At 43.5% G+C, this 576716-nt stretch overlaps 1 protein-coding gene across 1 annotated transcript; it reads right to left on the bottom strand.

The window, feature by feature from the left end:
* Window positions 1-443423: 443423 nt before the first annotated feature.
* LOC309797312 (G patch domain-containing protein 2-like) lies at window positions 443424-446466 on the bottom strand. The gene is given in 2 exon segments (XM_082645919.1): window positions 443424-446230; window positions 446234-446466. Coding segments are annotated over 2 exon segments (1446 nt in total). The 5' UTR covers window positions 446408-446466; the 3' UTR covers window positions 443424-444958.
* Between the last annotated feature and the right edge of the window lie 130250 nt (window positions 446467-576716).

Raw genomic sequence — 576716 nt, 5'->3', positions numbered from 1 at the left:
ACCTTTGTCATCACAATGCTAATTACACTTGTCATCAAAATGCTCCCTGACACTTGTTGTCTGTATGCTCCTCGAACCCTGTCATGACAAGGCTCCATGCCTTTTTCATCACAATGATCCATGTCCTTCTCATCACAGTGCTCCATGACACTTGTCATCACAATTCTCCATGCACTTGTCAGCACAATGCTCCCTGACCCTTGTCATCTCAATGCTCCAAGCTATTGTCATCACAATGCACCATTACCTTTGTCATTAGAATCCTCCATGACACTTGGCATCACAATGCTCCATGCCATTCTCATCACAATGGGCGATTACGTAGGTCAACACAATGCCCCCTGACACCAGTCTTCACAATACTGCATGACCTGGTCGTCACAATGCTCCATGCCCTTGTCTCCACAATGCACCATTCCAACAGTCATCGCAATAATCCATGAAGCTTATTAGACCAATGCTCCATGCCATTGTCATCACAATGCTCCATGACCCGTGTCATCACAATGCTCCATGAACTTTTCATCACAATGCTCTTTGATCCTTGTCATCACAATTCTCTATGCCTTTCTCAGCACAATGCTCCATGACCCTTGTCATCACAATGCTCCATGTGCTTGTCAGCACGATGCTCCATGACACATGTCATCACAATGCACCATGCACTTGTCATCACAGTGCTCCACAATCTTGTCATCACAATGATCCATAAACCTTGTCATCACAATGCTCCATGCACTTCTCATCAAAATGCTCTCTCACCACAGATATCACAATGTTACATCACTATTTGTCACAATACTCCCTCACCCCTGTCATCACAATGATCCATGACTCCTGTCATCACAATTGTACATGCACATATCATCACAATGTTCGATGACCCCTGACATCACAATGTTCCATAACCCCTGTCATCAAAATGCTCCCAAAACTTTTTCATCAAAATGCTCCATGACCCCTGGCATCACAATGTTCAATAACCCCTGTCATCAAAATATTCCATGACACATTTCATCCAATTGATCCATGACCCTGTCATCACAATGCTTCCTGCCCTTCTCATCACAATGCACAACGTCCTTGTCATTAAAATCCTCCATGACCTTTGTCATCACAAAGATCCATGACCTTTGGCATCACAATGCTCCATGTCATTTTCATCACAATGTTCCATGATCGCATTCATCACATTGCTCTATGCCGTTGTCATCACAAAGCTCCATGACACATGTCATCAGAATGCTCCATGGCCTTCTCATCACCATCCTCCATGCCATTGCCATCACAATGTTCCATTACCCCTCTCATAACTATGATCCATGACCCCTGCCATCACGATGTTCCATGGCCTTGTCATCACAAGGCTCCATGACACTTCTCATCACAATGCTCCAAGACCCCTGTAATCACAATGTTCCATGACCCCTCTCATCACAATGCTACATCCCCTTATCATCACAATGTTCCATGACACATGACATCACAATGTTCCACAACCCCTGTCATCAAAATGCTCCATGACACTTTTTATCCCAAAGCTCCATGACCCCTGACATCCCAATGTTCTATAACAGCTGTCATCAAAATATTCCATTACAATTTTCATCAAATTGCTGCATGACCCTGTCATCAAATGCTCCCTGGCCTTCTCATCACAATGCACCACGCCCTTGTCGTCAAAATGCTCCGTGACTTTTGTCATCACAAATCTCCTTGACCCTTGACATCACAATGCTCCATGTCATTGTCATCACAATGCTCCATGAAACTTCTCATCACATTTCTCCATGCCCTTGTCATCACAAAGCTCCATGACACATGTCATCACAATGCTCGATGCCTTCTCATCACTATGCTCCTTGCCCTTGTCATTACAATCCTCTATGACCATTGTATCACAGTGTTCCGTGCTCTTGTCATCACAATGCTCCATGTCCACTCTCATCACAATAATCCATGAAACATTTCACACCAATGCTTCCTGTCCTTCTCATCACAATGCTCCATTACACCTGTCATAACAATGTTCCATGACCCCTGCCATCACAAAGTTCCACGGCCTTGTCATTCACAAGGCTCCATGACACTTGTCATCACAATGTTCCAAGACCCCTGTATTCAAAATGCTCCATGCCCTTGTCATCACAAAGCTCCATGACGCATGTCATTAGAATGTTCCATGGACTTCTCATCACAATGCTCCAAGACACTTTTTATCACAATGCTCCATGCCCCTTTTCATCTCAAAGCTCCATGAATCCTATCATCACAATGCACCATGCCCATTATCATAATGCTTCAGGCTATTTTCCTCACAATGAAATCAAAATGCTCCATGACCTCTGTCATCACAATGCTCCAAACCGTTGGGATCACAATGTTCCATAACACTTCTCATCACAACACCCCATGATGCTCATAATCACAATTATCCATGGTCTTCTCATCACTATGTTCCATAACCTTTGTCATCACAGTGCTCCCTGACACTTGTCGTCAGTATGCTCCTTGAACACTGTCATTACATTGCTCCATGCCTTTTTCATCACAATGATCTATGCCCTTTTAATCACAATGCTCAAAGACACCTGCAATCACAATACTCCATGCACTTGTCATCACAGTGCTCCATGGCCTTCTCTTCACAATGCTCCATGCCCTTGTCATCACAATGCTCCAAGACCCCTGTAAACACAATGCTCCATGCCGCTTGTCATTATAGCACTCCATGACGCTCGTCATCACAATTATCCATGGTCTTCTCATCACAGTGCTCCACGGTCTTGCCATCACAATGCTCCATGCCCTGGTCATCACAATGCTCTATGTTCCCTTTCATCACAATTCTCCACGTTCTTGGCATCACTATGTTCCATGACACTTCCCATCACAGTGTTAAAAGCTTTGTCATCACAATACTGCACAAGCTTGTCATCAGAATACTCCATGACCCTTGTCATCACAATGATCCATGACCCCGGTCATCACAATGCTCCATGAGACCTATAATCACAATGCTCCATGCCCCTTGTCATTACAGTGCTCCATGATGCTCGTCACCAGAATTATCCATGGTCTTCTCAGCACAGTGCTCCACGGTCTTGCCATAAAAATGCTCCATGCCCTGGTCATCACAATGCTCCTTGTCCCTTGTCATCACAGTTCTCCAGGTCCTTGTCATCACAATGCTCCATGACAGTTCTCATCTCCATGTTACATGCCCTTGTCATCACAATTCTCCATGCACTTGTCATCGCAATGTCCCATGACCCCTGTCATAGTAAGCTCCAAGCCTTTGTCATCACAATGCTTCACGAACTTTTCATAAAAATTCTCAAAGGCCATTGACATCACAATGCTCCATGCCCTTGTCACCACACTGCTCCATGGCCCTTGTCAACACAATGCTCCAAGCCCTTGTCATCACAATGCTTCATTACCTTTGTCATCACAATCCTCCATAACACTCGGCATCACAATGCATCATGCCATTGTCATCACAATGGAACATGAAATATCCCATCACAATGCTCCCTGACACCTGTATTCACAATAATCCATGACCTTGTCATCACAATGTGCCATGACCACTGTCAACACAATTATCCATGAAACTTGTCAGACCAATGCTCCATGCTCCTGTCATCACAATGCTACATGACCACAGTCATCACAATGCTCCGTGTGTCCCGTCATCACAAGACTCCATGACCTGTGTCACCACAAAAGTCAATGCCCTCCTCATCACAAGGCTCTGTGAAATTTGTCACCACAATGCTCCATGAACTTTTCATCAAAATGCTCAATGTCATTGTCATCACAATGCTCCATGAACGCTCTCATCACATTGCTGGAAGCCCTTGTCATCACAATGCTCCATTACCTTTGTCATCACAATCCTCCATAACACTCGGCATCACAATGCTCCATGCCATTGTCATCACAATGGATCATGAAATATGCCATCACAATGCTCCCTGACACCTGTCTTCACAATAATCCATGACCTTGTAATCACAATGTTCCATGCCCTTGCCATCACAATTCCCCATTAACCCTGTCATAACAATGCTCCATGACCCCTGCCATCACGATGTTCCATGGTCTTGTCATCACAAGGCACCATGACCCTTCTAACCACAATGCTCCAATACCCCTGTAATCACAATGCTCCATGCCCCGTTTCATCTCAATGATCCATGAACCCGGTCATCACAATGCACCATGCCCATCATCAAAATGCTTCATGCTATTGTCATCACAATGAAATCAAAATTCTCCATGATCTCTGTCATCACAATGCTCCAAATCCGTGTGATCAAAATGTTCCATAACACTTATCATCACAACGTCCCATGACGCTCGTCATCACAATTATACATGGACTTCTCATCACAATGCTCCATGACCTTTTTCATCACAATGCTCAATACACTTGTCATCACAATGCTCCCTGACACTTGTCCTCAGTATGCTCCTTGAACAATGTCATGACAAGGCTCCATGCCTTTTTCATCACAATGCTCCATGCCCTTGTCATAACAAAGCTCCATGATGCATGTCATCAGAACGTTCCATGGCCATCTCATCCCAATGCTCCAAGCCCTTGTCATCACAATGCCCCAAGACCCCTGTAATCACAATGCACCATGCCCCTTTTCATCAGAATATTCCATGAGATATGTCATCACAAGTCTCCATGGTCTTCTCATCACAATGCTCCAGTACCTTGTCATCACAAGCCTCCATGGCCCCTGTCATCACAATACTCGATGAACGTTTTCAGCCCAATGCTCCTTGACCTTCTCATCACAATGCTCCATGACCAATATCATCACAATGCTCCATGACCACTGTCATCACAACACTCCATGACACCTGACAACACAATGATCCGGGACTCCTGTCATCACAAAGCTCCAAGACCCCTGTAATCACAATATTCCATGAACATTTTCAGCCCAATGCTCCATGACACCTGTCATCACAATGCTCCATGACTTTGTCAGCAAAATGCTTCATGACCTTGTCATTACAATGCTCTATGCGCTTGTCATCACAATACTCCACTACCATTGTCATCACAATCCTCCATGAACCTTGGGTTCACATTGCTTCATGCCCTTGTAATCACAATTCTCCATGCTCCTTTAAATCAAAATGATCCATGACCTCTGTCATCACAATGCTCCAAAAACTTGTGATCAAAATGTTCCATAACAGTTGTCATCACAACGCTCCATGATGCCTGTCATCACAATACTCCATGCACTTTTCATCACAATGCTCCATGACTGTTGTCATCAAAATTCTCAATACACTTGTCATCACAATGCTCCCTGACACTTGTCGTCAGAATGCTCCTTGAAACCTGTCACGAAAAGGCTCCATGCCTTTTTCATCAAAATGCCCCATGCCGTTTTCATCACAATGCTCCATGCCACTGTCATCAAAATACTCCACAAGCTTGTCATCACAATGCTCCATGACCATTGTCATCACAATTCTCCATTCACTTGTCAGCACAATGCTCCCTGACCCTTGTCATCTCAATGCTCCAGGCCATTGTCTTCACAATGCACCATTACATTTGTCATCAGAATCCTCCATGACACTTGGCATCACAATGCTCCATGCCCTTGTCAACACAATGCACCATTCCAAGAGTCCTCACAATAATAAATGAAATTTATGGGACCAATGATCCATGCCCTTCTCATCACAATGCTCCATGCCCCTTGTCATCACAATGCTCCATGACCCCTGTCATCACAGTGCTCCGTGACTCCAGTCATCACAGTGCTTCATGACCTTTGTCATCACAATGGTCCATGCCCTCGTCATCAAGAGTCTCTGTGACCTTTTTAACCACAATGCTCCATGAACTTTTCATCACAATTCTCTTTGACCCTTGTCAACACAATGCTCTATGCCTTTCTCAGCACAATGCTCCATGACCCTTGTCATCACAATGCTCCATGCGCTTGTCAGCACAATGCTCCATGACACATGTCATCACAATGCACCATGCGCTTGTCATCACAGTGCTCCACAATCTTGTCATCACAATGCTCCATAAACATTGTCATCACAATGCTCCATGAACTTCTCATCAAAATGCTCTCTCACCACTGATATCACAATGTTACTTCACTATTCGCCACAATACTCCCTCACCCCTGTCATCACAATGTTCCATGACTCCTGTCATCACAGTGCTACATGCACTTATCATCACAATGTTCGATGACCCCTGACATCACAATGTTCCGTAACCCCCGTCATCAAAATGCTCCCTGACCCTTGTCATCTCAATGCTCCAAGCCATTGTCATCACAATGCACAATTACATTTGTCATCAGAATCCTCCATGACCCTTGGCATCACATTGCTCCATGCCCTTGTCATCACTAAGCTCCATGACACATGTCATCAGAATGCTCCATGGCCTTCTCATCACAATGCCCCATGACCTTTGTCATCACAATGCTCAATACACTTGTCATCAATATGCTCCTTGACACTTGTTGTCTGTATGCTCCTTGAACCCTGTCATGACAAGGCTCCATGCATTTTTCATCACAATGTTCCATGCCCTTTTCATCACACTGCTACAAGACCCCTGTAATCAAAATGCTCCATGTGCTGGTCATCACAAAGCTCAATGACGCATGTCCTCAGAATGCTCCTTGGCCTTCTCTTCACAATGCTCCATGCCATTGTCATAACAATGTTCCAAGACACCTGTAATCACAGTGGTCCATGCCCCTTTTCATCAGTATGCTATATGAGACTTGTCATCACAAGGCTCCATGGATTTCTCATCACAATGCTCCAGGACCTTGTTATCACAATGCTTCACAACATTGTGAAGAAGATACTCAATAGCCCTAGTCATCATATTGCTCCAAGCCCTAGTCATCACAATGCTCCATTTTATTTGTCATCACAATCCTCCATTACATTTAGCATCACAATGCTCCATGCCATTATCATCGCAATGGACCATGACATATGTCATCACAATGCTCCCTGACACCTGTCTTCACAATACTCCATGACCTTCTCATCACCATGATCCATACACTTGTCATTAAAATGCACCATGTCCACTGTCATCACAATAATCTATGAAACTTGTCAGACCAATGCTCCATGCCCCTGTCACCACAATGCTCCATGCCCTTGTCCTCACAATTCTCCATGACCCCTATCATCACAATGCTCCATGAATCCAATCATAACAATGCTTCATAACGTTTGTCACCAAAACGGTCCATGCCCGTGTCATCACAAGGCTCTGTGACCTTTGTAACCACAATGCTCCTTGAACTTTTCATCACAACGCTCCGTGACCCTTGTCATCACAATGCTCCATGCATTTGTCAGAACAATGCTCCATGACCCTTGTCATCACAATATGCCACGTGCTTTTCATCACATCGGTCCACAACCTTGTAATCACTATGCTCCATAAACCTTGTAATCACAATGCTCCATGCACTTCTCATCCAAATGCTCTCTCACCAGAGATATCACAATGTTCCATCAGTAGTCATCACAATACCCATCACCCCTGTAATCATAATGTTCCATGACCCCTGTCATCACAGTGCTACATACTATTATCATCACAATATTCCATGACCCCTGACATCACAATGTTCCATAACCCCTGTCATCAAAATGTACCATGACCCTTTTCATCCCAAAGCTCCATGACCCCTGACATCACAATGTTCTAAACCACCTGCCCTCAAAATATTCCATTACATTTTCATCAAATTGCTGCATGACCCTGTCATCAAAATGTTCCCTTCCCTTCTCATCACAATGCACCACACCATTGTCATCGAAATGCTCCCTGTTATTTGTCATCACAAATCTCCATGACCATTGGCATCACAATGCTCCATGTCATTGTCATCACAATGCTCCATGAACACTCTCATCACATTGCTCCATGCCCTTGTCATCACAAAGCTCCATGACACTTGTCATCACAATGCTCGATGCCCTTCTCATCACAATGCCCCATGCCCTTGTCATTACAATCCTCCATGAAACATGCATCACAGTGTTCCGTGCCCTTGTCATCCCAATGCTCCATGCCCACTCTCATCACAATAATCCATGAAACATTTTAGACCAAATCTCAATGCCCTTCTCATCACAATGCTCCATTACCTCTGTCATAACAATGCTCCATGACACATGCCATCACATTGTTCAACGGCATGTCATCACAAGGCTCCATGACCCTTGTCATCACAATGCTCCAAGACCCCTGTAATCACAATGCTCCATGCCCTTGTCATCACAGTGCTCCATGACGCATGTCATCAGAATGTTCCATGGCCTTCTCATCACAATGCTCCGTGCCCTTGTAATCACAATGCTCCAAGACCCCGGTAATCACAATGCTCCATGCCCCTTTTCATCTCAATGCTCTATGAACACTGTTATCACAATGCACCATGCCCATCATCATAATGTTTCAGGCTATTGTCATCACAATGAAATCTAAATTCTCCATGACCTCTGTCATCATAATGCTCCAAACCTTTGTGATCACAATGTTCCATAAGACTTATCATCACAACACCCCATGACGCTCATCATCACAATTATCCATTGTCTTCTCATCACAATGCTCCATGACCTTTGTCATCAAATGCTCAATACACTTGTCATCACAATGCTCCCTGACACTTGTCGTCAGTATGCTTCTTGAACCCTGTCATGACAAGGCTCATTGCCTTTTTAATCACAATGATATATGCCCATTACATCACAATGCATCAAGACACCTGTAATCACAATGCTCCACAACCTTCTCATCACAATGCTCCATGGCCAATATCATCACAGTGCTCCAAGACCACAGTCATCACAACACTCCATGACACCTGACCACACAATGATCCGCAACTCTTGTCATCAAAATGCTCCATTCCCTAGTCATCACAATGCTCCATGACCCCTGTCATCACAATACTCCATGAATATTTTCACCCCAATGCTCCATGACCCTTTTCATCACATTGAACCATGCCCTTGTCATCCCAATGCTCCATGACCCCTGTATTCACAAAGCTCTGTGACGCTTCTCATCACAGTGCTCCATGACAACTGTCATCACAATGCTCCATGCCTTTGTCAGCAAATGCTACATGACCTTGTCATGACAATGCTCTATGAGCTTGTCATCAGAGTACTGCATTACCATTGTCATCACAATCCTCCATGAACCTTGGGATCACATTGCTTCATGCCCTTGTCATCACAGTGCTCCATGCTCCTTGAAATCAATATGATCCATGACCTCTCTCATCACAATGCTCCAAACCCTTGTAATCACAATGTTCCATAAAACTTGTCATCACAACGCTCCATGATGCCTGTCATTAAAATACTCCATGGCCTTTTCATCACAATGCTCCATGACCATTGTCATCACAATTCTAAATACACTTGTCATTACAAAGCTTCCTGAATCTTGTCGTCAGAATGCTCCTTGAAACCTGTCAGGAAAAGGCTCCATGCCTTTTTCATCACAATGCCCCATGCCGTTTTCATCACAATGCTCCATGCCATTACCATCAAAATACTCCACAAGCTTGTCATCAGAATGCTCCATGACCCTTGTCATCACAATTCTCCATGCACTTTTCAGCACAATGCTCCCTGACCCTTGTCATCACAATGCTCCAAGCCATTGTCATCACAATGCTCCATTACCTTTGTCATCAGAATCCTCCATGACACTTGGCATCACAATGTGCTATGCGATTGTCATCACAATGGGCCATTACATATCTCATCACAATGCTCCCTGACACCTGTCTTCACAATACTGCATGACGTGGTCCTCACAATGCTCCATGGCCTTGTCATCACACTGCGCCATTCCAACTGTCATCGCAATAATCCATGAAACATATTAGAACAATGCTCCATGCCCTTGTCATCACAATGCTCCACGACTCCATTCATCACAATGCTTCACGACCTTGTGATGAAAATTCTCAATAGCCCTTGTCATCATATTGCTGCAAGCCCTAGTCATCACAATGCTCCAATTTATTTGTCATCAAAATCCTCCATTACATTTAGCATCACAATGCTCCATGCCATTATCATTGCAATGGACCATTACATATGTCATCACAATGCTCCCTGACACCTGTCTTCACAATACTCCATGACCTTCTCATCACCATGATCCATACACTTGTCATTACAATGCACCATGTCCACTGCCATCACATTAATCTATGAAACTTGTCAGACCAATGCTCCATGCACCGGTCACCACAATGCTCCATGCCCTTGTCATCACAATGCTCCATGACCCCTATCATCACAATGCTCCGTGACTCCATTCATCACAATGCTTCATAACGTTTGTCATCAAAACGGTCCTTGCCTGTGTCATCACAAGGCTCTGAGACATTTGTAACCACAATGCTCCATGAACTTTTCATCACAACACTCCATGACCTTTGTCATCACAATGCTCCATGCCTTTGTCAGAACAATGCTCCATGACACTTGTCATCACAATGTGCCACGTGCTTTTCATCACATCAGTCCACAACCTTGTAATCGCTATGTTCCATAAACCTTGTAATCACAATGCTCCATGCAATTCTCATCCAAATGCTCTCTCACATGAGATATCACAATGTTCCATCACTAGTCATCACAATACCCCTCAGCCCTGTAATCATAATGTTCCATGACCCCTGTCATCACAGTGCTACATACCCTTATCATCACAATGTTCCATGACCCCAGACATCACAATGTTCCATAACCCCTGTCATCAAAATGCACCATGACCCTTTTCATCCCAAAGCTAAATGATCCCTGGCAGCACAATGTTCTATAACCACTGCCCTCAAAATATTCCATTACATTTTCATCAAATTGCTGCATGACCCTGTCATCAAAATTCTCCCTGCCCTTCTCATCACAATGCACCACATCATTGTCATCGAAATGCTCCCTGTTATTTGTTATCACAAATCTCCATGATCATTGCCATCACAATGCTCCATGTCATTGTCATCCCAAAGCTCCATGAACACTCTCATCTCATTGCTCCATGCCCTTGTCATCACAAAGCTCCATGACACTTGTCATCACAATGCTCGATGCCCTTCTCATCACAATGCCCCATGCCCTTGTCATTACAATCCTCTATGAACCATGTATCACAGTGTTCCGTGCCCTTGTCATTCCAATGCTCCATGCACACTCTCATCACAATAATCCATGAAACATTTTAGACCAAAGCTCAATGCCCTTCTCATCACAATGCTCCATTACCTCTGTCATAACAATGCTCCATGACACGTGCCATCACATTGCTCAACGGCATGTCATCACAAGGCTCCATGACCCTTGTCATCACAATGCTCCAAGACCCCTGTAATCACAATGCTCCATGCCCTTGTCATCACAGTGCTCCATGACGCATGTCATCAGAATGTTCCATGGACTTCCCCTCACAATGCTCCATGCCCTTGTCATCACAATGCTCCAAGACCACTGTAATCACAATGCTCCATGCCCCTTTTCATCTCAATGCTCCATGAACCCTGTCATCACAATGCACCATGCCCATCATCATAATGTTTCAGGCTATTGTCATCACAATGAAATCTAAATTCTCCATGACCTCTGTCATCATAATGCTCCAAAACCTTGTGATCACAATGTTCCATAAGACTTATCATCACAACACCCCATGACGCTCATCATCACAATTATCCATGGACTTCTCATCACAATGCTCCATGACCTTTGTCATCAAATGCTCAATACACTTGTCATCACAATGCTCCCTTACACTTGTCGTCAGTATGCTTCTTGAACCCTGTCATGACAAGGCTTAATGCCCATTTCATCACAATGCATCAAGACACCTGTAATCACAATGCTCCACAACCTTCTCATCACAATGCTCCATTCCCAATATCATCACAGTGCTCCATGACCACTGTCATCACAACACTCCGTGACAGCTGATAACACAATGATCCGGAAATCTTGTCATCAAAATGCTCCATTCCCTAGTCATCACAATGCTCCATAACCCCTGTCATCACAATACTCCATGAACATTTTCAGCCCAATGCTCCATGACACTTGTCATCACATTGAACCATGCCCTTGTGATCCCAATGCTCCATGACCCCTGTATTCACAATGCTCCGTGACGCTTGTCATCACAGTGCTCCATGACACCTGTCATCACAATGCTCCATGCCTTTGTCAGCAAATGCTACATGACCTTGTCATTACAATGCTCTATGCGCTTGTCATCACAGTACTCCATTACCATTGTCATCACAATCCTCCATAAACCTTGGGATCACATTGCTTCATGCCTTTGTCATCACAGTGCTCCATGCTCCTTGAAATCAAAATGATCCTTGACCTCTGTCATCACAATGCTCCAAACCCTTGTAATCACAATGTTCCATAACACTTGTCATCACAACGCTCCATGATGCCTGTCATCACAATACTCCATGGCCTTTTCATCACAATGCTCCATGACCATTGTCATCACAATTCTAAATACACTTGTCATTACAATGCTTCCTGAATCTTGTCGTCAGAATACTCCTTGAAACCTGTCACGAAAAGGCTCCATGCCTTTTTCATCACAATGTCCCATGCCATTTTCATCACAATGCTCCATGCCATTGTCATCAAAATACTCAACAATCTTGTCATCAGAATGTTCCATGACCCTTGTCATCACAATTCTCCATGCAATTGTGAGCACAATGCTCCCTGACCCTTTTCATCACAATGCTCCAAGCCATTGTCATCACAAAGCTCCATTACCTTTGTCATCAGAATCCTCCATGACACTTGGCATCACAATGCTCCATGCCCTTGTCATCACAATGCGCCATTCCAACTGTCATCACAATAATCCATGAAACATTTCAGACCAATGCTCAATGCCCTTCTCATCACAATGCTCCATTATCTCTGTCATAACAATGCTCCATGACCCCTGCCATCACAATGTTCCACGGCCTTGTCATCACAAGGCTCCATGACCCTTGTCATCACAATGCACCAAAACCCCTGTAATCACAATGCTCCATGCCCTTGTCATCACAAAGCTCCATGACGCATGTCATCAGAATGTTCCATGGCCTTCTCCTCACAATGCTCCATGCCCTTGTCATCACAATGCTCCAAGACCCCTGTAATCACAATGCTGCATGCCCCTTATCATCAGCATGCTCCATGAGACTTGTCATCACAAGTCTCCATGGTCTTCTCATCACAATGCTCCAGGACCTTGTCATCACCATGCTCCATTCCCTTGTCATCACAATGATCCATGACTCCTGTCATCACAATACTCCATGAATATTTTCAGCCCAATGCTCCATGACCTTGTCTTCACAATGCTCCAAGACCAATATCATCAAAATGCTCCAAGACCACTGTCATCACAACACTCCATGACACCTGACAACACAATGATCCGGGACTCTTGTCATCACAGTGCTCCATTCCCTAGTCATCACAATGCTCCATGACCCCTGCCATCACAATTTTCTATGCCCTTGTCATCACAAAGCTCCATGACACGTCATCAGAATGTTCCATGTACTTCTCATCAAAATGCTCAATGCCCTTGTCATCACAATGTTCCAAGACCCCTGTAATCACAATGCTCCGTGCCCCTCTTCATCTCAATGCTTCATGAACCCTGTCATCACAATGCATCATGCCAATCATCATAATGCTTCCGGCTATTGTCAGCACAATGAAATCAAAATTCTACATGACCCCTGTCATCACAGTACTCCATGAACATTTTCAGCCCAAGGCTCCATGACCCTTGTCATCACAATTATCCATGCCCTTGTCATCCCAATGCTCTATGACCCCTGTATTCACAATGCTCCATGACACTTGTCATCACAGTGCTCCATGAAACTTGTCATCACAATGCTCCATGCCTTTGTCAGCAAAATGCTACATGCCCTTTTCATCACAATGCTCCATGACCCCTGTCATCACAATGCTCCGTGACTCCAGTCATCACAATTCTTCATAACATTTGTCATCACAATGGTCGATACCCATGTCATCACAAGGCTCTGTGACTTTTGTAAACACAATGCTCCATGAACTTTTCATCACAATGCTCCGTGACACTTGTCATCACAATGCTCCATGCCTTTGTCAGAAAAATGCTCCATGACCCTTGTCATCACAATGTGCGACACGCTTTTCATCCCAACGGTCCACAAATTTGTCATCGCAATGCTCCATAAAACTTGAAATCACAATGCTCCATTCCCTTCTCATCACAATACTCCATTACCCCGGTCATAACAATGCTCCAATACCACTGCCATCACAATGTTCCAAGGCCTTGTCTTCACTAGGCTCCATGACAGTTGTCATCACAATGCTCCAAGACTCCTGTAAGCACAATGCTCCATGCCCTTGTCATCACAAAGCTCCATGACACATGTCATCACAATGTTCCATGTCCTTCTCCACACAATGCTCCATGCCCTTGTCATCAAAATGCTCCAAGACCCCTGTAATCACAATGCTCCATGCCCCTTTTCATCTCAATGCTCCATGAACCCTCTCATCACAATTCTCCTTGCACTTGTCAGCACAATACTCCCTGACCCTTGTCATCACAATGCTCCAAGCCATTGTCATCACAATGCTCCATTACCTTTGTCATCAGAATCCTCCATGACACTTGGCATCACAATGCTCCATGCCATTGTCATCACAATGGGCCATGACATATGTCATCACAATGCTCCCTGACACCTGTCTTCCCAATACTGCATGACCTGGTCATCACAATGCTCCTTGCCCTTGTCATCACAATGCGCCATTCCAACTGTCATCGCAATAATCCATGAAACTTATTAGACCAATATTCCATGCCCTTGTCATCACAATACTCCATGCCCTTGTTATCACAATGCTCCATGACCCCTGTCATCACAATGCTCCGTGACTCCAGTTATCACAATGCTTCATGACCTTTGTCATCACAATGGTCCATGACCTAGTCATCAACAGTCTCTGTGACCTTTTTAACCACAATGCTCCATGAACTTTTCATCACAATGCTCTTTGACCTTTGTCATCAGAATGCTCTATGCCTTTCTCAGCACAATGCTCCATGACCCTTGTCATCACAATGCTCCTTGCGCTTGTCAGCACAATGCTCCATGACACATGTCATCCCAATGCACCATGCGCTTGTCATCACAGTGCTCCCCAATCTTGACATCACAATGCTCCATGAACCATTTCATCACAACGCTCCATGGACTTCTCACCAAAATGCTCTCTCACCACTGATGTCACAATGTTACATCAATATTCGTCACAATATTCCCTCACCCCTGTCATCAAAATTTGCCATGACTCCTGTCATCACAATGCTACATGCACTTATCATCACAATGTTCGATGACCCCTGGCATCACAATGTTCCATAACCACTGTCATCAAAATGTTCCTTGACACTTTTCATCAAATTGCTCCATGACCCTGTCATCACAATGCTCCCTACCCTTCTCATCACAATGCACAACGCCCTTGTCATCAAAATGCTCCATGACCTTTGTCATCACAAAGATCCATAACCCTTGTCATCACAATGCTCCATGTCATTGTCATCACAATGCTCCATTAAGGTTCTCATCACAGTGCTTCATATCCTTGTCATCACAAACCTCCATGACACATATCATCAGAATGCTCCATGGCCATCTCATCACAATGCTCCTTGCCCTGCCCTCACAATGCTCCATTATCCCTGTCATACCCATGATCCATGACCCCTGCCAATACGATGTTCCATGTCCTTGTCATCACAAGGCTCCATGACCCTTCTCATCACAATGCTCCAAGAACCCTGTAACCACAATGATCCATGCCCATTTTCATCTCAATGTTTCATGCACCCTGTCATCAAAATGCACCATGACCATCATCATAATGCTTCATGCTATTGTCATCACAATGAAATCAAAATGCTCCATGATCTCTGTCATAACAATGCTCCAAACGCTTGTGATCACAATATTCCAAAACACTTGTCATCACAATGCACCATGACGCTCGTCATCACAGTTATCCATGGTCTTCTCATCACAATGCTCCATGACCATTGTCATCACGATGCTCAATACACTTGTCATCAAAATGCTCCCTGACACTTGTTGTCTGTATGCTCCTTGAACCCTGTCATGACAAGGCTCCATGCTTTTTCATCACAATGCTCCAAGACCCATGTAATCACAATGCTCCATGCCCTTGTCATCACAAAGCTAAAGGACGCATGTCTTCAGAATGCTCTTGGCCTTCTCCTCACAATGCTCCATGCACATGTCATCACAATGTTCCAAGACGCCTGTAATCACAATGGTCCATGTCCATTTTCATCAGTATGCTCCATGAGATTTGTCATCACAAGGCTCCATGTTTTTCTCATCACAATGCTCCAGGACTTTGTCATCACAATGCTTCACGACCTTGTCCTGAAAATTCTCAATGGCCATTGTCATCATAATGCTCCAAGCCCTAGTTATCACAGTGCTCCATTATATTTGTCATCACAATCCTCCATTACATTTGGCATCACAAGGCTCCCTGCTATTGTCATCGCAATGGACCATGACATATGTCATCACAATGCTCCCTGACAACTGTCTTCACAATACTCCATGACTTTCTCATCACAATGATCCATGCCCTTGTCATCACAATGCACCATGTCCACTGTCCTCACAATAATCTATGAAAGTTGTCAGACGAATGCTCCATGCCCCTGTCATCACAATGCTCCATGCGCTTGTCATCACAATGCACCATGACCCCAGTCATCACAATGCTTCGTGACTCCAGTCATCACAATACTTCATAACATTTGTCATCACAATGCTCCATGCCCGCGTCATCACAAGGCTCTGTGTCGTTTGTAACCACAATGCTCCATGAACATTTCATTGCAATACTCCGTGATACTTGTCATCACAATGCTCCATGCCTTTATCAAAAAAATGCTCCATGACCCCTTTCAGCACAATTTGCCACACAATTTTCATCACAACGGTCCACAATTTTTTCATTGCAATGCTCCATAAAACTTGTAATCACAATGTTCCATGCCCTTCTCATCACAATGCTCCATTACACCTGTCATAACAGTGTTCCATGACGCCATCCATCACGATGTTCCATGGCCTTGTAATCACAAGGCTCCATGACACTTGTCATCACAATGCTCCAAGACCGCTGTAATCACAATGCTCCATGCCCATGTCATCACAAAGCACCATGACACATGTCATCAGAATGTTCCATGGCTTTCTCATTAAATGCTCCATGCCCTTGTCATCACAGTGCTCCGAGACACCTGTAATCACAATGCTCCATGCCCCTTTTCATCTCCATGCTCCATGAACCCTGTAATCACAATGCATCATGCCCATCATCATATTGCTTCCGGCTATTGTCAGCACAATGAAATCAAAATTCTCCTTGACCTCTGTCATCACAATGCTCCATGCCCCCTGTCATCACAATACTCCATGAACATTTTCAGCCCACTGCTCCATGACCCTTGTCATCACAATGATCCATGCCCTTGTCATCCCAATGCTCCATGACCCCTGTATTCACAATGCTCCGTGACGCTTGTCATCACAGTGCTCAATGACACCTGTCATCACAATGCTCCATGCCTTTGTCAGCAAAATGCTACATGACATTGTCATTACAATTCTCTATGTGCTTGTCATCAAAATACTCCATTTCCATTGTCATCACAATCCGCCATGAACCTTGGGATCACATTTCTTCATGCCCTTGTCATCACAATGCTCCATGCTCCTTGAAATCAAAATGATCCATGACCTCTCTCATCACAATGCTCCAAACCATTGTGATCCCAAAGTTCCATAACACTTGTCATCACAATGCTCCATGATGACTGTCATCACAAAATTTCATGCCCTTTTCTTCACAATGCTCCATGACCTTTGTCATCACAATGCTCAGTACACTTGTCATAAAAATGCTCCCTGACACTTGTCATCAAAATGATCCTTGAAACCTGTCACGAAAAGGCTCCATGCCATTTTCATCACAATGCCCCATGCCGTTTTCATCACAATGCTCCGTGACCATTGTCATCAAAATGCTCCATGCCTTTGTTTGAAAAATGTTCCATGACCCTTCTCATCACAATGTGCCATTCGCTTTTCATCACAACGGTCCAGAAACTTGTCATTGCCATGCTCCATAAACCTTGTATTCACAATGCTCCATACACTTCTCATCAAAATGCTCTCTCACCAGAGATATCACAGTGTTTCATCACTAGTCGTCACAATACTCCCTCACCCCAGTAATCACAATGTCCCATGACCCCTGTCATCACAATGCTACATCCCCTTATCATCACAATGTTCCATGACCCCTGACATCACAATGTTGTATAACCCCTGTCATCAAAATATTCCAATACACTTTTCATCAAAATGCTGCATGACCCTGGCATCAAAATACTCCCTGCCATTCTCATCACAATGCACCATGCACTTGTCATCAAAATGCTCCATGACCTTTGTCATCACAAAGCTCCATGACCCCTGGCATCACAATGCTCGATGTCATTGTCATCACAATGCTCCATGAACCCTCTCATCACATTTCTCCATGCCCTTGTCATCACAAAGCTCCATTACACTTGTAATCACAATGCTCGATGCCCTTCTCATCACAATGCCCCATGCCCTTGTCATTAGAATCCTCCATGACCCATGTATCACAGTGTTCCACGTCCTTATCATCACAATGCTCTATGCACACTCTCATCACAATAATCCATGAAACATTTCAGACCAATGCTCCATGACCTTCTCATCACAATGCTCCTTTACCTCTGTCATAACTATGCTCCATGACACCTGCCATCACAATGTTCCACGGCCTTGTCATCACAAGGCTCCATGACACTTGTCATCACAATGCTCCACGACCCATCTAATCAAAATGCTCCATGCCATTGTCATCAAAAAGCTACATGACGCATGTCATCAGAATGTTCCTTGGCCCTGTCATCAAAATTCTCCATGCCCTTGTCATCACAATTCTCCAAGACCCTTTTAATCAAAATGCTCCATGCGTCTTTTCATCTCAATGCACCATGAACCCTGTCATCACAATGGACGATGCCCATCATCATAATGCTTCAGGCTATTGTCATCACAATGAAATCAAAATGCTCCATGACCTCTGTCATCACAATGCTCCAAACCCTGGTGATCACAATGTTCCATAACACTTATCATCACAACACCCCTTGACGCTCATCATCACAATTATCCATGGTTTTCTCATCACAATGCTCCATGACCTTTGTCATCACAATGCTTATTACACTTGTTATCACAATGCTCCCTGACACTTGTCATCAGTATGCTCCATTAACCCTGTCATGACACGTCTCCATGCCTTTTTCATCACAATGATCCATGCCATTTTAATCACAATGCTCCAAGACCCCTGTAATCACAATGCTCCATGCCCTTGTCATCATAAAGCTCAATGATGCATGTCATCAGAATGCTCCATGGCCTTCTCATCACAATGCTCCATGCCCTTGTCATCACAATGTTCCAAGACCCCTGTAATCACAATGCTCCATGTCCATTTCATCAAAATGCTCCATGAGACTGGTCATCACAAGTCTCCATTGTCTTCTCATCAAAGTGCTCCAGGAACTTGACATCAAAATGCTCCATGACCCCTGTCATCACAATACTCCATGAACATTTTCAGCCCAATGCTCCATGACACTTGTCATCACAATCACCCATGCCCTTGTCATCCCAATGATCCATGAACCCTGTATTCACAATGTTCCGTGAAGCTTGTCATCACAGGGCCCCATGACACCTGTCATCACAATGCTCCATGCCTTTTTCAGCAAAATACTACCTGACATGGTCATTGCAATGCTCTATGCGCTTGTCATTACAATACTCCATTCCCATTGTCATCACAGTCCTCCATGAACCTTGGGATCACATTGCTTCATGCCCTTGTCATCACAATGCTCCATGCTCCTTGAAATCTAAATGATCCATGACCTCTGTCATCATAGTGCTCCAAAATCTTGTGATCACAATGTTCCATAGCACTTGTCATCAGAATGCTCTAAGATGCCTGTCATCACATTACTCCATGCCTTTTTCATCACAATGCTCCATGAACATTGTCATCACAATTCTCAATACACTTGTCATCACAATGCTCCCTGACACTTGTCGTCAGCATGCTCCTTGAAACCTTTCACGAAAATGCTCCATGCCTTTCTCATCACAATGCCCATGCCGTTTTCATCACAATGATCCATGCCATTGTCATCAAAATACTCCACAAGCTTGTCATCAGAATGCTCCATGACGCTTGTCATCACAATTCTCCATGCACTTGTCAGCACAATGCTCCCTGACCCTTGTCATCACAATGCTCCAAGCCATTGTCATCACAATGCTCCATTTCCATTGTCATCAGAATCCTCCATGACACTTGGCATCACAATGCTCCATGCAATTGTCATCACAATGGGCCATTACATATGTCATCACAATGCTCCCTGACACCTCTCTTCACAATAATGCATGACCTGGTCCTCACAATGCTCCATGCCCTTGTCATCACAATGCGCCATTCCCACTGTCATCACAATAATCCCTGAAACTTATTAGAGCAAAGCCCCATGCACTTATCATCACAATGCCCCATGACCCCTGTCATAACAATGCTCCGTGACTCTAGTCACCACAATGTTTCATAACGTTTGTCATCAGAACGGTCCATGCCCGCGTCAACACAAGGCTCTGTGACATTTGTAACCACAATGCGCCATGAACATTTCATCACAATGCTCCGTGAACCTTGTCATCACAATGCTCCATGTCTTTGTCAGAACAGTGCTCCATGACACTTGTCATCACAATGTGCCATGTCCTTTTCATCACAATGATCCACAACCTTGTCATCGCTATGCTCCATAAAGCTTGTAATCACAATGCTCCATGCACTTCTTATTCAAGTGCTCTCTCACAGGTGGTATCACAATGTTCCATCACTAGTCATCACAATCCTCCCACACACCAGTTATCACAATGTTCCATGATGCCTGTCATCACAATGCTACATACCCTTATCTGCAAAATGTTCCATGACCCCTGACATCACAATGTTCCATAAACCCTGTCATCAATATGCTCCATCACCCTTTTCTTCGCAAAGCTCCATGACCCATGGCATCACAATGTTCTATAAGCCCTGTCATCAAAATGTTCCATTACAATTTTCATCAAATTGCTGCATGACCATGTCATCAAAATGCTTCCTGCCCTTCTCAACACAATGCACAACACCCTTGTCATCAAAATGCTCCATGACCTTTGTCATCACAAAACTTCATAACCCTTGGCATCACAATGCTACATGATATTGTCATCACAATGCTCGATGAACCCTCTCATCACATTGCTCCATGACCTTGTCATCACAAAGATCCATGACACTTGTCATCACAATGCTCGATGCCCTTCTCATCACAATGCTCCATGCCCTTGTCATTGCAATCCCCCATGACCTATGTATCACAGTGTACCGTGCCCTTCTCATCAAAATACTCCATGCCCACTCTCATCACAATAATCCATGAAACATTTCAGACCAATGTTCAATGTCCTTCTCATCACAATGCTCCATTACATCTGTCATAACAATGCTCCATGAACCCTGCCATCACAATGCTCCACGGCCTTGTAATCACAAGGCTCCATGACCCTTGTCATCACAATGCTCCAAGACCCCTGTAATCACAATGCTCCATGCCTCTTTTCATCAGAATGCTCTATGAGACTTGTCATCATAAGTCTCCATGGTCATCTCATCACAATGCTCCAGTACCTTGTCATCACCATGCTCCATTCCCTTGTCATCACAATGCTCCATGACACCTGTCATCACAATAATCCATGAACATTTTCAGCCAAATGCTCCATGACCTTCTAATCACAATGCTCCATGGCAAATATCATCAAAATGCTCCATGACCACTGTCATCACAACAGTCCATGACACCTGACAAAACAATGATCCGGGACTCTTGTCATCACAATGCTCGAAGACCCCTGTAATCACAATGCTCCATGACCCCTGTCATCAGAATACTCCATGATCATTTTCAGCCCAATTCTCCATGACCCTTGTCATCACAATGATCCATGCCCTTGTCATCCCTATGCTCCATGACACCTGTATTCACAATGCTCCGTGACACTTGTCATCACAGTGCTCCATGACACCTGTTATCACAATGCTCCATGTCTTTGTCAGCAAAATGATACATGACCTTGTCATTACAATGCTCTATGCGCTTGTCATCACAATCCTCCATGAACCTTGGGATCCCATTGCTTCATGCCCTAGTCATCACAATTCTCCATGCTCCTTGAAATCAAAAGTATCCATGACCTCTGTCATCGCAATGCTCCAAACCCTTGTGATCACAATGTTCCATAACACTTGTCATCACAACGCTCCATGATGACTGTCATCACAATACTCCATGCCATTTTCATCACAATGCTCCATGACCCATGGCATCACAATGTTTTATAACCCATGTCATCAAAATGTTCCATTACACTTTTCATCAAATTACTGCATGAACCTGTCATCAAAATGCTCCCTGCCCTGCTCATCACAATGCACCACACACTTGTCATCAAAATGCTCCATGACTTTTGTCATCACAAAGCTCCATGACCCTTGGCATCACAATGCTCCATGTCATTGTCATCACAATGCTCCATGAACCCTCTCATCACATTGCTTAATGCCCTTGTCATCACAAAGCTCCATGACACTTGTCATCACAGAGCTCGATGCCCTTCTCATCACAATGCTCCATGCCCTTGTCATTACAATCCCCCATGACCCATGTATCACAGTGTACGTGCCCTTGTCATCACAATGCTCCATGCCCACTCTCATCACAATAATCCATGAAACATTTCAGACCAATGCTCAATGCCCTACTCATCACAATGCTCCATTACAACTGTCATAACAATGCTCCATGACCCCTGCCATCACAATTTTCCATGGCCTTGTCATCACAAGGCTCCATGACCCTTGTCATCACAATGCTCCAAGACCCCTGTAATCACAATGCTCCATGCCTCTTTTCATCAGAATGCTCTATGAGACTTGTCATCATAAGTCTCCATGGTCATCTCATCACAATGCTCCAGTACCTTGTCATCACCATGCTCCATTCCCTTGTCATCACAATGCTCCATGACACCTGTCATCACAATAATCCATGAACATTTTCAGCCAAATGCTCCATGACCTTCTAATCACAATGCTCCATGGCAAATATCATCAAAATGCTCCATGACCACTGTCATCACAACAGTCCATGACACCTGACAAAACAAAGATCCGGGACTCTTGTCATCACAATGCTCGAAGACCCCTGTAATCACAATGCTCCATGACCCCTGTCATCAGAATACTCCATGATCATTTTCAGCCCAATTCTCCATGACCCTTGTCATCACAATGATCCATGCCCTTGTCATCCCTATGCTCCATGACACCTGTATTCACAATGCTCCGTGACACTTGTCATCACAGTGCTCCATGACACCTGTTATCACAATGCTCCATGTCTTTGTCAGCAAAATGATACATGACCTTGTCATTACAATGCTCTATGCGCTTGTCATCACAATCCTCCATGAACCTTGGGATCCCATTGCTTCATGCCCTAGTCATCACAATTCTCCATGCTCCTTGAAATCAAAAGTATCCATGACCTCTGTCATCGCAATGCTCCAAACCCTTGTGATCACAATGTTCCATAACACTTGTCATCACAACGCTCCATGATGACTGTCATCACAATACTCCATGCCATTTTCATCACAATGCTCCATGACCCATGGCATCACAATGTTTTATAACCCATGTCATCAAAATGTTCCATTACACTTTTCATCAAATTACTGCATGAACCTGTCATCAAAATGCTCCCTGCCCTGCTCATCACAATGCACCACACACTTGTCATCAAAATGCTCCATGACTTTTGTCATCACAAAGCTCCATGACCCTTGGCATCACAATGCTCCATGTCATTGTCATCACAATGCTCCATGAACCCTCTCATCACATTGCTTAATGCCCTTGTCATCACAAAGCTCCATGACACTTGTCATCACAGAGCTCGATGCCCTTCTCATCACAATGCTCCATGCCCTTGTCATTTCAATCCCCCATGACCCATGTATCACAGTGTACGTGCCCTTGTCATCACAATGCTCCATGCCCACTCTCATCACAATAATCCATGAAACATTTCAGACCAATGCTCAATGACCTACTCATCACAATGCTCCATTACAACTGTCATAACAATGCTCCATGACCCCTGCCATCACAATTTTCCATGGCCTTGTCATCACAAGGCTCCATGACCCTTGTCATCACAATGCTCCAAGACCTCTGTAATCACAATGCTCCATGCCCTTGTCATCACAAAGCTCCATGACGCATGTTATCAGAATGTTCCATGGCCTTCTCCTCACAGTGCTCCATGCCCTTGTCATCACAATGCTCCAAGACCCCTGTAATCACAATGCTCCATGCCCCTTTTCATCAGAATGCTCCTAGAGACTTGTCATCACAAGTCTCCATGGTCATCTCATCACAATGCTCCAGGAACTTGTCATCACCATGCTCCATTCCCGTGTCATCACAATGCTCCATGACCCCTGTCATCACAATACTCTATGAATATTTTCAGCCCTATGCTCCATGACCTTCTCATCACAATGCTCCATGACCAATATCATCACAATGCTCCATGACCACTGTCATCACAGCACTCCATGACACCTGACAACACAATGATCCGGGACTCTTGTCATCACAATGCTCCATGACCCCTGTCATCACAATACTCCATGAACATTTTCAGCCCAAGGATCCATGACAATTATCATCACAATGATCCATGCCCTTGTCATCCCTATGCTCCATAACCCCTGTATTAACAATGCTCCGTTATGCTTGTCATCACAGTGCTCCATGACACCTGTCATCACAAAGCTCCATGCCTTTGTCAGCAAAATGCTACATGACCTTGTCATTACAATGCTCTATGCGCTTGTCATCACAATACTCCATTACCATTGTCATCACAGTCCTCCAAGAACCTTGGGATCGCATTGCTTCATGCCCTAGTCCTCACAATGCTCCATGCTCCTTGAAATCAAAATGATCCATGACCTCTGTCATCGCAATGCTCCAAAACCTTGTGATCACAATGTTCCATAACACTTGTCATCACAACGCTCCATGATGCCTGTCATCACAGTACTCCATGCCTTGTCATCACAATGCTCCATGCCCTTGTTATCACAAGGTTCCAAGACCCCTGTAATCAGAATGCTCAATGCCCCTTTTCATCAGTATGCTCCATGAGACCTGTCATCACAAGGCTCCATGGTTTTCTCATCACAATTCTCCAGGACAATGTCATCACAATGCTTCACGACATTGTCATGAAAATTCTCAATGGCCCTTGTCATCATAATGCTCCAAGCCCTAGTCATCACAATGCTCCATTATATTTGTCATCACAATCCTCCATTACATTCGGCATCACAATGCTCCATGCCACTGTCATCGCAATGGACCATGACATATGTCATCACAATGCTCCCTGACACCTGTCTTCACAATAATCCATGCCCTTGTCTTCACAATGCTCCATGCCCTTGTCATCACAATGCACCATGTCCACTGTCATCACAATAATCTATGAAACTTGTCAGACCAATGCTCCATGCCCCTGTCATCACAATGCTCCATGCCCCTGTCATCACAATGCTCCATTACCTCTGTAATCTCAATGCTCCGTGACTCCAGTCATCACAATGCTTCATAACGTTTGTCATCACAACGGTCCATGCCCGCGTCATCACAAGGCTCTGTGACCTTTGTAACCACAATGCTCCATGAACGTTACATCACAAAGCTCCTTGACCCTTGTCATCACAATGCTCCATGTTTTTGTCACAACAATGCTCCATGACACTTGTCATCACAAAGTGCCATGCGTTTTTCATCACAGTGATCCACAACCTTGTCATCGCTATGCTCCATAAACCTTCTAATCACAATGCTCCATGCACTTCTCATCCAAATGCTCTCTCACATGAGATATCACAATGTTCCATTACTAGTCATCAAAATCCTCCCTCACCCCAGTTATCATAATGTTCCATGACCCCTGTCATCAAAATGCTACATCCCCTTATCAGCACAATGTTCCATGACTGCTGACATCACAGTGTTCCATAAGGCCTGTCATCAAAATGCTCCATGACCCCTTTCATCCCAAAGCACCATGACCCCTGTCATCACAATAATCCGTGACTCCAGTAATCACAATGCTTCATAACGTTTGTCATCACAACGGTTCATGCCCGCGTCATCACAAGACTCTGTGACCTTTGTAACCACAATGCTCCATGAACTTTTCATCACAATGCTCCGTGACACTTGTCATCCCAATGCTCCATGTCTTTGTCACAACAATCCTACATGACCCTTGTCATCACAATGTGCCATGCGTTTTTCAACACAATGATCCACAACTTTGTCATCGCTATGCTCCATAAACCTTGTAATCACAATGATCCATGCAATTCTCATCCAAATGCTCTCTCACATGGGATATCACAATGTACCATCACTTGTCATCATAATCCTCCCTCACCCCTGTTATCACAATTTTCCATGACCCCTGTCATCACAATGCTACATCCCCTTATCAGCACAATGTTCCATGATCCCTGACATCACAATATTCAATAACCCCTGTCATCAAAATGCTCCATGACACTTTTCATCCCAAAGATCCATGACACCTTGCATCACAATGTTCTATAACCACTGTCATCAAAATATTCCATTACACTTTTCATCAAATTACTGCATGACCCTGTCATCAAAATGCTCCCTGCCCTACTCATCAAATGCAACACACACTTGTCACCAAATGCTCCATGACATTTGTCATCACAAAGCTCCATGACACTTGGCATCACAATTATCCATGTCATTGTCATCATAGGGCTCCATGAACCCTCTCATCACATTGCTCAATGCCCTTGTCATCACAAAGCTCCATGACACTTGTCATCACAGTGCTCGATGCCCTACTCATCACAATGCTCCATGCCCTTGTCATTACAATCCCCCATGACCCATGTATCACAGTGTACGTGCCCTTGTCATCACAATGCTCCATGCCCACTCTCATCACAATAATCCATGAAATATTTCAGACCAATGCCCAATGCCCTACTCATCACAATGCTCCATTACAACTCTTATAACAATGCTCCATGACCCCTGCCATCACAATTTTCCATGGCCTTGTCATCACAAGGCTCCATGACCCTTGTCATCACAATGCTCCAAGACCCCTGTAATCACAATGCTCCATTCCCCTTTTCATCAGAATGCTCCTAGAGACTTGTCATCACAAGTCTCCATGGTCATCTCATCACAATGCTCCAGGAACTTGTCATCACCCTGCTCCATTCCCGTGTCATCACAATGCTCCATGACCCCTGTCATCACAATACTCTATGAATATTTTCAGCCCTATGCTCCATGACCTTCTCATCACAATGCTCCATGACCAATATCATCACAATGCTCCATGACCACTGTCATCACAGCACTCCATGACACCTGACAACACAATGATCCGGGACTCTTGTCATCACAATGCTCCATGACCCCTGTCATCACATTACTCCTTGAACATTTTCAGCCCAATGGTCCATGACACTTGTCATCACAATGATCCATGCCCTTGTCATCCCTATGCTCCATGACCCCTGTATTCACAATGCTCCGTGATGCTTGTCATCATAGTGCACCATGACACCTGTCATCACAAAGCTCCATGCCTTTGTCAGCAAAATGCTACATGACCTTGTCATTACAATGCTCTATGCGCTTGTCATCACAATACTCCATTACCATTGTCATCACAATCCTCCATGGACCTTGGGATCGCATTGCTTCATGCCCTAGTCATCACAATGCTCCATGCCCACTCTCATCACAATAATCCATGAAACATTTCAGACCAATGCTCAATGACCTACTCATCACAATGCTGCATTACAACGGTCATAACAATGCTCCATGACCCCTGCCATCACAATGTTCCATGGCCTTTTCATCACAAGGCTGCATGACCCTTGTCATCACAATGCTCCAAGAACCCTGTAATCACAATGCTCCATGCCCTTGTCATCACAAAGCTCCCTGACGCAAGTTATCAGAATATTCCATGGCCTTCTCCTCACAGTGCTCCATGCCCTTGTCATCACAATGCTCCAAGACCCCTGTAATCACAATGCTCCATGCCCCTTTTCATCAGAATGCTCCATGAGACTTGTCATCACAAGTCACCATGGTCATCTCATCACAATGCTCCAGGACCTTGTCATCACCACGCTCCATTCCCTTGTCATCACAATGCTCCATGACACCTGTCATCACAATATTCCATGAACATTTTCACCCCAATGCTCCATGACCTTCTCATCACAATGTGCCATGACCAATATCTTCACAATGCTCCATGACCACTGTCATCACAACACTCCATGAAACCTGACAACACAATGATCCGGGACTCTTGTCATCACAATGCTCCAAGACCCCTGTAATCACAATGCTCGATGCCACTTTTCATCAGAATGCTCCTTGAGACTTGTCATCACAAGTCTCCATGGTCATCTCATCACAATGCTCCAGGACCTTGTCATCACCGTGCTTCATTCCCTTGTCATCACAATGCTCCATGACCCCTGTCATCACAATACTCCATGAACATTTTCAGCCCAGTGCTCCATGACAGTTGTCATCACAATGATCCATGCCCTTGTCATCCCTATGCTCCATGACCCCTGTATTCACAATGCTCCGTGACGCTTGTCATCACAGTGCTCCATGACACCTGTCATCACAAAGCTCCATGCCTTTGTCAGCAAAATGCTATATGATCATGTCATTAAAATGCTCTATGTGCTTGTCATCACAATACTCCATTACCATTGTCATCACAATCCTCCAAGAACATTGGGATCGCATTGCTTCATGCCCTAGTCATCACAATGCTCCATGCTCCCTGTAATCAAAATGATCCATGACCTCTGTCATCGCAATGCTCCAAACACTTGTGATCACATTGTTCCATAACACTTGTCATCACAACGCTCCATGATTCCTGTCATCAAAATACTCCATGCCCTTGTCATCACAATTCTCCAAGACCCCTGTAATCACAGTGCTCCATGCCACTTTTCATCAGAATGCTCCATGAGCCTTGTCATCACAAGTCTCCATGGTCTTCTCATCACAATGTTCCAGGACCTTGTCATCACAATGCTCCAGGACCCCTGTCATCACAATATTCAATGAACATTTCAGCCCAATGCTCCATGACCTTCTCATCTCAATACTGCATGACTGCTGTATTCACAATGCTCCGTGACGCTTGTCCTCACAGTGCTCCATGACACCTGTCATCACAATGCCCCATGAAGCTCGTCATCACAATTATCAATGGTCTTCTCATCACAATGCTCCATGACCTTTGTCATCACAATGCTCAATACACTTGTCATCAAAATGCTCCCTGACACTTGTTGTCTGTATGCTCCTTGAACCCTGTCATGACAAGGCTCCATGCCTTTTTCATCACAATGATCCATGCCCTTTTCATCAGAAAGCTCCAAGACCCATGTAATCACAATGCTCCATGCTCTTGTCATCACAAAGCTAAATGACGCATGCCATCAGAATGCTCCTTGGTCTTCTCCTCACAATGTTCCATGCCCTTGTCATCACAATGTTCCATGACCCCTGTAACCACAATGCTCCATGCCCCTTTTCATCAGTATGCTGCATGAGACTTGTCATCACAAGGCTCCACAGTTTTGTCATCACAATGCTCCAGGACCTTGTCAGCACTATGCTTCACGAGTTTGTCATGAAAATTCTCAATGGCCCTTGTCATCATAATGCTCCAAGCCCTAATAATCACAATGCTCCATTATATTTGTCATCACTATCCTCCATTACATATGGCATCACAATGCTCCATGCCATTGTCATTGCAATGGACCATGACATATGTCATCACAATGCTCCCTGACATCTGTCTTCACAATACTCCATGACCTTCTCATCACAACGCTCCATGCCCTTGTCATAACAATGCTGCATGACCCTTGTCATCACAATGCTCCGTGACTCCAGTCATCACAATGCTTTATAACGTTTGTCATCACAATGGTCCATGCCCGCGTCATCACAAGGCTCTGTGACATTTGTAACCACAATGCTCAATGAAGTTTTCATCACCATTCACTGTGACCATTGTCATCACAATGCTCCATTTCTTTGTTAGAACAATGCTCCATGACCATTGTCATCACAATGTGCCACGCACATTTCTTCACAACGGTCCACAACCTTATCATTGCAATGCTCCATAAACTTTGTAATCACAATGGTCCATGCACATCTCATCAAAATGCTCTCTCACCAGAGATATCACAATGTTCCATCACTAGTCATCACAATACTCCCTCACCCCTGTAATCACAATGTTCCATGACCCTGTCATCACAATGCTACATCCCCTTATCATCACAATGTTCCATGACCCCTGACATAACAATGTTCCATAACCCCTGTCATCAAAATGCTCCATGACCCGTTTCATCCCAAAGTTCCAAGAACCCTGACATAACAATGTTCTATAACCCCTGCCATTAAAATGTTCCATTTCACTTTTCATCAAATTGCTGCATGATCCGGTCATCAAAATGCGCCCTGCACTTCTCATCACAATGCACCATTCCCTTGTCATCAAAATGCTCCTTGATTTGTCATCACAAAACTCCATGACCCTTGGCATCACAATGCTCCATGTCATTGTCATCACAATGCTCCATGAACCCTCTCATCACATTGCTCCATGCCCTTGTCATCACAAAGCTCCATGACACTTGTCATCACAATGCTCGATGCCCTTCTCATCACAATGCTCCATGCCCTAGTCATTAAAATCCTGCATGACCCATGTATCACAGTGTTCCGTGCCCTTGTCATCACAATGCTCCATGCCCAGTCTCATCACAATAATCCATAAAATATTTCAGACCAATATTCCATGCCCTTCTCATCACAATGCTCCATTACCACTGTCATAACAATGCTCCATGACCCCTGTCATCACAGTGTTCCACGGCCTAGTCATCACAAGGCTCCGTGACACTTGCCATCACAGTGCTCCAAGACCCCTGTAATCACAATGCTCCATGCCCTTGTCATCACAAAGCTCCATGACACATGTCATCAGAATGTTCCATGGTCTTCTCATCAAAATACTCCATGCACTTTTCATTACAGTGCTCCAAGACCCCTGTAATCACAATGCTCCATGCCCCTTTTCATCAGTATGCTCCATGAGACTTGTCATCACAAAGCTCTTTGATCCTTGTCATCACAATGCTCTATGCCTTTCTCAGCACAATGCTCCATGACGCTTGTCATCACAATGCTCCATGCGCTTCTCAGCATGATGCTCCATGACACATGTCATCACAATGCACCAAGCGCTTGTCATCACAGTGCTCCACAATCTTGTCATCACAATGCTCCATAAACCTTGTATTCACAATGCTCCATGCACTTCTCATCAAAATGCTCTCTCACCACAGATATCCCAAAGTTACATCACTATTCGTCACAATACACCCTCACCCTTGTTATCACAATGTTCCATGACTCCTGTCATCACGATGCTACATGCACTTATCATCAAAATGATCGATGACCCCTGACATCACAATGCTCCATAACCCCTTTCTTCAAAATGCTCCATGACCCTTTTCATCATAATGCTCCATGACCCCTGTCATCAGAATGTTCCATAACCCCTGTCATCATAATTTTCCATGAAACTTTTCATCAAATTGCTCCATGACCCTGTCATCACAATGCTCCCTGCCCTTCTCATCACAATGCACAACACACTTGTCATCAAAATGCTCCATGACCTTTGTCATCACAAAGATCCATTACCCTTGGCATCACAGTGCTCCATGTCATTGTCATCACAATGCTCCATGAACACTCTCATCACATTGCTCCATGCCATTGTCATCACAAAGATCCATGACACATGTCATCATAATCCTCCATGGCCTTCTCATCACAATGCTCCATGCCCTTGCTGTCACAGTGCTCCATTCCCCCTGTGATAACAATGCTCCATGACCCCTGCCATCATGATGTTCCGTGGACTTTTCATCACAAGGCTCCATGACCCTTCTCATCACAATGCTCCAAGACCCCTGTCATCACAATGCACCTTGCCCATCATCATAAAGCTTCATGCTACTGTCATCACAATGAAATCAAAATGCTCCAAGACATCAGTCATAACAATGCTCCAAACCCTTGTGATCACAATGTTCCATAACACTTGTCCTCACAGTGCCCCATGACGCTCGTCATCACAATTATCCATGGTCTTCTCATGACAATGCTCCATGACCTTTGTCATCACAATGCTCAATACACTTGTCATCAAAATGCTCCTTGACACTTGTTGTCTGTATGCTCATTGTACCCTGCCATGACAGGGCTCCATGGCTTTTTCATCAAAATGATCCATCCCCTTTTCATCACAATGCACCAAGACCCCTTTAAACACAATGCTCCATGCCCTTGTCATCACAAAGCTCAATGAATCATGTCTTCAGAAAGCTCCTTGGCCTTCTCCTCACAATGCTCCATGCCAATGTCATCACAATGTTCCAAGACCCCTGTAATCACAATGCTCCATGCCCCTTTTCATCACTATGCTCCATGAGATTTGTCATAACAACTCTCTATGGATTTCTCATCACAGTGCTGTAGGACATTGTTATAACAATGCTTCACGACCTTGTTTTGAAAATTCTCAACGGCCCTTGTCATCATAAAGCTCCAAGCCCTAGTCATCACAATGCTCCATTATATTTGTCATCAAAATCCTCCATTATTTTTGGCATCACAATGCTCCCTGCCATTGTCATTGCAATGGACCATGACATATGTCATTACAATGCTCCCTGACACCTGTCTTCACAATACTCCATGAACTTCTCATCACAATAATCCATGCCCATGTCATCACAATGCACCATGTCCACTGTCATCACAATAATCTATGAAACTTGTCAGAACAATGCTCCATGCCCCTGTCACCACAATGCTGCATGCCCTTGTCATCACAATGCTCCATGACCCCTGTCATCACAATGCTCCTTGACTCCAGTCATCACAATGCTTCATAACATTTGTCATCACAATGGTCCTTGCCCGCGTCAGCACAAGGCTCTGTGACCTTTATAACCACAATGCTCCATGACCCTTGTCATCAAAATGCTCCATGCCTTTGTCAGAAAAATGCTCCATGAAACTGGTCATCACAATGTGCTATGGGCTTTTCATAACAACGGTCCACAAATTTGTCATGGTATTGCTCCATAAACCTTGTAATCACAATGCTCCATGCCCTTCTCATCACAATGCTCCATTACCCCTGTCATAACAATGCTCAATGACCCCTTCCATCACGATGTTCCATGGCCTTGTCATCACAAGGCTCCATGACACTTGTCATCACAATGCTCCAAGACCCCTGTAATCACAATGCTCTATTCCCTTGTCATCACAAAGCTCCATGACACATGTCATCAGAATGTTCCATGGCCTTCTCATCAAAATGCTCCATGCCCTTGTCATCACAGTGCTCCAAGACCTCTGTAATCACAATGCTCCATGCCCCTTTTCAACTCAATGCTCCATGAACCCTGTCATCACAATGCATCATGCCAATCATCATAATGCTTCTTGATAGTGTCAGCAAAATGAAATCAAAATACTTCATTACCTCTGTCATCACAATGCTCCATGACCCCTGTCATCACAATACTCCATGATCATATTCAGCCCAATTCTCCATGACCCTTGTCATCACAATGATCCATGCCCTTGTCATCCCAATGCTCCATGACCCCTGTATTCACAATGTTCTGTGACGCTTGTCATCACAGTGCTCCATGACACCTGTCATCACAAGGCTCCATGACTTTGTCAGCAAAATGCTACATGACCTTGTCATTACAATGCTCTATGCGCCTGTCATCACAATACTCCATTTCTATTGTCATCAAAATCCTCCATGAACCTTGGGATCACATTGCTTCATGTGCTTGTCATCATAATGCTCCATGCTCCTTGAAATCAAAATGATCCATGACCACTGTCATCACAATGCTCCAAACACTTGTGATCCCAATTTTCCATAACACTTGTCATCACAAAGCTCCATTACACTTCTCATCACAATGCTCGATGCCCTTCTCATCACAATGCCCCATGAACTTGTCATTACAATCCTCCATAACCCATGTATCACAGTGTTCCATGCCCTTATCATCACAATGCTCTATGCCCACTCTCATCACAATAATCCATTAAACATTTCAGACCAATGCTCCATGCCCTTCTCATCACAATGCTCCTTTACCTCTGTCATAACAATGCTCCATGACACCTGCCATCACAATGTTCCCCGGCCTTGTCATCACAAGGCTCCATGACACTTGTCATCACAATGCTCCACGACCCCTCTAATCAAAATGCTCCATACCCTTTTCATCAAAAAGCTACATGACACATGTCATCAGAATGTTCCATGGCCCTGTCTCCACAGTGCTCCATGCCCTTTTCATCACAATGCTCCAAGACCCTTTTAATCAAAATGCTCCATGAGACTTTTCATCTCAATGCTCCATGAACCCTGTCATCACAATGGACCATGCCCATCATCATAATGCTTCAGGCTATTTTCATCACAATGAAATCAATATGCTCCATGACCTCTGTCATCACAATGCTCCAATCCCTTGTGATCACAATGTTCCATAACACTTATCATCACAACACCCTATGACGGTCATCATCACAATTATCCATGGTCTTGTCATCACAATGCTCCATGACTTTTGTCATCACAATGCTCAGTACACTTGTTATCACAATGCTCCCTGACACTTGTCATCAGTCTGCTCCATTAACTCTGTCATGACACGTCTCAATGCCTTTTTCATCACAATGATTCATGCCCTTTTTTTTTTTTCTTTTTGCTGTATGCGGGCCTCTCACTGTTGTGGCCTCTCCCGTTGCGGAGCACAGGCTCCGGATGCGCAGGCCCAGCGGCCATGGCTCACGGGCCCAGCCGCTCCGCGGCATATGGGATCCTCCCAGACCGGGGCACGAACCCGTATCCCCTGCATCGGCAGGCGGAATCTCAACAACTGCACCACCAGGGAGGCCCAATCCATGCCCTTTTAATCACAATGCTCCAAGACCCCTGTAATCACAATGCTCCATGCTCTTGTCATCACAAAACTCAATGACACATGTCATCAGAATGCTCCATGGCCTTCTCCTCACAATGCTCCTTGCCCTTGTCATCACAAAGCTCCAAGACTCCTGTAATCACAATGATCCATGTCCCTTTTCATCAGAATGCTCCATGAGACTTGTCATCACAAGTCTCCATTGTATTCTCATAAAAGTGCTCCAGGAACTTGTCATCATAATGCTCCATGATCCCTGTCATCACGATACTCCATGAACATTATCAGCCCAATGCTCTTTGACCTTCTCATCAAAATGCTCCATGACCCCTGTCATCACAGTACTCCATGAACATATTCAGCCCAATGCTCCATGCCCTTGTCATCCCAATGCTCCATGACCCCTGTATTCACAATGCTCCGTGATGGTTGTCATCACAGTGCTCCATGACACCTGTCATCACAATGTTCCATGCCCTTGTTATCACATTGTTCCATGACCCCTGTCATTACTATGCTCCGTGAATTCATTCATCACAATGCTTCATGACCTTTGTCATCTCAATGGTCCATGCCCTCGTCATCAACAGTCTCTGTGACCATTTTAACCACAATGCTCCATGAACTTTTCATCACAATTCTCTTTGACCCTTGTCATCACAATCCTCTCTGACTTTCTCAGCACAATGCTCCATGACACTTCTCATCACAATGCTCCATGCGCTTGTCAGCACAATGTTCCATGACACATGTCATCAAAATGCACCATGCGCTTGTCATCACAGTGCTCCACAATCTTGTCATCACAATGCTCCGTAAAACTTGTCATCACAATGCTCCATGCACTTCTCATCAAAATGCTCTCTCACCACTGATATCACAATGTTACATCACTATTCGTCACAATACTCCCTCACCCTTGTCATCACAATGATCCATGACTCCTGTCATCACAATTGTACATGCACATATCATCACAATGTTCGATGACCCCTGACATCACAATGTTCCATAACCACTGTCATCAAAATGCTCCCAAAACCTTTTCATCAAAATGCTCCATGACCCCTGGCATCACAATGTTCAATAACCCCAGTCATCAAAATGTTCCATGACACATTTCATCCAATTGATCCATGACCGTGTCATCACAATGCTCCCTGCCCTTCTCATCACATTGCACAACGCCCTTGTCATCAAAATCCTCCATGACCTTTGTCATCACAAAGATCCATGACCCTTGGCATCACAATGCTCCATGTCATTTTCATCACAATGCTCCATGATCGCATTCATCACATTGCTCCATGCCGTTGTCATCACAAAGCTCCATGACATATGTCATCAGAATGCTCCATGGCCTTCTCATCACAATCCTCCATGCCATTGCCATCACAATGTTCCATTACCCCTGTCATAACAATGCTCCATGACCCCTGCCATCACGATGTTCCATGGCCTTGTCATCACAAGGCTCCATGACCATTCTCATCACAATGCTCCAAGACCCGGTAATCACAATGTTCCATGACCCCTGTCATCACAATGCTACATCCCCTTATCATCACAATGTTCCATGACACCTGACATCACAATGTTCCACAACCCCTGTCATCAAAATGCTCCATGACACTTTTTATCCCAAAGATCCATGACCCCTGACATCACAATGTTCTATAACCACTGTCATCAAAATATTCCATTACAATTTTCATCAAATTACTGCATCAAACTGTCATCAAAATGCTCCCTGGCATTCTCATCACAATTCACCACGCCCTTGTCATCAAAATGCTCCGTGACTTTTGTCATCACAAATCTCCTTGACCCTTGACATCACAATGCTCCATGTCATTGTCATCACAATGCTCCATGAACATTCTCATCACATTTCTCCATGCCCTTGTCATCACAAAGCTCCATGACACATGTCATCACAATGCTCGATGCCCTTCTCATTACTATGCTCCATGCCCTTGTCATTACAATCCTCTATGACCATTGTATCACAGTGTTCCGTGCTCTTGTCATCACAATGCTCCATGTCCACTCTCATCACAATAATCCATGAAACATTTCACACCAATGCTTCCTGTCCTTCTCATCACAATGCTCCATTACACCTGTCATAACAATGTTCCATCACCCCTGACATCACAAAGTTCCACGGCCTTGTCATTCACAAGGCTCCATGACACATGTCATCACAATGTTCCAAGACCCCTGTAATCACAATGCTCCATGCCCTTGTCATTACAAAGCTCCATGACACATGTCATTAGAATGTTCCATGGACTTCTCATCACAATGCTCGAAGACAATTTTTATCACAGTGCTCCATGCCCCTTTTCATCTCAAAGCTCCATGAATCCTATCATCACAATGCACCATGCCCATTATCATAATGCTTCAGGCTATTTTCCTCACAATGAAATCAAAATGCTCCATGACCTCTGTCATCACAATGCTCCAAACCGTTGGGATCACAATGTTCCATAACACTTCTCATCACAACACCCCATGATGCTCATAATCACAATTATCCATGGTCTTCTCATCACTGTGCTCCATAACATTTGTCATCACAATGCTCCCTGACACTTGTCATCAGTATGCTCCTTGAACACTGTCATGACAGGGCTCCATGCCTTTTTCATCACAATGATCCATGCCCTTTTCATCACAATGCTCAAAGACACCTGTAATCACAATGCTCCATGCACTTGTCATCACAGTGCTCCATGACGCATTCATCAGAATGCTTCATGGCCTTCTCTTCACAATGCTCCATGCCCTTGTCATCACAATGCTCCAAGACCCCTCTAAACACAATGCTCCATGCCGCTTGTCATTATAGCGCTCCATGACGCTCGTCATCACAATTATCCATGGTCTTCTCATCACAGTGCTCCACGGTCTTGCCATCACAATGCTCCATGCCCTGGTCATCACAATGCTCTATGTTCCCTTTCATCACAATTCTCCACGTTCTTGGCATCTCTATGTTCCATGACACTTCCCATCACAGTGTTAAAATCTTTGTCATCACAATACTGCACAAGCTTGTCATCAGAATACTCCATGACCCTTGTCATCACAATGATCCATGACCCCTGTCATCACAATGCTCCATGAGACCTATCATCACAATGCTCCATGCCCCTTGTCATTACAGTGCTCCATGATGCTCGTCACCAGAATTATCCATGGTCTTCTCATCACAGTGCTCCACGGTCTTGCCATAACAATGCTCCATGCCCTGGTCATCACAATGCTCCATGTCCCTTGTCATCACAATTCTCCAGGTCCTTGTCATCACAATGCTCCATGGCATTTCTCATCCCCATGTTACATGCTCTTGTCATCACAATTCTCCATGCACTTGTCATCGCAATGTCCCATGACCCCTGTCATAGCAAGCTCCATGCCTTTGTCATCACAATGCTTCACGACCTTTTCATCAAAATTCTCAAAGGCCGTTGTCATCACAATGTTCCATGCCCTTGTCATCACAATGCTCCATGGCCCTTGTCATCACAATGCTCCGAGCCCTTGTCATCACAATGCTCCACTACATTTGTCATCACAATCCTCCATAACACTCGGCATCACAATGCTCCATGCCATTGTCATCAAAATGGAACATCAAATATGCCATCACAATGCTCCCTGACACCTGTCTTCACAATAATCCATGACCTTGTCATCACAATGCTCCATTCCCTGGTCATCACAATGTGCCATGCCCTCTGTCAACACAATTATCCATGAAACTTGTCAGACCAATGCTCCATGCTCCTGTCATCACAATGCTACATGACCCCAGTCATCACAATTCTCCGTGTGTCCCGTCATCACAAGACTCCATGACCTGTGTCACCACAAAAGTCAATGCCCTCATCATCACAAGGCTCTGTGAAATTTGTCCCCACAATGCTCCATGAACTTTTCATCAAAATGCTCAATGTCACATTGTCATCACAATGCTCCATGAACGCTCTCATCACATTGCTCCATGAACTTGTCATCACAAAGCTCCATGACACATGTCATCAGAATGCTCCATGGCCTTCTCATCACAATGTTCCATGCCCTTGCCATCACAATTCTCCATTTACCCTGTCATAACAATGCTCCATGACCCCTGCCATCACGATGTTCCATGGCCTTGTCATCACAAGGCTCCATGACCCTTCTAATCACAATGCTCCAAGACCCCTGTAATCACAATGCTCCATGCTCCTTTTCATCTCAATGATCCATGAACCCGGTCATCACAATGCACCATGCCCATCATCAAAATGCTTCATGCTATTGTCATCACAATGAAATCAAAATTCTCCATGATCTCTGTCATCACAATGCTCCAAATCCTTGTGATCAAAATGTTCCATAACACTCATCATCACAACGTCCCATGATGCTCGTCATCACAATTATACATGGGCTTCTCATCACAATGCTCCATGACCTTTTTCATCACAATGCTCAATACACTTGTCATCACAATGCTCCCTGACACTTGTCCTCAGTATGCTCCTTGAACCATGTCATGACAAGTCTCCATGCCTTTTTCATCACAATGCTCCATGCCCTTGTCATCACAAAGCTCCATGATGCATGTCATCAGAACGTTCCATGGCCATCTCATCCCAATGCTCCAAGCCCTTGTCATCACAATGACCCAAGACCCCTGTAATCACAATGCTCCATGCCCCTTTTCATCAGAATATTCCATGAGACTTGTCATCACAAGTCTCCATGGTCTTCTCATCACAATGCTCCAGTACCTTGTCATCACAAGCCTCCATGGCCCCTGTCATCACAATACTCGATGAACGTTTTCAGCCCAATGCTCCTTGACCTTCTCATCACAATGCTCCATGACCCCTGTCATCACAATGCTCCATGACTCCTGTCATCACAACGATCCATGAACCCTGACAACACAATGATCCGGGACTCTTGTCATGAAAATGATCCATGCCCATGTCATCCCAATGCTTCATGACCCCTGTAATCACAATGCTCCGTGACGCTTGTCATCACAGTGCTCCATGAACCTTGTCCTCACAATGCTCCATGCCTTTGTCAGCAATATGCTACATAATCTTGTCATCACAATGCTCCATGCGCTTGTCATCACAATCCTTCATGACACTTTGGATCATATTGCTTCATGCCCTTGTCATCTCCCTCTTGCCTTTCTGGTTTTTACAGATTTTCGGATGTCCCTTTTGACCCGTGGGAAGTGACAGTTCTTTGTAGTGTGGATTTGCATTGCGTGCTTGCTTGATTGTCCAAAAAGGACGTATGCGTTCTCTCCTGAATATATTCAGGAGAAAACGCATACGCCCTTTTTGGCCAAGTGCATCATTGTCGAAGTTGTGATGCTTTTCCTGTGCTTTAAAGGTGATTCCAATTTACCTCTTGAAATATGTTTTGTGCAATTCTGCCTCATTTTCAAGTCAGCTTCGTTGCCTTCCCTCAACAGATTTTTGGAAGACAGTAGTCCTTTATAACTGTAGGTTTGTGAATTGCTGTGCCCGTGAGCTCCAAATTTCAAATCCCATTTTTGGGAGCTGACTGCAAATCCACAATTTTGCTTCAGGACCTATACTTGTTCCAGGGGTGTCTATACTCTTCCCTGCAGGTGTCTGAGGCTTTGGTTAATTCTTCTTCCTGACGGGAATTTACAGTGACATGTGCCCGTCCAAATGCCTACATCTACTCTCTGATTGGTTCTCCCTCTTCCCTTTCATCCTCGGCACAATTAGCAAACTGTGCGAACCAGGAGGTTATAGGGGCTGGCTCTCCTAAGTTGGGAGATTGATAGTAAAGCAGTTGGAATGCCAAACTGGAGCACAAGGAGAGGAAAAATTAGGAGACTTTTAGAAACCTTTCACCATCACAGGGTGTCCATTCTCTAGGTTTCCCATACATGTTATAACTGTAGTGATATTCCCTATTACCTGGAGATTTGGTATCCATGGAATCGTGGCATGCATTACTACTTTAAAGGGTCTGCATTTTCTCTCCCAATCTCACCAGTCCTCTCAGTCCCAAGTGTCCAGCCTTATGTCTCATCCAGCTGTCTTTGCAGATAGGGTCAGTCCCGGTTTCATCAGAACCCCTGAAGGAATTGTGTAAGAATTTCGCTGTTTTTTTGTTTGTTTTTGAAATTCATTTTTATAATGGGGTTGAGCTGATTTTCACTGACGTGTTTATGCCAGTCTAGACACACTTGATTCCCTTATGGAGACAAATCAATACATAGGTTTTAAGATTCTCACTATTCAGATATATTCCTCTGTGGGGAATAGGGGGTTTGAGTCCCGTTCACTGAGGAAGGGGTAGGTCTCGTCTGTTCTCTATTTGGTTTATGGAATGGTACCTGTGCTAATATCAAACTCTGGTTTTATGCATCACCCCACCTCTCCTTTCCCATTAAACAGGCATAAGAGTGTTTTCTAAATGTGAGACTCTGTTCTCTTTCTTAATTCAGTACATGTGTTGTGATGTTGACATTCCCTCTGTAAGTGATATCTTATGATAAGATTCTTTTTCTGTGTGACTAATTTCACTTAGAATCATCATACCTAAATCCACTCTTTATGCTGCTACTGGCCTTATGACATTGATTTCACGTCTGAGTGATATTCCGTTGTACAAAATTACCACAAGTAATTTATGCATTTCTCTTTTTCCTGGGATATTTTAGGTGTACCGAAGTTGAGGTTCTTGTATGCAGAGCAGCCCTAAACTTTGGGGTGCCTGTGTGTTGTCGATATTTAGTCTTCCCAAGTTATATGTCTATGAGTTGAAGTCCCCTTTGCTCGGGGGCTTTGTATTTAAATGTTTTAGGAAACAGCATACACTTCTTCAGAGTGGCTCTTGGATATTTATACCCCACCCATCAGCGTGACTAGGCTCCCTGTTCTCCATGGCCTCTCCAGCATTTCTGGTTTGTACACATTTTTTGGATGGCCTTTCTGAGCAGTGGAAATTGAGACTTCTTTGTTGTGCGGATTTGCATTTCCCGCTTGCTTGGTTGGCCAAAAACTCTGTATGTGTTTTTTTCCTGAAGATATTCATGAAAAAAAAGGCATACACCCTTTTGCCCAACTGCATCATTTTAGAAATTCTGCTGCTTTTCATATGCTTTAAATGTGAGTACAATCTACCTTTTGAAATCTGTTTCCTGCAATTCTGCCTCTCATTCAGATCCCCTTCGTTGCCTTACCTGAATATATTTTTGGACGTTGGTTATCATTTATATCTTTGCAGGTCTTTGAATTGTCTGCTCCTGAGCTCCATTTTGCAACTCGCTTTTATTGTGAGCTCGCCGCCAAACCATTGGATTGCTTCTGGCCCTATTCTGGTTCTGAGGAGACAGGCTGAGCCTTTGGTTAATTCTTGTTCCTAATGGGAAATTAGAGTGACATGTGCCTGTCAAAACTCCTACCGCTAATCTCTCATTGGTTCCCCCTCTTCTCATTTATCCTCTGCACAAATTGCAAACTGTGTGAAACAGGAGGTTAAAGGTGCTGATTCTCCAAGAAGGGATATTGTTAATAATGTGGCTGGAATGGCGAACCCCAGCACCAGGAGATCAAAAATGAGGTGCATTTTAGACACCTTTCCTGAGCACATGGTGTACATTCATCTCGGTTTCGCAGGCATGTTTTCGCTGTCAGAAGATTCCCTTGAACCTGCCGATTTGGGACCCATGGAATGGGTACCAGGCAGTATTACTTTAAAATGTCTGCATTTCCTCACCCAGCCTCTCTAACATCTCTTAGCGTGCATAGCTTCCAGCCTTATATATCATCCTGCTGTGGGTCTACATGTGTTCAATCCATGTTACATCGTAGCCCTTCAACAAAAGTTGTAAGGATTTTTGTCTGTCTCACCGTTTTTATAAATATTTTTAAATTTATTTTTATATTTGTTATAGCTGATTTTCAAAGCTCTGTTTTTTGCTGCTGTACATCCACTTGATTCATGTACTGTGAGACAAAAATAAATTATTTTTCAGATGCTTACGAGTCATATGTATTATTGTCCAGTGACTTGAGTGGGCTGAGTGCAGTTCTTTGAGGTACCGTGTAGGCCTTATCAGTTATTCAATTTGGTACTTGGAATGGTATATTTGCTAATTTCAACCTCCTGGATAATACCTCACCATTCCCCACCTTTCCCATTTAGCAGCCTTATGTCTATTTTCTACATATTTGACTATGTTTCTGTTTTGTAGTTTATTTCATGTGTAGCCATGTTTGATTCCACCTTTAAGTGACATCTTATGATATGTGTCTTTTTCTTTCTGACATATGTCACTTAGAATGATCGTATGTAACTCCTCCAGAGTTGTTCCAACTGGCCTTATTTCATTGATTTCGGGATGAGTAATATTCCACTCTACATAAGTACCCCATCTCTTTTATCCATTTTATCCTTCCAGGGACATTTAGGTTATATCCAAGTGGAGGCCCTTTTTAAAAGAGAGGTGGTAAACGTTGGGGTGCCTGTTTTCTGTCCATTTTTTGTTTTTCCCAAGGTATACGCCCATGAGTGCAAGTGCACTATGCTCTGTAGCTCATCTTTTAGATGTCTTAGCAAACACAATACACTTCTCCAGAGTGGCCATTGGCAAATTACATTTCCACTATCGGCCTCACAGGGCTCCCTTTTCTCCTCGCCCTGTCCTGCATTTCTGGTGTTTACACTTTATGTGGATGGCCCTTCTGACTGATGTGAAGTGATACATTTTGTAGTATTGATTTCCAGTGCCCACCTGTTTGGTTGGATAAAAAGTGTGTATGGCCTTTACTTGAATATATTCAGAAAAAATGCATACGCCCTTTTGGGCCAACTGCATCATTGGCGATGTTCAGCCCCTTTTCTTGTGCTTTAATGGGGAGTCCTTTCTACCTCTTCAAATCTCTTTACTGCCACTCTCCCTTGCTTACAACTCCTTTTCTGTGACTTACCTCAAGACATTTTTCGACGATAGATATTTTCAACTCTGCAGTTTCATGAATTTTAGTGCCCCTGAGTTCCATTTTTCAACTTGTGTTTTTGGAAACTGGACACAAAACAGCGGGATTTCCTCTAGCCCTATTCTGTTTCCGTGGGCAATTCTAGCCTTTGATGAATTTGTCTTCCAGATTGGAAATTAGAGTGGCATGTGCCTGTCAAAACAACTAAGACTTGTCTCTAAAATTTTCTCATCCTTCCGCTTCATCCTCTGGACAAATTCCAAACTGTGTGCAACAGGATGTTAACGGTGCTGATATCCCCAAGTGAGGAGATTGTTAGAAAATATGCTGGAGGGGTGAACCCGAGCACCAGGCGATGAGGAGATGAGGTGCCTTTTCCAAACTCTTTCCGATCAAACGGTGTACCATCCTCTAGGTGTGACAGGCATGTTTTAGCTGTAGGAAGGGTCCCGTGCATGGAAGGAGAACACCAGGGATTTTTCCAAATCAGTGCCTCCCCGTACCCCAAACTGGTGAATTTTTAAGCTACAGCTACACGTATGTCCATTAAAGGCCTTGGGAAATAGGCAGAGCCCAAATTTTAGATGATTGAAATCTTCAGGGTCAGAAGCGTTCACCATGGGCCTTGCTTAGGTTACATTTTATCTGTCATTGATAGATGATGTCAATAAAAATATCTATTATTTTTCAGATTATTTCCCCTTATAGGTTATTGCAAAATATTCAGTGTAGTTCCCTGTGCTATACAGTAGTTCCTTGTTGATGATCTATTTTATACATAGCAGTGTGTATGTGTTAATCCCAAACTGTTAATTTATCCCTTCTCCTACCTTTCCCCTTTGGTAATAATAAATTATAAGATTTTATACTTCTCAGAAATGGGGGAGCTGAAAGAGAGGTATCCTTTTCAATGTAAAAGCATTCAAAACAAGATTGAAGCTTCAGCCAAGAGTATTCGATGTACATCCATGGAAATAAATCACTTCATTTCTCTAATGTTGACCTGACAAATAAGACAGACGTCTTCACTGAACTTGCTTATAGTAAAGTGATGGAAATATCAAATATAAGTCTTAGAAACATCTTATTTTACCCGAGCATTATACACTGCTCTATGTTAACTACAGTTTGGCTCACACATCTGTTCATTGAAGTTACAATGTTCTCAATTTCTGTTACTGATCCTCCAGAGTGGACCCCAACAGGAGTCCCCGTGCCCAGTGTCATTGGAGCCAAGAGATCAAGACTGAGTTTGCTTCAGAAGCAAAGGAAACATTATTTTGAAAACAGAATGGAGAGGTGAGAGCGTGCAGTCCCCCACGGGCTGTGGGCTAGTCTGCTGTGTAGGGATCCCAGCAGCTTCAGTGGGAGCGAGGGGATGGAGCTCTCGAGGACTGGTTTGGCTGCAGCTCAGGATCTATGCCGTGGAGTCTGCATTTGACCCCGCTAGCTGAGGTGTCGACCCAGCCATTCTGCACTAGGAAATCGGGTCTGAAGTGCCGGGTGTGGGACCTCTGCATGCGGAACCCTAGGAGCACGTGAAATTAGACAAAGCACAAAGGAAAAGCAGGTTAGACTTTATTTTATTGCCCAGATTCTCTTTTTATCTCACAGGAATTTTTAATGAATGTTGCCGGAGACGAACCCCTCCTCTGCTTTTTGTTCCGTTCCCCATTCTTGGGGTGTTGAGGGTGCAGACCCCTCTTTTGTAACTGCTTCATGCTGTGGTGGGAGCCCTGATACCTGAGGGGAGGGGCAAAACGTCTCCCCACCAGCCTCCAGGTGAGGTTGATTGTCCCAAGGCCTCCTGCCTCACTTCTCGTCTGCATGAGCACCAGCATTGGAAGTGTTATAGATTCTAATGACCTTTAAGGGTCCAGGAAACAGATGCACAGAGATGCTGAGGTGGCAGGTTTCACCCCACCCCACATTTGTTTGGCGACCTTAGGCTGACGGTTTTTGCCAGCCTAGATGCTCTGACCAGTAGTCTGTGCTTTCTTTAATTAGGTCCCTGAATTAATGTACAAACAGCACCATGTGTCAGAACCCTGCCCGCGCAACTCCCAGACAGTCCAGGGTCAGTGGTGATCCAGGACCATGACGTCCACTGAGTCAACGGCCTTTAGAAGTAGCCAGCAGTCCTGCCGGTCATATTGGCCACCATCACCGCGGTGTCTGTAGGGTTTTCTATGGTGAAAGCGTGATATACGTTTCCCCCGCCAAGCTTATTAGCTCCCCTCTGGGTGCAGTAAGTCCTGGAAGCAGTAGTCTGCTCTTTCGGGACACAGTCTTGTTGTTTTCTGAGAGAAACTCCAGGTCAAGTGATGGTCACACGAGTCATCTTGGGGGACCGTTGCCCCCATTTGTCTCTCTGGAGGTTGGAGTTGGAGGGCCTCCTCACTCGAAGTCAGTGTGTCCACAGAGCGACCCCTGCAACTTCAGGACATGATGGGTGGTTAGGATCACCACGTGGGGTCCTTTTCCCTTAGGAGGGAGCTGGCCTTGTGGGCTGCTGATTTCTTGCTTTTTAGATACCCCAGTATCCTGGCCTGATGAGTCAGTGGGCAAAGCCCTTGGTGACCATAGTTTATCATACCTGAAGGGCATTCTTGTGTTGCTCCATTTCAAGTGGTCCTAGTTTTTGCACTAAGGCTCCAAGGGCAATTAACCGTTGACCGGGTATGTAAAGGTCAAAGGGTTTAGCTAAATTAGCGAGTTCCTGGGCAAGGATCTGAATTGACTGCTCTTTCCATTCTTGAAAGGTTGCTTCTGGATTCTATACAAAAGGATCATCATCTTTTCGTGTCAATGTTTCATGTAGAGGCCCAGCTATTAGACTGTAGTTAGGGATCCAGATGCAGAAAACCTTGCACTCCCCAGGAACCCTTAAGCTGTCTTCTAGTTTTAGAAGAGGTAAGGCTGCAAATGGCTTCTTCCCTATCCTGGGATGCGTTTCTCTGAATATCTGTGAGAATGAAGCCCAGGCATGTCACATGAGCTTGTGATATTTGAGCCTTTTTCTTGGACACCTTCTATCCTTTCTTGGCTAGGTATTTCTGAGGCGTCTTTAGTAGGCCTGGCGATCAGAATGTCATCTGCATATTGAAGGAGGGTTCCCTTTTACAGAGGTAGAACGTTTAGGTCTTTAGAGGTCATTTCCCCAATGATGGTGTGGGGATTTTTGTACCGTTGTGGCAGGACGGCCCAGCATTATTGGTTTTGTTGCATGTTGTGTCCTGCCACTCAGAAGCCAAAAATTCTTGTGACTCTGAGATGAATGGAATACAGAAGAAGGCATCATTGAAGTATAATACAGAATGCCATGGCCTGGTGGATGGTAGAATGAGCAGCAGGGTGTAGGAAATAGGAGCTACTGGATGTATATCCTCTGTGGCTTCACTGACTGTCCTGATATCCTTTACCAGGTCTCCAGCAGCCCATGGGGCTCTCGTGGTCAGACCAATCTCCGGATATGGAGCTCACCTTGGCTGTGCCACCCATCCCCACAGCCCACGGGGCTCTCGTGTTCAAGTCCCTCCCTGGGTATGGAGCTCCCCTGTGCAGCTACCCAGCAGCCCATGGGGCTCTCATAGTCAGGCCCTTCCCAGGATACAGAGCTCCCCTGGGCAGGTACCCAAGCAAGGCTGGACACACAGGAACTGTGCACATAGCCCACCTTGCAGAGAACCCCCAGATCACCTGTCGCTCACAGCTGACACAGAACACCTCAGAGCAGGACTTGAACTAACAAACAGCAGCTCTGACAGGTCTGTGACCCTGGCTATCACTCTGTGCAGTCTCTCTCTGCCTGGTCTTCCAGACACTTCCACTGCAGCCAGGGCACCAGGCCTCTGTCTCCACCCACCATCACTCCTCTCCCTGACCTCAGGGTTCCTCTCATTAGGATAGGGTCTTCTTGAAGTTGTTTTCCACTCATGGACCAGATAAAATGATAAGAAAAGAAGCGGCAGCTGCAGCCCCTTGTCTAGCCTGACTCTGAAGGGCCCACACCTGTTCCTTGGGCCTGGCCCGTTTAGCAAGGTTCATTTTCTGCTACTGTGAGCCCCTGAGGGGTGAGGATTGGCTGATTTGGGCAGCCTGACACTGCCTGCCTGCCCTCCCCAGGTGTGCCTGGGTTGAGGTCAATATAAACACCTCTCCAGTCAGCAAGAGCCCCTGTAGCTGTGCCTGACGCCATATTCTCTGCCCCGTCAGCAGTGTCGGGGCTGGGGTGGTGGGAGGGAGTGAGGGGCCGTGGCTTTGTGGGTGGCCCAGTGTGAGTGGGGCTCTGCTGGACTTTCCACAGGAGTTGCTAGGCTGCCACCTGCTAAAGAAGAGGATGTGTCATCCATACCTGCCTCTTGAATTTCTCCCCAGGCAGAGGTGAGGAAGTAAAAAAGCAGTGGGTGCCGTGACAGGATGGGTATCTCAGGCAGGGAAATGGAAAGCTTCCAGAAGAGCATCTGGGGCCAGGACCATCCTGACTGGCCTGCAGGCACCAAGTCGGCCTGCGTGCTGTCACTGGTGTGGTTCCACAGCCCTTCCTCTAGGCTTGCAAGTGCTTGTACATATTCAGGTGTTTTACCTGGAAAGGGTGGGAAGAGTTCAGCTGCAGCAGGACTGGGGCTCAGCTCACATTTACTTACAGACGCCTCGACACAGTCCCCCAGCTTTGCAATGAGGATGCTCCTTGTGGGGGAGAGCGCTGCTGACTGCATGGGAGACGATTTCCCACCTCTGACCAACTTAAGAATATTTTACCACTGGAGCAAGTGCCCTGATAAGATTTTCCTCTGTATAACTGGTGGGTTCTGTTTTTTTTTTTTTTTTTTTTTTTTTTTTTCTTTTTGGTTCAAGGTAGATTTTATTTATTCCTCTTTTTTTAATTTGCAGATATAAACATGTAAATAATGCATTAATATAAAGACGTCTATGTGAAGGGAAATACTTTTTTTCTGTTTTCTTTTATTAAATGCTATTTATTTTTATTTTTTTAAATTTATTTCTTTTATACAGCAGGTTCTTATTGGATATCTATTTTATACATATAAGTGGGCACATGTGAATCCCAGTCACCCAATTCATCCCACCACCACCCTCGCATGGCATTTCCCCCTTGGTGTCCATATGTTTGTTCTCTACATCTGTGTCTCTATCTCTGCCCTGCAAACCGGTTCATCTGTACCATTTTTCTAGGTTCCACATATATGCATTAATATACAATATTTGTTTTTCTCTTTCTGACTTACTTCACTCCGTATGACAGTCTCTAGATCCATTAAGGTCTCTACAAATGACCCAATTTCATTCCTATGTATGGCTGAGTAATATTCCATTGTATATATGTACCACATCTTTATCCATTCGTCTGTCTGTGGGCACATAGGTTGCTTTCATTACCTGTCTATTGTAAATAGTGCTGCAGTGAACATTGTGGTGAATGTGTCTTTTTGATTTATGGTTTTCTCTGGGTATATGCCCAGTAGTGGGATTGCTGGATTATATGGTAATTCTATTTTTACTTTTTTAAGGAACCTCCATACTGTTCCCCATAGAGACTGTATCAATTTACATTCCCAACAATAGTGGAAGAAGGTTCCTTTCCTCCATACCCTCTCCAGCATTTGTTGTTTGTAGATTCTCTGTTGATGCCCATTCTAACAGGTGTGACATGACACCTCATTGTAGTTTCCATTTCCATTTCTCTAATAATTAGTGATATTGAGCAGATTTTCATGTGCGTACTGGCCACCTCTATGTCTTCTTGGAAGAAATGTCTATTTATATCTTCTTCCATTTTTGTATTGGGTTGTTTGTTTTATTAATATTGAGCTGCATGAGCTGTCTATATATATTGGAGATTAATCATTTGTCCATTGATTCGTCTGCAAATATTTTCTTCCATTCTGAGGGTTGTCTTTTCGTCTTGTTTGTAGTTTCCTTTGCTTTGCCAAAGCTTTTACGTCCCATTAGGTCCCATCTGTTTAGTTTTCTTTTTTATTTCATTACTATAGGAGGTGGATCAAAAAAGATCTTGCTGTGATTTACGTCAGAGTATCCTTCGTAAGTTTTCCTCTCAGAGTTTTATACTATCCGGTCTTACATTAAGGTCTCTAATCCATTTTGAATATATTTTTATGTATGGTGTTGGGAAGTGTTCTAATTTCATTCTTTTACATGTAGCTGTCCATATTTCCCAGCACCAATGATTGAAGAGACTGTCTTATCTCCATTGTATAGTCTTGCCTCCTTTGTCATAGATTAGGTGACCATAGATGTGTAGGTTTATCCCTGTGCTTTCTTTTTTTTTCCTTTTACACGTTTATTGGAGTGTAATTGATTTATAATGGAGTGTTCGTTTCTGCTGTATAAAAAAATGAATGAGCTATACGTATACAAATATCACCAGATACCCTCCCTCTTGCATCTCCCTCTCACACCCCATATCCCACCCCTTTATGTGGTCACAAAGCACCGAGCTGATCTCCCTGTTCTATGTGGCTGCTTCCCAGTACCTATCGGTGTTACATTTGGTAATGTATTTATGTCCATGCCAATCTCTCTCTTCATCCCAGCTTACCCATCCCCCTTCCGGTGTCCTCAAGTCCTTTCTCTATGTCTGTGTCCTTAATCCTGTCCTGCCACTAGGTTCTTCAAAATCTTTTTTTTTCTTCATTAGATTCCGTATATCTCTGTTAACATACAGTATTTGTTTTTCCCTTTCTGACTTCACTCTGTAGGACAGATTCTAAGTCCATCCACCTCAGAACAAATAACTCAGTTTTGCTTCTTTTTATGGCTGAGTAATACTCCATTGTATATATGTGCCAGATCTTCTTTAAACATTCATCTGTCGATGGACACTTAGGTTGCTTCCATGTCCTGGCTAATGCAAATAGAGCTGCAATGAACATTTTTCTACGTAACTCTTTTTGAATTATGGTTTTCACAAGGCAAATGCCCAGTAATTGGATTGTTGTGTCATATGGTACTTCTATTGTTAGTTATTTAAAGGAACCTCCGTACTGTTCTCCCTAGTGCCCATATCAATTTACATTCCCACCCACAGTGCAAGTGTGTTCCCTTTTCTCCAATAAAGACCTCTCCAGCATTTATTGTTTTGTAGATTTTTTTGATGATTGCCACTCTGACTGCTGTGAGGTGATACCTCAGGGTAGTTTTGATTTAGATTTCTCTAATGATTAGTAATGTTCAACATCCTTTCATGTGTTTCTTGGTAATCTGTATATCTTCTTTGGATAAATGTCTATTTAGGTCTTCTGCCAGTTTTTGGATTGGGTTGTTTGTTTTTGTGATATTGAGCTACATGAGGTGCTTGTAAGTTAGGAGATTAATCCTTTGTCAATTGCTTCATTTGAAAATATTTTCTCCCATTCTGAGGGTTGTTTTTGCATCTTGTTTATGTTTTCCTGTACTGTGTAAAAGCTTTTAAGTTTCATTAGGTCCCTTTTGTTGATTTCTGTTTTTATTTCCATTTCTCTAGGAGGCGGGTCAAAAAGGATCTTGCTGTGATTTATGTCATAGAGTGTTCTGCCTATGGTTTCCTCTAAGTGTTTTATAGTGTCTGGTCTTATATTTAGATCTCTAATCAATTTAGAGTTTATTTTTGTGTATGGTGTTATGCAGTGTTCAAATTTCATTCTTTTATGTGTAGGCGTCCAGTTTTCCCAGCACCAATTACTGAAGAGACTGTCTTTTCTCCATTGTATATCCTTAGCTCCTTTGTCATAGATGAGATAGCCATAGGTATGTAGGTTTATCTCTGGGCTTTCTGTCCTGTTCCATTGATCTGTGTTTATGCCAATCTACATACACTTGATTCCATTATGCAGATATATAAATACATAGGTTTCAAGGTTATTACCAGTCAGATATATTCCTCTTCAGTGAATAGGGGGTTTTGTGTCCAGTTCATTGAGAAAGGAGTAGGTCTTGTCTATTACATATTTGGTATATGGAATGGGATCTGTGCTAATTTCAAACTCTGCTTTTACACATCACCCCACGTCACCTTTCCCCTTAAGGAGGAATAAGTGTGTTTTCTAAATGTGTAACTCTGTTCACATTTGAAATTCAGTTCATGTGTAGCCATGTTTACATTCCCTCTATAAGTGATATATTACAATATTTTTTTTCTTGGTGGCTCATTTCACTTAGCATCATCATGCCTAAAGCCACTCATTATGCTGCTATTGGCCTTATGACATTGATTTTATGTCTGAGTGACATTCCATTGTATATAAGTACCACAACATCTATATCCATTTTTTTCCCTTTCCTGGGATATTTAAAGTGTACCGAAGTCGAGGTTCTTGTAAACAGAGCAGCCCTAAAGTTTGGGCTGGCTGTGTGTGGTGGATTTTTAGTTTTCCCAAAATACACGCCCATGAGTGGAAGTGTGCTATGCTCTGTAGCTCTGTTTTAGAAAACAACATACAGTTCTCCAGAGAGGCTGTTGGCAATTTACATCCTGACCATCAGCGTAACCAGGCTCCCTTTTCTCCATGGCCTGTCCTGCATTTGTGGTTTTTACACTATTTGTGGATGGCCCTTTTGACTGGAGGTGAGGGACACTTCTATGTAGTGTGGATTTGCAATGCCTGATGGCTTGCTTGGCCAAAAAGGGCATATGCATTTTTTCCCGAATATATTCAAGAAAATACACATACTCCCTTTTCGGCCAAGGGCAACATTGTCGAAGTTCTGTCGCTTTTCATGTGCTTTAAAGACAACTCCAATCTACCTCTTGAAATCTGTTTCCTTCAATTCTGCCTTGCATTCAAATCCTCTTCACTGCCTTACCTCAATATATTTCTGGATGATAGTTGTCCTTTATAACTCTGCAAGTTTGTGAATTGCTGTGCCCCTGATTTCCATTTTTCAACTCGCCTCTTTGTGAGCTGGCAATACCGCAGCATGGCTGTAGGCCCTAGTCTGTTTCCGGGGTGTCAGGCTGAGCCTTTGATTAATTTTTCATCCTGATGGGAAACTAGAGTGACATGTGCCCATCCAAACACCTACAGCTAATCTCTCATTTGTTTCCCCTCTTCCTGTTCATCCTCTGCACAATTTTCAAACTGTGCATAACAGGAGGGTAAAGGCGCTGACACTCCAAGTGGGGAGATTTTTAGTAATGCAGATGGAATGGCGAAGCCGAGCACGACAAAAGGAAAAATGAGGAACCTTTTAGAAAACTTTCCCAATTACACAGTGTACCATCCACTGGGTTTCCCATGCATGCTTTAACTGTAGGAAGATTCCCTTAAACTTGGAGAGTTGGGACCACTAGAATGGGTAGTACACAGTATTGCTCAAAGTGGTGTTCTTTTGCTCACACAACCTCAACAATCTTGTCAGCCCCAAGTGTCCAGTTTTATGTCTCATCCAGCTGTGGGTGTAAAGGTGGACAATCCAGGTTGCATCACAGGCCCTGAACGTAATTCTTAAGGCTTTCCCTCTGTTTCGCTGTTTTTGCATTTTGCTTTTGAAATTTATTTTTATAAGGGTGTTTAGCTGAATTTCAGTGCTGTGTTCATGCCATTATACACACACATGACTCCTTTATGGAGACATGATAATACATATGTTTTAAAATTCTTGGAGTCAGATATATTCCTCTGCAATGAATAGGGGGTGTTGAGTCGAGATCATTGTGCGGGGAGTAGGTCATGTCTATTACATACTTGGTTTATGTAACGGTATCTGTGCTAATTTAAAACTGTGGTTTTATGCATCAACCCACCTCGCCTTTCACCTTAAGCAGGGAGAATATTGTTTTCTAAGTGTGTGACTCTGTTGTGATTGTAATTCAGATCATTCGTAGCCACGTGTACATTCCCACTATAAGTGATATCTTATGATAAGATTCAGTACTCTGTTATCTTTCCTAACTCAGTTCATATGTAGCCATGTTTACAAGATCTTCATAAGTGATATCTTATGATAAGTTTCTTTTTCTGTGTGACTTATTTCACTTAGAATCTTCGTACCTGAATCTACTCATTTTGCTGCTACTGGTTTTATGACATTGATTTCATGGCTGAGGGATATTCCATCTTATGTAAGTAACACAATTTTTTGAACCATTTTAATCTTTCTTGGGATAATTAAGGTGTACCCAAGTTGAGGTTCTTGTACGCAGTGCAGCCCTAAATTTTGGGGTGGCTCTGTCTAATTGATTTTCAGTTTTCCAAGGTATATTCCCAAGACTGGAAGTGCCCTTGGCTCTGTAGCTCGGTTGTTTACTTGTTTATGGAACACAATGCACTCCTCCAGTGAGGCAGTTGGCAATTTTCATCCCGCCCATCAGCATAACAAGGCTCCCTGTTCTCCAGGGCCTGTCTTGCCTTTCTGGTTTTTATCCATTTTGGGGATATGCATTTTGACTGGTGAGAAGTGATACTTCTTTGGAGTGCAGATTAGCAGTGCCCGCTTGCTTGCTTGACCAAAAAGGGCGTATGCGTTTTCTCCTGGATATATCCAGGAGAAAACGCATACGCCCTTTTTGGCCAAGTGCATCATTGTCGAAGTTGTGCCCCTCTTCCTGTGCTTTAAAGGCGATTCCAACGTACCTATTGAAATCTGTTTCCTGCTATTCTGCTTCGCTTTCAACTCCACCTCGTCGCCTTCCCTCAACAGATTTTTGGACGATAGTTGTCCTTTATTACTCTGCCAGTTTGTGAAGTGCTGTGCCCCTGAGCTCCATTTTTTAACTCGTTTTTTGTGAGCTGAACACAAGTGCAGAATTTTGGTTCAGGACCTATACTGGTTCCCGGTGGGTGGCTGAGACTTTGGTTAATTCTTCTTCCTCCCCGTATATAAGAGTGACATGTGCCCGTCCAAATGCCTAACAGCTTCTCTCTCATTTGTTCTCCCTCTTCCCTTTCATCCTCTGCCAAATTGGCAACTTGTGTTATTCAGGAGGTTAAAGGGGCTGTCTCTCCAAGTTGGGAGATTGATAGTAAAGCAGTTGGAAAATCAAACTGGAGCACCAGGAGAGGGACAATTAGTTGAGTTTTAGAAACCATTCATATACACAGTGTGTCCATTCTCTAGGTTTCCCGTACATGTTATAGCTGTAGTAATATTCCCTTCAACCTGGAGAGTTTGGAACCATGGAATGGAGGCCACGCATTATTGCTTTAAGCGGTCTGTGTTTGCTTACCCAGTCTCACCAATCCTCTCAGTCCCAAGTATCCAGCCTTATGCCAAATCAAGCTGTAGTTGTAGACAGGGTCATTCCAGGTTTCATCAGAGACCCTGAAGGAATTGTAAAGAATTTCCCTGTTTTGTTGTGTTTTTTTTTTTTTGAAATTCCTTTTTATAGTGGGTTTGAGCTGATTCTCACTGCCGTGTTTATCCCAGTCTAGACACACTTGATTCCCTTACGGAGACATATCAATACATAGGTTTTAAGATTCTTACTAGTCAGATATATTCCTCTGCGGAAAATATGCGGTTTTGAGTCCCTTTCCCCGAGGAAGGTATAGATCTTGTCTATTCCATAGTTTGTTTTTGGAACGGAACCTGTGCTTATATGAAACTCTGGTTTTATGCATCACCCCACCACTCCTTCCCCCTTAAGCAGGCATAAGAGTGTTTTCTAAATGTGAGACTGTGTTCTCTTCCCTCACTCAGTTCATGTGTAGCCATGTTTACAGGATCTTCTTAAGTGATATCTTATGATAAGCTTCTTTTTTCTTTGTGACTTATTTCACTTAGAATCCTCATACCTGAATCCACTCATTTTGCTGCTACTGGTCTTATGACATTGATTTCATGGCTGAGGGATATTCCATCGTACGTAAGTACCACAATTTTTTGTAATTTTTTTAACTTTCCTGGGATAATTAAGGTGTACCCAAGTTGAGGTTCTTGTAAGCAGTGCAGCCCTAAATTTTGGGGTGGCTCTGTCTTATTGATTTTCAGTTTTCCCAAGGTATATTCCCTAGACTGGAAGTGCCCTTGGCTCTGTAGCTTTGTTGTTTGCTTCTTTTAGGGAACACAGTGCACTCCTCCAGAGAGGCAGTTGCCAACTTATATCCCGCCCATCAGCATAGCAAGGCTCCCTGTTCTCCAGGTCCTCTCTTGCCTTTCTGGTTTTTACAAATTTTGCCGATGTCCCTTTTGACCAGTGGGAAAAGATACTTCTTTGTACTGCAGATTTGCATTGCCCGCTTGCTTGCTTGGCCAAAAACGGCGTATGCATTTTCTCCTGCATATATTCAGGAGAAAACGCATACACCCATTTTGGCCTAGTGCATCATTGTCGAAGTTGTGCCCCTCTTCCTGTGCTTTAAAGGCCATTCCAACGTACCTATTGAAATCTGTTTCCTGCTATTCTGCCTCGCTTTCAAGTCTGCCTCTTTGCCTTCCCTCAACAGATTTTTGGACGATAGTTATCCTTTATTACTCTGCCAGTTTGTGAAGTGCTGTGCCCCTGAACTCCATTTTTTAACTCGTTTTTTGTGAGCTGAACGCAAGTACAAAATTTTTGTTCAGGACCTATACTGGTTCCCGGTGGGTGGCTGAGACTTTGGTTAATTCTTCTTGGTGCCAGGCAATTAGAGTGACATGTGCCTGTCCAAATGCCTAACAGGTACTCTCTCATTGGTTCTCCCTCTTCCCTTTCATCCTCTGCCAAATTGGCAACCTGTGTTTTCTAGGAGGAGAAAGGGGCTGTCTCTCCAAATTGGGAGATTGATAGTAAAGCAGTTGGAAAGTCAAAGTGGAGCACCAGGAGAGGGACAATTAGTTGTGTTTTAGAGAACTTTTCTATACACAGTGTTTCCATTCTCTAGGTCTCCCGTACCTGTTTTAGCTGTAGTAATATTCCCTTCAACCTTGAGAGTTTGGAACCATGGAATGGAGACCAAGCATTATTGCATTAAACGGTCTGTGTTTGCTCACCCAATCTCACCAATCCTCTCAGTCCCAAGTATCAAGCCTTATGCCACATCAAGCTGTAGTTGTAGATAGGTTCATTCCAGGTTTCATCAGAGACCCTGAAGGAATTGTAAAGAATTTCCCTGTTTTTTTGTTTTGTTTTTGAAATTCCTTTTTATAGTCGGTTTGAGATGATTCTCGCTGCCATGTTTTTTTTTTTTTTTTAAATTTATTTTATTTTATTTTTTTGCTTTATAACAAATTTAATCAGTTATACATATACATATGTTTCCATATCCCCTCCCTTTTGCGTCTCCCTCCCACCCTCCCTATCCCACCCCTCCAGGCGGTCACAAAGTACCGAGCTGATCTCCCTGTGCTATGCGGCTGCTTCCCACTAGCTATCTACCTCACGTTTGGTAGTGTATATATGTCCATGCTGCTCTTTCACTTTGTCACAGCTTACCCTTCCCCCTCCCCATATCCTCAAGTCCATTCTCTATTAGGTCTGTGTCTTTATTCCTGTCTTACCCCTATGTTCTTCATGACATTTTTTTTTCTTAAATTCCATATATATGTGTTAGCATACAGTATTTGTCTTTCTCTTTCTGACTTACTTCACTCTGTATGACAGACTCTAGGTCTATCCACCTCATTACAAATAGCTCAATTTCATTTCTTTTTATGGCTGAGTAATATTCCATTGTATATATGTGCCACATCTTCTTTATCCATTCATCCGATGATGGACACTTAGGTTGTTTCCATCTCTGGGCTATTGTAAATAGGGCTGCTATGAACATTTTGGTACATGTCTCTTTTTGAATTATGGTTTTCTCGGGGTATATGCCCAGTAGTGGGATTGCTGGGTCATATGGTAGTTCTATTTGTAGTTTTTTAAGGAACCTCCATACCGTTCTCCATAGCGGCTGTACCAATTCACATTCCCACCAGCAGTGCAAGAGTGTTCCCTTTTTTCCACACCCTCTCCAGCATTTATTGTTTCTAGATTTTTTGATGATGGCCATTCTGACTGGTGTGAGATGATATCTCATTGTAGTTTTGATTTGCATTTCTCTAATGAGTAAAGATGTTGAGCATCCTTTCATGTGTTTGTTGGCAGTCTGTATATCTTCTGTGGAGAAATGTCTATTTAGGTCTTCTGCCCATTTTTGGATTGGGTTCTTTGTTTTTTTGTTATTGAGCTGCATGAGCTGCTTATAAATTTTGGAGATTAATCCTTTGTCAGTTGCTTCATTTGCAAATATTTTCTCCCATTCTGAGGGTTGTCTTTTGGTCTTGTTTATGGTTTCCTTTGCTGTGCAAAAGCTTTTAAGTTTCATTAGGTCCCATGTGTTTATTTTTGTCTTTATTTCCATTTCTCTAGGAGGTGGGTCAAAAAGGATCTTGCTGTGATTTATGTCATAGAGTGTTCTGCCTATGTTTTCCTCTAAGAGTTTGAGAGTGTCTGGCCTTACATTTAGGTCTTTAATCCATTTTGAGCTTATTTTTGTGTATGGTGTTAGGGAGTGATCTAATCTCATACTTTTACATGTCCCTATCCAGTTTTCCCAGCACCACTTATTGAAGAGACTGTCCTTTCTCCACTGTACATTCCTGCCTCCTTTATCAAAGATAAGGTGACCATATGTCCGTGGGTTTAACTCTGGGCTTTCTATCCTGTTCCATTGATCTATCTTTCTGTTTTTGTGCCAGTACCATACTGTCTTGATTACTGTAGCTTTGTAGTATAGTCTGAAGTCAGGGAGCCTGATTCCTCCAGCTCCATTTTTCGTTCTCAAGATTGCTTTGGCTATTCGGGGTCTTTTGTGTTTCCATACAAATTGTGAAATTTTTTGTTCTAGTTCTGTGAAAAATGCCAGTGGTAGTTTGATAGGGATTGCATTGAACCTGTAGATTGCTTTGGGTAGTAGAGTCATTTTCACAATGTTGATTCTTCCAATCCAAGAACATGGTACATCTCTCCATCTATTTGTATCATCTTTAATTTCTTTCATCAGTGTCTTATAATTTTCTGCATACAGGTCTTTTGTCTCCTTAGGTAGGTTTATTCCTAGATATTTTATTCTTTTTGTTGCAATTGTAAATGGGAGTGTTTCCTTGATTTCACTTTCAGATTTTTCATCATCAGTATATAGGAATGCCAGAGATTTCTGTGCATTAATTTTGTATCCTGCAACTTGACCAAATTCATTGATTAACTCTAGTAGTTTTCTGGTAGCATCTTTAGGATTCTCTATGTATAGTATCATGTCATCTGCAAACAGTGACAGCTTTACTTCTTCTTTTCCAATTTGGATTCCTTTTATTTCCTTTTCTTCTCTGATTGCTGTGGCTAAAACTTCCAAAACTAGGTTGAATAAGAGTGGTGAAAGTGGGCAACCTTGTCTAGTTCCTGATCTTAGTGGAAATGGTTTCAGTTTTTCACCATTGAGGACGATGCTGGCTGTGGGTTTGTCATATATGGCCTTTATTATGTTGAGGAAAGTTCCCTCTATGCCTACTTTCTGCAGGGTTTTTATCATAAATGGGTGTTGAATTTTGTCGAAAGCTTTCTCTGCATCTATTGAGATGATCATATGGTTTTTCTCCTTCAATTTGTTAATATGGTGTATCACATTGATTGATTTGCGTATATTGAAGAATCCTTGCATTCCTGGAATAAACCCCACTTGATCATGGTGTATGATCCTTTTAATGTGCTGTTGGATTCTGTTTGCTAGTATTTTGTTGAGGATTTTTGCATCTATGTTCATCAGTGATATTGGCCTGTAGTTTTCTTTCTTTGTGACATCCTTGCCTGGTTTTGGTATCAAGGTGATGGTGGCCTCGTAGAATGAGTTTGGGAGTGTTCCTCCCTCTGCTATATTTTGGAAGAGTTTCAGAAGGATAGGTGTTAGCTCTTCTCTAAATGCTTGATAGAATTCGCCTGTGAAGCCATCTGTTCCTGGGCTTTTGTTTGTTGGAAGACTTTTTATCACAGTTTCAATTTCAGTGCTTGTGATTGGTCTGTTCATATTTTCTATTTCTTCCTGATTCAGTCTTGGCAGGTTGTGCATTTCTAAGAATTTGTCCATTTCTTCCAGGTTGTCCATTTTATTGGCATAGAGTTGCTTATAGTAATCTCTCATGATCTTTTGTATTTCTGTAGTGTCAGTTGTTACTTCTCCTTTTTCATTTCTAATTCTATTGATTTGAGTCTTCTCCCTTTTTTTCTTGATGAGTCTGGCTAATGGTTTATCAATTTTGTTTATCTTCTCAAAGAACCAGCTTTTAGTTTTATTGATCTTTGCTATCGTTTCCTTCATTTCTTTTTCATTTATTTCTGATCTGATTTTTATGATTTCTTTCCTTCTGCTAACTTTGGGATGTTTGTGTTCTTCTTTCTCTAATTGCTTTAGGTGCAAGGTTAGGTTGTTTATTCGAGATGTTTCCTGTTTCTTAAGGTGGGATTGTATTGCTATAAACTTCCCTCTTAGAACTGCTTTTGCTGCATCCCATAGGTTTTGGGTCGTCGTGTCTCCATTGTCATTTGTTTCTAGGTATTTTTTAATTTCCTCTTTGATTTCTTCAGTGATCACTTCGTTATTAAGTAGTGTATTGTTTAGCCTCCATGTGTTTGTATTTTTTACAGCTCTTTTCCTGTAATTGATATCTAGTCTCATAGCATTGTGGTCGGAAAAGATACTTGATACAATTTCAATTTTCTTAAATTTACCAAGGCTTGATTTGTGACCCAAGATATGATCTATCCTGGAGAATGTTCCATGAGCACTTGAGAAAAATGTGTATTCTGTTGTTTTTGGATGGAATGTCCTATAAATATCAATTAAGTCCATCTTGTTGAATGTATCATTTAAAGCTTGTGTTTCCTTATTTATTTTCATTTTGGATGATCTGTCCATTGGTGAAAGTGGGGTGTTAAAGTCCCCTACTATGATTGTGTTACTGTCGATTTCTCCTTTTATGGCTGTTAGTATTTGCCTTATGTATTGAGGTGCTCCTATGTTTGGTGCATAAATATTTACAATTGTTATATCTTCTTCTTGGATCGATCCCTTGATCATTATGTAGTGTCCTTCTTTGTCTCTTCTAGTAGTCCTTATTTTAAAGTCTATTTTGTCTGATATGAGAATTGCTACTCCAGCTTTCTTTTGGTTTCCATTTGCATGGAATATCTTTTTCCATCCCCTTACTTTCAGTCTGTATGTGTCTCTAGGTCTGAAGTGGGTCTCTTGTAGACAGCATATAGATGGGTCTTGTTTTTGTATCCATTCAGCCACTCTGTGTCTTTTGGTGGGAGCATTTAGTCCATTTACATTTAAGGTAATTATCGATATGTATGTTCCTATTCCCATTTTCTTAATTGTTGTGGGTTCATTATTGTAGGTCTTTTACTTCTGTTGTGTTTCTTGCCTAGAGAAGTTCCTTTAGCATTTGTTGTAAAGCTGGTTTGGTGGTGCTGAACTCTCTCAGCTTTTGCTTGTCTGTAAACGTTTTAATTTCTCCATCAAATCTGAATGAGATCCTTGCCGGGTAGAGTAATCTTGGTTGCAGGTTTTTCTCCTTCATCACTTTAAGTATGTCCTGCCACTCCCTTCTGGCTTGTAGAGTTTCTGCTGAGAGATCAGCTGTTATCCTGATGGGGATTCCCTTGTGTGTTATTTGTTGTTTTTGCCTTGCTGCTTTTAATATGATTTCTTTGTGTTTAATTTTTGACAGTTTGATTAATATGTGTCTTGGCGTATTTCTCCTTGGATTTATTCTGTATGGGACTCTCTGTGCCTCCTGGACTTGATTAACTATTTCCTTTCCCATATTAGGGAAGTTTTCAACTATAATCTCTTCAAATATTTTCTCAGTCCCTTTCTTTTTCTCTTCTTCTTCTGGAACCCCTATAATTCGAATGTTGGTGCGTTTAATGTTGTCCCAGAGGTCTCTGAGACTGTCCTCTGTTCTTTTCATTCTTTTTTCTTTATTTTGCTCTGCAGCAGTTATTTCCACTATTTTATCTTCCACCTCACTTATCCGTTCTTCTGCCTCAGTTATTCTGCTATTGATCCCATCTAGAGTATTTTTTATTTCATGTATTGTGTTTTTAATCGATGCTTGATTCATCTTTAGTTCTTCTAGGTCCTTGTTAACTGTTTCTTGCATTTTGTCTATTCTATTTCCAAGATTTTGGATCTGGGAAATAGAATCTTGGATCATCTTTACCATCATTATTCTGAATTCTTTTTCAGGTAGACTGCCTATTACCTCTTCATTTGTTAGGTCTGGTGGGTTTTTATCTTGCTCCTTCTCCTGCTGTGTGTTTTTCTGTCTTCTCATTTTGCTTATGTTACTGTGTTTGGGGTCTCCTTTTTGCAGGCTGCAGGTTCGTAGTTCCTGTTGTTTTTGGTGTCTGTCCCCAGTGGCTAAGGTTGGTTTAGTGGGTTGTGTAGGCTTCCTGGTGGAGGGGACTAGTGCCTGTGTTCTGGTGGATGAGGCTGGATCTTGTCTTTCTGGTGGGCAGGTCCACGTCTGGTGGTGTGTTTTGGGGTGTCTGTGGACTTTTTATGATTTTAGGCCACCTCTCTGCTAATGGGTGGCGTTGTGTTCCTGTCTTGCTAGTTGTTTGGCTCAGGGTGTCCAGCACTGTAGCCTGCTGGTCGTTGAGTGAAGCTGGGTGCTGGTGTTGAGATGGAGATCTCTGGAAGATTTTCGCCGTTTGATATTATGTGGAGCTGGGAGGTCTCTTGTGGACCAGTGTCCTGAAGTTGGCTCTCCCACCTCAGAGGCACAGCACTGACTCCGGGCTCCTCAATTTGGGATGATGTGTTGTCTATTCATGTATTCCGCAGATGCAGGGTACATCAAGTTGATTGTGGAGCTTTAATCCGCTGCTTCTGAGGCTGCTGGGAGAGGTTTCCCTTTCTCTTCTTTGTTCTCACAGCTCCTGGGTCTCAGCTTTGGATTTGGCCCCGCCTCTGCGTGTAGGTCGCTGGAGGGCGTCTGTTCTTCGCTCAGATAGGACAAGGTTAAAGGAGCAGCCTCTTCGGAGACTCTGGCTCACTCAGGCCGGGAGGGAGGGAGGGGCGCGGAGTGCGGGGCAAGCCTGCAGCAGCAGAGGTCGGCGTGACGTTGCACCAGCCCGAGGCGCGCCGTGCGTTCTCCCAGGGAAGCCGCCCCTGGATCCCGGGACCCCGGCAGTGGCGGGCTGCACAGGCTCCCGGAAGGGCGGTGTGGGCAGTGACCTGCGCTCGCACACAGGCTTTTTGACGGCGGCAGCAGCAGGCCCAGCGTCCCACGCCTGTCACTGGGCTCCGCGCTTTCAGTCGCGACTCGCGCCCGTCCGTGGAGCCCCTTTAAGCAGCGCTCTTAATCCCCTCTCCTCGCGCACCAGGAAACCAAGAGGGAAGAAAAAGTCTCTTGCCTCTTCGGCAGCTCCAGAGTTTTCCCGGACTCCCTCCCGGCTAGCTGTGGCACATTAGCCCCCTTCAGGCTGAGTTCTTGCCGCCAGCCCCAGTCCTCTCCCTGCGCTCTGACCGAAGCCCGAGCCTCAGCTTCCAGCGCTGCACGCCCCGGCGGGCGAGCAGACAAGCCTTTCGGGCTGGTGAGTGCCGCTCGGCACCGATCCTCTGTGTGCGGATCTCTCCGTTTTGCCCTACCCAGGTATGTGGGGAGTTTCTTGCCTTTTGGGAGGTCTGGGGTCTTCTGCCAGCATTCAGTAGGTGTTCTGTAGGAGTTGTTCCACGTGTAGCTGTATTTATGGTGTATCCGTGGGGAGGAAGGTGATCTCCACGTCTTACTCTTCCGCCATCTTACCCGGAAGTCCTCGCTGCCATGTTTATGCCAGTCTAGACACACTTGAATCCCTTATGGAGACATATCAATACATACGTTTTAAGATTCTTACTAGTCAGATATGTTCCTCTGTGGGAAATATGGGGTTTTTGATTCCCTTTCACTGAGGAAGGTGTAGGTCTTGTCTATTCCATAGTTGGTTTTTGGATCGGTACCTGTGCTTATATCAAACTCTGGTTTTATGCATCACCCCACCTCTCCTTCCCCCATAAGCAGGCATAAGAGTGTTTTCTAAATGTGAGACTCTGTTCTCTTTCCTAACTCAGTTCATGTGTAGCCATGTTTACAGGATCTTCATAAGTGATATCTTATGATAAGCTTCTTTTTCTGTGTGACTTATTTCACTTGAACTCATCGTACCTGAATCCACTCATTTTGCTGCTACTGGTCTTATGACATTGATTTCATGGCTGAGGGATATTCCATCGTACGTAAGTACCACAATTTTTTGAACCATTTTTATCTTTCCTGGGATATTTCAGGTGTACCCAGTTGAGGTGCTTGTAAGCACTGCAGCCCTAAATTTGAAGGTGGCTCTGTCTTATTGATTTTCAGTTTTCCCAAGGTAGATTCCCTAGACTGGAAGTGCCCTTGGCTCTGTAGCTCTGTTGTTTACTTGTTTTAGGGAACACAATGCACTCCTCCAGAGAGGCAGTTGGCAATTTACATCCCGCCCATCAGCATAACAAGGCTCCCTGTTCTCCAGGGCCTGTCTTGCCTTTCTGGTTATTACACATTTTGTGGATGTCCCTTTTGACTGGTGGGAAGTGACACTTCTTTGTGGTGCAGATTTGCTTTGCCCGCTTGCTTGCTTGGCCAAAAAGGGGCGTATGCGTTTTCTCCTGCATATATTCAGGAGAAAATGCATACGCCCTTTTTGGCCAAGTGCATCATTGTCGAAGTTGTAACCCTCTTCCTGTGCTTTACAGGTGATTCCAACGTACCTCTTGAAATCTGTTTCCTGCTATTCTGCCTCGCTTTCAAGTCCACCTCGTTGCCTTCCCTGAACAGATTTTGGGCTGATAGTTGTCCTTTATTACTCTGCCAGTTTGTGAATTGCTGTGCCCTTGAGCTCCATTTTTCAAGTCATTTTTTGTGAGCTGAACCCATATCCAAAATTTTGGTTCAGTACCTATACTGGTTCATGTTGGGTGGCTGAGACATTGGTTAATTCTTCTTCCTGCCGGGAAATTAGAGTGACATATGCCCGTCCAAATGCCTAACAGCTACTCTCTCATTGGTTCTCCCTCTTCCCTTTCATCCTCTGCCAAATTGGCAACCTGTGAGAACCAGGAGGTTAAAGGGGCTGTCTCTCCAAGTTGGGAGATTGATAGTAAATCAGTTGGAAAGTCAAGCCAGAGCACCAGGAGAGGGACTATTCGGTGAGTTTTAGAGACCTTTCGTATTCACAGTGTGTCCATTATCTAGGTTTCCCGTACATGTTATAGCTGTAGTAATATTCCCTTCAACCTGGAGAGTTGGGACCCATGGAATGGGTGCCATGCATTATTGCTTTAAAGGGTCTGCATTTGCTCACCCAATCTCACCAATCCTCTCAGTCCCAAGTGTCCATCCTTATGCCACATCCAGCTGTCATTGTAGACAGGGTCATTCCACGTTTCATCAGAGACCCTAAAGGAATTGTAAAGAAATTCCCTGTTTTTTTGTTTTGATTTTGAAATTCCTTTTTATAGTGGGTTTAAGCTGATTCTCGCTGCCATGTTTATGCGTGTCTAGACACACTTGATTCCCTTATGGAGACATATCAATACATAGGTTTTTAGATTCTTACTAGTCAGATATATTCCTCTGCGGGAAATATGGGATTTTGAGTCCCTTTCACTGAGGAAGGTATAGGTAGGTCTTGTCTATTACATAATTGGTTTTTGGAACGGTACCTGTGCTTATATCAAACTCTGGTTTTATGCATCACCCCACCTCTCCTTCCCCCTTAAGCAGGCATAAGAGTGTTTTCTAAATGTGAGACTCTGTTTTCTTTCCTAACTCAGTTCATGTGTAGCCATGTTTACAGGATCTTCATAAGTGATATCTTATAATAAGCTTCTTTGTCTGTGTGATTATTTCACTTAGAATCATCGAACCTGAATCCACTCATTTTGCTGCTACTGGTCTTATGACATTGATTTCATGGCTGACGGATATTCCATCATACGTAAGTACCACAATTTTTTGAACCATATTTATATTTCCTTGGATATTTAAGGTGTACCCAAGTTGAGGTTCTTGTAAGCAGTGCAGACCTAAATTTGAGGGTAGCTCTGTCTTATTGATTTTCAGTTTTCCGAGGGTATATTCCCTAGACTGGAAGTGCCCTTGGCTCTGTAGCTCTGTTGTTTACTTGTTTTAGGGAACACAGTGCACTCCTCCAGAGAGGCAGTTGGCAATTTACATCCCGCCCATCAGCATAACAAGGCTCCCTGTTCTCCAGGGCCTGTCTTCCTTTCTGATATTTACACATTTTGTGGATGTCTCTTTTGACCGGTGGGAAGGGATACTTCTGTGTAGTGCAGATTTGCATTGCCTGCTTGCTTTCTTGGCCAAAGAGGGCGTATGCGTTTTCTCTTGCATATATTCAGGAGAAAATGCATACGCCCTTTTTGGCCAAGTGCATCATTGTCGAAGTTGTGCCCCTCTTCCTGTGCTTTACAGGTGATTCCAACCTACCTCTTGAAATCTGTTTCTTGCTATTCTGCCTCGCTTTCAAGTCTGCCTCGTTGCCTTCCCTCAACAGATTTTTGGATGATAGTTGTCCTTTATTACTCTGCCAGTTTGGGAATTGTTGTGCCCTTGAGCTCCATTTTTCAACTCGTTTTTTGTGAGCTGAACGCATGTCCAATATTTTGGTTCAGGAACTATACTGGTTCCCAGTGGGTGGCTGAGACTTTGGTTAATTCTTCTTCCTGCCGGGAAATTAGAGTGACATATGCCCGTCCAAATGCCTAACAGCTACTCTCTCATTGGTTCTCCCTCTTTCCTTACATCCTCTGCCAAATTGGCAACCTGTGAGAACCAGGAGGTTAAAGGGGCTGTCTCTCCAATTTGGGAGATTGATAGTAAATCAGTTGGAAAGTCAAACCGGATAACCAGGAGAGGGGCTATTCGTTGAGTTTTAGAGACCATTCGTATTCACAGTGTGTCCATTCTCTAGGTTTCCCGTACATGTTATAGCTGTAGTAACATTCCCTTCAACATGGAGAGTTGGGACCCATGGACTGGGTGCCATGCATTATTGCTTTAAAGGGTCTGCATTTGCTCACCCAATCTCACCAATCCTCTCAGTCCCAAGTGTCCAGCCTTATGCCACATCCGGCTGTCATTGTAGACAGGGACATTCCACGTTTCATCAGAGACCCTGAAGGAATTGTAAAGAATTTCACAGTTTTTTTGTTTTGTTTTTTAAATTCATTTTTATAGTCGGTTTGAGCTGATTCTCGCTGCGATGTTTATGCCAGTCTAGACACACTTGATTCCCTTACGGAGACATATCAATACATAGGTTTTAATATTCTTACTAGTCAGATATATTCCTCTGCAAGAAATATGGGGTTTTGAGTCCCTTTCACTGAGGAAGGTTTAGGTAGGTCTTGTCTATTCCATAGTTGGTTTTTGGAACGGTACCTGTGCTTATATCAAACTCTGGTTTTATGTATCACCCCAGCTCTCCTTCCCCTTTAAGCAGGCATAAGAGTGTTTTCTAAATGTGAGACTCTGTTCTCTTTCCTAACTCAGTTCATGTGTAACCATGTTTACAGGATCTTCATAAGTGATATCTTATGATAAGCTTCTTTTTCTGTGTCACTTATTTCACTTAGAATGATCGTACCTGAATCCACTCATTTTGCTGCTACTGGTCTTATGACATTGATTTCATGGCTGATTGATATTCCATCGTACGTAAGTACAACAATTTTTTGAACCATTTTTTATCTTTCTTGGGATATTTCAGGTGTACCCAGTTGAGGTTCTTGTAAGCAGTGCAGCCCTAAATTTGAGGGTGGCTCTGTCTTATTGATTTTCAGTTTTCCCAAGATATATTCCCTAGACTGGAAGTGCCCTTGGCTCTGTAGCTCTGTTGTTTACTTGTTTTAGGGAACACAATGCACTCCTCCAGAGAGGCAGTTGGCAGTTTACATCCCGCCCATCAGCATAACAAGGCTCCCTGTTCTCCAGGGCCTGTCTTGCCTTTCTGATATTTACACATTTTGTGGATGTCTCTTTTGACCGGTGGGAAGTGATACTTCTTTGTAGTGCAGATTTGCATTGCCAGCTTGCTTGCTTGGCCAAAAAGGGGCGTATGCGTTTTCTCCTGCATATATTCAGGAGAAAATGCATACGACCTTTTTGGCCAAGTGCATCATTGTCGAAGTTGTGACCCTCTTCCTGTGCTTTACAGGTGATTCCAACGTACCTCTTGAAATCTGTTTCCTGCTATTCTGCCTCGCTTTCAAGTCCACCTCGTTTCCTTCCCTCAACATATTTTGGGATGATAGTTGTCCTTTATTACTCTGCCAATTTGTGAATTGCTGTGCCCTTGAGCTCCATTTTTCAACTCGTTTTTTGTGAGCTGAACGCATTTCCAAAATTTTGGTTCAGGATCTATACTGGTTCACGGTGGGTGGCTGAGACTTTGGTTAATTCTTCTTCCTGCCGGGAAATTAGAGTGATATATGCCCGTCCAAATGCCTAACAGCTACTCTCTCATTGGTTCTCCCTCTTCCCTTTCATCCTCTGCCAAACTGACAACCTGTGAGAACCAGGAGGTTAAAGGGGCTGTCTCTCCAAGTTGGGAGATTGATAGTAAATCAGTTGGAAAGTCAAACCGGAACACCAGGAGAGGGAGTATTCTGTGAGTTTTAGAGACCTTTCCTATTCACAGTGTGTCCATTCTCTAGGTTTCCCGTACATGTTATAGCTGTAGTAATATTCCCTTCAACCTGGAGAGTTGGGACCCATGGAATGGGTGCCATGCATTATTGCTTTAAAGGGTCTGCATTTGCTCACCCAATCTCACCAATCCTCTCAGTCCCAAGTGTCCAGCCTTATGCCACATCCAGCTGTCATTGTAGACAGGGTTATTCCATGTTTCAACAGAGACCCTGAAGGAATTGTAAAGAATTTCCCTGTTTTTTTTTTTTTGTTTTTGAAATTCCTTTTTATAGTGGGTTTGAACTGATTCTCGCTGCCATGTTTATGCCAGTCTAGACACACTTGATTCCCTTACAGAGACATATCAATACATAGGTTTTAATATTCTTACTAGTCAGATATATTCCTCTGCAAGAAATATGGGGTTTTGAGTCCCTTTCACTGAGGAAGGTATAGGTAGGTCTTGTCTATTCCATAGTTGGTTTTTGGATCGGTACCTGTGCTTATATCAAACTCTGGTTTTATGCATCACCCCAGCTCTCCTTCCCCTTTAAGCAGGCATAAGAGAGTTTTCTAAATGTGAGACTCTGTTCTCTTTCCTAACTCAGTTCATGTGTAGCCATGTTTACAGGATCTTCATAAGTGATATCTTATGATAAGCTTCTTTTTCTGTGTCACTTATTTCACTTAGAATGATCGTACCTGAATCCACTCATTTTGCTGCTACTGGTCTTATGACATTGATTTCATGGCTGATTGATATTCCATCGTACGTAAGTACAACAATTTTTTGAACCATTTTTTATCTTTCTTGGGATATTTCAGGTGTACCCAGTTGAGTTTCTTGTAAGCAGTGCAGCCCTAAATTTGAGGGTGGCTCTGTCTTATTGATTTTCAGTTTTCCCAAGGTAGATTCCCTAGACTGGAAGTGCCCTTGGCTCTGTAGCTCTGTTGTTTACTTGTTTTAGGGAACACAATGCACTCCTCCAGTGAGGCAGTTGGCAGTTTACATCCCGCCCATCAGCATAACAAGGCTCCATGTTCTCCAGGGCCTCTCTAGGATTTCTGTTTTTTACACATTTTGTGAATGTCCCTTTTGACCGGTGGGAAGTGATACTACTTTGCTGTGCAGATTTGCTTTGCCCACTTGCTTGCTTGGCCAAAAATGGCGTATGCGTTTTCTCCTGAATATATTCAGGACAAAACGAATACGCCCTTTTTCGCCAAGTGCATCACTGTCAAAGTTGTGCCCATCTTCCTGGGCTTTAAACGTGATTCCAACGAACTACTTGAAATCACCTTCCTGCTATTCTGACTCGCTTTGAAGGCTGCCTCGTTTCTTTTACTTAACAGATTTTTTGGATGATAGTTGTCCTTTATTACTCTGCCAGTTTGTGAATTGCTGTGCCCCTGAGCTCCATTTTTCATCTCGTTTTTCTGTGAGCTGACCGCAAGTCCAAAATTTTGGTTCAGGACCTATACTGGTTCACGGCGGTGTCTGAGACTTTGGTTAATTATTCTTCCTGCCGGGCAATTAGAGTGACATGTGCCCGTCCAAATGCCTAACACCTACTCTTTCATTGGTTCCCCCTTTTCCCTTTCATCCTCTTCCAAATTGGAAACCTGTGTGAACCAGGAGGTTAAAGGGGCTGTATCTCCAAGATGGGAGATTGATGGTAAAGCAGTTGGAAAGTCAAACCGGAGCACCAGGAGAGGGACAATTAGTTGGGTTTTAGAAACCTTTTGTATTCACTGTGTGTACATTCTCTTGGTTTCCTGTACATATTATAGCTGTACTAATATTCCCTTCAACCTGGAGGGTTGGGAACCATGGAATGGGTGCCACACATTATTGCTTTAAAGGGTCTGCATTTGCTCACCCAAATTCACAAACCCTCTCAGTCCCAAGAGTCCAGCCTTATGCCACATCCAGGTGTCGTTGTACACAGGGTCGTTCCAGGTTTCATCAGAGACCCTGAAGGAATTTTAAAGAATTTCCCTGTTGTTTTGTTTTTGAAATTCCTTTTTATAGAGGGTTTGAGCTGATTCTCACTGCCGTGTTTATGCCAGTCTAGACACAATTGATTCCCTTATGGAGACATATCAATACATAGGTTTTAAGATTCTTACTAGTCAGATATATTGCTCTGCAGAAAATATTCGGTTTTGAGTCCCTTTCCCCGAGGAATGTGTAGGTCTTTTCTATTCCATAGTTTGTTTTGGGAACGGTACCTGTGCTTATATCAAACTCTGGTTTTATGCATCTCCCCACCTCTCCTTCCCCCTTAAGCAGGCATAAGAGTGTTTTCTAAATGTGAGGCTCTGTTCTCTTTCCTCACTCACTTCATGTGTAGCCATGTTTACAGGATCTTCTTAAGTGATATCTTATGATAAGATTCTTTTTCTGCGTGACTTATTTCACTTTGAATCATAATATCTGAATCCACTAATTTTGCTGCTACTGGTCTCATGCCATTGATTTCATGGCTGAGGGATATTCCATCGTATGTAAATACCACAATTTTTTGAACTATTTTTAAATTTCCTGGGATATTTTAGGTGTACCCAAGTTGAGGTTCTTGTAAGCAGTGCATCCCTCAATTTTGGGGTGGCTCTGTGTTATTGATTTTCAATTTTCCCAAGGTATATTCACTAGACTGGAAGTGCCCTTGGGTATGTAGCTCTGTTGTTTACTTTTTTTAGTGAACACAGTGCACCTCTCCAGAGAGGCAATTGCCAACTTACATCCCGCCCTTTAGCATAACAAGGCTTCCAGTTCTCCAGGTCCTCTCTTGCCTTTCTGGTTTTTACACATTTTGCCGATGTCCCTTTTGACCGGTGGCAAGGGATACTACTTTGTACTGAAGATGTGCATTGCCCGCTTGCTTGCTTGGCCAAAAAGGGCGTATGCGTTTTCTCCTGAATATATTCAGGAGAAAACGAATACCCCCTTTTTGGCCAAGTGCATCATTGTCGAAGTTGTGCCCCTCTTCCTGTGCTTTACAGGTGATTCCAACGTACCTCTTGAAATCTGTTTCCTGCTATTCTGCCTCGCTTTCAAGTCCGCCTCGTTGCCTTCCTTCAAAATATATTTGGAAGATAGTTGTCCTTTATGACTCTGCCAGTTTGTGAATTGCTGTGCCCCTGAGCTCCATTTTTCAAATCGTTTTTTGTGAGCTGACCGCAATTCCAAAATATCGCTTCAGGACCTATACTGGTTCCCGGCAGGGGAATGAGTCTTTGGTTAATTCCTCTTCCTGCCGGGCAATTAGAGTGACATGTGCCCGTCCAAATGCCTAACAGCTACTCTCTCATTGGTTCTCCCTGTTCCCTTTCATCCTCTGCCAAATTGGCAACCTGTGTTATCCAGGAGGTTAAATGGGCTGTCTCTCCAAGTTGGGAGATTGATAGTATAACAGTTGGAAAGTCAAACTGAAGCACCAGGCGAGGGACAATTTGTTGAGTTTTAGAAAACTTCCGTATACAGTGTGTCCATTCTCTAGGTTTCCCGTACATGTTATAGCTGTAGTAATATTCCCTTCAACCTGGAGAGTTTGGAACCGTGGAATGGAGGCCACGCATTATTGCTTTAAACGGCCTGTGTTTGCTCATCCAATCTCACCAATCCTCTCACTCCCAAGTGTCCAACCTTATGCCACATCAAGCTGTAGTTGTAGATAGGTTCATTCCAGGTTTCATCAGAGACCCTGAAGGAATTGTAAAGAATTTCCCTGTTTTGTTGTTCTGTTTTTGAAATGCTTTTTATAGTGAGTTTGAGCTGATTCTCACTGCCGTGTTTATGCCAGTCTAGATACACTTGATTCCCTTATGGAGACATATCAATACTTAGGTTTTACGATTCTTACTAGTCAGATATACTCCTCTGTGCAAAATATGGGGTTTTGAGTCCCTTTCCCCGAGGAAGGTGTAGGTCTTGTCTATTCCATAGTTGGTTTTTGGAACAGTACCTGTTCTTATATGAAACTCTGGTTTTATGCATCACCCCAACACTCCTTCCCCCTTAAGCAGGCATAAGAGTGTTTTCTCAATGTGAGACTCTGTTCTCTTTCCTCACTCAGTTCATGTGTAGCTATGTTTACAGGATCTTCATAAGTGATATCTTATGATAAGTTTATTTTACTATGTGACGTATTTCACTTAGAATAATCGTACCTGAATCCACTCATTTTGCTGCTACTGGTCTTATGACATTGATTTCATGGCTGAGGGATATTCCGTCGTACGTAAGTACCACAATTTTTTGAACCATTTTTAACTTTCTTGGGATATTTAAGGTGTACCCAAGTTGAGGTTCTTGTAAGCAGTTCATCCCTCAATTTTGGTGTGGCTCTATCTTATTGATTTTCAGTTTTCCTAAGGTATATTCCCTAGACAGGAAGTGCCCTTGGCTATGTAGCTCTGTTGTTTACTTGTTTTAGGGAACACAATGCACTCCTCCAGAGAGGCAGTTGGCAACTTACATACAGCCCATCAGCATAACAATGCTCCCTGTTCTCCAGGTCCTCTCTTGTCTTTCTGGTTTTTACACATTTTGCCATTGTCCCTTTTGACCAGTGGGAAGGGATACTTCTTTGTACTGCAGATTTACATTGCCTGCTTCCTGGCTTGGCCCAAAAGGACGTATGCGTTTTCCCCTGAATATATTCAGGAGAAAACCCATACAGCATTTTTGGCCAAGTGCATCATTGTCGAAGTTTTGCCCCTCTTCCTGTGCTTTACAGGTGATTCCAAGGTACCGCTTGAAATCTGTTTCGTGCTATTCTGCCTCGCTTTCAAGTCCGCCTCGTTGCCTTCCTTCAAAAGATTTTAGGACGATAGTTGTCCTTTATGACTCTGCCAGTTTGTGAATTGCTGTGCCCCTGAGCTCCATTTATCAAACAGTTTTTTGTGAGCTGTCCGCAAGTCCAAAATTTCGGTTCAGGACCTATACTGGTTCCCGGCAGGGGGATGAGTCTTTGGTTAATTCTTCTTCGTGCCCGGCATTTAGAGTGACATGTGCCCGTCCAAAAGCCTAACAGCTACTCTCTCATTGTTTCTCCCTGTTCCCTTTCATCCTCTGCCAAATTGGCAACCTGTGTTATCCAGGAGTTTATAGGGGCTGTCTCTCCAACTTGGGAGATTGATAGTAAAGCAGTTGGAAAGTCAAACTGGAGCACCAGGAGAGGGACAATTAGTTAAGTTTTAGAAACCTTTCATATACACAGTGTTTCCATTCTCTAGGTTTCCCGTACATGTTATAGCTGTAGTAATATTCCCTTCAACCTGGAGAGTTTGGAACCATGGAATGGAGGCCACGCATTATTTCTTTAAACGGTCTGTGTTTCCTCACCCAGTCTCACCAATCCTCTCAGTCCCAAGTATCCAGCCTTATGCCACATCAAGCTGTAGTTGTAGATAGGTTAATTCCAGGTATCATCAGACACCCTGAAGGAATTGAAAGAATTTCCCTGTTTTTTTGTTTTGTTTTCGAAATTCCTTTTTATAGTGGGTTTGAGCTGATTCTCGCTGCCATGATTATGCCAGTCTAGAAACACTTGATTCCCTTACAGTGACATATAAATACATAGGTTTTAAGATTCTTACTAGTCAGATATATTCCTCTGCGCGAAATATGGGGTTCTGAGTCCCTTTCACTGAGGAAGGTGTAGGTCTTGTCTATTCCAAAGTTGGTTTTTGGAACGGTACCTGTGCTTATATCAAACTCTGGATTTATGCATCACCCCACCCCTCCTTCCCCCATAAGCAGGCATAAGAGTGTTTTCTAAATGTGAGACTCTGTTCTCTTTCCTAACTCAGTTCATGTGTAGCCATGTTTACAGGATCTTCATAAGTGATATCTTATGATAAGTTTCTTTTTCTGTGTGACTTATTTCACACAGAATCATCGTACCTGAATCCACTCATTTTGCTGCTACTGGTCTTATGACATTGATTTCATGGCTGAGGGATATTCCATCGTACGTAAGTACCCCAATTCTTTGAACGATTTTTGTCTTCCCTTGGATATTTAAGGTGTACCCAAGTTGAGGTTCTTGTAAGCAGTGCAGCCCTAAATTTTGGGGTGGCTCTGTCTTATTGATTTTCAGTTTTCCCAAGGTATATTCCCTATACTGGAAGTGCCCTTGGCTCTGTAGCTCTGTTGTTTACTTCTTTTAGGGAACACAATGCACTCCTCCAGAGAGGCAGTTGGCAATTTACATGCCGCCCATCAGCATAAAAAGGCTCCCTGTTCTCCAGGCCCTGTCTTGCCTTTCTGGTTTTTACCCATTTTGTGGATGTCCCTTTTGAACTGTGGGAAGTCATACATCTTTGTAGTGCAGATTTGAATTGCCCGCTTGCTTGCTTGGTCAAAAAGGGTGTATGCGTTTTCTCCTGAATATATTCAGGAGAAAACGCATATGCCCTTTTTGGCCAAGTGCATCATTGTCGAAGTCGTGCCCGTTTTCCTGTGCTTTAAAAATTAAGATTCTTAATAGTCAGATATATTCCTCTGCGGGAAATATGGCGTTTTGAGTCCCTTTCACTGAGGAAGGTGTAGGTCTTGTCTATTCCATAGTTTCTTTTTGGAACGGTACCTGTGCTTATATCAAAGTCTGGTTTTATGCATCACCCCACCTCTCCTTCCCCCTTAAGCAGGCATAAGAGTGTTTTCTCAATGTGAGGTTCTGTTCTCTTTCTTAACTCAGTTCATGTGTAACCATGTTTAAAGGATCTTCATAAGTGATATCTTATGATAAGTTTCTTTTTCTGTGGGACTTATTTCACTTAGAATCATCATACCTGAATCCACTCATTTTGCTGCTACTGCTCTTATGACATTGATTTCATGGCTGAGGGATATTCCCTCGTACGTAAGTACCACATGTTTTTCAACCATTTTTATACTTCCTGGGATATTTAAGGTGTACCCAAGTTGAGGTTCTTGTAAGCAGTGCAGCCCAAATTTTGGGGTGGCTCTGTCTTATTGATTTTCATTTTTCCCAATGTATATTCCCTAGACTGGAAGTGCCCTTGGCTCTGTAGCTCTGTTGTTTACTTGTTTTAGGGAACACAATGCACTCCTCCAGAGAGGCAGTTGGCAATTTACATCCTGCCCATCAGCATAACAAGGCTCCCTGTTCTCCAGGGCCTGTCTTGCCTCTGGTTTTTACCCATTTTGTGGATGTCCCTTTTGACTGTTGGGAAGTGCTACTTCTTTTTAGTGCCGATTTGCATTGCCCGCTTGCTTGCTTGGCCAAAAAGTCGTATGCGTTTTCTCCTGAATATATTCAGGAGAAAACGTATACGCCATTTTTGGCGAAGTGCATCATTGTCGAAGTTGTACCCCTCTTCCTGTGCTTTAAAGGCGATTCCAACGTATCTGTTGAAATGTGTTTCCTTCTATTCTGCCTCGCATTCAATTCTGCCTCGTTGCCTTCCCTCAACATATTTTTGTACGATAGTTGTCCTTTATTACTCTACCAGTTTGTGAATTGCTGTGCCCCTGAGGTCCATAATTTAACTCATTTTTTGTGAGCTGAATGCAAGTCCAATATTTTGGTTCAGGACCTATACTGGATCGCGGTGGGTGGCTGAGACTTTGGTTAATTCTTCTCCCTCCCGGGAAATAAGAGTGACATGTGCCAGTCCAAATGCCTAACAGCTACTCTCTCATTGGTTTTCCCACTTCCCTTTCATCCTCTGCCAAATTGGCAACCTGTGAGAACCAGGAGGTTAAAGGGGCTCTCTCTGAAAGTTGGGAGATTGATAGTAAAGCAGTTGGAAAGTCAAACCGGAGCACCAGAAGAGGGACTATTCGTTGAGTTTTAGAGACCTTTCGTGTTCACAGTGTGTCCATTCTCTAGGTTTCCCGTACATTTTATAGCTGTAGTAATATTCCCTTCAACCTGGAGAGTTGGGACCCATGGAATGGGTGCCATGCATTATTGCTTTATAGGGTCTGCATTTTTTCACCCAATCCCACCAATCCTCTCAGTCCCATGTGTCCTGCCTTATGCCACATCCAGCTGTCGTTGTAGATAGGGTCATGCCAGGTTTCATCACAGACCCTGAAGGAATTGTAAAGAATTTCCCGGTTTTTTTGTTTTGTTTTTGAAATTCCTTTTTATAGTGGGTTTGAGATGATTCTCGATGCCATGTTTATGCCAGTCCAGACACATTTGATTCCCTAAAAGAGACATATCAATACATAGGTTTTAAGATTTTTAGTAGTCCGATATATTCCTCTGTGGGAAATATGGGGTTTTGAATCCCTTTCACTGAGGAAGGTGTAAGTCTTGTCTATTCCATAGTTGGTTTTTGAATGGTACCTGTGCTTATATTAAACTCTGGTTTTATGTATCACCCCACCTCTCCTTCCCCCTTAAGCAGGCATAAGAGTGTTTTCTAAATGTGAGACTCTGTTCTCTTTCCTAACTCAGTTCATGTGTAGCCATGTTTACAGGATCTTCATAAGTGATATCTTATGATAAGTTTCTTTTTCTGTGTGACTTATTTCACTTAGAATCATCGTACCTGAATCCACTCATTTAACTGCTACTGGTCTTATGACATTGATTTCATGGCTGTGGGATATTCCACCGTACATAAGTACCACAATTTTTTGAACCATTTTTATATTTCCTGGGATATTTAAAGTTTACCCAAGTTGAGGTTCTTGGAAGCAGTGCAGCCCTAAATTTTGGGGTGGCTCTGTCTTTATGATTTTCAGTTTTCCAAAGGTATATTCCCTAGACTAGAAGTGCCCTTGGCTCTGTAGCTATGTTGTTTACTTGTTTTAGGGAACACAATGCACTCCTCCAGGGAGGCAGTTGGTAATTTAAATGCCACCCATCAGCATAACAAGGCTCCCTGTTCTCCAGGGCCTGCCTTTACTTTCTGGTTTTTACCCATTTTGTGGATGTCCCTTTTGACTGGTGGGAAGTGATTCTTCTTTTTAGTGCAGATTTGCATTGCCCGCTTGCTTGCTTGGCCAAAACTGGCGTATGCGTTTTCTCCTGAATATATTCAGGAGAAAACGCATACGCCATTTTTGGCCAAGTGCATCATTGTCGAAGTTCTGCCCCTCTTCCTGGCCTTTAAAGGCGATTCCAACGTTGCTCTTGAAATTTGTTTCCTGCTATTCTGCCTCCCTTTCAAGTCCGCCTCGTTGACTTCCCTCAACAGATTTTTGGACGATAGTTGCCCTTTATTACTCTGCCAGTTTGTGAATTGCTGTGCCCTGAGCTCCAATTTTTAACTCGTTTTTTCTGAGCTACGCAAGTCCAATATTTTGGTTCAGGACCTATACTGGTTTTCGCTGGGTGGCTGAGACTTTGGTTAATTCTTCTTCCTGCCGGGAAAGAAGAAAGAAATATGCCCGTCCAAATGTCTAACAGCTACTCTCTCATTGGTTCTCCCTCTTCCCTTTCATCCTTTGCCAAATTGGCAACCTGTGCGAACCAGGAGGTTAAAGGTGCTGTCTCTCCAAGTTGGGAGATTGATAGTAAAGCATTTGGAAAGTCTCACCAGAGCACCAGTAGTGGGACTATTCGTTGAGTTTTAGAGACCTTTCGTATTCACAGTGTGTCCATTCTCTTGGTTTCCCGTACATGTTATAGCTTTAGTAATATTCCCTTCAACCTGGAGAGTTGTGAACCATGGAATGGGTGCCATGCATTATTGCTTTAAAGTGTCTGCATTGGCTCACCCAATCTCACCAATCCTCTCAGTCCCATGTAAACAGCCTTATGCCACATCCAGCTGTCGTTGTAGATAGGGTCATTCCAGGTTTCATCAAAGACGCTGAAGGAATTGTAAAAAATTTCCCTGGTTTTTTTGATTTGTTTTTGATATTACGTTTATAGTGGGTTTGAGCTGATTCTCGCTGCTATGTTTATGCCAGTCTAGACACACTCGATTCCTTTAAAGTGACATATCAATACATAGGTTTTAAGATTCTTACTAGTTAGATATATTCCTCTGTGGGAAATATGGGGTTTTGAGTCCCTTTCACTGAGGAAGGTGTAAGTCTTGTCTATTCCATAGTTGGTTTTTGGAACGGTACCTGTGCTTATATCAAACTCTGGTTTTATGCATCACCCCACCTCTCCTTCCCCCTTAAGCAGGCATAAGAGTTTTTTCTAAATGTGAGACTCTGTTCTCTTTCCTAACTCAGTTCATGTGTAGCCATGTTTACAGGATCTTCATAAGTGATATCTTATGATACGTTTCTTTTTCTGTGTGACTTATTTCACTTAGAATCATCATACCTGAATCCACTCATGTTTCTGCTACTGGTCTTATGACATTGATTTCATGGCTGAGGGATATTCCATCGTACGACAGTACCACAATTTTTTGAACCATTTTATCTTTCCTGGGATACTTAATGTGTACCCAAGTTGAGGTTCTTGTAAGCAGTGCAGCCCTAAATTTTGGGGTGGCTCTGTCTTATTGATTTTCAGTTTTCCCAAGGTATAGTCCCTAGACTGAAAGTGTCCTTGGCTCTTTACCTCTGTTGTTTACTTATTTTAGGGAACACAATGCACTCCTCCAGAGAGGCAGTTGGCAATTTACATCTCGGCCATCAGCATAAGAAGGCTCTCTGTTCTCCAGGGCCTGTCTTGCCTTTCGGGATTTTACGCATTTTGTGGATGTCCCTTTTGACCAGTGGGAAGTGATACTTCTTTGTAGTGCCGACTTGCATTGTCCACTTGCTTGCTTCGCCAAAAGTGCCATATGTGTTTTCTCCTGAATATATTCAGTACAAAACGCATACGGCCTTTTTTACCAAGTTCATCATTGTTGACGTTGTTCTCCTCTTCCTGTGCTTTAAATGTGATTCCAACGTACCACTTGAAATCTATTTCCTGCTATTCTGCCTCGCTTTCAAGTCCGCCTCGTTGCCTTTCCTCCACAGATTGTTGGAAGATAGTTGCCCTTTATTACTCTGGCATTTGGTGAATTGCTGTGCCTCTGATCTACATTTTTTAACTCGTTTTTTTTTGAGCTGAATGTAAGTCCAATATTTTGGTTCAGGACCTATACTGGTTTTCGGTGGGTGGCTGAGACTTCGTTTAAGTCTTCTTCCTCCCGGGAAATAAGAGTGACATGTGCCCGTCCAAATGCCTAACAGCTACTCTCTCATTGGTTCTCCCTCTTCCCTTTCATCCTCTGCCAAATTGGCAACTTGTGAGAAGCAGGAGGTTAAAGGGGCTGTCTCTCTACGTTGGGAGATTGATAGTAAAGCAGTTGGAAAGTCAAACCGGAGCACCAGGAGAGGGACTATTCGTTGAGTTTTAGAGAACTTTTGTATTCACAGTGTGTCCATTCTCTAGGTTTCCCATACATGTTATAGCTGTAGTAATATTCCCTTCAACCTGGAGAGTTGGGATCCATAGAATGGGTGCCATGCATTATTGCTCTAAAGGGTCTGCATTTGCTCACGAATCACACCAATCCTCTCAGTCCCATGTGTCCAGCCTTATGCCACCTCTAGCTGTTGTTGTAGATAGGGTCATTCCAAGATTCATCAGAGACCCTGAAGGAATTTTAAAGAATTTCACTGTTTTTTTGTTTTGTTTTTGAAATTCCGTTTTATAGTGGGTTTGAGCTGATTCTTGCTGCCATGATTATGCCTGTCTAGAAACACTTCATTCCCTTACGGAGACATATCAATACATAGGTTTTAAGTTTCTTACTAGTCAGATATATTCCTCTGTGGGAAATATGGGATTTTGAATCCCTTTCACTGAGGAAGGTGTAGGTCTTGTCTATTCCATAGTTTCTTTTTGGAACGGTACCTGTGCTTATATCAAACTCTGGTTTTATGCATCACCCCACCTCTCCTTCCCCCTTAAGCAGGTATAAGCGTTTTTTCTAAATATGAGACACTTTTCTCTTTCCTAACTCAGTTCATGTGTAGCCATGTTTACAGGATCTTCATAAGTGATATCTTATGATACGGTTCTTTTTCTGTGTGACTTATTTCACTTAGAATCATCGTACCTGAATAAACTCATTTTGCTGCTACTGGTCTTATGACATTGATTTCTTGGCTGAGGGATATTCCATCATACGTAAGTACCACAATTTTTTGAACCATTTTTATATTTCCTGAGATGTTTAAGGTGTACCCAAGTTGAGGTTCTTGTAAGCAGTGCAGCCCTACATTTTGGGGTGGCTCTGTCTTATTGATTTTCGGTTTTCCCAAGGTATATTCCCCAGACTGGAGTGCCCTTGGCTCTGTAGCTCTGTTGTTTACTTGTTTTAGGGAACACAATGCACACCTCCAGAGAGGCAGTTGGCAATTTACATCCCGCCCATCAGCATAACAAGGCTCCCTGTTTTCCAGGGCCTGTCTTGCCTTTCTGGCTTTTACACATTTTGTGGATTTCCCTTTTGACCGGGAGAAAGTGATACTTCTTTGTAGTGCAGATTTGCATTGTCCTCTTGCTTGCTTGGCCAAAAAGGGCGTAGGCATTTTCCCCTGAATATATTCAGGGGAAAACGCATACGCCCTTTTTGGCCAAGTGCATCATTGTCGAAGTTGTGCCCCTCTTCCTGTGCTTAAAAGGCGATTCCAATGTACCTCTGGAAATCTGTTTCCTGCTCTTCTGCCTCACTTTAAGTCTGCCACGTTGCCTTCCCTCAACAGATTGTTGGAAGATACTTGCCCTTTATTACTCTGCCAGTTTGTGAATTGCTGTGCCCCTGAGCTCCATTTAGTAACTCGTTTTTTGTGAGCTGAACTCAAGTCCAGTATTGTGGTCCAGAACCTATACTGATTTGCGGTGGGAGGCTAAGGATTAGTTTAATTCTTCTTCCTCCTGGGAAATAAGAGTGACATATGCCCGTCCAAATGCCTAACAGCTACTCTCTCATTAGTTCTCCCTCTTCCCTTTCATCTTCTGCCAAGTTGGCAACCTGTGCGAACCAGGAGGTTAAAGGTGCTGTCTCTACAGGTTGGGAGATTGATTGTAAAGCAGTTGGAAAGTCAAACCGGAGCACCAGCAGATGGAGTATTCGTTGAGTTTTAGAGACCTTTCGTATTCACAGTGTGTCCATTCTGTAGGTTTCCCGTACATGTTATAGCTGTAGTAATATTCCCTTCAACCTTGAGATTTGGGACCCATGGAATGGTTGCCATGCATTATTGCTTTAAAGCGTCTGCATTTGCTCACCCAGTCTCACCAGTCCTCTCAGTCCCATGTGTACAGCCTTATGCCACATCCAGCTGTCATTGTAGATAGGGTCATTCCTGGTTTCACCAGAGACCAGGAAGGATTTGTAAAAAATTTCCCTTTTTTTGTTATTCAAATTCCTTTTTATAGTGGCTTTGAGCTGATTCTTGCTGCCATGATTATGCCAGTCTAGACACTCTTGATTCCCTTACGGAGACATGTCAATACATAGGTGTTAAGATTCTTACTAGTCAGATATATTCCTCTGTGGGAAACATGGGGTTTTGAGTCCCTTTCACTGAGGAAGGCATAGGTAGGTCTTGTCTATTCCATAGTTGGTTTTTGGAACGTTATATGTGCTTATATCAAAGTCTGGACTTATGCATCACCCCACCGCTCTTTCCTCCTTAAGCAGGTATAAGAGTTTTTTGTAAATGTGAGACTCGGTTCTCTTTCCTCTCTCAGTTCATGTGTAGCCTTGTTACAGGTTCTTCATAAGTGATATCTTATGATACGTTTCTTTTTCTGTGTGACTTATTTCACTTAGAATCATCGTACCTTAATCCATTCATTTTGAGGCTACTGCTCTTATGACATTGATTTCGTGGCTGAGGCATATTCCATCGTACGTAAGTACCACAATTTTTTGAACCATTTTTATATTTCCTGGGATATTTATGGTGTACCCAAGTTGAGGTTGTTGTAAGCAGTGCAGCCCTAAATTTTGGGGTGCTCTGTCTTATTGATTTTCAGTTTTCCAAAGGTATATTCACTAGACTGGAAGTGCCCTTGGCTCTGTAGCTCTGTTGTTTACTTGTTTTAGGGAACACAATGCACACCTCCAGAGAGGCAGTTGATAATTTACATCCCGCCCATCAGCATAACAAGGCTCCCTGTTCTCCAGGGCCTGTCTTGCCTTTCTGGTTTTTACCCATTTTGTGTATGTCCCTTTGGACCGGTGGGAAGTGATACTTCTTTGTAGTGCAGATTTGCATTGCCCACTTGCTTGCTTGGCCAAAAAGGGCGTATGCGTTTTCTCCTGAATATATTCAGGAGAAAACGCATACGCCCTTTTTGGCCAAGTGCATCATTGTCGAAGTTGTGCCCCTCTTCCTGTGCTTTAAATGTGGTTCCAACGTACCTCTTGAAATGTGTTTCCTGCTATTCTGCCTCCCGTTCACGTTCGCCTCGTTGCCTTCCCTCAACAGATTTTTGGACGATAGTTGCCCTTTATTACTCTGCCATTTTGTGAATTGCTGTGCCCCTGAGCTCCATTTTTTAACTCGTTATTTGTGAGCTGAACGCAAGTCCAATATTTTGTTTCAGGACCTATACTGGTTCCCGGTGGTTGGCTGAGACTTTGGTCAATTCTTCTTCGTCCCGGGAAATAAGAGTGAGATATGCCCGTCCAAATGCCTAACAGCTCCTTTCTCATTGGTTCTCCCTCTTCACATTCATCCTCTGCGAAATTCGCAACCTGTGCGAAACAGGAGGTTAAAGGTGCTGTCTCTCCAGGTTGGGAGATTGATAGTAAAGCAGTTGGAAAGTCAAACCGGAGCACGAGGAGAGGGACTATTCGTTGAGTTTTAGAGACCTTTCGTATTCACAGTGTTTCCATTCCCTAGGTTTACCGTACATGTTATAGCTGTAGTAATATTCCCTTCAACCTGGAGAGTTGGGAACCATGGAATGGGTGCCTTGCATTATGCTTTAAAGGGTCTGCATTTACTCACCCAATCTCAACAATCCTCTCAGTCTCATGTGTCCAGCCTTATGCCACCTCCAGCTGTGGTTGTAGATAGGGTCATTCAAGGTTTCATCAGAGACCCTGAAGGAATTGTAAAGAATTTCTCTGTTTTTTTGTTTTGTTTTTGAAATTCAGTTTTATAGTGGGTTTGAGATGATTCTCGCTGCCATCTTTATGCCTGTCTAGACACACTTGATTCCTTTACAGAGACATATCAATACATAGGTTTTAAGATTCTTACTAGTCAGATATATTCCTCTGCGGGAAATATGGGGTTTTGAGTCCCTTTCACTGAGGAAGGTGTAGGTCTTGTCTATTCCATAGTTGGTTTTTGGAACGGTACCTGTGCTTATATCAAACTCTGGTTTTATGCATCACCCCACCTCTCCTTCCCCCTTAAGCAGGCATAAGAGTCTTTTCTATATGTGAGACTCTGTTCTCTTTCCTAACTCAGTTCATGTGTAGCCATGTTTACAGGATCTTCATAAGTGATATCTTATGATACGTTTCTTTTTCTGTGTGACTTATTTCACTTGGAATCATCGTACCTGAATCCACTCATTTTGCTGCTACTGGTCTTATGACATTGATTTCATGGCTGAGGGATATTCCATCATACATAAGTACTACAATTTTTTAAACACTTTATATCTTTCCTGGGATACTTAAGGTGTACCCAAGTTGAGGTACTTGTATGCAGTGCAGCCCTAGATATTGGGGTGGCTCTGTCTTACGGATTTTCAGTTTTACCAAGGTATATTCCCTAGACTGGAGGTGTCCTTGGCTCTGTAGCTCTGTTGTTTACTTGTTTTAGGGAACACGGTTCACTCCTCCAGAGAGGCAGTTGGCAATTTACATCCTGCCCATCAGCATAATAAGGCTCCCTGATCTCCCGGGCCTGTCTTGCCTTTCTGGATTTTACCCATTTTGTGGATGTCCCTTTTGACCGGTGGGAAGTGATACTTCATTGTAGTGCAGATTTGCATTGCCTACTTGCTTGCTTGGCCAAAATGGGCGTATGCGTTTTCTCCTGTATATATTCAGGAGAAAACGCATACGCCCTTTTTGGCCAAGTGCATCATTTTTGAAGTTTTGCCCGTCTTCCTGTGCTTTAAAGGCAGTTCCAACGTACCTCTTGAAATCTGTTTCCTGCTATTCTGCCTCGCTTTAAAGTCCGCCTCGTTGCCTTCCCTCAACAGATTTTTGGATGATAGTTGTCCTTTATTACCTTGCCAGTTTGTGAAATGCTGTGCCCTTGAGCTCCATTTTTCAACTCGTTTTTTTTGAGCTGAAAACATATCCAAAATTTTGGTTCAGGACCTATAATGGTTCCCGTTGGGTGGTTGCAACTTTGGTAAATTCTTCTTCCTGCCGGTAAATTAGAGTGACATATGCCCGTCCAAATGCCTAACAGCTACTCTCTCATTGGTTCTCCCTCTTCCCTTTCATCCTCTGCCAAATTGGCCACTTGTGAGAACCAGGAGGTTAAAGGGGCTGTCTCTCCAAGTTGGGAGATTGATAGTAAAGCATTTGGAAAGTCAAACTGGAGCACAAGCAGAGCGACTATTCATTGAGTTTTAGAAACCTTTCGTATTCACAGTGTGTCCATTCTCTTGGTTTCCCGGATATGTTATAGCTGTACTAATATTCCCTTCAACCTGGAGAGTTGGGACCCATGGAATGGGTGCCATGCATTATTGCTTTAAAGGGTCTGCATTTGCTCACACAATCTCACCAATCCTCTCAGTCCCAAGTGTCCAGCCTTATGCCACATCCAGCTGTCATTGTAGACAGGGTCATTCCAGGTTTCATCAGAGACCGTGAAGGAATTGTAAAGAATTTCCCTGTTTTTTTGTTTTGTTTTTGAATTTCCTTTTTATAGTAGGTTTGAGCTGATTCTCGCTGCCCTGTCTATGCCAATCTAGATACACTTGATTCTCTTACGGAGACATATCAATACATAGGTTTTTAGTTTCTTACTAGTCAGATATATTCTTCTACGGGAAATATGAAGTTTTGAGTCCCTTTCACTGAGGAAGGTGTACGTCTTGTCTATTCCATAGGTGGTTTCTGGAACGGGACCTGTGCTTATATCAAACTCAGGTTTTATGCATCACCCCTCCTCTCCTTCCCCCTTAAGCAGGCATAGGAGAGTTTTCTAAATATGAGACTCTGTTCCTTTACCTAACTCAGTTTATGTGTAGCCATATTTACAGGATCTTCAAAAGTGATATCTTATGCTAAGCTTCTTTTTCTGTGTGACTTATTTCACTTAGAATCATCGTACCTGAATCCACTCATTTTACTGCTACTGGTCTTATGACATTGATTTCTTGGCTGAGGGATATTCCATCGTACGTAAGTACCACATTTTTTTGAACCATTTTTATATTTCCTGGGATATTTAAGTTGAACCCAAGTTGACGTTCTTGTAAGCAGTGCAGCCCTAAATTTGGGGGTGGCTCTGTCTTATTGATTTTCAGTTTTCCCAAGGTATATTCCCTAGACTGGAAGTGCCCTTGGCTCTGTAGCTCTGTTGTTTACTTTTTTTAGGGAACACAATGCACTCTTCCAGAGAGGCAGTTTGCAATTTACATCCCGCCCATCAGCATAACAAGGCTCCCTGTTCTCCAGGGCCTGTCTTGCCTTTCTGGTTTTTACACATTTTGTGGATGTCCCTTTTGACCGGTGGGGAGTGATACTTCTTTGTAGTGCAGATTTGCATTGCCTGCTTGCTTGCTTGGCCAAAAAGGGTGTATGCGTTTTATCCTGCATATATTCAGGAGAAAATGCATACGCCCTTTTTGGCCAAGTGCATCATTGTCGAAGTCCTGCCCCTCTTGCTGTGCTTTAGAGACGATTCCAACGTACCTCTTGAAATCTGTTTCCTGCTATTCGGCCTCAATTTCAAGTCCGCTTCCTTGCCTTCCCTCAACAGATTTCTTGAGGACAGTTGGCCTTTATTACTCTGCCAGGTTGTGAATTGCTCTGCCCCTGAGCTCCATTTTTCAACTCGTTTTATGTGAACTGAATACAAGTCCAAAGTTTTGTTTCAGGACCTATACTGTGCCCTGGTGGGAGTCTGAGACTTTGGTTAATTCTTATTACTGCTGGGCAATTAGAGTCACATGTGCCCGTCCAAATGCCTAACAGCTACTATCTCATTGGTTCTCCCTCTTCCCTTTCATCCTCTGCCATATTGGCAACCTGTGCGAATCAGGAGGTTAAAGGGGCAGTCTCTCGAGGTTGGGAGATAGATAGTAAAGCAGTTGGAAGTCAGATCGGAGAAACAGGAGAGGGACTATGCGTTGAGTTTTAGAAACCTTTCGTATTCACAGTGTGTCCATTCTCTAGGTTTCCCGTACATGTTATAGCTGTAGTAATATTCCCTTCCACCTGGAGATTTGGGACGCATGGAATGGGTGCCATGCATTATTGCTTCAAAGGGTCTGCATTTGCTCACCCAATTTCACCAATCCTCTGAGTCCCCAGTGTCCAGCCTTATGCCACATCCAGCTGTCATTGTAGACATGGTCATGCCAGGTTTCATCAGAGACCCTGAAGGAATTGTAAAGAATTTCCCTGTTTTTATGTTCTGTTTTTAAAATTATTTTCTATAGTGGTTTTGGGCTGATTCTTGTTGACAAGTTTATGCCATTCCAGACACAATTGATTCCCTTACGGAGACATATCAATACATAGGTTTTAAGATTCTTACTAGTCAGATATATTCCTCTGCGGGAAATATGGGGTTGTGAGTCCCTTTCACTGAGGAAGGTGTAGGTCTTGTCTATTCCATAGTTGGTTTTTGGAATGGTACAACTGCTTATATCAAACTCTGGTTTTATGCATCACCCGAACTCTCCTTTCCCCTTAAGCAGGCATAATAGTGTTTTCTATATGTGAGACTCTGTTCTCTTTCCTAACTCAGTTCATGTGTAGCCATTTTTACAGGATCTTCATAAGTGATATCTTATGATAAGCTTCAGTTTCTGTGTGACTTATTTCACTTAGAATCAACGTACCTGAATCCACTCATTTTGCTGCTACTGGTCTTATGACAATGATTTCATGGCTGAGGGATATTCCATCGTACGTAAGTACCACAATTTTTGAACCATTTTTATATATCCTGGGATATTTAAGGTGTATCCAAGTTGAAGTTCTTGTAAGTAGTGCAGCCCTAAATTTGGTGGTGGCTCTGTCTTATTGATTTTCAGTTTTCCCAAGGTATATTCCCTAGACTGGAAGTGCCCTTGCGTCTGTTGATCAGTTGCTTACTTGTTTTAGGGAACACAATGCACTCCTCCAGAGAGGCAGTTGGCAATTTACATCACACCCATCAGCATAACAAAGCTCCCTGCTCTCCAGGGCCTGTCCTGCCTTTCTTGTTTTTACCCATTTTGTGGATGTGCCTTTTCACTGATGGGAAGTGATACTTCTTTGTAGTGCAGATTTGCATTGCCCGCTTGCTTGTTTGGCCAAAAGGGCGTATGTGTTTTCTGCTGAATATATTCAGGAGAAAACGCATACGCCCTTTTTGGCCTAGTGCATCATTGTCGAAGTTGTGCCCCTCTTCCTGTGCTTTAAAGGAGATTCCAACGTACCTCTTGAAATCTGTTTCCTGCTATTCTGCCTCGCATTCAAGTCCGCCTCATTGCCTTTCCTCAACATATTTTTGGACGATAGTTTTCCTTTATTACTCTGCCTGTTTGTGAATTGCTGTGCCCCTGAGCTCCTTTATTTAACTCGTTTTTGTGAGCTGAACGGAAGTCCAATATTTTGGTTCAGGATCTATTCTGGTACGCATTGGGTGGCTGAGACTGTGGTTAATTCTTCTTTCTCCCGGGAAATAAGAGTGACATGTGCCCCTCCAAATCCCTAACAGCTACTCTCTCATTGGTTCTCCCTCTTCCCTTCCATCCTCTGCCAAATTGTTAACCTGTGCGAACCAGGAGGTTAAAGGGGCAGTCTCTCCAAGTTGGGAGATTGATAGTAAAGCAGTTGGAAAGTCAAACCGGAGCTTCAGGAGAGGGACTATTCTTTGAGGTTTAGAAACCTTTCGTATTCACAATGTGTCCATTCTCTAGGTTTCCCGTACATGTTATAGATGTAGTAAGATTCCCTTCAAAATGGAGAGTTGGCACATATGGAATGGGTGCCATGCATTATTGCTTTAAAGGGTCTGCATTTGCTCACCCAATCTCACAAATCCTCTATGTCGCAAGTGTCCATCCTTATGCACCATCCAGCTGTCATTTTAGACAGGGTCATTCCAGGTTCCATGAGAGATGCTGAAGGAATTATAAAGAATTTCCCTGTTTTTTTGTATTGTTTTTGAAATTCCTTTTTATAGTGGGTTTGAGCTGATTCTCGCTGCCATGTTTATGCCAGTCTAGACACACTTGATTGCCTTACAGAGTCATATCAATAAATAGGTTTTAAGAGTCTTACTAGACAGATATATTCCTCTGCGGGAAATATGGTGTTTGAGTCCCTTTCACTGAGGAAGGGATAGGTAGGTCTTGTCTATTCCATAGTTGGTTTTTGGAATGGTACCTGTGCTTATATCAAACTCTGGTTTTATGCATCACCCCACCTCTCCTTCCCCCTTAAGCCGGCATAAGAGTGTTTTCTAAATGTGAGACTCTCTTCTATTTCCTAACTCCGTTCATGTGTACCCATGTTTACAGGATCTTCATAAGAGATATCTTATGATAAGCTTCTTTTTCTGTGTGACTTATTTCACTTAGAATCATCATACCTGAATCCACTCATTTTGCTGCTACTGGTCTTATGACTTTGATTTCATGGCTGAGGGATATTCCATCGTACGTAAATACCACAATTTTTTGAACCATTTTTATATTTCCTGGGATATTTAAGGTGTACCTAAGTTGAGGTTGTTGTAAGCAGTTCAGCCATAAATTTGGGGGTGGCTCTGTCGTATTGATTTTCATTTTGCCCAAGGTATATTCGCTAGACTGGAAGTGCCCTTAGCACTGTAGCTCTGTTGTTTACTTGTTTTAGGGAACACAATGCACTCCTCCAGTGAGGCAGTTGGCAATTTACATCCCGCCCATCAGCATAACAAGGCTGCCTGTTCTCCTGGGCCTGTCTTGCCTTTCTGGTTTTTACACATTTTGTGGATGTCCCTTTTGACTGGTGGGAAGTGATACTTCATTGTAGTTCAGATTTGCATTGCCCTCTTGCTTGCTTGGCCAAAATGGGTGTATGCGTTTTCTCCTGAATATATTCAGGATAAAACGCATACGCCCTTTTTGGCAAAGTGCGTCATTGTCGAAGTTGTGCCCCTCTTCATGTTCTTTACGGGCGATTCCAATGTACCGCTTGAAATCTGTTTCCTGCTATTCTGTCTCGCTTTCAAGTCCGCCTCGTTGCCTTCCCTCAACAGATTTTTGGACGATAGTTTTCCTTTATTACTCTGCCTGTTTGTGAATTGCTGTGCACCAGAGCTCCATTATTTAACTCGTTTCTTGTTTGCTGAACGCAAGTCCAATATTTTGCTTCAGGACCTATACTGGTACCCGGTGGGTGGCTTAGACTTTGGTTAATTCTTTTTCCTCCCGGGAAATAAAAGTGATATGTGCCCGTCCAAATGCCTAACAGCTACTCTCTCATTGGTTCTCCCTCTTCCGTTTCATCCTCTGCCAAACTGGCAACCTGTGTGAAACTGGAGGTTAAAGGGGCTGTCTCTCCAGGTTGGGAGTTTGATAGTAAAGCAGTTGGAATGTCAAACCGGAGCACCAGGAGAGGGACTATTTGTTGAGTTTTAGAGACCTTTCGTATTCACAGTGTGTCCATTCTCTAAGTTTCCCGTACATATTATAGCTGTAGTAATATTCCCTTCCCCCTGGAGAGTTGGGACTCATGGAATGGGTGCCATGCATTTTTGCTTTAAAGGGTCTGCATTTGCTCACCCAATCTCACCAATCCTCTCAGTCCCATGTGTCCAGGCTTATGCCACATCCAGCTGTCATTGTAGATAGGGTCATTCCAGGTTTCATCAGAGACCCTGAGGATTTGTAAAGAATTTCCCTGTTTTTTTGTTTTGTTTATGAAATTCCATTTTATACTGGGTTTGAGCTGATTCTCACTGCCATGTTTATGCCAGTCTAGACACACTTGATTCCATTACGGGGACATATCAATACATCGGTCTTAAGATTATTACTAGTAAGATGTATCCCTCTGCATGGGATATGGGGAGTTGAGTCCCTTTCCCTGAGGAATGTGTAGGTCTTTTCTATTCCTTAGTTGATTTTTGGAACGGTACCTGAACTAATTTCAAAATCTGCTTTAATACATCACCCCACCTCTCTTTCCCCCTTAAGCAGGCATAAGAATGTTTTCTAAATGTGAAACTCTCTTCTCTTTCCTAACTCAGTTCATGTGTAGCCATGTTTACAGGACCTTCATAAGTGATATCTTATGATAAGTTTCTTTTTCTATGTGACTTATTTCACGTAGAATCATCGTACCTGAATCCACTCATTTTTCTGCTACTGGTCTTATGACATTGATTTCATGGCTGAGGGATATTCCATCGTACGTAAGTACCACAATTTTTTTAACCACTTTTATCTTTCCAGGGATATTTAAGGTGTAGACAAGTTGAGGTTCTTGTAAGGAGTGCAGCCCTAAACTTTGGGCTGGCCCTCTCTTATTGATTTTCAGTTTGTCCATGGTATATTCCCTAGACTGAAAGTGCTCTTGGCTCTGTAGCGCTGTTGTTTACTTGTTTTAGGGAACACAATGCACTCCTCCAGAGAGGCAGTAGGCAACTTACATCCCACCCATCAACATAACAAGGCTCCCTGTTCTCCAAAGCCTGTCTTGCCTTTCTGGTTTTTACACATTTTGTGGATGTCCCTTTTGACCGGTGGGAAATGATACTTCTTGTAGTGCAGATTTGCATTGCCTGCTTGCTTGCTTTGACAAAATGGACATATGTGTTTTCTCCTGCATATATTCAGGAGAAAATGCTTATGCCCTTTTTGTCCAAGGGCATCATTTTCGAAGTTGTGCCCCTCTTCCTGTGCTTTAAAGGCTATTCACACGAATCTCTTGAAATCTGTCTCCTGCTATTCTGCCTTGCTTTCAAGTATGTCTCTTTGTCTTCCCTCAACAGATTTTTGGAGGATAGTTGTCCTTTACTACACTGCCAGTTTTTGAGTTGCTGTGCCCCTGAGCTCCGTTTTTCAACTCGTTTTTTGTGAGCTGAATGCAAGTCCAAAATTTTGGTTCAGGACCTATACTGGTTCGCGGTTGGTAGCTGAGACTTTGGTTAATTCTTCTTCCTGCCGGGAAATTAGAGTGACATGTGCCCGTCTAAATGCCTAACAGCTAGTCTCTCCTTGGTTTTCCCTCTTCCCATTCATCCTCTGCAAAATTGGCAACCTGTGTACCAGGAGGTTAAAGGGTCTGTCTCTCCAATTTGGGAGATTTATAGTAAAGCAGTTGAAAAGTCAAGGAGGAGCACCAGCAGAGGGACTATTCTTTGAGTTTTAGAAACCTTTCATATTCACAGTGTGTCCATTCTCTAGGATTACCGTACATGTTATAGCTGTAGTAATATTCCCTTGAACATGGAGAGTTTGGACCCATGGAATGGGTGCCATGCATTATTGCTTTAACGGTTCGGCATTTGCTCACCCAATCTCCCCGATCCTCTCAGTCCCATGTGTCCAGCCTTAGGCCACATCCAGCTGTCGTTGTAGATAGGGTCATTCCAGGTTTCATCAGAGACCCTGAAGGAATTGTAAAGAATTTCCCTGTTTTTTTGGTTTGTTTTGAAATTCCTTTTTATAGTGGGTTTGAGCTGATTCTCACTGCCATGTATATGCCAGTCTAGACACACTTGATTCCCTTACGGAGACATATCAATACATAGGTTTTAAGATTCTTACTAGTTAGATATATTCCTCTGCGGGAAATATGGGTTTTGAGTCCCTTTCACTGAGGAAGGTGTAGGTCTTGTCTATTCCATAGGTGGTTTATGAAAAGGTACCTGTGCTTATATCAAACTCTGGTTTTATGCATCACCCCACCTCTCCTTCCCCCTTAAGCAGGCATAAGAGTGTTTTCTAAATGTGAGACTCTGTTCTCTTTCCTAACTCAGTTCATGTGTAGCCATGTTTACAGGATCTTCATAAGTGATATCTTATGATAAGCTTCTTTTTCTTTGTGACTTATTCCACTTAGAATCATCATACCTGAGTCCACTCATTTTGCTGCTACTGGCCTTATGACATTGATTTCATGACTGAGCGATATTCCATCGTATGTAATTACGAGCATTTCTTGAAACATTTTTGTCTTTCCTGGGATATTTAAGGTGTAGCCAAGTTGTGGTTCTTGTAAGCAGTGCAGGCCTAAATTTGGGGGTGGCTCTGTCTTATAGATTTTCAGTTTTCCCAAGGTATATACCCTAGACTTGAAGTGCCCTTTGCTCTGTATCTCTGTTGTTTACTTGTTTTAGGGAACACAATGCACTCCTCCAGAGAGGCAGTTGGCAATTTATATCCCGCCCATCAGCATAACAAGGCTCCCTGTTCTCCAGGGCCTCTCTAGCCTTTCTGGTTTTTACACATTTTGTGGATGTCCGTTTTGACCGGCCGGAAGTGATACTTCTTTGTAGTGCCGATTTGCATGGCATGCTTGCTTCATTGGCCAAAAAGGGCGTATGCGTTTTCTCCTGAATATATTCAGGAGAAAATGCATACGCCCTTTTTGTTCAAGTGCATCATTGTAGAAGATGTGCCCCTCTTCCTGTGCTTTACAGGTGATTCCAACGTACCTCTTGAAATCTGTTTCCTGTTATTCTGCCTCGCTTTGAAGGCCACCTCGTTTCCTTCCTTCAACAGATTTTTGGACGATAGTTGTCCTTTATTTTTCTGCCAGTTTGTGAATTGCTGTGCCCCTGAGTAAGATTTATGAAGTAGTTTTTGCTGAGCTGACCGCAAGTCCAAAATTTTGGTACAGGACCTATACTGGTTCCCGGCACATCACTGAGACTTTTGTAAATTCTTCTTCATGCCGGGAAATTAGAGTGACATTTTCTCATCCAAATGCCTAACAGATACTCTCTCATTGGTTCTCCCTCTTCCCTTTCATCCTCTGTCAACTTGGCAACATGTGCGAACCAGGATGTTAAAGGGGCTGTCTCTCCAAGTTGGGAGATTGATAGTAAAGCAGTTGGAAAGTCTTACAGGAGAACCAGGAGAGGGACTCTTCATTGAGTTTTAGGAACATTTCATATTCACAGTGTGTCCATTCGCTACATTTCCCGTACATGTTATAGCTGTAGTAATATTCCCTTCAACCAGGAGAGTTGGGACCCATGGAAAGTGTTCCACGTATTATTGCTTTAAAGGGTCTCCTTTGCTCACCCAATCTCAAAAATCCTCTGTGTCCCAAGTATCCAGCCTTATGTCACATCCAGCTATCATTGTAGATAGGGTCATTTCAGGTTTCATCAGAGACCCTGAAGAAATTGTAAAGAATTTCCCTGTTTTGTTGTTTTGTTTTTGAAATTCCATTTTATGGTGGGTTTGAACTGATTCTCACTGCCATGTTTATGCCTGTCTAGACACCCTTGATTCCCTAACGGAGACATATCAATGCATAGGTTTTAAGATTCTTACTAGTCAGGTATATTCCTCTGCGAGAAATATGGGGTTTTGAGTCCCTTTCACTGAGGAAGGTGTAGGTCTTGTCTATTCCGTAGTTGGTTTTTGGAACGGTACCTCTGCTTATATCAAACTCTGGTTTTATGCATCACCCCACCACTCTTTCCACCTTAAGCAGGCATAAGAGTGTTTTCTAAATGTGAGACTCTGTTCTATTTCCTAACTCAGCTCATGTGTAGCCATGTTTACAGGATCTTCTTAAGTGATATCTTATGATAAGTTTCTTTTTCTGTGTAACTTATTTCACTTAGAATCATCATACCTGAATCCACTCATTTTGCTGCTACTGGTCTTATGACTTTGATTCCATGGCTGAGGGATATTCCATCGTACGTAATTACCAATGTTTTTTGAACCATTTTTATTTTTCCTGTGATATTTAAGGTGTACCCAAATTGAGGTTCTTTTAAGCAGTGCATCTCTAAATTTTGGGGTGGCTCTGTCTTATTGATTTTCAGTTTTCCCAAGGTATATTCTCTAGACTGGAAGTGCCCTTGCCTGTGTAGCTCTGTTGTTTACTTGTTTTAGGGAACACGATGCACTCCTCCAGAGAGGCATTTGGCAATTTACATCCTGCCCGTCAGCATAACAAGGCTCCCTGTACTCCAGCGCCTGTCTTGCTTTTCTGGATTTTACCCATTTTGTGGATGTCCCTTTTGACCGGTGGGAAGTGATACTACGTTGTTGTGCAGATTTGCATTGCCTGCTTGCTAGCTTGGCCAAAAATGGCGTATGCGTTTTCTCCTGAATATATTGTGGAGAAAATGCATACGCCCTTTTTGGCCAAGTGCCTCATTGTCGAAGTTGTGCCCCTCTTCCTGTTCTTTAAATGTGATTCCAACGTATGTCTTGAAATCTGTTTCCTGCTATGCTGCTTCGCTTTCAATTCCGCCTGGTTGCCTTCCCTCAACAGATTTTTGGACGATAGTTGTCCTTTATTACTCTGCCAGTTTGTGAATTGCTGTGCCCCTAAGCTCCATTTATCAACTCGTTTTTTGTGAGCTGACCGCAAGTCCAAAATTTTGGTTCAGGACCTGTACTGGTTCCCGGCGTGTGGCTGAGACTTTGGATAATTCTCCTTCCTGATGGGAAATTAGAGTAACATGTGCACGTCTAAATGCCTAACAGCTACTGTCTCATTAGTTCTCCCTCTTCCCTTCCATCCTCTGCCAAATTGGTAACCTGTGTGAACCTGGAAGTTAAAGGGGCTGTCTCTCCAAGTTGGCAGATTGATAGTAAAGCAGATGGAAATTCAAACCGGAGCACCAAGAGAGAGACTATTAGTTGAGTTTCAGAAACCTTTCGTATTCACAGTGTGTCCATTCTCTAGGTTTCCCGTACATATTATAGCTGTAGTAATATTCCTTTCAACCTGGAGGGTTGGGACCCATTGAATGGGTGCAATGCATTATTGGTTTTAAGGGTCTGCATTTGCTCACCCAATCTCACCAATCCTCTCAGTCCCAAGTTTCCAGCCTTATGCCACATCCAGCTTTCGTTGTAGATAGGGTCATTCGAGGTTTCATCAGAGATCCGGAAGGAATTGTAAAGAATTTCCCTGTTTTTTTGTTTTGTTTTTGAAATTATTTTTATAGTGGGTTTGAGCTGATTCTCGCTGCCATATTTATGCCAGTCGAGACACACTTGATTCCCTTACGGAGACATATGAATACATAGGTTTTAAGATTCTTACTAGTCATATTTATTCCTCTGCATGGAATATGGGGTGTTGCGTCCCTTTTATTGAGGAAGGTGTACGTGTTGTCTATTCTGTATTTGGTTTTTGGAATGTTATATGTACTAATATCAGACTCTGGTTTTATGCATCACTCCACCTCTCCTTCCCCCTTAAGCAGGCATAAGGTTGTTTTCTAAATATGAGACTCTCTTCCCTTTCCTAACTCAGTTCATGTGTAGCCATGTTTACAGGATCTCCATAAGTGATATCTTATGATAAGTTTCTTTTTCTGTTTGACTTATTTCACTTAGAATTATCGTACTTGAATCCACTCCTTTTGCTGCTACTGGCCTTATGACACTGATTTCGTGGCTGAGGGATATTCCAACATTCGTAAGTACCACAATTTCTTGAACCATTTTTGTCTTTCCTCGGATATTTAAGGTATACCCAAGTTGAGGTTCTTGTAAGCAGTGCAGCCCTGAATTTTGGTGTGGATCTGTCTTATTGATTTTCAGTTTTCCCAAGGTATATTCCCCAGACTGGAAGTGCCCTTGGCTCTGTAGCTCTGTTGTTTACTTGGTTTAGGGAACACAATGCACTCCTCCAGAGAGGCAGTTGGCAATTTATATCCCGCCCATCAGCATAACAAGGCTCCCTGTTCTCCAGGGCCTGTCTTGCCTTTCTGGTTTTTACTCATTTTGCGGATGTCCCTTTTGACTTGTGTGAAATGATACTTCTTTGTACTGCAGATTTGCATTGCCGGCTTGCTTGCTTGACGGAAAATGGCATATGCGTTTTCTCCTGAATATATTCACGTGAAAACCCATACGCCCTTTATGGCCATTTCCATAATTTTCGATGTTGTGATGCCTTTCCTGTGTTTAAAGGCGATTCCACTGTACCTCTTGAAATCTGTTTCATGCCATTCTTCCTCATTTTCAATTCCACCTTGTGGCTTTCCCTCAACAGATTTTTGGAAGAGAGTAGTCCTATATAACCCTGCAGGTTAGTGAATTGCTGTGGCCCTGAGCTCCATTTTTCAACTCGCGTTTTTGTGAGCTGACCGCATATTCACAATTTTGCTTCAGGACCTATATTTGTTCTGGGCGGCAGGCTGAGACTTTGGTTAATTCCTCTTCATGACGGGAAATTAGGGTGACATGTGGACGTCCTAATGCCTACAGCTATTCTCTCATTGGTTCTCTCTCTTCCCTTATATCCTCTGCACAATTTGCCAACTGTGTGAACCAGGAGGTTATAGGGGCTGACTCTCCAAGTTGGGAGATTGATAGTAAAGCAGTTGGAATGTCAAACTGGAGCACAAGGAGAGAAAAAAGCAGTAGAGTTTTACAAACCTTTAACCATCAGATGGTTTCCATTCTCTGGGTTCCCATACATGTTATAACTGTAGTGATATTCCCTTTTACCTGGAGAGTTGGGAACCATGGAATGGGTGGCAGGCATTATTGCTTTAAAGGGTCTGCATTTTTTTACCCAATCTCACCAATCCTCTCAGACCCAAGTGACCAGCCTTATGCCACATCCAGCTGTTATTGTAGATAGGGTCATTCCAAGTTTCATCAGAACCCCTGAAGGTATTGTGTAAGAATTTTACTGTTTTTATGTTTTGTTTTGAAATTCATTTTTATAGTGGGTTTGAGCTGATTCTCACTGCCATGTTTTTGTTGTTCTAGACACACTTGGTTCCCTTATGGAGACATATCATTACATAGGTTTTAAAATTCTTACTAGTCAGATATATTTCCCTGCAGGGAATAGGGATATTGAGTTCCGTTCACTGAGGAAGGAGTAGGGCTTGTCTCTTCTGTTTTTGGATTATGGAACGGTACCTGTGCTAATATCAAACTTTTGTTTTGTGCATCTCCCGACCTGTCTTTCCCCTTATGCAAGTGTTAGAGTGATTTCTAAATCTGAGACTCTGTTCTCTTCCCTAATTCATTTCATATGTTGCCATGTTTACATTCCCTTCATAAGTGATATCTTATGTCAGAATGCACCATGGCCCTTGTCATAATAATGCTCCATGACCCCTGTCATCACAATGCTCCATGCCCTGGTTATCACAGTGCTCCATGTCCCTTGTCATCACAATTCTCCACGTGCTTGTCATCACAATGCTACATGACATTTCTCATCAAAATGTTACATGCTGTTATCAGCATAATTGTCCGTGCATTTTTCATTGCAATGCTCCATGCACTTGTCATCACAATGCTCCATGCCCTTGTTATCACAATGCTCCATGACCCCGTCATCACAATGCTCCCTGACACATGTCATCACAATGCTTTATGCCCCTTGTCATTACAGTGCTCCATGATGCTCGACATCACAATTACACTAGGTCTTCTCATCACAATGCTCCACGGTTTTGCCATCACCATGCTCCATGCCTTGTCATCTCAAAGCTCAATGTCCCTTGACCTCACAATTCTCCACGTCCTTGTCATTAAAATGCTCCATGGCACTTCACATCACAATGTTATATGCACTTGTCATCACAGTACTCCATGCACTTGTCATCGCAATGCTCCATGACCACTGTCATAGGAAGCTCCATGCGCTTGTGATCACAGTCTTTCATGACTTGGACATTAAAATTATCAATGGCCCTTGATATCACAATGCTCCATGCCCTTGTCTTCAAAATGCTCCTTTACTTTGTCACAACAGTCCTCCATGACACTTGGCATCACAATGTTCCATGATATTGTCATGAAACTGGAAAATGACATATTTCATCACAATGCTCCCTGACACCTTTCTTCACAATAATCCATGACCTTGTCATCACAGTGCTCCATGCCCTTGTCATCACAATGTGCCATGCTCACTCTTATCACAATAATCCATGAAACTTGTCAGACCAATGCTCCATGCCAATTTTCATCACAATGCTCCATGAACGCTGTCATCACAATGTACCATGCCCATCATCATAATGCTTCATGCTATTGTCTTCAAAATGAAATCAAAATGCTCCATGACCTCTGTCATCACAATGCTCCAAACCCTTGTGATCACAATGTTCCATAAAACTTGTCACCACAATGCACCATGACGGTGGTCAGCACAATTATCCATGGTCTTCTCATCACAATGCACCATGACTTTTGTCATCACAATGCTCCCTGACTATTGCCCTCAGTATGCATCTGGAACTCTTTCATGACAAGGCTTAATGCCTTTTTCATCAAAATGATCCATGCCCTTTTCATAACAATGCTCCAAGATCCCTGTAATCACAATGTTCCTTGCACTTGTCATCACAAAGCTCCAAGACACATGTCATCAGTATGCTCCATGGCCTTCTCATCATAATGTTCCATGCCCTTGTCATCACAATGCTCCAAGACCCCTGGAATCACAATGTTCCCTGCACCTTTTCATCAGAATGCTCCATGAGACTTGTCATCACAAGGTTCCATGGTCATCACATCACAGTGCACCAGGACTTTTTCATCACAGTGCTCCATTCCCTTGTCATCACAATGCTCCATGACCCCTGGCATCACAATACTCCATGAACATTTTCAGCCAAATGTACCATGACGCTTCTCATCACAATGATGCATGCCCTTGTCATTCCAATGCTCCATGACCCCTGTATTCACAATGCTCCGTGACGCTTGCAATCACAGTGCTCCATGACACCTGTCATCACAATGCTCCATGCCTTTGTCAGCAAAATGCTACATGACCTTTCCATTACAATGCTCTATGCGCTTGTCATCAAAATACTCCATTTCCATTGTCATCACAATCCTCCATGAACCTTGGGATCACATTGCTTCATGCCCTTGTCATCAGAATGCTCCATGCTCCTTGAAATCAAAATGATCTATGACCTCTGTCATCACAATGCTCCAAACCCTTGTGATCACAATGTTCCATAACACTTGTCATCACAACGCTCCATGATGCCTGTCATCACAATACTCCATGCCGTTTTCCTCACAATGCTCCATGACCTTTGTCATCACAATTCTCAATACACTTGTCATCACAATGCTCCCTGACACATGTCGCCAGAATGCTCCTTGAAATCTATCACTAAAAGGCTCCATGAATTTTTCATCACAAAGCCCCATGCTGTTTTCATCAAAATGCTCCATGCCATTGTCATCAAAATACTCCATAAGCTTGTCATCAGAATGCTCCATGACACTTGTCATGACAGTTCTCCATGCACTTGTCAGCACAATGCTCCCTGACCCTTGTCATCACAATGCTCCAAACCATAGTCATCACAATGCTCCATTACATTTGTCATCAGAATCCTCCATGACACTTGGCATCACAATGCTCCATGCCATTGTCATCACAATGGGCCATGACATATGTCATCACAATGCTCCCTGACACCTCTCTTCACAATACTGCATAACCTGGTCATCAAAATGTTTCATGCCCTTGTCATCACAATGTGCCATTCCAACTGTCATCGCAATAATTCATGAAACTTATTAGACCAATGTTCCATGCCCTTGTCATCACAATGCTCCATTCCCTTGTTATCACAATGCTCCATGACCCCTGTCATCACAATGCTCCGTGACTCCAGTCAACACAATGCTTCGTGACCTTTTTCATCACAATGCTCCATGCACTTGTCTTCACAAAGCTCCATGACACATGTCATCAGAATGCTCCATGGCCTTCTCATCACAATGCTCCATGCCCTTGCCATCGCAATACTCCATTAACCCTGTCATGACAATGCTCCATGACCCCTGCCATCACGATGTTCCATGGCCATGTCATCACAAGGCTCCATGACCCTTCTCATGACAATGCTCCAAGAACCCTATAATCACAATGCTCTATGCCCCTTTTCATCTCAATGATCCATGAACCCTGTCATCACAATGCACCATGCCCATCATCATAATGCTTCATGCTATTGTCATCACAATGAAATCAAAATGCTCCATGACCTCTGTTATAACAATGCTCCAAACCCTTGTTATCACAATATTCCATAACACTTGTCATCACAATGCCTCATGATGCTCGTCATCACAATTATCCATGGTCTTCTCATTACAATGCTCCATGACTTTTGTCATCACAATCCTCAATACACTTGTCATCAAAATGCTCCCTGACACTTGTTGTCTGTATGCTCCTTTTACCCTGTCATGACAAGGCTCCATGCCTTTTCCATCACAATGATCCATGCCCTTTTCATCACAATGCTCCAAGACCCCTGTAATCAGAATGCTCCATGCCCTTGTCATCACAAAGCTCAATGACACATGTCATCAGAATGCTCCTTGGCCTTCTGCTCACAATGCTCCATGCCTTTTTCATCACAATGTGCCAAGACACCTGTAAATACAATCCTCCATGCCCCTTTTCTTTCAGTATGCACCATGAGACTTGTCATCACAAGGCTTCATGGATTTCTCATCACAATGCTCCAGGACCTTGTCATCACAATGCTTCACGACCTTGTCATGAAAATTCTCAATGGCCCTTGTCATCATAATGCCACAAGCCCTAGTCATCACAGTGCTCCATTATATTTGTCATCACAATCCTCCATTACGGTTGGCATCACAATACTCCCTGCCATTTTCACCACAATGGACCATGACATATGTTATCACAATGCTCCCTGACACCTGTCTTCACAATACTCCATGACCTTCTCTTTACAATGATCCATGCCCTTGTCATCACAATGCACCAAGTCCACTGTCATCACAATAATCTATGAAACTTGTCAGACCAATGCTCCATGCCCCTGTCATCACAATGATCCATGCCCTTGTCATCACAGTACTCCATGACTTGTCATCACAAAGCTCCATTACCCATGACCCATGTATCACAGTGTTTCGTGCCCTTGTCATCACAATGCTCCATGCCCATTCTCATCACAATAATCCATGAAATATTTCAGAACAGTGCTCCATGCCCTTCTCATCAAAATGCTCCATTACCGCTGTCATAACAATGTGCCATGACCCCTGCCATCACAATGTTCCACGGCCTTGTCATCACAAGGCCCCATGACACTTGTCATCACAATAATCAAGACCCCTGTAATCACAATGCTCCATGCCCTTGTCATCACAAAGCTCCATGACGCATGTCATCAGAATGTTCCATGTCCTTCACATCACAGTGCTCCATGCCCTGGTCATCACAATGCTTCAAGACTCCTGTAATCACAATACTCCATGCCCCTTTTCATTTCAATGCTCCATGAAACCTGTCATCACAATGCACCATGCCCATCATCATAATGCTTCAGGCTATTGTCATCAGAGTGGAATCAAAATGCTCCATGACCTCTGTCATCATAATGCCCCGAACCCTTCTGATCACAATGTTCAATAACATTTATCATCACAACACCACATGACGCTCATCATCACAATTATCCACGGTCTTCTCATCACAATACTCTATGACCTTTGTCATCACAATGCTCAATACACTTGTCATCACAATGTTCCCTGATAGTTGTCGTCACTATGCTCCTTGAACCCTATCATGACAAGGCTGCATGCCTTTTTCATCACAATGATCCATGCCCTTTTCATACCAATGCTCCAAAACCCCTGTAATCACAATTTTCCATGCCCTTGTCATCACAAAGCTCCATGACGCATGTCATCATAATGTTCCATGGCCTTTTACTCACAATGCTCCATGCCCTTGTCATCACAATGCTCCATGACACCTGTAATCACAATGCCCCATGCCCCTTTTCAACAGAGTGCTCCATGAGACTTCTCATCAAAAGTCTCCATGGTCTTCTCATCACAATGAGCCAGGAAATTGTCATCACCATGTTCCATTCCCTTGTCATCGCAATGCTCCATGACCAATATCATCACAATTCTCCATGACACCTGTCATCACAACCCTCCATGACACCTGACAACACAATGATCCGGGACTCTTGTCATCACAATGCTCCATTCCCTAGTCATCACAATGCTCCATAACACTTGCCATCACAAAGATCAATGCACTTGTCATCCCAATACTCCATAACCCCTGTATTCACAATGGTCCATGACGCTTGTCATCACAGTGCTCCATGACACCTGTCATCACAATGCTCCATGCCTTTGTCAGCAAAATGCTACATGACCTTTCCATTACAATGCTCTATGTGCTTGTCATCACTATATTCCAATACCATCGTCATCTCAATCCTCCATGAACCTTGGGATCACATTGCTTCATGCCCTTGTCATCACAATGCTCCATGCTCCTTGAAATCAAAATGATCCATGACCACTGTCATCACAATCCTCCAAACCCTTGTGATCACAATGTTCCATAACACTTGTCATCACAACGCTCCATGATGCCTGTCATCACAATACTCCATGCCCTTTTCATCACAATGCTCCATGCCCTTGTCATCACAATGCACCGTTCCAAATGTCATCGCAATAATTCATGAAACTTATTAGACCAATGTTCCATGCCCTTGTCATCACAATGCTCCATGCCCTGGTTATCACAATGCCCCATGTCCCTTGTCATCACAATTCTTCACGTCCTTGTCATCACAGTGCTCCTTGACAGTTCTCATCAAAATGTTACATGCTCTTGTCATCACAATTCTCCATGCACTTGTCATTGCAATGTCCCATGACCCCTGTCATAGCAACCTCCACGCCTTTGTCATCACAATGCTTCACGAACTTTTCATCAAAATTCTCAGTGGTCGTTGTCACAACAATGCTCCATTACCTTGTCATTACAATGCTCCATGGCGCTTGTCATCACAATGCTCCAAGCCCTTGTCATCACAATACTCCATTACATTTGTCATCACAATCCTCCATAAAATTTGGCATTACAATGCTCCACAAGCTTTTCATCACAATGCTCCATAAACCTTGTCATCACAATGCTCCATGTACGTCTTATCAAAATGCTCTCTCACCACTGATATCAATATGTTCCCTTACTAGTCATCACAATACACTCACTCCCCTGTCATCACAATGGTCCATAACCCCAGTCATGAAAATGTTCCATGACCCCTGGCATCACAATGTTCCAAAACCCCTGTCATCAAAATGTTCCATGACACTTTTCATCAAATTGCTCCATGACCCTCTCATCACAATGCACCCTGCCCTTCACAACAGAATGCACCACACCCTTGTCATCAAAATTCTCCATGACCTTGGTCATCACAAAGCTCCATGACCCTTGGCATCACAATGCTGCATACCATTGTCATCACAATGCTCCATGAACCTTCTCATCACATTGTTCCATGCCCTTGTAATCACAGGCTCCATGATGCTTTTCATCACAGTGCTTGATGCCATTCTTCTCACAATGCTCCCTGCGCTTGTCATTACAATCCTCCATGACCCATGTATCACAGTGTTCCGTGCCCTTGTCATCACAATGCTCCTTGCCCCTTCTTATCACAATAATCCATGAAACATTTCAGACCAATTTTCCATTCCCTTGTCATCACAATGCTCCATTACCCCTGTCATAACAATGCTCCATGACCGCTGCCATCACAATGTTCCACAGCCTTGTCATCACAAGGATCCACGACCCTTGTCATCACAATGCTCCAAGACCCCTGTAATCACAATGCTCCATGCCCTTGTCATCACAAATCTCCAGGACGCATGTCATCAGAATGCTCCATGGCCTTCTCATTTACGATGATCCATGCCCTTGTCATCACAATGCGCCAAGACTCCTGTAATCACAATGCTCCATGCCCCTTTTCATCTCAATGATCCATGAAACCTGGCATCACAATGCACCGTGCCCATCATCATATTGCTTCATGCTATTATCATCACAATGAAATCAAAATGCTCCATGACCTCTGTCATCACAGTGCTCCAAATCCTTGTGATCAAAATGTTCCGTAACACTTATCATCACAATGCACCATGACGCTCGTCATCACAATTATCCATGGTCTTCTCATCACAATGCTCCATGACCTTTGTCATCACAATGCTCAATACCCTTGTCATCACAATGTACCCTGACACTTGTCGTCAGTATTCTCCTTGAACCCTGTCATGACAAGGCTCCATGCATTTTTCATCACAATGTTCCATACCCTTGTCATCACAGAGCTCCATGATGCATGTCATCAGAACGCTCCATGGCCTTCTCATCCCAATGCTCCATGCCCTTGTCATCACAATGCTCCAAGACCACTGTAATCACAATGCTCCATGCCCCTTTTCATCAGAATGTTCCATGAGACTTGTCATCACAAGGCTCCATGGTCTTCTCATCACAATGCTCCAGTACCTTGTCATCACAATGCTCCATGACGCCTGTCATCACAATACTCCATGAATATTTTCATCCCAATGCTCCATGACCTTCTCATCACAATGCTTCATGACCCCTGCCATCACAATGATCCATGACACCTGTCATCACAATGCTCCATGAACCCTGACAAAACAATGATCCGGGACTCTTGTCATCACAATGCTCCATGCGCTTGTCATCACAATACTCCATGACCCTTGGGATCACATTGCTTCATGCCCTTCTCATCTCTCTCCTGCCTTTCTGGATTTTACAGATTTTCGGATGTCCCTTTTGACCGGTGGGAAGTGACAATTCTTTGTAGTGTGGATTTGCATTGCACGCTTGCTTGATTGGCCAAAAAGGGGGTATGCGTTTTCTCCTGAATATATTCAGGAGAAAAGGCATACGCCATTTTTGGCCAATTGCATCATTGTCAAAGTTGTGATTCTTTTCCTGTGCTTTAAACGCGATTCCAATTTACCTCTTGAAATATGTTTTGTGCAATTCTGCCTCATTTTCAAGTCCGCTTTGTTGCCTTCCCTCAACAGATTTTTGGAAGAGAGTTATGCTTTATAACTGCAGCTTTGTGAATTGCTGTGCCCCTGAGCTCCAATTTTCAAATCCCATTTTTGGGAGCTGACCGCAAATCCACAATTTTGCTTCACGACCTATACTGGTTCCAGGCGTGGCTATACTGTTCCCTGGAGGTGGCTGAGGCTTTGGTTAATTCTTATTCCTGACGGGAATTTAGAGTGACATGTGTCCGTCCAAATGCCTACATCTACTCTCTGATTGGTTCTCCCTCTTCCCTTTCATCCTCTGCACAATTAGCAAACTTTGCGAATCAGGAGGATATAGGGGCTGGCTCTCCTAAGTTGGGAGATTGATAGTAAAGCAGTTTGAATGCCAAACTGAGCACAAGGAGAGGAAAAATTAGGAGACATTTAGAAACCTTTCACCATCACAGGGTGTCCATTCTCTAGGTTTCCCATACATGTTATAACTGTAGTGATATTTCCTTCTTCCTGGAGATTTGGGACCCATGGAATGGTGGCATGCATTGCTACTTTATAGCGTCTGCATTTTCTCTCCCTGTCTCACCAGTCCTCTCAGTCCCAAGTGTCCAGCGTTATGTCTCATCCAGCTGTCTTTGCAGATAGGGTCATTCCAGGTTTCATCAGAACCCCTGAAGGAATTGTGTAAGAATTTCGCTGTTTTTTTGTTTTGTTTTTGAAATTCATTTTTATAATGAGGTTGAGCTGATTTTCACTGACGTGTTTATGCCGGTCTACACATACATGATTTCCTTACAGAGACATATCAATACATAGGTTTTAGGATTCTTACTACTCAGATATATTCCTCTGCGGGTAATAGGTGTTTTGAGTCCCGTTCACTGAGGAAGGTGTAGGTCTTGTCTATTCTGTATTTGGTTTATGGAATGGTACCTGTGCTAATATCAAACTCTGGTTTTATGCATCACCCCACCTCTCCTTTCCCCTTAAGCAGGCATAAGAGTGTTTTCTAAAGGTGAGACTCTGTTCTCTTTCTTAATTCAGTTCATGTGTTGTGATATTGACATTCCCTCTGTAAGTCATATCTTATGATAAGATTCTTTTTCTGTGTGACTAATTTCACTTAGAATCTTCATACCTAAATCCACTCATTATGCTGCTACTGGCCTTATGACATTGATTTCACGTCTGAGTGATATTCCATTGTACAAATTTACCACAAGTTCTTTATGCATTTCTCTTTTTCCTGGGATATTTTAGGTGTACCGATGTTGAGGTTCTTGTATGCAGAGCAGCCCTAAATTTTGGGGTGCCTGTGTCTTGTCGATATTTAGTCTTCCCAAGTTATATGCCCATGAGTTGAAGTCCCCTTTGCTCGGGGCCTTTGTATTTAAATGTTTTAGGAAACAGCATACACTTCTTCAGAGTGGCTCTTGGATATTTTTACCCCACCCATCAGCGTGACTAGGATCCCTGTTCTCCATGGCCTCTCCAGCATTTCTGGTTTGTACACATTTTTTGGATGGCCTTTCTAAGCAGTGGGCATTGAGACTTCTTTGTTGTGCAGATTTGCATTTCCCGCTTGCTTGGTTGGCCAAAAACTCTGTATGTGTTTTTTTCCTGAAGATATTCACGAAAAAAAGGCATACATACTTTTGCCCTACTGCATCATTTGAGAAATTCTGCTGCTTTTCATATGCTTTAAATGTGAGTACAATCTACCTTTTGAAATCTGTTTCCTGCAATTCTGCCTCTCATTCAGATCCTCTTCGTTGCCTTACCTGAATATATTTTTGGACGTTGGTTATCATTTATATCTTTGCAGGTCTTTGAATTGTCTGCTCCTGAGCTCCATTTTGCAACTCGCATTTATTGTGAGCTCGCCGCCAAACCATTGGATTGCTTCTGGCCCGATTCTGGTTCTGAGGAGGCAGGCTGAGCCTTTGGTTAATTCTTGTTCCTAATGGGAAATTAGAGTGACATGTGCCTGTCAAAACTCCTACAGCTAATCTCTCATTGGTTCCCCCTCTTCCCATTTATCCTCTGCACAAATTGCAAACTGTGTGAAACAGGAGGTTAAAGGTGCTGATTCTCCAAGAGGGGAGATTGTTAATAATGTGGCTGGAATGGCGAACCCCAGCACCAGGAGATCAAAAATGAGGTGCATTTTAGACACCTTTCCTGAGCACACGGTGTACATTCATCTCGGTTTCGCAGGCATGTTTTCGCTGTCAGAAGATTCCCTTGAACCTGCCGATTTGGGACCCATGGAATGGGTACCAGGCAGTATTACTTTAAAAGGTCTGCATTTCCTCACCCAGCCTCTCTAACATCTCTTCGCCTGCATAGCTTCCAGCCTTATATATCATCCTGCTGTGGGTCTACATGTGTTCAATCCATTTTACATCGTAGCCCTTCAACAAAAGTTGTAAGAATTTTTGTCTGTCTCACTGTATTTATAAATATTTTTAAATTTATTTTTATATTGGTTACAGCTGATTTTCAAAGCTCTGTTTTTTGCTGCTGTACATCCACTTGATTCATGTACTGTGAGACAACAATACATTCTTTTTCAGATGCTTACGAGTCATATGTATTATTGTCCAGTGACTTGAGTGGGCTGAGTGCAGTTCTTTGAGGTACCGTGTAGGCCTTGTCAGTTATTCAATTTGGTACTTGGAATGGTATCTTTGCTAATTTCAACCTTCTGGATAATACCTCACCATTCTCCACCTTTCCCATTTAGCAGCCTTATGTCTATTTTCTACATATTTGACTATGTTTCTGTTTTGTAGTTTATTTCATGTGTAGCCATTTTTGATTCCACCTTTAAGTGACATCTTATGATATGTGTCTTTCTTTCTGACATATGTCACTTAGAATGATCGTATGTAACTCCTCCAGAGTTGTTCCAACTGGCCTTATTTCATTGATTTCTGGATGAGTAATATTCCACTCTACATAAGCATCCCATCTCTTTTATCCATTTTATCCTTCCAGGGACAGTTAGGTTATATCCAAGTGGAGGCCCTTTTAACAGAGAGGTGGTAAAGGTTGGGGTGCCTGTTTTCTGTTGATTTTTTGTTTTTCCCAAGGTATACGCCCATGATTGCAAGTGCCTTATGCTCTGTAGCTCATCTTTCAGATGTTTTAGCAAACACAATACACTTCTCCAGAGTGGCCGTTGGCAAATTACATTTCCACTATCAGCCTCACAGGGCTCCCTTTTCTCCTCACCCTGTCCTGCATTTCTGGTGTTTACACTTTATGTGGATGGCCCTTCTGACTGATGTGAAGTGATACATTTTGTAGTATTGATTTCCAGTGCCCACCTGTTTGGTTGGATAAAAAGTGTGTATGGCCTTTACTTGAATATATTCAGAAAAAATGCATACGCCCTTTTGGGCCAACTGCATCATTGGCGATGTTCAGCCCCTTTTCTTGTGCTTTAATGGGGAGTCCTTTCTACCTCTTCAAATCTGTTTCCTGCCACTCTCCCTTGCTTACAACTCCTTTTCTGTGACTTACCTCAAGACATTTGTCGATGATAGATATTTTCAACTCTGCAGTTTCATGAATTTTAGTGCCCCTGAGTTCCATTTTTCAACTTGTGTTTTTGGAAACTGGACACAAAACAGCGGGATTTCCTCTAGCCCTATTCTCTTTCCGTGGGCAATTCTAGCCTTTGATGTATTTGTCTTCCGGATTGGAAATTAGAGTAGCATGTGCCTGTCCGAACATCTAAGACCTGTCTCTAAATTTTTCTCATCATTCCGCTTCATCCTCTGGACAATTTCCAAACTGTGTGCAACAGGATGTTGACGGTGCTGACATCCCCAAGTGAGGAGATTGTTAGGAAAGATGCTGGAGGGGTGAACCCGAGCACCAGGCGATGAGGAGATGAGGTGCCTTTTCCACACTCTTTCCAATCAAACGGTGTACCATCCTCTAGGTGTGACAGGCATGTTTTAGCTGTAGGAAGGGTCCCATGCATGGAAGGAGAACACCAGGGATTTTTCCAAATCAGTGCCTCCCCGAACCCCAAACTGGGGAATTTTTAAGCTACGGCTATACATATGTCCATTAAGGTCCTTGGGAAATAGGCAGAGCCCAAACTTTAGATGATTGAAATCTTCAGGTTCAGAAGCGCTCACCATCGGCCTTGCTTAGGTTACATTTTATCTGTCATTGATAGATGATGTCAATAAAAATATCGATTCTTTTTCAGATTATTTCCCCTTATAGGTTATTGTAAAATATTCAGTGTAGTTCCCTGTGCTATACAGTAGTTCCTTGTTGATGATGTATTTTATATATAGCAGTGTGTATGTGTTAATCCCAAACTGTTAATTTATCCCTTTTCCTACCTTTCCCCTTTGGTAATAATAAATTATAAGATTTTATACTTCTCAGAAATGGGGGAGCTGAAAGAGTGGTATCCATTTCAATGGAAAAGCATTCAAAACAAGATTGAAGCTTCAGCCAAGAGTATTTGATGTACATCCATGGAAATAAATCACTTCATTTCTCTAACGTTGACCTGACAAATAAGACAGACGTCTTCACTGAACTTGCTTATAGTAAAGTGATGGAAATATCAAAGGTAAGTCTTAGAAACATCTTATATTACCCGAGCATTATACACTGCTCTATGTTAACTACAGTTTGGCTCACACATCTGTTCATTGAAGTTACAACGTTCTCAATTTCTGTTACTGATCCTCCAGAGAGGACCCCAACAGGAGTCCCCATGCCCAGTGTCATTGGAGCCAACAGATCAAGACTGAGTTTTGTTCAGAAGCAAAGGAAACATTATTTTGAAAAGAGAATGGAGAGGTGAGAGCGTGCACGCCCCCATGGGCTGTGGGCTGGACTGCTGTGTAGGGATCCCGGCAGAGTCAGTGGGAGGGAGGGGATGGAGATCTCGAGGGTTTGTTTGGCTGCAGCTCAGGCACTAAGCCTCGGAGTCTGGATGGGACCCCGCTAGCTGATGTGTCGACCCAGCCATTCTGCACTAGGAAATCGGGTCTGAAGTGCCGGGTGTGGGACCTCTGCATGCAGAACCCTAGGAGCACGTGAATTAGACAAAGCACAAAGGAAAAACATGTTAGACTTTATTTTATTGCCCAGATTCTCTTTTTATCTCCCAGGAATTTTTAATGAACGTTGCCGGAGACGAACACCACCTCTGCTTTTTGTTCCGTTCCTCATTCTTGGGGTGTTGAGGGTGCAGACCCCTCTTTTGTAACTGCTTCATGCTGTGGTGGCAGCCCTGATACTTGGGGGGAGGGGCAAAACGTCTCCCCACCAGCCTCCAGGTGAGGTTGATTGTCCCAAAGCCTCCTTCCTTATTTCTCGTCCGCCTGTGCACCAGCATTGGAAGTGTTACAGATTCTAATTAACTTTAAGTGTCCAGGAAAGAGATGTGCATAGATTCTGAGGTGGCAGGTATCAACCCACCCCACATTTGTTCGGTGACCATAGGCTGACGGGTTTTGCCAGCCTAGATGCTCTGACCAGTAGTCTGTGCTTTCTTTAATTAGGTCCCTGAATTAATGTACAAACAGCACCATGTGTCAGAGCCCTGCCCGCACAACTCCCAGACAGTCCAGGGTCAGTGGTGATCCAGGACCATGACGTCCACTGAGTCAACGGCCTTTAGAAGTAGCCAGCAGTCCAGCCGGTCATATTGGCCACCATCACCACGGTGTCTGTAGGGTTTTCTATGGTGAAAGCGTGATATACGTTTCCCCCGCCAAGCTTATTAGCTCCCCTCTGGGTGCAGTAAGTCCTGCAAGCAGTAGTCTGCTCTTTCGGGGCACAATCTTGTTGTTTTCTGAGAGAAACTCCAGGTCAAGTGATGGTCACATGAGTCATCTTGGGGGCCCATTGCCCCCGTTTGTCTCTCTAGAGGTTGGAGTTGGAGGGCTTCCTCACTCGAGGTCAGTGTGTCCACAGAGCGACCCCTGCAACTTCAGGGCATGATGGGTTGTTAGGATCACCACGTGGGGTCCTTTTCCCTTAGGAGGGAGCTGGCCTTGTGGACTGCTAATTTCCAGCTTTTTAGATACCCCAGTATCCTGGCCTGATGAGTCGGTGTGCAAAGCCCTTGGTGACCATAGTTTATCATACCTGAAGGGCATTCTTGTGTTGCTCCATTTCAAGTGGTCCCAATTTTTGCATTAAGGCTACAAGGGCGATTAACCTTTGACTGGGTATGTAAAGGTCAAAGGGCTTAGCTAAATTAGGGAGTTCCTGGGCAAGGGTCTGAATTGACTGCTCTTTCCATTCTTGAAGGCTGCTTCTGGATTCTATTCAAAAGGATCATCATCTTTTCATGTCAGTGTTTCATGTAGAGGCCCAGCTATTAGACTGTAGTTAGGGATCCAGATGCAGAAAACCTTGGCCTCCCCAGGAACCCCTAAGCTGTCTTCTAGTTTTAGAAGAGGTAAGGCTGCAAATGGCTTCTTCCCTATCCTGGGATGCGTTTCTCCGAATATCTGTGAGAATGAAGCCCAGGCATGTCACCTGAGCCTGGGATATTTGAGCCTTTTCCTTGGACACCTTCTATCCTTTCTTGGCTAGGTAGTTCAGAGGCTCCTTTAGTACGCCTGGCGATCAGAATGTCATCAGCATATTGAAGAAGGTTTCCCTTTTACAGAGGTAGAACGTTTAGGTCTTTAGAGGTCATTTTCCCAATGATTGTGTGGGGATTTTTGTACCATTGGTGCAGGACGGCCCAGCATTATTGGTTTTGTTGCATGTTGTGTCCTGCCACTCACAAGCCAAAAATTCTTGTGACTCTGAGATGAATGGAACACAGAAGAAGGCATCATTGAAGTCTAATACAGAATGCCATGGCCTGGTGGATGGTAGAATGAGCAGCAGGGTGTAGGAAATAGGAGCTACTGGATGTATATCCTTGGTGGCTTCACTGACTGTCCTGATATGCTTTACCAGGTCTCCAGCAGCCCATGGGGCTCTCGTGGTCAGGCCAATCCCAGGATATGGAGCTCACCTTGGCTGCACCCCCCACCCCACAGCCCACGAGGCTCTCGTGTTCAAGTCCCTCCCAGGGTATGGAGCTCACCTGGGCAGGTATCCCAGCAGGGCTGGACACACAGGAACTGTGCACATAGCCCACCTTGCAGAGAACCCCAGCTCACCTGTCACTCACAGCTGACACAGATCACCTCAGAGCAGGACTTGAACTAACAAACAGCAGCTCTGACAGGTCTGTGACCCTGGCTATCACTCTGTGCAGCCTCTCTCTGCCTGGTCTTCCAGACACTTCCACTGCAGCCAGGGCACCAGGCCTCTGTCTCCACCCACCATCACTCCTCTCCCTGACTCCTGGGTTCCTCTCATTAGGATAGGATTTTCTTGAAGTTGTTTTCCACTCATGGACCAGATAAAATGATAAGAAAACAAGCCTCAGCTGCAGCCCCTTGTCTAGCCTGACTCTCAAGAGCCCACACCTGTTCCTTGGGACTGACCCGTTTAGCAAGGTTCATTTTCTGCAACTGTGAGCCCCTGAGGGGTGAGGATTGGCTGATTTGGGCAGCCTGACACTGCCTGCCAGCCCCCCCCCAACGTGTGCCCGGGTTGAGGTCAATATAAACACCTCTCCAGTCAACAAGAGCCCCAGTAGCTTAGCCTGACACCATATTCTCTGCCCCATCATCAGTGTCGGGGCTGGGGTGGTGGGAGGGATTGAGGGGCCGTGGCTTTGTGGGTGGCCCAGTGTGAGTGAGGCTCTGCTGGATTTTCTGCAGGAGTTGCCAGGCTGCCACCTGCTAAATAAGAGGATGTGTCACACATACCTGCCGCTGGAATTTCTCCCCAGGCAGAGGTGAGGAAGTAAAAAAGCAGTGGGGGCCATGGCAGGAGGGGTATCTCAGGCAGGGAAATGGAAAGCTTCCAGAAGAGCATCTGGTGTCAGGACCATCCTGGCTGGCCTTCAGGCACCAAGTCGGCCTGCGTGCTGTCACTCGTGTGGCTCCACAGCCCTTCCTCTAGGCTTGCAAGTGCTTGTACATATTCAGGTGTTTTACCTGGAAAGGGTGGGAAGAATTCAGCTGCAGCAGGACTGGTGCTCAGCTCACATTTACTCACAGACGCCTCAACACAGTCCCCCAGCTTTGCAATGAGGATGCTTCTTGTCGGGGGGAGCACTGCTGACTGCATGGGAGACGATTTCCCACCTCTGACCAACTTAAGAATTTTTTACCACTGGAGCAAGTTCCCTGATACGATTTTCCTCTGTATAACTGGTGGGTTATGTTTTTTTTTTTTTTTTTCTTTTTTTCTTTTTGGTTCAAGGTAGATTTTATTTATTCCTCTTTTTTTTAAATTTGGAGATATATACATGGAAATAATGCATTAATATATAGACGTCTATGTGAAGGGAAAAACTTTTTTCTGTTTTCTTTTATTAAATGTTATTTATTTGTATTTTTTTAAATTTATTTCTTTTATACAGCAGGTTCTTATTGGATATCTATTTTATACATATAAGGGTGCACATGTGAATTTCAGTCTCCCAATTCATCCCACCACCACCCACACATGGCGTTCACCCCTTGGTGTCCATATGTTTGTTCTCTACATCTGTGTCTCTATCTATGCCCTGCAAACCAGTTCATCTGTACCTTTCTTCTAGGTTCCACATATATGCATTAATATACAATATTGGTTTTTCTCTTTCTGACTTACTTCACTCTGTATGACAGTCTCTAGATCCATCAAGGTCTCTACAAATGACCCAATTTCATTCCTATGTATGGCTGAGTAATATTGTGTTGTATATATGTACCACGTCTTTATCCATTCGTCTGTCTGTGGGCACTTAGGTCGCTTTCATTACCTGGCTATTGTAAATAGTGCTGCAATGAACATTGTGGTGAATGTGTCTTTTTGATTTATGGTTTTCTCTGGGTATATGCCCAGTAGTGGGATTGCTGGATTATATGGTAATTCTATGTTTAGTTTTTTAAGGAACCTCCATACTGTTCCCCATAGAGACTGTATCAATTTACATTCCCAACAATAGTGGAATAATGTTCCTTTTCTCCACACCCTCTCCAGCATTTGTTGTTTGTAGATTTTCTGATGATGCCCATTCTAACAGGTGTGACGTGACACCTCATTGTAGTTTCCATTTCCATTTCTCTAATAATTAGTGATGTTGAGCAGATTTTCATGTGCGTACTGGCCACCTCTATGTCTTCTTGGAAGAAATGTCTATTTAGATCTTCTTCCATTTTTGTATTGGGTTGTTTTTTTTATTAATATTGAGCTGCATGAGCTGTTTATATATATTGGAGATTAATCATTTGTCCATTGATTCATTTGCAAATATTTTCTGCCATTCTGGGGGTTGTCTTTTCGTCTTGTTTGTAGTTTCCTTTGCTTTGCAAAAGCTTTTATGTTTCATTAGGTCGCATCTGTTTAGTTTTCTTTTTAATTTCATTACTATAGGAGGTGGATCAAAAAAGATCTTGCTGTGATTTACGTCAGAGTATCCTTCGTAAGTTTTCCTCTCAGAGTTTTATACTGTCCGGTCTTACATTAAGGTCTCTAATCCATTTTGAATATATATTTTATGTATGGTGGTGGGGAGTGTTCTAATTTCATTCTTTTACATGTAGCTGTCCATATTTCCCAGCACCAATGATTGAAGAGACTGTCTTATCTCCATTGTATACTCTTGCCTCCTTTGTCATAGATTAGTTGACCATAGGTGTGTAGGTTTATCCCTGGGCTTTCTTTTTTTTTTTTTTTTCCTTTTACACGTTTATTGGAGTATAATTGCTTTACAATGGAGTGTTCGTTTCTGCTGTATAACAAAGTGAATCAGCTATACATATACAAATATCACTAGATCCCCTCCCTCTTGCATCTCCCTCTCACACTCCATATCCCACCCCTTTATGTGCTCACAGAGCACCGAGCTGAACTCCCTGTTCTATGTGGCTGCTTCCCAATAGCAATCGGTGTTACATTTGGTAATGTATTTATGTCCATGCCAATCTCTCTCTTCATCCCAGCTTACCCATCCCCCTTCCGGTGTCCTCAAGTCCTTTCTCTATGTCTGTGTCCTTAATCCTGTCCTGCCACTAGGTTCTTCAAAATCTTTTTTTTTCTTCATTAGATTCCGTATATCTCTGTTAACATACAGTATTTGTTTTTCCCTTTCTGACTTCACTCTGTAGGACAGATTCTAAGTCCATCCACCTCAGAACAAATAACTCAGTTTTGCTTCTTTTTATGGCTGAGTAATACTCCATTGTATATATGTGCCAGATCTTCTTTAAACATTCATCTGTCGATGGACACTTAGGTTGCTTCCATGTCCTGGCTAATGCAAATAGAGCTGCAATGAACATTTTTCTACGTAACTCTTTTTGAATTATGGTTTTCACAAGGCAAATGCCCAGTAATTGGATTGTTGTGTCATATGGTACTTCTATTGTTAGTTATTTAAAGGAACCTCCGTACTGTTCTCCCTAGTGCCCATATCAATTTACATTCCCACCCACAGTGCAAGTGTGTTCCCTTTTCTCCAATAAAGACCTCTCCAGCATTTATTGTTTTGTAGATTTTTTTGATGATTGCCACTCTGACTGCTGTGAGGTGATACCTCAGGGTAGTTTTGATTTAGATTTCTCTAATGATTAGTAATGTTCAACATCCTTTCATGTGTTTCTTGGTAATCTGTATATCTTCTTTGGATAAATGTCTATTTAGGTCTTCTGCCAGTTTTTGGATTGGGTTGTTTGTTTTTGTGATATTGAGCTACATGAGGTGCTTGTAAGTTAGGAGATTAATCCTTTGTCAATTGCTTCATTTGAAAATATTTTCTCCCATTCTGAGGGTTGTTTTTGCATCTTGTTTATGTTTTCCTGTACTGTGTAAAAGCTTTTAAGTTTCATTAGGTCCCTTTTGTTGATTTCTGTTTTTATTTCCATTTCTCTAGGAGGCGGGTCAAAAAGGATCTTGCTGTGATTTATGTCATAGAGTGTTCTGCCTATGGTTTCCTCTAAGTGTTTTATAGTGTCTGGTCTTATATTTAGATCTCTAATCAATTTAGAGTTTATTTTTGTGTATGGTGTTATGCAGTGTTCAAATTTCATTCTTTTATGTGTAGGCGTCCAGTTTTCCCAGCACCAATTACTGAAGAGACTGTCTTTTCTCCATTGTATATCCTTAGCTCCTTTGTCATAGATGAGATAGCCATAGGTATGTAGGTTTATCTCTGGGCTTTCTGTCCTGTTCCATTGATCTGTGTTTATGCCAATCTACATACACTTGATTCCATTATGCAGATATATAAATACATAGGTTTCAAGGTTATTACCAGTCAGATATATTCCTCTTCAGTGAATAGGGGGTTTTGTGTCCAGTTCATTGAGAAAGGAGTAGGTCTTGTCTATTACATATTTGGTATATGGAATGGGATCTGTGCTAATTTCAAACTCTGCTTTTACACATCACCCCACGTCACCTTTCCCCTTAAGGAGGAATAAGTGTGTTTTCTAAATGTGTAACTCTGTTCACATTTGAAATTCAGTTCATGTGTAGCCATGTTTACATTCCCTCTATAAGTGATATATTACAATATTTTTTTTCTTGGTGGCTCATTTCACTTAGCATCATCATGCCTAAAGCCACTCATTATGCTGCTATTGGCCTTATGACATTGATTTTATGTCTGAGTGACATTCCATTGTATATAAGTACCACAACATCTATATCCATTTTTTTCCCTTTCCTGGGATATTTAAAGTGTACCGAAGTCGAGGTTCTTGTAAACAGAGCAGCCCTAAAGTTTGGGCTGGCTGTGTGTGGTGGATTTTTAGTTTTCCCAAAATACACGCCCATGAGTGGAAGTGTGCTATGCTCTGTAGCTCTGTTTTAGAAAACAACATACAGTTCTCCAGAGAGGCTGTTGGCAATTTACATCCTGACCATCAGCGTAACCAGGCTCCCTTTTCTCCATGGCCTGTCCTGCATTTGTGGTTTTTACACTATTTGTGGATGGCCCTTTTGACTGGAGGTGAGGGACACTTCTATGTAGTGTGGATTTGCAATGCCTGATGGCTTGCTTGGCCAAAAAGGGCATATGCATTTTTTCCCGAATATATTCAAGAAAATACACATACTCCCTTTTCGGCCAAGGGCAACATTGTCGAAGTTCTGTCGCTTTTCATGTGCTTTAAAGACAACTCCAATCTACCTCTTGAAATCTGTTTCCTTCAATTCTGCCTTGCATTCAAATCCTCTTCACTGCCTTACCTCAATATATTTCTGGATGATAGTTGTCCTTTATAACTCTGCAAGTTTGTGAATTGCTGTGCCCCTGATTTCCATTTTTCAACTCGCCTCTTTGTGAGCTGGCAATACCGCAGCATGGCTGTAGGCCCTAGTCTGTTTCCGGGGTGTCAGGCTGAGCCTTTGATTAATTTTTCATCCTGATGGGAAACTAGAGTGACATGTGCCCATCCAAACACCTACAGCTAATCTCTCATTTGTTTCCCCTCTTCCTGTTCATCCTCTGCACAATTTTCAAACTGTGCATAACAGGAGGGTAAAGGCGCTGACACTCCAAGTGGGGAGATTTTTAGTAATGCAGATGGAATGGCGAAGCCGAGCACGACAAAAGGAAAAATGAGGAACCTTTTAGAAAACTTTCCCAATTACACAGTGTACCATCCACTGGGTTTCCCATGCATGCTTTAACTGTAGGAAGATTCCCTTAAACTTGGAGAGTTGGGACCACTAGAATGGGTAGTACACAGTATTGCTCAAAGTGGTGTTCTTTTGCTCACACAACCTCAACAATCTTGTCAGCCCCAAGTGTCCAGTTTTATGTCTCATCCAGCTGTGGGTGTAAAGGTGGACAATCCAGGTTGCATCACAGGCCCTGAACGTAATTCTTAAGGCTTTCCCTCTGTTTCGCTGTTTTTGCATTTTGCTTTTGAAATTTATTTTTATAAGGGTGTTTAGCTGAATTTCAGTGCTGTGTTCATGCCATTATACACACACATGACTCCTTTATGGAGACATGATAATACATATGTTTTAAAATTCTTGGAGTCAGATATATTCCTCTGCAATGAATAGGGGGTGTTGAGTCGAGATCATTGTGCGGGGAGTAGGTCATGTCTATTACATACTTGGTTTATGTAACGGTATCTGTGCTAATTTAAAACTGTGGTTTTATGCATCAACCCACCTCGCCTTTCACCTTAAGCAGGGAGAATATTGTTTTCTAAGTGTGTGACTCTGTTGTGATTGTAATTCAGATCATTCGTAGCCACGTGTACATTCCCACTATAAGTGATATCTTATGATAAGATTCAGTACTCTGTTATCTTTCCTAACTCAGTTCATATGTAGCCATGTTTACAAGATCTTCATAAGTGATATCTTATGATAAGTTTCTTTTTCTGTGTGACTTATTTCACTTAGAATCTTCGTACCTGAATCTACTCATTTTGCTGCTACTGGTTTTATGACATTGATTTCATGGCTGAGGGATATTCCATCTTATGTAAGTAACACAATTTTTTGAACCATTTTAATCTTTCTTGGGATAATTAAGGTGTACCCAAGTTGAGGTTCTTGTACGCAGTGCAGCCCTAAATTTTGGGGTGGCTCTGTCTAATTGATTTTCAGTTTTCCAAGGTATATTCCCAAGACTGGAAGTGCCCTTGGCTCTGTAGCTCGGTTGTTTACTTGTTTATGGAACACAATGCACTCCTCCAGTGAGGCAGTTGGCAATTTTCATCCCGCCCATCAGCATAACAAGGCTCCCTGTTCTCCAGGGCCTGTCTTGCCTTTCTGGTTTTTATCCATTTTGGGGATATGCATTTTGACTGGTGAGAAGTGATACTTCTTTGGAGTGCAGATTAGCAGTGCCCGCTTGCTTGCTTGACCAAAAAGGGCGTATGCGTTTTCTCCTGGATATATCCAGGAGAAAACGCATACGCCCTTTTTGGCCAAGTGCATCATTGTCGAAGTTGTGCCCCTCTTCCTGTGCTTTAAAGGCGATTCCAACGTACCTATTGAAATCTGTTTCCTGCTATTCTGCTTCGCTTTCAACTCCACCTCGTCGCCTTCCCTCAACAGATTTTTGGACGATAGTTGTCCTTTATTACTCTGCCAGTTTGTGAAGTGCTGTGCCCCTGAGCTCCATTTTTTAACTCGTTTTTTGTGAGCTGAACACAAGTGCAGAATTTTGGTTCAGGACCTATACTGGTTCCCGGTGGGTGGCTGAGACTTTGGTTAATTCTTCTTCCTCCCCGTATATAAGAGTGACATGTGCCCGTCCAAATGCCTAACAGCTTCTCTCTCATTTGTTCTCCCTCTTCCCTTTCATCCTCTGCCAAATTGGCAACTTGTGTTATTCAGGAGGTTAAAGGGGCTGTCTCTCCAAGTTGGGAGATTGATAGTAAAGCAGTTGGAAAATCAAACTGGAGCACCAGGAGAGGGACAATTAGTTGAGTTTTAGAAACCATTCATATACACAGTGTGTCCATTCTCTAGGTTTCCCGTACATGTTATAGCTGTAGTAATATTCCCTTCAACCTGGAGAGTTTGGAACCATGGAATGGAGGCCACGCATTATTGCTTTAAGCGGTCTGTGTTTGCTTACCCAGTCTCACCAATCCTCTCAGTCCCAAGTATCCAGCCTTATGCCAAATCAAGCTGTAGTTGTAGACAGGGTCATTCCAGGTTTCATCAGAGACCCTGAAGGAATTGTAAAGAATTTCCCTGTTTTGTTGTGTTTTTTTTTTTTTGAAATTCCTTTTTATAGTGGGTTTGAGCTGATTCTCACTGCCGTGTTTATCCCAGTCTAGACACACTTGATTCCCTTACGGAGACATATCAATACATAGGTTTTAAGATTCTTACTAGTCAGATATATTCCTCTGCGGAAAATATGCGGTTTTGAGTCCCTTTCCCCGAGGAAGGTATAGATCTTGTCTATTCCATAGTTTGTTTTTGGAACGGAACCTGTGCTTATATGAAACTCTGGTTTTATGCATCACCCCACCACTCCTTCCCCCTTAAGCAGGCATAAGAGTGTTTTCTAAATGTGAGACTGTGTTCTCTTCCCTCACTCAGTTCATGTGTAGCCATGTTTACAGGATCTTCTTAAGTGATATCTTATGATAAGCTTCTTTTTTCTTTGTGACTTATTTCACTTAGAATCCTCATACCTGAATCCACTCATTTTGCTGCTACTGGTCTTATGACATTGATTTCATGGCTGAGGGATATTCCATCGTACGTAAGTACCACAATTTTTTGTAATTTTTTTAACTTTCCTGGGATAATTAAGGTGTACCCAAGTTGAGGTTCTTGTAAGCAGTGCAGCCCTAAATTTTGGGGTGGCTCTGTCTTATTGATTTTCAGTTTTCCCAAGGTATATTCCCTAGACTGGAAGTGCCCTTGGCTCTGTAGCTTTGTTGTTTGCTTCTTTTAGGGAACACAGTGCACTCCTCCAGAGAGGCAGTTGCCAACTTATATCCCGCCCATCAGCATAGCAAGGCTCCCTGTTCTCCAGGTCCTCTCTTGCCTTTCTGGTTTTTACAAATTTTGCCGATGTCCCTTTTGACCAGTGGGAAAAGATACTTCTTTGTACTGCAGATTTGCATTGCCCGCTTGCTTGCTTGGCCAAAAACGGCGTATGCATTTTCTCCTGCATATATTCAGGAGAAAACGCATACACCCATTTTGGCCTAGTGCATCATTGTCGAAGTTGTGCCCCTCTTCCTGTGCTTTAAAGGCCATTCCAACGTACCTATTGAAATCTGTTTCCTGCTATTCTGCCTCGCTTTCAAGTCTGCCTCTTTGCCTTCCCTCAACAGATTTTTGGACGATAGTTATCCTTTATTACTCTGCCAGTTTGTGAAGTGCTGTGCCCCTGAACTCCATTTTTTAACTCGTTTTTTGTGAGCTGAACGCAAGTACAAAATTTTTGTTCAGGACCTATACTGGTTCCCGGTGGGTGGCTGAGACTTTGGTTAATTCTTCTTGGTGCCAGGCAATTAGAGTGACATGTGCCTGTCCAAATGCCTAACAGGTACTCTCTCATTGGTTCTCCCTCTTCCCTTTCATCCTCTGCCAAATTGGCAACCTGTGTTTTCTAGGAGGAGAAAGGGGCTGTCTCTCCAAATTGGGAGATTGATAGTAAAGCAGTTGGAAAGTCAAAGTGGAGCACCAGGAGAGGGACAATTAGTTGTGTTTTAGAGAACTTTTCTATACACAGTGTTTCCATTCTCTAGGTCTCCCGTACCTGTTTTAGCTGTAGTAATATTCCCTTCAACCTTGAGAGTTTGGAACCATGGAATGGAGACCAAGCATTATTGCATTAAACGGTCTGTGTTTGCTCACCCAATCTCACCAATCCTCTCAGTCCCAAGTATCAAGCCTTATGCCACATCAAGCTGTAGTTGTAGATAGGTTCATTCCAGGTTTCATCAGAGACCCTGAAGGAATTGTAAAGAATTTCCCTGTTTTTTTGTTTTGTTTTTGAAATTCCTTTTTATAGTCGGTTTGAGATGATTCTCGCTGCCATGTTTTTTTTTTTTTTTTAAATTTATTTTATTTTATTTTTTTGCTTTATAACAAATTTAATCAGTTATACATATACATATGTTTCCATATCCCCTCCCTTTTGCGTCTCCCTCCCACCCTCCCTATCCCACCCCTCCAGGCGGTCACAAAGTACCGAGCTGATCTCCCTGTGCTATGCGGCTGCTTCCCACTAGCTATCTACCTCACGTTTGGTAGTGTATATATGTCCATGCTGCTCTTTCACTTTGTCACAGCTTACCCTTCCCCCTCCCCATATCCTCAAGTCCATTCTCTATTAGGTCTGTGTCTTTATTCCTGTCTTACCCCTATGTTCTTCATGACATTTTTTTTTCTTAAATTCCATATATATGTGTTAGCATACAGTATTTGTCTTTCTCTTTCTGACTTACTTCACTCTGTATGACAGACTCTAGGTCTATCCACCTCATTACAAATAGCTCAATTTCATTTCTTTTTATGGCTGAGTAATATTCCATTGTATATATGTGCCACATCTTCTTTATCCATTCATCCGATGATGGACACTTAGGTTGTTTCCATCTCTGGGCTATTGTAAATAGGGCTGCTATGAACATTTTGGTACATGTCTCTTTTTGAATTATGGTTTTCTCGGGGTATATGCCCAGTAGTGGGATTGCTGGGTCATATGGTAGTTCTATTTGTAGTTTTTTAAGGAACCTCCATACCGTTCTCCATAGCGGCTGTACCAATTCACATTCCCACCAGCAGTGCAAGAGTGTTCCCTTTTTTCCACACCCTCTCCAGCATTTATTGTTTCTAGATTTTTTGATGATGGCCATTCTGACTGGTGTGAGATGATATCTCATTGTAGTTTTGATTTGCATTTCTCTAATGAGTAAAGATGTTGAGCATCCTTTCATGTGTTTGTTGGCAGTCTGTATATCTTCTGTGGAGAAATGTCTATTTAGGTCTTCTGCCCATTTTTGGATTGGGTTCTTTGTTTTTTTGTTATTGAGCTGCATGAGCTGCTTATAAATTTTGGAGATTAATCCTTTGTCAGTTGCTTCATTTGCAAATATTTTCTCCCATTCTGAGGGTTGTCTTTTGGTCTTGTTTATGGTTTCCTTTGCTGTGCAAAAGCTTTTAAGTTTCATTAGGTCCCATGTGTTTATTTTTGTCTTTATTTCCATTTCTCTAGGAGGTGGGTCAAAAAGGATCTTGCTGTGATTTATGTCATAGAGTGTTCTGCCTATGTTTTCCTCTAAGAGTTTGAGAGTGTCTGGCCTTACATTTAGGTCTTTAATCCATTTTGAGCTTATTTTTGTGTATGGTGTTAGGGAGTGATCTAATCTCATACTTTTACATGTCCCTATCCAGTTTTCCCAGCACCACTTATTGAAGAGACTGTCCTTTCTCCACTGTACATTCCTGCCTCCTTTATCAAAGATAAGGTGACCATATGTCCGTGGGTTTAACTCTGGGCTTTCTATCCTGTTCCATTGATCTATCTTTCTGTTTTTGTGCCAGTACCATACTGTCTTGATTACTGTAGCTTTGTAGTATAGTCTGAAGTCAGGGAGCCTGATTCCTCCAGCTCCATTTTTCGTTCTCAAGATTGCTTTGGCTATTCGGGGTCTTTTGTGTTTCCATACAAATTGTGAAATTTTTTGTTCTAGTTCTGTGAAAAATGCCAGTGGTAGTTTGATAGGGATTGCATTGAACCTGTAGATTGCTTTGGGTAGTAGAGTCATTTTCACAATGTTGATTCTTCCAATCCAAGAACATGGTACATCTCTCCATCTATTTGTATCATCTTTAATTTCTTTCATCAGTGTCTTATAATTTTCTGCATACAGGTCTTTTGTCTCCTTAGGTAGGTTTATTCCTAGATATTTTATTCTTTTTGTTGCAATTGTAAATGGGAGTGTTTCCTTGATTTCACTTTCAGATTTTTCATCATCAGTATATAGGAATGCCAGAGATTTCTGTGCATTAATTTTGTATCCTGCAACTTGACCAAATTCATTGATTAACTCTAGTAGTTTTCTGGTAGCATCTTTAGGATTCTCTATGTATAGTATCATGTCATCTGCAAACAGTGACAGCTTTACTTCTTCTTTTCCAATTTGGATTCCTTTTATTTCCTTTTCTTCTCTGATTGCTGTGGCTAAAACTTCCAAAACTAGGTTGAATAAGAGTGGTGAAAGTGGGCAACCTTGTCTAGTTCCTGATCTTAGTGGAAATGGTTTCAGTTTTTCACCATTGAGGACGATGCTGGCTGTGGGTTTGTCATATATGGCCTTTATTATGTTGAGGAAAGTTCCCTCTATGCCTACTTTCTGCAGGGTTTTTATCATAAATGGGTGTTGAATTTTGTCGAAAGCTTTCTCTGCATCTATTGAGATGATCATATGGTTTTTCTCCTTCAATTTGTTAATATGGTGTATCACATTGATTGATTTGCGTATATTGAAGAATCCTTGCATTCCTGGAATAAACCCCACTTGATCATGGTGTATGATCCTTTTAATGTGCTGTTGGATTCTGTTTGCTAGTATTTTGTTGAGGATTTTTGCATCTATGTTCATCAGTGATATTGGCCTGTAGTTTTCTTTCTTTGTGACATCCTTGCCTGGTTTTGGTATCAAGGTGATGGTGGCCTCGTAGAATGAGTTTGGGAGTGTTCCTCCCTCTGCTATATTTTGGAAGAGTTTCAGAAGGATAGGTGTTAGCTCTTCTCTAAATGCTTGATAGAATTCGCCTGTGAAGCCATCTGTTCCTGGGCTTTTGTTTGTTGGAAGACTTTTTATCACAGTTTCAATTTCAGTGCTTGTGATTGGTCTGTTCATATTTTCTATTTCTTCCTGATTCAGTCTTGGCAGGTTGTGCATTTCTAAGAATTTGTCCATTTCTTCCAGGTTGTCCATTTTATTGGCATAGAGTTGCTTATAGTAATCTCTCATGATCTTTTGTATTTCTGTAGTGTCAGTTGTTACTTCTCCTTTTTCATTTCTAATTCTATTGATTTGAGTCTTCTCCCTTTTTTTCTTGATGAGTCTGGCTAATGGTTTATCAATTTTGTTTATCTTCTCAAAGAACCAGCTTTTAGTTTTATTGATCTTTGCTATCGTTTCCTTCATTTCTTTTTCATTTATTTCTGATCTGATTTTTATGATTTCTTTCCTTCTGCTAACTTTGGGATGTTTGTGTTCTTCTTTCTCTAATTGCTTTAGGTGCAAGGTTAGGTTGTTTATTCGAGATGTTTCCTGTTTCTTAAGGTGGGATTGTATTGCTATAAACTTCCCTCTTAGAACTGCTTTTGCTGCATCCCATAGGTTTTGGGTCGTCGTGTCTCCATTGTCATTTGTTTCTAGGTATTTTTTAATTTCCTCTTTGATTTCTTCAGTGATCACTTCGTTATTAAGTAGTGTATTGTTTAGCCTCCATGTGTTTGTATTTTTTACAGCTCTTTTCCTGTAATTGATATCTAGTCTCATAGCATTGTGGTCGGAAAAGATACTTGATACAATTTCAATTTTCTTAAATTTACCAAGGCTTGATTTGTGACCCAAGATATGATCTATCCTGGAGAATGTTCCATGAGCACTTGAGAAAAATGTGTATTCTGTTGTTTTTGGATGGAATGTCCTATAAATATCAATTAAGTCCATCTTGTTGAATGTATCATTTAAAGCTTGTGTTTCCTTATTTATTTTCATTTTGGATGATCTGTCCATTGGTGAAAGTGGGGTGTTAAAGTCCCCTACTATGATTGTGTTACTGTCGATTTCTCCTTTTATGGCTGTTAGTATTTGCCTTATGTATTGAGGTGCTCCTATGTTTGGTGCATAAATATTTACAATTGTTATATCTTCTTCTTGGATCGATCCCTTGATCATTATGTAGTGTCCTTCTTTGTCTCTTCTAGTAGTCCTTATTTTAAAGTCTATTTTGTCTGATATGAGAATTGCTACTCCAGCTTTCTTTTGGTTTCCATTTGCATGGAATATCTTTTTCCATCCCCTTACTTTCAGTCTGTATGTGTCTCTAGGTCTGAAGTGGGTCTCTTGTAGACAGCATATAGATGGGTCTTGTTTTTGTATCCATTCAGCCACTCTGTGTCTTTTGGTGGGAGCATTTAGTCCATTTACATTTAAGGTAATTATCGATATGTATGTTCCTATTCCCATTTTCTTAATTGTTGTGGGTTCATTATTGTAGGTCTTTTACTTCTGTTGTGTTTCTTGCCTAGAGAAGTTCCTTTAGCATTTGTTGTAAAGCTGGTTTGGTGGTGCTGAACTCTCTCAGCTTTTGCTTGTCTGTAAACGTTTTAATTTCTCCATCAAATCTGAATGAGATCCTTGCCGGGTAGAGTAATCTTGGTTGCAGGTTTTTCTCCTTCATCACTTTAAGTATGTCCTGCCACTCCCTTCTGGCTTGTAGAGTTTCTGCTGAGAGATCAGCTGTTATCCTGATGGGGATTCCCTTGTGTGTTATTTGTTGTTTTTGCCTTGCTGCTTTTAATATGATTTCTTTGTGTTTAATTTTTGACAGTTTGATTAATATGTGTCTTGGCGTATTTCTCCTTGGATTTATTCTGTATGGGACTCTCTGTGCCTCCTGGACTTGATTAACTATTTCCTTTCCCATATTAGGGAAGTTTTCAACTATAATCTCTTCAAATATTTTCTCAGTCCCTTTCTTTTTCTCTTCTTCTTCTGGAACCCCTATAATTCGAATGTTGGTGCGTTTAATGTTGTCCCAGAGGTCTCTGAGACTGTCCTCTGTTCTTTTCATTCTTTTTTCTTTATTTTGCTCTGCAGCAGTTATTTCCACTATTTTATCTTCCACCTCACTTATCCGTTCTTCTGCCTCAGTTATTCTGCTATTGATCCCATCTAGAGTATTTTTTATTTCATGTATTGTGTTTTTAATCGATGCTTGATTCATCTTTAGTTCTTCTAGGTCCTTGTTAACTGTTTCTTGCATTTTGTCTATTCTATTTCCAAGATTTTGGATCTGGGAAATAGAATCTTGGATCATCTTTACCATCATTATTCTGAATTCTTTTTCAGGTAGACTGCCTATTACCTCTTCATTTGTTAGGTCTGGTGGGTTTTTATCTTGCTCCTTCTCCTGCTGTGTGTTTTTCTGTCTTCTCATTTTGCTTATGTTACTGTGTTTGGGGTCTCCTTTTTGCAGGCTGCAGGTTCGTAGTTCCTGTTGTTTTTGGTGTCTGTCCCCAGTGGCTAAGGTTGGTTTAGTGGGTTGTGTAGGCTTCCTGGTGGAGGGGACTAGTGCCTGTGTTCTGGTGGATGAGGCTGGATCTTGTCTTTCTGGTGGGCAGGTCCACGTCTGGTGGTGTGTTTTGGGGTGTCTGTGGACTTTTTATGATTTTAGGCCACCTCTCTGCTAATGGGTGGCGTTGTGTTCCTGTCTTGCTAGTTGTTTGGCTCAGGGTGTCCAGCACTGTAGCCTGCTGGTCGTTGAGTGAAGCTGGGTGCTGGTGTTGAGATGGAGATCTCTGGAAGATTTTCGCCGTTTGATATTATGTGGAGCTGGGAGGTCTCTTGTGGACCAGTGTCCTGAAGTTGGCTCTCCCACCTCAGAGGCACAGCACTGACTCCGGGCTCCTCAATTTGGGATGATGTGTTGTCTATTCATGTATTCCGCAGATGCAGGGTACATCAAGTTGATTGTGGAGCTTTAATCCGCTGCTTCTGAGGCTGCTGGGAGAGGTTTCCCTTTCTCTTCTTTGTTCTCACAGCTCCTGGGTCTCAGCTTTGGATTTGGCCCCGCCTCTGCGTGTAGGTCGCTGGAGGGCGTCTGTTCTTCGCTCAGATAGGACAAGGTTAAAGGAGCAGCCTCTTCGGAGACTCTGGCTCACTCAGGCCGGGAGGGAGGGAGGGGCGCGGAGTGCGGGGCAAGCCTGCAGCAGCAGAGGTCGGCGTGACGTTGCACCAGCCCGAGGCGCGCCGTGCGTTCTCCCAGGGAAGCCGCCCCTGGATCCCGGGACCCCGGCAGTGGCGGGCTGCACAGGCTCCCGGAAGGGCGGTGTGGGCAGTGACCTGCGCTCGCACACAGGCTTTTTGACGGCGGCAGCAGCAGGCCCAGCGTCCCACGCCTGTCACTGGGCTCCGCGCTTTCAGTCGCGACTCGCGCCCGTCCGTGGAGCCCCTTTAAGCAGCGCTCTTAATCCCCTCTCCTCGCGCACCAGGAAACCAAGAGGGAAGAAAAAGTCTCTTGCCTCTTCGGCAGCTCCAGAGTTTTCCCGGACTCCCTCCCGGCTAGCTGTGGCACATTAGCCCCCTTCAGGCTGAGTTCTTGCCGCCAGCCCCAGTCCTCTCCCTGCGCTCTGACCGAAGCCCGAGCCTCAGCTTCCAGCGCTGCACGCCCCGGCGGGCGAGCAGACAAGCCTTTCGGGCTGGTGAGTGCCGCTCGGCACCGATCCTCTGTGTGCGGATCTCTCCGTTTTGCCCTACCCAGGTATGTGGGGAGTTTCTTGCCTTTTGGGAGGTCTGGGGTCTTCTGCCAGCATTCAGTAGGTGTTCTGTAGGAGTTGTTCCACGTGTAGCTGTATTTATGGTGTATCCGTGGGGAGGAAGGTGATCTCCACGTCTTACTCTTCCGCCATCTTACCCGGAAGTCCTCGCTGCCATGTTTATGCCAGTCTAGACACACTTGAATCCCTTATGGAGACATATCAATACATACGTTTTAAGATTCTTACTAGTCAGATATGTTCCTCTGTGGGAAATATGGGGTTTTTGATTCCCTTTCACTGAGGAAGGTGTAGGTCTTGTCTATTCCATAGTTGGTTTTTGGATCGGTACCTGTGCTTATATCAAACTCTGGTTTTATGCATCACCCCACCTCTCCTTCCCCCATAAGCAGGCATAAGAGTGTTTTCTAAATGTGAGACTCTGTTCTCTTTCCTAACTCAGTTCATGTGTAGCCATGTTTACAGGATCTTCATAAGTGATATCTTATGATAAGCTTCTTTTTCTGTGTGACTTATTTCACTTGAACTCATCGTACCTGAATCCACTCATTTTGCTGCTACTGGTCTTATGACATTGATTTCATGGCTGAGGGATATTCCATCGTACGTAAGTACCACAATTTTTTGAACCATTTTTATCTTTCCTGGGATATTTCAGGTGTACCCAGTTGAGGTGCTTGTAAGCACTGCAGCCCTAAATTTGAAGGTGGCTCTGTCTTATTGATTTTCAGTTTTCCCAAGGTAGATTCCCTAGACTGGAAGTGCCCTTGGCTCTGTAGCTCTGTTGTTTACTTGTTTTAGGGAACACAATGCACTCCTCCAGAGAGGCAGTTGGCAATTTACATCCCGCCCATCAGCATAACAAGGCTCCCTGTTCTCCAGGGCCTGTCTTGCCTTTCTGGTTATTACACATTTTGTGGATGTCCCTTTTGACTGGTGGGAAGTGACACTTCTTTGTGGTGCAGATTTGCTTTGCCCGCTTGCTTGCTTGGCCAAAAAGGGGCGTATGCGTTTTCTCCTGCATATATTCAGGAGAAAATGCATACGCCCTTTTTGGCCAAGTGCATCATTGTCGAAGTTGTAACCCTCTTCCTGTGCTTTACAGGTGATTCCAACGTACCTCTTGAAATCTGTTTCCTGCTATTCTGCCTCGCTTTCAAGTCCACCTCGTTGCCTTCCCTGAACAGATTTTGGGCTGATAGTTGTCCTTTATTACTCTGCCAGTTTGTGAATTGCTGTGCCCTTGAGCTCCATTTTTCAAGTCATTTTTTGTGAGCTGAACCCATATCCAAAATTTTGGTTCAGTACCTATACTGGTTCATGTTGGGTGGCTGAGACATTGGTTAATTCTTCTTCCTGCCGGGAAATTAGAGTGACATATGCCCGTCCAAATGCCTAACAGCTACTCTCTCATTGGTTCTCCCTCTTCCCTTTCATCCTCTGCCAAATTGGCAACCTGTGAGAACCAGGAGGTTAAAGGGGCTGTCTCTCCAAGTTGGGAGATTGATAGTAAATCAGTTGGAAAGTCAAGCCAGAGCACCAGGAGAGGGACTATTCGGTGAGTTTTAGAGACCTTTCGTATTCACAGTGTGTCCATTATCTAGGTTTCCCGTACATGTTATAGCTGTAGTAATATTCCCTTCAACCTGGAGAGTTGGGACCCATGGAATGGGTGCCATGCATTATTGCTTTAAAGGGTCTGCATTTGCTCACCCAATCTCACCAATCCTCTCAGTCCCAAGTGTCCATCCTTATGCCACATCCAGCTGTCATTGTAGACAGGGTCATTCCACGTTTCATCAGAGACCCTAAAGGAATTGTAAAGAAATTCCCTGTTTTTTTGTTTTGATTTTGAAATTCCTTTTTATAGTGGGTTTAAGCTGATTCTCGCTGCCATGTTTATGCGTGTCTAGACACACTTGATTCCCTTATGGAGACATATCAATACATAGGTTTTTAGATTCTTACTAGTCAGATATATTCCTCTGCGGGAAATATGGGATTTTGAGTCCCTTTCACTGAGGAAGGTATAGGTAGGTCTTGTCTATTACATAATTGGTTTTTGGAACGGTACCTGTGCTTATATCAAACTCTGGTTTTATGCATCACCCCACCTCTCCTTCCCCCTTAAGCAGGCATAAGAGTGTTTTCTAAATGTGAGACTCTGTTTTCTTTCCTAACTCAGTTCATGTGTAGCCATGTTTACAGGATCTTCATAAGTGATATCTTATAATAAGCTTCTTTGTCTGTGTGATTATTTCACTTAGAATCATCGAACCTGAATCCACTCATTTTGCTGCTACTGGTCTTATGACATTGATTTCATGGCTGACGGATATTCCATCATACGTAAGTACCACAATTTTTTGAACCATATTTATATTTCCTTGGATATTTAAGGTGTACCCAAGTTGAGGTTCTTGTAAGCAGTGCAGACCTAAATTTGAGGGTAGCTCTGTCTTATTGATTTTCAGTTTTCCGAGGGTATATTCCCTAGACTGGAAGTGCCCTTGGCTCTGTAGCTCTGTTGTTTACTTGTTTTAGGGAACACAGTGCACTCCTCCAGAGAGGCAGTTGGCAATTTACATCCCGCCCATCAGCATAACAAGGCTCCCTGTTCTCCAGGGCCTGTCTTCCTTTCTGATATTTACACATTTTGTGGATGTCTCTTTTGACCGGTGGGAAGGGATACTTCTGTGTAGTGCAGATTTGCATTGCCTGCTTGCTTTCTTGGCCAAAGAGGGCGTATGCGTTTTCTCTTGCATATATTCAGGAGAAAATGCATACGCCCTTTTTGGCCAAGTGCATCATTGTCGAAGTTGTGCCCCTCTTCCTGTGCTTTACAGGTGATTCCAACCTACCTCTTGAAATCTGTTTCTTGCTATTCTGCCTCGCTTTCAAGTCTGCCTCGTTGCCTTCCCTCAACAGATTTTTGGATGATAGTTGTCCTTTATTACTCTGCCAGTTTGGGAATTGTTGTGCCCTTGAGCTCCATTTTTCAACTCGTTTTTTGTGAGCTGAACGCATGTCCAATATTTTGGTTCAGGAACTATACTGGTTCCCAGTGGGTGGCTGAGACTTTGGTTAATTCTTCTTCCTGCCGGGAAATTAGAGTGACATATGCCCGTCCAAATGCCTAACAGCTACTCTCTCATTGGTTCTCCCTCTTTCCTTACATCCTCTGCCAAATTGGCAACCTGTGAGAACCAGGAGGTTAAAGGGGCTGTCTCTCCAATTTGGGAGATTGATAGTAAATCAGTTGGAAAGTCAAACCGGATAACCAGGAGAGGGGCTATTCGTTGAGTTTTAGAGACCATTCGTATTCACAGTGTGTCCATTCTCTAGGTTTCCCGTACATGTTATAGCTGTAGTAACATTCCCTTCAACATGGAGAGTTGGGACCCATGGACTGGGTGCCATGCATTATTGCTTTAAAGGGTCTGCATTTGCTCACCCAATCTCACCAATCCTCTCAGTCCCAAGTGTCCAGCCTTATGCCACATCCGGCTGTCATTGTAGACAGGGACATTCCACGTTTCATCAGAGACCCTGAAGGAATTGTAAAGAATTTCACAGTTTTTTTGTTTTGTTTTTTAAATTCATTTTTATAGTCGGTTTGAGCTGATTCTCGCTGCGATGTTTATGCCAGTCTAGACACACTTGATTCCCTTACGGAGACATATCAATACATAGGTTTTAATATTCTTACTAGTCAGATATATTCCTCTGCAAGAAATATGGGGTTTTGAGTCCCTTTCACTGAGGAAGGTTTAGGTAGGTCTTGTCTATTCCATAGTTGGTTTTTGGAACGGTACCTGTGCTTATATCAAACTCTGGTTTTATGTATCACCCCAGCTCTCCTTCCCCTTTAAGCAGGCATAAGAGTGTTTTCTAAATGTGAGACTCTGTTCTCTTTCCTAACTCAGTTCATGTGTAACCATGTTTACAGGATCTTCATAAGTGATATCTTATGATAAGCTTCTTTTTCTGTGTCACTTATTTCACTTAGAATGATCGTACCTGAATCCACTCATTTTGCTGCTACTGGTCTTATGACATTGATTTCATGGCTGATTGATATTCCATCGTACGTAAGTACAACAATTTTTTGAACCATTTTTTATCTTTCTTGGGATATTTCAGGTGTACCCAGTTGAGGTTCTTGTAAGCAGTGCAGCCCTAAATTTGAGGGTGGCTCTGTCTTATTGATTTTCAGTTTTCCCAAGATATATTCCCTAGACTGGAAGTGCCCTTGGCTCTGTAGCTCTGTTGTTTACTTGTTTTAGGGAACACAATGCACTCCTCCAGAGAGGCAGTTGGCAGTTTACATCCCGCCCATCAGCATAACAAGGCTCCCTGTTCTCCAGGGCCTGTCTTGCCTTTCTGATATTTACACATTTTGTGGATGTCTCTTTTGACCGGTGGGAAGTGATACTTCTTTGTAGTGCAGATTTGCATTGCCAGCTTGCTTGCTTGGCCAAAAAGGGGCGTATGCGTTTTCTCCTGCATATATTCAGGAGAAAATGCATACGACCTTTTTGGCCAAGTGCATCATTGTCGAAGTTGTGACCCTCTTCCTGTGCTTTACAGGTGATTCCAACGTACCTCTTGAAATCTGTTTCCTGCTATTCTGCCTCGCTTTCAAGTCCACCTCGTTTCCTTCCCTCAACATATTTTGGGATGATAGTTGTCCTTTATTACTCTGCCAATTTGTGAATTGCTGTGCCCTTGAGCTCCATTTTTCAACTCGTTTTTTGTGAGCTGAACGCATTTCCAAAATTTTGGTTCAGGATCTATACTGGTTCACGGTGGGTGGCTGAGACTTTGGTTAATTCTTCTTCCTGCCGGGAAATTAGAGTGATATATGCCCGTCCAAATGCCTAACAGCTACTCTCTCATTGGTTCTCCCTCTTCCCTTTCATCCTCTGCCAAACTGACAACCTGTGAGAACCAGGAGGTTAAAGGGGCTGTCTCTCCAAGTTGGGAGATTGATAGTAAATCAGTTGGAAAGTCAAACCGGAACACCAGGAGAGGGAGTATTCTGTGAGTTTTAGAGACCTTTCCTATTCACAGTGTGTCCATTCTCTAGGTTTCCCGTACATGTTATAGCTGTAGTAATATTCCCTTCAACCTGGAGAGTTGGGACCCATGGAATGGGTGCCATGCATTATTGCTTTAAAGGGTCTGCATTTGCTCACCCAATCTCACCAATCCTCTCAGTCCCAAGTGTCCAGCCTTATGCCACATCCAGCTGTCATTGTAGACAGGGTTATTCCATGTTTCAACAGAGACCCTGAAGGAATTGTAAAGAATTTCCCTGTTTTTTTTTTTTTGTTTTTGAAATTCCTTTTTATAGTGGGTTTGAACTGATTCTCGCTGCCATGTTTATGCCAGTCTAGACACACTTGATTCCCTTACAGAGACATATCAATACATAGGTTTTAATATTCTTACTAGTCAGATATATTCCTCTGCAAGAAATATGGGGTTTTGAGTCCCTTTCACTGAGGAAGGTATAGGTAGGTCTTGTCTATTCCATAGTTGGTTTTTGGATCGGTACCTGTGCTTATATCAAACTCTGGTTTTATGCATCACCCCAGCTCTCCTTCCCCTTTAAGCAGGCATAAGAGAGTTTTCTAAATGTGAGACTCTGTTCTCTTTCCTAACTCAGTTCATGTGTAGCCATGTTTACAGGATCTTCATAAGTGATATCTTATGATAAGCTTCTTTTTCTGTGTCACTTATTTCACTTAGAATGATCGTACCTGAATCCACTCATTTTGCTGCTACTGGTCTTATGACATTGATTTCATGGCTGATTGATATTCCATCGTACGTAAGTACAACAATTTTTTGAACCATTTTTTATCTTTCTTGGGATATTTCAGGTGTACCCAGTTGAGTTTCTTGTAAGCAGTGCAGCCCTAAATTTGAGGGTGGCTCTGTCTTATTGATTTTCAGTTTTCCCAAGGTAGATTCCCTAGACTGGAAGTGCCCTTGGCTCTGTAGCTCTGTTGTTTACTTGTTTTAGGGAACACAATGCACTCCTCCAGTGAGGCAGTTGGCAGTTTACATCCCGCCCATCAGCATAACAAGGCTCCATGTTCTCCAGGGCCTCTCTAGGATTTCTGTTTTTTACACATTTTGTGAATGTCCCTTTTGACCGGTGGGAAGTGATACTACTTTGCTGTGCAGATTTGCTTTGCCCACTTGCTTGCTTGGCCAAAAATGGCGTATGCGTTTTCTCCTGAATATATTCAGGACAAAACGAATACGCCCTTTTTCGCCAAGTGCATCACTGTCAAAGTTGTGCCCATCTTCCTGGGCTTTAAACGTGATTCCAACGAACTACTTGAAATCACCTTCCTGCTATTCTGACTCGCTTTGAAGGCTGCCTCGTTTCTTTTACTTAACAGATTTTTTGGATGATAGTTGTCCTTTATTACTCTGCCAGTTTGTGAATTGCTGTGCCCCTGAGCTCCATTTTTCATCTCGTTTTTCTGTGAGCTGACCGCAAGTCCAAAATTTTGGTTCAGGACCTATACTGGTTCACGGCGGTGTCTGAGACTTTGGTTAATTATTCTTCCTGCCGGGCAATTAGAGTGACATGTGCCCGTCCAAATGCCTAACACCTACTCTTTCATTGGTTCCCCCTTTTCCCTTTCATCCTCTTCCAAATTGGAAACCTGTGTGAACCAGGAGGTTAAAGGGGCTGTATCTCCAAGATGGGAGATTGATGGTAAAGCAGTTGGAAAGTCAAACCGGAGCACCAGGAGAGGGACAATTAGTTGGGTTTTAGAAACCTTTTGTATTCACTGTGTGTACATTCTCTTGGTTTCCTGTACATATTATAGCTGTACTAATATTCCCTTCAACCTGGAGGGTTGGGAACCATGGAATGGGTGCCACACATTATTGCTTTAAAGGGTCTGCATTTGCTCACCCAAATTCACAAACCCTCTCAGTCCCAAGAGTCCAGCCTTATGCCACATCCAGGTGTCGTTGTACACAGGGTCGTTCCAGGTTTCATCAGAGACCCTGAAGGAATTTTAAAGAATTTCCCTGTTGTTTTGTTTTTGAAATTCCTTTTTATAGAGGGTTTGAGCTGATTCTCACTGCCGTGTTTATGCCAGTCTAGACACAATTGATTCCCTTATGGAGACATATCAATACATAGGTTTTAAGATTCTTACTAGTCAGATATATTGCTCTGCAGAAAATATTCGGTTTTGAGTCCCTTTCCCCGAGGAATGTGTAGGTCTTTTCTATTCCATAGTTTGTTTTGGGAACGGTACCTGTGCTTATATCAAACTCTGGTTTTATGCATCTCCCCACCTCTCCTTCCCCCTTAAGCAGGCATAAGAGTGTTTTCTAAATGTGAGGCTCTGTTCTCTTTCCTCACTCACTTCATGTGTAGCCATGTTTACAGGATCTTCTTAAGTGATATCTTATGATAAGATTCTTTTTCTGCGTGACTTATTTCACTTTGAATCATAATATCTGAATCCACTAATTTTGCTGCTACTGGTCTCATGCCATTGATTTCATGGCTGAGGGATATTCCATCGTATGTAAATACCACAATTTTTTGAACTATTTTTAAATTTCCTGGGATATTTTAGGTGTACCCAAGTTGAGGTTCTTGTAAGCAGTGCATCCCTCAATTTTGGGGTGGCTCTGTGTTATTGATTTTCAATTTTCCCAAGGTATATTCACTAGACTGGAAGTGCCCTTGGGTATGTAGCTCTGTTGTTTACTTTTTTTAGTGAACACAGTGCACCTCTCCAGAGAGGCAATTGCCAACTTACATCCCGCCCTTTAGCATAACAAGGCTTCCAGTTCTCCAGGTCCTCTCTTGCCTTTCTGGTTTTTACACATTTTGCCGATGTCCCTTTTGACCGGTGGCAAGGGATACTACTTTGTACTGAAGATGTGCATTGCCCGCTTGCTTGCTTGGCCAAAAAGGGCGTATGCGTTTTCTCCTGAATATATTCAGGAGAAAACGAATACCCCCTTTTTGGCCAAGTGCATCATTGTCGAAGTTGTGCCCCTCTTCCTGTGCTTTACAGGTGATTCCAACGTACCTCTTGAAATCTGTTTCCTGCTATTCTGCCTCGCTTTCAAGTCCGCCTCGTTGCCTTCCTTCAAAATATATTTGGAAGATAGTTGTCCTTTATGACTCTGCCAGTTTGTGAATTGCTGTGCCCCTGAGCTCCATTTTTCAAATCGTTTTTTGTGAGCTGACCGCAATTCCAAAATATCGCTTCAGGACCTATACTGGTTCCCGGCAGGGGAATGAGTCTTTGGTTAATTCCTCTTCCTGCCGGGCAATTAGAGTGACATGTGCCCGTCCAAATGCCTAACAGCTACTCTCTCATTGGTTCTCCCTGTTCCCTTTCATCCTCTGCCAAATTGGCAACCTGTGTTATCCAGGAGGTTAAATGGGCTGTCTCTCCAAGTTGGGAGATTGATAGTATAACAGTTGGAAAGTCAAACTGAAGCACCAGGCGAGGGACAATTTGTTGAGTTTTAGAAAACTTCCGTATACAGTGTGTCCATTCTCTAGGTTTCCCGTACATGTTATAGCTGTAGTAATATTCCCTTCAACCTGGAGAGTTTGGAACCGTGGAATGGAGGCCACGCATTATTGCTTTAAACGGCCTGTGTTTGCTCATCCAATCTCACCAATCCTCTCACTCCCAAGTGTCCAACCTTATGCCACATCAAGCTGTAGTTGTAGATAGGTTCATTCCAGGTTTCATCAGAGACCCTGAAGGAATTGTAAAGAATTTCCCTGTTTTGTTGTTCTGTTTTTGAAATGCTTTTTATAGTGAGTTTGAGCTGATTCTCACTGCCGTGTTTATGCCAGTCTAGATACACTTGATTCCCTTATGGAGACATATCAATACTTAGGTTTTACGATTCTTACTAGTCAGATATACTCCTCTGTGCAAAATATGGGGTTTTGAGTCCCTTTCCCCGAGGAAGGTGTAGGTCTTGTCTATTCCATAGTTGGTTTTTGGAACAGTACCTGTTCTTATATGAAACTCTGGTTTTATGCATCACCCCAACACTCCTTCCCCCTTAAGCAGGCATAAGAGTGTTTTCTCAATGTGAGACTCTGTTCTCTTTCCTCACTCAGTTCATGTGTAGCTATGTTTACAGGATCTTCATAAGTGATATCTTATGATAAGTTTATTTTACTATGTGACGTATTTCACTTAGAATAATCGTACCTGAATCCACTCATTTTGCTGCTACTGGTCTTATGACATTGATTTCATGGCTGAGGGATATTCCGTCGTACGTAAGTACCACAATTTTTTGAACCATTTTTAACTTTCTTGGGATATTTAAGGTGTACCCAAGTTGAGGTTCTTGTAAGCAGTTCATCCCTCAATTTTGGTGTGGCTCTATCTTATTGATTTTCAGTTTTCCTAAGGTATATTCCCTAGACAGGAAGTGCCCTTGGCTATGTAGCTCTGTTGTTTACTTGTTTTAGGGAACACAATGCACTCCTCCAGAGAGGCAGTTGGCAACTTACATACAGCCCATCAGCATAACAATGCTCCCTGTTCTCCAGGTCCTCTCTTGTCTTTCTGGTTTTTACACATTTTGCCATTGTCCCTTTTGACCAGTGGGAAGGGATACTTCTTTGTACTGCAGATTTACATTGCCTGCTTCCTGGCTTGGCCCAAAAGGACGTATGCGTTTTCCCCTGAATATATTCAGGAGAAAACCCATACAGCATTTTTGGCCAAGTGCATCATTGTCGAAGTTTTGCCCCTCTTCCTGTGCTTTACAGGTGATTCCAAGGTACCGCTTGAAATCTGTTTCGTGCTATTCTGCCTCGCTTTCAAGTCCGCCTCGTTGCCTTCCTTCAAAAGATTTTAGGACGATAGTTGTCCTTTATGACTCTGCCAGTTTGTGAATTGCTGTGCCCCTGAGCTCCATTTATCAAACAGTTTTTTGTGAGCTGTCCGCAAGTCCAAAATTTCGGTTCAGGACCTATACTGGTTCCCGGCAGGGGGATGAGTCTTTGGTTAATTCTTCTTCGTGCCCGGCATTTAGAGTGACATGTGCCCGTCCAAAAGCCTAACAGCTACTCTCTCATTGTTTCTCCCTGTTCCCTTTCATCCTCTGCCAAATTGGCAACCTGTGTTATCCAGGAGTTTATAGGGGCTGTCTCTCCAACTTGGGAGATTGATAGTAAAGCAGTTGGAAAGTCAAACTGGAGCACCAGGAGAGGGACAATTAGTTAAGTTTTAGAAACCTTTCATATACACAGTGTTTCCATTCTCTAGGTTTCCCGTACATGTTATAGCTGTAGTAATATTCCCTTCAACCTGGAGAGTTTGGAACCATGGAATGGAGGCCACGCATTATTTCTTTAAACGGTCTGTGTTTCCTCACCCAGTCTCACCAATCCTCTCAGTCCCAAGTATCCAGCCTTATGCCACATCAAGCTGTAGTTGTAGATAGGTTAATTCCAGGTATCATCAGACACCCTGAAGGAATTGAAAGAATTTCCCTGTTTTTTTGTTTTGTTTTCGAAATTCCTTTTTATAGTGGGTTTGAGCTGATTCTCGCTGCCATGATTATGCCAGTCTAGAAACACTTGATTCCCTTACAGTGACATATAAATACATAGGTTTTAAGATTCTTACTAGTCAGATATATTCCTCTGCGCGAAATATGGGGTTCTGAGTCCCTTTCACTGAGGAAGGTGTAGGTCTTGTCTATTCCAAAGTTGGTTTTTGGAACGGTACCTGTGCTTATATCAAACTCTGGATTTATGCATCACCCCACCCCTCCTTCCCCCATAAGCAGGCATAAGAGTGTTTTCTAAATGTGAGACTCTGTTCTCTTTCCTAACTCAGTTCATGTGTAGCCATGTTTACAGGATCTTCATAAGTGATATCTTATGATAAGTTTCTTTTTCTGTGTGACTTATTTCACACAGAATCATCGTACCTGAATCCACTCATTTTGCTGCTACTGGTCTTATGACATTGATTTCATGGCTGAGGGATATTCCATCGTACGTAAGTACCCCAATTCTTTGAACGATTTTTGTCTTCCCTTGGATATTTAAGGTGTACCCAAGTTGAGGTTCTTGTAAGCAGTGCAGCCCTAAATTTTGGGGTGGCTCTGTCTTATTGATTTTCAGTTTTCCCAAGGTATATTCCCTATACTGGAAGTGCCCTTGGCTCTGTAGCTCTGTTGTTTACTTCTTTTAGGGAACACAATGCACTCCTCCAGAGAGGCAGTTGGCAATTTACATGCCGCCCATCAGCATAAAAAGGCTCCCTGTTCTCCAGGCCCTGTCTTGCCTTTCTGGTTTTTACCCATTTTGTGGATGTCCCTTTTGAACTGTGGGAAGTCATACATCTTTGTAGTGCAGATTTGAATTGCCCGCTTGCTTGCTTGGTCAAAAAGGGTGTATGCGTTTTCTCCTGAATATATTCAGGAGAAAACGCATATGCCCTTTTTGGCCAAGTGCATCATTGTCGAAGTCGTGCCCGTTTTCCTGTGCTTTAAAAATTAAGATTCTTAATAGTCAGATATATTCCTCTGCGGGAAATATGGCGTTTTGAGTCCCTTTCACTGAGGAAGGTGTAGGTCTTGTCTATTCCATAGTTTCTTTTTGGAACGGTACCTGTGCTTATATCAAAGTCTGGTTTTATGCATCACCCCACCTCTCCTTCCCCCTTAAGCAGGCATAAGAGTGTTTTCTCAATGTGAGGTTCTGTTCTCTTTCTTAACTCAGTTCATGTGTAACCATGTTTAAAGGATCTTCATAAGTGATATCTTATGATAAGTTTCTTTTTCTGTGGGACTTATTTCACTTAGAATCATCATACCTGAATCCACTCATTTTGCTGCTACTGCTCTTATGACATTGATTTCATGGCTGAGGGATATTCCCTCGTACGTAAGTACCACATGTTTTTCAACCATTTTTATACTTCCTGGGATATTTAAGGTGTACCCAAGTTGAGGTTCTTGTAAGCAGTGCAGCCCAAATTTTGGGGTGGCTCTGTCTTATTGATTTTCATTTTTCCCAATGTATATTCCCTAGACTGGAAGTGCCCTTGGCTCTGTAGCTCTGTTGTTTACTTGTTTTAGGGAACACAATGCACTCCTCCAGAGAGGCAGTTGGCAATTTACATCCTGCCCATCAGCATAACAAGGCTCCCTGTTCTCCAGGGCCTGTCTTGCCTCTGGTTTTTACCCATTTTGTGGATGTCCCTTTTGACTGTTGGGAAGTGCTACTTCTTTTTAGTGCCGATTTGCATTGCCCGCTTGCTTGCTTGGCCAAAAAGTCGTATGCGTTTTCTCCTGAATATATTCAGGAGAAAACGTATACGCCATTTTTGGCGAAGTGCATCATTGTCGAAGTTGTACCCCTCTTCCTGTGCTTTAAAGGCGATTCCAACGTATCTGTTGAAATGTGTTTCCTTCTATTCTGCCTCGCATTCAATTCTGCCTCGTTGCCTTCCCTCAACATATTTTTGTACGATAGTTGTCCTTTATTACTCTACCAGTTTGTGAATTGCTGTGCCCCTGAGGTCCATAATTTAACTCATTTTTTGTGAGCTGAATGCAAGTCCAATATTTTGGTTCAGGACCTATACTGGATCGCGGTGGGTGGCTGAGACTTTGGTTAATTCTTCTCCCTCCCGGGAAATAAGAGTGACATGTGCCAGTCCAAATGCCTAACAGCTACTCTCTCATTGGTTTTCCCACTTCCCTTTCATCCTCTGCCAAATTGGCAACCTGTGAGAACCAGGAGGTTAAAGGGGCTCTCTCTGAAAGTTGGGAGATTGATAGTAAAGCAGTTGGAAAGTCAAACCGGAGCACCAGAAGAGGGACTATTCGTTGAGTTTTAGAGACCTTTCGTGTTCACAGTGTGTCCATTCTCTAGGTTTCCCGTACATTTTATAGCTGTAGTAATATTCCCTTCAACCTGGAGAGTTGGGACCCATGGAATGGGTGCCATGCATTATTGCTTTATAGGGTCTGCATTTTTTCACCCAATCCCACCAATCCTCTCAGTCCCATGTGTCCTGCCTTATGCCACATCCAGCTGTCGTTGTAGATAGGGTCATGCCAGGTTTCATCACAGACCCTGAAGGAATTGTAAAGAATTTCCCGGTTTTTTTGTTTTGTTTTTGAAATTCCTTTTTATAGTGGGTTTGAGATGATTCTCGATGCCATGTTTATGCCAGTCCAGACACATTTGATTCCCTAAAAGAGACATATCAATACATAGGTTTTAAGATTTTTAGTAGTCCGATATATTCCTCTGTGGGAAATATGGGGTTTTGAATCCCTTTCACTGAGGAAGGTGTAAGTCTTGTCTATTCCATAGTTGGTTTTTGAATGGTACCTGTGCTTATATTAAACTCTGGTTTTATGTATCACCCCACCTCTCCTTCCCCCTTAAGCAGGCATAAGAGTGTTTTCTAAATGTGAGACTCTGTTCTCTTTCCTAACTCAGTTCATGTGTAGCCATGTTTACAGGATCTTCATAAGTGATATCTTATGATAAGTTTCTTTTTCTGTGTGACTTATTTCACTTAGAATCATCGTACCTGAATCCACTCATTTAACTGCTACTGGTCTTATGACATTGATTTCATGGCTGTGGGATATTCCACCGTACATAAGTACCACAATTTTTTGAACCATTTTTATATTTCCTGGGATATTTAAAGTTTACCCAAGTTGAGGTTCTTGGAAGCAGTGCAGCCCTAAATTTTGGGGTGGCTCTGTCTTTATGATTTTCAGTTTTCCAAAGGTATATTCCCTAGACTAGAAGTGCCCTTGGCTCTGTAGCTATGTTGTTTACTTGTTTTAGGGAACACAATGCACTCCTCCAGGGAGGCAGTTGGTAATTTAAATGCCACCCATCAGCATAACAAGGCTCCCTGTTCTCCAGGGCCTGCCTTTACTTTCTGGTTTTTACCCATTTTGTGGATGTCCCTTTTGACTGGTGGGAAGTGATTCTTCTTTTTAGTGCAGATTTGCATTGCCCGCTTGCTTGCTTGGCCAAAACTGGCGTATGCGTTTTCTCCTGAATATATTCAGGAGAAAACGCATACGCCATTTTTGGCCAAGTGCATCATTGTCGAAGTTCTGCCCCTCTTCCTGGCCTTTAAAGGCGATTCCAACGTTGCTCTTGAAATTTGTTTCCTGCTATTCTGCCTCCCTTTCAAGTCCGCCTCGTTGACTTCCCTCAACAGATTTTTGGACGATAGTTGCCCTTTATTACTCTGCCAGTTTGTGAATTGCTGTGCCCTGAGCTCCAATTTTTAACTCGTTTTTTCTGAGCTACGCAAGTCCAATATTTTGGTTCAGGACCTATACTGGTTTTCGCTGGGTGGCTGAGACTTTGGTTAATTCTTCTTCCTGCCGGGAAAGAAGAAAGAAATATGCCCGTCCAAATGTCTAACAGCTACTCTCTCATTGGTTCTCCCTCTTCCCTTTCATCCTTTGCCAAATTGGCAACCTGTGCGAACCAGGAGGTTAAAGGTGCTGTCTCTCCAAGTTGGGAGATTGATAGTAAAGCATTTGGAAAGTCTCACCAGAGCACCAGTAGTGGGACTATTCGTTGAGTTTTAGAGACCTTTCGTATTCACAGTGTGTCCATTCTCTTGGTTTCCCGTACATGTTATAGCTTTAGTAATATTCCCTTCAACCTGGAGAGTTGTGAACCATGGAATGGGTGCCATGCATTATTGCTTTAAAGTGTCTGCATTGGCTCACCCAATCTCACCAATCCTCTCAGTCCCATGTAAACAGCCTTATGCCACATCCAGCTGTCGTTGTAGATAGGGTCATTCCAGGTTTCATCAAAGACGCTGAAGGAATTGTAAAAAATTTCCCTGGTTTTTTTGATTTGTTTTTGATATTACGTTTATAGTGGGTTTGAGCTGATTCTCGCTGCTATGTTTATGCCAGTCTAGACACACTCGATTCCTTTAAAGTGACATATCAATACATAGGTTTTAAGATTCTTACTAGTTAGATATATTCCTCTGTGGGAAATATGGGGTTTTGAGTCCCTTTCACTGAGGAAGGTGTAAGTCTTGTCTATTCCATAGTTGGTTTTTGGAACGGTACCTGTGCTTATATCAAACTCTGGTTTTATGCATCACCCCACCTCTCCTTCCCCCTTAAGCAGGCATAAGAGTTTTTTCTAAATGTGAGACTCTGTTCTCTTTCCTAACTCAGTTCATGTGTAGCCATGTTTACAGGATCTTCATAAGTGATATCTTATGATACGTTTCTTTTTCTGTGTGACTTATTTCACTTAGAATCATCATACCTGAATCCACTCATGTTTCTGCTACTGGTCTTATGACATTGATTTCATGGCTGAGGGATATTCCATCGTACGACAGTACCACAATTTTTTGAACCATTTTATCTTTCCTGGGATACTTAATGTGTACCCAAGTTGAGGTTCTTGTAAGCAGTGCAGCCCTAAATTTTGGGGTGGCTCTGTCTTATTGATTTTCAGTTTTCCCAAGGTATAGTCCCTAGACTGAAAGTGTCCTTGGCTCTTTACCTCTGTTGTTTACTTATTTTAGGGAACACAATGCACTCCTCCAGAGAGGCAGTTGGCAATTTACATCTCGGCCATCAGCATAAGAAGGCTCTCTGTTCTCCAGGGCCTGTCTTGCCTTTCGGGATTTTACGCATTTTGTGGATGTCCCTTTTGACCAGTGGGAAGTGATACTTCTTTGTAGTGCCGACTTGCATTGTCCACTTGCTTGCTTCGCCAAAAGTGCCATATGTGTTTTCTCCTGAATATATTCAGTACAAAACGCATACGGCCTTTTTTACCAAGTTCATCATTGTTGACGTTGTTCTCCTCTTCCTGTGCTTTAAATGTGATTCCAACGTACCACTTGAAATCTATTTCCTGCTATTCTGCCTCGCTTTCAAGTCCGCCTCGTTGCCTTTCCTCCACAGATTGTTGGAAGATAGTTGCCCTTTATTACTCTGGCATTTGGTGAATTGCTGTGCCTCTGATCTACATTTTTTAACTCGTTTTTTTTTGAGCTGAATGTAAGTCCAATATTTTGGTTCAGGACCTATACTGGTTTTCGGTGGGTGGCTGAGACTTCGTTTAAGTCTTCTTCCTCCCGGGAAATAAGAGTGACATGTGCCCGTCCAAATGCCTAACAGCTACTCTCTCATTGGTTCTCCCTCTTCCCTTTCATCCTCTGCCAAATTGGCAACTTGTGAGAAGCAGGAGGTTAAAGGGGCTGTCTCTCTACGTTGGGAGATTGATAGTAAAGCAGTTGGAAAGTCAAACCGGAGCACCAGGAGAGGGACTATTCGTTGAGTTTTAGAGAACTTTTGTATTCACAGTGTGTCCATTCTCTAGGTTTCCCATACATGTTATAGCTGTAGTAATATTCCCTTCAACCTGGAGAGTTGGGATCCATAGAATGGGTGCCATGCATTATTGCTCTAAAGGGTCTGCATTTGCTCACGAATCACACCAATCCTCTCAGTCCCATGTGTCCAGCCTTATGCCACCTCTAGCTGTTGTTGTAGATAGGGTCATTCCAAGATTCATCAGAGACCCTGAAGGAATTTTAAAGAATTTCACTGTTTTTTTGTTTTGTTTTTGAAATTCCGTTTTATAGTGGGTTTGAGCTGATTCTTGCTGCCATGATTATGCCTGTCTAGAAACACTTCATTCCCTTACGGAGACATATCAATACATAGGTTTTAAGTTTCTTACTAGTCAGATATATTCCTCTGTGGGAAATATGGGATTTTGAATCCCTTTCACTGAGGAAGGTGTAGGTCTTGTCTATTCCATAGTTTCTTTTTGGAACGGTACCTGTGCTTATATCAAACTCTGGTTTTATGCATCACCCCACCTCTCCTTCCCCCTTAAGCAGGTATAAGCGTTTTTTCTAAATATGAGACACTTTTCTCTTTCCTAACTCAGTTCATGTGTAGCCATGTTTACAGGATCTTCATAAGTGATATCTTATGATACGGTTCTTTTTCTGTGTGACTTATTTCACTTAGAATCATCGTACCTGAATAAACTCATTTTGCTGCTACTGGTCTTATGACATTGATTTCTTGGCTGAGGGATATTCCATCATACGTAAGTACCACAATTTTTTGAACCATTTTTATATTTCCTGAGATGTTTAAGGTGTACCCAAGTTGAGGTTCTTGTAAGCAGTGCAGCCCTACATTTTGGGGTGGCTCTGTCTTATTGATTTTCGGTTTTCCCAAGGTATATTCCCCAGACTGGAGTGCCCTTGGCTCTGTAGCTCTGTTGTTTACTTGTTTTAGGGAACACAATGCACACCTCCAGAGAGGCAGTTGGCAATTTACATCCCGCCCATCAGCATAACAAGGCTCCCTGTTTTCCAGGGCCTGTCTTGCCTTTCTGGCTTTTACACATTTTGTGGATTTCCCTTTTGACCGGGAGAAAGTGATACTTCTTTGTAGTGCAGATTTGCATTGTCCTCTTGCTTGCTTGGCCAAAAAGGGCGTAGGCATTTTCCCCTGAATATATTCAGGGGAAAACGCATACGCCCTTTTTGGCCAAGTGCATCATTGTCGAAGTTGTGCCCCTCTTCCTGTGCTTAAAAGGCGATTCCAATGTACCTCTGGAAATCTGTTTCCTGCTCTTCTGCCTCACTTTAAGTCTGCCACGTTGCCTTCCCTCAACAGATTGTTGGAAGATACTTGCCCTTTATTACTCTGCCAGTTTGTGAATTGCTGTGCCCCTGAGCTCCATTTAGTAACTCGTTTTTTGTGAGCTGAACTCAAGTCCAGTATTGTGGTCCAGAACCTATACTGATTTGCGGTGGGAGGCTAAGGATTAGTTTAATTCTTCTTCCTCCTGGGAAATAAGAGTGACATATGCCCGTCCAAATGCCTAACAGCTACTCTCTCATTAGTTCTCCCTCTTCCCTTTCATCTTCTGCCAAGTTGGCAACCTGTGCGAACCAGGAGGTTAAAGGTGCTGTCTCTACAGGTTGGGAGATTGATTGTAAAGCAGTTGGAAAGTCAAACCGGAGCACCAGCAGATGGAGTATTCGTTGAGTTTTAGAGACCTTTCGTATTCACAGTGTGTCCATTCTGTAGGTTTCCCGTACATGTTATAGCTGTAGTAATATTCCCTTCAACCTTGAGATTTGGGACCCATGGAATGGTTGCCATGCATTATTGCTTTAAAGCGTCTGCATTTGCTCACCCAGTCTCACCAGTCCTCTCAGTCCCATGTGTACAGCCTTATGCCACATCCAGCTGTCATTGTAGATAGGGTCATTCCTGGTTTCACCAGAGACCAGGAAGGATTTGTAAAAAATTTCCCTTTTTTTGTTATTCAAATTCCTTTTTATAGTGGCTTTGAGCTGATTCTTGCTGCCATGATTATGCCAGTCTAGACACTCTTGATTCCCTTACGGAGACATGTCAATACATAGGTGTTAAGATTCTTACTAGTCAGATATATTCCTCTGTGGGAAACATGGGGTTTTGAGTCCCTTTCACTGAGGAAGGCATAGGTAGGTCTTGTCTATTCCATAGTTGGTTTTTGGAACGTTATATGTGCTTATATCAAAGTCTGGACTTATGCATCACCCCACCGCTCTTTCCTCCTTAAGCAGGTATAAGAGTTTTTTGTAAATGTGAGACTCGGTTCTCTTTCCTCTCTCAGTTCATGTGTAGCCTTGTTACAGGTTCTTCATAAGTGATATCTTATGATACGTTTCTTTTTCTGTGTGACTTATTTCACTTAGAATCATCGTACCTTAATCCATTCATTTTGAGGCTACTGCTCTTATGACATTGATTTCGTGGCTGAGGCATATTCCATCGTACGTAAGTACCACAATTTTTTGAACCATTTTTATATTTCCTGGGATATTTATGGTGTACCCAAGTTGAGGTTGTTGTAAGCAGTGCAGCCCTAAATTTTGGGGTGCTCTGTCTTATTGATTTTCAGTTTTCCAAAGGTATATTCACTAGACTGGAAGTGCCCTTGGCTCTGTAGCTCTGTTGTTTACTTGTTTTAGGGAACACAATGCACACCTCCAGAGAGGCAGTTGATAATTTACATCCCGCCCATCAGCATAACAAGGCTCCCTGTTCTCCAGGGCCTGTCTTGCCTTTCTGGTTTTTACCCATTTTGTGTATGTCCCTTTGGACCGGTGGGAAGTGATACTTCTTTGTAGTGCAGATTTGCATTGCCCACTTGCTTGCTTGGCCAAAAAGGGCGTATGCGTTTTCTCCTGAATATATTCAGGAGAAAACGCATACGCCCTTTTTGGCCAAGTGCATCATTGTCGAAGTTGTGCCCCTCTTCCTGTGCTTTAAATGTGGTTCCAACGTACCTCTTGAAATGTGTTTCCTGCTATTCTGCCTCCCGTTCACGTTCGCCTCGTTGCCTTCCCTCAACAGATTTTTGGACGATAGTTGCCCTTTATTACTCTGCCATTTTGTGAATTGCTGTGCCCCTGAGCTCCATTTTTTAACTCGTTATTTGTGAGCTGAACGCAAGTCCAATATTTTGTTTCAGGACCTATACTGGTTCCCGGTGGTTGGCTGAGACTTTGGTCAATTCTTCTTCGTCCCGGGAAATAAGAGTGAGATATGCCCGTCCAAATGCCTAACAGCTCCTTTCTCATTGGTTCTCCCTCTTCACATTCATCCTCTGCGAAATTCGCAACCTGTGCGAAACAGGAGGTTAAAGGTGCTGTCTCTCCAGGTTGGGAGATTGATAGTAAAGCAGTTGGAAAGTCAAACCGGAGCACGAGGAGAGGGACTATTCGTTGAGTTTTAGAGACCTTTCGTATTCACAGTGTTTCCATTCCCTAGGTTTACCGTACATGTTATAGCTGTAGTAATATTCCCTTCAACCTGGAGAGTTGGGAACCATGGAATGGGTGCCTTGCATTATGCTTTAAAGGGTCTGCATTTACTCACCCAATCTCAACAATCCTCTCAGTCTCATGTGTCCAGCCTTATGCCACCTCCAGCTGTGGTTGTAGATAGGGTCATTCAAGGTTTCATCAGAGACCCTGAAGGAATTGTAAAGAATTTCTCTGTTTTTTTGTTTTGTTTTTGAAATTCAGTTTTATAGTGGGTTTGAGATGATTCTCGCTGCCATCTTTATGCCTGTCTAGACACACTTGATTCCTTTACAGAGACATATCAATACATAGGTTTTAAGATTCTTACTAGTCAGATATATTCCTCTGCGGGAAATATGGGGTTTTGAGTCCCTTTCACTGAGGAAGGTGTAGGTCTTGTCTATTCCATAGTTGGTTTTTGGAACGGTACCTGTGCTTATATCAAACTCTGGTTTTATGCATCACCCCACCTCTCCTTCCCCCTTAAGCAGGCATAAGAGTCTTTTCTATATGTGAGACTCTGTTCTCTTTCCTAACTCAGTTCATGTGTAGCCATGTTTACAGGATCTTCATAAGTGATATCTTATGATACGTTTCTTTTTCTGTGTGACTTATTTCACTTGGAATCATCGTACCTGAATCCACTCATTTTGCTGCTACTGGTCTTATGACATTGATTTCATGGCTGAGGGATATTCCATCATACATAAGTACTACAATTTTTTAAACACTTTATATCTTTCCTGGGATACTTAAGGTGTACCCAAGTTGAGGTACTTGTATGCAGTGCAGCCCTAGATATTGGGGTGGCTCTGTCTTACGGATTTTCAGTTTTACCAAGGTATATTCCCTAGACTGGAGGTGTCCTTGGCTCTGTAGCTCTGTTGTTTACTTGTTTTAGGGAACACGGTTCACTCCTCCAGAGAGGCAGTTGGCAATTTACATCCTGCCCATCAGCATAATAAGGCTCCCTGATCTCCCGGGCCTGTCTTGCCTTTCTGGATTTTACCCATTTTGTGGATGTCCCTTTTGACCGGTGGGAAGTGATACTTCATTGTAGTGCAGATTTGCATTGCCTACTTGCTTGCTTGGCCAAAATGGGCGTATGCGTTTTCTCCTGTATATATTCAGGAGAAAACGCATACGCCCTTTTTGGCCAAGTGCATCATTTTTGAAGTTTTGCCCGTCTTCCTGTGCTTTAAAGGCAGTTCCAACGTACCTCTTGAAATCTGTTTCCTGCTATTCTGCCTCGCTTTAAAGTCCGCCTCGTTGCCTTCCCTCAACAGATTTTTGGATGATAGTTGTCCTTTATTACCTTGCCAGTTTGTGAAATGCTGTGCCCTTGAGCTCCATTTTTCAACTCGTTTTTTTTGAGCTGAAAACATATCCAAAATTTTGGTTCAGGACCTATAATGGTTCCCGTTGGGTGGTTGCAACTTTGGTAAATTCTTCTTCCTGCCGGTAAATTAGAGTGACATATGCCCGTCCAAATGCCTAACAGCTACTCTCTCATTGGTTCTCCCTCTTCCCTTTCATCCTCTGCCAAATTGGCCACTTGTGAGAACCAGGAGGTTAAAGGGGCTGTCTCTCCAAGTTGGGAGATTGATAGTAAAGCATTTGGAAAGTCAAACTGGAGCACAAGCAGAGCGACTATTCATTGAGTTTTAGAAACCTTTCGTATTCACAGTGTGTCCATTCTCTTGGTTTCCCGGATATGTTATAGCTGTACTAATATTCCCTTCAACCTGGAGAGTTGGGACCCATGGAATGGGTGCCATGCATTATTGCTTTAAAGGGTCTGCATTTGCTCACACAATCTCACCAATCCTCTCAGTCCCAAGTGTCCAGCCTTATGCCACATCCAGCTGTCATTGTAGACAGGGTCATTCCAGGTTTCATCAGAGACCGTGAAGGAATTGTAAAGAATTTCCCTGTTTTTTTGTTTTGTTTTTGAATTTCCTTTTTATAGTAGGTTTGAGCTGATTCTCGCTGCCCTGTCTATGCCAATCTAGATACACTTGATTCTCTTACGGAGACATATCAATACATAGGTTTTTAGTTTCTTACTAGTCAGATATATTCTTCTACGGGAAATATGAAGTTTTGAGTCCCTTTCACTGAGGAAGGTGTACGTCTTGTCTATTCCATAGGTGGTTTCTGGAACGGGACCTGTGCTTATATCAAACTCAGGTTTTATGCATCACCCCTCCTCTCCTTCCCCCTTAAGCAGGCATAGGAGAGTTTTCTAAATATGAGACTCTGTTCCTTTACCTAACTCAGTTTATGTGTAGCCATATTTACAGGATCTTCAAAAGTGATATCTTATGCTAAGCTTCTTTTTCTGTGTGACTTATTTCACTTAGAATCATCGTACCTGAATCCACTCATTTTACTGCTACTGGTCTTATGACATTGATTTCTTGGCTGAGGGATATTCCATCGTACGTAAGTACCACATTTTTTTGAACCATTTTTATATTTCCTGGGATATTTAAGTTGAACCCAAGTTGACGTTCTTGTAAGCAGTGCAGCCCTAAATTTGGGGGTGGCTCTGTCTTATTGATTTTCAGTTTTCCCAAGGTATATTCCCTAGACTGGAAGTGCCCTTGGCTCTGTAGCTCTGTTGTTTACTTTTTTTAGGGAACACAATGCACTCTTCCAGAGAGGCAGTTTGCAATTTACATCCCGCCCATCAGCATAACAAGGCTCCCTGTTCTCCAGGGCCTGTCTTGCCTTTCTGGTTTTTACACATTTTGTGGATGTCCCTTTTGACCGGTGGGGAGTGATACTTCTTTGTAGTGCAGATTTGCATTGCCTGCTTGCTTGCTTGGCCAAAAAGGGTGTATGCGTTTTATCCTGCATATATTCAGGAGAAAATGCATACGCCCTTTTTGGCCAAGTGCATCATTGTCGAAGTCCTGCCCCTCTTGCTGTGCTTTAGAGACGATTCCAACGTACCTCTTGAAATCTGTTTCCTGCTATTCGGCCTCAATTTCAAGTCCGCTTCCTTGCCTTCCCTCAACAGATTTCTTGAGGACAGTTGGCCTTTATTACTCTGCCAGGTTGTGAATTGCTCTGCCCCTGAGCTCCATTTTTCAACTCGTTTTATGTGAACTGAATACAAGTCCAAAGTTTTGTTTCAGGACCTATACTGTGCCCTGGTGGGAGTCTGAGACTTTGGTTAATTCTTATTACTGCTGGGCAATTAGAGTCACATGTGCCCGTCCAAATGCCTAACAGCTACTATCTCATTGGTTCTCCCTCTTCCCTTTCATCCTCTGCCATATTGGCAACCTGTGCGAATCAGGAGGTTAAAGGGGCAGTCTCTCGAGGTTGGGAGATAGATAGTAAAGCAGTTGGAAGTCAGATCGGAGAAACAGGAGAGGGACTATGCGTTGAGTTTTAGAAACCTTTCGTATTCACAGTGTGTCCATTCTCTAGGTTTCCCGTACATGTTATAGCTGTAGTAATATTCCCTTCCACCTGGAGATTTGGGACGCATGGAATGGGTGCCATGCATTATTGCTTCAAAGGGTCTGCATTTGCTCACCCAATTTCACCAATCCTCTGAGTCCCCAGTGTCCAGCCTTATGCCACATCCAGCTGTCATTGTAGACATGGTCATGCCAGGTTTCATCAGAGACCCTGAAGGAATTGTAAAGAATTTCCCTGTTTTTATGTTCTGTTTTTAAAATTATTTTCTATAGTGGTTTTGGGCTGATTCTTGTTGACAAGTTTATGCCATTCCAGACACAATTGATTCCCTTACGGAGACATATCAATACATAGGTTTTAAGATTCTTACTAGTCAGATATATTCCTCTGCGGGAAATATGGGGTTGTGAGTCCCTTTCACTGAGGAAGGTGTAGGTCTTGTCTATTCCATAGTTGGTTTTTGGAATGGTACAACTGCTTATATCAAACTCTGGTTTTATGCATCACCCGAACTCTCCTTTCCCCTTAAGCAGGCATAATAGTGTTTTCTATATGTGAGACTCTGTTCTCTTTCCTAACTCAGTTCATGTGTAGCCATTTTTACAGGATCTTCATAAGTGATATCTTATGATAAGCTTCAGTTTCTGTGTGACTTATTTCACTTAGAATCAACGTACCTGAATCCACTCATTTTGCTGCTACTGGTCTTATGACAATGATTTCATGGCTGAGGGATATTCCATCGTACGTAAGTACCACAATTTTTGAACCATTTTTATATATCCTGGGATATTTAAGGTGTATCCAAGTTGAAGTTCTTGTAAGTAGTGCAGCCCTAAATTTGGTGGTGGCTCTGTCTTATTGATTTTCAGTTTTCCCAAGGTATATTCCCTAGACTGGAAGTGCCCTTGCGTCTGTTGATCAGTTGCTTACTTGTTTTAGGGAACACAATGCACTCCTCCAGAGAGGCAGTTGGCAATTTACATCACACCCATCAGCATAACAAAGCTCCCTGCTCTCCAGGGCCTGTCCTGCCTTTCTTGTTTTTACCCATTTTGTGGATGTGCCTTTTCACTGATGGGAAGTGATACTTCTTTGTAGTGCAGATTTGCATTGCCCGCTTGCTTGTTTGGCCAAAAGGGCGTATGTGTTTTCTGCTGAATATATTCAGGAGAAAACGCATACGCCCTTTTTGGCCTAGTGCATCATTGTCGAAGTTGTGCCCCTCTTCCTGTGCTTTAAAGGAGATTCCAACGTACCTCTTGAAATCTGTTTCCTGCTATTCTGCCTCGCATTCAAGTCCGCCTCATTGCCTTTCCTCAACATATTTTTGGACGATAGTTTTCCTTTATTACTCTGCCTGTTTGTGAATTGCTGTGCCCCTGAGCTCCTTTATTTAACTCGTTTTTGTGAGCTGAACGGAAGTCCAATATTTTGGTTCAGGATCTATTCTGGTACGCATTGGGTGGCTGAGACTGTGGTTAATTCTTCTTTCTCCCGGGAAATAAGAGTGACATGTGCCCCTCCAAATCCCTAACAGCTACTCTCTCATTGGTTCTCCCTCTTCCCTTCCATCCTCTGCCAAATTGTTAACCTGTGCGAACCAGGAGGTTAAAGGGGCAGTCTCTCCAAGTTGGGAGATTGATAGTAAAGCAGTTGGAAAGTCAAACCGGAGCTTCAGGAGAGGGACTATTCTTTGAGGTTTAGAAACCTTTCGTATTCACAATGTGTCCATTCTCTAGGTTTCCCGTACATGTTATAGATGTAGTAAGATTCCCTTCAAAATGGAGAGTTGGCACATATGGAATGGGTGCCATGCATTATTGCTTTAAAGGGTCTGCATTTGCTCACCCAATCTCACAAATCCTCTATGTCGCAAGTGTCCATCCTTATGCACCATCCAGCTGTCATTTTAGACAGGGTCATTCCAGGTTCCATGAGAGATGCTGAAGGAATTATAAAGAATTTCCCTGTTTTTTTGTATTGTTTTTGAAATTCCTTTTTATAGTGGGTTTGAGCTGATTCTCGCTGCCATGTTTATGCCAGTCTAGACACACTTGATTGCCTTACAGAGTCATATCAATAAATAGGTTTTAAGAGTCTTACTAGACAGATATATTCCTCTGCGGGAAATATGGTGTTTGAGTCCCTTTCACTGAGGAAGGGATAGGTAGGTCTTGTCTATTCCATAGTTGGTTTTTGGAATGGTACCTGTGCTTATATCAAACTCTGGTTTTATGCATCACCCCACCTCTCCTTCCCCCTTAAGCCGGCATAAGAGTGTTTTCTAAATGTGAGACTCTCTTCTATTTCCTAACTCCGTTCATGTGTACCCATGTTTACAGGATCTTCATAAGAGATATCTTATGATAAGCTTCTTTTTCTGTGTGACTTATTTCACTTAGAATCATCATACCTGAATCCACTCATTTTGCTGCTACTGGTCTTATGACTTTGATTTCATGGCTGAGGGATATTCCATCGTACGTAAATACCACAATTTTTTGAACCATTTTTATATTTCCTGGGATATTTAAGGTGTACCTAAGTTGAGGTTGTTGTAAGCAGTTCAGCCATAAATTTGGGGGTGGCTCTGTCGTATTGATTTTCATTTTGCCCAAGGTATATTCGCTAGACTGGAAGTGCCCTTAGCACTGTAGCTCTGTTGTTTACTTGTTTTAGGGAACACAATGCACTCCTCCAGTGAGGCAGTTGGCAATTTACATCCCGCCCATCAGCATAACAAGGCTGCCTGTTCTCCTGGGCCTGTCTTGCCTTTCTGGTTTTTACACATTTTGTGGATGTCCCTTTTGACTGGTGGGAAGTGATACTTCATTGTAGTTCAGATTTGCATTGCCCTCTTGCTTGCTTGGCCAAAATGGGTGTATGCGTTTTCTCCTGAATATATTCAGGATAAAACGCATACGCCCTTTTTGGCAAAGTGCGTCATTGTCGAAGTTGTGCCCCTCTTCATGTTCTTTACGGGCGATTCCAATGTACCGCTTGAAATCTGTTTCCTGCTATTCTGTCTCGCTTTCAAGTCCGCCTCGTTGCCTTCCCTCAACAGATTTTTGGACGATAGTTTTCCTTTATTACTCTGCCTGTTTGTGAATTGCTGTGCACCAGAGCTCCATTATTTAACTCGTTTCTTGTTTGCTGAACGCAAGTCCAATATTTTGCTTCAGGACCTATACTGGTACCCGGTGGGTGGCTTAGACTTTGGTTAATTCTTTTTCCTCCCGGGAAATAAAAGTGATATGTGCCCGTCCAAATGCCTAACAGCTACTCTCTCATTGGTTCTCCCTCTTCCGTTTCATCCTCTGCCAAACTGGCAACCTGTGTGAAACTGGAGGTTAAAGGGGCTGTCTCTCCAGGTTGGGAGTTTGATAGTAAAGCAGTTGGAATGTCAAACCGGAGCACCAGGAGAGGGACTATTTGTTGAGTTTTAGAGACCTTTCGTATTCACAGTGTGTCCATTCTCTAAGTTTCCCGTACATATTATAGCTGTAGTAATATTCCCTTCCCCCTGGAGAGTTGGGACTCATGGAATGGGTGCCATGCATTTTTGCTTTAAAGGGTCTGCATTTGCTCACCCAATCTCACCAATCCTCTCAGTCCCATGTGTCCAGGCTTATGCCACATCCAGCTGTCATTGTAGATAGGGTCATTCCAGGTTTCATCAGAGACCCTGAGGATTTGTAAAGAATTTCCCTGTTTTTTTGTTTTGTTTATGAAATTCCATTTTATACTGGGTTTGAGCTGATTCTCACTGCCATGTTTATGCCAGTCTAGACACACTTGATTCCATTACGGGGACATATCAATACATCGGTCTTAAGATTATTACTAGTAAGATGTATCCCTCTGCATGGGATATGGGGAGTTGAGTCCCTTTCCCTGAGGAATGTGTAGGTCTTTTCTATTCCTTAGTTGATTTTTGGAACGGTACCTGAACTAATTTCAAAATCTGCTTTAATACATCACCCCACCTCTCTTTCCCCCTTAAGCAGGCATAAGAATGTTTTCTAAATGTGAAACTCTCTTCTCTTTCCTAACTCAGTTCATGTGTAGCCATGTTTACAGGACCTTCATAAGTGATATCTTATGATAAGTTTCTTTTTCTATGTGACTTATTTCACGTAGAATCATCGTACCTGAATCCACTCATTTTTCTGCTACTGGTCTTATGACATTGATTTCATGGCTGAGGGATATTCCATCGTACGTAAGTACCACAATTTTTTTAACCACTTTTATCTTTCCAGGGATATTTAAGGTGTAGACAAGTTGAGGTTCTTGTAAGGAGTGCAGCCCTAAACTTTGGGCTGGCCCTCTCTTATTGATTTTCAGTTTGTCCATGGTATATTCCCTAGACTGAAAGTGCTCTTGGCTCTGTAGCGCTGTTGTTTACTTGTTTTAGGGAACACAATGCACTCCTCCAGAGAGGCAGTAGGCAACTTACATCCCACCCATCAACATAACAAGGCTCCCTGTTCTCCAAAGCCTGTCTTGCCTTTCTGGTTTTTACACATTTTGTGGATGTCCCTTTTGACCGGTGGGAAATGATACTTCTTGTAGTGCAGATTTGCATTGCCTGCTTGCTTGCTTTGACAAAATGGACATATGTGTTTTCTCCTGCATATATTCAGGAGAAAATGCTTATGCCCTTTTTGTCCAAGGGCATCATTTTCGAAGTTGTGCCCCTCTTCCTGTGCTTTAAAGGCTATTCACACGAATCTCTTGAAATCTGTCTCCTGCTATTCTGCCTTGCTTTCAAGTATGTCTCTTTGTCTTCCCTCAACAGATTTTTGGAGGATAGTTGTCCTTTACTACACTGCCAGTTTTTGAGTTGCTGTGCCCCTGAGCTCCGTTTTTCAACTCGTTTTTTGTGAGCTGAATGCAAGTCCAAAATTTTGGTTCAGGACCTATACTGGTTCGCGGTTGGTAGCTGAGACTTTGGTTAATTCTTCTTCCTGCCGGGAAATTAGAGTGACATGTGCCCGTCTAAATGCCTAACAGCTAGTCTCTCCTTGGTTTTCCCTCTTCCCATTCATCCTCTGCAAAATTGGCAACCTGTGTACCAGGAGGTTAAAGGGTCTGTCTCTCCAATTTGGGAGATTTATAGTAAAGCAGTTGAAAAGTCAAGGAGGAGCACCAGCAGAGGGACTATTCTTTGAGTTTTAGAAACCTTTCATATTCACAGTGTGTCCATTCTCTAGGATTACCGTACATGTTATAGCTGTAGTAATATTCCCTTGAACATGGAGAGTTTGGACCCATGGAATGGGTGCCATGCATTATTGCTTTAACGGTTCGGCATTTGCTCACCCAATCTCCCCGATCCTCTCAGTCCCATGTGTCCAGCCTTAGGCCACATCCAGCTGTCGTTGTAGATAGGGTCATTCCAGGTTTCATCAGAGACCCTGAAGGAATTGTAAAGAATTTCCCTGTTTTTTTGGTTTGTTTTGAAATTCCTTTTTATAGTGGGTTTGAGCTGATTCTCACTGCCATGTATATGCCAGTCTAGACACACTTGATTCCCTTACGGAGACATATCAATACATAGGTTTTAAGATTCTTACTAGTTAGATATATTCCTCTGCGGGAAATATGGGTTTTGAGTCCCTTTCACTGAGGAAGGTGTAGGTCTTGTCTATTCCATAGGTGGTTTATGAAAAGGTACCTGTGCTTATATCAAACTCTGGTTTTATGCATCACCCCACCTCTCCTTCCCCCTTAAGCAGGCATAAGAGTGTTTTCTAAATGTGAGACTCTGTTCTCTTTCCTAACTCAGTTCATGTGTAGCCATGTTTACAGGATCTTCATAAGTGATATCTTATGATAAGCTTCTTTTTCTTTGTGACTTATTCCACTTAGAATCATCATACCTGAGTCCACTCATTTTGCTGCTACTGGCCTTATGACATTGATTTCATGACTGAGCGATATTCCATCGTATGTAATTACGAGCATTTCTTGAAACATTTTTGTCTTTCCTGGGATATTTAAGGTGTAGCCAAGTTGTGGTTCTTGTAAGCAGTGCAGGCCTAAATTTGGGGGTGGCTCTGTCTTATAGATTTTCAGTTTTCCCAAGGTATATACCCTAGACTTGAAGTGCCCTTTGCTCTGTATCTCTGTTGTTTACTTGTTTTAGGGAACACAATGCACTCCTCCAGAGAGGCAGTTGGCAATTTATATCCCGCCCATCAGCATAACAAGGCTCCCTGTTCTCCAGGGCCTCTCTAGCCTTTCTGGTTTTTACACATTTTGTGGATGTCCGTTTTGACCGGCCGGAAGTGATACTTCTTTGTAGTGCCGATTTGCATGGCATGCTTGCTTCATTGGCCAAAAAGGGCGTATGCGTTTTCTCCTGAATATATTCAGGAGAAAATGCATACGCCCTTTTTGTTCAAGTGCATCATTGTAGAAGATGTGCCCCTCTTCCTGTGCTTTACAGGTGATTCCAACGTACCTCTTGAAATCTGTTTCCTGTTATTCTGCCTCGCTTTGAAGGCCACCTCGTTTCCTTCCTTCAACAGATTTTTGGACGATAGTTGTCCTTTATTTTTCTGCCAGTTTGTGAATTGCTGTGCCCCTGAGTAAGATTTATGAAGTAGTTTTTGCTGAGCTGACCGCAAGTCCAAAATTTTGGTACAGGACCTATACTGGTTCCCGGCACATCACTGAGACTTTTGTAAATTCTTCTTCATGCCGGGAAATTAGAGTGACATTTTCTCATCCAAATGCCTAACAGATACTCTCTCATTGGTTCTCCCTCTTCCCTTTCATCCTCTGTCAACTTGGCAACATGTGCGAACCAGGATGTTAAAGGGGCTGTCTCTCCAAGTTGGGAGATTGATAGTAAAGCAGTTGGAAAGTCTTACAGGAGAACCAGGAGAGGGACTCTTCATTGAGTTTTAGGAACATTTCATATTCACAGTGTGTCCATTCGCTACATTTCCCGTACATGTTATAGCTGTAGTAATATTCCCTTCAACCAGGAGAGTTGGGACCCATGGAAAGTGTTCCACGTATTATTGCTTTAAAGGGTCTCCTTTGCTCACCCAATCTCAAAAATCCTCTGTGTCCCAAGTATCCAGCCTTATGTCACATCCAGCTATCATTGTAGATAGGGTCATTTCAGGTTTCATCAGAGACCCTGAAGAAATTGTAAAGAATTTCCCTGTTTTGTTGTTTTGTTTTTGAAATTCCATTTTATGGTGGGTTTGAACTGATTCTCACTGCCATGTTTATGCCTGTCTAGACACCCTTGATTCCCTAACGGAGACATATCAATGCATAGGTTTTAAGATTCTTACTAGTCAGGTATATTCCTCTGCGAGAAATATGGGGTTTTGAGTCCCTTTCACTGAGGAAGGTGTAGGTCTTGTCTATTCCGTAGTTGGTTTTTGGAACGGTACCTCTGCTTATATCAAACTCTGGTTTTATGCATCACCCCACCACTCTTTCCACCTTAAGCAGGCATAAGAGTGTTTTCTAAATGTGAGACTCTGTTCTATTTCCTAACTCAGCTCATGTGTAGCCATGTTTACAGGATCTTCTTAAGTGATATCTTATGATAAGTTTCTTTTTCTGTGTAACTTATTTCACTTAGAATCATCATACCTGAATCCACTCATTTTGCTGCTACTGGTCTTATGACTTTGATTCCATGGCTGAGGGATATTCCATCGTACGTAATTACCAATGTTTTTTGAACCATTTTTATTTTTCCTGTGATATTTAAGGTGTACCCAAATTGAGGTTCTTTTAAGCAGTGCATCTCTAAATTTTGGGGTGGCTCTGTCTTATTGATTTTCAGTTTTCCCAAGGTATATTCTCTAGACTGGAAGTGCCCTTGCCTGTGTAGCTCTGTTGTTTACTTGTTTTAGGGAACACGATGCACTCCTCCAGAGAGGCATTTGGCAATTTACATCCTGCCCGTCAGCATAACAAGGCTCCCTGTACTCCAGCGCCTGTCTTGCTTTTCTGGATTTTACCCATTTTGTGGATGTCCCTTTTGACCGGTGGGAAGTGATACTACGTTGTTGTGCAGATTTGCATTGCCTGCTTGCTAGCTTGGCCAAAAATGGCGTATGCGTTTTCTCCTGAATATATTGTGGAGAAAATGCATACGCCCTTTTTGGCCAAGTGCCTCATTGTCGAAGTTGTGCCCCTCTTCCTGTTCTTTAAATGTGATTCCAACGTATGTCTTGAAATCTGTTTCCTGCTATGCTGCTTCGCTTTCAATTCCGCCTGGTTGCCTTCCCTCAACAGATTTTTGGACGATAGTTGTCCTTTATTACTCTGCCAGTTTGTGAATTGCTGTGCCCCTAAGCTCCATTTATCAACTCGTTTTTTGTGAGCTGACCGCAAGTCCAAAATTTTGGTTCAGGACCTGTACTGGTTCCCGGCGTGTGGCTGAGACTTTGGATAATTCTCCTTCCTGATGGGAAATTAGAGTAACATGTGCACGTCTAAATGCCTAACAGCTACTGTCTCATTAGTTCTCCCTCTTCCCTTCCATCCTCTGCCAAATTGGTAACCTGTGTGAACCTGGAAGTTAAAGGGGCTGTCTCTCCAAGTTGGCAGATTGATAGTAAAGCAGATGGAAATTCAAACCGGAGCACCAAGAGAGAGACTATTAGTTGAGTTTCAGAAACCTTTCGTATTCACAGTGTGTCCATTCTCTAGGTTTCCCGTACATATTATAGCTGTAGTAATATTCCTTTCAACCTGGAGGGTTGGGACCCATTGAATGGGTGCAATGCATTATTGGTTTTAAGGGTCTGCATTTGCTCACCCAATCTCACCAATCCTCTCAGTCCCAAGTTTCCAGCCTTATGCCACATCCAGCTTTCGTTGTAGATAGGGTCATTCGAGGTTTCATCAGAGATCCGGAAGGAATTGTAAAGAATTTCCCTGTTTTTTTGTTTTGTTTTTGAAATTATTTTTATAGTGGGTTTGAGCTGATTCTCGCTGCCATATTTATGCCAGTCGAGACACACTTGATTCCCTTACGGAGACATATGAATACATAGGTTTTAAGATTCTTACTAGTCATATTTATTCCTCTGCATGGAATATGGGGTGTTGCGTCCCTTTTATTGAGGAAGGTGTACGTGTTGTCTATTCTGTATTTGGTTTTTGGAATGTTATATGTACTAATATCAGACTCTGGTTTTATGCATCACTCCACCTCTCCTTCCCCCTTAAGCAGGCATAAGGTTGTTTTCTAAATATGAGACTCTCTTCCCTTTCCTAACTCAGTTCATGTGTAGCCATGTTTACAGGATCTCCATAAGTGATATCTTATGATAAGTTTCTTTTTCTGTTTGACTTATTTCACTTAGAATTATCGTACTTGAATCCACTCCTTTTGCTGCTACTGGCCTTATGACACTGATTTCGTGGCTGAGGGATATTCCAACATTCGTAAGTACCACAATTTCTTGAACCATTTTTGTCTTTCCTCGGATATTTAAGGTATACCCAAGTTGAGGTTCTTGTAAGCAGTGCAGCCCTGAATTTTGGTGTGGATCTGTCTTATTGATTTTCAGTTTTCCCAAGGTATATTCCCCAGACTGGAAGTGCCCTTGGCTCTGTAGCTCTGTTGTTTACTTGGTTTAGGGAACACAATGCACTCCTCCAGAGAGGCAGTTGGCAATTTATATCCCGCCCATCAGCATAACAAGGCTCCCTGTTCTCCAGGGCCTGTCTTGCCTTTCTGGTTTTTACTCATTTTGCGGATGTCCCTTTTGACTTGTGTGAAATGATACTTCTTTGTACTGCAGATTTGCATTGCCGGCTTGCTTGCTTGACGGAAAATGGCATATGCGTTTTCTCCTGAATATATTCACGTGAAAACCCATACGCCCTTTATGGCCATTTCCATAATTTTCGATGTTGTGATGCCTTTCCTGTGTTTAAAGGCGATTCCACTGTACCTCTTGAAATCTGTTTCATGCCATTCTTCCTCATTTTCAATTCCACCTTGTGGCTTTCCCTCAACAGATTTTTGGAAGAGAGTAGTCCTATATAACCCTGCAGGTTAGTGAATTGCTGTGGCCCTGAGCTCCATTTTTCAACTCGCGTTTTTGTGAGCTGACCGCATATTCACAATTTTGCTTCAGGACCTATATTTGTTCTGGGCGGCAGGCTGAGACTTTGGTTAATTCCTCTTCATGACGGGAAATTAGGGTGACATGTGGACGTCCTAATGCCTACAGCTATTCTCTCATTGGTTCTCTCTCTTCCCTTATATCCTCTGCACAATTTGCCAACTGTGTGAACCAGGAGGTTATAGGGGCTGACTCTCCAAGTTGGGAGATTGATAGTAAAGCAGTTGGAATGTCAAACTGGAGCACAAGGAGAGAAAAAAGCAGTAGAGTTTTACAAACCTTTAACCATCAGATGGTTTCCATTCTCTGGGTTCCCATACATGTTATAACTGTAGTGATATTCCCTTTTACCTGGAGAGTTGGGAACCATGGAATGGGTGGCAGGCATTATTGCTTTAAAGGGTCTGCATTTTTTTACCCAATCTCACCAATCCTCTCAGACCCAAGTGACCAGCCTTATGCCACATCCAGCTGTTATTGTAGATAGGGTCATTCCAAGTTTCATCAGAACCCCTGAAGGTATTGTGTAAGAATTTTACTGTTTTTATGTTTTGTTTTGAAATTCATTTTTATAGTGGGTTTGAGCTGATTCTCACTGCCATGTTTTTGTTGTTCTAGACACACTTGGTTCCCTTATGGAGACATATCATTACATAGGTTTTAAAATTCTTACTAGTCAGATATATTTCCCTGCAGGGAATAGGGATATTGAGTTCCGTTCACTGAGGAAGGAGTAGGGCTTGTCTCTTCTGTTTTTGGATTATGGAACGGTACCTGTGCTAATATCAAACTTTTGTTTTGTGCATCTCCCGACCTGTCTTTCCCCTTATGCAAGTGTTAGAGTGATTTCTAAATCTGAGACTCTGTTCTCTTCCCTAATTCATTTCATATGTTGCCATGTTTACATTCCCTTCATAAGTGATATCTTATGTCAGAATGCACCATGGCCCTTGTCATAATAATGCTCCATGACCCCTGTCATCACAATGCTCCATGCCCTGGTTATCACAGTGCTCCATGTCCCTTGTCATCACAATTCTCCACGTGCTTGTCATCACAATGCTACATGACATTTCTCATCAAAATGTTACATGCTGTTATCAGCATAATTGTCCGTGCATTTTTCATTGCAATGCTCCATGCACTTGTCATCACAATGCTCCATGCCCTTGTTATCACAATGCTCCATGACCCCGTCATCACAATGCTCCCTGACACATGTCATCACAATGCTTTATGCCCCTTGTCATTACAGTGCTCCATGATGCTCGACATCACAATTACACTAGGTCTTCTCATCACAATGCTCCACGGTTTTGCCATCACCATGCTCCATGCCTTGTCATCTCAAAGCTCAATGTCCCTTGACCTCACAATTCTCCACGTCCTTGTCATTAAAATGCTCCATGGCACTTCACATCACAATGTTATATGCACTTGTCATCACAGTACTCCATGCACTTGTCATCGCAATGCTCCATGACCACTGTCATAGGAAGCTCCATGCGCTTGTGATCACAGTCTTTCATGACTTGGACATTAAAATTATCAATGGCCCTTGATATCACAATGCTCCATGCCCTTGTCTTCAAAATGCTCCTTTACTTTGTCACAACAGTCCTCCATGACACTTGGCATCACAATGTTCCATGATATTGTCATGAAACTGGAAAATGACATATTTCATCACAATGCTCCCTGACACCTTTCTTCACAATAATCCATGACCTTGTCATCACAGTGCTCCATGCCCTTGTCATCACAATGTGCCATGCTCACTCTTATCACAATAATCCATGAAACTTGTCAGACCAATGCTCCATGCCAATTTTCATCACAATGCTCCATGAACGCTGTCATCACAATGTACCATGCCCATCATCATAATGCTTCATGCTATTGTCTTCAAAATGAAATCAAAATGCTCCATGACCTCTGTCATCACAATGCTCCAAACCCTTGTGATCACAATGTTCCATAAAACTTGTCACCACAATGCACCATGACGGTGGTCAGCACAATTATCCATGGTCTTCTCATCACAATGCACCATGACTTTTGTCATCACAATGCTCCCTGACTATTGCCCTCAGTATGCATCTGGAACTCTTTCATGACAAGGCTTAATGCCTTTTTCATCAAAATGATCCATGCCCTTTTCATAACAATGCTCCAAGATCCCTGTAATCACAATGTTCCTTGCACTTGTCATCACAAAGCTCCAAGACACATGTCATCAGTATGCTCCATGGCCTTCTCATCATAATGTTCCATGCCCTTGTCATCACAATGCTCCAAGACCCCTGGAATCACAATGTTCCCTGCACCTTTTCATCAGAATGCTCCATGAGACTTGTCATCACAAGGTTCCATGGTCATCACATCACAGTGCACCAGGACTTTTTCATCACAGTGCTCCATTCCCTTGTCATCACAATGCTCCATGACCCCTGGCATCACAATACTCCATGAACATTTTCAGCCAAATGTACCATGACGCTTCTCATCACAATGATGCATGCCCTTGTCATTCCAATGCTCCATGACCCCTGTATTCACAATGCTCCGTGACGCTTGCAATCACAGTGCTCCATGACACCTGTCATCACAATGCTCCATGCCTTTGTCAGCAAAATGCTACATGACCTTTCCATTACAATGCTCTATGCGCTTGTCATCAAAATACTCCATTTCCATTGTCATCACAATCCTCCATGAACCTTGGGATCACATTGCTTCATGCCCTTGTCATCAGAATGCTCCATGCTCCTTGAAATCAAAATGATCTATGACCTCTGTCATCACAATGCTCCAAACCCTTGTGATCACAATGTTCCATAACACTTGTCATCACAACGCTCCATGATGCCTGTCATCACAATACTCCATGCCGTTTTCCTCACAATGCTCCATGACCTTTGTCATCACAATTCTCAATACACTTGTCATCACAATGCTCCCTGACACATGTCGCCAGAATGCTCCTTGAAATCTATCACTAAAAGGCTCCATGAATTTTTCATCACAAAGCCCCATGCTGTTTTCATCAAAATGCTCCATGCCATTGTCATCAAAATACTCCATAAGCTTGTCATCAGAATGCTCCATGACACTTGTCATGACAGTTCTCCATGCACTTGTCAGCACAATGCTCCCTGACCCTTGTCATCACAATGCTCCAAACCATAGTCATCACAATGCTCCATTACATTTGTCATCAGAATCCTCCATGACACTTGGCATCACAATGCTCCATGCCATTGTCATCACAATGGGCCATGACATATGTCATCACAATGCTCCCTGACACCTCTCTTCACAATACTGCATAACCTGGTCATCAAAATGTTTCATGCCCTTGTCATCACAATGTGCCATTCCAACTGTCATCGCAATAATTCATGAAACTTATTAGACCAATGTTCCATGCCCTTGTCATCACAATGCTCCATTCCCTTGTTATCACAATGCTCCATGACCCCTGTCATCACAATGCTCCGTGACTCCAGTCAACACAATGCTTCGTGACCTTTTTCATCACAATGCTCCATGCACTTGTCTTCACAAAGCTCCATGACACATGTCATCAGAATGCTCCATGGCCTTCTCATCACAATGCTCCATGCCCTTGCCATCGCAATACTCCATTAACCCTGTCATGACAATGCTCCATGACCCCTGCCATCACGATGTTCCATGGCCATGTCATCACAAGGCTCCATGACCCTTCTCATGACAATGCTCCAAGAACCCTATAATCACAATGCTCTATGCCCCTTTTCATCTCAATGATCCATGAACCCTGTCATCACAATGCACCATGCCCATCATCATAATGCTTCATGCTATTGTCATCACAATGAAATCAAAATGCTCCATGACCTCTGTTATAACAATGCTCCAAACCCTTGTTATCACAATATTCCATAACACTTGTCATCACAATGCCTCATGATGCTCGTCATCACAATTATCCATGGTCTTCTCATTACAATGCTCCATGACTTTTGTCATCACAATCCTCAATACACTTGTCATCAAAATGCTCCCTGACACTTGTTGTCTGTATGCTCCTTTTACCCTGTCATGACAAGGCTCCATGCCTTTTCCATCACAATGATCCATGCCCTTTTCATCACAATGCTCCAAGACCCCTGTAATCAGAATGCTCCATGCCCTTGTCATCACAAAGCTCAATGACACATGTCATCAGAATGCTCCTTGGCCTTCTGCTCACAATGCTCCATGCCTTTTTCATCACAATGTGCCAAGACACCTGTAAATACAATCCTCCATGCCCCTTTTCTTTCAGTATGCACCATGAGACTTGTCATCACAAGGCTTCATGGATTTCTCATCACAATGCTCCAGGACCTTGTCATCACAATGCTTCACGACCTTGTCATGAAAATTCTCAATGGCCCTTGTCATCATAATGCCACAAGCCCTAGTCATCACAGTGCTCCATTATATTTGTCATCACAATCCTCCATTACGGTTGGCATCACAATACTCCCTGCCATTTTCACCACAATGGACCATGACATATGTTATCACAATGCTCCCTGACACCTGTCTTCACAATACTCCATGACCTTCTCTTTACAATGATCCATGCCCTTGTCATCACAATGCACCAAGTCCACTGTCATCACAATAATCTATGAAACTTGTCAGACCAATGCTCCATGCCCCTGTCATCACAATGATCCATGCCCTTGTCATCACAGTACTCCATGACTTGTCATCACAAAGCTCCATTACCCATGACCCATGTATCACAGTGTTTCGTGCCCTTGTCATCACAATGCTCCATGCCCATTCTCATCACAATAATCCATGAAATATTTCAGAACAGTGCTCCATGCCCTTCTCATCAAAATGCTCCATTACCGCTGTCATAACAATGTGCCATGACCCCTGCCATCACAATGTTCCACGGCCTTGTCATCACAAGGCCCCATGACACTTGTCATCACAATAATCAAGACCCCTGTAATCACAATGCTCCATGCCCTTGTCATCACAAAGCTCCATGACGCATGTCATCAGAATGTTCCATGTCCTTCACATCACAGTGCTCCATGCCCTGGTCATCACAATGCTTCAAGACTCCTGTAATCACAATACTCCATGCCCCTTTTCATTTCAATGCTCCATGAAACCTGTCATCACAATGCACCATGCCCATCATCATAATGCTTCAGGCTATTGTCATCAGAGTGGAATCAAAATGCTCCATGACCTCTGTCATCATAATGCCCCGAACCCTTCTGATCACAATGTTCAATAACATTTATCATCACAACACCACATGACGCTCATCATCACAATTATCCACGGTCTTCTCATCACAATACTCTATGACCTTTGTCATCACAATGCTCAATACACTTGTCATCACAATGTTCCCTGATAGTTGTCGTCACTATGCTCCTTGAACCCTATCATGACAAGGCTGCATGCCTTTTTCATCACAATGATCCATGCCCTTTTCATACCAATGCTCCAAAACCCCTGTAATCACAATTTTCCATGCCCTTGTCATCACAAAGCTCCATGACGCATGTCATCATAATGTTCCATGGCCTTTTACTCACAATGCTCCATGCCCTTGTCATCACAATGCTCCATGACACCTGTAATCACAATGCCCCATGCCCCTTTTCAACAGAGTGCTCCATGAGACTTCTCATCAAAAGTCTCCATGGTCTTCTCATCACAATGAGCCAGGAAATTGTCATCACCATGTTCCATTCCCTTGTCATCGCAATGCTCCATGACCAATATCATCACAATTCTCCATGACACCTGTCATCACAACCCTCCATGACACCTGACAACACAATGATCCGGGACTCTTGTCATCACAATGCTCCATTCCCTAGTCATCACAATGCTCCATAACACTTGCCATCACAAAGATCAATGCACTTGTCATCCCAATACTCCATAACCCCTGTATTCACAATGGTCCATGACGCTTGTCATCACAGTGCTCCATGACACCTGTCATCACAATGCTCCATGCCTTTGTCAGCAAAATGCTACATGACCTTTCCATTACAATGCTCTATGTGCTTGTCATCACTATATTCCAATACCATCGTCATCTCAATCCTCCATGAACCTTGGGATCACATTGCTTCATGCCCTTGTCATCACAATGCTCCATGCTCCTTGAAATCAAAATGATCCATGACCACTGTCATCACAATCCTCCAAACCCTTGTGATCACAATGTTCCATAACACTTGTCATCACAACGCTCCATGATGCCTGTCATCACAATACTCCATGCCCTTTTCATCACAATGCTCCATGCCCTTGTCATCACAATGCACCGTTCCAAATGTCATCGCAATAATTCATGAAACTTATTAGACCAATGTTCCATGCCCTTGTCATCACAATGCTCCATGCCCTGGTTATCACAATGCCCCATGTCCCTTGTCATCACAATTCTTCACGTCCTTGTCATCACAGTGCTCCTTGACAGTTCTCATCAAAATGTTACATGCTCTTGTCATCACAATTCTCCATGCACTTGTCATTGCAATGTCCCATGACCCCTGTCATAGCAACCTCCACGCCTTTGTCATCACAATGCTTCACGAACTTTTCATCAAAATTCTCAGTGGTCGTTGTCACAACAATGCTCCATTACCTTGTCATTACAATGCTCCATGGCGCTTGTCATCACAATGCTCCAAGCCCTTGTCATCACAATACTCCATTACATTTGTCATCACAATCCTCCATAAAATTTGGCATTACAATGCTCCACAAGCTTTTCATCACAATGCTCCATAAACCTTGTCATCACAATGCTCCATGTACGTCTTATCAAAATGCTCTCTCACCACTGATATCAATATGTTCCCTTACTAGTCATCACAATACACTCACTCCCCTGTCATCACAATGGTCCATAACCCCAGTCATGAAAATGTTCCATGACCCCTGGCATCACAATGTTCCAAAACCCCTGTCATCAAAATGTTCCATGACACTTTTCATCAAATTGCTCCATGACCCTCTCATCACAATGCACCCTGCCCTTCACAACAGAATGCACCACACCCTTGTCATCAAAATTCTCCATGACCTTGGTCATCACAAAGCTCCATGACCCTTGGCATCACAATGCTGCATACCATTGTCATCACAATGCTCCATGAACCTTCTCATCACATTGTTCCATGCCCTTGTAATCACAGGCTCCATGATGCTTTTCATCACAGTGCTTGATGCCATTCTTCTCACAATGCTCCCTGCGCTTGTCATTACAATCCTCCATGACCCATGTATCACAGTGTTCCGTGCCCTTGTCATCACAATGCTCCTTGCCCCTTCTTATCACAATAATCCATGAAACATTTCAGACCAATTTTCCATTCCCTTGTCATCACAATGCTCCATTACCCCTGTCATAACAATGCTCCATGACCGCTGCCATCACAATGTTCCACAGCCTTGTCATCACAAGGATCCACGACCCTTGTCATCACAATGCTCCAAGACCCCTGTAATCACAATGCTCCATGCCCTTGTCATCACAAATCTCCAGGACGCATGTCATCAGAATGCTCCATGGCCTTCTCATTTACGATGATCCATGCCCTTGTCATCACAATGCGCCAAGACTCCTGTAATCACAATGCTCCATGCCCCTTTTCATCTCAATGATCCATGAAACCTGGCATCACAATGCACCGTGCCCATCATCATATTGCTTCATGCTATTATCATCACAATGAAATCAAAATGCTCCATGACCTCTGTCATCACAGTGCTCCAAATCCTTGTGATCAAAATGTTCCGTAACACTTATCATCACAATGCACCATGACGCTCGTCATCACAATTATCCATGGTCTTCTCATCACAATGCTCCATGACCTTTGTCATCACAATGCTCAATACCCTTGTCATCACAATGTACCCTGACACTTGTCGTCAGTATTCTCCTTGAACCCTGTCATGACAAGGCTCCATGCATTTTTCATCACAATGTTCCATACCCTTGTCATCACAGAGCTCCATGATGCATGTCATCAGAACGCTCCATGGCCTTCTCATCCCAATGCTCCATGCCCTTGTCATCACAATGCTCCAAGACCACTGTAATCACAATGCTCCATGCCCCTTTTCATCAGAATGTTCCATGAGACTTGTCATCACAAGGCTCCATGGTCTTCTCATCACAATGCTCCAGTACCTTGTCATCACAATGCTCCATGACGCCTGTCATCACAATACTCCATGAATATTTTCATCCCAATGCTCCATGACCTTCTCATCACAATGCTTCATGACCCCTGCCATCACAATGATCCATGACACCTGTCATCACAATGCTCCATGAACCCTGACAAAACAATGATCCGGGACTCTTGTCATCACAATGCTCCATGCGCTTGTCATCACAATACTCCATGACCCTTGGGATCACATTGCTTCATGCCCTTCTCATCTCTCTCCTGCCTTTCTGGATTTTACAGATTTTCGGATGTCCCTTTTGACCGGTGGGAAGTGACAATTCTTTGTAGTGTGGATTTGCATTGCACGCTTGCTTGATTGGCCAAAAAGGGGGTATGCGTTTTCTCCTGAATATATTCAGGAGAAAAGGCATACGCCATTTTTGGCCAATTGCATCATTGTCAAAGTTGTGATTCTTTTCCTGTGCTTTAAACGCGATTCCAATTTACCTCTTGAAATATGTTTTGTGCAATTCTGCCTCATTTTCAAGTCCGCTTTGTTGCCTTCCCTCAACAGATTTTTGGAAGAGAGTTATGCTTTATAACTGCAGCTTTGTGAATTGCTGTGCCCCTGAGCTCCAATTTTCAAATCCCATTTTTGGGAGCTGACCGCAAATCCACAATTTTGCTTCACGACCTATACTGGTTCCAGGCGTGGCTATACTGTTCCCTGGAGGTGGCTGAGGCTTTGGTTAATTCTTATTCCTGACGGGAATTTAGAGTGACATGTGTCCGTCCAAATGCCTACATCTACTCTCTGATTGGTTCTCCCTCTTCCCTTTCATCCTCTGCACAATTAGCAAACTTTGCGAATCAGGAGGATATAGGGGCTGGCTCTCCTAAGTTGGGAGATTGATAGTAAAGCAGTTTGAATGCCAAACTGAGCACAAGGAGAGGAAAAATTAGGAGACATTTAGAAACCTTTCACCATCACAGGGTGTCCATTCTCTAGGTTTCCCATACATGTTATAACTGTAGTGATATTTCCTTCTTCCTGGAGATTTGGGACCCATGGAATGGTGGCATGCATTGCTACTTTATAGCGTCTGCATTTTCTCTCCCTGTCTCACCAGTCCTCTCAGTCCCAAGTGTCCAGCGTTATGTCTCATCCAGCTGTCTTTGCAGATAGGGTCATTCCAGGTTTCATCAGAACCCCTGAAGGAATTGTGTAAGAATTTCGCTGTTTTTTTGTTTTGTTTTTGAAATTCATTTTTATAATGAGGTTGAGCTGATTTTCACTGACGTGTTTATGCCGGTCTACACATACATGATTTCCTTACAGAGACATATCAATACATAGGTTTTAGGATTCTTACTACTCAGATATATTCCTCTGCGGGTAATAGGTGTTTTGAGTCCCGTTCACTGAGGAAGGTGTAGGTCTTGTCTATTCTGTATTTGGTTTATGGAATGGTACCTGTGCTAATATCAAACTCTGGTTTTATGCATCACCCCACCTCTCCTTTCCCCTTAAGCAGGCATAAGAGTGTTTTCTAAAGGTGAGACTCTGTTCTCTTTCTTAATTCAGTTCATGTGTTGTGATATTGACATTCCCTCTGTAAGTCATATCTTATGATAAGATTCTTTTTCTGTGTGACTAATTTCACTTAGAATCTTCATACCTAAATCCACTCATTATGCTGCTACTGGCCTTATGACATTGATTTCACGTCTGAGTGATATTCCATTGTACAAATTTACCACAAGTTCTTTATGCATTTCTCTTTTTCCTGGGATATTTTAGGTGTACCGATGTTGAGGTTCTTGTATGCAGAGCAGCCCTAAATTTTGGGGTGCCTGTGTCTTGTCGATATTTAGTCTTCCCAAGTTATATGCCCATGAGTTGAAGTCCCCTTTGCTCGGGGCCTTTGTATTTAAATGTTTTAGGAAACAGCATACACTTCTTCAGAGTGGCTCTTGGATATTTTTACCCCACCCATCAGCGTGACTAGGATCCCTGTTCTCCATGGCCTCTCCAGCATTTCTGGTTTGTACACATTTTTTGGATGGCCTTTCTAAGCAGTGGGCATTGAGACTTCTTTGTTGTGCAGATTTGCATTTCCCGCTTGCTTGGTTGGCCAAAAACTCTGTATGTGTTTTTTTCCTGAAGATATTCACGAAAAAAAGGCATACATACTTTTGCCCTACTGCATCATTTGAGAAATTCTGCTGCTTTTCATATGCTTTAAATGTGAGTACAATCTACCTTTTGAAATCTGTTTCCTGCAATTCTGCCTCTCATTCAGATCCTCTTCGTTGCCTTACCTGAATATATTTTTGGACGTTGGTTATCATTTATATCTTTGCAGGTCTTTGAATTGTCTGCTCCTGAGCTCCATTTTGCAACTCGCATTTATTGTGAGCTCGCCGCCAAACCATTGGATTGCTTCTGGCCCGATTCTGGTTCTGAGGAGGCAGGCTGAGCCTTTGGTTAATTCTTGTTCCTAATGGGAAATTAGAGTGACATGTGCCTGTCAAAACTCCTACAGCTAATCTCTCATTGGTTCCCCCTCTTCCCATTTATCCTCTGCACAAATTGCAAACTGTGTGAAACAGGAGGTTAAAGGTGCTGATTCTCCAAGAGGGGAGATTGTTAATAATGTGGCTGGAATGGCGAACCCCAGCACCAGGAGATCAAAAATGAGGTGCATTTTAGACACCTTTCCTGAGCACACGGTGTACATTCATCTCGGTTTCGCAGGCATGTTTTCGCTGTCAGAAGATTCCCTTGAACCTGCCGATTTGGGACCCATGGAATGGGTACCAGGCAGTATTACTTTAAAAGGTCTGCATTTCCTCACCCAGCCTCTCTAACATCTCTTCGCCTGCATAGCTTCCAGCCTTATATATCATCCTGCTGTGGGTCTACATGTGTTCAATCCATTTTACATCGTAGCCCTTCAACAAAAGTTGTAAGAATTTTTGTCTGTCTCACTGTATTTATAAATATTTTTAAATTTATTTTTATATTGGTTACAGCTGATTTTCAAAGCTCTGTTTTTTGCTGCTGTACATCCACTTGATTCATGTACTGTGAGACAACAATACATTCTTTTTCAGATGCTTACGAGTCATATGTATTATTGTCCAGTGACTTGAGTGGGCTGAGTGCAGTTCTTTGAGGTACCGTGTAGGCCTTGTCAGTTATTCAATTTGGTACTTGGAATGGTATCTTTGCTAATTTCAACCTTCTGGATAATACCTCACCATTCTCCACCTTTCCCATTTAGCAGCCTTATGTCTATTTTCTACATATTTGACTATGTTTCTGTTTTGTAGTTTATTTCATGTGTAGCCATTTTTGATTCCACCTTTAAGTGACATCTTATGATATGTGTCTTTCTTTCTGACATATGTCACTTAGAATGATCGTATGTAACTCCTCCAGAGTTGTTCCAACTGGCCTTATTTCATTGATTTCTGGATGAGTAATATTCCACTCTACATAAGCATCCCATCTCTTTTATCCATTTTATCCTTCCAGGGACAGTTAGGTTATATCCAAGTGGAGGCCCTTTTAACAGAGAGGTGGTAAAGGTTGGGGTGCCTGTTTTCTGTTGATTTTTTGTTTTTCCCAAGGTATACGCCCATGATTGCAAGTGCCTTATGCTCTGTAGCTCATCTTTCAGATGTTTTAGCAAACACAATACACTTCTCCAGAGTGGCCGTTGGCAAATTACATTTCCACTATCAGCCTCACAGGGCTCCCTTTTCTCCTCACCCTGTCCTGCATTTCTGGTGTTTACACTTTATGTGGATGGCCCTTCTGACTGATGTGAAGTGATACATTTTGTAGTATTGATTTCCAGTGCCCACCTGTTTGGTTGGATAAAAAGTGTGTATGGCCTTTACTTGAATATATTCAGAAAAAATGCATACGCCCTTTTGGGCCAACTGCATCATTGGCGATGTTCAGCCCCTTTTCTTGTGCTTTAATGGGGAGTCCTTTCTACCTCTTCAAATCTGTTTCCTGCCACTCTCCCTTGCTTACAACTCCTTTTCTGTGACTTACCTCAAGACATTTGTCGATGATAGATATTTTCAACTCTGCAGTTTCATGAATTTTAGTGCCCCTGAGTTCCATTTTTCAACTTGTGTTTTTGGAAACTGGACACAAAACAGCGGGATTTCCTCTAGCCCTATTCTCTTTCCGTGGGCAATTCTAGCCTTTGATGTATTTGTCTTCCGGATTGGAAATTAGAGTAGCATGTGCCTGTCCGAACATCTAAGACCTGTCTCTAAATTTTTCTCATCATTCCGCTTCATCCTCTGGACAATTTCCAAACTGTGTGCAACAGGATGTTGACGGTGCTGACATCCCCAAGTGAGGAGATTGTTAGGAAAGATGCTGGAGGGGTGAACCCGAGCACCAGGCGATGAGGAGATGAGGTGCCTTTTCCACACTCTTTCCAATCAAACGGTGTACCATCCTCTAGGTGTGACAGGCATGTTTTAGCTGTAGGAAGGGTCCCATGCATGGAAGGAGAACACCAGGGATTTTTCCAAATCAGTGCCTCCCCGAACCCCAAACTGGGGAATTTTTAAGCTACGGCTATACATATGTCCATTAAGGTCCTTGGGAAATAGGCAGAGCCCAAACTTTAGATGATTGAAATCTTCAGGTTCAGAAGCGCTCACCATCGGCCTTGCTTAGGTTACATTTTATCTGTCATTGATAGATGATGTCAATAAAAATATCGATTCTTTTTCAGATTATTTCCCCTTATAGGTTATTGTAAAATATTCAGTGTAGTTCCCTGTGCTATACAGTAGTTCCTTGTTGATGATGTATTTTATATATAGCAGTGTGTATGTGTTAATCCCAAACTGTTAATTTATCCCTTTTCCTACCTTTCCCCTTTGGTAATAATAAATTATAAGATTTTATACTTCTCAGAAATGGGGGAGCTGAAAGAGTGGTATCCATTTCAATGGAAAAGCATTCAAAACAAGATTGAAGCTTCAGCCAAGAGTATTTGATGTACATCCATGGAAATAAATCACTTCATTTCTCTAACGTTGACCTGACAAATAAGACAGACGTCTTCACTGAACTTGCTTATAGTAAAGTGATGGAAATATCAAAGGTAAGTCTTAGAAACATCTTATATTACCCGAGCATTATACACTGCTCTATGTTAACTACAGTTTGGCTCACACATCTGTTCATTGAAGTTACAACGTTCTCAATTTCTGTTACTGATCCTCCAGAGAGGACCCCAACAGGAGTCCCCATGCCCAGTGTCATTGGAGCCAACAGATCAAGACTGAGTTTTGTTCAGAAGCAAAGGAAACATTATTTTGAAAAGAGAATGGAGAGGTGAGAGCGTGCACGCCCCCATGGGCTGTGGGCTGGACTGCTGTGTAGGGATCCCGGCAGAGTCAGTGGGAGGGAGGGGATGGAGATCTCGAGGGTTTGTTTGGCTGCAGCTCAGGCACTAAGCCTCGGAGTCTGGATGGGACCCCGCTAGCTGATGTGTCGACCCAGCCATTCTGCACTAGGAAATCGGGTCTGAAGTGCCGGGTGTGGGACCTCTGCATGCAGAACCCTAGGAGCACGTGAATTAGACAAAGCACAAAGGAAAAACATGTTAGACTTTATTTTATTGCCCAGATTCTCTTTTTATCTCCCAGGAATTTTTAATGAACGTTGCCGGAGACGAACACCACCTCTGCTTTTTGTTCCGTTCCTCATTCTTGGGGTGTTGAGGGTGCAGACCCCTCTTTTGTAACTGCTTCATGCTGTGGTGGCAGCCCTGATACTTGGGGGGAGGGGCAAAACGTCTCCCCACCAGCCTCCAGGTGAGGTTGATTGTCCCAAAGCCTCCTTCCTTATTTCTCGTCCGCCTGTGCACCAGCATTGGAAGTGTTACAGATTCTAATTAACTTTAAGTGTCCAGGAAAGAGATGTGCATAGATTCTGAGGTGGCAGGTATCAACCCACCCCACATTTGTTCGGTGACCATAGGCTGACGGGTTTTGCCAGCCTAGATGCTCTGACCAGTAGTCTGTGCTTTCTTTAATTAGGTCCCTGAATTAATGTACAAACAGCACCATGTGTCAGAGCCCTGCCCGCACAACTCCCAGACAGTCCAGGGTCAGTGGTGATCCAGGACCATGACGTCCACTGAGTCAACGGCCTTTAGAAGTAGCCAGCAGTCCAGCCGGTCATATTGGCCACCATCACCACGGTGTCTGTAGGGTTTTCTATGGTGAAAGCGTGATATACGTTTCCCCCGCCAAGCTTATTAGCTCCCCTCTGGGTGCAGTAAGTCCTGCAAGCAGTAGTCTGCTCTTTCGGGGCACAATCTTGTTGTTTTCTGAGAGAAACTCCAGGTCAAGTGATGGTCACATGAGTCATCTTGGGGGCCCATTGCCCCCGTTTGTCTCTCTAGAGGTTGGAGTTGGAGGGCTTCCTCACTCGAGGTCAGTGTGTCCACAGAGCGACCCCTGCAACTTCAGGGCATGATGGGTTGTTAGGATCACCACGTGGGGTCCTTTTCCCTTAGGAGGGAGCTGGCCTTGTGGACTGCTAATTTCCAGCTTTTTAGATACCCCAGTATCCTGGCCTGATGAGTCGGTGTGCAAAGCCCTTGGTGACCATAGTTTATCATACCTGAAGGGCATTCTTGTGTTGCTCCATTTCAAGTGGTCCCAATTTTTGCATTAAGGCTACAAGGGCGATTAACCTTTGACTGGGTATGTAAAGGTCAAAGGGCTTAGCTAAATTAGGGAGTTCCTGGGCAAGGGTCTGAATTGACTGCTCTTTCCATTCTTGAAGGCTGCTTCTGGATTCTATTCAAAAGGATCATCATCTTTTCATGTCAGTGTTTCATGTAGAGGCCCAGCTATTAGACTGTAGTTAGGGATCCAGATGCAGAAAACCTTGGCCTCCCCAGGAACCCCTAAGCTGTCTTCTAGTTTTAGAAGAGGTAAGGCTGCAAATGGCTTCTTCCCTATCCTGGGATGCGTTTCTCCGAATATCTGTGAGAATGAAGCCCAGGCATGTCACCTGAGCCTGGGATATTTGAGCCTTTTCCTTGGACACCTTCTATCCTTTCTTGGCTAGGTAGTTCAGAGGCTCCTTTAGTACGCCTGGCGATCAGAATGTCATCAGCATATTGAAGAAGGTTTCCCTTTTACAGAGGTAGAACGTTTAGGTCTTTAGAGGTCATTTTCCCAATGATTGTGTGGGGATTTTTGTACCATTGGTGCAGGACGGCCCAGCATTATTGGTTTTGTTGCATGTTGTGTCCTGCCACTCACAAGCCAAAAATTCTTGTGACTCTGAGATGAATGGAACACAGAAGAAGGCATCATTGAAGTCTAATACAGAATGCCATGGCCTGGTGGATGGTAGAATGAGCAGCAGGGTGTAGGAAATAGGAGCTACTGGATGTATATCCTTGGTGGCTTCACTGACTGTCCTGATATGCTTTACCAGGTCTCCAGCAGCCCATGGGGCTCTCGTGGTCAGGCCAATCCCAGGATATGGAGCTCACCTTGGCTGCACCCCCCACCCCACAGCCCACGAGGCTCTCGTGTTCAAGTCCCTCCCAGGGTATGGAGCTCACCTGGGCAGGTATCCCAGCAGGGCTGGACACACAGGAACTGTGCACATAGCCCACCTTGCAGAGAACCCCAGCTCACCTGTCACTCACAGCTGACACAGATCACCTCAGAGCAGGACTTGAACTAACAAACAGCAGCTCTGACAGGTCTGTGACCCTGGCTATCACTCTGTGCAGCCTCTCTCTGCCTGGTCTTCCAGACACTTCCACTGCAGCCAGGGCACCAGGCCTCTGTCTCCACCCACCATCACTCCTCTCCCTGACTCCTGGGTTCCTCTCATTAGGATAGGATTTTCTTGAAGTTGTTTTCCACTCATGGACCAGATAAAATGATAAGAAAACAAGCCTCAGCTGCAGCCCCTTGTCTAGCCTGACTCTCAAGAGCCCACACCTGTTCCTTGGGACTGACCCGTTTAGCAAGGTTCATTTTCTGCAACTGTGAGCCCCTGAGGGGTGAGGATTGGCTGATTTGGGCAGCCTGACACTGCCTGCCAGCCCCCCCCCAACGTGTGCCCGGGTTGAGGTCAATATAAACACCTCTCCAGTCAACAAGAGCCCCAGTAGCTTAGCCTGACACCATATTCTCTGCCCCATCATCAGTGTCGGGGCTGGGGTGGTGGGAGGGATTGAGGGGCCGTGGCTTTGTGGGTGGCCCAGTGTGAGTGAGGCTCTGCTGGATTTTCTGCAGGAGTTGCCAGGCTGCCACCTGCTAAATAAGAGGATGTGTCACACATACCTGCCGCTGGAATTTCTCCCCAGGCAGAGGTGAGGAAGTAAAAAAGCAGTGGGGGCCATGGCAGGAGGGGTATCTCAGGCAGGGAAATGGAAAGCTTCCAGAAGAGCATCTGGTGTCAGGACCATCCTGGCTGGCCTTCAGGCACCAAGTCGGCCTGCGTGCTGTCACTCGTGTGGCTCCACAGCCCTTCCTCTAGGCTTGCAAGTGCTTGTACATATTCAGGTGTTTTACCTGGAAAGGGTGGGAAGAATTCAGCTGCAGCAGGACTGGTGCTCAGCTCACATTTACTCACAGACGCCTCAACACAGTCCCCCAGCTTTGCAATGAGGATGCTTCTTGTCGGGGGGAGCACTGCTGACTGCATGGGAGACGATTTCCCACCTCTGACCAACTTAAGAATTTTTTACCACTGGAGCAAGTTCCCTGATACGATTTTCCTCTGTATAACTGGTGGGTTATGTTTTTTTTTTTTTTTTTCTTTTTTTCTTTTTGGTTCAAGGTAGATTTTATTTATTCCTCTTTTTTTTAAATTTGGAGATATATACATGGAAATAATGCATTAATATATAGACGTCTATGTGAAGGGAAAAACTTTTTTCTGTTTTCTTTTATTAAATGTTATTTATTTGTATTTTTTTAAATTTATTTCTTTTATACAGCAGGTTCTTATTGGATATCTATTTTATACATATAAGGGTGCACATGTGAATTTCAGTCTCCCAATTCATCCCACCACCACCCACACATGGCGTTCACCCCTTGGTGTCCATATGTTTGTTCTCTACATCTGTGTCTCTATCTATGCCCTGCAAACCAGTTCATCTGTACCTTTCTTCTAGGTTCCACATATATGCATTAATATACAATATTGGTTTTTCTCTTTCTGACTTACTTCACTCTGTATGACAGTCTCTAGATCCATCAAGGTCTCTACAAATGACCCAATTTCATTCCTATGTATGGCTGAGTAATATTGTGTTGTATATATGTACCACGTCTTTATCCATTCGTCTGTCTGTGGGCACTTAGGTCGCTTTCATTACCTGGCTATTGTAAATAGTGCTGCAATGAACATTGTGGTGAATGTGTCTTTTTGATTTATGGTTTTCTCTGGGTATATGCCCAGTAGTGGGATTGCTGGATTATATGGTAATTCTATGTTTAGTTTTTTAAGGAACCTCCATACTGTTCCCCATAGAGACTGTATCAATTTACATTCCCAACAATAGTGGAATAATGTTCCTTTTCTCCACACCCTCTCCAGCATTTGTTGTTTGTAGATTTTCTGATGATGCCCATTCTAACAGGTGTGACGTGACACCTCATTGTAGTTTCCATTTCCATTTCTCTAATAATTAGTGATGTTGAGCAGATTTTCATGTGCGTACTGGCCACCTCTATGTCTTCTTGGAAGAAATGTCTATTTAGATCTTCTTCCATTTTTGTATTGGGTTGTTTTTTTTATTAATATTGAGCTGCATGAGCTGTTTATATATATTGGAGATTAATCATTTGTCCATTGATTCATTTGCAAATATTTTCTGCCATTCTGGGGGTTGTCTTTTCGTCTTGTTTGTAGTTTCCTTTGCTTTGCAAAAGCTTTTATGTTTCATTAGGTCGCATCTGTTTAGTTTTCTTTTTAATTTCATTACTATAGGAGGTGGATCAAAAAAGATCTTGCTGTGATTTACGTCAGAGTATCCTTCGTAAGTTTTCCTCTCAGAGTTTTATACTGTCCGGTCTTACATTAAGGTCTCTAATCCATTTTGAATATATATTTTATGTATGGTGGTGGGGAGTGTTCTAATTTCATTCTTTTACATGTAGCTGTCCATATTTCCCAGCACCAATGATTGAAGAGACTGTCTTATCTCCATTGTATACTCTTGCCTCCTTTGTCATAGATTAGTTGACCATAGGTGTGTAGGTTTATCCCTGGGCTTTCTTTTTTTTTTTTTTTCCTTTTACACGTTTATTGGAGTATAATTGCTTTACAATGGAGTGTTCGTTTCTGCTGTATAACAAAGTGAATCAGCTATACATATACAAATATCACTAGATCCCCTCCCTCTTGCATCTCCCTCTCACACTCCATATCCCACCCCTTTATGTGCTCACAGAGCACCGAGCTGAACTCCCTGTTCTATGTGGCTGCTTCCCAATAGCAATCGGTGTTACATTTGGTAATGTATTTATGTCCATGCCACTCTCTCACTTCGTCCCAGCTTACCCATCCCCCTTCCGGTGTCCTCAAGTCCTTTCTCTATGTCTGTGTCCTTAATCCTGTCCTACCACTACGTTCTTCAAAATCTTTTTTTTCTTCTTCATTAGATTCCGTATATCTCTGTTAACATACAGTATTTGTTTTTCCCCTTTCTGACTTACTTCACTGTATAGGACAGATTCTAAGTCCATCCACCTCAGTACAAATAACTCAGTTTTGCTTCTTTTTATGGCTGAGTAATATTCCATTGTATATATGTGCCAGATCTTCTTTATCCATTCATCTCTCGATGGACACTTAGGTTGCTTCCATGTCCTGGCTATTGCAAATAGAGCTGCAATGAACATTTTTGTACATAACTCTTTTTGAATTATGGTTTTCGCAAGGCAAATGCCCAGTAGTTGGATTGTTGTGTCGTATGGTACTTCTATTGTTAGTTATTTAAAGGAACCTCCGTAATGTTCTCCCTAGTGCCCATATCAATTTACATTCCCACCCACAGTGCAAGTTTGTTCCCTTTTCTCCAATAAAGGCCTCTCCAGCATTTATTGTTTTGTAGATTTTTTTGATGATTGCCACTCTGGCTGCTGTGAGGTGATACCTACTGTAGTTTTGATTTGCATTTCTCTAATGATTAGTGATGTTCAGCATCCTTTCATGTGTTTCTTGGTAATCTGTATATCTTCTTTTGAGAAATGTCTATTAGGTCTTCTGCCCGTTTTTGGATTGGGTTGTTTGTTTTTGTGATATTGAGCTACATGAGGTGCTTGTAAAGTTTGGAGATTAATCCTTTGGCAATTGCTTCATTTGAAAATATTTTCTCCCATTCTGAGGGTTGTTTTTGCATCTTGTTTATGTTTCCCTGTACTGCATAAAAGCTTTTAAGTTTCATTAGGTCCCATTTGTTGATTTCTGTTTTTATTTCCATTTCTCTAGGAGGTGGGTCAAAAAGGATCTTGCTGTGATTTATGTCATAGAGTGTTCTGCTTATGGTTTCCTCTAAGTGTTTTATAGTGTGTGGTCTTATATTTAGATCTCTAATCAATTTAGAGTTTATTTTTGTGTATGGTGTTATGGAGTGTTCTAATTTCATTATTTTATGGTAGGGGTCCAGTTTTTCCAGCACCAATTACTGAAGAGACTGTCTTTTCTCCATTGTATATCCTTAGCTCCTTTGTCATAGATGAGATAGCCATAGGTATGTAGGTTTATCTCTGGGCTTTCTGTCCTGTTCCATTGATCTGTGTTTATGCCAATCTACATACACTTGATTCCATTATGGAGACATATAAATACATAGGTTTCAAGGTTATTACCAGTCAGATATATTCCTCTTCATTGAATAGGGTGTTTTGTGTCCAGTTCATTGAGAAAGGAGTAGGTCTTGTCTATTACATATTTGGTATATGGAATGGGATCTGTGCTAATTTCAAACTCTGCTTTTACACATCACCCCACATCACCTTTCCCCTTAAGGAGGCATAAGTGTGTTTTCTAAATGTGTAACTCCGTTCTCTTTTGAAATTCAGTTCATGTGTGGCCATGTTTACATTCCCTCTATAAGTGATATATTACAATAAGTTTCTTTTTCTTTGTGGCTCATTTCACTTAGCATCATCGTACCTAAAGCCACTCATTATGCTGCTATTGGCCTTATGACATTGATTTTATGTCTGAGTGACATTCCATTGTATATAAGTACCACAACATCTATATCCATTTTTTTTTCCTTTACTGGGATATTTAAAGTGTACCGAAGTCGAGGTTCTTGTAAACAGAGCAGCCCTAAAGATTGGGCTGGCTGTGTGTTGTCAATTTTTAGTTTTCCCAAAATAAACGCCCATGAGTGGAAGTGTGCTATGCTCTGTAGCTCTGTTTTAGAAAACAACATACAGTTCTCCAGAGAGGCTGTTGGCAATTTACATCCTGACCATCAGCGTAACCAGGCTCCCTTTTCTCCATGGCCTGTCCTGCATTTGTGGTTTTTACACTATTTGCGGATGGCCCTTTTGACTGGAGGTAAGGGACACTTCTCTGTAGTGTGGATTTGCAATGCCTGATGGCTTGCTTGGCCAAAAAGGGCATATGCATTTTTTCCCGAATATATTCAAGAAAATACACATACCCCCTTTTCAGCCAAGAGCAACATTGTCGAAATTCTGTCGTTTTTCATGTGCTTTAAAGACGACTCCAATCTACCTCTTGAAATCTGTTTCCTTCAATTCTGCCTTGCATTCAAATCCTCTTCACTGACTTACCTCAATATATTTCTGGATGATAGTTGTCCTTTATAACTCTGCAAGTTTGTGAATTGCTGTGCCCCTGATTTCCATTTTTCAACTCGCCTATTTGTGAGCTGGCTGCAGTACCGCAGGATGGATTTAGGCCCTAGTCTGGTTCCGGGGCTTCAGGCTGAGCCTTTGGTTAATTCTTCTTCCTGATGGGAAACTAGAGTGACATGTGCCCATCCAAACACCTACAGCTTATCTCTCATTTGTTTCCCCTCTTCCTGTTCATCCTCTGCACAATTTGCAAACTGTGCATAACAGGAGGGTAAAGACGCTGACACTCCAAGTGGGGAGATTTTGAGTAATGCAGATGGAATGGCGAAGCCGAGCATGACAAAAGGAAAAGTGAGGTACCTTTTAGAAAACTTTCCCAATTACACAGTGTACCATCCACTGGGTTTCCCATGCATGATTTAACTTTAGGAGGATTCCCTTACACCTGGAGATTTGGGACCACTAGAATGGGTAGCACACAGTATTGCTCTAAGTGGTTCTCTTTTGCTCACACAACCTCAGCAATCTTGTCAGCCCCAAGTGTCCAGTCTTATGTCTCATCCAGCTGTGGGTGTAAAGGTGGGCAATCCAGGTTGCATCACAGGCCATGAACGTAAATTGTAAGACTTTCTCTCTGTTTCGCTGTTTTTGCATTTTGCTTTTGCAATTTATTTTCATAAGGGGGTTTAGCTGAATTTCAGTGCTGTGTTCATGCCGTTATACACACACATGATTCCTTTATGGAGACATGAGAATACATATGTTTTAAAATCCTTAGAGTCATATATATTCCTCTGAAATGAATAAGGGTTGTTGAGTCCAGTTCATTATGCTCGAGTAGGTGTGGTCTATTAAATACTTGGTTTATGTAACGGTATCTGTGCTAATTTAAAACTGTGGTTTTATGCATCACCCCACCTCGCCTTTCCCATTAAGCAGGAAGAAGATTATTTTCTAAATGTGTGACTCTGTGGTGTTTCTAATTCAGTTCATGTGTAGTCATGTGTACACTACCGCTATGAGTGATATCTTATGATAAGACTCATTACTCTGTTATCTTTCCTAACTCAGTTCATGTGTAACCATGTTTTCAGGACCTTCATAAGTGATATCTTATGATAAGTTTCATTTCTGTGTGACTTATTTCACTTAGAATCATCGTACATGAGTCCACTCATTTTGCTGCTACTGGCCTTATGACATTAATGTCATGGCTGAGGGATATTCCATCGTACATAAGTACCACAATTTCTTGAAACATTTTTGTCTTTCCTGGGATATTTAAGGTGTACCCAAGTTGAGGTTCTTGTAAGCAGTGCAGCCATAAATTTGGGCATGGATGTGTCTTATTGATTTTCAGTTTTCCAAAGGTATATTCCCTAGATGGGAACAGCCCTTGGATTTTTAGCTCTGTTGTTTATTTGATATAAGGAACACAATGCACTCCTCCAGAGAGGTAGTTGGCAATTTATATCCTGCCCTTTAGACTAACAAGGTTCACTGATCTCCAGGGCATGTCTTGACTTTCTGGTTTCTACACATTTTTCGGATATCCCTTTTGACCTGTGGGAAGTGATCGTTCTTTTAGTGAAGATTTGCATTGCCCGCTTGCTTGCTTGGCCAAAAAGGGCATATGCGTTCTTTCCTGAATATATTCAGGATAAAACACATACGCCCTTTTTGGCCAAGTGCATCACTGTCGAAGTTGTGCCCCTCTTCCTGTGCTTTAAAGGCGATTCCAATGTAATTCATGAAATCTGTTTCCTGTTATTCTGCCTAGTTTTCCAATCCGCCTCATTGCCTTCCCTCAACAGATTTTTGGACGATAGTTGTCTTTTATTACTCTGCCAGTTTGTGAATTGCTCTGCCCCTGAGCTCCATTTTTCAACTCGTTTTTTGTGAGCTGAATGGAAGTCCAAAATTTTGGTTCAAGACCTATACTGGTTCCCGTTGGGTGGCTGAGACTTTGGTTAATTCTTCTTCCTCCCGAGAAATAAGAGTGACATATGCCCATCTAAATGCCTAACAGCTACTCTCTCATTGGTTCTCCCTCTTCCATTCATCCTCTGCCAAACTGGCAAACTGTGAGAACCAGGAGGATAAAGGAGCTGTGTCTCCAAGTTGGGAGATTGTTAGTAAAGCAGTTGGAAAGTCAAATTGGAGCACCAGGAGAGGGACTATTCGTTGAGTTGTAGAAACCTTTTGTATTCACAGTGTGTCAATTCTCTACGTTTCCCGTACAGGTTATAGCTGTAGTAATATTCCTTCATCCTGGAGAGTTGGGCCCAATTGAATGGGTGCCAAGCATTATTGATTTCAAGGGTCTTCATTTGCTCACCCAATCTCACCAATACTCTCAGTCCAAGTTGTCCAGCCTTATGCCACATCCAGCTGTCATTGTAGAAAGGGTCATTCCTCATTTCATCACAGACCCTGAAGGAATTGTAAAGAATTTCCCTGTTTTTTTGTTTTGTTTTTGAATTCCTTTTTATAGTGGGTTTGAGCTGATTCTCGCTGCCATGTTTATGCCAGTCTAGACACACTTGTTTCCCTTATGGAGACATATCAATACATAGGTTTTAAGATTCTTACTAGTCAGATATATTCCTCTGCGGGAAATATGTGGTTTTGAGTCCCTTTCACTGAGGAAGGTATAGGTAGGTCTTGTCTATTCCATAGTTGGTTTTTGGAACGGTACCTGTGCTTATATCAAACTCTGGTTTTATGCATCACCCCACCTATCCTTCCCCCTTAAGCAGGCATACGAGTGTTTTCTAAATGTGAGACTCTGTTCTCTTTCCTAACTCAGTTCAGTTGTAGCCATGTTTACAGTATCTTCATAAGTGATATCTTATGATAAGCTTCTTTTTCTGTGTGACTTATTTCACTTAGAATCATCGTACCTGAATCCACTGATTTTACTGCTACTGGTCTTATGCCATTGATTTCATGGCTGAGGGATATTCCATCGTACATAAGTACCACAATTTTTTGAACCATTTTTATCTTTCCTGGGATAATTAAGGTGGACCCAAGTTGAAGTTCTTGTAAGCAGTGCAGCCCTAAATTAGGGGGTGGCTCTGTCTTATTGATTTTCAGTTTTCCCAAGGTATATTCCCTAGACTTGAAGTGCCCTTGGCTCTGTAGCTCTGTTGTTTACTTGCTTTAGGGAACACAATGCACTCCTCCAGTGAGGCACTTGGCAATTTACATCCGGCCCATCAGCATAAAAATGCTCCCTCTTCTCCAGGGCCTGTCTTGAACTTCTGGTTTTTACACATTTTTTGGATGTCCCTTTTGACAGGTGGGAAGTGATACTTCTTTGTAGTGCAGATTTGCATTGCCCGTTTGCTTGCTTGGCCAAAAAGTGCGAATTCATTTTCTCCTGCATATATTCAGGAGAAAAAGCATATGCCCTGTTTGGCCAAGTGCATCATTTTCGAAGTTGTGCCCCTCTTCCTGGGCTTTACAGGTGATTCCATCGTACCTGTTGAAATCTGTTTCCTGCTATTCTGCCTCGCTTTCAAGTCCGCTTCGTTGCCTTCCCTCAACAGATTTTTGGATGATAGTTGTCTTTTATTGCTTTGCCAGTTTGTGAACTGCTGTGCCCTTGAGCTCCACGTTTCAACTCATTTTTTGTGTGCTGAACGCATGTCCAAAATTTTGGTTCAGGACCTATACTGGTTCCCGGTGGGTGGTTTTAACTTTGGTTAATTCTTCTTCCTGCCGGGAAATTAGATTGACATATGCCCGTCCACATGCCTAACAGCTACTCTCTCATTGTTTCTCCCTCTTCCCTTTCATCCTCTGCTAAATTGGCAACCTGTGAGAATCAGGAGGTTAAAGGGGCTGTCTCTCCAAGTTGGGAGATTGATAGTAAACCAGTTGGAAAGTCAAACGGGAGCACCAGGAGAGGGACTATTCGTTGAGTTTTAGAAACATTTCATATTCACAGTGTGTCCATTTTCTAGGTTTCCCGTACATGTTATAGCTGTAGTAATATTCCCTTCAAACTAGAGAGTTGGGACCCATGGAATGGGTGCCATGCATTATTGCTTTAAAGGGTCTGCATTTGCTCACCCAATCTCACCAATCCTCTCAGTCCCAAGTGTCCAGCCTTATGCCACATCCAGCTGTCATTGTAGACAAGGTCATTCCACGTTTCATCAGAGACCCTGAAGGAATTGTAAAGAATGTCCCTGTTTTTTTGTTTTCTTTTTGAAATTCCTTTTTATAGGGGGTTTGAGCTGATACTCTCTGCCATGTTTATGCCAGTCTAGACACACTTGATTCCCTTACGGAGACATATCAATATATAGGTTTTAAGATTCTTACTAGTCAGATATATTCCTCTGCGTGAAATATGGTGTTTGAGTCCCTTTCACTGAGGAAGGAATAGGGAGGTCTTGTCTATTCCATAGTTGGTTTTTCGAAAGGTACCTTTGCTTATATCAAACTCTGGTTTAATGCATCACCCCACCTCTCCTTCCCCCTTAAGCAGGCATAAGAGGGTTTTCTAAATGTGAGACTCTCTTCTCTTTCCTAACTCCGTTCATGTGTAGCCATGTTTACAGGATCTTCATAAGTGATATCTTATGATAAGCTTCTTTTTCTGTGTGACTTATTGCACTTAGAATCATCGTACGTGAATCCACTCATTTTGCTGCTACTGGTCTCATGACTTTGATTTCATGGCTGAGGTCTATTCCATCGTCCGTAATTACCACAATTGTTTTAACCATTTTTATCTTTCCAGGGATATTTAATGTGTACCCAAGTTGAGGTTCTTGTAAGCAGTGAAGCCCTAAATTTTGGGGTGGCTCTGTCTTATTGATTTTCAGTTTTCCCAAGGTATATTCCCTAGACTGGAAGTGCCCTTGGCTCTGTAGCTCTGTTGTTTACTTGTTTTAGGGAACACAATGCACTCCTCCAGAGAGGCAGTTGGCAATTTACATGCCGCCCATCAGCATAACAATGCTCCTTGGTCTCCAGGGCCTGCCTTGCCTTTCTGGTTTTTACCCATTTTGTGGATGTCCCATTTGACCGGTGGGAAGTGATACTTCATTGTTGTGAATATTTGCATTGACCGCTTCCTTGCTTGGCCAAATAGGGCGTAAGAGTTTTCTCCTGAATATATTCAGGAGAAAATGCATAGGCCCTTTTTGGCCAAGTGCATCATTGTCGAAGTTGTGCCCCTCTTCCTGTGTTTTAAATGTGTTTCCAACGTACCTGTTGAAATCTGTTTCCTGCTATTCTGCCTTGCTTTGAAGTCCGCCTCGTTGCCTTCCCTCAACAGATTTTTGGACGATAGTTGTCCTTTATTACTCTGCCAGTTTGTGAATTGCTGTGACACTGAGCTCCATTTTTTAACTCGAATTTGTGACCTGAATGCAAGTCCTAAATTTTGGTGGAGGACCTATACTGGTTCCCGGTCGTTGGCTGAGACTTTGGTTAATTCTTCTTCCTCCCGGGATATAAGAGTGACGTGTGCCCGTCCAAATGCCTAACAGCTACTCTCTCATTGGTTCTCCCTCTTCCTTTTCATCCTCTGCCAAATTGGCAACCTGTGTGAACCCGGAGGTTAAAGGGCCTGTCTCTCCAAGATGGGAGATTGATAGTAAAGCAGTTGGAAAGTCAAACCAGAGCACCAGGATGGGGACAATTCGTTGAGTTTTAGAGAACTTTCGTATTCACTGTGTGTCCATTCTCTTGGTTTCCCGTACATGTTATAGCTGTAGTGATATTCCCTTCAACCTGAAGACATGGGATCCATGGAATGGGTGCCCTGCATTATTGCTTTAAAGGGTCTGCATTTGCTCCCCCAATCTCAACAATCCTCTCAGTCCCATGTGTCCAGCCTTATGCCATATCCAGCTGTCATTGTAGAGAGGGTCATTGCAGGTTTCATCAGAGACCCTGAAGGAATTGTAAAGAATTTCCCTTTTTTTGTTTTTGAAATTCCTTTTTATAGTGGGTTTGAGCTGATTCTCGCTGCCTTGTTTATGCCAGTCTAGAAACAGTAGATTCCCTCAAGGAGACATATCAATACATAGGTTTTAAGATTCTTACTAGTCAGATATATTCCTCTGCGGGAAATATGGGGTTTTGAGTCCCTTACCTGCGGAAGGTATAGGTAGGTCTTGTCTATTCCATAGTTGGTTTATGGAACGGTACCTGTGCTTATATGAAACTGGTTTTATGCATCACCCCACCTCTCCTTCCCCCTTAAGCAGGCATAAGTGTGTTTTCTAAATGTGAGACTCTGTTCTCTTTCCTAACTCAGTTCATGTGTAGCCATGTTTACAGGATTTTCATAAGTGATATCTTATGGTAAGTTTCTTTTACTCTGTGACTTATTTTACATAGAATCATCGTACCTGAATCCTCTCATTTTGCTGCTACTGGCCTTATGATATTGTTTTCATGGCTGCGTGATATCCCATCGTAAGTAAGTACCAGCAATTTTGAACCATTTTTGAATTTCCTGGGATATTTAAGGTGTAGCCAAGTTGAGCTTCTTGTACGCATTGTAGGCCTGAATTTTCGGGTGGCTGTGTCTTATAGGTTTTCAGTTTTCCGAGGGTATATTCCCTAGACTGGAAGTGCCCTTGGCTCTGTAGCTCTGTTGTTTACTTGTTTTAGGGAACACAATGCACTCCTCCAGAGAGGCAGTTGGCAATTTACATCCCGCCCATCAGCATAACAAGGCTCCCTGTTCTCCAGGGCCTGTCTTGACTTTCTGATATTTACACATTTTGTGGATGTCCCTTTTGATCGGCTGGAAGTGATATTTCGTTGTAGTGCTGATTTGCATTGCCCGCTTCATTGCTTGGCCAAAAAGGGCATATGCGTTTTCTCCTGAATATATTCAGGAGAAAATGCATAGGCCCTTTTTGGCCAAGTGCATCATTGTCGAAGTTGTGCCCCTCTTCCTGTGTTTTAAAGGTGATTCCAACGTACCTCTTGAAATCTGTTTCCTGCTATTCTACCTCACTTTCAAGTCCGCCTCATTGCCTTCCCTCAACAGATTTTTGGATGATAGTTGTCCTTTATTACCCTGCCTGTTTTTGAATTGCTATGCCCCTGAGCTCCATTTTTCAACTCGTTTTTGTGAGCTGAACGCAAGTCCAAAATTTTGTTTCACGACCTATACTGTTTGACAGTGCATGGCTGAGACTTTGTTTAATTTTCCTTCCTGCCAGGAAATTACAGTGACTTATGCCCGTCTAAATGCCTAACAGCTACTCTCTCCTTGGTTCTCCGTCTTCCCTTTCATTCTCTGCCAAAGTGGCAACCTGTGCGAACCAGGAGGTTAAAGGGGCTGTCTCACCAAGTTGGGAGATTGATAGTAAATAAGTTGGAAATTCAAACCCGAGCACCAAGCGAGGGACTATTCGTTGAGTTTTGGAAACCTTTCGTATTCACAGTGTGTCCATTCTCTAGGTTTCCCGTACATGTTATAGCTGTAGTAATATTCCCTTCAACCTGGAGGGTTGGGACCCATGGAATGAGTGTCATGCATTATTGCTTTAAAGGGTCTGCATTTGCTCACCCAATCTCACCAATCCTCTCAGTCCCAAGTGTCCAGCCTTATGCCACATCTAGCTGTCGTTGTAGATATGGTCATTCCAGCTTTCATCAGAGACCTGGAAGGAATTGTAAAGGATTTCCCTGTTTTTTTGTTTTGTTTTTGTAATTCCTTTTTATAGTGGGATTGAGCTGATTTTCACAGCCAAGTTTATGCCAATCTAGACACACTTGTTTCCCTTATGGAGACATATCAATACATAGGTTTTAAGATTCTTACTAGTCAGATATATTCCTCTGCATGGAATATGGCGTGTTGCGTCCCTTTCACTGAGGAAGGAGTTTGTCTTGTCTATTCCGTATTTGGTTTTTTGAACGGTACCTGTACTAATATCAAAATCTGCTTTTATGCATCACCCCACCTCTCCTTCCCCCTTAAGCAGGCATAAGTGTGTTTTCTAAATGTGAGACTCTCTTCTCTTTCCTAACTCATTTCATGTGTAGCCATGTTTACAGGATTTTCATAAGTGATATCTTATGATAAGTTTCTTTTTCTGTGTGACTTATTTCACTTAGAATTATCGTACCTGAATCCACTCATTTTGCTGCTACTGGCCTGATGACATTGATTTCATGGCTGAGGGATATTCCATCATACGTAAGTACCACAATTTCTTGAACCATTTTTGTCTATCCTGGGATATTTAATGTATACCCAAGTTGAGGTTCTTGTAAGCAGTGCAGCCCTGAATTTTGGTGTGGATCTGTCTTATTGATTTTCAGTTTTCCCAAGGTATATTCCCAAGGCTGGAATTGCCCTTGGCTCTGTAGCTCTGTTGTTTACTTGTTTTAGGGAACACAATGCACTCCTCCAGAGAGGCAGTTGGCAATTTACATCCCGCCCATCACCATAACAAGTCTCCCTGTTCTCCAGGGCCTGTCTTGCCTTTCTGATTTTTACCCATTTTGCGGATGTCCCTTTTTACAGGTGCGAAATGATACTTCTTTGTAGTTCAGATTTGAATTGCCGGCTTGCTTGCTTGACGGAAAATGGCATATGCGTTTTCTCCTGAATATATTCACGTGAAAACCCATACGCCCTTTATGGCCATTTCCATAATTTTCGAAGTTGTGATGCTTTTCCTGTGTTTAAAGGCGATTCCAATGTACCTCTTCAAATCTGTTTCGTGCCATTCTGCTTCATTTTCTATTCTGCCTCGTGGCTTTCCCTCAACAGATTTTTGGAAGAGCGTAGTCCCATATAACTCTGCTGGTTAGTGAATTGCTGTGGCCCTGAGCTCCATTTTTCAACTCGCGTTTTTGTGAGCTGACCACAAATCCACAATTTTGCTTCAGAACCTATACTTGTTCTGGGGGGCAGGCTGAGACTTTGGTTAATTCCTCTTCATGACGGGAAATTAGGTGACATATGGCCGTCCAAATGCCTACAGCTACTCTCTCATTGATTCTCTCTCTTCCCTTATATCCTCTGCACAATTTGCCAACTGTGCGAACCAGGAGGTTATAGGGGCTGACTCTCCAAGTTGGGAGATTGATATTAAAGCAGCTGGAATGTCAAACTGGAGCTCAAGGAGAGAAAAAAGTAGTAGAGTTTTAGAAACCTTTCACCATCAGATGGTTTCCATTCTCTAGGTTCCCATACATGTTATAACTGTAGTGATATTCCCTTCTACCTGGAGAGTTGGGAACCATGGAATGGGTGGCAGGCATTATTGCTTTAAACGGTCTGCATTTTTTCACCCAATTTCACCAATCCTCTCAGTCCCAAGTGACCAGCCTTATGCCACATACAGCTGTCATTGTAGATAGGGTCATTCCAGGTTTCATCAGAACCCCTGAACGTATTGTGTAAGAATTTTACTATTTTTTTTAATTTGTTTTGAAATTCATTTTTATAGTGGGTTTGAGCTGATTCTCACTGCCATGTTTATCTCGTTCTAGACACACTTGGTTCCCTTACAGAGACATATCAATACATAGGTTTTAAAATTCTTACTAGTCAGATATATTTCTCTGCAGGGAATAGGGAAGTTGAGTTCCGTTCACTGAGGAAGAAGTAGGGCTTGTCTCTTCTGTTTTTGAATTATGGAACGGTACCTGTGCTAATATCAAACTTTTGTGCATCTCCCCACCTCTCTTTCCCCTTAAGCAAGCATAAGAGTGTTTTCTAAATCTGAGACTCTGTTCTCTTCCCTAATTCAGTTCATATGTGTCATGTTTACATTCCCTTCATAAGTGATATCTTATGTCAGAATGCACCATGGCCCTTGTCATAATAATGCTCCATGACCGCTGTCATCACAATGTTCCATGCCCTGGTTATCACAATGCTCCATGTTCCTTGTCATCACAATTCTCCACGTCCTTGTCATCAGAATGCTACATGACACTTCTCATCAAAATATTACATGCTCTTGTCATCACAATTCTCCGTGCACTTGTCATTGCAATGCTCCATGCACTGGTCATCACAATGCTCCAAGACCCCTGTCATCACAATGCTCCATTATATTTGTCATCACAATCCTCCATTACATTTGGCATCACATTACTCCCTGCCATTTTCATCGCAATGGACCATGACATATGTCATCACAATGATCCCTGACACCTGTCTTCACAATACTCCATGACCTTCTCTTCACAGTGCTCCATGCCATTGTCATCACAATGTGCCACGCGCATTTCATCACAACAGTCCACAACATTGTCACTGCAACGCTCAATAAATCTTGTAATCACAATGCTCCATGCACTTCTCATCAAAATGCTCTCTCACAAGAGATATCACAGTGTTCCATTGCTAGTCATCACAATATTCCCTCACCCCTGTAATCACAATGTTCCATGACCCTGTCATCACACTGCTACATCTCCTTAGCATCACAATGTTCCATGACCACTGACATCACAATGTTCCATAATCCCTGTCATCAAAATGCTCCATGACCCTTTTCATCCCAAAGCTCCAAGACCCCTGACATCACAGTGTTCTAAAACCCCTGCCATCAAAATGTTCCATTCCATTTTTCATCAAATTGCTGCATACACCGGCCATCAAAATGCTCCCTGCCCTTCCCATCACAATGCACCATGCCCTTGTCATCAAAATGCTCCATGACTTGTCATCACAAAGCTCGATGACCCTTGGCATCACAATGCTCCATGTCATTGTCATCACAATGCTCCATGAACCCTCTCATAACATTGCTCAATGTCCTTGTCATCACAAAGCTCCATGACACTTGTCATCACAATGCTCGATGCCCTTGTCATCACAATGCTCCATGCCCTTGTCATTACAATCCTGCATGACCCATGTATCATAGTGTTCCATACCCTTGTCATCACAATGCTCCATGCCCACTCTCATCACAATAATCCATGAAACATTTCAGACCTATATTCCATGCCCTTCTCATCACAATACTCCATTACTCGTGTCAAAACAATGCACCGTGACCCTTACAAAAACAGTGTTCCACGCCCAATCATCACAAGGTTCCATGACACTTGTCATCACAATGCTCAAGACCCCTGAAATCACAATGCTCCATGCCCTTGTCGTCATAAACTCCATGACGCATGTCATCAGAATGTTCCATGGCCTTCTCATTGCAATGCTCCCTGCCCTTGTCATGACAATGCTCCAAGACCCTTGTAATCACAATGCTCCATGCCCCTTTTCATCTCAATGCTCCATGAACCCTGTCATCACAATGCACCATGCCCATCATCATAATGCTTCAGGCTGTTGTCATCACAATGAAATCAAAATGCACCATGATCTCTGTCATCATAATAATCCGAACCCTTGTGATTAAAATATTACATAACACTTACCATCACAACACCCCATGACGCTCATCTTAACAATTATCCATGGACTTCTCATCACAATGCTCTATGACATTTGTCATCACAATCCTCAATACAATTGTCATCACAATGCTCCCTGACACTTGTCGTCAGTATGCTCCTTGAACCCTGTCATGACGAGGCTCCATGCCTTTTTCATCACAATGATCCATGCCCTTTTCATTACAGTGCTCCAAGACACCTGTAATCACAATGCTCCATGCCCTTGTCATCACAAAGCTCCATGACGCATGTCATCAGAATGCTCCATGGCCTTCTCATCACCATGATCCATGCCCTTGTCATCACAATGCTCCAAGACCCCTGTAATCACAATGATCCATGCCCCTTTTCAACAGAATGCTCCATGAGACTTCTCATGAAAAGTCTCCATGGTCTCCTCATCACAATGCTCCAGGACATTGTTATCACCATGCTCCATTCCCTTGTCATCACAATTCTCCATGACCAATATCATCACAATTCTCCATGACCACTGTCATCACAACACTACATGACACCTGACAACACAATGATCTGGGACTCTTGTCATCACAATGCTCCATTCCCTAGTCATCACAATGCTCGATGACACTTGTCATCAAAATGATCCATGCCCTTGTCATCCCAATGCTCCATAACCCCTGTATTCACAATGCTCCATGATGCTTGTCATCACAGTGTTCCATGTCACCTGTCATCAAAATGCTCCATGCCTTTGTCAGCAAAGTGCTACATGACGTTGTCATTACAATGCTCTACGTGATTGTCATCACAGTACTCCATTACCAATGTCATCACAACCCTCCATGAACCTTGGGATCACATTGCTACATGCCCTTGTCATCACAATGCTCCATGCTCCTTAAAATCAAAATGATCCATGACCTCTGTCATAACAATGATCCAAGCCATTGTGATCACAATGTTTCATAACACTTGTCATCACAACGCTCCATGATGCCTGTCATCACAATACTCCATGCCCTTTTCATCACAATGCTCCATGACCTTTGTCATCACAATTCTCCATACACTTGTCATCACAATGCTCCCTGACACTTGTCGTCAGTATGCTCCTTGAACCCTGTCACGAAAAGGCTCCATGCCTTTTTCATCACAATGCCCCATGCCATTTACATCACAATGCTCCATGCCATTGTCATCAAAATACTCCACAAGCTTGTCATCAGAATGCTCCATGACCCTTGTCATCACAATTCTCCATGCACTTGTCAGCACAATGCTCCCTGACCCTTGTCATCACAATGCTCCAAGCCATTGTCATCACAATGCTCCATTACCTTTGTCATCAGAATCCTCCATGACCCTTGGCATCACAGTGCTCCATGCCATTGTCATCAAAATGGGCCATTACATATGTCATCACATTGCTCCCTTACACCTGTCTTCACAATACTCCATGACCTTCTCATCACAATGCTCCATGCCCTTGTCATCACAATGTGCCATTCCAACTGTCATCGCAATAATTCATGAAACTTATTAGACCAATGTTCCATGCCCTTGTCATCACACTGCTCCTTGCCCTTGTTATCACAATGCTCCATGACCCCTGTCATCACAATGCTCCGTGACTCCAGTCATAACATTGCTTCATGACCTTCGTCATCACAATGGTCCATGTCCTCATCATTAACTGTCTCTGTGACTTTTTAACCACAATGCTCCATGAATTTTCATCACAATGCTCTTTGACCCTTGTCATCAAAATGCTCTATGCCTTTCTCAGCACAATGCTCCATGACCCTTGTCATCACAATGCTCCATGCGCTTGTCAGCACAATGCTGCTTGACACAGGTCATCACAATGCACCATGCGCTTGTCATCACAGTGCTCCACAATCTTCTCATCACAATGCTCCACGCACTTCTCATCAAAATGCTCTCTCACCACTGATATCACAATGCTACATCACTATTTGTCACAGTACTCCCTCATCCCTGTCATCACACTGTTCCATGACTCCTGTCATCACAATGCAACATGCACTTATCATCACAATGTTCGATGACCCCTGACATCACAATGTTCCATAACACCTGTCATCAAAATGCTCCATGACCCTTTTCATCAAAATGCTCCAAGACCCCTGACATCACAATGTTCCATAACACTTGTCATCAAAATGTTCCATGACACATTTCATCCAATTGCTCCATGACCCTGTCATCACAATGCTCCCTGCCCTTCTCATCACAATGCACAACGCCCTTGCCATCAAAATGCTCCATGATCTTTGTCATCACAAAGATCCATGACCCTTGGCATCACAATGCTCCATGTCACTGTCATCACAATGCTCCATGAACGCTCTCATCACATTGCTCCATGCACTTGTCTTCACAAAGCTCCATGACACATGTCATCAGAATGCTCCATGGCCTTCTCATCAAAATGCTCCATGCCCTTGCCATCACAATGCTCCATTAGCCCTGTCATAACAATGCTCCATGACCCCTGCCATCACGATATTCCATGGCCTTGTCATCACAAGGCTCCATGACCCTTCTCATCACAATGGTCCAAGACCCCTGTAATCACAATGCTCTATGCCCCTTTTCATCTCAATGATCCATGAACCCTGTCATCACAAATCACCATGCCCATCATCATAATGCTTCATGCTATTTTCATCACAATGAAATCAAAATGCTCCATGACCTCTGTCATAACAATGCTCCAAACCCTTGTGATCACAATATTCATAACACTTGTCATCACAATGCCCCATGACGCTCGTCATCACAATTATCCATGGCCTTCTCATCAGAATGTTCCACGACCTTTTTCAACACAATGCTCAATACACTTGTCATCAAATTCTCCCTGACTCTTGTTTTCTGTATGCTCCTTGAAACCTGTCATGACAAGGCTCCATGCCTTTTTCATCACAATGATCCATTCCCTTTTCATCACAATGCTCCAAGACCACTTTAATCACAATGCTCCATGCCCTTGTCATCACAAAGCTCCATGACGCATGTCATCAGAATGCTCTATGGCCTTCTCATCACCATGATCCATGCCCTTGTCATCACAATGCTCCAAGACCCCTCTAATCACAATGCTCCATGCCCCTTTTCAACAGAATGCTCCATGAGATTTCTCATCAAAAGTCTCCATGGTCTTATCACAATGCTCCAGGACATTGTCATCAACATGCTCCATTCCCTTGTCATCGCAATGCTCCATGACCAATATCATCACAATTCTCCATGACCACTGTCATCACAACACTCCATGACACCTGACAACACAATGATCCGGGACTCTTGTCATCACAATGTTCCATTCCCTAGTCATCACAATGCTCGATGACACTTGTCATCAAAAAGCTCCATGCCTTTGTCATCCCAATGCTCCATAACCCCTGTATTCACAATGCTCCATGATGCTTGTCATCACAGTGTTCTATGACACCTGTCATCACAATGCTCCATGCCTTTGTCAGCAAAATGCTACATGACGTTGTCATTACAATGCTCTACGTGATTGTCATCACAGTACTCCATTACCAATGTCATCACAACCCTCCATGAACCTAGGGATCACATTGCTATATGCCCTTGTCATCACAATGCTCCATGCTCCTTAAAATCAAAATGATCCAAGACCTCTGTCATAACAATGCTCCAAGCCATTGTGATCACAATGTTTCATAACACTTGTCATCACAACGCTCCATGATGCCTGTCATCACAATACTCCATGCACTTTTCATCACAATGCTCCATGACCTTTGTCATCACAATTCTCAATACACTTGTCATCACAATGCTCCCTGACACTTGTCGTCAGAATGCTCCTTGAACCCTGTCAAGAAAAGGCTCCATGCCATTTTCATCACAATGCCCCATGCCATTTACATCACAATGCTCCATGCCATTGTCATCAAAATACTCCACAAGCTTGTCATCAGAATGCTCCATGACCATTGTCATCACAAATCTCCATGCACTTGTCTGCACAATGCTCCCTGACCCCTGTCATCACAATGCTCCAAGCCACTGTCATCACAATGCTCCATTACCTTTGTCATCAGAATCCTCCATGACACTTGGCATCACAGTGCTCCATGCCATTGTCATCACAATGGGCCATTACATATGTCATCACAATGCTCCCTGACACCTGTCTTCACAATACTCCATGACCTTCTCATCACAATTATCCATGCCCTTGTCATCACAATGCGCCATTCCAACTGTCATCGCAATAATTCATGAAACTTATTAGACCAATGTTCCATGCCCTTGTCATCACACTGCTCCATGCCCTTGTTATCACAATGCTCCATGACCCCTGTCATCACAATGCTCCGTGGCTCCAGTCATAACATTGCTTCATGACCTTTGTCATCACAATGGTCCATGTCCTCATCATCAACTGTCTCTGTGACTTTTTTAACCACAATGCTCCATGAATTTTCATCACAATGCTCTTTGACCCTTGTCATCAAAATGCTCTATGCCTTTCTCAGCACAATGCTCCATGACCCTTGTCATCACAATGCTCCATGCGCTTGTCAGCACAATGCTGCTTGACACAGGTCATCACAATGCACCATGCGCTTGTCATCACAGTGCTCCACACACTTCTCATCAAAATGCTCTCTCACCACTGATATCACAATGCTACATCACTATTTGTCACAGTACTCCCTCATCCCTGTCATCACACTGTTCCATGACTCCTGGCATCACAATGCTACATGCACTTATCATCACAATGTTCGATGACCCCTGACATCACAATGTTCCATAACACCTGTCATCAAAATGCTCCATGACCCTTTTCATCAAAATGCTCCATGACCCCTGACATCACAAAGTTCCATAACACGTGTCATCAAAATGTTCCATGACACATTTCATCAAATCGCTCCATGACCCTGTCATCAGAATGATCCTTGCCCTTCTCATCACAATGCACAACGCCCTTGCCATCAAAATGCTCCATGATCTTTGTCATCACAAAGATCCATGACCCTTGGCATCACAATGCTCCATGTCACTGTCATCACAATGCTCCATGAACGCTCTCATCACATTGCTCCATGCCCTTGTCTTCACAAAGCTCCATGACACATGTCATCAGAATGCTCCATGGCCTTCTTATCACAATGCTCCATGCCCTTGCCGTCACAATGCTCCAGTACACCTGTCATAACAATGCTCCATGACCCCTACCATCACGATGTTCCGTGGCCTTCTCATCACAAGGCTCCATGACCCTTCTCATCACAATGCTCCAAGACCCCTGTAATCACAATGCTCCATGCCCATTTTTCATCTCAATGATCCATGAACCCTGTCATCACAATGCACCATGCCCATCATCATAATGCTTCATGCTATTGTCATCACAATGAAATCAAATTGCTCCATGACCTCAGTCATAAGAATGCTCCAAACCCTTGTGATCACAATATTCCATAACACTTGTCATCACAGTGCCCCATGACACTCGTCATCACAATTATCCATGGACTTCTCATCACAATGCTCCATGATCTTTGTCATCACAATGCTCAATACACTTGTCATCAAAATGCTCCCTGACACTTGTTGTCTGTATACTCCTTGAACCCTGTCATGACAAGGCTCCATGCCTTTTTCATCACAATGATCCATGCCCTTTTCATCACAATGCTCCAAGACCTCTTTAAACACAATGCGCCATGCCCTTGTCATCACAAAGTTCAATGACACATGTCATCCGAATGCTCCTTGGCCTTCTCCTCACAATGCTCCATGCCCATGTCATCACAATGTTCCAAGACCCCTGTAATCACAATGGTCCATGCCCCTTTTCATCAGTATGCTCCATGAGATTTGTCATCACAAGTCTCTGTGGATTTCTCATCACAGTGCTCCAGGAACTTGTCATCACGATCCTTCACGACCTTGTTCTGAACATTCTCAATGGCCCTTGTCATCATAATGCTCCAAGCCCTAGTCATCGCAATGCTCCATTATATATGTCATCAAAATTCTCCATTACATTTGGCATCACAATGCTCCCTGCCATTGTCATTGCAATGGACCATGACATATATCATCACAATGCTCCCTGACACCTGTCTTTACAATACTCCATGACCTTCTCATCACAATGATCCATGGCCTTGTCATCCCAATGCTCCATGACCCATGTATTCACAATGCTCCGTGACGCTTGTCATCACAGTGCTCCATGACACCTGTCATCACAATGCTCCATGACTTTGTTAGCAAACTGCTACATGACCTTGTCATTTCAATGCTCTATGCGCTTGTCATCACAATACTCCATTTCCATTGTCGTCACAACCCTGCATGAACCTTGAGAGCACATTGCTTCATGCCCTTGTCAACACAATGCTCCATGCTCCTTGAAATCAAAATGATCCATGTCCTCTGTCATCACAATGCTCCAAACCCTTGTGATCCGAATGTTCCTTAACACTTGTCATCACAATGCTCCATGATGCCTGTCATCACAAAATTCCATGCCCTTTTCATCAGAGTGCTCCATGACATTTGTCATCACAATGCTCAGTACACTTGTCATCACAATGCTCCCTGACACTTGTCATCAGAATGTTCTTTGAACCCTGCCACGAAAAGGCTCCATGCCTTTTTCATCACAATGCCCCATTCCGTTTTCATCACAATGCTCCGTGACCATTGTCATCAAAATGCTCCATGCCTTTGTCGGAAAAATGTTTCATGACCCTTGTCATCACAATGTGCCATTCGCTTTTCATCACAACGGTCCAGAAAATTGTCATTGCAATGCTCCATAAACCTTGTAATCACAATGATCCATACACTTCTTATCAAAATGCTCTCTCACCAGAGATATCACAGTGTTCCATCACTAGTTGTCACAATACTCCCTCACCACTGTAATCACAATGTCCCATGACCCCTGTCATCACAATGCTACATCCCTTTATCGTCACAATGTTCCATGACCCCTGACATCACAATATTCTATAACCCCTGTCATCAAAATGTTCCAATACACTTTCCATCATATTGCTGCATGACCCTGTCATCAAAATACTCCCTGCCATTCTCATCACAATGCACCATGCTCTTATCATCAAAATGCTCCATGACCTTTGTCATCACAAACCGCCAAGACCCTTGGCATCACAATGCTCCATGTCATTGTCATCACAATGCTCCATGAACCCTCTCATCATATTGCTCCATGCCCTTGTCATCACAAAGCTCCATGACACTTGTCATCACAATGCTCGATGCCTTTCTCATCACAATGCCCCATGACCTTGTCATTACAATCCTCCATGACCCATGTATCACAGTGTTCCCTGCCCTTATCATCACAATGCTCTATGCCCACTCTCATCACAGTAATCCATGAAACATTTCAGACCAATGCTCCATGCCCTTCTCATCACAATGCTCCTTTACCTCTGTCAAAACTATGCTCCATGACACCTGCCATCACAATGTTCCACGGCCTTGTCATCACAAGGCTCCATGACACTTGTCATCACAATGCTCCACGACCCCTCTAATCAAAATGCTCCATGCCCTTGTCATCAAAAAGCTACATGACGCATGTCATCAGAATGATCCATGGCCCTGTCATCACAATGCTCCATTCACTTGTCATCACAATGCTCCAAGACCCTTTTAATCAAAATGCTCCATGTGTCTTTTCATCTCAATGCTCCATGAACCCTGTCATCACAATGGACCATGTCCATCATCATAATGCTTCAGGCTATTGTCATCACAATAAAATCAAAATGCTCCATGACCTCTGTCATCACAATGCTCCAATCCCTGGTGATCACAATGTTCCATAAAACTTATCATCACAACACCCCATGACGCTCATCATCACAATTATCCATGGTCTTCTCATCACAATGCTCCATGAACTTTGTCATCACAATGCTCAATACACTTGTCATCACAATGCTCCGTGACACTTGTCATCAGTATGCTCCATTAACCCTGTCATGACACGTCTCCATGCCTTTTTCATCACAATGATCCATGCCCATTTAATCACAATGCTCCAAGACCCATGTAATCACAATGCTCCATGCCCTTGTCACCACAAAGCTCAATGACGCATGTCATCAGAATGCTCCATGGCCTTCTCATCAAAGTGCTCCATGCCCTTGTCATTACAGTGCTCCAAGACCCCTGTAATCACAGTGCTCTATGCCCCTTTTCATCTCAATGCTCCATGAACCCTGTCATCACAATGCATCATACCCTTCATCATAATGCTTCCGGCTATTGTCACCACAGAGAAATAAAAATCCTCCATGACCTCTGTCATCACAATTCTCCATGACCCCTGTCATCAAAATACTCCATGAACATTTTCAGCCCAATGCGCCATGACACTTGTCATCACAATGATCCATGCCCTTGTCATCCCAATGCTCCATGACCCCTGTATAAACAATGCTCCGTGACGCTTGTCATCACAGTGCTCCATGACACCTGTCATCAAAATGCTCCATGCCCTTGTCATCCCAATGCTCCATGACCCCTGTATTCACAATGCTCCGTGACGCTTGTCATCACAATGCTCCATGACACATGTCATCACAATGTTCCATGTCTTTGTCAGCAAAATGCTACATGACTTTGTCATTACCATGCTCTATGCGCTTGTCATCACAATACTCCATTACCATTGTCATCACAATCCTCCATGAATCTTGGGATCACATTGCTACATGCCCTTTTCATCACAATGCTCCATGCTCCTTGAAATCAAAATGATCCATGACCTCTGTGATCAAAATGCTCCAAACCCTTGTGATCACAATGTTCCATAACACTTGTCATCCCAACGCTCCATGATGCCTGTCATCACAATACTCCATGCACTTTTCATCAAAATGCTCCATGACCTTTGTCATCACAATTCTCAATACACTTGTCATCACAATGCTCCCTGACACTTGTCGTCAGAATGCTCCTTGAACCCTGTCACGAAAAGGTTCCATGCCATTTTCAACACAATGCCCCATGCCGTTTTCATCACAATGCTCCACGCCACTGTCAGCAAAATACTCCACAAGCTTATCATGAGAATGTTCCATGACCCTTGCCATCACAATTCTCCATGCACTTGTCAGCACAATGCTCCCTGACCCTTGTCATCTCAATGCTCCAAGCCACTGTCATCACAATGCACCATTACCTTTGTCATCAGAATCCTCCATGACACCTGGCATCACAATGCTCCATGCCATTGTCATCACAATGGGCCATTACATATGTCATCACAATGTTCCCTGACACCTCTCTTCAAAATACTGCATGACCTGGTCATCACAATGCTCCATGCCGTTGTCACCACATTGCACCATTCAAACAGTCATCGCAATAATCCATGAAACTTATTAGACCAATGCTCCATGCCCTTATCATCACAATGCTCCTTGACCCTTGTAATCACAATGCTCCATAAACTTTTCATCACAATGCTCTTTGATCCTTGTCATCACAATGCTCTATGCCTTTCTCAGCGCAAAGCTCCGTGATCCTTCTCATCACAATGCTCCATACGCTTGTCAGCACGATGCTCCATGACACATGTCATCATAATGCACCATGCGCTTGTCATCACAGTGCTCCACATGCTTGTCATCACAATGCTCCATAAACCTTATCATCACAATGCTCCATGCACTTCTCATCAAAATGCTCTCTCACCACAGATATCACAATGTTACATCACTATTCGTCACAATACTCCCTCACCCCTGTTATCACAATGTTCCATGAACCCTGTCATCACAATGCTACATGCACTTATCATCACAATGTTCGATGACCCCTGACATCACAATGCTCCATAACTCCTGTCATCAAAATGCTCCATGACCCTTTTCATCATAATGCTCCATGAGCCCTGACATCACAATGTTCCATAACACATGTCATCAAAATATTCCATGACACTTTTCAACAAATTGCTCCATGACCCTGTCATCACAATGCTCCCTGCCCTTCTCATCACAATGCACAACGCCCTTGTCATCAAAATGCTCCATGACCTTTGTCATCACAAATATCCATGACCCTTGGCATCACAATGCTCCATGTCATTGTCATCACAATGCTCCATGAACACTCTCATCACGTTGCTCCATGCTCTTGTCATCACAAAGGTCCATGACACATGTCATCAGAATGCTCCATGGCCTTCTCATCACAATGCTCCATGTCCTTGCCGTCACAATTCTCCTGTACCCCTGTCATAACAATGCTCCATGACCCCTGCCATCACGATGTTCCGTGGCCTTGTCATCACAAGGCTCCATGACCCTTCTCATCACAATGCTCCAAGACCCTTGTAATCACAATGCTCCATGCCCATTTTTCATCTCAATGATCCATGAACCCTGTCATCACAATGCACCATGCCCATCATCATAATGCTTCATGCTATTGTCATCACAATGAAATCAAAATGCTCCATGACCTCTGTCATCACAATGCTCCCTGCCCTTCTCATCACAATGCACAACGCCCTTGTCATCAAAATGCTCCATGGCCTTTGTCATCACAAAGATCCATGACCCTTGGCATTACAATGCTCCATGTCATTGTCATCACAATGCTCCAAGAACACTCTCATCACGTTGCTCCATGCCCTTGTCATCACAATGCTCCATGCTCCTTGAAATCAAAATGATCCATGTCCTCTCTCATCACAATGCTCCAAACCCTTGTGATCCCAATGTTCCATAACACTTGTCATCACAATGCTCCATGATGCCTGTCATCACAAAATTCCATGCTGTTTTCATCAGAGTGCTCCATGACATTTGTCATCACAATGCTCAGTACACTTGTCATCACAATGCTCCATGTCATTGTCATCACAATGCTCCATGAACCCTCTCATCACATTGCTCCATGCCCTTGTCATCACAAAGCTCCATGACACTTGTCATCACAATGCTCGATGCCTTTCTCATCACAATGCCCCATGACCTTGTCATTACAATCCTCCATGACCCATGTATCACAGTGTTCCCTGCCCTTATCATCACAATGCTCTATGCCCACTCTCATCACAGTAATCCATGAAACATTTCAGACCAATGCTCCATGCCCTTCTCATCACAATGCTCCTTTACCTCTGTCATAACTATGCTCCATGACACCTGCCATCACAATGTTCCACGGCCTTGTCATCACAAGGCTCCATGACACTTGTCATCACAATGCTCCACGACCCCTCTAATCAAAATGCTCCATGCCCTTGTCATCAAAAAGCTACATGACGCATGTCATCAGAATGATCCATGGCCCTGTCATCACAATGCTCCATTCACTTGTCATCACAATGCTCCAAGAACCTTTTAATCAAAATGCTCCATGCGTCTTTTCATCTCAATGCTCCATGAACCCTGTCATCACAATGGACCATGCCCATCATCATAATGCTTCAGGCTATTGCCAGCACAGTAAAATCAAAATGCTCCATGACCTCTGTCATCACAATGCTCCAATCCCTGGTGATCACAATGTTCCATAAAACTTATCATCACAACACCCCATGACGCTCATCATCACAATTATCCATGGTCTTCTCATCACAATGCTCCATGAACTTTGTCATCACAATGCTCACTACACTTGTCATCACAATGCTCCCTGACACTTGTCATCAGTATGCTCCATTAACCCTGTCATGACAAGTCTCCATGCCTTTTTCATCACAATGATCCATGCCCTTTTAATCACAATGCTCCAAGACCCATGTAATCACAATGCTCCATGCCCTTGTCATCACAAAGCTCAATGACGCATGTCATCAGAATGCTCCATGGCCTTCTCATCAAAATGCTCCATGCCCTTGTCATTACAGTGCTCCAAGACCCCTGTAATCACAATGCTCCATGTCCCTTTTCATCAGACTGCTCCATGAGACTTGTCATCAGAAGTCTCAATTGTCTTCTTATCAAAGTGCTCTAGGAACTTATCACCAAAATGCTCCATGATCACTGTCATCACAATACTCCATGAACATTTTCAGCCCAATGCTCCATGACCTTCTCATCAAAATGCTCCATGACCCCTGTCATCACAATACTCCATGAACATTTTCAGTCCAATGCTCCATGACCACTGTCATCACAAGAATCCATGCCCTTGTCATCCCAATGCTCCATGACCCCTGTATTCACAATGCTCCGTGACGCTTGTCATCACAGTGCTCCATGACACCAGTCATCACAATGCTCCATGCCTTTGTCAGCAAAATGCTACCTGACCTTGTCATTGCGATGCTCTATTCTCTTGTCAACACAATACTCCATTACCATTGTCATCACTGTCCTCCATGAACCTTGGGATCACATTGCTTCATGCCCTTGTCATCACAATGTTTCATGTTCCTTGAAATCAAAATGATCCATGACCTCTGTCATCACAATGTTCAAAACACTTGTGATCACAATGTTCCATAACAGTTGTCATCACAACGCTCCATGATGCCTGTCATCACAATACTCCATGCCCTTTTCATCACAATGCTCCATGACTTTTGTAATCACAATTCTCAATACACTTGTCAACACAATGCCCCATGCCTTTTTCATTACAATGCTCCATGCCATTGTCATCAAAATACTCCACAAGCTTGTCATCAAAATACTCCATGTCCCTTTTCATCACAATTCTCCATGCATTTGTCAGCACAATGCTCCATGACCCTTGTAATCACAATGCTGCAAGCCATTTTCATCACAATGCTCCATTACCTTTGTCATCAGAATCCTCCATCACACTTGGCATCACAATGCTCCATGCCATTGTCATCACTATGGGCCATTACATATGTCATCACAATGCTCCCTGACACCTGTCTTCACAATACTGCATGACCTGGTCTTCACAATGCTCCATGCCCTTTTAATCACAATGCACCTTTCAAACTGTCATCACAATAATCCATGTAACATATTAGACTCATGCTCCATTCCCTTGTCATCACAATGCTCCATGCCCTTGTTATCACAATGGTCCATGACCCCTGTCATCACAATGCTCCATGCCTCCATTCATCACAATGCTTCATGACCTTTGTCATCACAATGGTCCATGCCCTCGTCATCAACAGTCTCTGTGTCATATTTAACCACAATGCTACATGAACTTTTCATCACAATGCTCTTTGACCCTTGTCATAACAATGCTCTATGCCTTTCTCAGCACAATGCTCCATGACCCTTGTCATCACAATGCTCCATGCGCTTGTCAGCACAATGCTCCATGACCCATTTCATCACAGTGCACCCTGCACTTTTCATCACAGTGCTCCGCAATCTTGTCACCACAATGCTCTATAAAATTTGTCATCACAATTCTCCATGCACTTCTCATCAAAATGCTCTCTCAACACTGATATCAAAATGTTACATCACTATTCATCACAATACTCCCTCACCCATGTCATCACAATGTTCCATGACTTCTGTCTTTGCAATGCTACATGCACATATCATCACAAAGTTCGATGACCACTGACATCACAATGTTCCATAACCCCTGTAATCAAAATGCTCCATAACACTTTTCCTCAAAATGCTCAATGAGCCCTGACATCACAATGTTCCATAACAACTGTCATCAAAATATTCCATGACTTTTTTCATCAGATTGCTCTATAACCCTGTCATCACAATGCTCCCTGCCCTTCTCATCACAATGTACCACGCCCTTGTCATCAAAATGCTCCATGACCTTTGTCATCAGAAGGATCCATGACCCTTGGCATCTCAATGCTCCATGCCATTGTCATCACAATGCTCCATGAACCCTCTAATCACAATGCTCCATGCCCCTTTGCATCTCAATGCTCCATGAACCCTGTCATCAAAATGCACCTTGCCCATCATCATAATGCTTCAGGCTATTGTCATCACAATGATATCAAAATATTCGATGATCTATCTCATCACAATGCTCCAAATCCTTGTGATCACAATTTTCCATAACACTTATCATCACAACGTCCCATGACGCCCATCATCACAATTATCCATGGTCTTCTCATCACAGTGCTCCATGACCTTTATCATCACAGTGCTCTATACACTTGTCATCACAATTCTCCCTGACACTTGTCATCAGTATGCTCCTGGAACCCTGTCATGACAAGGCTCCATAACATTTTCATAACAATGATCCATGCCAATTTCATCACAATGCTCCAAGACACCAGTAATCACAATGCTCCATGCACTTGTCATCACAATGCCGCAGGACCCCTGTAATCACAATACTCCATGCCCCTTTTCATCAGAATGCTCCATGAGATATGTTATTACAAGGCTCCATGGTCTTCTCATCACAATGCTCCAGGAACTTTTCATCAGAGTGCTCCATTCCCTTGTCATCACAATGCTCCATGACCACTGTCCTCACAATACTTCCTGAACATTTTCACGCCAATTCTCCAGGAACTTCTCATCACAATGCTTCATGATCCCTATCATCACAATGCTCCATGACCACTGTCATCACAACGCTCCATGACCCCTAACAACACAGTGATCCGGGACTCTTGTCATCACAAAGCTCCATTCCCTAGTCATCACAATGCTCCATGAACATTTTCAGCCCAATGCTCCATGACACTTGTCATCACAATGATCCATGCCTTTGCCATCCCAATGCTCCATGACCCCTGTAATCACAATGATCCATGATGCTTCTCATCACAGTGCTCTATGACCCTTATCATCACAATGCTCCATGCCTGTGTCAGCAAAATGCTACATGACCTTGTCATCAAAATGCTCCATTTGCTTGTCATCACAATACTCCCTTACCATTGTCATCACAATCCTCCATGAAACTTGGGATCACATTGCTTCATGCCCTTGTCATCCCAATGCTCCATGCTCCTTGAAAACACAATGATCCATGACTTCTATCATCACAATGCTCCAAACCCTTGTGATCACAATGTTCCATAACACTTGTCATCACAACGCTCCATGATGCCTGTCATCACAATACTCCATGCCCTTTTCGTCAAAATGCTCCATGATCTTTTTCATCACCATTCTCAATACACTTGTCATCACAATGTTCCCTGACACTTGTCGTCAGAATGCTCCTTGAAACCTGTCATGAAATGGCTTCATGCCTTTTTCATCACAATGCTCCCTGCCCTTTTCATCATAATGCTCCATGCCATTGTCGTCACAGTACTCCACAAGCTTGTCATCAGAATGCTCCATGACACTTGTCATCACAATGCTCCATGGCCACTGTCATCACAATGCTCCATACACCTTTTCATTACTGTGCTCCATGACGCTCGTCCTCACAATTATCCATGGTCATCTCATCACAATGCTCTACGCCCTTGTCATCAAATGCTCCATGACCCTTGTCATCACAATGCTCCATGGCCACTGTCATCACAATGCTCCATTCCCCTTGTCATTACAGTGCTCCATGACGCTCGTCATCACAATTATCCATGGTCATCTCATCACAATGCTCCACGGTCTTGCCATCACAATGCTCCTTGCCCTGGTCATCACAATGCTCCATGTCCCCTGTCATCACAATTCTCCTCGTTCTTGGCATCACTATGCTCCATGACAGTTCTCATCACTGTGTTACATGATTTGTCATCACAATTCTCTATGCACTTGTCATTGCAATGCTCCATGACCCCTGTCATAGGAAGCTCCATGTGCTTCTCATCACAATGCTTCATGAACTTGTCATCAAAATTCTCAATGGCCCTTGTCATCACAATGCTCCATGCCCTTGTCATCACAATGCTTCATGTCCCTTGTCATCACAATGCTCCAAGCCCTTGTCATCAAAATGCTCCATTACATTTGTCATCACAATCCTCCATGACACTTGGCATCACAATGTTCGATTCCATTGTCATCGCAATGGACCATGACATATGTCATCACAATGCTTCCTGAGACCTGTCTTCAAAATACTCCATGACCTTCTCATCACAATGCTCCATGCCTTTGTCATCAGATTGAACCATGCCCACTGTCATCACAATAATCCATGAAACATGTCAGGCCAATGCTCCATGCACCTGTCATCACAATGCTCATTGCCTTTTCATCACAATGCTCTATGTCCCCTGTCATCACAATGCTCCGTGACTCCAGTCATCACAATGCTTCATGACCTTTGTCATCACAATGGTCCATGCCCTTGTCATCACAAGGCTCTGTGACCTTTGTCACCAAAATGTTCCATGAAATTTTCATCACAATGCTCGTTGACCATTCTCATCACAATGCTCCATGCCTTTGTCAGAACATGGCACCATGACCCATGTCATCACAATGCGCCATGTGCTTGTCATAACAATGCTCCAAAACCTTGTCATCACAATGCTCCATAAAACTTGTCATCACAATGCTCCATGCATTTATTATCAAAATGCTCTCTCACGAATGATATCAAAATGTTCCCTCACTTGTCATCACAATACACCCACTCCCCTGTCATCACAATGGTCCACAACACGGTCATGAAAATGTTCCATGACTCCTGACATCACAATGTTTCATAACCACTGTCATCAAAATGTTCCATGACACTTTTCATCAAATTGCTCCTTGACCCCTGTCATCACAATACTCCATGAACATTTTCAGCCCAATGCTCGATGATGTTCTCATCACAATGCTCCATGACCTCTGTCATCACAATGCCCCATGACCACTGTCATCACAACGCTCCATGAACCCTGACAACACAATGATCCGGGACTCTTGTCATCAAAATGCTCCATGCCCTTGTCATCCCAATGCTCCATGAACCCTTTAATCACAATGCTCCATGACGCTTGTCATCACAGTGCTCCATGAACCTTGTCATCACAATGCCTTTGTCAGCAAAATGATACATAATCTTGTCATCACAATGCCCCATGTGCTTGTCATCACAATCCTCCATGACCCTTTGGATCATATTGCTTTATGCCCTTGTCATCTCTATCTTGCCTTTCTGGTTTTTACAGATTTTCGGATGCCCTTTTTGACCAGTGGCAAGCGACAATTCTTTGTAGTGTGGATTTGCATTGTGCACTTGCTTGATTGGCCAAAAAGGGCCTATGCCATTTCTCCTGAATATATTCAGGAGAAAAGTCATACGCTGTTTTTGGTCAAGTGCATCATTCTCGAAGTTGTGATGCCTTTCCTGTGCTTTAAAGGCGATTCCAATTTACCTCTTGATATATGTTTTGTGCAATTCCGCCTCATTTTCAAGTCCGCTTTGTTGCCTTCCCTCAACAGATTTTTGGAAGAGAGTAGTCCTTTATAACTCTGCAGGTTTTTGATTTGCTTTGCCCCTGAGCTCCAATTTTCAAATCCCATTATTGGGAGCTGACCGCAAATCCACAATTTTGCTTCAGGACCTATACTGGTTCCAGGGGTGGCTATACTGGTTCCCTGTGGGTGGCTGAGTCTTTGGTTAATTCTTCTTCCTGACGGGAATTTAGAGTGACATGTGTCCGTCCAAATGCCTACATCTACTCTCTGATTGGTTCTCCCTCTTCCCTTTCATCCTCTGCACAATTAGCAAACGGTGCGAACCAGGAGTTTATAGGGGATGACTCTCCTAAGTTGGGAGATTGATAGTAAAGTAGTTGGAATGCCAAACTGTAGCACAAGGAGAGGAAAAAGTAGGAGACTTTCAGAAACCTTTCGCCATCACAGGGTGTCCAGTCTCTAGGTTTCCCATACATGTTATAACTGTAGTGATATTCCCTTCTACCTGGAAATTTGGGACCCATGGAATGGTGGCATGCATTACTACTTTAAAGGGTCTGCATTTTCTCTCCCAATCTCACCAGTCCTCTCAGTCCCAAGTGTCCAGCCTTATGTCTCATCTAGCTGTCTTTGCAGATAGGGTCATTCTAGGTTTCATCAGAACCCCTGAAGTAATTGTATAAGAATTTCGCTGTTTTTTTGTTTTGTTTTTGAAATTAATTTTTATAATGGGGTTGAGCTGATTTTCACTGACGTGTTTATGTCGGTCTAGACACACTTGATTCCCTTACAGAGGAATATCAATACATAGGTTTTAAGATTCTTACTAATCAGATATATTCCTCTGTGGGGAATAGGGGTTTTTTTTTTTTTTTATTTTTTAATTTATTTTATTTTATTTTTTTGCTTTATAACAAATTTAATCAGTTATACATATACATAGGTTTCCATATCCCCTCCCTTTTGCGTCTCCCTCCCACCCTCCCTATCCCACCCCTCCAGGCGGTCACAAAGTACCGAGCTGATCTCCCTGTGCTATGCGGCTGCTTCCCACTAGCTATCTACCTCACGTTTGGTAGTGTATATATGTCCATGCCGCTCTTTCACTTTGTCACAGCTTACCCTTCCCCCTCCCCATATCCTCAAGTCCATTCTCTAGTAGGTCTGTGTCTTTATTCCTGTCTTACCCCTATGTTCTTCATGACATTTTTTTTTCTTAAATTCCATATATATGTGTTAGCATACAGTATTTGTCTTTCTCTTTCTGACTTACTTCACTCTGTATGACAGACTCTAGGTCTATCCACCTCATTACAAATAGCTCAATTTCATTTCTTTTTATGGCTGAGTAATATTCCATTGTATATATGTGCCACATCTTCTTTATCCATTCATCCGATGATGGACACTTAGGTTGTTTCCATCTCCGGGCTATTGTAAATAGGGCTGCTATGAACATTTTGGTACATGTCTCTTTTTGAATTATGGTTTTCTCAGGGTATATGCCCAGTAGTGGGATTGCTGGGTCATATGGTAGTTCTATTTGTAGTTTTTTAAGGAACCTCCATACCGTTCTCCATAGCGGCTGTACCAATTCACATTCCCACCAGCAGTGCAAGAGTGTTCCCTTTTTTCCACACCCTCTCCAGCATTTATTGTTTCTAGATTTTTTGATGATGGCCATTCTGACTGGTGTGAGATGATATCTCATTGTAGTTTTGATTTGCATTTCTCTAATGAGTAAAGATGTTGAGCATCCTTTCATGTGTTTGTTGGCAGTCTGTATATCTTCTGTGGAGAAATGTCTATTTAGGTCTTCTGCCCATTTTTGGATTGGGTTCTTTGTTTTTTTGTTATTGAGCTGCATGAGCTGCTTATAAATTTTGGAGATTAATCCTTTGTCAGTTGCTTCATTTTCAAATATTTTCTCCCATTCTGAGGGTTGTCTTTTGGTCTTGTTTATGGTTTCCTTTGCTGTGCAAAAGCTTTTAAGTTTCATTAGGTCCCATGTGTTTATTTTTGTCTTTATTTCCATTTCTCTAGGAGGTGGGTCAAAAAGGATCTTGCTGTGATTTATGTCATAGAGTGTTCTGCCTATGTTTTCCTCTAAGAGTTTGATAGTGTCTGGCCTTACATTTAGGTCTTTAATCCATTTTGAGCTTATTTTTGTGTATGGTGTTAGGGAGTGATCTAATCTCATACTTTTACATGTCCCTATCCAGTTTTCCCAGCACCACTTATTGAAGAGGCTGTCCTTTCTCCACTGTACATTCCTGCCTCCTTTATCAAAGATAAGGTGACCATATGTCCGTGGGTTTAACTCTGGGCTTTCTATCCTGTTCCATTGATCTATCTTTCTGTTTTTGTGCCAGTACCATACTGTCTTGATTACTGTAGCTTTGTAGTATAGTCTGAAGTCAGGGAGCCTGATTCCTCCAGCTCCATTTTTCGTTCTCAAGATTGCTTTGGCTATTCGGGGTCTTTTGTGTTTCCATACAAATTGTGAAATTTTTTGTTCTAGTTCTGTGAAAAATGCCAGTGGTAGTTTGATAGGGATTGCATTGAACCTGTAGATTGCTTTGGGTAGTAGAGTCATTTTCACAATGTTGATTCTTCCAATCCAAGAACATGGTACATCTCTCCATCTATTTGTATCATCTTTAATTTCTTTCATCAGTGTCTTATAATTTTCTGCATACAGGTCTTTTGTCTCCTTAGGTAGGTTTATTCCTAGATATTTTATTCTTTTTGTTGCAATGGTAAATGGGAGTGTTTCCTTGATTTCACTTTCAGATTTTTCATCATCAGTATATAGGAATGCCAGAGATTTCTGTGCATTAATTTTGTATCCTGCAACTTTACCAAATTCATTGATTAACTCTAGTAGTTTTCTGGTAGCATCTTTAGGATTCTCTATGTATAGTATCATGTCATCTGCAAACAGTGACAGCTTTACTTCTTCTTTTCCAATTTGGATTCCTTTTATTTCCTTTTCTTCTCTGATTGCTGTGGCTAAAACTTCCAAAACTAGGTTGAATAAGAGTGGTGAAAGTGGGCAACCTTGTCTAGTTCCTGATCTTAGTGGAAATGGTTTCAGTTTTTCACCATTGAGGACGATGCTGGCTGTGGGTTTGTCATATATGGCCTTTATTATGTTGAGGAAAGTTCCCTCTATGCCTACTTTCTGCAGGGTTTTTATCATAAATGGGTGTTGAATTTTGTCGAAAGCTTTCTCTGCATCTATTGAGATGATCATATGGTTTTTCTCTTTCAATTTGTTAATATGGTGTATCACGTTGATTGATTTGCGTATATTGAAGAATCCTTGCATTCCTGGAATAAACCCCACTTGATCATGGTGTATGATCCTTTTAATGTGCTGTTGGATTCTGTTTGCTAGTATTTTGTTGAGGATTTTTGCATCTATGTTCATCAGTGATATTGGCCTGTAGTTTTCTTTCTTTGTGACATCCTTGCCTGGTTTTGGTATCAAGGTGATGGTGGCCTCGTAGAATGAGTTTGGGAGTGTTCCTCCCTCTGCTATATTTTGGAAGAGTTTGAGAAGGATAGGTGTTAGCTCTTCTCTAAATGCTTGATAGAATTCGCCTGTGAAGCCATCTGGTCCTGGGCTTTTGTTTGTTGGAAGATTTTTTATCACAGTTTCAATTTCAGTGCTTGTGATTGGTCTGTTCATATTTTCTATTTCTTCCTGACTCAGTCTTGGCAGGTTGTGCATTTCTAAGAATTTGTCCATTTCTTCCAGGTTGTCCATTTTATTGGCATAGAGTTGCTTATAGTAATCTCTCATGATCTTTTGTATTTCTGTAGTGTCAGTTGTTACTTCTCCTTTTTCATTTCTAATTCTATTGATTTGAGTCTTCTCCCTTTTTTTCTTGATGAGTCTGGCTAATGGTTTATCAATTTTGTTTATCTTCTCAAAGAACCAGCTTTTAGTTTTATTGATCTTTGCAATCGTTTCCTTCATTTCTTTTTCATTTATTTCTGATCTGATTTTTATGATTTCTTTCCTTCTGCTAACTTTGGGATGTTTTTGTTCTTCTTTCTCTAATTGCTTTAGGTGCAAGGTTAGGTTGTTTATTCGAGATGTTTCCTGTTTCTTAAGGTGGGATTGTATTGCTATAAACTTCCCTCTTAGCACTGCTTTTGCTGCATCCCATAGGTTTTGGGTCGTCGTGTCTCCATTGTCATTTGTTTCTAGGTATTTTTTAATTTCCTCTTTGATTTCTTCAGTGATCACTTCGTTATTAAGTAGTGTATTGTTTAGCCTCCATGTGTTTGTATTTTTTACAGCTCTTTTCCTGTAATTGATATCTAGTCTCATAGCATTGTGGTCGGAAAAGATACTTGATACAATTTCAATTTTCTTAAATTTACCAAGGCTTGATTTGTGACCCAAGATATGATCTATCCTGGAGAATGTTCCATGAGCACTTGAGAAAAATGTGTATTCTGTTGTTTTTGGATGGAATGTCCTATAAATATCAATTAAGTCCATCTTGTTGAATGTATCATTTAAAGCTTGTGTTTCCTTATTTATTTTCATTTTGGATGATCTGTCCATTGGTGAAAGTGGGGTTTTAAAGTCCCCTACTATGATTGTGTTACTGTCGATTTCTCCTTTTATGGCTGTTAGTATTTGCCTTATGTATTGAGGTGCTCCTATGTTTGGTGCATAAATATTTACAATTGTTATATCTTCTTCTTGGATCGATCCCTTGATCATTATGTAGTGTCCTTCTTTGTCTCTTCTAGTAGTCCTTATTTTAAAGTCTATTTTGTCTGATATGAGAATTGCTACTCCAGCTTTCTTTTGGTTTCCATTTGCATGGAATATCTTTTTCCATCCCCTTACTTTCAGTCTGTATGTGTCTCTAGGTCTGAAGTGGGTCTCTTGTAGACAGCATATAGATGGGTCTTGTTTTTGTATCCATTCAGCCACTCTGTGTCTTTTGGTGGGAGCATTTAGTCCATTTACATTTAAGGTAATTATCGATATGTATGTTCCTATTCCCATTTTCTTAATTGTTTTGGGTTCATTATTGTAGGTCTTTTACTTCTGTTGTGTTTCTTGCCTAGAGAAGTTCCTTTAGCATTTGTTGTAAAGCTGGTTTGGTGGTGCTGAACTCTCTCAGCTTTTGCTTGTCTGTAAACGTTTTAATTTCTCCATCAAATCTGAATGAGATCCTTGCTGGGTAGAGTAATCTTGGTTGCAGGTTTTTCTCCTTCATCACTTTAAGTATGTCCTGCCACTCCCTTCTGGCTTGTAGAGTTTCTGCTGAGAGATCAGCTGTTATCCTGATGGGGATTCCCTTGTGTGTTATTTGTTGTTTTTCCCTTGCTGCTTTTAATATGATTTCTTTGTGTTTAATTTTTGACAGTTTGATTAATATGTGTCTTGGCGTATTTCTCCTTGGATTTATTCTGTATGGGACTCTCTGTGCCTCCTGGACTTGATTAACTATTTCCTTTCCCATATTAGGGAAGTTTTCAACTATAATCTCTTCAAATATTTTCTCAGTCCCTTTCTTTTTCTCTTCTTCTTCTGGAACCCCTATAATTCGAATGTTGGTGCGTTTAATGTTGTCCCAGAGGTCTCTGAGACTGTCCTCTGTTCTTTTCATTCTTTTTTCTTTATTTTGCTCTGCAGCAGTTATTTCCACTATTTTATCTTCCACCTCACTTATCCGTTCTTCTGCCTCAGTTATTCTGCTATTGATCCCATCTAGAGTATTTTTTATTTCATGTATTGTGTTTTTAATCGATGCTTGATTCATCTTTAGTTCTTCTAGGTCCTTGTTAACTGTTTCTTGCATTTTGTCTATTCTATTTCCAAGATTTTGGATCTGGGAAATAGAATCTTGGATCATCTTTACCATCATTATTCTGAATTCTTTTTCAGGTAGAGTGCCTATTACCTCTTCATTTGTTAGGTCTGGTGGGTTTTTATCTTGCTCCTTCTCCTGCTGTGTGTTTTTCTGTCTTCTCATTTTGCTTATGTTACTGTGTTTGGGGTCTCCTTTTTGCAGGCTGCAGGTTCGTAGTTCCTGTTGTTTTTGGTGTCTGTCCCCAGTGGCTAAGGTTGGTTTAGTGGGTTGTGTAGGCTTCCTGGTGGAGGGGACTAGTGCCTGTGTTCTGGTGGATGAGGCTGGATCTTGTCTTTCTGGTGGGCAGGTCCACGTCTGGTGGTGTGTTTTGGGGTGTCTGTGGACTTTTTATGATTTTAGGCCACCTCTCTGCTAATGGGTGGCGTTGTGTTCCTGTCTTGCTAGTTGTTTGGCTCAGGGTGTCCAGCACTGTAGCCTGCTGGTCGTTGAGTGAAGCTGGGTGCTGGTGTTGAGATGGAGATCTCTGGAAGATTTTCGCCGTTTGATATTATGTGGAGCTGGGAGGTCTCTTGTGGACCAGTGTCCTGAAGTTGGCTCTCCCACCTCAGAGGCACAGCACTGACTCCTGGCTCCTCAATTTGGGATGATGTGTTGTCTATTCATGTATTCCGCAGATGCAGGGTACATCAAGTTGATTGTGGAGCTTTAATCCGCTGCTTCTGAGGCTGCTGGGAGAGGTTTCCCTTTCTCTTCTTTGTTCTCACAGCTCCTGGGTCTCAGCTTTGGATTTGGCCCCGCCTCTGCGTGTAGGTCGCCGGAGGGCGTCTGTTCTTCGCTCAGATAGGACAGGGTTAAAGGAGCAGCCTCTTCGGGGACTCTGGCTCACTCAGGCCGGGAGGGAGGGAGGGGCACGGAGTGCGGGGCGAGCCTGCAGCGGCAGAGGTCGGCGTGACGTTGCACCAGCCCGAGGCGCGCCGTGCGTTCTCCCAGGGAAGCCGCCCCTGGATCCCGGGACCCCGGCAGTGGCGGGCTGCACAGGCTCCCGGAAGGGCGGTGTGGGCAGTGACCTGCGCTCGCACACAGGCTTCTTGGCGGCGGCAGCAGCAGGCCCAGCGTCCCACGCCTGTCACTGGGCTCCGCGCTTTCAGTCGCGACTCGCGCCCGTCCGTGGAGCCCCTTTAAGCAGCGCTCTTAATCCCCTCTCCTAGTGCACCAGGAAACCAAGAGGGAAGAAAAAGTCTCTTGCCTCTTCGGCAGCTCCAGAGTTTTCCCGGACTCCCTCCCGGCTAGCTGTGGCACATTAGCCCCCTTCAGGCTGAGTTCTCGCCGCCAGCCCCAGTCCTCTCCCTGCGCTCTGACCGAAGCCCGAGCCTCAGCTTCCAGCGCTGCACGCCCCGGCGGGCGAGCAGACAAGCCTTTCGGGCTGGTGAGTGCCGCTCGGCACCGATCCTCTGTGTGCGGATCTCTCCGCTTTGCCCTACCCAGGTATGTGGGGAGTTTCTTGCCTTTTGGGAGGTCTGGGGTCTTCTGCCAGCGTTCAGTAGGTGTTCTGTAGGAGTTGTTCCACGTGTAGCTGTATTTCTGGTGTATCCGTGGGGAGGAAGGTGATCTCCGCGTCTTACTCTTCCGCCATCTTACCCGGAAGTCCCGGGAATAGGGGTTTTGAGTCCCGTTCACTGAGGAAGGTGTAGGTCTTGTCTATTCTGTATTTGGTTTATGGAATGGTACCTGTGCTAATATCAAACTCTGGTTTTATGCATCACTCCACCTCTCCTTTCCCGTTAAGGAGGCATAAGAGTGTTTTCTAAATGTGAGACGCTGCTCTCTTTCCTAATTCAGTTCATGTGTTGTGATGTTGACATTCCCTCTGTAAGTGATATCTTATGATAAGATTCTTTTTCTGTGTGACTAATTTCCCTTAGAATCATCATACCTAAATCCTCTCATTATGCTGCTACTGGCCTTATGACATTGATTTCACGTCTGAGTGATATTCCGTTGTACAAAATTACCACAATTTCTTTATGCATTTATCTTTTTCCTGGGATACTTTAGGTGTACCGAAGTTGAGGTTCTTGTATGCAGAGCAGCCCTAAATTTTGGGGTGCCTGTGTCTTGTTGATATTTAGTCTTCCCAAGTTATATGTCCATGAGTTGAAGTCCCCTTTGCTCGGGGGCTTTGTATTTTAGATGTTTTAGGAAACAGCATACACTTCTTCAGAGTAGCTCTTGGATATTTATACCCCACCCATCAGCGTGACTAGTCTCCCTGTTTTCCATGGCCTCTCCTGCATTTTTGATTTGTACACATTTTTTGGATGGCCTTTCTGAGCAGTGGAAATTGAGACTTCTTTATTGTGCGGATTTGCATTTCCCTCTTGCTTGGTTGGCCTAAACTCTGTATGTGATTTTTTCCTGAAGATATTCACGAAAAAAACGCATACACCCTTTTGCCCAACTGCATCATTTTAGAAATTCTGCTGCTTTTCATATGTTTTAAATGTGAGTACAATCTACCTTTTGAAAAATGTTTCCTGCAATTCTGCCTCTCATTCAGAACCTCTTCGTTGCCTTACCTGAATATATTTTTGGACGTTGGTTATCATTTATATCTTTGCAGGTCTTTGAATTGTCTGCTCCTGAGCTCCATTTTGCAACTCGCATTTTTTGTGAGCTGACCGCCAAACCATTGGATTGATTCCGGCCCTATTCTGATCCTGGGGAGGCAGGCTGAGCCTTTGGTTAATTCTTCTTCCTAATGGGAAATTAGAGTGACATGTGCCTGTCAAAACTCCTACAGCTAATCTCTCACTGGTTCCTCCTCTTCCCATTTATCCTCTGCAAAAATTGCAAACTGTGTGATACAGGAGGTTAAAGGTGCTGATTCTCCAAGTGGGGAGATTGTTAGTAATGTGGCTGGAATGGCGAACCCCAGCACCAGGAGATCAAAAATGAGGTGCATTTTAGACACCTCTCCTGAGCACACGGTGTACATTCATCTCGGTTTCCCAGGCATGTTTTCCCTGTCAGAAGATTCCCTTGAACCTGCCGATTTGGGACCCATGGAATGGGTACCAGGCAGTATTACTTTAAAAGGTCTGCATTTCCTCACCCAGCCTCTCTAACATCTCTTAGCGTGCATAGCTTCCAGCCTTATATATCATCCTGCTGTGGGTCTACATGTGTTCAATCCATGTTACATCGTAGCCCTTCAACAAAAGTTGTAAGAATTTTTGTCTGTCTCACTGTTTTTATAAATATATTTAAATTTATTTTTATATTGGTTACAGCTGATTTTCAAAGCTCTGTTTTTTGCTGCTGTACATCCACTTGATTCATGTACTGTGAGACAACAATAAATTCTTTCTCAGATGCTTACGAGTCATATGTATTATTTTCCAGTGACTTGAGTGGACTGAGTGCAGTTCTTTGAGGTACCGTGTAGGCCTTGCCAGTTATTCAATTCGGTACTTGGTATGGTATCTTTGCTAATTTCAACCTCCTGGATAATACCTCACCATTCCCCACCTTTCCCATTTAGCAGCCTTATGTCTATTTTCTACATATTTGACTATGTTTCTGTTTTGTAGTTTATTTCATGTGTAGCCATTTTTGATTCCACCTTTAAGTGACATCTTATGATATGTGTCTTTTTCTTTCTGACATGTGTCACTTAGAATGATCGTATGTAACTCCTCCAGAGTTGTTCCAACTGGCCTTATTTCATTGATTTCTGGATGAGTAATATTCCACTCTACATAAGTACCCCATCTCTTTTATCCATTTTATCCTTCCAGGGACATTTAGGTTATATCCAAGTGGAGGCCCTTTTTAACAGAGAGGTGGTAAACGTTGGGGTGCCTGTTTTCTGTCATTTTTGTTTTTCCCAAGATATACGCCCATGAGTGCAAGTGCCCTATGCTCTGTAGCTCAGTTATCAGATGTTTTAGCAAACACAATACACTTCTCCAGAGTGGCCGTTGGCAAATTACATTTCCACTATCAGCCTCACAGGGCTCCCTTTTCTCCTCACACTGTCCTGCATTTCTGGTGTTTACACATTATGTGGATGACCCTTCTGACTGATGTGAAGTGATACATTTTGTAATATTAATTTCCAGTGCCCACCTGTTTGGTTGGATAAAAAGTGTGAATGGCCTTTACTTTAATATATTCAGAAAAAATATGCATACGCCCTTTTGGGCCAAGTGCATCATTGGCGATATTCAGCCCCTTTTCTTGTTCTTTAATGCGGAGTCCTTTCTACCTCTTCAAATCTCTTTCCTGCCACTCTCCCTTGCTTACAACTCCTTTTCTGTGACTTACCTCAGGATATTTTTCAACAATAGATATTTTCAACTCTGCAGTTTCATGAATTTTAGTGCCCCTGAGTTCCATTTTTCAACTTGTGTTTTTGGAAACTGGACACAAAACAGCGGGATTTCCTCTAGCCCTATTCTCTTTCCATGGGCAATTCTAGCCTTTGATGAATTTGTCTTCCGGATTGGAAATTAGAGTGGCATGTGCCTGTCCGAACACCTAAGACTTGTCTCTAAATTTTTCTCATCCTTCCACTTCATCCTCTGGACAAATTCCAAACTGTGTGCAACAGGATGTTGACGGTGCTGATATCCCCAAGTGAGGAGATTGTTAGGAAAGATGCTGGAGGGGTGAACCCGAGCACCAGGCGATGAGGAGATGAGGTGCCTTTTCCAAACTCTTTCCGATCAAACGGTGTACCATCCTCTAGGTGTGACAGGCATGTTTTAGCTGTAGGAAGGGTCCCGTGCATGGAAGGAGAACACCAGGGAATTTTCCAAATCAGTGCCTCCCCGAACCCCAAACTGGGGAATTTTTAAGCTACAGCTACACGTATGTCCATTAAGGGCCTTGGGAAATAGGCAGAGCCCAAACTTTAGATGATTGAAATCTTCAGGTTCAGAAGCGCTCACCATCGGCCTTGCTTAGGTTACATTTTATCTGTCAATGATAGATGATGTCAATAAAAATATCGATTCTTTTTCAGATTATTTCCCCTTATAGGTTATTGCAAAATATTCAGTGTAGTTCCCTGTGCTATACAGTAGTTCCTTGTTGATGATCTATTTTATACATAGCAGTGTGTATGTGTTAATCCCAAACTGTTAATTTATCCCTTCTCCTACCTTTCCCCTTTGGTAATAATAAATTATAAGTTTTTATGCTTCTCAGAAATGGGGGAGCTGAAAGAGAGGTATCCTTTTCAATGGAAAAGCATTCAAAACAAGATTGAAGCCTCAGCCAAGAGTATTCGATGTACATCCATGGAAATAAATCACTTCATTTCTCTAATGTTGACCTGACAAATAAGACAGACATCTTCAATGAACTTGCTTATAGTAAAGTGATGGAAATATCAAAGTTAAGTCTTAGAAAAATCTTATTTTACCCGAGCATTATACACTGCTCTATGTTAACTACAGTTTGGCTCACACATCTGTTCAATGAAGTTACAATGTTCTCAATTTCTGTTACTGATCATGCAGAGGGGACCCCAACAGGAGTCCCCATGCCCAGTGTCATTGGAGCCAACAGATCAAGACTGAGTTTGGTTCAGAAGCAAAGGAAACATTATTTTGAAAACCGAATGGAGATGTGAGAGCGTGAAATCCCCCACGGGCTGTGGGCTGGGATGCTGTGTAGGGATCCCGGCAGCATCAGTGGGAGTTAGGGGATGGAGCTCTCGATGGCTGGGTTGGCTGCAGCTCAGGCTCTATGCCGTGGAGTCTGCATGGGACTCCGCTAGCTGAGGTGTCGACCCAGCCATTCTGCACTAGGAATTCGGGTCTGAAGTGCCGGGTGTGGGACCTCTGCATGCGGAACCCTAGGAGCACGTGAAATTAGACAAAGCACAAAGGAAAAACAGCTTAGAATTTATTTTATTGCCCAGATTCTCTTTTTTTTCTCCCAGGAATTTTTAATGAACTTTGCCAGAGACGAACACCTCCTCTGCTTTTTGTTCCGTTCCTCATTCTTGGGATGTTGAGGGTGCGGACCCCTCTTTTGTAACTGCTTCATGCTGTGGTGGGAGCCCTGATACCTGGGGCGAGGGGAAAAAACGTCTCCCCACCAGCCTCCATGTGAGGTTGATTGTCCCAAAGCCTCCTGCCTCACTTCTCGTCTGCCTGAGCACCAGCATTGGAAGTGTTATAGATTCTAATGACCTTTAAGGGTCCAGGAAAGAGATGCGCAGAGATGCTGAGGTGGCAGGTTTCAACCCACCCCACATTTGTTCGGTGACCTTAGGCTGACGTTTTTTGCCAGCCTAGATGCTCTGACCAGTAGTCTGTGCTTTCTTTAATTAGGTCCCTGAATTAATGTACAAACAGCACCATGTGTCAGAGCCCTGCCCGTGCAACTCCCAGACCGTCGAGGGTCAGTGGTGATCCAGGACCATGACGTCCACTGAGTCAACGGCCTTTAGAAGTAGCCAGCAGTCCAGCCGGTCATATTGGCCACCATCACCGTGGTGTCTGTAGGGTTTTCTATGGTGAAAACGTGATATACGTTTCCCCCGCCAAGCTTATTAGCTCCCCTCTGGGTGCAGTAAGTCCTGCAAGCAGTAGTCTGCTCTTTCGGGGCACAGTCTTGTTGTTTTCTGAGAGAAACTCCAGGTCAAGTGATGGTCACACGAGTCATCTTGGGGGCCCGTTGCCCCCATTTGTCTCTCTGGAGGTAGGAGTTGGAGGGTCTCCTCACTCGAGATCAGTGTGTCCACAGAGCGACCCCTGCAACTTCAGGACATGATGGGTGGTTAGGATCACGACGTGGTGTCCTTTTCCCTTAGGAGGGAGCTGGCCTTGTGGGCTGCTGATTTCCAGCTTTTTAGATACCCCAGTATCCTGGCCTGATGAGTCGGTGGGCAAAGCCCTTGGTGACCATAGTTTATCATACCTGAAGGGCATTCTTGTGTTGCTCCATTTCAAGTGGTCCCAGTTTTTGCACTAAGGCTCCAAGGGCGATTAACCTTTGACCGGGTATGTAAAGGCCAAGGGGTTAGCTAAAGTAGCGAGTTCCCGGGCAAGGATCTGAATTGACTGCACTTTCCATTCTTGAAAGCCTGCTTCTGGATTCTATTCAAAAGGATCATCATCTTTTCGTGTCAGTGTTTCATGTAGAGGCCCAGCTATTAGACTGTAGTTAGGTATCCAGATGCAGAAAACCTTGGCCTCCCCAGGAACCCCTAAGCTGTCTTCTACTTTTAGAAGAGGTAAGGCTGCAAATGGCTTCTTCCCTATCCTGGGATGCGTTTCTCCGAATATCTGTGAGAATGAAGCCCAGGCATGTCACCTGAGCCTGGGATATTTGAGCCTTTTTCTTGGACACCTTCTATCCTTTCTTGACTAGGTAGTTCAGAGGCGTCTTTAGTAGGCCTGGCGATCAGAATGTCATCTGCATATTGAAGGAGGGTTCCCTTTTACAGAGGTAGAACGTTTAGGTCTTTAGAGGACATTTCCTCAGTGATGGTGTGGGGATTTTTGAACCATTGGGGCAGGACGGCCCAGCATTTTGGCTTGTGTTGCATGTTGTGTCCTGCCACTCACAAGCCAAAAATTCTTGTGACTCTGAGATGAATGGAACACAGAAGAAGGCATCATTGAAGTGTAATACAGAATGCCATGGCCTGGTGGATGGTAGAATTTCCAGCAGGGTGTAGTAAATAGGAGCTACTGGATGTATATCCTCGGTGGCTTCACTGACTGTCCTGATATCCTTTACCAGGTCTCCAGCAGCCCATGGGGCTCTCGTGGTCAGGCCAATCCCAGGATATGGAGCTCACCTGGGCTGCATCCCGCACCCCACAGCACACGAGGCTCTCGTGTTCAAGTCCCTCCCAGGGTATGGAGCTCACCTGTGCAGCTACCCAGCAGCCCATGGGGCTCTCATAGTCAGGCCCTTCCCAGGATACGGAACTCCCCTGGGCAGGTACCCCAGCAGGGCTGGACACACAGGAACTGTGCACATAGCCCACCTTGAAGAGAACCCCCAGCTCACCTGTCGCTCACAGCTGACACAGAACACCTCAGAGCAGAACTTGAACTAACAAACAGCAGCTCTGACAGGTCTGTGACCCTGGCTATCACTCTGTGCAGCCTCTCTCTGCCTGGTCTTCCAGACACTTCCACTGCAGCCAGGGCACCAGGCCTCTGTCTCCACCCACCATCACTCCTCTCACTGACTCCTGCGTTCCTCTCATTAGGATAGCGTCTTCTTAAAGTTGTTTTCCACTCATGGACCAGATAAAATGATAAGAAAACAAGCCGCAGCTGCAGCCCCTTGTCTATCCTGACTCTCAAGAGCCCACACCTGTTCCTTGGGACTGACCCGTTTAGCAAGGTTCATTTTCTGCAACTGTGAGCCCCTGAGGTGTGATGATTGGCTGATTTGGGCAGCCTGACACTGCCTGCCAGCACCCCCCCACAGGTGTGCCTGGGTTGAGGTCAATATAAAAACCTCTCCAGTCAGCAAGAGCCCCTGTAGCTGTGCCTGACGCCATATTCTCTGCCCCGTCAGCAGTGTCGGGGCTGGGGTGGTGGGAGGGATTGAGGGGCCGTGGCTTTGTGGGTGGCCCAGTGTGAGTGGGGCTCTGCAGGACTTTCTGCACGAGTTGCCAGGCTGCCACCTGCTAAAGAAGAGGATGTGTCACCCATACCTGCCACTGGAATTTCTCCCCAGGCAGAGGTGAGGAAGTAAAAAAGCATTGGGGGCCATGGCAGGAGGGGTATCTCAGGCAGGGAAATGGAAAGCTTCCAGAAGAGCATCTGGGGCCAGGACCAACCTGGCTGGCCTGTAGGCACCAAGTCGGCCTGCGTGCTCTCGCTGGTGTGGCTCCACAGCCCTTCCTGTAGGCTTGCAAGTGCTTGTACATATTCAGGTGTTTTACCTGGAAAGGGTGGGAAGAGTTCAGCTGCAGCAGGACTGGGGCTCAGCTCACATTTACTCACAGATGCCTCGACACAGTCCCCCAGCTTTGCAATGAGGATGCTCCTTGTGGGGGGGAGCGCTGCTGAGTGCATGGGCGACGATTTCCCACCTCTGACCAACTTAAGAATTTTTTACCACTGGAGCAAGTGCCCTGATACGATTTTCCTCTGTATAACTGGTGAGTTCTGTTTTTTGTTTTCTTTTTTTCTTTTTGGTTCAAGTTAGATTTTATTTATTCCTCTTTTTTTTTTAATTTGGAGATATAAACAAGGAAATAATGCATTAATATAAAGACATCTATGTGAAGGGAAAAACTTTTTTTCTGTTTTATTTTATTAAATGTTATTTATTTATTTTTATTTTTTTAAATTTATTACTTTTATACACCAGGTTCTTATTTGATATGTATTTTATACATATAAGTGTGCACATGTGAATCCCAGTCTCCCAATTCATCCCACCACCACCCTCACATGGTGTTCCCTCCTTGGTGTCCATATGTTTGTTCTCTACATCTGTCTCTATCTCTGCCCTGCAAACTGGTTCATCTGTACCATTTTTCTAGGTTCCACATATATGCATTAATATACAATATTTGTTTTTCTCTTTCTGACTTACTTCACTCTGTATGACAGTCTCTAGATCCATCAAGGTCTCTACAAATGACCCAATTTCATTCCTATGTATGGCTGAGTAATATTTCCTTGTATATATGTACCACGTCTTTATCCATTCGTCTGTCTGTGGGCACTTAGGTTGCTTTCATTACCTGTCTATTGTAAATAGTGCTGCAGTGAACATTGTGGTGAATGTGTGTTTTTGATTTATGGTTTTCTCTGGGTATATGCCCAGTAGTGGGATTGCTGGATTATATGGTAATTCTATTTTTAGTTTTTTAAAGAACCTCCATACTGTTCTCCATAGAGACTGCATCTATTTACATTCCCAACAATAGTGGAAGAAGGTTCCTTTTCTCCACACCCTCTCCAGCATTTGTTGTTTGTAGATTTTCTGATGATGCCCATTCTAACAGGTGTGACGTGATACCTCATTGTAGTTTCGATTTCCATTTCTCTAATAATTAGTGATGTTGAGGAGATTTTCATGTGTGTACTGGCCATCTCTATGTCTTCTTGGAAGAAATGTCTATTTAGATCTTCCATTTTTGTATTGGGTTGTTTGTTTTATTAATATTGAGCTGCATGAGCTGTTTATATATATTGGAGATTAATCATTTGTCCATTGATTCGTTTGCAAATATTTTCTGCCATTCTGAGGGTTGTCTTTTCGTCTTGTTTGTAGTTTCCTTTGCTTTGCAAAAGCTTTTACGTTTCATTAGGTCCCATCTGTTTAGTTTTCTTTTTTATGTCATTACTATAGGAGGTGGATCAAAAAAGATCTTGCTGTGATTTACGTCAGAGTATCCTTCATAAATTTTCCTCTCAGAGATTTATACTGTCCGGTCTTACATTAAGGTCTCTAATCCATTTTGAATATATTTTTATGTATGGTGTTGGGGAGTGTTCTAATTTCATTCTTTTACATGTAGCTGTCCATATTTCCCAGCACCAATGATTGAAGAGACTGTCTTATCTCCATTGTATAGTCTTGCCTCCTTTCTCATAGATTAGTTGACCATATGTGTGTAGGTTTATCCTTGGGCTTTCTTTTTTTTTTTTCTTTTACACTTTTATTGGAGTATAATTGATTTACAATGGAGTGTTCGTTTCTGCTGTATAACAAAGTGAATCAGCTATACATATACAAATATCACCAGATCCACTCCCTCTTGCATCTCCCTCCCGCACTCCATATCCCACCCCTTTATGTGGTCACAAAGCACCGAGCTGATCTCCCTGTTCTATGTGTCTGCTTCCCAGTAGCTATCGGTGTTACATTTGGTAATGTACTTATGTCCATGCCACTCTCTCACTTCGTCCCAGCTTACCCATCCCACTTCCGGTGTCCTCAAGTCCTTTCTCTCTGTCTGTGTCCTTAATCCTGTCCTGCCACTAGGTTCTTCAAAATCTTTTTTTTTTCTTCATTAGATTCCGTATATCTCTGTTAACATACAGTATTTCTTTTTCCCTTTCTGACTTACTTCACTGTGTAGGACAGATTCTAAGTCCATCCACCTCAGTACAAATAACTCAGTTTTGCTTCCTTTTATGGCTGAGTAATATTCCATTGTATATATGTGCCAGATCTTCTTTATCCATTCATCTGTCGATGGACACTTAGGTTGCTTCCATGTCCTGACTATTGTAAATAGAGCTGCAATGAACATTTTTGTACATAACTCTTCTTGAATTATGGTTTTCACAAGGCAAATGCCCAGTAGTTGGATTGTTGTGTCGTATGGTACTTCTATTGTGAGTTATTTAAAGGAACCTCCGTACTGTTCTCCCTAGTGCCCATATCAATTTACATTCCCACCCACAGTGCAAGTGTGTTCCCTTTTCTCCAATAAAGGCCTCTCCAGCATTTATTGTTTTGTAGATTTTTTTGATGATTGCCACTCTGACTGCTGTGAGGTGATACCTCAGGGTAGTTTTGATTTGCATTTCTCTAATGATTAGTGATGTTCAGCATCCTTTCATGTGTTTCTTGGTAATCTGTATATCTTCTTTCGAGAAATGTCTATTTAGGTCTTCTGCCCGTTTTTGGATTGGGTTCTTTGTTTTTGTGATATTGAGCTACATGCGGTGCTTGCAAAGTTAGGAGATTAATCCTTTGTCAATTGCTTCATTTGAAAATATTTTCTCCCATTCTGAGGGTTGTTTTTGCATCTTGTTTATGTTTTCCTGTACTGTGTAAAAGCTTTTAAGTTTCATTAGGTCCCATTTGTTGATTTCTGTTTTTATTTCCATTTCTCTGGGAGGTGGGTCCAAAAGGATCTTTCTGTGATTTATGTCATAGAGTGTTCTGCCTGTGGTTTCCTCAAAGTGTTTTATAGTGTCTGGTGTTATATTTAGATCTCTAATCAATTTAGAGTTTATTTTTGTGTATGGTGTTATGGAGTGTTCTAATTTCATTATTTTATGGTAGGGGTCCAGTTTTTCCAGCACCAATTACTGAAGAGACTGTCTTTTCTCCATTGTATATCCTTAGCTCCTTTGTCATAGATGAGATAGCCATAGGTATGTAGGTTTATCTCTGGGCTTTCTGTCCTGTTCCATTGATCTGTGTTTATGCCAATCTACATACACTTGATTCCATTATGGAGACATATAAATACATAGGTTTCAAGGTTATTACCAGTCAGATATATTCCTCTTCAGTGAATAGGGTGTTATGTGTCCAGTTCATTGAGAAAGGAGTAGGTCTTATCTATTACATATTTGGTATATGGAATGGGATCTGTGCTAATTTCAAACTCTGCTTTTACACATCACCCCACGTCACCTTTGCCCTTAAGGAGGCATAAGTGTGTTTTCTAAATGTGTAACTCTGTTCTCTTTTGAAATTCAGTTCATGTGTAGTCATGTTTACATTCCCTCTATAAGTGATATATTACAATAAGTCTCTTTTTCTTTGTGGCTCATTTCACTTAGCATCATCGTACCTAAAGCCACTCATTATGCTGCTATTGGCCTTATGACATTGATGTCTGAGTGACATTCCATTGTAAATAAGTACCACAACATCTATATCCATTTCTTTTTTCCTTTCCTTGGATATATAAAGTGTACCGAAGTCGAGGTTCTTGTAAACAGAGCAGCCCTAAACTTTGGGCTGGCTGTGTGTGGTGGATTTTTAGTTTTCCCAAAATACACGCCCATGAGTGGAAGTGTGCTATGCTCTGTAGCTCTGTTTTAGAAAACAACATACAGTTCTCCAGAGAGGCTGTTGGCAATTTAACTCCTGTCCATCTGCGTAACCAGGCTCCCTTTTCTCCATGGCCTGTCCTGCATTTGTGGTTTTTACACTATTTGTGGATGGCCCTTTTGACTGGAGGTGAGGGACACTTCTCTGTAGTGTGGATTTGCAATGCCTGATGGCTTGCTTGGCCAAAAAGGGCATATGCATTTTTTCCCGAATATATTCAAGAAAATACACATACTCCCTTTTCAGCCAAGGGCAACATTGTCGAAATTCTGTCGCTTTTCATGTGCTTTAAAGACGACTCCAATCTACCTCTTGAAATATGTTTCCTTCAATTCTGCCTTGCATTCAAATCCTCTTCACTGCCTTTCCTCAATATATTTCTGGATGATAGTTGTCCTTTATAACTCTGCCAGTTTGTGAATTGCTGTGCCCCTGCTTTCCATTTTTCAACTCACCTCTTTGTGAGCTGGCTGCACTACCGCAGGATGGCTTTAGGCCCTAGTCTGTTTCCGGGGCTTCAGGCTGAGCCTTTGGTTAATTCATTTTCCTGATGGGAAACTAGAGTGAAATGTGCCCATCCAAACACCTACAGCTAATTTCTCATTTATTTCCCCTCTTCCTGTTCATCCTCTGCACAATTTGCAAACTGTGCATAACGGGAGGGTAAAGGCTCTGACACTCCAAGTGGGGAGATTTTGAGTAATGCAGATGGAATGGCAAAGCCGAGCACGACAAAAGGAAAAATGAGGTACCTTTTAGAAAACTTTCCCAATTACACAGTGTACCATCCACTGGGTTTCCCATGCATGTTTTAACTGTAGGAAGATTCCCTTAAACCTGGAGAGTTGGGACCACTAGAATGGGTAGCACAGAGTATTGCTCTAAGTGGTGTTCTTTTGTTCACACAAACTCAGAAATCTTGTAAGCCCCAAGTGTCCAGTCTTATGTCTCATCCAGCTGTGGGTGTAAAGGTTTTCAATCTGGCTTTCATCACAGGCCCTGAACATAATTTTTAAGACTTTCTATCAGTTTTTGCATTTTGCTTTTGAAATTTATTTTTATAAGTGGGTTTAACTGAATTTCAGTGCTGTGTTCATGCCGTTATACACACACATGACTCCTTTATGGAGACATGAGAATACATATGTTTTAAAATACTTAGAGTCAGACATATTACTCTGCAGTGAATAGGGGGTGTTGAGTCCAGTTCATTTTGCCGGGAGTAGGTGTTGTCTATTACATACATGGTTTATATAACGGTATCTGTGCTAATTTAATACTGTGGTTTTATGCACCACCCCACCTCGGCTTTCCCCTTAAGCAGGCAAAAGTTGTTTTCTAAATGTGTGACTCTGTTGTGTTTGTCATTCAGTTCATGTGTAGTCATGTGTACATTCCCGCTATAAGTGATATGTTATGATAAGATTTGTTACTCTGTTATCTTTCCTAACTCAGTTCATGTATAGCCATGTTTACAGGACCTTCATAAGTGATATTTTATGATAAGTTTCTTTTTCAGTGTGACTTATTCACTTAGAATCATCGTACCTGAATCCACTCATTTTGCTGCTACTGGCCTTATGACATTGATTTCATGGCTGACTGGTATTCCAACGTACATAAGTACCAAATTTTAAAACCATTTTTGTCTTTCGTGGGATATTAAAGGTGTAGCCAAGTTGAGGTTCTTGTAAGCAGTGCAGCCCTATATTTTGGGGTGGCTCTGTCTTATTGATTTTCAGTTTTCCCAAGGTATAATCCCTAGAATTGAAGTGCCCTTGGCTCTGTAGCTATGTTATTTACTTGTTTTAGGGAACACAATGCATTCCTCCTGAAAGGAAGTTGGCAATTTACATCACGCCCATCAGCATAACAAGGCTCCCTGTTCTCCAGGTCCTGTCTTGCCTTTCTGGATTTTACACATTTTGCCGAAGTTCCTTTTGACCAGTAGGAAGTGATACTTCTTTTTAGTGCAGATTTGCATTGACCGCTTGCTTGCTTGGCCAAAAAAGGGCGTATGCGTTTTCTCCTGAATATATTCAGGTGAAAACGCATACGCCCTTTTTTGGCCAAGTGCATCATAGTCGAAGTTGTGCCCCTCTTCCTGGGTTTTAAAGGCGATTCCAACGTTCCTATTGAAATCTGTTTCCTGGTATGCTGCCTTGCTTTCAATTATGCCTCGTTGCCTTCCCTCAACAGATTTTTGGATGATAGTTGGCCTTTATTACTGTGCCAGTTTGTGAATTTTTGTGCCCCTGAACTCCATTTATCAAATCGTTTTTGTGAGCTGACCGCAAGTCCAAAATTTTGGTTCAGGATTTCTACTGGTTCCAGGCGCATGGCTGATACTTTGGTTAATACTTCTTCCTCCCGGGAAATTAGAGTGACATGTGCCCGTCCAAATGCGTAACAGCTAGTCTCTATTTGGTTCTCCCTCTTCCCTTTCTTCCTCTGCCAAATTGGCAACGTGTGCGAACCAAGAGGTTAAGGGGGTGTTTCTGCAAGTTGGGAGATTGATAGTAAAGCAGATGGAAAGTCAAACCGGAGCACCAGGAGAGGGAATATTAGCTGAGATTTAGAGACCTTTCGTATTCACATTGTGTCCATTCTCTTGGTTTCACGTACATGTTATAGCTGTAGTAATATTCCCTTCAACCTGGAAAGTTGGGAACCATGGAATGGGTGCCACACATTATTCCTTTAAAGGGTCTGCATCTGCTCACCCAATCTCACCAATCTTCTCAGTCCCAAGTGTCCAGCCTTAGGCCACATCCAGCTGTCGTTGTTTATAGGGTCATTCCAGGATTCATCAGAGACCCTGAAGGAATTGTAAACAATTTCCCTGTTTCTTTGGTTTTGTTTTTGAAATTCTTTATATTGTGGTTTTGAGCTGATTCTCGCTGCCATGTTATATGCCAGTCTAGACACACTTGATTCCCTTACAGAGACATATCAATACATAGGTTTTAAGATTCTTACTTGTAAGATATATTCCTCTGCGGGGAATATGGGGTGTTGAGACCCTTTCACTGAGGAATGTTTAGGTCTTGTCTATTCCATATTTGGTTTTTGGAGTGGTACCTGTACTAAAATCAATCTCTGGTTTTATTCATCACCCCACCTCTCCTTCCCCCTTAAGCAGGCATAAAAGTGTTTTCTAAATGTGAAACTATGTTCTGTTTCCTAACTCAGTTCATGTGTAGCCATGTTTACAGGACATGCATAAGTGATATCTTATGATGTTTCTTTTTCTCTGTGAATAATTTCACTTAGAATCATTGTACCTGTATCCACTCATTTTGCTGCTACTGGCCTTAAGATATTGATTTCATGGCTGAGGGATATTCCATCGTATGTAAGTACCACAATTTCTTGAACCATTTTTGTCTTTCCTGGGATATTTAAGGTGTACCCAAGTTGAGGTTCTTGTATGCAGTGCAGCCCTAAATATTGGGGTGGCTCTGTCTTACTGATATTCAGTTTTCTCAAGGTATATTCCCTAGACTGGAAGTGCCCTTGGCTCTGTAGCTCTGTTGTTTACTTGTTTTAGGGAACACAATGCACTCCTCCAGAGAGGCAGTTGGCAATTTACATCCCGCTCGTCAGCATAGCAATGCTCCCTGTTCTCCAGATCCTGTCTTGCCATTCTGGTTTTTACCCATTTTGTGGATGTCCCTTTTGACCGGTGGGAAGTCATACTTCGTTGTAGTACCGATTTGCATTGCCCGCTTCATTACTTGGCCAAAAAGGGCGTATGCGTTTTCTCCTGAATATATTCAGGAGAAAACGCATACGCCCTTTGTGGCCAAGTGCATCATTTTTGAAGTTGTGCCCCTGTTCCTGTGCTTTAAAGTCGATTCCTATGTACCTCTTGAAATCTCTTTCCTGCTATTCTGCCTCATTTCCAAATCCGCCTCTTTGCCTTCCCTCAACAGATTTTAGGACGATAGTTGTCCTTTATTACTCTGCCAGTTTGTGAATTGCTGTGCCACTGATATCCATTTTTCAACTCGTTTTTTGTGAGCTGACCGCAAGTCAAAACTTTTGGTTCAGGATCTATACTGGTTCTAGGTGGGATGCTGTGACTTTGGTTAATTCTTCTTCCTGCCGGGAAATTAGAGTGTCATGTGCCCGTCCAAATGTCTAACAGCTACTCTTTCATTGAGTCTCAATTTTCCCTTTCATCCTCTGCCAAATTCACAACCTGTGCGAACCAGGAGGTTAAAGGGGCTGTCTCTACAAGTTGGCAGATTGATATTAAAGCAGTTGGAAAGTCAAACCGGAACAACAGGAGTGGGACTATTCGTTGAGTTTTAGAAACCATTCGTATTCACAGTGTGTCCATTCTCTAGGTTTCCCATACATGTTATAGCTAGAGTAATATTACCTTCAACCTGGAGAGTTGGGACCCATGGAATGGGTGCCATGCATTATTGCTTTACAAGGTCTGTATTTGCTCACCCAATCTCACGAATTCTCTCAGTCTCATGTGTCCAACCTTATGCCACATCCAGCTGTCGTTGTAGATAGGGTCATTCCAGGTATCATCAGAGACCCTGAAGGAATTGTAAAGAATTTCCTTGTTTTTTTGTTTTGTTTTGAAATTCCTTTTTAGAGTGGGTTTGAGCTGATTCTCGCTGCCATGTTTATGCCAGTCTAGACACACTTGATTCCCTTACGGAGACATATCAATACATAGAATTTAAGATTCTTAGTAGTCAGATATATTACTCTGCGGGAGATATGTGGTTTTGAGTCCCTTTCACTGAGGAAGGTGTAGGGCTTGTCTAATCTATAGTTGGTTTTTGGAACGGTGCCTGTGCTTATATCAAACTCTGGTTTTATGCATCACCTCACCTCTCCTTCCCCCTTAAGCAGGCAGAAGAGTGTTTTCTAAATGTGAGACTCTGTTCTCTTTCCTATATCAGTTCATGTGTAGGCATGTTACAGGATCTTCATAAGTGATATCTTATGATATGTTTCTTTTCCTGTCTGACTTATTTCACTTAGAATCATCGTACCTGAATCCACTCATTTTGCTGCTACTGGTCTTATGACATTTATTTCATGGCTGAGGGATATTCCATCGTACGTAAGTACCACAATTTTTTGAACCATTTTTATATTTCCTGGGATATTTAAGGTGTACCCAAGTTGAGGTTCTTGTAAGCAGTGCAGGCCTAAATTTTGGGGTGGCTCTGTCTTATTGATTTTCAGTTTTCCCAAGGTATATTCCCTAGACTGGAAGTGCCCTGGGCTCTCTAGCTCTGTTGTTTACTTGTTTTAGGGAACACAATGCACTCCTCCAGAGAGGAAGTTGACAATTTACATCCCGGCCGTCAGCATAACAAGGCTCCCTGTTCTCCAGGGCCTGTCTTGCCTTTCTGGTTTTTACGCATTTTGTGGATGTCCCTTTTGACCGGTGGGAAGTGATACTTCTTTTTAGTGCAGATTTGCATTGCCCGCTTGCTTGCTTGGCAAAAAAGGGCGTATACGTTTTCTCCTGTATATATTCAGGAGAAAATGCATATGCCCTTTTTGGCCAAATGCATCATTGTAGAAATTGTGTCCCTCTTCCTGTGCTTTACATGTTATTCCAACGTACTTCTTGAAATCTGTTTCCTGCTATTCTGCCTCGCTTTCAAGTCCATCTCGTTGCCTTCCCTCAACAGATTTTTGGACGATATTTGCCCTTTATTACTCTGCCAGTTTGTGAATTGCTCTGCCCTATAGCTCTATTTTTTAACTCGTTTTATGTGAGCTGAACGCAAGTCCAATATTTTGGTTCAGGACCTATACTGGTTCCCAGTGGGTGGCTGAGACTTTGGTTAATTCTTCTTCCTCACGGGAAATAACAGTGACATATGCCCGTCCAAATACCTAACAGCTACTCTCTCATTGGTTCCCCCTCTTCCCATTCATCCACTGCGAAATTGGCAACCTGTGTAAAACAGGAGGTTAAAGGTGCTGTCTCTCCAGGTTTAGAGATTGATAGTAAAGCAGTTGGAAAGTCAAACCAGAGCACCAGGAGAGGGACTATTCGTTGAGTTTTAGAGACTTTTGGTATTCACAGTGTATCCATTCTATAGGTGTCCCATACATGTTATAGCTGTAGTAATATTCCCTTCAACCTGGAGAGTTGGGATCCCTGGAATGGGTGCCATGAATTATTGCTTTAAAGGGTCTGCATGTGCTCACCCAATCTCACCAATCCTCTCAGTCCCATGTGTCCAGCCTTATGGCACATCCATCTGTCGTTGTAGAGAGGGTCATTCCAGGATTCATCAGAGACTCTGAAGGAATTGTAAAGAATGTCCCTCTTTTTTTTGTTTTGTTTTTGAAATTATTTTTATAGTGTGTTTGAGCTAATTCTCTCTGCCATGTTTAGGCCAGTCTAGAAACACTTGATTCCATTACGGAGACATATCAATACATAGGTTTTAAGATTATTACTAGTCAGATATATTCCTCTGCGGGAAATATGGGGTTTTGAGTCCCTTTCACTGAGGAAGGTGTAGGTCTTGTCTATTCCATAGTTGGTTTTGGAAGGGTACATGTGCTTATATCAAACTCTGGTTTTATGCATCACCCCACATCTCCTTCCCCCTTAAGCAGGCATAAGAGTGTTTTCTAAATGTGACACTCTGTTCTCTTTCCTAACTCAGTTCATGTGTAGCCATGTTTACAGGATATTCATAAGTGATATCTTATGATAAGTTTCTTTTTCTGTGTGACTTATTTCACTTAGAATCATCGTACCTGAATCCACTCATTTTGCTGCTACTGGTCTTATGACATTGATTTCATGGCTGAGGGATATTCCATCGTACGCAAGTACCACAAGTTTTTGCACAATTTTTACCTTTCCTGTGATTCTTAAGGTGTACCCAACTTGAGGTTCTTGTAGCAGTGCAGCCCTAAATTTTGGGGTGGCTCTGTTTTATTCATTTTCAGGTTTCCCAAGGTATATTCCATAGACTGGGAGTGTACTTGGCTCTGTAGCTCTGTTGTTTACTTGTTTTAGGGAACACAATGCACTCCTCCAGAGAGGCAGTTGGCAATTTACATCCTGGCCGTCAGCATAACAAGGCTCCCTGTTCTCCAGGGCCTGTCTTGCCTTTCTGGTTTTTAACCATTTTGTGGATGTCCCTTGTGACCGGTGGGAAGTGATACTTCTTTGTAGTGCAGACTTGCATTGCTCACTTGCTTGCTTGGCCAAAAGTGCGTATGCGTTTTCCCCTGAATATATTCATGGGAAAACGCATATGGCCTTTTTGGCCATGTGCATCATTGTCGAATTTGTGCTCCTCTTCCTGTGCTTTAAAGGCGATTCCAATGTACCTCTTGAAATCTGTTTCCTGCTATTCTGCCTCGCTTTCAAGTCCGCCTAGTTGCTTTCCCTCAACAGATTGTTGGAAGATAGTTGCCCTTTATTACGCTGCCAGTTTGTGAATTGCTGTGCCCCTGAGCTCCATTTTTTAACTTGTTTTTTTGTGAGCTGAACGCAAGTCCAATATTTTGGTTCAGGACCCATAGTGGTTCGAGGTGGGTGGCTGAGACTTTGGTTAATTCTTCTTCCTCCAGGGAAATAAGAGGGACATGTGCCCGTCCTAATGCCTAATAGCTACTCTCTCATTGGTTCTCCCTCTTCCTTTTCATCCTATGCCAAATTGGCAACCTGTGCGTACCAGGAGGTTAAAGGTGCTGTCTCTCCAAGTTGGGAGAAAGATAGTAAAGCAGTTTCCAAGTCAAACTGGAGCACCAGGAGAGGGACAATTCGTTGAGTTTTAGAAACCTTTCTTATTCACAGTGTGTCCATTCTCTTGGTTTCCCATACCTGTTATAGCTGCCGTAATATTCCCTTCAACCTGGAGAGTTGGGACCAATTCCATGGGTGCCATGCATTATTGCTTTAAAGGGTCGGCATTTGCTCACCCAATCTCACCAATCCTCTCAGTCCCATGTGTCCAGCCTTATGCCACATCCAGCTATCGTTGTAGATAGAGTCATTCCAGATTTCATCAGAGACCCTGAAGGAATTGTAAATAATTTCCCTGTTTTTTTTGGTTTGTTTTTGAAATTCCTTTTTATAGTGGGTTTCAGCTGATTCTCGCTGCCATGATTATGCCAGTCTAGACACACTTGATTCCCTTACAGAGACATGTCAATACACAGGTTTTAAGATTCTTAATAGTCAGATATATTCCTCTGCGGGAGATATGGGGTTTTGAGTCCGTTTCACTGAGGAAGGTGTAGGTCTTGTCTATACCATAGTTGGTTTTTGGAACGGTACCTGTGCTTATATCAAACTCTGGTTTTATGCATCACCCCACCTCTCCTTCCCCCTTAAGCAGGCATAAGAGTGTTTTCTAAATGTGAGACTCTGTTTTCTTTCCTAACTCATTTCATGTGTAGCCATGTTTACAGGATCTTCATAAGTGATATCTTATGATAAGTTTCTTTTTCGTTGTGACTTATTTCACTTAGAATCATCCTACCTGAATCCACTCATTTTGCTGCTACTGGTCTTATGACATTGATTTCATGGCTAAGGGATATTCCATCGTACGTAAGTACCACAATTTTTTGAACCATTTTTATATTTCCAGGGATATTTATGGTGTACCCAATTTGAGGTACTTGTAAGCAGTGCACCCCTAAATTTTGGGGTGGCTCTGTCTTATTGATTTTCAGTTTTCCCAAGGTATATTCCGTAGACTCAAAGTGCCCTTGGCTCTGTAGCTCTGTTGTTTACTTGTTTTAGGGAACACAATGCACTCTTCCAGAGAGGCAGTTGGCAATTTTCATCACGCCCATCAGCATAACAAGGCTCCTTGTTCTCCAGGGCCTGTCTTGCCTTTCTGGTTTTTACCCATTTTGTGGATGCCCCTTTTGAATCGTGGGAAGTGGTACTTCTTTGTAGTGCAGTTTTGCATTGCCCGCTTGCTTGCTTGGCCAAAAAGGGCCTATGCGTTTTCTCCTGAGTATATTCAGGAGAAAACACCTAGGCCCTTTTTGGCCAAGTGCATCATAGTCGAAGTTGTGTCCCTCTTCCTGTGCTTTAAAGGCGATTCCAACGTACCTCTTGAAATCTGTTTCCTGCTATTCTGCCTGGCTTTCAAGTCCGCCTAGTTGCCTTCCCTCAACAGATTGTTGGACGATAGTTGCCCTTTATTACTCTGCCAGTTTGTGAATTGCTGTGCCCATGAGCTCCATTTTTTAACTCGTTTCTTGTGAGCTGAACGCAAGACCAATATTTTGGTTCTGGACCTATAGTGGTTTTTGGTGGGTGGCTGAGACTTTGGTTAATTCTTCTCCTCCCGGGAAATAAGAGTGGCATGTGCCCGTCGAAATGCCTAACAGCGACTCTCTCACTGGTTCTCCCTCTTCCCTTTCATCCTTTGCCTAACTGGCAACCTGGGAGAACCAGGAGGTTAAAGGTGCTGTCTCTCCAAGTTGGCAGATTGATAGTAAAGCAGTTGGAAAGTAAAACTGGCGCACAAGGAGAGGGAATATTTGTTGAGTTTTAGAAACCTTTCGTATTTACAGTGTGTCCATTCTCTAGGTTTCCCATACATGTTATAGCTATAGTAATATTCCCTTCAACCTGGAGAGTTGGTACCCATGGAATGGGTGCCATGCATTATTGCTTTAAAGGGTCTGCTATTGCTCACCGAATCTCACCAATCCTCTCAGTCACATGTGTCCAGCCTTATGCCACATCCAGCTGTCATTGTAGATAGGGTCATTCCAGGTTTCATCAGAGACCCTGAGGGAATTGTGCAGAATTTCCCTGTTTTTTTGTTTTGTTTTAGAAATTCCTATTTATACAGGGTTTGAGCTGATTCTGGCTGCCATGTTTATGCCAGCCTAGACACACTTGATTTCCTTATGGAGACATATCAATACATAGGTTTTAAGATTCTTACTAGTCAGATATATTCCTCTGCGGGAAATATGGGGTTTTGAGTCCCTTTCATTGAGGAAGGTGTAGGTCTTGTCTATTCCATAGTTAGTTTTTGGAACGCTACCGGTGCTTATATCAAACTCTGGTTTTATGCATACCCCCACCTCTCCTTCCCCCTTAACCTGGCATAAGAATGTTTCGTAAATGTGAGACTCTGTTCTCTTTCATAACTCAGTTCATATGTAGCCATGTTTACAGGATCTTCATAAGTGATATCTTATGATAAGTTTCTTTCTCTGTGTGACTTATTTCACTTAGAATCACGGTACCTTAATCCACTCATTTTGCTGCTACTGGTCTTATGACATAGATTTCATGGCCGAGGGATATTTCATCGAACGTAAGTACCACAATATTTTCAACCATTTTCATATTTCCCGGGATATTTAAGGTGTACCCAAGTTGAGGTTCTTGTAAGCAGTGCATCCCTAAATTTTGGGGTGGCTCTGTCTTATTGATTTTCAGTTTTCCCAAAGTATATTCCCTAGACTGGAAGTGTCCTTGGCTCTGTAGCTCTGTACTTTACTTGCTTTAGGGAACACAATGCACTCCTCCAGAGAGGCAGTTGGCAATTTACATCCCGGCCATCAGCATAACATGGCTGCCTGTTCTCCAGGGCGTGTCTTACCTTTCTGGTTTTTACACATTTTTTGGATGCCCCTAATGACCGGTGGGAAGTGATACTTCTTTGCAGTGCAGATTTGCATTGCCTGCTTGCTTGCTTGGCCAAAAAGGGCGTATGCGTTTTCTCCTGAATATATTCAGGAGAAAACGCATACGCCCTTTTTGGCCAAGTGCATCATTGTCGAAGTTGTGCCCCTCTTCCTGTGCTTTAAAGGCGATTCCTATGTACCTCTTGAAATCTGTTTCATGCTATTCTGCCTCGCATTCAAGTCCGCCTCGTTGCCTCCCCTCAACAGATTTTTGGACGAATGTTGCCCTTTAGTACTCTGCCAGTTTGTGAATTGCTGTGCCCATGAGCTTCATTTTTTAACTCATTTTTTCTGAGCTGAACGCAAGTCCAATATTTTGGTTCAGGACCTATACTGATTCCCGGTGGGTGGCTGAGACTTTGGTCAATTCTTCTTCCTCCCAGGAAATAAGAGTGACATATTCACGTCCAAATACCTAACAGCTACTCTCTCATTGAATCTCCCTCTTCCCTTTCATCCTTTGCCAAATTGGCAACCTGTGCGAATCAGGAGGTTAAAGGTGCTGTCTCTCCAAGTTGGGAGATTGATAGTAAAGGAGTTGGAATGTCAAACTGGAGCACAAGCGGTGGGACTATTCGTTGAGTTTTAGAAACCTTTCGTATTAACACTGTGTCCATTCTCTAGGTTTCCCATACATTTTATAGCTCTAGTAATATTCCCTTCAACCTGGAGTGTTGGGACCCATGTAATGGGTGCCATGCATTATTGCTTTAAAGGGTGTGCATTTGCTCACCCAATCTCACCAATCCTCTCAGTCCCATTTGTCCAGCCTTATGCCACATCCAGCTGTCGTTGTAGATAGGGTCATTCCAGGTTTCATCAGATACTCTGAAGGAATTGTAAAGAATTTCCCTGTGTTTTTTGATTTGTTTTTGAAATTCCTTTTTATAGTGGATTTGAGCTGATTCTCACTACCATGTTTATGCCAGTCTAGACACACTTGATTCCCTTACAGAGACATATCAATACATAGGTTTTAAGATTCTTACTAGTCAGATATATTCCTCGGCGGGAAATATGGGGTTTTGAGTCCCTTTCACTGAGGAAGGTGTTGGTCTTGTCTATTCCATAGTTGGTTTTTGGAACGGTACCTGTGCTTCTATCAACCTCTGGTTTTATGCATCACCCCACCACTCCTTCCCCCTTAAGCAGGCATAAGAGTATTTTCTAAATGTGAGACTCTGTTCTCTTTCCTAACTCAGTTCATGTGTAGCCAAGTTTACAGGATCTTCATAAGTGATAGCTTATGATACGATTCTTTTTCTGTGTGACTTATTTCACTTACAATCATCGTACCTGAATCCACTCATTTTGCTGCTACTGGTCTTATGTCATTGATTTCATGGCTGAGGGATATTGCATCATACGTAAGAACCACAAATTTTTGAACAATTTTTATCTTTCCTGGGATACTTAAGGTGAACCCAAGTTGAGGTTCTTGAAAGCAGTGCAGCCCTAAATTTGGGGGTGGCTCTGTCTTATAGATATTCAGTTTTCCCAAGGTATATTCCCTAGACTCGAAGTGCCCTTGGCTCTGTAGCTCTATTGTTTACTTGTTTTAGGGAACACAATGCACTCCTCCAGAGAGGCAGTTTTAAATTTACATCCCGCCCATCAGGATAACAAGGCTCCCTTTTCTCCAGGGCCTGTCTTGCCTTTCTGGTTTTACATATTTTGTGGATGTCCCTTTTGACTGGTGGGAAGTGCTACTTCTTTGTAGGGCTGTTTTGCATTGCCCGCTTTCTTGCTTGGCCAAATGGGCGTATGCTTTTTCTCCTGAATATATTAAGGACAAAATGCATACGCCCTTTTTGGCCAAGTGCATCATTGTCGAAGTTGTGCCCCTCTTCCTGTGCTTTAAAGGCGATTCCAATGTATCTCTTGAAATCTGTTTCCTGCTATTCTGCCTCACTTTCAAGTCCACCTCGTTGCCTTCCCTCAACAGATTTTTGGATGATAGTTGGCCTTTATTACTCTGCCAGTTTGTGAATTGCTCTGCCCCATTGCTCCATTTTTTAACTCGTTTTTTGTGAGCTGAACGCAAGTCTAATATTTTGGTTCAGGACCTATACTGATTCCCGGTGGGTGGCTTAGACTTTGGTTAATTCATCTTCCTCCCAGGAAATAAGAGTGACAGATGCCCGTCCAAATGCCTAACAGCTACTCTCTCATTGGTTCTCCCTCTTCCCTTTTATCCTTTGCCAAATTGGCAACCTGAGCGCACCAAGAGTGTAAAGGTGCTGTCTCTCCAAGTTGGGAGGTTGATAGTAAAGCAGTTGGAAAGTCAAACTGGAGCAACAGGTGAGGCACTATTCTTTGAGTTTTAGAGACTTTTCGTATTCACAGTATGTCCATTCTCTAGGTTTCCCATACATGATATAGATGTAGTAATATTCCCTTCAACCTGGAGAGTTGGGACCCATGGAATGGGTGCCATGCATTATTGCTTTAAAGGGTGTGCATTTGCTCACCCAGTCTCACCAATCCTCTCATTCCCATGTGTCCAGCCTTATGCCACATCCAGCTATCATTGTAGATAGGGCCATTCCAGGTTTCAACAGAGACACTGAAGGAATTGTAAAGAATTTCCCTGTTTTATTGTTTTGTTTTTGAAATTCTTTTTATAGTGGGTTTGAGCTGATTCTCGCTGCCATATTTATGCCGTTCTAGACACATTTCATTTCCTTACGGAGACATATCAATACATAGGTTTTAAGATTCTTTCTAGTCAGATATATTCCTCTGCGGGATATAAGGGATTTTGAGTCCCTTTCACTGAGGAAGGTGTAGGTCTTGTCTATTCCATACTTGGTTTTTGGAACGGTACCTGTGCTTATATCAAACTCTGGATTTATGCATCACCCCACCTCTCCTTCCCCCTTAAGCAGGCATAAGTGTGGTTTCTAAATGTGAGACTCTGTTCTCTTTCCTATCTCAGTTCTTGTATAGCCATGTTTACAGGATCTTCATAAGTGATATCTTATGATAAGTTTCTTTTTCTGTGTGACTTATTTCACTTAGAATCATCGTAGTTGAATCCATTCATTTTGCTGCTACTGGTCTTATGACATTGATTTCATGGCTGAGGGATATTCCATCATACGTAAGTACCACAATTTTTTTAACCATTTTTATCTTTCCTGGGATAATCAAGGTGTACCCAAGTTGAGGTTTTTGTAAGCAGTGCAGCCCTAAATTTTGGGGTGGCTCTGTCTTATTGATTTTCAGTTTTCCCAAGGTATATTCCCTAGACTGGAAGTGTCCTTGGCTCTGTATCTCTGTTGTTTACTTGTTTATGGAACACAATGCACTTCTCCAGAGAGGCAGTTGGCAATTTACATCCCACCCATCAGCATAACAAGGCTCCTTATTCTCAAGGGCCTGTCCTGCCTTTGTGAATTTTACACATTTTGTGGATGTCCCTTTTGACCGGTGGGAAGTGATACTTCTTTGTAGTGCAGATTTGCATTGCCCGCTTGCTTGCTTTGCCAAAATGGGTGTATGTGTTTTCTCCTGATTATAATAAGGACAAAACACATACACCCTTTTTGGCCAAGTGCCTCATTGTCGAAGTTGTGCCCCTCTTCCTGTGCTTTAAATGCGATTCCAACATACCTCTTGAAATCTGTCTCCTGCTATTCTGCCTCGCTTTCAAGTCCTCCTCATTGCCTCCCCTCAACAGATTGATGGACGATAGTTGCCCTTTATTACTCTGCCATTTGGTGAATTGCTGTGCCCCTGAGCTTCATTATTTAACTCGTTTTTTTGTATGCTGAACGCAAGTCCAATATTTTCGTTCAGGACCTATACTGGTTTTTGGTGGGTGGCTGAGACTTTGGTTAATTCTTCTTCCTCCAGGGAAATAAGAGTGACATATGCCCATCCAAATGCCTAACAGCTACACTCTCATTGGTTCTCCTTCTTCCCATTCATCCTCTGCCAAATTGGCAACCTGTGTGAAACAGGAGGTTAAAGGTGCTGTCTCTCTAGTTTGGGAGATTGATAGTAAAGCAGTTGGAAAGTCAAACCGGAGCACCAGGAGGGGGAGTATTCGTTGAGTTTTAGAGACCGTTCGTATTCACAGTGTGTCCATTCTCTAGGTTTCCCGTACATGTTATAGCTGTAGTAATATTCCCTTCAACCTGGAGAGTTGGGACCCATGGAATGGGTGCCATGCATTATTGCTTTAAAGGGTCTGCATTTGCTCACCCAATCTCACCAATCCTCTCAGTCCCATGTGTCCAGACTTATGCCACATCCAGCTGTCGTTGTAGATAGGGACATTCCAGGTTTCATCAGAGACCCTGAAGGAATTGTAAAGAATTTCCCTGTTTTTTTGTTTTGTTTTTGAAATTCCTTTTTATAGTGGGTTTGAGCTGATTCTCGCTGCCATGTTTATGCCAGTCTAGAAACACTTGATTCCCTTATGGAGACATATCAATATATAGGTTTTATGATTCTTACTAGTCAGATATATTCCTCTGTGGGAAATACGGGATTTTGAGTCCCTTTCACTGAGAAAGGTGTAGGTCTTGTGTATTCCATAGTTGGTTTTTGGAACGGTACCTGTGCTTATATCAAACTCTGGTTTTATGCATCACCCCACCTCTCCTTCCCCCTTAAGCAGGCATAAGAGTGTTTTCTAAATGTGAGACTCTCTTCTCTTTCGTAACTAAGTTCATGTGTAGCCATATTTACAGGATCTTCATAAGTGATATCTTATGATAAGTTTCTTTTTCTGTGTGACTTATTTCACTTAGAATCATCGTACCTGAATCCACTCATTTTGCTGCTACTGGTCTTATGACATTGATTTCATGGCTGAGGGATATTCCATCGTACGTAAGTAGCACAATTTTTTGAACCATTTTTATCTTTCCTGGGATATTTAAGGTGTACCCAAGTTCAGGTTCTTGTAAGCAGTGCAGCCCTAAATTTTGGGGTGGCTCTGTCTTATTGAATTTCAGTTTTCCCAAGGTATATTCCCTAGACTGGAAGTGCACTTGGCTCTGTAGCTCTGTTGTTTACTTGTTTCAGGGAACACAATGCACGCCTCCAGAGAGGCAGTTGGCAATATACTTCTGCCCCATCAGCATAACAAGGTTCCCTGTTCTCCAAGGCCTGTCTTGCCTTTCTGGTGTTTACCCATTTTGTGGATGTCCCTTTTGACCAGTGGGAAGTGATACTTTTTTGTAGTGCAGATTTGCATTGCCCACTTGCTTGCTTGGCCAAAAATGTCATATGCGTTTTCTCCTGAATATATTCAGGAGAAAACGCATACTCCCTTTTTGGCCAAGTGCATCATTGTCGAAGTTGTGCCCGTCTTCCTGTGCTTTAAAGGTGATTCCAATGTACCTCTTGAAATCTGTTTCCTGCTATTCTGCCTCTCTTTCAAGTCCGCCTCGTTGCCTTCCCTCAACAGATTTTTGGACGATAGTTGTCCTTTATTACTCTGCCAGTTTGTGAATTGCTGTGCCCCTGAGATCCGTTTTTTAACTGGGTTTTACTGAGCTATACGGAAGTCCAATATTTTGGTTCAGGACCTATACTGGTTCCCGGTGGGTGGCTGAGACTTTTTTCAATTCTTCTTCCTCCCGGGAAATAAGAGTGACATATGCCGTCCAAATGCCTAACAGCTACACTCTCCTTGGTTCTCACCCTTCCCATTCATCCTCTGCAAAATTGGCAACCTGTGCGAAACAGGAGGTAAAAGTTGCTGTCTCTCCGGGTTGGGAGACTGATAGTAAAGCAGTTGGAAATTCGAAACGGAGCACCAGGAGAGGGACTATTCGTTGAGTTTTAGAGACCTTTCATATTCACAGTGTGTCCATTCTCTACGTTTCCCGTACATGTTATAGCTGTAGTAATATTCCCTTCAAGCTGGAGAGTAGGGACCCATGGAATGGGTGCCTTGCATTATTGCTATAAAGGGTCTGCATTTGCTCACCCAATCTCAGCAATCCTCTCAGTCCCATGTGTCCAGCCTTATGCCACATCCAGCTGTCGTTGTAGGTAGGGTCATTCCAGGATTCATCAGAGACCCTGAAGGAATTGTAAAGGATTTCCCTGTTTTTTTTGTTTTTTTTTTGAAATTCCTTTTTATAGTGGGTTTGAGCTGATTCTCGCTGCCATGATTATGCCAGTCTAGAAACACTTGATTCCCTTACAGAGACATATCAATACATAGGTTTTAAGATTCTTACTACTCAGATATATTCCTCTGTGAGAAATATGGGGTTTTGAGTCTCTTTCACTGAGGAAGGTGTTGGTCTTGTCTATTCCATAGTTGGTTTTTGAACGGTACCTGTTCTTATATCAAACTCTGGTTTTATGCATCACCCCACCTCTCCTTCCCCCTTAAGCAGACATAAGAGTGTTTTCTAAATGTGAGACTCTGTTCTGTATCCTAACTCAGTTCATGTGTAGGCATGTTTACAGGATCTTCGTAAGTGATATCTTATGATACGTTTCTTTTTCTGTGTGACTTATTTCACTTAGAATCATCGTACCTGAATCCACTCATTTTGCGGCTACTGGTCTTATGACATTGATTTCATGGCTGATGGATATTCCAACGTACGTAAGTACCACAATTTTTTGAACCATTTTTATATTTCCTGGGATATTTAAGGTGTACCCAAGTTGAGGTTCTTGTAAGCAGTGCAGCCGTAAATTTTGAGTTGGTCTGTCTTATTGATTTTCAGTTTTCCCAAGGTATATTCCCTAGACTGGAAGTGTCCTTTTCTCTGTAGATCTGTTCTTTACTTCTTTTAGGGAACACAATGCCCTCCTCCAGAGAGGCAGTTGGCAATTTACATACCGCCCATCAGCATAACATGGCTCCATGTTCTCCAGGTCCTGTCCTGAATTTCTGGTTTTTACCCTTTTTCTGGATGTCCCTTTGGACCGGTGGGAAGTGATACTTCTTTGGAGTGCATACTTACATTGTCCGCTTTCTTGTTTGGCCAAAAAGAGCGTATGCATTTTCTCCTGAATATACTCAGGAGAAAACGCATACGTACTTTTTGGTCAAGTGCATCATTGTCGAAGTTGTGCCCCTCTTCCTGTCCTTTAAAGGCGATTCCAACGTACCTCTTGAAATCTGTTTCCTGCTATTCTGCATCACTTTCAAGTTCGTCTCGTTGCCTTCCCTCAACAGATTTTTGGATGATACTTGTCTTTTATTACTCTGCCTATTTGTGAATTGCTCTGCCCTATATTCCTTTTTTTTAACTCGTTTTTTGTGAGCTGAACGCCAGTCCCATATTTTGGTTCAGGACCTATACTGGTTCCCGGTGGTTGGCTGAGACTTTGGTTAATTCTTCTTCCTCCCGGGATATAAGAGTGATATGTGCCCGTCCAAATGCCTAACAGCTACTCTCTCATAGGTTCTCCCTTTTCTCTTTCATCCTCTGCCAAATTGGCAACCTGTGCGAACCAGGATTTTAAATGTGCTGTCTCGTCCAGCTGGGAGAATGTTAGTAAAGCATTTGGAAAGTCTAAGCGTAGCACCACGAGAGGGTCTATTCGTTTTGTTTTAGAGACCTTTCGTATTCACAGTGTGTCCATTATCTAGGTTTTCAGTACATGTTATAGCTTTAGTAATATTCCCTTCAACCTGGAGAGTTGGGACCCATGGAATGGGAGCCATGCATTATTGCTTTAAAGGGTCTGCATTTGATCACCCAATCTCACCAATCCTCTCAGTCCCATGTGTCCAGCCTTATGCCACATCCAGCTGTCGTTGTAGTTAGGGTCATTGCAGGTTTCAACAGAGACCCTGTAGGAAGTGTAAAGAATTTACCTTTTTTTGTTTGTTTGTTTTTCAAATTCCTGTTTATAGTGGGTTTGAGCTGATTCTCGCTGCCATGTTTATGCCAGTCTAGACACCCTTGATTCCCTTACAGAGACATATCAATACATAGGTTTTAAGATTCATACTAGTAAAATATAATACTCTGTGGTGAATATGGGGTGTTGAGTCCCTTTCACTGAGGAAGGTGTAGGTCTTGTCTATTCCATAGTTGGTTTTTGGAAAGGTACCTGTACTAATATCAAACTCTGGTTTTATGCATCACCCCACCTCTCCTTCCCCCTTAAGCAGGCATAAGCGTGTTTTTTAAATGTGAGTCTCTCTTCTCTTTCCTAACTCAGTTCATGTGTAGCCATGTTTACAGGATCTTCATAAGTGATATCTTATGATAAGTTTCTTTTTCTGTGTGACTTATTTCACTTAGAATTATCGTACCTGAATCCACTCATTTTGCTGCTACTGGCCTTATGACATTGATTTCATGGCTGAGAGATATTCCATCGTACATAAGTACCACAATTTCTTGAACCATTTTTGTCTTTCCTGGGATATTTAAGGTGTACGCAAGTTGAGGTTTTTGTAAGCAGTGCAGCCCTGAATTTTGGTGTCGATCTGTCTTATTTATTTTCAGTTTTCCCAAGGTATATTCCCTAGACTTGAAGTGCCCTTGGCTCTGTAGCTCTGTTGTTTACTTGTTTTAGGGAACACAATGCACTCCTCCAGAGAGGCAGTTGGCAATTTACATCCCGCCCATCAGCATAACAAGGCTCCCTGTTCTCCAGGGCCTGTCTTGCCTTTCTGGTTTTTACCCTTTTTGTGGATGTCCCTTTTGACCGGTGGGAAGTGATACTTCTTTGTAGGGCCGATTTGCATTGCCCTCTTGCTTGCTTGTCCAAAAAGGGCATATGTGTTTTCTCCTGAATATATTCACGTGAAAACCCATATGCCCTTTATGGCCATTTCCATAATTTTCGAAGTTGTAATGCTTTTCCTGTGTTTAAAGGCGATTCCAAAGTACCTCTTGAAATCTGTTTCATGCCATTCTTCCTCATTTTCCCTTCCGCCTCATGGCTTTCCCTCAATAGATTTTTGGCAGCGAGTAGTCCTTTATAACTCTGCAGGTTAGTGAAATGCTGTGGCCCTGAGCTCCATTTTTCAGCTCGCATTTTTGTGAGCGGACCGCAAATCAACAGTTTTGCTTCTGGATTTATACTGGTTCTGGGGGGCAAGTTGAGACTTTGGTTAATTCCTCTTTGTGACGGGAAATTAGAGAGACATGTGGCCGTCCAAATGCCTACAGCTACTCTCTCATTGGTTCTCTCTCTTCCCTTATATCCTGTGCACAATTTGCCAACTGTGCGAACAAGGAGGTTATAGGGGCTGACTTTCCAAGTTGGGAGATTGATAGTAAAGTAGTTGGAATGTCAAACTGGAGTACAAGTAGAGTTTTAGAAACCTTTCACCATCAGATGGTTTCCATTCTCTAGGTTCCCATACACGTTATAACTGTAGTGATATTCCCATCTACCTGGAGAGTTGGGAACCATGGAATGGGTGGTACGCATTATTGCTTTAAAGGGTCTGCATTTTTTCACCCAATCTCACCAATCCTCTCAGTCCCAAGTGACCAGCCTTATGCCACATTCAGCTGTCATTGTAGATAGAGTCATTCCAGGTTTCATCAGAACCCCTGAAGGTATTTTGCAAGAATTTTACTGTTTTTATGTTTTGTTTTGAAATTCATTTTTATAGTGGGTTTGAGCTGATTCTCACTGCCATGTTTATGTCGTTGTAGACACACTTGGTTCCCTTATGGAGACATATCAATACATAGGTTTTAAAATTCTTACTAGTCAGATATATTTCTCTGCGGGGAATAGGGATGTTGAGTTCCGTTCACTGAGGAAGGAGTAGGGCTTGTCTCTTCTGTTTTTGGATTATGGAACGGTACCTGTGCTAATATCAATCTTATGTTTTGTGCATCTCCCCACCTCTCTTTCCCCTTAAGCAAGCGTTAGATTGTTTTCTAAATCTGAGACTCTTTTCTCTTCCCTAAATCAGTTCATATGTAGCCATGTTTACATTCCTTTCATAAGTGATATCTTATGTCAGAATGCACCATGGCCGTTCTCATAATAATGCTCCATGTCCCCTGTCATCACAATGCACCATGCCCTGGTTATCAAAATGCTTTATGTCCCTTGTCATCACAATTCTCCAAGTCCTTGTCATCACAATGCTACATGACACTTCTCATCAAAATGTTACATGCTCTTGTCATCACAATTCTCCATCCTCTTGACATTGCAATGCTCCATGCACTTGTCATCACAATGCTCCATGCACATGTCATCACAAAGCTCCATGCCCTTGTCATCACAATGCTCCATGACCCCTGTAATCACAATGCTCCCTGACACCTGTCATCACAATGCTTCATGCCCCATGTCATTACAGTGCTCCATGATGCTCGACATCACAATTACCCAAGGTCTTTTCATCACAATGCTCATTGGCCAATATCATCACAATGCTCCATGACCACAGTCATCACAACACTCCATGACACCTGACAACACAATGATTCGGGACTCTTGTCATCACAGTGTTCCATTCCCTAGTAATCACAATGCTCCATGACACCTGTCATCACAATACTCCATGAAAATTTTCAGCCCAAAAGTCCATGACCCTTGTCATCACAATACTCCAAGCCATTGTCATCAAAATGCTCCATTACCTTTGTCATCAGAATCCTCCATGATACTTGGCATCACAATGCTCCATGCCATTGTAATCACAATGGGCCATTATATATATCATCACAATGCTCCCTGACACCTGTCTTCACAATACTGCATGACCTGGTCATCACAATGCTCTATGCCCTTGTCATCACAATGCGCCATTCCAAATGTCATCGCAAGAATCCTTGAAACTTATTAGACCAATGCTTCATGCCCTTGTCATCACAATGCTCCATGCCCTTGTTATCACAATGCTCCATGAGCCCTGTCATCACAATGCTCCGTGACTCCAGTCATCACAATGCTTCATGAACTTTGTCATCAAAATTGTCCATGTGCTCGTCATCAACAGTCTCTGTGACCTTTTTAACGACAATGCTCCATGAAGTTTTCATCACAATGCTCTTTGACCCGAGACATCACAATGCTCTATGCCTTTCTCAGCACAATGCTCCATGACCCTTGTCATCACAATGCTCCATGCGCTTGTTAGCACAGTGCTTCATGACACATGTCATCTCAATGCACCATGCACTTGTCATCACAGTGCTCCACAAACTTCTCATCACCATGCTGCATAAAACTTCTCATCACTGTTCTCCATGCACTTCTCATCAAAATGCTCTCTCACCACTGATATCCCAATGCTACATAACTATTGGTCACAATACCCCTCACCCCTGTCATCACAATGTTCCATGACTCCTGTCATCACAATGCTACATGCACTTATAATCACAATGTTCGATGACCCCTGCCATCACAGTGTTCCCTAACACGTGTCATCAAAATGCTCCATGACCCTTTTCATCAAAATGCTCCATGACACCTGACATCACAGTGTTCCATAAAAACTGTCATCAAAATGTTCCATGACATTTTTCATCAAATTGCTCCATGACCCTGTCAACAAAAAGCTCCCTGCCCTTCTCATCACAATGCACAATGCCCGTGCCATCAGAATGCTCCATGACCTTTGTCATCACAAAGATCCATGACCCCTGTCATCACAATGCTACATTTCATTGTCATCAAAATGCTCCATGAACTTTTCATCACAATGCTCTTTGACCCTTGTCATCACAATGCTCTATGCATTTCTCAGCAAAATGCTCCAGGACACTTGTCATCACAATGCTCAATACTCTTGTCATCAAAATGATCCCTGACACTTGTTGTCTGTATGCTCCTTGAACCCTGTCATGACAAGCCTCCATGCCTTTTTCATCACAATGATCCATGCCCTTTTCATCACAATGCTCCAAGACCCATATAATCAAAATGCTCCATGCCCTTGTCATCACAAAGCTCAAGGATGCATGCCATCAAAGTGCTCCTTGGTCTTCTCCTCAGAATGCTCCATGCCCTTGTTATCACAATGTTCCAAGACAACTGTAATCACAATGCTCCATGCCCCTTTTCATCAGTATGCTCCATGAGACTTTTCATCACAAGGCTCCATGGATTTGTCTTCACAATGCTCCAGGACCTTGTCATCACAATGCTTCTCGACCTTGTCATGAAAATTTTCAGTGGCACTTGTCATCACAATGCGCCATTCCAACTGTCATCGCAATAATCCATGAAACTTATTAGACCAATGCTCCATGCACTCATCATCACAATGCTCCATGCCCTTGTTATCACAATGCTCCATGACCCCTGCCATTACAATGCTCTGTGAGTCCAGTCATCACAATGCTTCATGACCTTTGTCATCACAATGGTCCATGCCCTCGTCATCATCAGTCTCTGTGAGCTTTTTAACCAAAATGCTCCATGAACTTTTCCTCACAATGCTCTTTGACCCTTGTCATCACAATGCTCTATGCCTTTCTCAGCACAATGCTCCATGACCCTTGTCATCACAATGCTCCATGCGATTGTCAGCACAATGCTCCATGACACATGTCATCACAATGCTCCATGACCCCTGTCATCTCAATGCTCCGTGACTCCAGTCATCACAATATTACATAACGTTTGTCATCACAATGGTCCATGCCCGTGTCATCACAAGTCTCTGTGACCTTTGTAACCACAATGCTCCATGAACTTTTCATCACAATTGTCTTTGACCCTCGTCATCACAATGTTCCATGTCTTTCTCAGAACAATGCTCCATGACCATTGTCTTCACAATATGCAACGCACATTTCATCACAAAAGTCCACAACCTTGTCATTGCAATGCTACATAAAACTTGTAATCACAATGCTCCATGCACTTCTCGTCAAAATGCTCTCTCACCAGAGATATCACAGTGTTCAGTCAATAGTCATCACAATGCTCCCTCACCCCTGTAATCACAATGATCCATGACCATGTCATCACACTGCTACATTCCCTTATCATCAAAATGTTCCAGGAACGCGGACATCACAATGTTCCATAACCCCTGTCATCAAAATGCTCCATGACCCTTTTCGTCCCAAAGCTCCAAGACCCCTGACATCACAATGTTCTATAACCCCTGCCATCAAAATGTTCCATTACACTTTTCATCAAATTGCTGCATGACCCGGTCATCAAAATGCTCCCTGCCCTTCTCATCACAATGCACCATGCCCTTGTCATCAAAATGCTCCATGACTTGTCATCACAAAGCTCCATGACCCTTGGCATCAAAATGCTCCATGTCATTGTCATCACAATGCTCCATGAAACCACTCATTATATTACTCAATGCCCTTGTCATCAGAAGGCTCCATGACACTTGTCATCATAATGCTCGATGCCCTTCTCATCACAATGCTCCATGCCCTTGTCATTACAATCCCCCATGACCCATGTATCATAGTGTTCCGTGCCCTTGTCCTCACAATGCTTCATGCCCACTCTCATCACAATAATCCATGAAACATTTCAGACCAATATTCCATGCCCTTCTCATCAAACTGCTCCATTACACCTGTCATAACAATGCACCATGACCCCTGCCATCACAATGTTCCACGGCCTAGTCATCACAATGTTCCATGACACTTGTCATCACAATGCTCAAGACCACTGAAATCACAATGATCCATGCCCTTGTCATCACAGAGCTCCATGACGCATGTCATCAGAATGTTACATGGCCTTCTCATCACAATGCTCCATGCCCTTGTCATCACAATGCTCCAAGACCCTTGTAATCACAATGCTCCATGCCCCTTTTCATTTCAATGCTCCATGAACCCTGTCATCACAATGCACCATGCCCATCATCATAATGCTTCAGGCTATTGTCATCACAATGAAATCATTATTCTCCATGACCTGTGTCATCAAAATGCTCCAAACCCTTGTGATCACAATGTTGCATAACACTTATCATCAAAACACCCTATGACGCTCATCTTCACAATTATCCACGGTCTTCTCATCACAATTCTCCATGATCTTTGTCATCACAATGCTCAATATACTTGTCATCACAATGCTCCCTGACACTTGTCGTCAGTATGCTCCTTGAAACCTGTTATGACAAGGCTCCATGTTTTTTTCATCACAATGATCCATGCCCTTTTCATCACAATGCTCCAAGATCCCTGTAATAACAATGCTCCTTGCCCTTGGCATCACAATACTCCATGACGCATGTCATCAGAATGCTCCATGGCCTTCTCATCAGAATGCTCCATGCCCTAGTCATCACAGTGCTCCAAGACCCCTGTAATCACAATGCTCCATGCCCCTTTTCATCAGAATGCTCCATAAGACTTCTCATCACAAGTCTCCATGCTACTCTCATCACAATGCTCCAGGACATTGTCATCACAATGTTCCATGACCGCTGTCATCACAATAATCCACGAATATTTTCAGCCCAATGCTCCACGACCTACTCATCACAATGCTCCATGGCCAATATCATCACAATTCTCCTTGACCACAGTCATCACAACACTCCATGACAACTGACAACACAATGATCCGGGACTCTTGTCATCACATTGCTCCATTCCCTAGTCATCACAATGCTCCATGACCCATGTCATCACAACACTCCATGAACATTGTCAGCCCAGTGCTCCATGACACTTGTCATCAAAATGATCAATGCCCTTGTCATCCCAATGCTCCATGACCCCTGTATTCACAATGCTCCGTGACACATGTCATCACAGTACTCCATGACACATGTCATCACAATGCTCCATGCCTTTGTCAGCAAAATGCTACATGACCTTGTCATTACAATGCTCTATGCGCTTGTCATCACAATTCTCCATTTCCATTATCATCACAATCCTCCATGAACCTTGGGATCACACTGCTTCATGCCCTTGTCATCACAATGCTCCATGCTTCTTGAAATCAAAATGATCCATGACCTCTATCATCACAATGCTCCAAACCCTTGTGGTCACAGTGTTCCATTACATTTGTCATCACAACGCTCCATGATGCCTGTCATCACAATACTCCATGCCCTTTTCTTCACAATGCTCCATGACCTTTGTCATCACAATTCTCAATACACTTGTCATCACAATGCTCCCTGACACTTGTCATCAGAATGCTCCTTGAACCCTGTCACGAAAAGGCTCCATGCCTTTTTCATCACAATGCCCCATGCCGTTTTCATCACAATTATCCATGCCATTGTCATCAAAATACTCCACAAGCTTGTCATCACAATGCTCCATGACCCTTGTCATCACAATGCTCCATGCACTTGTCAGCACAATGCTCCCTGACCCTTGTCATCACAATGCTCCAAGGCATTGTCATCACAATGCTCCATTACCTTGTCATCAGAATCCTCCATGACACTTGGCAGCCCAATGCTCCATGCCATTGTCATCACAATGGACCATTACATATGTCATCACAATGCTCCCTAACAGCTGTCTTCACAATACTGCATGACCTGGTCATCACAATGCTCCATGCCCACTCTCATCACAATAATCCATGAAATATTTCAGACCAGTGTTCCATGCCCTTCTCATCACAATGCTCCATTACCTCTGTCATAGCAATGCACCATGACCCCTGCCATCACAATGTTCCACAGCCTAATCATCACAACGTTCCATGACACTTGTCATCACAATGCTGAAGACACCTGTAATCACAATGCTCCATGCACTTGTCATCACAAAGATCCATGACGCATGTCATTAGAATGTTATATGGCTTTCTCATCACAATGCTCCATGCCCGTCATCACAATTCACCAAGACCCGTGTAAACACAATGCTACATGCCCCTTTTCATCTCAGTGCTCCATGAACCCTGTCATCACAATGCACCATGCCCATCATCATAATGCTTCATGCTATTGTCATCACAATTAAATCAAAATGATCAATGACCTTTGTCATAACAATGCTCCAAACCCTTGTGATCACCATATTGCATAACACTTGTCATCAAAATGCCCCATGACGCTCGTCATCACAGTTATCCATGGTCTTCTCATCACAATGCTCCTAGACTTTTTTCATCACAATGCTCAATACACTTGTCATCAAAATGTTCCCTGACACTTGTTGTCTGCATGCTCCTTGAATCCTGTCATGACAAGGCTCCATGCATTTTTCATCACAAAGATCCATGCCCTTTTCATCACAGTGCTCCAAGACCCCTGTAATCACAGTGCTCCATGCCCTTGTCATCACGAAGCTCAATGACCCATGTCATCAGAATGCTCCGTGGCCTTCTCCTCACAATGCTCCATGCCCTTGTCATCACAATGTGCGAAAACCCCTCTAATCACAGTGCTCTATGCCCCTTTTCATCAGTATGCTCCAGGAGATTGTCATAACAAGGCTCCATGGATTTCTCATCACAATGCTCCAGGACATTGTCATCACAATGCTTCACGACATTGTCATGAAAATTCTCAATGGCCATTGTCATCATAATGCTCCAAGCCCTAGTCATCACAATGCTCCATTATATTTGTCATCACAATCCTCTATTACATTTGTCATCACAATACTCCCAGCCATTGTCATCGCAATGGACCATGACATATGTCATCACAATGCTCCCTGACATCTGTCTTCACAGTACTACATGACCTTCTCTTCACAGTGATCCATGCCCTTGTCATCACAATGCACCATGTCCAATGTCATCACAATAATCTATGAATCTTGTCAGACCAATGCTCCATGCCCCTGTCATCGCAATGCTCCATGCACTTGTCATCACAATGCTCCATGACTTGTCATCACATAGCTCCATGACTCGTGACCCACGTATCACAGTGTTCCATGCCCTAGTCATCACAATGCTCCAAGACCCCTGTAATCACAAAGATCCATGTCCCTTTTCCTCAGAATGCTCCATGCGACTTGTCATCATAAGTATCCATGGTCTTCTCATCACAATGCTCCAGGAACTTGTCATCACCATGCTCCATTCCCTTGTCATCACAATGTTCCATGACCCCTGTCATAACAATAATCCATGAATATTTTCAGCCCAATGCTCCACGACCTATTCATCACAATGCTCCATGGCCAATATCATCTCAATGCTCCATGACCACTGTCATCACAACACTCCATGACACCTGAAAACACAATGATCCGGGACTCTTGTCATCACAATGCTCCATTCCCTAGTCATCACAATTCTCCATGACCCCTGTCATCACAACACTCCATGAAAATTTTCAGCCCAGTGCTCCATGACACTTGTCATCATAATTATCCATGCACTTGTCATCCCTATGCTCCATGACCCCTGTATTCACAATGATCCGTGACGCTTGTCATCACAGTGCTCCATGACACATGTCATCACAATGCTTCATGCCTTTGTCAGCAAAATGCTACATGACATTGTCATTACAATGCTCTAAGCGCTTGTCATTACAGTACTCCATTTCCGTTGTCATCACAGTCCTCCATGAACCTTGGGATCACATTGCTTCATACCCTTGTCATCACAATGATCCATGCTCCTTGAAATCAAAATGATCCATGACCTCTGTCATCACAATGCTCCAAACACTTGTGATCACAATGTTCCATAACACTTGTCATCACAACGCTCCATGATGCCTGTCATCACAATACTCCATGCCATTTTCATCACAATGCTCCACGACCTTTCTCATCACAATTCTCAATAAACTTGTCATCACAATGCTCCCTGACACTTGTCGTCAGAATGCTCCTTGAACCCTGTCACGAAAAGGTTCCATGCATTTTTCATCACCAACCCCATGCCATTTTCATCACAATGCTCCATGCCACTGTCATCAAAATACTCCACAAGCTTGTCATCAGAATGCTCCATGACCTTTGTCATCACAATTCTCCATGCACTTGTCATCACAATTCTCCATTACCTTTGTCATCAGAATCCTCCATGACACTTGGCATCCCAATGCTCCATGCCATTGTCATCACAATGGGCATTACATATGTCATCACAATGCTCCCTGACACCTGTCTTCACAATACTGCATGCCCTTGTCATCACAAGGCTCCATGCCCTTGTTATCACAATGCTCCATGACCCCTGTCATCACAATGCTCCGTGACTCCAGTCATCACAATGCTTCATGACCTTTGTCACCACAATGGTCCATGCCCTCGTCATCAACAGTCTCTGTGACCTTTTAAACCACAATGCTCCATGAACTTTTTATCACAATGCTCTTTGACCCTTGTCATCACAATGCTCTATGACTTTCGCAGCACAATGCTCCATGACCCTTGTCAGCACAATACTCCATGCACTTGTCAGCACAATGCTCCATGACACATGTCATCACAATGCTCCATGACCCCTGTCATCACAATGCTCCGTTACTCCAGTTATCACAATGCTTCATAACGTTTGTCATCACAATGGTCCATGCCAGTGTCATCACAAGGCTCTGTGACCTTTGTAACCACAATGCTCCATGAACTTTTCATCACAATTCTCTGTGACCCTTGTCATCACAATGCTCCATTTCTTTGTGAGAACAATGCTCCATGACTATTGTCTTCACAATGTGCCATGCGCATTTCACCACAACGGTCCACAAAATTGTCATTGCCATGCTCCATAAACCTTGTAATCAAAATGCTCCATGCACTTCTCATCAAAATGCTCTCTCACCAGAGATATCAAGTGTTCCATCACTAGTCATCACAGTACTCCCTCACCCCTGTAATCACAATGTTCCATGACCCTGTCATCACACTGCTACATCCCCTTATCTTCACAATGTACCATGACCCCTGACATCACAATGTTCCATAACACCTGTCATCAAAATGCTCCATGATACTTTTCATCCCAAAGCTCCAAGACCCCTGACATCACAATGTTTTATAACCACTGCCATCAAAATGTTCCATTATACTTTTCATCAAATTGCTGCATGACCCGGTCATCAAAATTCTCCCTGCTCTTCTCATCACAATGCACCATGCCCTTTTCATCAAAATGCTCCATGACTTTTCATCACAAAGCTCCATGACCCTTGGCATCACAATGCTCCATTTCATTGTCATCACAATGCTCCATGAACCCTCCCATCATATTGCTCAATGCCCTTGTCATCACAAAGCTCCATGACACTTGTCATCACAATGCTCGATGCACTTCTCATCACAGTGCTCCATGCCCTTGTCATTACAATCCTGCATGACCCATGTATCATAGTGTTCCATACCCTTGTCATCACAATGCTCCATGCCCACTCTCATCACAATAATCCCTGAAACATTTCCGACAAATGTTCCATGCCCTTCTCATCACAATGCTCCATTACCTCTGTCATAACAATGCACCATGACCCCTGCCATCACAATGTTCCACGGCCTAGTCATCACAAGGTTCCATGACACCTTTCATCACAATGCTGAAGGCCCCTTAAATCACAATGATCCATGCCCTTGTCATCACAAAGCTCCATGATGCATGTCATCAGAATGTTCCATGGCCTTCACATCACAATGCTCCATGCCCTTGTCATCACAATGCTCCAAGACCCCTGTAAACACAATGCTCCATGCCCCTTTTCATCTCAATGCTCCATGAACCCTGTCATCACAATGCACCATGCCCATCATCTTAATGCTTCAGGCTATTGTCATCACGATGAAATCAATATTCTCCATGATCTCTGTCATCAAAATGCTCCAAATCCTTGTGATCACAATGTTCCATAACACTTACCACCACAACACCCCATGACGCACATCATCACAATTATCCATGGTCTTCTCTTCACAATGCTCCATGATCTTTGTCATCACAATGCTCAGTACACTTGTCATCTCAATGCTCCCTGACACTTGTCGTCAGTATGCTCCTTGAGCACTGTCATGAAAAGGCTGCAAGCATTTGTCATCAGAATAATCCATTCCCTTGTCATCACAATGCTCCAAGACCCCTGTAATCACAATGCTACATGACTCTTTTCATCAGAATGCTCCATGAGACTTGTCATCACAAGTCTCCATGGTGTTCTCATCACAATGCTGCATGACCCCTGTCATCACAATACTCCATGAACATTTTCAGCCCAATGCTCCATGAACCTTGCCATCACAATGATCCATGCCCTTGTCATCCCAATGCTCCATGACCCCTGTATTCACAATGATCCGTGACGCTTGTCATCACAGTGCTCCATGACCCCTGTCATCACAATGCTCCATGCCTTTGTCACCAAAATTTTACATGGCCTTGTCATTACAATGCTCTATGCGCTTGTCATCACAATACTCTATTACCATTGTCATCACAATCCTCCATGAATCTTGGGTTCACATTGCTTCATGCACTTGTCATCAAAATGCTCCATGAAATTTTGAAATCAAAATGATCCATGACCCCTGTCATAACAATGCTCCAAACCCTTGTGATCACAATATTCCATATCACTTGTCATCACAAAGCCCCATGACGCTCGTCATCACAGTGATCCATGGACTTCTCATCACAATGCTCCATGACTTTTGTCATCACAGAGCTCAGTACACTTGTCATCAAAATGTTCCCTGACACTTGTTGTCTGCATGCTCCTTGAATCCTGTCATGACAAGGCTCCATGCATTTTTCATCACAATTATCCATGCCCTTTTCATCACAAGGCTCCAAGACCCCTGTAATCAGAGTGCTCCATGCCCTTGTCATCACAAAGCTCAATGACGCGCCATCAGAATGCTCCTTGGCCTTCTCCTCACAATGCTCCATGCCCCTGTCATCACAATGTGCCAAGACACCTGTAATAACAATGCTCCATGCCCCTTTTCATCAGTATGCTCCAGGAGACTTGTCATCACAAGGCTCCATGGTTTTCTTATTACAGTGCTCCAGGACCTTGTCATCACAATGCTTCACGACTTTGTCATGAAATTTCTCAATGGCCATTGTCATCATAATGCTTCAAGCCCTAGTCACCACAGTGCTCCATTATATTTGTCATTACAATCCTCCATTATATTTGGCATCACAATACTCCCAGCCATTGTCATCACAATGCTCCATTACCTTTGTCATCAGAATCCTCCATGACACTTGGCATCCCAATGCTCCATGCCATTGTCATCACATTGGGCCATTACATATGTCATCACAATGCTCCCTGACACCTGTCTTCAAAATACTGCCTGACCTGCCCATCACAATGCTCCATGCCATTGTCATCACAATGCGCCATTCCAACTGTCATCGCAATAATCCATGAAACATATTAGACCAATGCTCCATGCCCTGGTCATCACAATGCTCCATGCCCTTGTTATCAGAATGCTCCATGACCCCTGCCATCACAATGCTCTCTGACTCCAGTCATCACAATGCTTCATGACCTTTGTCACCACAATGGTCCATGCCCTCGTCATCATCAGTCTCTGTGAGCTTTTTAACCAAAATGATCCATGAACTTTTCATCACAATGCTCTTTGACCTTGGTCATCACAATGCTCTATGCATTTCTCAGCACAATGCTCCATGACCCTTGTCATCACAATGCTCCATGCGCTTGTCAGCACAATGCTCCATGACACATGTCATCACAATTCTCCATGATCCCTGTCATCACAATGCTCCATGACTCCAGTCATCAAAATGCTTCATAACGTTTGTCATCAAAATGGTCCATGCCCGTGTCATCACAAGGCTCCGTGACCTTTGTAACCACAATGCTCCATGAACTTTTCATCACAATTCTCTGTGACTCTGGTCATCACAATGCTCCATGTCTTTGTCAGAACAATGCTCCATGACCATTGTCATCACAATGTGCCATGCGATTTTCCTCACAACAGTCCACAACCTTGTCATTGAAATGCTCCATAAACCTTGTAATCACAATGGTCCATGCACTTCTCATCAAAATGCTCTCTCACCAGTGATATCAAAATGTTCCATCGTTAGTCATCAAAATACTCCCTCACCCCTGTAATCACAATGTTCCATGACCCTGTCATCACAATGCTACATCCCCTTATCATCACAATGTTCCATAACCCCTGTCATCAAAATGCTCCATGACCCTTTTCATCCCAAAGATCCAAGACCCCTGACATCACAATGTTCTATAACCACTGCCATCAAAATGTTCCATTACACTTTTTATCAAATTGCTGCATGACACGGTCATCAAAATGCTCCCTGCCCTTCTCATCACAATGCACCATGCCCTTGTCATCAAAATGCTCCCTGACACTTGTTGTCTGTATGCTCCTTGAGTCCTTTCATGACAAGGCTCCATGCCTTTTTTATCACAATGGTCCATGTCCTTTTCATCACAAAGCTCCAAGGCCCATGTAATCTCAATGCTCCATGCCCTTGTCATCACAAAGCTGAATGACGCATGCCATCAGAATTCTCCTTGGTCTTCTCGGCACAATGCTCCATGACCTTGTCATCACAATGTTCCAAGACCCCTGTAATCACAAGGCTCCATGCCCGTGTCATCAAGAAACTCCATGACGCATGTCATCAGAATGCTCCATGGCTTTCTCATCACAATGCTCCATGCCCTAGTCATCACAATGCTCCAAGACCCCGGTAATCACAATGCTACATGCCCCTTTTCATCAGAATGCTCCATGAGACTTATCATCACAAGTCTCCATGGTCTTCACATAACAATGTTCCAGGACCTTGTCATCACCATGCTCCATTCCCTTGTCATCACAATACTCCATGACCCCTGTCATCACAATAATCCATGAATATTTTCAGCCCAATGCTCCACGACGTATTCATCACAATGCTCCATGGCCAATATCATCACAATGCTCCATGACCAGTGTCATCACAACAATCCATGACACCTGACAACACAATGATCCGTTACTCTTCTCATCACAATGCTCCATTCCCTAGTCATCACGATGCTCCATGACCCCTGTCATCACAACACTCCATGAAAATTTTCAGCCCAGTGCTCCATGACACTTGTCATCACAATGATCCATGCCCTTGTCATCCCAATGCTCCATGACCCCTGTATTCACAATGCTCCGTGACGCTTGTCATCACAGTGTTCCATGACACATGTCATCACAATGCTGCATGCCTTTGTCAGCAAAATGCTACATGACACATGTCATCACAGTGAACCATGTGCTTGTCATTACAATGCTCCTTAAAATATGTCATCAGAATGCTCCATGCACTTCTCATCAAAATGCTCTCTCACCACTGATATCACAATGCTACATCACTATTTGTCACAGTACTTCCTCAACCCTGTCACCACAATGTTCCATGACTCCTGTCAACACAATGCTACATGCACTTATCATCACAATGTTCGATGACCCCTGACATCACAATGTTCCATAACACCTGTCATCAAAATGTTCCATGACATTTTTCATCAAATCGCTCCATGACCCTGTCATCAGAATGCTCCGTGCCCTTCTCATCACACTGCACAATGCACTTGCCATCAAAATGCTCCATGACCATTCTCATCACAAAGATCCATGACCCTTGGCATCACATTGCTCTATGCCGTTGTCTTCACAAAGCTCCATGGCACATGTCATCAGAATGCTCCATGGCCTTCTCATCACAATGCTCCATGCCCTTGACATCACAATGCTCCATTACCACTGTCATAACAATGCTCCATGACCCCTGCCATCAAGATGTTCCATGGCCTTGTCATCAAAAAGCTCCATGACCCTTCTCATCACAATGCTCCAAGAACCCTTTAATCACAATGATCTATGCCCCTTTTCATCTCAATGATCCATGAACGCAGTCATCACAATTCACCATGCCCATCATCATAATGCTTCATGCTATTGTCATCACAATGAAATCAAAATGTTCCGTGACCTCTGTCATAACAATACTCCAAACGCTTGTGATCACAATATTCCATAACACTTGTCATCACAATGCCCCATGATGCTCATCATCACAATTTTCAATGGTCTTCTCATCACAAAGCTCCATGACCTTTTTCACCACAATGCTCAATACACATGTCATCAAAATGCTCCTTGACCCTTCTTATCTGTATGCTACTTGAACCCTGTCATGACAAGGCTCCATGCCTTTTTCATCACAATGATCCATGCCCTTTTCATCACAATGCTCCAAGACCCAAGTAATCACAATGCTCCATGCACTTGTCATCACAAGCTCAATGACGCATGCCATCAGAATGCTCTTTGGACTTCTCCTCACAATGCTCAATGCCCTTGTCATCACAATGTTCCAAGACCCCGGTAATCACAATGCTCCATTCCCCTTTTCATCAGTATACTCCATGAGACTTGTCATCACAATGCTCGATGCCCTTCTCATCACAATGCTCCATGCCCTTGTCATTACAATCCTGCATGACCCATGTATCACAGTGTTCCGTGCCCTTGTCATCACAATGCTTCATGCCCAATCTCATCACAATAATCCATGAAACATTTCAGAGCAATGTTCCATGCACTTCTCATCAAAATGCTCCATTACACCTGTCATAAAAGTGCACCATGACCCTTGCCATCACAATGTTCCACGGCCTAGTCATCACAAGGTTCCATGACACTGGTCATCACAGTGCTCAAGACCCCTGAAATCACAATGCTCCATTCCCTTGTCATCACAATGCTCCATGACGCATGTCATCAGAATGTTCCATGGCCTTCTCATCACAATGCTCCATGCCCTTGTCATCACAATGCTCAATACACTTGTCATCAAAATGCTCCCTGACACTTGTTGTCTGTATGCTCCTTGAACCCTTTCATGACAAATCTCCATGCTTTTTTCATCACAATGATCCATGCAATTTTCATCACAATGCTCCAAGACGCATATAATAACAATGCTCCATGCCCTTGTCATCACAAAGCTCAATGACGCATGCCATCAGAATGCTCCTTGGTCTCTCTTCACAATGCTCAATGCCCTTGTCATCACAATGTTTCAAGACCCCTGTAATCAAAATGTTCCATGCCCCTTTACATCAGTATGCTCTATGAGACTTGTCATCACAAGGCTCAATGGTTTTGTCATCACAATGTTCCAGGAACTTGTCATCACAATGCTTGACGACCATGTCATGAAAATTTTCAGTGGCCCTTGTCATCATAATACTCCAAGCCCTAACAATCACAATGCTCCATTATATTTGTCATCACAATCCTCCATTACATTTGGCATCACAATGCTCCATGCCATTGTCATCGCAATGGACCATGACATATGTCATCACAATGCTCCCTGACACCAGTCTTCACAATACTCCATAACCTTCTCATCACAATGCTCCATGCCCTTGTCATCACAATGCACCATGCCCACTGTCATCACAATAAACTATGAAACTTGTCAGACCAATGTTCCTTGCCGCTGTCAGCACAAGGCTCCATGCCCTTGTCATCACAATGTTCCATGACACCTGTCATCACAATGCTCCGTGACGCCAGTCATCTCAATGCTTCATAACGTTTGTCATCACAAAGGTCCATGCCCACGTCATCACAAGGCTCTGTGACATTTGTAACCACAATGCTCCATGAACTTTTCATCACAATTATCTGTGACCCTTGTCATCACAGTGCTCCATGTCTTTGTCAAAACAATGCTCCATGAACATTGTCATCAGAATGTGCCACATGCATTTCATCACAAGGGTCCACAACTTTGTCATTGCAATGCTCCATAAAACTTGTAATCACAATGTTCCATGCACTTCTCATCAAAATGCTCTATCACCAGAGATATCACAATGTTCCATCACTAGTCATCACAATACTCCCTCACCCCTGTAATCACAATGTTCCATGACCCTGTCATCACACTGGTACATCCCATTATCATCACAATGTTGCATGACCCCTGACATCACAGTGTTCCATAACTCCTGTCATCAAAATGCTCCATGACCCTTTTCATCCCAAAGCTCCAAGACCCCTGACATCACAATGTTCTATAACCCATGCCATCAAAATGTTCCATTACACTTTTTATCAAATTGCTGCATGACTCGGTCATCAAAATGCTCCCTCCCTTTCTCATCACAATGCACCACACCCTTATCATAAAAATGCTCCATGAGTTGTCATCACAAAGCTCAATGACCCTCGGCATCACAATGCTCCATGTCATTGTCATCACAATGCTCAATGCCCTTCTCATCACAATAATCCATGAAACATTTCAGACCAATGTTCCATGCCCTTCTCATCAAAATGCTCCATTACACCTGTCATAACAATGCACCATCACCCCTGCCATCACAATTTTCCACGGCCTAGTCATCACAAGGTTCCATGACATTTGTCATCACAATGCTCAAGACCCCTGAAATCACCATGCTCCATGCCCTTGTCATCACAAAGCTCCATGACGCATGTCATCAGAATGTTCCATGGCCTTCTCATCACAATGCTCCATGCCCTTGTCATTACAATGCTCCAAGACCCTTGTAATCACAATGCTCCATGCCCCTTTTCATCTCAATGCTCCATGAACCCTGTCATCACAATGCACCATGCCCATCATCATAATGCTTCAGGCTATTGTCATCACAATGAAATCAATATTCTCCATGACCTTTGTCATCATAATGCTCTAAACCCTTGTGATCACAATGTTCCATAACATTTATCATCACAACACCCCATGACGCACATCATCACAATTATCCATGGTCTTCTCATCACAATGCTCCATGACTTTTGTCATCACAATGCTCAATACAATTGTCACCACTATGCTCCCTGACACTTGACGTCAGTATGCTCCTTGAATCCTGTCATGACAAGGCTTCATGCCATTTTCATCACAATGATCCATGCCCATTTCATCACAATGCTCCAAGATCCATGTAATCACAATGCTCCATGCCCTTGTCATCACAAATCTCCAAGACGCATGTCATCAGAATCCTCCATGGCCTTCTCATCACAATGCTCCATGCCCTATTCATCACAATGATCCATGACCCCTGACATCACAACACTCCATGAACATTTTCAGCCCAGTGCTCCATGACACTTGTCATCAAATTGATCCATGCCCTTGTCATCCCAATGCTCCATGACCCCTGTATTCACAATGCTCCGTGACGCTTGTCATCACAGTGCTCCATGACACATGTCATCACATTGCTCCCTGCCTTTTTCAGCAAAATGCTACATGACCTTGTCATTACAATGATCTGTGCACTTGTCATCACAATACTCCATTTCCATTGTCATCACAATCCTCCATGAACCTTGGGATCACATTGCTTCATGTCCTTGTCATCACAATGCTCCATGCTCCTTGAAATCAAAATGATCCATGACCTCTGTCATCACAGTGCTCCAAACCCTTGTGATCACAATGTTCCATAACACTTGTCATCACAACGCTTCATGATGCCTGTCATCACAATATTCCATGCCGTTTTCATCACAATGCTCCATGAGCTTTGTCATCACAATTCTCAATATACATGTCATCAAAATGCTCCCTGACACTTGTCATCAGAATGCTCCTTGAACCCTGTCACGAAAAGGCTCCATGCTTTTTTCATCACAATGACCCATGCCGTTTTCATCACAATGCTCCATGCCATTGTCATCAAAATACTCCACAAGCTTGTCATCAGAATGCTCCATGACCCTTGTCATCACAATTCTCCATGCACTTGTCAGCAAAATGCTCCCTGACACTTGTCATCACAATGCTCCAAGCCATTGTCATCACAAAGCACCATTACCTTTGTCATCAGAATCCTCCATGACAATTGGCATCAAAATGCTCCATGCCATTGTCATCAAAATGGGCCTTTACATATATCATCACAATGCTCCCTGACACCTGTCTTCACAATAACGCATGACCTGGTCCTCACAATGCTCCATGCCCTTGTCATCACAATTTGCCATTCCAAATGTCATCGCAATAATCCATGAATCTTATTAGACCAATGTTCCATGCCCTTCTCATCACAATGCTCCATGCCATTGTCATCACAATGCTCCATGATCCCTGTCATCACAATGCTCCATGACTCCAGTCATGACAATGCTTCATGACCTTTGTCCTCACAATGGTCCATGCCCTCTTCATCAACAGTCTCTGTGACCTTTTTAACCACAATGCTCCATGAACTTTTCATCACAATGCTCTTTGACCCTTGTCATCACAATGCTCTATGCTTTTCTCCGCACAATGCTCCATGACACATGTCATCACAATGCTCCATGACCCATGTCATCACAATGCTCCGTGACTCCAATCATCACAATGCTTCATAACGTTTGTCATCAAAATGGTCCATGCCCGCGTCATCACAAGGCTCTGTGACCTTTGTAACCACAATGCTCCATGAAATTTTCATTACAATTCTCTGTGACACTTGTCTTCACAATGCTCCTTGTCTTTGTCAGAACAATGCTCCATGACCATTGTCATCACAATGTGCCACACGCATTTCATCACAACGGTCCACAACCTTGTCATTGCAATGATCCATAAACATTGTAATCACAACGCTCCATGCACTTCTCATCAAAATGCTCTCTCACCAGAGATATCACAGTGCTTACATCACTAGTCATCACAATACTCCCTCAACCATGTAATCAAAATGATCCATGACACTGTCATCACACTGCTTCATCACTTTATCATCACAATGTTCCTTGACCCCTGACATCACAATGATCCATACACCTGTCATCAAAATGCTCCATGACCCTTTTCATCCCAAAGCTCCAAGACCCCTGACATCACAATGTTCTATGACCACTGCCATCAAAATGTTCCATTACACTTTTCATCAAATTGCTGCATGACCCGGCCATCAAAATGCTCCCTGCCCTTCTCATCACAATGCACCATGCCCTTGTCATCAAAATGCTCCATGACTTGTCATCACAAAGCTCCATGACCCTTGGCATCACAATGCCCCATGTCATTGTCATCGCAATGCTACATGAACAGCCTCATCACATGGCTCCATGCCCTTGTCATCACACTTCTCCATGACACTTGTCATCACAATGCTCGATGCCATTCCCATCAAAATGCTCCATGCTCTTTTCATTACAATCCGGCATGACCCATGTATCATAGTGTTCCGTACCCTTGTCATCACAATGCTCCATGCCCAATCTCATCACAATAATCCATGAAACATTTCAGACCAATGTTCCATGACCTTCTCATAACAATGCTCCATTAACTCTGTCATAACAATGCAACATGACCACTGCCATCACAATGTTCCACGGCCTAGTCATCTCAAGGTTCCATGACACTTGTCATCACAATGCTCAAGACCCCTGTAATCACAATGCTCCATGCCCTTTTTCATCAGTATGCTCCATGAGACTTGTCATCTCATGGCTCCATGGTTTTGTCATCATAATGCTCCAAGCCCTAGTCATCAAAATGCTCCATTATATTTGTCATCAAAATCCTCCATTACATTTGGCATCACAATGCTCCCTGCCATTGTCATCGCAATGGACTATGACATATGTCATCACAATGCTCCCTGACACCTGTCTTCAAAATACTCCATGACCTTCTCATCACAATGCCCCATGCCCTTGTCATCACCATGCATCATGTCCACTGTCATCAAAATAATCTAGGAAACTTGTCAGACCAATGCTCTATTCCCCTGTCATCACAATGCTCCATGCCCTTGTTATCACAATGCTCAATGTCCCCAGTCATCACAATGTTCCGTGACTGCAGTCATCACAATGCTTCTTAACGTTTGTCATCACAACAGTCCATGCCCGCATCATCACAAGGCTCTGTGTCCTTTGTACCCACAATGCTCCATGAACTTTTTATCACAATGTCTGAGACACTTGTCATCCCAATGCTCCATGCCTTTGTCAGAACAATGCTCCATGACCCTTGTCATCACAATGTGCCACGCGCTTTTCATCAAAATGATCCACAACCTTGTCATCGCTATGCTCCATAAACTTTGTAATCACAATGCTCCATGCTCTTCTCATCCAAATGCTCTCTCACATGTGATATCAAAATGTTCCATCACTAGTCATCACAATCCTCGCTCAACCCTGTTATCACAATGTTCCATGACCGCTGTCATCACAATGCTGCATCCCCTTTTCAGCACAATTTTCCTTGATCCCTGACATCACAATGTTCCATAACACCTATCATCAAAATGCTCCATGACCCTTTTCATCCCAAAGCTCCATGATCCCTGGCAACACAGTGTTCTATAACGCATGTCATCAAACTGTTCCATTACATTTTTCATCAAATTGCTGCATGACCCTGTCATCAAAATGCACCCTGCCATTCTCATCACAATGCACCACACACTTGTCATCAAAATGCTCCATGACTTTGTCATCACAAAGCTCCATGACCCTTGGCATCACAATGCTCCATGTCATTCTCATCACAATGATCCATGAACCATCTCATCACATTGCTCCATGCCCTTGTCATCAAATGCTCCATGACACTTGTCATCACAATGCTCGATGCCCTTCTCATCACAATGCTCCATGCCCTTGTCATTACAATCCTCCATGACCCATGTATCACAGTGTACCGTGCCCATGTCATCACAGTGCTCCATGCCCACTCTCATCACAATAATCCATGAAATATTTCAGACAAATGCTCAATGCCCTTCTCATCACAATGCTCCATTACCTCTGTCATAACAATGCTCCATGACCCCTGCCATCAAAATGTTCCACGGCCTTGTCATCACAAGGCTCCATGACCCTTGTCATCACAATGCTCCAAGACCCCTGTAATCACAATGCTCCATGCACTTGTCATCACAAAGCTCCATGACGAATGCCATCAGAATGTTCCATGGGCTTCTCCTCACAATGCTCCATGCCCTTGTCATCACAATGCTCCAAGACCCCTGTAATCACAATGCTCCATGCCCCTTTTCATCAGAATGCTCCATGAGACTTGTCATCACAAGTCTCCATCGTCATCTCATCACAATGCTCCAGGACCTTGTCATCACCATGCTCCATTCCCTAGTCATCAAAATGCTCCATGACCCCTGTCATCACAATACTCTATGAATATTTTCAACCCAATGCTCCATGACCTTCTCATCACAATGCTCCATGACCACTGTCATCACAATGCGCCATTCCAACTGTCATCACAATAATCCATGAAACTTATTAGACCAATGTTCCATGCCCTTGTCATCACAATGCTCCATGCCCTTGCTATCACAATGTTCCAAGACCCCTGTAATCAGAATGCTCAATGCCCCTTTTCATCAGTATGCTCCATGAGACCTGTCATCACAAGGCTCCATGGTTTTCTCATCACAGTGCTCCAGGACCTTGTCATCACAATGCTTCACGACATTGTCATGAAAATTCTCAATGGCCCTTGTCATCATAATGCTCCAATCCCTAGTCATCACAATGCTCCATTATATTTGTCATCACAATCCTCCATTACATGTGGCATCACAATGCACCATGCCATTGTCATCGAAATGGAACATGACATATGGCATCACAATGCTCCCTCACACCTGTCTTCACAATTCTCCATGACTTTCTCATCACAATGCTCCATGACGTTGTCATCACAATGCTCCATGACCCCTGTCAACACAATGCTCCGTGACTCCAGTCATCACAATGCTTCATAATATTTCTCATCACAATGGTCCATGCCCGCATCATCACAAGGCTCTGTGACCTTTGTAACAACAATGTTCCATGAACTTTTCATCACAACTCTCCGTGACACTTGTCATCACAATGCTCCATGCCTTTGTCAGAACAATGCTCCATGACCCTTGTCATGAAAATGTGCCAAGGGCTTTCCATCACAATGATCCACCACCTTGTCATTGCTATGCTCCATAAATCTTGTAATCACAATGCTCCATGCTCTTCTCATCCAAATGCTCTCTCACCTTAGATATCACCATGTTCTCTCACTAGTCATCACAATCCTCCCTCACACCTGTAATCAAAATATTCCATGACCCCTGTCATCACCATGTTCCATTAACTTGTCATCACAATGCTCCATGACCACTGTCATCACAATACTCCATGAACATTTTCAGGCAAATACTCCAAGACCTTCTCATCACAATGCTCCATGACAAATATCATCACAATGCTCCATGACCACTGTCATCACAACACTCCATGACACCTGACAACAGAATGATCCGGGACTCTTGTCATTACAATGCTCCATACCCTAGTCATCACAATGCTCCATGAACCCTGTCATCACAATACTCCATGAATATTTTCAGCCCAATGCTCCATGACCCTTGTCATCACAATGATCCATGCCCTTGTCATCCCAATGCTCCATGACCACTTTATTCACAATGCTCCGTGACGCTTGTCATCACAGTGCTCCATGACACCTGGATCACAATGCTCCATGACTTTGTCAGCAGAATACTACATGACCTTGTCATTACAATGCTCTATGCGCTTGTCATCACAATACTCCATTACCATTGTCATCACAATCCTCCATGAACCTTGGGATCACATTGCTTCATGCCTTTGTCATCACAATGTTCCATGATCCTTGAAATTAAAATGATCCATGACCACTATCATCACAATGCTCCAAAACCTTGTGATCACAATGTTCCATAGCACTTGTCATCACAACGCTCCATGATGCCTGTCATCACAATACTCCATGCCCTTTTCATCACAATGTTCCATGACCTTTGTCATCACAATTCTCAATACAATGTCATCACAATGCTCCCTGACATTTGTTGTCAGAATGCTCCTTGAACCCTGTCACGAAAAGGCTCCATGCCTTTTTCATCACAATGTCCCATGCTGTTTTCATCAAAATGCTCCATGCCATTATCATCAAAATACTCCACAAGCTTGTCACCAGAATGCTCCATGACCCTGGTCATCACAATTCTCCATGCATTTGTCAGCAAAATGCTCCCTGACCCTTGTCATCACAATGCTCCAATCCATTGTCATCAAAATGCTCCATGCCATTGTCATCAAAATACTCCACAAGCTTGTCACCAGAATGCTCCATGACCCTGGTCATCACAATTCTCCATGCACTTGTCAGCACAATGCTCCCTGACCCTTGTCATCACAATGCTCCAAGCCATTGTCATCACAATGCTCCATTACCTTTGTCATCAGAATCCTCGATGACACTAGGCATCACAATGCTCCATGCCATTGTCATCACAATGGACCATTATATATGTCATCACAATGCTCCCTGACAACTGTCTTCACAATACGGCATCACCTGGTCATCACAATGCTCCATGCCCTTGTCATCACAATGCCCCATGCCCTTGTTATCACAATGTTCCATGACCCCTGTCATCACAATGCTCCGTGACTCCAGTCATCACAATTCTTCATGACCTTTGTCATCACAATTGTCCATGCCCTCTTCTTCAACAGTCTCTGTGACCTTTTTAACCACAATGCTCCATGAACTTTTCTTCACAATGCTCTTTAATCCCTGTCATCACAATGCTCTATGCTTTTCTCAGCACAATGCTCCATGACGCATGTCATCAGAATGCTCCATGGCTTTCTCCTCACAATGCTCCATGCCCTTGTCATCACAATGCTCCAAGACCCCTGTAATCACAATGCTTCATGTCCCTTTTCATCAGAATGCTCCATGAGAGTTGTCATCACATGTCTCCATGGTCATCTCTTCACAATGCTCCAGGACCTTGTCATCACAATGCTCCATGACCTCTGTCATCACAATGCTCTGTGACTCCAGTCATCACAGTGCTTCATAATATTTGTCATCAAAATGGTCCATGCCTGCGTCATCACAAGGCTCTGTTACCTTTGTATCCACAATGCTCCATGAACATTTCATCACAATGCTCCGCGACCCATGTCATCACAATGCTCCCTGACACCTCTCTTCACAATACTTCATTAGCTGGTCATCACAATGCTACATGACCTTGTCATCACAATGCGCCATTCCAAATGTCGTCACAATAATCCATGAAACTTTTTAGACCAATGCTCCATGCCATTGTCATCGCCATGGACCATGATATATGTCATCACAATGCTCAAAGACCCCTGTAATCACAATGCTCCTTGCCCTTGTCATAACAAAGCTCCATGACGCATGTCATCAGAATGTTCCATGGCCTTCTCCTAACAATGCTCCATGCCCTTGTCATCACAATGCTCCAAGACCCCTGTAATCACAATGTTCCATGCCCCTTTTCATCAGAATGCTCCATGAGACTTGTCATCACCAGTCTCCATGGTCATCTCATCACAATGCTCCAGGACCTTGTCATCACCATGCTCCATTCCCTTGTCATCACAATGCTCCATGACCCCTATCATCAAAATAATCCATGAATATTTTCAGCACGATGCTCCATGACCTTCTCATCACAATGCTCCAAGACCCCTGTAACCACAATGCTCCATGCCCCTTTTCATCTCAATGATTCATGAACCATGTCATCTCAATGCACCATGCCCATCATCATAATGCTTCATGCTATTGTCATCACAATGAAATCAAAATGCTCCATGACATCTGTCATAACAATGCTCCAAACGCTTGTGATCTCAATATTCCCAAACACTTGTCATCACAATGATCCATGACGCTCGTCATCACAGTTATCCATGGTCGTCTCATCACAATGCTCCATGACCTTTGTCATCACAATGCTCAATACACTTGTCATAAAAATGCTCCCTGACACTTGTTGTCTGTATGCTCCTTGAACCCTGTCAGGACAAGGCTCCATGACGTTTTCATCACAATTATCCATGCCCTTTTCATCACAAAGCTCCAAGACCCATGTAATCACAATGCTCCATGCCCTTGTCATCACAAAGCTCAATGACGCATGTCTACAGAATGCTCCTGGCCTTCTCCTCACAATGCTCCATGCCCATGTCATCACAATGTTCCAAGACGCCTGTAATCACAATGGTCCTTGTCAATTTTGATCAGTATGCTCCATGAGATATGTCATCACAAGGCTCCATGGTTTTCTCATCACAATGCTCTAGGACATTGTCATCTCAATGCTTCACGACTTGTCCTGAAAATTCTCAATGGCCCTTGTCATCATAATTCTCCAAGCCTAGTCATCACAGTGCTCCATTATATTTGTCATCACAATCCTCCATTACATTTGGCATCACAAGGCTCCCTGCTATTGTCATCGCATTGGACCATGACATATGTCATCACAATGCTCTCTGACACCTGTCTTCACAATACTCCATGACATTCTCATCACAATGATCCATGCCCTTGTCATCACAATACACCATGTCCACTGTCGTCACAATAATCTATGAAAGTTGTCAGACGAATGCTCCATGCCCCTGTCATCACAATGCTCCATGCCCTTGTCATCAGAATGCTCCATGACCCCTGTCATCACAATGCTCCGTGACTCCAGTCATCACAATGCTTCATAACGTTTATCATCACAATGCACCATGCCCGCATCATCACAAGGCTCTGTGACCTTTGTAACCACAATGCTCATTGAACATTTCATCACAATGCTCCGTGACACTTGTCATCACAATGCTCTATGCCTTTGTCAGAAAAATGCTCCATGACCCTTTTCATCACAATGTGCCACGCACTTTTCATCACAACGGTCCACAAGTTTCTCATTGCAATGCTCCATAAAACTTGTAATCAAAATGCTCCATGCCCTTCTCATCAAAATGCTCCATTACCCCTGTCATAACAGTGCTCCATGACCCCATCCATCACGGTGTTCCATGGCCTTGTCATCACAAGGCTCCAAGACCCCTCTAATCACAATGCTCCATGCCCTTGTCATCACAAAGCACCATGACACATGTCATCAGAATGTTTATGGCCTTCGCATTAAATGCTCCATACCCTTGTCATCACAGTGCTCCAAGACCCCTGTAATCACAATGCTCCATGCCCCTTTTCATCTCCATGCTCCATGAACCCTGTCATCACAATGCATCATGCCCATCATCATAATGCTTCCGGCTATTGTCAGCACAATGAAATCAAAATTCTCCTTGTCATCTGTCATCACAATGCTCCATGACCCCTGTCATCACAATACTCCATGAACATTTTCAGCCCACTGCTCCATGACCCTTGTCATCACAATGATCCATGCACTTGTCATACCACTGCTCCATGACACCTGTATTCACAATGCTCCCTGACTTTGTCAGCAAAATGCTACATGACCTTGTCATTACAATGCTCTATGTGCTTGTCATCAAAATACTCCATTTCCATTGTCATCACAATCCTCCATGAACCTTGGGATCACATTGCTTCATGCCCTTGTCATCACAATGCTCAATGCTCCTTGAAATCAAAATGATCCATGACCTCTGTCTTAACAATGCTCCAAACCCTTGTGATCCCAATGTTCCATAACACTTGTCATCACAATGCTCCATGATGATTGTCATCACAAATTTCCATGCCCTTTTCATCACAATGCTCCATGATCATTGTCATCACAATGCTCAATACACTTGTCATCACAATGCTCCCTGACACTTGTCATCAGAATGCTCCTTGAACCCTGTCACGAATAGGCTCCATGCCATTTTCATCACAATGCCCCATGCCGTTTTCATCACAATTCTCCATGACCATTGTCATCACAATGCTCCATGCGGTTGTCTGAAAAATGTTCCATGACCCTTGTCATCACAATGTGCCATTCGCTTTTCATCACAACGGTCCAGATACTTGTCATTGCAATGCTCCATAAACCATGTAATCACAATGCTCCATACACTTCTCATCAAAATGCTCTCTCACCAGAGATATCACAGTGTTTCATCACTAGTCGTCACAATACTCAGTCACCCCTTTAATCACAATGTCCCATGACCCCTGTCATCACAATGCTACATCCCCTTATCATCACAATGTTCCATGACCCCTGACATCACAATGTTCTATAACCCCTGTCATCAAAATATTCCAATACAATTTTCATCAAATTGCTGCATGACACTGGCATCAAAATAGTCCCTGCCCTTCTCATCACAATGCACCATGCACTTGTCATGAAATTGCTCCATGACCTTTGTCATCACAAAGCTCCATGACTCCTGGCATCACAATGCTCCATGTCATTGTCATCACAATTCTCCATGAACACTCTCATCACATTGCTTCATGCCCTTGTCATCACAAACCTCCATGACAAATGTAATCACAATGCTCGATGCCCTTCTCATCACAATGCCCCATGCCCTTGTCATTGCAATCCTCCATGACCCATGTATCACAGTGTTCCATGCCCTTGTGATCACAATGCTCCATGCCCTTGTTGTCACAATGCTCCATGACCCCTGTCATCACAATGCTCCGTGACTCCATTCATCACAATGTTTCATGAACTTTGTCATCACAATTTTCCATGTCCTCGTCATCAACAGTCTCTGTGACCTTTTTAACCACAGTGCTCCATGAAATTTTCATTACAATGCTCTTTGACCCTTGCCATCAAAATGCTGTATGCCTGTCTCAGCACAATGCTCCATGACACATGTCATCACAATACAACATGCACTTGTCGTCACAGTGCTCCACAAACTTTTCATCACAGTGCTCCATAAAATTGTCATCACAATGCTCCATGCACTTCTCATCAAAATGGTCTCTCACCACTGATATCACAATTCTACATCACGATTTGTCACAATACTCACTCACCCCTGTCATCACAATGTTTCATGACACCAGTCATCACAATGATACATGCACTTATCATCACAATGTTCGATGACCCCTGACATCAAAATGTTCCATAACACTTGTCATCAAACTGCTCCATGATCCTTTTCATCAAAATGCTCCATGACCCCTGACATCACAATGTTCCATAACACCTGTCTTCAAAATGTTCCATGACCCATTTCATCAAATTGTTCCATGATCCTGTCATCAAAATGCTCCCTGCCCTTCTCATCACAATGCACAATGCCCTTGCCATCAAAATGCTCCATGACCTTTGTCATCACACAGATCCATGACTCTTGGCATCACAATGCTCCATGTCAGTGTCATCACAATGCTCCATGAACGGTCTCATCACATTGCTCCATGCCCTTGCCATCACAATGCTCCATTACCATTGTCATAACAATGCTCCATGACCCCTGCCGTCACGATGTTCCATGGCCTTGACTTCACAAGGTTCCATGTCCCTCCTCATCACAATGCTCCAAGAACCCTGTTATTGCAATGTTCTATGCCCCTTTTCATCTCAATGACCCATGAACACTGTCATCACAATGCACCATGCCCATCATCATAATGCTTCATGCTATTGTCATCACAATGAAATCAAAATGCTCCATGACCTCTGTCATAACAATGCTCCCAAACCTTGTGATCACAATATTCCAAAACACTTGTCATCACAATGCCCCATGATGCTCGTCATTACAATTATCCATGATCTTCTCATCACAATGCTCCATGACCTTTGTCATCACCATGCTCAATACACTTGTCATCAAAATTCTCCCTGACAATTGTTGTCTGTATGCTCCTTGAACTCTGTCATGACAAGGCTCCATGCCTTTTTCATCACAATGATCCATGCCGTTTTCATCACAATGCTCCAAGACCCATGTAATCACAATGCTCCATGCCCTTGTCATCACAAATCTCAATGACGCATGCCATCAGAATGCTCCTTGGTCTTCTCCTCACAATGCTCCATGCCTTTGTCATCACAATGTTCCAAGACCCCTGTAATCACAATGATCCATGCCCCTTTTCATCAGTATGCTCAATGAGACTTGTCATCACAAGGATCCATGGTTTTGTCATCACAATGCTCCAGGACCTTGTCATCACATTGCTTCACGACCTTGTCATGAAAATTGTCAATGGCCCTTGTCATCATAATGCTCCAAGCCCTAGTCATCACAATGCTCCATTATATTTGTCACCAGAATCCTCCATTACTTTTGGCATCACAATTCTCCATGCCATTGTCATCACAATGGAACATGACATATGTCATCACAATGCTCCCTGACACCTGTCTTCACAATAATCCTTGCCCTTGTCATCACAATGCAACATGTCCACTGTCATCACAATAATCCATGAAATTTGTCAGACCAATTCACCATGCCCCGGTCATCACAATGCTCCATGCCCTTGTCCTCACAATGCTCCATGACCCCTGTCATCACAATGCTCCTTGACTCCATTCATCACAATGCTTCATAACGTTTGGCATCACAATGGTCCATGCCCGCGTGATCACAAGGCTCTGTGACCTTTGTAACCACAATGCTCCATGAACTTTTCATCACAATTCTCTGTGACATTTTTCATCACAATGCTCCATTTCTTTGTCAGAACAATGCTCCATGACCATTGTCATCACAATGTGCCACGTGCATTTCATCACAACGGTCCACAACCTTGTCATTGCAATGATCCATAAACATTGTAATCACAACGCTCCATGCACTTCTCATCAAAATGCTCTCTTACCAGAGATATCACAGTGTTACATCACTAGTCATCACAATACTCCCTCAACCATGCAATCAAAACGATCCATGACACTGTCATCACACTGCTTCATCACCTTATCAACACAATGTTCCTTGACCCCTGACATCACAATGTTCCATACACCTGTCATCAAAATGCTCCATGACCCTTTTCATCCCAAAGCTCCAAGACCCCTGACATCACAATGTTCTATGACCACTGCCATCAAAATGTTCCATTACACTTTTCATCAAATTGCTGCATGACCAGGCCCTCAAAATGTTCCCTGCCCTTCTCATCACAATGCACCATGCCCTTGTCATCAAAATGCTCCATGACTTGTCATCACAAAGCTCCATGACCCTTGGCATCACAATGCTCCATGTCATTGTCATCACAATGCTCCATGAACCCTCTCATCACATTGCTCAATGCCCTTTTCATCACAAAGCTCCATGACACTTGTCATCACATTGCTCGATGCATTTCTCAACACAATGCTCCTTGCGCTTGTCATTACAATCCTGCATGACACATGTATCATAATGTTCCGTACCCTTGTCATCACAATGCTCCATGCCCACTCTCATCACAATAATCCATGAAATATTTCAGACCAATGTTCCATGCCCTTCTCATCACAATGCTCCATTACCTCTGTCATAGCAATGCACCATGACCCCTGCCATCACAATGTTCCACAGCCTAATCATCACAAGGTTCCATGACACTTGTCATCACAATGCTGAAGACACCTGTAATCACAATGCTCCATGCACTTGTCATCACAAAGATCCATGACGCATGTCATTAGAATGTTATATGGCTTTCTCATCACAATGCTCCATGCCCATGTCATCACAATTCACCAAGACCCGTGTAAACACAATGCTACATGCCCCTTTTCATCTCAGTGCTCCATGAACCCTGTCATCACAATGCACCATGCCCATCATCATAATGCTTCATGCTATTGTCATCACAATTAAATCAAAATGATCAATGACCTTTGTCATAACAATGCTCCAAACCCTTGTGATCACCATATTGCATAACACTTGTCATCAAAATGCCCCATGACGCTCGTCATCACAGTTATCCATGGTCTTCTCATCACAATGCTCCTAGACTTTTTTCATCACAATGCTCAATACACTTGTCATCAAAATGTTCCCTGACACTTGTTGTCTGCATGCTCCTTGAATCCTGTCATGACAAGGCTCCATGCATTTTTCATCACAAAGATCCATGCCCTTTTCATCACAGTGCTCCAAGACCCCTGTAATCACAGTGCTCCATGCCCTTGTCATCACGAAGCTCAATGACCCATGTCATCAGAATGCTCCTTGGCCTTCTCCTCACAATGCTCCATGCCCTTGTCATCACAATGTGCGAAAACCCCTCTAATCACAGTGCTCTAAGCCCCTTTTCATCAGTATGCTCCAGGAGATTTGTCCTCACAAGGCTACATGCTTTTCTTATCACAATGCTCCAGGACATTTTCATCACAATGCTGCACCACCTTGTCATCAAAATTCTCAATGGCCATTGTCATCATAATGCTCCAAGACCTAGTCATCACAATGCTCCATTATATTTTTCATCACAATCCTCCATTACATTTGGCATCACAATACTCCCAGCCATTGTCATCGCAATGGACCATGACATATGTCATCACAATGCTCCCTGACACCTGCCTTCACAATACTCCATGACCTTCTCTTCACAATGATCCATGCCCTTGTCATCACAATGCTCCATTACCTCTGTCATAACAATGCACCATGACCCCTGCCATCACAATGTTCCACGGCCTAGTCATCACAAAGTTCCATGACACTTGTCATCACAATGCTGAAGGCCCCTGTAATCACAATGCTCCTTGCCCTTGTCATCACAAAGCTCCATGACGCATGTCATCAGAAAGTTCCATGGCCTTCTCATCACAATGCTCCATGCCTTGTCATCACAATGTTCCAAGACCTTTGTAAACACAATGCTCTATGCCCCATTTAATCAGAATGCTCCATGAGACTTGTCATCATAAGTATCCATGGTCTTCTCATCACAATGCTCCAGGACCTTGTCATCACCATGCTCCATTTCCTTGTCATCACAATGCTCCATGAACCCTTTCATCACAATAATCCATGAATATTTTCAGCCCAATGCTCCACGGCCTATTCATCACAATGCTCCATGGCCAATATCATCTCAATTCTCCATGACCACTGTCATCACAACACTCCATGACACCTGACAACACAATGATCTGGGACACTTGTCATCACAATGCTCCATTCCCTAGTCATCACTATGCTCCATGAGCCTGTCATCACAACACTCCATGAACATTTTCAGCCCAGTGCTCCATGACCCTTGTCATCACAATGATCCATGCCCTTGTCATCCCAATGCTCCATGACCCATCTATACACAATGATCCGTGACGGTTGTCATCACAGTGCTCCATGACACATGTCATCACAATGCTGCATGCCTTTGTCTGCAAAATGCTACATGACCTTGTCATTACAATGCTCTATGCGCTTGTCATCACATTACTCCATTTCCATTGTCATCAGAGTCCTCCATGAACCTTGGGATCACATTGTTTCATGCCCTTGTCATCACAATGCTCCCGGCTCCTTGAAATCAAAATGATCCATGATCACTGTCATCACAATGCTCCAAACCCTTGTGATCACAATGTTCCATAACACTTGTCATCACAACGCTCCATGATGCCTGTCATCACAATACTCCATGCCGTTTTCCTCACAATGCTCCATGACCTTTGTCATCACAATTCTCAATACACTTGTCATCACAATGCTCCCTGACACTTGTCGTCAGAATGCTCCTTGAACCCTGTCACGAAAAGGCTCCATGCCTTTTTCATCACAATGCCCCATGCCGTTTTCATCACAATGCTCCATGCCATTGTCATCAAAATACTCCACAATCTTTTCATCAGAATGCTCCATGACCCTTGTCATCACAATTCTCCATGCATTTGTCAGCACAATGCTCCCTGACCCTTGTCATCACAATGCTCCAAGCCATTGTCATCACAATGCTCCATTACTTTGTCATCAGAATCCTCCATGACACTTGGCATCACAATGCTCCATGCCATTGTCATCCCAATGGGCCATTACATATGTCATCACAATGCTCCCTGACACCTGTCTTCACAATACAGCACGACCAGGTCATCACAATGCTCCATGCCCTTGTCATCACAATGCACCATTCCAACTGTCATAGTGATAATCCATGAAACTTATTAGACCAATGCTCCATGCCCTTGACATCACAATGCTCCATGCCCTTGTTATCACAATGCTGCATGACCCCTGTCATCACAATGCTCCGTGACTCCAGTCATCACAATGCTTCATGACCTTTGTCACAACAATGGTCCATGCCCTCGTCATCAACAGTCTTTGTGACCATTTTAACCACAATGCTCCATGAACTTTTCATCACAATGCTCTTTGACCCTTGTCATCACAATGCTCTATGCCTTTCTCAGCACAATGCTCCATGACCCTTGTCATCACAAATCTCCATGCGCTTGTCAGCACAATGCTCCATGACACATGTCATCACAATGCTCCATGACCCCTGTCATCACAATGCTTCGTGACTCCAGTCATCACAATGCTTCATAACGTTTGTCATCACCATGGTCCATGCCCGTGTCATCACAATGCTCTGTGACCTCTGTAACCACAATGCTCCATGAACTTTTCATCACAATTCTCTGTGACCCTTATCATCACAATGCTCCAAGTCTTTGTCAGAACAATGCTCCATGACCATTGTCTTCACAGTGTGCCACGCGCATTTCATCACAACGGTCCACAACCTTGTCATTGCAATGCTCCATAAACTTATAATCACAATGCTCCATGCACTTCTCATCAAAATGCTCTGTCACCAGAGATATCACAGTGTTCCATCACTAGTCATCACAATACTCCCACACCCCTGTAATCACAATGTTCCATTATCCTGTCATCACACTGCTACATCCCCTTATCTTCAAAATGTTCCATGACCCCTGATATCACAATGTTCCATAACCGCTGACATCAAAATGCTCCATGATTCTTTTCATCCCAAAGCTCCAAGACCCCTGACATCACAATGTTCTATAACCCCTGCCATCAAAATGTTCCATTACACTTTTCATCAAATTGCTGAATGACCCTTTCATCAAAATGCTCGCTGCCCTTCTCATCACAATGCACCATGCCCTTGTCATCAAAATGCTCCATGACTTGTCATCACAAAGCTCCATGACCCTTGGCATCACAATGCTCCATGTCATTGTCATCACAATGCTCCATGAACCCTTTCATAACATTGCTCCATGCCCTTGTCATCACAAAGCTCCATGACACTTGTCATCACAAAGCTCGATGCCCTTCTCATCACAATGCTCCTTGCCCTTGTCATTACAATCCTGCATCACCCATGTATCATAGTGTTCCGTACCCTTGTCATCTCAATGCTCGATGCCCACTCTCATCAGAATAATCCCTGAAACATTTCAGACCAATGTTCCATGCCCTTCTCATCACAATGCTCCATTACCTCTGTCATAACAATGCACCATGACCCCTGCCATCACAATGTTCCACGGCCTAGTCATCACAAGTTTCCATGACACTTGTCATCACAATGCTGAAGGCCCCTGAAATCACAAAGCTCCATGCCCTTGTCATCACAAAGCTCCATGACGCATGTCATCAGAATGTTCCATGGCCTTCACATCACAATGCTCCATGCCCTTTTCATCACAATGCTCCAAGACCCCTGTAAACACAATGCTCCATGCCCCTTTTCATCTCAATGCTCCATGACCCCTGTCATCACAATGCACCATACCCATCATCATAATGCTTCAGGCTATTGTCATCACAATGAAATCAATATTCTCCATGATCTCTGTCATCATAATGCTCCAAACCCTTGTGATCACAATGATCCATAACACTTATCATCACAAAACCCCATGACGCTCATCATCACAATTATCCATGGTCTTCTCATCACAATGCTCCATGATCTTTGTCATCAAAATTCTCAATACACTTGTCATCACAATTCTCCCTGACACTTGTCGTCAGTATGCTCTTGAACCCTGTCATGACAAGGCTCCATGCCTTTGTCATCACAATAATCCATGCCCTTGTCATCACAATGCTCCAAGACCCCTGTAATCACAATGCTGCATGCCCCTTTTCATCAGAATGCTCCATGAGACTTGTCATCACATGTCTCCATGGTCTTCTCATCACAATGCTCCAGGACCTTGTCATTACCATGCTCCATTCCCTTGTCATCACAATGCTCCATGACCCCTGTCATCACAATAGTCCATGAATATTTTCAGCCCAATGCTCCACGACCTCCTCATCACAATGCTCCATGGCCAATATCATCACAATGCTCCATTACCACTGTCATCACAACACTCCATGACAACTGACAACACAATGATCTGGGACTCTTGTCATCACAATGCTCCATTCCCTAGTCATCACAATGCTCCATGAACCCGGTCATCACAACACTCCATGAACATTTTCAGCCCAGTGATCCATGACCCTTGTCATCACAATGATCCATGACCCCTTTATTCACAATGCTCCGTGACGCTTGTCATCACAGTGCTCCATGACACATGTCATCACAATGCTCCATGCCTTTGTCAGCAAAATGCTACATGACCTTTCCATTACAATGCTCTATGCGCTTGTCATCAAAATACTCCATTTCCATTGTCATCACAATCCTCCATGAACCTTGGGATCACATTGCTTCATGCCCTTGTCATCAGAATGCTCCATGCTCCTTGAAATCAAAATGATCTATGACCTCTGTCATCACAATGCTCCAAACCCTTGTGATCACAATGTTCCATAACACTTGTCATCACAACGCTCCATGATGCCTGTCATCACAATACTCCATGCCCTTTTCATCACAATGCTCCATGACCTTTGTCATCACAATTTCCAATACACTTGTCATCACAATGCTCCCTGACACTTGTCATCAGAATGCTCCTTGAAGCCTGTCACGAAAAGGCTCCATGCCTTTTGCATCACAATGCACCATGCCGTTTTCATCACAATGCTCCATGCCATTGTCATCAAAATACTCCACAATCTTGTCATCAGAATGCCCCATGACCCTTTTCATCACATATCTCCATGCACTTGTCAGAACAATGCTCCCTGACCCTTGTCATCACAATGCTCCAAGCCATTGTCATCACAATGCTCCATTACATTTGCCATCAGAATCCTCCATGACACTTGGCATCCCAATGCTCCATGCCATTGTCATCACAATGGGCCATTACATATGTCATCACAATGCTCCCTGACACCTGTCTTCACAATACTGCATGACCTGGCCATCACATTGCTCCATGCCCTTGTCATCACAATGCGCCATTCCATCTGTCATCGCAATAATCCATGAAACTTATTAGACAAATGCTCCTTCCCCTGGTCATCACAATGCTCCATGCCCTTGTTATCAAAATGCTCCATGAACCCTGCCATCACAATTCTCTGTGACTCCAGTCATCACAATGCTTCATGACCTTTGTCACCACAATGGTCCATGCCCTCGTCATCATCACTCTCTGTGAGCTTTTTAACCAAAATGATCCATGAACTTTTCATCACAATGCTCTTTGAACCTTGTCATCACAATTCTCTATGCCTTTCTCAGCACAATGCTCCATGACCCTTGTCATCACAATGCTCCATGCGCTTGTCAGCACAATGCTCCATGACACATGTCATCACAATGCTCCATGACCACTGTCATCACAATGCTCCGTGACTCCAGTCATCACAATGCTTCATAACATTTGTCATCACAGTGATCCATGCCCGTGTCATCACAGGGTTATGTGACCTTTGTAACCACAATGTTCCATGAAATTTTCATCACAATTCACAGTGACCCTTGTCATCACAAAGCTCCATGTCTTTGTGAGAACAATGCTCCATGACCATTGTCTTCACAATGTGCCACACGCATTTCATCACATCGGTCCACAACCTTGTCATTGCAATGCTCCATAAACTTTGTAATCACAATGCTCCATGCACTTCTCATCAAAATGCTCTCTCACCAGAGATATCACAGTGTTCCATCACTAGTCATCACAATACTCCCTCACCCCTGTAATCACAATGTTCCATGACCCTGTCATCACACTGCTACATCCCCTTAGTATCACAATGTTCCATGACCACTGACATCACAATGTTCCATAAACCCTGTCATCAAAATGCTCCATGATCCATTTCATCCCAAAGCTCCAAGTCCCCTGAAATCACAATGATCTATAACACCTGCCATCAAAATATTCCATTACACTTTTCATCAAATTGCTGCATTGCCCGGTCATCAAAATGCTCCCTGCACTTCTCATCACAATGCACCATGCCCTTGTCATCAAAATGCTCCATGACTTGTCATCACAAACCTCCATGACACTTGGCATCACAATGCTCCATATCATTGTCATCACAATGCTCCATGAACCCTCTCATAACATTGCTCAATGCCCTTGTCATCACAAAGCTCCATGACACTTGTCATCACAATGCTCGATGCCCTTCTCATCGCAATGCTCCATGCCCTTGTCATTACATTCCTGCATGACCCATGTATCATAGTGTTCCGTACCCTTGTCATCTCAATGCTCCATGCCCACTCTCATCACAATAATCCATGAAACATTTCAGACCAATGTTCCATGCCCTTCTCATCACAATGCTCCATTACCTCTGTCATAACAATGCACCATGACCCCTGCCATCACAATGTTCCACGGCCTAGTCATCACAAAGTTCCATGACACTTGTCATCACAATGCTGAAGGCCCCTGTAATCACAATGCTCCTTGCCCTTGTCATCACAAAGCTCCATGACGCATGTCATCAGAAAGTTCCATGGCCTTCTCATCACAATGCTCCATGCCTTGTCATCACAATGTTCCAAGACCTTTGTAAACACAATGCTCTATGCCCCATTTAATCAGAATGCTCCATGAGACTTGTCATCATAAGTATCCATGGTCTTCTCATCACAATGCTCCAGGACCTTGTCATCACCATGCTCCATTTCCTTGTCATCACAATGCTCCATGAACCCTTTCATCACAATAATCCATGAATATTTTCAGCCCAATGCTCCACGGCCTATTCATCACAATGCTCCATGGCCAATATCATCTCAATTCTCCATGACCACTGTCATCACAACACTCCATGACACCTGACAACACAATGATCTGGGACACTTGTCATCACAATGCTCCATTCCCTAGTCATCACTATGCTCCATGAGCCTGTCATCACAACACTCCATGAACATTTTCAGCCCAGTGCTCCATGACCCTTGTCATCACAATGATCCATGCCCTTGTCATCCCAATGCTCCATGACCCATCTATACACAATGATCCGTGACGGTTGTCATCACAGTGCTCCATGACACATGTCATCACAATGCTGCATGCCTTTGTCTGCAAAATGCTACATGACCTTGTCATTACAATGCTCTATGCGCTTGTCATCACATTACTCCATTTCCATTGTCATCAGAGTCCTCCATGAACCTTGGGATCACATTGTTTCATGCCCTTGTCATCACAATGCTCCCGGCTCCTTGAAATCAAAATGATCCATGATCACTGTCATCACAATGCTCCAAACCCTTGTGATCACAATGTTCCATAACACTTGTCATCACAACGCTCCATGATGCCTGTCATCACAATACTCCATGCCGTTTTCCTCACAATGCTCCATGACCTTTGTCATCACAATTCTCAATACACTTGTCATCACAATGCTCCCTGACACTTGTCGTCAGAATGCTCCTTGAACCCTGTCACGAAAAGGCTCCATGCCTTTTTCATCACAATGCCCCATGCCGTTTTCATCACAATGCTCCATGCCATTGTCATCAAAATACTCCACAATCTTTTCATCAGAATGCTCCATGACCCTTGTCATCACAATTCTCCATGCATTTGTCAGCACAATGCTCCCTGACCCTTGTCATCACAATGCTCCAAGCCATTGTCATCACAATGCTCCATTACTTTGTCATCAGAATCCTCCATGACACTTGGCATCACAATGCTCCATGCCATTGTCATCCCAATGGGCCATTACATATGTCATCACAATGCTCCCTGACACCTGTCTTCACAATACAGCACGACCAGGTCATCACAATGCTCCATGCCCTTGTCATCACAATGCACCATTCCAACTGTCATAGTGATAATCCATGAAACTTATTAGACCAATGCTCCATGCCCTTGACATCACAATGCTCCATGCCCTTGTTATCACAATGCTGCATGACCCCTGTCATCACAATGCTCCGTGACTCCAGTCATCACAATGCTTCATGACCTTTGTCACAACAATGGTCCATGCCCTCGTCATCAACAGTCTTTGTGACCATTTTAACCACAATGCTCCATGAACTTTTCATCACAATGCTCTTTGACCCTTGTCATCACAATGCTCTATGCCTTTCTCAGCACAATGCTCCATGACCCTTGTCATCACAAATCTCCATGCGCTTGTCAGCACAATGCTCCATGACACATGTCATCACAATGCTCCATGACCCCTGTCATCACAATGCTTCGTGACTCCAGTCATCACAATGCTTCATAACGTTTGTCATCACCATGGTCCATGCCCGTGTCATCACAATGCTCTGTGACCTCTGTAACCACAATGCTCCATGAACTTTTCATCACAATTCTCTGTGACCCTTATCATCACAATGCTCCAAGTCTTTGTCAGAACAATGCTCCATGACCATTGTCTTCACAGTGTGCCACGCGCATTTCATCACAACGGTCCACAACCTTGTCATTGCAATGCTCCATAAACTTATAATCACAATGCTCCATGCACTTCTCATCAAAATGCTCTGTCACCAGAGATATCACAGTGTTCCATCACTAGTCATCACAATACTCCCACACCCCTGTAATCACAATGTTCCATTATCCTGTCATCACACTGCTACATCCCCTTATCTTCAAAATGTTCCATGACCCCTGATATCACAATGTTCCATAACCGCTGACATCAAAATGCTCCATGATTCTTTTCATCCCAAAGCTCCAAGACCCCTGACATCACAATGTTCTATAACCCCTGCCATCAAAATGTTCCATTACACTTTTCATCAAATTGCTGAATGACCCTTTCATCAAAATGCTCGCTGCCCTTCTCATCACAATGCACCATGCCCTTGTCATCAAAATGCTCCATGACTTGTCATCACAAAGCTCCATGACCCTTGGCATCACAATGCTCCATGTCATTGTCATCACAATGCTCCATGAACCCTTTCATAACATTGCTCCATGCCCTTGTCATCACAAAGCTCCATGACACTTGTCATCACAAAGCTCGATGCCCTTCTCATCACAATGCTCCTTGCCCTTGTCATTACAATCCTGCATCACCCATGTATCATAGTGTTCCGTACCCTTGTCATCTCAATGCTCGATGCCCACTCTCATCAGAATAATCCCTGAAACATTTCAGACCAATGTTCCATGCCCTTCTCATCACAATGCTCCATTACCTCTGTCATAACAATGCACCATGACCCCTGCCATCACAATGTTCCACGGCCTAGTCATCACAAGTTTCCATGACACTTGTCATCACAATGCTGAAGGCCCCTGAAATCACAAAGCTCCATGCCCTTGTCATCACAAAGCTCCATGACGCATGTCATCAGAATGTTCCATGGCCTTCACATCACAATGCTCCATGCCCTTTTCATCACAATGCTCCAAGACCCCTGTAAACACAATGCTCCATGCCCCTTTTCATCTCAATGCTCCATGACCCCTGTCATCACAATGCACCATACCCATCATCATAATGCTTCAGGCTATTGTCATCACAATGAAATCAATATTCTCCATGATCTCTGTCATCATAATGCTCCAAACCCTTGTGATCACAATGATCCATAACACTTATCATCACAAAACCCCATGACGCTCATCATCACAATTATCCATGGTCTTCTCATCACAATGCTCCATGATCTTTGTCATCAAAATTCTCAATACACTTGTCATCACAATTCTCCCTGACACTTGTCGTCAGTATGCTCTTGAACCCTGTCATGACAAGGCTCCATGCCTTTGTCATCACAATAATCCATGCCCTTGTCATCACAATGCTCCAAGACCCCTGTAATCACAATGCTGCATGCCCCTTTTCATCAGAATGCTCCATGAGACTTGTCATCACATGTCTCCATGGTCTTCTCATCACAATGCTCCAGGACCTTGTCATTACCATGCTCCATTCCCTTGTCATCACAATGCTCCATGACCCCTGTCATCACAATAGTCCATGAATATTTTCAGCCCAATGCTCCACGACCTCCTCATCACAATGCTCCATGGCCAATATCATCACAATGCTCCATTACCACTGTCATCACAACACTCCATGACAACTGACAACACAATGATCTGGGACTCTTGTCATCACAATGCTCCATTCCCTAGTCATCACAATGCTCCATGAACCCGGTCATCACAACACTCCATGAACATTTTCAGCCCAGTGATCCATGACCCTTGTCATCACAATGATCCATGACCCCTTTATTCACAATGCTCCGTGACGCTTGTCATCACAGTGCTCCATGACACATGTCATCACAATGCTCCATGCCTTTGTCAGCAAAATGCTACATGACCTTTCCATTACAATGCTCTATGCGCTTGTCATCAAAATACTCCATTTCCATTGTCATCACAATCCTCCATGAACCTTGGGATCACATTGCTTCATGCCCTTGTCATCAGAATGCTCCATGCTCCTTGAAATCAAAATGATCTATGACCTCTGTCATCACAATGCTCCAAACCCTTGTGATCACAATGTTCCATAACACTTGTCATCACAACGCTCCATGATGCCTGTCATCACAATACTCCATGCCCTTTTCATCACAATGCTCCATGACCTTTGTCATCACAATTTCCAATACACTTGTCATCACAATGCTCCCTGACACTTGTCATCAGAATGCTCCTTGAAGCCTGTCACGAAAAGGTTCCATGCCTTTTGCATCACAATGCACCATGCCGTTTTCATCACAATGCTCCATGCCATTGTCATCAAAATACTCCACAATCTTGTCATCAGAATGCCCCATGACCCTTTTCATCACATATCTCCATGCACTTGTCAGAACAATGCTCCCTGACCCTTGTCATCACAATGCTCCAAGCCATTGTCATCACAATGCTCCATTACATTTGCCATCAGAATCCTCCATGACACTTGGCATCCCAATGCTCCATGCCATTGTCATCACAATGGGCCATTACATATGTCATCACAATGCTCCCTGACACCTGTCTTCACAATACTGCATGACCTGGCCATCACATTGCTCCATGCCCTTGTCATCACAATGCGCCATTCCATCTGTCATCGCAATAATCCATGAAACTTATTAGACAAATGCTCCTTCCCCTGGTCATCACAATGCTCCATGCCCTTGTTATCAAAATGCTCCATGAACCCTGCCATCACAATTCTCTGTGACTCCAGTCATCACAATGCTTCATGACCTTTGTCACCACAATGGTCCATGCCCTCGTCATCATCACTCTCTGTGAGCTTTTTAACCAAAATGATCCATGAACTTTTCATCACAATGCTCTTTGAACCTTGTCATCACAATTCTCTATGCCTTTCTCAGCACAATGCTCCATGACCCTTGTCATCACAATGCTCCATGCGCTTGTCAGCACAATGCTCCATGACACATGTCATCACAATGCTCCATGACCACTGTCATCACAATGCTCCGTGACTCCAGTCATCACAATGCTTCATAACATTTGTCATCACAGTGATCCATGCCCGTGTCATCACAGGGTTATGTGACCTTTGTAACCACAATGTTCCATGAAATTTTCATCACAATTCACAGTGACCCTTGTCATCACAAAGCTCCATGTCTTTGTGAGAACAATGCTCCATGACCATTGTCTTCACAATGTGCCACACGCATTTCATCACATCGGTCCACAACCTTGTCATTGCAATGCTCCATAAACTTTGTAATCACAATGCTCCATGCACTTCTCATCAAAATGCTCTCTCACCAGAGATATCACAGTGTTCCATCACTAGTCATCACAATACTCCCTCACCCCTGTAATCACAATGTTCCATGACCCTGTCATCACACTGCTACATCCCCTTAGTATCACAATGTTCCATGACCACTGACATCACAATGTTCCATAAACCCTGTCATCAAAATGCTCCATGATCCATTTCATCCCAAAGCTCCAAGTCCCCTGAAATCACAATGATCTATAACACCTGCCATCAAAATATTCCATTACACTTTTCATCAAATTGCTGCATTGCCCGGTCATCAAAATGCTCCCTGCACTTCTCATCACAATGCACCATGCCCTTGTCATCAAAATGCTCCATGACTTGTCATCACAAACCTCCATGACACTTGGCATCACAATGCTCCATGTCATTGTCATCACAATGCTCCATGAACCCTCTCATAACATTGCTCAATGCCCTTGTCATCACAAAGCTCCATGACACTTGTCATCACAATGCTCGATGCCCTTCTCATCGCAATGCTCCATGCCCTTGTCATTACATTCCTGCATGACCCATGTATCATAGTGTTCCGTACCCTTGTCATCACAATGCTCCATGCCCACTCTCATCACAATAATCCATGAAACATTTCAGACCAATGTTCCATGCCCTTCTCATCACAATGCTCCATTACCTCTGTCATAACAATGCACCATGACCCCTGCCATCACAATGTTCCACGGCCTAGTCATCACAAAGTTCCATGACACTTGTCATCACAATGCTGAAGGCCCCTGTAATCACAATGCTCCTTGCCCTTGTCATCACAAAGCTCCATGACGCATGTCATCAGAAAGTTCCATGGCCTTCTCATCACAATGCTCCATGCCTTGTCATCACAATGTTCCAAGACCTTTGTAAACACAATGCTCTATGCCCCATTTAATCAGAATGCTCCATGAGACTTGTCATCATAAGTATCCATGGTCTTCTCATCACAATGCTCCAGGACCTTGTCATCACCATGCTCCATTTCCTTGTCATCACAATGCTCCATGAACCCTTTCATCACAATAATCCATGAATATTTTCAGCCCAATGCTCCACGGCCTATTCATCACAATGCTCCATGGCCAATATCATCTCAATTCTCCATGACCACTGTCATCACAACACTCCATGACACCTGACAACACAATGATCTGGGACACTTGTCATCACAATGCTCCATTCCCTAGTCATCACTATGCTCCATGAGCCTGTCATCACAACACTCCATGAACATTTTCAGCCCAGTGCTCCATGACCCTTGTCATCACAATGATCCATGCCCTTGTCATCCCAATGCTCCATGACCCATCTATACACAATGATCCGTGACGGTTGTCATCACAGTGCTCCATGACACATGTCATCACAATGCTGCATGCCTTTGTCTGCAAAATGCTACATGACCTTGTCATTACAATGCTCTATGCGCTTGTCATCACATTACTCCATTTCCATTGTCATCAGAGTCCTCCATGAACCTTGGGATCACATTGTTTCATGCCCTTGTCATCACAATGCTCCCGGCTCCTTGAAATCAAAATGATCCATGATCACTGTCATCACAATGCTCCAAACCCTTGTGATCACAATGTTCCATAACACTTGTCATCACAACGCTCCATGATGCCTGTCATCACAATACTCCATGCCGTTTTCCTCACAATGCTCCATGACCTTTGTCATCACAATTCTCAATACACTCGTCATCACAATGCTCCCTGACACTTGTCGTCAGAATGCTCCTTGAACCCTGTCACGAAAAGGCTCCATGCCTTTTTCATCACAATGCCCCATGCCGTTTTCATCACAATGCTCCATGCCATTGTCATCAAAATACTCCACAATCTTTTCATCAGAATGCTCCATGACCCTTGTCATCACAATTCTCCATGCATTTGTCAGCACAATGCTCCCTGACCCTTGTCATCACAATGCTCCAAGCCATTGTCATCACAATGCTCCATTACTTTGTCATCAGAATCCTCCATGACACTTGGCATCACAATGCTCCATGACATTGTCATCCCAATGGGCCATTACATATGTCATCACAATGCTCCCTGACACCTGTCTTCACAATACAGCACGACCAGGTCATCACAATGCTCCATGCCCTTGTCATCACAATGCACCATTCCAACTGTCATAGTGATAATCCATGAAACTTATTAGACCAATGCTCCATGCCCTTGACATCACAATGCTCCATGCCCTTGTTATCACAATGCTGCATGACCCCTGTCATCACAATGCTCCGTGACTCCAGTCATCACAATGCTTCATGACCTTTGTCACAACGATGGTCCATGCCCTCGTCATCAACAGTCTTTGTGACCATTTTAACCACAATGCTCCATGAACATTTCATCACAATGCTCTTTGACCCTTGTCATCACAATGCTCTATGCCTTTCTCAGCACAATGCTCCATGACCCTTGTCATCACAAATCTCCATGCGCTTGTCAGCACAATGCTCCATGACACATGTCATCACAATGCTCCATGACCCCTGTCATCACAATGCTTCGTGACTCCAGTCATCACAATGCTTCATAACGTTTGTCATCACCATGGTCCATGCCCGTGTCATCACAATGCTCTGTGACCTCTGTAACCACAATGCTCCATGAACTTTTCATCACAATTCTCTGTGACCCTTATCATCACAATGCTCCAAGTCTTTATCAGAACAATGCTCCATGACCATTGTCTTCACAATGTGCCACACGCATTTCATCACAACGTTCCACAAACTTGTCATTGCAATGCTCCATAAACTTGTAATCACAATGCTCCATGCACTTCTCATCAAAATGCTCTGTCACCAGAGATATCACAGTGTTCCATCACTAGTCATCACAATACTCCCACACCCCTGTAATCACAATGTTCCATTATCCTGTCATCACACTGCTACATCCCCTTATCTTCAAAATGTTCCATGACCCCTGATATCACAATGTTCCATAACCGCTGACATCAAAATGCTCCATGATTCTTTTCATCCCAAAGCTCCAAGACCCCTGACATCACAATGTTCTATAACCCCTGCCATCAAAATGTTCCATTACAATTTTCATCAAATTGCTGAATGACCCTTTCATCAAAATGCTCGCTGCCCTTCTCATCACAATGCACCATGCCCTTGTCATCAAAATGCTCCATGACTTGTCATCACAAAGCTCCATGACCCTTGGCATCACAATGCTCCATGTCATTGTCATCACAATGCTCCATGAACCCTTTCATAACATTGCTCCATGCCCTTGTCATCACAAAGCTCCATGACACTTGTCATCACAAAGCTCGATGCCCTTCTCATCACAATGCTCCTTGCCCTTGTCATTACAATCCTGCATCACCCATGTATCATAGTGTTCCGTACCCTTGTCATCTCAATGCTCGATGCCCACTCTCATCAGAATAATCCCTGAAACATTTCAGACCAATGTTCCATGCCCTTCTCATCACAATGCTCCATTACCTCTGTCATAACAATGCACCATGACCCCTGCCATCACAATGTTCCACGGCCTAGTCATCACAAGTTTCCATGACACTTGTCATCACAATGCTGAAGGCCCCTGAAATCACAAAGCTCCATGCCCTTGTCATCACAAAGCTCCATGACGCATGTCATCAGAATGTTCCATGGCCTTCACATCACAATGCTCCATGCCCTTTTCTTCACAGTGCTCCAAGACCCCTCTAATCACAATGCTCCATGCCCTTGTCATCACAAAGCTCAATGACGCATGTCATCAGAATGCTCCTTGTCCTTCTCCTCAAAATGTTCCATGCCCTTTTCATCACAATGCTCCAAGACCCATGTAATCACAATGCTCGATGCCCTTGTCATCACAAAGCTCAATGACGCATGCCATCAGAATGCTCCTTGGATTTTGACTCACAATGTTCCATGTCCTTGTCATCACCATGTTCCAAGACCCCTTTAATAACAATGCTCCATGCCCGTTTTCATCAGTATGCTCCATGAGACTTGTCATCACAAGGCTCCATGGTTTTGTCATCACAATGCTCAAGGACCTTGTCATCACAATGCTTCACGACTTGTCAAGAAAATTTTCAATGGCCCTTGTCATCATAATGCTCCATGCCCTAATCATCACAATGCTCCATTATATTTGTCAAAACAATTCTCCATTACATTTGGCATCACAATGCTCCATGCCATTGTCATCGCAATGGACCATGACATATGTCATCACAATGCTCCCTGACACCTGTCTTCACAATACTCCATGACCTTCTCATCTCAGTGCTCCATGCCTTTGTCGTCACAATGCACCATGCCCACTGTTATCACAATAATTTATAAAACTTGTCAGAGCAATGCTCCATGCCCCTGTCATCACAATGCTCCATGCCCTTGTCATCACAATGCTCCATGACCCCTGTCATCACAATGCTCCGTGACTCCAGTCATCACAATGTTTCATAACGTTTGTCATCACAATGGGCCATGCCCGCGTCATCAGAAGTCTCTGTGACCTTTGTAACCACAATGCTCCATAAATTTTCATCACAATTCTCTGTGACCCTTCTCATCACAATGCTCCATGTCTTTGTCAGAAAAATGCTCCATGACCATTGTCCTCACAATGTGCCACACGCATTTCATCACAAAGGTTCACAACTTTGTCATCGCAATGCTCCATTAACCTTGTAATCACAATGGTCCATGCACTTCTCATCAAAATGCTCTATCACTAGAGATATCACAATGTACCATCACTAGTCATCACAATACTCCCTCACCCCTGTAATCACAATGTTCCATGACCCTGTCATCCCAATGCTACATCCCCTTATCATCACAATGTTCCATGACCCTTGCCATTACAATGTTCCATAACACCTGTCATCAAAATTATCCAGAACATTTCATCCCAAAGCTCCAAGACCCTTGATATCAAAATGTTCCTTTACACTTTTCATCAGATTGCTGCATGACCCGGTCATCAGTATGCTTCCTGCCCTTCTCATCATAAAGAACCATGCCCTTGTCATCAAAATGCTCCATGACTTGTCATCACAAAGCTCCATGAACCTTGGCATCACAATGCTCCATGTCATTGTCATCACAATGCTCCATGAATCTTTTCATCACATTGTTCCATGTCCTTGTCATCACAAAGCTCCATGACACTTGTCATCACAATGCTCAATGCCCTTCTCATCACAATGCTCCATGCCCTTGTCATTACAATCCTGAATGACCCATGTATCACAGTGTTCTGTGCCCTTGTCATCACAATGCTCCATGCCAACTCTCATGACAATATTCCATGAAACATTTCAGACCAATGTTCCATGCCATTCTCATCAAAATGCTCCATTACCCCTGTCATAACAATGCACCATGGCCCTTGCCATCACAATATTCCACGGCCTAGTCATCACAAGGTTCCATGACACTTGTCATCACAATGCTCAAGACCCCTGAAATCACAATGCTCCATGCACTTGTCATCACGAAGCTCCATGATGCATGTCATCAGAATGTTCCAGGGCCTTCTCATCACAATGTTCCATGCCCTTGTCATCACAATGCTCCAAGGCCCTTGTAATCACAATGCTCCATGCCCCTTTTCATCTCAAGGTTCCATGAACCCTGTCATCACAATGCACCATGCCCATCATCATAAACCTTCAGGCTATTATCATCACAATGAAATCAATATTCTCCATGACCTCTGTCATCATAATGCTCCAAAACCTTGTGATCACAATGTTCCATAACACTTATCATCACAACACCCCATGACGCTCATCATCACAATTATCCATGATCTTCTCATCACAGTTCTCCATGATATTTGTCATCACAATGCTCAATACACTTGTCATCACAATGCTGCCTGACACTTGTCGTAGTATGCTCCTTGATCCCTGTCATGACAAGGCTCCATGCATTTTTCAAAACAATGATCCATGCCATTTTCATCACAATGCTCCAAGATCCCTGTAATCACAATGCTCCATGCCCCTGTCATCACAAAAATCCATGACGCATGTCATCAGAATGCTCCATGGCCTTCTCATCACAATGCTCCATGCCCTAGTCATCACAATGCTCCAAGACCCCTGTAATCACAATGCTCCATTCCCCTTTTCATCAGAATGCTCCATGAGACTTGTCATCACAAGTCGACATGGACTTATCTTCACAATGCTCCAGGACATTGTCATTACCATGCTCCATTCCCTTTTCATCACAATGCTCCATGACCCCTGTGATCACAATAATCCATGAATATTTTCAGCCCAGTGCTCCACGACCTACTTATCACAATGCTCCTTGGCAAATATCATCACAATGCTCCATGACCACTGTTAACACAACACTCCATGACACCTGACAACACAATGATCCGGGACTCTTGTCATCACAATGCTCCATTCCCTAGTCCTCACAAAGCTCCATGACCCCTGTCATCACCACACTCCTTGAATATTTTCAGCCCAGTGCTCCATGAAACTTGTCATCACAATGATCCATGCCCATGTCATCCCAATGCTCCATGACCCCTGTATTCACAATGCTCCGTGACGCTTGTCATCACAGTGCTCCATGACACCTGTCATCACAATGCTCCATGCCTTTTTCAGCAAAATGCTACATGACCTTGTCATTACAATGCTGTATGCGCTTGTCATCACAATACTCCATGAACCTTGGGATCACATTGCTTCATGCTCTTGTCATCACAATGCTCCATGCTCCTTGAAATCAAAATGATCCATGACCTCTGTTATCACAATGCTCCAAACACTTGTGATAACAATGTTCCATAACACTTGTCATCACAACGCTCCATGATGCCTGTCATCACAATACTCCATGCCCTTTTCATCGCAATGCTCCATGACTTTTGTCATCACAATTCTCAATACACTTGTCATCACAATGCTCCCTGACACTTGTCATCAGAATGCTCCTTGAACCCTGTCACTAAAAGGCTCCATGCGATTTTCATCACAATACCCTAAGCCGTTTTCATCACAATGCTCCATGCTATTGTCATCAAAACACTCCACAAGCTTGTCATCATAATGCTCCATGACCATTGTCATCACAGTTCTCCATGCACTTGTCAGCACAATGCTCCCTGACCGTTATCATCTCAATGCTCAAAGCCACTGTCATCAAAATGCTCCATTACCTTTGTCATCAGAATCCTCCATGACATTTGTCATCACAATGCTCCATGCCATTGTCATCACACTGGGCCATTACATATATCATCAGAATGCTCCCAGACACCAGTCTTCACAATAATGCATGACCTGGTCATCACAATGCTCCATGACATGGTCATCACAATGTGCCATTCCAACTGTCATCACAATAAACAATGAAACATATTAGACCAATGTTCCATGCCCTTGTCATCACAATGCTCCATGCCCTTGTTATCACAATGCTCCATGACCCCTGTCATCTCAATTATCCGTGACTCCAGTCATCACAGTGCTTCATGACCTTTGTCATCACAATGGTCCATGCCCTCGTCATCAACAGTCTCTGTGACCTTTTTAAACACAATGCTCCATGAACTTTTCATCACAATGCTCTTTGACACTTGTCATCACAATGCTCCATGTGCTTGTCAGCACAATGCTCCATGACACATGTCATCACAATGCACCATACGCTTGTCATCACAGTGCTCTACAATCTTGTCATCACAATGCTCCATAAAATTTGTCATCACAATGCTCCATGCACTTCTCATCAAAATGCTCTCTCACCACTGATATCACAATGCTACATGACTATTTGTCACAATACTCCCTCACCCCTGTCATCAAAATGTTCCATGACTCCTGTCATCACAATGCTACATGCACTTATCATCACAATGTTCGATGACCCCTGACATCACAATGTTCCATAACACCTGTCATCAAAATGTTCCATGACACATTTCATCAAATTGCTCCATGACCCTGTCATCACAATGCTCCCTGCCCTTCTCATCACAATGCACTACGCCCTTGCTATCAAAATTCTCCGTGAGTTTTTTCATCACAATGATCCATGACCTTTGGCCACACAATGCTCCATGTCATTGTCATCACAATGCTCCCTGAACGCTCTCATCACATTGTTCCATGCCCTTCTCTTCACAAAGCTCCATGACACATGTCATCAGAATGCTCCATGGCCTTCTCATCACAATGCTCCACGCCCTTGCCATCAGAATGCTCCATTACACCTGACATAACAATGCTCCATGACCCCTGCCATCACGATGTTCCATGGCCTTGTCATCACAAAGCTCCATGACCCTTCTCATCACAATGCTACAAGAACCCTGTAATCACAATGCTCTATGCCGCTTTTCATCTCCATGATCCATGAAACCTGTCATCACAATGCACCATGCCCATCATCATAATGCTTCATGCTATTGTCATCACAATGAAATCAAAATGCTCCATGACCTCTGTCATAACAATGCTCCAAAACCTTGTGATCACAATATTCCATATCACTTGTCATCATAATGCCCCATGATGCTCGTCATCACATTTATCAATGGTCTTCTCATCTCAATGCTCCACGACCTTTGTCCTCACAGTGCTCAATACACTTGTCATCAAAATGCTCCCTGACACTTGTTGTCTGTATGCTGCTTGAATCCTGTCATGACAAGGCTCCATGCCTTTTTCATCACAATGATCCATGTCCTTTTCATCACAATGCTCCAAGACACATATAATCTCAATGCTCTATGCTCTTGTCATCACAAAGCTCAATGACGCAGGCCATCAGAATGCTCTTTGGTCTTCTCCTCACAATGCTCCATGCCCTTGACATCACAATGTTCCCAAACCCCTGTAATCACAAGGCTCCATGCCCTTGTCATCAAAAAACTCCATGACGCATGTCATCAGAAAGCTTCATGGCCTTCTCATCACAATGCTCCATGCCCTAGTCATCACAGTGCTCCAAGACCCCTGTAATCACAATGCTCCATGCCCCTTTTCATCAGAATGCGCCATGAGACTTGTCATCACAAGTCTCCATGGTCTTCTCATCACAATGCTCCAGGACCTTATCATCACGATGCTCCATTCCTTTGTCATCACAATGCTCCATGACGCCTCTCATCACAATAATCCATGAATATTTTCAGCCTAATGCTGCACGACCTACTCATCACAATGCTCCATGGCCAATATCATCACAATGCTCCATGACCAGTGTCATCACAACACTCCATGACACCTGACAACACAATGATCCGGGACTCTTGTCATCACAGTGCTCCATTCCCTAGTCATCACAATGCTCCATGACCCCTGTCATCACAACACTCCATGAACATTTTCAGCCCAGTGCTCCATGACACTTATCATCACAATGATCCATGCCCTTGTCATCCCAATGCTCCATGACCTCTGTATACACAATGCTCCATGACGCTTGTCATCACAGTGCTCCATGACACATATCATCACAATGCTCCATGCCTTTGTCAGCAAAATGCTACATGACATGGTCATTACAATGCTCCATGCACTTCTCATCACAATGCTCTCTCACCACTAATATCACAATGCTACATCACTATTTGTCACAATACTCCCTCACCCGTGTCATCACAATGTTCCATGATTCCTCTCATCACAATGCTACATGCACTTATCATCACAATGTTCGATGACCCCTGACATCACAATGTTCCATAACACCTGTCATAAAAATGTCCCATGAGACTTTTCATCAAATTGCTCCATGACTCTGTCATCACAATGCTCCCTGCCCTTCTCATCACAATGCACAACGCCCTTGCTATCAAAATGCTCCATGACATTTTTCATCAAAAATATCCATGACCCTTGTCATCACAATGCTCCATGTCATTGTCATCAAAATGCTCCATGAACGCTCTCATCACATTGCTCCATGCCCTTGTCTTCACAAAGCTGCATGACGCATGTCATCACAATGCTCCATGGCCTTCTCATCACAATGCTCCACGACCTTGCCATCACAATGCTCCATTACCACTTTTATAAAAATGCTTGATGACCCCTGCCATCACGATGTTCCATGGCCTTGTCATCACAAAGCTCCATGACCCTTCTCATCACAATGCTCCAAGAACCCTGTAATCACAATGCTCTATCCCCCTTTTCTTCTCAATGATCCATGAACCCTATCATCACAATGCACCATGCCCATCATCAAAATGCTTCATGCTATTGTCATCACAATGAAATCAAAATGCTCCATGACCTCTGTCATAACAATGCTCCAAACCCTTGTGATCACAATATTCCATATCACTTGTCATCACAATGCCCCATGACGCTCGTCATCACAATTATCAATGGTCTCCTCATCACAAAGCTCCATGAACTTTGTAATCACAATGATCAATACACTTGTCATCAAAGTGCTCCCTGACACTTGTCATCAGAATGCTCCTTGAAGCCTGTCACGAAAAGGCTCCATGGATTTGTCATCTCAGTGTTCCATGCACTTTCATCACAATGCTCCAAGACCCATGTAATCACTCGGCTCCATGCCCTTGTCATCACAAAGCACAATGACGCATGCCATCAGAATGCTCCTTGGTCTTCTCCTCACAATGCTCCATGCCCTTGTCATCACAATGCGCCATTCCATCTGTCATCACAATAATCCATGAAACTTAATAGAACAATGCTCCATGCCCTTGTCATCACAATGCTCCATGCCCTTGTTATCACAATTTTCCAAGACCCCTGTAATCAGAATGCTCCATGCCCCTTTTCATCAGAATGATCCATGAGATTTGTCAACACAAGGCTCCATGGTTTTCTCATCACAATGCTCCAGGACCTTGTCATCACAATGCTTCACGATATTGTCATGAAAATTCTCAATGGCCCTTGTCATCATAATGCTCCAAGCCCTAGTCATCACAATGTTCCATTATATTTGTCATCACAATCCTCCATTACATTTGGCATCACAATGCTTCATGCCATTGTCATCGCAGTGGACCATGACATATGTCATCACAATGCTCCCTGACACATGTATTCACAATACTCCATTCCCTTGTCTTCAAAATGCTCCATGCCCTTGTCATCACCATGCACCATGCCCACTCTCATCACAATAATCTATGAAAATTGTCAGACCAATGCTCCATGCACCTGTCTTCACAATGTTCCATGCCATTTTCATCACAATGCTCCATGACCCCTGCCATCACAATGCTCCGTGACTCCAGTCATCACAATGCTTCATAACGTTTATCTACACAACGGTCCATGCCCGCATCATCACAAGGCTCTGTGACCTTTGAAACCACAATGCTCCATGAGCATTTCATCACAATTCTCCGTGACCCTTGTCATCACAATGCTCCATGCGTTTTTCAGAACAATGCTCCATGCCCCTTGTCATCACAATGTGCCATGCGCTTTTCATCACAATGATCCACAACCTTGTCATCGCTATGCTCCATAAACCTTGTAATCACAATGCTCCATGCACTTCTCATCCAAATGCTCTCTCACATGAGATATCACAATGTTCCATCACTAGTCATCACAATCCTCCCTCACCCATGTTATCACAATGTTCCATGACCCCTGTCATCACAATGCTACATCCCCTTATCAGCACAATGTTCCATGACCCCTGACATCACAATGTTCCATAACCCCTGTCATCAAAATGCTCCATGACCCTTTTCATCCCAAAGACCCAAGACCCCTGGCATCACAGTGTTCTATAAAACCTGCCATCAAAATGATCCATTACACTTTTCTTCAAATTGCTGCATGACCCGGTCATCAAAATGCTCCCTGCCCTTCTCATCACAATGCACCACACACTTGTCATCAAAATGCACCATGACCTTTGTCATCACAAAGATCCATGACCCTTGGCATCACAATGCTCCATGTCATTGTCATCACAATGCTCCATGAACCCTCTCATCACATGTCTCCATGCCCCTGTCATCACAAAGCTCCATGACACTTGTCAACACAATGCTCGATGCCCGTCTCATCACAATGCTCCATGCCCTTGTCATTACAATCCTCCATGACCCATGTATAACAGTGTTCCGTGCCCTTGTCATCACAATGCTCCATGCCCACTCTCATCACAATAATCCATGAAACTTTTCAGACCAATGCTCAATGCCCTTCTCATCACAGTGCTCCATTACCTCTGTCATAACAATGCTTCATGACCCCTGCCATCACAATGTTCCATGGCCTTGTCATCACAAGGCTCCATGACCCTTATCATCACAATGCTCCAAGACCCCTGTAATCACAATGCTCCATGCCCTTGTCATCACAAAGCTCTATGACACATGCCATCAGAATAATCCATGGCCTTCTCATCACAATGCTCCATGCCCTTGTCATGACAATGCTGCAAGACCCCTGTAATCACAATGCTCCATGCCCCATTTCATCTCAATGCTCCATGAACACTGTAATCAAAATGCACCATGCCCATCATCATAATGCTTCAGGCTCTTGTCATCACAATGAAATAAAATTTCTCCATGACCACTGTCATCATAATGCTCCAAACCCTTGTGATCACAATGTTCCTTAACACTTATCATCACAACACCCTATGATGCTCATCATCACAATTATCCATGGTCCTCTCATCACAATGCACCATGATCTTTTTCATCACAATTCTCAATACACTTGTCATCACAATGCTCCCTGACACTTGTCGTCAGTATGCTCCTTGAACCCTGTAATGACATGGCTCCATGCCTTTTCATCACAATGATCCATTCCCTTGTCATCACAAAGCTCCAGGACGCATATCATCAGAATGCTCCATGGCCTCCTCCTCACAATTCTCCATGCAGTTGTCATCACAATGCTCCAAGTCCCGTGTAATCACAATGCTCCATGCCCCTTTTCATCACAATGCTCCATGAGAATTGTCATCACAAGTCTCCATGGTCTTCCCATCACAATGCTCCAGGACCTTGTCATCACCATGCTCCATTTCCTTGTCATCACAATGCTCCATGAACCCTTTCATCACAATAATCCATGAATATTTTCAGCCCAATGCTCCACGGCCTATTCATCACAATGCTCCATGGCCAATATCATCTCAATTCTCCATGACCACTGTCATCACAACACTCCATGACACCTGACAACACAATGATCTGGGACACTTGTCATCACAATGCTCCATTCCCTAGTCATCACTATGCTCCATGAGCCTGTCATCACAACACTCCATGAACATTTTCAGCCCAGTGCTCCATGACCCTTGTCATCACAATGATCCATGCCCTTGTCATCCCAATGCTCCATGACCCATCTATACACAATGATCCGTGACGGTTGTCATCACAGTGCTCCATGACACATGTCATCACAATGCTGCATGCCTTTGTCTGCAAAATGCTACATGACCTTGTCATTACAATGCTCTATGCGCTTGTCATCACATTACTCCATTTCCATTGTCATCAGAGTCCTCCATGAACCTTGGGATCACATTGTTTCATGCCCTTGTCATCACAATGCTCCCGGCTCCTTGAAATCAAAATGATCCATGATCACTGTCATCACAATGCTCCAAACCCTTGTGATCACAATGTTCCATAACACTTGTCATCACAACGCTCCATGATGCCTGTCATCACAATACTCCATGCCGTTTTCCTCACAATGCTCCATGACCTTTGTCATCACAATTCTCAATACACTTGTCATCACAATGCTCCCTGACACTTGTCGTCAGAATGCTCCTTGAACCCTGTCACGAAAAGGCTCCATGCCTTTTTCATCACAATGCCCCATGCCGTTTTCATCACAATGCTCCATGCCATTGTCATCAAAATACTCCACAATCTTTTCATCAGAATGCTCCATGACCCTTGTCATCACAATTCTCCATGCATTTGTCAGCACAATGCTCCCTGACCCTTGTCATCACAATGCTCCAAGCCATTGTCATCACAATGCTCCATTACTTTGTCATCAGAATCCTCCATGACACTTGGCATCACAATGCTCCATGACATTGTCATCCCAATGGGCCATTACATATGTCATCACAATGCTCCCTGACACCTGTCTTCACAATACAGCACGACCAGGTCATCACAATGCTCCATGCCTTTGTCATCACAATGCACCATTCCAACTGTCATAGTGATAATCCATGAAACTTATTAGACCAATGCTCCATGCCCTTGACATCACAATGCTCCATGCCCTTGTTATCACAATGCTGCATGACCCCTGTCATCACAATGCTCCGTGACTCCAGTCATCACAATGCTTCATGACCTTTGTCACAACAATGGTCCATGCCCTCGTCATCAACAGTCTTTGTGACCATTTTAACCACAATGCTCCATGAACTTTTCATCACAATGCTCTTTGACCCTTGTCATCACAATGCTCTATGCCTTTCTCAGCACAATGCTCCATGACCCTTGTCTTCACAAATCTCCATGCGCTTGTCAGCACAATGCTCCATGACACATGTCATCACAATGCTCCATGACCCCTGTCATCACAATGCTTCGTGACTCCAGTCATCACAATGCTTCATAACGTTTGTCATCACCATGGTCCATGCCCGTGTCATCACAATGCTCTGTGACCTCTGTAACCACAATGCTCCATGAACTTTTCATCACAATTCTCTGTGACCCTTATCATCACAATGCTCCAAGTCTTTGTCAGAACAATGCTCCATGACCATTGTCTTCACAGTGTGCCACGCACATTTCATCACAACGGTCCACAACCTTGTCATTGCAATGCTCCATAAACTTATAATCACAATGCTCCATGCACTTCTCATCAAAATGCTCTGTCACCAGAGATATCACAGTGTTCCATCACTAGTCATCACAATACTCCCACACCCCTGTAATCACAATGTTCCATTATCCTGTCATCACACTGCTACATCCCCTTATCTTCAAAATGTTCCATGACCCCTGATATCACAATGTTCCATAACCGCTGACATCAAAATGCTCCATGATTCTTTTCATCCCAAAGCTCCAAGACCCCTGACATCACAATGTTCTATAACCCCTGCCATCAAAATGTTCCATTACACTTTTCATCAAATTGCTGAATGACCCTTTCATCAAAATGCTCGCTGCCCTTCTCATCACAATGCACCATGCCCTTGTCATCAAAATGCTCCATGACTTGTCATCACAAAGCTCCATGACCCTTGGCATCACAATGCTCCATGTCATTGTCATCACAATGCTCCATGAACCCTTTCATAACATTGCTCCATGCCCTTGTCATCACAAAGCTCCATGACACTTGTCATCACAAAGCTCGATGCCCTTCTCATCACAATGCTCCTTGCCCTTGTCATTACAATCCTGCATCACCCATGTATCATAGTGTTCCGTACCCTTGTCATCTCAATGCTCGATGCCCACTCTCATCAGAATAATCCCTGAAACATTTCAGACCAATGTTCCATGCCCTTCTCATCACAATGCTCCATTACCTCTGTCATAACAATGCACCATGACCCCTGCCATCACAATGTTCCACGGCCTAGTCATCACAAGTTTCCATGACACTTGTCATCACAATGCTGAAGGCCCCTGAAATCACAAAGCTCCATGCCCTTGTCATCACAAAGCTCCATGACGCATGTCATCAGAATGTTCCATGGCCTTCACATCACAATGCTCCATGCCCTTTTCATCACAATGCTCCAAGACCCCTGTAAACACAATGCTCCATGCCCCTTTTCATCTCAATGCTCCATGACCCCTGTCATCACAATGCACCATACCCATCATCATAATGCTTCAGGCTATTGTCATCACAATGAAATCAATATTCTCCATGATCTCTGTCATCATAATGCTCCAAACCCTTGTGATCACAATGATCCATAACACTTATCATCACAAAACCCCATGACGCTCATCATCACAATTATCCATGGTCTTCTCATCACAATGCTCCATGATCTTTGTCATCAAAATTCTCAATACACTTGTCATCACAATTCTCCCTGACACTTGTCGTCAGTATGCTCTTGAACCCTGTCATGACAAGGCTCCATGCCTTTGTCATCACAATAATCCATGCCCTTGTCATCACAATGCTCCAAGACCCCTGTAATCACAATGCTGCATGCCCCTTTTCATCAGAATGCTCCATGAGACTTGTCATCACATGTCTCCATGGTCTTCTCATCACAATGCTCCAGGACCTTGTCATTACCATGCTCCATTCCCTTGTCATCACAATGCTCCATGACCCCTGTCATCACAATAGTCCATGAATATTTTCAGCCCAATGCTCCACGACCTCCTCATCACAATGCTCCATGGCCAATATCATCACAATGCTCCATTACCACTGTCATCACAACACTCCATGACAACTGACAACACAATGATCTGGGACTCTTGTCATCACAATGCTCCATTCCCTAGTCATCACAATGCTCCATGAACCCGGTCATCACAACACTCCATGAACATTTTCAGCCCAGTGATCCATGACCCTTGTCATCACAATGATCCATGACCCCTTTATTCACAATGCTCCGTGACGCTTGTCATCACAGTGCTCCATGACACATGTCATCACAATGCTCCATGCCTTTGTCAGCAAAATGCTACATGACCTTTCCATTACAATGCTCTATGCGCTTGTCATCAAAATACTCCATTTCCATTGTCATCACAATCCTCCATGAACCTTGGGATCACATTGCTTCATGCCCTTGTCATCAGAATGCTCCATGCTCCTTGAAATCAAAATGATCTATGACCTCTGTCATCACAATGCTCCAAACCCTTGTGATCACAATGTTCCATAACACTTGTCATCACAACGCTCCATGATGCCTGTCATCACAATACTCCATGCCCTTTTCATCACAATGCTCCATGACCTTTGTCATCACAATTTCCAATACACTTGTCATCACAATGCTCCCTGACACTTGTCATCAGAATGCTCCTTGAAGCCTGTCACGAAAAGGCTCCATGCCTTTTGCATCACAATGCACCATGCCGTTTTCATCACAATGCTCCATGCCATTGTCATCAAAATACTCCACAATCTTGTCATCAGAATGCCCCATGACCCTTTTCATCACATATCTCCATGCACTTGTCAGAACAATGCTCCCTGACCCTTGTCATCCCAATGCTCCATGCCATTGTCATCACAATGGGCCATTACATATGTCATCACAATGCTCCCTGACACCTGTCTTCACAATACTGCATGACCTGGCCATCACATTGCTCCATGCCCTTGTCATCACAATGCGCCATTCCATCTGTCATCGCAATAATCCATGAAACTTATTAGACAAATGCTCCTTCCCCTGGTCATCACAATGCTCCATGCCCTTGTTATCAAAATGCTCCATGAACCCTGCCATCACAATTCTCTGTGACTCCAGTCATCACAATGCTTCATGACCTTTGTCACCACAATGGTCCATGCCCTCGTCATCATCACTCTCTGTGAGCTTTTTAACCAAAATGATCCATGAACTTTTCATCACAATGCTCTTTGAACCTTGTCATCACAATTCTCTATGCCTTTCTCAGCACAATGCTCCATGACCCTTGTCATCACAATGCTCCATGCGCTTGTCAGCACAATGCTCCATGACACATGTCATCACAATGCTCCATGACCACTGTCATCACAATGCTCCGTGACTCCAGTCATCACAATGCTTCATAACATTTGTCATCACAGTGATCCATGCCCGTGTCATCACAGGGTTATGTGACCTTTGTAACCACAATGTTCCATGAAATTTTCATCACAATTCACAGTGACCCTTGTCATCACAAAGCTCCATGTCTTTGTGAGAACAATGCTCCATGACCATTGTCTTCACAATGTGCCACACGCATTTCATCACATCGGTCCACAACCTTGTCATTGCAATGCTCCATAAACTTTGTAATCACAATGCTCCATGCACTTCTCATCAAAATGCTCTCTCACCAGAGATATCACAGTGTTCCATCACTAGTCATCACAATACTCCCTCACCCCTGTAATCACAATGTTCCATGACCCTGTCATCACACTGCTACATCCCCTTAGTATCACAATGTTCCATGACCACTGACATCACAATGTTCCATAAACCCTGTCATCAAAATGCTCCATGATCCATTTCATCCCAAAGCTCCAAGTCCCCTGAAATCACAATGATCTATAACACCTGCCATCAAAATATTCCATTACACTTTTCATCAAATTGCTGCATTGCCCGGTCATCAAAATGCTCCCTGCACTTCTCATCACAATGCACCATGCCCTTGTCATCAAAATGCTCCATGACTTGTCATCACAAACCTCCATGACACTTGGCATCACAATGCTCCATGTCATTGTCATCACAATGCTCCATGAACCCTCTCATAACATTGCTCAATGCCCTTGTCATCACAAAGCTCCATGACACTTGTCATCACAATGCTCGATGCCCTTCTCATCGCAATGCTCCATGCCCTTGTCATTACATTCCTGCATGACCCATGTATCATAGTGTTCCGTACCCTTGTCATCTCAATGCTCCATGCCCACTCTCATCACAATAATCCATGAAACATTTCAGACCAATGTTCCATGCCCTTCTCATCACAATGCTCCATTACCTCTGTCATAACAATGCACCATGACCCCTGCCATCACAATGTTCCACGGCCTAGTCATCACAAAGTTCCATGACACTTGTCATCACAATGCTGAAGGCCCCTGTAATCACAATGCTCCTTGCCCTTGTCATCACAAAGCTCCATGACGCATGTCATCAGAAAGTTCCATGGCCTTCTCATCACAATGCTCCATGCCTTGTCATCACAATGTTCCAAGACCTTTGTAAACACAATGCTCTATGCCCCATTTAATCAGAATGCTCCATGAGACTTGTCATCATAAGTATCCATGGTCTTCTCATCACAATGCTCCAGGACCTTGTCATCACCATGCTCCATTTCCTTGTCATCACAATGCTCCATGAACCCTTTCATCACAATAATCCATGAATATTTTCAGCCCAATGCTCCACGGCCTATTCATCACAATGCTCCATGGCCAATATCATCTCAATTCTCCATGACCACTGTCATCACAACACTCCATGACACCTGACAACACAATGATCTGGGACACTTGTCATCACAATGCTCCATTCCCTAGTCATCACTATGCTCCATGAGCCTGTCATCACAACACTCCATGAACATTTTCAGCCCAGTGCTCCATGACCCTTGTCATCACAATGATCCATGCCCTTGTCATCCCAATGCTCCATGACCCATCTATACACAATGATCCGTGACGGTTGTCATCACAGTGCTCCATGACACATGTCATCACAATGCTGCATGCCTTTGTCTGCAAAATGCTACATGACCTTGTCATTACAATGCTCTATGCGCTTGTCATCACATTACTCCATTTCCATTGTCATCAGAGTCCTCCATGAACCTTGGGATCACATTGTTTCATGCCCTTGTCATCACAATGCTCCCGGCTCCTTGAAATCAAAATGATCCATGATCACTGTCATCACAATGCTCCAAACCCTTGTGATCACAATGTTCCATAACACTTGTCATCACAACGCTCCATGATGCCTGTCATCACAATACTCCATGCCGTTTTCCTCACAATGCTCCATGACCTTTGTCATCACAATTCTCAATACACTTGTCATCACAATGCTCCCTGACACTTGTCGTCAGAATGCTCCTTGAACCCTGTCACGAAAAGGCTCCATGCCTTTTTCATCACAATGCCCCATGCCGTTTTCATCACAATGCTCCATGCCATTGTCATCAAAATACTCCACAATCTTTTCATCAGAATGCTCCATGACCCTTGTCATCACAATTCTCCATGCATTTGTCAGCACAATGCTCCCTGACCCTTGTCATCACAATGCTCCAAGCCATTGTCATCACAATGCTCCATTACTTTGTCATCAGAATCCTCCATGACACTTGGCATCACAATGCTCCATGACATTGTCATCCCAATGGGCCATTACATATGTCATCACAATGCTCCCTGACACCTGTCTTCACAATACAGCACGACCAGGTCATCACAATGCTCCATGCCCTTGTCATCACAATGCACCATTCCAACTGTCATAGTGATAATCCATGAAACTTATTAGACCAATGCTCCATGCCCTTGACATCACAATGCTCCATGCCCTTGTTATCACAATGCTGCATGACCCCTGTCATCACAATGCTCCGTGACTCCAGTCATCACAATGCTTCATGACCTTTGTCACAACGATGGTCCATGCCCTCGTCATCAACAGTCTTTGTGACCATTTTAACCACAATGCTCCATGAACATTTCATCACAATGCTCTTTGACCCTTGTCATCACAATGCTCTATGCCTTTCTCAGCACAATGCTCCATGACCCTTGTCATCACAAATCTCCATGCGCTTGTCAGCACAATGCTCCATGACACATGTCATCACAATGCTCCATGACCCCTGTCATCACAATGCTTCGTGACTCCAGTCATCACAATGCTTCATAACGTTTGTCATCACCATGGTCCATGCCCGTGTCATCACAATGCTCTGTGACCTCTGTAACCACAATGCTCCATGAACTTTTCATCACAATTCTCTGTGACCCTTATCATCACAATGCTCCAAGTCTTTATCAGAACAATGCTCCATGACCATTGTCTTCACAATGTGCCACACGCATTTCATCACAACGTTCCACAAACTTGTCATTGCAATGCTCCATAAACTTGTAATCACAATGCTCCATGCACTTCTCATCAAAATGCTCTGTCACCAGAGATATCACAGTGTTCCATCACTAGTCATCACAATACTCCCACACCCCTGTAATCACAATGTTCCATTATCCTGTCATCACACTGCTACATCCCCTTATCTTCAAAATGTTCCATGACCCCTGATATCACAATGTTCCATAACCGCTGACATCAAAATGCTCCATGATTCTTTTCATCCCAAAGCTCCAAGACCCCTGACATCACAATGTTCTATAACCCCTGCCATCAAAATGTTCCATTACAATTTTCATCAAATTGCTGAATGACCCTTTCATCAAAATGCTCGCTGCCCTTCTCATCACAATGCACCATGCCCTTGTCATCAAAATGCTCCATGACTTGTCATCACAAAGCTCCATGACCCTTGGCATCACAATGCTCCATGTCATTGTCATCACAATGCTCCATGAACCCTTTCATAACATTGCTCCATGCCCTTGTCATCACAAAGCTCCATGACACTTGTCATCACAAAGCTCGATGCCCTTCTCATCACAATGCTCCTTGCCCTTGTCATTACAATCCTGCATCACCCATGTATCATAGTGTTCCGTACCCTTGTCATCTCAATGCTCGATGCCCACTCTCATCAGAATAATCCCTGAAACATTTCAGACCAATGTTCCATGCCCTTCTCATCACAATGCTCCATTACCTCTGTCATAACAATGCACCATGACCCCTGCCATCACAATGTTCCACGGCCTAGTCATCACAAGTTTCCATGACACTTGTCATCACAATGCTGAAGGCCCCTGAAATCACAAAGCTCCATGCCCTTGTCATCACAAAGCTCCATGACGCATGTCATCAGAATGTTCCATGGCCTTCACATCACAATGCTCCATGCCCTTTTCTTCACAGTGCTCCAAGACCCCTCTAATCACAATGCTCCATGCCCTTGTCATCACAAAGCTCAATGACGCATGTCATCAGAATGCTCCTTGTCCTTCTCCTCAAAATGTTCCATGCCCTTTTCATCACAATGCTCCAAGACCCATGTAATCACAATGCTCGATGCCCTTGTCATCACAAAGCTCAATGACGCATGCCATCAGAATGCTCCTTGGATTTTGACTCACAATGTTCCATGTCCTTGTCATCACCATGTTCCAAGACCCCTTTAATAACAATGCTCCATGCCCGTTTTCATCAGTATGCTCCATGAGACTTGTCATCACAAGGCTCCATGGTTTTGTCATCACAATGCTCAAGGACCTTGTCATCACAATGCTTCACGACTTGTCAAGAAAATTTTCAATGGCCCTTGTCATCATAATGCTCCATGCCCTAATCATCACAATGCTCCATTATATTTGTCAAAACAATTCTCCATTACATTTGGCATCACAATGCTCCATGCCATTGTCATCGCAATGGACCATGACATATGTCATCACAATGCTCCCTGACACCTGTCTTCACAATACTCCATGACCTTCTCATCTCAGTGCTCCATGCCTTTGTCGTCACAATGCACCATGCCCACTGTTATCACAATAATTTATAAAACTTGTCAGAGCAATGCTCCATGCCCCTGTCATCACAATGCTCCATGCCCTTGTCATCACAATGCTCCATGACCCCTGTCATCACAATGCTCCGTGACTCCAGTCATCACAATGTTTCATAACGTTTGTCATCACAATGGGCCATGCCCGCGTCATCAGAAGTCTCTGTGACCTTTGTAACCACAATGCTCCATAAATTTTCATCACAATTCTCTGTGACCCTTCTCATCACAATGCTCCATGTCTTTGTCAGAAAAATGCTCCATGACCATTGTCCTCACAATGTGCCACACGCATTTCATCACAAAGGTTCACAACTTTGTCATCGCAATGCTCCATTAACCTTGTAATCACAATGGTCCATGCACTTCTCATCAAAATGCTCTATCACTAGAGATATCACAATGTACCATCACTAGTCATCACAATACTCCCTCACCCCTGTAATCACAATGTTCCATGACCCTGTCATCCCAATGCTACATCCCCTTATCATCACAATGTTCCATGACCCTTGCCATTACAATGTTCCATAACACCTGTCATCAAAATTATCCAGAACATTTCATCCCAAAGCTCCAAGACCCTTGATATCAAAATGTTCCTTTACACTTTTCATCAGATTGCTGCATGACCCGGTCATCAGTATGCTTCCTGCCCTTCTCATCATAAAGAACCATGCCCTTGTCATCAAAATGCTCCATGACTTGTCATCACAAAGCTCCATGAACCTTGGCATCACAATGCTCCATGTCATTGTCATCACAATGCTCCATGAATCTTTTCATCACATTGTTCCATGTCCTTGTCATCACAAAGCTCCATGACACTTGTCATCACAATGCTCAATGCCCTTCTCATCACAATGCTCCATGCCCTTGTCATTACAATCCTGAATGACCCATGTATCACAGTGTTCTGTGCCCTTGTCATCACAATGCTCCATGCCAACTCTCATGACAATATTCCATGAAACATTTCAGACCAATGTTCCATGCCATTCTCATCAAAATGCTCCATTACCCCTGTCATAACAATGCACCATGGCCCTTGCCATCACAATATTCCACGGCCTAGTCATCACAAGGTTCCATGACACTTGTCATCACAATGCTCAAGACCCCTGAAATCACAATGCTCCATGCACTTGTCATCACGAAGCTCCATGATGCATGTCATCAGAATGTTCCAGGGCCTTCTCATCACAATGTTCCATGCCCTTGTCATCACAATGCTCCAAGGCCCTTGTAATCACAATGCTCCATGCCCCTTTTCATCTCAAGGTTCCATGAACCCTGTCATCACAATGCACCATGCCCATCATCATAAACCTTCAGGCTATTATCATCACAATGAAATCAATATTCTCCATGACCTCTGTCATCATAATGCTCCAAAACCTTGTGATCACAATGTTCCATAACACTTATCATCACAACACCCCATGACGCTCATCATCACAATTATCCATGATCTTCTCATCACAGTTCTCCATGATATTTGTCATCACAATGCTCAATACACTTGTCATCACAATGCTGCCTGACACTTGTCGTAGTATGCTCCTTGATCCCTGTCATGACAAGGCTCCATGCATTTTTCAAAACAATGATCCATGCCATTTTCATCACAATGCTCCAAGATCCCTGTAATCACAATGCTCCATGCCCCTGTCATCACAAAAATCCATGACGCATGTCATCAGAATGCTCCATGGCCTTCTCATCACAATGCTCCATGCCCTAGTCATCACAATGCTCCAAGACCCCTGTAATCACAATGCTCCATTCCCCTTTTCATCAGAATGCTCCATGAGACTTGTCATCACAAGTCGACATGGACTTATCTTCACAATGCTCCAGGACATTGTCATTACCATGCTCCATTCCCTTTTCATCACAATGCTCCATGACCCCTGTGATCACAATAATCCATGAATATTTTCAGCCCAGTGCTCCACGACCTACTTATCACAATGCTCCTTGGCAAATATCATCACAATGCTCCATGACCACTGTTAACACAACACTCCATGACACCTGACAACACAATGATCCGGGACTCTTGTCATCACAATGCTCCATTCCCTAGTCCTCACAAAGCTCCATGACCCCTGTCATCACCACACTCCTTGAATATTTTCAGCCCAGTGCTCCATGAAACTTGTCATCACAATGATCCATGCCCATGTCATCCCAATGCTCCATGACCCCTGTATTCACAATGCTCCGTGACGCTTGTCATCACAGTGCTCCATGACACCTGTCATCACAATGCTCCATGCCTTTTTCAGCAAAATGCTACATGACCTTGTCATTACAATGCTGTATGCGCTTGTCATCACAATACTCCATGAACCTTGGGATCACATTGCTTCATGCTCTTGTCATCACAATGCTCCATGCTCCTTGAAATCAAAATGATCCATGACCTCTGTTATCACAATGCTCCAAACACTTGTGATAACAATGTTCCATAACACTTGTCATCACAACGCTCCATGATGCCTGTCATCACAATACTCCATGCCCTTTTCATCGCAATGCTCCATGACTTTTGTCATCACAATTCTCAATACACTTGTCATCACAATGCTCCCTGACACTTGTCATCAGAATGCTCCTTGAACCCTGTCACTAAAAGGCTCCATGCGATTTTCATCACAATACCCTAAGCCGTTTTCATCACAATGCTCCATGCTATTGTCATCAAAACACTCCACAAGCTTGTCATCATAATGCTCCATGACCATTGTCATCACAGTTCTCCATGCACTTGTCAGCACAATGCTCCCTGACCGTTATCATCTCAATGCTCAAAGCCACTGTCATCAAAATGCTCCATTACCTTTGTCATCAGAATCCTCCATGACATTTGTCATCACAATGCTCCATGCCATTGTCATCACACTGGGCCATTACATATATCATCAGAATGCTCCCAGACACCAGTCTTCACAATAATGCATGACCTGGTCATCACAATGCTCCATGACATGGTCATCACAATGTGCCATTCCAACTGTCATCACAATAAACAATGAAACATATTAGACCAATGTTCCATGCCCTTGTCATCACAATGCTCCATGCCCTTGTTATCACAATGCTCCATGACCCCTGTCATCTCAATTATCCGTGACTCCAGTCATCACAGTGCTTCATGACCTTTGTCATCACAATGGTCCATGCCCTCGTCATCAACAGTCTCTGTGACCTTTTTAAACACAATGCTCCATGAACTTTTCATCACAATGCTCTTTGACACTTGTCATCACAATGCTCCATGTGCTTGTCAGCACAATGCTCCATGACACATGTCATCACAATGCACCATACGCTTGTCATCACAGTGCTCTACAATCTTGTCATCACAATGCTCCATAAAATTTGTCATCACAATGCTCCATGCACTTCTCATCAAAATGCTCTCTCACCACTGATATCACAATGCTACATGACTATTTGTCACAATACTCCCTCACCCCTGTCATCAAAATGTTCCATGACTCCTGTCATCACAATGCTACATGCACTTATCATCACAATGTTCGATGACCCCTGACATCACAATGTTCCATAACACCTGTCATCAAAATGTTCCATGACACATTTCATCAAATTGCTCCATGACCCTGTCATCACAATGCTCCCTGCCCTTCTCATCACAATGCACTACGCCCTTGCTATCAAAATTCTCCGTGAGTTTTTTCATCACAATGATCCATGACCTTTGGCCACACAATGCTCCATGTCATTGTCATCACAATGCTCCCTGAACGCTCTCATCACATTGTTCCATGCCCTTCTCTTCACAAAGCTCCATGACACATGTCATCAGAATGCTCCATGGCCTTCTCATCACAATGCTCCACGCCCTTGCCATCAGAATGCTCCATTACACCTGACATAACAATGCTCCATGACCCCTGCCATCACGATGTTCCATGGCCTTGTCATCACAAAGCTCCATGACCCTTCTCATCACAATGCTACAAGAACCCTGTAATCACAATGCTCTATGCCGCTTTTCATCTCCATGATCCATGAAACCTGTCATCACAATGCACCATGCCCATCATCATAATGCTTCATGCTATTGTCATCACAATGAAATCAAAATGCTCCATGACCTCTGTCATAACAATGCTCCAAAACCTTGTGATCACAATATTCCATATCACTTGTCATCATAATGCCCCATGATGCTCGTCATCACATTTATCAATGGTCTTCTCATCTCAATGCTCCACGACCTTTGTCCTCACAGTGCTCAATACACTTGTCATCAAAATGCTCCCTGACACTTGTTGTCTGTATGCTGCTTGAATCCTGTCATGACAAGGCTCCATGCCTTTTTCATCACAATGATCCATGTCCTTTTCATCACAATGCTCCAAGACACATATAATCTCAATGCTCTATGCTCTTGTCATCACAAAGCTCAATGACGCAGGCCATCAGAATGCTCTTTGGTCTTCTCCTCACAATGCTCCATGCCCTTGACATCACAATGTTCCCAAACCCCTGTAATCACAAGGCTCCATGCCCTTGTCATCAAAAAACTCCATGACGCATGTCATCAGAAAGCTTCATGGCCTTCTCATCACAATGCTCCATGCCCTAGTCATCACAGTGCTCCAAGACCCCTGTAATCACAATGCTCCATGCCCCTTTTCATCAGAATGCGCCATGAGACTTGTCATCACAAGTCTCCATGGTCTTCTCATCACAATGCTCCAGGACCTTATCATCACGATGCTCCATTCCTTTGTCATCACAATGCTCCATGACGCCTCTCATCACAATAATCCATGAATATTTTCAGCCTAATGCTGCACGACCTACTCATCACAATGCTCCATGGCCAATATCATCACAATGCTCCATGACCAGTGTCATCACAACACTCCATGACACCTGACAACACAATGATCCGGGACTCTTGTCATCACAGTGCTCCATTCCCTAGTCATCACAATGCTCCATGACCCCTGTCATCACAACACTCCATGAACATTTTCAGCCCAGTGCTCCATGACACTTATCATCACAATGATCCATGCCCTTGTCATCCCAATGCTCCATGACCTCTGTATACACAATGCTCCATGACGCTTGTCATCACAGTGCTCCATGACACATATCATCACAATGCTCCATGCCTTTGTCAGCAAAATGCTACATGACATGGTCATTACAATGCTCCATGCACTTCTCATCACAATGCTCTCTCACCACTAATATCACAATGCTACATCACTATTTGTCACAATACTCCCTCACCCGTGTCATCACAATGTTCCATGATTCCTCTCATCACAATGCTACATGCACTTATCATCACAATGTTCGATGACCCCTGACATCACAATGTTCCATAACACCTGTCATAAAAATGTCCCATGAGACTTTTCATCAAATTGCTCCATGACTCTGTCATCACAATGCTCCCTGCCCTTCTCATCACAATGCACAACGCCCTTGCTATCAAAATGCTCCATGACATTTTTCATCAAAAATATCCATGACCCTTGTCATCACAATGCTCCATGTCATTGTCATCAAAATGCTCCATGAACGCTCTCATCACATTGCTCCATGCCCTTGTCTTCACAAAGCTGCATGACGCATGTCATCACAATGCTCCATGGCCTTCTCATCACAATGCTCCACGACCTTGCCATCACAATGCTCCATTACCACTTTTATAAAAATGCTTGATGACCCCTGCCATCACGATGTTCCATGGCCTTGTCATCACAAAGCTCCATGACCCTTCTCATCACAATGCTCCAAGAACCCTGTAATCACAATGCTCTATCCCCCTTTTCTTCTCAATGATCCATGAACCCTATCATCACAATGCACCATGCCCATCATCAAAATGCTTCATGCTATTGTCATCACAATGAAATCAAAATGCTCCATGACCTCTGTCATAACAATGCTCCAAACCCTTGTGATCACAATATTCCATATCACTTGTCATCACAATGCCCCATGACGCTCGTCATCACAATTATCAATGGTCTCCTCATCACAAAGCTCCATGAACTTTGTAATCACAATGATCAATACACTTGTCATCAAAGTGCTCCCTGACACTTGTTGTCTGTATGCTCCTTGAATCCTGTCATGACAAGGCTCCATGGATTTGTCATCTCAGTGTTCCATGCACTTTCATCACAATGCTCCAAGACCCATGTAATCACTCGGCTCCATGCCCTTGTCATCACAAAGCACAATGACGCATGCCATCAGAATGCTCCTTGGTCTTCTCCTCACAATGCTCCATGCCCTTGTCATCACAATGCGCCATTCCATCTGTCATCACAATAATCCATGAAACTTAATAGAACAATGCTCCATGCCCTTGTCATCACAATGCTCCATGCCCTTGTTATCACAATTTTCCAAGACCCCTGTAATCAGAATGCTCCATGCCCCTTTTCATCAGAATGATCCATGAGATTTGTCAACACAAGGCTCCATGGTTTTCTCATCACAATGCTCCAGGACCTTGTCATCACAATGCTTCACGATATTGTCATGAAAATTCTCAATGGCCCTTGTCATCATAATGCTCCAAGCCCTAGTCATCACAATGTTCCATTATATTTGTCATCACAATCCTCCATTACATTTGGCATCACAATGCTTCATGCCATTGTCATCGCAGTGGACCATGACATATGTCATCACAATGCTCCCTGACACATGTATTCACAATACTCCATTCCCTTGTCTTCAAAATGCTCCATGCCCTTGTCATCACCATGCACCATGCCCACTCTCATCACAATAATCTATGAAAATTGTCAGACCAATGCTCCATGCACCTGTCTTCACAATGTTCCATGCCATTTTCATCACAATGCTCCATGACCCCTGCCATCACAATGCTCCGTGACTCCAGTCATCACAATGCTTCATAACGTTTATCTACACAACGGTCCATGCCCGCATCATCACAAGGCTCTGTGACCTTTGAAACCACAATGCTCCATGAGCATTTCATCACAATTCTCCGTGACCCTTGTCATCACAATGCTCCATGCGTTTTTCAGAACAATGCTCCATGCCCCTTGTCATCACAATGTGCCATGCGCTTTTCATCACAATGATCCACAACCTTGTCATCGCTATGCTCCATAAACCTTGTAATCACAATGCTCCATGCACTTCTCATCCAAATGCTCTCTCACATGAGATATCACAATGTTCCATCACTAGTCATCACAATCCTCCCTCACCCATGTTATCACAATGTTCCATGACCCCTGTCATCACAATGCTACATCCCCTTATCAGCACAATGTTCCATGACCCCTGACATCACAATGTTCCATAACCCCTGTCATCAAAATGCTCCATGACCCTTTTCATCCCAAAGACCCAAGACCCCTGGCATCACAGTGTTCTATAAAACCTGCCATCAAAATGATCCATTACACTTTTCTTCAAATTGCTGCATGACCCGGTCATCAAAATGCTCCCTGCCCTTCTCATCACAATGCACCACACACTTGTCATCAAAATGCACCATGACCTTTGTCATCACAAAGATCCATGACCCTTGGCATCACAATGCTCCATGTCATTGTCATCACAATGCTCCATGAACCCTCTCATCACATGTCTCCATGCCCCTGTCATCACAAAGCTCCATGACACTTGTCAACACAATGCTCGATGCCCGTCTCATCACAATGCTCCATGCCCTTGTCATTACAATCCTCCATGACCCATGTATAACAGTGTTCCGTGCCCTTGTCATCACAATGCTCCATGCCCACTCTCATCACAATAATCCATGAAACTTTTCAGACCAATGCTCAATGCCCTTCTCATCACAGTGCTCCATTACCTCTGTCATAACAATGCTTCATGACCCCTGCCATCACAATGTTCCATGGCCTTGTCATCACAAGGCTCCATGACCCTTATCATCACAATGCTCCAAGACCCCTGTAATCACAATGCTCCATGCCCTTGTCATCACAAAGCTCTATGACACATGCCATCAGAATAATCCATGGCCTTCTCATCACAATGCTCCATGCCCTTGTCATGACAATGCTGCAAGACCCCTGTAATCACAATGCTCCATGCCCCATTTCATCTCAATGCTCCATGAACACTGTAATCAAAATGCACCATGCCCATCATCATAATGCTTCAGGCTCTTGTCATCACAATGAAATAAAATTTCTCCATGACCACTGTCATCATAATGCTCCAAACCCTTGTGATCACAATGTTCCTTAACACTTATCATCACAACACCCTATGATGCTCATCATCACAATTATCCATGGTCCTCTCATCACAATGCACCATGATCTTTTTCATCACAATTCTCAATACACTTGTCATCACAATGCTCCCTGACACTTGTCGTCAGTATGCTCCTTGAACCCTGTAATGACATGGCTCCATGCCTTTTCATCACAATGATCCATTCCCTTGTCATCACAAAGCTCCAGGACGCATATCATCAGAATGCTCCATGGCCTCCTCCTCACAATTCTCCATGCAGTTGTCATCACAATGCTCCAAGTCCCGTGTAATCACAATGCTCCATGCCCCTTTTCATCACAATGCTCCATGAGAATTGTCATCACAAGTCTCCATGGTCTTCCCATCACAATGCTCCAGGACCTTGTCATCACCATGCTCCATTCCCTTGTCATCACAATGCTCCATGACCCCTCTCATCACAATACTCCATGAACATTTTCAGCCCAGTGATTCATGAACTTCTCATCACAATGCTCAATGACAAATATCATCAAAATACTCCATGACCACTGTCATCACAACACTCCATGACACCAGACAACACAATGACCCGGGACTCTTGTCATCACAATGCTCCATTCCCTACTCATCACAATGCTCCATGACTCCTGTCATCACAGTATTCCATGAACATTGTCAGCCCAATGCTCCATGACCCTTGTCATCACAATCATCCATGCCCTTGTCATCCCAATTCTCCATGACCATTTTAATCACAATGCTCCAAGAACCCTTAATCAAAATGCTCCATGCCCCTGTCATCACAAAGCTCCATGACGCATGTCATCAGAATGTTCCATGGGATTCTCCTCAAAATGTTCCATGCCCTTGTCATCACAATGTTCCATGACCCCTGTAATCACAATGCTCCATGCCCTTATCATCACAAAGCTCCATGACACATTTCATCAGAATGTTCCATGGCCTTCTCATCAATATGTTCCATGCCCTTGTCATCACAATGCTACCAGACCCCTGTAATCACAATGCTACATGTCCCTTTTCATCTCAATGCTCCATGAACCCTGTCATCACAATGCATCATGCCCATCATCATAATGCTTCCGGCTATTGTCAGCACAATGAAATCAAAATTCTCCATGACCTCTGTCATCACAATGCTCCATGACCCCTATCATCCCAATACTCCATGAACATTTTCAGCCCAATGCTCCATGACACTTGTCTGCACAATGATCCATGCCCTTGTCATCCCAATTCCCCATGACCCCTGTATTCACAATGCTCCGTGACGCTTCTCATCACAGTGCTCCATGACACCTGTCATCACCATGCTCCAGGCCTTTGTCAGCAAAATGCTACGTGACCTTTTCATTACAATGCTCTATGCGCTTGTCATCACAATACTCCATTACCACTGCCATCACAATCCTCCATGAACTTTAGGATCACATTGATTCATGCCCTTGACATCACAATACTCCATGCTCCTGGAAATCAAAATGATCCATGGCCTCTGTCATTGCAATTCTCCAAAACCTTGTGATCACAATGTTCCATAACACTTGTCATCACAACGCTCCATGATGCCTGTCATCACAATACTCCATGCCCTTTTCATCACAATGTTCCATGAACTTTGTCATCACAATTCTCAATACATTTGTCATCACAATGCTCCCTGACACTTGTCGTCAGAATGCTCCTTGAAACCTGTCATGAAAAGGCTCCATGCCTTTTGCATCACAAAGACCCATTCCATTTCCTTCACAATGCTCCATGCCATTGTCTTCAAAATACTCCTCAAGCTGGTCATCAGAATGCTTCATGACCCTTGTCATCACAATTCTCCATGCACTTGTCAGCACAATGCTCCCTGACCCTTGTCATCACAATGCTCCAAGCCATTGTCATCACAATGCTCCATTATATTTGTCATCAGAATCCTCCATGACACTTGGCATCACAATGCTCCATGCCATTGTCATCACAATGGGCCATTACAAATGTCATCACAATGCTCCCTGATAACTCTCTTCACAATACTGCATGACCTGGTCATCACAATGCTCCAAGCCATTGTCATCACAATGCTCCATTACCTTTGTGATCAGAATCCTCCATGACACTTGGCATCACAATGCTCCATGCCATTGTCATCACAATGGGCCCTTACAAATGTCATCACATTGCTCCCTGATACATTTCTTCACAATACTGCATGACATGGTCATCACAATGCTCCATGCCCCTGTCATCACAATGCGCCATTCCTACTGTCATCACAATAATCCATGAAACTTATTACACCAATGATCCATGCCCTTGTCTTCACAATGCTCCATGCCCTTGTTATCACAATGTTCCAACACCCCTGTAATCAGAATGCTCCGTGCCTCTTTTCATCAGTATGATCCATGAGACTTGTCATCACAAGGCTCCATGGTTTTCTCATCACAATAATCAAGGACCTTGTCATCACAATGCTTAATGACATTGTCATGAAAATTCTAAATGGCCCTTGTCATCATAATGCTCCAAGCCCTAGTCATGACAATGCTCCATTATACTTGTCATCACATCCTCCTTTACATTTGACATCACAATGCTGCATGCCATTGTCATCGCAAAGGACCATGGCATATGTCATCAAAATGCTCCCTGACACCTGTCTTCACAATACTCCATTCCCTTGTCTTCACAATGCTCCATGCACTTGTCATCACAATGCACGATGTCCACTGTCATCACAATAATTTATGAAACTTGTCAGACCAATGCTCCATGCCCCTGTCATCACAATGCTCCATGCCCTTGTCATCACAATGCTCCATGAGCCCTGTCATCACAATGTTCCGTGACTCCAGTCATCACAATGCTTCATAACGTTTGCCATCACAACGGTCCATGCCCGCATCATCACAAGGCTCTGTGACCTTTGTAACCACAATGCTCCATGAACTTTTCATCACAATGTTCTGTGATGCTTTTCATCACAATGCTCCGTGCCTGTGTCAGTACAATGCTCCATGACACTTGTCATCACAATGTGCCATGCGCTTTTCATCACAATGATCCACAACCTTGTCATCGCTATGCTCCATAATCCTTGTAATCACAATGCTCCATGCACTTCTCCTCCATATGCTCTCTCTCATGAGATATCTCAATGTTCCATCACTAGTCATCACAATCCTCCCTCACCCCTGTTATCACAATGTTCCATGACCCCTATCATCACAATGCTATATCCCCTTATCAGCACAATATTCCATGACCCCTGACATCACAGTGTTCCATAACCCCTGTCATCAAAATGCTCCATGACCCTTTTCATCCCAAAGCTCCATGAACACTGGCATCGCAATGTTCTATAACCCCTGTCATCAAAATATTCCATTACACTTTTCATCAATTTGCTGCATGACCCTGTCATCAAAATGCTCCCTGCAATTCTCATCACAATGCACCACACACTTGTAATCAAAATGCTCCATGACCTATGTCATCACAAACTCCATGACCGTTGGCATCACAATGCTCCATGTCATTGTCATCACGATGCTCCATGAACCCTCTCATCACATTGCTCCATGCCCTTGTCATCACAAAGCTCTATGACACTTGTCATCACAATGCTCGATGGCCTTCTCATCACAATGCTCCATGCCCTTGACATTACAATTGTCCATGACCCAAGTATCACAGTGTTCCGTGCCCTTCTCATCACAATGCTCCATATCCAATCTCATCACAATAATCCATGAAACATTTCAGACCAATGCTCAATGCCCTTCTCATAACAATGCTCCATTACCTCTGTCATAACAATGCTCCATGACCCCTGCCATCACAATGTTCCACGGCCTTGTCATCACAAGGCTCCATGACCCTTGTCATCACAATGCTCCAATACACCTTTAATCACAAAGTTCGATGCCCTTGTCATCACAAAGCTCCATGACACATGTCATCAGAATGTTCCTTGGCCTTCTCGTCACAATGCTCTATGTCCTTGTCATCACAATGCTCCAAGACCCCTGCAGTCACAGTGATCCATGCACCTTTTCATCAGAAAGCTCCATGAGACTTGTCATCACAAGTCTCCATGGTCATCTCATCACAATGCTCCAGGACATTGTCATCACCATGCTCCATGCACTTGTCATCACAATGCTCCAAGACCCATGTAATCACAATGCTCCCTGCCCCTTTTCATCAGAATGCTCCATGAGACTTGTCATCACAAGTCTCCTTGGTCTTCTCATCACAATGCTCCAGGACCTTGTTATCACCATGCTCCATTCCCCTGTCATCACAATGCTCCATGACACCTGTCATCACAATACTCTATGAATATTTTCAGCCAAATGCTCCATGACCTTCTCATCACAATGCTCCATGACCAATATCATCACAATTCTCCATGACCACTGTCATCACAACACTCAATGACACCTGACAACACAGTGATCCGGGACACTTGTCATCACAATGCTCCAAGTCCCCTGTAATCAGAGTGATCCATGAACCCTGTCATCACAATAATCCATGAATATTTTCAGCCCAAAGCTCCATGACCCTTGTCATCACAATGATCCATGCCCTTGTTATCCCAATGCTCCATGACCCCTGTATTCACAATGCTCCGTGATGCTTTTCATCACAGTGCTCCATGACACCTGTCATCACAATGCTCCATGCCTTTGTCAGCAAAATGCTACATGACCTTTTCATTAGAATGCTCTATGCGCTTGTCATCACAATACTCCATGACCATTGTCATCACAATCCTCCATGAAACTTGGAATCACATTGCTTCATGCCCTTGTCATCACAATGCTCCATGCTCCTTGAAATCAAAATGATCCATGACCTCTGTTATCACAATACTCCAAACACTTGGGATCACAATGTTCCATAACACTTGTCATCACAATGATCCATGATGCCTGTCATCACAATACTCCATGCCCTTTTCATCACAATGCTCCATGAACTTTGTCATCACAATTCTCAATATACATGTCATCACAATGCTCCCTGACACTTGTCATCAGAATGCTGCTTGAACCCTGACACGAAAAGGCTCCATGCATGTTTCATCACAAAGTCCCATGCCATTTTCATCACAATGCTCTATGCCATTGTCATCAAAATACTCCACATGCTTGTCATCAGAATGCTCCATGACCCTTGTCATCACAATTCTCCATGCACTTGTCAGCACAATGCTCCCTGACCTTTGTCATCACAATGCTCCAAGCAATTGTCATCACAATGCTCCATTACCTTTGTCATCAGAATCCTCCATTACACTTGGCATCACAATGTTCCATGCCATTGTCATCACAATGGACCATTACATATGTCATCACAATGCTCCCTGACACCTCTCTTCACAATACTGCCTGACCTGGTCATCACAAAGCTCCATGCCCTTGTCATCACAATGCGCCATTCCAACTGTCATCACAATAATCCATGAATCTTATTAGACCAATGCTCCATGCCCTTGACATCACAATGCTCCATGCCCTTGTTATCACAATGTTCCAAGACCCATGTAATCAGAATGCTCCATGCCCCTTTTCATCAGTATGCTTCATGAGACTTGTCATCACAAGGCTCCATGTTTTTCTCATCACAATGCTCCATGCCATTGTCATCTCAATGCTCCATGAACCCTGTCATCACAATGCTCCGTGACTCCAGTCATCACAATGCTTCATAACGTTTGTCATCACAATGTTCCATGCCCGCGTCATCACAAGGCTCTGTGACCTTTGTAACCACAATGCTCCATGAAATTTTCATCACAATGCTCCGGACACTTGTCATCACAATGCTCCAATCCTTTGTCAGAACAATGCTCCATGACCCTTGTCATCACAATGCACCATGCCCTTTTCATCACAATGATCCACAACCTTGTCATCGCTATGCTCCATAAACCTTATAATCACAATGCTCCATGCACTTCTCATCCAAATGCTCTCTCACATGAGATATCACAATGTTCCATCACTAGTCATCACAATCCTCCCTCACCCCCGTTATCACAATGCTACATTCGCTTATCAGAACAATGTTCCATGACCCCTGACATCACAATGTTCCATATCCCCTGTCATCAAAATGCTCCATGACCATTTTCATCTCAAAGCTCCATGACGCCTGTCATCACAGTGTTCTATAACCACAGTCATCAAAATGTTCCATTACAAATTTCATCAAATTGCTGCATGACCCGGTCATCAAAATGCTCCCTGCCCTTCTCATCACAATGCACTGCACCCTTGTCATCAAAATGCTCCATGACTTTGGTCATCACAAAGCTCCATGACCCTTGGCATCACAATGCTCCATGTCATTGTCATCACAAATCTCCATGACCCTTGGCATCACATTGCTCCATGTCATTTTCATCACAATGCTCCATGAACCCTCTCATCACATTGCCCCATGCCCTTGTCATTACAATCCTCCATGACTCATGTATCACAGTGTACCATGCCCTTGTCATCACAATGCTCCATGCCCACATTCATCACAATAATCCATGAAACATTTCAGATCAATGCTCAATGCCCTTCTCATCACAATGTTCCATTACCTCTGTCATAACAATGCTCAATGTCCCCTGCCATCACAATGTTCCACGGCCTTGTCATCACAAGGCTCCATGACCCTTGTCAACACAATGCTCCAAGACATCTGCAATCAAAATGCTCCATGCCCTTGTCATCACAAAGCTCCATGACGCATGTCATCAGAATGTTCCATGGCCTTCTCCTCACCATGCTCCATGTCCTTGTCATCACAATGCTCCATGCCTTTGTTATCACAATGTTCCATGACCCCTGTCTTCACAATGCTCCGTGACTCCAGTCATCACAATGCTCCATGACCTTTGTCATCACAATGGTCCATGCCCTCATCATCAACAGTCACTGTGACATTTTTAACCACAATGCTCCATGAACATTTCATCACAATGCCCTTTGACCCTTGTCATCACAATGCTCTATGCCTTTCTCAGCACAATGCTCCATGCACTTTTCATCACAATCCTCCATGACCCCTGTTATCACAATGCTCTGTGACTCCAGTCATCACAATTCTTCACAACATTTGTCATCACAGTGGTCGATACCAGCGTCATCACAAGGCTCTCTTTCCTTTGTAACCACAGTGCTCCATGAACTTTTCATCACAATACTCCGTGAAACTTGTCATCACAATGCTCCATGCCTTTGTCAGAACAATGCTCCATGACAATTGTCATCACAATATGCCATGCCGTTTTCATCACAATGATCCACAACCTTGTCATCGCTATGCTCCATAAAACTTGTAATCACAATGCTCCATGCATTTCTCATCCAAATGCTCTCTCACATGAGATATCACAATGTTCCATCACTAGTCATCACAATCCTCCCTCACCCTTGTTATCAAAATGTTCCATGAACACTGTCATCAAAATGCTACATCGCCTTATCAGCACAATGTTCCATGACCCATGACATCACAATGTTCCATAATCCCTGTCATCAAAATGATCCATGACCCTTTTCATCCCAAAGCTCCATGACCCCTGGCATCACAATGTTCTATAACCCCTGCCATCAAAATGTTCCATTACATTTTTCATCAAATTGCTGCATGACCCGGTCATCAAAATGTTCCCTGCCCTTCTCATCACAATGCACCATGCCCTTGTCATCAAAATGCTCCATGACCGTTGTCATCACAAAGCTCCATGACGCTTGGCATCACAGTGCTCCATGCCCTTGTCATCACAAAGCTCCATGACACTTGTCATCACAATGCTCGATGAACTTCTCATCACAATGCTCCATGCCCTTGTCATTAGAATCCTCCATGACCCATGTATCACAGTGTACCGTGCCCTTGTCATCACAATGCTCCATGCACACTCTCATCACAATAATCTATGAAACATTTCAGACCAATGCTCAATGCCCTTCTCATCACAATGCTCCATTACCTCTGTCATAACAATGCTCCATGTCCTCTGCCATCACAAAGTTCCACGGCCTTGTCATCACAAGGCTCCAAGACCCTTGTCATCACAATGCTCCAAGACCCATGTAATCACAATGCTCCATGACGTTGTCATCACAAAGCTCCATGTTGCATGTCATCAGGATATTCCATGGCCTTCTCCTCACAATGCTCCATGCCCTTGTCATCAAAATGCTCCAAGACACCTGTAATCACAATGCTCCATGCCCCTTTTCATCAGAATGCTCCATGAGACTTGTCATCACAAGTCTCCATGGTCATCTCATCAAAATGCTCCAGGACCTTGTCATCACCATGCTCCATTCCCTTGTCATCACAATGCTCCATGACACCTGTCATCACAATACTCCATGAATATATTCAGCCCAATGCTCCATGACCTTCTCATCACAATGCTCCATGACGAATATCATCACAATGCTCCATGACCACTGTCATCATACACTCCATGACAGCTGACAACACAATGATCCGGGACACTTGTCATCACAATGGTCAAACACCCCTGTAATCACAATGCTCCATGACCCCTGTCACCACAATACTCCATGACCCCTGTCATCACAATACTGCATTAACATTTTCAGCCCAATGCTCCATGACCCTTGTCATCACAATGATCCAGGCCCTTGTCATCCCAATGCTCCATGACCACGATATTCACAATGATCCGTGACGCTTGTCATCACAGTGCTCCATGACACCTGTCATCACAATGCTCCATGCCTTTGTCAGCAAAATGCTACATGACCTTGCCATTACAATGCTCTATGCGCTTGTCATCACAATACTCCATTACCATTGTCATCACAATCCTCCATGAACCTTGGGATCACATTGCTTCATGTCCTTGTCATCACAATGCTCCATGTTCCTTGAAATCAATATGATCCATGACCTCTGTCATCACAATGTTCCAAACCCTTGTGATCACAATGTTCCATAACACATGTCATCACAACGCTCCATGATGCCTGACATCACAATACTCCATGTACTTTCCAACAGAATGATGCATGCCCTTTTCATCACAATGCTCCAAGACCCCTGTAATCACATTGTTCTATGCCCTTGTCATCACAAAGCTCCATGACGCATATCATCAGAATGCTCCATGGACTTCTCCTCACAATGCTCCATGCCCTTGCAATCATAATGCTCCAAGACCACTGTAATCACAATGCTCCATGCCCCTTTTCATCAGAATACTCCATGAGACTTGTCATCACAAGTCTCCATGGTCTTCTCATCACAATGCTCCAGGAACTTGTCATCACCATGCTCCATTCCCTTGTCATCAAAATGCTCCATTACCACTGTCATCACAACACTCCATGACACCTGACAACACAATGATCCGGGACTCTTGTCATCACAATGCTCTATTCCCTACTCATCACAATGCTCCGTGACCCCTGTCATCACAATTCTCCATGAACATTTTGCGCCCAATGCTCCATGCCTTTGTCAGAAAAATTTTCCATGACCCTTGTCATCACAATATGCCACGCACATTTCATCACAACGGTCCAAAATTTGTCATGGAAATGCACCATAAGTCTTGTAATCACAATGCTCCATGCCCTTCTCATAACAATGCTCCATTACCCCTGTCATAACAATGCTCCATGACCCCTGCCATCACAATGTTCCAAGGCCTTGTCATCACAAGGCTCCATGACACTTGTCATCACAATGCTCCAAGACCCCTGTAATCACAAGTCTCCATGCACTTGTCATCACAAAGCTCCATGACACATGTCATCAGAATGTTCCATGTCCTCCTCATCAAAATGCTCCATGCCCTTGTCATCACAATGATCCAAGACCCCTGTAATCACAAAGCTCCATGTCCCTTTTCATCTCAATGCTCCATGAACCCTGTCATCACAATGCATCATGCCCATCATCATAAAGCTTCCGGCTATTGTCAGCACAATGAAATCAAAATTCTCCATGACCTCTGTCATCACAATGCTCCATGACACCTGTCATCACAATACTCCATGAACATTTTCAGCCCAATGCTCCATGACACTTGTCATCACAATGATCCATGCCCTTGTCATCCCAATGCTCCATGACCCCTGTATTCACAATGCTCCGTGACGCTTGTTATCACAGAGCTCCATGACACGTGTCATCACAATGCTCCATGCCTTTGTCAGCAAAATGCTACATGACCTTGTCATTACAATGCACTACGCCCTTGTCATCACAATAATCCATTACCATTGTCATCACAATCCTCCATGAACCTTGGGATCACATTGCTTCATGCCATTGTCATCACAATGCTCCATGCTCCTTGAAATCAAAATGTTCCATGACCTCTGTCATCACAATTCTCCAAACCCTTGTGATCACAATGTTCCATAACCCTTGTCATCACAACACTCCATGATGACTGTCATCACAATGCTCCATGACCTTTGTCATCACAATTCTCAATACACTTGTCACCAAAATGCTCCCTGACACTTGTCATGAGAATGCTCCTTGAACCCTGTCACGAAAAGGCTCCATGCATTTTTCATCACAATGCCCCATGCCGATTTCATCACAATGCTCCATGCCACTGTCATCAATATACTCCAAAAGCTTGTCATCAGAATGCTCCATGACCATTGTCATCACAATTCTCCATGCACTTGTCAGCACAATGCTCCCTGACCCTTGTCTTCCGAATGTTCCAAGCCATTGCCATCACAATGCTCCATTACATTTGTCATCAGAATCCTCCATGGCACTTGGCATCACAATGCTCCATGCCATTGTCATCACAATGGGCCATTACATATGCCATCACAATGCTCCCTGACACCTGTCTTCACAATAATGCATGACCTGGTCATCACAATGCTCCATGCCCTTGTCATCACAATGCGCCATTCAAACTCTCATCGCAATAATCCATGAAACTTATTAGGCCAATGCTCCATGCCCTTGTCATCACAGTGCTCCATGCCCTAGTTATCACAATGCTCCATGACCCCTGTCATCACAATGTTCCGTGACTCCAGTCATCACAATGCTTCCTGATCTTTGTCATCACAATGGTTCATGCCCTCGTCATCAACAGTCTCTGTGAACTTTTTAACCACAATGCTCCATGAACTTTTCATCACAATGCTCTTTGACCGTTGTCATCACAATCCTCTGTGCCTTTCTCAGCACAATGATCCATGACCCTTGTCATCACAATGCTCCATGCCCTTGTCATCACAATGTGCCATTCCAACTGTCATCACAATAATCCATGAAACTTATTAGCCCAATGATCCATGCCCTTGTCATCACAATGCTCCATGCCCTTGTTATCACAATGGTCCGTGACCCCTGTCATCATAATGCTCCGTGACTCCAGTCATCACAATGCTTCATGACCTTTGTCATCACAATGGTCCATGCCCCCGTCATCAAGAGTCTCTGTGACCTTTTTAAGCACAATGCTCTATGAAGTTTTCATCACAATGCTCTTTGACCCTTGTCATCACAATGCTCTATGCCTTTCTCAGCACAATGCTCCATGACCCTTGTCATCACAGTGCTCCATGCGCTTGTCAGCACAATGCTCCATGACAGATGTCATGACAATGCACCATGCGCTTGACATCACAGTGTTCCACAATCTTGTCATCACAATACTCCATAAACCTTGTCATCACAATGCTCCATGCACTTCTCATCAAAATGCTCTCTCACCACTGATATCACAATGTTAAATCACTATTCGTCACCATACTCCCTCACCCCTGTCATCAAAATATTCCATAACTCATGTCATCACAATGTTACATAACCCCTGTCATCAAAATGCTCCATGATTCTTTTCATCAAAAAGCTCCATGACCCATGACATCACAATGTTCCATAACCCTTGTCATCAAAATGTCCCTTGACCCTTTTCATCAAATTGCTCCATGACTCCTGTCACCACAATGCTACAGGCATTATCATCACAACGTTCGATGAACCCTGACATCCCAATGTTCTATACCCCATCAGGAAAATGCTACATGACCCTTTTCATCAAAGTGCTCCATGACCCGTGACATCACAATGTTCCATAACCCCTGTCATCAAAATGTTCCTTTACACTTTTCATCAAATTGCTCCAAGACCCTGTCATCACAATGCTCCAAACCCTTGTGATCACAATATTGCATAACATTTGTCATCACAGTGCCCCATGACGCTCGTCATCACATTATCCATGGTCTTCTCATCACAATGCTCAATGACCTTTGTCATCACAATGCTCAATACACTTGTCATCAATATGCTACCTGACAATTGTTGTCTGTATGCTCCTTGAACCCTCTCATGACAAGGCTCCATGCATTTTTCATCACAATGATCCATGCCCTTTTCATCACAATGCTCCAAGACACCTGTAATCAGAATGCTCCATGCCCTTGTCAACAAAATGCTCCATGACCTTTGTCATCAAAAAGATCCATGACACTTGGCATCACAATGTTCCATGTCATTGTCATCACAATGCTCCATGAACGCTCTCATCACATTGCTTCATGCACATTTCATGACAAAGCTCCATGACACATGTCATCAGAATGCTCCTTGCCCTTCTCATCACAGTGCTCCATGCCCTGGCCATCACAATGCACCATGTCCACTGTCATCACAATAATCTATGAAACTTGCCAGACCAATGGTCCATGCCCCTGTCATCAAAATAATCCATGACCTTGTCATCACAAAGCTCCATGATGCATGCCATCAGAATGCTGAATGGCCGTCTCATGACAATGTTCCATGCCCTTGTCATCACAATGCTCCAAGACCACTGTAAGCACTATGCTCCATGCCCCTTTTCATCAGAATGCTGCATGAGAATTGTCATCACAAAGCTCCATGACGCATGTCATCAGAATGTTGCATTGCCGTCTCATGACAATGCTCCATGCCCTTGTCATCACAATGCTCCCAGACCACTATAATCACAGTGTCCCATACCAATTTTCATCAGAATGCTCCATGAGATATGTCATCACAAGTCTCCATGGTCTTCTCATCACAATGCTCCATTCCCTTGTCATCACAATGCTCCATGACACCTGTCATCACAATACTCCATGAATATTATCAGCCCAATGATCCATGACCTTCTCATCACAATGCTCCATGACCCATATCATAACAATGCACCATGACAACTGTCATCACAACACTCCATGACACCTGACAACACAATGATCCGGGACTCTTATCATCACAATGCTCCATTCCCTAGTCATCACAATGCTCCATGACCCCTGTCATCACGATGCTCCATGACACCAGTCATCACAATGCTTCATAACGTTAGTCATCACAATGTTGCATGCCCGCGTCATCACAAGGCTCTTTGACTTTTGTAACCACAATGCTCCATGAACTTTTCATCACAATGCTCCGTGTCCATTGTCATCATAATGCTCCATGGCACATGTCATCAGAATGCTCCATGGCCTTCTCATCACAATGTTCCATGTCCTTGCCATCACAATGCTCCATTACCCCTGTCATAACAATACTCCATGATCCCTGCCATAACGATGTTCCACGACCTTGTCATCACAGGGTTCCATGACCCTTCTCATCACAATGCTCCAAGACCCGTGTCATCACAATGCTCCATGCTCATTTTCATCTCAATGATCCATGAACCCTGTCATCACAATGCACCATGCACATCATCATAATGCTTCTTGCTATTGTCATCACAATGAATTCAAAATTCTCCATGACCTCTGTGATCACAATGCTCCAAACCCTTGTGATCACAATATTCCATAACACTTGTCATCACAATGCCCAATGACGCTCATCATCACAATAATCCATGGTCTTCTCATCACAATGCTCCATGACCTTTGTCATCACAATGCTCAATACACTTGTCATCAAAATTCTCCTTGACACTTGTTGTCTGTACTCTCCTTGAACCCTGTCATGACAAGGTTCCATGGCATTTTCATCACAATGATCCATGCCCTTTTCATCACAATGTTCCAAGTCTCCTGTAAACACAATGGTCCATGCCCCTTTTCAACAGTATGCTCCGTGAGATTTGTCATCACAAGGCTACATGGTTTTCTCATTACAATGCTCCAGCATATTGTCATCACAATGCTTCACGACCTTGTCATGAAAATTCTCAATGGCCCTTGTCACCATAATGCTCCAAGCCCTAGTCATCACAATGCTCCATTATATTTGTCATCACAATCCTCCATTTCAATTGGCATCACAATGCTCCATGCCATTGTCATCGCAATGGACCATGACATATGTCATCACAATGCTCCCTGACACATATCTTCAAAATAATCCATGACCTTCTCATCACAATGCTCCATGCCCTTGTCATCACAATGCACCATGTCCACTGTCATCACAATAATCTATGAATCTTGTCACACCAATGCTCCATGCCCCTGTCATCAAACTGCTCCATGCCCTTGTCATCACAACGCTCCATGAACCCTGTCATCACAATGCTCCGTGACTCCAGTAATCACAATGCTTCATAACATTTGTCATCACAATGGTCCATGCCCGCGTCATCACAAGGCTCTGTGACCTTTGTAACCACAATGCTCCATGAACTTTTCATCACAATGCTTCGTGACCCTTGTAATCACAATGCTCCATGCCTTTGTCAGAAAAATTTTCCATGACGCTTGTCATCACAATGTGCCACGTGCATTTCATCACAACGGTCCACAAATTTGTCATGGCAATGCTCCATAAACCTTGTAATCAAAATGCTCCATGCCCTTCTCATCACAATGCTCCATTACCCCTGTCATAACAGTGCTCCATGACCCCTGCAATCACAATGTTCCACGGCCTTGTCATCACAAGGCTCCATGACACTTGTCATCACAATGCTCCAAGACCCCTGTAATCACAATGCTCCATGCCCCTGTCATCACAATACTCCATGAACATTTTCAGCCCAATGCTCCATGACCCTTGTCATCACAATGATCAATGCCCTTGTCATCCCAATGCACCATGACCCCTGTATTCACAATGCTCCGTGACGCCTGTCTTCACAGTGCTCCATGACATCTGTCATCACAATCCTCCATGCCTATGTCAGCAAAATGCTACATGACCTTGTCATTACAATGCTCTATGCGCTTGTCATCACAATTCTCCATTACCATTGTCATCACAATCCTCCATGAACTTTGGGATCACATTGCTTCATGTCCTTGTCATCACAATGCTCCATGCTCCTTGAAATAAAAATGATCCATGCCCTCTGTCATCACAATGCTCCAAACCCTTTTGATCACAATGTTCCATAACACTTGTCAACACAACGCTCCATGATGCCTATCATCACAATACTCCATGCCATTTTGATCACAATTCTCCATGATCTCTGTCATCACAATTCTCAATACACTTGTCATCACAATGCTCCCTGACACTTGTCGCCAGAATGCTCCTTGAACCCTGTCACGAAAAGTCTCCATGCCTTTTTCATCACAATGCTCCATGCCATTGTCATCAAAATACTCCACAAGCTTGTCATCAGAATGCTCCATGACGCTTGTCATCACAATGCTCCATGCCCTTGTCGGCACAATGCTCCATGACCACTGTCATCACAATGCTCCGTGACTCCAGTTATCACAATGCTTCATGACGTTTGTCATCACAATGGTCCATGCCCTCGTCATCAACAGTCTCTGTGACATTTTTAACCACAATGCTCCATGAACTTTTCATCACAATGCTCTTTGACCCCTGTCATCACAATGCTCTATGCCTTTCTCACCACAATGCTCCATGACCCTTGTCATCATAATGCTCCATGCACTTGTCATGACAGTGCTCCACAATCTTGACATCACAATGCTCCATAAACGTTGTCATCACAATGCTCCATGCACTTCTTATCAAAATGCTCTCTCACCACTGATATCACAATGATACATCACTATTCGTCACAATACTCCATCACCCCTGTCATCACAATGTTCCATGACTCCTGTCATCACAATGTTTCATAACCCCTGTCATCAAAATGCTCCATGACCCTTTTCATCAAAATGCTCCATGACCCCTGACATCACAATGTTGCATAAACACTGTCATCAAAATGTTCCATGACCCTTTTCATCAAATTGCTCCATGACACTGTGATCACAATGCTCCTTGCCCTTCTCATCACAGTGCACAACGACATTGTCATCAAAATGCTCCCTGACACTTGTTGTCTGTATGCTCCTTGAACCCTGTCATGACGAGGCTCCATGCCTCTTTCATCACAATGATCCATGCCCTTTTCTTCACAGTGCTCCAAGACCCCTCCAATCACAATGCTCCATGCCCTTGTCATCACAAAGCTCAATGACGCATGTCATCAGAATGCTCCTTGTCCTTCTCCTCAAAATGCTCCATGCCTTTGTCATCACAATGTTCCAAGACCCCTGTATTCACAGTGCTCCATGCCCCTTTTCATCAGTATGCTCCATGAGACTTGTCATCACAAGGCTCCATGGTTTTCTCATCACAATGCTCCAGGACATTGTCATCACAATGCTTCACGACATTGTCATGAAAATTCTCAATGGCCCTTGTCATCATAATGCTCCAAGCCCTAGTCATCACAATGCTCCATTATATTTGTCATCACAATCCTCCATTACATTTGGCATCAAAATGCTCCATGCCATTGTCATCGCAATGGAACATGACATATATCATCCCAATGCTCGCTGACACCTGTCTACACAGTACTCCATGACATTCTCATCACAATGCTGCATCTCCTTGTCATCGCAGTCGACCATGACATAGGTCATCACAATGCTCCCTGACACCTGTCTTCACAATAATCCATGACATTCACATCACAATGCTGCATGCCCTTGTCATCACATTGCACCATGCCCACTGTTATCACAATAATCTATGAAACTTTTCAGACCAATGCTCCATGCACCTGTCATCACAATGCTCAATGTCCTTGTCATCACAATGCTCCATGACCCCTGTCATCACAATGCTCCGTGACTCCAGTCATCACAATGCTTCATAACGTTTGTCATCACAATGCTCCATGCCCCAGTTATCACAAGGCTCTGTGACCATTGTAACCACAATGCTCCATGAAATTTTCATCACAATGCTCCATGCACTTCTCATCCAAATGCTCTCTCACATGAGATATCACAATGTTCCATCAATAGCCATCACCATACTCCCTCATCCCTGTAATCACAATGTTCCATGACCCCTGTCATCTCAATGCTACATCCACTTATCATCACAATGTTCCATGACACCTGACATCACAATGTTCCACAACCCGTCATCAAAATGCTCCATGACCCTTTTCAACCCAAAGCTCCTTTACCAATGACATCACAATATTCTATAACCCCTCTCATCAAATTATTCCATTACACTATTCCTCAAATTGCTGCATGACACTGTCATCAAAATGCTCCCTGCCCTTCTCATCACAATGCACCACACCCTTGTCATCAAAAGGCTCCATGACCTTTGCCTTCACAAAGCTCCATGATCCTTGACATCACTATGCTCCATGTCATTGTCATCACAATGCTCCATGAACCCTCTCATCACATTGCTCAAGGCCCTTGTCATCAGAAAGCTCCATGACTCATGTCATCACAATGCTCTATGCCCTTCTCATCACAATGCTCCATGCCGTTGTCTTTACAATCCTCCATGACCCATGTAACAGTGTTCCGTGGCCATGTCATCACAATGCTTCATGCCCACTCTCATCACAATAATCCATGAAATATTTCAGACCAATGTTCAGTGCTCTTCTCATCACAATGCTCCATTACCTCTGTCATAACAATTCTCCATGACGCCTGCCATCACAATTTTCCACGGCCTTGTCATCACAAGGCTCCATGACCCTTGTCATCACAATGCTCCTAGACCGCTGTAATCACAATTCTCCATGCCCTTGTCATCACAAAGCTCCATGTCGTATGTCATCAGAATATTCCATGTCTTTCTCATCACAATGCTAAATGCCCGCTTCATCACAATGCTCCAAGACCCCTGTAATCACAATGCTTCATGCCCTTTTTCATCAGTATGCTCCATGAGACTTGTCATCACAAGGCTCCATGGTCTTCTCATCACAATGCTCCATGCCCTTGTCATCACACTGCCCCATGACCCCTGTCATCACAATGCTCCGTGACTCCATTCATCACAATGCTCCATGACCTTTGTCATCACAATGGTCCATTAACGAGTCATCAAAAGTCTCTGTGATATCTTTTACCAAAATGTTCCATGAAATTTTCATCACAGTGCTCCATGCCTTTGTCAGAACAATGCTCCATGACCCTTGTCATCACAATGTGCCACGTGCTTTTCATCACAACGGTCCACAACCTTGTCATCGATATTCTCCATAAACCTTATAATCCCAATGCTCCATGCACTTCTCATCAAAATGCTCTCTCACATGAGATATCATAATGTTCCATCACTTGTCATCACATTACTCCCTCACCCCTGTAATCACAATGTTCCATGACCACTGTCATCACAATGCTACATCCCCTTATCATCACAATGTTCCATGACCCCTGGCATCACAATGTTCCACAACCCCTGTCATCAAAATGCTCCATGACCCATTTCATCCCAAAGCTCCATGACCCCTGACATCACAATGTTCTATAACCCATGTCATCTAATTGTTCCATTACAATTTTCATCAAATTGCTGCATGACCCTGTCCTCAAACTGCTCCCTTCCTTTCTCATCACAATGAACCATGCCCTTGTCATCAAAATGCTCCATGACTTTTGTCATCACAAAGCTCCATGACACTTGACATCACAATGCTCCATGTCATTGTCATCACAATGCTCCATGAACCCTCTCATCACATTGCTCCATGCCCTTGTCATCACAAAGCTCCATGACACTTGTCATCACAGTGCTCGATGCCCTTCTCATCACAATGCTCCATGCCCTTGTCATTGCAATCCTCCATGACCCATGTATCACAGCGTTCCGTGCTCTTGTCATCACAATGCTCCATGCCCACTCTCATCCCAATAATCCATGAAATATTTCACAACAATGCTTCCTGCCCTTCTCATCACAATGCTCAATTACACCTGTCATAACAATGTTTCATGACCACTGCCATCACAATATTCCACGGCCTTGTCATTCACAAGGCTCCATGACACTTGTCATCACAATGTTCCAAGAATCCTGTAATCACAATGCTCCATGCCCTTGTCCTCAGAAAGCCCCATGACGCATGTCATCAGAATGTTCCATGGACTTCTCATCACAATGCTCCATGCCCATGTCATCACAATGCTCCAAAACCCTTGTTATCAAAATGCTCGATGCCCCTTTTCATCTCAAAGCTCCATGAATCCTATCATCACAATGCACCATGCCCATCATCATAATGCTTCAGGCTATTGTCATCACAATGAAATCAAAATGCTCCATGACCTCTGTCATCACAATGCTCCAAACCGTTGTGATCACAATATTCCATAACACTTATCATCACAACACCCCATGATGCTCATAATCACAGTTATCCATGGTCTTCTCATCACTATGCTCCATAACCATTGTCATCACAATGCTCAATACACTGGTCATCACAATGCTCCCTAACACTTGTCGTCAGTATGCTCCTTGAACACTGTCATGACAAGGCTCCATGCCTTCTTCATCACAATGATCCATGCCATTTTCATCAGAGTGCTCCAAGACACCTGTAATCACAATGCTCCATGCACTTGTCATCACAGTGCTCCATGACGCATTCATCAGAATTCTCCATGTCTTTCTCTTCACAATGCTCCATGCCCTTGTCATAACAATGCTCCAAGACCACTGTAATCACAATGCTCCATGCCCCTTTTCATCAGAATACTCCATGATAGTTGTCATCACATGTCTCCATGGTCTTCTCATCACAATGCTCCAGGACCTTGTCATCACCATGCTCCATTTCCTTGTCATCACAATGTTCCATGAACCCTGTCATCAGAGTACTCCATGAACATTTTCAGCCCAATTCTCCATGACACTCTCATCACAATGCTCCATGACCAATATCATCACAATGCTCCATGACCACTGTCATCACAACACTCCATTAACCCTGACAACACAGTGAGCTGGGACTCTTGTCATCACAATGCTCCATGACCCCTGTCATCACAATACTCCATAAACATTTTCAGCCCAATCTTCCATGACACTTGTCATCACAATGATCCATGCCCTTTTCATCCCCATGCTCCATGACCCCTGTATTCACAATGCTCTGTGACGCATGTCATCACAGTGCTCCATGACACCTGTCATCACAATTCTCCATGCTTTTGTCAGCAAAATGCTACATGAACTTGTCATTACAATGTTCTATGAGCTTGTCATAACAATACTCCTTTACTATGTTCATCACAATCCTCCATGAACCTTGGTATCACATTGTTTCTTGCCCTTGCCATCACAATGCTCCATGCTTCTTGAAATCATCATGATCCATGACCTGTGTCATCACAATGCTCCAAACACTTGTGATCACCAAGTTCCATAACACTTGTCATCACAAAGCTCCATGATGCCTGTCATCACAATACTCAATGCCCTTTTCATCACAATGCTCCATGACCATTGTCATCACAATTCTCAATACACTTGTCATCACAATGCTCCCTGACACTTGTCTTCAGAATGCTCCATGAACCCTGTCACGAAAAGGCTCCATGCCTTTTTCCTCACAATGCCCCATGCAGTTTTCATCACAATGATCCATGCCATTGTCATCAAAATACTCCACAAGCTTGTCATCAGAATGCTCCATGACCCTTGTCATCACAATTCTCCATGCACTTGTCAGCACGATGTTCCCTGACCCTTGTCATCACAATGCTCCAAGCCATTTTCCTCACACTGTTCCATTACCTTTGTCATCAGAATCCTCCATGACACTTGCATCACAATGCTCCATGCCATTGTCATCACAATGGGCCATTACATATGTCATCACAATGCTCCCTGACACCTGTCTTCACAATACTGTATGACCTGGTCTTCACAATGCTCCATGCCCTTGATATCACAAAGCTCCATGACCCCTGTCATCACAATGCTCCGTGACTCCAGTCATCACAATGCTTCATGACCTTTGTCATCACAATGGTCCATGCCTTCATCATCAACAGTCTCTGTGACCTTTTTAACCACAATGCTCCATGAACTTTTCATCACAATGCTCTTTGACCCTTGTCATCAAAATACTCTATGCCTTTCTCAGCACAATGCTCCATGACCGTTGTTATTACAATGCTCCATGCGCTTGACAGCACAATGCTCCTTGACACATGTCATCACAATTTGCCATGCGCTTGTCATCACAGTGCTCCACAATCTTGTCATCACAATGCTCCATAAACCTTGTCATCACAATGCTACATGCACTTATCATCACAATGTTCGATGACCCCTGACATCACAATGTTCCATAACCCCTGTCACCAAAATGCTCCATGACCCTTTTTATCAAAATGTTCCATGTCCCCTGAAATCACAATGCTCCATGATGCCTGTCATCACAATACTCCATGCCCTTGTCGTCACAATGCTCCATGATATTTGTCATCACAATTCTCAATACACTTGTCATCACAATGCTCTCTGACACTTGTCGTCAGAATGCTCCTTGAACCCTGTCATGAAAAGGCTCCATGCATTTTTCAGCACAATGCTCCATGCCCTTTTCATCACAGTGCTCCATGCCATTGTCATCACAATACTCCACAAGCTTGACATCTGAATGCTCCATGACACTTGTCATCACAATGCTCCATGAGCACTGTCATCACAATGCTCCATACCACGTGTCATTACAGTGCTCCATGATGCGGGCAATTCACAATTATCCATGGTGTTCTCATCACAATACTCCACACGCTTGTCATCAAAATGCTCCATGACTCTTGTCATCACAATGTTCCATGGCCACTGTCATCACAATTATCCACACCCCTTGTCATTATAGCGCTCCATGACGCTCATCTTCAAAATTATCCATGGTCTTCTCATCACAATGCTCCACGGTCTTGCCATCACAATGCTCCATGCCCTGGTCGTCACAATGCTCCATGTTCCCTGTCATCACTATTCTCCACGTTCTTGGCAACACTATGTTCCATGACACTTCCCATCACAGTGTTAAATGCCTTGTCATCAATATACTCCACAAGCTTGTCATCACAATACAACATGACCCTTGTCATCACAATGATCCATGACCCCTGTCATCACAATGCTCCATGAGACGTATCATCACAATGCTCCATGCCCCTTGTCATTACAGTGCTCCATGATGCTCGTCACCAGAATTATCCATGGTCTTCTCATCACAGTGCTCCACGGTATTGCCATCACAATGCTCCATGCCCTGGTCATCACAATTCTCCACGTCCTTGTCATCACAATGCTCCATGACAGTTCTCATCACAATGTTACATGCTCTTGTCATCACAATTCTCCATGCACTTGTCATCGCAATGCCCCCTGACCCCTGTCATAGCAAGCCCCATGCCTTCGTCATCACAATGCTTCACGACATTTTCATCAAAATTCTCAATGGCCGTTGTCATCACAATGCTCCATGCCTTTGTCCTCACAATGCTCCATGACCCTTGTCATCACAAAGCTCCAAGCCTTTGTCATCACAATGCTCCATTACCTTTGTCATCACAATCCTCCATAACACTTGGCATCACAATGCTCCATGCCATTGTCATCACAATGGTACATGAAATATGCCATCACAATGCTCCCTGACACCTTTCTTCACCATACTCCATGACCTTGTCATCACAATGCTCCATGCCCTTGTCATCACAATGTGCCATGCCCACTGTCAACACAATTATCCATGAAACTTGTCAGACCAATGCTCCATGCCCCTGTCATCATAATGCTACATGACCCCAGTCATCACAATGCTCTGTGTGTCCCGTCATCACAAGGCTTCATGACCTGTGTCATCACAATGGTCAATGCCCTCATCACAAGGCTCTGTGAAATTTGTCACCACAATGCTCCATGACCTTTTCATCACAGTGCAGATACGTCCATGAGTGCAAGTGCCTTATGCTCTGTAGCTCATCTTTTAGATGTTTTAGCAAACACAATACACTTCTCCATAGTGGCCATTGGCAAATTACAATTCCACTATCAGCCTCACAGGGCTCCCTTTTCTCCTCGCCCTGTCCTGCATTTCTGGTGTTTACACTTTATGTGGATGGCCCTTCTGACTGATGTGAAGTGATACATTTTGTAGTATTGATTTCCAGTGCCCACCTGTTTGGTTGGATAAAAAGTGTGTATGGCCTTTACTTGAATATATTCGGAAAAAATTGCATACGCCCTTTTGGGCCAACTGCATCATTGGCGATGTTCAGCCCCTTTTCTTGTGTTTTAATGAGGAGTCCTTTCTACCTCTTCAAATCTGTTTCCTGCCACTCTCCCTTGCTTACAAGTCCTTTTCTGTGACTTACCTCAAGACATTTTTCGACGATAGATATTTTCAACTCTGCAGTTTCATGAATTTTAGTGCCCCTGAGTTCCATTTTTCAACTTGTGTTTTTGGAAACTGGACACAAAACAGCGGGATTTCCTCTAGCCCTATTCTGTTTCCGTGGGCAATTCTAGCCTTTGATGAATTTGTCTTCCAGATTGGAAATTAGAGTGGCATGTTCCTGTCCAAACAACTAAGACTTGTCTCTAAATTTTTCTCATCCTTCCGCTTCATCCTCTGGACAAATTCCAAACTGTGTGCAACAGGATGTTGACGGTGCTGATATCCCCAAGTGAGGAGATTGTTAGGAAAGATGCTGGAGGGGTGAACCCGAGCACCAGACAATGAGGAGATGAGGTGCCTTTTCCAAACTCTTTCCGAACAAATGGTGTACCATCCTCTAGGTGTGACAGGCATGTTTTAGCTGTAGGAAGGGTCCAGTGCATGGAAGGAGAACACCAGGGATTTTTCCAAATCAGTGCCTCCCCGTAACCCAAACTGGGGAATTTTTAAGCTACGGCTACACGTATGTCCATTAAGCGCCTTGGGAAATAGGCAGAGCCCAAACTTTAGATGATTGAAATCTTCATGGTCAGAAGCGTTCACCATCGGCCTTGCTTAGGTTACATTTTATCTGTCTTTGATAGACGATGTCAATAAAAAAATATCTATTCTTTTTCAGATTATTTCCCCTTATAGGTTATTGCAAAATATTCAGTGTAGTTCCCTGTGCTATACAGTAGTTCCTTGTTGATGATCTATTTTATACATAGCAGTGTGTATGTGTTAATCCCACACTGTTAATTTATCCCTTCTCCTACCTTTCCCCTTTGGTAATAATAAATTATAAGATTTTATACTTCTCAGAAATGGAGGAGCTGAAAGAGAGGTATCCTTTTCAATGGAAAAGCATTCAAAACAAGATTGAAGCTTCAGCCATGAGTATTCGATGTACATCCATGGAAATAAATCACTTCATTTCTCTAATGTTGACCTGACAAATAAGACAGACGTCTTCACTGAACTTGCTTATAGTAAAGTGATGGAAATATCAAAGGTAAGTCTTAGAAACATCTTATTTTACCCGAGCATTATACACTGCTCTATGTTAACTACAGTTTGGCGCACACATCTGTTCATTGAAGTTACAATGTTCTCAATTTCTGTTACTGATCCTCCAGAGTGGACCCCAACAGAAGTCCCCGTGCCCAGTGTCATTGGAGCCAACAGATCAAGACTGAGTTTGGTTCAGAAGCAAAGGAAACATTATTTTGAAAACAGAATGGAGAGGTGAGAGCGTGCACTCCCCCATGGGCTGTGCGCGGGGATGCTGTGTAGGGATCCCAGGAGCGTCACTGGGAGGAAGGGGATGGAGCTCTCGAGGGCTGGGTTGGCTGAAGCTCAGGCTCTATGCCGTGGAGTCTGCATGGGACCCCGCTAGCTGAGGTGTGGACCCAGCCATTCTGCACTACGAAACCGGGTCTGAAGTGCCGGGTGTGGGACCTCTGCTTGCGGAACCATAGGAGAACGTGAAATTAGACAAAGCACAAAGGAAAAACAGGTAAGACTTTATTTTATTGCCCAGATTCTCTTTTTATCTCCCAGGAATTTTTAATGAACGTTGCCAGAGACGAACACCTCCTCTGCTTTTGGTTCTGTTCCTCATTCTTCGGGTGTTGAGGGTGCAGACCCCTCTTTTGTAACTGCTTCATGCTGTGGTCGGAGCCCTGATACTTCGGGGGAGGGGCAAAACGTCTCCCCACCAGCCTCCAGGTGAGGTTGATTGTCCCAAGGCCTCCTGCCTCACTTCTCGTACGTCTGAGCACCAGCATTGGAAGTGTTATAGATTCTAATGACCTTTCAGTGTCCAGGAGAGAGATGTGCAGAGATGCTGAGGTGGCAGGTTTCACCCCACCCCACATTTGTTCGGTGACCTTAGGCTGACGGTTTTTGCCAGCCTAGATGCTCTGACCAGTAGTCTGTGCTTTCTTTAATTAGGTCTCTGAATTAATGTACAAACAGCACCATGTGTCAGAACCCTGCCCGTGCAACTCCCAGACAGTCCAGGGTCAGTGGTGATCCAGGACCATGACGTCCACTGAGTCAACGGCCTTTAGAAGTAGCCAGCAGTCCAGCCGGTCATATTGGCCACCATCACCGCAGTGTCTGTAGGGTTTTCTATGGTGAAAGCGTGATATACTTTTCTCCCGCCAAGCTTATTAGCTCCCCTCTGGGTGCAGTAAGTCCTGCAAGCAGTAGTCTGCTCTTTCGGGGCACAGTCTTGTTGTTTTCTGAGAGAAACTCCAGGTCAAGTGATGGTCACACGAGTCATCTTGGGGGCCCGTTGCCCCCATTTTTCTCTCTGGAAGTTGGAGTTGGATGGCCTCCTCACTCGAGGTCAGTGTGTCCACAGAGTGACCCCTGCAACTTCAGGGCATGATGGCTGGTTAGGATCACGACGTGGGGTCCTTTTGCCTTAGGAGGGAGCTGGCCTTGTGGGCTGCTGATTTCTAGCTTTTTAGATACACCAGTATCCTGGCCTGATGAGTCGGTGGGAAAAGCCCTTGGTGACCATAGCTGAGCAAACCTGAAGGGCATTCTTGTGTTGCTCCATTTCAAGTGGTCCCAGTTTTTGCACTAAGGCTCCAAGGGCAATTAACCTTTGACCGGGTATGTAAAGGTCAAAGGGTTTAGCTAAATTAGCGAGTTCCTGGGCAAGGGTCTGATTTGACTGTTCTTTCCATTCTTGAAAGGCTGCTTCTGGATTCTATACAAAAGGATCATCATCTTTTCGTGTCAGTGTTTTATGTAGAGGTCCAGCTATTAGACTGTAGTTAGGGATCCAGATGCAGAAAACCTTGGCCTCCCCAGGAGCCCCTAAGCTGTCTTCTAGTTTTAGAAGAGGTAAGGCTGCAAATGGCTTCTTCCCTATCCTGGGATGCGTTTCTCCGAATATCTGTGAGAATGAAGTCCAGGCATGTCACCTGAGCCTGGTATATTTGAGCCTTTTTCTTGGACACCTTCTATCCTTTCTTGGCTAGGTAGTTCAGAGGCGTCTTTAGTAGGCCTGGCGATCAGAATGTCATCTGCATATTGAAGGAGGGTTCCCTTTTACAGAGGTAGAACTTTTAGGTCTTTAGAGGACATTTCCCCAATGATGGTGTGGGGATTTTTGAACCATTGGGGCAGGACGGCCCAGCATTATTGCTTGTGTTGCATGTTGTGTCCTGCCACTCAGAAGCCAAAAATTCTTGTGACTCTGAGATGAATGGAATACAGAAGAAGGCATCATTGAAGTGTAATACAGAATGCCATGGCCTGGTGGATGGTCGAATTTCCAGCAGGGTGTAGGAAATAGGAGCTACTGGATGTATATCCTCAGTGGCTTCACTGACTGTCCTGATATCCTTTACCAGGTCACCAGCAGCCCATGGGGCTCTCATGGTCAGGCCAATCCCAGGATATGGAGCTCACCTGGGCTGCATCCCGCACCCCACAGCCCACGGGGCTCTCGTGGTCAAGTCCTTCCCAGGGTATGGAGCTCACCTGTGCAGCTACCCAGCAGCCCATGGGGCTCTCATAGTCAGGCCCTTCCCAGGATACGGAACTCCCCAGGGCAGGTACCCCAGCAGGGCTGGACACACAGGAACTGTGCACATAGCACACCTTGCAGAGAACCCCCTGCTCACCTGTCACTCACAGCTGACACAGAACTCCTCAGAGCAGGACTTGAACTATCAAACAGCAGCTCTGACAGGTCTGTGACCCTGGCTATCACTCTGTGCAGCCTCTCTCTGTGTGCTCTTCCAGACACTTCCACTGCAGCCAGGGCACCAGGCCTCTGTCTCCACCCACCATCACTCCTCTCCCTGACTCCTGGGTTCCTCTCATTAGGATAGGGTCTTCTTGAAGTCGTTTTCCACTCATGGACCAGATAAAATGATAAGAAATCAAGACGCAGCTGCAGCCCCTTGTCTATCCTGACTCTCAAGAGCCCACACCTCTTCCTTGGGCCTGGCCCGTTTAACAAGTTTCATTTTCTGCAACTGTGAGCCCCTGTGGGGTGAGGATTGGCTGATTTGGGCAGCCTGACACTGCCTGCCAGCCCTCCCCAGGTTTGCCTGTGTTGAGGTCAATATAAACACCTCTCCAGTCAGCAAGAGCCCCTGTAGCTGTGCCTGACGCCATATTCTCTGCCCCGTCAGCAGTGTCGGGGCTGGGTTGGTGGTACGGAGGGAGAGGCCGTGGCTTTGTGGGTGGCCCAGTGTGAGTGGGGCTCTGTTGGACTTTCTGCAGGAGTTGCCAGGCTGCCACCTGCTAAAGAAGAGGATGTGTCATCCTTACCTGCCGCTGGAATTTCTCCCCAGGCAGAGGTGAGGAAGTAAAAAAGCAGTGGGGGCCATGGCAGGAGGGGTATCACAGGCAGGGAAATGGAAAGATTCCAGAAGAGCATCTGGGGCCAGGAGCATCCTGACTGGCCTGCAGGCACCAAGTCGGCCTGCATGCTGTCGCTGGTGTGGCTCCACAGCCCTTCCTCTAGGCTTGCAAGTGCTTGTACATATTCAGGTGTTTTACCTGGAAAGGGTGGGAAGAGTTCAGCTGCAGCAGGACTGGGGCTCAGCTCACATTTACTCACAGATGCCTCGACACAGTCCCCCAGCTTTGCAATGAGGATGCTCCTTGTGGGGGGGAGTGCTGCTGAGTGCATGGGAGACGATTTCCCACCTCTGACCTACTTAAGAATTTTTTACCACTGGAGCAAGTGCCCTGATACGATTTTCCTCTGTATAACTGGTGGGTTCTGTTTTTTTTTTTTTTTTTTTTTTTTTTTTCTTTTTTTCTTTTTGGTTCAAGGTAGAATTTATTTATTCCTCTTTTTTTTTAATTTGGAGATATAAACATGGAAATCGTGCATTAATATAAATACATATATGTGAAGGGAAAAAACTATTTTTCTGTTTTATTTGATTAAATGTTATTTATTTATTTTAATTTTTAAAAATTTATTTATTTCTTTTATACAGCAGGTTCTTATTGGATATCTATTTTATACATATAAGTGTGCACATGTGAATCCTAGTCTCCCAATTCATCCCACCACCACCCTCACATGGTGTTCCCCCCTTGGTGTCCATATGTTTGTTCTCTACATCTGTGTCTCTATCTCTGCCCTGCAATCCGGTTCATCTGTACCATTTTTCTAGGTTCCACATATATGCATTAATATACAATATTTGTTTTTCTCTTTCTGACTTACTTCACTCTGTATGACAGTCTCTAGATCCATCAAGGTCTCTACAAATGACCCAATTTCATTCCTATGTATGACTGAGTAATATTCCATTGTATATATGTGCCAGATCTTCTTTATCCATTCATCTGTTGATGGACACTTAGGTTGCTTCCATGTCCAGGCTATTGCAAATAGAGCTGCAATGAACATTTTTGTACATAACTCTTTTTGAATTATGGTTTTCACAAGGCAAATGTCCAGTAGTTGGATTGTTGTGTCGTATGGTACTTCTATTTTGAGTTATTTAAAGGAACCTCCGTACTGTTCTCCCTAGTGCCCATATCAATTTACATTCCCACCCACAGTGCAAGTGTGTTCCCTTTTCTCCATTAAAGGCCTCTCCAGCATTTATTGCTTTGTAGATTTTTTTGATTATTGCCACTCTGACTGCTGTGAGGTGATACCTCACAGGTAGTTTTGATTTGCATTTCTCTAATGATTAGTGATGTTCAGCATCCTTTCATGTGTTTCTTGGTAATCTGTATATCTTCTTTGGAGAAATGTCTATTTAGGTCTTCTGCCCGTTTTTGGTTTGGGTTGTTTGTTTTTGTGATATTGAGCTACATGCGGTGCTTGTAAAGTTAGGAGATTAATCCTTTGTCAATTGCTTCATTTGAAAATATTTTCTCCCATTCTGAGGGTTGTTTTTGCATCTTGTTTATGTTTTCCTGTACTGTGTAAAAGCTTTTAAGTTTCATTAGGTCCCATTTGTTGATTTCTGTTTTTATTTCCATTTCTCTAAGTGGTGGGTCAAAAAGGATCTTGCTGTGATTTATGTCATAGAGTGTTCTGCCTATGGTTTCCTCTAAGTGTTTTATAGTGTCTGGTCTTATATTTAGATCTCTAATCAATTTAGAGTTTATTTTTGTGTATGGTGTTATGGAGTGTTCTAATTTCATTCTTTTATGTGTAGGGGTCCAGTTTTCCCAGCACCAATTACTGAAGAGACTGTCTTTTCTCCATTGTATATCCTTAGCTCCTTTGTCATAGATGAGATAGCCATAGGTATGTAGGTTTATCTCTGGGCTTTCTGTCCTGTTCCATTGATCTGTGTTTATGCCAATCTACATACACTTGATTCCATTATGGAGACATATAAATACATGGGTTTCAAGGTTATTACCAGTCAGATATATTCCTCTTCAGTGAATAGGGTGTTTTGTGTCCAGTTCATTGAGAAAGGAGTAGGTCTTGTCTATTACATATTTGGTATATGGAATGGGATCTGTGCTAATTTCAAACTCTGCTTTTACACATCACCCTACGTCACCTTTCCCCTTAAGGAGGCATAAGTGTGTTTTCTAAATGTGTAACTCTGTTCTCTTTTGAAATTCAGTTCATGTGTAGCCATGTTTACATTCCCTCTATAAGTGATATATTACAATAAGTTTCTTTTACTTTGTGGCTCATTTCACTTAGCATCATCATACCTAAAGCCACTCATTAAGCTGCTATTGGCCTTATGACATTGATTTTATGTCTGAGTGACATTGCATTGTATATAAGTACCACAACATCTATATCTATTTTTTTTCCTTTCCTGGGATATTTAAAGTGTACTGAAGTCGAGGTTCTTGTAAACAGAGCAGCCCTAAAGTTTGGGCTGGCTGTGTGTTGTGGATTTTTAGTTTTCCCAAGATACACGCCCATGAGTGGAAGTGTGCTATGCTCTGTAGCTCTGTTTTAGAAAACAACATACAGTTCTCCAGAGAGGCTGTTGGCAATTTACATCCTGTCAATCGGCGTAACCAGGCTCCCTTTTCTCCATGGCCTGTCCTGCATTTGTGGTTTTTACACTATTTGTTGATGGCCCTTTTGACTGGAGGTAAGGGACACTTCTCTGTAGTGTGGATTTGCAATGCCTGATGGCTTGCTTGGCCAAAAAGGGCATATGCATTTTTTCCCGAATATATTCAAGAAAATACACATAGTCCCTTTTCAGCCAAGGGCAACATTGTCGAAATTCTGTCGCTTTTCATGTGCTTTAAAGACAACTCCAATCTACCTCTTGAAATCTGTTTCCTTCCATTCTGCCTTGCATTCAAATCCTCTTCACTGCCTTTCCTCAATATATTTCTGGATGATAGTTGTCCTTTATACCTCTGCAAGTTTGTGAATTGCTGTGCCCCTGATTTCCATTTTTCAACTCGCCTATTTGTGAGCTGGCTGCAATACCGCAGGATGGCTTTAGGCCCTAGTCTGGTTCCGGGGCTTCAGGCTGAGCCTTTGGTTAATTCTTCTTCCTGGTGGGAAACTAGAGTGACATGTGCCCATCCAAACACCTACAGCTAATCTCTCATTTATTCCCCCTCTTCCTGTTCATCCTCTGCACAATTTGCTAACTGTGCATATCAGGAGGGTAAAGGCGCTTACACTCCAAGTGGGGAGATTTTTAGTAATGCAGATGGAATGACGAAGCCGAGCACGACAAAAGGAAAAATGAGGTACCTTTTAGAAAACTTTCCCAATTACACAGTGTACCATCCACTGGGTTTCCCATGCATGTTTTAACTGTAGGAAGATTCCCTTAAACCTGGAGAGTTGGGACCACTAGAATGGGTAGCACACAGTATTGCTCTAAGTGGTTCTCTTTTGCTCACACAACCTCAGCAATCTTGTCAGCCCCAAGTGTCCAGTCTTATGTCTCATCCAGCTGTGGGTGTAAAGGTGGTCAATCCAGGTTGCATCACAGGCCCTGAACGAAATTTTTAAGACTTTCTCACTGTTTCGCTGTTTTTGCATTTTGCTTTTGAAATTTATTTTTATAAGTGGGTTTAACTGAATTTCAGTGCTCTGTTCATGCCGTTATACACACACATGATTCCTATATGGAGATATGAGAATACATATGTTTTAAAATACTGAGAGTCAGACATATTCCTTGCAATGAATAGGGGGTGTTTAATCCAGTTCATTGTGGCGGGATTAGGTGTTGTCTATTACATACTTGGTTTATGTAACGGTATCTGTGCTAATTTAAATCTGTGATTTTATGCATCACCCCACCTCGCCTTTCTCATTAAGCAGGCAGAAGCTTGTTTTCTAAATTTGTGACTCCGTTGTGTTTGTAAATCAGTTCATGTGTAGCCATGTGTACATTCCCGCTATGAGTGATATTTATGATAAGATTCGTTACTCTGGTATCTTTCCTAAATCAGTTCATGTGAGGCCATGTTTACAGGACCTTCAAAAGTGATATCTTATGATAAGTTTCTTTTTCTGTGTGACTTATTTCACTTAGAATCATCGTACCTGAATCCACTCATTTTGCTGCTACTGGCCTTATGAAATTGATTTCATGGCTGAGGGATATACCATCGTACGTAAGTACCAGAATCTCTTGAACCATTTTTGTCTTTCCTGGGATATTTAAGGTATACCCAAGTTGAGGTTCTTGTAAGCAGTGAAGCCCTAAATTTTGTGGTGGCCCTGTCTTATTGATTTTCAGTTTTCCCAAGGTATATTTGCTAGACTGGAAGTGCCCTTGACTCTGTAGCTCTGTTGTTTACTTGTTTTAGGGAACACAATGCACTCCTCCAGAGAGGCAGTTCACAATTTAAATCCCGCCCATCAGCATAACAAGGCTCCCTGTTCTCCAGGGCCTGTCTTGCCTTTCTGGTTTTTACACATTTTGCAGATGTCCCTTTTGACCAGTGGGAATTGATACTTCTTTGTAGTGCAGATTTGCATTGCCCGCTTGCTTGCTTGGCCAAAAAGGGTGTATGCGTGTTCTACTGCATATATTCAGGAGAAAACATATACGCCCTTTTTGGGCAAGTGCATCCTTGTCGAAGTTGTGCCCCTCTTCCTGTGCTTTAAAGGCGATTCCAACATACCTCTTGAAATCTGTTTCCTGCTATACTTCCTCGCTTTCAAGTCCACCTCGTTGCCTTCCTTCAGCAGATTTTTGGGCGATAGTTGTCCTTTATTACTCTGCCAGTTTCTGAATTGCTGTGCCCCTGAGCTCCATTTTTAAATTATGTGAGCAGACCACAAGTCCAAAATTTTGGTTCAGGACCTATACTGGTTCCCGGCACATGGCTGAGACTTTGGTTAATTCTTCTTCCTACCGGGCAATTAATGTGACATGTACCCGTCCAAATGCCTAACATCTACTCTCTCATTTGTTCTCCCTCTTCCCTTTCATCTTTGCCAAATTGGCAACTGTGCGAACCAGGAGTTTAAAGGGGCTGTCTCTCCAAGTTGGCAGATTGATAGTAAAGCAGTTGGAAAGTCTAACTGGAGCACCAGGAGAGGGACTATTCGTTGAGTTTTAGAAACCTTTCGTATTCACAGTGTGTCCATTCTCTAGGTTTCCCGTACATGTTAGAGCTGTAGTAATATTCCCTTCAACCTGGACAGTTGGGACCCATGGAATGGGTGCCACACATTATTGCTTTAAAGGGTCTGCATTTGCTCACCCAATCTCGCCAATACTCTCAGTCCCAAGTGTCCAGCCTTATGCCACATCCAGCTGTCATTTTAGATAGGGTCATTCCAGGTTTCATCAGAGATCCTTAAAGAATTGTAAAGAATGTCCCTGTTTTATTGTTTTGTGTTTTAAATTCCATTTTAGAGTGGGTTTGAGCTTATTCTCACTGCTATGTTTATGCCAGTCTAGACACACTTGATTCCCTTTTGGAGACATATCAATATATAGGTTTTAAGATTCTTACTAGTCAGATATATTCCTCTGCGGGGAATATGCTGGGTTCAGTCCCTTTCACTTAAGAAGGTGTAGGTAATATATATTCTGTATTTGGTTTTTAGAATGGTAGCTGTACTAATATCAAACTCTGGTTTTATGTATTACCCACCTCTCCTTCCCCTTTAAGCGGGCATACGATTGTTTTCTAAATGTGAGAATCTCTTACATTCCTAACTCAGTTCCTGTGCAGTCATGTTTACAGGACCTACATAAGTGATATCTTATGATAAGATTCTTTTTCTGTGTGACTTATTTCACTTAGAATCATCATACATGAATCTACTCATTTTGCTGCTACTGGCCTTATGACATTGATTTCATGGCTGAGGGATAATCCATCGTACGTAAGTACCACAATTTTTTGAACCATTTTTATCATTCCTGGGATATTTAAAGTGTACCAAAGTTGACGTTTTTGTAAGCAGTGCAGCCCTAAATTTTGGGGAGGCTCTGTCTTTTTGATTTTCAGTTTTCCCAAGGTATATTCCCTAGACTGGAAGTGCCCTTGGCTCTGTAGCTCTATTGTTTACTTGTTTTAGGGAACACAATGCACTCCTCCAGAGAGGCAGTTGGCAATTTACATCCTGCCCATCAGCATATCAAGGCTCCCTGTTCTCCAGGGCATATCTTGCTTTTCTGGTTTTTACCCATTTTGTGGATATCCATTTTGACTGCTGGGAATTGATACTTCTTTGTAGTGCAGATTTCCATTGCTCGCTTGCTTGCTTGGCCAAAAAGGGCGTATGCGTTATTTCCTGAATATATTCAGGAGAAAACACATACGCACTTTTTGGCGAAGTGCATCATTGTCGAAGTTGTACCCCTCTTTCTGTGCTTTAAAGGCAATTCCAACGTACCTCTTGAAATCTGTTTCCTGCTATTCTGCCTCACTTTCAAGTCCGCCTCGTTGCCTTCCCACAACAGATTTTTTTTTTTTTTTTTTTTTTTTTTTTTTTTTTTTTTTTTTTTTATTTTTTATTTTTTTTTAATTTTATTTTATTTTTTTGCTTTATAACAAATTTAATCAGTTATACATATACATATGTTTCCATATCCCCTCCCATTTGCGTCTCCCTCCCACCCTCCCTATCCCACCCCTCCAGGCGGTCACAAGGCACCAAGCTGATCTCCCTGTGCTATGCGGCTGCTTCCCACTAGCTATCTACCTTACGTTTGGTAGTGTATATATGTCCATGCCGCTCTTTCACTTTGTCACAGCTTACCCTTCCCCCTCCCCATATCCTCAAGTCCATTCTCTAGTAGGTCTGTGTCTTTATTCCTGTCTTACCCCTAGGTTCTTCATGACATTTTTTTTTCTTAAATTCCATATATATGTGTTAGCATACAGTATTTGTCTTTCTCTTTCTGACTTACTTCACTCTGTATGACAGACTCTAGGTCTATCCACCTCATTACAAATAGCTCAATTTCATTTCTTTTTATGGCTGAGTAATATTCCATTGTATATATGTGCCACATCTTCTTTATCCATTCATCCGATGATGGACACTTAGGTTGTTTCCATCTCCGGGCTATTGTAAATAGGGCTGCTATGAACATTTTGGTACATGTCTCTTTTTGAATTATGGTTTTCTCAGGGTATATGCCCAGTAGTGGGATTGCTGGGTCATATGGTAGTTCTATTTGTAGTTTTTTAAGGAACCTCCATACCGTTCTCCATAGCGGCTGTACCAATTCACATTCCCACCAGCAGTGCAAGAGTGTTCCCTTTTTTCCACACCCTCTCCAGCATTTATTGTTTCTAGATTTTTTGATGATGGCCATTCTGACTGGTGTGAGATGATATCTCATTGTAGTTTTGATTTGCATTTCTCTAATGAGTAAAGATGTTGAGCATCCTTTCATGTGTTTGTTGGCAGTCTGTATATCTTCTGTGGAGAAATGTCTATTTAGGTCTTCTGCCCATTTTTGGATTGGGTTGTTTGTTTTTTTGTTATTGAGCTGCATGAGCTGCTTATAAATTTTGGAGATTAATCCTTTGTCAGTTGCTTCATTTGCAAATATTTTCTCCCATTCTGAGGGTTGTCTTTTGGTCTTGTTTATGGTTTCCTTTGCTGTGCAAAAGCTTTTAAGTTTCATTAGGTCCCATGTGTTTATTTTTGTCTTTATTTCCATTTCTCTAGGAGGTGGGTCAAAAAGGATCTTGCTGTGATTTATGTCATAGAGTGTTCTGCCTATGTTTTCCTCTAAGAGTTTGATAGTGTCTGGCCTTACATTTAGGTCTTTAATCCATTTTGAGCTTATTTTTGTGTATGGTGTTAGGGAGTGATCTAATCTCATACTTTTACATGATCCTATCCAGTTTTCCCAGCACCACTTATTGAAGAGACTGTCCTTTCTCCACTGTACATTCCTGCCTCCTTTATCAAAGATAAGGTGACCATATGTCCGTGGGTTTAACTCTGGGCTTTCTATCCTGTTCCATTGATCTATCTTTCTGTTTTTGTGCCAGTACCATACTGTCTTGATTACTGTAGCTTTGTAGTATAGTCTGAAGTCAGGGAGCCTGATTCCTCCAGCTCCGTTTTTCGTTCTCAAGATTGCTTTGGCTATTCGGGGTCTTTTGTGTTTCCATACAAATTGTGAAATTTTTTGTTCTAGTTCTGTGAAAAATGCCAGTGGTAGTTTGATAGGGATTGCATTGAACCTGTAGATTGCTTTGGGTAGTAGAGTCATTTTCACAATGTTGATTCTTCCAATCCAAGAACATGGTACATCTCTCCATCTATTTGTATCATCTTTAATTTCTTTCATCAGTGTCTTATAATTTTCTGCATACAGGTCTTTTGTCTCCTTAGGTAGGTTTATTCCTAGATATTTTATTCTTTTTGTTGCAATGGTAAATGGGAGTGTTTCCTTGATTTCACTTTCAGATTTTTCATCATCAGTATATAGGAATGCCAGAGATTTCTGTGCATTAATTTTGTATCCTGCAACTTTACCAAATTCATTGATTAACTCTAGTAGTTTTCTGGTAGCATCTTTAGGATTCTCTATGTATAGTATCATGTCATCTGCAAACAGTGACAGCTTTACTTCTTCTTTTCCAATTTGGATTCCTTTTATTTCCTTTTCTTCTCTGATTGCTGTGGCTAAAACTTCCAAAACTAGGTTGAATAAGAGTGGTGAAAGTGGGCAACCTTGTCTAGTTCCTGATCTTAGTGGAAATGGTTTCAGTTTTTCACCATTGAGGACGATGCTGGCTGTGGGTTTGTCATATATGGCCTTTATTATGTTGAGGAAAGTTCCCTCTATGCCTACTTTCTGCAGGGTTTTTATCATAAATGGGTGTTGAATTTTGTCGAAAGCTTTCTCTGCATCTATTGAGATGATCATATGGTTTTTCTCCTTCAATTTGTTAATATGGTGTATCACGTTGATTGATTTGCGTATATTGAAGAATCCTTGCATTCCTGGAATAAACCCCACTTGATCATGGTGTATGATCCTTTTAATGTGCTGTTGGATTCTGTTTGCTAGTATTTTGTTGAGGATTTTTGCATCTATGTTCATCAGTGATATTGGCCTGTAGTTTTCTTTCTTTGTGACATCCTTGCCTGGTTTTGGTATCAAGGTGATGGTGGCCTCGTAGAATGAGTTTGGGAGTGTTCCTCCCTCTGCTATATTTTGGAAGAGTTTGAGAAGGATAGGTGTTAGCTCTTCTCTAAATGCTTGATAGAATTCGCCTGTGAAGCCATCTGGTCCTGGGCTTTTGTTTGTTGGAAGATTTTTTATCACAGTTTCAATTTCAGTGCTTGTGATTGGTCTGTTCATATTTTCTATTTCTTCCTGATTCAGTCTTGGCAGGTTGTGCATTTCTAAGAATTTGTCCATTTCTTCCAGGTTGTCCATTTTATTGGCATAGAGTTGCTTATAGTAATCTCTCATGATCTTTTGTATTTCTGCAGTGTCAGTTGTTACTTCTCCTTTTTCATTTCTAATTCTATTGATTTGAGTCTTCTCCCTTTTTTTCTTGATGAGTCTGGCTAATGGTTTATCAATTTTGTTTATCTTCTCAAAGAACCAGCTTTTAGTTTTATTGATCTTTGCTATCGTTTCCTTCATTTCTTTTTCATTTATTTCTGATCTGATTTTTATGATTTCTTTCCTTCTGCTAACTTTGGGATGTTTTTGTTCTTCTTTCTCTAATTGCTTTAGGTGCAAGGTTAGGTTGTTTATTCGAGATGTTTCCTGTTTCTTAAGGTGGGATTGTATTGCTATAAACTTCCCTCTTAGAACTGCTTTTGCTGCATCCCATAGGTTTTGGGTCGTCGTGTCTCCATTGTCATTTGTTTCTAGGTATTTTTTAATTTCCTCTTTGATTTCTTCAGTGATCACTTCGTTATTAAGTAGTGTATTGTTTAGCCTCCATGTGTTTGTATTTTTTACAGCTCTTTTCCTGTAATTGATATCTAGTCTCATAGCATTGTGGTCGGAAAAGATACTTGATACAATTTCAATTTTCTTAAATTTACCAAGGCTTGATTTGTGACCCAAGATATGATCTATCCTGGAGAATGTTCCATGAGCACTTGAGAAAAATGTGTATTCTGTTGTTTTTGGATGGAATGTCCTATAAATATCAACTAAGTCCATCTTGTTTAATGTATCATTTAAAGCTTGTGTTTCCTTATTTATTTTCATTTTGGATGATCTGTCCATTGGTGAAAGTGGGGTGTTAAAGTCCCCTACTATGATTGTGTTACTGTCGATTTCTCCTTTTATGGCTGTTAGTATTTGCCTTATGTATTGAGGTGCTCCTATGTTGGGTGCATAAATATTTACAATTGTTATATCTTCTTCTTGGATCGATCCCTTGATCATTATGTAGTGTCCTTCTTTGTCTCTTCTAGTAGTCCTTATTTTAAAGTCTATTTTGTCTGATATGAGAATTGCTACTCCAGCTTTCTTTTGGTTTCCATTTGCATGGAATATCTTTTTCCATCCCCTTACTTTCAATCTGTATGTGTCTCTAGGTCTGAAGTGGGTCTCTTGTAGACAGCATATAGATGGGTCTTGTTTTTGTATCCATTCAGCCACTCTGTGTCTTTTGGTGGGAGCATTTAGTCCATTTACATTTAAGGTAATTATCGATATGTATGTTCCTATTCCCATTTTCTTAATTGTTTTGGGTTCATTATTGTAGGTATATTCCTTCTGTTGTGTTTCTTGCCTAGAGAAGTTCCTTTAGCATTTGTTGTAAAGCTGGTTTGGTGGTGCTGAACTCTCTCAGCTTTTGCTTGTCTGTAAACGTTTTAATTTCTCCATCAAATCTGAATGAGATCCTTGCTGGGTAGAGTAATCTTGGTTGCAGGTTTTTCTCCTTCATCACTTTAAGTATGTCCTGCCACTCCCTTCTGGCTTGTAGAGTTTCTGCTGAGAGATCAGCTGTTATCCTGATGGGGATTCCCTTGTGTGTTATTTGTTGTTTTTGCCTTGCTGCTTTTAATATGATTTCTTTGTGTTTAATTTTTGACAGTTTGATTAATATGTGTCTTGGCGTATTTCTCCTTGGATTTATTCTGTATGGGACTCTCTGTGCCTCCTGGACTTGATTAACTATTTCCTTTCCCATATTGGGGAAGTTTTCAACTATAATCTCTTCAAATATTTTCTCAGTCCCTTTCTTTTTCTCTTCTTCTTCTGGAACCCCGATAATTCGAATGTTGGTGCGTTTAATGTTGTCCCAGAGGTCTCTGAGACTGTCCTCTGTTCTTTTCATTCTTTTTTCTTTATTTTGCTCTGCAGCAGTTATTTCCACTATTTTATCTTCCACCTCACTTATCCGTTCTTCTGCCTCAGTTATTCTGCTATTGATCCCATCTAGAGTATTTTTTATTTCATGTATTGTGTTTTTAATCGATGCTTGATTCATCTTTAGTTCTTCTAGGTCCTTGTTAACTGTTTCTTGCATTTTGTCTATTCTATTTCCAAGATTTTGGATCTGGGAAATAGAATCTTGGATCATCTTTACCATCATTATTCTGAATTCTTTTTCAGGTAGACTGCCTATTACCTCTTCATTTGTTAGGTCTGGTGGGTTTTTATCTTGCTCCTTCTCCTGCTGTGTGTTTTTCTGTCTTCTCATTTTGCTTATGTTACTGTGTTTGGGGTCTCCTTTTTGCAGGCTGCAGGTTCGTAGTTCCTGTTGTTTTTGGTGTCTGTCCCCAGTGGCTAAGGTTGGTTTAGTGGGTTGTGTAGGCTTCCTGGTGGAGGGGACTAGTGCCTGTGTTCTGGTGGATGAGGCTGGATCTTGTCTTTCTGGTGGGCAGGTCCACGTCTGGTGGTGTGTTTTGGGGTGTCTGTGGACTTTTTATGATTTTAGGCCACCTCTCTGCTAATGGGTGGCGTTGTGTTCCTGTCTTGCTAGTTGTTTGGCTCAGGGTGTCCAGCACTGTAGCCTGCTGGTCGTTGAGTGAAGCTGGGTGCTGGTGTTGAGATGGAGATCTCTGGAAGATTTTCGCCGTTTGATATTATGTGGAGCTGGGAGGTCTCTTGTGGACCAGTGTCCTGAAGTTGGCTCTCCCACCTCAGAGGCACAGCACTGACTCCGGGCTCCTCAATTTGGGATGATGTGTTGTCTATTCATGTATTCCACAGATGCAGGGTACATCAAGTTGATTGTGGAGCTTTAATCCGCTGCTTCTGAGGCTGCTGGGAGAGGTTTCCCTTTCTCTTCTTTGTTCTCACAGCTCCTGGGTCTCAGCTTTGGATTTGGCCCCGCCTCTGCGTGTAGGTCGCCGGAGGGCGTCTGTTCTTCGCTCAGATAGGACAGGGTTAAAGGAGCAGCCTCTTCGGGGACTCTGGCTCACTCAGGCCGGGAGGGAGGGAGGGGCACGGAGTGCGGGGCGAGCCTGCAGCGGCAGAGGTCGGCGTGACGTTGCACCAGCCCGAGGCGCGCCGTGCGTTCTCCCAGGGAAGCCGCCCCTGGATCCCGGGACCCCGGCAGTGGCGGGCTGCACAGGCTCCCGGAAGGGCGGTGACCACAACAGATTTTTGGACGATATTTGTCCTTTATTTCTCTGCCTGTTTGTGAATTGCTGTGCCCCTGAGCTCCATTTTTAACTCGTTTTTTCTGAGCTGAACGCTTGTCCAATATTTTGTTTCAGGAACTATACTGGTTCCCGGTGGGTGGCTGAGACATTGGTTAATTCTTCTTCTTCTTGGGAAATAAGAGTGACATGTGCCCGTCCAAATGCCTAACAGCTACTCTCTCATTGATTCTCCCTCTTCCCTTTCATCCTCTGCCAAATTGGCAACCTGTGCGAACCAGGAGTTTAATGGTGCTGTCTCTCCACGTTGGGAGATTGATAGTAAAGCAGTTGGAACGTCAAACCGGAGCACCAGGAGAGGGACTATTTGTTGAGTTTTAGAGACCTTTTGTATTCACAATGTGTCCATTCTCTAGGTTTCCCGTACATGTTATACCTGTAGTAATATTCCCTTCAACTTGAAGACATGGGATCCATTGAATGGCTGCCATGCATTATTGCTTTAAAGGGTCTGCATTTGCTCACCCAATCTCACCAATCCTCTCAGTCCCATGTGTCCAGCCTTATGCCCCATCCAGCTGTCATTGCAGATAGGGTCATTCCAGATTTCATCAGAGACCCTGAAGGAATAGTAAAGAATTTCCCTTTTCTTTGTTCTTCAAATTCCGTTTTATAGTGGGTTTGATCTGATTCTCGCTGCCATGTTTATGCCAGTCTCGACACACTTGATTCCCTTATGGAGACATATCAATACATAGGTTTTAAGATTCTTACTAGTCAGATATATTCCTCTGTGTGAAATATGAGGTTTTGAGTCCCTTTCACTGAGGAAGGTGTAGGTCTTGTCTATACCATAGTTGGTTTTTGGAACGGTACCTGTGCTTATATCAAACTCTGGTTTTATGCATCACCCCACCTCTCCTTCCCCCTTAAGCAGGCATAAGAGTGTTTTCTAAATGTCAGACTCTCTTCTTTTCCTAACTCAGTTCATGTGTATCCATGTTTACAGGATCTTCATAAGTGATATCTTGTGATAAGTTTCTTTTTCTGTGTGATTTATTTCACTTAGAATCATCGTACCTGAATCCACTCATTTTGCTTCTACTGGTCTTATGACATTGTTTTCATGGCTGAGGGATATTCCGTCGTACGTAAGTACCACAATTTTTTGAACCATTTTCATCATTCCTGGGATATTTAAGGTGTACCCAAGTTGAGGTTCTTGTAATCAGTGCCACCCTAAATTTTGGGGTGGCTCTGTCTTATTGATTTTCAGTTTTCCCAAGGTATATTCCCTGGACTGGAAGTGCCCGTGGCTCTGTAGCTCTGTTGTTTACTTGTTTTAGGGAACACAATGCACTCCTCCAGAGAGGCAGTTGGAAATTTACATCCCGCCCCTCAGCATAACAAGGCTCTCTGTTCTCCAGGGCCTGTCTTGCCTTTCTGAATTTTAACCATTTTGTGGATGTCCCTTTTGACCGGTGGGAAGTGATACTTCTTTGTACTGCACAATTGCATTGCCTGATTGCTTGCTTGGCCAAAAAGGGCGTATGCGTTTTCTCCTGAATATATTCAGGAGAAAACCCATACGCCCTTTTTGGCCAAGTGCATCACTGTCGATGTTCTGCCCGTCTTACTGTGCTTTAAAGGCAATTCCAACGTACCTCTTGAAATCTGTTTCCTGATATTCTGCCTCGCTTTCAAGACCGCCTCGTTGCCTTCCCTCAACAGATTTTTGGACGATAGTTGTCCATTATTACTCCCCCTCTTTGTGAATTGCTGTACCCCTGGGCTCCATTATTTAACTATTTTTTTTTGAGCTGAACGCAAGTCCAATATTTTGGTTCAGGAACTATACTGGTTCCCGGTGGGTGGCTGAGACTTTTGTTAATTCTTCTTCCTCACGGGAAATAAGAGTGACATGTGCCCGTCCAAATGCCTAACAGCTATTCTTTCATTGGTTCTCCCTCTTCACTTGCATCCACTGTCAAATTGGCAACCTTTGCGACCCAGGAGGTTAAAGGTGCTGTCTCTCCAAGCTGGGAGATTGACAGTAAATCAGTTGGAAAGTCAAACCGAGCACCAGGAGAGGGACTATGCGTTGAGATTTAGAGACCTTTCTTATTCAGAGTGTGTCCATTCTCTAGGTTTCCCATACATGTTATAGCTGTAGTAATATTCCCTTCACCCTGGAGAGTTGGGACCCATGGAATGGGTGCCATGCATTATTGCTTTAAAGGGTCTGCATTTGCTCACCCAATCTCACCAATCCTCTCAGTCCCATGTGTCCATCCTTATGCCACATCCAGCTGTCATTGAAGATAGGGTCATTCCAGGTTTCAACAGAGACCCTGAAGGAATTGTAAAGAATTTCCCTGTTTTTTTGTTTTGTTTTTGAAATTCCTTTTTATAGTGGGTTTGAGCTGATTCTCGCTGCCATGTTTATGCCAGTCTAGACACACTTGATTCCCTTACAAAGACATATCAATACATAGGTTTTAAGATTCTTACTAGTCAGATATATTCTTCTGCGGGAAATATGGGATTTTGAGTCCCTTTCACTGAGGATGTTGTAGGTAGATCTTGTCTATTCCATTGTTGGTTTTTGGAACGGTACCTGAACTAATATCAAAATCTGGTTTAATGCATCACCCCACCGCTCCTTCCCCCTTAAGCAGGCATAATAATATTTTCCAAATGTCAAACTCTTTTCTCTTCCCTAAGTCAGTTCTTGTGTAGCCATGTTTACAGGAACTTCATAAGTGATATCTTATGATAAGTTTCTTTCTCTGTGTGACTTATTTCACTTAGAATCATCGTGCCTGAATCCACTCATTTTGCTGCTACTGGTCTTATGACATTGATTTCATGGCTGGGGGATATTCCATCGTACGTAAGTACCACAATTTTTTGAACCATTTTTATGTTTCTTGGGATATTTAAGGTGTAGACAAGTTGAGGTTTTTGTAAGAAGTGCTGCCCTAAATTATGGACTGGCTGTGTCTTATTGATTTTCGGTTTGCCCAAGGTGTATTCCCTAGACTGGAAGTGCTCTTGGCTCTGTAGCTCTGTTGTTTACTTGTTTTAGGGAACACAATTCAATCCTCCAGAGAGGCAGTTGACAACTTACATCCCGCCCATCAGCATAAAAAGGCTCCCTGTTCTCCAAGGCCTGTCTTGCCTTTCTGGTTTTTACCCATTTTGTGGATGTCTCTTTGGAACGGTGGGAAGTGATACTTCTTTTTAGTGCAGATTTGCATTGCCCGCTTGCTTGCTTGGCCAAAAAGTGTGTATGCGTTTTCTCCTGCATATATTCAGGAGAAAATGCATATGCCCTTTTTGGCCAAGTGCATCAGTGTCGAAGTTGTGCCCCTCTTCCTGTGCTTTACAGATGATTCCAATGTACATCTTGAAATATGTTTCCTGCTATTCAGCCTGAATTTCAAGTCCACTTTGTTGCCTTCCCTCAACAGATTTCTGGGCGATAGTTGGCCTTTATTACTCTGCCAGTTTGTCAATTGCTCTGTCCCTGAGCTCCATTTTTCAACTCGTCTTTTGTGAGCTGAATGCAAGTCCAAAGTTTTGGTTCAGGACCTATACTGTTTCCCGGTGAGTGGCTGAGACTTTGGTTAATTCTTCTTCCTGCCGGGCAATTAGAGTGACATGTGCCCGTCCAAATGCCTAACAGCTACTCTCTCATTGGTTCTCCCTCTTCCCTTTCATGCTCTGCCACATTTGAAACCTGTGGGAACCAGGAGGTTAAAGGGGCTGTCTCTCCAAATTGGAAGATTGATAGTAAAGCAGTTGGAAATTCAAACTGGTGCACCAGGAGAGGGATTATTGGTTGAGTTTTATAAACCATTCGTATTCACAGTGTGTCCATTCTCTAAGTTTCCTGTACATGTTATAGCGGTAGTAATATTCCCTTCAACCTGGAGAGTTGTGACCCATGGAATGGGGGCCATGCCTTATTGCTTTAAACGGTCTGCATTTGCTCACCCAATCTCACCAATCCTCTCAGTCCCATGTGCCCAGCCTTATTCCACATCCAGCTGTTTTTGTAGATAGGGACATTCCAGGTTTCATCAGAGACCCTGAAGGAATTGTAAATAATTTCCTTGTTTTTTTGTTTTGTTTTTGAAATTCCTTTTTATAGTGGGTTTGAGCTGATTCTCGCTGCCATGTTTATACCAGTCTAGACACAGTTGTTTCCCTTACAGAGACATATCAATACATAGGTTTTAAGATTCTTACTAGTCAAATATATTCCTCTGCGGGAAATATGGGGTTTGAGTCCCTTTCACTGAGGAAGGTGTAGGTCTTGTCTATTCCATAGTTGGTTTTTGGAACGGTACCTGTGCTTATATCAAACTCTGGTTTTATGCATCACCCCCCTGTCCTTCCCCCTTAAGCAGGCCTAAGAGTGTTTTCTAAATGTGAGACTCTGTTCTCTTTCCTAACTCAGTTCATGTGTAGCCATGTTTACAGGATCTTCATAAGTGATATCTTATGATACGGTTCTTTTTCTGTGTGACTTATTTCACTTAGAATCATCGTACCTGAATCCAGTCATTTTGCTGCTACTGGTCTTAAGACATTGATTTCTTGGCTGATGGATATTCGATCGTATGTAAGTACCAAAATTTTTTGAACCATTTTTATATTTCCTGGAATATTTAAGATGAACCCAAGTTGAGGTTCTTGTAAGCAGTGCAGCCCTAAATTTTGGGGTGGCTCTGTCTTATTGATTTTCATGTATCCCAAGGTATATTCCCTAGACTGGAAGTGTCCTTGGCTCTGTAGCTCTGTTGTTTACTTATTTAGGGAACACAATGCACTCCTCCAGAGAGGCAGTTGGCAATTTACATCCCGCCCAACAGCATAAAAAGGCTCCCTGTTCTCAACGGCCTGTCTTAAAATTCTGGTTTTTACCCTTTTTGTGGATGTCCCTTTGGACCGGTGGGAAGTGATACTTCTTTGTAGTGCATACTTACCTTGTCCGCTTGCTTGCTTGGCCAAAAAGGGCGTATGCGTTTTCTCCTGAATATACTCAGGAGAAAACGCATACGCCCTTTTTGGCCAAGAGCATCATTGTCGAAGTTGTGCCCCTCTTCCTGTGCTTTAAAGGCGATTCCAACGTACCTCTTGGAATTTGTTTCCTGCTATTCTGCCTCACTTTCAAGTTCACCTCGTTGCTTTCCCTTAACAGATTTTTGGATGATACTTGTCTTTATTACTCTTCCAGTTTGTGAATTGCTCTGCCCTATAACTCCTTTTTTTAACTCGTTTTTTTGTGAGCTGAACGCCAGTCCTATATTTTGGTTCAGGACCTATACTTGTTCCCGGTGGGTGGCTGAGACTTTGGTCAATTCTTCTTCGCCCTGGGAAATAAGAGTGACATATGCCCTTCCTAATGCCTAATTGCTACTCTCTCATTGGTTCTCCCTCTTCCCATTCATTCTCTGCGAATTTGGCCACCTGTGCGAAACAGGAGGTTAAAGGTGCTCTCTCTCCAGGTTGGGAGATTGATAGTAAAGAGGTTGGAAAGTCAAACCGGAGCACCAGGAGAGGGACTATTCGTTGTGTTTTACAGACCTTTCGTATTCACAGTGTGTCCATTCTCTAGGTTTCCCATACATGTTATAGCTATAGTAATATTCCCTTCAACCTGGAGAGTTGGGACCCATGGAATGTGTGCCATGCATTATTCCTTTAAAGGGTCTGCGTTTGCTCACCCAATCTCACCTTTCCTCTCAGTCCCATGTGTCGAGCCTTATGCCACATCCAGCTGTCGTTGTAGATAGGGTCATTCCAGGTTTCATCAGAGACCCTGAAGGAATTGTAAAGAATTTCCCTGTTTTTTGTTTTGTTTTTGAAATTCCTTTTTATAGTGAGTTTGAGCTGATTCTCACTGCCATGTTTATGCCAGTCTAGACACACTTGATTCCCTTATGGAGACATATCAATACATAGGTTTTAAGATTCTTACTAGTCAGATATATTCCTCTGTGGGAAATTTAGGGTTTTGAATCCCTTTCACTGAGGAATGTGTAGGTCTTCTCTATTCCTTGTTTGGTTTTTGAAACAGTATATGTGCTTATATAAAACTCTGGTTTTATGCATCACCCCACCTCTCCTTCCCTCTTAAGCAGGCATAAGAGTGTTTTCTAAATGTGAGACTCTGTTCTCTTTCCTAACTCAGTTCATGTGTAGCCATGTTTACAGGATCTTCATAAGTGATATCTTATGATAAGCTTCTTTTTCTGTGTGACGTATTTCACTTAGAATCATCGTACCTGAATCCACTCATTTTGCTGCTACTGGCCTTATGACATTGATTTCATGGCTGAGGGATATTCCATCGTATGTAAGTACCACAGTTTTTTGAACCATTTTTATCTTTCCTGGGATATTTCAGGTGTACCCAAGTTGAGGTTCTTCTAAGCAGTGCAGCCATAAATTTGGGGGTGGCACTGTCTTATTGATTTTCAGTTTTCCCAAGGTATATTCCCTAGACTGGAAGTGCCCTTGGCTCTGTAGCTCTGTTCTTTATTTGTTTTAGGGAGCACAGTGCACTCCTCCAGAGAGGCAGTTGGCAATTTACATCCCGCCCATCAGCATAACACGGATCCCTGTTCTCCCCGACCAGTCTTGCCTTTCTGGTTTTTACCCATTTTTTGGAGGTCCCTTTTGACCGGTGGGAAGTGATACTTCTTTGTAGTGCAGATTTGCATTGTCCACTTGCTTGTTTGGCCAAAAAGGGTGTATGCGTTTTCTGCTGAATATATTCAGGAGAAAACACATACGCCCTTTTTGGCCAAGTGCATCATTGTGGAAGTTGTGCCCATCTTTCTGTGCTTGAAAGGCGATTCCAACATACCTCTTGAAATCTGTTTCCTGCTATTCTGCCTCGCTTTCAAGTCCACTTCGTTGCCTTCCATCAACAGATTTTTGGACGATAGTTGTCCTTTATTATTCTGCCTGTTTGTGAATTGCTGTGCTCCAGAGATCCATTATTTAACCCATTTTCTGTGAGCTGAACGCAAGTCCAATATTTTGGTTCAGGACCTATACTGGTACCCGGTGGGTGGCTGAGGCTTTGATTAATTCTTCTTCCTCCCGGGAAACAATTGTGACATGTGCCCGTCCAAATGCCTAACAGCTACTCTCTCATTTGTTCTCACTCTTCAGTTTCATCCTCTGCCAAATTGGCAACCTGTGTGAAACAGGAGGTTAAAGGGGCTGTCTCTCCAAGTTGGGAGATTGATAGTAAAGCAGTTGGAAAGTCAAACTGGAGCACCAGGAGAGGGACTATTTGTTGAGTTTTAGAGACCTTTCGTATTCACAGTGTGTCCATTCTCTAGGTTTCCCGTACATGTTATAGCTGTAGTAATATTCCCTTCACCCTGGAGAGTTGGGACCCATGGAATGGATGCCATGCATTATTGCTTTAAAGGGTCTGCATTTGCTCACCCAATCTCACCAATCCTCTCAGTCCCATGTGTCCAGCCTTATGCCACATCCAGCAGTCGTTGTAAATAGGGTCATTCCAGGTTTCATCACAGACCCTGAAGGAATTGAAAAGAATTTCCCTGTTTTTTTGTTTTCTTTTTGAAATTCCATTTTATAGTGTGTTTGAGCTGATTCTCACTGCCATGTTTACGCCAGTCTAGACACACTTGATTCCATTATGGGGACATATAAATATATAGGTTTTAAGATTCTGAATAGTAAGTTATATCCCTCTGCATGGAATATGGGGAGTTGAGTCCCTTTCACTGAGGAAGGTGTAGTTCTTGTCTATTCCATATTTGGTTTTTGAAATGGTACCTGAACTAATATCAAAATCTGGTTTAATTCATCACCCCACCTCTCCTTCCCCCTTAAGCAGGCATAAGAATGTTTTCGAAATGTCAAACTCTTTTCTCTTTCCTAAGTCACTTCATGTGTAGCCATGTTTACAGGAACTTCATAAGTGATATCTTATGATAAGTTTCTTTCTCTGTGTGACTTATTTCACTTAGAATCATCATACCTGAATCCACTCATTTTGCTGCTACTGGTCTTATGACATTGATTTCATGGCTGGGGGATATTCCATCGTACGTAAGTACCACAATTTTTTGAACCATTTTTATGTTTCCTGGGATATTTAAGGTGTAGACAAGTTGAGGTTTTTGTAAGAAGTGCTCCCCTAAATTATGGACTGGCTCTGTCTTATTGATTTTCGGTTTGCCCAAGGTATATTCCCTAGACTGGAAGTGCTCTTGGCTCTGTAGCTCTGTTGTTTACTTGTTTTAGGGAACACAATTCAATCCTCCAGAGAGGCAGTTGACAACTTACATCCCGCCCATCAGCATAAAAAGGCTCCCTGTTCTCCAAGGCCTGTCTTGCCTTTGTGGTTTTTACCCATTTTGTGGATGTCACTTTGGAACGGTGGGAAGTGATACTTCTTTTTAGTGCAGATTTGCATTGCCCGCTTGCTTGCTTGGCCAAAAAGGGCGTATGCATTTTCTCCTGCATATATTCAGGAGAAAATGCACATGCCCTTTTTGGCCAAGTGCATCATTGTTGAAGTTGTGCCCCTCTTCCTGTGATTTACAGACGATTCCCACGTACATCTTGAAATCTGTTTCCTGCTATTCAGCCTGAATTTCAAGTCCACTTCGTTGCCTTCCCTCAACAGATTTCTGGGCGATAGTTGACCTTTATTACTCTGCCAGTTTGTCAAATGCTCTGTCCCTGAGCTCCATTTTTCAACTCGTTTTTTTGAGCTGAATGCAAGTCCAAAGTTTTGGTTCAGGACATATACTGTTTCCCGGTGAGTGGCTGAGACTTTGGTTAATCCTTCTTCCTGCCGGGCAATTAGAGTGACATGTGCCCGTCCAAATGCCTAACAGCTACTCTCTCATTGGTTCTCCCTCTTCCCTTTTATCCTCTGCCACATTTGAAACCTGTGGGAACCAGGAGGTTAAAGGGGCTGTCTCTCCAAATTGGGAGATTGATAGTAAAGCAGTTGGAAATTCAAACTTGAGCACCAGGAGAGGGATTATTCGTTGAGTTTTAGAAACCATTCGTCTTCACAATGTGTCCATTCTCTAGGTTTCCCGTACATGTTATAGCTGTAGTAATATTCCCTTCAACCGGGAGAGTTGGGACCCATGGAATGTGTGCCATGCATTATTGCTTTAAAGGGTCTGCATTTGCTCACCCAATCTCACCAATCCTCTCAGTCCCAAGTGTCCATCCTTATGCCACATCCAGCTGTCATTGTAGACAGGGTCATTCCACGTTTCATCAGACACCCTGAAGGAATTGTATATAATTTCCTTGTTTTTTTTGTTTTGTTTTTGAAATTCCTTTTTATAGTGGGTTTGAGCTGATTCTCGCTGCCATGTTTATACCAGTCTAGACACAATTGTTTCCCTTACAGAGACATATCAACACATAGGTTTTAAGATTCTTACTAGTCAGATATATTCCTCTGTGGGAAATATGGGGTTTTGAGTCCCTTTCACTGAGGAAGGTATAGGTAGGTCTTGTCTATTCCATAGTTGGTTTTGGGAACGGTACCTGTTCTTATATCAATCTCTGGTTTTATGCATCACCCCACCTCTCCTCCCCCCTTAAGCAGGCATAAGAGTGTTTTCTAAATGTGAGACTCTGTTCTCTTTCCTAACTCAGTTCATGTGTAGCCATGTTACAGGATCTTCATAAGTGATATCTTATGATAAGCTTCTTTTTCTGTGTGACTTATGTCACTTAGAATCATCGTACCTGAATCCACTCATTTTGCTGCTACTGGTCTTATGACATTGATTTCATGGCTGAGGGATATTCCATCGTACGTAAGTAACACAACTTTTTTAACCATTTTTATGTTTCCAGGGATATTCAAGGTGTACACAAGTTGAGGTTGCTGTAAGCAGTGCAGCCCTAAATTTGGGGGTGGCTCTGTCTTATTGATTTTCAGTTTTCCCAAGGTATATTCCCTAGACTGGAAGTGCCCTTTGCTCTGTAGCTCTGTTGTTTACTTGTTTGAGGCAACACAATGCACTCCTCCAGTGAGGCAGTTGGCCATTTACATCCCTCCCATCAGCATAACAAGGCTCCCTGTTCTCCAGGGCCTCTCTTGCCTTTCTGGTTTTTACCCATTTTGTGGATGTCCCTTTTGACCGGTGGGAAGTGATACTTCTTTGTAGTGCATAGTTGCATTGTCCGCTTGCTTGCTTGGCCAAAAAGGGCGTATGCGTTTTCTCCTGAATATACTCAGGAGAAAACGCATACGCCCTTTTTGGCCAAGTGCATCATTGTCGAAGTTGTGCCCCTCTTCCTGTGCTTTAAAGGCGATTCCAACGTACCTCTTGGAATCTGTTTCCTGCTATTCTGCCTCACTTTCAAGTTCACCTCGTTGCCTTCCCTTAACAGATTTTGGATGATAGTTGTCCTTTATTAATCTGCCAATTTGTGAATTGCTCTGCCCTATAGCTCCTTTTTTTAACTCGTTTTTTTGTGAGCTGAACGCCAGTCCTATATTTTGGTTCAGGACCTATACTTGTTCTCAGTGGGTGGCTGAGACTTTGGTCAATTTTTCTTCCTCCCGGGAAATAAGTGTGACATATGCCCGTCCTAATGCCTAATAGCTACTCTCTCATTAGTTCTCCCTCTTCCCATTCATCCTCTGCGAAACTGGCCACCTGTGCGAAACAGGAGGTTAAAGGTCCTCTCCCTCCAGGTTGGGAGATTGATAGTAAGGAGGTTGGAATGTCAAACCAGAGCACCAGGAGAGGGACTATTCGTTGCGTTTTACAGATCATTCGTATTCACAATGTGTCCATTCTCTAGGTTTCCCATTCATGTTATAGCTATAGTAATATTCCCTTCAACCTGGAGAGTTGGGACCCATGGAATGGGTGCCATGCATTATTGCTTTAAATGGTCTGTGTTTGCTCACCCAATCTCACCAATCCTCTCAGTCCCATGTGTCCAGCCTTATGCCACATCCAGCTGTCGTTGTAGATAGGGTCATTCCAGGTTTCATCAGAGACCCTGAAGGAATTGTAAAGAATTTCCCTGTTTTTTTGTTTTGTTTTTGAAATTCCTTTTTATAGTGGGTTTGAGCTGATTCTCACAGCCATGTTTATGCCAGTCTAGACACACTTGATTCCCTTATGGAGACATATCTATACATAGGTTTTAAGATTCTTACTACTCAGTTATATTCCTCTGCGGGAAATATGGGGTTTTGAATCCCTTTCACTGAGGAATGTGTAGGTCTTCTCTATTCCATATTTGGTTTTTGGAACAGTACATGTGCTTATATCAAACTCTGGTTTTATGCATCAACCCACCTCTCCTTCCCTCTTAAACAAGCATAAGAGTGTTTTCTAAATGTGAGACTCTGTTCTCTTTCCTAACTCAGTTCATGTGTAGCCATGTTTACAGGATCTTCATAAGTGATATCTTATGATAAGTTTCTTTTTCTGTGTGACTTATTTCACTTAGAATCATCGTACCTGAATCCACTCATTTTGCTGCTACTGGTCTTATGACATTGATTTAATGGCTGAGGTATACTCCATCGTACATAAGTACCACAATTTTTTGAAACATTTTTATCTTTCCTGTGATATTTAAGGGGTACCGAAGTTGACGTTCTTGTTAGCAGTGCAGCCCTAAATTTGGGGTGTGGCTCTGTCTTATTGATTTTCAGTATTCCCAAGGTATATTCACTAGACTGGAAGTGCCCTTGGCTCTGTAGCTCTGTTGTTTACTTGTATTAGGGAACACAGTGCACTCCTCCAGTGAGGCAGTTGGCAATTTATATCCCGCCCATCAGCATAACAAGGCTCCGTGTTCTCCAGGGCCTGTCTTGAATTTCTCGTTTTTACCCTTTTTGTGGATGTCCTTTTGGACCGGTGGGAATTGATACTTCTTTGTAGTGCAGACTTACATTGTCCGCTTGCTTGCTTGGCCAAAAAGGGCGTATGCGTTTTCTCCTGAATATACTCTGGAGAAAACGCATACGCCCTTTTTGTCCAAGTGCATCATTGTCGATGTTGTGCCCCTCATCCTGTGCTTTAAAGGTGATTCCAACGTACCTCTTGAAATCTGTTTGCTGCTATTCTGCCTCACTTTCAAGTCTGCCTCGTTGCCTTCCCTCAAATGATTTTTGGATGACAGTTGTCCTTTATTACTCTGCCAGTTTGTGAATTGCTCTCCCCTATAGCTCCTTTTTTTAACTCGTTTTTAGTGAGCTGAACGCCAGTCCCATATTTTGGTTCAGGACCTATACTGGTTGCCGGTAGGTGGCTGAGACTTTGGTTAATTCTTCTTCCTCCCGGGAAATAAGAGTGACATGTGCCCGTCCAAATGCCTAACGGCTACTCTCTCTTTGGTTCTCCCTCTTCCCTTTCATCCTTTGCCAAATTGGCAACCTGTGCAAAACAGGAGGTTAAAGGTGCTGTCTCTCCAGGTTGGGAGATTGATAGTAAACTAGTTAGAAAGTGAAACTGGAGCACCAGGAGAGGGAATATTCGTTGAGTTTTAGAAACCTCTCGTATTCACAGTGTGTCCATTCTCTATGTTTCCCGTACATGTTATAGCTGTAGTAATATTCCCTTCAACCTGGAGAGTTGGGACCCATGGAATGGGTGCCATGCATTATTGTTGAAAGGGTCTGCATTTGCTGACACAATCTCAACAAACCTCTCAGTCCCAAGTGTCCAGCCTTATGCCACCTCCAGCTGTCCTTGTAGACAGGGTCATCCCAGGATTCTTCAGAGACCCTGAAGGAATTGGAAAGAATTTCCCTGTTTTTCTGTTTTGTTTTTGAAATTCCTTTTTATAATGGGTTTGAGCTGATTCTCGCGGCCATGTGTATGCCAGTCTAGACACATTTGTTTCGCTTACGGAGACATATCAATACATAGGTTTTAAGATTCTTACTAGTCAGATATATTCCTCTGCAGGAAATATGGGATTTTGAGTCCCTTTCACTGAGGAAGGTATAGGTAGGTCTTCTCTATTCCATAGTTGGTTTTTGGAACGGTACCTGTGCTTATATCAAACTCTGGTTTTATGCATCACCCCACCTCTCCTTCCCGCTTAAGCAGGCATAAGAGTGTTTTCTAAATGTGAGACTCTGTACTCTTTCCTAACTCAGTTCATGTGTAGCCATGTTTACAGGATCTTCATAAGTGATATCTTATGATAAGCTTCTTTTTCTGTGTGACTTATTTCACTTATAATCATCGTACCTGAATCCACTCATTTTGCTGCTACTGGTCTTATGACATTGATTTTATGGCTGAGGGATATTCCATCGTACGTAAGTACCACATTTTTTTTGAACCATTTTTATCTTTCCTGGGATATTTCAGGTGTACCCAAGTTGAGGTTCTTGTAAGCAGTGCAGCCCTAAATTTGGGGGTGGCATTGTCTTATTGATTTTCAGTTTTCCCAAGGTATATTCCCTAGACTGGAAGTGCCCTTGGCTCTGTAGCTCTGTTGTTTACTTGTTTTAGGGAACACAATGCACTCCTCCAGTGAGGCAGTTGGCAATTTACATCCCGCCCATCAGCATAACAAGGCTCCATGTTCTCCAGGGCCTGTCTTGCCTTTCTGGTTTTCACACATTTTGTGGATGTCCCTTTTGACCGGTGGGTAGTGATACTTCTATTTATTGCAGATTTGCATTGCCCAATTGCTTGCTAGGCCAAAAAGTGTGTATGTGTTTTCTCCTGCATATATTCAGGAGAAAATGCATACGCCATTTTGGGCCAAGTGCATCATTTTCGAAGTTGTGCCCCTCTTCCTGTGCTTTACAGGTGATTCCAACGTACCTCTTGAAATCTGTTTCCTACTATTCTGCCTCGCTTTCAAGTCCGCCTCGTTGCCTTCCCTCAACAAATTTTTGGATGACAGTTGTCCTTTATTACTCTGCCAGTTTGTGAATTGCTGTGTCCATGAGCTCCATTTTTCAACTCGTTTTTTGTGAGCTGAACGCATGTGCAGAATTTTGGTTCAGGACCTATACTAGTTCCCAGTGGGTGGCTGAGACTTTGGTAATTCTTCTTCCTGCCGGGAAATTAGAATGACATATGCCCGTCCAAATGCCTAGCAGCTACTCTCTCATTGGTTCTCCCTCTTCCCTTTCATCCTCTGCCAAATTGGCAACCTGTGAGAACCACGAGGTTAAAGGGGCTGTCTCTACAAGTTGGGAGACTGATAGTAAAGCAGTTGGAAAGTCAAACCGGAGCACCAGGAGAGGGAATATTCGTTGAGATTTAGAAACCTTTCGTATTCACAGTGTGTCCATTCTCTTGGTTTCCCGTATATGTTATAGCTGTAGTAATATTCCCTTCAACCTGGAGAGTTGGGACCCGTGGAATGGGTGCCATGCATTATTGCTTTAAAGGGTCTGCATTTGCTCACAAAATCTCAACAATCCTCTCAGTCCCAAGTGTCCAGCCTTATGCCACATCCAGCTGTCATTTTAGACAGGGTCATTCCAGGGTTCATCAGAGACTCTGAAGGAATTGTAAAGAATTTCCCTGTTTTTGTGTTTTGTTTTTGAAATTCCTTTTTATAGGGGGTTTGAGCTGGTTCTCGCTGCCATGTGTATGCCAGTCTAGACACACTTGATTCCCTTACGGAGTCATATCGATACTTAGGTTTTAAGATTATTACTAGTCAGATATATTCTTCTTTGGGAAATATGGGGTTTTGAGTCCCTTTCACTGAGGAAGGTGTAGGTCTTTTCTATTCCATAGTGGGTTTTTGGAACGGTACCTGTGCTTATATCAAACTCTGGTTTTATGCATCACCCCACCTCTCCTTCCCCCTTAAGCAGGCATAAGAGGGTTTTCTAAATGTGAGACTCTGTTCTCTTTCCTAACTCAGTTCATGTGTAGCCATGTTTACAGGATCTTCATAAGTGATATCTTATGATAAGCTTCTTTTTCTGTGTGACTTATTCCCCTTAGAATCATCGTACCTGAATCCACTCATTTTGCTGCTACTGGTCTTATGACATTGATTTCATGGCTGAGGGATATTCGATCGTACGTAAGTACCACAATTTTTTGAATCATTTTTATATTTCCTGGGATAGTTAAGGTGTACCCAAGTTGAGGTTCTTGTAAGCAGTGCAGCCCTAAATTTTGGGGTGGCTCTGTCTTATTGATTTTCAGTTTTCCCATGGTATATTCCCTAGACTGGAACTGCCCTTGGCTCTGGAGCTCTGTTGTTTCCTTGTTGTAGGGAACACAATGCACTCCTCCAGAGAGGCAGTTGGCAATTTACATCCCGCCCATCAGCATAACAAGGCTCCTTTTTCTCCAGGGCCTGTCTTGAATTTCTCGTTTTTACCCTTTTTGTGGATGTCCTTTTGGACCGGTGGGAATTGATAATTCTTTGTAGTGCAGACTTACATTGTCCGCTTGCTTGCTTGGCCAAAAAGGGCGTATGCGTTTTCTCCTGAATATACTCTGGAGAAAACGCATACGCCCTTTTTGTCCAAGTGCATCATTGTCGAAGTTGTGCCCCTCATCCTGTGCTTTAAAGGTGATTCCAACGTACCTCTTGAAATCTGTTTGCTGCTATTCTGCCTCACTTTCAAGTCTGCCTCGTTGCCTTCCCTCAAATGATTTTTGGATGACAGTTGTCCTTTATTACTCTGCCAGTTTGTGAATTGCTCTCCCCTATAGCTCCTTTTTTTTTTTTTTTTTTTTTCTTTTTGCGGTACGCGGGCCTCTCACTGTTGTGGCCTCTCCCGTTGCGGAGCACAGGCTCCGAATGCGCAGGCCCAGCGGCCATGGCTCACGGGCCCAGCCGCTCCGCGGCATATGGGATCCTCCCAGACCGGGGCACGAACCCGTATCCCCTGCATCGACAGGCGGACTCTCAACCACTGCGCCACCAGGGAGGCCCTATAGCTCCTTTTTTTAACTCGTTTTTAGTGAGCTGAACGCCAGTCCCATATTTTGGTTCAGGACCTATACTGGTTGCCGGTAGGTGGCTGAGACTTTGGTTAATTCTTCTTCCTCCCGGGAAATAAGAGTGACATGTGCCCGTCCAAATGCCTAACGGCTACTCTCTCTTTGGTTCTCCCTCTTCCCTTTCATCCTTTGCCAAATTGGCAACCTGTGCAAAACAGGAGGTTAAAGGTGCTGTCTCTCCAGGTTGGGAGATTGATAGTAAAGCAGTTGGAAAGTCAAACCGGAGTACCAGGAGAGGGACTATTCGTTGAGTTTTAGAGACCTTTCATATTCACAGTGTGTCCATTCTCTAGGTTTCCCGTACATGTAATAGATGTAGTAATATTCCCTTCAACCTGGAGAGTTGGAGCCCATGGAATGGGTGCCTTGCATTATTGCTTCAAAGGGTCTGCATTTGCTCACCCTATCTCACCAATCCTCTCAGTCCCATGTGTCCAGCCTTATGCCACATCCAGCTGTCATTGTAGATAGGGTCATTTCAGGTTTCATCAGAGACCCTGAAGGAATTTTAAAGAATTTCCCTGTTTTTTTGTTTTGTTTATGAAATTCCTTTTTATAGTGGGTTTGAGCTGATTCTCGCTGCCATGATTATGCCAGTCTAGAAATTTTTGATTCTCTTACGGAGACATATCAATACATAGGTTTTAAGATTCTTACTAGTCAAATATATTCCTCTGCGGGAAATATGGTGTTTGAGTCCCTTTCACTGAGGAAGGTGTATGTCTTGTCTATTCCATACTTGGTTTTTGGAACGGTACCTGTGCTTATATCAAACTCTGGTTTTATGCATCTCCCGACCTCTCCTTCCCCCTTAAGCTGGCATAGGCGTGTTTTCTAAATGTGAGACTCTCTTCTCTTTCCTAACTCAGTTCATGTGTAGCCATGTTTACAGGATCTTCATAAGTGATATCTTTTGATAAGTTTCTTTTTCTGTGTGACTTATTTCACTTAGAATCATCGTACCTGAATACACTCATTTTGCTGCTACTAGTCTTATGACATTGATTTCATGGCTGAGGGATATTCCATCATACGTAAGTACCACAATTTTTTGAACCATTTTTATCTTTCCTGGGATACTTAAGGTGTACCCTAGTTGACGTTCTTTTAAGCAGTGCAGCCCTAAATTTTGGGGTGGCTCTGTCTTATTGATTTTCAGTTTTCCCAAAGTATATTCCCTATACTGGAAGTGCCCTTGGCTCTGTAGCTCTGTTGATTACTTTTTTTATGGAACACAATGCACTCCTCCATAGAGGCAGTTGGCAATTTACATCCCGCCCATCAGCATAACAAAGCTCGCTGTTCTCCAGGGCCTGTCTTGCCTTTCTGGTTTTTACCCATTTTGTGGATGTCCCTTTTGACCGGTGGGACGTGATACTTCTTTGTAGTGAAGATTTGCATTGCCCGCTTGCTTGCTTGGCGAAAAAGGGCGTATGTGATTTCTCCTGATTATATTCAGGAGAAAATGCATATGCCCTATTTGGCCAAGTGCATCATTGACAAAGTTGTGCCCTCTACCTGTTCTTTCAAGGCAATTCCAACGTACCTCTTGAAATCTGTTTCCTGCTATTCTGCCTCGCTTTCAAGTCCGCCTCGTTGCCTTCACTCAACAGATTTTTGGATGATAGTTGTCCTTTATTACTCTGCCTGTTTGTGAATTGCTGTGCCCCTGAGCTCCTTTTTTGAACTTGTTTTTGTGAGCTGAACGCCAGTCCAAAAGAATGCTTCACGACATATACTGGTTTACTGTGCTTGGCTGAGTCTTTGGTTAATTCTCCTTCCTGACATGAAATTAGAGTGACATGTGACCGTCCAAACGCCTAACAGCTAATCTCTCCGTGATTCTCCCTCTTCCCTTTCATCCTCTGCCAAATTGGCAACCTGGGCAAACTAGGAGGTTAAAGGGTCTGTTTCTCCAAGTTGGGAGATTGATAGTAAAGCAGTTGGAAAGTCAAACCAGAGCACCAGCAGAGGGACTATTAGTTCAGTTTTAGAAACATTTCGTATTCACAGAGTGTACTTTCTCTAGGTTTCCCATACATGTTATATCTGTAGTAATATTCCCTTCAACCTGGAGAGTTGGGACCCATGGAATGGGTGCCACACATTATTGCTTTAAGGGGTTTGCATTTGCTCACCCAATCTCACCAATCCTCTCAGTCCGAAGTGTCCAGGCTTATGCCACATCCAGCTGTCGATGTAGATAGGGTCATTCCAGGTTTCGTCAAAGACCCTGAAGAAATTGTAAAGAATTTCCTCTTTTTTTGTGTGTATGAAATTCCTTTTTATAGTGGGTGTGAGCTGATTCTCACTGCCATGTTTATGCCAGTCTAGAAACACTTGATTGCCTCATGGAGACATATCAATAAATAGGTTATAAGATTCTTACTAGTCAGATATATTCCTCTGCGGGTAATATGGGGTTTTGAGTGCCTTTCACTGAGGTAGGTGTAGGTCTTGTCTATTCCATATCTGATTTTTGGAAAGGTACATGTACTAATATCAAACTCTGGGTTTATGCATCACCCCACCTCTCCTTCCCCCTTAAGCAGGCATAAGAGTGTTTTCTAAATGTGAGACTCTGTTCTCTTTCCTAACTCAGTTCATGTGTAGCCATGTTTACAGGACCTTCATACGTGATATCGTATGATAAGATTCTTTTTCTCTGTGACTTATTTCACTTAGAATCATCGTACCTAAATCCAATCATTTTGCTGCTACTGGTCTTATGACATTGTTTTCATGGCTGAAGGATATTCCATCGTACATATGTACCCCAATTTCTTGAACCATTTTTATCTTTCCTTGGATATTTAAGATGTACACAAGTTGAGGTTCGTGTAAGCAGTGCAGCCCTAAACTTGGGGGTGGCTCTGTCTTATTGATTTTCAGTTTTCCCAAGGTATATTCACTAGGCTGGAAGTGCCCTTGGCTCAGTAGCTCTGTTGTTTACTTGTTTTCGGGAACACAATGCACTCCTCCAGAGAGGCAGTTGGCAATTTACGTCCCGCCCATCAGCATAACAAGGCTCCCAGTTCTCCAGGGGCTGTCTTGCCTTTCTGCTTTTTACACACTTTGCAGATATCCCTTTTGACTGGTTGGAGGTGATAATTCTTTGTAGTGCAGATTTGCATTGCCCGCTTGCTGGATGGCCAAAGAGGGCATATTCGTTTTCTCCTGAATATATACAGGAGAAAAGGAATACGCCCTTTTTGGCCAAGTGCATCATTGTCGAAGTTGTGCCCCTCTTCCTGTGATATAAAGGCGATTCCAACATACCTCTTGAAGTCTGTTTCCTGCTATTCTGCCTCGCTTTCAAGTCCGCCTCGTTGCCTTCCATTAAACAGATATTTGGACGATAGTTGTCCTATATTTCTCTGCCAGTTTGTGAATTGCTGTTCCCCTGAGCTCCATTTTTCAACTCGTTTTTTGTGAGTTGAATGCAAGTCCAAACTTTGGTTCAGGACCTATACTGGTGTCCTGTGCGTGGCTGAGACTTTGGTTAATTCTTCTTCCGGCCGGGAAATTAGAGGGACATGTTCCCGTCCAAATGCCTAACAGCTACTCTCTCATTGGTTCTCCCTCTTCCCTTTCATCCTCTGCCAAATTGGCAACCTGTGAGAACCAGGAGGTTAAAGGGGCTGTCTCTCCAAGTTGGGAGATTGATAGTAAAGCAGTTGGAAAGTCAAACCGGAGCACCAGGAGAGGGACTATTAGTTGAATTTTAGAGACCTTTCATATTCACAGTGTGTCCATTCTCTAGGTTTCCCGTACATGTTATAGCTGTATTAATATTCCCTTCAACCTGGGGAGTTGGGACCCATGGAATGGGTGCCACTCATTATTGCTTTAAAGGGTCTGCATTTGCTCACCCAATCTCACCAATCCTCTCAGTCCCAAGTATCCAGCCTTATGCCACATCCAGCTGTCATTGTACATAGTGTCATTTCAGGTTTCATCAGAGACCCTGAAGGAATAGTAAGAAATTTCGCTGTTTTTTTGTTTCGTATTTGAAATTCCTTTTTATAGTGGGTTTTAGCTGATTCTCACTGTCATGTTTATGCCAGTCTAGACACACTTGATTCCCTTACGGAGACATATCAATACATACGTTTTAAGATTCATACTAGTAAGATATATTACTCTGTGGTGAATATGGGGTGTTGAGTCCCTTTCACTGAGGAAGGTGTAGGTCTTGTCTATTCCGTAATTGGTTTTTGGAAAGGTACCTTTACTAATATCAAACTCTGATTTTATGCATCACCCCACCTCTCCTTCCCCCTTATGCAGGCATAAGCGTGTTTTTTAAATGTGAGTCTCTGTTCTCTTTCCTAACTCAGTTCATGTGTAGCCATGTTTACAGGATCTTCATAAGTGATATCTTATGATAAGTTTCCTTTTCTGTGTGACTTATTTCACTTAGAATTATCGTACCTAAATCCACTCATTTTGCTGCTACTGGCCTTATGACATTGATTTCATGGCTGAGGGATATTCCATCGTACGTAAGTACCACAATTTCTTGAACCATTTTTGTCTTTCCTGGGATATTTAAGGTGTACGCAAGTTGAGGTTTTTGTAAGCAGTGCAGCCCTGAATTTTGGTGTTGATCTGTCTTATTTATTTTCAGTTTTCCCAAGGTATATTCCCTAGACTGGAATTGCCCTTGGCTCTGTAGCTCTGTTGTTTTCTTGTTTTAGGGAACACAATGCACTCCTCCAGAGAGGCAGTTGGCAATTTACATCCCGCCCATCAGCATAACAAGGCTCCCTGTTCTCCAGGGCCTGTCTTGCCTTTCTGGTTTTTACACTTTTTGCGGATGTCCCTTTTGACAGGTGGGAAGTGATACTTCTTTGTAGTGCCGATTTGCATTGCCTGCTTGCTTGCTTGTCCAAAAAGGGCATATGTGTTTTCTCCTGAATATATTCCCGTGAAAACCCATATGCCCTTTATGGCCATTTCCATAATTTTCGAAGTTGTAATGCTTTTCCTGTGTTTAAAGGCGATTACAATGTACCTCTTGAAATCTGTTTCATGCCATTCTTCCTCATTTTCCCTTCCGCCTCGTGGCTTTCCCTCAACAGATGTTTGGCAGCGAGTAGTCATTTATAACTCTGCAGGTTAGTGAATTGCTGTGGCCCTGAGCTCCATTTTTCAACTCGCGTTTTTGTGAGCTGACCGCAAATCAACAGTTTTGCTTCTAGAATTATACTGGTTCTGGGGGGCAGGCTGAGACTTTGGTTAATTCCTCTTTGTGACGGGAAATTAGAGAGACATGTGGCCGTCCAAATGCCTACAGCTACTCTCTCATTGGTTCTCTCTCTTCCCTTATATCCTGTGCACAATTTGCCAACTGTGCGAACAAGGAGGTTATAGGGGCTGACTTTCCAAGTTGGGAGATTGATAGTAAAGCAGTTGGAATGTCAAACTGGAGTACAAGTAGAGTTTTAGAAACCTTTCACCATCAGATGGTTTCCATTCTCTAGGTTCCCATACACGTTATAACTGTAGTGATATTCCCTTCTACCTGGAGAGTTGGGAACCATGGAATGGGTGGCAGGCATTATTGCTTTAAAGGGTCTGCATTTTTTCACCCAATCTCACCAATCCTCTCAGTCCCAAGTGACCAGCCTTATGCCACATCCAGCTGTCATTGTAGATAGGGTCATTCCAGGTTTCATCAGAATCCCTGAAGTTATTGTGTAAGAATTTTACTGTTTATATGTTTTGTTTTGAAATTCATTTTTATAGTGGGTTTGAGCTGATTCTCACTGCCATGTTTATGTCGTTCTAGACACACTTGGTTCCCTTACGGAGACATATCAATACATAGGTTTTAAAATTCTTACTAGTCAGATATGTTTCTCTGTGGGGAATAGGGATGTGGAGTTCCATTCACTGAGGAAGGAGTAGGGCTTGTCTCATCTCTTTTTGGATTATGGAACGGTACCTGTGCTAATATCAATCTTATGTTTTGTGCATCTCCCCACCTCGCTTTCCCCTTAAGCAAGCGTTAGATTGTTTTCTAAATCTGAGACTCTGTTCTCTTCCCTAAATCAGTTCATATGTAGCCATGTTTACATTCCTTTCATAAGTGATATCTTATGTCAGAAAGCACCATGGCCGTTCTCATAATAATGCTCCATGACACATGTCATCACAATGCACCATGCCCTGGTTATCACAATGCTCCATGTCCCTTGTCATCACAATTCTCCACGTCCTTGTCATCACAATGCTACATGACATTTCTCATCAAAATGTTACATGCTCTTGTCATCACAATTCTCCATCCACTTGACATTGCAATGCTCCTTGCACTTGTCATCACAATGCTCCATGCACATGTCATCATAAAGTTCCATGCCCTTGTCATCACAGTGCTCCATGACTCCTGTCATCACAATGCTCCCTGACACCTGTCATCACAATGCTTCATGCCCCATGTCATTACAGTGCTCCATGATGCTCGACATCACAATTACCCAAGGTCTTTTCATCACAATGCTCATTGGCCAATATCATCACAATGCTCTATGACCACTGTCATCACAACACTCCATGACACCTGACAACACAATGATTCCGGACTCTTGTCATCACAATGTTCCATTCCCTAGTCATCACAATGCTCCATGACACCTGTCATCACAATACTCCATGAACATTTTCAGCCCAATGTTCCATGACCCTTGTCATCACAATACTCCAAGCCATTGTCATCACAATGCTCCATTACCTTTGTCATCAGAATCCTCCATGACACTTGGCATCACAATGCTCCATGCCATTGTCATCACAATGGGCCATTACATATGTCATCACAATTCTCCCTGACATCTGTCTTCACAATACTGCATGACCTGGTCATCACAATGCTCCATGCCCTTGTCATCACAATGCGCCATTCCAACTGTCATCGCAAGAATCCTTGAAACTTATTAGACCAATGCTCCATGCCCTTGTCATCACAATGCTCCATGCCCTTGTTATCACAATGCTCCATGACCCCTGTCATCACAATGCTCCGTGACTCCAGTCATCACAATGCTTCATGAACTTTGTCATCACAATGGTCCATGTCCTCGTCATCAACAGTCTCTGTGACCTTTTTAACGACAATGCTCCATGAAGTTTTCATCACAATGCTCTTTGACCCTTGACATCACAATGCTCTATGCCTTTCTCAGCACAATGCTTCATGACCCTTGTCATCACAATGCTCCATGTGCTTGTTAGCACAATGCTTCATGACACATGTCATCTCAATGCACCATGCGCTTGTCATCACAGTGCTCCACAAACTTCTCATCACCATGCTGCATAAATCTTCTCATCACAATGCTCCATGCACTTCTCATCAAAATGCTCTCTCACCACTGATATCCCAATGCTACATAACAATTGGTCACAATACCCCCTCACCCCTGTCATCACAATGTTCCATGACTCCTGTCATCACAATGATACATGCACTTATAATCACAATATTCGATGACCCCTGCCATCTCAAGGTTCCATAACACCTGTCATCAAAATGCTCCATGACCCTTTTCATCAAAATGCTCCATGACACCTGACATCACAGTGTTCCATAAAACTTGTCTTCAAAAGGTTCCATGACATTTTTCATCAAATTGCTCCATGACCCTGTCATCAAAAAGCTCCCTGCCCTTCTCATCACAATGCACAATGCCCGTGCCATCAGAATGCTCCATGACATTTGTCATCACAAAGATCCATGACCCTTGGCATCACAATGCTACATTTCATTGTCATCACAATGCTCCATGAACTTTTCATCACAATGCTCTTTGACCCTTGTCATCACAATGCTCTATGCCTTTCTCAGCAAAAGGCTCCATGACCCTTGTCATCACAATGCTCAATACACTTGTCATCAAAATGCTCCCTGACACTTGTTGTCTGTATGCGCCTTGAACCCTGTCATGACAAGGCTCCATGCCTTTTTCATCTCAGTGATCCATGCCCTTTTCATCACAATGCTCCAAGACCCATATAATCAAAATGCTCCATGTCCTTGTCATCACAAAGCTCAAGGATGCATGCCATCAAAATGCTCCTTGGTCTTCTCCTCACAATGCTCCATGCCCTTGTCATCACAATGTTCCAAGACAACTGTAATCACAATGCTCCATGCCCCTTTTCATCAGTATGCTCCATGAGACTTGTCATCACAAGGCTCCATGGTTTTGTCATCACAATGTTCCAGGACCATGTCATCACAATGCTTCTCGACCTTGTCATGACAATTTTCAATGGCACTTGTCATCAAAATGCGCCATTCCAACTGTCATCGCAATAATCCATGAAACTCATTAGACCAATGCTCCATGCCCTTGTCATCACAATGCTCCATGCCCTTGTTATCACAATGCTCCATGACCCCTGTCATCACAATGCTCCGTGACTCCAGTCATCACAATGATTCATGACCTTTGTCATCACAATGGTCCATGCCCTCGTCATCATCAGTCTCTGTGAGCTTTTTAACCAAAATGCTCCATGAACTTTTCATCACAATGCTCTTTGACCCTTGTCATCACAATGCTCTATGCCTTTCTCAGCACAATGCTCCATGACCCTTGTCATCACAATGCTCCATGCGCTTGTCAGCACAATGCTCCATGACACATGTCATCACAATGCCCCATTAAAACTGTCATCACAATGCTCCGTGACTCCAGTCATCACAATGTTTCATAACGTTTGTCATCACAATGATCCATGCCCGTGTCATCACAAGTCTCTGTGACCTTTGTAACCACAATGCTCCATGAACTTTTCATCACAATTGTCTTTGACCCTTGTCATCACAATGCTCCATGTCTTTCTCAGAACAATGCTCCATGACCATTTTCTTCACAATATGCAACGCGCATTTCATCACAACGGTCCACAACCTTGGCATTGCAATGCTCCATAAACCTTGTAATCACAATGCTCCATGCACTTCTCATCAAAATGCTCTCTCACCAGAGATATCACAGTGTTCAGTCAATATTCATCACAATGCTCCGTCACCCCTGTAATCACAATGATCCATGACACTGTCATCACACTGCTACATTCCTTTATCATCACAATGTTCCATGAATGCTGACATCATAATGTTCCATAACCCCTGTCATCAAAATGCTCCATGACCCATTTCGTCCCAGAGCTCCAAGACCCCTGACATCACAATGTTCTATAACCCCTGCCATCAAAATGTTCCATTACACTTTTCATCAAATTGCTGCATGACACGGTCATCAAAATGCTCCCTGCCCTTCTCATCACAATGCACCGTGCCCTTGTCATCAGAATGCTCCATGACTTGTCATCACAAATCTCCATGACCCTTGGCATCACAATGCTCCATGTCATTGTCATCACAATGCTCCATGAAACCACTCATTACATTACTCAATGCCCATGTCATCAGAAGGCTCCATGACACTTGTCATCATAATGCTCGATGCCCTTCTCATCACAATGCTCCTTGCCCTTGTCATAACATTCCTGCATGACCCATGTATCATAGTGTTCTGTGCCCTTGTCCTCACAATGCTTCATGCCCACTATCATCACAATAATCCATGAAACATTTCAGACCAATATTCCATGCCCTTCTCATCAAAATGCTCCATTACACCTGTCATAACAATGCACCATGACCCCTGCCATCACAATATTCCACGGCCTAGTCATCACAAGGTTCCATGACACTTGCCATCACAGTGCTCAAGACCACTGATATAACAATGCTCCATGCCCTTGTCATCACAGAGCTCCATGACGCATGTCATCAGGATGTTCCATGGCCTTCTCATGACAATGCTCCATGCCCTTGTCATCACAATGCTCCAAGACCCTTGTAATCACAATGCTCCATGCCCCTTTACATCTCAATGCTCCATGAACCGTGTCATCACAATGCACCATGCCCATCATCATAATGCTTCAGGCTATTGTCATCACAAAGAAATCAATATTCTCCATGACCTCTGTAATCATAATGCTCCAAACCCTTGTGATCACAATGTTACATAACACTTATCATCAAAACACCCCATGACGCTCATCTTCACAATTATCCACGGTCTTCTCATCACAATGCTCCATGATATTTGTCATCACAATGCTCATTACACTTGTCATCACAATGCTCCCTGACACTTGTCATCAGTATGCTCCTTGAACCCTGTTATGAAAAGGCTCCATGCTTTTTTCATCACAATGATCCATGCCCTTTTCATCACAATGCTCCAAGATCCCTGTAATAACAATGCTCCTAGCCCTTGTCATCAGAAAACTCCATGACGCATGTCATCAGAATGCTCCATGGCCTTCTCATCAAAATGCTCCATGCCCTAGTCATCACAATGCTCCAAAACCCCTGTAATCACAATGCTCCATGCCCCTTTTCATCAGAATGCTCCATAAGATTTGTCATCACAAGTCTCCATGCTACTCTCATCACAATGCTCCAGGACCTTGTCATCACCATGCTCCATTCCCTTGTCATCACAATGTTCCATGACCCCTGTCATCACATTAATCCATGAATATTTTCAGCCCAATGATCCACGACCTACTCATCACAGTGCTCCATGGCCAACATCATCACAATTCTCCTTGACCACTGTCATCACAACACTCCATGACCACTGACAACACAATGATCCGGGATTCTTGTCATCACATTGCTCCATTCCCTAGTCATCATAGTGCTCCATGACCCATGTCATCACAGCACTCCATGAACATTGTCAGCCCAGTGCTCCATGACACTTGTGATCAAAATGATCCATGCCCTTGTCATCCCAATGCTCCATGACCCCTGTATTCACAATGCTCCGTGACACTTGTCATCACAGTGCTCCATGACACATGTCATCACAATGCTCCATGCCTTTGTCAGCAAAATGCTACATGACCTTGTAATTACACTGCTCTATGCGCTTGTCATCACAATACTCCATTTCCATTGTCATCACAATCCTCCATGAAACTTGGGATCACATTCCTTCATGCCCTTGTCATCAAAATGCTCCATGCTCCTTGAAATGAAAATGATCCATGACCTCTGTCATCACAATGCTCCAAACACTTGTGATCACAGTGTTCCATAACACTTGTCATCACAACGCTCCATGATACCTGTCATCGCAATACTCCATGCCCTTTTCATCACAATGCTCCAAGACCTTTGTCATCACAATTTCCAAAACACTTGTCATCACAGTGCTCCCTGACACTTGTCATCAGAATGCTCCTTGAACCCTGTCACGAAAAGGCTCCATGCCTTTTTCATCACAATGCGCCATGCCGTTTTCTTCACAATGCTCCATGCCATTGTCATCAAAATACTCCACAAGCTTGTCCTCAGAATGCTCCATGACACTTGTCATCACAATTCTCCATGCACTTGTCAGCACAATGCTCCCTGACCCTTCTCATCACAATGCTCCAAGCAATTTTCATCACAATGCTCCATTACCTTGTCATCAGAATCCTCCATGACACTTGGCATCACAGTGCTCCATGCCATTGTCAACACAATGTGCCATTACATATGTCATCACAATGCTCCCTAACACCTTTCTTCACAATACTGAATGACCTGGTCATCACAATGCTCCATGCCCTTGTCATCACAATGCGCCATTCCAACTGTCATTGCAATAATCCATGAAACTTATTAGACCAATGTTACATGCCCTTGTCATCACAATGCTCCATGCCCTTGTTATCACAATGCTCCATGATCCCTGTCATCACAAATCTCCGTGATTCCAGTCATCACAATGCTTCATGACCTTTGTCATCACAATGGTTCATGCCCTCATCATCAACAGTCTCTGACCTTTTTAACCACAATGCTCCATGAACTTTTCATCACAATGCTCTTTGACCCTTCTCATCACAATGCTCCATGCACTTGTCAGCACAATGCTCCATGACACATGTCATCACAATGCACCATGCGCTTGTCATCACAGTGCTCCACAATCTTGTCATCACAATGCTCCTTAAAATTTGTCATCACAATGCTCCTTGCACTTGTCATCAAAATGCTCTCTCACTACTGATATCACAATGCAACATCACTATGTGTCACAATACTCCCTCACCCCTGTCATCACAATGTTCCATGACTCCTTTCATCACAATGATACATGCACTTATCATCACAATGTTCGATGACCCCTGACATCACAATGTTCCATAACACCTGTCATCAAAATCTTCCATGACCCTTTTCATCAAATCGCTCCATGACCCTGTCATCAGAATGATCCTTGCCCTTCTCATCACAATGCACAACGCCCTTGCCATCAAAATGCTCAATGAACTTTGTCATCACAAATATCCATGACCCTTGGCATCACAATGCTCCATGTCATTGTTATCACAATCCTCCATGAACGCTGTCATCACATTGCTCCTTGCCCTTGTCTTCACAAAGCTCCATGACACATGTCTTCAGAATGCTCCATGGCCTTCTCATCACAATGCTCCATGCCCTTGCCATCACAATGCTCCATTTCGCCTGTGAGAACAATGCTCCATGACCCCTGACATAACAATGTTCCGTGGCATTGTCATCACAAAGCTCCATGACCCTTCTCAACACAATGCTCCAAGAACCCTGTAATCACAATGCTCTATGCCCCTTTTCATCTCAATGATCCATGAAGCCTGTCATCACAATGCACCATGCCCATCATCATAATGCTTCATGCTCTTGTCATCACAATAAAATCAAAATGCTCCATCACCTCCGTCATAACAATGATCCAAACCCTTGTGATCACAATATTCCATAACACTTGTCATCACAATGCCCCATGACGCTCGTCATCACAATTATCCATGGTCTTCTCATCACAATGCTCCATGATCTTTGTCATCACAGTGCTCAAAACACTTGTCATCACAATGCTCCCTGACACTTGTAGTCAGTATGCTCCTTGAAACCTGTCATGACAAGGCTCCATGCCTTTTTCATCACAATGATACATGCCCTTTTTATCACAATGCTCCAAGACCCATGTAATCACAGTGCTCCATGCCCTTGTCATCACAAAGCTCAATGACGCATGCCATCAGAATGCTCCTTGGTCTTCTCCACACAATGCTCCATACCCTTGTCATCACAATGTTCCAAGACCCCTGTAATCACAATGCTCCATGCCCCTTTTCATCAGTATGCTTCATGACACTTGTCATCACAAGGCTCCATGATTTTGTCATCACAATGATCCAGGATCTTGTCATCACAATGCTTCTCGACCTTGTCATGAAAATTTTCAACGGACCTTGTCATCATAATGCTCCAAGCCCTAATCATCACAATGCTCAATTATATTTGTCATCACAATTTTCCATTACATTTGGCATCACAGTGCTCCATGCCATTGTCATCGCAATGGACCTTGACATATGTCATCACAATGCTCACTGACACCTGTCTTCACAATACGCCCTGACCTCTTCATCACAATGCTCCATGCCCTTGTCATCACAAAGCTCCATGCCCTTGTCATCACAATGCACCATGTCCACTGTCATCACAATAATCTATGAATCTTCTCAGACAAATGTTCCATGCTCCTGTCATCACAACGCTCCATGCCCTTGTCATCACAATGCTCCATGCCACTTTTCATCAGAATGCTCCATGAGACTTGTCATGACAAGTCTCCATGGTCTTCTCATCACAATGCTCCTGGACCTTGTCACCACCATGCTCCATTCCCTTCTCATCACAATGCTCCATGACCCCTGTCATCACAATATTCCATGAATATTTTCAGCCCAATGCTCCAAGACCTATTCATCACAATGCTCCATGGCCAATATCATCACAATGCTCCATGACCACTGTCATCACAACACTCCATGACACCCGACAACACAATGATACTCGACTCTTGTCATCACAATGCTCCATGACCCCTGTATTCACAATGCTCCGTGACGCATGTCATCACAGTGCTCCATGACACATGTCATCACAATGCTCCATGCCTTTGTCAGCTAAATGCTACATGACATTGTCATTACAATGCTCTATGCGCTTGTCATCACAATACTACATTTCCATTGTCATCACAATCCTCCATGAAACTTGGGATCACATTGCTTCATGCCCTTCTCCTCACAATGCTCCATGCTCCTTAGAAATCAAAATGATCCATGACCTCTGTCATCACAATGCTCCAAACCCTTGTGATCACAATATTCCATAACACTTGTCATCACAACGCTCCATGATGCTTGTCATCACAATACTCCATGCTCTTTTCATCACAATGCTCCATAACCTTTGTCATCACAATTCTCAATACACTTGTCATCACAAGTCTCCCTGACCCTTGTCATCAGTATGCTCCTTTAACCCTGTCAGTAAAAGGCTCCATGACTTTTTCATCACAATGCTCCATGCCATTGTCATCAAAATACTCCACAAGCTTGTCATCAGAATGCTCCATGACACTTGTCATCACATTTCTCCATGCACTTTTCAGCACAATGCTCCCTGACCCTTGTCATCACAATGCTCCAAGCCATTGCCATCACAATGCTCCATTACCTTTGCCATCAGAATGCTCCATGACACTTGGCATCCCAATGCTCCATGACATTGTCATCACAATGGGCCATTACATATGTCATCACAATGCTCCATGACACCTGTCTTCACAATACTGCATGACCTGGCCATCACAATGCTCCATGCCATTGCCATCACAATGCTCCATTACCTTTGCCATCAGAATGCTCCATGACACTTGGCATCCCAATGCTCCATGCCATTGTCATCACAATGGGCCATTACATATGTCATCACAATGCTCCCTGACACCTGTCTTCACAATACTGCATGACCTGGCCATCACAATGCTCCATGCCCTTGTCATCACAATGCGCCATCCCAACTGTCATCGCAATAATCCATGAAACTTATTAGACCAATGCTCCTTGCCCTGGTCATCACAATGCTCCATGCCCTTGTTATCACAATGCTCCATGACCGCTGCCATCACAATGCTCTGTGACTCCAGTCATCACAATGCTTCATGACCTTTGTCACCACAATGGGCCATGACCTCATCATCATCACTCTCTGTGAGCTTTTTAACCAAAATGATCCATGAACTTTTCATCACAATGCTCTTTGACCCTTGTCATCACAATGCTCTATGCCTTTCTCAGCACAATGCTCCATGACACTTGTCATCACAATGCTCCATGCGCTTGTCAGCACAATGCTCCATGACACATGTCATCACAATGCCCCATTAAAACTGTCATCACAATGCTCCGTGACTCCAGTCATCACAATGCTTCATAACGTTTTTCATCACAATGATCCATGCCCGTGTCATCACAAGGTTCTGTGACCTTTGTAACCACAATGCTCCATGAACTTTTCATCACAATTCACAGTGACCCTTGTCATCACAATGCTCCATGTCTTTGTCAGAACAATGCTCCATGACCATTGTCTTCACAATGTGCCACGCGCATTTCATCACAAAGCTCCACAACCTTGTCATTGCAATGCTCCACAAACCTTGTAATCACAATGGTCCATGCACTTCTCATCAAAATGCTCTCTCACAAGAGATATCACAGTGTTCCATGACTAGTCATCACAATACACCCTCACCCCTGTAATCACAATGTTCCATGACACTGTCATCACACTGCTACATCCCCTTATCATCACAATGTTCCATGACCCCTGACATCACAATGTTCCATAACCCCTGTCATCAAAATGCTCCATGATCCTTTTCATCCCAAAGCTCCAATACCCCTGACATCACAATGTTGTATAACACCTGCCATCAAAATATTCCATTACACTTTTCATCAAATAGCTGCATGGCCCGCTCATCAAAATGCTCCCTGCACTTCTCATCACAATGCACCATGCCCTTATCATCAAAATGCTCCATGACTTGTCATCACAAAGCTCCATGACCCTTGGAATCACAATGCTCCATGTCATTGTCATCACAATGCTCCATGAACACTCTCATCACATTGCTCAATGCCCTTGTCATCACAAAGCTCCATGACACTTGTCATCAAAATGCTCGATGCCCTTCTCATCGCAATGCTCCATGCCCTTGTCATTACAATCCAGCATGACCCATGTATCATAGTGTTCCGTACCCTTGTCATCACAATGCTCCATGCCCACTCTCATCACAATAATCCATGAAACATTTCAGACCAATGTTCCATGACCTTCTCATCACAATGCTCCATTACCTCTGTCATAACAATGCACCATGACCCCTGCCATCACGATGTTCCATGGCCTTGTCATCACAAAGCTCCATGACCCTTCTCATCACAATGCTCCAAGAACCCTGTAATCAAAAAGATCTATGACCATTTTCATCTCAATGATCCATGAAACCTGTCATCACAGTGCACCATGCCCATCATCATAATGCTTCATGCTATTGTCATCACAATGAAATCAAAATGCTCCATGACCTCTGTCATAACAATGCTCCAAACCCTTGTGATCACAATATTCCATAACACTTGTCATCACAATGCATCCATGAGGCTCGTCATCACAATTATCAATGGTCTTCTCATCACAATGGTCCATGACCATTGTCATCACAATCCTCAATACAATTGTCATCAAAATGCCCCCATGCATTTGTTGTCTGTATGCTCCTTGAACACTGTCATGACAAGGCTCCATGCCTATTTCATCACAATGATCCATGCCTGTTTCATCACAATGCTCAATACACTTGTCATCAAAATGCTCCCTGACACTTGATGTCTGTATGCTCCTTGAACCCTGTCATGACAAGGCTCCATGCCTATTTCATCACAATGATCCATGGCATTTTCATCACAGTGCTCCAAGACACAAGTAATCAAAATGCTCCATGCCCTTGTCATCACAAAGCTCGATGACACATGCCATCAGAATGCTCCTTGTTCTTCTCCTCACAATGCTCCATGCCCTTGTCATCACAATGTTCCAAGATACTTTTCATCAGTATGCTCCATGAGACTTGTCATCACAAGGCTCCATGGTTTTGTCATCACAATGCTCAAGGAACTTGTCATCACAATACTTCACGACCTTGTCATGAAAATTCTCAATGGCCATTGTCATCATAATGCTCCAAGCCCTAGTCATCACAATGCTCCATTATATTTGTCATCACAATCCTCCATTTCATTTGGCATCACAATACTCCCTACCATTGTCATCGCAATGGACCATGACATATGTCATCACAATGCTCCCTGACACCTGTCTTCACAGTACACCATGACCTTCTCTTCACAATGATCCATGCCCTTGTCATCACAATGCACCATGTCCACTGTCATCACAATAATCTATGAAACTTGTCCGACAAATGCTCCATGCTCCTGTCATCACAATGCTCCATGCCCTTGTCATCACAATGCTCCATGACTTGTCATCTCAATCCTCCATGACCCATGACACATGTATCACAGTGTTCCATGCCCTAGTCATCACAATGCTCCAAGACCCATGTAATCACAATGCTCCATGCCCCTTTTCATCAGAATGCTCCAAGAGACTTGTCATCACAAGTCTCCATGGTCTTCTCATCACAATGCTCCATGTCCTTGTCATTACAATCCTGCATGACCCATGTATCATAGTGTTCTGTACCCTTGTCATTACAATGCTCCATGCCCACTCTCATCACAATAATCCATGAAACATTTCAGACAAATGTTCCATGCCCTTCTCATCACAATGCTCCATTACTCCTGTCATTACAATGCACCATGATACCTGCCATCACAAAGTTCCACGGCCTGGTCATCACAAGGTTCCATGACACTTGTCATTACAATGCTGGAGACCCTTGTAATCACAATGCTCCATGCCCTTGTCATTACAAAGCTCCTTGACACATGTCATCAGAATGTTCCATGGCCTTCTCATCACAATGCTCCATGCCCTTGTCATCACAATGCTCCAAGACCCCTGTAAACACAATGCTCTATGCCCCTTTTCATCTCAATGCTCCATGAACCCTGTCATCACAATGCACCATGCCCATCATCATAATGCTTCAGGCAATTGTCATCACAATGAAATTAATATTCTCCATGACCTGTGTCATCATAATGCCCAAAACTCTTGTGATCACAATGTTCCATAACACTTATCATCACAACACGCCATGACGCTCATCATCACAATTATCCATGGTCTTCTCCTCACAATTCTCCATTATCTTTGTCATCACAATGCTCAATACACATGTCATCACAATGCTCTATGCCTTTCTCAGCACAATGCTCCATGACCCTTGTCATCACAATATTCCAAGCCTTTGTCATCACAATGCTCCATTATATTTGTCATCAGAATCCTCCATGACACTTGTCATCACAATGCTCTTTGACAGTTGTGATCTGACTCCTCCATGATACCTGGCATCACAATGCTCCATGCCATTTTCATCACAATGGGCCATTACATATGTCATCACAATGCTCCCTGACACCTGTCTTCACAATACTGCATGACCTGGTCATCACAATACTCCATGCCTTGTCATCACAATGCGCCATTCCATCTGTCATCACAATAATCCATGAAATGAATTAGACCAATGCTCCATGCCCTTGTCATCACAATGCTCCATGCACTTGTTATCACATTGTTTCAAGACCCCTGTAATCAGAATGTTCCATGTCCCTTTTCATCAGTATGCTCCATGAGAATTTTCTTCACAAGGCTCCATGGTTTTCTAATCACAAAGCTCCAGGACCTTGTCATCACAATGCTCTTCGACCTTGTCATGAAAATTCTCAATGGCCCTTGTCATCATAATGCTCCAAGCCCTAGTCATCACAATGCTCCATTATATTTGTCATCACAATCCTCCATTACATTTGGCATCTCAATGCTCCCTGACATTGTCATCGCAGTGGACCACGACATATATCATCACAATGCTCCCTGACACCTGTCTTTACAATACTCCATGAATTCTCATCACAATGATCCATGCCCTTGTCTTCCCAATGCACCATGACCCCTGTATTCACAATGCTCCGTGTCCCTTGTCATCACAGTGCTCCATGACACCTGTCTTCACAATAATCCATGACCTTCTCATCACAATGCTCCATGCCCTTGTCATCACAATGCACCATGTCCACTGTCATCACAATAATCTATGAAATTGTCTGACCAATGCTCCATGTCCCTGTCATCGCAATGCTCCATGCCCTTGTCATCACACTGCTCCATTACCCCTGTCATCACAATGATCCCTGAATCCAGTCATCACAATTCTTCATAACGTTTGTCAAAACAACGGTCCATGCTCGCATCCTCAAAAGGCTCTGTGTCCTTTGTAACCTCAATGCTCCATGAAATTTTCATCACAATGCTCCGTGACCCTTGTCATCACAATGCTCCATGCCTTTGTCAGAACAATACTCCATGACCCTTGTCATCACAATGTGCCAAGCGCTTTTCATCACAATGATCCACAACCTTGTCATTGCTATCCGCCATAATCCTTGTAATCACAATGCTCCATGCACTTCTCATCCAAATGCTCTCTCACCTGAGACATCACAATGTTCCGTCACTAGTTATCACAATCCTCCCTCACCCCGGAAATCACAATGTTCCATGACCCCAGTCATCACAATGCTACATCCCCTTATCAGCACAATGTTCCATAACCCCTGACATCACAATCTTCCATAACCCCTGTCATCAAAATGCTCCATGACCCATTTCATCCCAAAGCTCCATGAACCCTGGCATCAAAATGTTCTATAACCCCTGTCATGAAAATGTTCCATTACACTTTTCATCAAATTGCTGCATGACCCTGTCATCAAAATGCTCCCTGCACTTCTCATCACAATGCACCAAACTCTTGTATTCAAAATGTTCTATGACCTTTGTCATCACAAATCTCCATGACCATTGGCATCACAGTGCTCCATGTCATTGTCATCACAGTGCTCCATAAACGCTCTCATCACATTGCTCCATGCCCTTGTCATTACAAAGTTCCATGACACTTGTCATCACAATGCTCGATGCCCTTCTCATCACAATGCTCCATGCTCTTGTCATTACAGTCCTCCATGACCCATGTATCACAGTGTTACGTGCCCTTGTCATCACAATGCTCCATGCCCACTCTCATCACAATAATCCTTGAAACATTTCAGACCAATGCTCAATGCCCTTCTCATCAAAATTCTCCTTTACCTCTGTCATAATAATGCTCCATTACCACTGCCATCACAATGTTCCATTACACTTTTCATCAAATTGCTGCATGATCCGGTCATCAAAATGCTCCATGACTTGTCATCACAAAGCTCCATGACACCTGTCATCACAATGCTCCATGCATTTGTCAGCAAAATTCTACATGACCTTGTCATTAGAAAGCTCTATGCGCTTGTCATTACAATGCTCCAAGAACTCTGTAATAACAATGCTCCATGCCCTTTTTCATCTCAATGCTCCATGAACCGTGTCATCACAATGCACCATGCCCATCATCATAATGCTTCAGGCTATTGTCATCACAATGAAATCAAAATTCTCCATGAACTCTGTCATCATAATGCTCCAAACCCTTGTGATCACAATGTTTCATAACACTTATCATCACAACACCGCATGACGATCATCATCACAATTATCCATGGTCTTCTCATCACAATGCTCCAGGATCTTTGTCATCACAATGCTCAATACAATTGTCATCACAATGCTCCCTGACACTTGTCGTCAGTATGCTCCTTGAACCCTGTCATGACAAGGCTCCATTCCTTTTTCATCACAGTGATCCTTTCCCTTTTCATCACAATGCTCCAGGACCCCTGTAATCACAAAGCTCTATGCCCTTGTCATCACAAAGCTCCCTGACGCAAGACATCAGAATGTTCCATGGCCTTCTCCTCACAACGCTCGATGTCATTGTCATCACAGTGCTCCATGAACCCTCTCATCACATTGCTTCTTGCCCTTGACATTACAATCCTCCATGACCCATGTATCACAGTGTTCCATGCCCTTTTCATCACAATGCTCCATGCCAAATCTCATCACAATAATCCATGAAATATTTCAGACCAATGCTCAATTTCCTTCCCATAACAATGCTCCATTACCTCTGTCATAACAATGCTCCATGACCATTGCCATCACAATGTTCCACGGCCTTGTCATCACAAGGCTCCATTACCCATGTCTTCGCAATGCTCCAAGACACCTGTAATCAAAATGATCCATGACCTTTTCATAACAAAGCTCCATGACGCATGTCATCAGTAGGTTCCATGGCCTTCTCTTCACAATGTTCCATGCCCTTGTCATCACAGTGTTCCAAGACCCCTGTAATCACAGTGCTCCATGCCCCTTTTCATCTCAATGCTCCATGAACCCTGTCATCACAATGCACCATGCCCATCATCATAATGCTTCATGCTATTGTCATCACAATGAAATCAAAATGCTCCATGACCTCTGTCATAACAATGCTCCAAACCCTTGTGATCACAATATTCCATAACCCTTGTCATCACAGTGCCCCATGACACTCGTCATCACAATTATCCATGGTCTTCTCATCACAATGCTCCATGACCTTTGTCATCACAATGCTCAATACACTTGTCATCAAAATGCTGCCTGACACTTGTTGTCTGTATGCTCCTTGAACCCTGTCATGACAAGGCTCCATGCCTTTATCATCAGAATGATCCATGCCCTTTTCCTCACAATGCTCCAAGAACCCTTTAAACACAATGCTCCATGCCCTTGTCATCACAAAGCTCAATGAAACATATCTTCAGAATGCTCCTTGGCCTTCTCCTCACAATGCACCATGCCCATGTCATCACAATGTTCCAAGTCCCCTGTAATCACAATGGTCCATGCCCCTTTTCATCAGTATGCTCCATGAGATTTGTCATCACAAGCCTCTATGGATTTCTCATCACAATGCTCCAGGACCTTGTCATCACAATGCTTCACGACCTTGTTCTGAAAATTCTCAATGGCCCTTGTCATCATAATGCTCCAAGCCCTAGTCATCACAATGCTCCATTTTATTTGTCATCAAAATCCTCCATTACATTTGGCATCACAATGCTCCCTGCCATTGTCATTGCAATGGACCATGACATATATCATCACAATGCTCCCTGACACCTGTCTTCACAATACTCCATGACCTTCCCATCACAATGATCCATGCCCTTGTCATCACAATGCACCATGTCCAATATCATCACAATAATCTATGAAACTTGTCAGACAAATGCTCCATGCCCCTGTCACCACAATGCTCCATGCCCTTGTCATCACAATGCTCCATGCCACTTTTCATCAGAATGCTCCATGAGACTTGTCATGACAAGTCTCCATGGTCTTCTCATCACAATGCTCCTGGACCTTGTCACCACCATGCTCCATTCCCTTCTCATCACAATGCTCCATGACCCCTGTCATCACAATATTCCATGAATATTTTCAGCCCAATGCTCCAAGACCTATTCATCACAATGCTCCATGGCCAATATCATCACAATGCTCCATGACCACTGTCATCACAACACTCCATGACACCCGACAACACAATGATACTCGACTCTTGTCATCACAATGCTCCATGACCCCTGTATTCACAATGCTCCGTGACGCATGTCATCACAGTGCTCCATGACACATGTCATCACAATGCTCCATGCCTTTGTCAGCTAAATGCTACATGACATTGTCATTACAATGCTCTATGCGCTTGTCATCACAATACTACATTTCCATTGTCATCACAATCCTCCATGAAACTTGGGATCACATTGCTTCATGCCCTTCTCCTCACAATGCTCCATGCTCCTTAGAAATCAAAATGATCCATGACCTCTGTCATCACAATGCTCCAAACCCTTGTGATCACAATATTCCATAACACTTGTCATCACAACGCTCCATGATGCTTGTCATCACAATACTCCATGCTCTTTTCATCACAATGCTCCATAACCTTTGTCATCACAATTCTCAATACACTTGTCATCACAAGTCTCCCTGACCCTTGTCATCAGTATGCTCCTTTAACCCTGTCAGTAAAAGGCTCCATGACTTTTTCATCACAATGCTCCATGCCATTGTCATCAAAATACTCCACAAGCTTGTCATCAGAATGCTCCATGACACTTGTCATCACATTTCTCCATGCACTTTTCAGCACAATGCTCCCTGACCCTTGTCATCACAATGCTCCAAGCCATTGCCATCACAATGCTCCATTACCTTTGCCATCAGAATGCTCCATGACACTTGGCATCCCAATGCTCCATGACATTGTCATCACAATGGGCCATTACATATGTCATCACAATGCTCCATGACACCTGTCTTCACAATACTGCATGACCTGGCCATCACAATGCTCCATGCCATTGCCATCACAATGCTCCATTACCTTTGCCATCAGAATGCTCCATGACACTTGGCATCCCAATGCTCCATGCCATTGTCATCACAATGGGCCATTACATATGTCATCACAATGCTCCCTGACACCTGTCTTCACAATACTGCATGACCTGGCCATCACAATGCTCCATGCCCTTGTCATCACAATGCGCCATCCCAACTGTCATCGCAATAATCCATGAAACTTATTAGACCAATGCTCCTTGCCCTGGTCATCACAATGCTCCATGCCCTTGTTATCACAATGCTCCATGACCGCTGCCATCACAATGCTCTGTGACTCCAGTCATCACAATGCTTCATGACCTTTGTCACCACAATGGGCCATGACCTCATCATCATCACTCTCTGTGAGCTTTTTAACCAAAATGATCCATGAACTTTTCATCACAATGCTCTTTGACCCTTGTCATCACAATGCTCTATGCCTTTCTCAGCACAATGCTCCATGACACTTGTCATCACAATGCTCCATGCGCTTGTCAGCACAATGCTCCATGACACATGTCATCACAATGCCCCATTAAAACTGTCATCACAATGCTCCGTGACTCCAGTCATCACAATGCTTCATAACGTTTTTCATCACAATGATCCATGCCCGTGTCATCACAAGGTTCTGTGACCTTTGTAACCACAATGCTCCATGAACTTTTCATCACAATTCACAGTGACCCTTGTCATCACAATGCTCCATGTCTTTGTCAGAACAATGCTCCATGACCATTGTCTTCACAATGTGCCACGCGCATTTCATCACAAAGCTCCACAACCTTGTCATTGCAATGCTCCACAAACCTTGTAATCACAATGGTCCATGCACTTCTCATCAAAATGCTCTCTCACAAGAGATATCACAGTGTTCCATGACTAGTCATCACAATACACCCTCACCCCTGTAATCACAATGTTCCATGACACTGTCATCACACTGCTACATCCCCTTATCATCACAATGTTCCATGACCCCTGACATCACAATGTTCCATAACCCCTGTCATCAAAATGCTCCATGATCCTTTTCATCCCAAAGCTCCAATACCCCTGACATCACAATGTTGTATAACACCTGCCATCAAAATATTCCATTACACTTTTCATCAAATAGCTGCATGGCCCGCTCATCAAAATGCTCCCTGCACTTCTCATCACAATGCACCATGCCCTTATCATCAAAATGCTCCATGACTTGTCATCACAAAGCTCCATGACCCTTGGAATCACAATGCTCCATGTCATTGTCATCACAATGCTCCATGAACACTCTCATCACATTGCTCAATGCCCTTGTCATCACAAAGCTCCATGACACTTGTCATCAAAATGCTCGATGCCCTTCTCATCGCAATGCTCCATGCCCTTGTCATTACAATCCAGCATGACCCATGTATCATAGTGTTCCGTACCCTTGTCATCACAATGCTCCATGCCCACTCTCATCACAATAATCCATGAAACATTTCAGACCAATGTTCCATGACCTTCTCATCACAATGCTCCATTACCTCTGTCATAACAATGCACCATGACCCCTGCCATCACGATGTTCCATGGCCTTGTCATCACAAAGCTCCATGACCCTTCTCATCACAATGCTCCAAGAACCCTGTAATCAAAAAGATCTATGACCATTTTCATCTCAATGATCCATGAAACCTGTCATCACAGTGCACCATGCCCATCATCATAATGCTTCATGCTATTGTCATCACAATGAAATCAAAATGCTCCATGACCTCTGTCATAACAATGCTCCAAACCCTTGTGATCACAATATTCCATAACACTTGTCATCACAATGCATCCATGAGGCTCGTCATCACAATTATCAATGGTCTTCTCATCACAATGGTCCATGACCATTGTCATCACAATCCTCAATACAATTGTCATCAAAATGCCCCCATGCATTTGTTGTCTGTATGCTCCTTGAACACTGTCATGACAAGGCTCCATGCCTATTTCATCACAATGATCCATGCCTGTTTCATCACAATGCTCAATACACTTGTCATCAAAATGCTCCCTGACACTTGATGTCTGTATGCTCCTTGAACCCTGTCATGACAAGGCTCCATGCCTATTTCATCACAATGATCCATGGCATTTTCATCACAGTGCTCCAAGACACAAGTAATCAAAATGCTCCATGCCCTTGTCATCACAAAGCTCGATGACACATGCCATCAGAATGCTCCTTGTTCTTCTCCTCACAATGCTCCATGCCCTTGTCATCACAATGTTCCAAGATACTTTTCATCAGTATGCTCCATGAGACTTGTCATCACAAGGCTCCATGGTTTTGTCATCACAATGCTCAAGGAACTTGTCATCACAATACTTCACGACCTTGTCATGAAAATTCTCAATGGCCATTGTCATCATAATGCTCCAAGCCCTAGTCATCACAATGCTCCATTATATTTGTCATCACAATCCTCCATTTCATTTGGCATCACAATACTCCCTACCATTGTCATCGCAATGGACCATGACATATGTCATCACAATGCTCCCTGACACCTGTCTTCACAGTACACCATGACCTTCTCTTCACAATGATCCATGCCCTTGTCATCACAATGCACCATGTCCACTGTCATCACAATAATCTATGAAACTTGTCCGACAAATGCTCCATGCTCCTGTCATCACAATGCTCCATGCCCTTGTCATCACAATGCTCCATGACTTGTCATCTCAATCCTCCATGACCCATGACACATGTATCACAGTGTTCCATGCCCTAGTCATCACAATGCTCCAAGACCCATGTAATCACAATGCTCCATGCCCCTTTTCATCAGAATGCTCCAAGAGACTTGTCATCACAAGTCTCCATGGTCTTCTCATCACAATGCTCCATGTCCTTGTCATTACAATCCTGCATGACCCATGTATCATAGTGTTCTGTACCCTTGTCATTACAATGCTCCATGCCCACTCTCATCACAATAATCCATGAAACATTTCAGACAAATGTTCCATGCCCTTCTCATCACAATGCTCCATTACTCCTGTCATTACAATGCACCATGATACCTGCCATCACAAAGTTCCACGGCCTGGTCATCACAAGGTTCCATGACACTTGTCATTACAATGCTGGAGACCCTTGTAATCACAATGCTCCATGCCCTTGTCATTACAAAGCTCCTTGACACATGTCATCAGAATGTTCCATGGCCTTCTCATCACAATGCTCCATGCCCTTGTCATCACAATGCTCCAAGACCCCTGTAAACACAATGCTCTATGCCCCTTTTCATCTCAATGCTCCATGAACCCTGTCATCACAATGCACCATGCCCATCATCATAATGCTTCAGGCAATTGTCATCACAATGAAATTAATATTCTCCATGACCTGTGTCATCATAATGCCCAAAACTCTTGTGATCACAATGTTCCATAACACTTATCATCACAACACGCCATGACGCTCATCATCACAATTATCCATGGTCTTCTCCTCACAATTCTCCATTATCTTTGTCATCACAATGCTCAATACACATGTCATCACAATGCTCTATGCCTTTCTCAGCACAATGCTCCATGACCCTTGTCATCACAATATTCCAAGCCTTTGTCATCACAATGCTCCATTATATTTGTCATCAGAATCCTCCATGACACTTGTCATCACAATGCTCTTTGACAGTTGTGATCTGACTCCTCCATGATACCTGGCATCACAATGCTCCATGCCATTTTCATCACAATGGGCCATTACATATGTCATCACAATGCTCCCTGACACCTGTCTTCACAATACTGCATGACCTGGTCATCACAATACTCCATGCCTTGTCATCACAATGCGCCATTCCATCTGTCATCACAATAATCCATGAAATGAATTAGACCAATGCTCCATGCCCTTGTCATCACAATGCTCCATGCACTTGTTATCACATTGTTTCAAGACCCCTGTAATCAGAATGTTCCATGTCCCTTTTCATCAGTATGCTCCATGAGAATTTTCTTCACAAGGCTCCATGGTTTTCTAATCACAAAGCTCCAGGACCTTGTCATCACAATGCTCTTCGACCTTGTCATGAAAATTCTCAATGGCCCTTGTCATCATAATGCTCCAAGCCCTAGTCATCACAATGCTCCATTATATTTGTCATCACAATCCTCCATTACATTTGGCATCTCAATGCTCCCTGACATTGTCATCGCAGTGGACCACGACATATATCATCACAATGCTCCCTGACACCTGTCTTTACAATACTCCATGAATTCTCATCACAATGATCCATGCCCTTGTCTTCCCAATGCACCATGACCCCTGTATTCACAATGCTCCGTGTCCCTTGTCATCACAGTGCTCCATGACACCTGTCTTCACAATAATCCATGACCTTCTCATCACAATGCTCCATGCCCTTGTCATCACAATGCACCATGTCCACTGTCATCACAATAATCTATGAAATTGTCTGACCAATGCTCCATGTCCCTGTCATCGCAATGCTCCATGCCCTTGTCATCACACTGCTCCATTACCCCTGTCATCACAATGATCCCTGAATCCAGTCATCACAATTCTTCATAACGTTTGTCAAAACAACGGTCCATGCTCGCATCCTCAAAAGGCTCTGTGTCCTTTGTAACCTCAATGCTCCATGAAATTTTCATCACAATGCTCCGTGACCCTTGTCATCACAATGCTCCATGCCTTTGTCAGAACAATACTCCATGACCCTTGTCATCACAATGTGCCAAGCGCTTTTCATCACAATGATCCACAACCTTGTCATTGCTATCCGCCATAATCCTTGTAATCACAATGCTCCATGCACTTCTCATCCAAATGCTCTCTCACCTGAGACATCACAATGTTCCGTCACTAGTTATCACAATCCTCCCTCACCCCGGAAATCACAATGTTCCATGACCCCAGTCATCACAATGCTACATCCCCTTATCAGCACAATGTTCCATAACCCCTGACATCACAATCTTCCATAACCCCTGTCATCAAAATGCTCCATGACCCATTTCATCCCAAAGCTCCATGAACCCTGGCATCAAAATGTTCTATAACCCCTGTCATGAAAATGTTCCATTACACTTTTCATCAAATTGCTGCATGACCCTGTCATCAAAATGCTCCCTGCACTTCTCATCACAATGCACCAAACTCTTGTATTCAAAATGTTCTATGACCTTTGTCATCACAAATCTCCATGACCATTGGCATCACAGTGCTCCATGTCATTGTCATCACAGTGCTCCATAAACGCTCTCATCACATTGCTCCATGCCCTTGTCATTACAAAGTTCCATGACACTTGTCATCACAATGCTCGATGCCCTTCTCATCACAATGCTCCATGCTCTTGTCATTACAGTCCTCCATGACCCATGTATCACAGTGTTACGTGCCCTTGTCATCACAATGCTCCATGCCCACTCTCATCACAATAATCCTTGAAACATTTCAGACCAATGCTCAATGCCCTTCTCATCAAAATTCTCCTTTACCTCTGTCATAATAATGCTCCATTACCACTGCCATCACAATGTTCCATTACACTTTTCATCAAATTGCTGCATGATCCGGTCATCAAAATGCTCCATGACTTGTCATCACAAAGCTCCATGACACCTGTCATCACAATGCTCCATGCATTTGTCAGCAAAATTCTACATGACCTTGTCATTAGAAAGCTCTATGCGCTTGTCATTACAATGCTCCAAGAACTCTGTAATAACAATGCTCCATGCCCTTTTTCATCTCAATGCTCCATGAACCGTGTCATCACAATGCACCATGCCCATCATCATAATGCTTCAGGCTATTGTCATCACAATGAAATCAAAATTCTCCATGAACTCTGTCATCATAATGCTCCAAACCCTTGTGATCACAATGTTTCATAACACTTATCATCACAACACCGCATGACGATCATCATCACAATTATCCATGGTCTTCTCATCACAATGCTCCAGGATCTTTGTCATCACAATGCTCAATACAATTGTCATCACAATGCTCCCTGACACTTGTCGTCAGTATGCTCCTTGAACCCTGTCATGACAAGGCTCCATTCCTTTTTCATCACAGTGATCCTTTCCCTTTTCATCACAATGCTCCAGGACCCCTGTAATCACAAAGCTCTATGCCCTTGTCATCACAAAGCTCCCTGACGCAAGACATCAGAATGTTCCATGGCCTTCTCCTCACAACGCTCGATGTCATTGTCATCACAGTGCTCCATGAACCCTCTCATCACATTGCTTCTTGCCCTTGACATTACAATCCTCCATGACCCATGTATCACAGTGTTCCATGCCCTTTTCATCACAATGCTCCATGCCAAATCTCATCACAATAATCCATGAAATATTTCAGACCAATGCTCAATTTCCTTCCCATAACAATGCTCCATTACCTCTGTCATAACAATGCTCCATGACCATTGCCATCACAATGTTCCACGGCCTTGTCATCACAAGGCTCCATTACCCATGTCTTCGCAATGCTCCAAGACACCTGTAATCAAAATGATCCATGACCTTTTCATAACAAAGCTCCATGACGCATGTCATCAGTAGGTTCCATGGCCTTCTCTTCACAATGTTCCATGCCCTTGTCATCACAGTGTTCCAAGACCCCTGTAATCACAGTGCTCCATGCCCCTTTTCATCTCAATGCTCCATGAACCCTGTCATCACAATGCACCATGCCCATCATCATAATGCTTCATGCTATTGTCATCACAATGAAATCAAAATGCTCCATGACCTCTGTCATAACAATGCTCCAAACCCTTGTGATCACAATATTCCATAACCCTTGTCATCACAGTGCCCCATGACACTCGTCATCACAATTATCCATGGTCTTCTCATCACAATGCTCCATGACCTTTGTCATCACAATGCTCAATACACTTGTCATCAAAATGCTGCCTGACACTTGTTGTCTGTATGCTCCTTGAACCCTGTCATGACAAGGCTCCATGCCTTTATCATCAGAATGATCCATGCCCTTTTCCTCACAATGCTCCAAGAACCCTTTAAACACAATGCTCCATGCCCTTGTCATCACAAAGCTCAATGAAACATATCTTCAGAATGCTCCTTGGCCTTCTCCTCACAATGCACCATGCCCATGTCATCACAATGTTCCAAGTCCCCTGTAATCACAATGGTCCATGCCCCTTTTCATCAGTATGCTCCATGAGATTTGTCATCACAAGCCTCTATGGATTTCTCATCACAATGCTCCAGGACCTTGTCATCACAATGCTTCACGACCTTGTTCTGAAAATTCTCAATGGCCCTTGTCATCATAATGCTCCAAGCCCTAGTCATCACAATGCTCCATTTTATTTGTCATCAAAATCCTCCATTACATTTGGCATCACAATGCTCCCTGCCATTGTCATTGCAATGGACCATGACATATATCATCACAATGCTCCCTGACACCTGTCTTCACAATACTCCATGACCTTCCCATCACAATGATCCATGCCCTTGTCATCACAATGCACCATGTCCAATATCATCACAATAATCTATGAAACTTGTCAGACAAATGCTCCATGCCCCTGTCACCACAATGCTCCATGCCCTTGTCATCACAATGCTCCATGACCACTGTCATCACAATGCTCGGTGACTCCAGTCATCACAATGCTTCATAACATTTGTCATCACAATGGTCCATGCCCGCGTCATCACAAGGCTGTGTGAACTTTATAACCACAATGCTCCATGAATTTTTCATCACAATGCTCCATGACCCTTGTCATTAAAATGCTCCATGCGTTTGTCAGAAAAATGCTCCATGACCCGTGTCATCACAATGTGCTACGCAATTTTCATCACAACGGTCCACAAATTTGTCATTGTAATGCTCCATAAACCTTGCAATCACAATGCTCCATGCACTTCTCATCACAATGCTCCATTTCCCGTCATAACAATGATCCATGAACCCTGCCATCACAATATTCCACGGACTTGTCATCACAAGGCTCCATGACACTTGTCATCACAATGCTCCAAGACCCCTGTAATCACAATGCTCCATGCCCTTGTCATCACAAAGCTCCATGACACATGCCATCAGAATGTTCCATGTCCTTCTCATCAAAATGCTCCATGTCCTTGTCATCACAGTGCTCCCAGACCACTGTAATCATAATTCTCCATGCTCCTTTTCATCTCAATGCTCCATGAACCCTGTCATCACAATGCACCATGCCCATCATCATAATGCTTCCAGATATTGTCCGCACAATGAAATCAAAATTCTCCATGACCTCTGTCATCACAATGCTCCATGACGCCTGTCGTCACAATACTCCTTGAACATTTTCAGCCCAATGCTCCATGACCCTTGTCATCACAGTGATCCATGACCTTGTCATCCCAATGCTCCATGACCCCTTTATTCACAATGCTCCGTGACGCTTGTCATCTCGGTGCTCCATGACACCTGTCATCACAATGCTCCATGCCATTGTCATCAAAATGCACCATGACCAATATCATCACAATTCTCCATGACCACTGTCATCACAACACTCTATGACACCTGACAACACAATGATCCGAGACTCTTGTCATCACAATGCTCCATTCCCTAGTCATCACAATGCTCCAGGACACTTGTCATCACAATGATCCATGCCCTTGTCATCACAATGCTCCATAACCCCTGTATACACAATGCTCTCTGACGCTTGTCATCACAGTGCTCCATGACACCTGTCATCAATATGCTCCATGCCTTTGTCAACAAAATGCTACATGACCTTGTCATTACAATGCTCTATGTGCTTGTCATCACAATACTCCATTACCATTGTCATCACAATCCTCCATGAACCTTGGGATCACATTGCTTCATGCCCTTGTAATCACAATGCTCCATGCTCCTTGAAATCAAAATGATCCATGACCTCTGTCCTCACAATGCTCCAAAACCTTGTGATCAAAATGTTCCATAACACTTGTCATCACAACGCTCCATGATGCCTGTCATCACAATACCCCATGCACTTTTATCAGAATGCTCCATGACCTTTGTCATCACAATTCTCAGTACACTTGTCATCAAAATGCTCCTTGAAACCTGTCACGAAAATGCTCCATGCCTTTTTCATCACAATGCCCCATGCCGTTTTCATCACAATGCTCCACGCCACTGTAATCAAAATAGTCCACAAGCTTGTCATGAGAATGCTCCATGACCCTTGTCATCACAATTCTCCATGCACATGTCAGCTCAATGCTCCCAGACCCTTGTCATCACAATGCTCCAAGCCATTGTCATTACAATGCACCATTACCTTTGTCACCAGAATCCTCCATGACACATGGCATCACAATGCTCCATGCCATTGTCATCACAATGGGTCATTACATATGTCAACACAGTGCTCCCTGACACCAGTCTTCACAATACTCCATGACCTGGTCATCACAATGCTCCATGCCCTTGTCACCACAGTGCACCATGCCAACAGTCATCGCAATAATCCTTGAAACTTATTAGACCAATGCTCCATGCCCTTGTCATCACAATGCTCCATGACCCTTGTCATCACAATGCTCCATGAACTTTTCATCACAATGCTCTTTGATCCTTGTCATCACATTTCCCTATGCCTTTCTCAGCACAATGCTACCTGACCCTTGTCATCACAATGCTCCATGCGCTTCTCAGCATGATGCTTCATGACAGATGCCATCACAATGAACCATGCGCTTGTCATCACATTGCTCCACAATCTTGCCACCACAATGCTCCATAAAACTTGTCATCAAAATGCTCTCTCACCACAGATATCACAATGTTACATCCCTATTCATCACAATATTCCCTCACCCCTGTTATCACAGTTTTCCATGACTCCTGTCATCACAATGCTACATGCACTTATCATCACAATGTTCGATGACCCCTGACATCACAATGCTCCATAACCCCTGTCATCAAAATGCTCCATGACCCTTTTCATCATAATGCTCCATGACCCCTGACATCACAATGTTCAATAACCCCTGTAATCAAAATTTTCCATAAGCCTTTTCTTCAAATTGCTCCATGACCCTGTCATCACAATGCTCCCTGCCCTTCTCATCACATTGCACAACGCACTTGTCATCAAAATGCTACATGACCTTTGTCATCACAAAGTTCCATGAACCTTGGCATCACAATGCTCCATGTCATTGTCATCACAATGCTCCATGAACGCTCTCATCACATTGCTCCATGCCTTTGTCATCACAAAGCTCCATGACACATGTCATCAGAATGCTCCATGGCCTTCTCATCACAATGCTCCATGCGCTTGCCATCACAATGCTCCAATACCCCTGTCATAAAAATGCTCCATGACCCCTGCCATCACGATGTTCCGTGGCCTTGTCATCACAAGCCTCCATGACCCTTCTCATCACAATGCTCCAAGACCCCGTAATCACAATGCTCCATGCCCCTTTTCATCTCAATGATCCATGAACCCTGTCATCACAATGCACCATGCCCATCATCATAATGCTTCATGCTATTGTCATCACAATGAAATCAAAATGCTCCATGACCTCTGTCATAACAATGCTCCAAACCCTTGTGATCACAATATTCCATAACACTTGTCATCACAGTGCCCCATGACACTCGTCATCACAATTATCCATGGTCTTCTCATCACAAAGCTCCATGACCTTTGCCATCACAATGCTCAATACACTTGTCATCAAAATGCTCCCTGACACTTGTTGTCTGTATGCTCCTTGAACCCTGTCATGACAAGGCTCCATGGCTTTTTCATCACAATGATCCATGCCCTTTTCCTCACAATGCTCCAAGACCCGTTTAAACACAGTGCTCCATGCCCTTGTCATCACAAAGCTCAATGAAACATGCCTTCAGAATGCTCCTTGGCCTTCTCCTCACAATGCTCCATGCCCATGTCATCACAATGTTCCAAGACCCCTGTAATCACAATGGTCCATGCCCCTTTTCATCAGTATGCTCCATGAGATTTATCATCACAAGTCTCTATGGATTTCTCATCACAATGCTCCAGGACCTTGTCATCACAATTCTTCACGACCTTGTTCTGAACATTCTCAATGGCCCTTGTCATCATAATGCTCCAAGCCCTAGTCATCACAATGCTCCATTATATTTGTCATCAAAATCCTCCATTACATTTGGCATCACAATGCTCCCTGCCATTGTCATTGCAAGGGACCATGACATATGTCATCACAATGCTCCCTGACACCTGTCTTCACAATACTCCATGACCTTCTCATCACAATGATCCATGCCCTTGTCATCACAATGCACCATGTCCAATGTCATCACAATACTCTATGAAACTTTTCAGACCAATGCTCCATGCCCCTGTCACCACATTGCTCCATGCCCTTGTCATCACAATGCTCCATGACCCCTGTCATCACAATGCTCCGTGACTCCAGTCATCACAATGCTTCATAACATTTTTCATCACAATGGTCCATGCCCGCGTCATCACAAGGCTCTGTCACCTTTATAACCACAATGCTCCATGAACTTTTCATCTCAATGCTCCGTGACACTTGTCATCAAAATGCTCCATGCGTTTGTCAGAAAAATGCTCCATGACCCTTGTCATCACAATGTGCTACGTGATTTTCATCAAAACGATCCAAAAATTTTTCATGGTAATGCTCCATAAACCTTGTAATCACAATGCTCCATGCCCTTCTCATCACAATGCTCCATTACGCCTGTCATAACAATGCTCCATGGCCCCTGCCATCACAATATTCCACGGCCTTGTCATCACAAGGCTCCATGAAAATTGTCATCACAATGCTCCAAGACCCCTGTAATCACAATGCTCCAAGCCCTTGTCATCACAAAGCTCCATGACACATGCCATCAGAATGTTCCATGTCCTTCTCATCAAAACGCTCCATGCCCTTGTCATCACAGTGCTCCAAGATCCCAGTAATCACAATGCTCCATGCCCCTTTTCATCTCAATGCTCCATGAAACCTGTCATCACAATGCACCATGCCCATCATCATAATGCTTCCGGCTATTGTCAGCACAATGAAATCAATATACTCCATGACCTCTGTCATCACAATGCTCCATGACCCCTGTCATCACAATACTCCATGAACATTTTCAGCCCAATGCTCCATGACACTTGTCATAACAAAGAGCCATGCCCTTGTCATCCCAATGCTCCATGACCCCTGTATTCACAATGCTCCGTGACGCTTGTCATCACAGTGCTCCATGAAACCAGTCATCATAATGCTCCATGCCCTTGTCATCCCAATGCTCCATGACCCCTCTATTCACAATGCTCCGTGACGCTTGTCATCACAGTGCTCCATGACACCTGTCATCACAATGTTCCATGCCTTTGTCAGCAAAATGCTACATGACTTTGCCATTACCATGCTCTATGCGCTTGTCATCACAATACTCCATTACCATTGTCATCACAATCCTCCATGAATCTTGGGATCACATTGCTACATGCCCTTGTCATCACAATGCTCCATGCTCCTTGAAATCAAAATGATCCATGACCTCTGTCATCACAATGCTCCAAACACCTGTGATCACAATGTTCCATAAAACTTGTCATCACAACGCTCCATGATGCCTGTCATCACAATACCACATGCACTTTTCATCACAATGCTCCATGACCTCTGTCATCACAATTCTCAATACACATGTCATCACAATGCTCCCTGACACTTGTCGTCAGAATGCTCCTTGAACCCTGTCATGAAAAGGCTCCATGAATTTTTCAACACAATGCCCCATGCCGTTTTCATCACAATGCTCCACGCCACTGTCAGCAAAAAACTCCACAAGCTTATCATGAGAATGTTCCATGACCCTTGTCATCACAATTCACCATGCACTTTTCAGCACAATGCTCCCAGACCTTGTCATCTCAATGCTCCAAGCCACTGTCAGCACAATGCACCATTACCTTTGTCATCAGAATCCTCCATGTCACCTGGCATCACAATGCTCCATGCCATTGTCATCACAATGGGCCATTACATATGTTATCACAATGCTCCCTGATACCTCTCTTCACAATACTGCATGACCTGGTCATCACAGTGCTCCATGCCCTTGTCACCACAATGCACCATTCCAACAGTCATCGCAATAATCCATGAAACTTATTAGACCAATGCTCCATGCCCTTGTCATCACAATGCACCATGACCCTTGTAATCACAATGCTCCATGAACTTTTCATCACAGTGCTCTTTGATCCTTGTCATCACAATGCTCTATGCCTTTCTCAGCACAATGCTGCGTGACCCTTGTCATCACAGTGCTCCATGGGCTGGTCAGCACGATGATCCAAGACACATGTCATCATAATGCACCATGCGCTTGTCATCACAGTGCTCCACAAGCTTTTCATCACAATGCTCCATAAACCTTGTCATCACAATGCTCCATGCACTTCTCATCAAAATGCTCTCTCACCACAGATATCACAATGTTACATCACTATTCGTCACAATACTCCCTCACCCCTGTTATCACTATGTTCCATGACCGCTGTCATGACAATGCTACATGCACTTATCATCACAATGTTCGATGACCCCTGACATCACAATGCTCCATAACCCCTGTCACCAAATGCTCCATGACCCTTTTCATCATAATGCTCCATGACCTCTGACATCACAATGTTCCATAACCCCTGTCATCAAAATGTTCCATGAACCTTTTCATCAAATTGCTCCATGACCCTGTCATCACAATGCTCCCTGCCCTTCTCATCACAATGCACAACGCCCTTGTCATCAAAATCCTCCATGACCTTTGTCATCACAAAGATCCATGACCCTTGGCATCACAATGCTCCATGTCATTGTCATCACAATCCTCCATGAAAACTCTCATCACATTGCTCCATGTCCTTGTCATCACATAGCTCCATGACACATGTCATCAGAATGCTCCATGGCCTTCTCATCACAATGCTCCATGCCCTTGCCATCATAATGCTCCATTACCCCTGTCATAACAATGCTCCATGATCCCTGCCATCACGATGTTCCGTGGCCTTTTCATCACTGTGCTTCATGACTTTGTCAGCAAAATGCTACATGACCTTGTCATTACAATGCTCTATGTGCTTGTCATCACAATACGCCATTTCCATTGTCATCACAATCCTCCATGAACTTTGAGAGCACATTGCTTCATGCCCTTGTCATCACAATGCTCCATGCTCCTTGAAATCAAAATGATCCATGTCCTCTGTCATCACAATGCTCCAAACCCTTGTGTTTTTTTTTTTGTGTTTTTTTTTTTTTTTTTTTTTTTTTTTTTTTTGCGGTATGCGGGCCTCTCACTGTTGTGGCCTCCCCCGTTGCGGAGCACAGGCTCCGGATGCGCAGGCCCAGCGGCCATGGCTCACGGGCCCAGCCGCTCCACGGCATATGGGATCCTCCCAGACCGGGGCACGAACCCGTATCCCCTGCATCGGCAGGCAGACTCTCAACCACTGCGCCAACAGGGAGGCCCCACCTCCAAACCCTTGTGATCCCAGTGTTCCATAACACTTGTCATCACAATGCTGCATGATGCCTGTCATCACAGAATTCCATGCCCTTTTCATCACAGTGCTCCATGACATTTGTCATCACAATGCTCAGTACACTTGTCATCACAATGCTCCCTGACACTTGTCATCAGAATGCTCTTTGAACCCTGTCACGAAAAGGCTCCATGCCTTTTTCATCACAATTCCCCATTCCGTTTTCATCACAATGCTCCGTGACCATTTTCATCAAAATGCTCCATGACTTTGTCTGAAAAATGTTCCATGACCCTTGTCATCGCAATGTGCCATTCGCTTTTCATCACAACGGTCCAGAAAATTGTCATTGCAATGCTCCATAAACCTTGTAATCACAATGCTCCATACACTTCTCTTCAAAATGCTCTCTCACCAGAGATATCACAGTGTTCCATCACTACTTGTCACAATACTCCCTCACTACTGTAATCACAATGTCCCATGACCCCTGTCATCACAATGCTACATCCCTTTATCATCACAATGTTCCATGACCCCTGATATCACAATATTCTATAACCCCTGTCATCAAAATGTTCCAATACACTTTCCATCATATTGCTGCATGACCCTGTCATCAAAATACTCCCTGCCCTTATCATCACAATGCACCATGCACTTGTCATCAAAATGCTCCATGACATTTGTCATCACAAAGCGCCATGACCCTTGGCATCACAATGCTCCATGTCATTGTCATCACAATGCTCCATGAACCCTCTCATCACATTGCTCCATGCCCTTGTCATCACAAAGCTCCATGACACTTGTCATCAAAATGCTCTATGCCCTTCTCATCACAATGCCCCATGACCTTGTCATTATAATCCTTCATGACCCATGTATCACAGTGTTCCATGCCCTTATCATCACAATGCTCTATGCCCACTCTCATCACAATAATCCAAGAAACTTATTAGACCAATGCTCCATTCCCTTGTCATCACAATGCTCCATGCCCTTGTTATCACAATGCTCCATGACCCCTGTCATCACAATGCTCCATGCCTCCATTCATCAAAATGCTTCATGACCTTTGTCATCACAATGGTCCATGCCCTCGTCATCAGCAGTCTCTGTGACATATTTAACCACAATGCTCCATGAACTTTTCAACACAATGCTCTTTGACCCTTGTCATCACAATGCTCTATGCCTTTCTCAGCACAATGCTCCATGACCCTTGTCATCACAATGCTCCATGCGCTTGTCAGCACAATGCTCCATGACCCATGTCATCACAATGCTCCCTGGACTTTTCATCACAGTGCTCCACAATCTTCTCACCACAATGCTCCATAAAACTTGTCATCACAATGCTCCATGCACTTCTCATCAAAATGCTCTCTCAACACTGATATCACAATGTTACATCACTATTCATCACAATACTCCCTCACCCCTGTCATCACAATATTCCATGACTTCTGTCTTTGCAATGCTACATGCACATAGCATCACAAAGTTCGATGACCCCTGACATCACAATGTTCCATAACCCCTGTCATCAAAATGCTCCATAACAATTTTCCTCAAAATGCTCAATGACCCCTGACATCACAATGTTCCATAACACCTGTCATCAAAATATTCCATGACCCTTTTCATCAAATTGCTCTATAACCCTGTCATCACAATACTCCCTGCCCTTCTCATCACAATGTACCACCCCCTTGTCATCAAAATGCTCCAAAACCTTTGTCATCACAAGGATCCATGACCCTTGGCATCTCAATGCTCCATGCCATTGTCATCACAATGCTCCATGAACCCTCTAATCACAATGCTCCATGCACATTTGCATCTCAATGCTCCATGAACCCTGTCATCAAAATGCACCATGCCCATCATCATAATGCTTCAGGCTATTGTCATCACAATGAAATCAAAATATTTGATGATCTATCTCATCACAATGATCCAAATCCTTGTGATCACAATGTTCCAACACTTATCCTCACAATGTCCCATGACGCTCATCATCACAATTATCCATGGTCTTCTCATCACAGTGCTCCAGGAACTTTTCATCACAGTGCTCCATTCCCTTGTCATCACAATGCTCCATGACGCCTGTCCTCACAATAGTTCCTGAATATTTTCAGTCCAATTCTCCAGGAACTTCTCATCGCAATGCTTCATGATCCCTATCATCACAATGCTCCATGACCACTCTCATCACAACGCTCCATGACCCCTGACAACACAGTGATCCGAGACTCTTGTCATCACAGTGCTAAATTCCCTAGTCATCACAATGCTCCATGAACATTTTCAGCCCAATGCTCCATGACACTTGTCATCACAATGATCCATGCCCTTGCCATCTCAATGCTCCATGACCCCTGTAATCACAATGATCCGTGACGCTTCTCATCACAGTGCTCTATGACCCTTATCATCACAATGCTCCATGCCTGTGTCAGCAATATGCTACATGACCTTGTCATCAAAATGCTCCATTTGCTTGTCATCACAATACTCCCTTACCATTGTCATCACAATCCTCCATGAACCTTGGGATCACATTGCTTCATGCCCTTGTCATCCCAATGCTCCATGCTCCTTGAAAACAAAATGATCCATGACTTCTATCATCACAATGCTCCAAACCCTTGTGATGACAATGTTCCATAACACTTGTCATCACAACACTCCATGATGCCTGTCATCACAATACTCCATGTCCTTTTCGTCAGAATGCTCCATGATCTTTTTCATCACAATTCTCCAAACCCTTGTGATCACAATGTTCCATAACACTTGTCATCACAACGCTCCATGATGCCTGTCATCACAATACTCCATGCCCTTTTCGTCAAAATGCTCCATGATCTTTTTCATCACAATTCTCAAAACACTTGTCATCACAATGTTCCCTGACACTTGTCATCACAATGCTCCTTGAAACCTGTCATGAAATGGCTTCATGCCTTTTTCATCACAATGCTCCCTGCCCTTTTCATCACAATGCTCCATGCCATTGTCGTCACAATACTCCACAAGCTTGTCATCAGAATGCTCCATGACACTTGTCATCATAATGCTCCATGGCCACTGTCATCACAATGCTCCATACCCCTTGTCATTACTGTGCTCCATGACGCTCGTCATCACAATTATCCATGGTCTTCTCATCACAATGCTCTACGCCCTTGTCATCAAAATGCTCCATGACCCTTGTCATCACAATGCTCCATGGCCACTGTCATCACAATGCTCCATTCCCCTTGTCATTACAGTGCTCCATTACATTCGTCATCACAATGCTCCACGGTCTTGCCATCACAATGCTCCATTCCCTGGTCATCACAATGCACCATGCCCTGGTCATCACAATGCTCCATGTCCTCTGTCATCACAATTCTCTACGTTCTTGGCATCACTATGCTCCATGACAGTTCTCATCACCGTGTTACATGATTTGTCATCACAATTCTCTATGCACTTGTCATCGCAATGCTCCATGACCCCTGTCATAGGAAGCTCCATGTGCTTCTCTTCACAATGCTTCATGAACTTGTCATCAAAATTCTCAATGGCCCTTGTCATCACAATGCTCCATGCCCTTGTCATCACAATGCTTCATGTCCCTTGTCATCACAATGCTCCAAGCCCTTGTCATCAAAATGCTCCATTACATTTGTCATCACAATCCTCCATGACACTTGGCATCACAATGTTCGATTCCATTGTCATCGCAATGGACCATGACATATGTCATCACAATGCTTCCTGAGACCTGTCTTCAAAATACTCCATGACCTTCTCATCACAATGCTCCATGCCTTTGTCATCAGATTGAACCATGCCCACTGTCATCACAATAATCCATGAAACATGTCAGGCCAATGCTCCATGCACCTGTCATCACAATGCTCATTGCCTTTTCATCACAATGCTCTATGTCCCCTGTCATCACAATGCTCCGTGACTCCAGTCATCACAATGCTTCATGACCTTTGTCATCACAATGGTCCATGCCCTCGTCATCACAAGGCTCTGTGACCTTTGTCACCAAAATGTTCCATGAAATTTTCATCACAATGCTCGTTGACCATTCTCATCACAATGCTCCATGCCTTTGTCAGAACATGGCACCATGACCCATGTCATCACAATGCGCCATGTGCTTGTCATAACAATGCTCCAAAACCTTGTCATCACAATGCTCCATAAAACTTGTCATCACAATGTTCCATGCATTTATTATCAAAATGCTCTCTCACGAATGATATCAAAATGTTCCCTCACTTGTCATCACAATACACCCACTCCCCTGTCATCACAATGGTCCACAACACCGTCATGAAAATGTTCCATGACTCCTGACATCACAATGTTCCATAACCGCTGTCATCAAAATGTTCCATGACACTTTTCATTAAATTGCTCCATGACCCTGTCATCACAATGCTCCCTGCCCTTCACAAGAGAATTCACCACACCCCTGTCATCAAAATGCTCCATAAACTTTGTCATCACAAACTCCATGACCCTTGGCATCACAATGCTCCATGCCATTGTCATCACAATGCTCCAAAAACCTCTCATCACATCGTTCCAAGCCCTTGTCATCACAGTATCCATGATGCTTTTCCTCACAATGCTCGATGCCATTCTTCTCACAATGCTCCATGCGCTTCTCATTACAATCCTCCATGAACCATGTATCACAGTGTACCGTGCCCTTGATATCACAATGCTCCTTGCCCCCTCTCATCACAATAATCCATAAAACATCTCAGACCAATGTTCCATGCCCTTTTCATCACAATGATCCAAGACTCCTCTAATCATAATGCTCCATGCCCCTTTTCATCTCAATGCTCCATGAACGCTGTCATCACAGTGCACCAATGTGCATCATCATAATGCTTCATGGTATTGTCATCACAATGAATTCAAAATGCTCTATGACCTCTGTCATCACAATGCTCCAAATCCTTGTGATCACAATATTCCATAACACTTATCATCACAGCTCCCCATAACGCAAGTCATCACAATTATCCATGGTCTTCTAATCACAATGCTCCATGACATTTGTCATCACAATGGTCCCTGACACTTGTCATCAGTATGCTCCTTGAACCCTGTCATGACAAGGCTCCATGCCTTTTTCATCACAATGTTACATGCCCTTTTCCTCACAGTGCTCCAAGACCACATTAATCACAATGCTCCATGAGCCTTTTCATCAGAATGCTCCATGAGACTTGTCATCACATGGCTCCATGGTCTTCTCATCACAGTGCTCCAGTACCTTGTCATCACAATGCTCCTTGACCCCTGTCATCACAATAATCCATGAACATTTTCAGCCCAATGCTCCATGACCTTCTCATCACAATGCTCCATGACCTCTGTCATAACAATGCTCCATGACCACTGTCATGACAATGCTCCATGAACCCTGACAACAAAATGATCCGGGACGCTTGTCATCAAAATGCTCCATGCCCTTGTCATCCCAATGCTCCATGAACCTTTAATCACAGTGCTCCATGACGCTTGTCATCACAGTGCTCCATGAACCTTGTCATCACAATGCCTTTGTCAGCAAAATGATACATAATCTTGTCATCACAATGCTCCATGTGCTTGTCATCACAATCCTCCATGACACTTGGGATCATATTGCTTTATGCCCTTGTCATCTCTATCTTGCCTTTCTGGTTTTTACAGATTTTCGGATGCCCTTTTTGACTGGTGGGAAGCGACAATTCTTTGTAGTGTGGATTTGCATTGTGCACTTGCTTGATTGGCCAAAAAGGGCCTATGCCTTTTCTCCTGAATATATTCAGGAGAAAAGTCATACGCTGTTTTTGGCTAAGTGCATCATTCTCGAAGTTGTGATGCCTTTCCTGTGCTTTAAAGGCGATTCCAATTTACCTCTTGAAATATGTTTTGTGCAATTCTGCCTCATTTTCAAGTCCGCTTTGTTGCCTTCCCTCAACAGATTTTTGGAAGAGAGTAGTCCTTTATAACTCTGCAGGTTTTTGATTTGCTTTGCCCCTGAGCTCCAATTTTCAAATCCCATTTTTGGGAGCTGACCGCAAATCCACAATTTTGCTTCAGGAACTATACTGGTTCCAGGGGTGGCTATACTGGTTCCCTGTGGGTGGCTGAGGCTTTGGTTAATTCTTCTTCCTAATGGGAATTTAGAGTGACATGTGTCCGTCCAAATGCCTACATCTACTCTCTGATTGGTTCTCCCTCTTCCCTTTCATCCTCTGCACAATTAGCAAACTGTGCGAACCAGGAGGTTATAGGGGATGACTCTCCTAAGTTGGGAGATTGATAGTAAAGTAGTTGGAATGCCAAACTGTAGCACAAGGAGAGGAAAAAGTAGGAGACTTTCAGAAACCTTTCGCCATCACAGGGTGTCCATTCTCTAGGTTTCCCATACATGTGATAACTGTAGTGATATTCCCTTCTACCTGGAAATTTGGGACCCATGGAATGGTGGCATGCATTACTACTTTAAAGGGTCTGCATTTTCTCTCCCAATCTCACCAGTCCTCTCAGTCCCAAGTGTCCAGCCTTATGTCTCATCCAGCTGTCTTTGCAGATAGGGTCATTCTAGGTTTCATCAGAACCCCTGAAGGAATTGTGCAAGAATTTCGCTGTTTTTTTGTTTTGTTTTTGAAATTCATTTTTATAATGGGGTTGAGCTGATTTTCACTGACATGTTTATGACGGTCTAGACATACTTGATTCCCTTACAGAGGCATATCAATACATAGGTTTTAAGATTCTTACTAATCAAATATATTCCTCTGTGGGGAATAGGGGTTTTGAGTCCCGTTCACTGAGGAAGGTGTAGGTCTTGTCTATTCTGTATTTGGTTTCTGGAATGGTACCTGTGCTAATATCAAACTCTGGTTTTATGCATCACCCCACCTCTCCTTTCCCCTTAAGGAGGCATAAGAGTGTTTTCTAAATGTGAGACGCTGCTCTCTTTCCTAATTCAGTTCATGTGTTGTGATGTTGACATTCCCTCTGTAAGTGATATCTTATGATAAGATTCTTTTTCTGTGTGACTAATTTCCCTTAGAATCATCATACCTAAATCCTCCTATTATGCTGCTACTGGCCTTATGACATTGATTTCACGTCTGAGTGATATTCCGTTGTACAAAATTACCACAAGTTCTTTATGCATTTCTCTTTTTCCTGGGATACTTTAGGTGTACCGAAGTTGAGGTTCTTGTATGCAGAGCAGCCCTAAACTTTGGGGTGCCTGTGTCTTGTTGATATTTAGTCTTCCCAAGTTATATGTCCATGAGTTGAAGTCCCCTTTGCTCGGGGGCTTTGTATTTTAGATGTTTTAGGAAACAGCATATACTTCTTCAGAGTAGCTCTTGGATATTTATACCCCACCCATCAGCGTGACTAGTCTCCCTGTTTTCCATGGCCTCTACTGCATTTTTGATTTGTACACATTTTTTTGGATGGACTTTCTGAGCAGTGGAAATTGAGACTTCTTTATTGTGCGCATTTGCATTTCCCTCTTGCTTGGTTGGCCAAAAACTCTGTATGTGTTTTTTTTCCTGAAGATATTCACGAAAAAAACGCATACACCCTTTTGCCCAACTGCATCATTTTAGAAATTCTGCTTCTTTTCATATGCTTTAAATGTGAGTACAATCTACCTTTTGAAATCTGTTTCCTGCAATTCTGCCTCTCATTCAGAACCTCTTCGTTGCCTTACCTGAATATATTTTTGGACGTTGGTTATCATTTATATCTTTGCAGGTCTTTGAATTGTCTGCTCCTGAGCTCCATTTTGCAACTCGCTTTTTTTGTGAGCTGACCGCCAAACCATTGGATTGATTCCGGCCCTATTCTGGTTCTGGGGAGGCAGGCTGAGCCTTTGGTTAATTCTTCTTCCTAATGGGTAATTAGAGTGACATGTGCCTGTCAGAACTCCTACAGCTAATCTCTCATTGGTTCCTCCTCTTCCCATTTATCCTCTTCAAAAATTGCAAACTGTGTGAAACAGGAGGTTAAAGGTGCTGATTCTCCAAGTCGGGAGATTGTTAGTAATGTGGCTGGAATTGCGAACCCCAGCACCAGGAGATCAAAAATGAGGTGCATTTTAGACACCTCTCCTGAGCACACGGTGTACATTCATCTCGGTTTCCCAGGCATGTGTTCACTGTCAGATGATTCCCTTCAAACTGCAGATTTGGGACCCATGGAATGGGTACCAGGCAGTATTACTTTAAAAGGTCTGCATTTCCTCACCCAGCCTCTCTAACATCTCTTAGCGTGCATAGCTTCCAGCCTTATATATCATCCTGCTGTGGGTCTACATGTGTTCAATCCATGTTACATCGTAGCCCTTCAACAAAAGTTGTAAGAATTTTTGTCTGTCTCACTGTTTTTATAAATATATTTAAATTTATTTTTATATTGGTTACAGCTGATTTTCAAAGCTCTGTTTTTTGCTGCTGTACATCCACGTGATTCATGTACTGTGAGACAACAATAATTTCTTTTTCAGATGCTTATGAGTCATATGTATTATTTTCCAGTGACTTGAGTGGACTGAGTGCAGTTCTTTGAGGTACCGTGTAGGCCTTGCCAGTTATTCAATTCGGTACTTGGAATGGTATCTTTGCTAATTTCAACCTCCTGGATAATACCTCACCATTCCCCACCTTTCCCATTTAGCAGCCTTATGTCTATTTTCTACATATTTGACTATGTTTCTGTTTTGTAGTTTATTTCATGTGTAGCCATTTTTGATTCCACCTTTAAGTGACATCTTATGATATGTGTCTTTTTCTTTCTGACATGTGTCACTTAGAATGATCGTATGTAACTCCACCAGAGTTGTTCCAACTGGCCTTATTTCATTGATTTCAGGATGAGTAATATTCCACTCTACATAAGTACCCCATCTCTTTTATCCATTTTATCCTTCCAGGGACATTTAGTTTATATCCAAGTGGAGGCCCTTTTTAACAGAGAGGTGGTAAATTTTGGAGTGCCTGTTTTCTGTCATTTTTTGTTTTTCCCAAGGTATACGCCCATGAGTGCAAGTGCCCTATGCTCTGTAGCTCAGTTTTCAGATGATTTAGCAAACACAATACACTTGTCCAGAGTGGCCGTTGGCAAATTACATTTCCACTATCAGCCTCACAGGGCTCCCTTTTCTCCTCACCCTGTCCTGCATCTCTCGTGTTTACACTTTATGTGGATGACCCTTCTGACTGATGTGAAGTGATACATTTTGTAGTATTGATTTCCAGTGCCCACCTGTTTGGTTGGATAAAAAGTGTGAATGGCCTTTACTTGAATATATTCAGAAAAAAATGCATACACCCTTTTGGGCCAAGTGCATCATTGGTGATGTTCAGCCCCTTTTCTTGTGCTTTAGTGGGGAGACCTTTCTACCTCTTCAAATCTGATTCCTGCCACTCTCCCTTGCTTAAAAGTCCTTTTCTGTGACTTACCTCAAGACGTTTTTCAACAATAGATATTTTCAACTCTGCAGTTTCATGAATTTTAGTGCCCCTGAGTTCCATTTTTCAACTTGTGTTTTTGGAAACTCGACACAAAACAGCAGGATTTCCTCTAGCCCTATTCTCTTTCTGTGGGCAATTCTAGCCTTTGATGAATTTGTCTTCTGGATTGGAAATTAGAGTGGCATGTGCCTGTCCGAAGACCTAAGACTTGTCTCTAAATTTTTCTCATCCTTCTGCTTCATCCTCTGGACAAATTCCAAACTGTGTGCAACAGGATGTTGACGGTGCTGATATCCCCAAGTGAGGAGATTGTTAGGAAAGATGCTGGAGGGGTGAACCCGAGCACCAGGCGATGAGGAGATGAGGTGCCTTTTCCAAACTCTTTCCGATCAAACGGTGTACCATCCTCTAGGTGTGACAGGCATGTTTTAGCTGTAGGAAGGGTCCCGTGCATGGAAGGAGAACACCAGGGATTTTTCCAAATCAGTGCCTCCCCGAACCCCAAACTGGGGAATTTTTAAGCTACGGCTACACGTATGTTCATTAAGGGCCTTGGGAAATAGGCAGAGCCCAAACTTTAGATGATTGAAATCTTCAGGTTCAGAAGCGCTCACCATTGGCCTTGCTTAGGTTACATTTTATCTGTCATTGATAGATGATGTCAATAAAAATATCGATTCTTTTTCAGATTATTTCCCCTTATAGGTTATTGCAAAATATTCAGTGTAGTTCCCTGTGCTATACAGTAGTTCCTTGTTGATGATCTATTTTATACATAGCAGTGTGTATGTGTTAATCCCAAACTGTTAATTTATCCCTTGTCCTACCTTTCCCCTTTGGTAATAATAAATTATAAGATTTTATACTTCTCAGGCATGGGGGAGCTGAAAGAGAGGTATCATTTTCAATGGAAAAGCATTCTAAACAAGATTGAATCTTCAGCCAAGAGTATTCGATGTACATCCATGGAAATAAATCACTTCATTTCTCTAATGTTGACCTGACAAATAAGACAGACGTCTTCACTGAACTTGCTTATAGTAAAGTGATGGAAATATCAAATGTAAGTCTTAGAAACATCTTATTTTACCCGAGCATTATACACTGCTCTATGTTAACTACAGTTTGGCTCACACATCTGTTCAATGAAGTTACAAAGTTCTCAATTTCTGTTACTGATCATCCAGAGGGGGCCCCAACAGGAGTCCCCGTGCCCAGTGTCATTGGAGCCAACAGATCAAGACTGAGTTTGGTTCAGAAGCAAAGGAAACATTATTTTGAAAACTGAATGGAGAGGTGAGAGTGTGCACTCCCCCACGGGCTGTGGGCTGGGATGCTGAGTAGGGATCCCGGCAGCGTCAGTGGGAGTTAGGGGATGGAGCTCTCGAGGGCTGTGTTGGCTGCAGCTCAGGCTCTATGCCGTGCAGTCTGCATGGGACTCCACTAGCTGAGGTGTCGACCCAGCCATTCTGCACTAGGAAGTCGGTCTGAAGTGCTGGGTGTGGGACCTCTGCATGCGGAACCCTAGGAGCATGTGAAATTAGACAAAGCACAAAGGAAAAACAGGTTAGACTTTATTTTGTTGCCCAGATTATCTTTTTATCTCCCAGGAATTTTTAATGAACGTTGCCAGAGACGAACACCTCCTCTGCTTTTTGTTCCGTTCCTCATTCTTGGGGTGTTGAGTGTGCAGACCCCTATTTTGTAACTGCTTCATGCTGTGGTGGCAGCCCTGATACCTTGGGGGAGGGGCAAAACGTCTCCCCACAGCCTCCAGGTGAGGTTGATTGTCCCAAGGCCTCCTGCCTCACTTCTCGTCCGCCTGAGCACCAGCATTGGAAGTGTTATAGATTCTAATGACCTTTAAGGGTCCAGGAAAGAGATGCACAAAGATGCTGTGGTGGCAGGTTTCACCCCACCCCACATTTGTTCGGTGACATTAGGCTGACGGATTTTGCCAGCCTAGATGCTCTGACCAGTAGTCTGTGCTTTCTTTAATTAGGTCCCTGAATTAATGTACAAACAGCACCATGTGTCAGAGCCCTGCCCGTACAACTCCCAGACAGTCCAGGGTCAGTGGTGATCCAGGACCATGACGTCCACTGAGTCAACGGCCTTTAGAAGTAGCCAGCAGTCCAGCCGGTCATATTGGCCACCATCACCGTGGTGTCTGTAGGGTTTTCTATGGTGAAAGCGTGATATACGTTTCCCCAGCCAAGCTTAATAGCTCCCCTCTGGAGGCAGTAAGTCCTGCAAGCAGTAGTCTGCTCTTACGGGGCACAGTCTTGTTGTTTTCTGAGAGAAACTCCAGGTCAAGTGATGGTCACACGAGTCATCTTGGGGGCCTGTTGCCCCCATTTATCTCTCTGGAGGTTGGAGTTGGAGGGCCTCTTCACTCAAAGTCAGTGTGTCCACAGAGTGACCCCTGCAACTTCAGGACATGATGGGTGGTTAGGATCACCACGTGGGGTCCTATTCCCTTAGGAGGGAGCAGGCCTTGTGGGCTGCTGATTTCCAGTTTTTAGATACCCCAGTATCCTGGCCTGATGTGTCGGTGGGCAAAGCCCTTGGTGACCATAGTTTATCATACCTGTAGGGCATTCTTGTGTTGCTCCATTTCAACTGGTCCCAGTTTTTGCACTAAGGCTCCAAGGGCGATTAACCTTTGACCATGTATGTAAAGGTCAAAGGGTTTAGCTAAATTAGCGAGTTCCTGGGCAAGGATCTGAATTGACTGCTCTTTCCATTCTTGAAAGGCTGCTTCTGGATTCTATTCAAAAGGATCATCATCATTTCGTGTCTGTGTTTCATGTAGAGGCCCAGCTATTAGACTGTAGTTAGGGATCCAGATGCAGAAAACCTTGGCGTCCCCAGGAACCCCTAAGCTGTCTTCTAGTTTTAGAAGAGGTAAGGCTGCAAATGGCTTCTTCCCTATCCTGGGATGCGTTTCTCCGAATATCTGTGAGAATGAAGCCCAGGCATGTCACCTGAGCCTGGGATATTTGAGCCTTTTTCTTGGACATCTTCTATCCTTTCTTGGCTAGGTAGTTCAGAGGCGTCTTTAGTAGGCCTGGCGATCAGAATGTCATCTGCATATTGAAGGAGGGTTCTCTTTTACAGAGGTAGAACTTTTAGGTCTTTAGAGGACATTTCCCCAATGATGGTGTGGGGATTTTTGAACCATTGGGGCAGGACGGCCCAGCATTATTGCTTGTGTTGCATGTTGTGTCCTGCCACACACAAGCCAAAAATTCTTGTGACTCTGAGATGAATGGAATACAGAAGAAGGCATCATTGAAGTGTAATACAGAATGCCATGGCCTGGTGGATGGTAGAATGAGCAGCAGGGTGTAGGAAATAGGAGCTACTGGATGTATATCCTCGGTGGCTTCACTGACTGTCCTGATGTCATTTACCAGGTCTCAAGCAGCCCATGGGGCTCTCGTGGTCAGGCCAATCCCAGGATATGGAGCTCACCTGGGCTGCATCCCACAGCCCACGGGGCTCTCGTGTTCAAGTCCCTCCCAGGGTATGGAGCTCTCCTGTGCAGCTACCCAGCAGCCCATGGGGCTCTCATAGTCAGGCCCTTCCCAGGATACAGATCTCCCCTGGGCAGTTACCCCAGCAGGGCTGGACACACAGGAACTGTGCACATAGCCCACCTTGCAGAGAACCCCCAGATCACCTGTCGCTCACAGCTGACACAGAACACCTCAGAGCAGGACTTGAACTAACAAACAGCAGCTCTGACAGGTCTGTGACCCTGGCTATCTCTCTGTGCAGCCTCTCTCTGCCTGGTCTTCCAGACACTTCCACTGCAGCCAGGGCTCCAGGCCTCTGTCTCCACCCACCATCACTCCTCTCCCTGACTCCTGGGTTCCTCTCATTAGGATAGGGTCTTCTTGAAGTTGTTTTCCACTCATGGACCAGATAAAAATGATAAGTAAACAAGCTGCAGCTGCAGCCCCTTGTCTATCCTGACTCTCAAGGCCCACACCTGTTCCTTGGGACTGACCCGTTTAGCAAGGTTCATTTTCTGCAACTGTGAGCCCCTGAGGGGTGAGGATTGGCTGATTTGGGCAGCCTGACACTGCCTTCCAGCCCCCCCACACAAGTGTGCCTGGGTTGAGTTCAATATAAACACCTCTCCAGTCAGCAAGAGCCCCTGTAGCTGTGACTGACGCCATATTCTCTGCCCCCTCAGCAATTTCGGGGCTGGGGTGGTGGGAGGGTTTGACGGGCCATGGCTTTGTGGGTGGCCCAGTGTGAGTAGGGCTCTGCTGGTCTTTCTGCAGGAGTTGCCAGGCTGCCACCTGCTAAAGAAGAGGATGTGTCACCCATACCTGCCGCTGGAATTTCTCCCCAGGCTGAGGTGAGGAAATAAAAAAGCAGTGGGGGCTGTGGCAGGAGGGGTATCTCAGGCAGGGAAATTAAAAGCTTCCAGAAGAGCATCTGGGGACAGGAACATCCTGGCTGGCCTGCAGGCACCAAGTCGGCCTGCGTGCTCTCGCTAGTGTGGCTCCACAGCCCTTCCTCTAGGCTTGCAAGTGCTTATACATATTCAGGTGTTTTACCTGGAAAGGGTGGGAAGAGTTCAGCTGCAGCAGGACTGGGGCTCAGCTCACATTTACTCACAGATGCCTTGACACAGTCCCCCAGCTTTGCAATGAGGATGCTCCTTGTGGGGGAGAGCGCTGCTGACGGCATGGGAGACGATTTCCCACCTCTGACCAACTTAAGAATTTTTTACCACTGGAGCAAGTGCCCTGATACGATTTTCCTCTGTATAACTGGAGAGTTCTATTTTTTTTTCTTTCTTTTTTTTTCTTTTTGGTTCAAGTTAGATTTTATTTATTCCTCTTTTTTTTTAATTTGGAGATATAAACATGGAAATAATGCATTAATATAAAGACGTCTATGTGAAGGGAAAAACTTTTTTTCTGTTTTATTTTATTAAATGTTATTTATTTATTTTTAATTTTTTTAAATTCATTTCTTTTATACAGCAGGTTCTTATTGGATATGTATTTTATACATATAAGTGTGCACATGTGAATCCCAGTCTCCCAATCCATCCCACCACCACCCTCACATGGCGTTCCCTCCTTGGTGTCCATATGTTTGTTCTCTACATCTGTCTCTATCTCTGCCCTGCAAACTGGTTCATCTGTACCATTTTTCTAGGTTCCACATATATGCATTAATATACAATATTTGTTTTTCTCTTTCTGACTTACTTCACTCTGTATGACAGTCTCTAGATCCATCGAGGTCTCTACAAATGACCCAATTTCATTCCTATGTATGGCTGAGTAATATTCCGTTGTATATATTTACCACGTCTTTATCCATTCGTCTGTCTGTGGGCACTTAGGTTGCTTTCATTACCTGGCTATTGTAAATAGTGCTGCAGTGAACATTGTGGTGAATGTGTCTTTTTGATTTATGGTTTTCTCTGGGTATATGCCCAGTAGTGGGATTGCTGGATTATATGGTAATTCTATTTTTAGTTTTTTAAGGAACCTCCATACTGTTCTCCATAGAGACTGTATCGGTTTACATTCCCAACAATAGTGGAAGAAGGTTCCTTTTCCCCACACCCTCTCCAGCATTTGTTGTTTGTAGATTTTCTGATGATGCATATTCTAACAGGTGTGATGTGATACCTCATTGTAGTTTCGATTTCCATTTCTCTAATAATTAGTGATGTTGAGCAGATTTTCATGTGCGTACTTGCCATCTGTATGTCTTCTTGGAAGAAATGTCTATTTAGATCTTCCATTTTTGTATTGGGTTGTTTGTTTTATTAATATTGAGCTGCATGAGCTGTTTATATATATTGGAGATTAATCATTTGTCCATTGATTCGTTTGCAAATATTTTCTGCCATTCTGAGGGTTGTCTTTTCGTCTTGTTTGTAGTTTCCTTTGCTTTGCAAAAGCTTTTACGTCTCATTAGGTCCCATCTGTTTAGTTTTCTTTTTTATTTCATTACTCTAGGAGGTGGATCAAAAAATATCTTGCTGTGATTTACGTCAGAGTATCCTTCGTAAGTTTTCCTCTCAGAGTTTTATACTGTCTGGTCTTACATTAAGGTCTCTAATCCATTTTGAATATATTTTTATGTATGGTGTTGGGGAGTGTTCTAATTTCATTCTTTTACATGTAGCTCTCCATATTTCCCAGCACCAATGATTGAAGAGACTGTCTTATCTCCATTGTATAGTCTTGCCTCCTTTGTCATAGATTAGTTGACCATAAGTGTGTAGGTTTAACCTTGGGCTTTGTTTTTTTTTTTCCTTTTACACGTTTATTGGAGTATAATTGCTTTACAAAGGAGTGTTCGTTTCTGCTGTATAACAAAGTGAATCAGCTATACATATACAAATATCACCAGATCCCCTCCCTCTTGCATCTCCCTCCCACACTCCATATCCCATCCCTTTATGTGGTCACAAAGCACCGAGCTGATCTCCCTGTTCTATGTGGCTGATTCTCAGTAGCTATCGGTGTTACATTTGGTAATGTATTTATGTCCATGCCACTCTCTCACTTCGTCCCAGCTTACCCATCCCCCTTCCGGTGTCCTCAAGTCCTTTCTCTATGTCTGTGTCCTTAATCCTGTCCTGCCACTAGGTTCTTCAAAATCTTTTCTTTTTCTTCATTAGATTCCATACATCTCTGTTAACATACAGTATTTGTTTTTCCCTTTCTGACTTACTTCACTGTGTAGGACAGATTCTAAGTCCATCCACCTCAGTAAAAATAACTCAGTTTTGCTTCTTTTTATGGTTGAGTAATATTTGATTGTATATATGTGCCAGATCTTCTTTTTTTTTTTTAATTTTTTAAAGTCTTTAAAAGGCACAAAAATAAACTTAAACAGTAGAAATACATACCCTGTTCTTGGGTAGGATGACTCAACATTGTAAAGATGTCATTTTTCTCTAAGTTAGTTAATAAATGTAATACCATCTCAATAAAAATATCAGCACACTTTTTAAAAATGGAGTTACGCCGGCTGACACTAAAGTTTATATATAAAAAAAAACATGTAATAATAGCCAGGAAAACACTGAAAAATTATGAGGGGACTAGCTCTCCCAGACATTAAAACATACTGTGTTGGGCTTCCCTGGTGGCGCAGTGGTTGAGAGTCCGCCTGCCGGTGCAGGGGACACGGGTTCGTGCCCCGGTCTGGGAGGATCCCACATGCCGCGGAGCGGCTGGACCCGCGAGCCATGGCCGCTGAACCTGCGCATACGGAGCCTGTGCTCCGCAACGGCAGAGGCCACAACAGTGAGAGGCCCGCATACCGCAAAAAAACCCAAAAACAAAAACATACTGTGTTTAAGGATTTCATCTCTCCCCAGTAGAAACTAAACATTCCAGATAACCTCATTCTCACTTCCTGCAGTTAGGACATAGGCACCTGACAATCAGATCCACCTATCCTGGACTTTAAATCAGAAACTAGTGATGTAAAGAAGCCAGAAACACACAGTCCCTTCTGGTGAGGGTGGAACCCCTACCTAGAGTTCCAAAGGCAGCATGCAGTGATGTGGAAAATCAAGCTCCGCTTTATTATTAGTGGGGCGAATGCCTGAGACTCCAGCAAAGTTTTCTGATAAAGTAAAAGCTCCAACATGGCTCCCAAGGTCAAAGAGAGGTGAGGAAATGGGTCTGTCTCTCCCCTAAACTCAAACTAAAATCTTACCAACAGCAGCAAGTAAAAACACTGAAGCAAGTACTAGATGGCGGGTAGCCTTCTTATATGTAGAAGTGGGCCCAGGCCTCCTTACCAGCCCAAGACCCTGGAAAGGAAAAAAAGGACCACAGTTCAGCCTGACTTCACGAAGAACTACTCCACGCACTAGTAAATAGGGGCTATCCATCAGAGAAACTGACTAGTGTAGTCAGCAATTCTTCCTACTTCAGTGGGCTTAAAGGAGGAGCAAAGGGAAGTGAGGAAAGGAGCAGACACCTTGAGTTGGCTTTCCTAGTTTACGATAATTGTCAATGAATGGAAGTGCTTCACTCCAATCTGTGCTTTAAGCCAGCACATGAAGGCGGCATGGCAAAGGAACTCCCTAGCACATGGGTATTAATGAAGTAATGGAGGGGAGGGCAGAGGCAGACATTCAGTCTGCATGGGACTGACCTCCTGACCACTCTGCCTGAGAGGCTGAGAAAGCAGGAGAAAGATCAGGAGAGCAGGGTCAGAAGAGTCAGAATTCCAGAAAGGAAGCAATGCTATGGTATCAAGACATAAAAATCAACCTAAGAACTAAATTTTGGCAACCAGAGATCACTGGTGAGCCGAGCAAGAACAATCTTAATGGCGGCGAGGGTAGCGGCCAGGTTTTAGCGTGTCGGCTCTCAGCCTCGGCTGCACGTTGGCTGCAAGTCTTTGCTTTAAAAAGACGGTCCCACTACCCCATTCTCGTGTAATTGGCTTGTGGTTCAGTCAAGGGAATTAGGGTTTTTAAAAATCTCCCCAGATGATCCTAGTGTGCAGCCAGGGTTAAAAACTACTGCTTCAGTGAACTGAGAATTAATAGACAAAGTACAGGAAAGAGCAGTATTTAGTGCTAGTCAAGGGGTTCAAAGGGTTGAGGAAAGGCATTTTTGTTTGAAGAGGGAGTCTTTGAATGTGTTTAAATGCAAAGCCATATGTGTCAGGAGTGAGAAGCTGTATTGAGCAAGGCATCTGATCAAGGGAGAGGACCTTGAGTGTAAGAGAAAGGATTTGTTAGGGGGAGGACAGGAATTTCCAAGACAAAAAGGTAAGGGTGTATGTGAAGGTGTGTAAGCGGAGTTTCCCCATTTAATGCTCTATTATCTGTTAGGGGAGAGGTGAGATTAGCTGCTGGGGTTGAGAGGTGGGAATGAAAGGGTTTAAAACGGCCAGTTTGCAATAGCTGCTGACAACAGGTGGGAGGTTGAGTGAGATAAATATTTAGAGCAATTCAAATTGTCACCATGATTTTGGGGTAGCAGATTTTCATGGAGAAATACATGGCCCACTAGAGCAAGGTGTAGAATCTATATGTAGTGAAACGGGTTGATTTAAGTCAGTCACCAAGGCTACTTACAAGTTCTCTGATATTTTCTTTCCTTTTTCAGTTAAACATTTGAATGAGGGATCTGCAAGGGTCAGAACTCACTTCCAGTGAAAGAAAACATTATTTTCATAATTTACATCTTAAAATTTTTTATATTCCCACACCTTGATAATATCTAGTAACACTAACATTTTTGGCCAGAGGAACTTTTAAATGGTTTTCAAGACGGAAAGGAAAAATTATGTGGTGCTTTAAAAGACTACAAAAATTGAAAGGAGAGCTAAACAGTCTGTACATGTGTATTAATCATGTTTTATATTTCCAATATATTACGATGTTTTGACATCTTAAAAAAACTTTCTGGATGAGAAAAGATCACCCCTCTCAGGGCTGGCCAGTTCTTAAGAGACTGCAAAGGACTCAGCCTGCAGCATGCTTTTGATGTGCAAACTAACCACGTCTGATGGAGCCACACCTCCTCCATCTGGCCTGCACACCCCAGGACACAATCATCCCAGGGCCAGGCACCAGGCAACTGGAGCCCACACTGTAGCCCTAAGGCCCTGGAATTATTCACTAGCCATGCCTAAACTGTTCTCCCTGCCCTGCTTTGCCTTTCCCAAGAAAATCCTGATCATGGCTCTGGCCTAAACCTATCACTTGTTCCCGTCTTCTGCCTCCTGACCCAAACTTGGTATTGGTCCTGTGGCCCTGCATGGCAAACTGTGCCTCTTGTTTCTAGGGGAACTGTAACATTAGACTTTTCTTTCAATGGCACTGACCTTTCCACGTCATCAGTCAACTTTATAAATAAAAATCCAGGCACAAAACATGAGCATCTGAGGAAATGATACTAGAGAACTCGTCCGTAGCCACACATATTCCCAGAAAGAGAAATTTGGTTCATAGGCTTTTGTAATAAAGTAGGTCCTAGGCCAATACACACAAATAAAATCTAAAGAAAAAATGACCATACCACCACTTCAAAGCTTTAAGATTAGAGTACTGTCTTCTGAAACACTGAATCGTAAGTCAGACGATGAAAAAATATAACATGTTGTTACTACTGGTTCCCAACCCCTGCGGAATCACTAGCTGAAAATGTAAAACAAAGACAGTAAGGTGTGATTAAGTGGGATCACTGAAAATTGATTTTAACATGCTCTGAAGTACTGAGATTAATTCCCAGCAAAAGATTACCAATAATTCAACAGGTATTTATTACACAACAGCTATGTACTCAGGGTGTTTTTTTCTTCCAATTATTTTTTTCATTTTTGTGAGCCATACTTTAAAGACTTCATCATTATGAAAGTATATGACATTTTCCCATGAAACTAAGATGTAATGAATAGGTATCGTAAAATCATGGGTGGCAGTATCTTACACAAATGTTTTACTGTCGGTTGTGAAAATCAATGATCACTCACAGACTAAAAATCCATTGTTATATTTTAATCCACTTTTAAAAGGTTGTTTCTATCCATCTAAAAATGGCCTCAATGGCATTTTTCTCCACATCATCCTTTCTCAGTATTTCCAGGAGATCTTTCAGGAACTTGAGGGAAAAAGTATGGGAAATCAAGACATTTAACAGTTTCTGCAAAGAACCATACACAAAACATCTCCATACTTATGGAGGAAAGTATAAGAGCACCTCAGAGCTTGGGGCGGGGGGACACCAGTATATTAAAACACTTCTTTTTAACTGTGGCAAAGCCTGCAGTTCTTAAACATCAAGTCCCCTGGAGCGCTGGTAAAAGACTGCTGGGCCTCACCCTCAGAGTTTCTGATTCAGCAGATCTGAAGCGGGGAAGAATGTATGGATGCTGTTGATCTCGGGGCCCTAGCAGCCCTGCTCTAAGCATCTCCTTCTCTTCCCCTTGCCTTCCCAGTCTGAACCTTGCCAAGATTCCTTTTCTTGGTGAACATCTTCAGGATCTGCCCCATTCTTCAATACTGTGCTTGGAAATTTTTTTTTTCCCCACATTTGACAATTTTACCAAGTGCAGTGCAGGGCAGTGGCAGAAAAATTTCTTCTTTTGGCCATAAGTTTGTTTTGCTGGGCTTGTTAAAAACCTTCTAATCCACACTCTTCGGCAAGATCACTCAATTTCCTTTGTTTCTTTTCCACGTTGCTATTTCCAGGCATTTGATGTTCATCTGTTTCGTGATCTTGATGTTCATCTGTTTCGTGATCTTAATGAAAGCATGTCTGGGCCACTTGCGTTTAGTGCTAATAGCAGAACCCACCAATTTCCTCACCTTTTTTCCTCTGTGCCAGTTTTCTCATGGGGTAGGAACCCAACCTGATTGCTGTCACGATCAGTAACTACACTAACTGTCACACCTGGAGAGGGAGGTAAGGAAATACTGACAAATAAAATGGGCAGCTGAAACATGAGCAAAGGAAGCAGCTGACAGCAGGAGCAAACCGCTTCTGCCACCCCTCCCACCATCCCATGAACCATGATACAGCCTATATAAGCTATGCCCCCAACTAGACTGTATCCACTGCTGCTAGAGAAAGCCACTCTGTTCTCATCCCAGCTCAGGTAAGGTTCACCAAATATACAGAATGCTGAATACGGCTAATGCTGTATTTTTACACAGCCTAATCCCCAGGCAATAAAAAAGCTTGTGGCTCAGAATCATGGTAGTGAAGCCAAAATAAAGCAAAGGCTTGAAATGAATCAGGCATCACCAGGAGCCTTTTCCTGGAGCCGAAGTGGAGAACCCATCACACCAGCAATGACAATGCCACCTAGCTCCTTCCTCACGTGACACTCTTGAGACTCGTTCACCTCTAAATGACTTACTGCTATGATAACTTTGCTCCTGTACTTTTAGCATCAGAACTTGCTATGCTGTGATCTAGACTGCATTTCTGGTTCCAAAGTACAGAGATATGTCAGATTCACCTATTAGGGATTCTGAAGTAGTTTAAATTACCTCTCCTAGGTATTGAGCTTTACTTATTAGCAAAGGATGCCATAAGCATCACAGATTAAGAAGCTTTATTTCAGCTTTTGGTCATTTTGTTGCCAAAATGGCCTTATTTGCAGCCTGTTTCTATAGCCCAGCAAAACTTTGTCATCTGAACTTTCCAACTGCATTTGATTTCTAAAGAATTCAAGGCTAAATGAGGCCTATTTATCGAGAACACACCACTCAATAAAGATCATACTCTGCCCCTCCAAACTTGGCACCATGTAAACAGCTACTAATTTCCTCTTCTGAACAGTTCTTACCAAAAAGCAACACAAGTTTTGATGCAAATGAAGTTATTCCCTTTAAAATACTGCACCTGAAAAATAATCTCAAATTCCCTTAAACCCGTAAGCAAAACTATCCTTTATGAATGATGCTCATGCAAGTACATAATGTTTTCGCCCACTGTGAAAAATACCCAAGATTAGGGTTTAGACAGGCAGACTGGACAGCAAGCTGGGATAAATCAGAATTCTGAAATTAGGAAGAACTGTGGAGCTCTGCTTCGGTTATTACTTTTGAGCAGATCAAACACAAGTGAGCTCAATGATTATCCTCAAAAGAAGTCAAGCTACAATTTTTTTTCAACAGATTTCAAAACCCGATTTTGAAATTATACCTTTTGTTGAAAGGTAACAGATTTTTCTTAATTTATGACATTATACACTTTGCCATATAAAAAGGAAATTTAAAATTTAAGATTCAAAATACACTTGATTCTAAGAGTATTCCTCTGAAATGGACTCATATAAAACAAGCAGAATAAGTCGGTGAATAATTCTGTAAGCATGCTCGTGCAGCAGCTTAAAATAAGGAGCACAATTTACAACCCTGTACTGGAAAAATATTTGTGTGCTTAATGGCTATTCTCTTAGACAATGAATTTTCTCTCCTACTTATTACAGATATGGCATTTGGGGTTGCTCCCCGTTGAAAGTATTCAAAATATGTAGGAAAGCTTGATCAAGAAAGATGATAAACATTCTGTTTATCTGGCATACTGTTTCAAAAATACGAGTCTCAGAGTGACTCAGGTCTATCAATGACAATCAAACGATTATAACCCAGGGCCAAGAAAGTCTGTAAGTCTGGGACTTTAAGTCTGGGATTTTAGTCTTGACTTGATGATGAGATTTGGGGCAAGTCACTAAGACTGTTCTTGGCTCTATAAAATGGTAGTAATCACCTACCTTTACATCATAGATGTTTGTTTAAAAGGTAAATAAAGTTGTACATACAAGTGATTTTTAATCACAGGTAGAAAGGAGAATTATTAGGCTACATGTCATGAAGAAAAAGATGCTACCCGAACTACAGAGGTCTTAACAGGCCATGATCACAGGACTGATCTCTGAATGAGCCATGGAGCTTAGTGCAAAGAAAATAAAATTATTATGTTCATGAATTTCTCCCTTAAATCCAACAAATTATGTTAGAAATGTGTGCCTCGGGACACTATGGGGACTAAGTAAGAATGCACATATTACAACAAAAAGATACCTTCATCACTACAACAACTGAGTATAACCACTTTATATTCAACAGACATCATGTTTTCTATTCTGCTATGGGTGCAGCCTTAGGAAGGGAAGTACATTCGCTACTGCACAAGAATCTGGGCGGCTCCCAGGGATGCTGGGCTGGCTTTAGCACTACTCCTCATGCCGTAATCTCCACCCGCCCCTCCCTCCACCATATTCCTTGTTGTGGACAACTGCCATGTTCTCAGTCTTACATGAAGTACTATGTAAACTTAGCTTCCAGTCCCCCTTTCCCAGCAGATTCACACCCACACCACTGACAAGGACATTCTGGAGCTACCACTGATAAGGACAACAATTTTTAAAGGAATACGACAGAGCGGCCCACCATTAAATTCTGTGTGAGAAAGAAGGACAACTGCGCTTCAGGGAAAGACAGGAGGCTCTGTCCTACCAGGTGCAGGGGTGGGAGTTCCTCTAGAATGTCACAAGAGCAACGGACACTTGAGAATGGCTTCTGTGTATCTCAAAGTAAAAGCATTCAATTTGTACAAAAAAGGGCCCTTCTGCCAACCAGGTCCCTTAACGACAGACAATCTTGATAATACTTTTTTAGAAAGGGTGGCTCTTCTTCAGAAGCTCTGGGCAGTCACTTATTCCTCATTTTGACAAAGGAGCATCCAACTTGAAGCATGGCTGTATATATAACTCTTCATGCAGCTGAGCCGTCATAAACATACCAAATATAAAGGCATGTCAAAAAGACATTCTTCCTCCCCAAAGTATGGCCTCAAAAAGCCATTATTATAATAGAGTATGAATTTCTGCTACAGGTTACTGACCTATAATACTAACAATAAAAGTCTTGTTTAGTACATAAAGGCTTACACTGCAACATGAAGTATTAAGACACAATCCACTGTTTTAAATTTGCTGTACACCTAAAGCACCTTCTTCATGACACCAATCTGTATGTGTATATATATATAGGTCCTCTTTCAGTAGAACACAGACTGTGGAGATGAGGCAAAGTACAATGCAGCTGCTGGCGATTCCAACAGGACATCTAGAAAAATGGAGTAAGTTTCCAAGGCCCATGCTGCTGGTAGTCTCTTCTGAGGCTCCAAATTGAGTACCTGGTGGATTTATCTTATTGGCACTCTGCTTGAATCAAGACCAGGCTCAAAGGCAAGCCTTATCTCCTGCAAACAATTCCACACACAGATCTTAAATCTGTGTTTAACTTTGTCTGGAACTGGCTGCAAATTTGAAACTTCCTCAAATGGTATTAAAAGCTCTACACAAAAAATATGCAAAAGCAGTTACTAGTTCTTCAAGAAAAAAGACATACCTGCAAAACAGCAACAGCTCTGTAAACAGAGCTGTAGGTAACTGTTGGGACAGCAATAGCAATGTAAAAAATACAGCATAGGAGGACCTTTTTTAAAAAAATTGCTGTCCTAATATTTTACAATTAAAAAAAAAAAGATTTTCACAAGATGATTTTCTAAGAGAAAGAGTCCACTTCTTTGAAGAGGAGTCAGTCCTGGTGGCGAAAGGACTGGGAATGTCAATTAATATATGCAAGACAATATAATACGAAGTCTAATATTTGTTTCAACAACATCTAGTCAGCTCTTGGTGGGTGAAATTCTGCTGTCTAGCTGTATCCAGGGCTCTTTTCTTGTGGCATTTTAAAAAATGTAGCTGCAGTTGAGTCAGTGTTTTTCTCTACAGCAGAGGTCTTGACCAACCACTCAGAGTTCGGAGATTTGGGGGCCTGTGATGCTGGTATGGTTGGCTCCACTGCATCCATGTGAACGGCACTTGGGCTGGACAGAGATGCTGTAGCCACAGGTTTCCGTTTCCTCTTGATGTCACGTGAACACGGTGGTCCCAGGTGTATGTTTGCCTGTCTGGCAGAGCAGTGTGCTGGTGAGCATCTTCGGTGAGAAGCATCAGCAAGAACATCCAGGGAGTAAAGGGGAGAAAGAGGATTAAACTCATGTGCACAAGCAGAAATGTGAGGAAAATCAGAAGCCAACGCTTTATTCTTTTCTTTCTGCCGAGGGTCACTAATGAGGTGGCCTATCCTCTCAGTCCCCAAATTACTCATGCTGGACTCCTTCCCAACAAGCCTTCTTCGCCCCTTTCTGAGGCATCGAGCTGCAGCTCCAGGCAGACGATTAAAGCGAGCATGGTACCCTCTTTGAGCTGGCCGAGAAGGTAAAAGGAACGTGGAATCTGAAAGTTTATCCAGTCCAGAATCCATTCTCTCTACTTCAGAGCAATGGTCAGGAGCCCACTTGGGCAGAAGATTAGGGACAGTGAATCCTGGGACACATTCTCCTTCATAGAACCAATCACTCTGCTCGTCGTCCCCTTGCCGTCCTTCATCGTTGGTAAAGAGCCCTGTGTCACTGCTGCTACACACACTGCTGGTTTCACATTCTGACATATTCTCGTCAGAGCCCTGTTTTTGTTCGTCTGCTTCACACTCCATCCTTTCTTTCCTTCCCGTTTTGCTTAGGAAAGTCCTGTTTTCTGCTGCTTCGCACAACCCGTGACCTGATGAGGTCCAGGGAGTATTCTCCTTCCAGCGGGACAGACGCTGCTTCTTAGCAGACTTGAACCTGCAGCCTCTCTCATAGCTCCAATCTGACACCTTGAGCTTCTGCTGAAGGCTGGCAGCGACCTCTGATGTTACGCGCTTCACCTTCCGCCGGCGCCTCAGCGGTCGACAAGGTGCATTTTCAGTAAAGGAATCAGATTCATGCCAAGAATGTTGCTTACTCTTAACAATGGCGTTAAGAGCTGGGTGCCGTTTGGCTACCATAGTGTCATCAGAGTCACTAAAATTGGTGACTGGGGCCATTTCTCGACAGTCCTTGATGGCCTCATCCAGACTTGACTCAGAGGCCTCACTGTAGCATCAGGTATGTTCTGCCAGGTGAGTGAAGTCTGAACGGCGCTTCCGGCCTCTCCGTTTGCGAAGCTGCCGCCTCTGCTGCCGAGGGCTCAGCGCCATCTCCTCCCACAGCTCACCAAGCTTATTCTGCTCAGATGTCTGCTCCAAGGCTGAGGCTAAGTCATGTACCAGCTCATCCATGAGGCCACATCCGCTGCCGCAGTCACCTCCGACGGCCGCGGCTTTTGGGGCCGAGTCTCCCCGCCCTGCCAGATCTTCTTTATCCATTCATCTGTCGATGGACACTTAGGTTGCTTCCATGTCCTGGCTAATGCAAATAGAGCTGCAATGAACATTTTTGTACATAACTCTTTTTGAATTATGGTATTCGCAAGGCAAATGCCCAGTAGTTGGATTGTTGTGTCCTATGGTACTTCTATTGTTAGTTATTTAAAGGAACCTCCGTACTCTTCTCCCTAGTGCCCATATCAATTTACATTCCCACCCACAGTGCAAGTGTGTTCCATTTTCTCCAATAAAGGCCTCTCCAGCATTTATTGTTTTGTAGATTTTTTTGATGATTGCCACTCTGACTGCTGTGAGGTGATACCTCAGGGTAGTTTTGATTTGCATTTCTCTAATGATTAGTGATGTTCAGCATCCTTTCATGTGTTTCTTGGTAATCTGTATATCTTCTTTGGAGAAATGTCTATTTAGGTCTTCTGCCCGTTTTTGGATTGGGTTGTTTGTTTTTGTGATATTGAGCTACATGTGGTGCTTGTAAAGTTTGGAGATTAATCCTTTGTCAATTGCTTCATTTGAAAATATTTTCTCCCATTCTGAGGGTTGTTTTTGCATCTTGTTTATGTTTTCCTGTACTGTGTAAAAGCTTTTAAGTTTCATTAGGTCCCATTTGTTGATTTCTGTTTTTATTTCCATTTCTCTAGGAGGTGGGTCCAAAAGGATCTTGCTGTGATTTATGTCATAGAGTGTTCTGCCTATGGTTTCCTCTAAGTGTTTTATAGTGTTTGGTCTTATATTTAGATCTCTAATCAATTTAGAGTCTATTTTTGTGTATGGTGTTATGGAGTGTTCTAATTTCATTCTTTTATGTGTAGGGGTCCAGTTTTTCCAGCACCAATTACTGAAGAGACTGTCTTTTCTCCATTGTATATCCTTAGCTCCTTTGTCATAGATGAGATAGCCATAGGTATGTAGGCTTATCTCTGGGCTTTCTGTCCTGTTCCATTGATCTGTGTTTATGCCAATCTACATACACTTGATTCCATTATGGAGACATATAAATACATGGGTTTCAAGGTTATTACCAGTCAGATATATTCCTCTTCAGTGAATAGGGTGTTTTGTGTCCAGTTCATTGAGAAAGGAGTAGGTCTTTTCTATTAACTATTTGGTATATGGAATAGGATCTGTGCTAATTTCAAACTCTACTTTTACACATCACCCCACGTCACCTTTCCCCTTAAGGAGGCATAAGTGTGTTTTCTAAATGTGTAACTCTGTTCTCTTTTGAAATTCAGTTCATGTGTAGCCATGTTTACATTTCCTCTATAAGTGATATATTACAATAAGTTTCTTTTTCTTTGTGGCTCATTTCACTTAGCATCATCGTACCTAAAGCCACTCATTATGCTGCTATTGGCCTTATGACATTGATTTTATGTCTGAGAGACTTTCCTTTGTATATAAGTACCACAACATCTATATCCATTTTTTTTCCTTTCCTGGGATATATAAAGTGTACTGAAGTCGAGGTTCTTGTAAACAGAGCAGCCCTAAATTTTGGGCTGGCTGTGTGTTGTGGATTTTTAGTTTTCCCAAAATACACGCCCATGAGTGGAAGTGTGCTATACTCTGTAGCTCTGTTTTAGAAAACAACATACAGTTCTCCAGAGAGGCCGTTGGAAATTTACATCCTGTCCATCGGCGTAACCAGGCTCCCTTTTCTCCATGGCCTGTCCTGCATTTGTGGATTTTACACTATTTGTGGATGGTCCTTTTGACTGGAGGTAAGGGACACTTCTCTGTAGTGTGGATTTGCAATGCCTGATGGCTTGCTTAGCCAAAAAGGGCATATGCATTTTTTCCCGAATATATTCATGAAAATACACATAATCCCTTTTCAGCCAAGGGCAACATTGTCGAAATTCTGTCGCTTTTCATGTGCTTTAAAAATGACTCCAATCTACCTCTTGAAATCTGTTTCCTTCAATTCTGCCTTGCATTCAAATCCTCTTCACTGCCTTTCCTCAATATATTTCTGGATGATAGTTGTCCTTTATAATTCTGCAAGTTTGTGAATTGCTGTGCCCCTGATTTCCATTTTTCAACTCGCCTCTTTGTGAGCTGGCTGCAATACCGCAGGATGGCTTTAGGCCGTAGTCCTGTTCCGGGGCTTCAGGCTGAGCCTTTGGTTAATTATTCTTCCTGATGGGAAACTAGAGTGACATGTACCCATCCAAACACCTACAGCTAATCTCTCATTTATTTCCCCTCTTCCTGTTCATCCTCTGCACAGTTTGCAAACTGTGCATAACGGGAGGGTAAAAGCACTGACACTCCAAGTGGGGAGATTTTGAGTAATGCAGATGGAATGGCGAAGCCGAGCCCGACAAAAGGAAAAATGAGGTACCTTTTAGAAAACTTTCCCAATTACACAGTGTACAATCCACTGGGTTTCCCATGCATGTTTTAACAGTAGGAAGATTCCCTTAAACCTGGAGAGTTGGGACCACTAGAATGGGTAGCACACAGTATTGCTCTAAGTGGTGTTCTTTTGTTCACACAACCTCAGCAATCTTGTCAGCCCCAAGAGTCCAGTCTTATGTCTCATCCAGCTGTGGGTGTAAAGGTGGTCAATCTAGGTTGCATCAAAGGCCCTGAACGTAATTTTTAAGACTTTCTATCTGTTTTTGCATTTTGCTTTTGAAATTTATTTTTATAAGTGTGTTTAACTGAATTTCAGTGCTGTGTTCATGCCGTTATACACACACATGATTCCTTTAAGGAGATATGAGAATACATATGTTTTAAAATACTTAGAGTCAGACATATTGCTCTGCAATGAATAGGGGGTGTTGAGTCCAGTTCATTGTGCCGGGAGTAGGTGTTGTCTATTACATACATGGTTTATATAACGGTATCTGTGCTAATTTAAAACTGTAGTTTTATGCATCACCCCACCTCGGCTTTCCCATTAGGCAGGCAAAAGATGTTTTCTAAATGTGTGACTCTGTTGTGTTTGTAATTCAGTTCATGTGTAGTCATGTGTACATTCCCGCTATGAGTGATAACTTATGATAAGATTAGTTACTCTGTAATCTTTCCTAACTCAGTTCATGTGTAGCCATGTTTACAGGACCTTCATAAGTGATATCTTATGATAAGTTTCTATTTCTGTGTGACTTATTTCACTTAGAATCATCGTACCTGAATCCACTCATTTTGCTGCTACTGGTTTTATGACATTGATTTCATGGCTAAGGGATATTCCATCGTACGTAAGTACCACAATTTTTTGAAACATTTTTTTATTTCCAGGGATATGTAACGTGTACCCAAGTTGAGGTTCTTGTAAGCATTGCAGGCCTAAATTTTGGGGTGGCTCTGTCTTATTGATTTTCAGTTTTCCTAAGGTATATTCCCTAGACTCGAACTGCCCTTGGCTCTGTAGCTCTGTTGTTTACTTGTTTTAGGGAACACAATGCACTCCTCCAGAGAGGCAGTTGGCAATTTACATCCCGCCCATCAGCATAAAAAGGCTCCCTGTTCTCCAGGGCCTGTCTTGCCTTTCTGGTTTTTACCCATTTTTTGGATGCCCCTAATGACCGGTGGGAAGTGATACATCTTTGTAGTGCAGATTTGCATTGCCCGCTTGCTTGCTTGGCCAAAAAGGGCGTATGCGTTTTCTCCTGAATATATTCAGGGGAAAACGCATACGCCCTTTTTGGCCAAGTGCATCATTGTCGATATTGTGCCCCTATTCCTGTGCGTTAAAGGTGATTCCAACGTACCTCTTGAAATCTGTTTCCTGCTATTCTGCCTCGCTTATAAGTCCGGCTCGTTGCCTTCCCTCAACAGATTTTTGGACGATAGTTGCCCTTTATTACTCTGCCTCTTTGTGAATTGCTGTGCCCCTGAGCTCCATTTTGTAACTCGTTTTTTGTGAGCTGAACGCAAGTTCAATATTTTTTTTCAGAACCTATACTGGTTTTCGGTGGGTGGCTGAGACTTTGGTTAATTCTTCTTCCTCACGGGAATTAAGAGTGACATGTGCCCGTCCAAATGCCTGACAGCTACTCTCTCATTGGTTCTTCCTCTTCCCTTTCATCCTTTGCCAAATTGGCAACCTGTGAGAACCAGGAGGTTAAAGGTTCTGTCTCTGCAAGTTGGGAGATTGACAGTAAAGCAGTTGGAAAGTCAAACTGGAGCACAAGGAGAGGGACTATTCGTTGAGTTTTAGAAACCTTTCATATTCAGAGTGTGTCCATTCTCTAGGTTTCCCATACATGTTATAGCTATACTAATATTCCCTTCAACCTGGAGAGTTGGGACCCATGGAACGGGTGCCATGCATTATTGCTTTAAAGGGTCTGCATTTGCTCACCCAATCTCACCAATCCTCTCAGTAACATGTGTCCAGCCTTATGCCACATCCAGCTGTCATTGTAGATAGGGTCATTCCAGGTTTCATCAGAGACCCTGAAGGAATTGTAAAGAATTTCCCTGTTTTTTTGTTTTGTTTTTGAAATTCCTTTTTAGATTGGGTTTGAGCTGATTCTCGCTGCCATGTTTATGCCAGTCTAGACACACTTGATTCCATTACAGAGACATATCAGTACATAGGTTTTAAGTTTCTTACTAGTCGGATATATTCCTCTGTGGGAAATATGGGATTTTGAGTCCCTTTCACTGAGGAAGGTGTAGGTCTTGTCTATTCCATAGTTGGTTTTTGGAACGGTACCTGTGCTTATATCAAACTCTGGTTTTATGCATCACCCCTCCTCTCCTTCCCCCTTAAGAAGGCATAAGAGTGTTTTCTAAATGTGAGACTCTGTTCTCTTTCCTAACTCAGTTCATGTGTAGCCATGTTTACAGGATCTTCATAAATGATATCTTATGATGTTTCTTTTTCTGTGTGACTTATTTCACTTAGAATCATCGTACCTGAATCCACTCATTTTGCTGCTACTGGTCTTATGACATTGATTTCATGGCTGAGGGATATTCCATCGTACATAAGTACCACAATTTTTGAACCATTTTTATATTTCCTGGGATATTTAAGTTGTACCCAAGTTGAGGTTCTTGTAAGCAGTGCAGGCATAAATTTTGGGGTGGCTCTGTCTTATTGATTTTCAGTTTTCCCAAGGTATATTCCCTAGACTCGAAGTGCCCTTGGCTTTGTAGATCTGTTGTTTATTTGTTTTAGGGAACACAATGCACTCCTCCAGAGAGGCAGTTGGCAGTTTACATCCCGCCCATCAGTATAACAAGGCTCCCTGTTCTCCAGGGCCTGTCTTGCCTTTCTGGTTTTTACCCATTTTGTGGATGCCCCTAATGACCGGTGGGAAGTGATACTTATTTGTAGTGCAGATTTGCATTGCCTGCTTGCTTGCTTGGCCAAAAAGGGTGTATGCAATTTCTCCTGAATATATTCAGGAGAAAACGCATACGCCCTTTTTGGCCAAGTGCATCATGTCGAAGTTGTGCCCCTTTTCCTCTGTGCTAAAGGTGATTCCAACGTACCTCTTGAAATCTGTTTCCTGCTATTCTGCCTCGCTTATAAGTCTGCCTCGTTGCCTTCCCTCAACAGATTTTTGGACGATAGTTGCCGTTTATTACTCTGCCAGTTTGTGAATTGCTGTGCCCCTGAGCTTCATTTTGTAACTCGTTTTTTTGTGAGCTGAACGCAAGTTCAATATTTTTTTTTTCACAACCTATACTGGTTTTCGGTGCGTGGCTGAGACTTTGGTTAATTCTTCTTCCTCACGGGAAATAAGAGTGACATGTGCCTGTCCAAATGCCTGACAGCTACTCTCTCATTGGTTCTCCCTCTTCCCTTTCATCCTTTGCCAAATTGGCAACCTGTGCGAACCAGGAGGTTAAAGGTTCTGTCTCTCCAAGTTGGGAGATTGATAGTAAAGCAGTTGGAAAGTCAAACTGGAGCACAAGGAGAGGGACTATTCGTTGAGTTTTAGAAACCTTTCATATTCAGAGTGTGTCCATTCTCTAGGTTTCCCATACATGTTATAGCTATACTAATATTCCCTTCAACCTGGAGAGTTGGGACCCATGGAACGGGTGCCATGCTTTACTGCTATAAAGGGTATGCTTTTGCTCACCCAATCTCACCAATCCTCTCAGTCCCATGTGTCCAGCCTTATGCCACATCCAGCTGTCATTGTAGATAGGGTCATTGCAGGTTTCATCAGAGAGCCTGAAGGAATTGTAAAGAATTTACCTTTTTTGTTTGTTTTTCTAATTCCTGTTTATAGTGGGTTTGAGCTGATTCTCGCTGCCATGATTATGCCAGTCTAGAAACCCTTGATTCCCTTATGGAGACGTATCAATACATAGGTTTTAAGATTCTTACTAGTCAGATATATTCCTCTGTGGGAAATATGGTGTTTTGAGACCCTTTCACTGAGGAAAATGTAGGTCTTGTCTATTCCATAGTTTGTTTTTGGAACGGTACCTGTGCTTATATCAAACTCTGGTTTTATGCATCACCCCACCTCTCCTTTCCCCTTAAGCAGGCATAAGAGTGTTTTCTAAATGTGAGGCTCTGTTCTCTTTCCTAACTCAGTTCATGTGTAGCCATGTTTACAGGATCTTCCTAAGTGATATCTTATGATAAGTTTCTTTTTCTGTGTGACTTATTTCACTTAGAATCATCGTACCTGAATCCAATGATTTTGCTGCTACTGTTCTTATGACATTGATTTCATGGCTGAGGGATATTCCATTGTATGTAAATAACAAAATTTTTTGAACCGTTTTTATCTTTCCTTGGATATTTAAGGTGTACCCAAGTTGAGGTTCTTGTAAGCAGTGCAGCCCTAAATTTTGGAATGGCTCTGTCTTATTGATTTTCATTTTTCCCAAGATATATTCCCTAGACTGGAAGTGCCCTTGGCTCTGTAGCTCTGCTGTTTACTTGGTTTAGGGAACACAGTGCACACCTCCAGAGAGGCAGTTGGCAATTTACATCCCACGCATCAGCATAACAATGCTCCCTGTTCTCCAGGGCCTGTCTTGCCTTTCTGGATTTTACCCATTTTGTGGATGTCCCTTTTGACAGGTGGGAAGTGATACTTCTTTGTAGTGCAGATTTGCATTGCCCGCTTGCTTGCTTGGCCAAAAAGGGTGTATGTGTTTTCTCCTGAATATATTCAGGAGAAAACGCATACACCCTTTTTGGCCAAGTGCATCATGTCGAAGTTGTGCCCCTCTTCCTGTGCTTTAAAGGCGATTCCAACGTACCTCTTGAAATCTGTTTCCTGCTATTCTGCCTCACTTTCAAGTGTGCCTCGTTGCCTTCCCTGAACAGATTTTTGGATGAGAGTTGTCCTTTATTACTCTGCCTGTTTGTGAATTGCTGTGCCCCTGAGCTCAATTATTTAACTCGTTTTTTGTGAGCTGAATGCAAGTCCAATATTTTGGTTCAGGACCTATACTGGTTCCCGATGGTTGGCTGAGACTTTAGTTAATTCTTCTTCCTCCGAGAAATAAGAGTGACATGTGTGCGTCCAAGGGCCTAACCGCTACTCTTTCATTGGTTCTCCCTCTTCCCTTTCATCCTCTTCCTAATTGGCAACCTGTGCGAACCAGGAGGTTAAAGGTGCAGTCTCTGCAACCTGGGAGATTGATAGTAAAGCAGTTGGAAAGTCAAACCAGAGCACCAGCAGAGGGACTATTTGTTGAGTTTTAGAGACCTTTCATGTTCACTGTGTGTCCATTCTCTAGGTTTCCCATACATTTTATAGCTGTAGTAATATTCCCTTCATCCTGGAGAGTTGGGACCCACGGAAGGGGGGCCATGCATTATTGCTTTAAAGGGTCTGCATTTGCTCACCCAATCTCACCAATCCTCTCAGTCCCAAATGTCCAGCCTTATTCCAAATCCAGCTGTCGTTGTAGATAGGGTCATTCCAGGTTTCGTCAGAGACCATGAAGAAATTGTAAAGAATTTCCTGTTTTTTTTGTGTGTCTGAAATTCCTTTTTATAATGGGTTTGAGCTGATTCTCACTGCCATGTTTATGCCAGTCTAGACACAGTTGTTTCCCTCATGGAGACATATCAATAAATAGGTTATAAGATTCTTACTAGTCAGATATATTCCTCTGAGGGAAATATGAGGATTTGAGTCCCTTTCACTGAGGAAGGTGTAGGTATTGTCTATTCCGTATTTGATTTTTTGAACGGTACCTGTGCTTATATAAAACTCTGGGTTTTATGCATCACCCCACCTCTCCTTCCCCCTTAAGCAGGCATAAGAGTGTTTTCTAAATGTGAGACTCTGTTCTCTTTCCTAAATCAGTTCATGTGTAGCCATGTTTACAGGATCTCTATAAGTGATATCTTATGATTACTTTCTTTTTCTTTGTGACTTATTTCACTTAGAATCATCGTACCTGAATCCCCTCATTTTGCTGCTACATGTCTTATGGCATTGATTTCATGGCTGAGGGATATTTCATCGGACGTAAGTACCACAAATTTTTGTACCATTTTTATCTTTCCTGGGATATTTAAGGTGAATCCAAGATGAGGGTCTTGTAAGCAGTGCACCCCTAAATATTGGGGTGGCTGTGTCTTATTGATTTTCAGTTTTCCCAAGGTATATTATGTAGACTGGTAGTGCCCTGGGCTCTGTAGCTCTGTTTTTTACTTGTATTAGGGAACACAATGCACTGCTCCAGAGAGGCCGTTGGCAATTTGCTTCCCACCCATCAGCATAACAAGGCTCCCAGTTCACCAGGGCCTGTCTTGCCTTTCTGGTTTTTACCCATTTTTTGGATATCCCTTTTGACTTTTGGGAAGTTATACTTATTTGTAGTGCAGATTTGCGTTGCCCGCTTGCTTGCTTGGCCAAAAAGGATGTATGTGTTTTCTCCTGAATATATTCAGGAGAAAACTCATACACCCTTTTTGGCCAAGTGCATCATTGTCGAAGTTGAGCGCCTCTTCCTTTGCTTTAAAGGCAATTCCAGCATACCTCTTGAAATCTGTTTCCTGCTATTCTGCCTCGCTTTCACGTCTGCCACTTAACCTTCCCTCAACAAAGTTTTGGACGAGAGTTGTCCTTTACTACTCTGCCATTTGGTGAATTGCTGTGCCACTGAGCTCCATTATTCACCTCGTTTTTTGTGAGCTGAATACAAGTCCAAATTTTGGTTCAGGACTTATACTGGTGTCCGGTGGGTGGCTGAGACTTTGGTTAATTCTTCTTCCGGCCGGAAAATTAGAGTGACATTTGCCGGTCCAGATGCCTAACAGCTACTCTCTCATTGGTTCTCCCTCTTCCCTTTCATCCTCTGCCAAATTGGCAACCTGTGAGAACCAGGAGGTTAAAGGGGCTGTCTCTCTAAGTTGGGAGATTGATAGTAAAGCAGTTGGAAAGTCAAACCGGAGCACCAGGAGAGGGACTATTAGTTGAGTTTTAGAAACCTTTCGTATTCACAGTGTGTCCATTCTCTAGGTTTCCCGTACATGTTATAGCTGTTGGAATATTCCCTTCAACCTGGAGAGTTGGGACCCATGGAATGGGTGCCACTCATTATTGCTTTAAAGGGTCTGCATTTGCTCACCCAATCTCAACAATCCTCTCAGTCCAAAGTGTCCAGCCTTATGCCACATCCAGCTGTCATTGTAGATAGTGTCATTCCAGGTTTCATCAGAGACCCTGAAGGAATTTTAAGGAATTTCCCTGTTTTTTTTTTTGTTTTTGAAATTACTTTTTATAGTGGGTTGATCTGATTCTCACTGCCATTTTTATGCCAGTCTAGACACATTTGATTCCCTTATGGAGACATATCAATACATAGGTTTTAAGATTCTTACTAGTAAGATATATTACTCTGCGGTGAATATGGGGTGTTGAGTCCCTTTCACTGAGGAAGGTGTAGGTCTTGTCTATTTCGTATTTGGTTTTTGGAAATGTACCTGTACTAATATCAAACTCTGGTTTTATGCATCACCCCACCCCTCCTTCCCCCTTAAGAATGCATAAGGGTGTTTTCTAAATGTGAGTCTCCCTTCTCTTTCCTAACTCAGTTCATGTGTAGCCATGTTTACAGGATCTTCATAATTGATATCTTATGATAATTATCTTTTTCTGTGTGACTTATTTCACTTAGAATTATCGTACCTGAATCCACTCATTTTGCTGCTACTGGCCTTATGACATTGATTTCATGGCTGAGGGATATTCCGTCATACGTAAGTACCACAATTTCTTGAACCATTTTTGTCTTTCCTGGGATATTTAAGGTGTACCCAAGTTGAGGTTTTTGTAATCATTGCAGCCCTGAATTTTGGTGTGGATCTGTCTTATTAATTTTCAGTTTTCCCAAGCTATATTCCCTAAACTGGAAGTGCCCTTGGCTCTGTAGCTCTGTTGTTTACTTGTTTTAGGGAACACAATGCACTCCTCCAGAGAGGCAGTTGGCAATTTACATCCCGCCCATCAGCATAACAAGGCTCCCTGTTCTAGAGTGCCTGTCTTGCCTGTCTGGTTTTTACACATTTTGCGGATATCCCTTTTGGCTGGTTGAAAGTGATAGTTCTTTGTAATGCAGATTTGCATTGCCCGCTTGCTTGCTTGGCCGAAAAGGGCATATGTGTTTTCTCCTGAATATATTCACGTGAAAACCCACATGCACTTTATGACCATTTCCATTATTTTCGAAGTTGTGATGCTTTTCCTGTGTTTAAAGGCGATTCCAATGTACCTCTGGAAATCTGTTTCATGCCACTCTGCCTCATTTTCACTTCCGCCTTGTGGCTTTCCCTCAACAGATTTTTGGAAGAGAGTAGTCCTTTACAACTCTGCAGGTTAGTGAATTGCTGTGGCCCTGAGTTCCATTTTTCAACTCGCGTTTTTGTGAGCTGACCGCAAATCCACAGTTTTGCTTCTGAACCTATACTGGTTCTGGGGGGGGCAGGTTGTGTCTTTGGTTAATTCCTCTTCGTGAAGGGAAATTAGAGTGAAATGTGGCCGTCCAAATGCCTACAGCTACTCTCTCATTGGTTCTCTCTCTTCCCTTAAATCCTCTGCACAATTTTCCAGCTGTTCGAACCAGGATGTTATAGGGCCTGACTCTCCAAGTTGGGAGATTGATAGGAAAGCAGTTGGAATGTCAAACTGGAGCACAAGGAGAGAAAAAAGTAGTAGAGTTTTAGAAACCTTTCACCATCAGATGGTTTCCATTCTCTAGGTTCCCATACATGTTATAAATGTAGTGATATTCCCTTCTACTTGGAGAGTTGGGAACCATGGAATGGGTGGCAGGCATTATTGCTTTAAACGGTCTGCATTTTTTCACCCAATCTCACCAATCCTCTCAGTCCCAAGTGACCAGCGTTATGCCACTTCCAGCTGTCATTGTAGATAGGGTCATTCCAGGTTTCATCAGAACCCCTGAAGGTATTGTGTAAGAATTTTACTGTTTTTATGTTTTGTTTTGAAATTCATTTTTATAGTGGGTTTGAGCTGATTCTCACTGCCATGTTTATGTCGTTCTAGACACACTTAGTTCCCTTACGGAGACATATCAATACATAGGTTTTAAAATTCTTACTAGTCAGATATATTTATCTGCGGGGAATAAGGATGTTGAGTTCCATTCACTGAGGAAGGAGTAGGGCTTGTCTCTTATGTTTTTGGATTATGGAACGGTACCTGTGCTAATATCAAACTTTTGTTTTGTGCATCTCCCCACCTGTCTTTCCCCTTAAGCATGCGTTAGAGTGTTTTCTAAATCTGAGACTTTGTTCTCTTCCCTAATTCAGTTCATATGTATCCATGTTTACATTCCCTTCATAAGTGATATCTTATGTCAGAATGCACCCTGGCCTTGTCATAATAATGCTCCATGGCCCCTGTCATCACAATGCTCCATGCCCTGGTTATCACAATGCTCCATGTCCCTTGTCATCACAATTCTCCACGTCCTTGTCATCACAATGCTACATGACACTTCTCATCAAAATATTACATGCTCTTGTCATCACAATTCTCCATGCACTTGAAATTGCAATGCTCCATGCACTTGTCATCACAATGCTCCATGCACTTGTCATCACAATGATCCATGCCCTTGTCATCACATTGCTCCATGACACCTGTCATCACAATGCTCCCTGACACCTGTCATCACAATGCTTCATGCCCCTTGTCATTACAGTGCTCCATGATGCTCGACACCACAATTACCCAAGGTCTTCTCATCACCATGCTCCACAGTTTTGCCATCACCATGCTCCATGGCTTGTCATCTCAAAGCTCAATGTCCCTTATCCTCAGAATTCTCCACGACCTTGTCATTACAATGCTCCATGGCACTTCACATCAAAATGTTATATGCAGTTGTCATCACAATACTCCATGCACTTGTCATCGCAATGCTCCATGACCCCTGTCATAGGAAGCTCCATGTGCTGTTCATCACAATCTTTCACGACCTGGATATTAAAGTGATCAATGGCTCTAGATATCACAATGCTCCATGCCCTTGTCATCACAATGCTCCTTTAATTTGTCACAGCAGTCCTCCATGACAATTGGCATCACAATGTTCCATGATATTGTCATCAAACTGGAACATGTCATATTTCATCACAATGCTCCATGACACCTTTCTTCACAATAATCCACGACCTTGTCATCACAGTGCTCCATGCCCTTGTCATCACAATGTGCCATGGCCACTCTTATCACAATAATGCATGAAACTTGTCAGACCAATGCTCCATGCCACTTTTCATCACAATGCTCCATGAACGCTGTCATCACAATGCACCATGCCCATCATCATAATGCTTCATGCTATTGTCATCACAATGAAATCAAAATGCTCCATGACCTCTGTCCTCACAATGCTGCAAACCCTTGTGATCACAATGTTCCATAACACTTGTAATCACAATGCCCCATGACGCTGGTCAGCACAATTATCCATGGTCTTCTCATCACAATGCACCATGATTTTGTCATCACAATGCTCAATACACTTGTCATCACAATGCTCTCTGACTATTGCCCTCAGTATGCACCTTGAACTCTTTCATGACAAGGCTCCATGCCTATTTCATCACAATGATCCATGCCCTTTTCATCACAATGCTCCAAGACAACTGTGATCACAATGCTCCAAGACACCTGTGATCACAATGCTCCATGCACTTTTCATCACAAAGCTCCATGACGCATGTCATCAGAATGCTCCATGATCTTCGTATCATAATTTTCCATGTCCTTGTCATCACAATGCTCCAAGACCCCTGTAATCACAATGTTCCCTACGCATTTTCATCAGAATGCTCAATGAGAATTTTCATCACAATGTTCCATGGTCTTCACATCACAGTGCTCCAGGACCTTGTCATCACAGTGCTCCATTCCCTTGTCATCACAATGGGCCATTACATATGTGATCACAATGCTCCCTGACATATATATGTCTTCAAAATACTGCTTGACCTGGTCATCAAAATGCTCCATGCCCTTGTCATCACAATACGCCATTCGAACTGTCATTGCAATAATCCATGAAACTTATTAGACCAATGCTCCATGCCCTTGACATCACAATGCTCCATTCCCATGTTATCAAAATGCTCCAAGACCCCTGTCATCACAATGTTAAATGACTCCAGTCATCACAATGTTTCATGAAGTTTGTCATCACAATGATGAATGCACTAATCATCAACAGTCTCTGTGACCTTTTTAACCACAATGCTCCATGAACTTTTCATCACAATGCTCTTTGACCCTTGTCATCAATGTGCTCTATGCCTTTCTCAGCACAATGCTCCATAACACTTGTCATCACAAAGCTCCATGAGCTTGTCAGCACAATGCTCCATGACACATGTCATCACACTGCGCCATGCACCTGTCATCACAGTGCTCCACAATCTTGTCATCACAATGCTCCATAAAACTTGTCATCACAATGCTCCATGCACTTCTCATCAAAACGATCTCTCACCACTGATATCACAATGATACATCACTATTCGTCACAATACTACCTCACCCCTGTCATCACAATATTCCATGACTCCTGTCATCACAATGCTACATGCACTTATCATCACAATGTTTGATGACCACTGACATCACAATGTTCCATAACCCATGTCATCAAAATGCTCCATGACCCTTTTCATCAAAATGCTCCATGACCACTGACATCACATATTCCATAACCCCTGTCATCAAAATGCTCCATGGCATTTTTCATCAAAATGCTCTACGACCCCTGCCATCACAATGTTCCATGGCCTTGTCATCAAAAAGCTCCATGACCCTTCTCATCAAAATGCTCCAAGAACGCTGACATCACAGTGTTCCATAACACCTGTCATCAAAATGTTCCATGACACTTTTCATCAAATAGCTCCATGACCCTGTCATCAAAATCCTCCCTGCCCTTCTCATCACAATGCACAATGCTCTTGCCATCAAAATGTTCCATGACCTTTGTCATCACAAAAATCCATGACCCTTGGCATCACAATGCTCCATGTCATTGTCATCACAATCCTCCATGAACCTTGAGAGCACATTGCTCCATGCCCTTGTCTTCACAAAGCTCCATGACACATGTCATTAGAATGCTCCATGGCCTTCTCATCACAATGCTCCATGCCCTAGCCATCACAATGCTCCATTACACCAGTCATAACAATGCTCCATGAACACTGCCATCACGATGTTGCATGGCCTTGTCATCACAAAGCTCCATGACCCTTCTCATCACAATGATCCAAGAACCGTGAAATCACAATGCTCTATTCCCCTTTTCATCTCAATGATCCATGAACCCTGTCATCACAGTGCACCTTGCCCATCATCATAAGGCTTAAGGCTATTGTCATCACAATGAAATCAAAATTATTCATGACCACTGTCATCATAATGCCCCAAACCCTTGTGATCACAATGTTCCATAACACTTGTCATCACAACACCCTGTGATGCTCATCATAAAAATTATCCATGGTCTTCTCATCACAATGCTCCATGACCTTTGTCATCACAATTCTCAATACAGTTGTCATCACAATGCTCCCTGACACTTGTCGTCAGTATGCTCCTTGAAACCTGTCATGACAAGGCTCCATGCATTTTCATCACAATGATCCATGCCCTTTTCATCACAATGCTTCAAGACCCCTGTAATCACAATGCTCCATGCCCTTGTCATCACAAAGCTCCATGACACATGTCATCAGAATGCTCCATGGCATTCTCCTCACAATGCTCAATGTCCTTGTCATCACAATGCTCCAAGACCCCTGTAATCAGAATGCTCCATGCCCCTTTTCATCAGAATGCTCCATGAGACTTGTCATCATAAGTAGCCATGGTCTACTCATCACAATGCTCCAGGACCTTGTCATCACCATGCTCCATTCCCTTGTCATCACAATGCTCCATGACCCCTGTCATCACAATAATCCATGAATATTTTCAGCACAATGCTCCATGATATTCCCATCACAATGCTCCATGACAAATATCATCAAAATGCTCCATGAACACGGTCATCACAACACTCCATGACACCTGACAACACAATGATCCGGGACTCTTGTCAGCACAATGCTCCATTCCCTACTCATCACAATGCTCCATGACCCTTGTCATCACAATGATGCATGCCCTTGTCATCGCAATGCTCCATGACCCCTGTATTCACAATGCTCCGTGACGCTTATCATCACAGTGCTCCATGACACATGTCATCACAATGCTCCATGCCTTTGTCAGCAAAATGCTACATGACCTTGTCATTACAATGCTCTATGCGTTTGTCATCACAATACTCCATTACAATTGTCATCAAAATCCTCCATGAAACTTGGGATCACATTGCTTCATGCCCTTGTCATCACAATGCTCCATGCTCCTTGAAATCAAAATGATCCATGACCTCTGTCATCTCAATGCACCAAACCCTTGTGATCACAATGTTCCATAACACTTTTCATCACAACGCTCCATGATGCCTGTCATCACGATACTCCATGCCTTTTTCATCACAATGCTCCATGAACTTTTCATCACAATTCTCTGTGACCCTTGCATCACAATGCTCCATGTCTTTGTCAGAATAATGCTCCATGACCATTGTCATCACAATGTGCCACGTGCATTTCATCACAACGGTCCACAACCTTATCATTGAAATGCTACATAAACATTGTAATCACAATGGTCCATGCACTTCTCATCAAAATGCTCTCTCACCAGAAATATCACAATGTTCCATCACTAGTCATCACAATACACCCTCAATCCTGGAATCACAATGTTCCATGACCCTGTCATCACAATGCTACATCCACTTATCATCACAATATTCCATGACCTCTGACATCACAATGTTCAATAAGCCCTGTCATCAAAATGCTCCATGACACTTGTCATCACAATTCTCCATGCACTTGTCAGCACAATGCCCCCGGACCCTTGTCATCACAATGTTCCAAGCCATTGTCATCACAGTGCTCCATTACCTTTGTCATCTGAATCCTCCATGTCACTTGGCATCACAATGCTCCATGCCATTGTCATCACAATGGGCCATTACATATGTCCTCAAATTGCTCCCTGACACCTGTCTTCACAGTACTGCATGACCTGGTCATCACAATGCTCCATGCCCTTTTCATCACAATGCGCCATTCCAACTGTCATCACAATAATCCATGAAAATTATTAGACCAATGTTCCATGCCATTGTCATCACAATGCTCCATGCCCTTGTCATCAAAAAGCTCCATGACGCATATCATCAGAATGTTCCATGGCCATCTCATCACAATGCTCCATGCCCTTGCCATCACAATGCTCCATTAACCCTGTCATAACAATGCTCCATGACCCCTGCCCTCACGATGTTCCATGGCCTTGTCATCACAAAGCTCCATGACCCTTCTCATCACAATGCTCCAAGAACCCTGTAGTCACAATGCTCTATGCCCTTTTTCATCTCAATGATCCATGAACCCTGTCATCACAATGCACCATGCCCATCATCATAATGCTTCATGCTATTGTCATCACAATGAAATCAAAATGCTCCATGACCTCTGTCATAACAATGCTCCAAACTCTTGTGACCACAATATTCCATAACAATTGTCATCACAATGCCCCATGATGCGTGTCATCACAATTATCAATGGTCTTCTCATCACAATGCTCCATGACCTCTGTCATCACAATGCTCAATACACTTGTCATCAAAATGCTTCCTGACACTTGTTGTCCGTATGTTCCTTGAACCCTGTCATGACAAGGCTCCTTGCCTTTTTCATCACAATGATCCATGGCCTTTTCATCACAATGCTCCAAGATCCCTGTCATCACAATGCTCCATGCCCTTGTCATCAAAAAACTCCATGACGCATGTCATCAGAATGCTCCATGTCCTTCTTATCACAATGCTCCGTGCCTTAGTCATCACAATGCTCCAAGACCCCTGTAATCACAATGCTCCATGCCCCTTTTCATCAGAATGCTCCATGAGACTTGTCATCACAAGTCTCCATTGTCTTCTCATCACAATGCTCCAGGACCTTGTCATCACCATGCTCCATTCCCTTGTCATCTCATGCTCCATGACACCTGTCATCACAAAAATCCATGAATATTTTCAGCGCTATGCTCCACGACCTACTCATCACAATGCTCCATGGCCAATATCATCACAATGCTCCATGACCACTGTCATCACAACACTACATGACACCTGACAACACAATGATCTGGGACTCTTGTCATCAAAATGCTCCATTCCGTAGTCATCACAATGCTTTATGACCCCTGTCATCACAACACTCTATGAATATTTTCAGCCCAGTGCTCCATGACCCTTCTCATCACAATGATCCATGCCTTTGTCATCCCAATGCTCCATGACCCCGTATTCACAATGCTCCATGACGCTTGTCATCACAATGCTCCATGCCTTTGTCAGCAAAATGCTACATGACCTTGGCATTACAATGCTCTATGTGCTTGTCAGCACAATACTCCATTTCCATTGTCATCACTATCCTCCATGAACCTTGGGATCACATTGCTTCATGCCCTTGTCATCACAATGTTCCATGCTCCTTGAAATCCCAATGATCCATGACCTCTGTCATCACAATGCTCCAAACACTTGTGATCACAGTGTTCCATAAAACTTTTCATCACAACGCTCCATGATGCCTGTCATCACAATACTCCATGCCCTTTTCATCACAATGCTCCATGACTTTGTCATCACAATTCTCAATACACTTGTCATCAAAATGCTCCCTGACACTTGTCGTCAGAATGCTCCTTGAAACCTGTCACGAAAAGGCTCCATGCCTTTTTCATCACAATGCCCCATGGCATTTTCATCAAAATGCTCCATGCCATTGTCATCAAAATACTCCACAAGCTTGTCATCAGAATGCTCCATGACCCTTGTCATCACAATTCTCCAAGCACTTGTCAGCACAATGCTCCCGGACACTTATCATCACAATGCTCCAAGCCATTGTCATCACAATGGGCCATTACATATGTCATCACAATGCTACCTGACACGTGTCTTCAAAATACTGCATGACCTGGTCATCACAATGCTCCATGCACTTGTCATCACAAAGCTCAATGACGCATGTCATCAGAAAGCTCCATGGCCTTCTCATCAAAATGCTCCATGCCCTTGACATTATAGTGCCCCAAGAACCCTGTAATCACAATGCTCCATGCCCCTTTTCATCTCAATGCTCCATGAACCCTGTCATCACAATGTATCATACCCTTCATCATAATGCTTCTGGCTATTGTCACCACAGTGAAATAAAAATTCTCCATGACCTCTGTCATCACAATTCCCCATGACACCTGCCATCACGATGTTCCGTGGCCTTCTCATCACAAGGCTCCATGACCCTTCTCCTCACAATGCTCCAAGACCGCTGTAATCACAATGCTCAATGCCCATTTTTCATCTCAATGATCTATGAACCCTGTCATCACAATGCACCATGCCCATCATCATAATGCTTCATGCTATTGTCATAACAATGAAATCAAAATGCTCCATGACCTCAGTCATAACAATGCTCCAAACCCTTGTGATCACAATATTCCATAACACTTGTCATCACAGTGCCCCATGACACTCGTCATCACAGTTAACCATGGTCTTCTCATCACAATGATCCATGACCTTTGTCATCACAATAATCAATACACTTGTCATCAAAATGCTCCCTGACACTTGTTGTCTGTATGCTCCTTGAACCCTGTCATGACAAGGCTCCATGCCTTTTTCATCACAATGATCCATGCCCTTTTCATCACAATGCTCCAAGACCCCTTTAAATACAATGTGCCATGCCCTTGTCATCACAAAGCTCAATGACACATTTCTTCAGAATGCTCCTTGGCCTTCTCCTCACAATGCTCCATGCCCATGTCATCACAATGTTCCAAGACCCCTGTAATCACAATGGTCCATGCCCCTTTACATCAGTATGCTCCATGAGATTTGTCATCACAAGTCTCTGTGGATTTCTCATCACAATGCTACAGGAACTTGTCATCACAATGCTTCACGACCTTGTTCTGAACATTCTCAATGGCCCTTGTCATCATAATGCTCCAAGCCCTAGTCCTCACAATGCTCCATTATATATGTCATCAAAATCCTCCATTACATTTGGCATCACAATGTTCCCTGCCATTGTCATTGCAGTGGACCAAGACATATGTCATCACAATGCTCCCTGACACCTGTCTTTACAATACTCCATGACCTTCTCATCACAATGATCCATGGCCTTGTCATCCCAATGCTCCATGACCCCTGTATTCACAATGCCCCGTGACACTTGTCATCACAGTGCTCCATGACACCTGTTATCACAATGCTCCATGACTTTGTCAGCAAAATGCTACATGACCTTGTCATTACAATGCTCTATGCGCTTGTCATCACAATACTCCATTTCCATTGTCATCACAATCCTCCATGAACCTTGAGAGCACATTGCTTCATGCCCTTGTCATCACAATGCTCCATGCTCCTTGAAATCAAAATGATCCATGTCCTCTGTCATCACAATGCTCCAAACCCTTGTGATCCCAATGTTCCATAACACTTGTCATCACAATGCTCCATGATGCCTGTCATCACAAAATTCCATGCCCTTTTCATCACAGTGCTCCATGACACCTGTCATCACAATGCTCCATGCCCTTGTCATCCCAATGCTCCATGACCCCTGTATTCACAATGCTCCGTGACGCTTGTCATCACAGTGCTCCATGACACCTGTCATCAAAATGTTCCATGTCTTTGTCAGCAAAATGCTACATGACTTTGTCATTACCATGCTCTATGCGCTTGTCATCACAATACTCCATTACCATTGTCATCACACTCCTCCATGAATCTTGGGATCACATTGCTACATGCCCTTGTCATCACAATGCTCCATGCTCCTTGAAATCAAAATGATCCATGACCTCTGTCATCACAATGCTCCAAACCCTTGTGATCACAATGTTCCATAACACTTGTCATCCCAACGCTCCATGATGCCTGTCATCACAATACTCCATGCACTTTTCATCACAATGCTCCATGACTTTTGTCATCACAATTCTCAATACACTTGTCATCAAAATGCTCCCTGACACTTGTCGTCAGAATGCTCCTTGAAGCCTGTCACGAAAAGGTTCCATGCCTTTTTCAACACAATGCCCCATGCCGTTTTCATCACAATGCTCCACGCCACTGTCAGCAAAAAACTCCACAAGCTTATCATGAGAATGTTCCATGACACTTCTCATCACAATTCTCCATGCACTTGTCAGCACAATGCTCCCTGACCCTTGTCATCTCAATGCTCCAAGCCACTGTCATCACAATGCACCATTACCTTTGTCATCAGAATCCTCCATGACACTTGGCATCACAATGCTCCATGCCATTGTCATCACAATGGGCCATTACATATGTCATTACAATGCTCCTTGACAACTCTCTTCACAATACTGCATGACCTGGTCATCACAATGCTCCATGCCCCTGTCACCACAATGCAGCATTCCAACAGTCATCGCAATAATCCATGAAACTTATTAGACCAATGCTCCATGCCCTTGTCATCACAATGCTCCATGACCCTTGTAATCACAATGCTCCATGAACTTTTCATCACAATGCTCTTTGATCCTTGTCATCACAATGCTCTATGCCTTTCTCAGCGCAATGCTCCGTGACCCTTGTCATCACAATGCTCCATGCGCTTGTCAGCACGATTCTCCATGACACATGTCATCATAATGCACCATGCGCTTGTCATCACAGTGCTCCACAAGCTTGTCATCACAATGCTCCATAAACCTTATCATCACAAAGCTCCATGCACTTCTCATCAAAATGCTCTCTCACCACAGATATCACAATGTTACATCACTATTCGTCACAATACTCACTCACCCCTGTTATCACAATGTTCCATGACCCCTGTCATCACAATGCTACATGCACATATCATCACAATGTTCGATGACCCCTGACATCACAATGCTCCATAACCGCTGTCATCAAAATGCTCCATGACCCTTTTCATCATAATGCTCCATGACCCCTGACATCACAATGTTCCATAACCCCTCTCATCAAAATGTTCCATGACCCTTTTCATCAGATTGCTCCATGACCCTGTCATCACAATGCACCCTGCCCTTCTCATTACAGTGCACAACGCCCTTGTCATCAAAATGCTCCAAGACCTTTGTCATCACAAAGATCCATGACCCTTGGCATCACAATGCTCCATGTCATTGTCATCACAATGCTCCATGAACACTCTCATCACATTGCTCCATGCCCTTGTCATCACAAAGCTCCATGACACATGTCATCAGAATGCTCCATGGCCTTCTCATCACAATGCGCCATGCCCTTGCCGTCACAATGCTCCAGTACACCTGTCATAACAATGCTCCATGACCCCTGCCATCACGATGTTCCGTGGCCTTCTCATCACAAGGCTCCATGACCCTTCTCATCACAATGCTCCAAGACCCCTGTAATCACAATGCTCCATGCCCATTTTTCATCTCAATTATCCTTGAACCCTGTCATCACAATGCACCATGCCCATCATCATAATGCTTCATGCTATTGCCATCACAATGAAATCAAAAGGCTCCATGACCTCAGTCATAACAATGCTCCAAACCCTTGTGACCAGAATATTCCATAACCCTTGTCATCACAGTGCTCCATGACGCTCGTCATCACAGTTATCCATGGTCTTCTCATCACAATGCTCCATGACCTTTGTCATCACAATAATCAATACACTTGTCATCAAAATGCTCCCTGACACTTGTTGTCTGTATGCTCCTTGAACCCTGTCATGACATGGCTCCATGCCTTTTTCATCACAATGATCCATGCCCCTTTCATCACAATGCTCCAAGACCCCTTTAAACACAATGCACCATGCCCTTGTCATCACAAAGCTCAATGACACATTTCTTCAGAAAGCTCCTTGGCCTTCTCCTCACAATGCTCCATGCCCATGTCATCACAATGTTCCAAGACCCCTGTAATCACAATGGTCCATGCCCCTTTTCATCAGTATGATCCATGAGATTTGTCATCACAAGTCTCTGTGGATTTCTCATCACAATGCTCCAGGAACTTGTCATCACAATGCTTCACGACCTTGTTCTGAACATTCTCAATGGCCCTTGTCATCATAATGCTCCAAGCCCTAGTCCTCACAATGCTCCATTATATATGTCATCAAAATCCTCCATTACATTTGGCATCACAATGCTCCCTGCCATTGTCATTGCAATGGACCATGACATATGTCATCACAATTCTCCCTGACACCTGTCTTTACAATACTCCATGACCTTCTCACCACAATGATCCATGGCCTTGTCATCCCAATGCTCCATGACCCCTGTATTCACAATGCTCCGTGACACTTGTCATCACAGTGCTCCATGACACCTGTCATCACAATGCTCCATGACTTTGTCAGCAAAATGCTACATGACCTTGTCATTACAATGCTCTATGGGCTTGTCATCACAATACTCCATTTCCATTGTCATCACAATCCTCCATGAACCTTGAGAGCACATTGCTTCATGCCCTTGTCATCAAAATGCTCCATGCTCCTTGAAATCAAAATGATCCATGTCCTCTGTCATCACAATGCTCCAAACCCTTGTGATCCCAATGTTCCATAACACTTGTCATCACAATGCTCCATGATGCCTGTCATCACAAAATTCCATGCCCTTTTCATCACAGTGTTCCATGACATTTGTCTTCACAATGCTCAGTACACTTGTCATCACAATGCTCCCTGACACTTGTCATCAGAATGCTCTTTGAACCCTGTCACGAAAAGGCTCCATGCCTTTTTCATCACAATGCCCCATTCCTTTTTCATCACAATGCTCCGTGACCATTGTCATCAAAATGCTCCATGACTTTCTCTGAAAAATGTTCCATGACCCTTGTCATCACAATGTGCCATTCGCTTTTCATCACAACGGTCCAGAAAATTGTCATTGCAATGCTCCATAAACCTTGTAATCACAATGCTCCATACACTTCTCATCAAAATGCTCTCTCACAAGAGATATCACAGTGTTCCATCACTAGTTGTCACAATACTCCCTCACCACTCTAATCAAAATGTCCCATGACCCCTGTCATCACAATGCTACATCCCTTTATCATCACAATGTTCCATGACCGCTGACATCACAATATTCTATAACCCATGTCATCAAAATGTTCCAATACACTTTCCATCATATTGCTGCCTGACCCTGTCATCAAAATACTCCCTGCCCTTCTCATCACAATGCACCATGCACTTGTCATCAAAATGCTCCATGACATTTGTCATCACAAAGCGCCATGACCCTTGGCATCACAATGCTCCAGGTCATTGTCATCACAATGCTCCATGAACCCTCTCATCACATTGCTCCATGCACTTGTCATCACAAAGCTCCATGACACTTGTCATCACAATGCTCTATGCCCACTCTCATCACAGTAATCCATGAAACATTTCAGACCAATGCTCCATGCCTTTCTCATCACAATGCTCCTTTACCTCTTTCATAACAATGCTCCATAACACCTGCCATCACAATGCTCCACGGCCTTGTCATCACAAGGCTCCATGACACTTGTCATCACAATGCTCCACGACACCTCTAATCAAAATGCTCCATGCCCTTGTCATCAAAAAGCTACATGACGTATGTCATCAGAATGATCCATGACCCTGTCATCACAATGCTCCATTCACTTGTCATCACAATGCTCCAAGACCCTTTTAATCAAAATGCTCCATGCCTCTTTTCATCTCAATGCTCCATGAACCCTGTCATCACAATGGACCATGCCCATCATCATAATGCTTCAGGCTATTGTCATCACAATGAAATCAAAATGCTCCATGACCTCTGTCATCACAATGCTCCAATCCCTGGTGATCACAGTGTTCCATAACACTTATCATCACAACACCCTATGACGCTCATCATCACAATTATCCATGGTCTTCTTATCACAATTCTCCATGATCTTTGTCATCACAATGCTCAATACACTTGTCATCACAATGCTCCCTGACACTTGTCTTCAGTATGCTCCTGGAACCCTGTCACGAAAAGGCTCCATGTCTTTTTCATCACAAAGCCCCATGCAATTTTCATCACAATGCTCCATGCCATTGTCATCAAAATACTCCACAAGCTTGTCATCAGAATGCTCCATGACCCTTGTCATCACAATTCTCCATGCACTTGTCAGCACAATGCTCCCTGACCCTTGTCATCACAATGCTGCAAGCCATTGTCATCACAATGCTCCATTACCTTTGTCATCAGAATCCTCCATGACACTTGGCATCACAATGCTCCATGCCATTTTCATCACAATGGGCCATTACATATGTCATCACAATGCTCCCTGACACCTCTCTTCACAATACTGCATGACCTGGTCATCACAATGCTCCATGCCCTTGTCATCACAATGCTCCATTCCCACTGTCATCACAATAATCCCTGAAGCTTATTAGAGCAATGCTCCATGCGCTTGTCATCACAATGCTCCATGACCCCTGACATCACAATGCTCCGTGACTCCAGTCATCACACTGCTTCATAACGTTTGTCATCAGAACGGTCCATGCCCGCCTCAACACAAGGCTCTGTGACATTTGTAACCACAATGCTCCATGAACATTTCATCACAATGCTCCGTGAAGCTTGTCATCACAATGCTCCATGTCTTTGTCAGAACCATGCTCCATGACCCTTGTCATCACAATGTGCCATGTGCTTTTCATCACAATGATCCACAACCTTGTCATCGCTATGCTCCAAAAACCTTGTAATCACAATGCTCCATGCACTTCTCATCCAAATGCTCTCTCACATGAGATATCACAATGTTCCATCACTAGTCATCACAATCCTCCCTCACCCCAGTTATCACAATGTTCCATGACCCCTGCCATCACAATGCTACATCCCCTTATCAGCACAATGTTCCATGACCCCTGACATCACAATGTTCCATAACCCCTGTCATCAAAATGCTCCATCACCCTTTTCATCGCAAAGCTCCATGACCCCTGGCATCACAATGTTCTATAACCCCTGTCATCAAAATGTTCCATTACAATTTTCATCAAATTGCTGCATGACCATGTCATCAAAATGCTCCCTGCCCTTCTCAACACAATGCACCACACCCTTGTCATCAAAATGCTCCATGACCTTTGTCATCACAAAGCTCCATGACCCTTGGCATCACAATGCTCCATGACATTGTCACCACAATGCTCCATGAACCCTCTCATCACATTGCTCCATGCCCTTGTCATCACAAAGATCCATGACACTTGTCATCACAATGCTCGATGCCCTTCTCATCACAATGCTCCATGCCCTTGTCATTACAATCCCCCATGACCCATGTATCACAGTGTACCGTGCCCTTCTCATCACAATGCTCCATGTCCACTCTCATCACAATAATCCATGAAATATTTCAGACCAATGCTCAATGCCCTTCTCATCACAATGATCCATTACCTCTGTCATAACAATGCTCCATGATACCTGCCATCACAATGTTCCACAGCCTTGTCATCACAAGGCTCCATGACCCTTGTCATCACAATGCTCCAAGACGCCTGTAATCACAAAGCTACATGCCCTTGTCATCACAAAGCTCCATGACGCATGCCATCAGAATGTTCCATGGCCTTCTCCTCAAAATGCTCCATGCCCTTGTCATCACAATGCTCCAAGACCCCTGTAATCACAATGCTCCATGCCCCTTTTCATCAGAATGCTCCATGAGACTTGTCATCACAAGTCTCCATGGTCATCTCATCACAATGCTCAAGGACCATGTCATCACCATGCTCCATTCCCTTATCATCACAATGCTCCATGACCCCTGTCATCACAATACTCCATGAATATTTTCAGCCCAATGCTCCATGACCTTCTCATCACAATGCTCCAAGACCAATATCATCACAATGCTCCATGATCACTGTCATCACAACATTCAGTGACACCTGACAACACAATGATCCGGGACTCTTGTCATCACAATGCTCCATTCCGTAGTCATCACAATGCTCCATGACCCCTGTCATCACAATACTCCAGGAACATTTTCAGCCCAATTCTCCATGACCCTTGTCATCACAATGATCCATGCCCTTGTCATCCTAATGCTCCATGACCCCTGTATTCACAATGCTCCGTGACGCTTGTCATCACAGTGCTCCATGACACCTGTCATCACAATGCTCCATGCCTTTGTCAGCAAAATGCTACATGACCTTGTTATTACAGTGCTCTATGTGCTTGTCATCACAATACTCCATTTCCATTGTCATCACAATCCTCCATGAACTTTGGGATCACATTGCTTCATGCCCTTGTCATCACAATGTGCCATTACAACTGTCATCACAATAATCTATGAAACTTATTAGAACAATGTTCCATGACCTTGTCATCACAATGCTCCATGCCCTTGTTATCACAATGCTCCATGACCCCTGTCATCACAGTGCGCCGTGACTCCAGTCATCACAATGCTTCATGACCTTTGTCATCACAATGGTCCATGCCCTCGTCATGAACAGTCTCTGTGACCTTTTTAACCACAATGCTCCATGAACTTTTCATCACAATGCTCCATGACACATGTCATCACAATGCACCTTGCGCTTGTCATCACAGTGCTCCACAATCTTGTCATCACAATGCTCCATAATATTTGTCATCAAAATGATCCATGCACTTCTCATCCAAATGCTCTCTCAGCACTGATATCACAATGCTACATCACAATTTGTCACAATACACCCTCACCACTGTCATCACATTGTTCCATGACTCCTGTCATCACAATGCTACATGCACTTATCATCACAATGTTCGATGACCCATGACATCACAATGTTCCATAACACCTGTCATCAAAATGTTCCATGACACTTTTCATCAAATTGCTCCATGACCCTGACATCAGAATGCTCCCTGCCCTTCTCATCACAATGCACAACACCCTTGCCATCAAAATGCTCCATGACCTTTGTCATCACAAAGATCCATGACCCTTGGCATCACAATGCTCCATGTCATTGTCATCACAATGCTCCATGAATGCTCTCATCACATTGCTCCATGCCCTTGTCTTCACAAAGCTCCATGCCACATGTCCTCAGAATGCTCCATGGTCTTCTAATCACAATGCTCCATGCCCTTGCCATCACAATTCTCCATTACCCCTGTCATAACAATGCTCCATGACCCCTGCCATCACGAGGTTCCATGGCCTTTTAATCACAAGGCTCCATGACCCTTCTCATCACATTGCTCCAAGAACACTGTAATCACAATGCTCTATGCCACTTTTCATCTCAATGATCCATTAACCCTGTCATCACAGTGCACCATGCCAGTCATCATAATGCTTCATGCGATTGTCATAACAAAGAAATCAAAATGTTCCATCACCTCTGTCATAACAATGCTCCAAACCCTTGTGATCACAATATTCCATAACACTTGTCATCACAGTGCCCCATGACGCTCGTCATCAAAATTATCCATGGTCTTTTCATCACAATGCTCCATGACCTTCATCATCACAATGCTCAATACACTTTTCATCAAAATGCTCCCTGACACTTGTTGTCTGTATGCTCCTTGAACCCTGTCATGTCAAGTCTCCATGCTTTTTTCATCACAATGATCCATTCTCTTTTCATCACAATGCTCCAAGACCCATGTAATCACAATGCTCCATGCCCTTGTCATCACAAAGCTCCATGACGCATGCCATCAGAATGCTCCTTGGTCTTCTCCTCACAATGCTCCATGCCCTTGTCATCACAATGTTCCAAGACCCTGTAATCACAATGCTCCATGCCCGTTTTCATCAGTATGCTCCATGAGATTGGTCATCACAAGGCTCCATGGTTTTGTCATCACAATGCTCTAGGGCATTGTCATCAAAATGCTTCACAACCTTGTGATGAAAATTTTCAGTGGCCCTTGTCATCATAATGCTCCAAGCCCTAATCATCACAATGCTCCATTATATTTGTCATCACAATCCTCCATTCCATTTGGCATCACAATGCTCTATGCCATTGTCATCGCAATGGACCATGACATATGTCATCACAATGTTCCCTGACACCTGTCTTCACAGTACTCCATGACCTTCTCATCACAATGCTCCATGCACTTGTTATCACAATGCACCATGCCCACTGTCATCACAACAATCTATGAAATTTCTGAGACCAATGCTCCATGCTCCTGTCATCACAATGCTCCATGCCCTTGTCATCACACTGCTCCATGACCCCTGTCATCACAATGCTCCGTGACTTCAGTCATCACAATGCTTCATAAAGTTTGTCATCACAATGGTCCATGCCTGCGTCATCACAAGGCTCTGTGACCTTTGTAAGCTCAGTGCTCCATGAACATTTCATCACAGTTCTCCGTGACCCTTGTCATCACAATGCTCCATGTCTTTGTCAGAACAGTGCTCCATGACCATTGTCATCACAATGTGCCACGTGCATTTCCTCACAACGGTTCACAACTTTGTCATTGCAATGCTCCATAAACCTTGTAATCACAATGGTCCATGCTCTTCTCATCAAAATGCTCTCACCAGGGACATCACAATGTTCCATCACTAGTCATCACAATACTCCCTCACCCCTGTAATCACAGTGTTCCATGACCCAGTCATCACAATGCTACATCCCCTTATCATCACAATATTCCATGACCACTGCCATCACAATGTTCCATAACCCCTGTCATCAAAATTCTCCATGACCCATTTCATCCCATAGCTCCAAGACCCCTGACATCACAATGTTCTATAACCTCTGCCCACAAAATGTTCCATTACACTTTTTATCAAATTGCTGCATGACCCAGTCATCAAAATGCTCCCTGCCCTTCTCGTCACAATGCACCATGGCTCTTGGCATCACAATGCTCCATGTCATTGTCATCACAATGTTCCTTGAAACCTCTCATCACACTGCTCCATGCCCTTGTCATCACAAAGCTCCATGACATTTGTCATCACAATGCTCGATGCCCTTCTCATCACAATTCTCCATGCCCTTGTCATTACAATCCTGCATGACCCATGTATCACAGTGTTCCGTGCCCTTGTCATCACAATGCTCCATGCCCTCTCTCATCACAATAATCCATGAAACATTTCAGACCAATGATCCATATCTTTCTCATCACAATGCTCCATTACCCCTGTCATAACAATGCACCATGACACCTGCCATCACAATGTTCCACGGCCTTGTCATCACAAGGTTCCACGGCACTTCTCATCACAATGCTGAAGACCCCTCAAATCATAATGCTCCATGTCCTTGTCATCACAAAGCTCCATGACGCATGTCATCAGAATGTTCTATGGCCTTCTCATCACAATGCTCCATGCCCTTGTCATCACAATGCTCCAAGACCCTTGTAATCACAATGATCCATGCCTCTTTTCATCTCAAAGCTCCATGAACCCTGTCATCACAATGCACCATGCCCATCATCATAATGCTTCAAGCTATTTTCATCACAGTGAAATCAGTATTCAGCATGACCCATGTCATCATAATGCTCCAAACACTTGTGATCACAATGTTCCATAACACTTATCATCACAACACCCCATGACGCTCATCATCACAATTATCCATGGCCTTCTTATCACAATTCTCCATGATCTTTGTCATCACAGTGCTCAATACACTTGTCATCACAATGCTCCCTGACACTTGTCTTCAGTATGCTCCTGGAACCCTGTCACGAAAAGGCTCCATGTCTTTATCATCACAAAGCCCCATGCAATTTTCATCACAATGCTCCATGCCATTGCCATCAAAATACTCCACAAGCTTGTCATCAGAATGCTCCATGACCCTTGTCATCACAATTCTCCATGCACTTGTCAGCACAATGCTCCCTGACCCTTGTCATCACAATGCTCCAAGCCCTTGTCATCACAATGCTCCATTACCTTTGTCATCAGAATCCTCCATGACACTTGGCATCACAATGCTCCATGCCATTTTCATCACAATGGGCCATTACATATGTCATCACAATGCTCCCTGACACCTCTCTTCACAATACTGCATGACCTGGTCATCACAATGCTCCATGCCCTTGTCATCACAATGCTCCATTCCCACTGTCATCACAATAATCCCTGAAACTTATTAGAGCAATGCTCCATGCGCTTGTCATCACAATGCTCCATGACCCCTGACATCACAATGCTCCGTGACTCCAGTCATCACACTGCTTCATAACGTTTGTCATCAGAACGGTCCATGCCCGCCTCAACACAAGGCTCTGTGACATTTGTAACCACAATGCTCCATGAACATTTCATCACAATGCTCGGTGAACCTTGTCATCACAATGTTCCATGTCTTTGTCAGAACCATGCTCCATGACCCTTGTCATCACAATGTGCCATGTGCTTTTCATCACAATGATCCACAACCTTGTCATCGCTATGCTCCAAAAACCTTGTAATCAAAATGCTCCATGCACTTCTCATCCAAATGCTCTCTCACATGAGATATCACAATGTTCCATCACTAGTCATCACAATCCTCCCTCACCCCAGTTATCACAATGTTCCATGACCCCTGCCATCACAATGCTACATCCCCTTATCAGCACAATGTTCCATGACCCCTGACATCACAATGTTCCATAACCCCTGTCATCAAAATGCTCCATCACCCTTTTCATCGCAAAGCTCCATGACCCCTGGCATCACAATGTTCTATAACCCCTGTCATCAAAATGTTCCATTACAATTTTCATCAAATTGCTGCATGACCATGTCATCAAAATGCTCCCTGCCCTTCTCAACACAATGCACCACACCCTTGTCATCAAAATGCTCCATGACCTTTGTCATCACAAAGCTCCATGACCCTTGGCATCACAATGCTCCATGACATTGTCACCACAATGCTCCATGAACCCTCTCATCACATTGCTCCATGCCCTTGTCATCACAAAGATCCATGACACTTGTCATCACAATGCTCCATGCCCTTCTCATCACAATGCTCCATGCCCTTGTCATTACAATCCCCCATGACCCATGTATCACAGTGTACCGTGCCCTTCTCATCACAATGCTCCATGTCCACTCTCATCACAATAATCCATGAAATATTTCAGACCAATGCTCAATGCCCTTCTCATCACAATGATCCATTACCTCTGTCATAACAATGCTCCATGATACCTGCCATCACAATGTTCCACAGCCTTGTCATCACAAGGCTCCATGACCCTTGTCATCACAATGCTCCAAGACCCCTGTAATCACAAAGCTACATGCCCTTGTCATCACAAAGCTCCATGACGCATGCCATCAGAATGTTCCATGGCCTTCTCCTCAAAATGCTCCATGCCCTTGTCATCACAATGCTCCAAGACCCCTGTAATCACAATGCTCCATGCCCCTTTTCATCAGAATGCTCCATGAGACTTGTCATCACAAGTCTCCATGGTCATCTCGTCACAATGCTCAAGGACCATGTCATCACCATGCTCCATTCCCTTATCATCACAATGCTCCATGACCCCTGTCATCACAATACTCCATGAATATTTTCAGCCCAATGCTCCATGACCTTCTCATCACAATGCTCCAAGACCAATATCATCACAATGCTCCATGATCACTGTCATCACAACATTCAGTGACACCTGACAACACAATGATCCGGGACTCTTGTCATCACAATGCTCCATTCCGTAGTCATCACAATGCTCCATGACCCCTGTCATCACAATACTCCAGGAACATTTTCAGCCCAATTCTCCATGACCCTTGTCATCACAATGATCCATGCCCTTGTCATCCTAATGCTCCATGACCCCTGTATTCACAATGCTCCGTGACGCTTGTCATCACAGTGCTCCATGACACCTGTCATCACAATGCTCCATGCCTTTGTCAGCAAAATGCTACATGACCTTGTTATTACAGTGCTCTATGCGCTTGTCATCACAATACTCCATTTCCATTGTCATCACAATCCTCCATGAACTTTGGGATCACATTGCTTCATGCCCTTGTCATCACAATGTGCCATTCCAACTGTCATCACAATAATCTATGAAACTTATTAGAACAATGTTCCATGACCTTGTCATCACAATGCTCCATGCCCTTGTTATCACAATGCTCCATGACCCCTGTCATCACAATGCGCCGTGACTCCAGTCATCACAATGCTTCATGACCTTTGTCATCACAATGGTCCATGCCCTCGTCATGAACAGTCTCTGTGACCTTTTTAACCACAATGCTCCATGAACTTTTCATCACAATGCTCTTTGACCCTTGTCATCACAATGCTCCATGCGCTTGTCAGCACAATGCTCCATGACACATGTCATCACAATGCACCTTGCGCTTGTCATCACAGTGCTCCACAATCTTGTCATCACAATGCTCCATAATATTTGTCATCAAAATGATCCATGCACTTCTCATCCAAATGCTCTCTCAGCACTGATATCACAATGCTACATCACTATTTGTCACAATACACCCTCACCCCTGTCATCACATTGTTCCATGACTCCTGTCATCACAATGCTACATGCACTTATCATCACAATGTTCGATGACCCATGACATCACAATGTTCCATAACACCTGTCATCAAAATGTTCCATGACACTTTTCATCAAATTGCTCCATGACCCTGACATCAGAATGCTCCCTGCCCTTCTCATCACAATGCACAACACCCTTGCCATCAAAATGCTCCATGACCTTTGTCATCACAAAGATCCATGTCCCTTGGCATCACAATGCTCCATGTCATTGCCATCACAATGCTCCATGAATGCTCTCATCACATTGCTCCATGCCCTTGTCTTCACAAAGCTCCATGCCACATGTCCTCAGAATGCTCCATGGCCTTCTCATCACAATGCTCCATGCCCTTGCCATCACAATTCTCCATTACCCCTGTCATAACAATGCTCCATGACCCCTGCCATCACGAGGTTCCATGGCCTTTTCATCACAAGGCTCCATGACCCTTCTCATCACATTGCTCCAAGAACACTGTAATCACAATGCTCTATGCCACTTTTCATCTCAATGATCCATGAACCCTGTCATCACAGTGCACCATGCCAGTCATCATAATGCTTCATGCGATTGTCATAACAAAGAAATCAAAATGTTCCATCACCTCTGTCATAACAATGCTCCAAACCCTTGTGATCACAATATTCCATAACACTTGTCATCACAGTGCCCCATGACGCTCGTCATCAAAATTATCCATGGTCTTTTCATCACAATGCTCCATGACCTTCATCATCACAATGCTCAATACACTTTTCATCAAAATGCTCCCTGACACTTGTTGTCTGTATGCTCCTTGAACCCTGTCATGTCAAGTCTCCATGCTTTTTTCATCACAATGATCCATTCTCTTTTCATCACAATGCTCCAAGACCCATGTAATCACAATGCTCCATGCCCTTGTCATCACAAAGCTCCATGACGCATGCCATCAGAATGCTCCTTGGTCTTCTCCTCACAATGCTCCATGCCCTTGTCATCACAATGTTCCAAGACCCTGTAATCACAATGCTCCATGCCCGTTTTCATCAGTATGCTCCATGAGATTGGTCATCACAAGGCTCCATGGTTTTGTCATCACAATGCTCTAGGGCATTGTCATCAAAATGCTTCACAACCTTGTGATGAAAATTTTCAGTGGCCCTTGTCATCATAATGCTCCAAGCCCTAATCATCACAATGCTCCATTATATTTGTCATCACAATCCTCCATTCCATTTGGCATCACAATGCTCTATGCCATTGTCATCGCAATGGACCATGACATATGTCATCACAATGTTCCCTGACACCTGTCTTCACAGTACTCCATGACCTTCTCATCACAATGCTCCATGCACTTGTTATCACAATGCACCATGCCCACTGTCATCACAACAATCTATGAAATTTCTGAGACCAATGCTCCATGCCCCTGTCATCACAATGCTCCATGCCCTTGTCATCACACTGCTCCATGACCCCTGTCATCACAATGCTCCGTGACTTCAGTCATCACAATGCTTCATAAAGTTTGTCATCACAATGGTCCATGCCTGCGTCATCACAAGGCTCTGTGACCTTTGTAAGCTCAGTGCTCCATGAACATTTCATCACAGTTCTCCGTGACCCTTGTCATCACAATGCTCCATGTCTTTGTCAGAACAGTGCTCCATGACCATTGTCATCACAATGTGCCACGTGCATTTCCTCACAACGGTTCACAACTTTGTCATTGCAATGCTCCATAAACCTTGTAATCACAATGGTCCATGCTCTTCTCATCAAAATGCTCTCTCACCAGGGACATCACAATGTTCCATCACTAGTCATCACAATACTCCCTCACCCCTGTAATCACAATGTTCCATGACCCAGTCATCACAATGCTACATCCCCTTATCATCACAATATTCCATGACCACTGCCATCACAATGTTCCATAACCCCTGTCATCAAAATTCTCCATGACCCATTTCATCCCATAGCTCCAAGACCCCTGACATCACAATGTTCTATAACCCCTGCCCTCAAAATGTTCCATTACACTTTTTATCAAATTGCTGCATGACCCGGTCATCAAAATGCTCCCTGCCCTTCTCGGCACAATGCACCATGACTCTTGGCATCACAATGCTCCATGTCATTGTCATCACAATGTTCCTTGAAACCTCTCATCACACTGCTCCATGCCCTTGTCATCACAAAGCTCCATGACATTTGTCATCACAATGCTCGATGCCCTTCTCATCACAATTCTCCATGCCCTCTCTCATCACAATAATCCATGAAACATTTCAGACCAATGATCCATATCTTTCTCATCACAATGCTCCATTACCCCTGTCATAACAATGCACCATGACACCTGCCATCACAATGTTCCACGGCCTTGTCATCACAAGGTTCCACGACACTTCTCATCACAATGCTGAAGACCCCTCAAATCATAATGCTCCATGCCCTTGTCATCACAAAGCTCCATGACGCATGTCATCAGAATGTTCTATGGCCTTCTCATCACAATGCTCCATGCCCTTGTCATCACAATGCTCCAAGACCCTTGTAATCACAATGATCCATGCCTCTTTTCATCTCAAAGCTCCATGAACCCTGTCATCACAATGCACCATGCCCATCATCATAATGCTTCAAGCTATTGTCATCACAGTGAAATCAGTATTCAGCATGACCCATGTCATCATAATGCTCCAAACACTTGTGATCACAATGTTCCATAACACTTATCATCACAACACCCCATGACGCTCATCATCACAATTATCCATGGCCTTCTTATCACAATTCTCCATGATCTTTGTCATCACAATGCTCAATACACTTGTCATCACAATGCTCCCTGACACTTGTCTTCAGTATGCTCCTGGAACCCTGTCACGAAAAGGCTCCATGTCTTTTTCATCACAAAGCCCCATGCAATTTTCATCACAATGCTCCATGCCATTGCCATCAAAATACTCCACAAGCTTGTCATCAGAATGCTCCATGACCCTTGTCATCACAATTCTCCATGCACTTGTCAGCACAATGCTCCCTGACCCTTGTCATCACAATGCTCCAAGCCATTGTCATCACAATGCTCCATTACCTTTGTCATCAGAATCCTCCATGACACTTGGCATCACAATGCTCCATGCCATTTTTCATCACAATGGGCCATTACATATGTCATCACAATGCTCCCTGACACCTCTCTTCACAATACTGCATGACCTGGTCATCACAATGCTCCATGCCCTTGTCATCACAATGCTCCATTCCCACTGTCATCACAATAATCCCTGAAACTTATTAGAGCAATACTCCATGCGCTTGTCATCACAATGCTCCATGACCCCTGACATCACAATGCTCCGTGACTCCAGTCATCACACTGCTTCATAACGTTTGTCACCAGAACGGTCCATGCCCGCCTCAACACAAGGCTCTGTGACATTTGTAACCACAATGCTCCATGAACATTTCATCACAATGCTCCGTGAACCTTGTCATCACAATGCTCCATGTCTTTGTCAGAACCATGCTCCATGACCCTTGTCATCACAATGTGCCATGTGCTTTTCATCACAATGATCCACAACCTTGTCATCGCTATGCTCCAAAAACCTTGTAATCAAAATGCTCCATGCACTTCTCATCCAAATGCTCTCTCACATGAGATATCACAATGTTCCATCACTAGTCATCACAATCCTCCCTCAACCCAGTTATCACAATGTTCCATGACCCCTGTCATCACAATGCTACATCCCCTTATCAGCACAATGTTCCATGACCCCTGACATCACAATGTTCCATAACCCCTGTCATCAAAATGCTCCATCACCCTTTTCATCGCAAAGCTCCATGACCCCTGGCATCACAATGTTCTATAACCCCTGTCATCAAAATGTTCCATTACAATTTTCATCAAATTGCTGCATGACCATGTCATCAAAATGCTCCCTGCCCTTCTCAACACAATGCACCACACCCTTGTCATCAAAATGCTCCATGACCTTTGTCATCACAAAGCTCCATGACCCTTGGCATCACAATGCTCCATGACATTGTCACCACAATGCTCCATGAACCCTCTCATCACATTGCTCCATGCCCTTGTCATCACAAAGATCCATGACACTTGTCATCACAATGCTCGATGCCCTTCTCATCACAATGCTCCATGCCCTTGTCATTACAATCCCCCATGACCCATGTATCACAGTGTACCGTGCCCTTCTCATCACAATGCTCCATGTCCACTCTCATCACAATAATCCATGAAACATTTCAGACCAATGCTCAATGCCCTTCTCATCCCAATCATCCATTACCTCTGTCATAACAATGCTCCATGATACCTGCCATCACAATGTTCCACAGCCTTGTCATCACAAGGCTCCATGACCCTTGTCATCACAATGCTCCAAGACCCCTGTAATCACAAAGCTACATGCCCTTGTCATCACAAAGCTCTATGACGCATGCCGTCAGAATGTTCCATGGCCTTCTCCTCAAAATGCTCCATGCCCTTGTCATCACAATGCTCCAAGACCCCTGTAATCACAATGCTCCATGCCCCTTTTCATCAGAATGCTCCATGAGACTTGTCATCACAAGTCTCCATGGTCATCTCATCACAATGCTCAAGGACCATGTCATCACCATGCTCCATTCCCTTATCATCACAATGCTCCATGACCCCTGTCATCACAATACTCCATGAATATTTTCAGCCCAATGCTCCATGACCTTCTCATCACAATGCGCCAAGACCAATATCATCACAATGCTCCATGATCACTGTCATCACAACATTCAATGACACCTGACAACACAATGATCCGGGACTCTTGTCATCACAATGCTCCATTCCGTAGTCATCACAATGCTCCATGACCCCTGTCATCACAATACTCCAGGAACATTTTCAGCCCAATTCTCCATGACCCTTGTCATCACAATGATCCATGCCCTTGTCATCCTAATGCTCCATGACCCCTGTATTCACAATGCTCCGTGACGCTTGTCATCACAGTGCTCCATGACACCTGTCATCACAATGCTCCATGCCTTTGTCAGCAAAATGCTACATGACCTGTTATTACAGTGCTCTATGCGCTTGTCATCACAATACTCCATTTCCATTGTCATCACAATCCTCCATGAACTTTGGGATCACATTGCTTCATGCCCTTGTCATCACAATGTGCCATTCCAACTGTCATCACAATAATCTATGAAACTTATTAGAACAATGTTCCATGACCTTGTCATCACAATGCTCCATGCCCTTGTTATCACAATGCTCCATGACCCCTGTCATCACAATGCGCCGTGACTCCAGTCATCACAATGCTTCATGACCTTTGTCATCACAATGGTCCATGCCCTCGTCATGAACAGTCTCTGTGACCTTTTTAACCACAATGCTCCATGAACTTTTCATCACAATGCTCTTTGACCCTTGTCATCACAATGCTCCATGCGCTTGTCAGCACAATGCTCCATGACACATGTCATCACAATGCACCTTGCGCTTGTCATCACAGTGCTCCACAATCTTGTCATCACAATGCTCCATAATATTTGTCATCAAAATGATCCATGCACTTCTCATCCAAATGCTCTCTCAGCACTGATATCACAATGCTACATCACTATTTGTCACAATACACCCTCACCCCTGTCATCACATTGTTCCATGACTCCTGTCATCACAATGCTACATGCACTTATCATCACAATGTTCGATGACCCATGACATCACAATGTTCCATAACACCTGTCATCAAAATGTTCCATGACACTTTTCATCAAATTGCTCCATGACCCTGACATCAGAATGCTCCCTGCCCTTCTCATCACAATGCACAACACCCTTGCCATCAAAATGCTCCATGACCTTTGTCATCACAAAGATCCATGACCCTTGGCATCACAATGCTCCATGTCATTGTCATCACAATGCTCCATGAATGCTCTCATCACATTGCTCCATGCCCTTGTCTTCACAAAGCTCCATGCCACATGTCCTCAGAATGCTCCATGGTCTTCTCATCACAATGCTCCATGCCCTTGCCATCACAATTCTCCATTACCCCTGTCATAACAATGCTCCATGACCCCTGCCATCACGATGTTCCATGGCCTTTTCATCACAAGGCTCCATGACCCTTCTCATCACATTGCTCCAAGAACACTGTAATCACAATGCTCTATGCCACTTTTCATCTCAATGATCCATGAACCCTGTCATCACAGTGCACCATGCCAATCATCATAATGCTTCATGCGATTGTCATAACAAAGAAATCAAAATGTTCCATCACCTCTGTCATAACAATGCTCCAAACCCTTGTGATCACAATATTCCATAACACTTGTCATCACAGTGCCCCATGACGCTCGTCATCAAAATTATCCATGGTCTTTTCATCACAATGCTCCATGACCTTCATCATCACAATGCTCAATACACTTTTCATCAAAATGCTCCCTGACACTTGTTGTCTGTATGCTCCTTGAACCCTGTCATGTCAAGTCTCCATGCTTTTTTCATCACAATGATCCATTCTCTTTTCATCACAATGCTCCAAGACCCATGTAATCACAATGCTCCATGCCCTTGTCATCACAAAGCTCCATGACGCATGCCATCAGAATGCTCCTTGGTCTTCTCCTCACAATGCTCCATGCCCTTGTCATCACAATGTTCCAAGACCCTGTAATCACAATGCTCCATGCCCGTTTTCATCAGTATGCTCCATGAGATTGGTCATCACAAGGCTCCATGGTTTTGTCATCACAATGCTCTAGGGCATTGTCATCAAAATGCTTCACAACCTTGTGATGAAAATTTTCAGTGGCCCTTGTCATCATAATGCTCCAAGCCCTAATCATCACAATGCTCCATTATATTTGTCATCACAATCCTCCATTCCATTTGGCATCACAATGCTCTATGCCATTGTCATCGCAATGGACCATGACATATGTCATCACAATGTTCCCTGACACCTGTCTTCACAGTACTCCATGACCTTCTCATCACAATGCTCCATGCACTTGTTATCACAATGCACCATGCCCACTGTCATCACAACAATCTATGAAATTTCTGAGACCAATGCTCCATGCCCCTGTCATCACAATGCTCCATGCCCTTGTCATCACACTGCTCCATGACCCCTGTCATCACAATGCTCCGTGACTTCAGTCATCACAATGCTTCATAAAGTTTGTCATCACAATGGTCCATGCCTGCGTCATCACAAGGCTCTGTGACCTTTGTAAGCTCAGTGCTCCATGAACATTTCATCACAGTTCTCCGTGACCCTTGTCATCACAATGCTCCATGTCTTTGTCAGAACAGTGCTCCATGACCATTGTCATCACAATGTGCCACGTGCATTTCCTCACAACGGTTCACAACTTTGTCATTGCAATGCTCCATAAACCTTGTAATCACAATGGTCCATGCTCTTCTCATCAAAATGCTCTCTCACCAGGGACATCACAATGTTCCATCACTAGTCATCACAATACTCCCTCACCCCTGTAATCACAATGTTCCATGACCCAGTCATCACAATGCTACATCCCCTTATCATCACAATATTCCATGACCACTGCCATCACAATGTTCCATAACCCCTGTCATCAAAATTCTCCATGACCCATTTCATCCCATAGCTCCAAGACCCCTGACATCACAATGTTCTATAACCCCTGCCCTCAAAATGTTCCATTACACTTTTTATCAAATTGCTGCATGACCCGGTCATCAAAATGCTCCCTGCCCTTCTCGGCACAATGCACCATGACTCTTGGCATCACAATGCTCCATGTCATTGTCATCACAATGTTCCTTGAAACCTCTCATCACACTGCTCCATGCCCTTGTCATCACAAAGCTCCATGACATTTGTCATCACAATGCTCGATGCCCTTCTCATCACAATTCTCCATGCCCTTGTCATTACAATCCTGCATGACCCATGTATCACAGTGTTCCGTGCCCTTGTCATCACAATGCTCCATGCCCTCTCTCATCACAATAATCCATGAAACATTTCAGACCAATGATCCATATCTTTCTCATCACAATGCTCCATTACCCCTGTCATAACAATGCACCATTACACCTGCCATCACAATGTTCCACGGCCTTGTCATCACAAGGTTCCACGACACTTCTCATCACAATGCTGAAGACCCCTCAAATCATAATGCTCCATGCCCTTGTCATCACAAAGCTCCATGACGCATGTCATCAGAATGTTCTATGGCCTTCTCATCACAATGCTCCATGCCCTTGTCATCACAATGCTCCAAGACCCTTGTAATCACAATGATCCATGCCTCTTTTCATCTCAAAGCTCCATGAACCCTGTCATCACAATGCACCATGCCCATCATCATAATGCTTCAAGCTATTGTCATCACAGTGAAATCAGTATTCAGCATGACCCATGTCATCATAATGCTCCAAACACTTGTGATCACAATATTCCATAACACTTATCATCACAACACCCCATGACGCTCATCATCACAATTATCCATGGCCTTCTTATCACAATTCTCCATGATCTTTGTCATCACAATGCTCAATACACTTGTCATCACAATGCTCCCTGACACTTGTCTTCAGTATGCTCCTGGAACCCTGTCACGAAAAGGCTCCATGTCTTTTTCATCACAAAGCCCCATGCAATTTTCATCACAATGCTCCATGCCATTGCCATCAAAATACTCCACAAGCTTGTCATCAGAATGCTCCATGACCCTTGTCATCACAATTCTCCATGCACTTGTCAGCACAATGCTCCCTGATCTTTGTCATCACAATGCTCCAAGCCATTGTCATCACAATGCTCCATTACCTTTGTCATCAGAATCCTCCATGACACTTGGCATCACAATGCTCCATGCCATTTTCATCACAATGGGCCATTACATATGTCATCACAATGCTCCCTGACACCTCTCTTCACAATACTGCATGACCTGGTCATCACAATGCTCCATGCCCTTGTCATCACAATGCTCCATTCCCACTGTCATCACAATAATCCCTGAAACTTTTTAGAGCAATGCTCCATGCGCTTGTCATCACAATGCTCCATGACCCCTGACATCACAATGCTCCGTGACTCCAGTCATCACACTGCTTCATAACGTTTGTCACCAGAACGGTCCATGCCCGCCTCAACACAAGGCTCTCTGACATTTGTAACCACAATGCTCCATGAACATTTCATCACAATGCTCCGTGAACCTTGTCATCACAATGCTCCATGTCTTTGTCAGAACAATGCTCCATGACCCTTGTCATCACAATGTGCCATGTGCTTTTCATCACAATGATCCACAACCTTGTCATCGCTATGCTCCAAAAACCTTGTAATCACAATGCTCCATGCACTTCTCATCCAAATGCTCTCTCACATGAGATATCACAATGTTCCATCACTAGTCATCACAATCCTCCCTCACCCCTGTTATCACAATGTTCCATGACCCCTGTCATCACAATGCTACATCCCCTTATCAGCACAATGTTCCATGACCCCTGACATCACAATGTTCCATAACCCCTGTCATCAAAATGCTCCATCACCCTTTTCATCGCAAAGCTCCATGACCCCTGGCATCACAATGTTCTATAACCCCTGTCATCAAAATGTTCCATTACAATTTTCATCAAATTGCTGCATGACCATGTCATCAAAATGCTCCCTGCCCTTCTCAACACAATGCACCACACCCTTGTCATCAAAATGCTCCATGACCTTTGTCATCACAAAGCTCCATGACCCTTGGCATCACAATGCTCCATGACATTGTCACCACAATGCTCCATGAACCCTCTCATCACATTGCTCCATGCCCTTGTCATCACAAAGATCCATGACACTTGTCATCACAATGCTCGATGCCCTTCTCATCACAATGTTCCATGCCCTTGTCATTACAATCCCCCATGACCCATGTATCACAGTGTACCGTGCCCTTCTCATCACAATGCTCCATGTCCACTCTCATCACAATAATCCATGAAACATTTCAGACCAATGCTCAATGCCCTTCTCATCACAATGATCCATTACCTCTGTCATAACAATGCTCCATGATACCTGCCATCACAATGTTCCACAGCCTTGTCATCACAAGGCTCCATGACCCTTGTCATCACAATGCTCCAAGACCCCTGTAATCACAAAGCTACATGCCCTTGTCATCACAAAGCTCCATGACGCATGCCATCAGAATGTTCCATGGCCTTCTCATCAAAATGCTCCATGCCCTTGTCATCACAATGCTCCAAGACCCCTGTAATCACAATGCTCCATGCCCCTTTTCATCAGAATGCTCCATGAGACTTGTCATCACAAGTCTCCATGGTCATCTCATCACAATGCTCAAGGACCATGTCATCACCATGCTCCATTCCCTTATCATCACAATGCTCCATGACCCCTGTCATCACAATACTCCATGAATATTTTCAGCCCAATGCTCCATGACCTTCTCATCACAATGCTCCAAGACCAATATCATCACAATGCTCCATGATCACTGTCATCACAACATTCAGTGACACCTGACAACACAATGATCCGGGACTCTTGTCATCACAATGCTCCATTCCGTAGTCATCACAATGCTCCATGACCCCTGTCATCACAATACTCCAGGAACATTTTCAGCCCAATTCTCCATGACCCTTGTCATCACAATGATCCATGCCCTTGTCATCCTAATGCTCCATGACCCGTGTATTCACAATGCTCCGTGACGCTTGTCATCACAGTGCTCCATGACACCTGTCATCACAATGCTCCATGCCTTTGTCAGCAAAATGCTACATGACCTTGTTATTACAGTGCTCTATGCGCTTGTCATCACAATACTCCATTTCCATTGTCATCACAATCCTCCATGAACTTTGGGATCACATTGCTTCATGCCCATGTCATCACAATGTGCCATTCCAACTGTCATCACAATAATCTATGAAACTTATTAGAACAATGTTCCATGACCTTGTCATCACAATGCTCCATGCCCTTGTTATCACCATGCTCCATGACCCCTGTCATCACAATGCGCCGTGACTCCAGTCATCACAGTGCTTCATGACCTTTGTCATCACAATGGTCCATGCCCTCGTCATGAACAGTCTCTGTGACCTTTTTAACCACAATGCTCCATGAACTTTTCATCACAATGCTCTTTGACCCTTGTCATCACAATGCTCCATGCGCTTGTCAGCACAATGCTCCATGACACATGTCATCACAATGCACCTTGCGCTTGTCATCACAGTGCTCCACAATCTTGTCATCACAATGCTCCATAATATTTGTCATCAAAATGATCCATGCACTTCTCATCCAAATGCTCTCTCAGCACTGATATCACAATGCTACATCACAATTTGTCACAATACACCCTCACCACTGTCATCACATTGTTCCATGACTCCTGTCATCACAATGCTACATGCACTTATCATCACAATGTTCGATGACCCATGACATCACAATGTTCCATAACACCTGTCATCAAAATGTTCCATGACACTTTTCATCAAATTGCTCCATGACCCTGACATCAGAATGCTCCCTGCCCTTCTCATCACAATGCACAACACCCTTGCCATCAAAATGCTCCATGACCTTTGTCATCACAAAGATCCATGACCCTTGGCATCACAATGCTCCATGTCATTGTCATCACAGTGCTCCATGAACGCTCTCATCACATTGCTCCATGCCCTTGTCTTCACAAAGCTCCATGCCACATGTCCTCAGAATGCTCCATGGCCTTCTCATCACAATGCTCCATGCCCTTGCCATCACAATTCTCCATTACCCCTGTCATAACAATGCTCCATGACCCCTGCCATCACGATGTTCCATGGCCTTTTCATCACAAGGCTCCATGACCCTTCTCATCACATTGCTCCAAGAACACTGTAATCACAATGCTCTATGCCACTTTTCATCTCAATGATCCATGAACCCTGTCATCACAGTGCACCATGCCAATCATCATAATGCTTCATGCGATTGTCATAACAAAGAAATCAAAATGTTCCATCACCTCTGTCATAACAATGCTCCAAACCCTTGTGATCACAATATTCCATAACACTTGTCATCACAGTGCCCCATGACGCTCGTCATCAAAATTATCCATGGTCTTTTCATCACAATGCTCCATGACCTTCGTCATCACAATGCTCAATACACTTTTCATCAAAATGCTCCCTGACACTTGTTGTCTGTATGCTCCTTGAACCCTGTCATGACAAGTCTCCATGCTTTTTTCATCACAATGATCCATTCTCTTTTCATCACAATGCTCCAAGACCCATGTAATCACAATGCTCCATGCCCTTGTCAGCACAAAGCTCAATGACGCATGCCATCAGAATGCTCCTTGGTCTTCTCCTCACAATGCTCCATGCCCTTGTCATCACAATGTTCCAAGACCCTGTAATCACAATGCTCCATGCCCGTTTTCATCAGTATGCTCCATGAGATTGGTCATCACAAGGCTCCATGGTTTTGTCATCACAATGCTCTAGGGCATTGTCATCAAAATGCTTCACAACCTTGTGATGAAAATTTTCAGTGGCCTTTGTCATCATAATGCTCCAAGCCCTAATCATCACAATGCTCCATTATATTTGTCATCACAATCCTCCATTCCATTTGGCATCACAATGCTCTATGCCATTGTCATCGCAATGGACCATGACATATGTCATCACAATGTTCCCTGACACCTGTCTTCACAGTACTCCATGACCTTCTCATCACAATGCTCCATGCACTTGTTATCACAATGCACCATGCCCACTGTCATCACAACAATCTATGAAATTTCTGAGACCAATGCTCCATGCCCCTGTCATCACAATGCTCCATGCCCTTGTCATCACACTGCTCCATGACCCCTGTCATCACAATGCTCCGTGACTTCAGTCATCACAATGCTTCATAAAGTTTGTCATCACAATGGTCTATGCCTGCGTCATCACAAGGCTCTGTGACCTTTGTAAGCTCAGTGCTCCATGAACATTTCATCACAGTTCTCCGTGACCCTTGTCATCACAATGCTCCATGTCTTTGTCAGAACAGTGCTCCATGACCATTGTCATCACAATGTGCCACGTGCATTTCCTCACAACGGTTCACAACTTTGTCATTGCAATGCTCCATAAACCTTGTAATCACAATGGTCCATGCTCTTCTCATCAAAATGCTCTCTCACCAGGGACATCACAATGTTCCATCACTAGTCATCACAATACTCCCTCACCCCTGTAATCACAATGTTCCATGACCCAGTCATCACAATGCTACATCCCCTTATCATCACAATATTCCATGACCACTGCCATCACAATGTTCCATAACCCCTGTCATCAAAATTCTCCATGACCCATTTCATCCCATAGCTCCAAGACCCCTGACATCACAATGTTCTATAACCCCTGCCCTCAAAATGTTCCATTACACTTTTTATCAAACTGCTGCATGACCCGGTCATCAAAATGCTCCCTGCCCTTCTCGGCACAATGCACCATGACTCTTGGCATCACAATGCTCCATGTCATTGTCATCACAATGTTCCTTGAAACCTCTCATCACACTGCTCCATGTCCTTGTCATCACAAAGCTCCATGACATTTGTCATCACAATGCTCGATGCCCTTCTCATCACAATTCTCCATGCCCTTGTCATTACAATCCTGCATGACCCATGTATCACAGTGTTCCGTGCCCTTGTCATCACAATGCTCCATGCCCTCTCTCATCACAATAATCCATGAAACATTTCAGACCAATGATCCATATCTTTCTCATCACAATGCTCCATTACCCCTGTCATAACAATGCACCATGACACCTGCCATCACAATGTTCCACGGCCTTGTCATCACAAGGTTCCACGACACTTCTCATCACAATGCTGAAGACCCCTCAAATCATAATGCTCCATGCCCTTGTCATCACAAAGCTCCATGACGCATGTCATCAGAATGTTCCATGGCCTTCTCATCACAATGCTCCATGCGCTTGTCATCACAATGCTCCAAGACCCTTGTAATCACAATGATCCATGCCTCTTTTCATCTCAAAGCTTCATGAACCCTGTCATCACAATGCACCATGCCCATCATAATAATGCTTCAAGCTATTGGCATCACAGTGAAATCAGTATTCAGCATGACCCATGTCATCATAATGCTCCAAACACTTGTGATCACAATGTTCCATAACACTTATCATCACAACACCCCATGACGCTCATCATCACAATTATCCATGGTCTTCTTATCACAATTCTCCATGATCTTTGTCATCACAGTGCTCAATACACTTGTCATCACAATGCTCCCTGACACTTGTCTTCAGTATGCTCCTGGAACCCTGTCACGAAAAGGCTCCATGTCTTTTTCATCACAAAGCCCCATGCAATTTTCATCACAATGCTCCATGCCATTGCCATCAAAATACTCCACAAGCTTGTCATCAGAATGCTCCATGACCCTTGTCATCACAATTCTCCATGCACTTGTCAGCACAATGCTCACTGACCCTTGTCATCACAATGCTCCAAGCCATTGTCATCACAATGCTCCATTACCTTTGTCATCAGAATCCTCCATGACACTTGGCATCACAATGCTCCATGCCATTTTCATCACAATGGGCCATTACATATGTCATCACAATGCTCCCTGACACCTCTCTTCACAATACTGCATGACCTGGTCATCACAATGCTCCATGCCCTTGTCATCACAATGCTCCATTCCCACTGTCATCACAATAATCCCTGAAACTTTTTAGAGCAATGCTCCATGCGCTTGTCATCACAATGCTCCATGACCCCTGACATCACAATGCTCCGTGACTCCAGTCATCACACTGCTTCATAACGTTTGTCACCAGAACGGTCCATGCCCGCCTCAACACAAGGCTCTGTGACATTTGTAACCACAATGCTCCATGAACATTTCATCACAATGGTCCGTGAACCTTGTCATCACAATGCTCCATGTCTTTGTCAGAACAATGCTCCATGACCCTTGTCATCACAATGTGCCATGTGCTTTTCATCACAATGATCCACAACCTTGTCATCGCTATGCTCCAAAAACCTTGTAATCACAATGCTCCATGCACTTCTCATCCAAATGCTCTCTCACATGAGATATCACAATGTTCCATCACTAGTCATCACAATGCTCCCTCACCCCGGTTATCACAATGTTCCATGACCCCTGTCATCACAATGCTACATCCCCTTATCAGCACAATGTTCCATGACCCCTGACATCACAATGTTCCATAACCCCTGTCATCAAAATGCTCCATCACCCTTTTCATCGCAAAGCTCCATGACCCCTGGCATCACAATGTTCTATAACCCCTGTCATCAAAATGTTCCATTACAATTTTCATCAAATTGCTGCATGACCATGTCATCAAAATGCTCCCTGCCCTTCTCAACACAATGCACCACACCCTTGTCATCAAAATGCTCCATGACCTTTGTCATCACAAAGCTCCATGACCCTTGGCATCACAATGCTCCATGACATTGTCACCACAATGCTCCATGAACCCTCTCATCACATTGCTCCATGCCCTTGTCATCACAAAGATCCATGACACTTGTCATCACAATGCTCGATGCCCTTCTCATCACAATGTTCCATGCCCTTGTCATTACAATCCCCCATGACCCATGTATCACAGTGTACCGTGCCCTTATCATCACAATGCTCCATGTCCACTCTCATCACAATAATCCATGAAACATTTCAGACCAATGCTCAATGCCCTTCTCATCCCAATGATCCATTACCTCTGTCATAACAATGCTCCATGATACCTGCCATCACAATGTTCCACAGCCTTGTCATCACAAGGCTCCATGACCCTTGTCATCACAATGCTCCAAGACCCCTGTAATCACAAATCTACATGCCCTTGTCATCACAAAGCTCCATGACGCATGCCATCAGAATGTTCCATGGCCTTCTCCTCAAAATGCTCCATGCCCTTGTCATCACAATGCTCCAAGACCCCTGTAATCACAATGCTCCATGCCCCTTTTCATCAGAATGCTCCATGAGACTTGTCATCACAAGTCTCCATGGTCATCTCATCACAATGCTCAAGGACCATGTCATCACCATGCTCCATTCCCTTATCATCACAATGCTCCATGACCCCTGTCATCACAATACTCCATGAATATTTTCAGCCCAGTGCTCCATGACCTTCTCATCACAATGCTCCAAGACCAATATCATCACAATGCTCCATGATCACTGTCATCACAACATTCAGTGACACCTGACAACACAATGATCCGGGACTCTTGTCATCACAATGCTCCATTCCGTAGTCATCACAATGCTCCATGACCCCTGTCATCACAATACTCCAGGAACATTTTCAGCCCAATTCTCCATGACCCTTGTCATCACAATGATCCATGCCCTTGTCATCCTAATGCTCCATGACCCGTGTATTCACAATGCTCCGTGACGCTTGTCATCACAGTGCTCCATGACACCTGTCATCACAATGCTCCATGCCTTTGTCAGCAAAATGCTACATGACCTTGTTATTACAGTGCTCTATGCGCTTGTCATCACAATACTCCATTTCCATTGTCATCACAATCCTCCATGAACTTTGGGATCACATTGCTTCATGCCCATGTCATCACAATGTGCCATTCCAACTGTCATCACAATAATCTATGAAACTTATTAGAACAATGTTCCATGACCTTGTCATCACAATGCTCCATGCCCTTGTTATCACCATGCTCCATGACCCCTGTCATCACAATGCGCCGTGACTCCAGTCATCACAGTGCTTCATGACCTTTGTCATCACAATGGTCCATGCCCTCGTCATGAACAGTCTCTGTGACCTTTTTAACCACAATGCTCCATGAACTTTTCATCACAATGCTCTTTGACCCTTGTCATCACAATGCTCCATGCGCTTGTCAGCACAATGCTCCATGACACATGTCATCACAATGCACCTTGCGCTTGTCATCACAGTGCTCCACAATCTTGTCATCACAATGCTCCATAATATTTGTCATCAAAATGATCCATGCACTTCTCATCCAAATGCTCTCTCAGCACTGATATCACAATGCTACATCACAATTTGTCACAATACACCCTCACCACTGTCATCACATTGTTCCATGACTCCTGTCATCACAATGCTACATGCACTTATCATCACAATGTTCGATGACCCATGACATCACAATGTTCCATAACACCTGTCATCAAAATGTTCCATGACACTTTTCATCAAATTGCTCCATGACCCTGACATCAGAATGCTCCCTGCCCTTCTCATCACAATGCACAACACCCTTGCCATCAAAATGCTCCATGACCTTTGTCATCACAAAGATCCATGACCCTTGGCATCACAATGCTCCATGTCATTGTCATCACAGTGCTCCATGAACGCTCTCATCACATTGCTCCATGCCCTTGTCTTCACAAAGCTCCATGCCACATGTCCTCAGAATGCTCCATGGCCTTCTCATCACAATGCTCCATGCCCTTGCCATCACAATTCTCCATTACCCCTGTCATAACAATGCTCCATGACCCCTGCCATCACGATGTTCCATGGCCTTTTCATCACAAGGCTCCATGACCCTTCTCATCACATTGCTCCAAGAACACTGTAATCACAATGCTCTATGCCACTTTTCATCTCAATGATCCATGAACCCTGTCATCACAGTGCACCATGCCAATCATCATAATGCTTCATGCGATTGTCATAACAAAGAAATCAAAATGTTCCATCACCTCTGTCATAACAATGCTCCAAACCCTTGTGATCACAATATTCCATAACACTTGTCATCACAGTGCCCCATGACGCTCGTCATCAAAATTATCCATGGTCTTTTCATCACAATGCTCCATGACCTTCGTCATCACAATGCTCAATACACTTTTCATCAAAATGCTCCCTGACACTTGTTGTCTGTATGCTCCTTGAACCCTGTCATGACAAGTCTCCATGCTTTTTTCATCACAATGATCCATTCTCTTTTCATCACAATGCTCCAAGACCCATGTAATCACAATGCTCCATGCCCTTGTCAGCACAAAGCTCAATGACGCATGCCATCAGAATGCTCCTTGGTCTTCTCCTCACAATGCTCCATGCCCTTGTCATCACAATGTTCCAAGACCCTGTAATCACAATGCTCCATGCCCGTTTTCATCAGTATGCTCCATGAGATTGGTCATCACAAGGCTCCATGGTTTTGTCATCACAATGCTCTAGGGCATTGTCATCAAAATGCTTCACAACCTTGTGATGAAAATTTTCAGTGGCCTTTGTCATCATAATGCTCCAAGCCCTAATCATCACAATGCTCCATTATATTTGTCATCACAATCCTCCATTCCATTTGGCATCACAATGCTCTATGCCATTGTCATCGCAATGGACCATGACATATGTCATCACAATGTTCCCTGACACCTGTCTTCACAGTACTCCATGACCTTCTCATCACAATGCTCCATGCACTTGTTATCACAATGCACCATGCCCACTGTCATCACAACAATCTATGAAATTTCTGAGACCAATGCTCCATGCCCCTGTCATCACAATGCTCCATGCCCTTGTCATCACACTGCTCCATGACCCCTGTCATCACAATGCTCCGTGACTTCAGTCATCACAATGCTTCATAAAGTTTGTCATCACAATGGTCTATGCCTGCGTCATCACAAGGCTCTGTGACCTTTGTAAGCTCAGTGCTCCATGAACATTTCATCACAGTTCTCCGTGACCCTTGTCATCACAATGCTCCATGTCTTTGTCAGAACAGTGCTCCATGACCATTGTCATCACAATGTGCCACGTGCATTTCCTCACAACGGTTCACAACTTTGTCATTGCAATGCTCCATAAACCTTGTAATCACAATGGTCCATGCTCTTCTCATCAAAATGCTCTCTCACCAGGGACATCACAATGTTCCATCACTAGTCATCACAATACTCCCTCACCCCTGTAATCACAATGTTCCATGACCCAGTCATCACAATGCTACATCCCCTTATCATCACAATATTCCATGACCACTGCCATCACAATGTTCCATAACCCCTGTCATCAAAATTCTCCATGACCCATTTCATCCCATAGCTCCAAGACCCCTGACATCACAATGTTCTATAACCCCTGCCCTCAAAATGTTCCATTACACTTTTTATCAAACTGCTGCATGACCCGGTCATCAAAATGCTCCCTGCCCTTCTCGGCACAATGCACCATGACTCTTGGCATCACAATGCTCCATGTCATTGTCATCACAATGTTCCTTGAAACCTCTCATCACACTGCTCCATGTCCTTGTCATCACAAAGCTCCATGACATTTGTCATCACAATGCTCGATGCCCTTCTCATCACAATTCTCCATGCCCTTGTCATTACAATCCTGCATGACCCATGTATCACAGTGTTCCGTGCCCTTGTCATCACAATGCTCCATGCCCTCTCTCATCACAATAATCCATGAAACATTTCAGACCAATGATCCATATCTTTCTCATCACAATGCTCCATTACCCCTGTCATAACAATGCACCATGACACCTGCCATCACAATGTTCCACGGCCTTGTCATCACAAGGTTCCACGACACTTCTCATCACAATGCTGAAGACCCCTCAAATCATAATGCTCCATGCCCTTGTCATCACAAAGCTCCATGACGCATGTCATCAGAATGTTCCATGGCCTTCTCATCACAATGCTCCATGCGCTTGTCATCACAATGCTCCAAGACCCTTGTAATCACAATGATCCATGCCTCTTTTCATCTCAAAGCTTCATGAACCCTGTCATCACAATGCACCATGCCCATCATAATAATGCTTCAAGCTATTGGCATCACAGTGAAATCAGTATTCAGCATGACCCATGTCATCATAATGCTCCAAACACTTGTGATCACAATGTTCCATAACACTTATCATCACAACACCCCATGACGCTCATCATCACAATTATCCATGGTCTTCTTATCACAATTCTCCATGATCTTTGTCATCACAGTGCTCAATACACTTGTCATCACAATGCTCCCTGACACTTGTCTTCAGTATGCTCCTGGAACCCTGTCACGAAAAGGCTCCATGTCTTTTTCATCACAAAGCCCCATGCAATTTTCATCACAATGCTCCATGCCATTGCCATCAAAATACTCCACAAGCTTGTCATCAGAATGCTCCATGACCCTTGTCATCACAATTCTCCATGCACTTGTCAGCACAATGCTCACTGACCCTTGTCATCACAATGCTCCAAGCCATTGTCATCACAATGCTCCATTACCTTTGTCATCAGAATCCTCCATGACACTTGGCATCACAATGCTCCATGCCATTTTCATCACAATGGGCCATTACATATGTCATCACAATGCTCCCTGACACCTCTCTTCACAATACTGCATGACCTGGTCATCACAATGCTCCATGCCCTTGTCATCACAATGCTCCATTCCCACTGTCATCACAATAATCCCTGAAACTTTTTAGAGCAATGCTCCATGCGCTTGTCATCACAATGCTCCATGACCCCTGACATCACAATGCTCCGTGACTCCAGTCATCACACTGCTTCATAACGTTTGTCACCAGAACGGTCCATGCCCGCCTCAACACAAGGCTCTGTGACATTTGTAACCACAATGCTCCATGAACATTTCATCACAATGGTCCGTGAACCTTGTCATCACAATGCTCCATGTCTTTGTCAGAACAATGCTCCATGACCCTTGTCATCACAATGTGCCATGTGCTTTTCATCACAATGATCCACAACCTTGTCATCGCTATGCTCCAAAAACCTTGTAATCACAATGCTCCATGCACTTCTCATCCAAATGCTCTCTCACATGAGATATCACAATGTTCCATCACTAGTCATCACAATGCTCCCTCACCCCGGTTATCACAATGTTCCATGACCCCTGTCATCACAATGCTACATCCCCTTATCAGCACAATGTTCCATGACCCCTGACATCACAATGTTCCATAACCCCTGTCATCAAAATGCTCCATCACCCTTTTCATCGCAAAGCTCCATGACCCCTGGCATCACAATGTTCTATAACCCCTGTCATCAAAATGTTCCATTACAATTTTCATCAAATTGCTGCATGACCATGTCATCAAAATGCTCCCTGCCCTTCTCAACACAATGCACCACACCCTTGTCATCAAAATGCTCCATGACCTTTGTCATCACAAAGCTCCATGACCCTTGGCATCACAATGCTCCATGACATTGTCACCACAATGCTCCATGAACCCTCTCATCACATTGCTCCATGCCCTTGTCATCACAAAGATCCATGACACTTGTCATCACAATGCTCGATGCCCTTCTCATCACAATGTTCCATGCCCTTGTCATTACAATCCCCCATGACCCATGTATCACAGTGTACCGTGCCCTTATCATCACAATGCTCCATGTCCACTCTCATCACAATAATCCATGAAACATTTCAGACCAATGCTCAATGCCCTTCTCATCCCAATGATCCATTACCTCTGTCATAACAATGCTCCATGATACCTGCCATCACAATGTTCCACAGCCTTGTCATCACAAGGCTCCATGACCCTTGTCATCACAATGCTCCAAGACCCCTGTAATCACAAATCTACATGCCCTTGTCATCACAAAGCTCCATGACGCATGCCATCAGAATGTTCCATGGCCTTCTCCTCAAAATGCTCCATGCCCTTGTCATCACAATGCTCCAAGACCCCTGTAATCACAATGCTCCATGCCCCTTTTCATCAGAATGCTCCATGAGACTTGTCATCACAAGTCTCCATGGTCATCTCATCACAATGCTCAAGGACCATGTCATCACCATGCTCCATTCCCTTATCATCACAATGCTCCATGACCCCTGTCATCACAATACTCCATGAATATTTTCAGCCCAGTGCTCCATGACCTTCTCATCACAATGCTCCAAGACCAATATCATCACAATGCTCCATGATCACTGTCATCACAACATTCAGTGACACCTGACAACACAATGATCCGGGACTCTTGTCATCACAATGCTCCATTCCGTAGTCATCACAATGCTCCATGACCCCTGTCATCACAATACTCCAGGAACATTTTCAGCCCAATTCTCCATGACCCTTGTCATCACAATGATCCATGCCCTTGTCATCCTAATGCTCCATGACCCCTGTATTCACAATGCTCCGTGACACTTGTCATCACAGTGTTCCATGACACCTGTCATCACAATGCTCCATGCCTTTGTCAGCAAAATGCTACATGACCTTGTTATTACAGTGCTCTATGCGCTTGTCATCACAATACTCCATTTCCATTGTCATCACAATCCTCCATGAACTTTGGGATCACATTGCTTCATGCCCTTGTCATCACAATGTGCCATTCCAACTGTCATCACAATAATCTATGAAACTTATTAGAACAATGTTCCATGACCTTGTCATCACAATGCTCCATGCCCTTGTTATCACAATGCTCCATGACCCCTGTCATCACAATGCGCCGTGACCCCAGTCATCACAATGCTTCAGGACCTTTGTCATCACAATGGTCCATGCCCTCGTCATGAACAGTCTCTGTGACCTTTTTAACCACAATGCTCCATGAACTTTTCATCACAATGCTCTTTGACCCTTGTCATCACAATGCTCCATGCGCTTGTCAGCACAATGCTCCATGACACATGTCATCACAATGCACCTTGCGCTTGTCATCACAGTGCTCCACAATCTTGTCATCACAATGCTCCATAATATTTGTCATCAAAATGATCCATGCACTTCTCATCCAAATGCTCTCTCAGCACTGATATCACAATGCTACATCACTATTTGTCACAATACACCCTCACCCCTGTCATCACATTGTTCCATGACTCCTGTCATCACAATGCTACATGCACTTATCATCACAATGTTCGATGACCCATGACATCACAATGTTCCATAACACCTGTCATCAAAATGTTCCATGACACTTTTCATCAAATTGCTCCATGACCCTGACATCAGAATGCTCCCTGCCCTTCTCATCACAATGCACAACACCCTTGCCATCAAAATGCTTCATGACCTTTGTCATCACAAAGATCCATGACCCTTGGCATCACAATGCTCCATGTCATTGTCATCACAGTGCTCCATGAACGCTCTCATCACATTGCTCCATGCCCTTGTCTTCACAAAGCTCCATGCCACATGTCCTCAGAATGCTCCATGGCCTTCTCATCACAATGCTCCATGCCCTTGCCATCACAATTCTCCATTACCCCTGTCATAACAATGCTCCATGACCCCTGCCATCACGATGTTCCATGGCCTTTTCATCACAAGGCTCCATGACCCTTCTCATCACATTGCTCCAAGAACACTGTAATCACAATGCTCTATGCCACTTTTCATCTCAATGATCCATGAACCCTGTCATCACAGTGCACCATGCCAATCATCATAATGCTTCATGCGATTGTCATAACAAAGAAATCAAAATGTTCCATCACCTCTGTCATAACAATGCTCCAAACCCTTGTGATCACAATATTCCATAACACTTGTCATCACAGTGCCCCATGACGCTCGTCATCAAAATTATCCATGGTCTTTTCATCACAATGCTCCATGACCTTCGTCATCACAATGCTCAATACACTTTTCATCAAAATGCTCCCTGACACTTGTTGTCTGTATGCTCCTTGAACCCTGTCATGACAAGTCTCCATGCTTTTTTCATCACAACGATCCATTCTCTTTTCATCACAATGCTCCAAGACCCATGTAATCACAATGCTCCATGCCCTTGTCATCACAAAGCTCAATGACGCATGCCATCAGAATGCTCCTTGGTCTTCTCCTCACAATGCTCCATGCCCTTGTCATCACAATGTTCCAAGACCCTGTAATCACAATGCTCCATGCCCGTTTTCATCAGTATGCTCCATGAGATTGGTCATCACAAGGCTCCATGGTTTTGTCATCACAATGCTCTAGGGCATTGTCATCAAAATGCTTCACAACCTTGTGATGAAAATTTTCAGTGGCCCTTGTCATCATAATGCTCCAAGCCCTAATCATCACAATGCTCCATTATATTTGTCATCACAATCCTCCATTCCATTTGGCATCACAATGCTCTATGCCATTGTCATCGCAATGGACCATGACATATGTCATCACAATGTTCCCTGACACCTGTCTTCACAGTACTCCATGACCTTCTCATCACAATGCTCCATGCACTTGTTATCACAATGCACCATGCCCAGTGTCATCACAACAATCTATGAAATTTCTGAGACCAATGCTCCATGCCCCTGTCATCACAATGCTCCATGCCCTTGTCATCACACTGCTCCATGACCCCTGTCATCACAATGCTCCGTGACTTCAGTCATCACAATGCTTCATAAAGTTTGTCATCACAATGGTCCATGCCTGCATCATCACAAGGCTCTGTGACCTTTGTAAGCTCAGTGCTCCATGAACATTTCATCACAGTTCTCCGTGACCCTTGTCATCACAATGCTCCATGTCTTTGTCAGAACAGTGCTCCATGACCATTGTCATCACAATGTGCCACGTGCATTTCCTCACAACGGTTCACAACTTTGTCATTGCAATGCTCCATAAACCTTGTAATCACAATGGTCCATGCTCTTCTCATCAAAATGCTCTCTCACCAGGGACATCACAATGTTCCATCACTAGTCATCACAATACTCCCTCACCCCTGTAATCACAATGTTCCATGACCCAGTCATCACAATGCTACATCCCCTTATCATCACAATATTCCATGACCACTGCCATCACAATGTTCCATAACCCCTGTCATCAAAATTCTCCATGACCCATTTCATCCCATAGCTCCAAGACCCCTGACATCACAATGTTCTATAACCCCTGCCCTCAAAATGTTCCATTACACTTTTTATCAAATTGCTGCATGACCCGGTCATCAAAATGCTCCCTGCCCTTCTCGTCACAATGCACCATGACTCTTGGCATCACAATGCTCCATGTCATTGTCATCACAATGTTCCTTGAAACCTCTCATCACACTGCTCCATGCCCTTGTCATCACAAAGCTCCATGACATTTGTCATCACAATGCTCGATGCCCTTCTCATCACAATTCTCCATGCCCTTGTCATTACAATCCTGCATGACCCATGTATCACAGTGTTCCGTGCCCTTGTCATCACAATGCTCCATGCCCTCTCTCATCACAATAATCCATGAAACATTTCAGACCAATGATCAATATCTTTCTCATCACAATACTCCATTACCCCTGTCATAACAATGCACCATGACACCTGCCATCACAATGTTCCACGGCCTTGTCATCACAAGGTTCCACGACACTTCTCATCACAATGCTGAAGACCCCTCAAATCATAATGCTCCATGCCCTTGTCATCACAAAGCTCCATGACGCATGTCATCAGAATGTTCCATGGCCTTCTCATCACAATGCTCCATGCCCTTGTCATCACAATGCTCCAAGACCCTTGTAATCACAATGATCCATGCCTCTTTTCATCTCAAAGCTCCATGAACCCTGTCATCACAATGCACCATGCCCATCATCATAATGCTTCAAGCTATTGTCATCACAGTGAAATCAGTATTCAGCATGACCCATGTCATCATAATGCTCCAAACACTTGTGATCACAATGTTCCATAACACTTATCATCACAACACCCCATGACGCTCATCATCACAATTATCCATGGTCTTCTTATCACAATTCTCCATGATCTTTGTCATCACAGTGCTCAATACACTTGTCATCACAATGCTCCCTGACACTTGTCTTCAGTATGCTCCTGGAACCCTGTCACGAAAAGGCTCCATGTCTTTTTCATCACAAAGCCCCATGCAATTTTCATCACAATGCTCCATGCCATTGCCATCAAAATACTCCACAAGCTTGTCATCAGAATGCTCCATGACCCTTGTCATCACAATTCTCCATGCACTTGTCAGCACAATGCTCCCTGACCCTTGTCATCACAATGCTCCAAGCCATTGTCATCACAATGCTCCATTACCTTTGTCATCAGAATCCTCCATGACACTTGGCATCACAATGCTCCATGCCATTTTCATCACAATGGGCCATTACATATGTCATCACAATGCTCCCTGACACCTCTCTTCACAATAATGCATGACCTGGTCATCACAATGCTCCATGCCCTTGTCATCACAATGCTCCATTCCCACTGTCATCACAATAATCCCTGAAACTTTTTAGAGCAATGCTCCATGCGCTTGTCATCACAATGCTCCATGACCCCTGACATCACAATGCTCCGTGACTCCAGTCATCACACTGCTTCATAACGTTTGTCATCAGAACGGTCCATGCCCGCCTCAACACAAGGCTCTGTGACATTTGTAACCACAATGCTCCATGAACATTTCATCACAATGCTCCGTGAACCTTGTCATCACAATGCTCCATGTCTTTGTCAGAACAATGCTCCATGACCCTTGTCATCACAATGTGCCATGTGCTTTTCATCACAATGATCCACAACCTTGTCATCGCTATGCTCCAAAAACCTTGTAATCACAATGCTCCATGCACTTCTCATCCAAATGCTCTCTCACATGAGATATCACAATGTTCCATCACTAGTCATCACAATGCTCCCTCACCCCGGTTATCACAATGTTCCATGACCCCTGTCATCACAATGCTACATCCCCTTATCAGCACAATGTTCCATGACCCCTGACATCACAATGTTCCATAACCCCTGTCATCAAAATGCTCCATCACCCTTTTCATCGCAAAGCTCCATGACCCCTGGCATCACAATGTTCTATAACCCCTGTCATCAAAATGTTCCATTACAATTTTCATCAAATTGCTGCATGACCATGTCATCAAAATGCTCCCTGCCCTTCTCAACACAATGCACCACACCCTTGTCATCAAAATGCTCCATGACCTTTGTCATCACAAAGCTCCATGACCCTTGGCATCACAATGCTCCATGACATTGTCACCACAATGCTCCATGAACCCTCTCATCACATTGCTCCATGCCCTTGTCATCACAAAGATCCATGACACTTGTCATCACAATGCTCCATGCCCTTCTCATCACAATGCTCCATGCCCTTGTCATTACAATCCCCCATGACCCATGTATCACAGTGTACCGTGCCCTTCTCATCACAATGCTCCTTGTCCACTCTCATCACAATAATCCATGAAACATTTCAGACCAATGCTCAATGCCCTTCTCATCCCAATGATCCATTACCTCTGTCATAACAATGCTCCATGATACCTGCCATCACAATGTTCCACAGCCTTGTCATCACAAGGCTCCATGACCCTTGTCATCACAATGCTCCAAGACCCCTGTAATCACAAATCTACATGCCCTTGTCATCACAAAGCTCCATGACGCATGCCATCAGAATGTTCCATGGCCTTCTCCTCAAAATGCTCCATGCCCTTGTCATCACAATGCTCCAAGACCCCTGTAATCACAATGCTCCATGCCCCTTTTCATCAGAATGCTCCATGAGACTTGTCATCACAAGTCTCCATGGTCATCTCATCACAATGCTCAAGGACCATGTCATCACCATGCTCCATTCCCTTATCATCACAATGCTCCATGACCCCTGTCATCACAATACTCCATGAATATTTTCAGCCAAGTGCTCCATGACCTTCTCATCACAATGCTCCAAGACCAATATCATCACAATGCTCCATGATCACTGTCATCACAACATTCAGTGACACCTGACAACACAATGATCCGGGACTCTTGTCATCACAATGCTCCATTCCGTAGTCATCACAATGCTCCATGACCCCTGTCATCACAATACTCCAGGAACATTTTCAGCCCAATTCTCCATGACCCTTGTCATCACAATGATCCATGCCCTTGTCATCCTAATGCTCCATGACCCCTGTATTCACAATGCTCCGTGACACTTGTCATCACAGTGTTCCATGACACCTGTCATCACAATGCTCCATGCCTTTGTCAGCAAAATGCTACATGACCTTGTTATTACAGTGCTCTATGCGCTTGTCATCACAATACTCCATTTCCATTGTCATCACAATCCTCCATGAACTTTGGGATCACATTGCTTCATGCCCTTGTCATCACAATGTGCCATTCCAACTGTCATCACAATAATCTATGAAACTTATTAGAACAATGTTCCATGACCTTGTCATCACAATGCTCCATGCCCTTGTTATCACAATGCTCCATGACCCCTGTCATCACAATGTGCCGTGACCCCAGTCATCACAATGCTTCATGACCTTTGTCATCACAATGGTCCATGCCCTCGTCATGAACAGTCTCTGTGACCTTTTTAACCACAATGCTCCATGAACTTTTCATCACAATGCTCTTTGACCCTTGTCATCACAATGCTCCATGCGCTTGTCAGCACAATGCTCCATGACACATGTCATCACAATGCACCTTGCGCTTGTCATCACAGTGCTCCACAATCTTGTCATCACAATGCTCCATAATATTTGTCATCAAAATGATCCATGCACTTCTCATCCAAATGCTCTCTCAGCACTGATATCACAATGCTACATCACTATTTGTCACAATACACCCTCACCCCTGTCATCACATTGTTCCATGACTCCTGTCATCACAATGCTACATGCACTTATCATCACAATGTTCGATGACCCATGACATCACAATGTTCCATAACACCTGTCATCAAAATGTTCCATGACACTTTTCATCAAATTGCTCCATGACCCTGACATCAGAATGCTCCCTGCCCTTCTCATCACAATGCACAACACCCTTGCCATCAAAATGCTCCATGACCTTTGTCATCACAAAGATCCATGACCCTTGGCATCACAATGCTCCATGTCATTGTCATCACAATGCTCCATGAACGCTCTCATCACATTGCTCCATGCCCTTGTCTTCACAAAGCTCCATGCCACATGTCCTCAGAATGCTCCATGGCCTTCTCATCACAATGCTCCATGTCCTTGCCATCACAATTCTCCATTACCCCTGTCATAACAATGCTCCATGACCCCTGCCATCACGATGTTCCATGGCCTTTTCATCACAAGGCTCCATGACCCTTCTCATCACATTGCTCCAAGAACACTGTAATCACAATGCTCTATGCCACTTTTCATCTCAATGATCCATGAACCCTGTCATCACAGTGCACCATGCCAATCATCATAATGCTTCATGCGATTGTCATAACAAAGAAATCAAAATGTTCCATCACCTCTGTCATAACAATGCTCCAAACCCTTGTGATCACAATATTCCATAACACTTGTCATCACAGTGCCCCATGACGCTCGTCATCAAAATTATCCATGGTCTTTTCATCACAATGCTCCATGACCTTCGTCATCACAATGCTCAATACACTTTTCATCAAAATGCTCCCTGACACTTGTTGTCTGTATGCTCCTTGAACCCTGTCATGACAAGTCTCCATGCTTTTTTCATCACAACGATCCATTCTCTTTTCATCACAATGCTCCAAGACCCATGTAATCACAATGCTCCATGCCCTTGTCATCACAAAGCTCAATGACGCATGCCATCAGAATGCTCCTTGGTCTTCTCCTCACAATGCTCCATGCCCTTGTCATCACAATGTTCCAAGACCCTGTAATCACAATGCTCCATGCCCGTTTTCATCAGTATGCTCCATGAGATTGGTCATCACAAGGCTCCATGGTTTTGTCATCACAATGCTCTAGGGCATTGTCATCAAAATGCTTCACAACCTTGTGATGAAAATTTTCAGTGGCCCTTGTCATCATAATGCTCCAAGCCCTAATCATCACAATGCTCCATTATATTTGTCATCACAATCCTCCATTCCATTTGGCATCACAATGCTCTATGCCATTGTCATCGCAATGGACCATGACATATGTCATCACAATGTTCCCTGACACCTGTCTTCACAGTACTCCATGACCTTCTCATCACAATGCTCCATGCACTTGTTATCACAATGCACCATGCCCAGTGTCATCACAACAATCTATGAAATTTCTGAGACCAATGCTCCATGCCCCTGTCATCACAATGCTCCATGCCCTTGTCATCACACTGCTCCATGACCCCTGTCATCACAATGCTCCGTGACTTCAGTCATCACAATGCTTCATAAAGTTTGTCATCACAATGGTCCATGCCTGCATCATCACAAGGCTCTGTGACCTTTGTAAGCTCAGTGCTCCATGAACATTTCATCACAGTTCTCCGTGACCCTTGTCATCACAATGCTCCATGTCTTTGTCAGAACAGTGCTCCATGACCATTGTCATCACAATGTGCCACGTGCATTTCCTCACAACGGTTCACAACTTTGTCATTGCAATGCTCCATAAACCTTGTAATCACAATGGTCCATGCTCTTCTCATCAAAATGCTCTCTCACCAGGGACATCACAATGTTCCATCACTAGTCATCACAATACTCCCTCACCCCTGTAATCACAATGTTCCATGACCCAGTCATCACAATGCTACATCCCCTTATCATCACAATATTCCATGACCACTGCCATCACAATGTTCCATAACCCCTGTCATCAAAATTCTCCATGACCCATTTCATCCCATAGCTCCAAGACCCCTGACATCACAATGTTCTATAACCCCTGCCCTCAAAATGTTCCATTACACTTTTTATCAAATTGCTGCATGACCCGGTCATCAAAATGCTCCCTGCCCTTCTCGTCACAATGCACCATGACTCTTGGCATCACAATGCTCCATGTCATTGTCATCACAATGTTCCTTGAAACCTCTCATCACACTGCTCCATGCCCTTGTCATCACAAAGCTCCATGACATTTGTCATCACAATGCTCGATGCCCTTCTCATCACAATTCTCCATGCCCTTGTCATTACAATCCTGCATGACCCATGTATCACAGTGTTCCGTGCCCTTGTCATCACAATGCTCCATGCCCTCTCTCATCACAATAATCCATGAAACATTTCAGACCAATGATCAATATCTTTCTCATCACAATGCTCCATTACCCCTGTCATAACAATGCACCATGACACCTGCCATCACAATGTTCCACGGCCTTGTCATCACAAGGTTCCACGACACTTCTCATCACAATGCTGAAGACCCCTCAAATCATAATGCTCCATGCCCTTGTCATCACAAAGCTCCATGACGCATGTCATCAGAATGTTCCATGGCCTTCTCATCACAATGCTCCATGCCCTTGTCATCACAATGCTCCAAGACCCTTGTAATCACAATGATCCATGCCTCTTTTCATCTCAAAGCTCCATGAACCCTGTCATCACAATGCACCATGCCCATCATCATAATGCTTCAAGCTATTGTCATCACAGTGAAATCAGTATTCAGCATGACCCATGTCATCATAATGCTCCAAACACTTGTGATCACAATGTTCCATAACACTTATCATCACAACACCCCATGACGCTCATCATCACAATTATCCATGGTCTTCTTATCACAATTCTCCATGATCTTTGTCATCACAGTGCTCAATACACTTGTCATCACAATGCTCCCTGACACTTGTCTTCAGTATGCTCCTGGAACCCTGTCACGAAAAGGCTCCATGTCTTTTTCATCACAAAGCCCCATGCAATTTTCATCACAATGCTCCATGCCATTGCCATCAAAATACTCCACAAGCTTGTCATCAGAATGCTCCATGACCCTTGTCATCACAATTCTCCATGCACTTGTCAGCACAATGCTCCCTGACCCTTGTCATCACAATGCTCCAAGCCATTGTCATCACAATGCTCCATTACCTTTGTCATCAGAATCCTCCATGACACTTGGCATCACAATGCTCCATGCCATTTTCATCACAATGGGCCATTACATATGTCATCACAATGCTCCCTGACACCTCTCTTCACAATACTGCATGACCTGGTCATCACAATGCTCCATGCCCTTGTCATCACAATGCTCCATTCCCACTGTCATCACAATAATCCCTGAAACTTTTTAGAGCAATGCTCCATGCGCTTGTCATCACAATGCTCCATGACCCCTGACATCACAATGCTCCGTGACTCCAGTCATCACACTGCTTCATAACGTTTGTCATCAGAACGGTCCATGCCCGCCTCAACACAAGGCTCTGTGACATTTGTAACCACAATGCTCCATGAACATTTCATCACAATGCTCCGTGAACCTTGTCATCACAATGCTCCATGTCTTTGTCAGAACAATGCTCCATGACCCTTGTCATCACAATGTGCCATGTGCTTTTCATCACAATGATCCACAACCTTGTCATCGCTATGCTCCAAAAACCTTGTAATCACAATGCTCCATGCACTTCTCATCCAAATGCTCTCTCACATGAGATATCACAATGTTCCATCACTAGTCATCACAATGCTCCCTCACCCCGGTTATCACAATGTTCCATGACCCCTGTCATCACAATGCTACATCCCCTTATCAGCACAATGTTCCATGACCCCTGACATCACAATGTTCCATAACCCCTGTCATCAAAATGCTCCATCACCCTTTTCATCGCAAAGCTCCATGACCCCTGGCATCACAATGTTCTATAACCCCTGTCATCAAAATGTTCCATTACAATTTTCATCAAATTGCTGCATGACCATGTCATCAAAATGCTCCCTGCCCTTCTCAACACAATGCACCACACCCTTGTCATCAAAATGCTCCATGACCTTTGTCATCACAAAGCTCCATGACCCTTGGCATCACAATGCTCCATGACATTGTCACCACAATGCTCCATGAACCCTCTCATCACATTGCTCCATGCCCTTGTCATCACAAAGATCCATGACACTTGTCATCACAATGCTCCATGCCCTTCTCATCACAATGCTCCATGCCCTTGTCATTACAATCCCCCATGACCCATGTATCACAGTGTACCGTGCCCTTCTCATCACAATGCTCCTTGTCCACTCTCATCACAATAATCCATGAAACATTTCAGACCAATGCTCAATGCCCTTCTCATCCCAATGATCCATTACCTCTGTCATAACAATGCTCCATGATACCTGCCATCACAATGTTCCACAGCCTTGTCATCACAAGGCTCCATGACCCTTGTCATCACAATGCTCCAAGACCCCTGTAATCACAAATCTACATGCCCTTGTCATCACAAAGCTCCATGACGCATGCCATCAGAATGTTCCATGGCCTTCTCCTCAAAATGCTCCATGCCCTTGTCATCACAATGCTCCAAGACCCCTGTAATCACAATGCTCCATGCCCCTTTTCATCAGAATGCTCCATGAGACTTGTCATCACAAGTCTCCATGGTCATCTCATCACAATGCTCAAGGACCATGTCATCACCATGCTCCATTCCCTTATCATCACAATGCTCCATGACCCCTGTCATCACAATACTCCATGAATATTTTCAGCCAAGTGCTCCATGACCTTCTCATCACAATGCTCCAAGACCAATATCATCACAATGCTCCATGATCACTGTCATCACAACATTCAGTGACACCTGACAACACAATGATCCGGGACTCTTGTCATCACAATGCTCCATTCCGTAGTCATCACAATGCTCCATGACCCCTGTCATCACAATACTCCAGGAACATTTTCAGCCCAATTCTCCATGACCCTTGTCATCACAATGATCCATGCCCTTGTCATCCTAATGCTCCATGACCCCTGTATTCACAATGCTCCGTGACACTTGTCATCACAGTGTTCCATGACACCTGTCATCACAATGCTCCATGCCTTTGTCAGCAAAATGCTACATGACCTTGTTATTACAGTGCTCTATGCGCTTGTCATCACAATACTCCATTTCCATTGTCATCACAATCCTCCATGAACTTTGGGATCACATTGCTTCATGCCCTTGTCATCACAATGTGCCATTCCAACTGTCATCACAATAATCTATGAAACTTATTAGAACAATGTTCCATGACCTTGTCATCACAATGCTCCATGCCCTTGTTATCACAATGCTCCATGACCCCTGTCATCACAATGTGCCGTGACCCCAGTCATCACAATGCTTCATGACCTTTGTCATCACAATGGTCCATGCCCTCGTCATGAACAGTCTCTGTGACCTTTTTAACCACAATGCTCCATGAACTTTTCATCACAATGCTCTTTGACCCTTGTCATCACAATGCTCCATGCGCTTGTCAGCACAATGCTCCATGACACATGTCATCACAATGCACCTTGCGCTTGTCATCACAGTGCTCCACAATCTTGTCATCACAATGCTCCATAATATTTGTCATCAAAATGATCCATGCACTTCTCATCCAAATGCTCTCTCAGCACTGATATCACAATGCTACATCACTATTTGTCACAATACACCCTCACCCCTGTCATCACATTGTTCCATGACTCCTGTCATCACAATGCTACATGCACTTATCATCACAATGTTCGATGACCCATGACATCACAATGTTCCATAACACCTGTCATCAAAATGTTCCATGACACTTTTCATCAAATTGCTCCATGACCCTGACATCAGAATGCTCCCTGCCCTTCTCATCACAATGCACAACACCCTTGCCATCAAAATGCTCCATGACCTTTGTCATCACAAAGATCCATGACCCTTGGCATCACAATGCTCCATGTCATTGTCATCACAATGCTCCATGAACGCTCTCATCACATTGCTCCATGCCCTTGTCTTCACAAAGCTCCATGCCACATGTCCTCAGAATGCTCCATGGCCTTCTCATCACAATGCTCCATGCCCTTGCCATCACAATTCTCCATTACCCCTGTCATAACAATGCTCCATGACCCCTGCCATCACGATGTTCCATGGCCTTTTCATCACAAGGCTCCATGACCCTTCTCATCACATTGCTCCAAGAACACTGTAATCACAATGCTCTATGCCACTTTTCATCTCAATGATCCATGAACCCTGTCATCACAGTGCACCATGCCAATCATCATAATGCTTCATGCGATTGTCATAACAAAGAAATCAAAATGTTCCATCACCTCTGTCATAACAATGCTCCAAACCCTTGTGATCACAATATTCCATAACACTTGTCATCACAGTGCCCCATGACGCTCGTCATCAAAATTATCCATGGTCTTTTCATCACAATGCTCCATGACCTTCGTCATCACAATGCTCAATACACTTTTCATCAAAATGCTCCCTGACACTTGTTGTCTGTATGCTCCTTGAACCCTGTCATGACAAGTCTCCATGCTTTTTTCATCACAATGATCCATTCTCTTTTCATCACAATGCTCCAAGACCCATGTAATCACAATGCTCCATGCCCTTGTCATCACAAAGCTCCATGACGCATGCCATCAGAATGCTCCTTGGTCTTCTCCTCACAATGCTCCATGCCCTTGTCATCACAATGTTCCAAGACCCTGTAATCACAATGCTCCATGCCCGTTTTCATCAGTATGCTCCATGAGATTGGTCATCACAAGGCTCCATGGTTTTGTCATCACAATGCTCTAGGGCATTGTCATCAAAATGCTTCACAACCTTGTGATGAAAATTTTCAGTGGCCCTTGTCATCATAATGCTCCAAGCCCTAATCATCACAATGCTCCATTATATTTGTCATCACAATCCTCCATTCCATTTGGCATCACAATGCTCTATGCCATTGTCATCGCAATGGACCATGACATATGTCATCACAATGTTCCCTGACACCTGTCTTCACAGTACTCCATGACCTTCTCATCACAATGCTCCATGCACTTGTTATCACAATGCACCATGCCCACTGTCATCACAACAATCTATGAAATTTCTGAGACCAATGCTCCATGCCCCTGTCATCACAATGCTCCATGCCCTTGTCATCACACTGCTCCATGACCCCTGTCATCACAATGCTCCGTGACTTCAGTCATCACAATGCTTCATAAAGTTTGTCATCACAATGGTCCATGCCTGCGTCATCACAAGGCTCTGTGACCTTTGTAAGCTCAGTGCTCCATGAACATTTCATCACAGTTCTCCGTGACCCTTGTCATCACAATGCTCCATGTCTTTGTCAGAACAGTGCTCCATGACCATTGTCATCACAATGTGCCACGTGCATTTCCTCACAACGGTTCACAACTTTGTCATTGCAATGCTCCATAAACCTTGTAATCACAATGGTCCATGCTCTTCTCATCAAAATGCTCTCTCACCAGGGACATCACAATGTTCCATCACTAGTCATCACAATACTCCCTCACCCCTGTAATCACAATGTTCCATGACCCAGTCATCACAATGCTACATCCCCTTATCATCACAATATTCCATGACCACTGCCATCACAATGTTCCATAACCCCTGTCATCAAAATTCTCCATGACCCATTTCATCCCATAGCTCCAAGACCCCTGACATCACAATGTTCTATAACCCCTGCCCTCAAAATGTTCCATTACACTTTTTATCAAATTGCTGCATGACCCGGTCATCAAAATGCTCCCTGCCCTTCTCGTCACAATGCACCATGACTCTTGGCATCACAATGCTCCATGTCATTGTCATCACAATGTTCCTTGAAACCTCTCATCACACTGCTCCATGCCCTTGTCATCACAAAGCTCCATGACATTTGTCATCACAATGCTCGATGCCCTTCTCATCACAATTCTCCATGCCCTTGTCATTACAATCCTGCATGACCCATGTATCACAGTGTTCCGTGCCCTTGTCATCACAATGCTCCATGCCCTCTCTCATCACAATAATCCATGAAACATTTCAGACCAATGATCCATATCTTTCTCATCACAATGCTCCATTACCCCTGTCATAACAATGCACCATGACACCTGCCATCACAATGTTCCACGGCCTTGTCATCACAAGGTTCCACGACACTTCTCATCACAATGCTGAAGACCCCTCAAATCATAATGCTCCATGCCCTTGTCATCACAAAGCTCCATGACGCATGTCATCAGAATGTTCCATGGCCTTCTCATCACAATGCTCCATGCCCTTGTCATCACAATGCTCCAAGACCCTTGTAATCACAATGATCCATGCCTCTTTTCATCTCAAAGCTCCATGAACCCTGTCATCACAATGCACCATGCCCATCATCATAATGCTTCAAGCTATTGTCATCACAGTGAAATCAGTATTCAGCATGACCCATGTCATCATAATGCTCCAAACACTTGTGATCACAATGTTCCATAACACTTATCATCACAACACCCCATGACGCTCATCATCACAATTATCCATGGTCTTCTTATCACAATTCTCCATGATCTTTGTCATCACAGTGCTCAATACACTTGTCATCACAATGCTCCCTGACACTTGTCTTCAGTATGCTCCTGGAACCCTGTCACGAAAAGGCTCCATGTCTTTTTCATCACAAAGCCCCATGCAATTTTCATCACAATGCTCCATGCCATTGCCATCAAAATACTCCACAAGCTTGTCATCAGAATGCTCCATGACCCTTGTCATCACAATTCTCCATGCACTTGTCAGCACAATGCTCCCTGACCCTTGTCATCACAATGCTCCAAGCCATTGTCATCACAATGCTCCATTACCTTTGTCATCAGAATCCTCCATGACACTTGGCATCACAATGCTCCATGCCATTGTCTTCACAATGGGCCATTACATATGTCATCACAATGCTCCCTGACACCTCTCTTCACAATACTGCATGACCTGGTCATCACAATGCTCCATGCCCTTGTCATCACAATGCTCCATTCCCACTGTCATCACAATAATCCCTGAAACTTATTAGAGCAATGCTCCATGCGCTTGTCATCACAATGCTCCATGACCCCTGACATCACAATGCTCCGTGACTCCAGTCATCACACTGCTTCATAACGTTTGTCATCAGAACGGTCCATGCCCGCCTCAACACAAGGCTCTGTGACATTTGTAACCACAATGCTCCATGAACATTTCATCACAATGCTCCGTGAACCTTGTCATCACAATGCTCCATGTCTTTGTCAGAACAATGCTCCATGACCCTTGTCATCACAATGTGCCATGTGCTTTTCATCACAATGATCCACAACCTTGTCATCGCTATGCTCCAAAAACCTTGTAATCACAATGCTCCATGCACTTCTCATCCAAATGCTCTCTCACATGAGATATCACAATGTTCCATCACTAGTCATCACAATGCTCCCTCACCCCGGTTATCACAATGTTCCATGACCCCTGTCATCACAATGCTACATCCCCTTATCAGCACAATGTTCCATGACCCCTGACATCACAATGTTCCATAACCCCTGTCATCAAAATGCTCCATCACCCTTTTCATCGCAAAGCTCCATGACCCCTGGCATCACAATGTTCTATAACCCCTGTCATCAAAATGTTCCATTACAATTTTCATCAAATTGCTGCATGACCATGTCATCAAAATGCTCCCTGCCCTTCTCAACACAATGCACCACACCCTTGTCATCAAAATGCTCCATGACCTTTGTCATCACAAAGCTCCATGACCCTTGGCATCACAATGCTCCATGACATTGTCACCACAATGCTCCATGAACCCTCTCATCACATTGCTCCATGCCCTTGTCATCACAAAGATCCATGACACTTGTCATCACAATGCTCCATGCCCTTCTCATCACAATGCTCCATGCCCTTGTCATTACAATCCCCCATGACCCATGTATCACAGTGTACCGTGCCCTTCTCATCACAATGCTCCATGTCCACTCTCATCACAATAATCCATGAAACATTTCAGACCAATGCTCAATGCCCTTCTCATCACAATGATCCATTACCTCTGTCATAACAATGCTCCATGATACCTGCCATCACAATGTTCCACAGCCTTGTCATCACAAGGCTCCATGACCCTTGTCATCACAATGCTCCAAGACCCCTGTAATCACAAAGCTACATGCCCTTGTCATCACAAAGCTCCATGACGCATGCCATCAGAATGTTCCATGGCCTTCTCCTCAAAATGCTCCATGCCCTTGTCATCACAATGCTCCAAGACCCCTGTAATCACAATGCTCCATGCCCCTTTTCATCAGAATGCTCCATGAGACTTGTCATCACAAGTCTCCATGGTCATCTCATCACAATGCTCAAGGACCATGTCATCACCATGCTCCATTCCCTTATCATCACAATGCTCCATGACCCCTGTCATCACAATACTCCATGAATATTTTCAGCCCAATGCTCCATGACCTTCTCATCACAATGCTCCAAGACCAATATCATCACAATGCTCCATGATCACTGTCATCACAACATTCAGTGACACCTGACAACACAATGATCCGGGACTCTTGTCATCACAATGCTCCATTCCGTAGTCATCACAATGCTCCATGACCCCTGCCATCACAATACTCCAGGAACATTTTCAGCCCAATTCTCCATGACCCTTGTCATCACAATGATCCATGCCCTTGTCATCATAATGCTCCATGACCCCTGTATTCACAATGCTCCGTGACGCTTGTCATCACAGTGCTCCATGACACCTGTCATCACAATGCTCCATGCCTTTGTCAGCAAAATGCTACATGACCTTGTTATTACAGTGCTCTATGCGCTTGTCATCACAATACTCCATTTCCATTGTCATCACAATCCTCCATGAACTTTGGGATCACATTGCTTCATGCCCTTGTCATCACAATGTGCCATTCCAACTGTCATCACAATAATCTATGAAACTTATTAGAACAATGTTCCATGACCTTGTCATCACAATGCTCCATGCCCTTGTTATCACAATGCTCCATGACCCCTGTCATCACAATGCGCCGTGACTCCAGTCATCACAATGCTTCATGACCTTTGTCATCACAATGGTCCATGCCCTCGTCATGAACAGTCTCTGTGACCTTTTTAACCACAATGCTCCATGAACTTTTCATCACAATGCTCTTTGACCCTTGTCATCACAATGCTCCATGCGCTTGTCAGCACAATGCTCCATGACACATGTCATCACAATGCACCTTGCACTTGTCATCACAGTGCTCCACAATCTTGTCATCACAATGCTCCATAATATTTGTCATCAAAATGATCCATGCACTTCTCATCCAAATGCTCTCTCAGCACTGATATCACAGTGCTACATCACTATTTGTCACAATACACCCTCACCCCTGTCATCACATTGTTCCATGACTCCTGTCATCACAATGCTACATGCACTTATCATCACAATGTTCGATGACCCATGACATCACAATGTTCCATAACACCTGTCATCAAAATGTTCCATGACACTTTTCATCAAATTGCTCCATGACCCTGACATCAGAATGCTCCCTGCCCTTCTCATCACAATGCACAACACCCTTGCCATCAAAATGCTCCATGACCTTTGTCATCACAAAGATCCATGACCCTTGGCATCACAATGCTCCATGTCATTGTCATCACAATGCTCCATGAACGCTCTCATCACATTGCTCCATGCCCTTGTCTTCACAAAGCTCCATGCCACATGTCCTCAGAATGCTCCATGGCCTTCTCATCACAATGCTCCATGCCCTTGCCATCACAATTCTCCATTACCCCTGTCATAACAATGCTCCATGACCCCTGCCATCACGATGTTCCATGGCCTTTTCATCACAAGGCTCCATGACCCTTCTCATCACATTGCTCCAAGAACACTGTAATCACAATGCTCTATGCCACTTTTCATCTCAATGATCCATGAACCCTGTCATCACAGTGCACCATGCCAATCATCATAATGCTTCATGCGATTGTCATAACAAAGAAATCAAAATGTTCCATCACCTCTGTCATAACAATGCTCCAAACCCTTGTGATCACAATATTCCATAACACTTGTCATCACAGTGCCCCATGACGCTCGTCATCAAAATTATCCATGGTCTTTTCATCACAATGCTCCATGACCTTCGTCATCACAATGCTCAATACACTTTTCATCAAAACGCTCCCTGACACTTGTTGTCTGTATGCTCCTTGAACCCTGTCATGACAAGTCTCCATGCTTTTTTCATCACAACGATCCATTCTCTTTTCATCACAATGCTCCAAGACCCATGTAATCACAATGCTCCATGCCCTTGTCATCACAAAGCTCAATGACGCATGCCATCAGAATGCTCCTTGGTCTTCTCCTCACAATGCTCCATGCCCTTGTCATCACAATGTTCCAAGACCCTGTAATCACAATGCTCCATGCCCGTTTTCATCAGTATGCTCCATGAGATTGGTCATCACAAGGCTCCATGGTTTTGTCATCACAATGCTCTAGGGCATTGTCATCAAAATGCTTCACAACCTTGTGATGAAAATTTTCAGTGGCCCTTGTCATCATAATGCTCCAAGCCCTAATCATCACAATGCTCCATTATATTTGTCATCACAATCCTCCATTCCATTTGGCATCACAATGCTCTATGCCATTGTCATCGCAATGGACCATGACATATGTCATCACAATGTTCCCTGACACCTGTCTTCACAGTACTCCATGACCTTCTCATCACAATGCTCCATGCACTTGTTATCACAATGCACCATGCCCACTGTCATCACAACAATCTATGAAATTTCTGAGACCAATGCTCCATGCCCCTGTCATCACAATGCTCCATGCCCTTGTCATCACACTGCTCCATGACCCCTGTCATCACAATGCTCCGTGACTTCAGTCATCACAATGCTTCATAAAGTTTGTCATCACAATGGTCCATGCCTGCGTCATCACAAGGCTCTGTGACCTTTGTAAGCTCAGTGCTCCATGAACATTTCATCACAGTTCTCCGTGACCCTTGTCATCACAATGCTCCATGTCTTTGTCAGAACAGTGCTCCATGACCATTGTCATCACAATGTGCCACGTGCATTTCCTCACAACGGTTCACAACTTTGTCATTGCAATGCTCCATAAACCTTGTAATCACAATGGTCCATGCTCTTCTCATCAAAATGCTCTCTCACCAGGGACATCACAATGTTCCATCACTAGTCATCACAATACTCCCTCACCCCTGTAATCACAATGTTCCATGACCCAGTCATCACAATGCTACATCCCCTTATCATCACAATATTCCATGACCACTGCCATCACAATGTTCCATAACCCCTGTCATCAAAATTCTCCATGACCCATTTCATCCCATAGCTCCAAGACCCCTGACATCACAATGTTCTATAACCCCTGCCCTCAAAATGTTCCATTACACTTTTTATCAAATTGCTGCATGACCCGGTCATCAAAATGCTCCCTGCCCTTCTCGGCACAATGCACCATGACTCTTGGCATCACAATGCTCCATGTCATTGTCATCACAATGTTCCTTGAAACCTCTCATCACACTGCTCCATGCCCTTGTCATCACAAAGCTCCATGACATTTGTCATCACAATGCTCGATGCCCTTCTCATCACAATTCTCCATGCCCTTGTCATTACAATCCTGCATGACCCATGTATCACAGTGTTCCGTGCCCTTGTCATCACAATGCTCCATGCCCTCTCTCATCACAATAATCCATGAAACATTTCAGACCAATGATCCATATCTTTCTCATCACAATGCTCCATTACCCCTGTCATAACAATGCACCATGACACCTGCCATCACAATGTTCCACGGCCTTGTCATCACAAGGTTCCACGACACTTCTCATCACAATGCTGAAGACCCCTCAAATCATAATGCTCCATGCCCTTGTCATCACAAAGCTCCATGACGCATGTCATCAGAATGTTCTATGGCCTTCTCATCACAATGCTCCATGCCCTTGTCATCACAATGCTCCAAGACCCTTGTAATCACAATGATCCATGCCTCTTTTCATCTCAAAGCTCCATGAACCCTGTCATCACAATGCACCATGCCCATCATCATAATGCTTCAAGCTATTGTCATCACAGTGAAATCAGTATTCAGCATGACCCATGTCATCATAATGCTCCAAACACTTGTGATCACAATGTTCCATAACACTTATCATCACAACACCCCATGACGCTCATCATCACAATTATCCATGGTCTTCTTATCACAATTCTCCATGATCTTTGTCATCACAGTGCTCAATACACTTGTCATCACAATGCTCCCTGACACTTGTCTTCAGTATGCTCCTGGAACCCTGTCACGAAAAGGCTCCATGTCTTTTTCATCACAAAGCCCCATGCAATTTTCATCACAATGCTCCATGCCATTGCCATCAAAATACTCCACAAGCTTGTCATCAGAATGCTCCATGACCCTTGTCATCACAATTCTCCATGCACTTGTCAGCACAATGCTCCCTGACCCTTGTCATCACAATGCTCCAAGCCATTGTCATCACAATGCTCCATTACCTTTGTCATCAGAATCCTCCATGACACTTGGCATCACAATGCTCCATGCCATTTTCATCACAATGGGCCATTACATATGTCATCACAATGCTCCCTGACACCTCTCTTCACAATACTGCATGACCTGGTCATCACAATGCTCCATGCCCTTGTCATCACAATGCTCCATTCCCACTGTCATCACAATAATCCCTGAAACTTTTTAGAGCAATGCTCCATGCGCTTGTCATCACAATGCTCCATGACCCCTGACATCACAATGCTCCGTGACTCCAGTCATCACACTGCTTCATAACGTTTGTCATCAGAACGGTCCATGCCCGCCTCAACACAAGGCTCTGTGACATTTGTAACCACAATGCTCCATGAGCATTTCATCACAATGCTCCGTGAACCTTGTCATCACAATGCTCCATGTCTTTGTCAGAACAATGCTCCATGACCCTTGTCATCACAATGTGCCATGTGCTTTTCATCACAATGATCCACAACCTTGTCATCGCTATGCTCCAAAAACCTTGTAATCACAATGCTCCATGCACTTCTCATCCAAATGCTCTCTCACATGAGATATCACAATGTTCCATCACTAGTCATCACAATGCTCCCTCACCCCGGTTATCACAATGTTCCATGACCCCTGTCATCACAATGCTACATCCCCTTATCAGCACAATGTTCCATGACCCCTGACATCACAATGTTCCATAACCCCTGTCATCAAAATGCTCCATCACCCTTTTCATCGCAAAGCTCCATGACCCCTGGCATCACAATGTTCTATAACCCCTGTCATCAAAATGTTCCATTACAATTTTCATCAAATTGCTGCATGACCATGTCATCAAAATGCTCCCTGCCCTTCTCAACACAATGCACCACACCCTTGTCATCAAAATGCTCCATGACCTTTGTCATCACAAAGCTCCATGACCCTTGGCATCACAATGCTCCATGACATTGTCACCACAATGCTCCATGAACCCTCTCATCACATTGCTCCATGCCCTTGTCATCACAAAGATCCATGACACTTGTCATCACAATGCTCCATGCCCTTCTCATCACAATGCTCCATGCCCTTGTCATTACAATCCCCCATGACCCATGTATCACAGTGTACCGTGCCCTTCTCATCACAATGCTCCATGTCCACTCTCATCACAATAATCCATGAAACATTTCAGACCAATGCTCAATGCCCTTCTCATCCCAATGATCCATTACCTCTGTCATAACAATGCTCCATGATACCTGCCATCACAATGTTCCACAGCCTTGTCATCACAAGGCTCCATGACCCTTGTCATCACAATGCTCCAAGACCCCTGTAATCACAAAGCTACATGCCCTTGTCATCACAAAGCTCCATGACGCATGCCATCAGAATGTTCCATGGCCTTCTCCTCAAAATGCTCCATGCCCTTGTCATCACAATGCTCCAAGACCCCTGTAATCACAATGCTCCATGCCCCTTTTCATCAGAATGCTCCATGAGACTTGTCATCACAAGTCTCCATGGTCATCTCATCACAATGCTCAAGGACCATGTCATCACCATGCTCCATTCCCTTATCATCACAATGCTCCATGACCCCTGTCATCACAATACTCCATGAATATTTTCAGCCCAATGCTCCATGACCTTCTCATCACAATGCTCCAAGACCAATATCATCACAATGCTCCATGATCACTGTCATCACAACATTCAGTGACACCTGACAACACAATGATCCGGGACTCTTGTCATCACAATGCTCCATTCCGTAGTCATCACAATGCTCCATGACCCCTGTCATCACAATACTCCAGGAACATTTTCAGCCCAATTCTCCATGACCCTTGTCATCACAATGATCCATGCCCTTGTCATCCTAATGCTCCATGACCCCTGTATTCACAATGCTCCGTGACGCTTGTCATCACAGTGCTCCATGACACCTGTCATCACAATGCTCCATGCCTTTGTCAGCAAAATGCTACATGACCTTGTTATTACAGTGCTCTATGCGCTTGTCATCACAATACTCCATTTCCATTGTCATCACAATCCTCCATGAACTTTGGGATCACATTGCTTCATGCCCTTGTCATCACAATGTGCCATTCCAACTGTCATCACAATAATCTATGAAACTTATTAGAACAATGTTCCATGACCTTGTCATCACAATGCTCCATGCCCTTGTTATCACAATGCTCCATGACCCCTGTCATCACAATGCGCCGTGACTCCAGTCATCACAATGCTTCATGACCTTTGTCATCACAATGGTCCATGCCCTCGTCATGAACAGTCTCTGTGACCTTTTTAACCACAATGCTCCATGAACTTTTCATCACAATGCTCTTTGACCCTTGTCATCACAATGCTCCATGCGCTTGTCAGCACAATGCTCCATGACACGTGTCATCACAATGCACCTTGCGCTTGTCCTCACAGTGCTCCACAATCTTGTCATCACAATGCTCCATAATATTTGTCATCAAAATGATCCATGCACTTCTCATCCAAATGCTCTCTCAGCACTGATATCACAGTGCTACATCACTATTTGTCACAATACACCCTCACCCCTGTCATCACATTGTTCCATGACTCCTGTCATCACAATGCTACATGCACTTATCATCACAATGTTCGATGACCCATGACATCACAATGTTCCATAACACCTGTCATCAAAATGTTCCATGACACTTTTCATCAAATTGCTCCATGACCCTGACATCAGAATGCTCCCTGCCCTTCTCATCACAATGCACAACACCCTTGCCATCAAAATGCTCCATGACCTTTGTCATCACAAAGATCCATGACCCTTGGCATCACAATGCTCCATGTCATTGTCATCACAATGCTCCATGAACGCTCTCATCACATTGCTCCATGCCCTTGTCTTCACAAAGCTCCATGCCACATGTCCTCAGAATGCTCCATGGCCTTCTCATCACAATGCTCCATGCCCTTGCCATCACAATTCTCCATTACCCCTGTCATAACAATGCTCCATGACCCCTGCCATCACGATGTTCCATGGCCTTTTCATCACAAGGCTCCATGACCCTTCTCATCACATTGCTCCAAGAACACTGTAATCACAATGCTCTATGCCACTTTTCATCTCAATGATCCATGAACCCTGTCATCACAGTGCACCATGCCAATCATCATAATGCTTCATGCGATTGTCATAACAAAGAAATCAAAATGTTCCATCACCTCTGTCATAACAATGCTCCAAACCCTTGTGATCACAATATTCCATAACACTTGTCATCACAGTGCCCCATGACGCTCGTCATCAAAATTGTCCATGGTCTTTTCATCACAATGCTCCATGACCTTCGTCATCACAATGCTCAATACACTTTTCATCAAAATGCTCCCTGACACTTGTTGTCTGTATGCTCCTTGAACCCTGTCATGACAAGTCTCCATGCTTTTTTCATCACAATGATCCATTCTCTTTTCATCACAATGCTCCAAGACCCATGTAATCACAATGCTCCATGCCCTTGTCATCACAAAGCTCCATGACGCATGCCATCAGAATGCTCCTTGGTCTTCTCCTCACAATGCTCCATGCCCTTGTCATCACAATGTTCCAAGACCCTGTAATCACAATGCTCCATGCCCGTTTTCATCAGTATGCTCCATGAGATTGGTCATCACAAGGCTCCATGGTTTTGTCATCACAATGCTCTAGGGCATTGTCATCAAAATGCTTCACAACCTTGTGATGAAAATTTTCAGTGGCCCTTGTCATCATAATGCTCCAAGCCCTAATCATCACAATGCTCCATTATATTTGTCATCACAATCCTCCATTCCATTTGGCATCACAATGCTCTATGCCATTGTCATCGCAATGGACCATGACATATGTCATCACAATGTTCCCTGACACCTGTCTTCACAGTACTCCATGACCTTCTCATCACAATGCTCCATGCACTTGTTATCACAATGCACCATGCCCACTGTCATCACAACAATCTATGAAATTTCTGAGACCAATGCTCCATGCCCCTGTCATCACAATGCTCCATGCCCTTGTCATCACACTGCTCCATGACCCCTGTCATCACAATGCTCCGTGACTTCAGTCATCACAATGCTTCATAAAGTTTGTCATCACAATGGTCCATGCCTGCGTCATCACAAGGCTCTGTGACCTTTGTAAGCTCAGTGCTCCATGAACATTTCATCACAGTTCTCCGTGACCCTTGTCATCACAATGCTCCATGTCTTTGTCAGAACAGTGCTCCATGACCATTGTCATCACAATGTGCCACGTGCATTTCCTCACAACGGTTCACAACTTTGTCATTGCAATGCTCCATAAACCTTGTAATCACAATGGTCCATGCTCTTCTCATCAAAATGCTCTCTCACCAGGGACATCACAATGTTCCATCACTAGTCATCACAATACTCCCTCACCCCTGTAATCACAATGTTCCATGACCCAGTCATCACAATGCTACATCCCCTTATCATCACAATATTCCATGACCACTGCCATCACAATGTTCCATAACCCCTGTCATCAAAATTCTCCATGACCCATTTCATCCCATAGCTCCAAGACCCCTGACATCACAATGTTCTATAACCCCTGCCCTCAAAATGTTCCATTACACTTTTTATCAAATTGCTGCATGACCCGGTCATCAAAATGCTCCCTGCCCTTCTCGTCACAATGCACCATGACTCTTGGCATCACAATGCTCCATGTCATTGTCATCACAATGTTCCTTGAAACCTCTCATCACACTGCTCCATGCCCTTGTCATCACAAAGCTCCATGACATTTGTCATCACAATGCTCGATGCCCTTCTCATCACAATTCTCCATGCCCTTGTCATTACAATCCTGCATGACCCATGTATCACAGTGTTCCGTGCCCTTGTCATCACAATGCTCCATGCCCTCTCTCATCACAATAATCCATGAAACATTTCAGACCAATGATCCATATCTTTCTCATCACAATGCTCCATTACCCCTGTCATAACAATGCACCATGACACCTGCCATCACAATGTTCCACGGCCTTGTCATCACAAGGTTCCACGACACTTCTCATCACAATGCTGAAGACCCCTCAAATCATAATGCTCCATGCCCTTGTCATCACAAAGCTCCATGACGCATGTCATCAGAATGTTCTATGGCCTTCTCATCACAATGCTCCATGCCCTTGTCATCACAATGCTCCAAGACCCTTGTAATCACAATGATCCATGCCTCTTTTCATCTCAAAGCTCCATGAACCCTGTCATCACAATGCACCATGCCCATCATCATAATGCTTCAAGCTATTGTCATCACAGTGAAATCAGTATTCAGCATGACCCATGTCATCATAATGCTCCAAACACTTGTGATCACAATGTTCCATAACACTTATCATCACAACACCCCATGACGCTCATCATCACAATTATCCATGGTCTTCTTATCACAATTCTCCATGATCTTTGTCATCACAGTGCTCAATACACTTGTCATCACAATGCTCCCTGACACTTGTCTTCAGTATGCTCCTGGAACCCTGTCACGAAAAGGCTCCATGTCTTTTTCATCACAAAGCCCCATGCAATTTTCATCACAATGCTCCATGCCATTGCCATCAAAATACTCCACAAGCTTGTCATCAGAATGCTCCATGACCCTTGTCATCACAATTCTCCATGCACTTGTCAGCACAATGCTCCCTGACCCTTGTCATCACAATGCTCCAAGCCATTGTCATCACAATGCTCCATTACCTTTGTCATCAGAATCCTCCATGACACTTGGCATCACAATGCTCCATGCCATTTTCATCACAATGGGCCATTACATATGTCATCACAATGCTCCCTGACACCTCTCTTCACAATACTGCATGACCTGGTCATCACAATGCTCCATGCCCTTGTCATCACAATGCTCCATTCCCACTGTCATCACAATAATCCCTGAAACTTTTTAGAGCAATGCTCCATGCGCTTGTCATCACAATGCTCCATGACCCCTGACATCACAATGCTCCGTGACTCCAGTCATCACACTGCTTCATAACGTTTGTCATCAGAACGGTCCATGCCCGCCTCAACACAAGGCTCTGTGACATTTGTAACCACAATGCTCCATGAGCATTTCATCACAATGCTCCGTGAACCTTGTCATCACAATGCTCCATGTCTTTGTCAGAACAATGCTCCATGACCCTTGTCATCACAATGTGCCATGTGCTTTTCATCACAATGATCCACAACCTTGTCATCGCTATGCTCCAAAAACCTTGTAATCACAATGCTCCATGCACTTCTCATCCAAATGCTCTCTCACATGAGATATCACAATGTTCCATCACTAGTCATCACAATGCTCCCTCACCCCGGTTATCACAATGTTCCATGACCCCTGTCATCACAATGCTACATCCCCTTATCAGCACAATGTTCCATGACCCCTGACATCACAATGTTCCATAACCCCTGTCATCAAAATGCTCCATCACCCTTTTCATCGCAAAGCTCCATGACCCCTGGCATCACAATGTTCTATAACCCCTGTCATCAAAATGTTCCATTACAATTTTCATCAAATTGCTGCATGACCATGTCATCAAAATGCTCCCTGCCCTTCTCAACACAATGCACCACACCCTTGTCATCAAAATGCTCCATGACCTTTGTCATCACAAAGCTCCATGACCCTTGGCATCACAATGCTCCATGACATTGTCACCACAATGCTCCATGAACCCTCTCATCACATTGCTCCATGCCCTTGTCATCACAAAGATCCATGACACTTGTCATCACAATGCTCCATGCCCTTCTCATCACAATGCTCCATGCCCTTGTCATTACAATCCCCCATGACCCATGTATCACAGTGTACCGTGCCCTTCTCATCACAATGCTCCATGTCCACTCTCATCACAATAATCCATGAAACATTTCAGACCAATGCTCAATGCCCTTCTCATCCCAATGATCCATTACCTCTGTCATAACAATGCTCCATGATACCTGCCATCACAATGTTCCACAGCCTTGTCATCACAAGGCTCCATGACCCTTGTCATCACAATGCTCCAAGACCCCTGTAATCACAAAGCTACATGCCCTTGTCATCACAAAGCTCCATGACGCATGCCATCAGAATGTTCCATGGCCTTCTCCTCAAAATGCTCCATGCCCTTGTCATCACAATGCTCCAAGACCCCTGTAATCACAATGCTCCATGCCCCTTTTCATCAGAATGCTCCATGAGACTTGTCATCACAAGTCTCCATGGTCATCTCATCACAATGCTCAAGGACCATGTCATCACCATGCTCCATTCCCTTATCATCACAATGCTCCATGACCCCTGTCATCACAATACTCCATGAATATTTTCAGCCCAATGCTCCATGACCTTCTCATCACAATGCTCCAAGACCAATATCATCACAATGCTCCATGATCACTGTCATCACAACATTCAGTGACACCTGACAACACAATGATCCGGGACTCTTGTCATCACAATGCTCCATTCCGTAGTCATCACAATGCTCCATGACCCCTGTCATCACAATACTCCAGGAACATTTTCAGCCCAATTCTCCATGACCCTTGTCATCACAATGATCCATGCCCTTGTCATCCTAATGCTCCATGACCCCTGTATTCACAATGCTCCGTGACGCTTGTCATCACAGTGCTCCATGACACCTGTCATCACAATGCTCCATGCCTTTGTCAGCAAAATGCTACATGACCTTGTTATTACAGTGCTCTATGCGCTTGTCATCACAATACTCCATTTCCATTGTCATCACAATCCTCCATGAACTTTGGGATCACATTGCTTCATGCCCTTGTCATCACAATGTGCCATTCCAACTGTCATCACAATAATCTATGAAACTTATTAGAACAATGTTCCATGACCTTGTCATCACAATGCTCCATGTCCTTGTTATCACAATGCTCCATGACCCCTGTCATCACAATGCGCCGTGACTCCAGTCATCACAATGCTTCATGACCTTTGTCATCACAATGGTCCATGCCCTCGTCATGAACAGTCTCTGTGACCTTTTTAACCACAATGCTCCATGAACTTTTCATCACAATGCTCTTTGACCCTTGTCATCACAATGCTCCATGCGCTTGTCAGCACAATGCTCCATGACACGTGTCATCACAATGCACCTTGCGCTTGTCCTCACAGTGCTCCACAATCTTGTCATCACAATGCTCCATAATATTTGTCATCAAAATGATCCATGCACTTCTCATCCAAATGCTCTCTCAGCACTGATATCACAGTGCTACATCACTATTTGTCACAATACACCCTCACCCCTGTCATCACATTGTTCCATGACTCCTGTCATCACAATGCTACATGCACTTATCATCACAATGTTCGATGACCCATGACATCACAATGTTCCATAACACCTGTCATCAAAATGTTCCATGACACTTTTCATCAAATTGCTCCATGACCCTGACATCAGAATGCTCCCTGCCCTTCTCATCACAATGCACAACACCCTTGCCATCAAAATGCTCCATGACCTTTGTCATCACAAAGATCCATGACCCTTGGCATCACAATGCTCCATGTCATTGTCATCACAATGCTCCATGAACGCTCTCATCACATTGCTCCATGCCCTTGTCTTCACAAAGCTCCATGCCACATGTCCTCAGAATGCTCCATGGCCTTCTCATCACAATGCTCCATGCCCTTGCCATCACAATTCTCCATTACCCCTGTCATAACAATGCTCCATGACCCCTGCCATCACGATGTTCCATGGCCTTTTCATCACAAGGCTCCATGACCCTTCTCATCACATTGCTCCAAGAACACTGTAATCACAATGCTCTATGCCACTTTTCATCTCAATGATCCATGAACCCTGTCATCACAGTGCACCATGCCAATCATCATAATGCTTCATGCGATTGTCATAACAAAGAAATCAAAATGTTCCATCACCTCTGTCATAACAATGCTCCAAACCCTTGTGATCACAATATTCCATAACACTTGTCATCACAGTGCCCCATGACGCTCGTCATCAAAATTGTCCATGGTCTTTTCATCACAATGCTCCATGACCTTCGTCATCACAATGCTCAATACACTTTTCATCAAAATGCTCCCTGACACTTGTTGTCTGTATGCTCCTTGAACCCTGTCATGACAAGTCTCCATGCTTTTTTCATCACAATGATCCATTCTCTTTTCATCACAATGCTCCAAGACCCATGTAATCACAATGCTCCATGCCCTTGTCATCACAAAGCTCCATGACGCATGCCATCAGAATGCTCCTTGGTCTTCTCCTCACAATGCTCCATGCCCTTGTCATCACAATGTTCCAAGACCCTGTAATCACAATGCTCCATGCCCGTTTTCATCAGTATGCTCCATGAGATTGGTCATCACAAGGCTCCATGGTTTTGTCATCACAATGCTCTAGGGCATTGTCATCAAAATGCTTCACAACCTTGTGATGAAAATTTTCAGTGGCCCTTGTCATCATAATGCTCCAAGCCCTAATCATCACAATGCTCCATTATATTTGTCATCACAATCCTCCATTCCATTTGGCATCACAATGCTCTATGCCATTGTCATCGCAATGGACCATGACATATGTCATCACAATGTTCCCTGACACCTGTCTTCACAGTACTCCATGACCTTCTCATCACAATGCTCCATGCACTTGTTATCACAATGCACCATGCCCACTGTCATCACAACAATCTATGAAATTTCTGAGACCAATGCTCCATGCCCCTGTCATCACAATGCTCCATGCCCTTGTCATCACACTGCTCCATGACCCCTGTCATCACAATGCTCCGTGACTTCAGTCATCACAATGCTTCATAAAGTTTGTCATCACAATGGTCCATGCCTGCGTCATCACAAGGCTCTGTGACCTTTGTAAGCTCAGTGCTCCATGAACATTTCATCACAGTTCTCCGTGACCCTTGTCATCACAATGCTCCATGTCTTTGTCAGAACAGTGCTCCATGACCATTGTCATCACAATGTGCCACGTGCATTTCCTCACAACGGTTCACAACTTTGTCATTGCAATGCTCCATAAACCTTGTAATCACAATGGTCCATGCTCTTCTCATCAAAATGCTCTCTCACCAGGGACATCACAATGTTCCATCACTAGTCATCACAATACTCCCTCACCCCTGTAATCACAATGTTCCATGACCCAGTCATCACAATGCTACATCCCCTTATCATCACAATATTCCATGACCACTGCCATCACAATGTTCCATAACCCCTGTCATCAAAATTCTCCATGACCCATTTCATCCCATAGCTCCAAGACCCCTGACATCACAATGTTCTATAACCCCTGCCCTCAAAATGTTCCATTACACTTTTTATCAAATTGCTGCATGACCCGGTCATCAAAATGCTCCCTGCCCTTCTCGTCACAATGCACCATGACTCTTGGCATCACAATGCTCCATGTCATTGTCATCACAATGTTCCTTGAAACCTCTCATCACACTGCTCCATGCCCTTGTCATCACAAAGCTCCATGACATTTGTCATCACAATGCTCGATGCCCTTCTCATCACAATTCTCCATGCCCTTGTCATTACAATCCTGCATGACCCATGTATCACAGTGTTCCGTGCCCTTGTCATCACAATGCTCCATGCCCTCTCTCATCACAATAATCCATGAAACATTTCAGACCAATGATCCATATCTTTCTCATCACAATGCTCCATTACCCCTGTCATATCAATGCACCATGACACCTGCCATCACAATGTTCCACGGCCTTGTCATCACAAGGTTCCACGACACTTCTCATCACAATGCTGAAGACCCCTCAAATCATAATGCTCCATGCCCTTGTCATCACAAAGCTCCATGACGCATGTCATCAGAATGTTCCATGGCCTTCTCATCACAATGCTCCATGCCCTTGTCATCACAATGCTCCAAGACCCTTGTAATCACAATGATCCATGCCTCTTTTCATCTCAAAGCTCCATGAACCCTGTCATCACAATGCACCATGCCCATCATCATAATGCTTCAAGCTATTGTCATCACAGTGAAATCAGTATTCAGCATGACCCATGTCATCATAATGCTCCAAACACTTGTGATCACAATGTTCCATAACACTTATCATCACAACACCCCATGACGCTCATCATCACAATTATCCATGGTCTTCTTATCACAATTCTCCATGATCTTTTTCATCACAATGCTCAATACACTTGTCATCACAATGCTCCCTGACACTTGTCTTCAGTATGCTCCTGGAACCCTGTCACGAAAAGGCTCCATGTCTTTTTCATCACAAAGCCCCATGCAATTTTCATCACAATGCTCCATGCCATTGCCATCAAAATACTCCACAAGCTTGTCATCAGAATGCTCCATGACCCTTGTCATCACAATTCTCCATGCACTTGTCAGCACAATGCTCCCTGACCCTTGTCATCACAATGCTCCAAGCCATTGTCATCACAATGCTCCATTACCTTTGTCATCAGAATCCTCCATGACACTTGGCATCACAATGCTCCATGCCATTTTCATCACAATGGGCCATTACATATGTCATCACAATGCTCCCTGACACCTCTCTTCACAATACTGCATGACCTGGTCATCACAATGCTCCATGCCCTTGTCATCACAATGCTCCATTCCCACTGTCATCACAATAATCCCTGAAACTTTTTAGAGCAATGCTCCATGCGCTTGTCATCACAATGCTCCATGACCCCTGACATCACAATGCTCCGTGACTCCAGTCATCACACTGCTTCATAACGTTTGTCACCAGAACGGTCCATGCCCGCCTCAACACAAGGCTCTGTGACATTTGTAACCACAATGCTCCATGAACATTTCATCACAATGCTCCGTGAACCTTGTCATCACAATGCTCCATGTCTTTGTCAGAACAATGCTCCATGACCCTTGTCATCACAATGTGCCATGTGCTTTTCATCACAATGATCCACAACCTTGTCATCGCTATGCTCCAAAAACCTTGTAATCACAATGCTCCATGCACTTCTCATCCAAATGCTCTCTCACATGAGATATCACAATGTTCCATCACTAGTCATCACAATGCTCCCTCACCCCGGTTATCACAATGTTCCATGACCCCTGTCATCACAATGCTACATCCCCTTATCAGCACAATGTTCCATGACCCCTGACATCACAATGTTCCATAACCCCTGTCATCAAAATGCTCCATCACCCTTTTCATCGCAAAGCTCCATGACCCCTGGCATCACAATGTTCTATAACCCCTGTCATCAAAATGTTCCATTACAATTTTCATCAAATTGCTGCATGACCATGTCATCAAAATGCTCCCTGCCCTTCTCAACACAATGCACCACACCCTTGTCATCAAAATGCTCCATGACCTTTGTCATCACAAAGCTCCATGACCCTTGGCATCACAATGCTCCATGACATTGTCACCACAATGCTCCATGAACCCTCTCATCACATTGCTCCATGCCCTTGTCATCACAAAGATCCATGACACTTGTCATCACAATGCTCCATGCCCTTCTCATCACAATGCTCCATGCCCTTGTCATTACAATCCCCCATGACCCATGTATCACAGTGTACCGTGCCCTTCTCATCACAATGCTCCATGTCCACTCTCATCACAATAATCCATGAAACATTTCAGACCAATGCTCAATGCCCTTCTCATCACAATGATCCATTACCTCTGTCATAACAATGCTCCATGATACCTGCCATCACAATGTTCCACAGCCTTGTCATCACAAGGCTCCATGACCCTTGTCATCACAATGCTCCAAGACCCCTGTAATCACAAAGCTACATGCCCTTGTCATCACAAAGCTCCATGACGCATGCCATCAGAATGTTCCATGGCCTTCTCCTCAAAATGCTCCATGCCCTTGTCATCACAATGCTCCAAGACCCCTGTAATCACAATGCTCCATGCCCCTTTTCATCAGAATGCTCCATGAGACTTGTCATCACAAGTCTCCATGGTCATCTCGTCACAATGCTCAAGGACCATGTCATCACCATGCTCCATTCCCTTATCATCACAATGCTCCATGACCCCTGTCATCACAATACTCCATGAATATTTTCAGCCCAATGCTCCATGACCTTCTCATCACAATGCTCCAAGACCAATATCATCACAATGCTCCATGATCACTGTCATCACAACATTCAGTGACACCTGACAACACAATGATCCGGGACTCTTGTCATCACAATGCTCCATTCCGTAGTCATCACAATGCTCCATGACCCCTGTCATCACAATACTCCAGGAACATTTTCAGCCCAATTCTCCATGACCCTTGTCATCACAATGATCCATGCCCTTGTCATCCTAATGCTCCATGACCCCTGTATTCACAATGCTCCGTGACGCTTGTCATCACAGTGCTCCATGACACCTGTCATCACAATGCTCCATGCCTTTGTCAGCAAAATGCTACATGACCTTGTTATTACAGTGCTCTATGCGCTTGTCATCACAATACTCCATTTCCATTGTCATCACAATCCTCCATGAACTTTGGGATCACATTGCTTCATGCCCTTGTCATCACAATGTGCCATTCCAACTGTCATCACAATAATCTATGAAACTTATTAGAACAATGTTCCATGACCTTGTCATCACAATGCTCCATGCCCTTGTTATCACAATGCTCCATGACCCCTGTCATCACAATGCGCCGTGACTCCAGTCATCACAATGCTTCATGACCTTTGTCATCACAATGGTCCATGCCCTCGTCATGAACAGTCTCTGTGACCTTTTTAACCACAATGCTCCATGAACTTTTCATCACAATGCTCTTTGACCCTTGTCATCACAATGCTCCATGCGCTTGTCAGCACAATGCTCCATGACACATGTCATCACAATGCACCTTGCGCTTGTCCTCACAGTGCTCCACAATCTTGTCATCACAATGCTCCATAATATTTGTCATCAAAATGATCCATGCACTTCTCATCCAAATGCTCTCTCAGCACTGATATCACAGTGCTACATCACTATTTGTCACAATACACCCTCACCCCTGTCATCACATTGTTCCATGACTCCTGTCATCACAATGCTACATGCACTTATCATCACAATGTTCGATGACCCATGACATCACAATGTTCCATAACACCTGTCATCAAAATGTTCCATGACACTTTTCATCAAATTGCTCCATGACCCTGACATCAGAATGCTCCCTGCCCTTCTCATCACAATGCACAACACCCTTGCCATCAAAATGCTCCATGACCTTTGTCATCACAAAGATCCATGACCCTTGGCATCACAATGCTCCATGTCATTGTCATCACAATGCTCCATGAACGCTCTCATCACATTGCTCCATGCCCTTGTCTTCACAAAGCTCCATGCCACATGTCCTCAGAATGCTCCATGGCCTTCTCATCACAATGCTCCATGCCCTTGCCATCACAATTCTCCATTACCCCTGTCATAACAATGCTCCATGACCCCTGCCATCACGATGTTCCATGGCCTTTTCATCACAAGGCTCCATGACCCTTCTCATCACATTGCTCCAAGAACACTGTAATCACAATGCTCTATGCCACTTTTCATCTCAATGATCCATGAACCCTGTCATCACAGTGCACCATGCCAATCATCATAATGCTTCATGCGATTGTCATAACAAAGAAATCAAAATGTTCCATCACCTCTGTCATAACAATGCTCCAAACCCTTGTGATCACAATATTCCATAACACTTGTCATCACAGTGCCCCATGACGCTCGTCATCAAAATTGTCCATGGTCTTTTCATCACAATGCTCCATGACCTTCGTCATCACAATGCTCAATACACTTTTCATCAAAATGCTCCCTGACACTTGTTGTCTGTATGCTCCTTGAACCCTGTCATGACAAGTCTCCATGCTTTTTTCATCACAATGATCCATTCTCTTTTCATCACAATGCTCCAAGACCCATGTAATCACAATGCTCCATGCCCTTGTCATCACAAAGCTCCATGACGCATGCCATCAGAATGCTCCTTGGTCTTCTCCTCACAATGCTCCATGCCCTTGTCATCACAATGTTCCAAGACCCTGTAATCACAATGCTCCATGCCCGTTTTCATCAGTATGCTCCATGAGATTGGTCATCACAAGGCTCCATGGTTTTGTCATCACAATGCTCTAGGGCATTGTCATCAAAATGCTTCACAACCTTGTGATGAAAATTTTCAGTGGCCCTTGTCATCATAATGCTCCAAGCCCTAATCATCACAATGCTCCATTATATTTGTCATCACAATCCTCCATTCCATTTGGCATCACAATGCTCTATGCCATTGTCATCGCAATGGACCATGACATATGTCATCACAATGTTCCCTGACACCTGTCTTCACAGTACTCCATGACCTTCTCATCACAATGCTCCATGCACTTGTTATCACAATGCACCATGCCCACTGTCATCACAACAATCTATGAAATTTCTGAGACCAATGCTCCATGCCCCTGTCATCACAATGCTCCATGCCCTTGTCATCACACTGCTCCATGACCCCTGTCATCACAATGCTCCGTGACTTCAGTCATCACAATGCTTCATAAAGTTTGTCATCACAATGGTCCATGCCTGCGTCATCACAAGGCTCTGTGACCTTTGTAAGCTCAGTGCTCCATGAACATTTCATCACAGTTCTCCGTGACCCTTGTCATCACAATGCTCCATGTCTTTGTCAGAACAGTGCTCCATGACCATTGTCATCACAATGTGCCACGTGCATTTCCTCACAACGGTTCACAACTTTGTCATTGCAATGCTCCATAAACCTTGTAATCACAATGGTCCATGCTCTTCTCATCAAAATGCTCTCTCACCAGGGACATCACAATGTTCCATCACTAGTCATCACAATACTCCCTCACCCCTGTAATCACAATGTTCCATGACCCAGTCATCACAATGCTACATCCCCTTATCATCACAATATTCCATGACCACTGCCATCACAATGTTCCATAACCCCTGTCATCAAAATTCTCCATGACCCATTTCATCCCATAGCTCCAAGACCCCTGACATCACAATGTTCTATAACCCCTGCCCTCAAAATGTTCCATTACACTTTTTATCAAATTGCTGCATGACCCGGTCATCAAAATGCTCCCTGCCCTTCTCGGCACAATGCACCATGACTCTTGGCATCACAATGCTCCATGTCATTGTCATCACAATGTTCCTTGAAACCTCTCATCACACTGCTCCATGCCCTTGTCATCACAAAGCTCCATGACATTTGTCATCACAATGCTCGATGCCCTTCTCATCACAATTCTCCATGCCCTTGTCATTACAATCCTGCATGACCCATGTATCACAGTGTTCCGTGCCCTTGTCATCACAATGCTCCATGCCCTCTCTCATCACAATAATCCATGAAACATTTCAGACCAATGATCCATATCTTTCTCATCACAATGCTCCATTACCCCTGTCATAACAATGCACCATGACACCTGCCATCACAATGTTCCACGGCCTTGTCATCACAAGGTTCCACGACACTTCTCATCACAATGCTGAAGAACCCTTAAATCATAATGCTCCATGCCCTTGTCATCACAAAGCTCCATGACGCATGTCATCAGAATGTTCTATGGCCTTCTCATCACAATGCTCCATGCCCTTGTCATCACAATGCTCCAAGACCCTTGTAATCACAATGATCCATGCCTCTTTTCATCTCAAAGCTCCATGAACCCTGTCATCACAATGCACCATGCCCATCATCATAATGCTTCAAGCTATTGTCATCACAGTGAAATCAGTATTCAGCATGACCCATGTCATCATAATGCTCCAAACACTTGTGATCACAATGTTCCATAACACTTATCATCACAACACCCCATGACGCTCATCATCACAATTATCCATGGTCTTCTTATCACAATTCTCCATGATCTTTGTCATCACAGTGCTCAATACACTTGTCATCACAATGCTCCCTGACACTTGTCTTCAGTATGCTCCTGGAACCCTGTCACGAAAAGGCTCCATGTCTTTTTCATCACAAAGCCCCATGCAATTTTCATCACAATGCTCCATGCCATTGCCATCAAAATACTCCACAAGCTTGTCATCAGAATGCTCCATGACCCTTGTCATCACAATTCTCCATGCACTTGTCAGCACAATGCTCCCTGACCCTTGTCATCACAATGCTCCAAGCCCTTGTCATCACAATGCTCCATTACCTTTGTCATCAGAATCCTCCATGACACTTGGCATCACAATGCTCCATGCCATTGTCTTCACAATGGGCCATTACATATGTCATCACAATGCTCCCTGACACCTCTCTTCACAATACTGCATGACCTGGTCATCACAATGCTCCATGCCCTTGTCATCACAATGCTCCATTCCCACTGTCATCACAATAATCCCTGAAACTTATTAGAGCAATGCTCCATGCGCTTGTCATCACAATGCTCCATGACCCCTGACATCACAATGCTCCGTGACTCCAGTCATCACACTGCTTCATAACGTTTGTCATCAGAACGGTCCATGCCCGCCTCAACACAAGGCTCTGTGACATTTGTAACCACAATGCTCCATGAACATTTCATCACAATGCTCCGTGAACCTTGTCATCACAATGCTCCATGTCTTTGTCAGAACAATGCTCCATGACCCTTGTCATCACAATGTGCCATGTGCTTTTCATCACAATGATCCACAACCTTGTCATCGCTATGCTCCAAAAACCTTGTAATCACAATGCTCCATGCACTTCTCATCCAAATGCTCTCTCACATGAGATATCACAATGTTCCATCACTAGTCATCACAATGCTCCCTCACCCCGGTTATCACAATGTTCCATGACCCCTGTCATCACAATGCTACATCCCCTTATCAGCACAATGTTCCATGACCCCTGACATCACAATGTTCCATAACCCCTGTCATCAAAATGCTCCATCACCCTTTTCATCGCAAAGCTCCATGACCCCTGGCATCACAATGTTCTATAACCCCTGTCATCAAAATGTTCCATTACAATTTTCATCAAATTGCTGCATGACCATGTCATCAAAATGCTCCCTGCCCTTCTCAACACAATGCACCACACCCTTGTCATCAAAATGCTCCATGACCTTTGTCATCACAAAGCTCCATGACCCTTGGCATCACAATGCTCCATGACATTGTCACCACAATGCTCCATGAACCCTCTCATCACATTGCTCCATGCCCTTGTCATCACAAAGATCCATGACACTTGTCATCACAATGCTCCATGCCCTTCTCATCACAATGCTCCATGCCCTTGTCATTACAATCCCCCATGACCCATGTATCACAGTGTACCGTGCCCTTCTCATCACAATGCTCCATGTCCACTCTCATCACAATAATCCATGAAACATTTCAGACCAATGCTCAATGCCCTTCTCATCACAATGATCCATTACCTCTGTCATAACAATGCTCCATGATACCTGCCATCACAATGTTCCACAGCCTTGTCATCACAAGGCTCCATGACCCTTGTCATCACAATGCTCCAAGACCCCTGTAATCACAAAGCTACATGCCCTTGTCATCACAAAGCTCCATGACGCATGCCATCAGAATGTTCCATGGCCTTCTCCTCAAAATGCTCCATGCCCTTGTCATCACAATGCTCCAAGACCCCTGTAATCACAATGCTCCATGCCCCTTTTCATCAGAATGCTCCATGAGACTTGTCATCACAAGTCTCCATGGTCATCTCATCACAATGCTCAAGGACCATGTCATCACCATGCTCCATTCCCTTATCATCACAATGCTCCATGACCCCTGTCATCACAATACTCCATGAATATTTTCAGCCCAATGCTCCATGACCTTCTCATCACAATGCTCCAAGACCAATATCATCACAATGCTCCATGATCACTGTCATCACAACATTCAGTGACACCTGACAACACAATGATCCGGGACTCTTGTCATCACAATGCTCCATTCCGTAGTCATCACAATGCTCCATGACCCCTGCCATCACAATACTCCAGGAACATTTTCAGCCCAATTCTCCATGACCCTTGTCATCACAATGATCCATGCCCTTGTCATCATAATGCTCCATGACCCCTGTATTCACAATGCTCCGTGACGCTTGTCATCACAGTGCTCCATGACACCTGTCATCACAATGCTCCATGCCTTTGTCAGCAAAATGCTACATGACCTTGTTATTACAGTGCTCTATGCGCTTGTCATCACAATACTCCATTTCCATTGTCATCACAATCCTCCATGAACTTTGGGATCACATTGCTTCATGCCCTTGTCATCACAATGTGCCATTCCAACTGTCATCACAATAATCTATGAAACTTATTAGAACAATGTTCCATGACCTTGTCATCACAATGCTCCATGCCCTTGTTATCACAATGCTCCATGACCCCTGTCATCACAATGCGCCGTGACTCCAGTCATCACAATGCTTCATGACCTTTGTCATCACAATGGTCCATGCCCTCGTCATGAACAGTCTCTGTGACCTTTTTAACCACAATGCTCCATGAACTTTTCATCACAATGCTCTTTGACCCTTGTCATCACAATGCTCCATGCGCTTGTCAGCACAATGCTCCATGACACATGTCATCACAATGCACCTTGCACTTGTCATCACAGTGCTCCACAATCTTGTCATCACAATGCTCCATAATATTTGTCATCAAAATGATCCATGCACTTCTCATCCAAATGCTCTCTCAGCACTGATATCACAGTGCTACATCACTATTTGTCACAATACACCCTCACCCCTGTCATCACATTGTTCCATGACTCCTGTCATCACAATGCTACATGCACTTATCATCACAATGTTCGATGACCCATGACATCACAATGTTCCATAACACCTGTCATCAAAATGTTCCATGACACTTTTCATCAAATTGCTCCATGACCCTGACATCAGAATGCTCCCTGCCCTTCTCATCACAATGCACAACACCCTTGCCATCAAAATGCTCCATGACCTTTGTCATCACAAAGATCCATGACCCTTGGCATCACAATGCTCCATGTCATTGTCATCACAATGCTCCATGAACGCTCTCATCACATTGCTCCATGCCCTTGTCTTCACAAAGCTCCATGCCACATGTCCTCAGAATGCTCCATGGCCTTCTCATCACAATGCTCCATGCCCTTGCCATCACAATTCTCCATTACCCCTGTCATAACAATGCTCCATGACCCCTGCCATCACGATGTTCCATGGCCTTTTCATCACAAGGCTCCATGACCCTTCTCATCACATTGCTCCAAGAACACTGTAATCACAATGCTCTATGCCACTTTTCATCTCAATGATCCATGAACCCTGTCATCACAGTGCACCATGCCAATCATCATAATGCTTCATGCGATTGTCATAACAAAGAAATCAAAATGTTCCATCACCTCTGTCATAACAATGCTCCAAACCCTTGTGATCACAATATTCCATAACACTTGTCATCACAGTGCCCCATGACGCTCGTCATCAAAATTATCCATGGTCTTTTCATCACAATGCTCCATGACCTTCGTCATCACAATGCTCAATACACTTTTCATCAAAACGCTCCCTGACACTTGTTGTCTGTATGCTCCTTGAACCCTGTCATGACAAGTCTCCATGCTTTTTTCATCACAACGATCCATTCTCTTTTCATCACAATGCTCCAAGACCCATGTAATCACAATGCTCCATGCCCTTGTCATCACAAAGCTCAATGACGCATGCCATCAGAATGCTCCTTGGTCTTCTCCTCACAATGCTCCATGCCCTTGTCATCACAATGTTCCAAGACCCTGTAATCACAATGCTCCATGCCCGTTTTCATCAGTATGCTCCATGAGATTGGTCATCACAAGGCTCCATGGTTTTGTCATCACAATGCTCTAGGGCATTGTCATCAAAATGCTTCACAACCTTGTGATGAAAATTTTCAGTGGCCCTTGTCATCATAATGCTCCAAGCCCTAATCATCACAATGCTCCATTATATTTGTCATCACAATCCTCCATTCCATTTGGCATCACAATGCTCTATGCCATTGTCATCGCAATGGACCATGACATATGTCATCACAATGTTCCCTGACACCTGTCTTCACAGTACTCCATGACCTTCTCATCACAATGCTCCATGCACTTGTTATCACAATGCACCATGCCCACTGTCATCACAACAATCTATGAAATTTCTGAGACCAATGCTCCATGCCCCTGTCATCACAATGCTCCATGCCCTTGTCATCACACTGCTCCATGACCCCTGTCATCACAATGCTCCGTGACTTCAGTCATCACAATGCTTCATAAAGTTTGTCATCACAATGGTCCATGCCTGCGTCATCACAAGGCTCTGTGACCTTTGTAAGCTCAGTGCTCCATGAACATTTCATCACAGTTCTCCGTGACCCTTGTCATCACAATGCTCCATGTCTTTGTCAGAACAGTGCTCCATGACCATTGTCATCACAATGTGCCACGTGCATTTCCTCACAACGGTTCACAACTTTGTCATTGCAATGCTCCATAAACCTTGTAATCACAATGGTCCATGCTCTTCTCATCAAAATGCTCTCTCACCAGGGACATCACAATGTTCCATCACTAGTCATCACAATACTCCCTCACCCCTGTAATCACAATGTTCCATGACCCAGTCATCACAATGCTACATCCCCTTATCATCACAATATTCCATGACCACTGCCATCACAATGTTCCATAACCCCTGTCATCAAAATTCTCCATGACCCATTTCATCCCATAGCTCCAAGACCCCTGACATCACAATGTTCTATAACCCCTGCCCTCAAAATGTTCCATTACACTTTTTATCAAATTGCTGCATGACCCGGTCATCAAAATGCTCCCTGCCCTTCTCGGCACAATGCACCATGACTCTTGGCATCACAATGCTCCATGTCATTGTCATCACAATGTTCCTTGAAACCTCTCATCACACTGCTCCATGCCCTTGTCATCACAAAGCTCCATGACATTTGTCATCACAATGCTCGATGCCCTTCTCATCACAATTCTCCATGCCCTTGTCATTACAATCCTGCATGACCCATGTATCACAGTGTTCCGTGCCCTTGTCATCACAATGCTCCATGCCCTCTCTCATCACAATAATCCATGAAACATTTCAGACCAATGATCCATATCTTTCTCATCACAATGCTCCATTACCCCTGTCATAACAATGCACCATGACACCTGCCATCACAATGTTCCACGGCCTTGTCATCACAAGGTTCCACGACACTTCTCATCACAATGCTGAAGACCCCTCAAATCATAATGCTCCATGCCCTTGTCATCACAAAGCTCCATGACGCATGTCATCAGAATGTTCTATGGCCTTCTCATCACAATGCTCCATGCCCTTGTCATCACAATGCTCCAAGACCCTTGTAATCACAATGATCCATGCCTCTTTTCATCTCAAAGCTCCATGAACCCTGTCATCACAATGCACCATGCCCATCATCATAATGCTTCAAGCTATTGTCATCACAGTGAAATCAGTATTCAGCATGACCCATGTCATCATAATGCTCCAAACACTTGTGATCACAATGTTCCATAACACTTATCATCACAACACCCCATGACGCTCATCATCACAATTATCCATGGTCTTCTTATCACAATTCTCCATGATCTTTGTCATCACAGTGCTCAATACACTTGTCATCACAATGCTCCCTGACACTTGTCTTCAGTATGCTCCTGGAACCCTGTCACGAAAAGGCTCCATGTCTTTTTCATCACAAAGCCCCATGCAATTTTCATCACAATGCTCCATGCCATTGCCATCAAAATACTCCACAAGCTTGTCATCAGAATGCTCCATGACCCTTGTCATCACAATTCTCCATGCACTTGTCAGCACAATGCTCCCTGACCCTTGTCATCACAATGCTCCAAGCCATTGTCATCACAATGCTCCATTACCTTTGTCATCAGAATCCTCCATGACACTTGGCATCACAATGCTCCATGCCATTTTCATCACAATGGGCCATTACATATGTCATCACAATGCTCCCTGACACCTCTCTTCACAATACTGCATGACCTGGTCATCACAATGCTCCATGCCCTTGTCATCACAATGCTCCATTCCCACTGTCATCACAATAATCCCTGAAACTTTTTAGAGCAATGCTCCATGCGCTTGTCATCACAATGCTCCATGACCCCTGACATCACAATGCTCCGTGACTCCAGTCATCACACTGCTTCATAACGTTTGTCATCAGAACGGTCCATGCCCGCCTCAACACAAGGCTCTGTGACATTTGTAACCACAATGCTCCATGAGCATTTCATCACAATGCTCCGTGAACCTTGTCATCACAATGCTCCATGTCTTTGTCAGAACAATGCTCCATGACCCTTGTCATCACAATGTGCCATGTGCTTTTCATCACAATGATCCACAACCTTGTCATCGCTATGCTCCAAAAACCTTGTAATCACAATGCTCCATGCACTTCTCATCCAAATGCTCTCTCACATGAGATATCACAATGTTCCATCACTAGTCATCACAATGCTCCCTCACCCCGGTTATCACAATGTTCCATGACCCCTGTCATCACAATGCTACATCCCCTTATCAGCACAATGTTCCATGACCCCTGACATCACAATGTTCCATAACCCCTGTCATCAAAATGCTCCATCACCCTTTTCATCGCAAAGCTCCATGACCCCTGGCATCACAATGTTCTATAACCCCTGTCATCAAAATGTTCCATTACAATTTTCATCAAATTGCTGCATGACCATGTCATCAAAATGCTCCCTGCCCTTCTCAACACAATGCACCACACCCTTGTCATCAAAATGCTCCATGACCTTTGTCATCACAAAGCTCCATGACCCTTGGCATCACAATGCTCCATGACATTGTCACCACAATGCTCCATGAACCCTCTCATCACATTGCTCCATGCCCTTGTCATCACAAAGATCCATGACACTTGTCATCACAATGCTCCATGCCCTTCTCATCACAATGCTCCATGCCCTTGTCATTACAATCCCCCATGACCCATGTATCACAGTGTACCGTGCCCTTCTCATCACAATGCTCCATGTCCACTCTCATCACAATAATCCATGAAACATTTCAGACCAATGCTCAATGCCCTTCTCATCCCAATGATCCATTACCTCTGTCATAACAATGCTCCATGATACCTGCCATCACAATGTTCCACAGCCTTGTCATCACAAGGCTCCATGACCCTTGTCATCACAATGCTCCAAGACCCCTGTAATCACAAAGCTACATGCCCTTGTCATCACAAAGCTCCATGACGCATGCCATCAGAATGTTCCATGGCCTTCTCCTCAAAATGCTCCATGCCCTTGTCATCACAATGCTCCAAGACCCCTGTAATCACAATGCTCCATGCCCCTTTTCATCAGAATGCTCCATGAGACTTGTCATCACAAGTCTCCATGGTCATCTCATCACAATGCTCAAGGACCATGTCATCACCATGCTCCATTCCCTTATCATCACAATGCTCCATGACCCCTGTCATCACAATACTCCATGAATATTTTCAGCCCAATGCTCCATGACCTTCTCATCACAATGCTCCAAGACCAATATCATCACAATGCTCCATGATCACTGTCATCACAACATTCAGTGACACCTGACAACACAATGATCCGGGACTCTTGTCATCACAATGCTCCATTCCGTAGTCATCACAATGCTCCATGACCCCTGTCATCACAATACTCCAGGAACATTTTCAGCCCAATTCTCCATGACCCTTGTCATCACAATGATCCATGCCCTTGTCATCCTAATGCTCCATGACCCCTGTATTCACAATGCTCCGTGACGCTTGTCATCACAGTGCTCCATGACACCTGTCATCACAATGCTCCATGCCTTTGTCAGCAAAATGCTACATGACCTTGTTATTACAGTGCTCTATGCGCTTGTCATCACAATACTCCATTTCCATTGTCATCACAATCCTCCATGAACTTTGGGATCACATTGCTTCATGCCCTTGTCATCACAATGTGCCATTCCAACTGTCATCACAATAATCTATGAAACTTATTAGAACAATGTTCCATGACCTTGTCATCACAATGCTCCATGCCCTTGTTATCACAATGCTCCATGACCCCTGTCATCACAATGCGCCGTGACTCCAGTCATCACAATGCTTCATGACCTTTGTCATCACAATGGTCCATGCCCTCGTCATGAACAGTCTCTGTGACCTTTTTAACCACAATGCTCCATGAACTTTTCATCACAATGCTCTTTGACCCTTGTCATCACAATGCTCCATGCGCTTGTCAGCACAATGCTCCATGACACGTGTCATCACAATGCACCTTGCGCTTGTCCTCACAGTGCTCCACAATCTTGTCATCACAATGCTCCATAATATTTGTCATCAAAATGATCCATGCACTTCTCATCCAAATGCTCTCTCAGCACTGATATCACAGTGCTACATCACTATTTGTCACAATACACCCTCACCCCTGTCATCACATTGTTCCATGACTCCTGTCATCACAATGCTACATGCACTTATCATCACAATGTTCGATGACCCATGACATCACAATGTTCCATAACACCTGTCATCAAAATGTTCCATGACACTTTTCATCAAATTGCTCCATGACCCTGACATCAGAATGCTCCCTGCCCTTCTCATCACAATGCACAACACCCTTGCCATCAAAATGCTCCATGACCTTTGTCATCACAAAGATCCATGACCCTTGGCATCACAATGCTCCATGTCATTGTCATCACAATGCTCCATGAACGCTCTCATCACATTGCTCCATGCCCTTGTCTTCACAAAGCTCCATGCCACATGTCCTCAGAATGCTCCATGGCCTTCTCATCACAATGCTCCATGCCCTTGCCATCACAATTCTCCATTACCCCTGTCATAACAATGCTCCATGACCCCTGCCATCACGATGTTCCATGGCCTTTTCATCACAAGGCTCCATGACCCTTCTCATCACATTGCTCCAAGAACACTGTAATCACAATGCTCTATGCCACTTTTCATCTCAATGATCCATGAACCCTGTCATCACAGTGCACCATGCCAATCATCATAATGCTTCATGCGATTGTCATAACAAAGAAATCAAAATGTTCCATCACCTCTGTCATAACAATGCTCCAAACCCTTGTGATCACAATATTCCATAACACTTGTCATCACAGTGCCCCATGACGCTCGTCATCAAAATTGTCCATGGTCTTTTCATCACAATGCTCCATGACCTTCGTCATCACAATGCTCAATACACTTTTCATCAAAATGCTCCCTGACACTTGTTGTCTGTATGCTCCTTGAACCCTGTCATGACAAGTCTCCATGCTTTTTTCATCACAATGATCCATTCTCTTTTCATCACAATGCTCCAAGACCCATGTAATCACAATGCTCCATGCCCTTGTCATCACAAAGCTCCATGACGCATGCCATCAGAATGCTCCTTGGTCTTCTCCTCACAATGCTCCATGCCCTTGTCATCACAATGTTCCAAGACCCTGTAATCACAATGCTCCATGCCCGTTTTCATCAGTATGCTCCATGAGATTGGTCATCACAAGGCTCCATGGTTTTGTCATCACAATGCTCTAGGGCATTGTCATCAAAATGCTTCACAACCTTGTGATGAAAATTTTCAGTGGCCCTTGTCATCATAATGCTCCAAGCCCTAATCATCACAATGCTCCATTATATTTGTCATCACAATCCTCCATTCCATTTGGCATCACAATGCTCTATGCCATTGTCATCGCAATGGACCATGACATATGTCATCACAATGTTCCCTGACACCTGTCTTCACAGTACTCCATGACCTTCTCATCACAATGCTCCATGCACTTGTTATCACAATGCACCATGCCCACTGTCATCACAACAATCTATGAAATTTCTGAGACCAATGCTCCATGCCCCTGTCATCACAATGCTCCATGCCCTTGTCATCACACTGCTCCATGACCCCTGTCATCACAATGCTCCGTGACTTCAGTCATCACAATGCTTCATAAAGTTTGTCATCACAATGGTCCATGCCTGCGTCATCACAAGGCTCTGTGACCTTTGTAAGCTCAGTGCTCCATGAACATTTCATCACAGTTCTCCGTGACCCTTGTCATCACAATGCTCCATGTCTTTGTCAGAACAGTGCTCCATGACCATTGTCATCACAATGTGCCACGTGCATTTCCTCACAACGGTTCACAACTTTGTCATTGCAATGCTCCATAAACCTTGTAATCACAATGGTCCATGCTCTTCTCATCAAAATGCTCTCTCACCAGGGACATCACAATGTTCCATCACTAGTCATCACAATACTCCCTCACCCCTGTAATCACAATGTTCCATGACCCAGTCATCACAATGCTACATCCCCTTATCATCACAATATTCCATGACCACTGCCATCACAATGTTCCATAACCCCTGTCATCAAAATTCTCCATGACCCATTTCATCCCATAGCTCCAAGACCCCTGACATCACAATGTTCTATAACCCCTGCCCTCAAAATGTTCCATTACACTTTTTATCAAATTGCTGCATGACCCGGTCATCAAAATGCTCCCTGCCCTTCTCGGCACAATGCACCATGACTCTTGGCATCACAATGCTCCATGTCATTGTCATCACAATGTTCCTTGAAACCTCTCATCACACTGCTCCATGCCCTTGTCATCACAAAGCTCCATGACATTTGTCATCACAATGCTCGATGCCCTTCTCATCACAATTCTCCATGCCCTTGTCATTACAATCCTGCATGACCCATGTATCACAGTGTTCCGTGCCCTTGTCATCACAATGCTCCATGCCCTCTCTCATCACAATAATCCATGAAACATTTCAGACCAATGATCCATATCTTTCTCATCACAATGCTCCATTACCCCTGTCATAACAATGCACCATGACACCTGCCATCACAATGTTCCACGGCCTTGTCATCACAAGGTTCCACGACACTTCTCATCACAATGCTGAAGACCCCTCAAATCATAATGCTCCATGCCCTTGTCATCACAAAGCTCCATGACGCATGTCATCAGAATGTTCTATGGCCTTCTCATCACAATGCTCCATGCCCTTGTCATCACAATGCTCCAAGACCCTTGTAATCACAATGATCCATGCCTCTTTTCATCTCAAAGCTCCATGAACCCTGTCATCACAATGCACCATGCCCATCATCATAATGCTTCAAGCTATTGTCATCACAGTGAAATCAGTATTCAGCATGACCCATGTCATCATAATGCTCCAAACACTTGTGATCACAATGTTCCATAACACTTATCATCACAACACCCCATGACGCTCATCATCACAATTATCCATGGTCTTCTTATCACAATTCTCCATGATCTTTGTCATCACAGTGCTCAATACACTTGTCATCACAATGCTCCCTGACACTTGTCTTCAGTATGCTCCTGGAACCCTGTCACGAAAAGGCTCCATGTCTTTTTCATCACAAAGCCCCATGCAATTTTCATCACAATGCTCCATGCCATTGCCATCAAAATACTCCACAAGCTTGTCATCAGAATGCTCCATGACCCTTGTCATCACAATTCTCCATGCACTTGTCAGCACAATGCTCCCTGACCCTTGTCATCACAATGCTCCAAGCCATTGTCATCACAATGCTCCATTACCTTTGTCATCAGAATCCTCCATGACACTTGGCATCACAATGCTCCATGCCATTTTCATCACAATGGGCCATTACATATGTCATCACAATGCTCCCTGACACCTCTCTTCACAATACTGCATGACCTGGTCATCACAATGCTCCATGCCCTTGTCATCACAATGCTCCATTCCCACTGTCATCACAATAATCCCTGAAACTTTTTAGAGCAATGCTCCATGCGCTTGTCATCACAATGCTCCATGACCCCTGACATCACAATGCTCCGTGACTCCAGTCATCACACTGCTTCATAACGTTTGTCATCAGAACGGTCCATGCCCGCCTCAACACAAGGCTCTGTGACATTTGTAACCACAATGCTCCATGAGCATTTCATCACAATGCTCCGTGAACCTTGTCATCACAATGCTCCATGTCTTTGTCAGAACAATGCTCCATGACCCTTGTCATCACAATGTGCCATGTGCTTTTCATCACAATGATCCACAACCTTGTCATCGCTATGCTCCAAAAACCTTGTAATCACAATGCTCCATGCACTTCTCATCCAAATGCTCTCTCACATGAGATATCACAATGTTCCATCACTAGTCATCACAATGCTCCCTCACCCCGGTTATCACAATGTTCCATGACCCCTGTCATCACAATGCTACATCCCCTTATCAGCACAATGTTCCATGACCCCTGACATCACAATGTTCCATAACCCCTGTCATCAAAATGCTCCATCACCCTTTTCATCGCAAAGCTCCATGACCCCTGGCATCACAATGTTCTATAACCCCTGTCATCAAAATGTTCCATTACAATTTTCATCAAATTGCTGCATGACCATGTCATCAAAATGCTCCCTGCCCTTCTCAACACAATGCACCACACCCTTGTCATCAAAATGCTCCATGACCTTTGTCATCACAAAGCTCCATGACCCTTGGCATCACAATGCTCCATGACATTGTCACCACAATGCTCCATGAACCCTCTCATCACATTGCTCCATGCCCTTGTCATCACAAAGATCCATGACACTTGTCATCACAATGCTCCATGCCCTTCTCATCACAATGCTCCATGCCCTTGTCATTACAATCCCCCATGACCCATGTATCACAGTGTACCGTGCCCTTCTCATCACAATGCTCCATGTCCACTCTCATCACAATAATCCATGAAACATTTCAGACCAATGCTCAATGCCCTTCTCATCCCAATGATCCATTACCTCTGTCATAACAATGCTCCATGATACCTGCCATCACAATGTTCCACAGCCTTGTCATCACAAGGCTCCATGACCCTTGTCATCACAATGCTCCAAGACCCCTGTAATCACAAAGCTACATGCCCTTGTCATCACAAAGCTCCATGACGCATGCCATCAGTATGTTCCATGGCCTTCTCCTCAAAATGCTCCATGCCCTTGTCATCACAATGCTCCAAGACCCCTGTAATCACAATGCTCCATGCCCCTTTTCATCAGAATGCTCCATGAGACTTGTCATCACAAGTCTCCATGGTCATCTCATCACAATGCTCAAGGACCATGTCATCACCATGCTCCATTCCCTTATCATCACAATGCTCCATGACCCCTGTCATCACAATACTCCATGAATATTTTCAGCCCAATGCTCCATGACCTTCTCATCACAATGCTCCAAGACCAATATCATCACAATGCTCCATGATCACTGTCATCACAACATTCAGTGACACCTGACAACACAATGATCCGGGACTCTTGTCATCACAATGCTCCATTCCGTAGTCATCACAATGCTCCATGACCCCTGTCATCACAATACTCCAGGAACATTTTCAGCCCAATTCTCCATGACCCTTGTCATCACAATGATCCATGCCCTTGTCATCCTAATGCTCCATGACCCCTGTATTCACAATGCTCCGTGACGCTTGTCATCACAGTGCTCCATGACACCTGTCATCACAATGCTCCATGCCTTTGTCAGCAAAATGCTACATGACCTTGTTATTACAGTGCTCTATGCGCTTGTCATCACAATACTCCATTTCCATTGTCATCACAATCCTCCATGAACTTTGGGATCACATTGCTTCATGCCCTTGTCATCACAATGTGCCATTCCAACTGTCATCACAATAATCTATGAAACTTATTAGAACAATGTTCCATGACCTTGTCATCACAATGCTCCATGCCCTTGTTATCACAATGCTCCATGACCCCTGTCATCACAATGCGCCGTGACTCCAGTCATCACAATGCTTCATGACCTTTGTCATCACAATGGTCCATGCCCTCGTCATGAACAGTCTCTGTGACCTTTTTAACCACAATGCTCCATGAACTTTTCATCACAATGCTCTTTGACCCTTGTCATCACAATGCTCCATGCGCTTGTCAGCACAATGCTCCATGACACGTGTCATCACAATGCACCTTGCGCTTGTCCTCACAGTGCTCCACAATCTTGTCATCACAATGCTCCATAATATTTGTCATCAAAATGATCCATGCACTTCTCATCCAAATGCTCTCTCAGCACTGATATCACAGTGCTACATCACTATTTGTCACAATACACCCTCACCCCTGTCATCACATTGTTCCATGACTCCTGTCATCACAATGCTACATGCACTTATCATCACAATGTTCGATGACCCATGACATCACAATGTTCCATAACACCTGTCATCAAAATGTTCCATGACACTTTTCATCAAATTGCTCCATGACCCTGACATCAGAATGCTCCCTGCCCTTCTCATCACAATGCACAACACCCTTGCCATCAAAATGCTCCATGACCTTTGTCATCACAAAGATCCATGACCCTTGGCATCACAATGCTCCATGTCATTGTCATCACAATGCTCCATGAACGCTCTCATCACATTGCTCCATGCCCTTGTCTTCACAAAGCTCCATGCCACATGTCCTCAGAATGCTCCATGGCCTTCTCATCACAATGCTCCATGCCCTTGCCATCACAATTCTCCATTACCCCTGTCATAACAATGCTCCATGACCCCTGCCATCACGATGTTCCATGGCCTTTTCATCACAAGGCTCCATGACCCTTCTCATCACATTGCTCCAAGAACACTGTAATCACAATGCTCTATGCCACTTTTCATCTCAATGATCCATGAACCCTGTCATCACAGTGCACCATGCCAATCATCATAATGCTTCATGCGATTGTCATAACAAAGAAATCAAAATGTTCCATCACCTCTGTCATAACAATGCTCCAAACCCTTGTGATCACAATATTCCATAACACTTGTCATCACAGTGCCCCATGACGCTCGTCATCAAAATTGTCCATGGTCTTTTCATCACAATGCTCCATGACCTTCGTCATCACAATGCTCAATACACTTTTCATCAAAATGCTCCCTGACACTTGTTGTCTGTATGCTCCTTGAACCCTGTCATGACAAGTCTCCATGCTTTTTTCATCACAATGATCCATTCTCTTTTCATCACAATGCTCCAAGACCCATGTAATCACAATGCTCCATGCCCTTGTCATCACAAAGCTCCATGACGCATGCCATCAGAATGCTCCTTGGTCTTCTCCTCACAATGCTCCATGCCCTTGTCATCACAATGTTCCAAGACCCTGTAATCACAATGCTCCATGCCCGTTTTCATCAGTATGCTCCATGAGATTGGTCATCACAAGGCTCCATGGTTTTGTCATCACAATGCTCTAGGGCATTGTCATCAAAATGCTTCACAACCTTGTGATGAAAATTTTCAGTGGCCCTTGTCATCATAATGCTCCAAGCCCTAATCATCACAATGCTCCATTATATTTGTCATCACAATCCTCCATTCCATTTGGCATCACAATGCTCTATGCCATTGTCATCGCAATGGACCATGACATATGTCATCACAATGTTCCCTGACACCTGTCTTCACAGTACTCCATGACCTTCTCATCACAATGCTCCATGCACTTGTTATCACAATGCACCATGCCCACTGTCATCACAACAATCTATGAAATTTCTGAGACCAATGCTCCATGCCCCTGTCATCACAATGCTCCATGCCCTTGTCATCACACTGCTCCATGACCCCTGTCATCACAATGCTCCGTGACTTCAGTCATCACAATGCTTCATAAAGTTTGTCATCACAATGGTCCATGCCTGCGTCATCACAAGGCTCTGTGACCTTTGTAAGCTCAGTGCTCCATGAACATTTCATCACAGTTCTCCGTGACCCTTGTCATCACAATGCTCCATGTCTTTGTCAGAACAGTGCTCCATGACCATTGTCATCACAATGTGCCACGTGCATTTCCTCACAACGGTTCACAACTTTGTCATTGCAATGCTCCATAAACCTTGTAATCACAATGGTCCATGCTCTTCTCATCAAAATGCTCTCTCACCAGGGACATCACAATGTTCCATCACTAGTCATCACAATACTCCCTCACCCCTGTAATCACAATGTTCCATGACCCAGTCATCACAATGCTACATCCCCTTATCATCACAATATTCCATGACCACTGCCATCACAATGTTCCATAACCCCTGTCATCAAAATTCTCCATGACCCATTTCATCCCATAGCTCCAAGACCCCTGACATCACAATGTTCTATAACCCCTGCCCTCAAAATGTTCCATTACACTTTTTATCAAATTGCTGCATGACCCGGTCATCAAAATGCTCCCTGCCCTTCTCGTCACAATGCACCATGACTCTTGGCATCACAATGCTCCATGTCATTGTCATCACAATGTTCCTTGAAACCTCTCATCACACTGCTCCATGCCCTTGTCATCACAAAGCTCCATGACATTTGTCATCACAATGCTCGATGCCCTTCTCATCACAATTCTCCATGCCCTTGTCATTACAATCCTGCATGACCCATGTATCACAGTGTTCCGTGCCCTTGTCATCACAATGCTCCATGCCCTCTCTCATCACAATAATCCATGAAACATTTCAGACCAATGATCCATATCTTTCTCATCACAATGCTCCATTACCCCTGTCATATCAATGCACCATGACACCTGCCATCACAATGTTCCACGGCCTTGTCATCACAAGGTTCCACGACACTTCTCATCACAATGCTGAAGACCCCTCAAATCATAATGCTCCATGCCCTTGTCATCACAAAGCTCCATGACGCATGTCATCAGAAAGTTCCATGGCCTTCTCATCACAATGCTCCATGCCCTTGTCATCACAATGCTCCAAGACCCTTGTAATCACAATGATCCATGCCTCTTTTCATCTCAAAGCTCCATGAACCCTGTCATCACAATGCACCATGCCCATCATCATAATGCTTCAAGCTATTGTCATCACAGTGAAATCAGTATTCAGCATGACCCATGTCATCATAATGCTCCAAACACTTGTGATCACAATGTTCCATAACACTTATCATCACAACACCCCATGACGCTCATCATCACAATTATCCATGGTCTTCTTATCACAATTCTCCATGATCTTTTTCATCACAATGCTCAATACACTTGTCATCACAATGCTCCCTGACACTTGTCTTCAGTATGCTCCTGGAACCCTGTCACGAAAAGGCTCCATGTCTTTTTCATCACAAAGCCCCATGCAATTTTCATCACAATGCTCCATGCCATTGCCATCAAAATACTCCACAAGCTTGTCATCAGAATGCTCCATGACCCTTGTCATCACAATTCTCCATGCACTTGTCAGCACAATGCTCCCTGACCCTTGTCATCACAATGCTCCAAGCCATTGTCATCACAATGCTCCATTACCTTTGTCATCAGAATCCTCCATGACACTTGGCATCACAATGCTCCATGCCATTTTCATCACAATGGGCCATTACATATGTCATCACAATGCTCCCTGACACCTCTCTTCACAATACTGCATGACCTGGTCATCACAATGCTCCATGCCCTTGTCATCACAATGCTCCATTCCCACTGTCATCACAATAATCCCTGAAACTTTTTAGAGCAATGCTCCATGCGCTTGTCATCACAATGCTCCATGACCCCTGACATCACAATGCTCCGTGACTCCAGTCATCACACTGCTTCATAACGTTTGTCACCAGAACGGTCCATGCCCGCCTCAACACAAGGCTCTGTGACATTTGTAACCACAATGCTCCATGAACATTTCATCACAATGCTCCGTGAACCTTGTCATCACAATGCTCCATGTCTTTGTCAGAACAATGCTCCATGACCCTTGTCATCACAATGTGCCATGTGCTTTTCATCACAATGATCCACAACCTTGTCATCGCTATGCTCCAAAAACCTTGTAATCACAATGCTCCATGCACTTCTCATCCAAATGCTCTCTCACATGAGATATCACAATGTTCCATCACTAGTCATCACAATGCTCCCTCACCCCGGTTATCACAATGTTCCATGACCCCTGTCATCACAATGCTACATCCCCTTATCAGCACAATGTTCCATGACCCCTGACATCACAATGTTCCATAACCCCTGTCATCAAAATGCTCCATCACCCTTTTCATCGCAAAGCTCCATGACCCCTGGCATCACAATGTTCTATAACCCCTGTCATCAAAATGTTCCATTACAATTTTCATCAAATTGCTGCATGACCATGTCATCAAAATGCTCCCTGCCCTTCTCAACACAATGCACCACACCCTTGTCATCAAAATGCTCCATGACCTTTGTCATCACAAAGCTCCATGACCCTTGGCATCACAATGCTCCATGACATTGTCACCACAATGCTCCATGAACCCTCTCATCACATTGCTCCATGCCCTTGTCATCACAAAGATCCATGACACTTGTCATCACAATGCTCCATGCCCTTCTCATCACAATGCTCCATGCCCTTGTCATTACAATCCCCCATGACCCATGTATCACAGTGTACCGTGCCCTTCTCATCACAATGCTCCATGTCCACTCTCATCACAATAATCCATGAAACATTTCAGACCAATGCTCAATGCCCTTCTCATCACAATGATCCATTACCTCTGTCATAACAATGCTCCATGATACCTGCCATCACAATGTTCCACAGCCTTGTCATCACAAGGCTCCATGACCCTTGTCATCACAATGCTCCAAGACCCCTGTAATCACAAAGCTACATGCCCTTGTCATCACAAAGCTCCATGACGCATGCCATCAGAATGTTCCATGGCCTTCTCCTCAAAATGCTCCATGCCCTTGTCATCACAATGCTCCAAGACCCCTGTAATCACAATGCTCCATGCCCCTTTTCATCAGAATGCTCCATGAGACTTGTCATCACAAGTCTCCATGGTCATCTCGTCACAATGCTCAAGGACCATGTCATCACCATGCTCCATTCCCTTATCATCACAATGCTCCATGACCCCTGTCATCACAATACTCCATGAATATTTTCAGCCCAATGCTCCATGACCTTCTCATCACAATGCTCCAAGACCAATATCATCACAATGCTCCATGATCACTGTCATCACAACATTCAGTGACACCTGACAACACAATGATCCGGGACTCTTGTCATCACAATGCTCCATTCCGTAGTCATCACAATGCTCCATGACCCCTGTCATCACAATACTCCAGGAACATTTTCAGCCCAATTCTCCATGACCCTTGTCATCACAATGATCCATGCCCTTGTCATCCTAATGCTCCATGACCCCTGTATTCACAATGCTCCGTGACGCTTGTCATCACAGTGCTCCATGACACCTGTCATCACAATGCTCCATGCCTTTGTCAGCAAAATGCTACATGACCTTGTTATTACAGTGCTCTATGCGCTTGTCATCACAATACTCCATTTCCATTGTCATCACAATCCTCCATGAACTTTGGGATCACATTGCTTCATGCCCTTGTCATCACAATGTGCCATTCCAACTGTCATCACAATAATCTATGAAACTTATTAGAACAATGTTCCATGACCTTGTCATCACAATGCTCCATGCCCTTGTTATCACAATGCTCCATGACCCCTGTCATCACAATGCGCCGTGACTCCAGTCATCACAATGCTTCATGACCTTTGTCATCACAATGGTCCATGCCCTCGTCATGAACAGTCTCTGTGACCTTTTTAACCACAATGCTCCATGAACTTTTCATCACAATGCTCTTTGACCCTTGTCATCACAATGCTCCATGCGCTTGTCAGCACAATGCTCCATGACACATGTCATCACAATGCACCTTGCGCTTGTCCTCACAGTGCTCCACAATCTTGTCATCACAATGCTCCATAATATTTGTCATCAAAATGATCCATGCACTTCTCATCCAAATGCTCTCTCAGCACTGATATCACAGTGCTACATCACTATTTGTCACAATACACCCTCACCCCTGTCATCACATTGTTCCATGACTCCTGTCATCACAATGCTACATGCACTTATCATCACAATGTTCGATGACCCATGACATCACAATGTTCCATAACACCTGTCATCAAAATGTTCCATGACACTTTTCATCAAATTGCTCCATGACCCTGACATCAGAATGCTCCCTGCCCTTCTCATCACAATGCACAACACCCTTGCCATCAAAATGCTCCATGACCTTTGTCATCACAAAGATCCATGACCCTTGGCATCACAATGCTCCATGTCATTGTCATCACAATGCTCCATGAACGCTCTCATCACATTGCTCCATGCCCTTGTCTTCACAAAGCTCCATGCCACATGTCCTCAGAATGCTCCATGGCCTTCTCATCACAATGCTCCATGCCCTTGCCATCACAATTCTCCATTACCCCTGTCATAACAATGCTCCATGACCCCTGCCATCACGATGTTCCATGGCCTTTTCATCACAAGGCTCCATGACCCTTCTCATCACATTGCTCCAAGAACACTGTAATCACAATGCTCTATGCCACTTTTCATCTCAATGATCCATGAACCCTGTCATCACAGTGCACCATGCCAATCATCATAATGCTTCATGCGATTGTCATAACAAAGAAATCAAAATGTTCCATCACCTCTGTCATAACAATGCTCCAAACCCTTGTGATCACAATATTCCATAACACTTGTCATCACAGTGCCCCATGACGCTCGTCATCAAAATTGTCCATGGTCTTTTCATCACAATGCTCCATGACCTTCGTCATCACAATGCTCAATACACTTTTCATCAAAATGCTCCCTGACACTTGTTGTCTGTATGCTCCTTGAACCCTGTCATGACAAGTCTCCATGCTTTTTTCATCACAATGATCCATTCTCTTTTCATCACAATGCTCCAAGACCCATGTAATCACAATGCTCCATGCCCTTGTCATCACAAAGCTCCATGACGCATGCCATCAGAATGCTCCTTGGTCTTCTCCTCACAATGCTCCATGCCCTTGTCATCACAATGTTCCAAGACCCTGTAATCACAATGCTCCATGCCCGTTTTCATCAGTATGCTCCATGAGATTGGTCATCACAAGGCTCCATGGTTTTGTCATCACAATGCTCTAGGGCATTGTCATCAAAATGCTTCACAACCTTGTGATGAAAATTTTCAGTGGCCCTTGTCATCATAATGCTCCAAGCCCTAATCATCACAATGCTCCATTATATTTGTCATCACAATCCTCCATTCCATTTGGCATCACAATGCTCTATGCCATTGTCATCGCAATGGACCATGACATATGTCATCACAATGTTCCCTGACACCTGTCTTCACAGTACTCCATGACCTTCTCATCACAATGCTCCATGCACTTGTTATCACAATGCACCATGCCCACTGTCATCACAACAATCTATGAAATTTCTGAGACCAATGCTCCATGCCCCTGTCATCACAATGCTCCATGCCCTTGTCATCACACTGCTCCATGACCCCTGTCATCACAATGCTCCGTGACTTCAGTCATCACAATGCTTCATAAAGTTTGTCATCACAATGGTCCATGCCTGCGTCATCACAAGGCTCTGTGACCTTTGTAAGCTCAGTGCTCCATGAACATTTCATCACAGTTCTCCGTGACCCTTGTCATCACAATGCTCCATGTCTTTGTCAGAACAGTGCTCCATGACCATTGTCATCACAATGTGCCACGTGCATTTCCTCACAACGGTTCACAACTTTGTCATTGCAATGCTCCATAAACCTTGTAATCACAATGGTCCATGCTCTTCTCATCAAAATGCTCTCTCACCAGGGACATCACAATGTTCCATCACTAGTCATCACAATACTCCCTCACCCCTGTAATCACAATGTTCCATGACCCAGTCATCACAATGCTACATCCCCTTATCATCACAATATTCCATGACCACTGCCATCACAATGTTCCATAACCCCTGTCATCAAAATTCTCCATGACCCATTTCATCCCATAGCTCCAAGACCCCTGACATCACAATGTTCTATAACCCCTGCCCTCAAAATGTTCCATTACACTTTTTATCAAATTGCTGCATGACCCGGTCATCAAAATGCTCCCTGCCCTTCTCGGCACAATGCACCATGACTCTTGGCATCACAATGCTCCATGTCATTGTCATCACAATGTTCCTTGAAACCTCTCATCACACTGCTCCATGCCCTTGTCATCACAAAGCTCCATGACATTTGTCATCACAATGCTCGATGCCCTTCTCATCACAATTCTCCATGCCCTTGTCATTACAATCCTGCATGACCCATGTATCACAGTGTTCCGTGCCCTTGTCATCACAATGCTCCATGCCCTCTCTCATCACAATAATCCATGAAACATTTCAGACCAATGATCCATATCTTTCTCATCACAATGCTCCATTACCCCTGTCATAACAATGCACCATGACACCTGCCATCACAATGTTCCACGGCCTTGTCATCACAAGGTTCCACGACACTTCTCATCACAATGCTGAAGAACCCTTAAATCATAATGCTCCATGCCCTTGTCATCACAAAGCTCCATGACGCATGTCATCAGAATGTTCTATGGCCTTCTCATCACAATGCTCCATGCCCTTGTCATCACAATGCTCCAAGACCCTTGTAATCACAATGATCCATGCCTCTTTTCATCTCAAAGCTCCATGAACCCTGTCATCACAATGCACCATGCCCATCATCATAATGCTTCAAGCTATTGTCATCACAGTGAAATCAGTATTCAGCATGACCCATGTCATCATAATGCTCCAAACACTTGTGATCACAATGTTCCATAACACTTATCATCACAACACCCCATGACGCTCATCATCACAATTATCCATGGTCTTCTTATCACAATTCTCCATGATCTTTGTCATCACAATGCTCAATACACTTGTCATCACAATGCTCCCTGACACTTGTCTTCAGTATGCTCCTGGAAGCCTGTCACGAAAAGGCTCCATGTCTTTTTCATCACAAAGCCCCATGCAATTTTCATCACAATGCTCCATGCCATTGCCATCAAAATACTCCACAAGCTTGTCATCAGAATGCTCCATGACCCTTGTCATCACAATTCTCCATGCACTTGTCAGCACAATGCTCCCTGACCCTTGTCATCACAATGCTCCAAGCCCTTGTCATCACAATGCTCCATTACCTTTGTCATCAGAATCCTCCATGACACTTGGCATCACAATGCTCCATGCCATTTTCATCACAATGGGCCATTACATATGTCATCACAATGCTCCCTGACACCTCTCTTCACAATACTGCATGACCTGGTCATCACAATGCTCCATGCCCTTGTCATCACAATGCTCCATTCCCACTGTCATCACAATAATCCCTGAAACTTATTAGAGCAATGCTCCATGCGCTTGTCATCAAATTGCTCCATGACCCCTGACATCACAATGCTCCGTGACTCCAGTCATCACACTGCTTCATAACGTTTGTCATCAGAACGGTCCATGCCCGCCTCAACACAAGGCTCTGTGACATTTGTAACCACAATGCTCCATGAACATTTCATCACAATGCTCCGTGAACCTTGTCATCACAATGCTCCATGTCTTTGTCCGAACAATGCTCCATGACCCTTGTCATCACAATGTGCCATGTGCTTTTCATCACAATGATCCACAACCTTGTCATCGCTATGCTCCAAAACCCTTGTAATCACAATGCTCCATGCACTTCTCATCCAAATGCTCTCTCACATGAGATATCACAATGTTCCATCACTAGTCATCACATTCCTCCCTCACCCCGGTTATCACAATGTTCCATGACCCCTGTCATCACAATGCTACATCCCCTTATCAGCACAATATTCCATGACCCCTGACATCACAATGTTCCATAACCCCTGTCATCAAAATGCTCCATCACCCTTTTCATCGCAAAGCTCCATGACCCCTGGCATCACAATGTTCTATAACCCCTGTCATCAAAATGTTCCATTACAATTTTCATCAAATTGCTGCATGACCATGTCATCAAAATGCTCCCTGCCCTTCTCAACACAATGCACCACCCTATTGTCATCAAAATGCTCCATGACCTTTGTCATCACAAAGCTCCATGACCCTTGGCATCACAATGCTCCATGACATTGTCACCACAATGCTCCATGAACCCTCTCATCATATTGCTCCATGCCCTTGTCATCACAAAGATCCATGACACTTGTCATCACAATGCTCGATGCCCTTCTCATCACAATGCTCCATGCCCTTGTCATTACAATCCCCCATGACCCATGTATCACAGTGTACCGTGCCCTTCTCATCACAATGCTCCATGTCCACTCTCATCACAATAATCCATGAAACATTTCAGACCAATGCTCAATGCCCTTCTCATCACAATGATCCATTACCTCTGTCATAACAATGCTCCATGATACCTGCCATCACAATGTTCCACAGCCTTGTCATCACAAGGCTCCATGACCCTTGTCATCACAATGCTCCAAGACCCCTGTAATCACAAAGCTACATGCCCTTGTCATCACAAAGCTCCATGACGCATGCCATCAGAATGTTCCATGGCCTTCTCCTCAAAATGCTCCATGCCCTTGTCATCACAATGCTCCAAGACCCCTGTAATCACAATGCTCCATGCCCCTTTTCATCAGAATGCTCCATGAGACTTGTCATCACAAGTCTCCATGGTCATCTCGTCACAATGCTCAAGGACCATGTCATCACCATGCTCCATTCCCTTATCATCACAATGCTCCATGACCCCTGTCATCACAATACTCCATGAATATTTTCAGCCCAATGCTCCATGACCTTCTCATCACAATGCTCCAAGACCAATATCATCACAATGCTCCATGATCACTGTCATCACAACATTCAGTGACACCTGACAACACAATGATCCGGGACTCTTGTCATCACAATGCTCCATTCCGTAGTCATCACAATGCTCCATGACCCCTGTCATCACAATACTCCAGGAACATTTTCAGCCCAATTCTCCATGACCCTTGTCATCACAATGATCCATGCCCTTGTCATCCTAATGCTCCATGACCCCTGTATTCACAATGCTCCGTGACGCTTGTCATCACAGTGCTCCATGACACCTGTCATCACAATGCTCCATGCCTTTGTCAGCAAAATGCTACATGACCTTGTTATTACAGTGCTCTATGCGCTTGTCATCACAATACTCCATTTCCATTGTCATCACAATCCTCCATGAACTTTGGGATCACATTGCTTCATGCCCTTGTCATCACAATGTGCCATTCCAACTGTCATCACAATAATCTATGAAACTTATTAGAACAATGTTCCATGACCTTGTCATCACAATGCTCCATGCCCTTGTTATCACAATGCTCCATGACCCCTGTCATCACAATGCGCCGTGACTCCAGTCATCACAATGCTTCATGACCTTTGTCATCACAATGGTCCATGCCCTCGTCATGAACAGTCTCTGTGACCTTTTTAACCACAATGCTCCATGAACTTTTCATCACAATGCTCTTTGACCCTTGTCATCACAATGCTCCATGCGCTTGTCAGCACAATGCTCCATGACACATGTCATCACAATGCACCTTGCGCTTGTCCTCACAGTGCTCCACAATCTTGTCATCACAATGCTCCATAATATTTGTCATCAAAATGATCCATGCACTTCTCATCCAAATGCTCTCTCAGCACTGATATCACAGTGCTACATCACTATTTGTCACAATACACCCTCACCCCTGTCATCACATTGTTCCATGACTCCTGTCATCACAATGCTACATGCACTTATCATCACAATGTTCGATGACCCATGACATCACAATGTTCCATAACACCTGTCATCAAAATGTTCCATGACACTTTTCATCAAATTGCTCCATGACCCTGACATCAGAATGCTCCCTGCCCTTCTCATCACAATGCACAACACCCTTGCCATCAAAATGCTCCATGACCTTTGTCATCACAAAGATCCATGACCCTTGGCATCACAATGCTCCATGTCATTGTCATCACAATGCTCCATGAACGCTCTCATCACATTGCTCCATGCCCTTGTCTTCACAAAGCTCCATGCCACATGTCCTCAGAATGCTCCATGGCCTTCTCATCACAATGCTCCATGCCCTTGCCATCACAATTCTCCATTACCCCTGTCATAACAATGCTCCATGACCCCTGCCATCACGATGTTCCATGGCCTTTTCATCACAAGGCTCCATGACCCTTCTCATCACATTGCTCCAAGAACACTGTAATCACAATGCTCTATGCCACTTTTCATCTCAATGATCCATGAACCCTGTCATCACAGTGCACCATGCCAATCATCATAATGCTTCATGCGATTGTCATAACAAAGAAATCAAAATGTTCCATCACCTCTGTCATAACAATGCTCCAAACCCTTGTGATCACAATATTCCATAACACTTGTCATCACAGTGCCCCATGACGCTCGTCATCAAAATTATCCATGGTCTTTTCATCACAATGCTCCATGACCTTCGTCATCACAATGCTCAATACACTTTTCATCAAAATGCTCCCTGACACTTGTTGTCTGTATGCTCCTTGAACCCTGTCATGACAAGTCTCCATGCTTTTTTCATCACAACGATCCATTCTCTTTTCATCACAATGCTCCAAGACCCATGTAATCACAATGCTCCATGCCCTTGTCATCACAAAGCTCCATGACGCATGCCATCAGAATGCTCCTTGGTCTTCTCCTCACAATGCTCCATGCCCTTGTCATCACAATGTTCCAAGACCCTGTAATCACAATGCTCCATGCCCGTTTTCATCAGTATGCTCCATGAGATTGGTCATCACAAGGCTCCATGGTTTTGTCATCACAATGCTCTAGGGCATTGTCATCAAAATGCTTCACAACCTTGTGATGAAAATTTTCAGTGGCCCTTGTCATCATAATGCTCCAAGCCCTAATCATCACAATGCTCCATTATATTTGTCATCACAATCCTCCATTCCATTCGGCATCACAATGCTCTATGCCATTGTCATCGCAATGGACCATGACATATGTCATCACAATGTTCCCTGACACCTGTCTTCACAGTACTCCATGACCTTCTCATCACAATGCTCCATGCACTTGTTATCACAATGCACCATGCCCACTGTCATCACAACAATCTATGAAATTTCTGAGACCAATGCTCCATGCCCCTGTCATCACAATGCTCCATGCCCTTGTCATCACACTGCTCCATGACCCCTGTCATCACAATGCTCCGTGACTTCAGTCATCACAATGCTTCATAAAGTTTGTCATCACAATAGTCCATGCCTGCGTCATCACAAGGCTCTGTGACCTTTGTAAGCTCAGTGCTCCATGAACATTTCATCACAGTTCTCCGTGACCCTTGTCATCACAATGCTCCATGTCTTTGTCAGAACAGTGCTCCATGACCATTGTCATCACAATGTGCCACGTGCATTTCCTCACAACGGTTCACAACTTTGTCATTGCAATGTTCCATAAACCTTGTAATCACAATGGTCCATGCTCTTCTCATCAAAATGCTCTCTCACCAGGGACATCACAATGTTCCATCACTAGTCATCACAATACTCTCTCACCCCTGTAATCACAATGTTCCATGACCCATTCATCACAATGCTACATCCCTTTATCATCACAATATTCCATGACCACTGCCATCACAATGTTCCATAACCCCTGTCATCAAAATTCTCCATGACCCATTTCATCCCATAGCTCCAAGACCCCTGACATCACAATGTTCTATAACCCCTGCCCTCAAAATGTTCCATTACACTTTTTATCAAATTGCTGCATGACCCGGTCATCAAAATGCTCCCTGCCCTTCTCGGCACAATGCACCATGACTCTTGGCATCACAATGCTCCATTTCATTGTCATCACAATGTTCCTTGAAACCTCTCATCACACTGCTCCATGCCCTTGTCATCACAAAGCTCCATGACATTTGTCATCACAATGCTCGATGCCCTTCTCATCACAATTCTCCATGCCCTTGTCATTACAATCCTGCATGACCCATGTATCACAGTGTTCCGTGCCCTTGTCATCACAATGCTCCATGCCCTCTCTCATCACAATAATCCATGAAACATTTCAGACCAATGATCCATATCTTTCTCATCACAATGCTCCATTACCCCTGTCATAACAATGCCCCATGACACCTGCCATCACAATGTTCCACGGCCTTGTCATCACAAGATTCCACGACACTTCTCACCACAATGCTGAAGACCCCTCAAATCATAATGCTCCATGCCCTTGTCATCACAAAGCTCCATGACGCATGTCATCAGAATGTTCTATGGCCTTCTCATCACAATGCTCCATGCCCTTGTCATCACAATGCTCCAAGACCCTTGTAATCACAATGATCCATGCCTCTTTTCATCTCAAAGCTCCATGAACCCTGTCATCACAATGCACCATGCCCATCATCATAATGCTTCAAGCTATTGTCATCACAGTGAAATCAGTATTCAGCATGACCCATGTCATCATAATGCTCCAAACACTTGTGATCACAATGTTCCATAACACTTATCATCAAAACACCCCATGACGCTCATCATCACAATTATCCATGGTCTTCTTATCACAATTCTCCATGATCTTTGTCATCACAATGCTCAATACACTTGTCATCACAATGCTCCCTGACACTTGTCTTCAGTATGCTCCTGGAACCCTGTCACGAAAAGGCTCCATGTCTTTTTCATCACAAAGCCCCATGCAATTTTCATCACAATGCTCCATGCCATTGCCATCAAAATACTCCACAAGCTTGTCATCAGAATGCTCCATGACCCTTGTCATCACAATTCTCCATGCACTTGTCAGCACAATGCTCCCTGACCCTTGTCATCACAATGCTCCAAGCCATTGTCATCACAATGCTCCATTACCTTTGTCATCAGAATCCTCCATGACACTTGGCATCACAATGCTCCATGCCATTTTCATCACAATGGGCCATTACATATGTCATCACAATGCTCCCTGACACCTCTCTTCACAATACTGCATGACCTGGTCATCACAATGCTCCATGCCCTTGTCATCACAATGCTCCATTCCCACTGTCATCACAATAATCCCTGAAACTTATTAGAGCAATGCTCCATGCGCTTGTCATCACAATGCTCCATGACCCCTGACATCACAATGCTCCGTGACTCCAGTCATCACACTGCTTCATAACGTTTGTCATTAGAACGGTCCATGCCCGCCTCAACACAAGGCTCTGTGACATTTGTAACCACAATGCTCCATGAACATTTCATCACAATGCTCCGTGAACCTTGTCATCACAATGCTCCATGTCTTTGTCAGAACAATGCTCCATGACCCTTGTCATCACAATGTGCCATGTGCTTTTCATCACAATGATCCACAACCTTGTCATCGCCATGCTCCAAAACCCTTGTAATCACAATCCTCCATGCACTTCTCATCCAAATGCTCTCTCACATGAGATATCACAATGTTCCATCACTAGTCATCACAATCCTCCCTCACCCCGGTTATCACAATGTTCCATGACACCTGGCATCACAATGCTACATCCCCTTATCAGCACAATGTTCCATGACCCCTGACATCACAATGTTCCATAACCCCTGTCATCAAAATGCTCCATCACCCTTTTCATCGCAAAGCTCCATGACCCCTGGCATCACAATGTTCTATAACCCCTGTCATCAAAATATTCCATTACACTTTTCATCAAATTGCTGCATGACCCTGTCATCAAAATGCTCCCTGCCCTTCTCATCACAATGCACCACACACTTGTCATCAAAATGCTCCATGACCTTTGTCATCACAAAGCTCCATGACCCTTGGCATCACAATGCTCCATGTCATTGTCATCACAATTCTACATGAACACTCTAATCACACTGCTCCAAGCCCTTGTCATCACAAAGCTCCATGACACTTGTCATCACAATGCTCGATGCCCTTCTCATCCCAATGCTTCATGCCCTTGTCATTACAATCCTCCATGACCCATATATCACAGTGTTCCATGCCCTTGTCATCACAATTCTCCATGCCCACTCTAATGACAATAATCCATGAAATATTTCACACCAATGCTCAATGCCCTTCTCATTACAATGCTCCATTACCTCTGTCATAACAATGCTCTATGACCCGTGCCATCACAATGTTCCACGGCCTTGTCATCAGAAGGCTCCATGACCCTTGTCATCACAATGCACCAAGACCCATGTAATCACAAGGCTCCACGCCCTTGTCATCACAAAGCTCCGTGACGCATGTCATCAGAATGTTCCATGGCCTTCTCCTCACAATGCTCCTTGCACTTGTCATCACAATGCTTCAAGACCTCTGTAATCACAGTGTTCCATGAGCCTTTTCATCTCAATGCTCCATGAACCCTGTCATCACAATGAACCATGCCCATCATCATGATGCTTCAGGCTATTGTCATCACAATGAAATCAAAATTCTCCATGACCTGTGTCATCATAAATCTCCAAACCCTTGTGATCACAATGTTCCTTAACACTTATCATCACAATACACCATGACGCTCATCATCACAATTATCCATGGTCTTCTCATCACAATGCTCCATTACCTTTGTCATCAGAATCCTCTATGACACTTGGCATCACAATGCTCCATGCCATTGTCATCACAATGGGCCATTACATATGTCATCACAATGCTCCCTGACACCTGTCTTCACAATACTGTATGTCCTGGTTATCACAATGCTCCATGCCCTTGTCATCACAATGCGCCATTCCAACTCTCATCGCAATACATCATGAAACTTATTATTCCAATGCTCCATGCCCTTGTCATCACAATGCTCCAATCCCTTGTTATCACATTGTTCCATGACCCCTGTCATCACAATGCTCCGTGACTTCATTCATCACAATGATTCATGACCTTTATCATTTCAATGGTCCATGCCCTCGTCATCAACAGTCTCTGTGACCATTTTAACCACAATGCTCCATGAAATTTTCATCACAATGCTCTTTGACCCTTGTCATCACAATCCTATATGCCTTTCTCAGCACAATGCTCCATGACCCTTGTCATCACAAGGCTCCATGTGCTTGTCAGCACGATGCTCCATGACACATGTCATCAAAATGCACCATGCGCTTGTCATCACAGTGCTCCACAATCTTGTCCTCACAATGCTCCATAAAACTTGTCATCACAATGCTCCATGCACTTCTCATCAAAATGCTCTCTCACCACTGATATCACAATGTTACATCACTATTCGTCACAATACTCACTCACCCCTGTCATCACAATGTTCCATGACTCCTGTCATCACAATGCTACATGCACATATCATCACAATGTTCGATGGCCCCTGACATCACAATGTTCCATAACCCCTGTCATCAAAATGATCCCAAAATCTTTTCATCAAAATGCTCCATGACCCATGGCATCACAATGTTCAATAACCACTGTCATCAAAATATTCCATGACCATTTTCATCAAATTGCTCCATGACCCTGTCATCACAATGCTCCCTGCCCTTGTCCTCACAATGCACAACACCCTTATCTTCAAAATCCTCCATGACCTTTGTCATCACAAAGATCCATGACCCTTGGCATCACAATGCTCCATGTCATTGTCATCACAATGCTCCATGAACGCATTCATCACATTGCTCAATGCCATTGTCATCACAAAGGTCCATGACACATGTCATCAGAATGCTCCATGGCTTTCTCATCACAATCCTCCATGCCATTGCCATCACAATGTTCCATTACCGCTGTCATAACAATGCTCCATGACCCCTGCCATCACGATGTTCCATGGCCTTGTCATCACAAGGCTCCATGACCATTCTCATCACAATGCTCCTAGACCCCTGTAATCACAATGTTCCATGACCCCTGTCATCACAATGCTACATCCCCTTATCATCATAATGTTCCATAACACCTGTCATCACAATGGTACATCACCTTTCATCACAATGTTCTATAACCCCTGTCATCAAAATATTTCATTACAATTTTCATCAAATTGCTGCATGACACTGTCATCAAAATGCTCCCTGCCCTTCTCATCACAATGCACCACGCCCTTGTCATCAAAATGCTCCGTGACTTTTGTCATCACAAAGCTCCATGACCCTTGACATCACAATGCTCCATGTCATTGTCATCACAATGCTCCATGAACCCTCTCATCACATTGCTCCATGCCCTTGTCATAACAAAGCTCCATGACACTTGTCATCACAGTGTTCAATGCCCTTCTCATCACTATGCTCCATGCCCTTGTCATTACAATCCGCTATGATCATTGTATCACAGTGTTCCGTGCTCTTGTCATCACAATGCTCCATGCCCACTCTCATCACAATAATCCATGAAACATTTCACACCAGTGCTTCCTGTCCTTCTCATCACAATGCTCCATTACAACTGTCATAACAATGTTCCATGACCCATGCCATCACAATGTTCCATGGCCTTGTCATTCACAAGGATATATGACACTTGTCATCACCATGTTCCAAGACCCCTGTAATCACAATGCTCCATGCCCTTGTCATCACAAAGCTCCATGACGCATGTCATTAGAATGTTCCATGGACTTCTCATCACAATGCTCCATGCCCTTGCCATCACAATGCTCCAAGACACTTTTTTTCACAATGCTCCATGCCACTTTTCATCTCAAAGCTCCATGAATCCTATCATCACAGTGCACCATGCCCATTATCATAATGCTTCAGGGTATTTTAATCATAATGAAATCAAAATGCTCCATGACCTCATTCATCACAATGCTCCAAACCGTTGGGATCACAATGTTCCATAACATTTCTCATGACAACAACCCATGATGCTCATAATCACAATTATCCATGGTCTTCTCATCACTATGCTCCATAAACTTTGTCATCACAATGCTCAATACACTTGTCATCACAATGCTCCCTGACACTTGTCGTCAGTATGCTCCTTGAACACTGTCATGAAAAGGCTCCATGCATTTTTCATCAAAATGTTCCATGCCCTTTTCTTCACAATGCGCCAAGACACCTCTAATCACAATGCTCCATGCACTTGTCATCACAGTGCTCCATGACGCATTCATCAGAATGCTCCATGGCCTTCTCTTCACAATGCTCCATGCCCTTGTCATCACAATGCTCCAAGACCCCTGTAATCACAATGCTCCATGCCGCTTGTCATTATAGCACTCCATGACGCTCGTCATCACAATTATCCATGGTCTTCTCATCACAGTGCTCCACGGTCTTGACATCACAATGCTCCATGCCCTGGTCATCACAATGCTCTATGTTCCCTGTCATCACAATTCTCCACGTTCTGGGCATCACTATGTTCCATGACACTTCCCATCACAGTGTTAAATGCTTTGTCATCACAATACTCCACAAGCTTGTCATCAGAATACTCCATGACCCTTGTCATCACAATGATCCATGACCCCTGTCATCACAATGCTCCATGAGACGTATCATCACAATGCTCCATGCCCCTTGTCATTATAGTGCTCCATGTTGCTCGTCACCAGAATTATCCATGGACTTCTCATCACAGTGTTCCACGGTCTTGCCATAACAATGCTCCATGCCCTGGTCATCACAATGCTCCATGTCCCTTGTCATCACAATTCTCCAGGTCCTTGTCATCACAATGCTCCATGACAGTTCTCATCACAATGTTACATGCTCTTGTCATCACAATTCTCCGTGCACTTGTCATCGCAATGACCCATGACCCCTGTCATAGCAAGCTCCATTCATTTGTCATCACAATGCTTCACGACCTTTTCATCAAAATTCTCAATGGCCATTGTCATCACAATGCTCCATGCGCTTGTCATCACAAAGCTCCATGACACATGTCATCAGAATGTTCCATGGCCTTCTCATCAAAATGCTCCATGCTCTTTTCATTACAGTGCTCCAAGACCCCTGTAATCCCAATGCTCCATGTCCCTATTCATCTCAATGCTCCATGAACCCTGTCATCACAATGCAACATACCCTTCATCATAATGCTTCCGGCTATTGTCAGCACAATGAAATCAAAATTCTCCATGACCTCTGTCATCACAATGCTCCATTGCCCCTGTCATCACAATACTCCATGAACCTTTTCAGCCCAATGCTCCATGACACTTTTCATCAAAATGATCCATGCCCTTGTCATCCCAATGCTCCATGACCCCTGTATTCACAATGCTCCGTGACGCTTGTCATCACAGTGCTCCATGACACCTGTCATCACAATGATCCAAGGCTTTGTCAGCAAAATGCTACATGACCTTGTCATTACAATGCTCTATGCGCGTGTCTTCACAATACTCCATTACCATTGTCATCAAAATCGTCCATGAACCTTGGGATCACCTTGTTTCATGCCTTTGTCATCACAATGATCCATGCTCCTAGAAATCAAAATGATCCATGACCTCTGTCATCACAATGCTCCAAACCCTTGTGATCACAATGTTCCATAACACTTGTCGTCACAACGCTCCATGATGCCTGTCATCACAATACTCCATGCCCTTTTCATCACAATGCTCCATGACCTTTGTCATCACAATTCTCAATACACTTGTCATCAAAATGCTCCCTGACACTTGTCGTCAGAATGCTCCTTGAACCTTGTCACGGAAAGCCTCCATGCCTTGTTCATCACAATGCCCTATGCCGTTTTCATCACAATGCCCCATGCCATTGTGATCAAAATACTCCAGAAGCTTGTCATCAGAATGCTCCATGACCCTTGTCATCACAGTTATCCATGCACTTGTCAGCACAATGCTCCCTGACCCTTGTCATCACAATGCTCCAAGCCATTGCCATCACAATGCTCAATTACCTTTGTCATCAGAATCCTCCATGACACTTGGCATCACAATGCTCCATGCCATTGTCATCACAATGGGCCATTACATATGTCATCACAATGCTCCCTGACACCTGTCTTCACAATACTGCATGACCTGGTCATCACAATGCTCCATGCCCTTGTCATCACAATGCACCATTCCAACTGTCATCGCAATAATCCATGAAATTTATTAGACCAATGCTTCATGCCCTTGTCATCACAATGCTCCATGCACTTTTTATCACAATGCTCCCTGACCCCTGTCATCACAATGCTCCGTGACTCCAGTCATCAAAATGCTTCATGACACTTGTCATCACAATGGTCCATGACCTCGTCATCAACAGTCTCTGTGACCTTTTTAACCACAATGCTCCATGAACTTTTCATCACAATGCTCTTTGACCCTTTTTATCACAATGCTCTATGCCTTTCTCAGCACAATGCTCCATGACCCTTGTCATCACAATGCTCCATGCGCTTGTGAGCACGATGCTCCATGACACATGTCATCACAATGCACCATGCGCTTATCATCACAGTGCTCCACAATCTTGTCATCACAATGCTCCATAAACCTTGTCATCACAATGCTCCATGCCATTCTCTTCGAAATGCTCTCTCACCACAGATATCACAATGTTACATCACTATTCGTCACAATACTCCCTCACCCCTGTCATCACAATATTCCATGACTCCTGTCATCACAATGCTACATGCACTTATCATCACAATGTACGATGACCCCTGACATCACATTGTTCCATAACCCCGTCATCAAATTGCTCCGTGACCCTTTTCATCAAAATGTTCCATGACCCCTGACATCACAATGTTCCATAACCCCTGTCATCAAAATGTTCCATGACCCTTTTCATCAAATTGCTCCATGACCCTGTCATCGCTATGCTCCCTGCCCTTCTCATCACAATGCACAACGCCCTTGTCATCAAAATGCTCCATGACCTTTGTGATCACAAATATCCATGACCCTTGGCATCAAAATGTTCCATGTCATTCTCATCACAATGCTCCATGAACGCTCTCATCACATTGCTCCATGCACTTTTCATCACAAAGATCCATGAAACATGTCATCAGAATGCTCCATGGCCTTCTCTTCACAATGCTCCATGCCCTTGCCATCA

Source organism: Mesoplodon mirus, assembly GCF_964341445.2.
Source record: "Mesoplodon mirus genome assembly, contig: HAP1_SCAFFOLD_74, whole genome shotgun sequence".
NCBI lineage: Eukaryota > Metazoa > Chordata > Mammalia > Artiodactyla > Ziphiidae > Mesoplodon > Mesoplodon mirus.
Note: the sequence above shows the minus strand (reverse complement) of the source record. Positions and strands in the feature narration are given on the sequence as shown.